The sequence below is a fragment of the Phyllostomus discolor genome, chromosome 6 (genome assembly GCF_004126475.2).
Source record: "Phyllostomus discolor isolate MPI-MPIP mPhyDis1 chromosome 6, mPhyDis1.pri.v3, whole genome shotgun sequence".
NCBI lineage: Eukaryota > Metazoa > Chordata > Mammalia > Chiroptera > Phyllostomidae > Phyllostomus > Phyllostomus discolor.
In genome coordinates, this window is record NC_040908.2 from 93,887,500 (window position 1) to 94,464,215 (window position 576,716).

The window sequence follows — 576,716 nt, forward strand, 5'->3', positions numbered from 1 at the left end:
CAGGTACCCAAAATGATACCACAGTTTTCTACTCAAATCATTTAAATTTTAGCACATTGACCCTAAGACATCCCTAACACCCATGTCCACTCCAGCCATGCATAGATGGATGATTCAGTTATGGTAGATGTCTAACACACATGTTGACTTTTCTGTTTTCCTTTCCTTATCCCTCACTACATTGTGAACTCTGAGAACAAAATATGTCTTGTTTACTGTTGTATTACTCAGTCTCTGAGGGCACTAAAGTTCTAAATTTCTATCCTTCTAGAATGAGGTAAGTGCATTTAAGATACCTTGTGTGTTCTTACAAAGAAAAAAAATGACAGAATATTTTTCAAAGACCTAATGACCTGTAAAATCACACTAAATGTTATTATGATGTTATCAAAGAATAATTATTTTATATTAAACATAATACTGCAACAAATGTGGTTATGGGAAAATATCAGAATGCTTCAAGATAGTACAAGTCATTGCCTAACAAGTTTACCCACTTATCTTTGTTGTTCTCCATGCATCCCATTAGAAAGTAACAGTATTTTGAGGTAACCCACTTATATTTTTAACTACAAAAACCCCACATTTTATTTAGGTGGTACATATGAATATGTTTTATTATATAAACACATAAAACATTTCCATTATTTAGTTATTGTACATGAATATATTAATATCATATATTCATTAGTATTTTATTAGAACAACTTTGGGATGTTATTTTCTATGAATTTAGAAACATTTTTACCAGGTTTTTATTTTCATCAGCCTTGGATTTCACATGAGTTTAGAGTTGACCTCACTGCACTTGTAAACAGTTATTAGCTCAGTTAAATAAAATTGCAGTGCAGAAATGGGCCAGTATTTCCCTCATTAAATCTGATTTCCTCTTGGACATGAAAATGCTGATGTCTTGATAATTATTCTACTGTCAGACTGACCTCAGACTCTAAAATATTTTCCTAATGACAATGTTACTTTTTTAAAAAACAAATCTTCTTCCTTTAATCATGTTATTTCTAAAGCCCTTTAAGCCTCTTCCAAAATTGATAGAAATGGTAGACTGCTGATGAACAAAACTGAAGCAGAGGCATGGAAACATGGAACAGATTGACAGCTGTCAGAATGGAGGGGTGAAGGGGGACTGGGTGAAAGGGAGTGAAGAACAGACCTGTTTAACCCATGGACACAGACAATAGTGCAGTGATAGTCAGAGGGAAGTAGGGGAGGGGTTGGATGGAGATGGGCAAATCGGGGGTGGGGTAGGGAATGAAGAACATCTTTAAATAGTGTCAACAATAAAAATAAGTTAAACAATGGTAGACTGGACTGTTTTCAATTGTTTTGCCATATAGAGCAATCATACTGCATGATTATCTAGGTGATTAGCCACTGAAGAAATGGCACAGCATTTGATCACCAAATGGCCATCATTTGCACATTGGTCCAGGATGCCATGTCTCAGGAAGACTGGAAATCTAGATGAAGAGGCTGCTATCTGCAGTGTCTGTGATTCTATTCTCCTGGACTCTGGTCTACCCCAAGTCTTAACTCTCCTTTTGTTTGACCATAGCTCAGTGCCCTGTCTTCCAATGTCTCCTTATTAGTGTTGCCTTACTAACCAGTTCTGTCTGCTATTTGGAAAACTGGTTGCATGCCTAAGGAAACAGAGTGCTAGAATTATAAAGCCTTTTCCTGCAAGGACCTGCAGACTCCTGCCAGCTGCTGTTTGTCCATCATTCTATTGCTATCACATTCCCACATGTGAACATTGTGGCTCTCTGCTCAGATCTCAGATTCCACTTTGCTGAGACTCCTCTCTTCCAGGGTTCGATACAACTTCTGCTGTAAAGTTCTGCTGCAATGTGGCCTTTCATACCTATCCAAGCCATCAATTTGTTGATTTAATGATGGTTTCTTTTGTCTGATGAGATTTTACTTCTTCTGAATGCTTCCTTGACCTAAAAAACTACCTTTCTAGGCCCAGCTCTCGAGGAATACTAAATAAAAAAAGGTACCAAATCCAGATAGAGTTACTATGGAAGTCTCCTGCCTGCAGGGAAGCTGGCCACTGTTGGTACAGAAACCTAAAACCCTGAAGTTGGACTAAGGCAAATGAGGGGACTTTTGAAATGTTTTAACTCATGTGAGAAATAACATGTTATTGTAGATATGCTTTCAGCAACAGTTTTATCATGTCCTAATTGTGTGACCTTGATACAGACACCTGAGTTACCTCAGTGTCAAAATTCTTCTTTGTAAAATGAGACTTATAACAGTATTTCCCTTACCTGAGGTGAGGCTTAACTGTGCTCATGGATATCAAGCTCTCTGGAGAGTGGATGCAGGTAGAAAATAGTACCAAAAGGTAGATATTTGATCAACTGGGGGTTCCATTGTTCCAAACATCAGCTTTGCACTGAGCATCATTCATTCAACACCTACACAGCCCTCCAGTTCACTGATGCCACTTGGACTGACTATACAGTACAAAAGCCAACAGATATCTACCTTGCCTTAAGGAATAAATGCAATATTGAAGTATTTTCAGAAAAAATAAGGGCACATATCAAAAAATTGAAAAAAAATATTCTTACTGCACAAGAATGATTAGGTTATGGTCAACAACCGTAACGTAATAGTGAAATGAAGCAAACCCAGACTTGACTATTGATAATTTAGGGACAAAGGAGTTGGCTTGATCATGTTTGGGGAGATGGCTATTTTTATGTAAGCCCCTTTTCTTAAAGTACCAAATATTCCAAAAAGACTGTCACTCATCCTTTACTTATTTCTCAAGTAAAGGTAACATGACTTTGAGGAATAAGACTACATTTTGAGTCACACATTTTTATTAGTATTATACACAGTTTCACTTTAATTCTCTGCTTTTCTGCCTGCCTGATTGTTCATGTGAGTGCTTTAAAAGGGAAGTAACTCCATTTATTTCTGGAAACACAATCTGTCTCATCCTTCAGGGTCCATATTCAATGCCTTCACTTTCATGAAGTCCTCCCTGATTCTTCCAGGCCTCCAATTTGATATGATCTCTGTCTCCTCTGTATTTTATAGCACTTAATATGTTCATGCCTCATGCTAAATAACAATTTTGAGTTTATGAACCACTGATTCACATACTTGCTTTAATGCCTTATCAAACCTTATTTGAGAACTGGTTGGTTTTGTGTATCTGTGTGTGTGTATTAGAATCAATTTTAAGTTTCCAAACTCTTACAAACATTCCTTAAATATTAGTGAGGCTCAATAAGTGTTTGTTAAATGCATAGATTTCCAAGACTTTAGATTCTCTAGATTCTGTTTCCCAATGGGGTAAAATTTATGCTAATTGTGTGAAAAACAGTGCCTTGTAAGTAAAGCAGTTAAAGATCTCAACATATATCTCTTGGTGAGTAAATGGAACATTTACATGTCCCACAGACATGTTTCAATTAGAGGTAGTAGCCTCATTTAGAGTGGTAGAGGAGAGGAAGCAGCTTCACGATATATCTTGACAGGCTTTTAATAACTGGGAAGACCAGCGGCAAGCTTCAATGTACGTTAAGTCTCACAACAACATGAAAACATAATGAAAGGTGCAATAAATGCTTCTATCTTAATTCAGCAACTTTTATTTTCCCTTCTGCTCATTAGGCATTTACCTTCTTGATAAACTCTAATCTGTGTGCACATAACTCTAGAAATTTTAAATGAAAGTGATTATTTAAAATCATATTAAAAATGCATATACCTTAAAATATGCCATAAAAGTTTATAAGGCAGTTGCTCTCTGAGATTACACATGGGAAATGTTTTCTAGTCAGAAATAATTACATAAAGCTTTTAAATTTAGCATGCATGAGGTCTTCAATAATTTAAACAGAATATATGGCATGACAAATGTGACATATGTGCACAGTTAAACTGGAATTTACTAGAGTGCTCCAAAACTGTGTTCTTCTCATTAACTGAATTATATTGATAACTGAGAATTAAGCAGGGAAATTTTTTCTCTAAAATCATTGTATGTTTCATTTATAACTTACTGTTTCAAGAGCCTCCAGCTGGGAACACTTATCTTCCACTCTTGCTCCTCCACCATCTATATGCTTCACAATAGCCCTTGATACTTTAAAAACTTAAGGTAGATTATGATACTCTCATTACTTTAAAGTTAAAATTCAGTTTTTGTTTATTGGGAGATTTATTACAACACCAATTTCACTAGGTGTAATCTGTGTGTTCAGATTCTCTCATTCTTCTTGATTTAGTTTCATAAGATTGTATATTTCTAGGAATTTATTCATTTCATCCTGGTTGTCCAGTTTGTTGGCATTTAGTTGTTCATAATATTTTCTTACAATCTTCTGTATTTCTTTGGTGTAAGTTGTTATTTCTCCTCTTTCATTTCTGATTTTATTTATTTGGGTCTTCTTTTGTTATTCCTTGATGAGTCTGGTTAATGGTTTCTCAATCTTGTTTATTTTTTCAAAGAACCAGCTCTTGGATTCATTGATTTTTTTGTATCATTTTTTTTTAGATTCTCTTTTGTTTATGATTTGATCTATATTATTTCCTTCCTTCTACTCACTTTAGATTTTGTTGTTCTTTTTCAAGTTTCCCTAGAAGTAAAAGATTGCTTATTTGAGCTTTTTTTGGTTTATTTTTTGGAGATAGCCCTGTAATGCTATGCATTCCCCTCTTAGGATTGCATTCACTGTGTTCCACAGATTTGGGATTGTTTTGGCCTCATTTTCATTCGTTTCAAGGTTATCTTTTGACTTTTTTTTAATCTTGTTGTTGACCCATTCATTGTTTAATAACATGTTATTTAGCTTCCATGACTTCATATATTTTTCAGTGTTCTTGTGATTGGTTTCTAATTTCTCAGTGTTGTGGTCAGAGAAAATGCTTCATATAATTTCAGTCTTCTTTAATTTCATGAGACTTATTTTGTGTCCTAAAATTGCTCTATCTTGGAAAACATTCTGCATACACTTGAAAAGCATATATTTCCTGCTGTTTGGGGGTGAAATGTTCTGAAGATATCAATTAAATCTATTTGAACTAGTGTGTTGTTTAAGGTCTGTTTACTTGTTGATTTTCTGTCTGGAAAATCTATCTTTTGAAGTCAAAAGGTGTTAAAATCCCCAACTATGAGTGTATTTCTATTGATCTCTCCTTTTATATCCATCAAGATTTGCTCTACATATTTAGGTGCTCCTATGTTGGGTGCATAAATGTTTCCTACAGTTATATTCTTTTTGACTGTTCCCTTTATCATTATGTAGTGTCCTTCTCTATCTCTTACTATAGCATTAATTTTCAAGTCTATTTTGTTGAATATAAATACTGCCACCCCAGCTCTTCTTCCTTTCTATTTGCATAACTTTTTCCATCCCTATATTTTAATCCATGTAAATCTTTCGATCTGAGGTGGGTCTCTTAGAGGCAGTATATCTATGAGTCTTGCTTGTTTATCCATATGTCTTTTAGTTGTAGGATTTAAGCCATTTACATTTGAATTGATTATTGATAGATATGTATTTATTGCCATTTTACTTTTAAGCTATTTTCCTTTTTTCTTTTCCTTTCTTCTTTTTCTTAAAGCAAGCTCATTAGTTTTTGTTACAGTACTGGTTTTGGTATAACGGATTCCTTTAATTTTTTCTTCTCTGGGAGCTCTTTATTTGACCTGCAATTTTGAATAATAGCCTTGCTGGGTAAAGTACCCTTGTTTTTAAGTCATTGCTTTTCATCATCTTGAATATTTCATGCCAATCCCTTCTGGCCTGAAATGTTTCTGTTGAGAAATCAGATGAAAGTCTAATTGATGCTCCCTTGTAGGTTACTACCTGCTTTTCTCTTGCAGTTTTTAGGATTCTCTCCTTGTCTTTAACCTTTTCATTTTAATTATGAGGTGTCTCAGTATAGGACTCTTTGGGTCCCTCTTGTTTGGGATTCTATGATTCCTGGACTTGGGAGTCTTTTTCTTTCACCAGACTAGGGAAGTTTTTGGTCATTATTTCTTCAGGTAGGTTCTCAGTTCTTTCCCTTGCTCACTCTCATCTCCTCATATTCCCATGATGCAGATGTTGTTACATTTCATGTTGTCTCTAAGGTTTCTTAAGCTCTCCTCATTTTTAATTTTTTTTTTCCATTCACAGCTCTGCCTGGATGTTTTTTCTACCTTGTCTTCCAAATAACAGATCTGATCTGCTGCTTCATCTAACCTACTGTTTATTTCTTTTAGTATATTATTTATTTCAGATATTGCATTATTTACTTCTGACTGGTCCTATTTTATGCCTTCTATTTTTTTTTTTCATGCTGTAGAGTATCCTTATAACCATTACTCTAAACTCTGTATCTGAAAATTTGGTTGCCTCTTTTTCATTTATTTCTTTTTCTGGAGAATTCTCTTGTTCTTTCATTTGGGTCCTGTTTTTTTTTGTTGTCGTTTTTTTGTCTTCCAATTTTTCTTGCTCCTTTGTGGTTGTTTCTATGTGTTTGGTAGATCTGCAAAGATTCTGGGTCAGCCCTTATATCTGATTCTGCCTGTGACTGGCCCCAGGCAACCTGTTTGGAGCTATCAGCAGAAACCTGTTTGTGGCTCTCTATGCTCGGCCCATTTGTGTCTAGAAACAACCAGGCTGTTCACCAGGACTGGCTTTTACCAACACAAAGCCTGTGGGGTGTGTTAGCTAAAGTCTCAGAGCTCCCACATATCTGCCTTGGATGTTAAACTCAATCACTGATATAACTTCAAGCTGTACTCAACAGCCTGACTTTTTAAAAAAGTGTTTACCACAGGAAATAACTAAGGGTGAGACACGTAACTATAGGTCATACTAAGTGGTTCTTAACTTTGGCTGCTCATTGGAATCACCTAGGGCAGGGCTGTCAAACTCATTTTTGCCAGGGGCCATATCAGCCTCCCGGTTGCCTTCAAAAGGCCAAATGTAATTTTAGGACTGTATAAATGTAACTACTCCTTAACAGTTAAGTGAGAGCTCAGCACTGCTGCCAGGTAGAAATAGGTGCTGGCCAGATAAAACAAGGTGGAGGACTGGATTTGGGCTGCGGGCCTTGTGTTTGCCTCCTGTGACCTAGGGAGAGTAAAAACATTCTGACACTGGGGTTCCCCTCCCAGAGATAGTTCTTTAATTAGTCTGGGTTGGAGCATAAGTATGGGCATATTTTAATAGATTCCCAGGTGATGCTCAGCTAATGTTGAGATTTTATGTGCTAAAGAGTTTGGCCCTCATTCTGAGAGAATGAGTAACCAATGATGTGTTTTAAACTGTGAAGGAACAGGATTGGATGTAACTTAGAGAACAATACAGCTTTCAAAGTTTACCCCTTACATATAATTTCTTTTTGCAAACAGAAAGAATGGCATGTGCCACCTCTTTAGTTAGTATTTGAGTCCTTTTAATAAAGAATAGCAACTCATCCAGAATTTATAAGATTGATAAATGACCACAGCACATGTCACTAAAATGTCACAGTACATTGCTAAATATGAATCATTCATTTATTCAGAAACATGTTCTGTGTTTTTACCACGTACCATGAACTATCTTATAGTAAGAAACAAGAAAATGAACAATCACAGTTCTACTTGTTAGTATGTGCACTCTTTTTCAGGAGGACAGAAAAATACATGACTAATTTAGTGAACAAGTATGAAATTCTACTGGAGTATAAATAAGGGAAAAATCTACTTTTGAAGCCCAAAGAAGGGTCAAATATAGAAAACTTAGATAAGAGATGCAATTTGCTCCAGGGCTTGAAAGACTGTTGAAGATTAACTGAGGAAAGAGGGGTCTGGCAATAGCTATGGGCTGGGGGAACCATGAGAGGGTGTGCTCTGTTGAAGACTTAATAATCAAGGGCATAGAGCCACAATTTGCAACTGATGTACCACAAGAATTTTCAAAACATGCAATACCTGACTATTTAGTCAGAGGCACTGACTTCTTTTCCCTTAAATTGTCAAATAAAAAAATAACAACAGCCAACACAACAATAATATATGGTGTATATGCCCTGTCTTGAACCATAAATATATAGGTCATATAATAGAATTGCATCTTATTGGTCATGTTTCATAATAAGGTTATGAAAATAACCTTATTAAATAACTATCTCTGATTTAATATGAAAATAACTTTATGATTGGGTAAATTCTTGGTTCCAGAAATTCTTATACACAATTATAGGCACCTGCTTTTTAAAAAGTCTAGTTGGAGCAAAAGTGTAATAAAAGTGTAATAAAAAGTAATAAATTATTATTTTTATAGATCAGTCAAAATTATACCTATTTTTCTTAGCTCTGCAAAAAATAATATATATTTTTGTGTGCTACAGAATTTTAGTAATTAGTTTATGTGTGCCACGAGATGAAAAAGTTGAAAATTGTCATTATAAAGTATAGGGTATGCTGGGGGCAGGGGATGGTGCAGATAACAGAAAATTAATTCACACTATTTCAGTCTCTTAGGACCTTTAATTTCTTCTGACAATTTCTTGATATTTGGAGACAAAGACTTAACAGGTTTAGTTTGGTGATGTTTCAGGTCTAGAAATTAAGTTTAAAATTTGGGTTAAGCTCTTCAGGTACAAAATGGAATGTCTCGGGGTAACAGCTATAATGCTAGCTTCTGTTTCCCTCTAGGTTTTCAGTAAGTCCATATGGCAGCACATGTACATAAAAGTCATTCTCAGTGTACACAAGTAGTGCCCATAAGATCAGCTCACTCTAATACACTCTGCATTGGCCCCAAATTTCCACCTAATCTAGGGACTGTAAACTACTTCCTGTGAGCCAAATTTACCCCATTGCCAGTTTTTGAAAATAAAGTTTCACTGCAACACAACTATTCACATTTATTTATATATTATCTATGGACACTTTTATACTATAATGGTAGAGTTGAGTATTTGCAACAGAGTCCATGTGGGCTGCGAACCTAAAATATTTACTACCTGGGGCTTTACAGAAAAATATTGTCAACCCGTTATCTAACCCGTGAGTAAAGACACAATTAAAGTGAAAATCAGTTAGCTGAGAGAGATAATTCCCTAAGGCCCAGTCACTGTTTAACATGTTAGTTAGCACACAGTCTTGTATTGCAAATAAGGGCGCAAGTTCTGGAGCCATCCACACCACATTCAAACCCCAGCTCTGCCACTTACCAGCTGTGCAAGAAAGTTTATGAACTTGGGGAAGTTCATAAACTTTCCTAAGTCCTAGACAGGGTCATAGGGTTCAGTTGTGAAGACCAAATGTTCCATAACTCCAGGGGCAATATTCACTTGATAATCTATGTGATTAATTACCATGGAATTACACAATATACAATCTATATGCCTCTACATGTTTTACTGATCTTTTAAGTAAGTCCAATAATTATATCTTTATCATACAACATACAAAGAAGTAATACAAATTAGGTAATACAATCAGGTAATTAACACAAGGCATAGCACAGAGTATTTACTCAATAAATAAAGTTTACTGTGCAGATGGCTAGTTGCCTTACCAAATCTCTTTCCCACTTTCTTTCTATTATAATTTTAGTCAGGCACAAACCATCTGGTTCAGGTCCATATTTCCTAGTTTCCCCTGCAGTTAAGTTTGGCAATATAATTAAATTTACAAAAAGAAATACAGTAGAGGAATAAGTACTTCCACATTATCTCTGATTTAATATTACTCCCTCTCCCCGGAGTGTACCTTTTTCTCCCTCTCAAGGAGTGTGTCAGAAGATACTGTAGAAAACCAACACTCACCGTGCAAATGACGGCAATAGCCTAGGGAGATAAAGAAACAAAAAGATGGTAGGAATCTAGGTCCTGAATTATCTGAGAAGTAGAACTTCCCTGACAGACTACACAGAACAAACAGAAGAAAGAGAAATAAACATTCACGTATTTAGGCTACAAATAGTGTGATGAAATTTTGTGTCATCCATCTGTGTTCAGCCTGGGATGCTAATCATTCCTTTGTCCAGTATAGCTATGCATATATACCACCCACATATACTTTGGTCATTATAGTAGCTGTCTGAGTTATCAGATGTGTTATCAAATCTTTCTCAGAAAGAAAGGAAGAGACCACAGTCACATAACTTGTATAATAATATATTGTTATAATTGTTCTATTTTATTATTTTTATTGCTGTTAATCTCTTACTGTGAAAACTTATAAATTAAACTTTATCATTGGTATGTATGTATATGAAAAACATAGCATGTATAGTAAGCCTTCATTTAACATCATTGATAAGTTGTTGAAACTGTGTGAAAGGACATATAACAAAATCAGTTTACAATAGGATAATTGGTATAAATAAGAGCTAACTTCCTACAGCATCTTTCATCAACATTATAACAAAACAATATTGAACAAAATGACATCATTTGAACACCTGTTCTGTAGAGTTTGATACAGTCTACAGTTTCAGGCATCTGCTGAGGGTTTTGGAGTGTATTCCCATGGATAAGAGGGGATTACAGCATTTTATAGCCTTTTTGTAGGAGTTCTTTAGCATTTATCTCAATTATTGCAGATATTATTAGTTACTTATTATTAGTTATCATGCATTCTATGTTAGTTCTCATCAAAAATTTTGACAAATGGTACAGCTGATGGATATATCCTAATGTGGTGGGGGAAGAGGGAGATGATGGAAATACGTGAAACATAGAAAACTATCATAGAACAAAGCAGAGTTTTGTGGTAAGTGATTTCAACTTTCAGGTACAACTATTGCTTGATTATAACTCATTGTGACTTACATATCATTAATCTCTGAACCTCTAGCACCTACAACAGTGTCCTACCTTCAGTATTCAATGCATGCAAAATTGGCAAATGGATGATGGTATGCTAGCACAAAAAGAGAGAACAAAAAGGTCAACAGTTTAAAGTTATTTTATAAGTATTAACTGAGCTTGGCATCATTGTCCATGCATTAGGAGGCTAAGATAAACAGCTCCAAAGCAAGCAAAGAAATAAAAATATTTTAGATATACTTTCTGTGGGGAAAATATCTTTGATTCCTTTCTAAAATATTTGGTGAAGGAAAACAAAAGTAAGAAAATACTTGATGTTATGAAAACTCTCAGGAGAGGAACAATTGATTTGAAATTTAAGAGACATCTCTGTTTATGTTTTTTCAACTCCTGATCTCCAGCTTAAGAGAAAATAACAAAACCAAATAATGAAGAATGAACAGAATGAGTCATGTGCCGGAACAAATGTGAGGGGAAGAAAATGGATTGGTGGAAACTAAGAAATCCTCACCAGCCTGACTGGCAGGGTACCTGTGCCCCTGCACTTTTTTTATGTCATTTACAGATTCACTCTTCATTCATTCATTCAGTCAACCAGCCAGGGACTAGATGCAGTTACTGTACTAGGAGTTGGTGGTAAAATGATAAATAGTGCACTGTTAATGGGGATCTTACTAGGAGGAGACAGTCATGTGAACACAAATAGGAGTTATAAGTAGAGGAACCACACAGCATAATTTTTTCAGAACAGTCCCAATTTAAACCTATTCGACACTGTAATTTTTTGTTAGTATCCTTTAATTTTGTAAAGTGTCCTAGACTGAATGGCAAATGCAGTGCTATAATAGAAATCTTAATATTGTCTCAAACTCTTGAGTGGTTAAATCCACCTTAGGAGATCAGAAAATATTTCATACAGAGGAAATATTTAAAGTAACTATGAAATGTAAGTAGCTATAAGCCAGGAAAGGAGGACAGTGTTGGGTACTTCAGGCATGGGGAGTCAAGTTTCAGGGTTATAAGCAAGCATAGCACTTTCAGGAAAGAAGATGGTGGCAAAGAGGAGAAGGTCTAAAGGGAATGGAAATGTTTTTGCATTAAATATTTATGGAAAATGAAGTACAGTAGATTAAGGGTGAGTAAAAGGATTTCTGAGAATGCAGGTAGATTGGTGTTCACAGTTTATTAGAGAATTCCATCCTCCCAACAGGCAACTCCACAAACAAGATCCATGAGGTCATGTATATGAGCAAGTCAAGGCTGTTGATATTGACTTATGTTTTATAAGAGGATGAAAAAAAAAACCCAAAATGTTGAATGCATATATAGGCAAGAGAGCTTTTAGTACAATAAAGTATTTTCTCAAATCTGGGTAAATTTTAAAGCGGAGTCAAAGGAAAAAATATAGTAAGAAACTATACAACTAGATTAATCATCTTAAATTTTAGTATATGAAAGAATCATCTAAAGTGTTTAATAAAATTATATCTAGGTACTTAACTCCTAGCATTCTACTACTGAAAATTTGGCATGAGTTTCAAGACTCATTTCAAAGGGATGAATATGGTTAAAATGAGGTGAAGTGAAGGTTGGATATTCAGAGACAGTCATTGAACTGAAAGAATATAAATTTTCTGCCTCTCTTTCAAATTTACTTTAATCAATTGCTATCTTTAAAGTAAGTACTTTATTTAGTCCATTCCTTCCTTCCTATTATTTCTTACTTATTTTCTCATTCAAATACAAAGATTTTATTTAACTAAGGATGTGAAAGACCTGTACACTAAAGACTACACACTGGTTAAAGAAATTGAAGAAAACACAAATAAAGAGAAAGATATTCCATGGTGATGTTTTACAAGAAATAATATTGTTAAAATTCCTATACTTCTCAAAGTAATCTAAAGATTCAATGTAATCCCTATCAAAATTCCAATGGCATTTTTTTTTACAAAAATACAACCAACAATCTCAAAATTTGTATGAAACTGCAAAAACCCTGAGAAAGAAAAAAAAATTGGAGGCACCATGCTCGCTGATGTCAAGCTACACTACAAAACCATGATAATCAAAACAGTATGATGGCATTGGTGTAAAAACAGACACAGAAATGAATGGAATAGAATATAGAACCAAGAAAAAACCCCACACTATATGGTCAATTAATTTATGATGAAAAAGCCAGGTATAGACTGTGGAGGAAGGATAGTCTCTTCAATAAATGTTGTTGGAAAAACTGAATAGGTACAAGTGAAATCGAAAGAAATGGGACCACTAGGTTATACAACAATCAAGTCCAAGTGGCTGAAAGACTTGAACATAAGACCTGAAACCCTAAAACTCTTAGGAGAAAACATAGGTGGTCAGCATGTTGACATTGGTCGTAGTGATGTTTCTCATTTTGGCAGGGGGGCTGGGTAGGGAGAAGGATTTGACATTAAAAACAAAGGCAACAAATGTAAAAATAAAAATGTAAGAGTATATCCAACTAAAAAGCTTCTATAGTAAAGGAAACCATCAACAAAATGAAAAGGCAACCTACCAAATGGCATGATACATTTGCAAATCATATACTTGATAAAGGACTAATATCCAAAACACGTAAAGTATTTGTGCAACCCAATAACAGAAAACCTAATTTAATTCAAAAATGGACAAAGGATCTGCATAGATATTCAAGATATACATAATGCTAACAGGTACATGAAAATGTGCCCAACATCACTAATCATGAGGGCAATACAAGTCAAAATGACAGTAAGCTATTATTTCGCACTTGTTAGAATGACCCTTACCAAAAAGACAAGGAATAACAGGTGTCAGCAAGAACGTGGAGAAAAGGGAACTCTTACGTGCTGTTTCTAGGAATGTAAATTTGTGTAACCAATATGGAAAACAATACTGGAGGTTTCTCACAAAAAATGAAGAATAGAACTTAACTATGATTCAGCAATTCCACTTCTGGAAAAATATCCAGAGGAAAGAAAATAGCTGTTTCAGAGATACACCTTATCCCCATGTTCACTGCAGCATTATTTACAATACCCAAGACATAGAAACAACCTAATTGTCCATCAAGGGATGAATGGATTAATTATACATATGGCTATTACTCAGCCATAAAAAAGAAAGAAATTCTGCCATTTGTGACCACATGTATGAATCTAAGGGCATTATGCTTAGTCAAATAAGTCAGACAGAGAAAAACAAATACTATATGATCTAACTTATATGTGGAATCTGTAAAAAAATAAACTAATAAATACAGAAAACAGATTGTTGGTGAAGCAGGATGGGAGTGGTAATGGTGATGAAATTGATGAAGGGGATCAAATGTACAAAATTCCAGTAATAAGACAAATAGTTTGGTGGGATATAATGTGCAGCATAGTAACTATAGTTAATAATACTGTATTATTTAATGTTGCTAAGAAAGTATATCTTGAAAGTTGTTGCAAGAAAATAAGTTTCTGTAACTGTGCTGATCCATGTTAACTAGATTTATTTGGTTATCATTTCTCAATACATATATAAAGGAAATTATTATGTTGTATAGTTAAAATTGATCTGTTATGTCAATTGCATTTCAGTAAAAAAATAAAATAATAAAATGCAGATTCCAAAGGATTTAATTCACTTTCCAGCCTTGGCAATTTGCATAATCCATGCCTTGGTTTTATCATCTATAAAATGGGTATAATATCCAGACATTGTAGGGGTGTTGCATTAAGTTATGAAATATGTGCAGAGACAGAAAATGGTGGTGAGGTAGGTGGGAGCAGAGCCCAGTTCTCCCTGTGCTCAGCAGGTACGCCTAGCCAATCTTCTGAGGAACAGAGTGAACAGCCAACAGAATCCCAACATATATGAAGTTTGGAGGCTGAAAATTGTAAAGGATATTGAAAAACAGACAGGAGATTGCACTGGGATGGAAAGGTCCCTGTAGGCTGCTGTGGCCCCCTGCCCAGCACCTGCCCACAGGATACAAGGAGGAGAGATAGATTACCAGCTACCTCCACTACCACAGCAGGGAGGGCAGTCTAGTACCAGGAGGGATTTGAATGCTGGAAGTTGTTGTGGAGAATAGAGATAAAGTGAGAGACACACAGAGGTGTGTACACCCACTGGGGCTGTGGATGCCAGCTACGTCATTACCAGAGATATTGGGGAGCTGGTAACACCTGGAGAAAGGAGAAGAGTTGGGCCATGTTGGACCCTGACCCAGATAGACTCCAGTCTGGTTAGAAAGTTGTTCTGTGTGAAAAGCGGGGTGCTTGTTAAAAAAGGCAGGCCTAAATAAGAGGCTTTTACTCAAAAAAAAAAAAAAAAAGTCTTGCAGCTGCTTTGTAAGAAACTCTCACTCAGTGGCAGCCTCTCCTCAAGGGTAATTTGAGCTGCTCACGCCTGGCTCCGGCAGCTTGCTGGGCAGCTGATTTGCCCCACTCACCAAGAGGCTGATTTGAGCCACTTGCCTGCACCTGACTCCAGCCACTAGCCCAGCAGCTGAGTCACACCATTCACCTGGAGGCTGACTGGTGCTGTTAGCCCTGTGGCTGATTCTAGCAACTAGGGGGGCCACTGACAGGCCATCAGCTTGACTGGTGCTGCTTGCCCAGCAGTGGGCTCCGGCCACAGTAAGCTCGCAAAGAGCAAGGAGGAGGTGCACTACATGGACCTTGGCACAACTGGTGGATTAAAGGTGCAGACCTGGCTCAGATGGAAAGTGGGGACCCAGCAGCTCACAGAGGACCTGGGCTGGAGTTAGGGCAACTGAAAATATTGCAGCCCAGACCTGGCTCTCATCCTCACAAAACCATAGGAGGGGAGAAAAGCAAAGCCCCACCCGCCTCCTCCTGTGGTATCCAGAAAGATCAGCAGAATTTGCTCAATGGGTTTAAAGTCAGCAGGAGGCTTATTTTTTTTCTTTCCCTTCCCCCTTTTTTTCTTCCACCAAGTGACATTTTAAGACCTGGAGTTGTGATAGGTTCAGAGACAAATCCAAAGGGGGAGCACAAGGCTAACCATAAAAACTGAGACTGAGACAAACTTTACTTTGCTATCCCATAAGCATTTTATTGTTTATTTGTATTATTATTTTTTCATTATTTTTACCTCTTTTATTTTATTAGTATTTTTTATTTCTCTTTTTTTCTGTTTAGTTTTCTTCATTTTATTTCTCTGTTTAGTTGTATGATTTGACTGGTTTTCCTTATTCTCTCACTCTTATTGTATTTTAATTTTCCTTCTTTCACTCCACTCATGTTCCAATAACACACTATTCTTGATCATGTACTTTCTATTCTTGTTATACAAACCATATATTTCTTGCCATATAATTGTTGTCCCATACAATTGTAAATACTTAATAGCACCCCACCCTGATCCTAGCCCATTTCACTTTATTCCTGAGCCTTACTATTGTTGTGACTAACTCTATTCTCTCAGACACTATGCTTACTTTCTATAATTTACTCTCACTATATCTCATCATCTTACCTTGCACAAGTGCTCTGTTTTCTGGATTCAGTTCACAATCCTCCTCCCCTCTAACATGAGCCTTCTCTCTCTTTCACCTTTTATAAAAAGTGGCTAGTTGGGTGAAATATCACCATTAATGCTATACTTATCCAAAGGATCTCCTGTCTCTTCTCTTCTTGCTGGTACTTTAAATTCCATAGAATACTCTCCCACTGTCTTAATCCACTTTGCCTACCCCCTGCCACTGATCACATAAGCTGCGAACATCAGTATACCCACTGGAGGGGAGAAACCACCAACAAAGGAACCACCAAAAGATAAAAACCCATGTACAAAAAGAGAGCCCACACAAACAGAAAAAGGGGAAACCTAAAGCATCCAGACAGGGAAATCAAAGAGACCACACTACTGAATCCCATAGAATTCCTACCATAGAAGTTCACCCTACAAAGACAGCTAGCAAAGTGAAACATCAGGAAGCTCACAAACAAACAAAAAGAATCACCTAAAATGGGGAAACAAAAAGAAGAATCTGCAATCAAAAGGAATGGAAGACTCCCCACTCAGAGAGCTAAATGAAATGCAGGTAAGCAAACTATCAGATATAGAATTCAAAATAATGGTTATAAAGATGCTCAAGGAACTCACAGGCAACTACAAGGAATTGGGTGAGAACTACATCACCATGAAGAAGGAAATAGGAACTATAAATAAAAACCAGGAAAAAATGAACAACAAAATCTCAGAAATAAAAAACACACTAGAAGGAATAACAAACAGGATGGATGAAGCAGAGGACCAAATTAGTGAGCTGGAAGACAAGGTGAAAAGAAACACCCAGGTAGAGCAGCTGCATGAAAAAAGAATTTTAAAGAAATTATGAAGATAGCTTAAGGGAACTCCAAGATAACAAAAATATAACATTCAAATAAGAAGGGGAAAAAAGGAACAAAGAATAGAAACACTGAAAAAATAATGACACAAAACTTTCTGAAACTGAAGAAGGAAAAAAACATGCAAGTTCAGGAAGCACAGAGAGGCCCAATCAAGATGAACCCAAAGAGGCCAATTCCAAGACATACCATAAATAAAATGCCAAGTATTAAAAACAAAGAATCATAAAAGCAGCAAGGGAGAAACAGAAAGTAGCATACAAAGGGGCTTCAATAAAGGTAGCAGCTGGTTTCACCACAGAAACACTCCAATCCAGAAGAGAATGGCAAGAGATACACCAAATAATGAAAAACAAAGGCCTGCAACCAAGATTACTTTACTCAGCAAGACTCTCAATTAAAATGGAAGGCAAAACAAGAATTTTCTCAAACAAAAGGCTGAAAGAATACATCTCCACCAAACCAGCCCTACAAGATTTACTAATGGGACTACTACAAGAAGAGAAAGGAAAGGAGTGAAAGAGAGAGGAACACAGGTGAAAAGGGGAAAATTAACAAATACCTATCAATAATAACCTTAAATGTTAATGCATTAAATGCTCAAATCAAAAGACATACAGTAGCTGACTGAATAAGAAAAAATGCCCCACAAATATGCTGCCTAAAAGAGACCCACCTCAGAACAAAAGACCTACACAGACTGAAAGTGAAGGGTTGGATAAAATTATTCAAAGCAAATAGACAGTAAAGAAAAGTCATGGTAGCAATACTCATATAAGACAAAATAGATTGCAAAACAAACACCAAAAAAAAAAGAACCAGAAGAATATTTCATAATACTGAATGGAAGAATCCATCAAAAAGACATAAACATCATAAACATATATGAACACAACATAGGAGCACCCAAATACATAAGGAAAATCTTAGAGGACTTAAGAAAGATATTGACAGCAACACAATTATAGTAGGGGATTTTAATACCCCACTGTCAAAAATGGGTACATCTTCCAAACAGAATTTCAACAGAGATATTGTGGCACTGAACAATGTCCTAGATCAAATGGATTTAACCAATACATAGATAGCCTTTCATCCCAAAGAAGCAAAATACACATTCTTTTCAAATGCACATAGAACAGTTTCAAAGATAGGCCACATGATAGGACACAAAACAAGCCTCAACAAATTCAAGAAAGTTGAAATCATATCAAGCATTTTCTCTGACCACAAGGGACTGAAAATAGAAATCAACCTCAAGGAAAAACACTCAAAAACACTCAAACTCATGGAGATTGAATAGCATGCTATTAAACAATGAATGGGGCAAGAATGAGATCAAGGAAGAAATTAAAAAGTTTCTGGAAACAAATGAAAATGAACTCACAACAACCCAAAACTTATGAGACACAGAGAAGGCAGTCCTGAGAGGGAAGTTCATAGTGATACAGGCCTACCTAAAGAAGATAGAAACGTTTCACATAAACCACCTAACCCTACACATACAAGAACTGGAGGAACAACAACAAAGACAGCCCAGAGCAAGTAGAAGGAAGGAAATAACCAAGATCAGAGCAGAATTAAATCACATAGAGATTAAAAGCACAATTCTAAAGATCAATAATTCCAGAAGCTGGTACTTTGAAAAGATAAACAAAATTGACAAGCCTTGAAGCAGGCTCATCAAGAAAAAAAGAGAGAGGACCCAAATAAACACAATCAGAAATGAAAGAGGAGAGATTACAACTGATACCACAAAATACAAAGGATTGTAAGAAATTACTAGGAAGAACTATATGCCAAGAAATTTGAAAACCTAGGTGAAATGGACAAATTTCTAGAAAAATGTAATATTCAAAAACGGAATGAAGAAGAAGCAAAAAGCCTGAACAGACCAACAGCAGCTGATGAAATTGGAGCATTAATCAAAAAACTCCCAACACACAGAAGCTCTGGACTGGATGATCTCACAGGAGAATTCTACAAAGCATTTAAGGAAGAACTAACCCCTGTTCACAGACTATTCCAAAAAACCCAAGAAGACAGAAGACTCCCAAACTCTTTTTATGAAGCCAGAATTATCCTAGTCACAAAACTAGATAAAGACATAACAAAGAAAGAAACCTCAGGCCAATATTGCTGATGAGTAGATGCTAAAATCCTCAACAAAATATTGGCAAACAGCATTCAGCAATACACTGAAAGGCCATACACCTGGGATTCACCCCAGGGATGCAAGGATGGTACAATATTTGCAAATCAATAAACATAATACATCACACAAAAAAGAGGAAAGACAAAAATCACATGATCATATCCATAGATGCAGAAAACGCATTCAATACGGTATGCTTAGCAAGGTCAGAATAGAGAGAGCATTCCTCCACCTAATAAAGGCCATATATGAAAGACCTACAGCCAACATCATACTCAGTGAATGAAAACTAAAAGCTTTCCCACTAAGATCAAGAACAAGAAAAGGATGTCCCCTTTCACCACTCCTATTCAAATAGTATGGAAGTCCTAGCCACAGAGATCAGACAAGAAAAAGAAATAAATGGCATCCAAATTGGAAAAGAGGAAGTGAAACTGTCTTTATTTGCAGATGACCTGATAGTTTACATAGAAAATCCTATCACCTCCACCAAAAATTACTCAAGTTAATAAGTGAATCTGGGAAAACAGTGGAATACATAGTCAATATCCAGAAATGAAAGGCACTTTTGTACACCAATAATAAAATATCAGAAAAATAAATCGGAAAAATGCCATTTGATAGGGCAACCAGAAAAATAAAGTACCTAGGAATAAACCTAAGCAAGGATGTAAAAGACATATACTCAGAAAACTATACAACACTGAAGAAAGAAATTAAGGAAGACAAACAAATGGAAGTATGTACCATGCTCATGGATTGGAAGAATTAACATCATCAAAATGTCCACACTACCCAAAGCAATTCATAGATTCAATGCAATACCTATTAAAGTACCAATGACATATCTCACAGATGTAGAAAAAAATACTTCAAAAATTTATATGGAACTATAAGCAACTCTGAATAGCTGCAGTGATTTTGAGAAAGAACAAAATAGGAAGGATTATAATATCTGATATTAAACTGTATTACAAAGCCACTGTAATCAAAACAGCTTGGGACTGGCATAATAACAGACTCAGAAATAAACTCAAGTGTCTATGGCCAATTAACATTTGACAAAGGGGGCAGAATCATAAAATGGAGTAAAAACAACCTCTTCAAGAAATGGTGTTGGGAGAACTGTACAGCTACAGGAAAAAAATGAAACTTGATCACCAACAGAGATGTTGAAATTAAAAACAAACCAGAGGGGAGGGGGTAGGCAAATAACATGAGAAAGAAGGGAAAGCTTTGTAAATGAACATGTGTAAAGGATCCACAGACAAAGCCAATGGGGAGTAGGACTGAGGGAGGGAGGTATGGGTGGGTAGGGCAGGGGAAAGTGGTAGTGGGAAAATGGAGACAACTGTATCTGAATATCAATAAAAAGAGAAAAGAATCAACCAATGAATGCATACATAAATGGAACAACAAATCCTTCTTCCCCTCTCTCTTTTACTCTCTCTCTTTCTCTCTAAAATCAATAAATAAAAAAATTACAAAATATTTTCCTGGGCCACTCTTTGTATAGAAGGTGCTGATTATGTTCCTTATTCCATTATCTGAAATTTAGTCTTATGGCTACACATAAAGAGATGCATCACAATAAATGTGATTATGTACCCAGAAATATGTACCCCTTTATCCAGGAAGAAAAGGAGAGCATGGATTTGGGAGGCAGTGGCAATAGTGTGTGCTACAAAATTATAATCAAAACTGATTTTATTGCAAAGCCTAAATCTGTGTGACTACAACCAGATGACTGGACTTGTAGCCCTGTACATACGTACTGTCTCTAAAGGGTTTAGTATAGCACCACTTGCCTTTTAAAAAGATGCTAATGAGGTTAAAGATTCATGTTCCTCGAAAGGTCAATCACTGTCATTTACCCTGTATACCGGAGGCAAAAATTTAACACCTACTGTAGAAAAATATGATTTGCTTACCTTTAACATCTTTTGTTGCTAAAACCTTATATTCTACTACCTTAACTTTAGTACTGTGACTTGGGAGGTGAGGAGGCATGATAGGTGGAAAAAGCATGAGGTTAGGTCAGAGAAAATGGAATTAAAATTCTGACTTCATTATATTTCACCTGTGTAATTTTGGGCAAACAGACTGATTATCTGAAGTCTAAGCTTTCTCATCTATAAGAATGGATATGGTAATTCCTACATTGTAGGGCTGTTGTACAAATCCAAGGAAGTCAAATTTACAAAGATTCAATAAAAAGGCCTAAAGCTTTGGAGTCAGAACAAATGAAGGTTTTAATTTTGGACGTGCAACTTATTATTCAGGCAATCTCTCTAAGCTTCAATTTCCTCACCCATGAAACAGTAATAATAATAATATGATATACCTGCTATTAAAATGGATGTATATTCCCTAATAATGTACCTGGTGCTTTTACCTGTTTAATAAATATTCATTGATTGCTTGTGAGGTGACTACTGTTCTGAGTTTGGGGGAGGTGGCACTGAAAAGGACACTGTCCATATATTTCACGGAGTTTACCTTTTATTTGGAAGTGAGAAAAGGAGGGAGATACAAAAATAAACAAATAAACAAACAAATAAATAATAATTTTCTCAATAATAATTAGCAATTTAAAATTAAACCCAGTCATAAAATGGAGAATGACTTGGGTTAGAGTAGGGCTACATTTTTAGGATGATCATTGAAATCATCTTCAGGGAGGTGATATTTGAACTGAAAATGAAGATATGTTAAGGTGTAAAATAAGTGAAATTCAGAACAGTTTTCCAGGCAGAGAAAAGAATCAATGCAAAGGACCTGAGGTAGGAAGAAAAAGGCCAACATGGCAGAAATATACTTGTTAAGAATGGAAACATTGAGATAGGAAGGAAGATTCCTGCTACAGTCCAGGTGAGAGGAGAAGAGATGGTGTTGTAGATCAGGAGACGAGGAATAGAGACCGGAAAGAGTAAAACAGGAACAGAGACATATTTTTGAGGTATTACTATTGGATTGTATGTGAGAGCTGAAAGAAAGATAAATCAAGGATGACTAGTAGATCTTTGAAATGAACAATGTAAAATGATGGTAGACTGCATGTGGTAGAAAATTTTAAATGTTATCATGTTATAATCAATCATGTATCAAAACTGTTTTTCATGAATGGAAACTGGATTAATTAGATAATTAATTTTCCTTTTCTGAATAATCTCCCTTTTTATGTCTTCCTTCATTTTCCCCCTTCACCTATTAAGAACACTTGGAAGCTTATGATGACAAAGGTTTTATTTTTCTTCTCATGTTACTTCCTGTGGGGAACTGGGGACATTGTTGAGTAAATATAGAGCATATATAAGGGACTTGAAAACACAATAAAATAAGGGGCATACAAGGATAAAGATGTCAGTGCTATGAACTGTGGTGTGTTTGTTAACCCCTTGTATCTGAAGTTAAAAATAGAGAAGGTGAGCTTAGATAGTTCTTGGATTTGCTCTCAAAGTCTTAATAATTATGCCTCCACTATACACTCTAACTAACAGTGTCCCAAACCTAAAAATCATGTTCTAACAAGAGAAAAATAACAATTTTGCCACCCTCTTTCTGATAAAGGCATGCCAATGAAGGGAAAAAAATAATTAGAATAAATTAAGGGAAAAATAACTGTTCATCTTTATGATTTTTCCCATCTGCAAAATTTCCTTACTTTTTCTAATTTGACAAAAGGAGAAAAGTAGCTCTAAATGAGGAGTAATAGAAAGCAATATTCAGGTACCACAAAACTTTATCTTGGAAAGTAGAATTGTTGCCTTTTTCTGTGCATCTATGCACATGCTGTTTTCTTCAAAACACTTCATTATGCTAAGATTTCTCTCTCTCAAAAGAAATGTTCTCGTGGTCAAATAAATATCATTATAGTTGAATATGAGAGGGACAAAGGGAACAAAACTACTTAATAATGCAAAATAGAATTTTCTTATTACTCAAAGTCTGTTCCCCATAGTCTACAAAAATAATGCAATCATAAAAGACACTAACATAATGCAATATGACTATTTAGAATATAAATTTTAATATAGCAGAATATTAACCTAACTTCTTTCAGCAAGTTTAAATGGGGAATTAGCAACTTCATTGTAGGCAATCATTTAGAAATATCTACAGATATTTAATCATTAAAAGTATCACACCAGAAAATGAAAATGAAGCACTTTTCTGGCCCCAATAATTGGATCAATTCACATGCCAGAGAGTTAGGCACTTAACATAGATGCATATAAATTATGTATGCCGAACTCAGTTAGGTTCTTCAAGCTACAAGCTTCATCTTTAAAATTGTAGTTTCTTAGTGGGAAAAATATGTATCTGCTCAAAGCTTTGTGCCTTATAATGCTTTGTAACAGATGTCCATGCCTTCATTTTAGATAAGCAGTACAAATACGTTATCTTGAGACAATTTTGTTGCCTTCCAGAATTTACAATTAAATTATGGGGCATGAAGCTTGTCAACTGCTATTTATTTCATAGAAGTTTATTCTTGTATGTCAAATTGTAAAAACAAATGCTTCTTTTGGAGCAATGACTTTATTAAGTATTATACCTTTGATAAGTTCAAAATCCATTGTTATTGATAGTTTAAGTCCATGAAATATCTATATTGATTATCAAAAAGTGCACTGTGGAAGTATCTTTTTTTGAAGGTTTCTTTATTTTTCCTCTTTATTGTATTTTTTCCATTACCATGTAGTCCCCTTATACCCCTCCCCACAGCAGTCACCACTCTGTTGTCCATGTCCATGACTGCTTTTTCCTTTTTGCTCAATCTCTCCACCCCCTACCCTCCCCCTGCCCCAGCCGTCATCTTGCTCTTCGTCTATGAGTCTGTTCCCATTTTCCTTGTTAGTTCAGTTTGTTCATTGGATTCAACATATGAGTGAACTTACACGGTATTTGTCTTTCTCTGACTTGAGTATTTCACTTAGCATAATGTTCTCCAGGCCCTTTCACACTGTCACAAAAAGTAAAATTTTCTTCTTCTTCTTTTTTTATGGCTGAGTAGTATTCCATTGTGTAAATGTCCCATAGTTGTGACATTCATAGTTGATGAGTTTATCCACTCATCTAGTGATTGACACTTGGGCTGCTTCTGTATCTTGGTGATTGTACATAGCGCTGCAATGAACATAGGTGTGCTTATGTTCTTTTGAATTAGTATATTGGGTTACTTTGGATATAGTCCCAGAAGTGGGGTCAATGGGTCAAAAAGCAGATCCATGTTTAATTTTTTTAGGTATCTCCATACTGCTTTCCACAGTGATGCACCAATCTACATTCCCACCAACAGTGCCACTTTCCTGTGATTTTATTCTATTGTTTAAATTCCTTTAAAACCATGGAGAAATTGAGATAAATATATTCTGGGTTGAAGAATAGAAAATGTCCCATAAAAGTACCTTGGATTCTCTGGGAAGTGTATAAAATAATCTTAACATTAAAGTCCCAGTAAACAAAAATTATAACTATTGGGTGTTGGTCAGCACATTTCTTAACAGAATCAGTTTCTTAACAAGGAAATATGTTTTCAGAAATATTCTTATCACATTCTGCACAAATATAAATAAGAAAACTTCAGTATGGCCTGTGTTGGGCAAAGTGATTCATTCATAAGTTGAGGAGTGGAACTGATAACACAAAAGGTGCCTCATTTAAGGAAAGGCACACAATTTATGCAATAATTGCATAAATGTAAATGCCTGCCTTGGAGCAACTCCCAGATCTTCCACAAATAGCTTTATATAAAAAAAAAGAGGTTTTCTCGAAATGCAAAACTTGCAGTCCCAGCTTCCTTGCTCATGTTGTTATTCTTTTGTCACCAATAATACACTCTTTCAGATTAGGTGCTTCTTTTTACTTATTCTTAAGCTCAGCATGAATATTAACTGTGGACAATACCTACCATAGGAAACTAGTATGCAAAATGCTGACTTTTCATTCCAACTATAAACTGAATGTGTTGTAGCTGGATTAGCTTACATCATCTCTGTAAACACTTTAGGACATCATGTTTCTATACAATTAACCATATAGATGGCATCGTCATGATTTTTTATTAGCAAATAATTTGCTAATCATAGTACCTTAATAGATAGTAAAGAGCTTCTCCCACTTACTTCTTTCCCAACATCTCTCTTTTCTCTGTTAAAACTGAGAAGCACTTTTACTTTTAAAAATTAAAGTATTTTGCTTGTTTTATGTGTTTGTTCATGTATGTAAAAGATAACTTGAGGGTACCCCACACACCCAGATTCTCAAAGCTGAAGGAATTATTCATGTTCTAGTTAGCATATTTCTATCAATTGTAACAAAAATATTTAAATTCACTCATGCAAAAGGAGATTTATGGTAAGGCATCTAAAGAGTCCCACACCTACCCAAGGTTTAGAGTTAAATGTGGTCAGGGATTCCTAACAAATGAGGGACAGAGGCCGCTTGTCTCTTGAGGCCAGAGGTCTCCAGCATCCCATGCCTGGATTTCAGACCCTTTCTTATCTGTATCCCAACCAATACCCTCTGAAATTATCTTCTTGTATAACTTTCAAAGGATTGGATGCTTCTAATTGCTTCAATAGACTCTGTTCTATAAACCTTTCAAAACAAATATTTATCACTGATTAGATGTTCCCTTATTATCAAGTGGTTTAAATTGTAGGACAATCTGGTGCATCCAATCTTGTCTTTTGGAGACAAATCTCTTAGAACAATCTCTATATTTGTATGATTTGTCCCCCCAGAAATACTCAGGGTAGAAGTGCTGGTGAGTAGGATGAAAAGTGGAGGAAGGAGTGGCAAGGATATTAGGCCTACTGTTTGCTCATCTGGGACAGTAGGCTAGGCTAGGATTATTTCAGAAAGATAAGGTCAGAGCAAGTAATGGATGACCTTGCTAACTTAATTTTTTTAAATTTATGGTCTCAAAAATGCATCTTATGGTAACAATGCTATGTCTTTTAATTTCATTTTATAGTAGAAAACATTTAAATTCATTTTCTATTTAGTACAGAGTTGTCCAACCCATGACTCATGGGCTGTGTGCGGCCCAGGATGGCTATGAATGTGGCCTGATACAAAATGATAAGTTTACTTAAAACCTACCTTTTTGTTCATCAGTTTTCATTAGTGTTTGTGTATTTAAAGTGTGGCCCAAGGCAACTCTTCTTCCAGTGTGGCCCAGAGATGCTAAAAGATTGTGCGTGTCTGGTACTCAGTGATGATGCAAGGCTAAGCCATATCCATACATAAATATTTAGGGGAAATAACAAACTACTATTTTCCTTATGTTTTCACTGAGAATGATGCTGATCTGGAACATGACCATGCTCTGATATTTGCTAGTGTTAATGAATAATACAATACAGCCTGAATACAATACAGGCTGACACTCAACTGGTGTCAGCCTGAGAAATAATATGATAAAACTTCTTCCTATGCCTGTTAGTTTGGAAAAAAATGATGATGTATTTTACATGCATTGATGGATAGATAGATCATGTGAGTGCAGTGCATACAGTATGATATTAAATATTTATTTGATAATAGGTATTAACATTGCTTTCAGAAAATAATGTCAGGGGACTGTACTAGTTAAAGTATTGGCAGGCTGCACTCAGGCTCCCCTCATAGGACATGGCTCATTCCTATGTAGTTTATGCATGTGGTTGGGGACTCACACTTAGGATTGTGGAAAGAATCCCTAGGCTTGACTTTTGTTTCTTAACTAGTTAGCACAATGATGTTGAAAAAGTCAGTTAACCATTCTGGGTGCCACTTTCTATGTTTATAAAATGTCACATCACATAACTTGGTATATGTGCAAGCATTTTGTAAATAGAAAGCATTACTCCTATACTGGATACTTTCCCTCCCTTTCAGAATGTAGATAGAGGGACAGCAATTAGATTTTTTGTCTCGAATTCAATTCTAATGCTCTTATTCAGATAGCATCTGTAAATGGATAACCTGAGGTCTTAAAGTCATTAGAAGGATCAAATAACATAATTACACATATGACTTGCTGTGAACTCACTGATTGTAGCATGTAATCATGTTGCTGAACAAAAGAGATGTAATTCAAGTACATCAGATTTTATATCTGATATTTACATACATACAGGTAAAAAATGATTTATAAGTATGAGAATACATTTCAGCTAAAATTATTTCTACCTATGACTAGAGAACACAGCATCCCTGCCCTAATGCTATTTCTTTCCCTATATTTTATTTATTTATATGTATTATTTATTCCCTATTTTAAATACAATAAATTTAATTCTGATCTTTATCCACAATCCATCATGTATAGTGTACTAGTTTGAAAAAGACTGAATAGAAAATGTAAAAAGCACAAAAAACATGGTCTCAGTTTAAATTCTTCAGTGACTTCTCTTTTCCCTTATTTTTTTTCATTGTTGTTCAAGGACAGTTGACTTCATTTTCACCCCACTACTCCCCCCCCACCCCACCCATCCCTGCCTCCCACCTTTGGCTTTGTCCATGTGTCCTTTATACATGTTCCTTGATGACCCTTCCCCTATTTTCTCCCATTATCCCTCTCTTCCTTCCCCTTGGTTACCATTAGTTTGTTCTTTATTTCAATGTCTCTGGTTATATTTTGCTTGCTTCTTTGTTTTGTTCATTAGGTTCCACTTATAAGTTAGATCTTATGTATTTGGCTTTTGCTGCCTGGCTTATTTCACTTAGCATAATGCTGTACAGATCCATCCATGCTGTTGCAAAGGGTAGGAGCTCCTTGTTTCTTTCTGCTGTGTAGTATTCCACTGTGTAAATGTAACAGTTTTTTGATCCATTCATTTACTGATGGGCACTTAGGTTGCTTCCAACACTTGGCTATTGTAAATTGTACTGCTCTGAACTCAAACTCATGGAGATTGAGTAGCATGCTGTTAAACAATGAATGGGTTAATAATGAGATCAAATAAGAAATCAGTAAGTTTTTAGAAACAAATGGAAATGAACACACAACAGTCTGGAATGTATGAGACACAGCAAAGGCAGTCCTGAGAGGTAAGCTCCTAGTGATACAGGCCTATCTGGAAAAGATAGAAGCATTTAAATAAACACCATAATCCTACATCTACAAGAACTGCAGGACAACACAAAGCCCAGGGCAAGTAGAAGGAAGAAAATAACCAAGATCAAGAATAAGCAACAGAGACTAAAAGAAAAATTCAAAGGATCAGCACATCTTTGCACTTAACAATGAAATTGAACTTTCTTACTGTGGCCAAGGCACTGCACCCTGGATACTGCTCTGCTCTCCAACAGTATCTCTTCTTCTTCTTGTCTTTCCCCTCAACACTCTGGTTACACTGGCTTCCTTTTTTTTTTGCATGGACATGCTCTTATGTACTTGGGCCTTCTCACTTGTATCTGCTGTGTGTGAACATTATTCCTCCTCTCTTTATTAACAGGCTTCCAATCTTTTTCATCTTAACAGTATTGCAATATGAAGTTCCCTGGCTAACATCTGGATAGAGTCCAACCTTTCTCTTCATCATTATTTTTTAACTTTAGTTTAATTATAACACTGTCACTATTTGAATTATTTTATTATTTGCTATATGGTGTTAGAAAAGTTATTTAATTCCTCTGGCCTCAGCTTCTTCATCTGCATAGTGAAGATAATAACTCTCCCAATTTTTTATAGTGCATACCATTTTTGCTAGTTTTTATTATAGAATTACAATTAAGATATTAAAATGCAAGTTTATGTGGGATATTTATAAATTAAATAATAATACCAATAATTTTAAAGTGTTATGTGCCAATAAAGTATTATACATTTTTGTCATTAATTAGAATTCACATTTCAGGCAAACAGTGGTTAATTCTGTGAGATATATATATATATATATATATATATAGGTTTGAAGGAACAAGGGAGGCAAAGTTGTCTGTGACTAAATTATTTACAGAAAAATATTAATATGAAAAGAACAATTAAGTTTTTAAATGGATAAGTTAATGGTCTAAACTATAAATACAACATACAGAAAATACTTAAAATCATAGGTTTCTTTTTAACCTTCTAAGCAAAAAGTATTTTATAGGTAGTAATACTTCTTTATACATACATTAAAGTAACAATGTGTTAAGATTAACAGTTTTATATTAAAGAGTTAAAAAATGAATGTAAAGTTTACAACTTATTTGCACATTACAATATTCACTCCGCCTACCTTCTCCTAACTTATTAAGAAATCAAACAGGTACATTATTTGGATATTAATTTCATAATATTTCAACTATGTGCAATGTTTGACTAATACTTTCAAGACTGAAACATAGAAAATACCATATCTGCAAATGTGTGACTATTAATGGATTAATATATGTAAGTATTTAAAACAGTATTTAACCTATAATCAGATCACAGCAAATTTTAACTGTTATTATCAGATTATTGACTACTCGAGTAACCAATATTTTAAACAAGGTCTGGCACATCTTAGCTACTCAATAAAATTTGTAAAGTGAATGAACAAATGAATGAATGAATATACAAATCACACTTAAGAGAGAATCTGAAGAGCTCTGGCTTGGCAATCAAAACCTCAGGTACTAGGCTAATTTCTACCACTTTACTCTGTGCCCTGGCGTAAAAGACAGCCTTCTTTTACCTCAATTTCTTAATCTATAAATCATATATTCAGACTAGATGAACTTTAATCTCATTCCAGTGTAAATACTTTATGATGCTATACCAATCATGTAGGCCATGAGTTTACATTTTGCTTCCTTAACAATTTAAGAATTCTGTTAAAAGACTTAAAACACCCATCCTCCTCCAATCTTTCTAGATAAATAAATGGCTCTTGGTCATCTAGAATCTTTCCTAAGCAGATAGACAGAACTTCATTTGATGAAGTCCATTTGAAGGATAGTCTTATGAAATTATCTAAAGATTGATATGTAGTAAGAGCACAACACAAAACCAATGAAAGAAACCAATATTTTTCAACTGACTATTCCAGTTTCTACCTAGGATGCCCTGAATGTATTTCTTTTTTTTCCCCCCATTTTTTAACTTTACTGTTGTTCAAGTACAGTTGCCTGCCTTTTCCTCCCACCTCTCTTCCCCATGCCAGCCATCCCCACCTCCCTCTCCTGCTTCCACCCCACCATGGTTTTGCCCATGTGTCTTTTATAGTTTTTCCTGAAAATGCTTCACCCTTTGCATCCCATTATCCCCTTCCACCTCCCCTCTGGTTATTGTCAGATTGTTCTTAATTTCAATATCTCTGGTTACATTTTGCTTGCTTATTTGTTTTGTTGATTAGGTTCCACTTAAAGGTTAGACCATATGGTATTTATTTTTCAACCCCTGGCTTATTTCACTTAGCATAATACTCTCCAGTTCCATCCATGCTGTTGCAAAGGGTAGGAGCTCCTTCTTTCTTTCTGCCAAGTAGTATTCCATTGTGTAAATGTAACATAGTTTTTTATCCACTCATTTACTGATGGGCACTTAGGTTGCCTCCAGCACTTGGCTATTATAAATTGTGCTGCTATGAACATTGGGGTGCATAAGGTCTTTTGAATTGGCGTTTCAGGGTTCTTAGGATATAATGGTAGCAGTGAAATTTCTGGGTCAAAAGGTAGTTCCATTTTTAGTTTTCTGAAGAAATTCCATACTGTTTCCCACAATGGCTGCACCAGTTTGCAATCCCACCAACAGTGCACTAGGGTTCCCTTTTGATCACATCCTCTCCAACACTTTTTGTTTCTTGATTTGTTTATGTTGGCCATTTTCACCAGTGTGAAGTGGTATCTCACTGTGGTTTTAATTTGCATCTTTCTGTTGGCTAGTGATCCTGAGCATCTTTTCATATATCTCTGGACCCTTTGTATATCCTCCCTGGAGAAGTGTCTGTTGAATTCCTTTGCTCATTTTATAATTTTTTTTTTTTTTTGTAGAGCGGAGTCATGTGAGTTCTTCATATATTTTGGAGATCAAACCCTTGCCTGAGGTATCATTGACAAATATGTTTTCCCATACGGTTGTTTCTCTTTTCATTTTAATGCTGTTTTCTTTGGCCGTACAGAAGCTTTTTATTTTGTTGAGATCCAATTTGTTTATTCTCCCCTTTATGTCTCTTGCTCTAGGGGACATATTAGAAAACATATTGCTGCGTGAAATATTTGAGATTTTCCTGTCTATAAACTCCTGAAGGACTTTTTTGGTGTCACAACATATTTAAGTCTTTTATCCACCTTGAACATATTTTTGTGTATGGTGTAAGTTGGTGATCAAGTTTCATTTTCTTTCCTTGTAGCTGCCCAGATCTCCCAACATTATTTGTTGTAGAGGCTTTTTTTATTCTGTTTTATGCTCTGCTCTCTTTGTCAAATATTAATTGACCATAGAGACTTGGGTTTATTTCTGGGCTCTCTGTTCTGTTCCCTTGTTCCGTGTGCCAGTTTTTATGCCAGTACCAGGCTGTTTCGATTACAGTGGCCTTGTAATAGTTTGATATCAGGTATTGTGATCCCTCCTGCTTTGCTCTTCTTTCTCAAAATTACTGCAGCTATTCAGGGTAATTTATGGTTCCATATAAATTTTCAAAATGTTTATTCTATATCTGTGAAATATGTCATTGGTACTTAATAGGTATTGCATTGAATCTATAAATTGCTTTGGGTAGTGTGGACATTTTGATGACATTACTTCTTCCAATCCATGAGCATGGTACATGCTTCCATTTGTGTTTTCCTTAATTTCTCTCTTCAGTGTTGTGTAGTTTTCTTAGTACAAGTCTTTTACATCCTTGGTTAAGTTTATTCCTAGGTACTCTATTTTTCTTGTTGCCCTATCAAATGGCATTTTTTCCTGATTTCTTTTTCTGATATTTTATTATTGGTGTACAAAAGTGCCTTTCATTTCTGGATATTGACTATGTATTCCACTGTTTTCCCAGATTCACTTATTAACTTGAGTAATTTTTGGTGGAGGTGATAGGATTTTCTATGTAAACTATCAGGTCATCTGCAAATAAAGACAGTTTCACTTCCTCTTTTCCAATTTGGATGCCATTTATTTCTTTTTCTTGTCTGATCTCTGTGGCTAGGACTTCCATACTATTTGAATAGGAGTGGTGAAAGGGGACATCCTTTTCTTGTTCTTGATCTTAGTGGGAAAGCTTTTAGTTTTCATTCACTGAGTATGATGTTGGCTGTAGGTCTTTCATATATGGCCTTTATTAGGTGGAGGAATGCTCTCTCTATTCTGACCTTGCTAAGCATACCGTATTGAATGCGTTTTCTGCATCTATGGATATGATCATGTGATTTTTGTCTTTCCTCTTTTTTGTGTGATGTATTATGTTTATTGATTTGCAAATATTGTACCATCCTTGCATCCCTGGGGTGAATCCCAGGTGTATGGCCTTTCAGTGTATTGCTGAATGCTGTTTGCCAATATTTTGTTGAGGATTTTAGCATCTACTCATCAGCAATATTGGCCTGAGGTTTCTTTCTTTGTTATGTCTTTATCTAGTTTTGTGACTAGGATAATTCTGGCTTCATAAAAAGAGTTTGGGAGTCTTCTGTCTTCTTGGGTTTTTTGGAATAGTCTGTGAACAGGGGTTAGTTCTTCCTTAAATGCTTTGTAGAATTCTCCTGTGAGATCATCCAGTCCAGAGCTTCTGTGTGTTGGGAGTTTTTTGATTAATGCTCCAATTTCATCAGCTGCTGTTGGTCTGTTCAGGCTTTTTGCTTCTTCTTCATTCCGTTTTTGAATATTACATTTTTCTAGAAATTTGTCCATTTCACCTAGGTTTTCAAATTTCTTGGCATATAGTTCTTCCTAGTAATTTCTTACAATCCTTTGTATTTTGTGGTATCAGTTGTAATCTCTCCTCTTTCATTTCTGATTGTGTTTATTTGGGTCCTCTCTCTTTTTTTCTTGATGAGCCTGCTTCAAGGCTTGTCAATTTTGTTTATCTTTTCAAAGTACCAGCTTCTGGAATTATTGATCTTTAGAATTGTGCTTTTAATCTCTATGTGATTTAATTCTGCTCTGATCTTGGTTATTTCCTTCCTTCTACTTGCTCTGGGCTGTCTTTGTTGTTGTTCCTCCAGTTCTTGTATGTGTAGGGTTAGGTGGTTTATGTGAAACGTTTCTATCTTCTTTAGGTAGGCCTGTATCACTATGAACTTCCCTCTCAGGACTGCCTTCTCTGTGTCTCATAAGTTTTGGGTTGTTGTGAGTTCATTTTCATTTGTTTCCAGAAACTTTTTAATTTCTTCCTTGATCTCATTCTTGCCCCATTCATTGTTTAATAGCATGCTATTCAATCTCCATGAGTTTGAGTGTTTTTGAGTGTTTTTCCTTGAGGTTGATTTCTATTTTCAGTCCCTTGTGGTCAGAGAAAATGCTTGATATGATTTCAACTTTCTTGAATTTGTTGAGGCTTGTTTTGTGTCCTATCATGTGGCCTATCTTTGAAACTGTTCTATGTGCATTTGAAAAGAATGTGTATTTTGCTTCTTTGGGATGAAAGGCTATCTATGTATTGGTTAAATCCATTTGATCTAGGACATTCATTGTTCAGTGCCACAATATCTCTGTTGAAATTCTGTTTGGAAGATGTACCCATTTTTGACAGTGGGGTATTAAAATCCCCTACTATAATTGTGCTGCTGTCAATATCTTTCTTAAGTCCTCTAAGATTTTCCTTATGTATTTGGGTGCTCCTATGTTGTGTTCATATATGTTTATGATGTTTATGTCTTTTTGATGGATTCTTCCATTCAGTATTATGAAATATTCTTCTGGGACTCTTTTTATGGTCTTTTTTTAAAAATATTTTTTATGAGCCCAGGCTGGCGTAGCTCAGTGGATTGAGCGCGGGCTGCGGGCTGCGAACCAAAGTGTCGCAGGTTCGATTCCCAGTCAGGGTACATGTCTGGGTTGCAGGCCATGACCCCCAGCAACCGCACACTGATGTTTCTCTCTCTGTCTCTATCTACCTCCCTTCCCTCTCTAAAAAAGTAAATAAAATCTTTAAAAAAATATTTTTTATGAGATATAAGTATTGCTACCTCAGCTTTTTTTCCCCTGTTTGTTTGCTTAGAATATTTTTTCTAGCCCTTCACTTTCAATGTGTGAAGATCTTTTCCTCGGATGTGGTCTCTTGGAGGCAGCATATGTATGGGTCATGATTTATTATGTTCCCCTACCCTTTGTCTTTTTTTTAGAGCACTTAATACATTTACATTTAAGGTTATTATTGGTGGTACTTATTCATTTACCTTTGTACCTTTGTTCCTTTTTTCTCTCACTGGTTTTCTTCTTCTTAAAACAGTCCCTTTAGCATATCTTGCATTGCTGGTTTGGTGGCGGTGTATTCTTGGAGCCTCTTTTAGTCCACGAAGCTCCTTATTTGGCCTAACATTTTAACTGAGAACCTTGCTGGATAGAGTAACCTTGGTTGCAGGCCTTTGGTTTTCATTACTTGGAATATTTCTTGCCATTCCCTTCTGGCTTGGAGTGTTTCCATTGAGAATTTATCTGCTAGTCTTATCTGGGCTCCCTTGTATGTTACTTCCTGTTCCTCTCTTGCTGCCTTTAAGATTATCAATTTGTCTTGAAATTTAGCCATTTTAATTATGATGTGTTCTGCAGTGGGCTTCTTTGGCCTCCTCTTGATTGGAACCCTCTCTGGTTCCTGGATTTGTGTGGCTTTTTCTCTCATCAAATTAGGGAAGTTTTCCATCATTACTTTTTTAAACAGGTTTTCTACCCCTTGCTCTTCTTCTCCTTCTGGTATCCCTATTATATGGATATTATTATGTTTCATGTTGTCCTGCATTTCCCTTAACCTCTCTCCTTTCTTTTTCAGCCTTTTTTCCTTTTCTTGCTCCTTTGGGGAGGTTTTTTCTACTTTGTCCTCCAGCTCACTGATTCCATCTTCTTCATTGAGCCTGCTTTTGATTCCTTCTACTGTGTTCTTTAATTAAGAAATTGTATTCTTCATTTCTTCTTGGCCCTTGTTGATTGTTTCTATGTGCTTTTTTATGCTGATATATTTTGCAGTAAGTTCCTCATAGTTTCTCTGTAGTTTTGTTAATTTGCATTGAGTTCATGGAGCTTCCTTATAACCATTGTTTTCAACTCAGTGTCTGATAGTTGACTTGTCTTTATTTCATTTAGTATTTTTTTTCTTAGGATTCCTCCTTTCCTTTTGATTTGGGGTTGTTTCTTTGTCTTCCCATTGTTTGTGGGACTCTTCTTGTTTGCTTATGTTTCTTCAGTTCATCTGTTTTGACTTTCTGACTTTTTGGTGTGAACTTCTGTGATGGTGCCCTGTGAGGTTCAGTGGTGCAGTCTCCTTGCTCACCTCAACTTAATGTACTTGGGATGTTCTTTATGCCTTCTATGCTGCTTTTCTGGATTTAATAGGGTTTTGATTGTTATTGGATCATTCTGTCATGGGTTTTTCCCTGTTGCTGGTTGACTGAGGGTCACTCCACCCACCACGTCTTCTGTGCTGCTGTGGAGGTGCTTGTCTGAACAAAACCACAGAGCCCAAGAAACAAACCTACACATGCAAATATAACTGTCCCCCAAAATCCCACTATCAATAGCAAATGAACCAGTTTTAATAATAGTATAATGAGATTAAGACTATTACAAGAAAGAAGAGTGGCTATGAGATGACCTACTGAAAGACAAATGATTCTGAGAGGGTCGAAGGAAGAGCACTAATAAGACTTGGGAGTTGTAGCAATGGAAAGACAGAAGGGGAAGCTTACTTACCTCATGATTAAAAAAGGGAATGAAGAGTGAGTTATCTAGTATGAGAAGAAAAGTGTATAATATTAGTTTTAAACAGTAATTAAAATTAATATAAAATAAAATAAAGTGAGAGAGAGAGTGAAAAGGAAGGAAAAATATTAAATAATTAATAAAAATATAGGAGCCAAATTGGAGAGAAAGATCCCCCAGACTACTATCAAACGAATGAGCTAAAATTAATGTAGGTAGTATGAGAATAAGAGGGAAAAAGAAACAAAGAAAAATCTAAGAGGTGTTTAGAGGAATGGAAAGTGATTTTGAAATGATAGAGGTAGAGGGAATACTAGGTGAGGAACAAAAACCAGACTGAGTGAGGAAAAAATTAAAATTTGGGATGTAAAGGAAAAGAAAAAGAAGGGATGTTAAAGAAAAATAAAAGGGTAGAATGAAAGATAAATAGAAGAAAGGCAAAAATAAAAAAAGGCTAACATGGCAAAATTAAAATTTGAGATGAGAAAACAGGTAGGAGTGGGGTCCAAAAAAATTTGTATTTTGAAATACAGAATTAGTGAAGCTCTAGAGATAACCTTGAAAAAAATGCAACAAAAACTACCCTACCCACAATCAACTAGAAAAATTTGTTAAAGATGTAGAGAGAACACAGGTATTTTAACAGCTGGGCAAAATGATGTGAAATGACCCTTGATAAGAAAATTCACTTTGAGTGTCTGGATTGGGGAGAAACAGTAAGAGTGTAGAATGGAACCAAGTTGTAGCTAGAGAGAAAAACAAATTGGAAATGAAAATATTGTAAGGGAAGTAGAAAGTAAAATGGGCTAAGAGAAACAAGGGGCAAAATATGTGAATTGAAATACACTGTAGTATAAAATCTAGTGGCTTATCATATACAAACTGGGTGAGCAAGAAATGAACGTTTTAAAGCTATGCAGGAAAATAAAATATCACAATTCATGAAGAAGAGCACAGTGGCTTTTGTCTCAGTAGTCTCTTGTATTTACCACTGATTTTTTCTTTCTGGATCTGCCTCTAGTGATGTCATATGTCGACCCCATCTGAACTTAGGCAGCCTGTTTGATACTTCCAGTGATCTGCTGTCACGGGCTGTCTCCTTCAATTGTTAATCTGGTCACACTGCACTCAGCAGTCAGGTTTAAGCACCATAGGGTGCTTCCCTCCTGGGAATCCCAGAATCCCTCCTGGTCTGGGGGTTATCATTTCCCCTCAGGCTGCTACTGGAAGGGGAGTGGTCTGCCTGAGCAGGATGGTTGCTGTGTATCGGGGTTAGCACAGTATTGGGATCCTGGTGGCTACTCTCAGTTCTCTCCCTAAGCCTCTGACCCCAGTCTCTCCTCAAGCATTCTCTGCCCCCACCTTTGCCAGGGATCTATGTCTGTGGCTGTCTCCTTTAGTTATTAACCTAGTCTCACTGCACTCAGCAGTCAGGTTTAAGTACCAAAGGGCCAGCACAGAGACTCTCCTGGGGGTGGGGCTACTGTTTACCCTCAGGCTATTGCTGCTGGGAGGACAGTGGTCTGCCTGAACACAAAGGCTGCTGCCCTCTGAGGGATGACTCAGTACTGGGGTCCAAGGGACTACTTTCTCAGTTCTCTCCCCAATGTTTTCATCCCTGTGTCTCCTCAAGCATCTCCATCCCCCTCTGCCCCTGCCTTTGCTAGAGTCCCAGGTAAGTGGCTACAAATTAAAATTTGTGTGTTGGCCCTTTAAAAGGCCCTTATGTCTCCAGCCATGTCTCTGTCAGAAAGCAACCTTGCCTCTTTTCACTGCTGGTTGTTATCTGTGTACTTTTTGGGTTCTGGTGTTCTGGGCTGGAAATCCTAGCTTAGGGTTTAGACTCCAATATTCTCTGGGGAATCAAACCAGCCGCTTAATTAACCCTCCAGTGCTGCCATCTCTGGGTGCCTGGCCAGCCTTCTCAAGTCTTTATTACAAAGGGGTCAAACACAAGTCCCTTGGGCCAAATCTGGCCCTCCACCTTATTTTATCCAGCCTGGCACCTTGTTTCTACCCAGTAGCAGCACCAACCTCCTTGCCCCTAGTTAAGGAGTAGTTACATTTATACAGTTCTAAAATTACATTCAGCCCTTTGAAGGTAACTGCAAGGCTGAGGTGGCCCCCCCATGAAAATGAGTTTGACACCACTACTCTACCACACTCCTTACCAGACAGGTTGTAATGAAGCTGGTTCTTCTGTCTGTCTTAAGTTATATTCTTCTCTCTCCTTATTGCTCAGTTGTTTGTTCTGGGTGATTTCTCCACAATCGAGTTGTAATTCCAGGTTGGTCCTGGGATGAGGTCAGTGTGACTTCCATTCACTCCTCCACCATCTCTCCTATTCATTGGTTGATTCTTCTATGTGCTTTGACCAGGGATTAAACCCACAACATTGGTGTGTTCGGAATAATGTTCTAACTGAGATACCTAGCCAGAGCCCTAGTAAAATCTTTTATGAAGTTTTCTCAGAGTTTGTTCTCCTGGTTGGTTAGTTGGTTGGTTGGTTGGTTGGTTGGTTAAAATGGAGATCACCCCAAGGTCACCTTGTAAGTATCCCTAAGTCTGTGTTCCTGAAAAAAGTGGGTGGAGTAGGACAACCTACTAACCTGTTTGCAAAATAGTATTGTTATTTGAGGGAAAGATGGTCCACTGGGGTCTGTTCTGCTATACTTTCTACAATGAATTTTAGCTCATATAAAATTGCTAAACAGAGAACTTATTTAGAATCATGCATAGGTGATGTGATTTTGTATGTAATGTTCCGTAGCATGTTAATGGCTTTTGCTTTGCAGTAACAGCTGCAGATCACCAACTCTACTAGTAGGGCTGAACACAGTGAACCATAGAGCAATTCAGAACTGTGACTTCCCATTCACTCCATCATTGTTCTGAGTTTGGATGGTCTTCTCTGATCTTTGTCTCCATAACTCTGAAGCTCAATTATTCCTTGTACTCTTACACCATCCTTGTTATCCTATTTTTTAAAAAAGTAGCTTCCAAGTATTTTCTAACTTATTTGGAATTTAACATGTCTTTTAAAAAGACACTTAATTTTTTAAAACAGTTTTAGATCACAGCAAAAGGAAGTGGAAAGCACAGAGATTTCCCATGTACTACTCACAACCACCTTAGACAGCCTCCCAGGTGGTATTAATATATAATTTATTATTACACATTAATAATGTGTAATAATTTATGTGTAAGTTATAATTTACTTTTATAAAAATTACACATTAATAACTTACTAATATGTAATAATTAATGATTCATTGCCATTAATGAATCTGCAATGACAAATCATTCATTCAAAGTCCATAGTTTATACAAAAGTTCACTCTTGGGTTTATTCTATGGTTTTTGACAAATATATAATGACATGTATCCATCATTATAGTATCATACAAAGATAGCTTCACTGCCCCCAAAATCCTTGTGTTATACCTATTCATCTCTCCTTCCTTCCTAATCTCTGGCAATTGCTGATATTTCTACTGTCTTCATAGTTTTGACTTTTCATGATGTCATATACAAACAGTCCCTGAATTACAAGGTTTGACTTCTGATATTTCAACTTTATGATATTGTGAAAGTGACATGCATTTAGTAGAAACCATAGCTTTTGAAGCATCTCCTCCAACTCTCTTTTTCCCAGAAGTCCTGTTATTTTAAATGTTCGATTTTATAGGATTTTTAAAAAAGTAATAGGTACATTGAGTTTCTGTAGAAGTACCCTAATGGAGTCTGAGCCATTACAAATTCTGGAATCTCAACATTACAAGAGTTAGTCTACTCTAGTTTATATAGATTTTTAGCTAAAATTACTTTTACCCATAGAGTAGGCCATTTTGAAGCAGTACTATTAGAAGCAGTGTAGAAAAGTAGTTGTGTGACCTTGAGAAAGTCTCCAAATCTAATTGTCTTACATATCAAAGTAATGCAATAGGTGCCTGAGAACCTTCAACAAAATAAGCTGTGTGAAGGATATGGTTCAATACTGGCTTATAGTAGTCACTCAGACATTTCAATTGCAATTTTTATCATTGGCTTTGATATCAAACACACCATAGTTTTGCCACTTACTATCTGGACAAACTTAGGAATGACATTGAAATGTTTATAGCATCAGTGAAAAGGAATGAATATCTTAACTCATTGTTCCTGGGAGAAATAAATGAGACAATGTATGCAAAACTAGTAACACATGCTGGATCACATTTAAGTAGAAAAAGTGATATTCAAACACTTTCCCAGGACCAGCAACCACATTAAAAAAAAAAGAAAATGGTTTTCAGTGCTTTTCAAGTAATATCTTGAAGGTAGTTACTGTTCTTGCATACATATAAGAATGGTTCCAGGGGATAAGAGTGAAACAGAAACATAATTGTAATCCGTAGCAGACGTGCTAAGCTTAAGAAAATGTAAATTTTCCAGCTGCAGTACCTTACTATAATTTACCCAGGGACATGTTCATAGCAAGAAACTCTACGTTGGTGACCAGTTTATTAAAATTCTTCCTGGATTTTATTGTATTCCATTTAAATAAGGGAGATAAGGCAAATAACATGCATTAAAATAAATTTTAGAACTTGAGAAGTAAGTAATACAAAACAAAGAAATTTAAAGAAATAATATATGAATACCAATTAGTTACTGGTCTACAAAAAGATTTTTTGATCATAATATTATAGAAAAAAACATAAAAAGAAAGTTTAACAAATATGACTTCCTAAAAGAATTTTTGTCAAAATATTTGACTCCTCTATGCATCCACCTAAAAGATTAACAACGAATTAAGAAAATTTGAGTAGTATATATATCAAAGGATTAATAATATTAATGCTCTCATTCTATTATAATCTTCTCTATAAGAAAAAGAGAAACATTTAAATAGAAAGATGGTTGATGGACTGTGTATTTGTATCCCCCTACAATATCTGATCTTATTTGTTGACATCACAAGACTCACAAGATGGTATTAGGAGGTGGTGCCTTTGGGAGGTGATTAGAAGAACCTCAAGGATGGCATTAATGCTTTTATTAAAAAATCCCTAGGTTGCTCTCTCACCCCTTTTGCCATACGCAGACACATTGGGAAAATAGCTCATTGTGATAGTTGTCCTCAGATAATCTATCCGTGTCTTGATCTTAGATTCCTAGCCTTCAGAACTGTGAGAAATAAACTTCTGTTGTTTATTAGCCCCCCAGTCTATGGTATTTCTTATTATAGAAGCTGTGGAGGATACCGACCAGCAGTATCCATCTCAGCTGCAGATGTTCGTCAACATGCAAGAAAAACATACACAGAGACAACCAGGTCCTGTGGGGGAATAGGAACAGAAGAGCAACTCCTCACATGGGGAGCACACCGGTTGGCCACCCTCCCTGGTCGGGAGAGTGAGCCGTTCCCCCTCCGGAGAGGCTTTTCATTGGTTTCGTTTGAATAAGAATTCAGGTAAAAGCTCATTACTCATTGCTAGGAAGTAAGGATCAAACAATAGATAACAAGGAACTCTGAGGGCCTATTTTGAGTCAGGGTCAAAGAGCTGTAAGACTTTTAAGGAACAAACTAACTTCCTCCTTGGACCCTTCTCATTCAACTGAGAGCATTCGAAACAAAGGAGGTTTCACAGGAATTTACATGTTCTTTCTTAGGCCTGATCATCCGGGGAATCCACCCTTTTCAGCACAGAGCTGCACCACCCTGTCATTGTTTCAGGCTTAGGTGGAGCAAGGGAACTAAGGCAACCAAGAGATAAGGAGATTTTCTCCCAGGCGATGAGGACCCAGGCTATGTCAAAGCCGAGGAGCAAGGGTCCATCACCCCTTTTTGCTGTAGCCCCCAAAGTCCTTTCTTGGGGGCCTCCCACGTGATCATGCCTGTCTTAGGTTGTTCCCCCCTTGGGGAATCTTACCTGTCATTGGCTAACCGACCGAGCTTTGGGGTTCCGTTATGAATGAAGCAGCAGAAGCAGTGCTCCTGCCAGGGAGATAAGCTTTTGTCTCCTTGCTGGCTTAGGGTTCCAAGGGTGTTCCCTTAACCTTAGCCTAAGCCTAGGTGAGGGTTACAGCTTCTGATACCAGGCAGGGTGGTTCCCAACAAGAAGCCAGACTAATTAAAACATAGGGGTAAATGTCAAATTCAGATAATTCATTGCACAAATATTTATTAAGCAACTAGTATACTCTAGTATATGCTAGTTTTAAGTGGTAGGAATTAATACCAGAACGCTTAAGACAGTAATAGTCCCTCATCTCAGAAAGTTTCTATTCTATTGAGATGACAGTAAAAAAAAATAAACAGAAGACAATTACATAAATAAACAACATAATTTCACTTGGTAAACAAATGCTATAGAAAAGTAGAGGAAGTAGCTATAATGGGGAAGAGGATTTTTTGGATGAGGGATATATGGAAAGCTTCTCTGAGGAGATAACATTTGGACAGAACAGAATGAAATGCGAGAGTGAGCAAAGATTTGGAAACAGGGATAAATTGTAGGTTCAGAAAACCAACAGCATAGTCAAGATATCTGAGATGGAAATAAACTTAGGGTAATCAAAGAATAGCAAGACCTAAATGGCTGGAGCAGAGTAATAGGAAAGGTGGTTAGAAAGGAAGAAGATCCAGATAGATCATGTGGGACAACTGAAGGAATAACTATACTTTCAATATAACCTCACTAATAATAGCATACATATAGAGTAAAAATATGAGAAAAGATTTTACCTATTGAACTGGCAAGGATTTAATGATTGTGTATATTGTTGAAGAGACAGTGAATGCTAGATATTCTCAAGTCTCCTGTAAGAATGAAAAGATGTACTTCTTCACCAGAGATCAATTTGACAACTGTATCAAGAGGCTTAATATGCATTTATGATATTTGACTAGTTAATATATGTTGATAGAATTCTAGAAATTTATGCTGATGAAATTATTGAATATACATATGTACACAGATTCTCCTATGTTGTTTAAAATAATGCAATATTGGAAATAAACTAATGTATAGCAATAAGAGATCATTGTATGGTACAAAGATAATATTTTATCCAGGAATAAAATAATAGTTTTTAAAAAACTACTTAATAAGACATACAATACTTAGAATAATATGTGGAATAGAAAAAAGCAATTAAAACAAAAGAAATGGACCCAATGTAATTAAAAAAAAAAACAAATAAGTGAGCAAGAACATAGCAATGCAAGCAGTAATTAGGGATTGTGTGAGTTTTATCTTTCCTTTGCATGATCTGTGTTTTCCCAATTTTGTGCAGTTGTAATGTGTTACTTTTATAGTCAGGAAAATAAAACATTATTATGAATATAAAGTTTGCATTCAAGAACTTTTTATTTTTTATAAAGGTAATCTATGTTGAGTTGTCCTGGTAGTGAGTTGTATGTACAGCTTGTTGGCTGTACAGAACAAAGGCAAGAAAAATGCAAACTGCTCTAGGTGTATTTTTGAAAACGGTCATCACAGGATAATGGGATCTTAGATGCCAAGGGACTATGGAGGTCACTTAGTCAAAACACTTGGTTTTAAAGATGAGGAAACTGAGACACAAAAAATATAAGTGATCTGCCAAGGACTCAACAATGAGCTAATGGCAGAAATTAGACTAAAATCCTCTATCTCTTGCTTCTAAGCCTGTTCTCCTGTATCTCAGAATATGTCCTCAAACCTAACAGCAGTATTACCAAAGTTTCAGAAGAAGAAGAAACCTATGGCTAGGGGATAGATACCTCTACTGTGTGGGAAGAATATCTCTAGTGAGGTAGAGACGAAGATGACCAAAAGAACTTCAATAGACAATGTGATCATTTGTGGACAGAGAACTAAGAGCAAAGAAGAAAAAAAATCATTGAGACTCATGATATAGTGAACAGGCTAATAACACTATAGAGCAGTGACTTTCAAACTTTTTTATGTCATGATACAAGTAAACTAATAACTAAAATTCTGTGGCACACCAAAAAATATATTTGTTGCCAATCTAAAAAAATATATAGGAATAATTTTGATTCATTCACACAAGATGGTTATTGTTATATTAGCTGTCATTTGTTTTACTTTATTTTTATTATTTACACTATTACAGATGTCCTCAGTCTCACCTCCTTTGCCCACCTACCCCTGTTCTCACTGCCCGCTTCCTGCTGGCCATCACCACACTGTTGTCTGTGTATATAGGTTATGCATATGATTCCTTCACCTTTTTTCATCCAGCTCTCCTTCTCCCCTACCCGCTCACAGCTGTCAATTTCATGTATCTATGCCTCTGCTTCTATTTTGTATGTCAGTTTATTCTGTTCATTAGATTCTACATATAAGTGAGATCATATTGTATTTGTCTTTCTCTGACTGCTCATTTCACTTAGCATAATTTATTTGACAAGCTAAGGGAAAAGAGGTCAGTGACCCTGACTAAATAATCAGATATTGCATGTTTTAAAAATTCTTGCTGGCACATGAGTTGAAAGTCACTGCTTTAGGGTATCCATTTTTATTAGAATCAGTTCAGCCAGGGAAGGTAACTGGAGCAGCAAAACTAGAAACTATCCTATTCATTCTTTAAAAAAATGAAGACCAAATGATCTAGAACCAAAAGGGAGGGATCAGATAAAATGCCTAGAGATGTTATGTTGGGGAAAGTATATCCCTAAGGACACTGTGTCTTTTTTTTCCTTATAGTTTTATATACTGAAATTCCTTATCTAATGAGGCATTATTCTTGTATCTTAAGAATCTACATTGATAGTTTAACATAGTTATTTCTGCCGTCATATGCTTCAAAGATATTATTCTCATTCTTGAAATGCTAGCATCTGAATGGTGTAAGATATATAATTGTAATGCAAGACTGGAGTACAATTTAACAATTCCAGTAGTAATGCTGAATTTCAAATTAGCACAGTGAAGAAAGAGAAGTTACCATTAGACAGATCTACATATAATTCTAATTCATCACTTATTAACATTGGGTAAATGAGTTTCTGACACTTTATCAATTCTACCTATGGAACTGAAAACAAAATGAGGCAATGTATGTAAAACACAGGGAACAGTATTTGGAATATAAGAGGCACAAGATAATCATTAGAGGTTGTTTCCATCTTCCTTATGTTTGAATATGTACACTACTGTCTTCCCTTCATCCTTTCTATTCTTTCTAAATGTGATTAGAGTATTCTGAACTGGGAACCCACTTTATGATCTTCAATGATACTCCTGCAGATCTGTACATCTCATGGACACTCAGTACTTCTTAGCCAACTCTTTAACAACGGAGATCTCCACAACACTAAAGATGAAGGTAAAAGCTTGCTCTGACATGTGAACAATTGAAATTGCCCATTGAGCACTGAAATGGATATCCACAAACCTAACATATGGTATTGTAGGTGCTGCATATATATCAGAATGTGTGTGTGTTTTGCTTATGTAGAGGAAGGAAGGTACTTTTGACAAGCAAAATCACTGAATCAATGGAATAATGAGCAATGTAATGATGGATTTTACTGCACTTGTTGTATGTGTCTTAGAGGCACAGACAAACCCATAGGAGGACTTGAAAATTTCAATTTTCAATTCCTTCCCACTGAGCATTAAGCGAAATGGAAAAATAATTGTTGATTTGAGTTTTCTACTATATTTGGTATAAAGGATATTAACTTTGAAAGTAAATGAATTCATTTATTCTCCACATGGCTATAATCTAATCCTGTTTTGGATGAAAATATCATGTGTGGAAGCCACAAACTAGTGAGTCTATCTCCATATGCACAACCTATATCTGCACGCTTACATATAACTCTTTTAACTATCCCTAGGAATCAGTCTGCCAATTTTAATATTTTTTAACCTTAGTATATATGTATAAAAATCACCTGTGGAGATTGATGAACAATACAAATTCCAGGTCTCCCATGAATTCTAATTCAAGAGTCTGCATGTTTTAATGAACATCTCAGGCATTTCTGGGGCAGACGGTCATCCCTCATACATTTCAAGAAACTGCTGCCTGGTCTTTCTTGTTACTTCCTTTTAGCGGGGCCTTCTGCCAGTTCATCATCCTTCCCTCTATTGTTCTCCACTGAGAAATAATTTTTTCTTTATTTTTTAGCAATCTTTACTGTTATTTTGTTTTTCTAAATTATACAATTAATGTGAAACATCTTCACTTGGCTTCCAGAACACACAGTGGCCTGCTTTTTCTCTCACATTTTTGGCCGATTTTTCTCAGTAGCCCTACTTATCTTGCCAATCTCTCAATGATGATATTCTCAAGGCTAAGTCCTTGGATTTTTTTTTTGTTTGTTTGTTTTCTAAATCACTCTGCAAGCAATCTTATTCATCTCATGGCTTGCATATCCAATTGTCTATTTACATCTCCACTTGGATGTTTAAAAAGGATTTCAAGCTTGTCATGCCCAAAACTGTGGTCCTGATATCCCCTCAAACCCAATTCTCTTGCAGTCTCCTCCAGTTGCCAAAATTTTTCTCTTATACCCTGTATCCAATCCACTAAAAAAAATGCCTTGAGTGCTACTTAAAAATGTATTTATAATTTGAACATTTCTTACTATTTCCAACTCTCCCACTCTAGTCTAGTTACCACCATATCTCTCCTGCATGAGTCAAAGCTTTCTCACTGATCTACTTCCCTTTCTGAACTGTTCTTACTACAACAGCTGGAATGGCCTTGTTAAAATACAAGTCAGAACATGTTACTCCTCAAAACCCAAAGACTACTCATCTCATTCAGAGTTAAATCCAAAGTCTGTACCATGCCCACAAGGCCCACAGTAATCTGGCCACGAGGCCACTACTTTCTTCCAATTGCCCCCTTATTCCTCTACTCGAGCCACAATGGCCTCCTCACAGTTCCTGGAACATGTTGTCGTGTTCCCACCACAGGGTGTTTGCAACTACTATTTCCTCTCTGGGATGTGCTTCGCTGAGATACATGCATGGCTTCTTTTCTTACTTCTTTCACATTTGTTTGTTTTTTTCTTTCTTTCTTTTTTTTTTTTTTTTTTTTTTTTTTGGCTTAAAAAGTCACTTTCTCAGAGAAACCTTTCCTGAAGTTTCAGCACTTCCCTCCCTCTCTTAACTATTGGCAGTCCGTAATCATTCTCCCTCCTTCTACCCTTAGCTGTTATTCTATCCTGACAGAATGTTTACCTGTGTCACCCATATTTGAATGCTATTTCTTTGAGCGTGTTGTTTATTACCGTATTCCTGCCACCTAGAACGGTGCCAGACAGTAGTAGCACACATTCAATTAATACTGCATGAATGACTTAATGAACAAATGTTTAATTCCTGAGGCCCTATAATCCATTCAATTTACTTCTAATATTTTCTCTACTTCTGCCCTTCATATTTATTTTCCAATTTCCTTTCCCACAAATAAACATATACCAATACCTTTATGTGACCCAAAATGTACAGTTTTCTCTCTAATACTGTTTGACTGTTAACTTCTTTTGCTATTAAAATGATAGTTTTCAGTTTTGTATCACCTTCCACATGATGAACACTAATATAATCAACTAATACAATGCTCACTTCCTCACTTTACATATCAGGGAAGGATTCTTTGAGTGAGTAGCCGAAATGTTTCTCTTATACCCTGCATCCAATCCACTAACAAATGCCTTGAGTGCTGCTTGAAAATGTGTTTATAATTTGAACACTTCTTACTGTTCCCATCTCTCCCACTCTAGTCTAGTTACCACCATTTCTCACAGTAGTTTTTGTCACATTTAGTGATCATTCTTTTATCCTTCTCCATCTGTCCCCTTAATGGGCTTTATTTTCCCATTAAGCATGCTCTACCCATTCATACCAATGCCTCACCACATTGCCCCTCATGCAGTTGTCCCATGTTTGAAGCACTCCCAAATCCCAACTATGACACATTATCCTCCCAAGATCTATGTCATATGCAACCAGCTTGGTTCTTTCTTTTAAAACTTATATCTTAAAACTTGTCCTACATTTGCACTCCTCCTAAAGTTTTCCTGATCAAGAAAAGATTTTATCTATCTTTGTAGTTTTTTACGTCATTTTGCCTCAAAAATCTCTCCCTTTTTCTCTATATTCCCCTTCCTCAGGTCTCTCAACAGTTAAAACACCTCAAATTCCAACCTCAGTTACAAAATGTGGCATATAAGCCAGAGGTAATAGTGATAGCCAATGTCAGCAAAAAAAAACCCCAAAACCCAAAACTGGATAACTCTTTGTTTCAGAATGCAACTATTGGCTCATTAATCTGGCAAAATTCTTTGCATAGTGTAAAGGCACTAACATATGTGCCAAGTGCCTCCCTTTAAATTTTCTCTGGGTAAATGTATCCGTGGCAACGATACAATAATGACAAGGCACATTTTAGAGGACACTGGCACCTGCATTTATAGTACACTTTTGTGCAGCTTTTAATCATAAATACTAAAGGTAGGCTACCTGACATTATCAGGGAAAGGGAAAAAATCATGATAAGTTATTATTTTACAAATTAATCATGTTCTTCTTGCTGAGATTGACCTTAAGGCAGACATTGCTTATGAGGAGACAGTAGCACCTCGACAGAACAAAATTCTAATCTTTGGTAAATATTTTAATGCTTATGACTCTAAAAATAAATGCCTTTTTTCTTCACAATTTACCAACAATGTTGTAAGATAATATTCTGTAAAGTCCTGCCTCCTTTAGTGCAGACTTGAGCTTCCCAATGTTCCCTCTGCATTTTTATTAGAAAAGGGAGGAGGCTGAAAAACAGGATTATGAAGGTACTTATATTAATGCACTAACTTTCCTAGAGATGAAGGTGGGTTTTACAGTCATAGTACACTGAAGCATACCCCCTTAATACATGGTTGTGTTTTATGTTCAATAACTCCCTATGAAAAGGGGAAAAAGTTAAAGTTACTGATTTATAAAAGGAAAATATATGTAATAAATTTAAAAGAATGTATATATTTTTGATAACACAGTTTTTCTACTATTGAATATCAAATCCATTGAACTATAGCAGCCAACAGTGGAATAACAACAGTGGAATAACTTGTTAAGAATAACAATGAAAAACCTAGAAGCAACTTCAGTTATTTAGTGTTTAGTGTGGACAAAAATCTCACCACAGATTTTAGAATGAAAACTCATACATCAGATTTTTAGCTAAGAGCTTATCAGATAATTGCAGATTCATACAGCAATAATCTTTAAATATCCATCAACATCCTGAAAGTAATCTATTGAATTGCAAATAGTTTATTCAAAGTATCAAACCAAAAACCATCAGTTTTAACACATATGTCTATCTCATAGAAGATACAAGTTATTTGTAAAAGAATGATTGAATATTTGAGAAGCTTGATTCAATATGAATGTATTCAAGTTCCAGCATCTATTGGAAAATTAACATAGTTGAACATAGCTAGTATGAGCCTTGAGATATGTCATTATTTTGTGTACTCTTGATAAAGGGGAAAAACTGTCAGACTACTAAACTTATCAATATTTTGTTGTCTTTAGAAATGTTATGCTTATTCAAATAACTCTTTCAAATTGATTCATACATAGTTTTTTAAATTATTCCTGTGCATAAATAAAATAAAAAATATTAGTAGAGTATTGCGGTTTAAATTCCTTAATATATGGTAGCATTTCCATTTTTAATAACTCCCTGTGAAAAGAAAAAAGTTAAAGTTGCTGATTTATAAGAAGACACATATATAATAAATAATTAAGAATGTGTGTATTTCTGAGATAATATCTTTTCTGAAACAACTTCTAATTCAGAATACAACTCTTCTTAATAATTTTTGGTTGAGAAGGATTGAACTCTGTGTTTTTCCACATGATGGTATTTTCGGGGCCATCTAGTGTTTATGGTGCAGCATTTATTAAGGCGGCCTCCTCTATTGTCTTTGAAGTCTTCTCCCCATCCAACAACGCCATTCTGTAAGGTTTGAGGCTCTGACTCTCTCAGTCTTACCAGAGGTGTCCATTGATGTCAACCATGTTATGACCACTACTTAACTGAGAGTGTTCGAGAGAAGCGAAGATTTATCCTGATTTTAGAATTGTTTAAAATGAGAAAGATAAATGCATATTAAAATTGATGACATATGGTATACTACTTGCAAAATATGTCAAGTAGTTCTTGTTTTTCCTACCTGGGACAATTTCATGTACAAAAAGCTTATTTCTACAAGTACAGTAGTTTCTCACTTACCCATGGGGATATATTCCAAGGCCCCTAGTTGATGCCTGAAACCATGAATAGTGCCAAATACTATATAGAATATATATGGCTATGATAAAGTTTAATCTATAAATTATGCACAGTAAGAGATGGACAACATTAAGAAGTAAGCCAGTCAGAGAAAACAAATACCATATGATCTCACTTATATATGAAATCAAATGAACAGAATAAACTGACAGACAAAATAGAAACAGAGGTGTGGACACAGGGAATAGCTGTCAGAGGGGAGGAAGGTTAGGGAATTGGATGAAGAGACTGAGCAAAAACCATGTATTTAAGATACAAAGTCATAAACAACAGAGTGGTGATAGCCAGAAGGAAAGGAGGGACGGGGTTAGGTGGAAGTGGACAAAGGTGGGGAAAATGGGGATGGGAAAAGACTTTGGGGTGATGAGTGCATGATACAGTGTGCAGATAATGTCTTATTGAGTTGTACACTTAAAACCTGTATGGTCCTATGAACCAATGTGACCCCAATAAATTCAATTTAAAAAAATAGCACAGTTAGAACAATATATTGGAGTACAAGTTTTGTGAATGTGGCATAATTAAGTAATACAGGGATTACTGGAACACAAGGATTGTGATACCATGATGGTGAATCTGATAACTGAGGTGACCAGGGAGTGAGCAGCAGACAGGTAGTGTATACAGTGTGGATACACTGGACATGGTGGTGATTCACATCCTAGGTGGGATGGAGTGTGACAATATGATATTTTATCATGCTACTCAGAATGGCACACCATTGAAAACTTATGAATTGTTTGTTTCTGGAATTTGAAATTTTCAGGTCATGGTTGACCACTGGTGAGTAAAAGTCAAACTGCTGACTAGGGGGGACTACTCTATTATGCAATGCCTCCTGTTTTAATGTTTCAGTGTTTCCACTTGCCTCATCTTTTGAGTAGTCTCCTTCAATATCTAGTTTAGTTTATCAGTGCCCCTCTCTGTATAGTGGCCATAGAATTCAATTTAAACAAGCTATACAGGATTCTTTAATACAACTATTTCAGAACTTGTAACATATTGTGGTCATCTAAGTGTGGAAAATCATGTAGCATTTTTAAAAGTTAGATCACAGAACTTTTTAATAGTATATGTTACAGTATTTGAGTTTTGGAAAAAAGATACAGTTAGCTAAGATTCTTTGTAGGGTTTCTCTGTAGTGTCTTGTCTTTGATATGTGGCACTATAAATTTCTGGAAATCTAGGGTTGAATGTGATTTTAATACAGATAACTCCCTATTTATCCAGTATTATCAAGGAAAATGATCATCATGCAGATGTTAAGGTAATGAAATCTCATTTATGCACAGAATTATTTGCCTTATATCATACATTGTATTACACAATTCTATAACATATGTTTGTGTTAGAAACTGACCTAAGTCAACAAACAAGGTCACAAGACAAATTCTAAGATTTTATGTAAATATTGGCCATATTTGACAGTTAAGGTAAATGAAGGCTAAGTTTTCTCTCCAAAACTTTTCTACTAGTTGTTATATTACAGTATAAGCACATATATGTCACACATATAAGTATTATTAGCAAACAAGTAAAAAAACAAGTAGCCAGTTTTTAGAGCTACCCTGACACCTGGAGACAATCCAGTCCTGCTCAGACACCCAAACCAGCACCGTGCACTACAGACTCACTCTGAGCTGAACACAGTGGCATCTGGCAGTAGGACTAGCTGACTTTGTGACTGAGTCAGGGTATAAGGCACTCTGTGAAGCAGGAGGATGCAAGTCCAAAACGAGGATGCTAGTCAAGACTGAGCTCTGCACCCAAAACATCCAACTGTTGACCTTGCTGAATTCTCACATCACATTCATTCAAGAACAGATCTCATCAATATTTGTCACCAGCTACATATATAGGGCACTATTCATTTCACAAATTAGAAATTATTCTAGAAATTTCTAACATCGCTTATATAACTCAATAAAATCCTAATGTGTATATTTAGATAAAGGGATAAACCTCTGCAAACTTAATTTCTGACAAAGATTTTTTACATGCTAACCAATTATTGCTTGAGTTCAAATTGGAGTTACCTTGTATGCCCATACATATATGTGTCATTATTAATATTCAATTGTTTTTAAAGTGAATTCCTATGTTCATAGTGTAAAACTTGACCATACTAGATAAAATATAGCCAATGTTTTTTTATTTTATGATAATTTAACACCATTATTATATGTTTTAATTAATGAAGCATTTTATAGATATCCATGGGACCCCAAAAGACATATCAGGATATTTGGAAGCATAGTAAATAATCACAGACTGCTATGTTGAATTTTAGATTCTTTTTATATGTTTTCTCTTGAAATATCCTCCCATACTCTCAATTATTTTTTATTATTCAGTTTTCTACTTAATAGAGAAACCACATATTGGAGCTGTTTAGAATGACTCACAAAGTAAGGCCAAGCTGGCTCTGAATTAGAACCTAAAAGTTTCCCACAAAGTAAGGCACACAGACATTTCAGAATAGTGTTTTGACATCTAGTTTGGCTATTTGGAGATTGCTCCTTCAAGTTCCTTCAAGCTGATGAATAAGTTATTTTTGAAACTCAATAATTTATTAAAAAAGCTATACCAGATTGTATCAGCCTTAATATTTTTATATTTTCTCCAGTAATGTTTGGTCTCAAAGGTGAATTAAACAACTTTCTAGAGCTTGTTAGAATTAATATTGTGCTAGAAAAACAGCTACATCAAGTTTAATGGGAAAATATATGTGACACCCTAGCGCTATTGAGGATGTTGGGCAGATTAAGAAGATAATTAATTTGCATATTTTTTGTCTCAATACAAGATCACCTTTGTCTATGCCTTAGAACCATGTTAAGGCTGCTGCTGTGCTTTAATGAGGGTTTAGACAGCACTTTTAACTAAACACGTTTGAAAAAGATGTGAAATAGAACTATTAAAGCTCCCCAGCTTTGCTATATATGATAAGATTATTGTTCAGTGATCTCTTATTGTATTATATCTCCTCTAAGTTAGTTAGTGAACAGTTATAAAATCTTAGAGTTGGGGAAAAAAAACAGTTGTAAGGATTTTCAAAACTTCTTAATGAAGTAGCTTCATTTTTAATACTCGGCATTTATGTAGTCCCCATGATGATACTTTGAGTAATTAAAAAGGAAAAAAAATATGCCTTAATATACAATTCATTCTGATCTTAAACAGGTCAAATTAGTTATTTTTAAAACACTTTATTGCCCTGGCTGGTGTAACTCAGTGGATTGAGCGTGGGTGTGAACCAAAGTATTGCAGGTTCGATTCCCAGTCAGGGTATATACCTGGGTTGCAGGCCATGGCCCCCAGCAACCGCACATTGATGTTTCTCTCTCTCTCTCTCTCTCCCACCCTTCCCTCTCTAAAAGTAAATAAATAAAATAAATAAATAAATAAATAAATAAATAAATAACAGTATATTAATTAGAATGTGCCCCTTAGTAAGAGCATATATATGCATTACAGAAGAAGAACAGTTTATTTACTCTTCCATTTAATAGATCTTCAAGTCTTCAAGTACACAAAGGAAATTTTGGGGTCTCTCTGCACCCTTCACCCCTACTCCAGCTCTATCTCCACATCTCAAGCCTTTATCTTCATAATTTTTAAGACATGATTTCCACACAGATACTTTTCTGTTCCTGGGGCTTCAGAAACTAGTATGCATATTAGTTTTTCTACACTTACATATGCTGTCCAAATGGATTGTAAAGCTAACTCATTTAGTGAATTACAAGTTGGACAGGCTTTTTCTGCCTTCATTACCTTGAAATGACCTACTTCTTTCCTGTGGATGCTTTTCCAGCATCCTTTCTTTGTCACATTTTTATTGTTTTTACTTTGTCCAGTCCATTCTTGAGATTGCATCTCATTGATTGTTCTACATAAAGTCGGTAAGCTTGCCATTCTTTCAAAGCTTCCTGAGAGGTTTAGAGTTTCACTCCAGCCAACTCTAAATTAGAAATGTCCAACAACAGTTTGGACCAAAGGTGGCTTTTTTATAGCTTTGACAGTGGTTTATGCTCAAGCATAAAGAATATAATCATGAAATAAATGCCATGACTTTTCAAAGACGCCACATTATGTGACACTTTAGAGTCACTTGTGGATTCTTTAATTAATCACAGTATGTAATATTGAAAACTACTTCACTTGTTAGATTATGTTGGCGACAAAACTGCATATTGTCCACCCTCATCAAAAGTCTCCCTTTTGAAATTTAAAATTTCAAGTGGGGCACTTTTCCAGTCTTTACTCAGGAAACAAATTTCTTGTGGCCTCAAAAGAAAAAAAGAACATCTAATAGAAAGATCAGGGTCAATGTCTAATCAAGGTCAGTGTCTAATTCCCAGAAATTTTTTTCCTACTCTAAGTTAGCTTATTCAAAGTAAACTATATTATTGACTTTGCACAGTACTTCCAATACATATTTCTCTTTCACAGTGCACTTTTTCTTTTGTAGATTAAATATAAAGAGGAAAGTATGAAAAATAAGCAAGATTTTAGAATGCAAAAGATGACCTCAATTTCAAACTTTCGAAAGCAACAACTTGATGGAAAAGAACACACATGAGATGGGTTACCTCTGTTAGGGAGAAAAATAAAGTTGCTCATTAATAAGGGTGATATACTCACTCAAGTTTTAAGTGTCTTATTAAAAACTTCAATATCGGCTTGACTAAAAAGGAGAATAAATATGCAATATGGAACTGCAAGGGATATAAATATAAGAAAAGATTTTCTTGAATGAAATAAAACTCTCACTCAAGGCAAGAAGCATTTCAAGATCTGAATACCGATTTTTGCTTAAGAAATGGCAAGGTAAGAGGAGAAATCACAGTATGGCAATTCACTGGACATAAGCCAATCATCTAAAGATAAAAGTGCAGAATTCTAAAGAAGATTGGCAGACATCCCAGATCAATTCAGGAAGAAATCCTGCAATACAGGCAATATATTAATCTTTTAAACCTTAAATTTAGATAATGCAGCTGAAGGATGGATATATGAAAGTGAACATATAAACAAGTTGAAGGAAAGTTATAGATACAGGGATTCTTTCACATGGTAGACTTAGAACTTAAGGACTCATTCTATTGAGCTGAATCACTAGTTAATTCAATGAAATAAAGAAGTTAATGCTTGACAGAATAGAGTATCTGGTTGACTGACTGAGGTTATTGGTTATCAATGAGTCAAACTGATAGTTTCACCTACAACCATTTTTAAAAGTTCAACTCTGAAAATTACTGTTCAAAACATGCTACCACTACAGCTGGATAAATTGTATTTGACATGCTATGTAGGAGTCTAGGTAAAATGTGGTGATTGTGTATATACATTATGTGTAGAGTAAACCATATAGTATAGTATAAATTGAACAAATATGGGTTTATGATTATATCAACACGTACTATGGCTTTCTTCAAATTAGGACCTAGAAAATAGAAATTAGGTGTGCATTAGAGTGTACCAAATTGAAAGAAACATCATTACAGTTGCCTTGTGTTTTTATGGTGTACATTCAGCCTGTGCCACAGAAATGGCAGTTTGAAAGATAAATACTTAACAAGAAGGAACTCCGCGTCATGGTCTGTGAGGAAAGGCAATGCTCAGGGTGTGTGCTCCCTCAATAACTGGAAAGGAAAGCAAATTAATTCTGCTTTGAAATGAATTAAGTAAATCAATGTTTTAGTTCTCTGAAGAGCCCTAATTTCAAAGTAATTTCCTCCTTCCTCAAACGCAGAGAACATAATACTTTTAAAGAGAAGATGCTTAAAAAGTCTTTCTACAACTTATTTTACTATTAATAAAAATGGGAATAAAAGAAAAAATGTGATACATATTTATTGGCAAATATGTCAGTTAAATTACAAAAGATAACTTCAATTATTAAAAGACAGTCATTGGATGGGTTAAAAAATGGTGTGTTTATAATGGGTCAGCATAATTTAATAATATATTTTTTATATACTTGATACAAAATATTCTGTAACCATGTTGGTATTCTAGTTCTTTCAAATTATTTGGAACAATTTAGAAAATTTGCCAGTTTGTAATTTTATGAATAATTGATTTCATTCTTTGGCACCAAATATTCAAAATATTATAATGTTTTATAATACTTTGAAAATAAACTGAGTTTAATCTAATTTTTCTGAGTCAAGTCATAGGTAACAATGTTTTTGCTAAATGTCTTGAAGCATCGTAGTAAATTTCTTTTCCAAATTTGTCATACTTTTAATCAATTATATTTCATATATATAGTAATTCCTAACACTAAAACATGTTTTCCTTATCTGTATTTCATCCACTGATTTCTTTAAAAGAAAATATAAATTTGAAAAATAAAGTAACTATTAATGTTAAATAGTTACTAATATTATAGTAACTATTATTAGTAACTAATAGTTACTAATATTAAATTAGTCTTTGAGCTATCATTTTATTATATATTAATGGAATTTTAAAATTTGCAGAAAAATTTTATTCTTGTATATAATCAGACTTTCTAACAGCTATTTAACATGCATTTGAGGCTGATAAATGTATATATATATATAACACATGGTAAAAAAAAAAATGAGAAAAGCCCCAACTGGTGTGGCTTCATGGGGTGGGCGCTGTCTTGCAAACTGAAACGTCACCAGTTTGAATCCCACTCAGGGCACATGCCTGGGTTGAGGGTCAGTCTCTAGTTGAGGGCATAAAAGAGACAACTGATCAATGTTTCTCATACATAGATGTTTCTCTCCATCTCTTTCCCCCTCCCTTCCCTTCTCTCTAAAAATAAATAAATAAAATCTTTTAAAAACTATAAGTACAGGTGAAATTTTAAAAAGAAAACAAAATATTCAAATCATTGAAAGAGTCTTAAAGGTAATTTATTATGATGATTTCATTTCACAGGAAGAGATCTAAGTCCCATAAAAATTCAATGTTCACCAAACTCATTAGTCTAGTGGCAATGCAGAATTCAGGATGTCAAATCACAGTGTTTTGCTTTTTCTGAAATCTAATGACGAGAGGATAATAACAGAGTGATGTCCTCTTTGAATGGAGTAGTCTTCACAACATCCCTCCTACAGTCAAGGAGAAGGTCCTGCAATGAGTTGTAAGTTAGAAATTTACTTAATAAAAAAAGCTCTGGTGTGAGACACTTGCAGAATGAGAAGGCTTCAAAGAGACTCATTTTCCACCATAACTTTATGAGTTAGAGAAAGAAGCCAAGCATATTTGAAAATGTAATGGAAAAATGTCATTCTTCTGTCTTAATAATGTAAGGAAAGAATTTATGATACAGATAGTGTCACATCCTAACCTACCCTTTTTAATCAAATTATTATGGCTAGAATATTTGTTTGAGATAAATGTCATTTTAAATCAATCTGTTATAAATTGCTGTCATATTTTTTGAAAATTTCTGAACAGTACAGTTATCTTTATAGTTATTTGAATGTTATTGAACAAGGGCTAAATATCAAATATTTGATTTTTATTATTCTGAGTAGTAATAAATATTTATAAGTCAGATTTCATTTTGTTGGTTCATATTCTTCTAACTGATCTATAGGCATTTAAAATATATTGGAAAATTCAATGTTGTGATAAGTTAGTTTGAGACACATGTGAAAAATAAGTTGAAACAGTTTATATTTTATCTTTATATCAGACCCTTCCCACTCTCTCAAAATATTTTATTAAGAAACTATTCTGCATATGATAATACCTTAGTTGATCATTTAATTTGTAAGAATTATTAGGTAACATTTAAAACTATGTTCGGAACAAGTAGTTAGTCTTGGGTGCCTAATTTTTTGGTTTATCCTTGATTTTGGATATTTACTGCATTAAAAACAATCAAGGATGTGCTGATTTTATGCGATGCCCTTTACTTTTTTAACTAAATTATTTGACACAATGAATTCACAATGCTCTGTGAGTACACAGTATTTATTAGTATCTTGGAAACACTACTTTGTATACTATACATTTAATATTTAATATATTTAAATAAATAATCTCTAGCATTTTGATATTTGTTATTTTTCATATATTCTTATGTCAGGAGCTGGGTATAAAATTCTAATGAGCTTTTCCAATCACTTTTTAAAAATGGTATCACATATTTTAATTAATCTCATAATGCAATCTCATCAATCTTTGACCCTTATGTTAATATAGATATGGTTTACTTGTGTAAGGTCCTTCTCCAATAAAATGTAAACTCCAATGAATTAACGATATTTCTCACACTTTCACTATTTTATTCCCCAGGGTACATAGATTAGGTCACGGCAAAGTAAAAACATAATGCTTAATTAATGCTTGTTGAATGAATAAATGATTGAATGCAGGTTTTATGTCACTCCAAGATGCCTCTTCCAGGGATTGTTTGTATTTTGAGATAGAGTAACCAGAACTTTTTTCAGTGGCTTTCAAACTTTCCTGATTAGGCCCCATGGAAATAACTTTTATATCCCTGTGTGTGTTTGTGTGTGTGTGTTTGAAATAATACTTAGCATTATTATCTTCAGTAAACCCTGGTAATTAAATCTCTATTTAAAGAATAATACTTGAGTGTAGAAGATTTTTAGAGCAGTAAAAACACTCAGTATAATACCACGATTATGAATATGTATTGTTATATATTTGTCCGAGCACATAAAATGAACAAAACCAAGAGTGGACAAACTATAATGTAACCTTTATGTATACCATAAGTAACCAAGAGTGCCATCAGATAAATTTGGGGCTTTTAGGGTGTTGTTATGTAGGTTCATCCACTGTAACAAATGTACCTCACTGATGGTGATGTTGATTACAGGAGAGGCTATACATGTGTGGACACAGAAGGTATATGGGAAATCTATATGTTCCACCCAATTTTGCTGTGAGCATAAAACTGCTCTAAAATATAAAGTATTAATAAAAAAGAGTAATAATGTTGGTCTTGAAATTGATTTCATAACCCACAAAATGACAGTTGTGATACACTGTTTTAGATAAAAACAACAAGATGAACTATATTAATCTTTGAGTATGTGGAAAGAATACATGAGTCCTAGTAAGCATGGGATGGTGCAGTTGTGAAGTCTGTCTTTTTCTGAACTTTCTACCCTTCTCAGCCACTCCCAGCTCCCTATAGGTGTACATCACTTACTTCTCATACCTCAGACTTTCAGAAGCTAGAAGGCCTGAAAGAAAATGACAAAAGTCCTTTCTAGATCTCATGGGTGAGTAGCTGAGAAATTATGAAATTTGGACTTGGATTCAGCTACAAAGAAAACAATATAATAAAATTATGTCATGAAATTCTCACCAGAACCATACAAAGAGGAGGTGGGGATGGGGCATATAAAAATAGCCTTGAGAATTTACTGTGCATGCACTTCACCCCATGGGCCCATGACTACTAGAGCCCTGTGAGCTGTTCTCCCTGAGAAATTAGCCTTGAGTCAGCTAAGGTCATACATAGCCACTGAAGTTCAAAGGAAAGCACAGAATTAAGCTCCTTTGCAAGTACATTTTTCCACTTTTTCACCGAGTGAAATCTTGGTTAAGTAGAACTAGTCAAGATTTATTGCAAACTAAACACTTCCAACCGCAGCCCCCTCCCCAAACCCCACTATCACCATGACATGAGTTGTATCTTGTGGGTAAATGAGTCAGTCACCCCTGTAGAAGCACTGGGATTCCACCTTCTCGCATTTCCTCCTGGCCACCTTGTTTTCTGTTCCCTTTCTGATCTAACGTCTAGGGTTAAGTGCAGGGTGGTGGGAAGAGTCCTGGCCCACTGTCAAAGCAGGCATATTCACTTGCAGAGCGGGTTTCAGCCTGGCCAGAGAAAGTTGGGCTGCTACTGTGGCTGAGAGTGAGTGCGCGCAGCGCTGGGGCGGAGGACACAGCTGCTTCATTATCCAGCCTTGCAACGCAGAGCCGCCTGCCCCCTGCAGCCTGTGCTGCAGCCGCTGGCCACCGGAGGGGGCGAACAAACGTCAACCTGTTGTTTGTCCCGTCACCATTTATCAACTCCGGGCACTACAAGGAAGTGCGGCACCCACACGTGCTCAGAAAGTTCAGCATGCAGGAAGTTTGGGAGAGCTAGGCGATTAGCTCAGCGGCGGCGGGCCAGCGCTGGGCGAGCGCAGGCAGCAGAAGCGTGGCGCAGCACGGTGCAGCATCAGTCCCCGGAGCTTCTCCCGGATTTTTCTGAGTCACAGTGTCCCTCAGTCGCTGATCCCAATGCACCGACTCATCCTCGTCTGTACTCTAGTCTGCGTAAACTTTTGCAGCTATCGGGACACTTCTGCAGCTCCACAGAGCGCCTCCATCAAAGCTTTGCGCAACACCAACCTCAGACGAGATGGTAAGAGGCTCGGATTTTATTTTTTTAATTAAAAAAGCACTTTTTGTTGTCATTGACTCTCCACCCCCACCTCACCCCTCACCCCATCTATCTTCTCTCTCCAAATCTTTCATGTGGTGAATGTATTGTGCTGGAGAGGTTCCTGCCTGTCCGCAGTCCTGAGAGAGCAGCTTTTTCCAGAATGGGATTGAGAGGTGTAGGATGCTTGCTGCAGAGGATCCAGTGGGTCAGGTGGCTCATCTCCATACACTGTAGAGAAGTCATTTCGGTGTCCAATAGTCACTGATACCAGAACCACGGAGTTACAGAAAGTTGCAGGCTGCGCCGCCCATCGGTCAAGCTCTTAACCTTTTGAACTTGAAAGTCGGATAGATGGGGCATTTATAATAAATAGGTGGAGGGACTGGAGAGTGACTCTCCCTGGGTGATTTATTTTAATTTTTAGTGAGGGGAGAAGGGATGATACATTTCAGCCTCTCAGTCACTTCTGGAACAGAGTGACAACTATGCATTATTTTGAGGAGATGGCTGTGTGCAGCATGTTTCCTTCTGTCCCCAAGGTGACTTTCCCACTGGGGTTCAAAGTGGCTCAGAAACTCAGAATCTGGGAAAATAGGGGTTATAGGGTACCATGTGTACCACAGGGGTACTGTGTTTCTGCTATTGGTTTTCTTACACAGAAGGCTTTCCAACTGTTTGCAAAAAGGGAAGCTCTTTAAACATCTATTCTAAGCAAGGTCCCAAGCAGGCTTGTTTGTTTTTCTTCATTCCAGAGAACACCTGGTCATCAGGTCCCAGAGATTTTAATTGAGTTTATTTATTTTCTGGGCCTCCACCAAGATCTGAAGTTGATTTATTTCTCAATTCTCAACTACAGCTGATGTTGCCAGTATTTTGCAGCTGTTTCTGTCACCTACCTGAACTGATCTATAGACTTTTGTATTTTACCTTCATCAGCAATATCTTTCTCTTCCTCTGCTTGCTTAAAGTTCTAACACATCCCCTAAGGAGATCACCAAGCTAATCTTAATGGGGTCACTGTTTGAGCTGGCAATATTTGACTATCCTGTGGTAAACTCATATTAGCCACCTTATTCCCTTATCAGTTTCTTCCTTGGTATGGCCTTAACTTGGACTTCATTGAAAGGCTTTTGAACTTTGAAACAAATGAACAGAAAAAACTTTATTATATTTTCTGATGACAAGTGGACTGTGGATTTCAGTATGTCCAAGTTATCCGAAATGGCATATGTGTGTAGGGGCTGTAGGAGGCCACAGAGTCAACTCCTGACCAAAAGACCCCTTATTTTATAGAATTACTTTACTACAGCACCTTTCTTATAACTTTCCAACTTAGTTAAAGCACAAAATATTCTTATTAAACTTAAAAAAATGTTTAGGTTCAAGAACAGCATTTTATAGTTTTGTTCCTTTTGGAAACTCATTACTGTTTCCAAAAGGAACAGTCTTCTAGCTGAGTTTTAGTTTTGTTAATGTTTGCACTTTATATGCCCTTTCAGCTGCATAAAGTAAAATGCCATTTATAATTTGCATGACTTCATAGCCATAATTTTGTACTCTTTGGCCTCTCAGTATCAGTTACAAGAAGTCAAGGACAGAATATGAAAAGTATGTAACCATTGCCCAGTATCCCAAAATTCCAACTAAAACCAAATCATGCAGCTCATAATACTTTTTGGGGAAAAGAATAATCTCATTTTGTTTTTCTGTGTAAAAACTCTATCTAGTCTACATGACAAATGATTTGTCTTATCAAAATTTTTAAAACTATGCTGGATTTATTTCCTCATATTTTAGCTAAGGCCCTTTTACAATTACTCTTACAGTAGGCTCACACATACATACACACATTGATTAGATTGTTTGATACTTTTTTAATGTCAGTCTCTTCCTATAAATAAGACTGGGAAAGAGGAAAAGATAGTTTACTTAAAAGAAAATTGTTATATACAGATTGAAAAATTTTAACTCTTATAAAGTGTGGTTAGCTTGGGGGATCTTCAAACAGTAGATTATTCTTAAGTGTTATAGAGCATGCATCTCAAGGAGAGGCAAGATTGCCCCACAAGGTCAAAATTGAATCTTAGGAGGTGAAAAAAATCTTTGATATTACAATGGTTTGTGCTCCTCCTAAGGGTCAGTACATACAAACAGATTAACAGTCTATCTGTACTGTTGACATTTCATAGGGAAGGGATGTGGTTAGGAAAAAATCTAAAAAGGCTCCTTAAATAGAGATTGACAATAATGTAAAAATTTGAGAAACATTGCCGTAGAGTTTGGAGGAGAGGGTAAGAAGAGAGGGTCTTTGAAAAAGTCTAGACATTGTCTGGAAAAATCTTAATAACATCTGTTGAGCTGACGAGAGAGAGTAACATTAAATTAAACCTTTGTTCTGATTCCAGACATTTTTAATTTGTCCCAAAGTTTTCTAATGCTTCATTAATAGGTCCATATTCTCAATCTTTTGACTATCAGATTAAGATATGGTATAAGCTTGGGAAGGGCATGGACATGGAATATAATGAGGGGAAATATATTAGGGTCTCTAGATGATCTGGTCCTCAGATTTCAAATGGTAAAAAAACAAAAACAAAAACACAACAACAAAAAATTAAACATGACCTTTGAATAGGGGTTTTAGAAACCATTACTTAATGCTGGAACTATCATTACACTTGAGTGCCATTGATCTCTCCCTGCTGACCCTGTTAGCTGCTATCTAGCATCAGGGTGAAGAAAGGAACAATGAAGGCAGGCATATTGTCCTGGGCCTGAGGTGGGATGGATCCTGTCCAGCTTGATGACAAAAAACAACTTCTTTTTGATCAACCTGTACTTAATAGTGCCAAATAACTGGAGTAGCTAAGAAATTATACGGAAATAAAGTATAAGGTTGATAAATAATATAATCTCCTTCTATCCAGTGTAGCAGGCTCGTCTGCTGATGCCTCTTGGCCTTCTTGCACTCTTTGTTATGTTATATAGTGGACCCTTGAATAACTTTGGTGTTAGGATTGTCAACCTGCATCAGTCAAAAATCTGGATATAACTGATGACTCCCCAAAACCTTAACTACTAATAGCATCCCATTGGCTGGAAGTCTTACCAATAACATAAACAACCGATTAACACAAGTTTTGCATTATGTGTATTATATACTGTATTTTTACAATAAAGTAAGATAGGGAAAATTATTAAAAATTATTAGGAAGAGAAAATAGATTTACAGTATTTTTTAAAGATTTTATTTATTCAATTTTAGAGAGAGTGGAAGAGAAGGAGAAAGAGAGGGAGAGAAATATCAATGTGTGGTTGTCCCTCACACACCCCATACTGGGGACCTGACCTGCAACCCAGGCATGAGCCCTGACTAGGAATCAAACTGGTGACCCTTTGGTTCGCAGCCCACACTCAATCCACTGAGCTACACCAGCCAGGGCAGATTTACAGTATTTATTGACAAAACTCCTTGTATAAGTGGACCTATGCAGTTCAAACCCATGTTGTTCAAGGGTCAACTGTTTCTTGTTCTAAAAGGAACATCTGTAGAGCCCTTCTCAGCACCTGCACAATAGCTGAAGCTGGCCCAGTGGAGGGCAGTGCTTGAATTCAGTTTCTGTATCCAAGAGGAAACTAGGTTCTGCAGCTAAGAAGATTAAAATTAGTTTGCAGTAATTAATTGAATTTTTATATTTCCTTATATCATATTTATAATTTTTTCTCAAACTGATTTACTTTTGATATCTTTTTCTTGATTCACCTCTCAGTACAGGGAAAAATCTTCATTTGGCAAAGTAACACATATGAGCATGTATTCTTATTTTGGTGCCTATGAACTTGGTTGTTGTAATAAAAACTGGCCAGAGCTGGTATTGCTCAGAGTGTGGATCATGAAGTATAAAGGTAGTAATTAACTGACAGCATTACTTACTTATTTTAAAATCAAACTAGATAGAACTTCCTGCTTAGGGGTTTAAAAATACAAAAGTACCCTTCACTTTCTTGACCTATTGCTGCTTTCAGAAACTACAGGTGTTGGATTGTTTAATATTCTAGTGTTTGAATCATCTATTACATTATCTAGTGACAGGCCTGCAATTTTAGTGATTGAGGTCTTAGATTTTTAAGTACTCAAGCTTTTTTCTTAAATAAAGTGGGTTTCTATTATCTTTATTGAGGACAGCACATAGACTTTGAAGCAAGGATCAAAGCTTAAAGGGAAAGCGATAAAACAGAGAACAATATAAACAAATTAAAGTATCTGAAAGCTAAGAATCAGATTAGTGTCTAAATCATATGTTCTTCTGTGTTTCTATTTCCGTTCAAGTCTAAGGGTATTAAAGCCTCATAGACCATAGTGGTGATGACATATTTTTAATGCAACATAGCTTTGATTTTCCATCGTAGGTTACACTGTCTCATAGAGGTTCTTCTAAAAAGGCTGGTTCAGCCAGGTGTCCGTATACTGTATAATAGAAGATGCCAGTAAGTTGTGAGTTATAGTGATGGCCATATTGTATTCATTGAATAACAGTGATTTTTGTCTACAAGATTTTCCCTTTCAGCGTATGAAAGCAAAAGTTCATTGTTTCATAATGGTAGGGTCAGACAATGGAGCAATATCCCCAGAGTTACTGTACATAATGGCCATCATAAGCATGCTGTCACAAAGGACTCTTGAGCATTATTCTAAGAGTCTAGAAGGATATGCATATTTATCACTGTCCTGGAGAGTTGAGTCATAATGCAAATCATTTTCCTTCTGGAACTGATTCTTAAGCTTTCTTTGCTGAATGTTTTGATTAGCATAAAAAGTCACTTCCTGAACACCTTAATAAAATTCTTCTTGTGTTTAAATAAGAACATCTTCTAAGCAAACAAGTGTAGGATGTTTCTAACTTGTGTATACGCCATTTCTGTAGTGCACTGGTCTTTATAAATGATCAAGATGGCCCTTGAGAAGAGATGTGTTACCCTTTGCACTACCTGATCTCTTTTAAGGTCATCTCTACTCAGGTCATTCTTTGCTTGATCTGGGCTGTTGAAAGATGACAGGACAAATAGTTCTTTAACCTGAGCTCTGCCACTGACCCTGCTCATTTATTCAACAATTACTTGTTGCATCTCTAATGTCTTCAGCTTTCTGGATCAGATGCTTATTTATCAAGTACATTATGAATGAAACAAACATGGTTTCTGACTTCTTGAAGTCTGTGGTCTAGTGAGCAATATAGAAAAATAAGTACTTTGTTCTAGAGTACTGTAATTGTGTTTCAGATGCACTCTGGAGAGTCCCAAGATTCTCAGAAAGTTCCTTAGAGGTCATCACAAACATGCTGGGGAAGCTGAACATACATAACTTCAGGTTCTCCACCCCTTCTTAAGCAGAACAATTCCATGTATCTCCACATTTCTGTTTCATATATTTCAATTCATTCTAAGATTTTCATTCCAAAAATATATATTTCACAGATTAAAAACCATGAAACCACTGTGTAGTATGATTGATGCCTTAATAGAGAAAATGCATAAAGAGTATTGAAATTCACAAGGTGGACACAACATACATTTTAGGGATTGTAGAAGGCTTCTTGGAGGACATGATGTCTAAACTGGAGAATGAAAAGTGAGAAGGATTCAAAAAGTTGATGGAAGTGAGGAAGGAGGGTGGAGTTTCCTAGTGCAGAGAATAGCACTTGCCAAGATTTGGAGATGACAATACAGGTAAGCAAGTGTCCACTGGTGAAAGGCCTGAGAAGTAATGTTAAGGAGTTTGGCAGTCATCCTGAGGGCAAGAGGAAGCCATTGAAAGACTTAATTTAGGGAAAGATATGGCCTGTTCTGTGTTTGAATAGTGAGTGCTGTAGTGTTTCTGAGAGATCAGCCAGGCCAGTGCTATGATCAAGACCAGTCTTTCAACACCTCCACTGCCTGGGGGGCATTGACACAGAATTTATTTTCATTATGATAGTGGAGGACGTGCCTAACTTTCCTTGTCTGAAATCTGTGAATATTAGGTGCCCAGTGCCTTAGAACAACACTGAAGTTTCCTCACCCTGAGTACCCCTCTGCAGCTAAGCACACCAGGCATTAGAAATTATTAAATGTATCTGAGATCTCACTAGATAATGCAAATCATGAAAGTAACCTGTCTAATTTTGACAATATTTTAAGTTATTTCAGACTTCTAAATTGCAGAATTAATGCAATTTATTTAAAAGGGAGCAGTTTTACATTAACTCTTTTAAAAATTACTTATTTTAGAGAGAGGGGAACATTAGAGAGAGAGAGAGAGAGAAGCACTGATGTGTTGTTCCCCTTCTTTATGCCTTCATCGGTTGCTTCTTGTATGAGCCCTCATTGGGTATCGAATCCACAACCTTGCATCGGGATGACACCCTGACCAACTGAGCTGTTTGGCCAGAGCACGTTTACTCTTGTGAGAAGAACAATTTACCAAAAAGCTACAGGCGGATAATATATAATAGCAAAACGGAAATAATCCAAGACAAACACAGCAGCAGAAATGTCCTCCCCACACAGTATTTCAGAATCAGATATAAGCCATAAATACAGGAACAAGCCAACGAGACACTAAAATGCACAAGTGCGCAGACAGGAGGCAATGTTTTCTTCTGAGGATTTTTTTTTCAGAACAGTAATGAAGCAAACCTTGTTTCTTACAAGTGTTGGTGATAAATATAAAAATATAACTTTGCTCTTTATCTTGATATGCAGACATCTATATATTAAATTCAATATCGATCAATTAATACTGTGTTTTGTGCTATGTGAAAATTAGAGGTTTTTCTATAATTGGGAGATGCAGAACTCTGTGAAAGGCATATTAACTGCCTTTCATCACAAGGAGTGATTTTTCTCAAATTTTAGATTTTTTACTTGAGCACTTTTTTGTACAGTGTTTATGAACACAGTTTTTGGTACAGTGCTTGACCTATAAAAGTGAGCCAAACATCATTTGAAAGCTTTTGTATTAAGACCCTTGATTTTTGAAATTTGAAATCTAGCATGCCTTCTTTGGACTAAGGGAGCTTACTGACAATTGCTGGGTATAAGCTATGAGCAAGGGTTGAATATGCTATGTTACTTTTGAACAAGTCATTTCAGACCCAATTGTGAGAAGCTGCTGACAAGTTTTGCATTTCACTAAAACATTTAATAAGCAATCTAGCATCAGCTTACTTCTATAGAATTTAGCTATTCAGCAAACTCAGCTATGTAAAACACAACCAAATGAACTAATAAATATGCAACACATTCACTTAAAAGCCAAAATTAATGTCACAAAGTATATAAATGAGTTTGTAAAGTTTATGTGGTAAACATTAAAAGACCATTTGCCTTTACTTCCCAAGTAATTTCATCCCACTTGCTTATGTGATTTCCATATTCACAGCAGAACAGGAGCTTGCAGTCAGATTAACAGCTAGCAGGAGTCTCAGCACTAAGTGACAGCTAGTAGTTTTCTTGTCGCCTCTTATAGTTTGTTTTTGAAAAGCATTCTTAAGTCCTAAGCAAGCATAGCTCTCATAGACTTCTTATTAAATGTGGTGAAAAATGCTGTAACCAGCTATGAACTGAATGTTTGTATTGCTCCTTAAATTCATACCTTGAAATCAATAAGTCCCAATGTGATAATAATAGAAAGAGAAACCTTTGGGAATTGATTAGGTTATGAGGACAGAGTTCTCATGAATGGAATTAGTGTCCTTGTAAAAGAGACACCAAAGAGATCCCTCCTTTGCCCACGTGAGGATACAGCGAGAAAACATTTGATCTACTGGCACCGCAGTCTTGGACTCTAGAACTATAAGAAATACATTTCTGTTGTTTATAAGCCACTCAATCTATAGTGATTTTTATAGCAGCCCAAATGGACTAAGACTCAACCTATTTCCCTATGTCACCACAGAACCATTATATGATAGCCCAGTAAAATTGCTGATACTTTTAATGATGTCTTTGAATCATAAAGTTTAGATTATATATTTGTTACATTTATCAAGATCATAAATTGTACATGGTACTAGTTTAAACATACATGAATTTAAACCATAAAAATTACAGGCTCACTTTGACAGCCTCATGAAAAAGAACCACAGTAGCCTAATGATAATGCACTGTTGTTATCATTCTTTTAGTGGTAACTAATAGATTTGTATTAGTCAAGAGGGAGATAAACAGGGATTTCTATCAGTATTTTGGATTATATCCTATTGGGATTAAAATTTTTATAACTTGAATGAAGACATGGAAAACGTATCTCCCAAACTTGAATATTTTAGCTGGAAAGTATAGTTCATGGGTTGAATTAGATGTGAGGTTGGCTGACTTTTCCTGTAAAGGTACAAATATTTTCTGCTTTGTGGGGCATAAGTTCTCTGTTGCAAATACTCATCTGTGCCATTGTAGCATGAAATCAGCCATAGAAATTACACAAATGAATGAGTGTGGCTCTGTTTCAATAAAACATTATTTACAAAAATAGTCAGTGAACCTACAGACTACAGTTTGCTGATTACTGAATTAGAGATCTATGTACTCTCAGATTGAAACGATGGACTTATCCTATTAAAATGCAATTCAATAGGGATAAATGTAAAAATCTAGCTCTTTGGCTATAAAATAGAAGCAGCTACATGGTTATAAAATGAAATAACTAGAATTAACACCAGCTTATGCAATTATAGATCAGATAGATAGATAGATGATAGATAGATAATAGATAGTCTATATGGTTTAGTTTAATACAGCTACGTTTCAACAAATGATGTAGTTGCTAACCAATAATAACATCAACAGTGTAAACCTAGTAGTTTGCACTAATAACTTATCTCAGGGTCAGAGATTCAGCAGTGCTCTTAAAAGGCAGTCGAATATGTGGGTGATTTCTCTACTGTGCATGATTGTGCCTCTTTCAGACTCCCTCAGCCTGAGACTTACCCCACAGAGTTTATTTCTACTGTTTTTAAACTTTCCCTTCTTATTGGTTCCATCCTCTCACCAATACATATGTCCAAGTTTCTTTGCATCCTCCCACAGCATGTATAAGGTGTTCTACTCCTTCTCTTCAAGTCATCACCATGTTAACTTCTTCAGTCTCACTACAGCTCACTGTCTTTACTCACTGTCTCCTTTCCCCTTTGCAACTTAGTAATCTCTGGGCTCCACTGGACCGCTCTGGGGGAAGTCACTATAATTTGTAACCTCCTCTGTGATCAGGAGATCTTCTCTTGAAATGTTCTCTTCCCTTGGCTTTATGCTGCCCTCTCTTTGTCTCGAGTACCTCTCAATTATGTTTTATTTATTTAATTTTTATGTATTGATTTTTGAGAGACAGACAGACAGGCAGACAGACAGACAGAGACAGAGAGAAAGATGTAAATTGTTTCACTTATTTATGCGTTCGTTAGCTGATTCTTGTATGTGCCCTGAACACAGATCAAGCTGCAACCTGGCGCATTGGGACAATGCTCTAACCAACTGAGCTGCCCAGCTAGGGCCTCTAAATGACAGGTTTTGAATGGTGATAGAAATAAAGCCAGAACTACCTGAATATTTATTTTAGGTTCTTTGGAATAGCAAAATTAGAGAAGGTTTTAAAAAGTATATTTTATGTTTTGTTATGTCCCTGTAACCATTATGAATAGTAAAGATCTTAGATGGATGAGGATCTTGTGACTATAAAAAGAAAGAGCATCTAACAAATAACATCATATTATATAAACTGTCAAGTTCTACAACTGCAATATTTTTGGTAGATATGTATAAATAGACATATAAACTTGTAATATTTAAAATAATAGAGGGATATTTATAACAATAGAAAATGACATTGAACACACATAGGTATTTTGTATTTTCTTTCTTTATTTGTTTATTTATTTATTTTCTCTCCTTGGGCGGGTCTTTATCATCCTGTGTGCCCTATAAATACTGGTATGTTTTTTAAAGCTCTGATCTTAGCCTTATCTTTTCACTTTCTCTCTGATAGTCTTTGGAGGATCTTAGTTTTGTCCAAAGGATCGACTGCTACTTATGTGCCAATGTGCTGTAATTCAACATTTACTGCCTCTTTACTGAGTTCTCCATCTGTCTGCTTACTTCATTACTTGAGGTCTACAGTGGGTGATCTTACTGGTATTTAAAGTAAACTCTCCAATTCAGTAGTCCTCAAAGTAAAATAATTACTTTTTTATTGTTCTTTAAAAAAAAATTTTAAATAAGAATTAGTTTTCTCAATGTTAGGATATTCATCCAGTGTTGCATTCCTTAGCAGTATTAATCTTTTTGCTGTCATTGTCCTTCCATATTATAATTGTTTTTGAGTGAACTGTTGAGTGCATGTACTGACCAGGCATCACAATATACACAGAGGAATTTCACCATTCTGTGTAGCCTTTCCTGACTCCTAAACCTCCCCATTTATAACTACTTCTCTATTTTTTCCACATCTCCATCATAAATCTTACATTGATATTTATTTACCTATCTTACATCTGCTGATGTAAGCATAATTTCTGTACTTAATACAGTCAATCATCCTTGTTTTCCATTTCATCGCCTGGCATGTAGGAGCAGTTCAATAAGGTTTGAAGAATCAGTGAATCATCATCCAATTAGTGTCTTCCTTTTATGACTGATCTTTGGGCCACATGAGCTCTCTTGCTATCAGATTGTAAAAGAATGGGAGAAGGGATGTTTAAACTCTCAATGCAGGGTGACTGGCAGGTTTCTGTTAACTGTCTGGTGGCTATTTATATCATTGAATAGGAAAGGGAATAGGAGAGGAAGAGCAGATAAGAAAAGGTCATGGAAACAGAAAAATAATTTGTGCACACTTTAGGCTTTAGAAACTGTGCAGTATTCATGTGGATAAACTCTGGAGGCAAGAAAGAAGTACTTATTTGTATAAAATACATTCCCAGTAAACACAGACTAGTCAACTATCATATTTTCAAAGTAAGTGATATTTCTGATTGTGGGTATGCATGTTAAAACCTGGTATTTCTTGAGTACTGGTAATTTATAATGGCTTTCTTAGCCATTATAAACAGTGGCTTGGTGGAAAGAGTTGGTTATGTTTCCAAAAGACTTCCTTGAGAGTGCAAGATCATGCATACTTCTAGACTGCTGCCTAGGCATAAGCATGACATTTTGGGGTTAATTTTAGACTTATATTAATGGAATGTAGAGAATTTTCAACTGTCTTTTCTTGCCCCACACCCCCAAAATAAGCCCCACACATGCTTTGATTAGAATGAACCCTTTTTGGTATACATTTCCTTTCCATATTATTATTTGAGAACTTCTATGTAAAGATTCCACCACTTAATAGACATTTAAAAGAAAGAAGTAAATAAATGAAGGGTCAGTAAACAATTCTTAAGGTAGAATATTGATGATTAACTGTAAAAGTCTAAGGGGAGATTAGTTTACCTCCATTCTGTTTGAAAATGTATTTGTATAAAGAGAATATGTTCACACTATATGTTATAATACTGAGGAATAAAGGAGAGTTGCTATTGAATGGAACAAAAAAGTATATATTTCGTGTAAAACAAGAAGTTGTTACTTCTGTTTCATTTCTGATTTTATTTGAGTCTTCTTTTTTTCTACATGCATCTGGTTAAAGATTTATTAATCTCGTTTATTTTTTTCAAAGAACCAGCTCTTGGTTTCATTGATCTTTTGTTTTACATCTTTAGATTCTATTACTTTTATTTCTGCTCTGATTTTTATTATTTTCTTCCTTCTACTCAATTTGGCCTTTGTTTATTTTTCTTTTTCCAGTTCTTTAAGTGAACATAGGGGTGTATATATTCTTACAAATTATTGTTTCAGGGCTTTTTTTTTCAGATATATTCCCAGAAGTATAATCACTGGGTCAAAAGGCAGATCTATTTTAATTTTTGAGGTAACCCTATACTGCTTTCCACAGTGGCTGCACCAATCTGCATTCCCACAGTACACTAAGGTTCCCTTTTCTCCACATTCTCACTAGTGCTTCTTGTTTGTTGATAATTAATGATAGTCATTCTGACCTGTGAGAGGTGATATCTCACTGTGGTTTTAATTTGCATCTCTCTGATGATTAGTGACATTAAGCATATGTTCATATGTCTATTAGCCATCTTATGTCCTCTTTGGAGAAGTGTCTATTCAGGTCCGTTGCCCATTTTTAAATGGATTATTATTATTTTTTGGTGTTTAGTTGTATAAGTTCTTATTTTTAATTATTTTTATTATTGTTCAATTACAGTTGTCCCAATTTTTCCCTCATTACTCTACCCTGCTGTACACACCCCACTCCCACATTCAGTCCTACCTCCACTTGTCTTTGTCCATGGATCCTTCATACATGTTCCTTGACCCGTTTCCTTCTTTCCCCCATTATTCCCCTCCTCCAACCCCTCTGGTCACTGTCAGTTTGTTCTTCATTTCCATGTCTCTGGGTCTATTTGTTAGCTTGTTTGTTCTGTCATTTTGGTTCCACTTACAGGTAACATCATATGGTATTTGTCTTTTGCTACCTGCCTTATTTCCCTTATCCCATTTATTGTGATCCACTCGTTTACTGATGGGCACTTAGGCTGTTTCTAGCTATTGGCTATTGTAAATAATGCTGCTATGAGTGAGCATAGGGTGCTTAGGCTCTTTTGAATTGGTGTTTCAGGGGTCTTAGGGTATAATCCCAGCAGTGGAATCACTGCATAAAAAAGCAGTTCCATTTTTAGTTTTTTGAGGATATTTCCATAGTGACTGCACCAGTCTGCATTCCCACCAACAGTGTACTAGGGTTCCCTTTCCTCCACAACCTTGCCAGCACTTATTGTTTGTTGATTTGTTAATGAGGGCCATTCTTAGAGTGAGGTTGTGTAAGTTCTTTATATACTTTGGATATTAAACCCTTGTCTGAGGTATCATTGGCAAATATGTTTTCCCATACAGTTGGTTCTCTTTTTATTTTGATACTGTTTTCTTTAGCCATGCAGAAGCTTTTTATTTTGATGAGGTCCCATTTGTTTATTCTTTCCTTTATGTCCCTTGTTCTAGGGGACATGTCAGTAAAAATGTTTCTGTGTGAAATATCTGAGTTTTTCCTGCCTATGTTCTCCTCTAGGACTTTAATGGTGACATGGCTTATATTTAAGTCTTTTATCCACCTTGAATTTATTTTTGTGTATGATGTAAGTTGGTGCTTGAGTTTCATTTTTTTTGCACGTAGCTGTCCAGTTCTCCCAACACCATTTGTTGAAGAAACTGTTTTTACTCCATTTTATGTTTCTGCTGCCTTTGTCAAATATTAATTGGCCGTAGAGACTTGGGCTTATTGCTGGGCTCTTTGTTCTGTTCTATTGGTCCATATGTCTGTTCTTATGCCAGTACCAGGCTGTTTTGATTACAGCGGCCTTGTAATACAGTTTGATATCAGGTATTGTGATCCCTCCTACTTTGCTTTTCTTTCTCAAAATTGCAGCAGCTATTCGAGGTCGTTTATGGTTCCATATAAATTTTTGAAATGCTGTTCTATGTCTGTGAAATATGCCACATGAAAAGATGCTCAATATCGCTAGCTATCAGAGAGATGCAAATTAAAACCACAATGACATACCACTTCACACCAGTCAGAATGGCCATCATAAACAAAGCAACAAACAACAAGTGTTAGAGAGATTGTGGAGAAAAGGGGATCCTAGTGCACTGTTGGTGGGATTGCAGACTGGTACAACCACTATGGAAAACAGTATGGAATATTCTCAAAAAACTAAAATTGGATCTGCCTTTTGACCCAGCAATTCCACTGGTAGGATTATATTCTAAGAACCCTGAAACATGAATCCAAAAGAACCTATGTACCCCAATGTTCATAGCAGCACAATTTACAATAGCCAAGTATTGGAAGCAACCTAGATGCCCATCAGTAAATGAATGGATCAAAAAACTATGGTACGTTTACACAATGGAATTCTATGCAGCAGAAAGAAAGAAGGAGCTCCTACCCTTTGCAACAGCATGGATGGAGCTGGAAAGCATTATGCTAAGCAAAATAAGCCAGGCAGTGAAAGACAAATACTATATGATCTCACCTTTAACAGGAACCTAAAAAACAAAACAAAGAAACAAGCAAAATATAACCAAAGACACTGAAATAGAGAATAGTCTGACAGTGTTCAGAGGGGAGAGGAGAGGGAATTTCAGGGGAATTTCAGGGGAAAAGGGGAAGGGTTTATAGGAAGAAGTATAAAGGACACATGGATAAAAACTAGGGGTGGGTGGAAATGGGAGGGAGGAGGAGAGGGCTGGGTGGGTGGGTTGGAATGGGAGTAAAAGATAGAAAATTGTACTGCAACAACAATTAAAATAAAAATATTTAAAAAATGATGGCCATTTTGACTGATGTGAAGTAGTATCTCCTTGCGGTTTTAATTTGCATCTCTCTGATGGCTAGTGATGCTGAGCATCCTTTCATATGTCTCTAGGCCCTCTGTGTGTTCTCCTTGCCAAAGTGTCTGTATAGGTCCTCTGCCCATTTTTAATTGGATTATTTGTCTTCCTGGGTGTCATTTGAGTTGTTTATATATTTTGGAAATTAAAGTTCTTTATAAATTCTGATTATTAACCTTTTATCAGATGTATCATTCACAAATATTCCTCCATAGAGTAGGTTGTCTTTTCATTTGGTTGATGGTGTCCTTTGCTGTGCAAAAGCCATTAGATTATTTTATTTTTGTTTCCTTTGCCTGAAGGGATGTATCCAAAAACATATTACTACAAGAAATGTCTGAGATCTTACTGTATATGTTTTCTTCTAGGATTTTTGTGGTTTAATGACTTACATTTAAGTCTTTGATCCATTTTCAGTTTATTATTGTGTGAAAGTAATCTAGTTTCATTTTTTGCATGAATCTGTTCCGTTTTCTCAACGCCATTTATTGAATAAACCATTCTACCCCATTGTATGTTTTTCCCTTCTTTGTCAAACATTAACTGGTCATAAAGGCATCTTTATTTCTGGGCTTTCTCTTATGCTCCATTGATACATATGTCTGTTTTTATCCAGTACCATGCTGTTTTGATTACTGTGGCCTTGTAGTATAATTTGATATCAGATAGCATGATTTCTCCAACTTTCTTATTCTTTCCCAAGATTGCTGAGGCTATTTAGGGTTTTTTGAGGTTCCATATAAATTTTTGGAATATTTATTCTAGTTCTGTAAAATATGCCATTGGTATCTTGATAGAAATTGCATTGAATCTACAGATCGCTTTGGGTGCTATGGCATTTTTAATAATGTTAATTTTTCTTATTCATGAACATATTATATCCTTTCACTTATTTGTATTTCTTCAGTTTCTTTTTTCCATGTCTATAGTTTTCTGATTACAAGTCTTTTATATCCTTGGTTAAATTTATTCCTAAGTATTTGTGGTGCCATTGTAAATAGATTGTTTTTTTTTTTTTTAGTTTCCCTTTCAAATAGTTCATTATTGATTTATAAAAATGCAAATGATTTCTGGATTTTTTATATCTTGCTACTTTACTGAATTCATTTATCAATTATAGTAGGTTTTTTTGTGAAATCTTTAGTGTTCTCTATATACAGTATCATGTCATCTGCAAATAATGAGTTTAACTTCTTTCTTTCCAACATGGCTGTCTTTTAGATCTTCTTCTTGTCTAATTGCTTTGGCTGGGATTCCCAGTACTATGTTGAATAAGAGTGGAAAAATCAGACATCCTTGTCTTGTTCCTGATATTAAAGAAAACACTTTTAGTTTTTCCTGTTGAGTATGATGTTGGGTACTGGTTTGTTATATATGGACTTTAATATGTTGAAGTATATTCCCTCTATTACCCCTTTGCTTATAGTTTTTATCAAAAATGAGTGCTGGATTTTTATCAAATGTCTTTTATATATGATCATTTGGTTTTGGTTCTTCATTTTGTTTATGTGATATATCACATTTATTGATATGCAGATATTGTGCCAACCTTGCATCCTGGAATATAATCCACTTGATCATGGTGTATAATCTTTGCAATGTATTGCTGCATATGATTTGCAAATATTTCATTGAGGATTTTAGCTTCTGTATTCATCAGAGACATTGGTCTATAAGTTTCTTTCTTTTTTGTATATTCTTTATCTGAACTTTATTATTATAGTGTCTTTCTTTGTCTTTTACCATAGACTTTGTTTTAAAGTCTATTTTGTAATCTATAAGTATTGCTACCCCAGCTTATTTTTTTCAATTTGCTTGAAATATCTTTTTTTATGCCTTTAATTTTAGTCTGTGTATATCTTTTGTTCTGAAGTGTGTCTCTTTTAGACAGAATATATGTGGACCTGGTTTTCTTATCCATTTAGCTACCCTATGTCTTTTGATTAGAATAGTTGAGCCATTTACATTCAACATAATTATTGATAGGTATGTATTTATTGCCATTTTATTGTTTTAACTATGTTCCTCTGTTCTTTTTCTTCTTCTTCAACTTCTTCAAGGAGGCACTTTAACATTCCTTGTAATACTGGTCTGGTGGTAAAAAAATTCTTTAGCTTTTTCTTCTATGGGAACTTCTGTTTCTCCTTTAATTTTAAATGATATCCTTGTGTTAGGTCCTTGCTTTTCATCACTTTGAATATTTCATGCCAATCACTTCTGGCCTGAAATGTTTCTGTTGAGAAATCATCTGACAATCTTATGGGAACTCCCTTGTGGGTAACTGTGTGTGTCTCTTGCTGTTTTTAAGATTCTCTCTTAATCTTTAACCTTAGCCATTTAAACTATACTGTGTTTTAGTGTGTGTCTTTTGGGGTTCATCATGTTTGGGATGCTTCATACTTCCAAGACTTGTGTGTCTTTTTCCTTCACTCAGTTAGAGAAGTTTTCAGTCATATCTTTTTTTAAATAGGTTCTTGATCCCTTGATCTCTCACTTTCTTCCTGTTACCCCTGTGATGCAGATATTGTTACTCTTCATGTTGTCCCAGGAGTTCCTTAAACTATCCTTCTTTTTTAAAATTCTTTTTTCTTTTTGCTGCTGTGATTGGGTGTTTTTTTCTACCTTGCCTTCCAAATCACTGGTTTGAATCTCTGCATTATTCAACTCACTGTTTATTCCTTTCCATGTGTTTCTTATTTCAGATGTTGTATTCTTCATTTCTCATTGGTTCTTTTTATGGTTTGTATGTTCTTTTTCATACTTTTGAGCATCTTTATAACCATTACTTTAACTCTGTATTTGATAAATTCCTTGTCTTCATTAAGCTCTGCTTCTGAAGATTTCTCCTGTTTTTTCATTTGAGGCATGTTTCTTTATTTTCCCATTTTCGCTGCCACTTTGTGTTTGTTTATATATATTAGATAGATATTTTATGACTCCTAATATCCTAGGGGTGGTCTAATGTAGTAGGTGTCTTGTGGCATCCAATGGTACATTATCCTCAATCATCTGAATTGGGTGCATCAGAAATGTTGCTTGTGTGGGTTATGTGGGCCCTCCTGTTGTAATTGAGTTTTAACTGCTATTGACCCATTCTTGCATGGGATGGACCATCAGTCTGGCTGAATGTGAGGCTCAGCCTCAACCATGGTGTGCAAGCTGTTGTGCAGGTGCTGACCACATGAGATGGACTTTGCCTCAATAGGTCTGTTGCCTCCTGAGTTCTTCCTTTGTATTTGTCACTTGTGAAGCTTATGAGACCCTGCTATAATGTTTTCTGAAGCTGACCACTGGGTGTGCTGGTTCTGGACCTCTTAGAAGGAACTCTGGTGTAGACCACTGTCATATGCTGCCTGTGACTGGTCCTGAGCAATCTGCTTAGGGACGACAAGCAATCCACAGTTTGTGGCTGCCTCTTCTGGGCCTAAAGGACTAAACTGTGCCCCAAGGCCAGCTTTTACCACCACCAGGCCCAGGGGCAGGTTGGCAGAAGTCCAAAGGCATCCAAAGATCCACCTCTGCAGGCCTCCACCTTCCTGCTTGCTGCCTATTAGACTCAGTCACTGAGAGAACCTCTGGCAGTACTCTAGTTGCATGAGGTAGGTTCTCAGTGAGTCACCAGGTAGGGGTGAGTGATGTTCACCAGATTGATACAGGTTCAAATTCAATGCCAGTGCTGGATCTGAGGCTACTCAGCTAATTTCCCTGGGTATAACAAGTCTAGCTGCCACACATTGGTTACTTACATACCTTTGTGTTGAGGCAAGGTCTCAGGGATTCATCAGGATGAGGCCAGTAGGGTTAATCAGGCCCAAACAGACCAAGATTTGGCCATGTGGAGAGAGGGGCTCTCCTCCAGTAGGTCATGCAAAGGAAAAATGGTCCCTATTCTAGAGCACACAACTTCTGCCAGGGAAGACAAAGTTCAGCATAGTGGGACTGCCAGAACTTGGGAGGTTAGGGCTAGGAGATTTCCAGTCAAGCTCCAAGAGGGGTAAGGGGTGTGCCAACCTCCCCAAAGTCACACAACTTAGTCTCTATTTTTTGGGTTTCTGTTTTACTCTGTCCTGTAGATGAATTATAAACCATAAAAAATTTTTTCTGTTATTTAGTTCAAAGTGATATTGGTAAAAATAAATATAGAAGCAAAAGAAATAATTTTTAAAAAAATTATATCCATATTTTTGGTAAAAAAATGTACCAGTGCTAACAGCTAAGAGGGTGGTTGATAGAAAGCAGATGCTTGATGTATATGGATGAGTGAACAAATAAATATCTGAGCCCTCATCATTTCTACCCTGAGTTTTTGATTACTTCTAATGCTCTCCTTGTATTGTACCTAACTGCCATCTACCTAACAATACAACTGGAATTCACCTTTAAATCTACACTGCTTCTGCTCCTCTCCAAGTTCCCTGCTAAAAAAAATGATATTGGTTAAACTGTTGTGGAGCACAACATTATTTCAAGATAGAAAAACAAATCTATTATTACTACTACTATTATATTAAAACTTGAGCAGAAAAAAACTTTTAATTATGGAACTGTGAGTCTTTCTAAATTTTATCTTTTGTGTGTTTAGCTATAAGGCTAAACATTCCTGCACCATAAAAATAAATATGTGGGCTCACTTACCAACCCAATATGACTTAACTTTTATGTGCTATGCAATGTGATTATTTGAGCACTGGTTGACAGTAGAGAAATTCAGCTTTGTGTGTCATATTTTTTTCCTCCTCTTCTTGGTTGGGAATGTAAATTAAACTAGGAAAATTTCATATTTTTGAAATGTATTAAAAATTAAGACTAACAGTTCACTCTCATTAATGTACAACTATTCTAGTCTATATTATCTCAATACATTTTAGATATAATTAAAATATATTGAAAATTTTACATGAACATTTTATTGCTTTGTACCCTTTACACATCCAGTTTGTCTGCACATGAAAAATTTATGAAAATCCCATTTAGAAACATTGATGAGAAAAAAATCATTTCCTGAACAACAGGTTCATGTGTGTAGTCATTGGCTGAAAATTTCCTTTGAGTATAGGACCAACTAGTTGGCCACTCTAGACTTACACAAAGTTCCAAGAAACTGGTTATATTACTTGCCAGGTGAACAGATTAGTCAAAAATCAGTTACTTTTGGGGGGCAAAAGCATTATTATGATATCAGAAGTGAGAAATCATCCTTTCAGAATTTTGTGGTTTCTGAGATTTTTGGAAGACAAGGGACAGAATGGTGAGCATATTAAACTATAGGAAAATGAAACCTGCAGCTCACTACCAAGATGTGAAACAGTGATCAATTACAGGTGTGCATTGGCCACACAATCGCTACATTAAAAAATTGTGGCTGTGCTTATCCAAAGTGATGTGCAAACATGATACTTTTAAGTGAATGTTTTAGTGCAGATTGGAAGTCTATGTATTGGGGTGTGTCCTGGGCTGAGTAACAGCCTTCAGAGATTTTATGCCCTAATTGCAGCTTCTCTGAAGGCCCCTTATATGGTAAAGACTTTGCAGGTATGATTTGGCTAAGGATCTTGATATGAGGAGATTTTCATGGTTTGTCTGGGTGTCCTGATAGGAGAGAGACCAAAGGAGATTTGACACAGGTAGAGGGAGAAAGGACAATGTGACCAGAGAAGCAGAGATTTGACTGATGTGGCCGCAAGTCAAGGAATGTCAGCAACCACCACAAACTGGAAGAAGCAGGGGATTATTGCCTAGGGCATCCAGAGGGAACATGATCCTGCCAGCATTTTTATTTTGGTTCATTGAACTGATTTTAGATTCCTGGCTTCCTATAACTGTAAAAGTATACACGTGTGTTGTTTTAAGCAAATAGGTTTTTGGTGATGTGTTACATTACAGCACTGACAGAGCACTAATACAGGTCTTTGATGTGAAAGATGGAGCTGCATAATTTGTTAAGCCCAACTTTCTAACCATGTACACAATTTCATTGACAAGAAAATCTGTATTGGTAGTTTAGTGGTGTATTAGGTCTCTGCCATTGAGGATATTCTAGTAAAACAAGCCTTAGTTGGCCCTGGTTCTATGTCAGAATACTTAGAAAATTCTGGCTTCAAAGTTTATCTTTTTTTTCCAATAAGATTAAGTACTGATATGATAAAAAGGGCAATGATACTATTTCATTATATTTTTGTTTATTTTTAAAAAATTTCCCTTAATCCTTCGATTCCCAGCCAGGGTACATGCTTGGGTTGCAGGCCATAACCCCCAGCAACCACACATTGATGTTTCCCTCTCTCTATCTCCCTCCCTTCCCTCTCTAAAAATAAATAAATAAAATCTTTTAAAAAATTTCCTTTAATCCAAATATTTCATTTATGCATTTGCTTGTTCATATTTTTATTTATGTGTTTATTCCACAAACTTTTGCTGAGAGTCCACTATGTGTCATTTTCCATACTAGATTCTGGGGCAAAATGTTAAAAGTGATGGATCGTAATTTGTCAGTTGAGCATGGAATCACTATGTGATAATAGCTACCACCCACAAAGTATTTATTAGTGTGGAGAATATGCTGATATTATATATGTGCCAGTGCAATGATGATATTTTATATTAGGTGATGGAACAGAGAAGAGATATATGAGAGGAAATCTTTTCAAATTATAGGATTATTGGAAATTTGGAGTTTAGGAAAGGAACAGTGAATTCCAGTTGAGTTTCTGAACCCAGTTTCCTTAGTTGACATTGAACCTCTCTTGCCATTCCAGGCCATCGTTGTCCAGTAGAAATATAATGCAAGCCAATGTTATTTTTAAAAATCTAGAAGGTACATAAAAAAGTGAAATGAACAACATGAAATTAATTTGAATAGTATATTTTACTGGTGCTATATCCAAATATTATTATTGTAATATTTAAGAAATACATTTTAAAAAGTGACTTCTTTTTATATTCTTTTTATCATATTGAGTCTTCAAAATATTATATGCATTTTATACTTACAACATATCCTATTTCAGACTAGCCAATTTTCAAATACTACATAGCCTCACAAGAGGCTACTCATTGTCAATTTGGATAGCAACAATATTTTAAAATTACTTATTTAGACCAACACTAATTTTTGTTGTTTTTTTTAACATAAAAAAATTATTTAATTTATAAAAGCTATTCTCTAGCTCCTTCTTGCAATTTGGTGAAATTGACTGAGTCACTTTTTAGGGCTATTATAACCCAGCATGGGCAAATTTTATATAGTTTATATTTTGTTTTCTTGTTATATCAACATTGATACAATTGATGCATCTGGTTACTTTCATGTATTCTATTGATTTTTTAAAAAATTACAGTTATCTAATAGACTCACAGCCAGTCAACCAGGCTACTCAGTTTCTACACCAGGTGCAAAATTTGATATTTGAGGAGCTGCTTATGAAAACAGCAGCTGGTACTTCACTTCTCTTCCATGCATGGGAAAAAGCTATGTTTAACCAGCATTGGTTTTTCTTTTTATTTACAGCTTAATTTGACTTCGGTGATGATAACATTCTCTTTTATCATTTGACCATTTTTTAAAGTCTGGCTGATCAGTAAAAATTTGAGAAAAACAAAATGCTGCCATGTGTTTGGGTGGTTTAACCTGCTATGTATTTGATACAGATTTCTATTAAATAACTCACATCTCCTTCAGTTTTGAGGCCTTGGACAGCATAATTTTGGAGGATGCATCTTCAGAAAAATTAAATTTTCTGAAAACTGTTGTCCTACATTTTAATATTTCAGATCCACCACTTACTCTGTGCCATTGAATTAATGATTAATAAAAATTATTACAGCAATATAAATCATTCCTACTTCTGTTAAGTGACATATCTCTACCACACTTTTGATTAGATGTTTATTGGCATGGCTTATATATCTTCCTGTTGTAAATGTTAATGTAATTTAATTAAGTATCGTGTGATACTGTATATTTAATTTGCTTATAACTTGGGGACTCCAAAGCATTCTGTTAAGCAGTACTTGTAAGAGTGTCCTGTTTCTCCTTAACTGACTTTAGAAACATTTCATTGCATTATGTTCCTGGGAGAGGTTCATATGTAATGATGCCTTGTAAAACTTTCAGTGCTATAAAATTCAATTCTTCTTTGAGTGGAGAGCTCAACCTGAATTGCCCATTTTGATGTCTCGTCCCAGGAAGGACCTCAGCACAGTGTGCCTAATTTTTAAAACAAATGCTCCAGATCAGAAAGGCTGTTCTAATGAAGGAACTGCTGCTCCATGAGCTCAGCATCTGTTCAACAACTGTGTGTGTCAGGACACAGCATGACTCCCTTGTTGCTGGAAACCTTTTATTCATAAGGCACTTTTTTAAGTATGTATTTTTTATTGATTATGCTATTGCAGTTTTCCTAATTTTTCCCTTTTTATCCCCCCTCCACCCTGCCCCCCAACCCTCCAGCATTCCCCACCCTTAGTTCATGTCCACGGGTTGTACATATAAGTTCTTTGAGTCCTCTGTTTCCTATACCATTTTTTATCTTTCCCCGCCTACCTTATGCCTACTAATCATACTTCTTCCCAGTACCTTTCCCCCCCTCTTCTTCCCTTCCCCCTCCCCACTGAAATCCCTCCATGTGATCTCCATTTCTCTGATTCTGTTCCTGTTCTGGTTATTTGCTTAGTTTTTGTTTTCGTTTCTTTTAGGTTCATTTGTTGATAGTTGTGAGTCTATTGTCATTTCACTGTTCATATTTTTTTATCTTCTTTTTCTTAGATAAGTCTTTTTAACTTTTCATATGGTAATGACTTGGTGATGATGAACTCCTTTAACTTGACCTTATCTGGGAAGCACTTTATCTGCCCTTCCATTCTAAATGAAAGCTTTGCTGGATAGAGTAATCTTGGATGTAGGTCCTTACCTTTAATGACTTCAAATACTTCTTTCCAGTTCCTTCTTGTCATAAGGCACTTTTCATTTGCAGTGAAGTGGTTTTACAATTACTATTTTAATATGCCCTGTGTATAATTCTCACTTCTCTCTACCTGAAATTACATCATTCCTTTTTATTTGTATAGATTCTGTCTTCTCCCAGGAATCCAAACTCTGTTAGGGTAGAGACTTTGTCTCTTTTATTCCCTCCTGTATCCCTGGCCCTGGAATAGTTTCTGGTATTGTAGAAGGTACTCTCTAAATATTTGACGAATGATTGAATGCATATCAGCTGAGTGTAACTGAGGTGAAATTCAAACTTGTAGGAAGAAGAAAGTGTCTGTGGATAGCAATGGTGGACTGACTTCAAAGCAATGAAACCTAAGCTTCTAGACCTCTCCATTCTAAGACCCTGCTTTCTAATTTTATATTCATAATTTGGTATTCTATTTCTTATAGAGAATGTCCCAAATTGTATTAGCATCAGACCCCACAAAATCTGGATTATTCCTTGGTATTAAGGTAGATACCTAGTCATTTGAGATTTTCTCTAAAGATAAGTTCTGTTGATTTGGGGCTTTTTTATGGTAAATATAATGGTTATATATTTATATATGTTTTTATCATTTTGAACTAAAAGTAGTAATAAGAATTGACAATTTGTGGTTCTTCCATTTTGTGTTGTTATTTTATTTATAATCTTAACCTTTAATGTTCAGTTTACTTGGGTGTATTCAAGCCAAAGTTGTAGATCAAGCCAGTTTGCAGCCTGTTCAGAAGAGGCTTGACTTTCTAGCAATCTGTTCTCTGTATATAAAAACATGAATCTAAATAAAGTGGAAAGACGGGATGAAATCTATTTCTGACTTGCCAGTCAAATCTTTCTTTAAAGTCTGAAAGCAATATGTATGCAAATACAAACTAGTCTTAAGAAAAAAGGACAGGAACGTATGCTGCTTTAAATAATCCTAATAGAACTTGAAAAGTAGACAAATAAGTTATACTGTAACCAAAGAAAAAAATGCAAATTCTTTCCTGCATTTATAGCAGCATTTTGGGAGTGCATTTTGCTTGAGTCATCAGTCCTGTATTGAATATCTACTGTGTGCCAGGAACTTGTGTGCAAGAGAGACATGATTCTTCACTGCAGTAGTTCATTTGGTGGGGAGACGCTGGAGGCCAGTAGGTTATATACAGCAGAGTACAGGCTGTGAGCTGAACATGCCAGGTAGGTGCACTGAGGAGGAGACTCCATCCTAGGAACCACCGCAGGGATGGTTTGACACCTCTTCCCCAAAGAACTTTGAGTAGCTGTAAAACGTAAATAAAGTCTCCAAGGATAGAAACGGATGGGCTAAATCAAACATGTAAAATCCAATTAGCTGCCAGATTTTATATTTTCATGGAGCCTAAAATCAAATAATTCCAAGATAGAAAATCCACTTTATTCTACAAGCATTGGCTCAAAACCCTCTTTCTATTTGTTTGCTCCCTCCAGCTTATTCAGAAATGTGTAGGCTAAACATAGATACTGGTTTTAATATGAATCTTATTCTCTAATGAATGATTTTCTGAAATAGCCCAGCAAACAATTCCTGATCAGGAGTGTTCCCTATACCACAGAGAGAATTGCAACTCTCTATAAAAACACATATAAAAATACAGCAGACCTTTTAAAACACCATGTTTAGTAGAGAAAGCAATTTATTTTCCTTACAAAATATTAATAAAAGTGAAACTCTATTCTTAAGGAAAACCTCCATAGTTCTCTAAAAATGAAGCCGTCATTTTTTCAGGGAGCTGTGGGAGCATACTGTGATCTCATCCCCAGGGAGGAAGCCCGAGGCATGTTGGTTTCTGGGAGCAAATATCTTCCCTGGGACATTCCCTGTAGTAACAGGAATGATTTCCTGACTTCACTTAGGACACCCTGAGAGCAGGTTCTGAAACTGGGATGGAGGTGCAGTGCCAAGGCTTATGTTGTTGCTCCTCGATGCATCATAATGTTGAATTTCACAGGAGACATTGGCCATGCTAACGTGACTTATGAACAGTTGAATCTCACAGGAGACATTAGCCATGCTAAGGTGACTTATGAACAGTCTGCATTTTCTAGAGGAATTTACAAGGGCTGTTATCACTTGCTGGAAACCTGCCCCTTATTCTTGTAACAAAGAAGTTCTTAGGGCATTAGATGTTTATAAAGTACAATTAGTCACATCACAAAATCTCACTTAACTACATCAAGAACTTGAGGACTTTCTGATAAGAGAACTCACAGAAGACTTGAATATTTATTGATCTGTTTGACAAATATTTGCTGAGCACCTTTTGTTAGCATGGAACTGTGCTAGATAAGATGGAGATTTTAAAAAACAATTAGATTATCTAGGGGTAGAAATATTATGTGTATATTAACACATATACACATATATCCAAATGTGTGATAGTATTTTACACATATATGTATAGGTACACTCACACTTATTTATATGTTCAGATATATCACATTACATATGTTACAAATATGCTCATGTAAAATATAAGTATATGTGGTCCCATTAATATAGTAGTGTTAATTAATATAGTACATGTTAAAACATGATGGTGAAACAGTTCTAACTAGGGAGAGTCGCCAAACCCAGAAAGTCAGAAATTCTTTTATGGAACTGAAGATGGCATTTGAACTAGACTATAAGGATGCTATAGTAGTATCCTTGGGCTGCTGTATCAAATTACCACCAATAACCTTGGTGACTTAAAAACAACAGAAATGTATTCTGTCACAGTTCTGGAGGGCAGAAGTCCAAAACCGAGGTGCCATCAAGCCATACAACCTACAGAGGCCAGGGAAAAATCTGTTTCACACCTCTATCAGCTGTTGGCTGTATCACTCCAATCTCTTTCTCCGTCACTTCAGCTTCTGTCTTCATGGTCACATTGCCATCCCCATTCTGTGCTTCCACTATCCCTTGGGTTTCTTATATAAGGACACTTGAGATTGTATGTAGTATACATGTGAATAATCCAGAATAAGCTTCCTTACTGAAGATCCTAAACTTAACCACACTTTTGACTATAGACGGTAATATGCAAAAATTTCAGTGAAGACATATCTTTTGGCATGCCATCATAACCCATTTCAAATGAGAACATTTAAAAAAAGTTTTATTTTATTATTTTTAATTTATTTATTTTTATCCTCAACTGAGGACATTCACTTTTTTTTTTTTTTACTGGTTTTAGAAGAGAGAGAAAAGGAGAGAGAGAAATACAGTTGTGAGAGAGAAGCCTCAACTAGCTGCCTCCCATACACAACAGAACCAGTGATCAAACCCACAACCTAGGCGTGTGCCCTGACTGAAATCAAACTCACAGGCCTTCAGTTATAGACTGATGCTCCAACAAACTGAGCCACACCAGCCAGGGCAAATGAGGACTTTCTTAAAAGCTTAATTTGGGGAGAGCATCACAGACTGAGAAACTAGACTAAGCAGAGATGTAGGAACATCTCTAAGGGAAAAAAAAAGCATGTGGATAACAGGGAAGAATATCAGGGAGCAATAGCATGTAGAGAAGAGGAGAGAGAAGCAAGCAAGCATCAGATGCAGCTAGGGGGCCAAACCGTGGAGACCCTTTGATACTGGCAGCCATTTTAAAATGAATTGGGAACCAGATAGGAAGCTATTAATATAGCCCAAGTGAGACATCGTCAAAGCCTATATACAAATGCTAGTTAGGAGAATGGAAAGGGAGAGATTTCAGCAGTAAAATCAAACAGATTGGAGTCGATTTTGTTTAGATTCCACTGGAGATTTTGCAACTATCTGGATAACTGGATAACTGGGAAAGGGTTAGGACATTAACAACATTAGAGAAAACAGAAGATAGAAATTATGATCAGATATGAACATTCAGCTGCCAATGTGATGTGCAGAGGGAGATGCAGTTAGAAATGTACCATTGGTATCCAGAGAGAGTTTGACATTAGAGTTATCTGCATTGAAGGGTGCGGCTCCGAAAGGAAGGAAGGGAAGCGGAAGAACAGGATGTCTCCCAGGTTATAATCTTAGAAGACTCCTTCCTTTAAAGGTTAGGAGAAAGAAAAAGAGAACTAAACTTCCTTTGTATATTTCTTTTTCTCCCCAGATGTAATTATTAAATTTATTTTCAAACATACAGCTTAAGTGAGCAGGAAATGAGAACATTGAATTGCTCAGTGTGAACTGCATTGAGACTTTCCTATTTGTCGTTATACGTTTTAAAATTTCTTTTTTATTTTTTTACTGTTCAATTTCAGTTGTCCCAATTTTTCTCCTCTTGCTCTCCCTTGGCCCTCACCCCATCCCCATCCCACATCCTCAGTCAGTCCCCACCCTGTTGTCCATTACCACGAGTCCTTTACATATATTCCTTGATGAGACCCTTCCCCTTCTTTCTCCCTCTCTTCCCCCTCCCCCTTCCCTCTAGTCTCTGTAATTTGTTCCTTATTTACATGTCCCTGGTTCTATTTTGCCTGTTTGTTTTGTTCACTAAGTTCCACTTATAATGAGATCACATGATATTTATCTTTCATTGTCTGGCTTATTTCACTTAGTGTAATACTCTCCAGTTCCATCCATGCTGTCGCAAAGAGTAGGAGTTCCTTCTTTCTTTCTGCTGCATAGTATTAAGTTGTGTAAATGCCTAAGTGCCCAGCAGTAAATGAATGGATCAAAAACCTGTCGTACATTTATTACACCATGTATGTTTTTATATGTTCATGCACTAACTGTAAGTGATCTCAAACTCCTTGTGTCATTTCTGTTGGAATAATGGTATGTAAATCTTACTCTTTGCATTTTGTGCTAAAGTAATTTGCTCTAATTATGACCTTATTAAAATAACACAGTTATATTTGCACTTTATTTTATGGTAATGACTGATTAACAAAATGCTAACTGGCATTACAATTTTGTGCTATATTTGTTCTGATATTAAAATGGCTTAATTACGGTTTAATTTGCACAGTAGCCTGAGTAATTATGTGATATTTCTTTTTTTCTTTTTTTGTTTTTGTTCAGATAAAGTTATTTGTTTAGACATGGTAAAAGCCCAAAGCTTTGTCACTGTATGTAGGGTTGACAGTGGTTTTCAGGGAAGAGAATTTTCTTTATTAATCAAGGAAATAGGCAGTTGATTCTAAATATGTCATTTTACAAAGTGTTTGTTGTTTCAGGCGAAAATTCACTAGATCACACTTTGTCCAATTGAAAGAATAACTTCTGCATATAACTTTTGTGTTAGTCTTTAGAGTTTGTGATTAGACCGTTGTCCCAGAGCTTATTTCTAGTTCAGTTTAGACCCATATAAACCTGTTCTTTCACCATTTATCAGATAGTAGCTTTTGTGGAGTCCCCTGATGCTCACCTTTTCCCATTTATTATCTGTTACTTTTACTTGTTTTACTTTTCAGCTATTTCCATTAAAAGTTATTGTATGCCCTCTCCCCTGCCATAGATTATGCTCAGAGGATGTGATGTGGTACATCAGATCCTTGCATTAGGAATTAGTTGTCCTATTCTTGGTTACCCATTCTCTCAGTAACTATACAATCCTCTTGGATCATATATCAGTTGGAAATAATATGATTCCATAATATCTTTAGAGCAGATAGTGAAAGAATCAAAGGAGATCATGTGTATTTAAAAGTACTCTGAAAAATTCCAAGTGCCATACAATGCACAATGTAACTGTACTGTATGTTTAATACTAGATATTTAGTTTCTTTATTCTGCAGTGACACATTTAGAGCACAAAGGAAGAAAGGTTCATGGAGTAAAGTTATGCATCTCAAAATTTATTGTGAATGTGAATCATCTGGAGATCATGTTGAAATGTAGATTCTGCAGATCCAGGACGTCTGAGGGGGCCTGAGATTCTGCATCTAACAAGTTTGTTCCTGGTGTCCACACTACTTGTCAACCAAATTTAGTAGTAAGGAACTAAAGAACTTATGCTATATTCATTCGGGTTTCTCTCTAATTAAATTATAGAAGAATTTAAATATAAATAAATAAATATATGTGTACATATGAACCAGATATATTCTTAATAACATGCATAAGGCTGGGAGGAAACATATAAGCTTATTTAACCCAGTTGAAGAGTCAAAGTATTTTAAACAAGGGGAAAACAAAATTAATCTAACCAGAGATTTTGCTCTTAAATTATATATGTAGTGACACCTTTTATAATGCAATTTCTGCCTAAAATAACTGCTTTGTAAATGTGGATTTTTTCATTGGGTTTTCTTTAAAGTGTTTTATTTTTTTTAAACATTTTATTTATTTATTTTCAGAGAGGGAAGGGAGGGAGGGAGGGAGAGGGGGAGAGAGAGAGAGAGATAGAGAGAGAGAGAGACAGAGAGAGAGAAACATCAATGTGCAGTTGCTGGGGGTTATGGCCTGCAACCCAGGAATGTACCCTGGCTGGGAATTGAACCTGGGATACTTTGGTTCCCAGCCCGCGCTCAATCCACTGAGCTACGCCAGCCAGGGCTAAAGTGTTTTGTTTTTAATAAACAGTTTTATATAAGTTAGAATCTATTGTCTATTTTTTCTTTAATGAATATGGTACTTAGAAAAGTAATAAACATCACATCATTTCATTTTTTCTTTTTTTTTAAAGATTTTTTATTTATTCACTTTTTAGAGAGGGAAGGGAGGGAGACAGAGAGAGAGAGAGAAGGAAACATCAATGTGTGGTTGCTGGGGGTTATGGCCTGCAACCCAAGCATGTGCCCTGGCTGGGAATCGAACCTGCGACACTTTGGTTCGCAGCCTGCACTCAATCCACTGAGCTACGCCAGCCGGGTCCATCATTTTTTTCTTTAACACATAGAATTATTACAGTACATTAGCTCTTACAACTTACAGATTTATACGATTTTTCTTAAAACATTCAAAAATATTTATTCTCATAACATCAGCTGTAGGAGGCCTCCAGTCTAGCAAGTGTTTGCTAAATGTGGAGGATAAAGACGAGTGCACATGGTTCCTGCTTTCAGGAGCTCATTCTCTTCTGGAGAGACAGGGTTGGGCATAGTCAGTGCAAAGCCCTGCGGTCACTCTGTGGAGAGGAAGCTTTGCACTACGAAAGAGGGTGATGTCAGGGTGGCAGATGGAGGTTAACAAAGGTGGCAGAAGGCAGCTCGAACTGGGTGTCAAAGGGGTCTGTTGGGAAAGAAAGGAGTGATGGAATTCCAGACAGAGAATTTCAGACATTGAATAAGTAAGAAGTGACAAAAAGGTGATGTACATCACTAGCAGAGTAACTCGAGGTACAATGAAAGGCGACAATGAATCATGACAGAATTTGTTATGTGGCAGTCAGGCAGCACCATCAATCAGTGATCCAGTCAATATGCCAAGATGGTCTTTGGCAACAGTGAGATTTATCAAATCAACTGTAGTTTATAAAGGTATGGAGCACTAAAGGGGCTCCATATGTTTTGGAGTCCTATAATTTTTCCTTGTGTCAATGGTAAAATTCATCTAATATGCTTTACTTCTTTTATTCTAGAAACAGCACTGTAATTTGTCTGTCTATGGCCATATTTGCAAAATGTTCCCATTCCCATTAAGTATGTTTAATGCCAGTCATCACACTCCGTTACATTTTTATTTAATCCACCCCTGTCCTCCCGTATGTTGATAGGCTATAGAAGGGCAAGGATTGAATCTCTCTCACTCACTGCTGTATCATAAGGAACATTTTATTTATTTAGGATGCAATTCTGTGTTGGTTCAATGTTTAAAGATCCTATTTTATTACCAAAATTGCAAACAACAGACAAGCTAAAAATGTACTTAATATTTAAAATAGTGTTAATACTTTGTGTAGGATATTTGGTATAATGAGCCTGATGCTCGGTAGACCACAGAGCTTGAGAAATGCTGGTGTAGTGGAATGAAGAAGAGGAAACTCTGCATTGTTGTCAGGGCAAAAGCAACGCCAAGCTGTCTGACCTCTGCCAAATTCTCCAGTGTGGCACTTAGTTTCCCATGTGCAAAACGAGAACACAGGTCTACATAGACTCTAAATCCCTTCTAGTTCTAAAATTTTATGATGTATTTAAGTAAAATATGACTAAAATCTCTTAGGATGTTGACTCAAATGTTTGAATATTTCTTAAAAGAACTCAGTCTGACATGCAGGATAATTCTTTATATTTTATCTGCAGTAAAGCATAAAATTGATGACAGATTGGTATTGGTGCAGGGTGAACACGCCTTACCGATTAAATGTTGATGTAGGTTTAGTGTGGCATAATTATTCTTTTTATGTTATTTATTATTGGCACACATATTTGTGAAAAGCTACATGCAAGCTGAACTTCATTCTCATGTTATCGATATCATAATTGTAAAGTGTTTATATTTACCAAATTAATGTGTGCATATAGTTAAAAAAAATCAGTCAGAAGCCTCTCAGGGTTTGCTGTAATGAACCATAGTTCTAGCAGTCTCTTTCTATGTGCACAGTCCCAATTCCCAGATCACTTTGTTTTTTTTTCTTTAATTGGCAGTTGTTTTATTATTTCCTCTTATATGCTGCTATTTCTAGAGTTGTCATTCTTGGACATCACTTGTGGGCTTTTAACTGGAAGGTGGTGACTCATGATTTTTGTGAGGAAGAGAAAGTAAACACACATGCCTGTTCAATCTGTCATGCTTACCTGGAGGCCTGAAAATATCAGAGATGTTTTATTTTTGTGTCTCCAGAACCATTAAAAGACAGTAACTAGACCCTTAAGTCATATATAGCCTTGGCTCTCTTGACTGTCCAGTCTCTAAGGCCTGAATCGTGGAGAAAATTGTGGGTCTTAGATACAAGAGAACTGAGTGGTACCCCATATCCTCCTTTATCAGATTCCAAAGCTCACAGAGTTGCCTCTGCATTTTCATTTCCTCTGTGTTGAAAATACTTGATCCCTGCCTCCCCATCCCACTGCACCTTCTGCCTGGAGTTCCCTTTGCCTTTTTCCCACTGAAACTCAATGTTGCACTATAAGCATCTTTCCCTAGCCTTCCCAAGAGTTTATGGCTTCATTTCTGTACTTCTGCAGTCTATTGGTGCATATATTTTATATACAGTGTGGAGCAAAAGAAGGTTTAGAGAAGTTTGGAAACTAAGAGTATAATGTCAAGTGTAATAAGCCAGGTGGCAAAAAACAAATACCATATGACTCATCTATAAGTGGAACCTAATGAACAAAACAAACAAATGAGCAAAATAGAACCAGAGACATGGAAATAAGGAACAAACTGACAGAGACCAGAGGGGATGGGGGAGGGGGGCGATGGGGAAAAGAAGGGGAAGGGTCTAGTCAAGGAACATGTATAAAGGACCCATGGTAATGGACAACATGTGGGGACTGACTGAGGAAGCTGGGGTTGGGGGAGTGGGCGGGGCAGGAGAGAGCAATGGGAGAAAAATTGGGACAATTTTAATTGAACCACAATAAAAAATATAAATAAATAAAAGCATGTGCTTTAAAAGAAAAATGATATAAAAAATAAACAAATAATAATACAAGGGTAAACTCTTGTGTTTCCCATACTTACAACTGTAAATCTTTTGGCCCTGCCCTGTATTTTCTCACTAGCCCTACCCCATTTTCTAAGCATCTCTGTTGCATGCAGACCCTTCCCTTCAGTTCCCTTGTAGGCACCTCATAGCTGTCTTTCAGGTACCTTAAATTCATCAGGCACAAAACTACTCATCCCAGCCTTTAGGAAGTGTCTTGCCCTTCAGTAACCTCTATTATGGTGAATGATGCTCTTATTAAATGAGATTCCCCACGTCCCTTTCTATTGTCCTCTAATCCACAGTCCTCTACACTGCAAGGAAAAGGTGAAAATCAGATCAGATTCTTCTCTTATTAAATTTTTTCAATGTCACCAAGTTCTAACTTTTGAGTAAGACCTATGTTCTGATATTTTATGCCTCTCAAGCCTCATCTACTTACCTAGCCTTTGCTAAAACATATACTCTAGGGTTCTGGCATACTATAACACCATGTGGTATTTCTGGAAAATGACATGTCTGTCTCTCTGGGATTTCATATATATTGCACCATTTTGGAATATTCCCTTTCCTCCTCCTCTCACACAAACTCCCATCATTACCTGTAAAATTCCTTATCTTGCACCAGCTCATCTTGCAAGCCCTTCTGAATTATCTCAGAACTGAGACCAGTGCCCCTGCACTGGGCTTCTTTTCCCATAATACCTAAGAATGTGTGATATAATAGACTAAAGAATATTGCTACCCTTTATTTAGAACTTATTTTGTTCCATGGATTGCCCTGTTTTATGGATATTATACTAATTGAATATGGTCTCCTAATAACTAATGTAGCAGACACAGTGCTCACTTTACTTCTTTTGCCCATGACCCTTCTCTGAGAGAGACTAACTGAAGTCCCTGCTGAGAGTGAATCTCCTGGCCTACCTCACTGGCCTCAGGACATTGGACAAGGAAAAACACTTGACCAGCCTGGGGCCACCAGATTCCCTCTAACAGAAAGCTCGAATTTGGACTCAGAAACACTAATGAGATGATGAGATCACTGAAAACTAATGAATGAATAACTGCTTTCCATTCTATGCATTCAAAAGTAAAGAAAGTGAGTCAGAAAAGAGAAAGGAGATCAGAGACATACAGTTCTTTGGGCCAGGTTGTGGGGGCACAGAGTAGATCTCTGTTTCTGACTGAGTGATTCCTTTCAGCCACTCAGGAAGCCTGAGTAAACATACTGCCTTGGGCTCCGGGAGACCTCTCTGAGCCTTCCCCTAGGTTTCTCTTTTTACCAAAGCTTAGCAATGGGTTCTTCTTACTGCTTTTAACTGAATTATCCTTAATTAAGATTCAGATCTTAACAAAATACTGACTCTGAGCTTCTGAGGACACAGAGTATGGTTCTCAGGACTTAGCTTATAGCCTTATATAAGTAAATGAACAGATGTCTGAATGACTCGATCAGTCCTTTAGATTGGGTACCTTCAGATGGTCAAAGCCACAGTGTGACTTCTCATATTTAGCATTCCTGAGGTTGTACCACTTGAGTGAATTGGGCTTGTTATGAGGCTTATTATCCCAGCTTATAATTCTATTTGTATATGTAATACATTTTCCAATCCAACACAATCATTTATTTCAATAGTATACTTAGAATGTTCTAACTATGATTAATAGGATATATTTCCCCAGAGACACTTAGCATCTGAAAAAAATTAAGGGTAGTGTTTATTGTGCATAATCCATTATTTTTAAAAAGATTTTATTTATCTATTTTTAGAGAAAGGGAAAGGGAAGGAGAAAGAGAGGGGGAGAAACATCAACATGTGGTTGCCTCACATGTGTCCCCTACTGGGGACCTGGCCCACAACCCAGGCATGTGTCCTGACTGGGAATCAAACTGACAGCCCTTTGGTTCACAGGCCCACACTCAGCCCACTGAGCTACACCAGCCAGACCAATAATCCATTATTATTTGCAGCAGTTACCTGGTATGTAGTACTCCAAGGGTGGTATTGCATATGTGTGTGTATATATATGGGTGTATATGTGTATATAACCCCTAACCACCCATTCATATACACACAGCTGTGCTTATACTTGCAAAGGGTGCTGAACACAAAACTCTTAAAAATGTGCTTGCTACTTTCATGCTTCCTGTATATTTCGTTAGTAGGTAATAGGAATGATTAATGTTACAGAAATGCATGTGGTTGTCAGAGATTCATTAGGTGAAACAAGGAGTGAGCATGGGTGTGACCTGCCCAGCTGTCTGTCCCAGCATGGGGTTGTCTTAGTAGTTAAGAATATCATTCTGAATGCTGCTAGGTATTTTCAGTTTTACCAGATCATGTCTCTGGTAAATGATATGCACAGATCATGGAATGAGGATACATCAGGGCTCAGGGTTCTGCCACATAATAGGTTATACAGCCTCTTTGAGCCTCCATTTTGTTGTTATTTTTGTAATTTTGTTTTTTTATCTATATAATGGAATCATAACACTGATCTTGCATTCATGCATTATATAACTGGTCTCTATACTTAGTTCATCATATGACATAGTAGCATGTCAATAAATACTAGTTATTGTTATTGCTGTTTGATTCAAAGAAATAAAATCCATTGCTACAAATTAGAAATTGGATGCCCATAGTAAAACATGGTAATAAGGTTCTGAATGAAGATAGTGTTTTCAGAGAAATAGAGCTTTTGTCACAAATAACACCATCACACTTGCATATGCTGGAGCATCTCCATTACTTATACTAGACAAGTTTGTGAATATAATTCAGGAATCTTTGCTGTATTCTCTTCAGCATACAGGCTGGAACTATAATGATAATTTCAAAACTTGGCTTATCATTACAACTTAAAAAAAACACAAAAAGTTTAGCTATAGAAGTGCCTTCAGCTCTCAAAAACATTCATAGTTTATAAAGTTCTGCTGAGATCTTGATGAGATTATTTACACTTTTTCATTATTTTTGAATTATAAAGATTCAATATATTAATCAAAGTTAAGGTCCAATTTGATTGGATGCTGGCAATCATTTAATTTTTCATGTATTTAACACATAATTGACTGCTTATCATAGTACCAGGCCCTTTTCTAGGTCCTAGGTATATAATAAGGGCCAAGTGAGGCAAAGTCACTACTCTTATGGAACAAGCTTCCTAAGGTAAAAGAGGCAAAGGACACTCATAAGTAGGTAGGATTGTCTCCAAAAGTTAGAAGTACCTTAGAAAGAATAAAACAGGGAGTTGTGATAGTAAGTTGGGTAAATAGGTAAAAATATTAGGTGGGTTGTAGAGGAACAAACTCTTAGGAAGTGACATTTGAAATAAGACCCAAATTATATCAAGGAATAGGTTTTGTGAAGATTGGGAGGAGTGTCCCAGGCAGTGGGAACAATAAGTACAAACACCTAAAGGCAGGAGAACAGAGAGAAACCCAGTGCACTGAACAAGGTCCACCAAAAGATACCAGACCCTGATTCCTGCAACCTGTGAATGTTAACTTAAAAAGCAAAAAAATTTGCAGATGTAATTGTTAAAGAACTTAAGAGGAGATTTTGCATTTTCTGAGTGGTTCCTAAATGTCATCACAAATATTCTAAGAGAGAGGCAGATAGAGATTAGACAGAGACAGAACAGCAGACCCACAGAAGATGAGAAGGGAATGTGAAGTTAGAGGCAGAGATTGGGGTGATGCAGTCATGAGCAGTAGAAGGCTGGCCACCACCAGAAGCTGGAACAGGCAAGGAATGAATTTTCCCCTAAGGCTTCTGAAAGGAGCTTGGCCCATTCAACACCTTGATTTTGGCCTTCTGGTCTCCAGAACTGTGAGAGAGAAATCCCTGCTGTTTCAAGCCAAATAGTTTGAAGTCATGTGTTACAGCAGCCTTAGGAAACATATGCACATGGAGAATGAGACCTAGAGTGATAATAGAAAAGCAGATATTTTAGGGGGGTTTTTTTGTAGGCCAAATAAGATTTTTTTATGTAGGAAGTTCAAAGGTCTCATGTTGCATAATTTTACTCGAAACAGTTTGGCTGTTGGGGGGAATTGATTGTTATGGTGGGGAGGCTATATGGATGGGTTAAGAGTAGAAACAAACTGGTTAGGGGTCAGATGCAGTAATTTGAGCAAGAAATAATGAAATAATGGTGGCTTGGTTTAGGATGGAAGCCAGAGAGGTGGAGACAAGTAGAAGAATTCAGATGGTATTTTTGTTTTGGTTTGGATTTGTTTTTTTTTCTTTAATTTATTTTTCAGTACAGTTGGCATACAATATTATATTAGTTTCAGGTGTACAACACAGGGATTAGGCATTTATATGGGATTGTATTTAGGAGAGAGAGCTAACAAAACTCACTAGTGGACTGGGTACTAGACAGTAAAGTGATAAAATTAAGAGCAATAAAACTGTTTTGTGTTAATCCTGTTAATAAGGAATGCAATCTGAAAAATTCTAACATTTCTGTTCTTTATTTTTAAACAAACTGAAATAAATTATCTAGTGAAATAGATTACTTCCAAGGTATTTTTCTAAGATCTTTAGATACATCAGCTAAACTGTACTTGGAAAGAGACAAGACTGTGTGTTACATTGACAGGACAAGAAAACACTTTTTCTGGGGCACCAGTCGGTGTACTGCTTACTGAACTTGTGCCATGACTCTGCTTCTCGAGGCTCTTAGAAACTCTGTAGTCATGTATGGCCTGAAGTACTCGCACAGCAGATTTTACCAGGATGTAGAATAAAATTTTATGGTCACATCTTAGCATTATTTGATGGTAGCACCAGCATTGTGATGAAACTAAATGACTGATAAAGAAAAATTAATATTCATAAGTACTTATACAATATTTTCCCGGTTAGTTGCAGTTCACTAACAGAGGTTCAAATTGAAGGACTTATGTGTTTATTATTTAAGTAAGATGTGTCATTGATCTCAAGAAAATTTTGATTCACATTACTTGATGTTCTATTGTTTATGGAAATACTATAAAAATGACCAGGATTCAAAGTCAATTAAAAAACTGAATTGTTACATATATTGATAATATTGAGATAATAATTATAATGAAGTGGTAACATTTAGATGTTATATTAATATAATAATAAATAGAAGTAATATTTAAATATAATATTAATATAACTAAAATTATTGAATGTCACTGTAGGCTGGGCATTACTTTATGAATTATTATTTATAAATTTAATCTTTATAACTAATTCTAGCTAGTGGACAGTAGTTGAAGTGACATTTGTCAATTCTGAGCTCAGGCAGTCGAGAATCGATTGTTGCTTCCATATGGGTCTTCTCCTACTTAGTGACCTTGACGTTCCAAACAGTGCAGCTACAAGAGCATCATCCAGGCTGCCTAGATTTCCTGTCAGTGAGAAACACACTGTGAGTTAAGATGCTGGCATGTCAAGGTTATTTTGTTACTATGACATACTCGACCCCATTCTGACTAATACAATGACTGTACAATGTATTGTGCAATCACATCGATCATTTGGTATATTCTCTAAACATCATGGAAAGGTAAGTTTAGTATTAAGGATACATATTTTTTAGTTTGACAAGTCAACTAGTTGTACTATTATAATCTCCCTCTAAGACTAATCTTTGGTTACATGGGGAGAAGGTAGGTGTCTTCACAGGGCATAAAATTTTAGTATAAAGGCTTTTTAAAAATAATGTTGTATAAAATTATATTACCTGTAGTAACTAGCTTAGTAGACTGCTTTCCTTATATAATGGCTTTATAAGCCTTCTTTCTCCATGTTATGGAGTATAAAGAGGAGAATTTAAAATATAATACAAATAGGAAATAGCAGGAAAAATACATCACTGTGAAAGAGGAGCCCCCATGTAAAGAGATTTGCAAAAGAGGCTACAGGGAACCCAGACTGAGGTCACTAAGCATTTTCTGTCTGTCTGTAAAGAGTGGGTTAGTATATTGTTACATCTGTATTTGCCTGTACAAAGCAGGGGAATAAAGAAAACAAGTTCTTATAGTAATCTCTTAATTCATCTGGGTATATACATGTCAGGATTATGTTACTTGTGCAGAATTTTTTTTAAAAAAAGATGCATGGTTTTTATTGAATTTTATCCGGACTCTTATCTATCTACTCTGTAGGTAAGTACAAATAGGGAACATCAAAGAAAACAATGAGAAATTGATTTAAGAATAAGTATGTGAATTAAGTCATTCAACTGGATAACAAGATGAGCCATTTTATCTAATACTACCTTCATTTTTGATAATTTCCTTTCTGGTGGCATGCTCACCATGTCAAGGGGGCTTTTAATTCTCTAGATTTCTGTCTTTTTTCTCCTTAGGTATAGAAAATTTATTTTACTTTAGTTTTTGAGGGTTTTTTTTATTATTTGCTCAATCCCTCCACCCTTCCTTCACAGCCTCCCACCTCCTGACAGCCATCAGCCTGCTCTCCAAATCTCTAGCTTGCTTGAACCTGAACAGGGTTCATATGTTTCTAGTGGCATCTCTGTGGTAGGTACATCCAAAAATTCATCCTGGTGCCACTTGCCAGTTTTATCTCTACCAGGTCCCTGCAAATGAGAATTTCAGTCTAGAGGTTATCTCACCAGAGTGTAGATCACCAAGTGGCTCTTTTTTTTTTTTTACAGTTCATTGTCATCTAGGATACTCAAAAGGAAAATACCTGGACATTGTCTCTGACTAAGGAGATTAGGTGACATTTCTTCTCATTGGTAGCAGCAACCTTTAAGGCACAATTACTAGACCAGAAATGCCAGTCATTGTAAGATGACAAAGAAACTGCATTTATAATTCTTCCCCCATCCTACCTCTCTCTGAGTGGTAAAGCATCAACTTTAAGGGAAAACACATCTCATTCTTTGAATAAATATATTTTAGTTCCTACTGTGTTCTAGGCTGTCAGGATATACTATAGGCAAGGATCCTGCTGCCACAGATGTTATATTTTAAAAATGAAAAGATGGAGAGAGAAATGATAAATAATCAGTGAGCTTATTGTGCTGCTTCTAAGATACAGCAAATTCAAGTCATATGCAGCTTATAGTTGAAGATGTATTTCCTACCATTTTCCAGGTGGCAGTCTGACATAGCTGTCATTTCCTGCTGATGTCCATAAAGATGGGCATTTGTTTTCTAATTGAGTTGTGTTATGTGTACACACGTTGAGTTTAGTGGCCATTTGAAATGTCTTTGAGAAAATTACACTATAATTTGACTTTAAAACAAAACATTATTGCTGCAGAAAGGCCAAGAAGAGAGCATTTAAATTTGATATTAATGAAGTTAATACTCATTTTGAAAAGATTACATGTTAGTATTTTACTGTAAGACAATAAATGATATATTGCATTTATATCTTCCAGTTAGGTATGTAAAAGAGTGATATATGATAAAAACCAATGACTAAATAAGACTTAACAGAGACTCTTCATTTAGTGTACAATAGGAACTCAAAATAGTAAAAAAATATTATCTTACTTTAATTGACAGCCTTTTGCTTTCTTAGGAATACACAAAATAATAATGCATCTTGTAATCGATCACCTCTTGTATTCAATGAAATACAACAAATGAACTAAAAAGTGTCAGGTGGTTCTATGGTCTATTAAAATAGTAGAACAGGATGGGGCTATAGAAAATGGCTGTGTTGAGGGGAGGGGAGGCCCTTTAGAGAGGTGTCTTGAGAAGGTCTCACTGATCTTGCTGGAGCCCGTGCTTGGATGGACAAAAAGTAGCCATGCTTGAAGGGGGGCATTTCAGAGAAATGGACAGCAGAGTCAAAGGCCCAGAAGGTGAATATATATGTCCTATTCAGCCAACAAAGAAAGGTAGTATAACTGAGTATAGGGAAGGCTGATGTGAGGATATTTTTGTATTTTTTTGTACATTTCAGCTGCCAGAGACATTAACTTACACAACTCAGATGTTGCCCTTCTTCTAGTAGGTGAGATCACCTCTCTGGGCTTTTGGAGAAAAGTGGGCTAATCTCAACCCACCTGCAGTCACTTCTGCTGCTTCTTGGTGCTATTCCCAGAACTGTTGTGAGCATTATCCATCACTCGGTGGCAAGTTACCACCTAGAGAGTCAAACAGCTGCCCCTCATCAACAGCTACAAGGTTCCTGTTCCTACTGCTTCTTGACAATGCCTGTGCCTTACTTCACAGAGTTGGCTCACAAGGATGTGTGGTTACATGAGACTTCATCAGACATTCTGGTAGATTAAAGGGAAATTGAAAAGGAACATAGAATATGGAATATCCTCTTTTAGCCTCATCGCATACCCTCCATCCACCTGAATTTCTGCAGACTGCAGCCTCCTATTATACTTTTCAGCCCTCACCTGTCTCTCTCTTCTCTCATTCTCTGTCTTCGTTAGTGTTACCCCTCCTTTAGTTTCCTATGCTCAATGGTTTAGCTATTTCTTCTTTTGTTTTTCCCTTTAAACTCTTGCCTTTACATTTGACTTTCATTCTGAGACACTGATCAAGGTATTTTTTATTAAAGTCTCTTCTTTAGGAGGATCTATGGTGCCAGCTGTTAGGATGGTAAATTCTACACCCTGATGCTTCAGGAAGCATCTGATGTTGGTGCACAATGTTTCCTGCAGTCACAATAGCAAGGTTTTATTCTACTCTTGTCTCCTTCTTCTCTATGTTGAAAGGGAAAAAAAAAGAGAATGTGTTCCTAGGGACATGTCAGGGAAGGCATGTACTTATTTTCATGTGTCTGCTCATGATTCCAGATGATAACAGGAGGGAACATTGCAGGTTAGGGGGATGATTGACAAGGAACACTGTAAAATCTCCATGATGTGTTGTTTTTCCAAAGATGGAAAGTCCTTGTCTCGGGGCTTCCTTATCATTAAAACACTCTCCATGGTGCCTGAACAGCTGCCACCTTATGCTACCTAGAAAAATTTTAAAATAAAATCTTTTGAAGTTGTCCAAAGGAGAAATGAAAAGCAAACAAACAAAGGAAAAAGATGGAATGACAAAGTGAGGCCTTAGTTGCTGGAAAAATATAGAGCTCAACCTGGAGATGGCTTTTCTGCATGTGCCTTGCCAGGTTCCTTGAACTTTTCTGCATCTCTTACGTTTTTAAGATTTATGCATGTTTCCACTTTATTCTAAACTTTTGAAGATACACCTGCAGAATATTTTCAATGCATACTGTAAAACTGGTGGTCACAGCATTTATTTGGAAACCAGACTTTTAATGTACCAAAGGGCCTTAGATGAGGGGTGATACTACTATGTTCAAGATTTTTGAAGATACAGGGTGCTTTGGTTGCTCTGAAGAAGGGGGTACCATTGGCATTTCGTGGCCATGGGCCAAGGATAAGGAAATCTGCTCTCTGAGTGGAACTTTGGGCACAAGTTTTAAATTAAACTATGCAGCACCTTTTCATAGATTTGTTCCTTTTTATGTAGGCCACCTTTATACTCTCTCCTTTTCCTTTAATTAGGATGCTATAGCCTATACAGAGGTATGATCAACCCTACCATGTTTTATCAGTGATACAGGAAGTACCTGTACCACTGTGTCCTTTATCAGTGATAAAGGACATGGGGATGTCCTTTATACTCTGCTTCTCAGTGAGAAGCTAGGAATATCTCACTTGTGGAGCTCTCTATACATGGAAGCAAACATCAGGAGTGGTGGAAAAGCATTCCCTCCTGGAACCCCCACTTCCACAATCAATGCCCTTGGTCATTCTTTGGTGCTGTACTCTCAGTCTTTGACTATTAGTCCTCATTGTATGATATGCATGAGATTATGAATGCCTGCCTTCTGTAATGGTGCCATTATTATTTGAGGTTCTGAAATGAGTACCCTGCACCTTAAATGCATAGTGACAATGTCCCTGTTGGTCATTGTATGAACAATTTAATCACTGTCAAATGTCAGCATCAGGAGTACTCATACTGTACATTTTCTAACAAAATTATAGGGAGTTTAATATTTTTGCATATAAAATTATGAGAATTCTGGTGCTGTTATGAGAAATCATTTGCAAATACACAGTAATGTAACAATATATAACTTGATTCTCTTTTTTAATTTTTATTGTTGTTCAGCTACAGTTGTCCCCATTTTCCCCCATTACTCTACCCACTCCCCTAGCCATACTCCCTACCTATCCCCCACCTCCCACATTCAATCCTCCTCTGCTCCATTGTCTTTGTCCATGGGTCCTTTATACCAGTTTCTTGACTTGACCCTTCCCCTTCTTCCCCTATTATACCCTCTCCTGTCCCCTCTGGTCACTGTCAGTTCATTCTTTATTTCCATGTCTCTGGTTCTGTTTTGCTTGCTTGTTTGTTTTGTTGATTAGGTTCCACTTATAAGTGGGATTATATAGTATTTGTCTTTCACCACCTGGCTTATTTCACTTAGCATGATACTCTCCAGTTCCATCCATGCTGTTGCAAAAGGTAGCAGTTTCTTCTTTCTTTCTGCTGTGTAGTATTCCATTGTGTAAATGTACCACAGTTTTTTGATCCACTCATTTACTGATGGGCAAGGCTGCTTTTAGCACTTGGGTATTGTAAATAGCACTGCTATGAACATTGGGATGCAGAGATTCTTTTGAATTCGTGTTTTAGGATTCTTAGTGTATAGTCCCAGCAGTGGAAGTGTCTGGTCAAAAGGCAGTTCCATTTTTAGTTTTTTGAGGAAATGCCACACTGTTTCCCACAATGGCTGCACCAGTCTGCATTCCCACCAATAGTGCACTAGGGTTCCTTTTTCTCTTGTTGTTTGTTGATTTGTTTATGATGGCCATTCTGACTGGTATAAAGTGGTATGTCATTGTGGTTTTAATTTGCATCTCTCTGATGGCTAGTGATGCCGAGCATCCTTTCATAGTCTCTGGGCCCTCTGCATGTCCTCCTTGAACTGTTCAGGTCCTTTGCCCACTTTTTAACTGGATTATTTGTCTTCCTTGTGTGGAGTCACATGAGTTCTTTATATATTTTGGAGATCGAAATTTGTCCAAGGTATCAATGGCAAATATATTTTCCCATATGGTTAATTCCCTTTTCATTTTGCCGATATTTTCTTTAGCCATGCAGAAACTTTTTAACTGAATGTAGTCTCATTTGTTTATTCTTTCCTTTATATCCCTTGCTCTAGAGGACATATCAGTGAAAATATTGCTGTGTGGAATAACTGAAATTTCCCTGTCTATGTTCTCTTCTAGGATGTTTATGGTGTCACAACTTATATTTAAGTCTTTTACTCATCTTGAGTTTATTTTTGTGTATGGTGTATGTTGGTGGTTGAGTGGTTCTTGAAATATTCTTAATAGAGGAGAGTCTATAAACAATAAGCATTTTGGGGTAATATCATGTGGTTTTATTTGAACGTTGGTCAAATATATTTAATACATATTTACTATTTCAGAGTAAATATGTCCCTGATAATTTTCGTATGGCTGATTTTAAAAAATCTGAGACAAACACTGAAATCTCTCACAAACACTTCAGATAGAAATCCCCCTAGTATAATATAATATAAGAATAAAAATAAAAATGCACATGAATATTTTGTTATATGCAACCCTTTATATATATTATTTGATTTGATTCAGAAAACAATTCCATGTAATATATATTTAGTTCTATTAAAAGATAATTGAATTTATTAAGGTTAATATGTCCAAGGTCAAATAGCTGGTAGGCAGGAAATTCAGATGCCAAAGTACATACTTCTTGACTTCTGCGCTGTTCTGTGAGGAAGGCATGTTTTCCGACCATCCTCAAGGCTCATTAATAACCTATTAACTTCATACCTGCTCCTCTCTCCCATGACTACTTTAAATGTTCTGGCTTTTCTTGTAACTTAGCAGGACTGCCTACAGATGAAATTAGAATTATTTAGTCAATTCTAAGAGTTTGGTAATGAAAATATCAGAGTGTTTCTTTGTTGTAGAAATTTTAATAGTAAAGGCAATTATAAATCTGAAAATTAATGTTTCTGACTCCTCTAATTTACAATAAATACTAGCTCAATGATTGCATTATTTTCTACTTGAAGATGCATGAAAAGTTATTTTACTGACTTGTCTGGACTCTTTAAGATTTTTTATTTTAAATTCATAAATAGTCTGTGTGAATAGGAAAGACTGCATGTAGACTGCCGATTTTCTGGAGAGAAAAATCTTCATTTTCATAGAGTGTTTACGAAAGGGTACGGTGTAGACTAGAGCCAATACTGAGAAAGATTTATTAGGTCATCAAAACAATGACATTTGTCTGTCAAAACTTTGCTTTAAACTAATAAAAATCATCTCGACTTTTTCTAGCCACTTCGATAAATAAAATAAATTGTATTAATCTTCTCTGAATAAGTGAGAAACAGATGGACATGAACACAGCTGGTTTAATGAATATAAACATTTATAACAATTACATGTATTGAAGATGAGGGCTTTAAACACTCTCTGCTAGTCTTCCACTCACGGACATCTGTGACCACTCCAATGGCTGTTGATGCAGGATTTCTAGTGAAGGGGACTCAGCACTGTCCCATATAGCCCTTTCACAGCTGTTCACTTAATAGTCAGAAAGCCTTTTCATGCCTTAAAGTGGAATGTACCTCCTAGAATTGCCTACAAATTGCTCTGACTTAACAGCTGAATGTGCAAAATGACCCTTCCCCCCTCCTGAAAACTCTTAAAATATATTGGTATTTATTGTGCTCTTGGCCCTTTGTACTTGCTCTATTTGTGCTGGAGGAGACTGGCACAGAGGTCCTCTGTTGCTGAGATGAGAAGGGAGGGAAAGGTAAGGCCTTTAATTGGCTTGAGCTACAAAAAAATACATGGGAAAACAGCTTTTGGAGCCTAGTACAGTCCACTGGAAAGCACTATTAATATAGGAAAAGGTTTGATAAATTTAAGCTCACTCTTTTCCAAGATTCTTTCTAAGCCCTTTTCTCTTTCCACCTTGCACACTTTTTTAAAGGGTAATCTTATTAATGCTCATCTCTGCAATTACCATCTGTTTATTATTGATATCTAGGTGTTCCTGTTCAGCTCAGCTTTTATATCTTACTGCTTACTGGACACCTCTACTTGCACATTTCACTATTATCATGTGATTTTCAACACATCATGTATATTCAGCATGACAAAAAAAAAACAATTAATTTTTTCTACCAATTATGTTCTTCTATTTTTGTATCTTATACCATTCAGCCAGCCACTTTCTCTTGATATTTGACAGGCCTGTTTGATTCTTCCCTTTTTGTATCTTATCTCTCAGTTAACTCTATTTTATATCTAAATAGTTTCCAAAGCTTTCTCTCTCCATTCCCACTACAACCGTGGTAGTCTAAGCTCCTGTAACCTCCAGCCTGCACCATTGTGGGTCCCTCATCATCCAGCTCCATGCACTGTTCTCTTTTACCTCCATACAGCCTTTAGATGAAAGTTTTCAGTTCCTCGAATATTGCCTGATTGTTGCTAATGTAGATCTTTCACACACACTTCTGCAGAATCCCTCTACCTTGTCTCATCTTGGCGGTCCTTAAGGACTTTGAACTCTTCCACGGCAGCAGTTGCAGTGCACTATCTCCTTTCTTAGGTATCAATTGTCAATTCTGTGAATGAAGTACAACCTTTTCACTACTGTTTCCCCAGCATCTGTGACTCTTTGCAAATAAATCAGTGATCAGTCTTTGAATCAAGCCTTGGTGGATTGGTTTGGCTTTCCCCAAGCAAAGAGGAAAAACCACAAAATCAGATATAGTAAATAGGTACAGAAAACTGTGCTAGTGGGCCTGGCCAACTGGAAGCAAATATTATATTATGTTTCTTGGATTTCTGGAGTGAGCATCCAATACCTACAGTAGATACTTAAACAAAAAAAAAAAAAGGAAAGGAAAAAGTAGTGTTAGAGAAATAACAAATTTCAGGAGGAATATGACAAAGGAATACAGGTGAATAAAAAACAAAAGATGTTTGAAAAACCTTTCAGCCCTGAGTAGCCTAGTGGGTTGGGCATCATCCCACAAGATAAAAGATCACCGGTTTGATTCCCAGTCAGGGACATGCCTGGAGGTACAGGAGAGGCAGCTCGTGGATGTTTCTCTCCCTCTTCCCCTCCTTTCTGCTCTCTCTAAAAACAAATAAATAAAATCTTAAAAAAAAAACCCTTCAAAGTTTCTGCATTCAAATTATAAGCTTTGTTAACAAGTTATTTATGTTTCCTTTGAATTCATGAATTCAAAATAAAGACAAATAAATTTCACTTTAAACATATTTAATTAGTTGAATTCATGACTTCAGGAGATTATTGACTCATAGTTTACTAGCTTTAAACATTGATGGAACACTTGTTAATAATAGATGCTCATACTCACTATTTAGCATTCACTACACAACCATGTTTGTGTCTCCACAGACACATAAAGCAGGGGTTTGAGGCAGTTAACTAGACATTTCAAGAACTTTTTTATTTGAATTGTCTAGATAATATCCCTGGTGCTCTATTTGCTATTTATACACAGACAAGAAATATAAAATTCATTTTCTTTTTCAAAGGCTATTTCATAGGAAAAAATACCTCATTATTGAAAACCACACCTAGGCTAATAATTAGAACAAGAATATTAGTTTCCAGGTATCAAATAATCACTTTTATGGTCAAAAGTTTTCAAGTGCTATGATGATAGTTTTTGAGTTATTTTATGTTTGTATTTGTTTATGGCTTTTTACAGACAAAGTGAATTATTTCCATAATAGGATATCCTATTTAATAAATATTCATGATAAATATCATGATATCATAAATATAAATATCATGATAAATAAATATTCATTTAATAACTATCACGAAAGTTCCCAGAAAAAAATATTCTTAAAAAGAGAGAGAGAAATTACAAAAGTCCCCAAACTCCCCAATGGTTTAATTTGTTGAGATTAACATTAGAAGTAAAAAATATATAAACACAGCTGTGTAGAGTGTGTCAGAGATCCAGGGTCAACAACTGTTGTCAGTATGTGCCCCAGCTTGGACTAATAGTAATTTTTCCTTCTGTATTACTTTTTTCTGCACCTGATCTCTTGTTCCATGCTTTTCTTATATCTATAAAATCATCAGGAGCAAGGTACAATTCCAAGTTGTATAAAATCTAAAATTGATAGTATAAAAACTGAAATTAAGGGATTTTTTTTGTAAGCCTTTGGTTAGCTGGAAAAAAGAACAAATTTGACTTACTGAAAGTTGTCTTTTAGGGACCACATAGGAGCAGAATAAAGATACTTGGATATCCCAGGGTTCGCTGCTGTTATCAGATGTGTCACATTTATTGACGTCAGTTACTTCTTTTGTAAAATGAGGCTGTTGTTTACCTGAAAAGGATTTTTTGAGGACTAAATAAAATATGTGAAGAATGTAGATCAATGCTCAGTATGTAATCAGTGCTCAAGAGAGAGAGAAATTATTATGGTTCTCACTTTGCTCTTCGATAAAACAAGGGGACTATGTCAGTGCCACTCCAGGTTTGGTTTGTGGACCACTAATGACTGATGAACTAACTCAGCTATGATGAGATAAGTACAGAAATTGAGAGTACGTATTATAAATTTTACATAATTTTTCAGAATTTTGTCTGTTAAATCTAATAATTAAAAATTAGAGCTTATGTTCTTATATATTTAACTTTTATATTATTTCATTTAATAGTGACTTATTTTCATTGAGTTTTACAAAATTACTGGTCAATGGCAGATTGAAAATTAAAAAGGAAAAACCTAGTTCTTCACCACAGGTAATTTGGGTAGCCAGGGCTCAGATAATTTCTGAGATATATTTTCCTAACTATGAATTTCTGTAATTTTGGATAACTATAAACTTTTCTTCAGAGAAATGTGCTCACAATAGATAACAGATGTTTCTAAAAGTTTGATTTAGTGACAACAACTCCTCTACATTAAAATTCCAAAAAGGTATTTATTCACATAGTCACCTGCATTAAAAAGGATGTTAAGGTGCCTAAGGAAAAAAGGAATGCTTTTGTATTGTTGACAGTCAAATTAAACTTTCAGTTTTTTCTTTAAAATCTAGTCTGTTACCCTTTGTGACAGCACAAATGGACCTGCACCATAAGCCAATCAGAGAAAGACAAATACTATGTGATCTCACTCATATGTGAAATCTAATGAACAAAATAATCTGATAAACAAAATAAAACCAAAGGCATGGACACATGGAACAGACTGATAGATCTCAGAAGAGAGGACAGGGGGACTGGAAGAAATTAGACAAAGTATATGCATGCAAAGCCCATGGACTCAGAAAACAGTGTGGGAAAGGCAGGGGGGGAGTGTTTGGCAGAAGAAGAAGGGATGGGGGACTTTGTTATGGTATCAACAATAAAAATAACTTAAAAAATAAAATCCAATCTATTGGATGGAAAGATTTTTTATTAATGAAAAGCAGGACTTTGGCTGAGATGGAAGCATAGATAGAGATGCTCTGCTGCCTTGCACAACCAAAAGAACCACAATAACCAATTTAAAAACAAAAAAGAACCAGAAAATCAAACTGTATGGTAGTCCAACAACCAAGGAGTTAAAAAAGAAACATTCATCCATACAGGTAGATGGGGTAGAGACAGGCAGCTGGGGTGGAGAGGAAGTCATGAAAGGTAAGGACCTACATCCAAGATTATCCAGCAAAGCTGTCATTTAGAATGGAATGGCAGATAAAGTGCTATGGGGGAGCTTTGTTCAGAAGAATGCCCCCATCCACCATGGATGAGAATAAGTCTACCAAGACATGATCTGCTTGGGGAGGAAAAGTGGCCAATCTCTCAAAGGAGAAGGGTCTTGAACCTGTTCCTCAATGGGCTTCTATTGTGTTCAATTTGCACAGGAATACAGGTAAAGCTCATCAGTCATTGTCCGGCAGTAATAATCAAATAATAGATAACATTCAAATAACTATGAAGGCTTATTCTGAGTCAGGGTCAGATAGCTAAAGGGCCAAAAAACTTTGGGAAACTAACTCATTTTATGCTTGGACCTTTATCATTTAAATTGAGGGCATTCTTAGCAAAGCTGACTTCGCAGGATTTTATGCATTCTTTCTTAGGCCTGATCACCCTGGAGAACTCTCCCTTTCCTGCCCAGGGCTGTACCACCCTCTGGCATTATTTCAGGCTTAAGTCAGGTAGGGGAAGTAAAGCCCCCAAAAGATTAGGACACTTCTTACAGATGGAATGAGGACTCAGGCTATGTGAAAGCCGAGGGGTGAGGGTCCATCACCCCCTTTTTCTATAGTCTTCCAAATCCTTTCCTGTTGGCCCCATCATGACCATGCCTGTCTTAGGTCATCCCTCCCTTGAGGAACCTTACCCATCATTGGCTAACCAGCCATCCTCTGGGGGCCAAGCAGGGTGAAGTAAAGAGGGTAGAGGTGGTTCTTCTGCCGGGAAGATAAGCATTGCCTCCTTAGTGGCTTATGGTCCCAGGGTCTTTTTACTCAACTTTACCCATGGCGGGTTACCTCTTTTGAAACCAGGCAGGGCAGGGCGGTTCCCAACAAAGTGCTTCTGAGATAAGGTCAAGTTAAAGGAGTTCATCATCACTGAGCCCTTATTATATGAAATATTAAAAGGACTTATCTAAGAAAAAGAAGATCAAAACTATGAACAGGGAAATGACAACTAATTCACAACAATCAACTAAACCTAAAAAACAAAAATAAAAACAAACTAAGCAAACAACTAGAACAGCAACAGATTCACAGAAATGGAGATCGCGTGAAGGGTTATTAACAGGGAGGGGATGGGGGAGAATGGGGGAAAGGTACAGGGAATAAGTAGCATAAATAGTAGGTACAAAATAGACAAGGGGAGATTAAGAATAGTATAGGAAATGGAGAAACCAAAGAACTTACATGTATGATCCATGGCCATGAACTAAGAGTAGGGCGGAATGCTGGAGGGAGGAGGGGTGCCAGGAGATAAAGGAGAGAAAAAAGCGGGACAACTGTAATAGGATAATAAATGAAATACACTTTTTAAAAAGCAGCAGGAGATTTCAAAACAGTGGTGGTGTGTGTTCTTACTTTGTGTCATCAGTTCCATTTGTTAGATTAGAAGGAAATCATTCACTTCACAAAAACACCACTCCTATAGTTTAAATGTCCATGAGTGGGTTAATTAATTTCTAGTTAAAGTTGTTCATCAGCTATTTTTGAGATAGCTTTGATGTACCTGAGAAGCACAATGTAATTATAAAGATCCTTGTAAGTGGAAGAAGGAGTCAGAAAATTGAGAGGCAGAGAGATGGTAGCATGAGAACTTGGCCTGATGTTGCTGGCTTTGGAGTGAGACAAAGAGGGCCAGGAGCCAAAAAAGGTGGAAGGCACTACAAGCTGGAAGAGGCTCTCCTAGAGTGTCCAGGAGATTGCAGCTCTGCTGACACCTTGGCTTTAGCTCAATGAGGCCTATTTTGGACTTGTAACCTCTGAAACTATAAGGACACATTTACATTGTTTTAAACCACAAAGTTCATGATAGGATGTTGTAGCAGCCATGGAAAGTGAACACAGGCAGGCACTTACCAGACATGATGCTATTTTTCCCTCCTTCCTGGCCCATAGCGTGGGCTCACCAGCCTAGCCCAGCCCAGCCAGGAGAACCTGTACCCCATCTCAGGCCCAGGAATAATACTCTTTTCTGAAAGTGTTTATTAATTGACTTGTCACTGAGCAGAAGGTGGCAGAAATGTATGAATCTCTTTGTTTCTTCAACTCCTGTATCATCTAAATAGGCATAACAATTATTTTTAAAACTACCCATCTAGATTTTCTTATGTGAAATTACCCCAAGAAATTCGAACCATAAACTGATCTGAGATCAAAGAGTAACCCAGGTTGTGTATGGGTGCAAGCTTATACAATTTGGAGAGCTCTGTTTAAAAGTAAAAACAGCCCTGGCTGGGTGGCTCTGTTGGTTGGTGCGTCTCCCTGTACACCAGAGAGTAGAGGGTTTGATGTCCTGTTTGGGCACATACCTGGGTTGTGGATTTGATCCCCTGCTGGGGGGCATATAGGAGACAATTGATCGATGTTTCCCTCTCACATCAGTGTCTTCTCTTTTCTCTCTCCTTCCTTCTTCTCCCTCACTCCCTCTCTCCCTTGTTCTCTCCAAAAGCAATGAAAAAATATCCTCAGATGAGGATTAAAAAAAAGAAAGAAAAAAAACAAATGTAGGTGTGACAGTGAATATGTATTTAGAATGAGAGAATTAAGAATAACAAATTACAAACAAAAAACACAAATAAGTACCACTGATATCTGAAAAGATAGAAAATAATATATAATTTATTATTAATTAAATGGCTGACATATCTTTATAATGCTTTTTTATCTTTTAGACTAGGTACCCCTGTATAGTCTCTTCATATGACCATGCTTTTATATGTCATTTTCTGTGAAAAAAGACAAAAGTCATGCGGTCTTTCTTCTAGTATGGCTAACAAATTTTTATCTATTCATTTATTAGTAGTTTGGAAAAGTTTCTCTTAGCTTCACAACTTTTTGTTAGGCATGTCATACAAATTTTTAAGATTGTTGCACACTTCCATCAAGTGTCTTTCATATATGAGCTGAAACATCAAAGATTAATTTCATAGTCCAGCTGCTGACTTCATATGTTTTAAACCTTGCTTCTTTTCCACTACTGATTCCCTGGTAACTGGTATCAGAGGACTTTTTCATATCTCTGCAGAACCTCTGGCTTTGCAACTCTATGTCCTGACAGAAGGCAGAGGAGGTGGTAAAATATTTCTGGAAACTATTCCTACACCAGGACATTGGTGATGACTTGACTACACCAGGGCATGACTGTGAATCACATAAATGCAGCCCATTAAACCCAAACTAAATGTTTTTTCAACCCAACTTTCCTTAGCAGAATTCACAATGCCTCTACACACTCCATTATCACCTCACTCAAGGGAGAGAGGCTGATGGAGCATAAGAAAGAATAGAAAGAATCCATTTGCATTCAAAATATCTTGCTTCTAAAATAGTACCAAAACATATTACTTGGTAAATACATGGCTAGGGCGTCTTCCAGGGCCTTGGAAAAAGCCATTGCAATGGAGGGAGGGACTCTTAAGCTTTGTCCATTTTTCATCTGTAATAAGAAATGATTCCACACTGGCAGGATTCTGTAAGTTTTTGTTTTTGAAGTTTTTCAATGTGTAATTCTAAAATTCCAAATGTTTCCATAGAACTGAGAAACCTCGGTCACATCCCATGTCAAAATATTGGTTCCCTTGGGCTGCTCTCCTGAACCTTGAAAGCCCCACTTGATGTGAGGATAAAGTTTTCAGACTTATTTCTGTTTGAAGAAGCTTTCTTTTGTGTTTTTTTCTGGATTCCACTAAGACAGACATGCTCAATGCAGGTGTCTCTCTTTGCTTTTCAGGATTTTTAAAATCATTTTATTGTAGCCATAGCTTGATTTAAAATAGGTAATTTTGCACATGACTACCCCTTTATCTTTTAGATGAATTTAGGCCTCAGATTCTTTCAGATACAAAGAAGGAGTAAAGAACAATGTTACCTGGAATGGGAAAAAAAAGATGCAGCAAAATTTCTAATGAAAACAGAAAGAATGGATCAGAGCCTTCTTTTAGCCATGGATGATAGAAGGTGTTGCGGAATTTATGACTCTCCCAACTGAGTGGTACCTTACAGAACATCAGTAGTTCCTACATTTCACTGCTAAGGTACATGAGGCCCAGAAAAAGAAAATGTTCCATTATTTCTCAATAGAGAAAGAAATGAGGCCCAGAGAAAGAAAATGTTCCATTATTTCTCAATGTTCCATTATTTCTCAAAACTCTTATCTGGATTGACAGAGTTTTATTCAGTATTTATAAATGTTCCTATATTTATTTGTTGATAGCATGTATAAACAATTGACTAATTTACTTGGATTTTTAATCCTCACAGATAGAATTTCCCAAATTTGGTGAGAAACTTGGGAAAGTTTTTCATCAGTGGAAAAGTGATGTGGGGTGTGGAGAAATAGCAGAAACATTCAGCAATCTAAGGGTACAAAATTTTGGAAACCTCTAAAGAGGAAGATGTGGAGTTATCACTTAGAAATAAATTTTCTAGACTAGGTGTTGTAATTTAATGCAAAACAGATTGTTTTCTTTTTTCATGTCAAGTATGAGCTGTCCTTCTTCAGTTTGGAAATACAATTTGTGAGAAACTTGTTTTAAATATGCATTTGATGCCACTTTGAACTGAGAACTTATTCTGTCTTGGTAAACTTCTGAGGGACCATGGAACAGCTCTGAGTTGGAATTCTCTTCCAACTCAATCTCACATTACACAGGAGGCATTGAACGACCTCCACAGCACATTCGTCTTCCCTGGCATAGAATATTCATGTCAGTCATAGCTGACTACTTCTCCCTGAAAAAACCTTGCTCTTTCTTTTCTCCGTGCTTTCAAACACCTGCTGTTTTTTGTGTAATTTCTATTTAAAAATATTAGTAGGGAGCGTCTTTGACCTATACTTTGTCATCCCCAAACCCTTTTCAATTCCACAGTCTGTGTAATGTTACCTCCTTCTTTTATATATATCTCTCCATTCTATCCTTTTATTTTATTTATTTTATTTTTTTAATTATTTTTTATTTTTTTATTGTTGTTCAAGTACAGTTGTCTACTTCTTAAAGTCATTCTTGATTTTCCTTCCTGGAATGAATGAACCAATCAATAAATGTCCTTTCTTCCTTCCCTCTTTCTCCCTTAGTATACTTGCCAAGTGTCTTCCTCATATTCTGCCGTGTTCTATAAGTTGTGTTCAAAGACTGGCCAGCAAGTTACACTATGGAAGGGATGGTTTCCTGTGGGAGCTTTGCCTTGGACATGGCATCCCTAGTGCCTACTATAGTGTCAGGCAAAAAAAAAAAAATTGCTCAATCATTTTGTTTTGTTTTGTTTTAATGAAAGAGAAATGGATTAATAACACCTGCTTGATTTGGGGAGAACTCATATAATCTTTGGTATAGATAATTTCCCACATAAAATTAAATTTTAAGTTGCTCCTTCTAAACAATGATGTCAGTGCCAGTCAAAAATCCAACTGAATAAAGGCCTTTATCACTTATAAGTCCTATTATTTATTTTCAAAATCGCAACATGGAATCTCACTTTACAAATCATGCTTTGTATTGTTTTCATTAATTGAATTAGCTAGGAAATATAATATTTTTGCATTTATAATTTTATAAAATGACAGACATGCAGATGACAAAAATTGACTGAAAGGCACATTGGTATTGCATTCCTTTTGAGACTGATTTGTAATTAATATGACCAGTAAAATCCTTAGTATGAAGATCAGAAACTTCTGGAAGTATGTTTTTCTAGTAAGTTATACAGGTTACACACTACTTCTTAAAGATGCAATAATAATACACACTTAAATGCCTGAATTGTGTTACCAAGTCTTGTGACCATGATTCATTTCATAATTCCTACTTAATTATGAATCTTATATTTTAAGATCCATATTAGAGAGATATATTTCAAGAAGCCACCTATTTTTTACTCTGTCTACCTATAACTCCTAGACAGGATAATTTAACTAAACTGTAGAGTGAGCTTATGTCTAAAATTTGCCCTGTCTTTGTCATTAGCAGCATTTTTCATTTTTCCTTCAGGTTGAGTTTCTTTCAGTAGAATATTGTTTAATTTATCCAGAACCTAGAATGGTGGAGAATGAGATTTCACCATTAATGAAAAAATAATAAATAACCAGATATCAGTAGGATGGATTTGTTACTAATGCTGTTCATGTGTAAAATTTTATTTTCTCCTACATGGGAATTTTAAGAATTGGAGAAAATAAACATAGAGTCTCTTAGGCATCATGCTGTTTGTATGGTTATATATTCTGTAGTCATTTTTATATTATTAGATAGCTAGAATTGTTGTTCTTTTAAATAATAACCACCATGGGGAAAGTTTCCTTTCATAGATTTTACTTAATAAAAGGAAGCAATATGTTTATTGAGTTGAAACTATTTGCACTAGGATAGAAAAGCATTTTTAGTAATGTATGTAATAGTTAAGGATTTTTTTTTATTTTTATTCCTTCTTTCTTTTTGGTTACTATAAAAATATTTTATCCTGAGATCCTAGTTACTCTTGGAATCTTTCCTAAAACCCTTATCATCTTCTTGCCATTGAAAGGTGAACAAAAATGCAAATAGACCAAACAATTAACCTTATAGATGCTGCCATCACCGAGCTATGATCAGAGTTCTGTAACATCACTGCAGCAAATTTATTTTGTTTAGTTTGTTCCACTTTATTCAGCAATTTATTTTATTTAGTTTGTTCCACTTTATTCAGCTTAATCAAGGTATAATTGACATATAACACTGTATACATTTAAAATGTGCAATATGTTGATTTGATAAACTTATATGTTGCAAAATGATTGCCACCATAACAGTTAAAACCTCCATCATATCGCACAATTACCCTCTTTTATGGTGAAAATATTTAAAATTTACTCTTTTAGCATTTTTCAAGTATAGAATATAGTGTTGTGAACAATAATCACCATGCTTTTCATTGTCCTTAGAATTTATTTATTTTACACTATTTTTACTATTTCACCAACATCTCCCTTTGTCTCTCACCTTTCATCATATAGTAACTATCATTCTAGTCTGTTTCTCTAAGTTCATTTTGTTCAGATTAACATAAAAGTGTTATACATATATATAAAAGTGTATATATTTATATACAGTATTTGTCTTTCTCTGACTTATTTCACTTAGCATAATACGCTCAAAGACCATGTTTTTGCAAATAGCATGCTGTCCTTTCTTATTGCTGAATAATAGTCCACTGCCTATCTATGTGTCTTTTTTATCCATTCATCTGTCGATGGACACTTAGATTGTTTCCATATCTTCACGATGGTAAATAGCACTGCAGTGGACACAGGAGTACAGATCTCTTCCATATTCTGTTCTCATTTCCTTTGGATATATACCCAGAATTGGGATTGTTGGAATATATGGCAGTTGTACTCTTCATATTTTGAGGAATCACCATACTGTTTTCCATAGGACTTAACCAATTTATATTCCTACCAATAGTTTAACGAAGATTTCTTCATCTCTCCGTGCTTGCTGACACACATTGCCTCTTATCTTTTTTACAAAAAGAGATCTGCAGACAGCCTTAGGGGAATTCTCTCATACATAGCAAGTTGTTTTTCTCATGCTGCTTTTAAGATTTTCTCCTTATCTTCAATTTTTTGCAATTTAATTAACAGTGTATCTTGAAATGGTTCTCTTTGGATTCATCTTATTCGAAACTCTGAATTTCTTGGATCTGAATATCTGTTTTTTTTATCTAGGTTAGGGAAGTTTCCAGCCATTGTTTCTTTGAATAATTTCTCACCCTTTCTCTCTTCTTCTGTGACCTCATAATGAATATATTGGTCCACTTTATTGTGCTCTCCGTTTCTTAAGCTATATTCTCTCTTTTTTCTTTTTGCTCCTCATTGGATGAATTTCACTGTCTTATCTTTGATTTCACAATCCTTTCTTATGCTTGCCTGAGGTTGTTGAACCCTTTTATTGGATTTTTTTAGTTCAATAATTGTACTCTGCCTCTTTAACTTGTTTTGTAGTTTTAAAGTATTTCTGTCTTGAACAAAGACAAAAGTAAAAAGGGCTCCTGGACATGGGCAACAGTGTGGTGATTATTGAGAGGAGGGGATTATAAGGGGGCTAAATGGTAGTAGAAAATATAATTTAAAAATTAAATTAAATATTTCTGTCTCTTTGTTGTAATTCTCATTTGTTCATGCATAATTCTGACTTTGGTGAGCACCTTTATGAGGTATTTGGAAATCTCTATCAGATAAATCACTGATCTCTGTTTTTGAAGATCTGTGTTTGGAGGTTTATCTTGTTCTCTTGTTTGGAACATATGTCTTTGTTTCTTAATCTTCATTGACTCTCTGTGTTAGTTTCTGTGCATTAGATAAATAGCCATCTCTAGAGAGTCATCTGTAAACTAGATGGAGTTATCTTGTGTAGGAGATGGACCTTGTCAATCAGGCCCACCTGTGCTCCCCTCTGTCTCTCAAACCTCTGTGATTGTCCTACCTGCCTTCTTTATTCTTAGTGGTTTAAGTAGATGAGGCTGTGCCAAGGCCCATCAGTGTCCCAAGGAGAAAGAATGCAGTCAGCATAGAGATACAGCTGGGTTGAAAGCTGGACCCTGAAGCAGCAGCTGGAAAAATACATAGTTAGGCTTTCCAGGCAATTGGGCATTTTTGTCTGCTCGTCAATGCTGGAACTGTGTAGATGGCTTTGCAGGGGTGCTTTTGAGCCCATTAAGATGTTTTGTTTGTTTGTTACAGTCTTGTGTGACTCCTGAATACAAACACTGTTGGCAGAGCCAGACAATTGGAGATTGATTCCTCAGGTGGCAGATGCAAAAGCTGAGGCACCAGATGTGTGTAGAAGCTCCTTCCTGGAAGATACTGGTGACTTGCAATATCCCTATGGTAGGGATAGCCTAGGGAGAGGGCATCTGTCTTCTCTGGTCTCTGGGGAGGATCATAGTCACCACCTAGATGCATGCTAAATTAGAAGTTTATAAAGTGACTGCAATGAGTTTGAGAGAGCAGCCGGTAATGGCTTGGTGAAAAGACAATGTGTGGAGGAGCTGGTTCATGATTTTTATGCCCATTGTAACCATGACCAAATAGTTGTTTGATCCTTAAAAATCTTTCAAAGCTTTGCTTGGGCTTTCTATCTCAATCCAGTCACTAGTTTCATCATGACCTGTAAGATTTATCTTAAATGCGGAGAGCTCTCACTTAATAGACCTTGACTTGGCATTGTTATGAACAGGATTCTTTTTTTTTAAATATATTTATTGATTATGCTATTACAGTTGTCCCATTTCCCCCCTTCTCTCCCCTCCCCCCTGTAGCCCCTTCCCACCCACATTTCCCCCCTTTAGTTCATGTCCATGTGTCATACTCGTGAGTTCTTTAGTTTCTACATTTCCCATACTATTCTTGCCCTCCCCCTATTTTCAACCTACATTCTATGCTACTTATTCTCTATACCTTTTCCCCCTCTCTCCTCCTCCCACCCCCTGCTGCTAACCCTCCATGTGCCCTCCATTGCTGTGGTTCTGTTCCTGTTCTAATTGTTTACTTAGTTTCTATTGGTTTTGCTTTAGGTGTGGTTGTTAATATTTGTGAGTTTGCTGTCCTTTTACTATACATGTCTTTTCTTTATCTTCTTTTCTTAGATAAGTCCCTTTAGCATTTCATAAAATAAGGGCTTGGTGATGATGAACTCCTTTAACTTGACCTTATCTGAGAAGCACTTTATCTGTCCTTCCATTCCAAATGAGAGCTTTGCTGGATAGAGCAATCTGGGATGTAGGTCCTTGTCTTTCATGACTTGGAATATTTCTTTCCAGCCCCTTCTTGCCTGTAAGGTCTCTTTGGAGAAATCAGCTGACAGTCTGATGGGAACTCCTTTGTAGGTTACTGTCCCCTTATCTCTTGCTGCTTCTAGGATTCTCTCCTTCGTTTTTACCTTGGCTAATGTAATTATGATGTGCCTTGGTGTGCTTCTTCTTGGGTCCAACTTCTTTGGGGCTCTCTGAGCTTCTTGGATTTCTTAGAAGACTGTCCCCTTTGCCAGATTGGGGAAGTTCTCCTTTATTATTTGTTCAAATATGTGCTCAATCTGTTGCTTTTCCCCTTCCGATTCTGGTACCCCTATAATTCGGATATTGGAACGTTTAAAGGTGCCTTGGATGCTCTTAATCTTTTCCTCAATTTTTTGAATTCTTATTTCATCATGCTCTCCTACTTGGTTGATTCTATCTTCCTTCTGGTCCACTGTATTGTTTTGAGGCTCATATTCCTTCCTTTCACTATTGGCTCTCCTCCGCGTGTCTTCCTGCATCTGTTTTATGGTAATCTGCATTCTTTCATCTAAATTTCGTCCAAAATCAACCAGTTCCGTGAGCTTTCTGATCACCAGTGTTTTGAACTGCGCATCTGATAGATTGGCTAATTCTTGGTCGCTCAAAAGGATGAGTCCTGGGGGACTGATCTGCTCTGTTGAAAACATTTTTTTTTCCCCCATCTCTCCTTTTTTTTTTTTTTTCGGTCTGGTTGCTCTTGTTACGGTGGGGGGCGGAGCCTTAGGTGCTCACCGGGGCTGGGCACCCCAGTCGCTAGGTTGTGACGTTATATGTGGGGGCGGGGCGGGAGCGGGACGGGAGAAAACAATGGCGGTAGTTCCGTTCTCCTGGACTCAGACCCTTGTCTGGGCTTCCGGGCCGCGAGTTCTGCCCTGGTCCACAATCGCTACCCCTCTGGGTCTGCCAGCCGCAGCTTGCATACTCAGGGATCACCGCTGCCTTCTTGCGCCCCCGGATGGCTTTTGCGCCGATTTCGCGCCAAACCTTCCCCCGACCTCCGTGCGCCGCCTACCCGCGCCAGCCCCGCGCCCGCCCGGCTCGTCTTCTCCTACCAGTCCGGACGAACGCGTCTACTTCGACTTCTTGGCTGCCCAACTTCCATTCAGATAAATCCTCTGCCGGATCTGGGTGTTATTCTGATAGTAAATTATTGTTGTAAATTATTGGTTTTCTAATCTTGGTTGTACGAGGAGATATGGTGCGTCCACCTATTCCTCCATCTTGCCAGAAGTCCCATGAACAGGATTCTGAAGGCTAAATTATTTTATTTTAATGAATAAGTGACTAAACAGTATTGCTTACTGCCAAAATCACAGTCAACTAATTGCCATGAATCCATTAAAAATTATGTAGTATTCATTGATATTTTTCACCATGGACTACATATATATATATATATATATATATATATATATATATATAGTATATAGTGGACAATACAGACATACTTTACTTTCTGTAATTACACTAATTTTGGTAATGCTAATAATAATTATAATGATAACAACAATAGTATTTTATGGAGAGCTTACTGTGTGGCAGAAGCTGGTCCGAGCATTAGAAATACGTTTTCTCACATAACCCCAACAAACTCTGTATGTTATCTCCACTTGTAGGTAAAGAAAAATAAGGAAAAAATTGAGGAAAAAAATAAGTTATTTGACAACATTCACACAGCTATTAAAGGACTCTAGAGTGCTTTACTCTAATAGCAGTGAATTTTTTGATCGGCGTAAAGGTGTCTTAATTTCTCTGAAATTCACAAGATTTCATCTTTTCTAGGGCATTTTAAATTTACTCTGACATGTAATCATTTACTATTTTTGCAAAATAATTTCCAGTTTAGCAGCTTAAAGCAACACGTATCTATTGTCTCCCAACATTGGTGGCTCCGGAATCTGGTCCTGCTTTAGCTGGATCCTCCGTTCAAATGCAGATTAAGGTATCAGCCAGGGCTACAGTGTCATGTCAGGCTTTGTGTCCTCTGGTTGTTGGCACAATTTGTTTCTTTGTGGTTGTAGTACAAAGTTCTTCAGCAACCAGAAGCCACTCACCATTTTTTGCCACATGATCCTTTCCATAATATGGCATTTGTTTCTTCAAGACCAACAAGAAAGTGTCCCTGAAGCTTATCTCTTAACTCTAGACCTTTTAATAAAAAACTCACCTGATTCAGTCCTTTTGGGTATAATCTAAAGTCAACTGATAAGGAGCCTTAATTATATTTGCAAAATTATTTTACCTTTATCATATTCTGTAACCTAATTCTAGAAGTGATATCCCCTCATCTTCATTGACCCTTCCTGCAGTCAGGGGAGGGGACTATGTGAAGGCGTAGATCATGGGGGCTACCTTAGAGGTCTGGCTACCACAACTTACAAAAGGAAGACTTGCTTCATTCCTCTCCACTGCTATACCTGAAGCTTGTGAAAGGCCTAGAACTAAGAGTCTTTACTTTATCCACTACATACAATAAAATGCCTTGGAAAGAATAGGAAGTCAGTACTAGCTGAGTGATGGAACAAGTGTGGAGTTTTTATCTTTTGTTTGTCAGTTCCAATATCTCACCCATTGGAGTGAGATCAGTATTAACACAAATTTTGCCTGTTTCTAGAAACAGAAACAGGTTCTCTGCTATGACTATTTGGAAGTTATACCCATGCAAATGTAGTGATTTGGGCCCCAAAAAACAAAAAACAGCATATGTTATGACACAGTCTGGCTGTGTTTTCCAGTAGTATGCTAACATTCTTCAGAGCTGAAAACTGTAAGCATATGCTATCAATTAATGGGTACATGAGGAACTTTGCAAACAAATAGTGCCAAAATGTTAAAAATTGAAATTACCTCATCTTGTTTACAAGTGGCCTACATAGAAGTTTGAGATCACACAGCTTACTTAGCACATTGTCTGAATGCTGTTAAGTCATCTACCAAGGATTTTTTTCTCTGCCTCAGTGCAAAAATGTGTGCTTTTAATATGGGTGTGATTTAAAAATCCCTGTGGTGCTAGTTTAATTTTTAAATAAAGATTTAACAATACTTCTAAAGTTACTTTTTAAATAAACATTAACCTCCCCTTTTTTCTTTTATAATCATTGCATTAGGAATTTTTCCCCAAAACATGTATTTTTTCATATATATATCAATCATTCTGGACTTCTTTGTAGGAATGTCTAAATTTAAATTCATTTGTCTAATTTCGTTACATACCAACATCTTCTTATGTTTAACAAACTGAGGAGTTTACATTTTTCTCTGAAGAATTATGAATTCTGCATCAAAACACGGGAAGAACCTTCAGGAATTTTTAGTGTAATAAATTTGTATTTTTATGCACTTTTTACTATCCCTCTCCTTTATCTTCTTGTGGCATTATTTTCCTACTGTCATTTTGGAATTTATGGGCTTGCACCGCTGAGTTATAGAAGCTGGCACTTTTGTACAGACTATCACTAGATATTTCTCTGCACATCAGGAAAATAGCATGTAAATCTAGAAAAAAATTAGAAAATATTAAAAAACTTGCAACAAGCCAATTTTAATAATTGGAGATATAAGCATCATATTTACAACATTAATTTATGTGTATCAGATTGATGACTGGCCAAATACTTTCAATTGCTCACATAGACATGGTTTATTTTGTTAATCCCCACAGTTTGTTCTCAGTTCTAGTCTCAGCCTAAGTGAGGTGACTACCGAGCAGGCATTTTATTAGGGCCTGTGACTTTGACTTGTTAGTGAGCTTGTGTAATTTGAGAAAGCTAGTTGGTAACAAAACATAATATAATGAACAGTGGATCATAATGAGACCCAAAATTTATAGGCATGTCTTTAGCTGTCCCTCCTTCTTGCATAGAGGAAGCATAGGCTTCAAATTAGAGACCCAGGTTCAAATGCCAGCCCAGTTCTAAAGTCTCTGTTCTCAGAAAAGTTACCATACGGTTGATCTTAATCTTCTGTTTCCTCAGCCTATAAAATAATAAGCACGGGGCCCCCTTATGAGGTTGCTTCATGTTTTATATCATTAAGCCATGTAAAGTCCTACATGGACTATTAACATAGTGAGAGACAAATAAGTTGTTTCACTTAAATTTTACCTGTTTTTTTATGATACTGACATAAGTGACATATATGGCAAGCAGCAAGAAGGAAGTCCTTATTAGTGAAAAATACAAGTTTTCCTGTGTAGTGTTCTGTAGATCGGTGAAAATTTTCATGTGAAATCAGTGTTTGAGGTAACAAGCAGCTGTTTTACAAGGTACTTTTGATTATTACCACCCATTTCCAGTGATGCATAGCACTTAGGGTCTTAGAGCACTTCTCTGGAGAAGTGTCCGTGGAGATGTGTGGTAAGTTATTAATGGAATACTTTCGCAATATTAAGTAGATTTTTCATATATACACATGCACACAATGTTCTAATTTGGCGGGGGGGAATTTTGCTCATTGAGAAAGGAAAAAACTCTTTTCTTCCTTTCAGGTGAAAGATTTAGATACAAATGGATAATTACAAATAGGATTTTTACAACCTACATAATAAACTGAAAAAAACAGACTTGTTAAATTTATAAAGAAAAAGGTTAATATTTATGTAGTAATTACAATATGACAGCGTTCATCAAAGCATTTTACATGTATTAATTCATTTAATCCTCATAAAACAAGGCACAGAAAGGATAAGTGACTCATTGTGGTCATCTGACCGATACATGGCTGATATGAATTTGAAGCATTATAGTGTGGCTCCAGAAACTTTGCTTTTAGTTAATATTCTAGTTAAAATAAAAGGTCATATCATATATTTCCAAATAATACCACCCTTAGACCCAAGTGTTAGTGGGCCCAGCTAACCACACACACACATGGAAAATGGAAGCTTCACGTGAGCATCTGGTCTGTGCTGGCAAAGTGTGCCCCGCAGCTCACTCAGGCTCTGGAAACCGCTTAGGGGCATCTCCCAGCCCTGAGTCCTTAGCAGGGCCTCTGCCACCTGCACCCACTCCAGAGGTGTGTGGGTTACCAAAGGCAGAGGGACGCTGCTTCTGAAGATTCAATGGTAGAAATGCTTCGGTAAGGGAGGAGATGAACTAACTCATCAAAACTTTCTTCTCAGGTGGCCTCCTTGCAATAGATTATTGCATTGAAATAAAGTATACTGTCAATTAATTGTAAGCATCCATTTGCTTCTTTCTCTTCATGTTCCAATGTGAGATTTGAAGGGTATTAACAATCTAGTTTGATATATTACATTTTGCAAGATAAAGCAATCCATGTTATTCGTAGACAAAACATTCAAGAGGCATGACACCTACATTGGCAACTAGATAGACATGAAGTACTTAATTTGCAAATAATTATTTATTTATTTTTAATTTAAAAATTATTCAATTACACTTTATATTCAACAATATTTTGTGTTAGTTTCAGGTGTACAGCATAGTGGTTAGATAATCATATACTTCATAATTGTTCCTCCCAATATTTCAAAACTCACCTGGCACTATATATAGGTTATAATATTATTCACTATATTCCCTTTGGTGTGCTTTACATCCCTGGGACTATTCTGTAACTACCAATTAGTATTTCTTAATCCCTTCACTTTTTTACCCAGCTCCCCAAGCCCCCTTCCTTCTGGCATCATCAGTCTGTTCTCTGTATTTATGAGTCTGTTTCTATTTTGTTTGTTTATTTTGTTCTTTAGATTCCACATATAAATGAAATCATATAGTATTTTTGTTTCTCTGTATAACTTATTTCACTTAGCATAATAGCCTCTAGGTCTACTCATGCTGTCACAAATGGTAAGATTTCATTATTTTTCATGGCTGAGTAGTATTCCATTATATATATATGTACCACACTGTCTTTATCCACTCATCTTATGGATGGACTTAGATTGCTTCCACATCTTGGCTATTGTAAATAATGCTACAATGAACATAAGGGGCATATAGACTTTCAAATTAGTGTACTGTGTTTTTTCAGATATAAATCCAGAAGTGGAATTGCTGGATCATAAGGCAGTTCCATTTTTAATTTTTTGAGGAAACTTTATACTGTTTTCTGTACTGGCTAAACCAATTTGCATTCCTTAAATAGTTTTATTTTGTAATAATCATGAATATTTAATACATTTAATTAAGAGTTTGAAATATTAATAAAGCAACTTAAGATATATTTTCAAGGGAGAAAAATGAAACATGTTTCATTGAACAATTTATAATTTTAAGTATTTAAACATACTGTATGTTGACCTCCATTAATATTCTGGCTATGGGCAAAGCATGGGGCCTGATTGAAATATCTAAACATCTGACAGTTTGAAGTTGAGCAACTACATGATTTTCTTATTTTTACTTTTCCTTTTGGTATTCTGTTTCTTTATGATAGAACTTGGAAGGAACAGAGCACTCAAAAGGAAAATTTGGAATCCTGTAAAATCCATATTTCACCTTCTCTACTCCAGATGGTACTTATAATTTTTATTTGATTGATTATTTATTAGTGGTTTTTTTAAGATTGTATAATTTAAGAAACAAGATCTTTTTCAGAAATTCTGTTAAAAATGCAGGTGGCTACCTACTGTCAAGATAACCTGCGTCCAAATTTTGGCTCTGCAGATGATCAGCTGCATGTCACCGTCAGATTAGTTGAGCTCTGTGTCTCATTCCTTCTGTGAGTCAGACATGCTACTGCATGTGCCTCCCAGTGTTACGGTGAGAACTGGCTCTGAGGAAAACCTCTGTGGAAGTTAGGTATTTTATTTTCAGTGTTTTCAGCCACTTTCATTAAGAAGAACATTAAACAATTACTTGATAATTTACATGAGGAATTTTACTTACTTTCTCAAAACTAGGACAAAATCAAATTTTATAATTTTGTGTAGCTTATTCATTTCTGTGCATTTTTCTTCCTTTTTGTATTTGGCAAATAAAATTAAGTTAATAGATTAAAATATTTCTCTTCACGTACATGATTCACAACCCTATAAATTACTTTGAATTATTAAAAACTTCTTATCAGAGCGGGTAAAAGTGTAAATTAAAGGGAACTGCCCCCCTACCATGAACATACCAAGCATCTCATCCTCCTCCCACCTCTTCATTCATTTATTCTGGAAGGTCCAGGTTTCTTTGTATCTCAGAGAGCCTCAAGGCCAGAAAAAAGGTGTGAGAATGGAAAAGGAATAGACACCATGTCTAATCTTTGCTTTTTTTTTTTTTCTCACCAAACAATAGCCTAGCCCAGAGCCAGGTGTGCATTAGGCACCAGGCTGACACTTTTATATTTGTTGCAAATTCAGACAAATTATGTGATTGAATTAGCCTGCTTTCAGTAGAAATTGATGACTCATCTCAACAATGATAAATTTTTTTACATTCTGAGTACTATTTGTGGTGGAATTTAAGAGGGAGATTCTTTTTTTTTTCTAATGGTTAAGAGTAATTATAAAGGAAGAAGTTATTTGAAGCTTTTGGAGAGAAAGCTTTACATTTTCTTTCTAGTGATAGAGCCACTATTTTGAGTGTCTGAAATTTGCTCTAGAATTATAATAGGCCACACTCAAGAATGGGTTGTGCTTGGAGGAGACAGTATGGTTATGTTTAAATTAAGAACAGACCTGGTACAGGTCAAAGCCCCATTGTTTACCAGCTGGACAGATTACTTAGTATCCTTAAGCCTCAGTTTCTTCATTTGTAAACTAAGGATAATGACGTTACCTTTTGGTGTCAGCATTCTTAGAAAAATTTGTTAAAGCACTTCACACAATTAAAGAAGACAATTACTACTCTGCCATTGTGCTGTCATTATTAATGTTGTTGTTAAAAAGTGTTTCTCTATAACATTAGCGTCTGCAAACTGTTTAGGAGTTGGATCCTACCATTTACTGGCCACCTTGCTAATGCCAGACATTCTTCTAGGTGCTTCATGTTCTTTTCCCAGCAACACTAACTGGTAGATGGTATTATCTCCTTGTCACAGATGAGCCAAAGGATCAAAAGAATGCAAAGTTTCAGTGTCTGGTTAGCAGTATCGTTTGTGTCTGGCTACTGCATTTTAAAGGTTTGGAAATGCCAATACATGTATATGTGCCATATCACATCTTAAGAAAATACAAACAAGTTTTCTTTTAATTGCTACTATGTAAAGACTGTTGGTGTACTGACACCCTCATAAAAACCTCAATGCACATAGCATGTTTGGCCTGATGTGCTCATGACTTGACTTTAGAACCATCTGAGTTATTATCTAAGCGCCGCACCAAGAAGCAACAGCTCCATTGAGTGGGCTGCTGTTGCTGAGGTGCTGGGGCAACCCTCTTGACCTCATTTACCCTCTCTTTCAAGAGTAGAAGAGTGATGGTTTCAGAAGTACTGTAAGGCTTGACTTGTTGACGATCAAACAATTTAGTATGAACAGTTAAGATAAAAAGAAATAAATAGTGATCTCATTTAAGTCAACATGAGATTAAGTCTTAACCATATAATTTATCTCCTTTTTTCGGTCTGATCACATCACTACTCCTTAGCACAATTTGAGGTTTACACTCTTTAGAGGAGTTTTAAATTGCACCATGGATATCTTCTCCCTTATTTACATATTACACCATATATAAATGCATGCCTAGTTTCAAATGATAGCTTGAATTGTTGTCCAAATTATTAAAGACTGATCAGTCTTGAATGAGGCAACTTAATCAGCGATCCCAGAAACGTCTACAGAAAAAGACACTTGTAAGAGATGCTTTTGTAATGACTACATGCATGATACATGTTGACTGAAAGGACACAAGTATCTCCTATGCACTCTGCTATGCATCACCTCTCACTCCAAGCTGAGTGCTTTGTGTTTCTTAGAGTCTAAAAATATTTGCTGAATGAAGAAATGGAATTTGGGAAGGTATTGGTAACTATAATTTGTTCATTACTTCTTTTTCCTCATTCTAGGATAAAATTAAGAGTTGAATAAATACACCATGTTTCTTATTTTTATTAATTTGGCTTTAAGTTAAACAATAAACATAAAACTCTTCACATTTCTTTCATCATTATTGATATTTCCAGCAATACCCTTAATATTGTAACTATAGATAACAGAGCTCCATTTGCTCATTCATTTGCTTGTTTTGAGCAATCATGCAGCCTTTTTTTTTTTTTTTTTTGCAGGAAAAATAATACAGGTACCAGACAGTTGCATTTGGAATAAGTCCTTAGAGAAAACTCAAATTGTGGCTCATTTCATAAACTACAATTGATCATTTCAGATAGAAACTATTATTTTTTTCAAGGAAGGCATTCTAGAAAATTTAACTGTAATAATAACAGGAGATTTAGACTTAGTACCAGATTCTCCAAGTGCCTAACTAATTCTCTTGGGAATATGTTTTGGCACATCTTGACATTGTATTAATTCCTTCATGCCACTAGAGTAGAATTGAATGACTTACTGTTTCAAAGTACAAGCTGTGAAATAATCTGCTTCAGAATTGATAGAGCTAACTTGCATTTTATTTCTTCATATATCAGTAAGAGGGATTTTATTTCTAGTATGAAATATATGTATATAAAGATATAAATATGATACTAGAGTTTGTAAGATGCTTTCTTCTAAAGATTGGAGCTGTATATCTGGTCTTTCCAAACACTAACAGTAATGGAGATTGTGTGTGCAAGTATTCATTGCAGAGATGATAGGCTTTTCAATGGAATGTATTTTATAGACTAAATCTTGAAAGAGAAAAACTACGAATATTTCTTACAATTCAAATGTGCTTCCATTGCAGAAATTGAATCTTTTTCTTTTTTTTTTATCTCCCTCCTCCCTCTCCTTTGCCTCTCACTTTCTTTCTGACTTTCTAGTCTCTGAGGTGACCATTGCCGCTGTGATGAGAAATGGATGTTATAATGGAAATTGCAGGCATAGATGACAGTCTTACCATGAATGAAGGCAACAGTTTTGTAAATCTCTCTCCAACTTCCTACTTATAGGGCCCATACTAGAATTGAATGGGCTGTCTACTTCAATGGAAAGATCAGTTTTCAATGGCCAAAATCTTTTTATTTATTAACTTACATATAATTCTTGAGTACCTCCTTTGTACACTGTGCTAGGTGCTAGATACATAGTACCAAAGAAATATAGATCTAATTCTTACCATCATGGAGATTATAATTTAGTAAGGTAACATAAAACAAACAAAAATAAATACATTGTAGTATGAGAATCCTGGGTTAATTTAAGTTAGGTGGGTGGTTAATAAGTCATCTGAGGATATACTGTTAAACTGAGAGCTAGAAAATAAGGAGAGGTGAGTGAGGTCAAGAGTAGAGGGAAGACATTTCCAGGTTGAGGTGTCTACACGAAAAAGAAATATTAGTCAAGAAAGATCTTGATGTGCTTGAGTAACTGACAGGAAACCAGTCTGGCTGGTGTGCTGTGATCTGAGAGGAGGATTGGAAACCTAGGCAGGGGTCAGATCATGCAAAATTTTGTGGGCATATTTAGTTCTAATTTTATTTTCAATTTAGTAGAAAGCCATTAAAGGGCTTTAAAAAGACGTTTGTCATGACCCTAGGTGTATTTTAAGAATATCACTTAGCAGTGTGGATTTGAGGGGAAAAAAGTGTATGGGAAATGCCAGATAGGACATTCTTGCATTTGCGATGCAGGGGATGATGTCATGGCTGAAGTTTTGGCAGTACTGTTGGAGAAATAACTGAAAACGTATATGTGGATATAGTAGTAGATAATAGATTGGATGGGACACACAACAATTGTATGAGAGAGTAATGTCTCAAGGTTGATCCTTAGTTTTCTGTCTTGAACAACTGGGGAGATGCTATTCATGGAACAGGAAGACAGGCTTTGAGGGGTAAGGGACTTTAATTTTAAAAAATTTAAGTCTTGAATGCTTGTATCCTCACATAGGCTTTTGGATATATTTTTGTGGTCCTCAGATATAAATATTGGCATTCCTCGAATAGAAATTATATTGTATAGGTGAGACAAACTAAGGAGATTACATGTAGAGAGAAAAGAAATAGGGCCAAGATTGATTACCAGGGAATTCTAAGATTTCCACATAGGTTGGAGGAAGAAGAGTGGCAGATGCCACTGAGAGTTGGCAGGGAAACCAGGAAAGGCTAGAGGAAAATAAAGAAGTTATGCTGATTTAGTCATGAAGAACTGGATGATATTAAGATTGAGGGGGTGAGTAATATGCTCAAAGCTGGCAATTTAAGAATCAAAGCATGTCCAATTAAATTGAACAACCTAAAGATCATTTTGGTGTGTAGAAGAGTTGATGAACTAGTGGAAGCTGATGCAAGATTGGAGTAAGGTGAAGAATGAATCAGGGGAGTGGAAGAGTGTTGACTGTAGCTGTTTACAACTCTTTACAGTCTCTTTCTCTGAAAAGGAGTAAAGAAATGGAAATGGGACAGTAGCTGGAAGAGATTGTGAAATTAAGAGAAAGTTGTTTTAAAATAGGGAGATGCCTGAATGGAAAGAGAAGGCATAACCCACAGAGCAAAGACCTTGCAAAAAGAATTAAACAATGGGAAACAGAGACATGAGAGGAACTGGCCTTAGTTAAGAAAGGAGAAGATGGGTGGAGAACCATAATTTGGTGATGTAATTACATGAGAGCAGTGAACCCTATGGATTATACTTTCTCAGTGAAGAGAGAAACAAAGTCTAAAGGCTGAAAAAATGAAGGGTGAAAGGGTTTGGGAGGCTTGAGAGAGAAAAGAGCAAGTTTAATAAGAGAATATTATGAGATGTGTACCTATTTGAGAACTATTCCAGAGAATATTAATATGTAAAACTGATAAAAGAAGAGATGTTTTGTTTCAAGATAAGAGAGGAGGCACAGATTTTTGTCCATTCAGTTTTTTCTCACACTGCTGAGCTAGCCCCAGGGAAACTCCCAGGCTCCAAAGCACTCCATCTGAAAACACCTGCTCCAGGGCAAATGCCCCTGCTCCTCAGCAGAGACTAAGCAGTCAATTGCTGTGACTGCGTGGGGCACATGTGTGTGCAATCACGCCAGTCCCTTCCAGGGCTAAGGTGATTGCAGTCTCCCACCACCCCGCATCTCTTTTTGTAAAATTTTATCACTAATTTTTTTCTTTTCCTCTTGAAGGCATATAGAATTCCCAGTGGGGAAAAGAAAATCTAGAAGAGTTTCTCACTTGTGAAACTTAGAAGCATTTAGGTTTTTGCTAACTGAAAGCAGGACGGATGCATTAACATGTGAGACTTGGGAGATTTCAAAGTGCAGAAGAGAGTTGTTCAGAAAAACTGGGAAAAGAACGATCTACTTTATAATTTTGTAGGAGATTGAACTTGCTTTTTCTAAGCTAGTGTTTAAAGTCACAGAAAAATATTGGCCCTGGCATGTTCTCAGGCCTGACTATGGCGTGACTCATGCTGCTCTTGGGTCAACCTTAAAAACATGGGAGTGCAGGGTAAACGTTTAAATCCCAAGATGACTGTGTTCTGTTTTTCCCTATAATCACTGCTGATTTTCTACTTTCTATGTAATGAGCACATTTACTTGAATTAGGAAAGGCCAACAACATGGTGCACTTTTTAAAAAGGGATAATGTTCTTCAAAATTTTGATAATAATTACTTATGCATGCGCGCCCATGACAGAACTCTACATGGTATGCAATGGTTTCTTCCAAGAAGATCAGAATTAATGTATTTTTTCTGGAGACATGTTATCATTATAAAGACATGTCCTTTTGCAGTGACATTTTCTAATCTGTGAGAAAACCTATTATTTTTCAGAATATCATTCTAAGTCTCTTTAAAGTAGTCAAAGGAATGGGTCTGATTTGCATTCTGTTTTGCTATCTTCATACATAATGGTTCAGCAATTGGGCTCTGGAGAGGTCAGTATGGGTGATCATGGGCATTATACTCTTCTGTAAAATATGAATAATAAAATTACCTCTCTCACAGTGTTGTTGTGAGGGTTTAATGAATTAATATACCCCAAACACTTCGGCCATTGCCTGGAAGCAGTAGTCATAAGCTAGTTAGAACATCTAAAGAAGCCACAGAACCTATCGGGAGGCCACATAATAGAGTCGAAGACTGATTTTGAGTCAGGCTTCCAGAGATTCAAATTTTGGTGCTGACACTTTTTCCCTGTAGTCTTAGGAATGTCACCTTGTTCTCTCAGCCTTGGCTGACTTAATCTTACTGGCTTAGGGGCTCTACTTTTTCTCTAAGCTTTAGTTTCTTTATCTTCACACTACAGATAGTCATCCTTCCTTCACAGGACTGATGTGACAATGACATGGGATAATGTGTGGAAACTGTATGGCATCATATATTTCTTGCTTAACAGTTGCCAGCGGTTGCTTATATAATGCCAGCCTGTCCTTCATTGCCAGCCAGGTTTGTTTCTATCCTGACGGAAATGACTGTAGCTATTTCTGACAGCTTCCTCAATCTTCATGCTCTGTTGCACGTACAAGTCTCTGAATATTAGATCATTTTTGCAATGAGGTATAGGTTTAAAGTCAAAACAAGATTATGAAGTCACTATTTAGATAATGGCAATTATTATTATTTATGATATAAACAGTAAAGGTCTGTTCTAAGTACATAAAATTTAACTCCTAGGGGTTAAGTCTTAGCTTATTCCTTATTAATAAGGAATAAAGAGCATAGTCAGGGAAGCTTTATAGCAAGTTGTGAAAACTGACTCGGTAAAGACAGCTTGTCAGCCTTTCTCTTGCAAGTACACAGTGCCATATAACACTGTTGCTGAAGTGAATAAAATATGATCAGTTTTATAATATACACAGAAGCTGTTCACTCATCCACACTGGGCAGAGTGTTTCCTGGGAATAGCTCTATCTGGGTCATGTGGACACAGAGAAGAGCTGAAACGTGGAAGTGTATTGAATGGAGGAAACCTCTCTTCCTTAGATACCAATTAAGGACCTAATGGTATCTATCCTTTAAAATAAAAGAAAGTGTTTCATAGTTGGTTCTGTAGTATGAAGCATTTCTTTTTTAAGAAAACAGAAATAAATTAACATATTTTAATTCTTAAATATGTTCAACTGAAAAACCATTTATAAAACTGCAGTGTACTCATACACATATATGCTATCATGGTTTTGGCCAAAGACTGCCAGATTTTAGTATAATTTACAGTTCTTCTTTTTTTTGTAAGATAGTTGTGTATCTGTATAAATCCTGTTATTTTATCCAGTCCAGGGGCCTTAGGGAATGCTTTAGGATTGCAGCATTAAACCTGGTAGTTTGCTCAAGGGGCTTCTGAGAGACTAGTTGCAGTCCAAGTTAGTACATCTGTTTTAAGTCATATAAACTGCACCACAGGCACAGTGATGGCTGCAGCTTCCAAGTGGACTGCTCCTGGGACAGACCCTGGAGATCCATAATTCAGGGCATTCCAGCAAACTTGAGGGAAAGTACTATCTTAGCTTCTGGGTCTGCCTGGGACATGGCACACAAACAGAAAAATAGAGTCATTTTTTATCCCATTTCCCTATCTCTCTCCACTACAGGCAGATGCTTCTTGAAAAGTGCTATTTTTAAAAATAGCATTGTGGGTTTTTTCTAATTAATACAATTTTTCCACAGTGCCTCATCTGCTGTACCTTGGTTTTCAGCATTGACTGAGCACTGATGACATTGATCTCATAAATTTAGAATTTTAGTTGGGAATTTTGTACAGGCTTGGAAGCCACAAACCCAAATGTTAAAAATGGAAAGTGAACTTCTGTATGACTTACAGTTTTTTATTGTTGTTTGTGTCATAATATGGTTCCAAGGGAAGTGTCCTGAGGGGAAAAAAGGGGATATATAATTAAGATTTCTTCTTTTCTTTCTACTTTCCACTGCTGTCTTTTGAGGAAGAAAGAGCACTCCAGTCAGTCTTCTAGAAATTATGGATTTGATTGATGGGGACATTAATAGTTTTTAGTTGTTGATCTGAATTAATTTGAGGACAAGGAGTTGTATGTTCTACTCTCCACTGTGGGCATCTAAGAAAGGTGAACTGACTTTTAAGGCTCTGTATCTAATGTGAGTGGGCAACTCCAGTAGACTATAATTTGTGCTTTCTTTGCTGTATTCTGATAGGTACATGTTACTGATAAGTTGTATTCATTTTGTTATAACAAATAGATTATGTTTCACATGTATCAGGGAAGCTTCTATTTAAATAATTCTTTGGTGAATTCTTAAAGTTGAAAGGATGCAACTTGTAAGAGAAAACGAATGTAACTTGAAGCCTAGGTGCTCTCACTGGCTGGCGAACTGTAGAGAAACTTCTGAACAGTGCCAGGACCCATCTCCCCATCTACAAAGTGGAGATGAAAACTTCCCATTAGGTTTGGTGATGATCAATTGATGTAGTTTTGCAATAACACTTGGTAAACTCTGAATTTTAGGGTTAATGATTAAAGTTCTGATTTAGTTCTTGCAATTGAATTTTTATTTTATATAAACTTGGTATTTCTAACATCAAACCCTTATCAACATTAAATCTCTTCTTTTTCTTAATTTCTAAAAAACAATACCTCTTCTAACAAGTTTTTGTTTTGAAAAATATAGTTATTTTTCATAAAATAGGTTATTTCTATGAACAGATAAGGGTTTGTTATTTCTATTTTAAGTGAATTAATAAATAACTTTTTAAATGCCTATGATTATTTTTCACCTGGTACATTTATATTGCATATACACCAAAGCTATTTGGAGCCTTCGGTAATTTTTAGGAGTGTAATGGCAACACAAATGTCCTTTGATGAGTAAATGGGTAAACAAACAGTGGCACATCTGTACATGATCATCCTCAGCAATTAAAAGGGATAAACTATTGGCACATGCTGCAGCTTGGATGGATCTCAGCAAAGGACAGTATGCTGAGAGAAACCGAAGAGCCAATTTACACAAGACATTAACATTCTCAAGGTGAGAGAAGGATAGAAAACATATCAGTGGTTCCCAGAGGTTAAGTTGGAGAAAGTGTGACTACGAAGGGGTAAAGGAGCAAGTTTGTTTGTGGTGAAGGAAGAGTTATATAGCGATGGTGGTTGTGGTTACACCAATCTACACATGATCAAATTTAACAGAAATGCATACAAAAAAGTATAAACTGGTGAAACCTGAATAAGATCTGTATCTGAGTAAATAGTGTTCTACCAGCATCAATTTCCTTGTTTTGAAATGCAGCGTGGTTATATAAGGTATTATCTTTGCTCGAAGCTGGGGGAGGGGGGAGGGTACTGTAGTTATTCATATATAATAGTATATATATAATATATAATATTATTACATTATATACATTTTAGATTATTAATATTTGAGAAGCATTGCCATAAATAAATCTGCCAGCTGCCTGCCTTTCAGACCTTTCTTTCCTTTACTTCTTACATTTCAACCACATTCCTCTTCCTTTGTTTTCTTCACTGTACCTAGCTGAGGGCCTTTGTACAGGCTCCATTTTCCCCTAAAAATCAGGTCCGCAGCTCTCTTCCAAGCTGATTCTACCCCATCATTTAATCTCTGCTTAAACATCCTTTTCTGAGAGAAGGCTTCCCTGACCACCAAGGTGAAGTAGCTTTCGGGCCGTGCTCTGAGTTGTCTGCTCTTTGATCTCCACACTAACAGTTCCCACCACCCAACATGTCTTGTTTCCATGTTTGTTTGTCACCTGTGACCTAGGCTGTGAGTTCTCTGAGTCCAGGCATCTTCCCTGAGAATCTATTGATATTCCCCCGGGGAGAGAACAGCATTTGAAGTATCACTGGAATTAAATACATATTTGTGGAGTGAGTGCACTAATCTATACACATGCTTCTTCACCATCACATCCAAGTTTCAGGCCCAGCTTTCTTCACATGCAACACTTAAGTCTAAAGCGTTCAGCCGAGATCAGGTCTCAGTTACTTGGTTGTTTTTTATAACTTGACTGTGGGATCTTGACCTCTTTGACATGTTCAGAATTGACAGTGTACTTTGGAAACACATTAAAGACTTCTGAAGCTTTAACTGAATTTCTTGTCTTATATAACTAGGAGTTATAAACCCAAACTCCCATAGGATCCAGGCAGCCTGTGTAAATTTGGAAGACTTCCTGGGGTGGAGTACAGCAGAGCAGGACCAAAGTCACCATGTGAAAATGAAAAAAATCTCACCTGATGGCTAGATTTCTCATGAGGGCCAAGAGTCTAGAATTCTGGTGACATCTATCGATTTTTGAATATTGTCAATTATTTTAAATATTTAGAAAAGACTGTTTGAAGGAATTATGATCTCTAGATTAAGATTTGTGGGTTTCATTCTCTGTGTTGTAACTGTAATCATATCTGCCTGGCAGAAAACAAAATTGTTTTCAAAATAATTTGGAGATTTTTATTTAAAAATATATTTTTTGAATAATACCTCTTTTCTTTGATGTATAAATTATTTAAATCTACATCTTCTAGTTTCCAGATTCCATTGACTAATTCTGAAAGATCTGGCATGTTTTTTGCTTTCAATAAACTGGTATTTTATTCCAGTGCTAGGTTAATGAGTGATTATTCTGTAATTAAATATTAATTTATGCTCTGTGACACTCCTAACAAAAGTATTTTAACAGTTTCTATGCAACAATAAATTCATGCAGCTGAATGCATCCTGCCTAGTCAGTGTCAACTAAGTCATAACTCACACACCTGGTGCCATGCAAGTTCCTCTTGATGTTGACTACAATGAATGCCAGAACATGGGGAACATTAAACTTTGAGACAAAGTGCATTTTAAGATTTATTCAGTATAGTCAATTTTAGTTGAGCTGCAGTAAAATAAGAAGACACTGAATTGCTGTTTTACAGTATTCCTTGGCAAGTGCTTTTTCTTTACTTAAAATGTCCACCCAACAAGAGGTTAGGAAAGGTACCTTCCCCCTATACCAAGCCATCCAGTGGTAACACTTAGATTTAAGTAGCAAGAGGGCCTACCATTTTCAACTCCTAGGGACATATTTTCTTTAACATCCTATAACTAACTAGAGCTCGAGTATACTTGTTGATGTTGCTTCCTAAAATAAAGTCCCTACAGAAAAAATATGTTGCCCAGTAGAGAGGTGGATATATTCTTGGTTTCTGAGAAAGCCAAAAAGAAACATGGTTTTAATTTTGTCATTAATAGAAATATCAGTGTTATTGGTATTATTTTGAATCTCAACACTATTGAAGAGAATGCAAACTGAGAGGTGGAGTTGTGAGATTTAGAAATAAAAATACAGGATACCCAGACTGTATTAGTCAGAGTTCTCCAGAGAAAGAGAACCAATAAATTATGTATGCATATATAAAGAGATTCATTATGAGGAATTGCCGCACACAATTGTGAAAGCTGAGAAATCCCAAGATCTGCATTCAGCAAGCTGGAGACCTAGAAATGCCAGTAGTGTAGTTCCAGTCTGGGTCCTAAGGCCTGAGATGCAAGAAGAGCCTATTTTTTAGGTTCAAGTCTGAAGGTAGAGAAATAACAATGCTTTCAGCTGGAAGACAAATGAAGATCAAATGCCTTCAGCTCTAAGGAAGCCAGGCAAGAGGAATTCCCTCTTATTAGCTAGAATGTCAGCTTGTTTGCTCTCTTCAGGCCTTCAGCTGATTGGATGAGGGCCACCCACATTAGGGAGGACAGTCTGCTTCACTTAATCTGTAGATTCAGTTGTAATCTCATCTAAAAACAGCCTCACAGATACATATTTGATGTATATAATATTTGATGAAATAATTGGGCACTCCAAGACCTAGTCGACATAAAATTAATCATCACACAGACTAATTTTAATTTCAGATAAACAGTGCCTGATTTTTAGTATACATATATCCCATGTAATATTTGGGACATACTTGAACTAAATAATGACTTATTGTTTATCTGAAATTCAAATTTAACTGACCTGTATTTTATCTAGCAATATTACCTAGCACATCAGATTACCTTATGCTCGTTTTTCTCAATATCAGGTAGACCAACATGCCTGAGTGGCATTCTGTCAGCAAGTATGTGAAATGCAGAACAATATGATGCAATCTCCTACATAATCAGTGTTTGATTAGAAGTATGAGAATATATTTTAAGATTTTTCAGTCTTCCAAGATTTTGTCATATGTATGCTTTAATTAAATCAACATGATCCAGTTTTTCTATATTGGGACAATGCCATATTTTACTTTATTTATTTATTTTTTTTGGTTGTTTGAAAGCCTGGAGAACAGACACATTTTCCGTGCAATTAGTAATTGGAAGAGTTGATACTTCTTCTGTGTTATCAGGAGATGAAGTAGTGTTCATCTGAGCTGTAGAGTAAAAGTGGTCAGGGCTCAGGAAAATAAAAGAGGATGGGGCTTCTGCCTGTTGTGGAATGCATCATTTCTTAGGATGTCCTCAAAACCCTTCACAGACAATTTTTGAATAATACTTTCTTTTCTTATAAATCCAGCATTTTAAACTTCCTATTAAAAATAGTGCTCCCACACATTATTTCAGCTTTTCCTCCCTTTTAGTCAGGTCAGATATCTTGTCTATAAACCACTGTCTAATGTTGTTCCACTTCTTCCAGCAGTTTGTTGAAAAAGATGACCAAGATGCTGAGATATTTTTGAAAACTCTGTACCATTCATCATCTAACTTTTAAAATCCTTATGGATTTTATTTTTTACCAGCAATATAAATATGAAGGTATTATAAAACCAATACCTTATATGGACAAGTTATAGCACCCTGAAATACACAAGGTCTTGACTAACAAAAAGAGGACCTCACAAATGTTTACAGTCAACTAAAACTAGTATATTTACATTAAAAGACAGAGGCAAGATGTTCTTAAAACATTTTCATGTGTTTTAATTAACTGTGATGATTCAAATAAGTGTAAACCTTAGTGTTTTGAACTGATCTTTAAAATGGATGAACCAAAAATTCAGCCATGCAAATTCTGAACAAAAGTCACTGGCACTTTCAGTAACTAAAAAGAAAAAAATCATAACTATAATCTAAATGGTAAAAAATACAATCAAACCCATAAAATAATACTTTTCATGGAATTTTCTTCAAGGTCCATTTCATAATGACCTTTAAAAGTGAGATTCACATAATGGGAAACAATTCTGAAATCTTGGATAAGGTCAAAACTTTTCTGGGTCAAAAAGAGGTAGCTACTCAGAAAGTCATCCTTATCAAACCCCATCAGAGAATGTACCTAAACTACTCATTGAGAGCTAGAGTTCTTGCCTGTGTATCTCTGTGATTTTAGAGCAATAAAATCAACCACTTAGTGGACTTTGTGTGTATGTGTGTTTATATATTATATATATATATATAATATATAAAATGGTATCAGCAAAGATACATTAAATTTCATACTGTCTTGTCAACAAGCACGTGAGAAAAACCTTATCAATAATTGACAGCTCTATAAAAAAACAAGTCTTTGGGACCTTGATAGACTGCATGAAGACCTTGCTGTATTTATTAAGAATTAAGTGCCTTAAAGACTTTGGCCCATGCTTTTTTCACTGTTTTCAAAGGGATGGTTTTACAAAAAGTATTTTATAAAATCAAGTGTTTCAGATACCTTTTATTTGAGACAAATTGGTGATGAATTGTAAAATGTACCCAGAAACTTATTCTGTGAATATACAGGGTGGGACAAAACAGGTTTACAGTTGTTCGAGTGGAAAATAACAATAATTAATGAACAGTAATACAAGAATAAACTCTGTGGTTTACTCATAGCTATAAACCTACTTTTGCCCCACACTGTATACTTGTATATTGAAGTGAGAAAGATGGTTAAAATCCTCAAACTAGGGTTTGAATTGTAGCTTTTCTATGGAAGGGAAAATATGGGATATAGTGATGAAAGGCAAAGAACAAGATTAGTGGTGGATCTTATTGGTCTCATACATTTGGTTTATTTTACATATTTTATAAGAATATTCTTATCAACAGCTATTATTGCAAAACCAAATTGTTCTTTTACTGATTCTATTAACATTACCATAGTAAAAATAAAATTCTGTAGTTGGATGAAGAGAGTTGATCACATGGACTATGTATCCTTTGTGGCCCTTAGTTCATTTGGATCTGACAGAAATGAAGGTTTCTTGGTGAAAGGAAAATAGCTTTTGATGACTTATTTTTTGAAGGCATTAAAAAACAAACTAAATAAGCAATTCACAGAGTGCTTCAACCTTTCACACAGAACAAGCAACTATACCTCTTACCAAGAAGTTTAACTTAATGAATTTTCTGTCAATAATAGCTTGAAAATTTAACTGTACCAGCGTATTATTAGGACCATATATACCTCTTTTGAGGTATTTCCTTGACCTAGTTCATGAAGAAGTAATTATTTCCATCTGTACCCACTTGTGTATTATTTATATATTGTACATATCAAAATATTTCAAAACTTAGTGGTTTAAAAAAACAAGAAATATATATCTCTTAGAGTTTTTTTTTTATGGTTTGGAATGGTTTTGCTGGGCATTTCTGACTAATTATTTTATGCAATTACTGTAAGCATATCATCCAGGGTTATGGTTATCTGCAGATATACCTGTGGCTGAGGATCTGTTTCCACACTGACTCAGTCACATAACTGGCTAATTGGTGCAAGTCATAGACTAGAGCCCTCATTTTTTTCCCATGTGGGCTTATGCACAGGTTGCTCACATGTTCTCATCACATGGCAGGTGGTTCCCCTAGAGTGAGTAATGCAAGAGGCCACCATGGAAGCTGGAATGTCATTCATGGCATCTTCTTAGAAGGCATACAACATCATGTCCTCAATATCTGCTTGTCATAGAGATCACCTTTATTTGATGTGTAAGGGTACTACTCAGAGGAGTAAGCGAGGATCAAGGTAAAGGGACATGTTGGAGGCTGGCTACTCCAACATATGTTAGAGGGTCTTCGTGCAATATTGTGATACCAATATGGAGACAAGAAATGCTCTCCATGCTGGAACTGATATGCAGTGAATATCAAATCTCTTCAGTCCAGCCCAATTTCTGGACATTGTAGACTTGGTATCTTCTTGCATATTAACAAAAATGATGACAGAATTTCTGCTTGTCTTCCAGAAGGTATTTAAGCCATCATTTTAATATTAAGACATAGTTGATATATTATGGAGTCAAATTCAAATTTTAAATGAGATGCCTGGAAGATTTTAAAAAGAGACCAGATTTAGGTCAGGCTGCCTAGGCAGTTCCTCTCCTAGAACTTTAATGACTCTTTGGTATGGAAGTTTGAGAAGCACTTTCTTTTAGGAAACTCTTTCTGTTAGACAATTTGGCTGCATAACTAATTCTAAATATCTGAGTTTAAAAGGTGCAATGTCAGACTATGTTTTATTAGTTCTTAAGTCTTGAACATGTTTCATTTTTTCTGCAATTCTATATAGCCTAAGGTTTTCTTACTTACCTTCCATCTATATATATATATATATATATATATAAATTTTTCCATATTTCAAAACCAAGATTATTTGTTTACAACAAAGTCTTCCCATAATGCCTTCATTTTTGTCCACTTGGGTGGGGTAGGCACCATGGAATGGACGGGGTTGTAAGAAAGAGAGGTTGGTGCTAAGTTAGAGGTAACAAGTCTTGGTGAAATTTCTCCAGAGCTTTCATTCTGCTACTTTCATGTCAGTTACTAATATCCACCAAATGTCATAGTCACACATGAGAAACTCAGTAATGATTTGTTGAATGAATGTCAATGAAATAGATCTGCAGTCAGTAAGTCACATACTACTGGTTGTTATCTTCCTGTGGCAAGCTGTCATGCTATGAAAGTCAGGCGTTTCATGTTCATGCTCTTCTATGTTCTCTTTGAGGAAGAAAAAAACTCAAAAATTAAAAGTTCAGCTCTGCTCTAGTCACTGTCAGCCTGCTCTCTATTTCAGTGCTTTTGGTTATATTTTGCTTGTTTGTTTGTTTTGTTGATTAGGTTCCTGTTAAAGGTGAGAGGGAGAGGGGAGGGAATTTGGGGGGGGGAAGGGGAAAGGTTTGCAGGAACAAGTATAAAGGACACATGGACAAAAACAAATGGGAGTAGAAACGGGAGGGAGGTGGGAAGGGCTGGGGGGTGGGCTGGGCATAAAAGGCAGAAAACTGTACTTGAACAATTAAAATAAAAGTTCAACTCTGCAATTTGTCATTCATTGATCTTAGTTTTTAGAGAACAATTAGTTTTAACACATTGAAGATTTGCTACTTTGTATTTTTATTCTCATAGAACCATCAACATTATTGTCTTTATTGACAGAAATATTAGTCATACTGTTACACTTATGAAGAAAGAACACCAATCATCACTCACTCAGTTGGTTTTGTTATAGAACTTTTTGCATGTATTACCAGTTTCAAAGTTGCATTCAATACTTTCTTGAATAATTATTTGTTTCATAGTTAAACAATGAGATATTATAAGGTTATTCTTTAGGCTCTCTGAAGCACAAATACAATGTTTTTATCGATTAATTTGATTGTGCAAGTTCTGAACAACCAAAATAGTTTATTTTGGAAACTCACAGGCTCACTGGTCTGTAAGCTTCCTTTGGGGTCAGCATTACATTCCTGGCATCTAATACAGTACCTGAATAGAACAAACATTTACAAATACTTGCTCAATGAATAAATGAATTAGATAGATCATACACACTAACCGAAATACTGAATGCCATGTATGCTTTTAAAGGACCTGAATTTCTGGCATGTAGTTTAAATCTGGTGATGGTTGATATTACTTGAAAGGACTTTTCTTGACTTAAGCACTGTTTATTTATTGCTGATAAGCATATGTGTCATAGTGTATTCTCTTGTTGGAAGCAGCAAAGGCTATAGTGGTAAAAGGCCAAAGAGGCAATGAATTGTAGTCTTTGGAAATTCTGCTGTTAGGTCAGAGCAGTGCTAAAAATAGGTATAAATGATTTAGATATAACAAGTCCCCTCTTTTCTCTTAGTAGAGGATGCACTGTGCCAATCCTCTTTTCTCTTCATGTAATCCTAATTACTGTATAATGAGGAACTCACGGGGCTTTTTAGCCACTGTGTACGCATAAGCAGTAAAGGGACTGTCAGCAGCATTATCTTTTAATTCAGAGTATGACATATACTTCAAAGCATGTACAAAATGTATACATTTATAGAGATATTGGCTTGACAGAATGAAAGTTTATAAATGAACATATGCCATAAATAATGTGTTCAGTCCTCTCCTTTATACCCTTGCCATTAGTAACTCGTTAACGAATGTGGTAATATATAGGTATTTACACAAAGATTAGTTTTTCAGATTACAACTACTCTGTTGCTATTCAGGTGTTGGGAAAACTAGAAAGTGAATTCAGAAAGGGACTCTTCGGTAGGGATTGAAAGTGTGCCTTAGTCTGGAATGAATGTGTCAGTTCAAGAGTTCAGGATAATTTTAGGGGGAGAGTAAGATGACAAACAGGCTCACTGCAGTTCCAAAGAGGTTCCTTGAGTAAATGCTGTCACCCACGCATGGCACTATGGTTATTACAGACGGGGAGACACTGAGGCAGACTACTTATCTCACCTGTTGGGTAATGGAGCCTGATTTATTCAGCTATACATCGGTTTGAATTCACTGAATGAAGTTTTATTTTGTTTTATTTTATTTTCAGGTTTTCAGATCTGTGCTTGGTATTGTCAGTAGGGAGAACAATTAAATTACACTATCTAAATTATGCTGCCAACTTAAACAATTAATTTTAAGCAATATTCATAGTAGACTCTGAAAAGTATCAAATTGATATTTCTTTACTTGCCAAATTGCTAAGTGAAAGCTTTCTTAATGTACAAGTAAACCTAGACAATGTTAAAATTTATATTTACTTAACAAAAATATATAAACTTTATGAAGTATATATAAAGTTAATAAATAATATAACTTTTCATAATATTTCTGCCTTCACTGGTAAACAACTGATTGTCTAAACATTAAATGTTTTATACTATGGGAGTAATAATCTATATTAAAGGCCATTTGTAGTCAAAACAGTCAATTTATTAAAATGAAATAATATTTGGTTGGACTGCTTCCAAAATAAACATGAATTACATACTGATTCATCCACAATCACATATCAAAAGCAGTTCGGATGAGGTTTTACTGGAATATCAGGTTGAGGAGATAAACAATATGTAATACATACTATACTACCTGGAAAAAAAGGAAATAACAAATGCAAATTAAAACCACAATAATATGTCACCTCACGCTTGTCATAATGGCTATCATCATTAAATCAACAAACAACAAGTGTTGATGAGGTTGTGGAGAGAAGAGAACCTTCATGCACTGTTGGTGGGATTACAAATTGGTGCTACCACTGTGGAAAACAGTATGGAATTTCCTCAAGAAATTAAAAATAGAACTACCTTATGACCCAATAAAACCACTTCTGGGTATTTCTCCAAAGAAATCCAAACAACTAATTCTAAAGATATACACACCCCAATATTCTTTGCAGCATTATTTACATATCCAGATATGGAACATCCTAACTGCCCATCAATAGACCGATTGGATAAAGAAGACATGGTATATATACACACAATGGACTATTACTTAGCCGTAAGAAGAATGAAATCTTACCATTTGTTACAACATGGGTGAACCTAGAGGGCATTATGCTAAGTTAAATAAGTCAGACAGAGAAAGGCAAATCTATATGATTTCATTTATATGTGGAATTTTAAAGAACAAATAAACAAACAAAAGAGAAACACTCATAGATGTGAAAACAAACTGATGATTGCCAGTCGATTTGGGGGGGACTCAGTAAAGAAAGGGAAGGGATTAAGAAGTACAAATTGGTAGTTACAACATAGTCAAGGGCGTGTAAGTACAGGAAAGGAAACACAGCCAGTAATACTACAAGAACTATGTATAATGCCTGGTGGATACTAGAATTATTGGGGGTTCACTTTGAAAATTATATAAATGTCCCACCACTATGCTGTATATCTGAAACTAATATATATTGAATGTCAACTGTAACTGAAAATAAATAAATCAGCAAACAAAAATTCAATGCTTATTTTCAAAATAGGAAGTAATATTCCCAAGAGACAGCAGATGTTCGCTAAAATGCTGAGGCCACGAAGGCATAGTGCATCTTCACTGTGTGTGCAACGAAGAGGCCTGTAAGAGATCGTGGCAAGTGCTGTAATAGTGTCCTTTTCAAGTTGTGATGCTTCCTTCTGTGTGTGGTTAAGTGCTGGAGCTAGAGCAACACAGCTAATCATATCCTCCCTCCATGGCCCACCAAGCACATCATGAGGCTGTGGAACTAAATTACCTTTAAAATCTACCGTACTCACTTTCATTTCCAAAACTTCTTTTCTATATAAATGGGAGCTCCCTAATCACAATGAGCCTCACTTTCTTCATTCAGTAAAATGAGGACTAAAAAATACCTTTAAAGATATTGTGAGTATAGTAGGGTTATTTGAACATTTTGGTATACCTCCCAGTCTATCTCTCCTAATGGGTAAGTTTGTTTTTCCTCCTATATCCCATATACCATATGACCCCAGGGAGAGAGGCAGGAAAGTACAACCTTGGGAAGGAGGCGAATGTGGGGGAGCTCCTGTAAGACATAAGAAAGAAGTAAAAGAAAGTCTGACTCAGGGAGAGTGGGAGAAAGTGATGGGGTAAGGTAGTGAGTAAGAATGAGAAGGTGGGGGAAACCATCAGATTAGGGACAGCCCACATACTACCAAGAACACTTGGTACTGGTTTCCTGGGGCATAGTGTTAATAACCTTTTAGAGAGACACTGTCTAACAGGTCTCAAAGCAATAATGAAGCCTTAATGGAATAGGATATCCATTAATTTAATTAGTCTGAGTCAATGCTTCTGATTAAATAGTACACATGTGTTATACAATTGATGATAAAGTTCCCTATTACACAGCCACCAACTCATTCCCCCAGCCATGGATACAAGGACCTGCTTAGTGTACTGGCCAACTAGTGCAGACCAGTGATCAGAAAAGGAGGTCACCCAGACTTAGAGACTAAAAGACAATGATAAGGTCCAACATCCAAAGAAGCAAATGCAAACCTATCCAAAATAGGCTGCAGAGGACCAAGGACATCACCAGCATATTCTCTGTGACCAGGGGTCATATCTCCAGAGACCATGGGCAGCACAGATCAGCCTCCAGTCTGGCTCCCAAAGCTGTAATTTTTTTCTTTCAACCAGATGCCCTTTTAAAGGAGAGAGGAATGGGATAGGAAGAACACAAAGAATATTGTTAGGGAACCTGAGCTTTGAATTAATTTAATATTTACCTATAATACTTTGATTAGAACAAAATGATGCTCTTACTATATGACTAATATATATTTAACCAATGGAATTTCTTCCCTGCTATCCTTAGGATGGGATATCATAAGAAAGTCTAGAACAGTTACATAGAGGGACAGAAACTAAAATAGTTTATATAATCATGCACACTGGAAGTAAAGTTTTATTTCTCTATACATTTTTTAAATCTTCACCTGAGGATATATTCATTGATTTGACAGAGAGAGATATCAATTGTTTGCCTCCTGTACACACCCCGAATGGGGATTGAACCCACAGCCTAGGCATGTGCTCTCACCGGGAATTGAACCCACAACCTTTCTTGGTTTACCAGACAATGTTCCAACCAACTGCACCACTTGATCAGGGCTATACATTTTTAATGCTATTCTCTCTGGAATTCTATACTTGGGTGTCCCACAGGCCAGTCAAAAAACCTGCATTTAGCAGTGAACTCATTATTTCTCAACTACCTCTCTCTAAATACCCACTTACTCTGATGTGTTCTTTTGGGGGAAAAGATACTACCAGTTACCCAAAACACAGTTTTTCTAACTCTGTTTGTTTTTTTTAACTTACTCAGATCTCTTAATTTACTCTCTGTCCCCACTCACAGTGCCTTAAATCCAGCTCACTTCATTTCTTACTTGGTTGTCCACAGGACCTACTTGTTGGTCCCTTGGCCTATAGGCAATCCATCATCCACAGAGCTGTTACAAATGGCTTTTCAAATGTAGATCTACTTTTGTCTTGCCTCTTCTTTGAAAATCTCTCTACACACACACACACACACACACACACACACAAAAACATTACCTGTGGAGTATAGTCCAAATTCCTGGTTGTGGTGCATGAGTCCTTTTAGAAGAAATACATCAGAACATCTGGGTGTGAACCTCCTTGAAGATTTCAGTATGATGCAAGGTTAAAAAAAGTGATCTAGATAGTTGAAACTAAATTTATATTTTTTCAAAGATGAATCTTCAATGAAAACACAAAATTAAAAAAATTTTACATAGAACAGTAGACACCTGAGGTGTGTTTCTACAAGAAGCTGGATAAACACTATTCTATCCTCTGGTGGGAAATATATTTGAAGGTTTTGAGTGGGAGAGTGATGTGATCATCATCATTTAAAATACTAAGTCTGGGAGCAGTTTTATTGGTGTATGCAGAGATCACACAGCCATTAGGAGGAAGTTCCGACGCACAGAGAGCACAGAGCCATTTGGAAGACCTTTGCAATAATCTAGGTATGAAACACTACTGATACAGATAGATGAGGCATGCAGAAATCATCATGGAGCTAGTCTAGGGAGGAAGAGACATCACAGTATCAGTCAGGAAGTATGGCAGGGACACATACAGGTGTAGTGGTAGCACCACAGAATGGGTACAGGTGCTAGACAGTTTGGCTTTGGGACATGTACCAAGGTTTTTGTTTTTCTTTTTTAAAGTATTGAACTTACTGTACCACATAAGCACAGTTTCATATTAAGGCATGACTAGGAAGACAGGGAAGGAGTATTTCCCAGATTTAGTATGAATTTAAAAAAAAAACCCTGAAAATTCTAATCCTGAATTCAAATAGACAGTATATTTTGCCAAACATTTCTGCTTATAAAGCCCAATACAGCCAATGGTTCATTAGAGCAAGGTTTGCAAATTCATCGGTAGTGCTCTTTGCTTAATTATCTCTGTGTGAGAAAGAAATGGCCAAGGTGTATGGATTATTTAAGGGAGCAAATTAAAGGACCCTCCTGTAGCCAGTAACTTTTTATCCCAGCCCTGTTTTCAAACTGCATTTGCAGGTTATCACAATACAAAATGATCATCCTGGGTCATTAAAAGAAAGTTAGATGGCATCTAATTTGTATGTCGCGTTTTGTAGTTTATTTATAGACTGCCACTGCTTTTACTTAGTTTTCTTTTAAATCAGTGTTATTTAGTTTTTAAATAATAAGAATTTATGAACCCCTTACCCAAGAGCTAAAAGTTTTGCAATGACCTATATTTCATTATGTAATTCTTCAATCACCTATTTACTCCAACCCAAGGCAATCAGCACCTTCAGTCTCCTGATCATCATTGCTTTGCTTTCTTTTTATATATAATCTTGTTGCCAAGTTTCTTATTACATAATGCAGGTATTACACTATGCATAGGCTTTTTCACTTTGAGTTATTTTACCCATATTCCATATTCAACCATATTGTTGCAGATTGCTTTAGCAACTTACTCTGTTCTTCCTTGGTTCATGTGTGTACCTGAGCCTGTACCATACTTCTTCATAATCAGCCTTAATATCTGCTTTTCTTCACAGGTATAGCTGTGGTTCCTTACTTACAGGTGTAAATGTATAATCATACTATCAAGCTCCATTTAAAAAGCTCTGTTGGAAGTAGCACGGCATTTTTAAGATCATGACACCAAGAAACATTTAAAAGCTCTTAAAGGAAATTGTAGGCATTTTGTTTCAGTTGTCCATTGCTACAATAAACAAACTACCTTAAAAATTAAAGGCTTGCCCTGGCTGGCGTAGCTCAGTGGATTGAGCGCGGGCTGCGAAGCAGGCATCGAAGGTTCGATTCCCAGTCAGGGCACATGCCTGGGTTGTAGGCCATGGCCCCCAGCAACCGCACATTGATGTCTCTCTCTTTCTCTCTCTCCCCTCCTTCTCTCTCCTTTCCCTCTCTAAAGATAAATAAATAAAATCTTTAAAAAAAATTAAAGGCTTAAAACAACAATCATTTATTGTTCTCACAAGATCACAGATCAGCTGGGTGCCTTTGCTGATCTGAGGTGGATTGGCTGTCTTCAGCTGGGCTCAGGCAGGTATTTATGGCCAAATGTTGGGTTGCCTGAGACTGGCTGGTCTCAGAGCAACTCAGCTGAACTACTGGACTCATCCCTTTGCTATCTAGCTCAGGCTTGTTGTCATGGTGGTAACAGGAGTGCAAAAGAGGAAATTGAATTGTGCAAGCATTTTTCATGCCTTTGCTATGCCAGTTTTGCTATTGGCCCATTGGCCGAAGCAAGGGCCGCTGGGTGTGGGTGCACTAACTGAATACACAGATAGGGTTTTAATGAAATTAATCTGTGACACATTTTTTAAATCGGGCATTAGTTATCATATATCTTATGGAACTACTTTCTACTCATGTTATGATCAAGCAAATAAGTAAATATTATGGCTAATGGGAGCCAACTTTCTCGCTGTTAAAGAAGAGAGTCACAAACACAAAAATAAGCAAAAACAAAATGAACACAGTGGTTTTGTATTTGTATTTGAGGTATCAGTGTGAACTAAGGGCTTGTAATATAGATAGCTAGATACATCTGTTCCCTTGCTCTGTTTTCTGAAAAGGCCTAGAATCCATGACGTATACTTAGTATCCAATTCTTTGTTTCTTTGTACCATTCTGTGCTAATAGGACCAGGGCTTCTTGGAAAAATGGCTGACTCCAGGGCTGGGGCAGGGACAGTGTGATATTAGCCTGGAAAATCTTGTATGGTAAAAGGTAAGGGAGTATTAAAAGAATGAGGGGGACATGTCAAAGACACAGGGACCAACATGAAGGGGTTCCCCCTGGCCAAATCTGAGATAATATGAATGTCAAAAATATGATATTAGATAATATAAATACTAAATAAAATTAGAATTTGTGAGCGCATCTGAAGAAGCTGTTGTTTCAGTAGAAAGCCATATGATAAGTGTAGAAAGAGCAATGAAATTAGAAAACCACCATTTGTCAGCCCTTGTAATGACTGATTCAGGCAAAAAACATCTGTGGATGCTAAAAGGAATGGATTAAAGCTTAAGAGAATGCTTACATAGTCTCAAAATGTCTCTTAATAAGCTGTATATTAATTATAAAAGGTAAAGTAATAACTTTAACGTGGAAAAACATAGCAGACATCACCTAAACCGAATACTAAAAAATGGTGTTGTCAGTTGTGACTAATTGGCAGCTTGATAATGGTGCTTTGGAAAGGACACACCAGTGCTTCTTCAAGGTTCCTACCAAAGTGCACACGCTGAATCTAATCTTGAAGACACATCTGACAAAACCAAACTGATGCTTGTTCTATAAAATAATTGCCCTGTGCTCTTCAAAGATGTCAGTGTCATGAAAGAGAAGGACCTAGAAATGACCTCAAATTATAAAATGCTAAAGAGACATGACAGTTGAATGCTGTGCATGCCCTCATGTTATCATTTGCTCTTAGGGATGTTACTGGAACCACATAGAAATTGAAGAAAGTTTGTAATATCTGTAGGTTGGATAACTCTAGGACATCAATGTCAATTTGCTGATTTTAACAGTTGTACTGTGATTATATAAGAGAACTTCCTGCTTTCAGAAAATATTGTGAAATACAATAGAAATAAAGGTATATTGCATCTGCAATGTATTGTGAAAAAGTTTAGGGAAAAAATACATAAATACACATAAAGAAAAAAGGGAAAAGTGAGAAAAGGATAAAGCAAAAGCCATAAAATGTCAAAATATTTGTGAAGCATAGTCCTAAATTTTTGTACTATTACTGTAATTTTCAAATTATATCCAAATATTTGAAAAAGCAATAGATTCAAAAATACATAAATATATATTTTCCCATTGCTCATCAATATAATTAATGAATTAATCAGCATTGGCCAATCCCAATTTAATACCCTATGTAGTAAGAAAACTATATAATGGCTTTGATAGATCTTTACTAATTGCCACCAATATTAAACTAAAGAGTAGAATCTTGGTTGGGTCCAATTTAAGTAGCACCCTAGATTTTGGCTTTTTTCTACTTTTGGAGTGAAGGGACTTTGTATAAGTGAGTAGGGTTGGTCTTTCCTAAGAAACCCTGTATGCCAAAGCTCCACAGTTTTTGACAGAGGCATCCACTGAGCATAAGCTGCTGTCTGTCTCTGGTCATTGCTAGAAGCACAAACTTTTGAAGGCACAACACTTTAGTAAATTATAATCTGTGCATAATTAATGACTTCTCTACTAATATCCCCCAGATTTTTGTGTTAGTGATGTATTGGGAACTTGAGAGGGTAATTGAAGTTGTACTCAGATTCAGACCCACATTGAAAACAAATCATGGGTGTACACAATGAAATCCTGAGACTTTTTAAATCCCAATTACAAAAGTTACATGAGGAGAGGTAGTCACAGCAAAAGAAGAAAAAAGTTATTAGCATGCGATTATACTTTAATGAAAAAGTATTCCTTTATTTGGGGTTAAGCATGCGTCCATGCCTGCACAAAGTAGCCAGAAGCAGAACGGTTCGGTGGTTCATCACAAAAAATCTGGGTTCCAATACTGATTCTGCACATAATGTCTGAAATGCAAATTTTGATCTCTACCACATAGGGCATGGGTGTGATTCCACCAGATAAGCTAGAGCATCACAGTGTTACCATTATTATTATGGCCTCAGTTTTCTAAATGGAGAAGAGATACCATCAAACCAGCTGCTGTCTGATCTCATATGTTAAAAACAGTTACATGCAAAAGAAACTGATCCTTTAACATATAAACATTTAAGTGTGTGATAACACAAGATTCTCTTTCATTTAACTGAACAGTTTGTGGCGGCCTCATGCAAGTAATTCTCTCTTCCCTGCAATCTTATTAACATTATTCCCATGAAATAACCAAAGAACTGAAGCTAAAGCATTTTAATTAACTCAGGTTTAATACATTTTCCTTATCTGCCATTGCCGAAGATACCAGATGATCAGAACTGCTCTATGTACTCAAAATATTTTAGTTGATCAAAGAAAGGAGACCGCAGGAAATTCAATGCTAAAAATTCATTTAGTTCTAGTTAATCACATGCATGAGCAGAGGACATTTATCTTTCAAATATGTTAAAATTTCTGTTTTCCTACTTAAATCTAATATCACTCTATTTTGCTAAAGGAGACAGTGCACCTGGCAGACCTCCGAGTTTCTCCCAGCCTTAAATGTGACTGATGGGTAATCAGGAGATTTCTCATGGTACATTTGGTAATAATTTTAATAGAATTTCAAGATGTATGTGTGTGTGTGTGTGTGTGTGTGTTTAACTTGATTGAATCCCAATAAAATTATTTTTAATTTTGAGCTATGCTTGCTTACTTAATATATATGAAAAAAAGAAGCATTGCTTAGTATACTTTTCAACTGGCTTTTTATATTGTCAGAACTTTATTTAATCCATTAAGAAACATTTAGCAGGTACTTACTATTGGAAAAGAAATGGTTTTCAGAGTGTATTGGAAATGACACAGGATCTTTTTTGATGCTGCCTCAAGAAAATCTGTGTAACTTCCCATAGTACCCACATATAGAAATATCTCCTTTAGTTTAAGATATTTTTGATTTCTAGAGAAGTGTTGAATATGTGTATATAATCATGGCAGCTGACATGGCACTAATACACACATTTTATTTCATTTACAGTACTTGTATAAATTCAGTGTATACTCCAGAGAGAAGACTAAATAAAGGACAGAATCCTTGACTTCAAAGTCCTGAGATGAGGCACATCATCTCTGTATTGCACTTACCCTTGCCAGCCAGCACCTTGCCCAGTGGCTGATCCTTATTTTGTCCCCAGTAACTGTGAGATGGAATAGAATATACAATTTAGGGTGGGAGAATAAATATTTGGAGATGTACAAAGAAAGTTCTCCTGGAATTTGATAGTATCAGTACTTCAAGATCTGAAGAAAGGGGAATTTGGGGGCTAATGTTGCAGGACAGAGTTCATCCACCCAGCACTAGAAGAGCCAAACACCTAACACCGGGAACTGCAGTGGAGAGAAACGGACAGTTTTACTAGGGGTGGAACCACCCAGGAAGCTAATGCTCAAAATCCTGAACTCCCAGATCCAGGGTTTGGGGTGGGTTTCTTAAGGGTGTAGGTGGGAACAGGCATGTGGAGGTGTTAGTGGGACAAGTCCTAATGGGAGGACCTTGGAGCTTGGCCATCTATGGTAAAGGGGCATCAACCCTGGATCTTCCTGGACAACAGGACTCTTAGCTTCTAAAAGGGTTTCAGTGTTCAGGTTCTGATCTAGTTTTTTTCTTCCCTGTGTGTGTTTGTGTGTGTAGCCAGGCTGGGGGACAAGAGGCAAGACCTTGGTTCCAGTTGCAGCTGGAAGTCAAAGTTGTCTCCTCCATGTGTGCTTTGGCTACGTGACTTGTGGTTTTGGTTTGTTGTCTCTGAAAAGCAACTCAGTATCTCGTTAAACAGGACAGGGCTTTTTTGAGCTGGTTCTGTGGTCACTCACTCTAATATGCAAAGGGTAAGTGGAATTTCATAGTATAATTTGATCATATGAATTTTGTGAATACCATCTGGGGTCAACCTGTGGTGTGGATGGAGCCCAGCATGTGCACAGTGACACCAGATATTTGCTGTCACTTCCTTCTGAGTTATGCATAAAAATGTGCTCCAGATACCCTTGCCATTTCATTATAAACTCTGAGGAACATAGCAAGTATTAATTTATCCAAATATTTTTTTTACTGTGATATCTCTGTGTGTGAGTTCAATTAGTTTATTGCCTACTGTGTATAGGGATATTTCTTTTTACTCATCTGAAACTTACTGGACAGTGTTTGTGTCATCTCATTCAGTGTTTTTACTGAGTGCTTGCTTTTCAGATTTTACACGAGTAAGACCAGACCCAAGATCAATTCCTGAAAGATATGCACTGTTAGTAGTCTTTATCTATTGATACATCTGATTATTTTTAACTCTACAACCATATATGACAAAACATAACCTCCAATCCAACTCAACCAGCATTTTTTCAAGTATTTAAAAATTTTATTTATGGTTTTGTTATTTATGGTTTATTTATAGAATCTTGAAAAAGGATTTTAGCTGATTTTTAACAAGTCGTGGTTCTATTTCTGTCAGGGAATATCAACTTCCTCTGGAAGTTGAGGAAGGTAACCGCTCTCATAGGGAAGTTGTTTCCCTCCATTTGCAGCGGTCCTGCTGCTGCTCCTGTGTTTCAACCATGAGCCGCTTTCAGCTTCATATCTTGTCAGGTTGTGAGAATTGTATGTACAATGTCATATTTTCCAGATAGAAAATAAAAACATTTAGTTAACCAGCTAAATATTTATCTAGAATGTTTAAAAAAGGACAGGTATTTCACCATTTCTGTACTTTATTTGATGATCAAAGTGATTTGTTTTTCCCATCTCTTCAGAGTTTATTAACAATATATTGTAGATTATTCAGGACAGAATAAAATGTTTCTAGCACTTTAACAAAATTCTGTTCTAGCAAATATACAAGGTACAAAATATATAGAGGATTTTATGCTTCATAATGATTTGAGCATAGTTCTTCATAGCATTTTGATAAAGGAGATAGAACAAAGAATTACACACACATTGGGCTTTATTCAGCTGTTACATTTTACATAGTCCCTACCACACGGAATTCAATTATTTAGGAATGACAATGAACAAGTTTCAATTGCCAGTTAATTGTTTAAATATATTTTATTGATTATGTGATTACAGTTGTCCCATTTTTTCTCCCTTTTATTCCCCTCTGCCCTGTACACCCCCTCTTACCAACATTCCTCCCTACTCTTAGTTCATGTCCATGAGTCATACATATAAGTTCTTTGGCTTCTACATTTCCATACTATTCTTAACCTCTCCCTGTCTATTTTCTACCTACCATCTATGCTTCTTATTCCCTACACCTTTTCCCCCATTCTCCCTCCCCATCCCCACTGATAACCCTCCATGTGATCTCCATTTCTGTGATTCTGTTCCTCTTCTAGTTGTTTACTTAGTTTTTGTTTTTGTTTTAGGTTCAGTTGTTGATAGTTGTGAGTTTGTTGTGATTTTACTGTTCATAGTTTTTAACTTCTTTTTCTTAGATAATTCCCTTTAACACTTCACAGAATAAGGGCTTGGTGATGATGAACTCCTTTAGCTTTACCTTACTGGGAAGCACTTTATCTGCCCTTCCATTCTAAATAATAGTTTTGCTGGATAGAGTTATCTTGGATACAGTTCCTTGCTTTTCATGACTTCAATTTTTGTGACACATATTTTAAAAGCCAATTCCATTTAAAAAGTTTTGTATTCTATTCTTACTTTATATTTCTCTGCCAGTAACTCTTAGATTAGTTTTTTTATAAGAAATGTGTATAAGTAGTTTAAAATTCCATGCCCCATAATGGAAATTCTTTTAATGCTAAAGGAATTCTAAAAATTGTAAACCTTTAGTAAGGCATGAGGGTAGAACAATAGTTGTTGAACCAGTTGAATAAGTTAAAGAAATGAACATTTGAGCTCAAAACTTAGCTCTCTGGTAATTGTATTTTATATTAACTTTAGTTCTATTAACTTGTAGCATGAGCAGTTATACAGTGCCTCAGTCTGAAGGCAAAATTAAAATATGCAATGTGTGGAGAGGCCATGTTTACAGGATTAAATGTGAAAATACAGTGTAACAGGAACATGACAGATGGTCCAGAGTGATGTCTCCACATGGAATGATGTGCACTCCTGTGTTATTTCCTTCCCTTCCTCCATTTTATTTTTCTTTTGCCTCCTTTTGTGTTTTGTGTTTTGTGTTTTGTTTTGTTGTTTTTGCCTTGTTCATTTTGTAAATACAATATTCGAAACTCATCAACATCCAAACAATGTTCTTGGACATAAAACCCAAGTCATAGAAAGTGCTTTTTTCTGTCTCTTTTATGTACTCTGTTGACATTTTGAACATCTTAAGTGCTTTTGTGTCTTTTGCCTATGGAGGTATTATTTCTACTTTGCAGAAAGGACAGTTACATAACTGTTCCCATGTGCTTCTGTAGTGCATTAGGCTTCTGTCTAAAAATGGCTTGGAGTATAAGTCGTACAGTATGTTCCTCAGCACGTCCACTGGATTGCCTTGTAACCCCAGCCAAGGTATTTATCACATGGTAATTTAATGAATAAAGTCAACATGTCAACATGGTCAGTTGTAGGTGGTATCTGTGAAGTGTTTGAACTCAGTGGGAAAGGACAACACTATGCTATTTTCTGCCTTATAAACACATACTAAAATTGACCAAGAAGGATGCATTTTGGATATTATTAAGGTACAAAGCCTGAATGGGGCAGATTCAAAGTAAAGGCTTTGAAGCCCAGCTGCCTGGACACCAATCCAGTTTCCACCATTTACCATAGTAAAGCCCCGAGAAATGGACCTACATTTTTTTAATGTCCTTCTTTCTGTGTTCCTCTCCCTCCCTCACTGGTATTCTACTTGCGTCTTCTTCCACCCTATCAGGCAACATAGCCTTTTTAATGGGGCCAGGTTTAGCAGTTTGAAAAAAAATCCACTTAAATTTTAAGGATGAGGAGTCTGTGATTCATTAATGTTCCCAGAATCCTCTAATGACTGCAGATCCCTCTCTTTCTCTCGCTCTCTCTGTCTGTCTCTTTCTGTCTCTCTCCCCTCCCCTCTCTCAAACACACACAAACATCTGAAACAGCATGGAAGGAAAGACAAATAATTAAAGGACTTGCTGAGAAGTCTCGTTTTACATAATGTTGGTGATAATGCTGGAGTCTATTTCCTGAGTATGTGCATTTAACGATCTTAAGATCTTTTGAGTTGGGAGAACAATACCTTTCTTAGCCCCAGCAGCCTGCCACCACTGTCTACCCTCATTCTGCAATATTTAACAGCATTATTGAGGGGATGTCTGTTAGTCAATTTCAAAGCTTAGAGCCTGGGGCAACTGCCCTAGTTTCCTGGATCTCAGGGGAAGCTTCTCATAAAGTAGTTGTTTAACCTAAATACATGGAAGTTTGAAATTATAGGGTTTTTGTTTTGTTTTGTTCTATGTTCAGGGATGGCAGATGTTTACAGAGTTTTCTAAGAATACGTGGGAGATAAAATTAATAGTACTGCCAGATCTCTGTATCTGTACCTCTAGAGAAGCCTGCGTACCTGATCAGCAAATTCATTAATGTCTTTTGTGGATAATAGTGATTAATCTGATTGAAAACATTTTTGATTTTTCCCCTTAATATGCATTTTCAAATATGTCCCTTGTCCTCAGAAAACAGGTTTGAATTTACTTTTTTTTAAATCACAACCATTTAAAGGATGTTTGTTGTAACATAATCTATTCTTTTTGTATGCCAAGTAATAAACTGAGGATTTCAGTGGGTGGATAAGCATATTTAATTGATGTAAGTACTTATTTCTAAGCTATCCTGAGGTATTGAGCTGCCACATGGAAATTTTTGCAATCTAACAAAAATAATTCAGTTAAAAACTTAAATGGATCATTTCAGATCAAGTTTATAACATCGATTGCACAGTTTCTCATATTTATTTGAATTCAGATAAGCTATTTTATTCAGTGGAGTCACGGATGAAAGATGCTCAGAACCAAATCAGATGGCAGACAAGGGAAGAACAGATGGAGGAGTTTACCTTTTCTGTAGCCAAAAACAAGAAGAATGAGAAACATCCCAGGGAGAATTGGCCCGTGGTCCTGACTGGAATGCTAGCTTCCTGTGACGGAGCAACACTGGGAGCTGTCTGGGACCTGGCTGCCTGTCACTGCGGCAGGCGGAGTCCGCAGTTGCTAACCCTTATTTCCCAGGCCCAAACAAAATGTTTTTGAAAAATTTCCCTTTTCCCACCTCTCTGCCTTAGAAAAGCTCAGCTTTGATTAAAGAGAATGGAGTCTCAATTAGGACCCATTCTATAAAACATGATAAATGTGAACAGAACATAGAGGCATACAGAAGCTTGAGTCGCACTGGGATAGGAAATCTCAGTACCTACCCGAGATTCAGCATATTGATATTCAAGTTATAATTACTTGACGCAACAAAATACCAGAAATTCTCAATTTAAAACATATCAAAAATGCATACTTAGCTCTGGCTGGTGTGGCCCACTGGGTTGAATGTGGGCCTGCAAACCAAAGTGTCACGGGTTCAATTCCCAGTCAGGGCACATGCCTGGGTTTGAATTCCAGGTCCCCAGGTGGAGGCATGCGAGAGGCAACCGATACATGTTTCTCGCACAAATCTGTGTTTCTCTCCCTCTCTTTCTCCCTGACTTCCCCTCTCTAAAAATAAATGAATTAATTAAATTAAATAAATGCATACCTCGATCCATCATAAAAAAGTGATTCCTGAAACGAGTCTGGCACATAGTAGGTTTGTTCATTCATGTAATAAATAAGTATTAACCATATGTTACCCTGCTAATAAGCTGGAAATGTGGAAGTGTGTATAGGAATCCATACTAGTAAGCCAGTCAGAATTCTCCTTTGTTACTGGTCTTCACAGAATTTAACCACAGGTAGTGAAACTAGGTCTGAATTAGCAAACTTGAGGCAATCTTTCAGTCCTTCCCATCCCTGCACTGGGAGAGAGTTAATGATACCTCTTCTATACTCATCTCACCTGGATGGGTACTTGTGCCCAGTATACACAGGATTGTGTTCCTCCAGGCTTCTGGGCCAGTCATCTGACCCAGAAAACCATGATCATCTGGTCTATAGGAGATGACAAAACCTGGCCTTGGAGGAGGAAGCCACGTGGGTCAGAATACAGTCATCCTACATGTGTAAGATCTGAAAGGTACAATTACACCCAAGGGCACCTGGACACATGGAGCCTCCTGGGTTGCTGATCTGGGTAGAGCACAGGTCTGGAAGTGACAGTGCCAGGATGGAGTCAAAATGTGATTCATAATGTAGTGGATTTGTGCGGTCCTTTGCAGCTCTAACACTTCATGTTTCTGACACTACCCTCCATGAGTAGGTCTTTGGGGATGACACAGTCCCTTTATAAAAAGAAACAAATGGCAGGCAATGAAAATTAATTAAGATTTAGTCTGTTGTCCTTCAAACACCATTTCATTCTGAACTCTTTCCTTGAGCTATCTCCTGTTCACGCCAATCCATTGCAGGGGCTACACCTCCCATACTGTATAATGACAACTGACGTTCAGATGATTCGTTAAAACACACTTGTATTTAGTACCTTCTAGGTGTTCGGCACTTTGCTAAGAGTTGGACAAATGAAGATATATAACTGGAATCTCTGTTCTCATTTAGTAGAAGAGACAAACGTTAGAGGGATGCTCTCCCAGAAATGGATTGGATGCCCTGAAGCACAGGGGAGAAACTGGTGAAACCATATGACCTAGCAGCAAGTGATTAGGGAGGGAGGCTGCTTGAAAGTCTTGAAGGGCTGTTTGTACTTTCAGGGCTGACAAGGTCTCAGAAGAAAAAAAAATTGTATAGCATATAGGAAACTGCTATAAAGTGGAAATTTTTACAACACAAATTGGAAAAACAATTAGAGAACTACATTTTAATTAACTGATTTTAAAAATGTAGTCAGCCTTCTGTACCTGTGGGTTTCTGCGTCTGAGGAATCAAGCAACCATGGATCAAAATTATTTGGAAAAAAAATAGTAAGATACAGAAAGCAAAACTTAAATTTGCCATGTGCAAAGCCCCACACTGAATCGACAGGAATGAAATGAGGGTAGGCATGGTATGTAGCCTATAAGCATATGTAGGTTATATGGCAATATTATGTCATTTTATATAAAGGGCTTGAACAGTCTGTGGGTTTTGGTATTTGTAGTGGTGATAGAACCAATCCCCCCTTGATACCCAGGGACAACTCGAATAACCAACCATATTGTAACAATGTGAAGCTAAAACTTAATGGGCTCTTTTCACCTGGGAGAGCAAGAGAGGTGTTTCACTGTAAAAGAGGTACTTTGTGCTTAATTGATCAAAACAATGGATAATAAAGTATGTTTAAGAAATATATGGGAATGATAATGCTGACAGTTATTTTTTAAGTTTTTTTAGTAAAAGATACATACATAGATTATAATTGTTTAGGAATGTTTAGGATTTGTATTCGCTCAGGAATGTCAGATATTTTCAAGAACACAACTAGGTCAATAAAACTTCAGAAAAATAAATACTATTTAGAGCTACTCTGAAATTTCCTAGCTCCAAATGCTTTTCATCTTTGAAATAATTTTAGGCATATTTGTTGATGTATTACTTACACATAGTAAAATATACCATTCTTAGGTGTACAGGGTAAGTTTTGATGAAAATAAGCAGTTGTGTAGCCATCACCACAGTCAAGATACAAAAAGTTTTTATCACCTGAAAAAATTTGGGGCAGATTCTCTGTAATCAAAACCTCCCCAATACCATGTACTGACACTTATTGATGTTTTCTGTCTTTACAGTTTTGCCTTTTCATGAATGTCCTATAAGTGGAATGATACAGTACATAGCCTTGTCTGTTCAGATTCTTTCACACAGTACGTGCTTTGCAGATTTGTCCATGTTGTTGCACATGCCCATGGTTCATCATTTTTATTACTAAGTGGGTTTCCATCATATGGAGATTCTATGATTTGTTTATCCATGCAGATGCCCATGAGCTTTTGGGTGTTTTCAGCTTTTGGCCACTGTAGATAAAACTGCTATGAACTATGATGTCATTTTTGGCATAAATACCTATTAGTGTGGTATGTATATATTTAACTTTACATGAAAACTCCCAAACTATTTTCCAAAGTGTTGGCTCCTTTGTGTCTTCCTGCTGACAATGTATGAGAGTTCTAGATGTTCCACAGCTTTGTCAGCATTCAGTGTTGCCAGTTCTTGCTGTTGTATGCTTTTAGCCATTCTAGTAGGTGTGTCTTGATATCAATTGTGATTGTATTTGCATTTCCCTAATAACTAGTAATGTTGGACATCTTCTCATGGGTGTGTATAAGAACCATTCATATCTCTCTTTGCTAAACTGTCTCTTCTAATCTTTTGCCCTTCTACTAATGTATTAGGTTTTTTTCTTATCATTAAATTGTAAAAAATAATAATGCACATATTTGGATATCGATCAGATACATTTTGCAAATAATTTCTCTCAGTCTAAGATTTTTCATTTTTTAAAGTGTTTTCTGGAGATTTTCTATTTCGATAAGGTTCAATTTTTTATCATTTTTTTCTTTTATGGTTCATACTTTTTAGTATCATATGAAAGAAATCTTTGCCTGATCTCTGTCATTAAGTCCTTTAAATGTCTTTTTCTGTAAGTTTTATAGGCTTTATATTTAGGTCGATATGATCGATTTTGTGGTGTGTGGTGTTGCACATGGATGCCTTATTTTTCCAGTATTATTCGTTGAAGAGGACAAGTTTTTCTTCACTGGATTACTATGATATCTTTGTGTAAAATCAACTGACCATATTGCAGGGTTTATTGCGGCTCTATTGTGTTCATGAATAAACACCACACAGTGCTAACACCAAATTATGTTAATTATTGCAGCTTTGTAGTAAGTCTTGAAATTAGGTATTGTGAAATTTTCAGTGTTGTCTTTCTGTTTTCAAATCATTTAGTTATTTTAAAACATTGTTTTACATATAAAGTATAGAATCAGATTGTCGATTTTTACAAAAAAAATCCTGTGGATTTTTATTAATATTGCTTTGATTTTATATATCAAATTATGAACAATTGACAACTTAATGATACTGGGGTTTCCAGTCCATGTTCCTTAATTTCTTATCAGTGTTGTATGGCTTTCTGCACATTTTGCCATATTTTGTTAGATTCATCCATGAGAACTTCATGTTTTTTGATGATATGAAAATTTTAAATTCAGTTTCCAAATGACTCTATAGTATCTTAATACTATGGCAATTTATTATAAAAATAATAAACAAAAAAAAAAAAAAAAAAAATAAAAAAATTTTTAAACATTTAATTAAAATTGAAATATGGAAGTAAATGATTGTTTTAAAAAGAAATTTTTTTGTTTTCTTAGAAGAAAACTGTCATGCTGTTGAGGAAGACTATGTTCACTAAAATGTAACAGTTATAATACCACTCAAACACAATCTTTAATACAAGTAGTGTTCTGTTAAAACCTAGGATGGTGATAATATTACAGGAAGTCTCTTCTCTGCTTTTTAAAGTATTTTTCTGTAAAATAAGGTAATTTTCCCCTTCTGGTTTAGTGAGATTAAATAAGACTAAATGCAAAGCACTTAGCATGGCTTTTGATGTATAGTCAGTGAAGGTCACTCTCCTTCACCTCCCTTTTCCTTCTTGAATGTTATATTAATTTCCTACTTCTGCTGTAATGAATTACCACACACTTAATGATTTAAAACAACAGAAATCTATTCACTCCCAGTTCTGGAGACCAGGGGTCCAAAATCAAAATGCCGAATGGTTGGTTCCTTTCAGAGGCTCTGAGGGAGAATTCTGTCCCATGCCTTTTTCCCAGATTCTGGTGGCTCCAAACAATGCTCGGCTCTCCATAGCTTGTAGCTACATCTCTCCGCTGTCTGCTTCCATCTTCCCATGGCCTTCCTCTGTGGCTCTCTGTGTCCCAAAATTTCCTCTCCTTTCTCTTGTAAGGATACCCTGTGTCTTTAATTACATCTGCAAAGGCCTTATGTCCAAATAAGGCCACATTCGTAGCTACTCAGGGTTAGGACTTGAACCTATCTCCTGTACACTATTCAACCCAAAATAAATGTCTATCAAAGATGTGTGCAAATCTCATGTACAACACAAGTAAAGAATATGGAAAGGACACAACTTGGATATAGAATGGATTTACATTTGCATATCACCTTGTATGTATATGGATTATTCTGTCCCTCTTTTCATTCTACATTTATAAATCTTTTTTGTTTGACAGATTTTATCTAGCAAAACTAACAATCAATTTTAGAGTTTTAAGGTTTTAATAATTTTATATCCAAACATCCATATCATTATTTATATTTTAACTCTGAGGTGGGGTGAATATTCTGCTCTGCTTATTGATTCTTGTTTTTTTATTACGTATGTTCATTTTAAAAGCAAAAAAAAGATTTAAATGAGAAATAGAAATTACTCTTAGTTTTTATGTGTGTATTTGGTGTTCTTTACTCTCATATCCAAATGAAGAAAGCAAAGTGGAGAAATACTATTTCCATGGCAACAGCTGTATTATGCTTGAGCTTCAGTAGTCATTTCTATAACACACTGGAGCACTGAAGTCCGTACCTCCAAAGGACTCGAATTAGGAAAAAACACATCAATGTCTATTATGTCACTTTATCTAAAGTTCTGGTAGGTTTCTCCAAGTAAAAAGTCAAACTGATCACATTAATAATGTATTTCAAGTGTGTTTCAGATTTTAAGGATAATAAACTTCCAATGTATTTAACCTCTCTTAATTCTTGAAATAATTGTTTTTTACTATTACTACTACAAATTAGTAATAATATTGCTACTATTTCTTACTAAGAATTACTGTTATTACTTATTACTACTAAGTAATTGATATTACTTAGTACCTTATTACTAAGATATTTTATTACTAAGAATTGATACTTACCACATGGCTTCAGCTAAGTGCCAGGCACTGTGTAACTATTTTAATATATTATTCTATTTCTCATACCATACTTGAGTTAAACATATTATTAGTTTCATTTTCAGGTAAGGAAACTAAAGCTCAAGAAATCAGGAGACTTTGTTTATTTATTTTTACAACAAATATTTATTACCCCATTCACTGCTAAATGCCAAACATACAATAATGAATAAGAATGAGCTAAAAATTGACAGGTAGGATTCAAACCCACATCTGTGTAACTTTAAGATCTATGTTCTTTCTGATAAATAAATACCTACTGCTTAATCTGATTTGCTACCTGTCAGGTTCTTTCTTGTGTGTGTGTGTAGTGTATATAAATATTTGTATATTAAATAATATGTTACATACATTAATTTTGTTAGTTTCTTATAATAATCCTTTTAAATGAATTGCTATTTTGTGTTACAGTGGAGTAGCACTTCCTTTTTCCTGTCAAAAAATTTGCTTTTCAATATATATAAAAATTTCATAAAAGTCATTGGTAGTAGCAGGTAGTTTATATTAAAAATTTTTTAATTAAAATAACTTTGATATGCCATATTACATTTGTATAATGTTTTCTAAGTGATAGCTATTATTGTTCTTAGTTCAAAGGTACAAAATTGGACTCAGCAATGTTATGGTACTTGCTGCACCTGAGGCCTGGCCCTCCTCTTGCCTAAGATATTTCTCTGCCTGTGCCTTCCCCATCTGCTCTCCAGGCCTGGTACCTGGTACCACTCCTTTCTTCCCTGTCTCTAACCTTTATTGGTGACTTCTTTTTGACATTTCAACCTACTCAAGCATTTCCCATCTAATAACAAGTAAACACTCTCCCTTTGTTCTCTTGTTCCCTCCAGCTAGCACTTGTCTCCCTTGCTCTGAAACTAAACATTTTAAAAACATTCTCTGCATTAGCTGTCAGTACTTCCTCCTCTGCTGTTTATTCCTCACCATCTTACTTTGTTTGCTCCCTTTTTACTCAGAGTGTCTTCCCCTGAAAGACCGTGCCAACCTGATACTACTAATGATACCTCATTGCCCATGCATTTAATTCTGATATGATTGAACGATGTTTCTTACCCTTTTCTCAAAAATGTGTTTGTGTTGCCTGCTTAAGACTTTTGCCTCCTTTCTTGTTATGGTTATCCCCTTTTAAAAACTGTCACATGTTTAATGGGCAAAATAGATTACTTCATCACTCTTGGACCAACATTAGGTAAAATTAAGTCGTTAAAACCCAATCACTGGTAAAGAACAGTGTGTGTGTGAATGAGAACATTGAACAACCAAACTGAAAGTTCCTGTGCAAATAGGTAGCTGTCATTTTACGAGAACTGTACTTCCCAGAAGCGTAAAGCTTTCTTCCTCCTTTCCATAATCATTCCCGAACAGTCAAAACCCAGTTATGAGGAAAACATGTGATCGTATAGGGCAGTTTTTGCTGTTGCAGAATTTGAAGTATTTGGTGTTGTGTTGGATGATGGACATGGTGGGCTTCCAGCCAGTTGATCTTGTGAAAAACCTTCTACCTCCTCTCTTGGTGGCTTCTTTTACTTCTATAATTCACAAATCTTCTACCTTCATAAATGTCCCTGTTCTGCCTCTTGCTGGACTGTAAATCTCTTTATCTCTGGTATGTAGCAAAGTGCCATCATAGCCAGTACTGCCCAGAACCCTCAGGAGATCAGGGCATTGTTCCCTCCAGTTTTATAGATTCATCAAATTTTGTACTGAACATGGATGTTTTGTGTCTCAGCATCATATTTGGGTAGATTTTTCTGAATTATAGAAGTGTTTATAAAATCCTGTTCTGTTGAATATATGTGCTACTTGTCCTGTGCCTTTTACTGTATAGTATGCTCTAAATAACTGATTTTGGCCCCCAAAAGTTTTTATGTAGATGCAAATTGGTTTCCATAGTGATTACATTACATTAAAAATATAAATAATTTATCTTCAGTGTTTAACCAGTTCAGCTATTTAACACATTTTCATAGGGATAGTATACAGATCTGGATCATTTTTGTGATAAGCTAATTATGTTATAGACCCTCTTTGGGCTACTATCAATTTCTGCAGGAATGAATTTCCATCTCACTTAAGTGAGCAAATGAAATGACCACAATATTTAAAATACACATGCATAAAAGACAGACACAAGCAAAGAGTTAAATTTCAGTTATTTTGCGTAATGTTTTTGTCCAAATACAAGACAGAACAAAATAATGTCTCCTTGGAGAAAAATTTATATGTTGTGAATGGTCTCTCAGCTTCTTAGCATTTTCTGAAAACTCCTACCATATAAAAAGGGCCTATATTTTTCCTCTAGGGTATATTATAAAATCAAGTTAGATTGCTATTCTAATTCAGTTCAATTGACTGAGGTTCTTAAAAAGAGTTTACCATTTCAGTTTCATAATAAGAATGTATTTATGGAGTTAAATCATAAGAATATAAATCAAATAATAGGAAAAGTATGACTTAAGATCGTTGCATGGGAAATCACCAATATTCTGTTTCATAAATTATTTTACTGTGTCTCTGAGAATAAATAAAAACAGAAATTCTGTTCTAGAAGTAGTTAGAAGAAAGATCCTGGAAGATGGATGTATATTTTAAAAAAGGAAGGAAGAAGAGCATCTTTGACTTTCTCTACGGCCTATTCAGGTCATTTCTTTTTCTTTTTTTTTTTTAATTTTTCCTTTTATTGAATTTATTAGAGTGACACTGGTTAAGAAAATGTTGCAGGTTTCAGGTATACAATTCTACATCATCATCTGTACACTGCACTGTGTGTTCACCCCCAAGGAAAGTTAGTCCCTTCTATCACCACTTATCCTCCCTTTATCCACTTCTACCTCCATCTGCTCCCTCCCCCTGGCAAGCACCACAGTGTTGTCAGTGTCCCTGAGTTTTTTCATCTCTTTTTTCTTCTTTTTTGCTCAATTCCTCCACCTGGGAACTTTTCTCTTTGTTTTATTTGAGTTTATGTTCAGCTTATTTCTTTATATTAGAAAAGAGTATTTGTTCAATACTTATTTCCTTAGATGCCTAACAAAAGCAAAGAGATAAATGAATTCATAATTTCACATTTTATTAAATTAGGTAAATAACAAATATTCATGTGGATCTCACAGTCTCTCAAAGGCTTAATTTGTGGTTCTGATGAGTTTTCCTTCCTGAAGTGATAACCACAATGGAAGGAAGCACCAAAGCAAACAGACACCACACAAGAAAGCAAAACCACCATCAGAAGCTGGTGACAAGCCCCTGCTGTGCACTGTACCTGTGCAGATGAAACTGGAGAGTCCCCGTAGATGACTTCATCATTGTTAGGCAATATAAATGGACACCTTGTCTGACCCTCCAAATAGTATTGCTTGCAAGGAATTGCCTTTCTACAGCCTAGAGGATATTTCATACAAGTGCAACCTCTTCCACCAGCCCTAGTATGCATCTGGCTACCAGTTTAGAAGCAAGTTTGTGATAACTTTGAGAGTCAATGTAATTGACCTACAAAGAGAAACAACTCCCCCTTTTCATGTCAGCTATATTGCATTTGCCCTGGTTGGAAGAAAAATGTTTTTCAAACACTGAAAAAAAACCATATGGTCTCTTTGATTTCTACTGCAATTCACCCGCAGACATTTTCTAACATTTTCTGAGCACCTTCTACATCCAAGCCAGGGGATTCCAAAGTTCCCAGCTCCTCAGTGATTACTATGTGTTTACTACATCTCATTAGTAAAGATCTAAATGTTACTGAGAAATAAAGAAAGGACTTTCTAACAGTAACATTTTCCATTTCATGGATGATTGCTGGTTGTAAAATTAATAAAATAAGCTCTTTTTAACTCTTCTTAAGAGTTGTATTAATCAGGATAGTTTTGCTGAATTTCTATTGGGTTCTCCTTACTGTTGTCACTAGGAAACAGGAGGGAGATGTATCCCACGCTTCGACATTGACATTCAAAAGCACATAAGCTTCACCCTTGAGCTTTTTATTCAGAAATAAGAATGAAGGAAGTACTGATACACACCTCAAGGTGGATGAGCCGGAGTAAATGAAACCAGACACCAAAGGTCACATACTGTCTGAGTCTGTTTAAATGCAATATCCAAAACACATAAGGCCTTGGAGACAAAACACTGATGGGTGGTTGCCACAGGCTGGGAGGGGTGGAAAGGCGAAGCAACTGCCCGGTGTGCACAGGGCTTCCTTTTGGAGTGATGAAAATGTTTGAAACTAGATAGATTTGATGGTTGCACCACATTGTGACAGTACTAATTGCCACTTAATTGCTAAAAGTTGTTAATTTTATGTTATGTGTGTTTTACCTCAAAAAAATGTACCAAAATGTTTAATTTTTTGAAAAGTCAGAAAAAGGCACATTGGTTATTTGTGTGTTTTTACTATATTTGATTACATTCCTATAGATGAAACAGTAGTATAATATAATATCTGACAGGCATTTTTATTCAATAATGTCCATAATAAAACTATTTGAGAACTGTGTAATTACTGATTTTTTTAGAAATTAGTATTCTACTGATAAGATTTTTTACGTACAATTTTCCTCATCTGTCTGAGTTATCTCACTACATAATTAATTGCCTGCCTTGAATGTTAACATCTTCCCAGGAAGCTCTGTATTTTTTTCTACTTAAGTTATTACTGTGATGTTGGAAATTTGCACTTGGGCTAACTCCCACATTCGAATCATTTGAAAAGCCATTCACACGCTGGTTTCCTCTTGCACACCAATTTATGAAGGTGTCAACTAGAAGGTCACTACCAGCAATGCCTGCAGTATCCGCTGATCATTCAAGTAGAATTTGGTATATTGCCCTTAATAATTGTTCCTGTCCTTGTCAACTAATTCTCAGTTCATGTTGGGGGCCTTATGGTCAATACAATTAAATTAACTTTGTCACTTTATGGTAGTGAGATATCTAATACTACACTGGCAATACACGAGTCCCAAACTTCTTTGCTACTCTCAGGTGCTATTGCTGGCAGCACTTCTATTTAATTATTATGATAGTTAATGATGATGGTTTCCATAATGAGGACTGGTTTTCATTTCTGGATCTCCCTTATCCTAGCTCTTTCTTTTCCTGGCTGTAATCTGTGGACTGTTTACTGCTCATTAGGACCTCTAAAGCATAAAGAAATAACAAGGGCAAACTCAACTTCTGTTCATTTTACGCGGTTAGCCACCTATTTTCAGTCTAGAGACAAGTGTAAGAATTGATAACTGTGAATTAAATGGATGTACTGTTTTATCCCTCTGTGTGAGGTAGCTTCCCCTGACATCAACACCTAGAGTTACGATGAGAGTCTTAGATTTGGAGGGTGCTTGGTGTGACTCTCTGTCCAGCGTTTTCTCTCCAGAGGTGGGTACTGCTGGAGCTTGGGAGGAGCTGTCATTTGTCTCATAGGATCACTCCATACACTGAGGAACATGGAGCACCCCCAGACTGGAGTTCTAAATGCCAGTGGTCTCCAGGACCAACCAAAGCATCCCACGCATTTCAGGGTGCCACCAACAGTGCAGACCTACAAACCTTCTCACTTTACTTGTGCAAACTGAGGCCCAGAGAGGTGTGCTTGAAGGCAGCTGCCTCAGTAAGTGGCAACATTGGTACTAGAACCAAAATATCCAGTTTCTTTGTCCACTTGCTAGCATAGCTAGTTTCATTTAAAATGCTTAAACTTGAATCTTAAGTGGACCCCCAGTACTGGTCTGAAATTCAATTACCTTTCCTACTTGATTTACTTTCTTATGTTCTAATGTGCCTTTTTTATACCTTTTCTTTACTTCTCAGTTCTTCCACACTCCCTGTCTTCATCTCACTCAAAGCTGGTGCTTGCTTCTTATTTCACTATGAAACTAGAAGACAGAGGAAAACTAGCTCACCTTCACACCATCAGATCTGCCAGTCTACCTGCATTTACATGCAGGTGCTCTGCCAGCCTTGCTGTTACAAGCAATGGACCCTTCCTAAGCCCCAATTCTTCCCTTATACCCAAGACTGTGCCTCTTTAGTTACCCTTGTTCTCTCATATGTCTTCAGTCCCTCCCTCCCCCTGGCTCATTCTCATCCACATATGAACACACTGAAACTCTCTGCTTTCATAGTAAAAGAAATGCCTCTACCTACTACCGTGTTTTCTCCACTTCCCTGAAAGTATTCTTTCCTGAGAGAGGTGTTAGTACTTGCTGTTTCCACCTCTTTCACTCCAATCAATTCCTCAGCTCCTCAAATTAAGCTCTTGTTCCCTACCCACTAAGTCACTCTTGTCAGTTACTAACAATCTCCACTTTTGTTTCTATTTCCCTCACATCTCATTGGTTACTTTTTCTGATGCTCCTTTGCTGGTTCCTTCTCCTTGGATCAGCCTGTACACACTTCACTTTTTAAGGGTGTCATCCTTAGCTCTTCTATTTTTAACAAAGCCATCAGAGAAAGCTTTAAAAAATAAATCAAATGTCTCTCCCTTCCTTGAAGTCCTTTAAATGACTTCTCATAACACTCACAATGAAATCCAAGTCATTTATTTATAACTAAAAGGCCTTGTGTAATCTTACCCCTTCGAGATTGCTCCTTCACTCCACCCTAACCACTGACCTTCTTACTCTTCCTTGACACTCTTAGTTTGTTGCATCTCAGGGTCTTTTGCACAGGCTGTTCCTTCTGAAATGCTCTCTGCCCAGATCTTCTCAGGAGTTCCTCTCTCTCACCATCCAGGTTTCTTTTCAAATATCATCTCCTCTGGGAGACCTTCCTTGAGTATCTAAAGTAGTATCTCTATTCCTCCATCATTTTCTATTTCCTGGTAGTGCTCCACTCATCCATAAAATGTATCTCTACTTGAAATTCTATAGATATTTATTTACTGTTAGAGGTAATATAGTGGAATGATTAAGCACATAAAATCTGCATACCAAATTGCTGGATGCAGCCGCTTACTAGCCCCGTGACCTTGGACTCTTAACTGACTATCTCTGTCCTTCAGTGTCCTGATCTTTGAAATGGGGACATTATTTAATTCTGATAGAGTGCTATAAAGAAAAAATGAGTTAAAATATATAACATGCTTATAATAAAGGACTCACCTCGTAAGTACTATGTAAATGATTAGATAGTATCATTATTTTTATCACTGTTTGAACGTTCCACTGGATAATAAACTTCAAGAGGACAACTACTTTGACATTCTTGTGTACCATTTTTTTTCCAACTCCTGAAACAATAATAGTGCCTGGTGCATTGTTGGCTCTGAAAATGTAGTTACTGAATGAACAAATGAATAATTTGTCACTAATTAAACTTATGTCTCAGCATACTTTCACATTATACTTGTGTAGCTGCAAAACATTAACTTTGAGAGTGACTTTTATCAGTACAGAGGTTTGACTTAGTATACTTGTAAAATAAGACACTATTATCAGCAGGATTTTGGAAGCCTTCAAAATAGGTTGGCTGTGTTAAGACCCTTCCACTTACCCGGGCACCATGGAGAGAACAAGAAGGTATGAAATGTTTGGGGTGAACTAGGAGACAGAACAGTGGTAAAAGCTCTAGCTTTGCTTATTCAAGGGAAAATATGGCAGAAAAATGAAAGAATGACAATTAGAATTGGGGTTCTACTGTTTAGGTTTACCTATTTGTTCCTGTAATTTTTACATATTATTGAGAAATGTCTCCCTTAACATTTTCTATTTAGAGTTGTATATCTACTAATTGGCCAGATTCCTCTGGGTCAGTACATTACCTGCAAGGTGAAGACAGGTTATCCTAGGAATATTGCTTTTGAATGCCTATATTTTTTCAGAGTGTCAAGTTATTAAAATATGTCCAAATATAATATAGAAAGTGTTTCTATAAAAATATAGGTTTTTATTAATGAGATACTGCACATGGTGTCCTGGAATCTGTAGTTTTCAAAAAATGTTTATTTATTTGTATCTTGGTAGACTGAAATTAGTCAGCTACTTTGTATCAAATATATGGCAGAATTACAGTAGCAATATATTAGAATCATTTTGACCAACTGTAAATGAACATAATGCATTTAATCTGGCCCATCAGCTTCACCAATTCTTCATAGCAGCTCAAGTGAAGAATCCTGAATCACTAACGCATTCTCTGTGCCTTCTGTAAGACTTAAACACCCATTTAGTTGGCTGTCAAGCTCTTAAACCTTTGCAAAACTATGGAAAGTTATGATGCAAATGAAAATTTGAAACTTCCACATGTACCTTTATAACATTTAACTACAACTTGAAATATGTTTGGAATGGTTTTAAAAGGAGAAAAAAATAAAGTATACTATCACTGTTATTCAAATTTTTGCTAAATCACTTAAAGTAATAAGTAAACAAATAAATAAATAAGTAAACAATTTAACCTGAATCACTGAGAACAGTTGGGTAGCACGGAAAGGATTTTGCATTTTTCATAAAACTTAAACTGAATTCTTATTTATTGAACACAGATAAAAAGAGGAAGCACAGTTTTAGTTTCTTGTGTTAATGAAGACACTTTCAGACCAGAATTAAAAATCATTATAAATGAGGATCTGAGTGGAGGCCTTGCCATATGGGGACATAAACTCTTATAGCTTACGGCACATCAGTGAGATTGTTTTCTGTCGATTCCTGCTTTGGAGAACAAGTGATGAGAGTTGGCAGTGTTTGAACAGAGAATACCTTTGTTTCTGTTTTACTCTAACTGCCCATCTGTTGCTTTAACTTTATGTAATTATTTCTCATAGAATGAAGCTCATAGCACTGGCTCCATTATATTTATGTAAAAGTATTTTAATATCATTTAACTATAAATTATTAATGAGATAGTCTAGCAGTGAAGTTATTCAACAGTGAGTTGACAACCTGGCTCAACTGATAATCCAAGTTGCCTTGCATATGTTTCTGATATTCCATTGATGCCATCAACTTGTCTGTGCTGCCGTTCCGTGATTCAGTGAAAGCTAACCCCTGTCACAGGTTTCACTGTCCTCCCCGTGCCAAAGGCAAAGCTCTCATTTTGCCATTTTGCTTTCTGTTAGAATATTTAGCACACTGGACATAGTGGCTGGCTTATTTTTCCTTAGAACCTTCTCAGGCCTCTGCTTCCATTGTAATCAGATTATGTATCCTTCTCCTTCCTTCCCAGCCCCCGATTCTGCACAGCTTTCCACTGAAGAATCATGGGACTTCCATGTTTCTTTGACTCCCCAATCATCTATTCAGCAAAGCTGTTGATTCTAGGCATCCTCTGCAATCTCTCAGCACAATTACCAAAAACCTCTCCCTGGGTGCAATCCTACCTTACATTCTTTTCATTGCACCATGACCTTCAGATAGCTCCATGACAACATAAAATAAATGTGAAGGCAACATTTTACTCATTTACGTTTCTTTCTGAAGTTGCTGGTTCTTTGTTAAATATTCTCTTAAAAACTGAAAACCCAGGATTTACTTTGAGACTTAAATTCAGTCTATTACTATGGTTATAACAAGTATGAAAGTGGTATAACTATGTTTTATAAATTTGCAGGATAATTTAAGTGCACAAATAATTGAACTATTTATTTTAGTACTCTGTGAGCCCATTCTCTAATGTCATTTTCTACTCCATTTTTAAACACACATGCATACACACACACACACACACACACATACATTCCACTTTCAAGGAGTCTTGAAAATTAAAGCAGTTTTATTAAAATCAGTTATATGGTGAATTTTCTTGAAAAAAATATAGGATTCTTTCACTATTTTAGCATTCCTTTTATGTGGGTGCTTACAGCACACCTATGTATTTTAAATTAAAAACCCACTTATAGATTAGTTTTTTACCATTTTTTTAAAGATTAACTCTCCATCCTAGAAATATTTGATGAGTGAGTTTAAATGAGGCTTTCTCTCCTATACAATATAAGACACTCTACTACCAACATTGCAATATACATTGATAACAGGAATCATTGATCATTCAGGCCTATTTACCACTTTTTGGAGGTGTCCACAGCATATCCACATTTCAAATTAAAAATCACTTCTCCAGGGTGACAGGCTCATTGCCCAGAGCACAGATGAAAGAATACTGCAGCTTTTTATCTGATTAACTTTTCCCCTGAATTCTAATCTCCTTACCTACACTTTTCTTCTCTTTATAAAAAGGGTTGGTTTAAAATGGGATTTAGGAAACTCTGTTAGGGTATAAACCCACTGTCTTCTCAGATTGCCAACCATCTGAAGAAAATACCCATAAAGACTCAAAAACCAAAATTCCCTTCTATATACTGGTCAACACAGGGTTGACCAGATGTTCTGTTTGCCTGGAACTGATGGAGTTGCCAGGACACTGGGCTATCAGTTTTGAAACCAGGACAGTCCCAGGCAAACTAGGGTGATTTGACCACTGCATATACTATTTAAATCGCACTAGAAATGGAACAATTGACAGTTTTAACAGATTAAAAGTAGGCTAAGAATTTATTTCTTGGGTCACTTAGATTTAGATCTACACATGTAAGTATCAGTCATGTTGTTAACTCACAACTTATTTGTTCTAATTATACAAAGATAATCTTACTATCTAGATATGATTTACCTTTACCTCACATATTTTACATAAAAAATTAAGTTAAATAAAAAGTCACCCTTTTATTATGTCAGTTTATTAAGGTAAATCTTTATCCATTTATTCATTCACATAATCGCATTTATTGAACAGATATTATTGGCCTCAAATAAAATAGTAAAGACGAATATTATTATAAATTAGATTATGATCACTGCAGAAAATCTCAGCACTTACTGGATTTTTGTTAGTAATTTTAAGCCCCATTCTAGGTTTTCCAAATGCCCAAACATTTATGTAATTGCCATCTGGTTGATATTTTCGTGTTCATGAGAACTCCTGTTCTTTTTTTCCCCTGGAGTTCAAGTATATAACAAATATTCCATCAAATAGACTCATCTCCAGTAGTGAATTTCTTCTGCCTGTATTGCTGGTTATTCATCCAGCAGGCCCCAAGCCCTTTCCATTAACTTTGTGAGGGAAGTATTTGCTCACAACTGCTGACTCCTGCATCAAGATTAAGTCCATAATAGGAAACAACTTGAGCCCATTGTCACTGGCTCAAGGCAGAAATAGACCACAAACTTTACAATGAAGTTTGGCTTGAGAATATGCCATAAGCTAACTGTGTGATTTGGTTAGTTGACTCATCTCAAAGTGACCTTGAATGACTCATCTTTGAGAAGGTGACAGATTCTCCTCGATTCTCCCAGCTGCAGCTGAAAGTACCAGTTGAACTCCAAAAAATCATTGCTGCATTGAGGAAATCCAGCACCTAAAACAGTGCCTGACATACTGTAGGTGCTCAGTGAAGTTTTATCCAATGGACCATGCAGTGTAGGGTTGTAATTAGCATCTCAAATGGGAAGCAGGAGTTGATTAGAACCCTGAACTCATATTTTGTAGTATTTCATGATTCAGCACCATAGTCAATATTTCTGAATTATTTACTTTGTATTTTTTCAAGTTCCTCTAACTTGACTTTTAAGTTGTTTAAGGCAAAGACTATAACTTACATTTCCTTGTCTCTCTGAATGACATAATGCAATTACAATTCTCTTGAAAAAAGTATATTGAATTATTATTGACATGGATGAATGCAAAACACTGATACTTTTTGACTGGTAGACTGATTGAATTCCTAGACATGACATGAGTTTGGAAGGAAGACTATGTGAATTAGTGTAATTTTAAATTAATTTTCCTCTGCATGTCAAGGCATCCTCTGTAGTAAAGTGCTGGTAGAGTAAGATTTTTACTTTTTTAATTTCGGTTTTTTTTAAATATATTTTATTGATTATGCTATTATAGTTGTTCCATTTTTTTTTCTGTCCTTTATTCCCCGCTGCTCTGTACCCCTCCCCACCAGCATTTCCCCACCTTAGTTCATGTCCATGGGTCATAAGTATAAGTTCTTTGGCTTCTCCATTTCCCATACCATTCTTAAGTTCCTCCTGTCTATTTTGTACCCACTATTTATGCTTCTTATTCCTTATACCATTCCCACTGATAACCCTCCACCTGATGTCTTTTTCTGTGAATCTGTTTCTGTTCTAGTTGATTGCTTAGTTTGTTTTCATTTTTGTTTTTTTAGGTTCAGTTGTTGATAGTTGTTTGTTGTCATTTTACTGTTCAAAGTTTTGATCTTCTTCTTTTTCTTAGATAAATCCCTTTAACATTTCATATAATAAGGGCTTGGTGATGATGAACTACTTTAACTTGACCTTATCTGGGAAGCACTGTATCTGCCCTTCCATTCTAAATGATAGCTTTGCTGGATAGAGTCATCTTGGATGTAGGTCCTTGCTTTTAATGACTTAGAATACTTCTTTCCAGCCCCTGCTTGCCTGCAAGGTTTCTTTTGAGAAATCAGGTGATAGTCTAAAGGGAACCCGTTTGTAGGGAACTCTCTCTTTTTCTCTACTTTTAAATTCTCTCCTTATCTTTAATCTTGGGTAATGTAATTATGATGTGCCTTGGTGTGTACTTCCTTAGGTCCAACTTCTTTAGGACTCTCTGAGCTTCCTGGACTTCCTGAAAGTCTATTTCTTTTGCCAGATTGGGGGAATTCTCCTTCACTACTTGTTCAAATAAGTTTTCAATTTCTTCCTCTTCTCCTTCTGGCACCCCTATGATTCAGAAATTTGAACATTTAAAGTTGTCCTAGAGGTTCCTAAGCCTCTCATTTTTGGAATTCTTGTTTCTTCATTATGTTCTGGTTAAATGTTTATTTCTTCCTTCCACTCCAAACCCTTGATCTGAGTCCTGGTTTCGCTCCCTACACAATTGGTTTCCTTTACATTTTCCTTTATTTCACCTTGCATGGCCTTCACGTTTTCCTCTATTTTGTGACTATACTCAAACATTTCTGTGAGCATCCTGATTACCATTGTCTTGAACTCTGAATCTAATAGGTTGTCTGTGCCTTCATTGCTTAGTTCTATTTTTGGGTTTTGATCGTTATTTCATTTGGGCCATATTTTTTGTCTAGGCACACCTATTATATAGTAAGGAGCACAGCCTTAGGTATTGACCAGAGTGGGACAACCCACATCACTGCACTGAGGCTCTGTATTTGGGGGAGAGGTCTGAGAGGGAACAATCCCACTTACTCAGCTCTCTGCTGGCTTTCAGTCACTTCCTCCTCTACCCACAAGCAAATTGAGCCCTTCTGGTGCTGATGCCCAGCACTAGGAGGGTGGGTGATATTGTATATGTTCTGGGACCTGTGGTTCTCTCCAAAGAACTCTGCTGTGAGGCTGGCAATTTCTCCTGCTACCTCAACCCTCACAAGTTTTTTCAGTCAGAGGTTTTGAGGCTTTAGTTCCTTGCACTGGAACCCTGGATTGTGTGGTCTGTCTCTCTCCCTAGTTGTTCCTCCCAGTTTATCTGCATTCAAAGGTGGGACTGCCCACTCTGCCAGCCACCACCTCACCTGCCTGGGTCCTGCAGCTGCCACTTTGCCATGAGTCTTCTCCATCCCAGCTACCCATCTCTGCCCCTCCTACTGATCTGGATGAATGTTTCTTCTTTAACTCCTTGGCTGTCAGACTTCCATACATTTCAATGCTCTGGAAGTTCTGGTAACTTTTTAATTTTGTTGTTGTTCTTCTTTTGGTTGTGCGAGGGGTCAAAGTGTATCTACCTACACCTCCATCTTGGCTGTAAGTCCAGAGAAAGAATTTTAGAATGATAATTGATACTATAGGGTAAAAATTTGATAAATATAATTATTTTACCTGGAATCTGCTTATGTTGTTCACTGTCTACGTTATTTGTAAACAACATCAATATGCCAGTTAACAGAAGGAAAATATATACTTCACCTTCATCTGGAGCAGGCCCATATTGCCTCCTATGAACCTTAACATAGGAGGAAGTTGTCTTGTGATCTTTCAAATGATATTCTTAAAATAAGCCTTATTGCTTAGAAATATAGGAAGCCTGGATTCAAAAAATCTTTCTCAGAAAGAGAGAGTGAGAGAAAGTAATAGTCAGAACACATTTAGCTCAGTGATAAGAAACAAAGCCACCCACCCCCAGGTGTTCCCATCTCAACAGCCTGTTCAATGAGTCCTGTGGAAAAGACACAGAAATCCCAGCAGGGCTGCAAATCCCAATTTTCTGATAAAGGACCCTTAGAAATTTTGAGATTCTAATGGGGACCCAAACATGCAAACAAGTTGTGGTTCAAAAACAAGTTTGATTCAGGCTCTCATGTGAATATTTTTTAAATTTTATTTTTGAATAACTTGCCTGTGATGAATAAAGCATTGTGGAATGGTAAGTAGTCCTTAATCTCAACCCAGGCCCCACTCACTTTATAAAACAACACTTAAACCAAGACAGTTAACTAAAAACTAAATAACCTGTATTTTTAGGTTTCTTTTTTCCCCCATTCACCTCTAATTCTTTTTACCATTGTTCCTCTTCTTTGATTTTCCAAGCTACTGCTAAAATCAAAGAATGTTAGCATTGATTAATATCTTCACCAACAGTGTCCTGGTATGAATCCCAGATTACTCCCCAATTATTTACTCAAGTGTTTCTCTGTGAAATGTTGGATGTCAGCAAATGGCAGTGTTCTCTTTAAAAGGCAACATTTTGTACCTGCAGTGAAGATGAATTCATCTATGCAGACATTCATTTGTTTTTTTCTTTTGGGAAGAGTGGATTATCCCCTAGAAAAAGATCAATTTTATGACCCCATATTTTAAGAAAGAAGATTAGATGCTCTCCTAATCTCAAACATCAGTCTTCTTGTTTAACTGAAACAGAATGCATTAAAACAGTTTTGAAATGCATGTTTATCAACAATAGTGACTTTCTTTTAGGTGAGGTGGGTATTTAAATGGGAATTAGGTGAAACCAAGGGTTTAATGGATTTTTAAAATGGTTCGCTATTTTAAACAGGTCTATTTTATCACATGGTTTACTTTATCATGATTTCTAATGGGAAAAAGGAAATGAATATTTGTTCATCATATTCCAGGTGGTTAATTTCTGATAGCAGATACTTATAAATTGTATATTAGCAACCCAAACTTTAAGAGGAGAGAATGTCTCTTTGTTTTTTCCAGCATCAGTAATGGCCATTTTAGACATATTGAATGTACATTTTGCTGGCTTATTATTTTAAAAATAACCTCCAAATTAAAATTTATTCCTTCATTTGCACATATTAATAATGTCATGTCCACACTGTTTTTTTTCTTAGTTTATTACAAGATTTTCTCTTACCTCTCTGCCAGGCTGAAATCACCTTGAGGTCTAGAACTGGAACTGGCACACTTCATTTCTGCTTGTAAAGACCTGGTTCAGTGCTTACTTCATGGGTGTTCAATAAGTAATTGTTGACTGGACCCAGATTACTGCTACCCATTGTTACTTTTACTGGGAGTATGTTGCTAGTATCCATAAAATAAAATTCTGTAACAATTTTGCACCAGTCACAGGAATTAAAATGTGTCTGGTAAAGAAGGGAAAAGAACTTCACATTTGAAATCAGAAAGACTTGAATTGAGCAACCTGGTAGGTCAGTCAGTGTTTTCAAATCGCGGATCAGAACACCTTGGTGGGATACAAGTGGGATACGTGACTGGCATATTTTTTAAATAAAAATGTATAATTTTTCAAAGAAATATACTACAAAAGAATAAAACATGTTATTTTTTTGTTTCAGAGATAGACCAGTGTGTGTGTGTGTGTGTGTGTGTGTGCACATGTGTGTGTTTGATGTGAAACTGAGTCATGATCTACAATGTGGACTATTGTCAAAAGAAAACTTAAAAAAATCACTAAGCTAATGGGTATTTCAATGTTTCATAATAACTCTGAGCCTTAATTTCCCATCTATAAAATGTGGCTAATGATAACTATTTTGAAGATCTATTCTGAGGATTAATGGTATTAATATATGAAGTACATTTATAGCATACTTATTCCAGTAGAAGATGCTAAGGACTTTGCATATTTTTATCCATGAAAGAATCCATGCATTTATCAAATCAGTTCCCAATAATTCATAAAATTTACAATTGCTTATTCCTGAATTTACTCTGAATTTTTTATTCATTTTGTTCATTGCATTTGTCCTAAGTGCCTAGTTAGCAGCAAAAAGTAGAAAAAGCAAAAAGTAGAAATGACCATTGGTCATTTTCAGGCTCTTCTGGCTGTCAGCCTGGAGGCAAATGTAGACGAGGTTGGGGAATGTGAGAATAGGAAACCTGTGATGAGGAAGAAAACTGTGAGGTGAGCTGAATGTGGCTGAATGGAAAAAAGTGACTTTTCAGGAAGATTATTAATCTCACCAAGAAGGAGATCAAGAAAGGGATAGATATGGTGATTCTAGGGGAAGTTTGTTTTGTTTTCTGTAGCCTTTGAGAATGTTTTGAGTGGCTTTAGTTCTTTTTGATAAAATAGAAAATGTAAGAGATACTGCAGTTCATAATATAATCTTTGTACCTGAAAATGGCTCTCCCCTCTAAAACAACTTTTAGACAAGAAATCTGAGTTAGATAATATGACCTGATTTGCCTAAATGATAGAGAGCTGAAATCAGAATATGCATTTCTTGACTTTGAGTCCATGACTCTTTCTCATACCAGTATTGATGGGTTATTTTCCTGAAAGATTTTCCCTGAGTCTGACAGCCTCAAGCAGCTGAACTTTTTCTTGCACATGTTTTAGCCATGCATTGCAACTAAGTCTAAGATCTTTCCTTTCCCACTAGCATTGCAGAGCAGCTTTTTCAGGTGGATCATAGAGCCGAAAGAAGTCTTAGAGATCTTCTCATTCAGAAGTTTTCAAATGTTACTTTAACAGTGAGAACATTTCTTCAAACAAAATTTATGTGGTGGCATAATTTATATAGCAGATTTGTTTTTTTCAAATGGTCTATTTAAAATTAGTATTAAGGGAACCGGAGCATTGCCTGCCCCTACCTCCTCCTGCCACCTCAATAAAACCACTAGGCTCCTAAGCAGCACCATACTTTTAAAAAATCTACTTGATTGCCTTTGTTTTATAACCAAGGTTTCTTTGAATTCAAGAGAAAGAAAAAATATTTTAGGCTATCCTAGAAGAAAAATCTCTCTCAAATATGGCCGAAATAATCTTTGAAGTGGATTGCAATGAGCAAGACCCCAGAGGAGTGCAAGGGAAGATGCAGTCTGAGGAAATGGGCCATTCTGCCACCCAAAACAGACACTTATTAGTCGTGATCCACTTGAGAGTGTAATTGGCCCACTATTTCTAATAACTTTCCCAAAGAAAACAAAATCTGCGAAAATAGACATATTTCTCTGATGTAAATAATTGCAAGTGCTGATCTGAAATACTTTTGTGTAGATGCCTTGTGGGGTCTGCAGCAATCCCTTCTTTCAGCAAATTCTACAAAATAGCAACTGATCTGGACAAGCTGCCCTAGAATCTGATGGAATACCGTCTCTAAAGTAGGGGTGTCAAACTCATTTTCACGGGGGGCCACATCACCTTTCTTAACAGTTAAGGAGTAGTTACATTTCTACAGCCCTAAAATTATTTCGGCCCTTTGAAGGCAACAGCAAGGCTGATGTGGCCCCCGGTGAAAATGAGTTTGACATTCCTGCAAAGGAAGAGGGTGCTTTTTCTTTCACTGATTATTTGCAAATCAGTTGGAGCCTCTACTGCCTCCCTAGGATGAGGTTCAGTGATCTATGGTGAGGGAAAAGAAGCAGGGCCAAAATCAGGCGGTCACGATTTGCATACGTACAGATCTGTGAACTTGATCCCAAGGCCAGGTTTAGTTGTTACTGATGTTTTTAATGGTTACATTGCCAGTGAGCTCACAGTTTATAACTTCCCAAAACCTAGATTCCCTCAAGTTGGTGGCTTATTCATGACCTGTTTCGATGCTCTTTTCATCCTAAATCAGTGACCAAATTTTTAATAGTATCTGCCATCCTTGCCTGAAGACTCCTCTTGCCCAGTACCACTTACCAGCTTAGCACATGGGGGCAACTCTCCCTCAGGAAGAAAGTGAGTCTGCGTGCCAGTGGTGCCGATCACCAGCACGTTTTTCTTCAAGTCAATGCAACACTGGTGTCTCCTGAGCACATCTAGCCCTAGAAGCATGTCCATGGGCTGCTCCTCGAGGATAGAGAAAGAGCATTGTAAGAAATCGCCCTCGATTTGAATCTGAGCTAGATGAACTCGGCCCATGATTCTCTGTGTGCCCACCCCTTTAGCAACCCCAGCCCATCTTCGGTCCACCAGCCGGATTATGTTACATCTCTCAGCACAGGCTTGGCTCATAATAGTCATCTGAGCCCCTGAGTCAACAAAAGCCTTCAAAGGATGTCCATTCACTTTGCAGTTGATATAGAGCATGGCCACTTGTCCAAAACTCTCTGGAGCCACTTCTATAGCTATATTCATGTTTTCCTCGATGTTTTGCTGCCGGATTTCTTCTTCTATTTTGGCCTGAGCTTCCAAATCACATGGGTCAGCACAGTAGAGGTGAAGCCTCTCTTGCTCTCTCAGGACACTTTCCCTTTGCTGATCCATCAGGACCTGAGAAAATGTCTCAAGGTTTCCACTGAGCAAGGCTCCCGCCAATGGAGGATTGCGTACCTTCAGCAAAGACAGATCATGGGGATTGGAGAGCAGCATGCTTCGAATCAAGGCAGGGCTGCCAAGGCCTTGAGCAGATGTCATCTCTCCAGAGCCTAGGCCATGGGACTGCCGGGATGAATGTGCCCGCTGCTGCTGCCGGGAGCTGGATGTCCCAGGCGTGGCGACCCCAGTGAGATCTACCAGAGGCAGGTTCGACAAGCGACCTGAAGGCTGAGGTCCTACATTCTCCTTCTGAAGTAAAACAACCACATCGCCGTCTTTGAGGCCATAGGAGCCCAGAGAAGCGTGGTCGTCAGCGAGGAGCCTCTCCATGTAGAAAATCTGGGTCTCTTCAGCAGGGATGCCAGACTCGAGCTCACAGAGGACTCGGAAATTGCGGAGCTCAAAGTCAGGGCGGACCCGGAGGGAGAAAGTTAGCTCGGAGAGGTCCCTCTGAACACAGTACACAGTGACCAGCATGGCACAGGCCCAGGGGGGCCATGTGAGCAGAGGGCATCAATTGTTCACTGGCTGGCTGGAGCTGGTCTCTGTTGGTGACTCAGCAGCTCCTCAGACTGGGTGTCTTGGCTTACGTTCATTCACCTCTCAAAAAGGCTCAGCCACTCACCAGTCTGGGGACTGCCTGCCAGTCTCAGTGCCCACTGCCTGGCCCCATGGAACCTTGAGGTAACATGCTATGTTCCAAAGTGCATTTGTATGTGTGCCATTTGGAACTGAGAATGTCCATTCCCATAGAAACAGAGTTACTTCAGTCCATTAGGTTCCAAGACCAGCGGCTCAAAGCCTATTAAACCCCATGATATGAAAAATATTTCAACTCTTCCTAAACACCATCTGTCTATTCTCTGTATCTATGAGTCTGCTTCTGTTTTGTTTGTTTCTTTATTGTATTCTTTAGATACCACATATAAGTGAAATCTTATGGTATTTGTCTTTTCCTGACTGACTTCACTGAGCTTAATATCCTCTAGGTCCATCCCTGCTGTTGCAAATGGTAAAATTTTGTTCTTTTTAATGGCTAGGTAATATTTCATTGTATATATGTACCACAGCTTTTCTTATCCATCCATCTATTGATGGGAAATCATAAATAACACTGCAGTGATCACACGGTCACATCTGTTTCGAACTGGCGTTTTGGGTTTCTTTAGATACATACACGAGAAGTGGAATCCCTATGTCATAAGGCAGTTCCATTTTTTAATTTTTGTGGAAACTCAGTACTGTTTTGCACAGTGGCTGCACCAGTCTGCAGTCCTACCAACAGTACAGGAGGGGTCCCTTTGTGATGAAAGCATTTTTATAGAATAGAGGTGTTTCTGGCAAAGCATGAATTCCCAGTTCACACCCAAAGAAGCTGTTTTTATATATGTAACCATTACCTTTCCTGATACTGAACATAGTGCAATATGTTTTATCATCTTGCTGTAACTCTTTACTTCCAGTAGTATTATGTACTTAAGTGCTTTTTACTAATTTACTCTTTACTGAGAACACACGAAGGAAATCAGAGACCCTCAGGTTTGGTCAATTAACTGTCATTGTTCTGTAGGTCACACAATGTCAAGATTGCCAAAGATCCTTTGGAGTCTCTAGTTCAGCCTTAAACCTCTGCTGCAAACTTAAACCTCTGCCTGGAAACTGAAAAGATAAACACAGCCTCCTGGGGATGTTTAGTACTTCTGTTTATATATTGTTTGAGTCTTTAATTTTACTCAGCACTATGGGGAAGGGGAACAAAAGTAGGTTTACAGTTTGGGGTATGAAAAATTATAAATACAATTAATAAATAATATAAGAACAAACTATGAGTTATGCACTCATAACTGTAAACTTACTTTAGTCCCACCACGTATATTTTTAATTAAAAACCTCTTCTGCTTATGTAGTAAACTGGAAGGTCATTGGGAATATATCTAGATACTGCTAAAAATAAAAATTCTTATACCATAAGTCCATATTCCACAAACCACTGAGAAATGGGCACTCTGAATTATCTAGATGTGCTAATCTAGGTAACTGAAGGTTATAGAAACTTTTCTTGAGGAGCCTTTTGTAAACTTATTCTCTTACTTTCTTCCTTGGTAAGTACAATATAGGCCCATAATTGAATCTTTCTTTGATAAGTGAGACCGATGCAAGTTCTCAGGGCTATCACTCAGAAAATCAATTCTCATTGTGTAGCCTAAATACCCAGAAAACAGGAAAGATGACACTGATTTCATATTGGCCAAGTAAGTAACCCCAAAGTTAGTTTTTGGAATAAACCCACCATAATACCTTTTCTAATTTGTTTCTTTATAAAAACGCATTGCAGCAAAAAATCCATGATGGCTCCACTTCAACATCAGTTGATACTTAAAGTAGTGTCTCTTGCTTACAGAGCAAAATAAATGTCTTTTTCTTAAAAAAAAAATAGTGGCTGCATAAATGTGTTTATGTAGCATATACAATAATTAAAAAATGTTAAGCAATTACATTAGCCTGCTGTGTTTGGATTTCTTTCTTTATGTGACTGGTATTACTTTTAAAATAAAGTGCAGTCAAGACTTATTAAGACAGTTAAATCATCATTTGAGATTTTCAGTGCAACTTAGGAAAGATGCAGAATTTTTAAAGCAGTGTCCTTAGGTTAAAAAATTAATTTTCCTGCCTTGGCCAGTTAGCTCAGTCGGAGCATCATCCTTTACACCAGAAAGTTTGTGGGTTCAATTTCTAGTCAGGGCACATACCTAGGTTGCAGGTTCAATCCCCCGCCAGGACATGTGCAGGAGGCAACTAATCCATGTTTTTCTCTCACATTGATGTTTCCCTTCCTCTCTGTCTCTCTCTCTTGCTCCCCTCCATCCCATCCTCCTCCCCATTTCTCTCTGTAAAATGAATAAAAACCTATCCTTGGGTGAGATTTTAAAATTTTAATTTCTTAACTGTTCTTTTTGCTTTACAATAATGCAATAAATTGTGCTAGAAGTGTCATAAATGAATAATATTTATTTTTCAGGTAGTTCATTATTTAACAGAAGCATTAAAAATGCTCAAATGAGTCCTGACAGGCATGGCTCAGTTGGTTGTGTGAGATCCCACAAAGTGAAAGGTCTCCTGTGATTCCCAGTCAGGGCACCTGACTGGGTTGTGCGCCAGTCCTGCATGGGCATGTGAGAGGGGCTACCGATCAATGTTTCTCTCACACATTGATATTTCTCTCCCCATCTCTTCCTCCCTCCTTTCTCTCTTTCTAAAAATAAATAAATAAAATCTTTTTTAAAAAATGCTCTAATGAAAGTTCAATCTCTTATTAGTATATTTGGAGAGTTCCCATATGAAACGCTTAGGTCCCCTATCTCTGGAGTTTAACACCATCATGTCCTCTTAGGTGTGCAATTGAAGAAATTTGGTCTACCTGAGAGTTTAATCTGAATGAACCTGCTGGGAACTTAGCTAATAGTTTTCCTTCACTGTAAGGAGAGAAGACACACACATACCCAAGCATACACATGGAGAGAGGAACAAGAAAAGAATGAGCAAGAATGCAGTCAGGACATTTTTTCAATTACTTTGAAAGTGCAACTGAAAGATGATGGCATTTTCCATCAGGGAATATTTTTATGGCACGTTTTATTTATTGCTGTAGTTTATTAGTTTCAATATTGTACCATGAAAAGAGGTGGCTTTTAAGTTGTATATTGTATGTAGAAAATAATACAACATAGGATAATCTCTTGATAATTTTGCTTTTAAAAATATACAGGGTGGAGCGAAAGTAGGCTTACTGTTGTAAGTTTATCCTTGTAATATTATTTATTAATTATTGTATTTTTCATACAAACAACTGTAAACCTACTTTTGCCACACTCTGTATATTTTCCAAATCTAAATGTATGTGTGTGTATTTACTTATTTTTAAGAAAGTTTGCTGCCTCCATTTTTTGCCTTAGGATCTATCTAAAGTCTTACTCATATAAAAATTACTCTGATCTGTGAGACACATTTCTTGTTATTGAAAGTTTAAAGATTACTTACAATTTCTGAGAGAAATACTTATAAATTAAATAAATTTAATGTAACAAAATAGAAACAGGATAAAAATGACTTACAACTTCAGATTGACAGTTACTTGTTTTCTGAGTACTTTAGAAAAGAAATGTTTTCATGTTCTTATTCCTGTGTGTGAAGAATAACCATGTAACACTAAATAGTAAGACTAATAATAGGGCCTTGCATTTTGAATTCAGCTATTGTTGAGAAATATCATTCTTTTCATATCAAACCAATTTTTTTATTGTGTACTATTTTGTAGTAACTTGTAATCAACTCATTTAAAAAACACTGTCATTAACGCTGGCCAGTGTGGCTCAGTTGGATGGAGCATTGTCCCATAACCAAAAGGTGGCAGGATCAAATCCCAGTCAGAGCACATACCCAGGTTATGGTTCAGTCCCAGTCAGGCATGGCCGAGCGTGGATGAGAAGGCAATCGATTGTTGTTTCCATTTCACATCAATGTTTCTCTCTCTACCCCTTCCTCTCTCTTTCTAAAAACAATGAAAAAAAAAAGGTTCTTGGGTGAGAATAAAAAAATTAATAAATAAAAATTAAAAAATTAAAAATCACTGCCACTATAAGTCAGAAATACCAAAGTAACCTATTCATAAATTCAAATACACTTTAATAACTTCAACATAAATTTTTATTGTCAGAATATTAATGCTTGTATATACATGAATTTGTCATTGCATTTAGGTAACTATGTCTTATCCTAAAAATGAGAAAATGTGCTGGCTCATAAGGTGTTAATAATTAATCAATGAAGTATTAACCTCTGAGCATCTTCTAGGTGCCTATCACTTCTTAGGGTAACTGATGGAAAAGACATATATGTCTGAGCATATTCCTTAATCCCCAAGGGCAATAGTGTGTATTAGACTAAAATATCAAACTATAGGTTTGAAAGTCAGCATCTTTATTAAATCCTTTTTATACTTTTATTTTAGAAATTATATCTTCATTTCATTAAAACTATTTCCATAAGATGTTTACTCCATTAATTATTTTTACTCTCAGATGCCTTATCTTATTCAACCTGGAAACTCCAAAGTTCTAACCAAGATCTTGTTCTTGACGTATAACCAGAAAAGTTTGAATGATTGGAAAAATTCCCATATAGACCTGCACATTGGACAAGAGTCCACATAAAAGAGTGACAGTGAAATCTCAGATCTTCATGTGTGAGGAAAAGGCAGTTCTCTCTCCTCAGGAGCTCTCTCTTGAGTTCTTCCTCAGTTCTCTTTCAGTGCTGCCAGGAGGGTGCTGCTAAGGTTTGAAACCAGTTTGTGATTGTTTTCTACTCAGGTATAATTTTGTGTACATGTGTATGTGTGCTTTCTCTGCTTTTATGCTTCTTGTCCTTCCAGCAGTCATTCCTAGTGGGGATCAGTGGAGGGCAACATCACTGTCTGTGGAAGCATCTTGGCTTGGTTTCATTAATTGCCCAGAAGTATATGTATTTGGAAAGTTAAAAACTTGTTTAGTATTTACATATTTAGTTTTCTCCTATTTGGAGGTGAGCTCAGAAACATGTTAATACTTTCTCACAATAAATATTTAATGGCCACTTCCTATGAGCAAGTCAATGGACTAGGCACTTTGAGGGCAGAAATGAATAGAAGTCACCTTCTTCCTTCAAAGAACAAGATTATCTACGAGGGGAGATAAGACTTGTGCCCTCTGAATTATTTTACATAATAAAAATTAATATGAGTCATGATAGATATGTAAATAAAACACTATGCTTACTTAGAAGAGATAAGTGTTGCTTGTTTGGATGGGGGGAGTGCCGGGTGTGGATAGGACTATGCAGAATGCTCATTGAGTTGAACCTGCAAGAATGATTTGGTCACAGCCGTAGTTAAATTTTACTTACCAGGGTTTGGAGGAATAGTCCTTTCCTTGAGGAGTTAATATCATGCCACTAACTCGACTGACTCCCTCACACAAACATACATTTTACAGTTCATTTTTTTATTGTAGATGCTTGAACCAAAAATAGATGCTGTAGGAGAGTAGGACTGGTACAAGGAATGAATATAGCCTTCTCAAAAGGTAGAATTGCCATCAGCAATGCTCACACAGGCACCTACACCCTCAAACAGAGTGAATATCCATACTTCTTTCTGGTATAGAGCCTACTAGTTGAGTTAAGAGGCAGTGTTTATTTCATGTGGAAAAGTCTATACAGTTCCTGAACTGAAATCTGTATAGATCTCTTTCTCAATCCACCTGCATCTTCTTTAGAGTTGGCAAAGATTCCTTCAAAACTTTACATACATTGTCCATCAGTCTTAGCTTTATAGTACTCTCTAGCCTGTGGAGATATTAGAAAATGAGTAGAAGCTGTCATCAGGAACTTTCAAAAGTCCCTGTGGGGGCTCTTAATACGAATGTCTAAAATTAGTGGGTATCATATTTTAATTTTTAAAAAGTGTGCTGATTGAACTATACATATAGCTATGAAACAATGCAGAACTTTCTGAAAGTAACCAGTTTTCACATTATCTACACACATTCACCTCTGGCACATGAGACTTCTAACTATGGAGGACAGAGTAATAGCATGCAGTCTACCCAAACAAGAAGGACCTGATGCCTCTGGCCACTGGCCCTGCCACCCCAAAAGCTAGTTACATGGGAAGTCATTTTATTTATGGTAACACTTTGGGTTAACTGTCTTTTCAGCATGCATGTATGTTTCTTTCCTGACAAAGCAAAGATATAGTAAAAAGGTCATAAATAAATAAAAAAACACATCATACCACAAGAATGTGGTCAATTAGATATTTTCTGAATTATATGCATGATAGGTGATGTTTCTACAGCTATCTGATAAAAGAGGAAATTCCCAGATTGTTATTTATATAGCTTTCTCTATTCTAAACAGCAGCTGAGTTAATTGATCACCATGGTAATTAGCATAGCTAAAATCCATCTGTCTATCTATAGGATTTAATTGTATTCCAACCTTGAAAATGAGAACAAATCCTGATAAGCAAAAGCTTAAGAAATAGCAAAAAAAAAAAAAAAAGAAATCAAGTCACCTTCTACTTTTTTCAGGAAAAATTAGATTTAGCAGCCTAAATGCAATGAGAATTCTTTTTAAGACCATGCAATGACATAACATCCAGAGCATTTCATGTTTCTACTCTGAGAGACATGATTCTCTGGTGCTCACCTCTGATCACTGTTCCATTATTATTTCCATTTCACTTATTGTTGCAAGCAGATTTCATGATGTGTTCTTTCTTATGTGCCAGCCCTCCATCCCCGCTCAGGTCATCTGATCTAGGATTATACACCTAAAGCACTGGGCCATCTATATGGCCACTGGCCCTGCAGGTGACACAGACACTAAGGAATAACAGTGAGACAACACAGGTGACTATGCTATTCACTCTGCTTTTATTAATGCAGAACCAATCCAAATCCATACTTACATAATAACAATAATAATCAATCAGAAACAATCAACAATAACATCACACAAGAGAATTGGAGAATAACGAACCTGAGTCACCAGAGCCCAATCAGGTCCGGGTCCAAGAGGCAACCAGGGGGAGTCAGCATCTTGCAAGGCAGAGTCACGGGATGGAAGCACAGTGGAGCTCTTTCTCCTGAGGCTGAAACATGCAGGACATCTCAAGGTGAATTGCTCTCTGGTTGCATATCCATATCCATACTCTGGAGTCTTCTGCTTTTATGCTTTCTTTTGGAAGCAGAGTCATGTTGTTTATGCAGTTTCTCCTAAGCATGTTTTTCACAATTTTGATAAACACATGTTTATGTCAGCTCTGAGTCACATGTTGTTTTATGTCACTCTCTCAGAGGGTTGTGTTACACTTCAGATCAGCACATGTTGTTTGACATGCTCTACTGTGCATGCTGAGGGGCTGTATCATTCCCCAGAGTCACTGTTCTACTGAGCATGCTCTAAACATGGCTTCAGGTCCTGCTCTCCACACTTATGAATGTGCTACTTCACTGAGCTCAAAAATGTACTTAACTGCTTGCATACTCCTGTTTACTCATGTACTGGTAAAATGTTTCAGTGCACTTATTCACAGAACATGTGTAGTATCTCTTTGGAGGCCTCCAGAAGACAAAAACTAATCAGAATAATCACATACTTTGGCTTTCAAAATCAGAGACCCATTTTCTGATTTATCATTGATTTTTTTCTTTACAAACTATAAGAGAAATGGAACAGAAATGTCTAGGCAGCATTCAAAAAACTTTGAGTCTTTTATTTTTCTGTATTTCCTTATTTTTCTTTAAAACAGTGTTAATTTTAAACAAAGACTTGGTTTTATTTTGGGTTCTTACTATAGTGTTTTCATCTAGAATATAGAGTTATGGTGGACTCTTTGTGCCTGTTGCCAAGAGACATTGGACCAAATGTTCTGAGCATAACTAGTAAATTACTGCTTATGCAACATGAAATCTTCTGGCATTAGATTGACATCATAAAGTGGAGCCTCACTATAGTCATGGTTTTGGATATTAAAACTGAGCTTTCAGACTATTTCTTTATAGAAAAGTTTAAAGCAAACAGAATCATCAGCTACAGAATTTGCAGCAAACCAACCTGGGGGGGGAAAAAGAACAACAATGACAATTTCAAGTAGGAGATGTAATTTGTGTTTGCTGGGAAGAGTATGTAGTAGATTTACCTAGCAGCTAGCCTCAGGTGTCCACCTTCTCCTTTAAAGCCCTAACACCAATCCTTTATGGTATTGAATTTTTCACCAAAAATAATTAGGATCATCCTAGATAGAAAAATATCTCAATTAGAGAAAAAAAAACATGCTGTACTTTGAATAAAATAGACTCTAAGTGAATTACTTATTACAAAGAAGACCATGTGTTCTGTACTTTGAAAATAATCACTCAATCTGCTTCTGTGACCAAAAAAAAAGAATGCCAACAAAATACAGACATCTTCATAAACTAGTTATCAGGAATTTAATAAAGATACGTTATTCTATCCTTATATAAAACAATATTCTTATATATATATATATATTTATATAAACAATATTCTACTTATATATCTGCAGTTCCAGAAAAAGTCACACATACATACACACACACAACTGGATACTGTATACAGAGCAATAAGATAGAATGCCTATTGTAGATTTGAAGTCATAAAAGTGTTACCTAGGAGACTGGGGTTAGGGCATCCCCCTCCTCAGTCCTTGCCTTGCTCACAAGAGAATAATTCATTCAAGGGACAACATGTATAGTAGACATGAGATAGGAAGTTTATTGAGCACAAAGCTGCACATGGGCACTCAGACTAGCTGAATGCCCCATGTATAGTAGACATAAAGTAGTAAATTTGTTCTATACACTTGAGCACAAAGCTGCAAGTGGGCACCCAGCTAATTGAGTCCACCCACTATTTGGGTTTGGGGGTTTTTATGCCTGTAGCCACAGTTTCTAGGTTTTTTTTTCTCCTACCCCTTCCAGACCTTGTGATTAAAACACAGTTTCAAAGACTTTCTTTTCCATCTAGTTGAAATGATGCATACAGAATTTCAAGGGCTCCCCTCCTCCTGCACTATCATGGTTTTTCTTGTGATTTTTGGAACACCTGGCAATCCTATCAGACCAAGTTCAAGACTGCTGAGTTAATGGGTGACACATGTTCCCCCATTGCCCTGGTTTACTATTGATCTTATCTAACAAAAGTAAGGTTTTAATTCCTTGAATTTGTCATTTATTATCCAAATATGCTGGGACAAAGCATTAATTTTGTTTAGTCTCATCACTTTTATATAAAATGAGGGTAATGAAAATCTCTTTTCCATAGGATTTTGGTGTGGACTTAGTGGAAAATTTGAATTTGTCTTGTAAATGGAAAAGCACTCTATTGAAGTAAGTTATTTTTTCCTCATATAAGTATGAACAATAATTAACAGCCTGGAAAAGTAAGAAGAGAAGAAGAAATTATGCATCCTGAAGGAAATATGTAAATTAATTTTAAGCCCTTATTAAGTTTCCTTGAGTGGTGTGCTTTGAGGCTGTTCCTGCTCCCTTCAGCCTTATACTCTGGGCTGCCCCGAATAGTAGCAAGACTTGATCATCAAATCTGTTTAAAAACCAGGAAATATCTTTCAAAACTTGAATAAGTAAATCCCTTACTAGTACATTATGTCAATAATTTATTCATGTCACTTTTAACAATAGCAGTCTGCAAGGTGTTTTTGTAGTTACCAAAAGTAGACAACAAGGTCCCTGCTTATTAGGTGCTTATAGAATTATTGAGCAGACAGAACATAGTGAAAAGAAAATCTATTCACCATAATTAAGACTGAGAAAGTATTGCATGGTAAATCAAGACAGGATTGATTATCTTGTGTGCAAACTGTTGAGGTTGACACCAAGGATATAAGCATAGTTTTTTTCAAAATCACTGTGGGGGACAGTTATGTCTCACATGGAACAATGAGAGTGCCTCACCCTACAGAACACTTTCCAAAGGACTTTTTGTTTTCTTTATTAAACAAACCCTGAGAACAAATTACCGAGCTGAGGAAATCAAACATGCAGAGTGGGTGCCCAGAGTCATCTGGACTGAACAGTGTGGCCATGAGGCCATGAGATTTGGAAGCATAGCAGACTTCTCAGCACGATCAACAGCAGCCATCTAAAAGTTTCTTTGAAGTACTACTATTTTTGACAGAGATCATTGATCCTCTGGCCAGGGGACAATGAAGGCAATCTCTCAGAGAAGGACCTTCAAATACTTTGATGATGCACCTGTTAGTTTAAAAAAATCAACTTTGATCACACTCTCCACATGTGTATACTTATAAAGTGTATATAGTACTGTATAACATTATAAAATATGAAAAGTTTAAATGATGAATTTAAAACATCTAACATTCCATTTATATTTACAAATAGAATGTACTATTTTTTCTACTATTTTTATTCCTGCCCTCACCAATGGATTTTGAAGTGCCAACATCACTGTTGAGACTATTAGAAAACAGTTAAGTTTCTGATGATTTGAATATATGGCCAAGAGGCAGGCTCCTTTCAGGATGGCATAGATTGGGGTTAACACAGGGCAAATGTCCAAACGAAGCATAGCCTTCAGAGACATTGCAGAAAACAACATATCTAATGCCACATTCACGGGCTGACACCAGTCTCTCCTCACACAGTATTCAGCTGGGTGAATGTCAGAAGACAGTGTAGTAATCACAGTCACGCAGTCTGAACAAAAGCAATAAAGGCAGGAGCAGTGGGAACAGAACACCACCTCCCCTAGCCTCCCACCTGCTGCATTGTCATACAGAGCAAAAATGCACAGGGCATCTGAGGGCCTCTGTAGTGAGTCCGTGTGGGATCTGACCATCAAATGAGGAGGGCGGCTCCAAGAAAAAGGGAGAAGTAAGAAAAGCAGGTTCAGAAACACTTTATCTTTGCTTTCCAGTGGCTAGGGAAATCGATGAGTTCTTTAGGAAATGTGCACTGCTGAGTAAAGAAAACTGAGATTTTGTGATGCTTGTACTTTTGAAGAGATACTTTTGCTCCCCTGGCTCATCTCCCTGAGCCCATGGATGTGTTCTGGAAATGCTGACAGCTTCCCATTTCTGCACTTGTGTGTTTCGGTTTCTCTGCCCTCCAGGGAGCTTTCTCAGACCTCCCCAGCCTGGAAGAGCTAGGGTTTTAACCGACCCCAGAAACAACTCTCCAGCAGTGAAAGACGGAATTCAGGGAATGAATACCACCAGCTTCTCCATCTTCTGGGGAATAATTCTAAAGTGTGTTCCAAATGGTTCCTCAGAGGGGTTGAAGTGAAGTTGTCATGGCAGTAATGTGTTCATTAGATGTTCTCCCTTTCTTGTCTCACTCGATCTACTTTCTCACTTGTGCTTTCTGGGATAACCTCCCAAATAAAAACCAGCTTTTACCCACACTTTTGTCTCAGTGTTAGTGTCTGAGGAAAAATCATAAATTGTAAGGGTGACATATTCATCCATTATAGTGTGTGTGTTTCTACATTATTTCTTCTAAAGTCCCAAAAATTCATGTAGATTTTACAAAAGTATAAACACAATGGGTTTATACCTCAAACCATCTGACAAATCTTAGTGCCTGGATCAGGGATCAATGTGGCTTTTATTAATCTACATGTCCTCTAACAGTGTTCTCAACTGTTGCTCTAAATTAGCTGATTCACATTCAAAAGCTTCCTGCCAGTAAATCTCACAGGTTCTGTATTTGGTATTTACAATATATAATAAGATGTATCAGGAAGACACTTTGGCATAGATCTTAAGAGCATGGACTTTGGGTATATTGAGTTTCAGGTCCCTATTTTGACACCTTTGGTTCTGTGCATAAATTTCATTGCATTTTAAAGAAGGTTCTCACGTGATATCCTGTGGACTCCAGAGAAATCCACCTGCCAGTCATTTGGGGCTTATTTTCAAGCATCAGTCATGTTATGATACTTGGTTTAGGCTGTGTTCTATATTCTGTCCACAACTTCTTGAGATCACTTCTTCAGTAGAGCTTATGCAGGCTTGACACTTGAATATGCAATTAGGTAATTTGTATGCACACTTTTGACAGCAGTCTTACGTGTATGTCTCATTGTTTTGACAATATTAGTAAACATTAGAGAGACAATGACTTAAATCTCAGTTATTGGTATGCAATTCAGTCAAGTTATTGTGATTCTTTGATGAAAATTCGTAGCCTCTGACCAATTTGTTTTACATGTGAAATGAAGATATACTAGCAGCGTGATAAGTAATGAATAACTGTTGTTTCATTTCTCTTTGCATCATATCATCATGTTCAAATATATGCTTAAGTTTATACTTGGAGATGTTAGTCCTTTTGACTTACCTCTTTTGTCAACAAAATCTATAGTCCAAGATGAAAACTCCTTGACACTAAATGCCCAATTCTGTATTTTTAAGAAATTTTTTGTTCACAAGAGCCCCAACCAAAACCTCCTCTTACTCATGATTTTTACCCTCAGTGTCTTAGTTTATGTTACACTATGAGACAAATGTTTAAATCTATAAAGACTGAGTGTCAAAAGCAGAAATGTTGGAAGAATGTATGAGATCATATTAACACTGGTCAAAGTGTCCCAAGTTTGTACATTTTTTTCATTTTTTTTATTGTTCTTCAAGTACAGTTTTCTGCCTTTTCCCCCCACCTCAGCCCAACACCCCAACCTTCCTCCCTCCCTCCCCTGTTTCCATGCCCCCGTTATTGTCCATGTATCCTTTATACTTGTTCCTGCAAACATTTGACACTTTTCCCCTGAAATTTCCTCCCCTCTCCCCCCTGGTCACTGTCAGCCTGTTCTCTATTTCAGTGTCTTTGGTTATATTTTGCTTGTATATCTTTTTTCCTTAAGTTAGCAAGGTTTATATATTAAAACATGGCTGATGTTAGAGACACAGGTTGTAGTTATTTCACCCTGAATTTAGATGTAAATTTCTTTTACATCTAAAAGAAAAATCGTTTCTAAGAAAATTTCTGCAATAAGTGTGTAAATTGTAATAGGCATTTTGCCAATCTATAGACTTTCACTTTGAGAGTCCGTGGTGGCTACAATACTAGTTCACTGTTGGGAGAGAAATGCTGAGCATCTGTGGTTACATAATGTTTACTGAGATCACGTTTACTCAGTCTTTACTCTATAGCTATATGTGAAATTTCTTAACAGTGGATTGTCTTTACATGATATTAAGACTAGACATTAGGAGAAATTATGAAATTTACTAAGAATGGATCAGTAGTGTATCTTTTATGAAAAAGCCAGAACTATTGGTAAAAGAATAGTCAGTGTAGTCCTGGCTGGCGTAGCTCAGTGGATTGAGCACGGGCTGGGAACCAAAGTGTCCCAGGTTTGATTCCCAGCCAGGGTACATTCCTGGGTTGCAGGCCATAACCCCCAGCAACCGCACATTGATGTTTCTCTCTCTCTCTCTCTCTTCCTCCCTTCCCTCTCTAAAAATAAATAAATAAAATTTAAAAAAAAAAAGAATAGTCAGGGTCATCTTTTTTCCTTGTACTCAAAATCAGCACTTCTTAAATGCTGCCCGGTAGGTAGGTGCATTTCTAGAATGATTATATAAGTATGTTTTCAGTGAATTCAATGAGATGAAAGTAACTTTGCCTTATTAATTACAAAGGAATGATTGAATCTTTTGAGAGCAAGAGCTCCCTGAAAACACAGGATGGCTGACATTCCATTTGCAATGCACTGGAGCACAGTTTATAGTTCAGAAAGATGTAAATAAAACACTGCTCAAAAAACATTTTTGTTGCTTGTCTTGCAGCTGTTATTTACCAGAGATTCTGGTAATTTAAATATACCTTATTCCAGAATATATTCAAGGTCATAATTATGGCAGATTTCTAATTATATACTAAGCTTTACAAAGTGAAACATTTCACCCTGGGGAGCCCCCCTGGATGGCTGTAGCCTCTTTATTAAGTGAGCTGCTGCAGAGTTTGGCTAAGGGCACTAAATCAAAGGTCTATGTATATGTTTTGTTCCTTTGGGAAATAGTTGTTCCATAGTTTTCATTTTTGACTAACTGGAAGTACAAACCAATAAACCTTTGAACAAATGTAGTTTTTACATTTTATATAATTATTACTCAAATGGTATCTAGAAAAATTTAACAACTATAAAAGTGGGCTGTAAATTTATTATGAGTGTACATACCTAAATTTATTAAACATTTGTGAATGTGCAGATACATTCACTAGATTTTGGTTTAACATTGTAACACCAGAAACCAACATAAAATATTCTTTCACTTTTATTTTCATAAATTTCAAGTTCAGATTTTTTTTCTTCCTTATGGTGTGTTTGGCACCAACTGCTTTGGAAATTGACCTAGGAAATTATTAATGCTACATAAAGTATGTATTATTGTGTTATCACATTCTAAGTGATAATTATGAAAACATTATTCTGTAGGCAGCCCTATTTGTCCAATCTACTAACAAAGCTGCACAAATTAGTGCAGCTATCTCTCTAAGCTCTTAAGTCTAAATATCAATCTTGAACAGTATCCTGACAAGGTCCATTAAGTTAGAACTTTAAAGGAAAATACAAACAAGAGTAGAAAATCAGTTGAGTCCACACTGTAAAATAAGAGTTCTATTTTTACTTTAACATAATTATTTTAAGAAAGCAAACTGAAGAGTGTAACTTCATATATGTCAGCATACATGCATTCTATCATTAGCTTAAAATTCTTCCTCTTTAGTAAATGGTTAAAGTATGTTATAACCCAATTTAAAACATTATTCTTTCATTAACAATTTCTGGTATTTGTGCATCACATTCTGTTCTTTGCTTCACTAACTGGGAAAGAAAATAAGGAAGGGTGGTCCTTTCCTTGTGTCAGACCCCTAATGGGGATTCTCAGCACTTGTGAAATCAGAAGTTTTTAACACCTGCCTGAATGTGCTACTTAGAAATCTAATTATTAGTACCTCATTCACCATGCCCATAGCCAGGGTGTGAGTATACCATCTCCAACACCATCTGTCTCAGCAGGTATCCATCACTTTGATTCTTGGAAGTTTCCCTTCATACATGTGTTAGTTAGCTGCTACCAGAGTAAGCTATATAACAACAATCCCATAATTCAGTGGCTTAAAACAAAAATTATTTATTCCCACTCATGTGTCTGGGGTCAAATGGAATTTGACAAATGTAGACAAGGCTTGTATGTCGTTGGCTCCCACATTCAGTTTGGATCTACATCTGCTCTGTATGTCTCTCATCTTCTCTCATCATTGGCTTAACAGGGTATCCAATACATGTGCTTCTCATGTCAATGACAGAAGTGCTACAGAGTTGAATAGAAACACAGGACAACCCCTAGGGCATAGACTCAGAATTAGCATGCCATAATGATTGCCTGCATTCTGTTTGTTTTAATAAAATCATATTTCCAAGCCCAGTATCAATGGGGCAGGACAATAAAGCAGTGAGAAAGTAAAGGATGAAGAACTGCAACAGTAATGAGATCTATCATAGTATGTGCTTCACAGTTGGCCCCAGTGTTCTTTTCTCTTTCATAACAATGCTGTGCAAAGAAGCACTCTAATAGCTCTCCAACTAATAATTCTAGTGATTCAGTAGATCACACTGAAGTGAATCAATCAACTTCTAGTTTTCCCCCAGCTAGTGTAGCTCAAATGTGATCCATAGACCTGCTGGCATTCCCATGAACCCTTTGTTACTACTGGTCCATAATAAGATAAGGAACTTGCACCAAGTGTACATTAACTATGACTCTAGAACATTGTTTAGTTTGCTAAAAGTGTTTTTTGTAGCAATAAATTTTATTTTTTTAAATTTTTACTGTTATTCTATTATAGTTTTCCCAATTTTCCCCCTTTGCCCTCCTCTGCACAGTCCATCCCCAACTCCTACTGTCAATCCCCACACCATTGTCCATGTCCATAGGACATTCTTTGACTTGTCCCTACCCCTTATTTCCACCATTATCCCCCTCTTGCCCCTGACCATTGTCATTCTGTTCCATGTTTCCATGTCTCTGATTCTATTTTGCTCATTAATTTATTTTTGTTCATTAGGTTGCTCTTACAGGTGAAATCATATGGTATTTGTCTTTCACCAACTGGCTTATTTCCCTTAGCATTACGCTCTCCAGTTCCATCCATGCTGTAGCAAAAGGTAGGGGCTCCTTCTTTCTTTCTGCTGCATAGTATTCCATTGTGTAAATGTACCACAGTTGTTTGATCCATTCATTTACTGATGGGTACTTAGGCTGTTTTTAGCATGTGGCTACTATAAATAGCACTGCTATGAGCATAGGGTGCATAAGTTCTTCTGAATCGGTGATTCAGGGTTCTTAGGCTATAGTCCCAGCAGTAGAATCTCTGGGTCAAAAGGCAGTTCCACTTTTAGTTTTCTGAGGAAATTCCGTACTGTTTTCCACAGTGGCTGCACCAGTCTGCATTCCCATCAACAGTGCATTAAGGTTCCCTTTCCTCTACAACCTCACCAGCACTTGTTTGTTGATTTATTAATAATGACATTCTGTCAGCTTTGAGGGGATATCTCATGGTGGTTTTAATTTGTAGGAAGAAATTTTAAATGAGGAACACAGTATGTTGATTTTCAATACAGCTCAACCTCATCACATAGTAGACAGGCACACTGAGTAGCATAACCTTAGAACTTGTCTAGAAAAATAAATTTCTTAAGCCAAGGTTTTGATTTTTTTCACTAATTATAAATAACACACAAATCCCCAGAAATTAAGTTAAAACGTAATTAAGTCAGTACATTTAAACTGGCATTAATGGTCCTTTCCACGTAAAATTCTCCCGTTAGTAGTACAGATTCATGCAGGGAATAGTATAATATTAGAACAGATATGAAACTTGGCAGTTATGTTCAGGCATAAGAAAAGTTGAGAACAAAATATGACCATATCATGAGCCCAATACTCTTAAAATATAGTCATTTCCCTAGATCTAAATAGAAAAACATGTTTCTCATTGCCTTTTTCAACATATTCTAGAAACTTTCATTGTGTTCCCTAATGTATACAAGGTCCCTAACAAAACAGCTATGACACAATGAAATAATTATTGTTTTTATTAATACTTATCTTCCTTATCTAACACATTTTCTTATTCTTGTTACATTGGAACATTTTTTCCATTTTTATTTTCATTTAGTAGCTATCAATAAATTATTTGTAATATCTTTAGGAAATTAAATGAAGAGTCAGATCACACTTTATGGGGTTTCTATTTTTAGTATATTATGTTAGCAGTCACAGCCACCTCAAACTTACTGGGGGGAAAAAAAATGAAATAGCTCCAAGACATAACATTTCTAGAGATAGTGTCAAGGAAGCCAGAGTTTAAATATTAAGTATATGTCTCCACCTCTACATTTTTATTACACATGCTACTTCTACTCTTTGAAGCAATAAATTGTTATAAGAAACTACCTCACCACCCTCTGAACTCCTAAAACATTTGCTACCTAGAATTCATTGTTTGTTTATTCCTTTGTGCTACTTTTCTGCATGTCTGCTGAACTAAATGACATTTTTCTCATTTCTGCTTAAGATTTTATATAAAGCATTTTCACTTTTTTTTTTTTTTTGCCTTCTAACAGTTCCACAAAGAAGTTAATGGAGATGTTCTCCATCATAATTTTGGAGTTGGACACCTAGATTGGGTGGTTTTTTCCCCACAGACACATAGCTAGAAAGTAGTACAGAATGCTCCACATAAACATATTTTATTTTTTAATTTTTATTTTTTATTATTAATGTTCAAATACAGTGTTCTCCATTTTCCTACCATCACATTCCCCCACTCTACCCACCCCCACCTTCCACCCTCAATCCTACCCACTTGGCTTTGTCCATGAGTCCTTTATACATGTCCATTTACCACCCTTTCCTTCATATGTTAAAAACACCTCAAATATATAACATGTATGAATGACTGGTTATCCACTTCCCATTTTGATAGTAGATATTAATAATTATGCATGATACTCTTTCTTTCAGATCATATCTGCCGTCTTAGAAATCTTCTCAATGTACTATTCTGGAAAAGTGTCATAAATGTTTGGAGTGGGCATTTAGGCTTAAATATGTGTGACTTTCACTGTCTTACTTTTGTTGTGTTATGATTATGTTTTTTGTACTTGTGCCCTGTGATATGTACTATGGTGCCTTGCACAAAGTAGTAAATGCCAAATAAATATAGTAATAGTTTTGGCTAAATAAGTACAAGCCATAATGTGGTAAAATTTGACTATAATTTTTTAAAATTTTATCATCATTGAATAATTTATTTCTTAGATATTATTGGGCCTCATCTTGTGCCAGGCACCATCTTATACATTTGAGATTCAAGGATGAATTCACTCATGGGGTGTGAAAGGGAGATGGAAAAAGACATACCATAGCAGACAAAATGTGTAAGGGCCCCGACCCCAGTGTCTGGAAGAAAACATTAGTGGCAGTAGCTCACCTCTGAGGAATGGGGCCATCTGGGACCCCTTGGACTACTATTCTCATAGAAAGGGGTATCGTATGAATTGGGCAGAACCTCTAAAAGACATCTTAGTTCACAAAAGCAGTCTAGCAGGAGCATACATCATCAATTTGACTATAAGGTTTATGAATTTTGGCTTCAAAACTGTGAATGAACCTACTTATTCAACAAATGGGCTGATTGGTTAATTTCTCCTGTATTGCTTCTTCATATATAAATGCACCTAAGTATCTTGTTTCAAGAATATTCTGAATTTCATTCATTCAAAAAATATTTGTTTAATGCCTCTTATTATCTCCCATTAGACCCTGAAACAACAGTGAATGAGTCTTATTTTGTAGAAGCTTCTCATCTGGAAAGGGGAAGACAGTAAAAGAATGAGAGTTTCAGGCAAAGCCAATAACATAGCATGTTTTCTGTCACAATGCCTGATCCAAGAAATGTTATTTCTCTTCCCTACAGCCCACTTACCATATCATAATAATATTCTCTGTTAATTTTTTAATCTAAAATCCCTCTGTCACATAACGACTTACCAGTGAGAACAGCAAGTCACTCTACTAGTTTTCCAATCTTTCTAGAGATATAAATGACAATAACACATCTTTACAAAGTTAGCATATTGGTGTAAGTAATAAGATGGAGAGTGAGGCAATGCCAGCTGAATACTTCTTTGTAATACAGGTGTCAGGACCCACAAAGAATCTCACAGGTGAGGGGAAGGATCAATACTTCCACACTGCAGCTACTATTTATTGAATACTTCCATGGTTAAGCACTTGGGATTTATGAAGATTACTAATTGTATGGGCTATCTTTTTTGTAACAGAGGAGGGTGAGGGGTTGACAGGACAGTGATAGAGGCTATGCTGAGTGGCTGGCTGGAAACATGGACGGGAGGAAACAGATGAGGACTGACATTTGGCTAAAGGAGACTGAGAGTCAGCCTCCAGCAGCTAAAGGTTAAATCTTCCTATCTGATATCTTTAGTACATGTTTCTATTTAATGGTTAGTAAAAAAGGAAAAAAACACTCACAGAATATTAACAGATAGTACTAAGGAGAGAGAAATTTCTGAGGGCTGAAAATGTTTGAAGAGCTTTACTCAATTCACTTTACTGTGACCAATATTTCTTTAGTGTTGCTACAAGCCAAATATGGAAGGAAAGGTTTTTTTGCCAACCTCCCTTGACACCAAACATAATGTAAACACCTTTTTTAGAGCAAGAGCTATGTCATATTAACATTTTTCATTCCAAGAGTGCTTCTGGTGCCCTGTCCTTGTTGAAGTAAGATGCATTCAGAAAATATTGGTTGGCTATATGTTTCTGGTGGCCTTGTAAAAACTGGTACAAACACAAGCAAATACAGCAGTTGTTAAATAAGTGCCATCAGTGGCCACTCTAACTGCTTTCCTCCTCTTTTTCTCACATACAGAACCCTCATGGGTAGACATGGGCTTCAGGGGAGGCTCAGCCGCCCTTCATCAGGGAAGTGCATTGTGTGAGTGTGAGCCAGTTGCGATAATTCTGTTTCCCTCTTGGGACTGGCATGCCCTGGGAATGTTTCCAGAGTGTTTCCAGTAAGAAGGAGGGAAAGCCTGCTTAGGGTGGGTATAGGGGTTCCAGAAAGGTTTCTGCTTTCTTAAAAAGGAAGACATATGCAGAAAGCCCTTTTTTGGCTTCTGAAGCCAATCCTGTGAGGTCAAGAGAGCGAGAGCCACCGGAGCCATCCGTCACATTCTGAGGAGAACTGCCAACATACCCAGGATAGCGGAGCAGAAGGCCAGAAGCTGTGACTATATGGCAAAGCCTTGTGTTAACCAACCCTGAATAAGTTCTACCTCCAGACTTCCTATGTGGTAACACATTTTCTTTAAGTAATTTCTGGTGTAGTCATCTGTTACTTGCAGCCTAAATGAGTCTATGGGATCAGTGGATGATTGAACGTGCAGTGCTGTGCAAGTAAAGTAAAAGGCCCCTCCTTATCTCTACAATTTCAAACGGGTTTGCAGAGTTTCAAAAGGATTCACTAAGCAAGTATTCTTGAGAACTTACTATGCTTCCAAAATTGATTAATCAAAAGAGAATGCATTCTGATTGAAGTTTTGGACTCTATAGCACAGACGTGAAATGGATAGTGAAAAACAGCTGGTGTCCAATGTAGTTTCCACATGAGTTCTTTATATGCATGAAAGGATTGGGTCTTTAGCCAAAAGTGAAAAATAGAAATGGAAAATGTGTAAATAGCTAAATTGGAGGACCATGCAAAACTCTCACACAGTTTTATAATTTGGTGAAATATGCCATTCTACATAGTTTAATGCATATTTCTACTGTGGTACTTTCTAATTCATTCTTTTCACACTTCCCAAAACCCAAGTTTATTCTGTATGTATCTCTAGTCTAATATGGATACATATACTAGTTAGAAAATTGTGCTTTTAGCCCTGTCTAGTGTGGCTCAGTTGGCTGGGCATCATCCCACAAAGCAAAAGGCTGCCTGTTCAACCTAGTCAGGGCCCATGCCTGGGTTGTGGGTTCGGTCCGAAGAAGGAACCAGTGAATGTTTCTCTCTCACACTGATGTTTCTCTCCCTCTCTTTCTCCTTCCCTTCTCTTTTCTCTAAAAGTAAATAATAAATAAAATCTTTAAAAAATAAAGTCATACTTTTAAATATATTATTTTATTTAATGAAAATATTAAATATATATTTTCCATGTGCTCAGGTGCTTTATAATGCTTTTTATATTCCATATGCCTAAGCAATGCTATCTTTACCTTTTTAGTTTCAGTACAAAAAGCTTTGGATGACTCATAGTTTTTGTGCTTCTGAAATTAAAGTTTTCCTAAGACGAACTTATTATGTAGCTGTGTTCACACCTGAGACTCCTTGAGAATAAACAAAATCTGCATTTCTTTTTCAAGCACTAGACTGTTAATCTAAGAAGAAAGTAGAACCATGTTTCAACTGGTTTCTCATAGCATAGCACCTGTAACAACCTCACAAATTAGTAGTAACTCTAACTCAATCTAAAAGATAGAATTTTATCAAAGGTATTTCAGAAAAAGAAATCCAGTAAAATTTATAAACAATTACTCAGTTTATGAAATAAAATTAAAATATTATAAAATAACAGTTCAGAGCAACAGAGCAGTATTCTAGAAGCCATAAAATTATGGAAATAGGAAGGGGTGTGTGTGTGTGTGTGTGTGTGTGTGTGTGTGTGAAGGAAAATATATATATTTTTAATTTTTCCTTTTCAAGAAGAAAAATATCAGAAGAGTCCAAAATTTACCCATCCTACCTAGTGACATCACACTGAGAATGAAAACCTGACCCTTTTCTACAATTCAGTCCTGGATGCCCATCAGGCACCCTTTAACATCTCAGTAAATGCTTATACAGTGATGGACTATTTGGGGTCTGGTACCAGAAAATGGCTTCAGATTTATTTTCTGCTAATCATGTCAGAGATTATCTGTTTATTATTATTACAGGGATGGGCAAAAGAAGGTTTGCAGTTTAACTACACAAAACAGAGTCTATTATTATTTATTAATTATTGTATTATAACCATAAATGTATTTTTGCCCACCCCTGTATATGGGTTCCCAGGGAAGCCAGGCAGATATTGGTATATCATTATTTTTTTCATATAACCATCCAGTTTGCTAGTATAAACCATAGTAGGCCTCTGAATTTGCCTATTTGGGTAAAAATATATTCCTTTTAACCATTTATATTCACACAATTATGTCATTCTCAATACTTATTAAATGATAGTATGAATTGTTTTTTATTAAAGGCCAAGTCTTTCTTCTATCGAATCTGAAAAAAAATGATGCTAGATCACCATAGTGATTTAACAAGATATTAAGCTTGCTTTGTATTTCAAAAACCAAGGGTATATTGCAAACATATTTAATAATCTCTAAAGGATATTATGTATTAGAATATTTACAAGTTTCTCATTTGATAGTCATACTCTATCTATATATATGTATGTATATATACATATGTGTGTGTGTATATATATTCCAAACATATGACCATGTCTTAGTCATATAACTCAGTTTTTCCTATCAAAGATAATGTTATTTGCTCTTAAATATTTTTTTAAATTATGGTTATAGAGGGTAAGCAGGCTAATCTTGAGACAGAAAACAATCTCTTCTGCAGTGTCATGTATCAGCTCATACAGTTCCTTTATTTGGTCATTGCTTTAATCCTGCAGCAAACAAACTAACACCTGCTGGATGCTAGGGAATGTACATGATACAGGACCATAGACAAGCTTGCTGGTGTGTGGTGATCAGCACCAAAATAACTGGATGTGTGAAGACTTGAGATGAGGAGAATAATAAAATCCAGTGACTATTAACCTCATTTGTTCAGTTAACTGGTTACAGATATCTGACTGTCTGCTGCTTAAAGTTAAAGTAGGTGACACAATTAAATGAAGTCAGTAAATGAAGAATAGAAGTTGTCGCTGCTACATATAAGCAAGTTTCTGCTTCTGAATAAATGGACTAATGAGGACTAATGCATAAGTTTCTTTTGAGCTTTAAATAGACCAATAAATATTAAGCACTTGTCACAGTACCTAGACATATTTAGTAAATATTAGCTGTTGTGAAAATTATTGTTTTTACTTAACATTCACATATGGTCTAAAAATTATGTAAATTATGTGCTATGTAAATTTAATTTGCCAGAAGATCTTTTTGCTTCTAGACAGGTAAACCACTCATTTTTTTCTATCATACTTCTGAGCAAATATTTATTTTACATTTATTAGGTACCCACTGAGAATAATAGCGCCATCTAGAAATGCATAGTCCTGTTGTACAGGCAAGTGGAAAGCTAAGTATAGAGCAAAAGGAGACTTACAATATGTTCAGTGTTAAAAAGAGTGATGCAAACGTGATTCTGCCTCTGTGTTTCTAGACCAATGCCGGACATTGTTAATCATTCCCACTTTTCCACAGTTAATAGACACACGGGCTCAGAATCCTTTTCATGATAGTACTACAGGAAGATGTCACCATTCAAGCTTACCTACAGAGTGTCTGCCATCCCTAGCGAGACAAGTTCTTAAAAACGATCAAAATCACTTCCTCAACTATATTTTTCTGCACCTTAGCACTATTTTTCTTCCTCTGTAATCATCAAGTCTTCCTCTATGAGTCCTTCACCAATACCCATTTCTCTCCTGACCATCTCTCCTACCAACATTGCAGTGATTTACAGTAAAATAATGAGACATTACTCAGTGTATGGATAGATCATGCTACCAGTTAGAAAACAAAAACACAAGTCAAGCTTTCACCTCAGTGTGTGAGAAACATGTAAAGAATTGCTATAGTCAGTAGAACTGTTCATCAGCTTCCAGTTCTCCTTTCCTTCCAGGCACCCATCTTGTTGGAAGTTAAGTCTGGCCATGTGATTAGCTTTGGCTGGTGAAAACATAAACGTGAGTATAGTACTTAAAACGTCAATGGGCAATCATTCATCTCCTGGTTTCCCCCTGCCTTGACCGTTCATGTTATGACATGACACCTCCTTAGCTTAGGTCCTAGAGTGAGGAAATAGGAAGCAGAGCCTCATCGATCCAATGTAGACAAGCAGTTTGAGCAAGAAGTAAAACTTTGTTATTAAAACCACTGAGATTTGGGCTAGCATAATCTAATCTCTTCTGCCTAATACCACTCTGACTACACAGTGCTTAGGAAAAGAGAAGAATGCCCAGAGGAGGCTCACCAGATATGGTAACGATATTGGAGAGACTTGTTAGTATGAGATCTGGCAAGGAAACAGAAGGCTTGCTTCATTCTAAAATGCCATTCATTGTAAAACCCAGCATCGAATTAGTAATGGCTTTTGTGGGGGGAAAATGTCCACATAGAAAGGACACAAAATGCTTTTTTAATAAAATGGTAACAGTACAAATTTATCCATAAAAATATAACCTCTCTTATTTAATTATCCCAGTGAAAATCCAATTTCAAGCTTTTTTTAATTGACTCTCAAAAGTCCTCAAAATCACTTCTTCCTACAGTTTTGATGCACAGCTTGAAGGTTAACATGACCTTTGGTGTGTGTGTGTGATATTGATTTGCTTAGCTTAGTACTTTTAAAGGATCACAATTTTAAAGAATACTGGAGAATACTTGGAGTTCATCTGTATTTTTCATAATTACCATATCGTTTTTAGCTTATATGAGTTACACGTCACTAGAGTTAAACAAGTCTCTTGAAAGCTATCAACTTTTGACAGATTGATGTTTATCACCATCACAATCCATGGATTATTTGCATTCATATGTTATAGTTTTGACAATTTTTGAGCTAGTCTGAGATATTTGGTAATTGCTATTGCCTTTAATTTTACTGTCTGAGGTAGGAAGGGAATTTGCGTTTTGAACCTCAAAGATGATCAAAATTCAGCTTTATTTACTTGTATGCATCATCTCAGCTTTGGTCCTGTAAAGCACTTGGTTATTTCTTTACAAAATAATATAGATGAGCCCTGGCTGGTGTAGCTCAGTAGACTGAGCACTGGACTGCAAAGCAAATAGTTCGACTCCTAGTCAGGGCACATGCCTGAGGTGCAGGCCAAGTCCCTGGTGAGGGGCACACAAGAGGCAGCCACACATTGATGTTTCTCTCCCTCTCTCCTTCCCTTCCCCTTTCTCTAAAAATAAATAAAATCTTCAAAAATAATAATAATAATATAGATGAGATAGCTTTTATCTTTTTTATTATATTTACATTATTAATCCTTTTTTCATATTCATTTATACACCCAAAAACTTTATTGTAGTGCTACCTTTATAAAGACATTTTAAGTGACACTTAATATCCAGATGTTATAATTCATCCGTATCTGATGCTACCAATGCAAACATCTGAGGTTGAAATCAAATGAAGTTATCCCCTAAGCCTGACTCAATTTACACACACAAAAGTCACCGCAACTATGTCCCAATGTGCTCCACTTCCTAACAACTGAAATGTTAACTTTAAAAATAATCATTTTTCCCTATTTTAAAATAATATAAAAGTGTTATGGAAATAGGTGGGATGTGATATTAAAAAATGAATGAATCTATAAATAGCATGAAAGATATATAGCTTAATAAGCATTTAAGTACAATAGATATATATAAAGTATTCATATATTATATGAGCTATAACTTCTGTGCATATTATATATAGTTGTAGGTATATACAAACCACAAATAATAAGCCATGTGATTCTTATATTAACTCTTCGTTTTCTCCCAGTAATTGATGAACCCTTTAGTCAGATGTGACTAAAGAAAATGCTTTTGTCTTGCCACATAAATCAAGTTTTTAATCATTGGGATATTTCAAGATCATCTTCTGTGTTCCACACTAGTCAAGCTCATGTCAGCTTTTTTGGGTCTATTACTTCCTCCTGACACTTACCTATAAAATAATTTCAGGAAACTCTCACTGAGAATACTCAAAGTTCACACTTTTAATAGTCTTCCAAAACAATGTTTATAAGAACATTGGTTTTTCTATAATGTTTTCTAGAAAAAATGCTAAGTCAAATTCTTCCTAGCTATTACTTTCTTTCTATTTTGCCTGTTATCATTATATATCTCTGAGCTAAGTTGGAAGTGGCTAAAGCAGATATTTGTTTCATTAAGGTTGTCTTATTTTCTGGGTGTTAAGTTAGTATGATTGAAAAGATCTCAGTCTTCAGCAGCCTTTGATTCTATAATACTTTCTGTCCTGCCATTCAACATTACCCTTCTACATCTGCCATATTTATGAATGTTACTGTTTATTTTTTACATCATTTACATATAAGCATCACAGTGCAAAAACTACAATAGAAGAAAAGAGATATATCAGAGAATTAATTAATATGAATTATCTTAATGTGTTAAAATATTGTATGGCTACTTTGGGACAATCTTTATTTTTACTGGTTTTAATTTTCAAAAATGAAACCAAAATCTCTCCCATTGTAATATAATTTTATGTCACTTCTGTAATCTATAAAGTGGAAGCTCTTTTGAGGGAAAAAGTGTGACTGTTCACTGTGGTGCAGCAATGACACAAACACTTGCACATTAAAAGATACAGTGAAGTGAGGAATAATAGGTATCAGCGTAGTAGGCTGGACAGTCACTGCACTCCTGGCGACTCTCTCTGGCAAATTATCAAAAGGATTTTATAGTATTTTTCTTTATTTTTTTGGTGGACTCAGATTCCTAAAGAAGAATAATTTTGAGCTTGAGGAATTATCAAGTGCTTACTCTACAAACACTGTCTCCAAATTGTTAATATAAGGAAGGTTGTTTATGGAACATTAACATATTGTTTGTGAGAAAAGGAATGTGACTTTTAAAAAAAGATAGAACTATCAACCAGTTCCCTCCTTCTCGCATTTTCATAAACAGACAGGTTTTGTATTACTGCTGAGTTCATATAAAGTCTCTGCTGGAGAATTCTAATTAAAAGTCAGCTTTGCTTGAAAGCTTACTTGCTCAAGAGCAGGGTGGTGACAGGAGACTGTAGTTTCTGGAGAGCAGAAACGGGCTTCCGGAGAGCCAGTTCTGCTGAGAACACTTGCCAGGTGTCATCTCAGCTCCTTGATGAAGGCCGGCCCACTGACAGGTCCAGGGGGGCTGAGTTCAGTGCTCACAAGCTTCAGTGCCTCAGGAGATACTGAGGAGAAAGGTGTAGCAAATACTCGCAGGCTGATTTTTAAACTAACATCGTTAACAGACTCTAATTTTGACTTTTAGCAGGTTACGCGGCAAGACTTCCAAACCTGTGCCTTTCAAGTTAGGAGATAATTTGTGGAGAATTATCTAATTAAATTTAATCTAATCTCAATGGTGTATTTTAGGTTCTGTTTTTTAAAATGACCTCTTTGTTTTAAAATTAGAGACTCCCTGCCCTACTCTCTTTTATGTTCTCCATCTCTCCCTAGTTCCTTTTTCTCTCTTCAACAATGCACCTCACTATGTCTCACCAATGAAGATGCGATTTTGTGCCCTAGGACATTTTTCTACACCATGTTGTTGTCCTTGAGGGAGGGTGCAAAGTTTATTTGAGGCAGTTTAGTAGTGATAATAATCATACATTAGGCGAGGCACAGACCTGACTCTTCATTATCCTGGCTGAGTTTCTTTTTTCAATTAGATGGTCACATGGGCTGAGAAGCTGTGGGATCTAGTCATTCACCTGATCTCATATGTCGCTCAACAGAAGTGAGAGTAGTCCACATAGGTATGTTTGTATAGAAAAAACAAAAAACAAAAAACATAGTGCATATAGGGTTTGGTACTGTCTGTGGTCTTCTGGCATCCACTGTGGGTCTTGGAACTAGAAAGCATCCCCCAGGGATAAGAGGGACCACTGTAGATTTTGAGTGTCTCCATATACCCACACTGAGGAGGCACTGGGACCAGGTTAGGAGCAAAACAGTTCTTTCCCTCAAGGAATTTAACATTCAACCTATGATTTTTTGTTCTACTTTTTACTTCCCTATGAAACTTTCAAAGACATTATAAAGCACTTTGGATATCTTCAGTTTTTATCTCTTATATCTAACCAGCCTCAGAAAGAAACCTCTACTTAGATTTTTAAAAGAGCAAAAATAGAATACATTCTTTCTATCCTAAAGGATTTATTTAAATCCCTCTCTAACATGTTCAAATTGATATGCTAAGTGGCCATTATGTGCCTTGGACAATTTTCTGGTTGACAAGGAATAATATGTTACTAAATAATAATGTGTTTGAACAATGTGTTGAGATCACCCATTTGTGCTCTTATTTAAGTGACAGCATACAACTATCTATAATATCAGTGTTAGATATCCCATCAGAGGTTTCAGATTCCAGATGCCCTTGCCCCATCACTGGCTCACTTGTGTCTGTTAGTCATTGTCCAACCACTGGCAATTCTGTGCACTTGAAAGAATATCGTTGATGTGTCATGTTATTTGGACCTGGAAGAAATCTTAAATGCCACATTATCCAACTCTTTGAAGTATTAGTTTGAGAAACAGAAGCCAGAAAGATGGCATGGTGTGTTTAATGCAGCTCTGTGCTCTTCTCATAGGGGAAAGTCACCAGGACTAGGACATGACAGAGCTGAATTCGGGCTCTGCTCTTACATACACCAGCCTTTCTTTCTTCTGACTTGAAACAAATCATTTTAACTTCTCTGTGTGGATTTCATTACCTGTTAAAATAACAAAACAAAATTTAATTTAAAAGAAAAAACAAAAATAAGAATGAAAGCAATGATATTTACTGCCTATATTTTTGTCAACTTTTATTTATGATGAACTTACAAAGTTGGATGCTTCTGAAATATGTTATACCCTCCAAACATTAAGTGGTCACATTGTGGTTGCTGTTTTGCAGCATAAGTGAGACTGGTATTTATATTATACCATTTACCTGAATTATGGGTAAACATTTCTATTGTCAGTGTCAAAAAGGCCCAAACTTCTACACAATATTTTTATTTCATTTTTTTCATTAACTGAATTTATTCTGGTGACATTGGTTCACAAAACAATACAGGTTTTAAGTGTGCCACACAATAAAACATCTGCACGATGCATCATGGACTGATCACCTCAAGCAAAGTTCCTTTCCACCCCTGTTTTCCCTGCTTTGCCCACCTTCACCTACTCCCCACCCCCTTTGCCTCTGTTGGTCACCACTCCATTGTCTGTCTCTCTCTGTGTAAATAAATATATGACAGCTGTCAGTCTGTTCCCTATGTCCATGCCTCTGTTTATGTATTCTGATGTTTGTTTTGTTCATTAGATTCCACATGTAAGTGAGATCATATGGTATTTGTCTTTCTCTGCCTGGTTTATTTCACTGAGAATAATATTCTCTAGGTCCATCCATGCTGTCACAAAAGGTAAAATTTCTGTTTGTTTGTTTGTTTGTTTGTTTGTTTGTTTTTGTGGCCTGGTAGTATTCTATTGGGTAAATGTACCACAGCTCTTTTATTCACTCAGCTACTGATTGGCACTCAGGCTGTTTCCAGATCTTGGCTCTTAACTCTGCAATAAACATATGAGTGATCTATTCTTTCGAATTAATGTTTAGGGATTCTTAGGATATATTTCCAGAAGTGAGATTTCTTGGTGAAAAGGCAGTTTCATTTTTAAGTTTTTAAGGAAATTTCATACTATTGTCCACAGTGGCTGCACCAGTCTGCTTTCCCACCACAGTGCATAAGGGTTCTCTTTTTCCCACATCTTGGCCAGCACTTGTTGTTTGTTGATTAACTGATGGTAGCCATTCTGGCAGGTGGAAGGTGATACCTCATTGTGGTTTTAATTTTTTCGTACATCTATTGGCCATCTGTATGTCCTTTTTGGAGAAGTCTCTATTTGGGTCCTTTGCCTATTTTTTGTTGTGTTGTTTGTATTCCTAGTGTTGAGTTGTATAAGCTCCTTATATATTTTTGAAATTCACCCTTTTTCAGATGTATCATGGCCAAATATGTTCTTCCACGTCTTTATGGTCAATTAATATTTTGACAAAGGAAGCAAGAGCATACAATGGAGTAAATACAGTCTCTTCAATAAATTTTCTTGGTGCTCTGGCTGGTGTGGCTCAGTGGATTGAGCCCCAGCCTGTGAATCAAAAGTCACCAGTTCGATTCCCAGTCACGGTACATGCCTGGGTTGCAGACCAGGTCTCCAGTGGGTGCCATGTAAGATGCAGCCACACATTGATGTTTCTCTCTCTCTCTCTTTCTCTTTCCCTTCACCTCTCTTTTAAAATAAATAAATAAAATATATAAAAAATAAATTAAATAGTGTTGGGGAAATTGGACAGATATATCCAGAAAAAAAAAAGAAAGAAAGAAACTAGACCACCAACTTATACCATAACAAGAATAAACTCATATGGATAAAAGTCTTAAATATAAGTTGAAAAACTATCAAAATCATAGAAGAAAGCATGAGCAGTAAAGTCTCAGACATCTCTCCTAGCAAACTGCTAGACAATTTTTATAAGAGTTTATTTGAGCCAAACAGATGACACATCTGGGGAGCAAGATCTCCGAGGCTCTACAGAATGACAGTTTTTCACATTCTTTTATGCATTTGAAATTGAGGAGGGGATGTAAGGAAGATTGTAGAAAGCAAGACAGGAATTGGATTACAAAATAGTTAACAGGTTTATGTGCTCTCTTGAGGGTTAATACCACCTTCAGTGGGTATTACTTCTGGTATTTCAAAGGTGTATCAACTTAGACGCACAAGAACAATGGACAGGGCTGGCTTAAAAGCTTTCACTAAAGAAGTTGTAGGCCTGAGGCACGTGTTCCCACAAGGACCTGCCCAATTTGGAATTTGTGATCAGATCACTCTGTGATCTTTTCCATCCATAACATGATATAATGCATCATCGCCATAGAACAGCCATTTTACAAATGACATTTTGTAGTAAATCTCTTTGCAGGTTGGGAATTTCCTAAGTCAATGACCATTCTTTTCTCTGGGTTTGTAGCTGCAGAATATAGTGGCTGTGACACTCAGTCAAGCTGCTGATTCCAGGGTATCTTATGGAGTCAGTGTGTTACTCAGCTAGTGGGGTCTCGCTGCCCCACCACTACCCTCAAGGCAAAATTTCAGGAGCAAGGTTTGGTAATAAAGGAAAGGAGTCTTTATTCAAAGGTTACACAATTTTAGAATAACAGCTTCCCACTTGCATTAGTCACTTAAACCTATCAATTATGGCTAAACTCTTTAACTCTTTAGTTATAACTTTAATCATTTGAACATGTCAATTAAGGCTACACTTTTTAACACCTGAGTTCTCCTATCATTTCCCCTGTTAGTTTTTAATTATCTTATTTCTATAGGGTTAGTTACAAACTAAAATAACATAAGACACAAAAGCTATACAATATTGGAGTAAAAGCAGGTCTCTGCCTCAGAGCTCGTCCCCTCTAGAATACCCAAAGGAGAATAACCCTGCCACCCACTGCCAGGTCAGCCCGATCCTAGGCTGTGCCTGTAGTTTCTTTTTCATCCAAAATCCACCCAAAATACCATCCTCTGGGAAACACAGGCAGCTGCAACACGATCACCCAGGCAGCCTTGAGGAAGATGAACCTGAGAGACAGTCTCTGCCCTCTTGTTTATTTTAGATCTCTGGCCTATAATTCCAAGTGCTCTGGAGGCATTCAGCTTCTCAGCCAATCCTGTTTACCATTACCTTGGGCAATGTCCTCCTCTGGCCCCTCCCTACGCTTGCTTCCCCAGTGATCTGATCAGATCTCTCCGTATGAAGTGGGGCAAATGCATGTCTTTACTATTCTACTGAATGAATGTGAGATGGCACAGCATACAACTTATATCATTGCTTTTTCCTGTGGAATCATTGATAAAATATTTCAATCTTTACTTCAACAACACAGTATTTGCCCTTTGCATCTTAGGTTGTTGTAGATAATATAAACTGAGAAGAAATAAAAATATTACCTTTGTTTGTAATTTCATTCCTCCTTAAACGTCATAATAGGTGACAATGGGTTACCAAACACATTCTATTCGGACCCAGGATTACTATTCTATGATGTGGGGAAAGCTGGCTGAGGGGTGAGACCCAGGTGTTCAGGGTCAAAGGCACGGAGGTTGGTAGCCTCTGACCCTAGATCATTGTTTGCCAGAACTGATGTCCTGGAAGGGGTTCCAAGATCAAAGACAGAACGGTGCGCCCATGATGAGCCATCAGTTGGGAGGTAAAATTAAAAATCAGACACAAGGCACTGAGTCAAAGCAGGGAGGTAGAGGAGCTTGGGAAGTCTAGAATAAGAAGCAAAATAACAGAAATTATAAGATGATCAGTGAATCTCAAACTTTAGGGAGCATTGAAATCACTTGGAGGGCTATTAAAAGAAGCAGCACTGGGCTCCACCTGTAGCATTCCTGCTTCTGGAGGTCTTAGGGGAGCCTGAAATATGCATTTCCACCAAGTTCCTAGAGGATGCTAATGATACTGGTCTGCAGGCCCCACTTTGAGAATAGTGGTTCCAGTGTCAGCAGTGACTTTTCATGAGCTCCTGGAATAGTCTGCTGGGAGAGCTTAGAAAGGGTTGGGGACAGGCAGACAAATAAAACAGTTGGCGCTTTTTTTTTTTTTCATTTTAATTACCTTTAAAAACAAAGTCAAATGCCCTAGTCAATTTTTGAGGATATAAACCTTCTTCTGTATTAAAATGCAAAATAAGAACTTACGTTTTTGCCATATCAACATACATAGAAATTCTATGAGAAATGAAATGTATTGTGTTTTTGTACTAGTCATACAACTAGTTCACAGCTATAGTTGAAAAGTGTGTGTTCTGCAAATAAACTGCCTAGGGTCAAACCTTGATTCCACTACAATTTTTCTGCCCTGAGGTCACTAGTTTCTTAAACTCTTTGAGCTTCATTTGTAAAAAGTGGATATTATTAATTGCATAGGTTGTTACAGGATTAACTGAAGTGGGGTGTTTAAACCATCCGTGTGCCTGGCACATAATAACTGCTCCATAAACGTTTGCTATTATTGGAACACCAAAGTAAATACCTTCATTCAGGAATGTGACTTTGTATACAATACTTGGGAGTTATCTCAGGTTGAACTTGTTGCTTACTCTGTGTGTCTATAATTCATTGTAACTCTTCAGCTAAGAATAACACTGAGTTGGCCTGAGGTTATCAATTACATGTAAAGAATGTGATTGAAAAGCCAAAGTGGATTACAGATAGCAAAGAATCTAAGATTCCCTTTAGCAAGTTTCAGACTAAGAAGGAAGAATACCTTCTATTAACCAGTAGTTAAGAGCATCAGCTCTGGGACCAGATTGCCTGGGTGCACATCCAGACTCCAGCCTTTACTAACTCTGTGACCTTGAATAAGTTACTTGATGTGTCTGTGCCTCAGAATCTTCATTTATCAAATGGTCACACACCCACATACACACTATCATATTTAATAGAGTTTAGATTCTATACATGAAACATGCAAAGTGTTTATAACAAATGATTTGCATGAAATAAGCACTCTAAAAGTGTTTGCTGTTATTGATATCTAGATTATATATATGTAGATTTTTGCAGTATTTTGATTTTAAGGAAAAATAAATCAGAAAACAATATTTTTATTTTTGGGCCTCCAATTCAGTATGCTGAAACATAGGTCTGTGCTAACTTTGTAAAACTGGAAACAAGTTTTTTATTAATAAACCTATACACAAGAAGGAAAGCCCCTCCCACCAACCCCCACCACAGCTTTCTTAAAAATATAATTGGTGTTTCATTTAAAGTGGAGTTAGTGCTTGGAAGACAATCTAGTCTTTAATAATGTTCTACAAAAAAAGAGGTCCTTTTCTCGACTTGCAGGAATCTCTGCGAGTGCACAAGCAAAGGATGTCCGTGACTTTGTCGTTGAGTGCTGTGGTCTTCTGTATGTTGGCACCACTGACTTCTCAGTCCTTGAAATCGCCTCTTTCTGGACAACTTGACATAGACATGGCACTGCTGTGGGCCCCTGCCTCCCTCCCAGACATCACTGCTCTGATTTCCCAGACAAACCTTCTGTCCTCGTCCCCTCCCCAACAGGACCGTCAGCATCCGCACCTAGACTCCCTAGGGCAGACACTTCCGCAGAGGATTCCGTAATTCCCAAGACTTCCTCTTTCCTCCCGAAACTGAGGCCTTATCTCTTCTATTCTCCCGTTTCAGGTCTAGTGCTCTACTCCCAAAAGCCTGTTAAGCTTCCGTTTGAATTTCTCATTGCCACAGGGAAACCAAGCTTACATTTCTTCAAAACCGGTTACCGTCTGCATGCTGCTATGTGTCAGTGTTACCACACTGCCCTGAGATCTTTGGATAAGCATGTTGCTCCTATACTTGGCTCATCCCTGTGGCTTTCTTTCTGAACTCCAAGTTCCTTTTGATTTATTTGCCCTGGCCTGGACTTACTGCTACCTGCCCTTCTAGGTTAGAATCTTCTTCTCTAGAAACTACCTCGTTTCCCCTTATCTGAGATTTTGCTTTCTACAACTTCAGTTACCCAAGGGCAACTTTGGTACCAAAATAGTATAAGGAAAACTCCAGAAGTAAACAATTAAAACATGTTTTACATTGCATGCCATTCTGAGTATCATGGTGAAATCTCTGGTGTCCCACTCCATCCCACCCAGGATGTGACTCATCCTTTTGGCCACTGTCTCCAAGCTGTATCAGCTCCCTGCCCATCAGTCAGGTAGTAGCTGCCGGGGCTATCAGATCAACCCTAGGTCTCACAGTGCTGTTGGTCAAGTCACCCTGACTTTACTTCATAATGATCCCACAGTGTAAGAGTAGAGATGCTGGCAATTTGGATATGCCAAAGGGCAACCATAAAGTGCTTTCTTTAAGTGAAAGGTTAAAGTTCTCGACTTAAAAAGGACAGAAAAGAAGCCATGTACTGAGATTGCAAGATCTACCGTAAGAACAAATCTTATATCTGTGAAAGTGTAAGAAAAAGAAAGAAATTTGTACTGGTCTTGCTGTTGTACTTCAAACTGAAAAAGTTACAGCCATGGTATGTGGTAAGTACTTAGTTAAAATTTAAAAAAAAAAAAAAGCATTAAATGCATGGGTGGAAGACCTGAACAGAAAAGTGTTTCAATTGATGGCAACATGTTGCACCAGAAACACTGAGTCTATACAGAGACTTCAGCAAAGGATCCCCTAAAACCAGTGACCATATTCATATAACTTTTATTATGGTATATGATTGTGATATTCTATTTTATTATCAGTTATTGTTGTTAATCTCTTACTGTGCCCAATTTATAAATTAAACTTTGCCATAGGCGTGTGTGTGTAGGAGAAACACAGAGTGTAGGTAGGTTCTGCACTGCCCCATTTCAGGCATCCTCTGGGGGTCTTGGAAAGCATCCTCTGAAGATCAGGGGCTACTACTCCCCTCCGACACCGTCCCACTGCAGGTGCTCTCCTTCCAGTTTGCCTTTCACAGCACGGACAGGCTAATAATATTCCTTTCAACAAGCTTTTGAGCCTTTCCAGAGCTTTCTTGTTTCCACTTATATCAAGTGCAAACACAGTTGCCCAACTTCCAGCTATTTCCATAGTTTGCCTTTAAAGCACACAGCCTCCCCTTCCCACAGGGCCCACTTGGACTGTGCACAGTTTAGTCTTCTGACTGTGATCCCGTGCACACACCTTGTACTCACCGTGCCAGCCCTGCAGCCCTCCCTGCTTCGGATCAACATTGCGTGTACACTCAGCACTTGGGTTACTTTATGCCTTGTTCACACTGGGTGGTATGTGTCAACTTTGTGTTTCATGTCTTTAAAGACAAGTGCTCTGTAAACATTCTTAAATTATATTTGCATGTAACAGCATCTGGAACAATAAATATATAAAATTAAATAAAAATAAAATAAAATAAAAACACTGAATGTTACCCCTGAAAGAGACCAAAGACAAAATGTGCTTCTCAATCTTGTTATTTTACAAAAGAGAAATCTGAACACATGAGATGAGATATTTTAAAATTTAATAGTTATATTTTCAGATTTTTGGTTATCTTCTATTCATGGCACAAGGTACTCAGTTACTATTTACATAATTGATAAAGTTTTATTTTAGAATAGATTTGCTTTTGATTAGAGAAATTACAAGTAAATAGTACTGGAGATAGAAAATATGGCAAAAATCTGAAAGTAATAGTCAAGATACAGAAATACTGAAAACAGTGCGATGCACCGCTTAGAGTTTGTGTTTAATTGTTTGCCTGACTGGTGGTTGACTGACCAGACGTAGTGCACAGCTGTCTCCCCAGGCAAACGGCCTTCGCCCGTTTACTAAGTGAGCAAACAAGGAAGTTTCATGGCTACATTTACAGCATAAGGTCAAGAGAAGCGAAGAGTAAAGGGTCAACTGGGGAAACTGTTCCTGGCACCTATGAGGCTGTCTTCAGCTGAGCTCGCTGGAGGAGGTGGCGTGCCTACAGAGCCAGCGCTCTGTGGCAGGGAGGGTGGACTTCCTTTAGCCATTTTAACTCCTCCTAGGACTCTCTCTCCCACACAAAGTTTAACTGGGCAAGTGCAACACTTTAAACACAGAAATTCCCATTATGCACCAGAACATTTGTAAAAGAGAGAGAAGGCTTCACATTTCACATGCTGATTCATTGTTCATTCCTCTTCTCTTATTTTGGAAACTTTAAGAGCCACCCTAAGCAGCCCAACTTTCAGTGGTTTCCACCAGCAATTTAGGTCTTCCTGACCAGGCTCACTGAATTATAGGCCCCAAAGTAAATTCTCTGCAGGGGAACAGAAATAGACTGTGGCTGGAGATCTGTTTGGGGGTGGTAGGGATGGGTGGGAGCTAAAAACCCAAAATCTCAAGAGCAAAGAACTCTGGACATTAGAAAAAATGAAAAGTGGATCCACTGTGCAATGCAATTCTGATATAAGCTAGCTAGAATTAAGTCATTTCACAAGTTAAGGGCACAGTCCATGCAAGACTGCTCTGCAGACACCAGCTACAAGTTTGGGGGTTCCCAGACCACCCACACTTCTGACCAACTGGCTATAAACTCATGGTTTCCCACAAGCCCCTCAGTCTTGAGAATGTGTTAGTGTTATTGTAGGAAATGTCCAAGCCTAGAGAATTTTTATAGAAGTTTATTTGAGCCAAACTGAAGACATGCCAGGAGCAAGCTCTCAAATGCTCCGGGAATGACGGTTTTGCAGCTTTTTTTCTGCATTCAGAATTAAAGAAGAAACTTAAGGATGATTACTTGGATGTGGGATAAATCAAGGTGGGGGGTTGTATTATAGGGTATCTAACAAGAATATGTGCTTTTTTGAGAGTGGTTTTGGCCTGTGTCAAAAGTGCATTAACCTAGGTACACAGAAACAGTGAACAGGCCTTGCTTGAGGCGAAGATAAACTTTTTACTAACAAGTTATGTGTCTGGGCTCTGCTCCCCACCATGACCTGCCCAGGTAGGAATTTATGATCATGTCACTCTGCAAGATCACTTTCTATAGAATTTCCATTTTTTCATTCACACTAAAACAACTCACAGAACTTAAGAAAGCACTATAGTTAAAATTATAGATTGACTAAACAGGGTACAAATCAGAATAAACACAGGTGACAAGCAAGTCTGGGAGGGTCCCAAGCATGAAGCTTTTCTTTCCTCGGCACAGGTCACCTTCCCAGCACAGCAGTGAGCATCACCAACCACGAAGCTTACTCAAGCCCCAGTGACCAGAGTTTTTAGTGGGTTTCATGCTGTAGGCAGGGTTGATTGAATCATAAGCAATGTGATTGAACTCAATCTCCAGTGCTCCTTACCTCCAGGGATGTTGGGAGGTCAGGTCCATATGAAGGTTCAAAGCCCAGACTCTCTAATCACATGTTGGTCTTGCAGTTGTGGCCGGTGCCCACTGTACAACTACTTAGGGATGCTCATTAGATCACCTCATTAGCATAAACTCAGATGCGGTCCTAGTGGTCTATCATGAAAAAGAATACTTCTTTTTATTTTTAAGGGTTTTTTTAAGATTTTATTTATTTTTAGAGAGGGAGAAAGAGAGGGAAAGGTACATCAATGTGTGGTTGCCTCTTGCCCCCCCCCACCCCACCCACAGACCTGGCCTGCAACCCAGGCATGTGCCCTAGATGGGAATCAAACCAGCGACCCTTTGGTTCGCAGACTGGCACTCAATCCCCTGAGCCACACCAGCCGGGCAGAACACTTCTGTTCTGCAAGTGACAGAACACTTCTATTACTTGCAAAATTCTAAGTGTTTAGCAGTTCCATCTCAGGAACCCAAAGAAAGACCAGACAAATTCTTTATTATACAACACAAAAAGGAGAATATGAAATTGACTTATTTTAAGTCATGAAAAACTAAAGCAAAGAACTGATTTTTATGATGAAGAAACAACTGAAAAACATCGCTTGAATGTAAAATATATTGGTCATTAAACACTATTAAAGTTATTTTTTTTAGAGAATGTTCATTAAAGCTGGGGGACAGTAAAGCCGGGAAGGCCTTCGGACAGAAGAAACAACAGGAGAGAGCCCAGGTGGGGCTGCTTTGGTTCCCTAGAAATATAGGAAAGAAGTGGGCCAGAGTGGTGCTGCTTTTAGCTCACTGGAAAACCAGAGGAAAGGCAGCCTTGGACAGATTCTGGGGGTTGAGTCCAGGATGAGATGCCGCTGCCCACTGCTCCCTTAGTTACAAGTCTCATGGGGTTCCTAGAGTTTAGGAGATGCCCCCCTGTGAGGGGAGGAGAGGAGGAAGGGAAAGGATAGATGTGCTCCCAGGAGGGAGAGCCAGTGCCTACTAACTAGATTATTTAAAATTTGTTTTCCACTCACTTGTTCATTCATTCAGCAATATTTATGGACTATCCACCTCCTATGCTAATCAATGAGGATATACTGTCACACTGTCACTGTAAAAAAATTCTTTGTATTACATTGAAAAGAGGAAGGATAATTATTTGAAATTATTTTCTTATTCTAATTCCAGTTGAAATGAACCTGACTTCCGAATAACTGTTAATTTTTGCTATCAAGCGTGATGTTAAGAGAGCCCCACAAATTGAAAATATTTGGCATCTAGTCTAGATTTATAAGGAAATTGGGAATGTGGGGGATAATAGAAGAAATATATGTTATTTGTTTAACCAGAAGGCTACCGTTTGGTCTTGTTTTTAAAGAAAATCAAGAAGTGCTTTGAAATGTGATATGTTTTAAACTGTTCTTTTTTTGCTTTCCTGTAATTGGAGCAACATACTAATTTCTACAAGTTGTGACTACTAACAGAGAGCAATCACCTCACAGACTTGTACCGAAGAGACGAAACCATCCAGGTGACAGGAAATGGCCACGTGCAGAGTCCCCGCTTTCCAAATAGCTACCCCAGGAACCTGCTTCTGACCTGGCGGCTCCACTCCCAGGAGAACACAAGGATCCAGCTAGCCTTCGACAATCAGTTTGGATTAGAGGAAGCAGAAAATGATATCTGTAGGTAAGTGAAGAAAAAAATCCATTTTAGAGAACTCTTCCAAGGTAAGAAAAAGGTAAATTTACAAACATCATCTTAAACTTCCCTTTGGGCCCTTTGGGCCCTTTGGACCTACTCAGAATGCACCACTTATTTCTCAAAAAGCCATATGTCAGTCCTAGCAGACAAAATAAACTGGAGCATAGACAGCTGCTGACTAACAGAAACTCACTTTCACACCTGTCGGAGCCAAGCTGCATGAGCCCCAGAGAAGGAGGGAATCTGGAGGCCTCTGTCTTGGCCAGGCGTAAAGCAGCCTGTGTGAGCAGCTGGATGCATCCAACATCCTAGATCACCTGCAGCCAAGTCTCGTGGCTCTGGTCTAAATCCACCTTGGGCTTAAAGAGTGTACACCCTCCTTGGCTCCAGGAACTAATCCAGATGATTATAACCTATGCGTAGCAGTAATGGTTTCCCCAGACCTCATTCGGAAAGGATGATAGTGAGGACCTATGGTGTTAGAACCTTACCCCTAAATCATAGTTTTAAGGCCTCAGATATGTGTAAGTGGGAAGGGAAGGCAACCCCAGGGTCTGTGTGCTCCTCAGATTGTCAGTTTCCTGTGGTTTCTCGGTCACATTAAAAGATGAAAACCATGTCTGATAATCTCCCTTTTTAGCATATTGATCATAGAGGACCCTGGCTGTTGTTTTCTGAATTGTCTGTTCACAGCATCCTATTCACTTAATTAGTATGTGTAAGACTTGGAGAGGAATTTTTTTCTTTTCTCCACTTAACTGCACACACTTGTTCTGCATTGTCAATGAACTATTGAACTGCTAAATCCTTTCTGCAGGTTTATTTTCCTTTGAATAATAAAGAGAGTGCCTCAAATTTAGTTGTCCTTTGTTGCACGATTATTATACTGACAGCTTTGATTATCTTGCTATTTTTTTAAAGAATAACAGTAGTGACTATTACTTTCTAGAACCACAGAGGGTAGTGTATGCTAGAAAACATACAAATATATGCAGGAAGAGCAAATCAGTATTTACAAAGAGAATAAACTAGAGCAGATCTTGTGCCTTTTCAACCTTGAAAGAGAGAACTAATTTTCTGTTCTGGAAAAAAGAGATCGTGGAAAAAACCCCACAACACTATTAAAAGATAGTTAAAGGTGATGACATGGGAGAGGGGAAGCCAGGTCTTCACTACTGAGCAGGGTTTCTGATTCTGGTAGTGAGTGAGCTCTTTGGGCATGCTGGCTTTAAAATAGAAGAGGAGGTTAGGATGTCTTTGACCCTACACTAAATCTATCCACTTTTCAGAATTTATGAAGAGAGGTAGAGGAGTAAGAGGTGGAAAGAGGAGAGGAAGAAGGGAAAGGCACAGGTCTGAGACCTGCCTCAGAATTCTCCCCAAGAAACAAAACGGTGTGCTCTTGATATCAGACACAGCGTCAGAGTTACACTGATGATGTGTTTTTTAAAAAGCAAAAATGACGGATTGAGTTAGTGACAACATTTCAAGTATACCCTGGCTTTGTGCAGTAAGTATGATTTACATGTATTGTGTATAAAATGAAATGCAATTGATTTTCTACCATCTGTTCCAAAGCCTCCTTGATGTTTACACTAATATTTTATTGCTTGAGTAATGATTCTTTGTGAGTGTTTTTCACCTTCCAAGCACCATAAGTAATTAGTTTATACAGCACCCAAAAGATAATCAGCTGGTAAAATTGTATAAACCTTCTTACTCTGCTCATAAGGAAACTGAGGCAAAGGACTTGAAGGTCTCATAAATCACTGTCAACAAAATTTAATACCCATATTATTATGTTTACCTCCTTAGATTAACCTGCCCAACCCAATAAGAGTTCTGAGGTGTATGGGTAGGACCAGTTAAGCCATACTAGATTTTTTTTCATATTTAGACATGATGTTTCTCATACTGATTCCTTTTGGCAATTATGACAGAAAAATATAATATGTTTGTGAGACTGCTTCTGACACTAGAAAGGGACCAGGACCAAGTCTGTTCTGCCTTGGCATAGTCTGAAATGTGGGGGTTCTTAATTTCATCCGGGAAAGATTTCATGATATAAGTCCAGTTGATTTTGAGAGTACATTCATTAAAGCTGGGGCCAGTGAAACAAAGGAAGGGTTTAAGATAGAAGAGGCAAGATCATAGAAACAGGAGTGAGCCTAGGTGGAGCTGCCTTGGCCCTTTACAAAGAAAGATACAGATGGAGAAGAAGTGAGGCAGCTAGACTATGTGGACTCAGGAAAAAGTGACAAAGGAAAAAGGAGGGTCCTTGGAGACAGGTTCAGGGGGTTAGCCAGGATGAGCTGCCGCTTCCTGCTGATCCCCTGGTTGCAAGCTCCTGGGAACGTTGGAGCCTAGAAGAAAGAAAGCAAAGATACACACCTGTAGAAAGAGGGAGAGGGAAGGTGTAGACATGTCCAAGAGAGAGTGCACAATGTTTCCTTTGTATTAAGAGCTTTTGTTTTCTGAGTGTAGAAATTCCAGGGGAGGTCTCACAGGAGGATCTCAATAGAATACTCATAAGCTTTTCAGGTGCATTCTTTGACATGTTGATGCATCAAAATGAACTTATAGAGGGATCAGGGTCATGCTCCGGTCAGTTTCACCTTCAAAGAATGTTGCTGGAGAGGGTCCAGGCTAGGATCAAGGCAGGTCGGCCCTGGCATGGTCTGGAATGTGTAAACTAGTTGCTCCTAAGTGTCCTTGGTTAGAGAAGATAAGATCTAGCAATGTGCCCTGGCTGGCGTAGCTCCGTGGATTGAGCGCGGGCTGCGAACCAGTCATCGCAGGTTCGATTCCCAGTCAGGGCACATGCCTGGGTTGCAGGCCATAACCCCCAGCAACCACACATTGATGTCTCTCTCTGTCTCCCTCTTCCAACTCTAAAAATAAAGTAAATAAAATCTTTAAAAAAAAAAAGATCTAGCAATGTATTGATATGATCTGGTTATAAATTGCTCTGCTGTTTAGTTATCTGTCTCAGTTTCCCCATTCCACTTGCTAAGGAATTTTTCTAGCATTTTACTAACCTACCTCACTGCCACTGTTCACTGTGAATGCACATCATTTGCATTGAGAAGTCATCTGGGAGAGATAGAGTGGAGGAGTGAGACACTGACACCCAGAACCAAGAGGCAGATAGTTCAGTTCATCAAGTACAATGTTCCACAATCTTGGATATTCTGAAAATAGAATTAGTGATCCTTAGAAGATATCAACTCTGTCACTGAAGATGTCTTACAAAGTGATGGCAAAGTGGAATGGTATGGAGGCATCTCAAGGACCAAATGGTTATGGAATATCTAAAGAGGTCTTTCTGGTCCCCCTCAATCCTGGCATTGTTTGCCTGACCAATGCCGAAGCGGAACCTTTAGTCTTAAATCATTCACACCCTGGTTTAACTAGCCCAGATATTTCCAGTAGTGGTTAGCAAACATGTCTACTCAATTCATATGCTTTCCATTATGAGAAAAGTCATGTTTTATGATATTATCCTTTCAAAAGACAGTTTCTAAAAAGAGGAGTTAGTGATTTATTTTTTGTGATGAAGTACTGATTCTATATGCTGTACAGATACAGATTTTCCTTTTTAAAGAAAGTATGGAGTGTGGTAAATTAATTCAAAATGGGAATTTGTTTGAAAAACTTTATATAGTAAATATTTGGATATATAATTAGAGCTATATCTCCTCGAAAATGATGATAGATTATAGCTATTAGTTTTTGCAGGAAAGCTTTGTAAACCAGATGCTCAGAAAGTGGCCTATTTTGATTATTAATGATTTGAGAATAGTCATGGCAAATGTGTGTAAAGGTTTTTTCAGAATAGATTGTGGAGGTTTGGATTTGGAAAACCTAACCCAAACACTAGCTTCACTTTAAAAATGTCTATAGCTTAGCCAGTCCCCAGGACCCATGGTGACTGTCGTGGCTGATGCCGGTTTTCCACCGGGCATTGCTAAGCACACAGCTGTGGGAGCCCCTGAGTAGTCCAGATGGAAGCAGCAGTAAACACAGCTCACCTCCTCACACAACCATGTCAAAATTACAGCTAAACTACAGAGCAACCATCACTCAAAAAAGTCAGAAAGCAAGTTGAATGGTAGCCCAACAACTACAGAACTAAAGAAACTGCACCCATCCAGACGGGTAGGAGATGTGGAGACACTGAGATGCAGAATGGGATGATCCCAAACCCACACATGGTAGATAAAAATTCAGGGCATATATCTGTGGAGTGAGGGGTCCCAGGTCTACACCAGGCCCCCCAGCCCTACAGCCTAGGGTTTTAGTGCCAGAAAGATAAGCCCCCATAACTTCTGGTGGTAAAACCCAGCCAGTTTGAATTGGTGAAAGGAACTATTAAAGTCCCAAGTCGTCCCCCTTACAGGATCCAAACATGGACTCATACAGACTAATTCCCTCAGAGCTCCAGCACCAGGGCAGCAACTTACAGGGCACTGGTGATATGGGAAGGAACTGAAGTGTCTAGCATCAGGGTGAGAGCTAGGGGACAGCTTTTGCCCAGACAGAAAGGTGTGTAGAGACCATTGTTCCTTTTCTGAGTCCTCCCCACACAGAGCCACAGAGCTGGTAGGCTGGAGCCATTATCTGAGACTCCATCAACACAGCTCACACAGTTTACTCCACCCTGGGGAATCTCTGAGAGCCTAACCCAACCAACTTACAGCCAACCCAAGCTGTTAACCGTGGTGTTTCCAAATTAATTGCTGGTCTCAACACAGGCTTCATATCTTTTCAAATCCCTTCAAACAAGCAACAACTAGCCTCAGAGAGCTGCCAGACACCATACCTCTGGCTAAGTGGCCCTAGGCCCCACCTAAGGGAAGCCAGCTTTGGATCACAGTTTGGTTCTCCTGGGAACCTCCAAGCTGCAACCCCCAGCACAAGTTGCAGTTATATGCAGATTGCTTTGGAGCTCATGTTGAGTGGGCCCAGGTGGAACACAGATGAAAGCTGACCCAGACCTGTACCACATGGGATACCCCAGAGACTGTGCACCCAGTGGACAGCTACAGACTATATCAGAATACAACCATTCTACTGCTGCACAGCTGATCCTCCATGGAGGGTGGAAGTTGGTGGTCAGTGGTTATAGCCAGTCCTTGAAGCTGACTGGCCTGGCTAAATCCTTCCCATTGACATGCCAAAAGCCATCAAGGCTCAATTACAAGAGGAAGGCCTACTCAGCCCAGAGGGAGGAAATATCTGGAGTTCCCTGCTTTGTGATAGGAGAGGCTATGCCACTAGACCCTATAAGACACCTACTACATTAGGCCATGCTACCAAGACAAGGAGTGATAGCAGCTCTACCTAATACATAGAAACAGATATGGGGAGGCTGGAAATGTGAGGAGACAAAGAAACATGGCCCAAATATAGAACAGATCAAAACTCCAGAAAACAATTAAAGAAATAGAGATGAGCAATATATCAGATGCAAAATTCAAAACACTGGTTATAAGCATGTTCAAGGAACTTAGTGAGTACCTCAACAGCATATAAAGACCCAGGCAGAAATAAAGGATATACTAATTGAAATAAAGAACAATTTACAGTGAATCAACAGCAGAATAGATGAAGTCAAGGATCAAAGCAAGGATATGGGACATTAGGAAACAAAAAACAGCCAATCAGAACAACAAGAAGAAAAGAGAAATTGTTCAAGAATTCTTGTTCAAGAAAACAAGATAGTGTAAGGAGCCCTGGCTGGCGTAGCTCAGTGGATTGAGCTCGGGCTGCGAACCAAAGTGTTGCAGGTTCAATTCCCAGTCAGGGTATATGCCTGGGTTGCAGGCCATGACCCCCAGCAACCGCACATTGATGTCTCTCTCCCTCTCTCTCTCTCTCTCTCTCTCTCTCTCTACTTCCCTTCCCTCTCTAAAAATAAATAAATAAAAAATAAAAAACGTAAAAAAAAAGATAGTGTAAGGAGACTCTGGGATAACTTCAAGCATTCCAACATTCACATCATAGGGGTGCTAGAAGGAGAAGAGAAAGAGCAAGTAATTGGAAGTCTATTTGGAAAAATAATGAAAGTAAACTCCCCTAATTTGATGAAGGAAATAAACATACAAGTCTGGGAAGTGCGGAGAGTCCTAAACAAGATGGATGCAAATAGGCACACCAAGACACATCATAATTAAAATGCCGAAAGTTAAACATAAAGAGAGAATCTTAAAAGCAGCAGGAGAAAAACAGTGAGTTACCTACAAGGGAGTTCCCATAAGGCTGTAAGCTGATTTCTCAAAAGAAACCTTATAGGCTAGAAGGGATTGACAAGAAATATTCAAAGTCATGGAAGCACAGACCTACAGCCAGGATCACTCTACCCAGAAAAGCTATCATTTAGAATTAAAGGGCAAATAAAGAGCTTACCAGAAAAGCGAAAATGAAGGAGTTCATCATCACCTAACCATTATTATATGAAATGTTAAAAGGACTGATTTAAGAAAAAGAAGATCAAAACTATGAACATTAAAGTGGCAATAAATCTATGTCTATCAACGATTTAATCTAAAAACCAAACTAAGCAAACAAGAAGCACAGAGACAGAATCATGGATATGGAGAGCATTGTTATGGTTGCCAGATGGGAGGGGGTTTGGAGGTATGGGTGAAGAGGTAAGGGAATTAAGAAGTACAGATCGGTAGTCACAGAATAACCATTGGGATCTAAAGAAAAGGACAGGAAATAGAGTAGCCAAAGAATTTATACGCATGACCCATGGACATGAACAAAAGGGTCAGAATTGCCTGAGGGAATGGGAGGTGCTGAGTGGGGTGGGGGGCTAGGGGGGAATATTGGGACAACTGTAACAGGACAATCAATAAAATATAATTTAAAAAATAAAATAAAATATCTGTAGCTTATAATTTTTATTTCATCTGGTAGGCCACATCCCAGATGTATGTGATAAAAAATCACATACAATAGTTTTACATTCTTGATGAAAGTATGAATTTCAAAGTCTACTTTAATCAGCATTTGTTTATTTTTGTTAAATTAATACTAGATATGATTTTGTGGAAGTTGAAGATATATCTGAAACCAGTACCATTATTAGAGGACGCTGGTGTGGACACAAGGAAGTACCTCCAAGGATAACATCAAGAACAAACCAAATTAAAATAACGTTTAAGTCTGATGACTACTTTGTGGCTAAACCTGGATTCAAGATTTATTATTCTTTTGTGGTAAGTATCTTACCCACATTGTGATTAAAAGAAGACCCTGGTTTCATAGAGTATAGTGATTATTTTCTATGATTAAATATAGTGATGTGAGGGCAAGTGAACTTTATTAATTCCCATTGGTATATTTTGTTCCTGCCTATGACCAAAATATTAAGGCCTTTTTTTTAGTAAGGAATACTATTTTGGATCTATTAAGTCAACTCTTAGGCCCAGACATTTTGAAGGAAAACATGGTATATAGAAGAAGTAAAATAATTTATGATAAAACAGGTACCATATTATCTTTAATTCAACTGAAGCAAGATAAATGTATAGCCAAATAGAAGGTAAGTGAAAGTTGAACATCTTTGATTTGAAAAGTTGCCTATGTATTTCCAATCACAGAAAAGAATCCTGATAATTTTAGTTTAAATTATCACCCAAATTTGGAAGGGTCTATGTTATAATCATAAAGCCTGAGTTTGCAAGCATCTTAAAGATCATAATGGTTCTATTAGAAAATATTTAACCTCTTATTGAGTCAAAATAGACATTGTAGTTAATCCTCCTTGTTGGGGCACACACAATCACAGTCACGTCTTTAGTTAATCAGTCATTCATAAAACAATATAAAGTTGCTGACATCTTACAGTTGCAGTAGATAGAAAGGTAAGTAGGAGAGACAGGGTTCTTAACCTCCTCCTGTAGCTAATAGTTTGATAGAGAGAACAATTAGAAAGGGGAAGCAACTGAGAATGATGAATATTAAGACAGAAGTACTGGGTGCCATAGGTCAAGCCCAGGCAGACATCAGAACAATTTTGCCTATATAGTATCTTAAATACACCTGAATCCTTTAACTGGGCATAGCATATTGTCTTTTTTTCCCCCCAACAACATTTTTCTTCACTTATTCAGTTTGTTTTTATCCCTTTTCAAAATGTGGATGCCAAAATAGAACACAGTACTATAAATGGAATAAATTTGTGGCTTTTTTCTCTTCTGAGTTACACTTAGAATAAAAATAAATCTTGGCTTTTTAAACTAATGGCTTTTTTGTGTTATTGGGAGTCATTAAATACTAAATGACTTCTACATCCGAACATTGTAAATGAAGAAAATGCACATGGTGACACTGGTTCCAGTTTTAATTTGGAAATAATCCATCAAGCATGATTTACATTATTGCAAATTCATACAGTGCCACTCAGCATTAAAACTGAAGTGTGAACCTTTGGTATCTACATTTCTTTGCCTTTTAATGTGCTCAGTGATGCATCCATTTTCAATTGTTCAAGGTCAAAACCGGCTTGGCAGGTTGGAACGGTTACAGATAGGCTTAATGAAGATAATTCCCCCGCCCTTTTTTTCAAGTGCTATTAGTATGAACGTATATACCTTTCTGTGAAGCTTTGGTTGTGACTAAATTGAATGACCCACAAGTCAGTTTGAAACACCCCAACTCTAATACAATATCTTTACAGAAAAATAATTTCTTTTTCTAGAAAAGGCAGTACACAGTACATGTGTAAATTTGGGGAGGGAAACAGGAGCTTGAGGTGCTTTGCATTATGAGGGAGGCTTATCACTCATTTTCTAGGCAATGTTAAGTGGAATGTTGTGCGTTCTCTGTGGTTTGAATGTAAACTCATTGGCATCACCCTGCTCAGTCACTCATTCACCTCCACCAGTACATTCAGTTGTAATTTTTAGAAATGATGGCAGTCACAACTTTTTTTTTACAATTTCCCTACTGGCCACTTGGTCTACATTCATTGAGAATAGCTCTGGGCTCTCTTTCCACTCCTAATAGGCATCTGGCACTATATGATCAATTAAGTTCAAAGTGCTTTGGTTGCTGAATTCCAAGAGTTAGAATGAGCTTAACCTTCAGGTGTGTATAACTCCGGATCTGCATGATTTTTTGATAAACCTCTTCTGAGTCTTGCTCCACAAGCATGGAAGGTTAATTATGGCTTGACCGATGTGTGGGGAAGATCATGAACAGCATGAGTATGAACTTCAGCTCTGCTGTTTACTGGCTAAGGGCTCAGTGTTTTCATCTGTAAAACATCTTTGCCTTTTCTTGTTGCCAATATCATTGCTATTTCCTGTCAGGCAGCAAGTGAACCTGTCGGCCGTGCGCGGAAAGCTCAGTTGTCAGTGCGTGCGTGTGCGCATGCGCAGACACCTCTGACGCGATTCAATTCCTCATCCACGAGAGAAACCTGTAATTGTACATTGTAACAAACACAAAAAAAACGGTGTCTTTAATAGAAGGTACATTTTCAAAATTCAAAAAGAAAAAATGAATACATTTCAAAGCTATTGAAAACTTCCTTGCTTTATTAACAAGCTAGTTTAAGGTTGAAATCAGCTAATAACCATTATTAAGTCTTCCTAAAATTAAAAAAAAAAAAAAATACAGTGCTACCTGGCCAGTTACTTTAACTTTATATTTCTGCAGTTTGAATTAACTTCAAGTGGTACTGTTAGATTTCCACTGAAATTAAAACTGCATGAATCATGGTTTTGCATTACAAATAATTATGTAAAATAAAAGAAAATAGGAAAGGAAAAAAGGACTAGAGCTGAAAGGTTGAATAAGATCATATCTCAATTACAGCAAATTTTTCAAATTCTAATTGTGTTTCCCTAAAACTTAGCAGTCAGGGAAGACAAAATCATCAACAACAAAATCGTGGTGGGCAAGACATCCTCAGTCACTGACACTAAATTCTGAACGACAGCTAGAGAGCAAAGGAGGGCCCCATTCACTATCTCTGTAAAGTGTATGAGAATTCCACCTTTAATTACATAGTCAGGTTAAAATATGTGAATATTTGGAGCATCCACTGGTGTTGCAGCCACTTCAGCCAGAACTGTAATAGAGTCAAAAGCTAGTCAATGTGAGGGTGGGGATCCTCACAGCAGAGTCTGTTTACCTCAGTTTCTTTCTTTCAAAAATATCCTACTGGAGGTTGGGAGCTATAGGATCTGCAATTTGTAATTTAAGTGCCTGCTCTGAGGCAAACCAGCCACAATCCTGGAGATACTGTGCAGAGTTTCTGCCCTCAGGGTCTGGCATGGTAGTGGGAGGAAATAGACAATAAACTTGTAAGTAAATAGGGAAGTAAGCACTTCTATGTAAACAAGTTATTTGAACTTCAATAAAAGCTAGAAAGAAGATAAAAGAGAGTAGTGTGGCAGAGAATGCCTGAGAAGGGGCTCACTCCAGCTAGACTGTCAAGGGAGATCTGTGTAGCAACACTGAGTTGAGACCTGAAGACCTGGGAAGAGGCACACATGAGGAGCTATGAGAGAAGGGTGCTTTAAACAAAAGAATAGCAAATACTAAGACTTTAAAATAGAAAGGAGATCTCTTTCCTTTGAAAGTAATGATTTTTTTGATGGCCCAGGACTTAGGCTGCTGGAACAAAGCAGACATGAGAAGGAAGTAGAACAGTACCTAACTACTCACTCAGTCCAGAGTGAGAAAGGAGATTTCTTGTCCTCATTTCAGCCCTTTCCTATTTGGGGGTATCTCTCAAGTCTTTCAGTACTGAGACTGGGTAAACTTTTTTAGATATCCAAATCCAGAAGATCAATTAAGGCCAGATACTAAGAAAGCATCAGTAAAATATCAAATGAAGTGCGGGACAGAAGGAAAACCAGGAACATGGTCAGGGTCAGACAAGATGAGAAGAAAGCAAGCAGAGCAAGAGAGGCAAATGCATGCTCAAGAATTCCTAAGTAAGCATTGTTGTGCTGGGCTGCCAAGTTAGTTAGCTAGCCTAAGAGCTCCACATGGTGCTGGCTGAAGCACTCACTCATTCTTAAGGACAGAGTCTCATTGTTGCAGCATTTTCTTGGCAAGGGTAGCTAAGTGTTCTTATTTAGAACTTTACAAATGTCCTAAAATTTCACCACTTACAGAGGCCATTTTGATGGTCTATGGGATCTCATGGTTTAGATTTAGTGAATCAGTATTTTAATCACATTACATTCTAAAACCTGAAAACATAATGAGAACTTTAATAAGAGTGCATGAGATAGGGAAGTGGAAATTTTAATGTAGGCCTGAAGCAAAAGATAATTTGACATATAGCTAGTCTACAAGCAAATGGTAGTGGGTAAGCAGAATAAAGAGGAAGTGGGCTCTTGCAAGTGCTGGGGGTAAGGAGCAGAAGGAAAGGAAGGGGGTAAAAAAGAGGATTAAGGAAGAAGGAGGAGACAAGAAAGTGAAGTGGAATGAAATCCCAGGTAAATATTATTTGGCCCTGTCTGATCAGGGAATTATGCTAGTTATGCATTTGTTTCAGTGCATTAGTCAACAGACTTTTTATAGAGCATCTGTTGCGTTCCATGCACTGTGATAAATATTGGATATAGGGTAGTGAACAAAACAGCCAAGGTTCCTGCCATAGAACTTATAATTTTATAAGCACAATCCTAATGATGGTGTTGGTGATGATGAGGATGATAATAAAATATACAAGGGGGGACCCCCAAAACACAGAATTATCTTCTGGAGGGTGCACCTCTTATAGTATAGGCTTCCCCTGCTGGGCGAGTCTTCTAGGAACCCATCTATATCAGTGTACCAGCTGGCATTTTTGTGAGGGGTTTCATTTGGCTTCAGTGAATTTTTTTAAAAGACGCTTTCAATGCATTCACCCATTTCATGATGGGTAATTCATCAGCACACCTGCCCACACTGAACTGAGTGTGCAGCAGTTTGGACCAAAAACATCATGACCCCCATGCTCTACCCTCCCTATTACCTGGTCTTGTCCCAAGTGACTCTTTTTTGTTTCCCCAGATGAAAAAAGTCCTCAAAGGGAAATGTTTTGTTTCTCTGGATGAAAAAAGTCCTCGAATAGAAATGTTTTGCCAATATGGAATAGGTGAAAAAATAAGCAGCAGTAACACTAAAAGAAATAAAAATTGATGAGTTCAAAAACTGTTTTGAGCAGTAGAAAGAAATGGCTCTATAGGTGTATTGCATCAAATGGAGAGTACTCTGAAGGTGACTGAAGTTTAAACATGTAAGAATAAATACATGATTTTTTTATAAATAAATTCAGGGTTTTTGGGAGGCCCCCTTATATAGCATCTAAACCTTTAGGTTTTGTGAAGTTTAAATGTATGGGACAATGTATGTGAATGCAGTGCCTATGGCTACTGAATTGTGCATTGTATATAGACTGGCCCAAAACACACACACACACACACACACACATATATATATATATATAATTTAAAGCTTCAGCTTCTTAGAGACCTAGTGTCTAGGCCAACTCTCTTATTTTACAAGTGAGGCAATAAACACAGGTTAGTGACTGTATAAATAACACGACAAACCCAAATTGATTATGAGTTTTCCTGTGGTCAAAGAGCTTACATGTACATGTTATCCATGAGATATAAAAGCTGTGTATCAGCTCCAAAAAATAGAGCATATCCAAGATTTTGTGTAAAATCCCAGGGACTCCCCTGAATCTCATTTATGATGCCCTACATGTCCCCTTAGATGCAGTTAAGAACCCCACACATATTGCCTCTGCGTGTTATCTGACTTTGGAATGTTTTCTGCAATGTTGACTAGTTCTTTCCAACATAAGCATGTGTTTGAAATAATACTTCACTACTGCAATTAATTTCCCTCATAAACCTCATGTGCTAATCATATGAGCAGATGACTCCCCACATACTAAGTTAACAGACTTCAGTCTTTGAGAGGGATGCTGTTTAATGGCATTTGGGCAGTCCAGAATCCTATTTATTTAGTATTTAATTATACAGACATGGTACAAGTAAACTTTTATCCTTGAAAGACAGGAAGATGGAAGGAATAATTTAAAGTGATTGTGCCTGTTTGTATACAAAAAACTTTCTATAACTGTGGTCTTTGATGTACTAATATTTTGGTAGATCAAGAAAATGAAAAAAATAAAGAAGGAAGAAGGCTATTTGACTTTATAAAACAAAATGGCTGGCATAAAGGTATGCCTAAAACAGCAGTATTTCTTTCTTAAAAAGTTATGAAATGAACTTCAATAAAAAATATTTCTACCTAATGTTCACTTACGAATTCAACAGGTATTTCTGTAAACTTACTGTGGATAATAAGAAGAAAATGATATTCCTGTGAGGGAGAAACAATTTTAAAACTGTGAATTACAGTGATAAATTGTGAATGGAATATTGTAGGCATACAAGGAAGAGAGATACTTAACCTCACAAAGATGGGGATTGCTGGTGTAAAGGAAGAAAAAACATATTGTTTCCTCTAACCTCTTAGTTTCTCTCTGTCTGGGACCCTGAAAATTAGACTGACAAAAGGCAGGTTAACAAGAGAAACCAAACAGAAGTCTCTAAACATGCATCATCAAACACATGGGAACATTCAGTGATGAGTGACTCAAAGCAGCGCTTAGAACTTGGGCTTATATAATATCTTAACAAAAAAATAATAATTTTTAGAGAAGTGACAAGATAAAGAAAAAGAACTTTGAGTTTCTAAGATAGCATATAGTGGAAAAGTAAATAAATATATGGGGAACAAACAAAAGCCAAAGGTTAATGAAGTTCATTATGTGAATTTCTCTGGTGCCTCTGTAGGCGGAGAAGGGTCTCCAGTCTGGTGAGTAACTTCTGTGCTTCTGGGTATAGAGGGGAGGGGACACCTTAACCGATGTGTGTACTTCTAGGCAGTTGTGGGAAGGGCAGAGAGCTTTTCCTATATCTGCTTCTTAACTGCCTTCAGCTTAAAATAACCCTATATTAAAATGACGTATTTTGGGGTAGCATTATTCATTACCCTTTATTGGACTGAGTCAAGGAGGAAAGACCACCCTGGAAAGATAAGTGTTGCCTAAATAAAGGCACAAAGTCAAAAAAGGAAGGCAATTCAGAATATCCTGATAAATAAAGTGTTTCAGGTTAAGGGTACTAACAACCACTTATTATCCTTTATTTTGCCAGTGGAAAGGAGATACAAGAAGTCAAAAGGTCATTAAAATAGCAGTTTTATTAATGGTGATTCAAGAAATGTCAAATCTCAGAACTTCAGTAAAATAGAGTTGATAACTTTGCTGGGGCCCAAAACCAAGTGGGGGTGTACTACTACAGTGATGCAATTTCAGACCCAAGGATTATTTTGAGGGATCTGAAGTCTGAAAAACAAACTAAGGGTACAGTTACACCCCCTTCCCACTGTATAAAAGATCACAGGTCTGGTCACAAACAATCATGGAGTCAGGGGAGCCAGTGAGGGCAGCCAACTCCAAACCTATGCTTAACAGATGGACCCAGAAAATAGAGAAGAGTCGACACTCTCCCCAATGGTTGGAGTCAGAAGCAGGCAGGTCAGGAGAGAAATGCAGAAATGGGGTGGGTATAGAGGAAGGGAAGGAGGATGGAAGAAATTCATGATGAAAAAGACCAAAAATGTTTGCTAATGTCTCCATATCTTCAGGCTGAGGCAGGAATATGACAGAAGGGTTTTCTCCTATAGACAAGCAAAAACAAAGTTTGTGTGCTCATAACATCTAAGCCCATATTGATTTTTATGCCTTTATTTTTCAATCAGTCATCTGTGGCAAAGGGCCTTGGGAACTTAATCCTGCTCACCTGTGACTGTAAGGAGAGCCAGTTGGCCTGCTCCATCTCTCTAAGAATCAGCTACTGTGAGTGGGAAGTGGAAGATCCCTGGAACTTTGAGGAAACTCTAGTCTTTACTCTCAGGTGAAAGAAGGAATTAGAAATCAGTCATAAAGACAAGACTCATCTAGCCTTGAAAATAACTTAATGTTCCCTTTTTCAGTAGGGATGTGACAGATTAAAGCTGACCTCTGTTCAATAGTGCTTCTTTCACCTGTGAGAAAATTGAGCTACAAAGTGACTCTTTCCTTATTGCAATTGAAAATCAAAACCAGACAGACAAAATATATATAAAAGATTGAAAAGGCTTGGAGCCATCTCTGAAAAAAATAGAGATACATGAATAAATAATAAAGTAATCATTGCTTTTTGGCTAAGCCCTGCTAATTGCTTCGATCAGTCTTCCTACCTTCTGTCTCCCCTACCTTCAATCTGTCCTGCGCATGGTTGCCAGCTAAAGTAGAGCTGTGATAAATCATTTTCCAGCTGAAAACTTGTAAATGACTCCCAGTTTCCTGTGGAGTAATGTCCAAACACCTTGCTCTGATACTGAGAGTCTTCCATGTTCTAATCCCAAACTAACATTCTAGTTTCAATTTTGCCTTCTCTCTATACATACTCTTCAGTCCAGACAAAAAGCATTGTTCCTTGATAGCCCATGATTTTCCACTTCTAGTCCCTGGCAATGAATTTACATGGAGAGAATCAAGAATCCAATCGCTTCTCTCTCTGTCAAAGACATATTCATGTCAAAGAGCCTACTTGTTTTTAGTTCCTCAACCAGATATATTTTTTCCATTCAGCACTCAGATTTTTGTTCTTGATCAACATTATGGATTTTCAAATAAAAAAAAAAACATTTACCTGTATGCCAGATGTTTTAAAAATATTTATAAGAGTTAAAAAAGGGAATAAAAACATAGTTTTCATCACTCAAAGTACAGCCTCTATGAACACTTTGGAATCTTTCTTTCCAGTTGTTTTTAATCTATAGAAACCTATGTATAAGTCTCACTGTCTCCATCAGAGGGAATGTTCCTTGGGCAGGAAGCAACTTTATTTCTGCAGGGACTATCACAGGGCATTGTACCAGGTAGGTGTCAAGTGTTTAAGCTGTCCCAACAAATATTCATTGAGTACCTATAATGCATCTGATTGTTTGGAGTAAAAGCAATAAAAGCAATACTCAATGATGTGTAGCTCTGGCTGGATAATGCAATTGAACAGAGTTTTGTCCTGATACATCAAGGTTGCTGGTTAGATTCCAGATAAGGTCACATACAAGAATAAAGCAATGAATCTGGAAATAAGTGGAACAATAAATCAATGTTTCTCTCTCTAAATTCAATGCATAATAAAAAAGACTGATGACTTTTAAAAAATACTCAATGATATGAAAGGAGAAATACACTGATGGACCATTGCCCATTGACTGTTTTTTCAGACTGAGGACTTGAAGAACTTGTTCCCTCTCCCTTTAATATTGCAGTCATACCAACATACCAATGGATCTAAGTTGCTTTGATTCAAGACTCACTGGGCATTGGGGGAGAGGGTGGGGTTGGCTTAGGGACAAGAATGGAGATGTGAGAGCCATTGTAGGGTCAAATGTCAGTGGATTATGGAATTGAACCAGGCATTAATTCTAATTTTAATTCTAAAATCTGCCTGTACCATGTTTTTCTCTCAGGGAGCATATGATTGCATCAATAACAGCTTAATCTTAGTAGTTCTTGTCAGAATGTAATTGTGACATCATAGAAGAGGTGGTGTAGGTTCTCTGTTGATGCAGCTGCATAGCTGCTCTTCCTCATGAAAAACTTTGGCAGCTTTCTTAATAACTGTAGAAATATCTTTGGAATTCTGGTAGTCTGTCACCCATTGCTGAGTCCTCAAGAACTTTCTAGGTTTTTAAGATTCTCCAAAGCCTTTTGTTAGACTTTTTGAGGTTTTATCTACTGAATAGAGCATGTGAATCAGAAACACTCACATTCAAATTTATGCTTCATCTGTGAAATCTAGGACACATCGTTTAAATTGTATGAGCTACTGTTTCTTCATTTGTAAGATGAGAACCCACCAGTATTGTAAGGTTGTTTAACATACAATATACAGATGATGAATTATAGAATTGTACACCTGAAACCTATGTAATTTTATTAATTCATGTCACCTCAATAAATTCAATAATTTTTAAATAAATCAATAATAAACATACATGGGTTGGATAGACATTGTGTACAACTGATGCAACTACTACTATTGCTGTTCTCATTAAAATATCTTGGGGGGTTAGATTCAAGTTAGGTATGTCTGAAGTCCTTTAAGAGGTCTTGTGTCTTAGTCCATCTGGGCTACTGTAATAGAATATCATAGCCTGCATGTCTTATAAACAACAGACATTTATTTCTCAGTTTTAAAGGCTGGAAAATCCAACTTCAAGGCATTGGCAGATTTGGTGTCTGATGAGAGCCAGCTTCCTGGTTCATAGACGGCCATGTTTTCACTTTAGCCTCACATTGCAAAATGGGAGAGACAACTCTCTGGAGCTTTTTTCATACGGTCACTAATCTCGTTCATAAGAGCTCCACCCTCATGAGCTAACCATCTCCCTAAGACCCTACCTCCTAAATGATCACATTGGGGACTAGGTTGCAACATTAATTTGGGGGGGGCACAAACACTCAATCTACAGGCTTTTGGAATCAGGTTAACACTGAGGAGACACTTGGACTAAGAACAATGTCAGGTTGAGGAGCACTTAAGAAGTTCGACTACAGTTCCCAGATGGAAACCCCACACCCTGAGGCAGTTTTCAGAGGACAGGAAGCCAAGCATTCACATTCTATTCAGCTATGCTAAGTTAGATGTACCTACCCTTCCTTCACTCCATTTTAACTGTTCATGAAAATATCTTAAAATAGAACTTTAGTAAGAAGATTTTAATTTTAGTAGTATGTTGGGATTTGAAAAGTTTCTTAATGTCCTTGCTATAGAAAGGCATTCATTCCTCATTTAATTCTGCAAAACACGCTGCCAGCAGACCTTAAAATATTCCTTTGGCTCAAAAACAAGCCAGGTCTCTGGAACAGTATAGTTGTTCAAGGCTACAAGTACTTAGTGTGATGTACTGGCATTTTTCTTGCCTGAAATGCTAAAATCAGCTATTTTTACAAGGAGAAAAAGACACTGATACCATAGTATTTTAATCTCTATAATAAATATCTCTTTAACTGATAAAAAAGAAGTATGAATGAGTAATAGAAACTTATTTTATTTAGCCATGGAGGATAACCTAAATAGGGAAGTTTTTTATTGTTAAAAATATATAAATATGATTTCTTAACCAAGAAGTCATTTCTGAAGGAAAATCACAGTTATAAAGGAAGAGCTCTAAATTATAATTTTAGAACATTACCTAGATTTTATTTAATGGCACAATTAGTTAGAATAAACAACAATAAATGATTCTATTTTCTTCTGCACTTTTGTAAGAGTTCCTCTTGTATAACAAAAATATATGATATGTATCAATATGAAAATAAAATGGTCATTTCTAAAGTCAGTAGTAGGCAGAATGGCAAAGCAGACCCAAATTTGTGTGACCTCTCTTGGAATCATCTGCAACCCAGACCCTGGACCCAGCTCCCGCCCCACCTCTGCTCAAATGTTCTTTCCTCATGAATCAAAAACAACTAGCATACCTTTCATGTGGACCAAGCTATAAATTAACTCTCTAATTAATTTGGTCCCTTATTCATTTTACATAGATTTTTGTGGATTTCCATCTCTGTGTCAAATTCCAGGGTAGGTCCTGGGGATGCAAATAAGACGGGAAACCTGCCCATAAGACAGTAAAGTCGGGCAGCCATCATGTGATAAGCAGCAACTGAAATACAAGCTGAGAGATTTGTATGGAAGGGGAGAAGAGGGAAAGTAATTGTGTCTGAGGGAAAGAGAGGTTGGTCAGGAAATGATTCACAGAGGAAGCTGTATCTGGCCCAAAGAGGAGAATCATTCAGTCCAAGCAGAGGGAACAAAATGAGTTACCGGATGATAACAGTTTAAAGCCTTACCCACCCCAAGTTATTTGAATTTGAAAATAATAAATCCTACAGCTAAAAGGAAAAAAAATCAGCCAGAGGCATTTCAGGCTTAAACCACAGAGTGTAATTTAGATAGCTTGAAGCATCACAGTTCCAAAAAATGATTCTTAATCAAGTTGTTGCATTAAAACATCTGAGCATGTATATGTATATGTATCCATATATGTATACATGTATATGTGTATATATGTATACATATATGTGTACATATATATAATATGTGTGTATTTATATTTATAACTAAGGTCCGCAGAATTTATACCAGACTTTCTGAATTAGAACCTCAGGGAAAGGGCCTGAAAAACTCTTAAAAGCATGTCAGCAGATTTCTGATGTGCTGGACTGTTAAGAACTGTTTCCTTTGAGAAGAATCCCTAATTTATACAGTAGAGCCACAGACTTTATACTATTTTCTGACCATAACCATCTCCTACACTCATTTTACTGCTTCAACAGCACTGAGTTCACCTTAGCCGCTTATGGTGTGTGTTGACATTTCTTGTTAAGGTGCCCTTTCAAACACAATGACAAGCCTTAATTAAATTGTATCTCTTGCCAGACCCCATCACTCAGTACAGTGGCATGTGATAGTTAATGTTCCTGAATGAATTAATCTTTTTGCTCAGTAAGCTTGTGGAATACCTGCTTTGACCATTTCTAAAATACCCACTATGTACCAAGCACATAGTAGGATTAAATGAGATAAGATATCAGAAAACACTTCGTAAAATATAAGTGCCCCAACACAGTTTTGAGATAACAAACTATTGGGTGTGCTTCTTAATTCCATTAAAATGCTCTGTGGGCTAAAGTCTTTCAATCACTGAATTCACATTTTTACATCTAGTAAATATATTTAAGCCCTATAAAAAAAACAATTAATAAGTTCTCTTACTGTCACACTCCCTTCAACTCCAACTGCATTCTAGTTCACATCTCCCATTAGTTCATTTTCTGACTGCAGGCACTGGGAGAGGGCATATGCACACAGAGTGGCCCCTTTGAAAGACAGTATTCGTGTCCTGATATGTCCATGAAACCAGAACTTACCTTACAAACACCATCTGCACACACTGCTCACTTTCTTCTCTCAGTAAATCAAGTTTCGTTTTGAAACATACATTGCTTCAACCTTCCATTAAGATATAATTCTTTTTATTTTGCTATTTAAAAAGAAAAAAACCTTTGCTTAGAGAAAATACACGTAATAGTGTCATTTTGTTCTGCTGTTAGCAATGAGAATGACACTTTTTATGATGATGGTGCCAGATGGAACCTGTCCCATCCTCTCCTCTGCTGCATAGTGATGCTTATTTTGGGCACACTTACTATACTTTATCTGCCTTCATTCTCCTGTTCTAATAATTCTGTAAACTCTGCTTTAGTTTTTATAAATTCTGCTTTTCAGCATATTTCAGTTTGAATGATTACTGCCTCATCTTATTTGGACTGGTGGGGTCAGCAACCAGGTTTTTAAAGGAAAGAACAATCTCCATACACAATATATTCCATTACCTTCAAACACATAAAAGGTTCCTTCTACTATTAATAGGTGAAGAAAGATTGTCATTTAGGTTTATCTGTAGGCACATTTGGCATATTTGAGTCAAAATAAAACAAAGCAATACATACATTGTTTAATTCATCTATATATACTCATCCTATAACTACCAAGAGAGATTTCAGGTGGCTGATTCAACAAGTAATTGTGGAAAAACTGCTGTATGCATGGTTCTGTGAAGGATTCAAGAGACCTAGCCTAGCTTTTGAAGAAAAGTTAAAATGATACTTACCATTCTAATAAATCCTCACTTAATGTAGTAGATAGAGTCTGTGACTTTAAATGAAGTGGAGTATAACAAAACCAATTTTACCATAGACTAATTGATAATAATAAGAGTTGTATTCCTCCAGTCTCTCATCAACATTATAACAAAACAATGTTGAACAAAATGTTATTCAAAGACCTGCTGTATTTTCAGTTAGCATGGGGCAAGTGTTATGAAAGAAGTGCAGCAAGTGCTATACAGTCATTCCTAGGGGTGGACAGAATTTGCTTCATTGTTGGAAATGGCAGTATTTCAGGAAAGTGGAACACCTTCTCACAGTACTCGGGTGCCCACTGTTTTTAGTCCCCATTCCATCTGGTGCAATTCAGGCAGTAAAAGAAAATATTGAGAATGAGAGTTTAGGCATTGTATTTCCTCTTTTCATATGGATAATTGCTGTGATGTTGCTTTATTACTAAGCAGCTCCCTTTTTACCTCCCTAACTCCTTAATATCTTTCTCCATTAGTCCTTTTCTCTCTGTTTTTCTGTTGGTCTGGGTATGACTACTACCACCTCTTCCTTGGGCAATAGCCAAGAATGTCTCCTCTCCCTTGTTTCACCAGGGGTAGGATTGCCATTGCACCTCACTTCCCCATAGCAGCCTAATAGATCTTTCTAAAGCTCAAATAGAAACAAATATGCTATTCTTTTCCCTAAAACCCTTCAGTGGTTTCCCATTATTTGTGATAAAATCCAAACTAGCAAGGCAACCAAGCATTTAATGGTTTGCCTCTGCCTGCTTCTTATCTTTATCCTTTACCCTGTCCCATCTCATCCTCTTTCCAGCTACCCTGAGCATAATATCTTTCCACAAATAGATGTGGCTTGTTCACAGGCACTGTCAGTTAGTTTTCTGCTTTCTTTGCTTAGAGGAGGCTCTGTAAAGGCTCTGGAATTCGAATCTAGACTCTGCTACTTACTCAGTGTCAGACTTTCAGTGGGGTCCTTCAGCTCTCCAAATCTGAGTTTTCTCATAAAGTGCAAATAGTGAGTTACCGATTCCTTACCAAGACCAGAGATAATATGTCCTGGTACAGAGGCTGGCACATCATAGGCGTGCAGGATTGTCACCTACATCTGATCTTTCAAACTCTTTTCCAAGTATCAACTCTTAAGCTGGGGCCTCTTCTCATCCCCCACTTAGAACTGACCACTTCCTCTTGCAAACATCACATTAACATTCTGCTACTATGCATCTAGAACGATGTATGATACTTATTTGTTTACATGTTAGTCTAACCCTAAAATTTTAGGAATGCAAGCTTACTGAAATCTATATGCCTAAAAACAGGCAAAATTCCTTGCACACAGTTGACACTCACAGTGTGTGTGCATATATATGTATGTATAGTGTGTGTGTATATATATGTATGTATATGTGTACACACATATGCATATATAAAAATGAAGGGGTGTTGTCAGACTTCTGTAAAGGTTCTTTTGATATTGACCAGTTCACTGAAACTTGGCAGACAGAAACTACAAGCAACCTTTAGAATTCTCCATATGGCACCCTTAAGTTGCGACTGAGAACAACGTAGTACATAAAAGTGTGCCTATATTGATGCTGTAGATAGTGGACATCTAGGCAAATGTTTTTCTCACTATAAGTATATGTGTATTAACATGTATTAAATATTTGTACCATCTCACTGTACGTCTCATTATTGGCTTATAAAATTAGACATGAACCCATCACTAGCACATTCTCAATGAGGGTGTATGTTGCCTCCTCTCAGGGAGGTGTCACACTAGCCTATCCATACCTCTTGTCAAGTTTTTACAAAACTGACATTCAAAATCTCATTCCCTGATACCACATGGCTAAGATATTTACTGCTAATGTTTTAGGCCACCAAGCCCAGCCCAGTTTTCCTGCAACTGTGTTTTCCATTGCACCTTGGAGAAGTAAAAGAAGAAAAGCCTGAATGAGTCAAGTGGCTCCTCCTGCTCTTTGCCACCTTGCCCTAACTGTAGTGAATTTGCCTCTCGTTCTCCCCCTCCTGTGATATTGGACAATATCTGGAAACATTTTTGGCTGTCATAACTGGGTGGGGGTTACTAATGGTATCCAGTGGGTAGAGACCAGAATTATGGGTCAGCATTATAGTGCATAGGCCACCCTCCTTCCAGGCCCCAAAAAAGAATGATGCAGCCCAGAGTGTCAAGAGTGCTGAGTTTGAGGAACCTGCTTTAAGCTATTTGTACACATTTTACTGCCCAAAATTCCCTTGTGATTTCCTGCAGTGTTTTAGAGAAGGAGGTTGGAGGAAAACTGGAGAAGAGCAGAGGGCCTATTAGGACTTAAACAAGAAAGTGAGGAGGGGAAAGGTTATGTAATGTAAGAGAAAGCTGAGGCTAATTTGCACAAACCACATCCCTCTTCACCTTTCTTCACTCACTCCTATGACCGTCTCTCAGGCTTCACTGTAAGCATGCTTTCTTTATGCTATATATTCATGCCATGAGAATTCCCAAAGTGGAAAATCTGAAACTGATATAATTAATAAAATACCTGGAGGCTTGGTAAAATTACAACTAAAGTGTTTGTTTGCTGTTATAAAAGTTATGAAGTAAGAAACAGCTGTGTAGTGGAAGAATTCCATAACAGGTTTAAATGGATCTTATACATGAGATTGTTTATTAATACATATACAAAGATAATGTTTTAGGGTTTTGTTTCTTTGTCAATTGCTTAAAATTTACCATAAATTCTTAAACTTACCCAAGTATTTTATTTTATGAGATATAAGTATATGTACATGCTGCATAACAGAGATTGGCATAATTTTTTAAACATCTATTTTCACTCTGCCAAAAGCATCAAATATTTCTTTTCTTTATATCCATTGCCCTTAATCCATTCCTCATAAATTTTCATATAAGAGAAATTGGTATTAATAAATGCCCATAAGCAAAAGAGTTGAGGTTCAGCAAAATATGGAAAAGTTACATATCTATAAATGCTTAAAAGAGAATATTTCTAATATGAAACTTACAACAATAAAATACAGAATTTTTGTTCTACTCATTAGCTTTCAAAAGCAATGAGTTTAGGAATGGATGCATACATTTCAAGATGCATTGTAGAATGAATTAACATTCTAAGTGCTTTTATTGCTTTTTCCTCAGAGCAGTTTTCTTATAGAAAGCTGAGGATATTAACTACAAATGGGATTTTCATAAAATATAGTCCAAGCAAACCAAAGGATTTACAAACTAGAGGCCTTTTAGGAAAATAAAATATAAAAGAGATTGAAATAATAAATACAAAGCTAAAGCTATGATACGAATATATTCACAAAGACAGTTGCTCAGTGAAAAACACGCAACACTCTGAACTGCAAAAACAGAAAGCTCCAGAGAGTCATTCATTACACTGTGCATCACAGCAGTAGGGTTGATTGCATTTCAAAGGTATATCTTTGAATACTTTGTTCACTCTGGTGTGAAATGACTTACAGGGTGGCTTTTTCACTACTTCCATTGTGAGGCCATTCCACAGTTTAATAGATATCACTATTGGGAAAACTTAGTAGATACAGAGCCTGCATTTTCTATTATTCAATTTCATGCCCTTACTTCTAGTTATTGCCCTGAGGGAGAGTCATAAACAATTCTTTCCCTTCATGGTGATGCATTTTGAAATCTTGGAAATTTGTATCATATCTCCCTAAGTCACTTTCTTAACAATTTTACATGTATTGTACATCAAGTGCTTAATGCCTTTGTCGATGAACAACATATTTAGTTTTTATAATCTTGTCTTACAAGTCATTTTGCTCATCCTGTTAATCAGTCAGTTCTCTAAATTCCCACAAGTTTGTCAACATCGTCTATGAAAGTCCTGACACAATGACTGGCAATCTGATCCCTGTCCCTTTGCTGCACTGCACAGGTCAGCCCTTGGTTTCAGGCTGCAGAGCTTCTGGGCTCTGGCACCTTGGAGACAGTTTAACCATCCCTGCTCTAGCTCGTTATCACTTGCTCTATTTCACAGTGGGACTTTCTACTTTAAAATTTCAAGTACAGTAGTTACATTTCTAGATTCAATGTCACAACTCTTTATTAAAAATTCTTCCTCTTTAATCATAGAATGTATTGTAAAAGCCACTTTGCACTGATCCTGATATGTAGAAAAATAATTTCACTAATTTCTGTGTTCTTTCAGCTCTGAGATAGTTTGTATTTAATGTAATATGAACACTTCCACATTAAGAATTATTAAAATACCCTGCTAAATCTGATCCTACAAAGATCCTGTACAGGTACATTATATGCAAATTATTAAAGCAACCTTTGTCAGGTAAATAACAACCCCTCTAAAATATGTAGTGTGAAAAAAATTAATTAATAAAATAAAGTAAAATATGTAGTGTGTATACTCATCACAGCCATTGTTTTCTGATTCCTTCAAATTGATCAGGTATGATCACATATGTCAGAGCAAGTCTTTTTTTTTAATTTCTAAGCCTTTAATTTTTTAATATAAATGTTTCTTGTTTTATAAGATCATGATTCCTCTACACAACATTCAAATTTTAAAGTTTTTCAGCTCTAGTATTAGGAAAACTACTGTTGTTGTTTTGTTTGAATATTTTGTTGCTACCAGAGTCTGTATTTTTCATCTTAAAATAAAACAGATATGAGTTGTGAATATATTTTAAAAGACTTTGACCCTGTTATCAGAGTTAAATCTGTGAGAATCATTGCACCATTTTGAATTTCAATACTTAAAGCCACGGAAAGAGTAGCTCTGATATCCAAGGACAGAAACAGAGAGAAAGTATTCTTTTCACATGGCCTTAGGATAATTGAATCAGTCACCTGTTTCCCCACCTTCATAGCATTCTTGTTAAGGATGATACCTCCATAGTTTACCAGGAAGAAAAACACCTCTGGAAATGAAACTAAATGGCAATTGATGTCTTACTGCCAAGAGTGTGGTTTCTAGAAACTTTAGGTGTCACACATTTATAAATGTTTAAAAATAGAAATAATCATTAACCCATAAAGCAATCTTTAACTTTAAGTCACACTTATGAATAAAGATAGCTTAAAGATTAGTTGTCCACCTGAAAATATGGTCTTTAAACTTACCATTAAATGCCCAGCTAACAGATAATGAATCATCATTAAGAATCTGATAAAGACAAATCATGCCTAAGATCTGAGTCACTCTTCGGGTCTTTATTGAGAGTCTGCTACATCCAGGCACTACATTGACTGCTGTGGAAGCATACAAGTTAATGAAAAAGTATCCTTAAAAAGTCTTTGTATACTCTGGGAGCACAGAGGCAGGAGCACCTGCATTAGAACTAAGGATGCTTTTCAAAGTAAGTGATCTCATTTGTGTTCTAAGTGATGAGGTGAGGTTAACTAAATGGAAAAGTGTTAGAAGAATTACCCAAGCAAAGGAAACAGCTTGTGAAAATTTAAGAGGCCTGATAAACCGTGCAATAATTCTGAAAGCCTTGAGGAAACATAAGTGACTGGCCAGAGGTGATATTGGAAAGGAAGGCAGGAGACAGATCAAGAAGGTTTTATTGTGCTCATCATAGAACTACAATCTACTCAGGAACTCTGAAGGATCTGAGTTCTGGAAGTTTTGTGGATGGTATAGCACTTTTTATTTTGATTGAGGACCAGTATGGAAGGCCAATGGAGGACATATTGCAGTTGGGCACAAATTGAGAAAGACTAGTTAGGCCTTCATACTAGTCCAGAAGACATACCATAAACTCCTGAATGAAAGCACAGGTTAGGAGACATGGTCTTGAAGGATTACAAAACAATTATCCAAAGGATTTAGTGACTAATCAAAGAATACTTCAACATGACTCCTAGAGGTATGATACACACAATTAAGTGAAACTGGTGGTTATATTTTTCTAAGAAAGGAAACAGAACGATGAGCAGGTTTGTTGGGAAAATGAAGAGTACCATTTCAGGCATGTTAAGTTTAAGGAGGTTATGGAATGTGTGATGGGAGATGGCCAGAGGGAATTTGGCAAAATGAACTGGATTCTCAGTGAAGACATCTTGGCCTGGATATGGAGTCAGGCATCATTCATGCGTAAATTATTGCTGAAGCCAAGAAATGTGATGAGTTTACTTAGGTGCACATGTCAAGTATCAGAGTTCTGGGAAACACTGACATTTAAGAAGTCATTTAACAAAGAGAATCCAGAGAAGAAACAGATAAAGAAGTAAATTGAGAACACTAGAGTATAATGTCACAAAAGCCAAGGGAAGAGAGACTTACAGAGACAGTCATCGACAATGTTAAATGAGAGAAAGAAGTCACATAAAATAAAGCAAAAGGGTGCATTGGCTTTGGTAATTCAGAGAATATTGAAAATATTAATGAGTCTTTTCATAAGAATGGTGGAGCAAGAACTAGGCTGCATGGGACAAAGCACAAATAAAATTGCAGTAATTTATAAGTATAAACTACTTTTTCAATAAGTTTGAGTGTAAAGGGACACAGATTTAAAGAAATGATATTCAGAGAGGTTAGAATCAAGGAAGTAATTTTTCAGACAACTAAGAGAATCAAGCCTTTTTTTTTTAACAGGTTGCATGGCACAGACAGGTGGGGGAAAGGGTAAAGAGAGACACAGAAGAAATAAAGGCAACACAGTGTGCTGGTTTTCTCATTTTTCTCCAGCAGAAAGACCGATGAAAGAGTCCAGATGTTTGAGAATGATTGGATTCTTCCAGAATGGAATTTTGCAGGGTGCGTGCCACCAGACAGCTGGGTAGCAAGGTAGTATTGGTAAAAGAAGGCTTGAAGTAATGGATTGTGAGATCTTGAAGATCAATAGAAGGCTGATAACTCAGAGAAACATGGTGGTGTTAAGTGTGGAGGCTTCAGAGACGTTGAAAAGAGAGGGATAGCAATAAGGAATTCAAGGGCATGCAAGGCTTTGAGGGGAAGGTCACAGAGTGCTCCATGCATTTAAGATTTCAGATTAAGGGGAAAGTGAGGTACATAAGAAGGGTTGTTACAGTTGAGTCAAAAGGCTGTAAAAAGGATTTCCTCTGTACTTTATTCATGTGCACTGACATCATCCAGAATAATGGTAGCAAGAATTGGAGACAAATACAGGAACGTGGATGCTGTGGTCCTTAGTGAATGTGGAGAAGTGACCAGGATTTCAGCAGAAGCAGCAATGTAGAAAGTGAAAGCAGGGAATAATAGCTTAGTGGCTTGAGTTTCAGAGGTCACTAATTACATTGGGTTGGGAAAAATAGGTTTATAATTGTTCCATAATTTTATGGAAAATAATACAATAATTAATAAATAAAATAAGAATACACTCTGTGTTTCATGTATTCACCACTATAATCCTATTTTGCCCCACCCTGTATTTATCTGTATGTGCCCACAGTATCTTTAAAATAATGTCCAAGAAATTGATCATGTTTGCCACTGAGTGGCATCCGTTTTGTAGATTGTAGATTTTGGACCATCTGAATGCATTCTGTTAAAAATATCAGTGTTTGGGAAGTGCCAGACTGGAACCAGGTAAGAAGTGCCCTGCCCATTTCCCAGCCCAGCAGGTTTCCAGTGTGGCAGCTCTCATTAGTATGCCTGGGGGGAAGTGCTGTCTGCGGAGGGGAATAGAGAGTGGTCAGTGAAGGCTTCCAGGGGGCTTGTCCCACAGCACACAGGTCTAAAAGGCACCACAAAACAGTGGCCTCTCAGAAGTGATATTGTGCCCATGGTGTCCCAATATAAAATTAATCATTTGTAGACTGAAAACACTCAACCAGTTTCAGAAATCCAATTTAAAGTTTCCTTTCATTTTTGAAGAGAATATGGAGTCCAGTTTAAAACAGCTCCCAAAAGCAATATTCTTTACTGTGTACAGTAAATCATCTGTGTTCTATCCCTTCAGTAAGCTAAGAAGTTGGCAGAAGATAACACAGTGTTCTCTTGAGAGCAAAGATTCTTGTTAACTTATATTCTTATCTTCTCTAAAAGTTTATGAGTTTTTTGTTGTTATTGATGCTCTTAGAAGGATAGTGTCTCTCACTTAAACAGGAGAGTTGAAGATGTTTTTCTGTTATTTATTCTGATGAAAACTAATATATGAATGGCAGTAAAGGCTGACAAGCCCAACAGAGGATGAGCAAATATAAAGGGAGCCATAGAAAGCAGTAAAGTGGATATCGAGCTTTCTTAGCCCAGTACTATTCGACACTGGTTAAATACGATGTTATTTTGCTGTGAACAATCTTTCTTCTCCATCTCCCACCCTCATTCTATTCTCCATAACTCAATAGGAAGCTGAGAATAAAACAATTCTAATTAGAGAACTTTGTCTGATCCTAATAGTTTTTGGTTTTTATATGAAAAGTTATTACACAGTTCTCTCTCCACATCAGGAGGAAAAGGAGAAAGGCCCCCTCCTTTCTCTTGTTCTCTACGCAAATAGCTGAGTGCTAAAGGCAGAGCACTCAATCCTGCCAACTTGCTGAATCAGGTTCAGTGAGAGAGAATCTGAGAACAGCCAAGAGTGCTGCCACTGTTTTCTCTCCAGTCTGCTGAGGGCAGTGTGGGGGAGGCTTTCTATTCTCCCAACTGGACATCAAGAAGCTGCTGAAGTGTCAAGGTTTCTCCATTTTGCTCCAAGCATGTGGTGTTCCTATTCCTGAGGAGACCTCCTCTAAACGTGTCACTCAGAATGAATTCACCAAGACCTCTCAAGGGCAATGAATTTCACCTTAAGGTTGAGACTACTATGGTCAGCATTTGAGCACTGCATATGGTGTGGGCCAGATCATTAACGGCTCAACCCCTAAACCCTCCATCAGCACCTCCATAGGCACCAGGTTCTCTTCTGCAATTAGAAAAGAGCTTTGAATTTTAGTTGTATCATCTCTCATAATTATTCATTAGCATAACAATATACATTATAGTGTAAAAAACTTTGGGCAATATTACAACTGTTGGATTTGTATTAAAACAGAGCCTCCATAGAAATAAAGACCACTGGCTGACAACTCTCAATAATAATAAACAGTTGTTGCACTTTGTAATACTATGAAGTAGATGACCCCTAATGCCCTCCCAAAGTTAAACTTTATGTAGAAGGGAAGAAAACACAGCTTTATATTATATGCTTACTGTATCTTTAAATGACCACTTTAAAAGATGGTTGTTAAAGAGGATCCTAAATCCTCTGGTTTCTCCTGGCTTCTCACATGTCAGATACAGAGAAAAGAGTGAATGTAGTTCAGTGTCTGTGTGTCAAGGCTTGTGTATCATTTCATATAAAATAAAATTTTCCTGTATGGGTTGTTTTTCTTAATTCCAGTGGTTTTCCCTTGAGGGAACTTATCTTCATGTTGTTGACCTAATTATTGGAAGAAGAATTAGTGTTTTTCAAATAAGTCTAGTATGGAATACCCCCTCTCCATTCTACTATCATTTGTGCTCTTTCTACAGTTAAACAATATAAATATAAATATTTCCTAAGGTAATATCAGCTGGAATATGATGAGAAGTGTATGCTGTACTGCAGTTATCTTTCATGGGGACCTCACCTGCTCCCTTTGCCCCTTACAGAGGACATCACTGACCTTTCAATATTGTCAATTGCCTCTGAAACCAACATGTTTTTCTTTCTCTTTCTTAAACATTGATGGGCTTGGGGCTGAGTTGAGTAGAGATTGGGAGGGTGGGGCAGTGTTTATGACATGACTTGCCACCCGTGGACTTGGGGAAGAAGAAAATGTGTGACTAGAAATCACCTAGAGGTCTGGAGAACAATTTTAAAAAAGGACTCTCTTTTCTTAAAGCACGTACTAGAATAGAAAACATCTGGACTAGGAGTCAAAAGACTTGTAAACTAGTTCTAGCTTTCTCATGAATTAAATGTGTCCCCATTGGAAAGTAATAGTTGTGGACAAGGATTCTTGAAATAAGCATTGGTTTCTTAGTTACGTTGCAGTAACTAATGATCCTGAAATTTCAGTAGTTTACATAAACAAAGGTTGACTTCTCACTTACATCATGCATCAGCTGTTAGTCACCTGTAGCTGTGCTCCATGTATTTTCTTCATGTGAAAATTCAGCCTAAAGGATTATCCCCCATCAGGGACATGTAGCAGAGGAGGGAAAAACAAGGGTAGAATCACACAAAGTGTTTATTTTTATTTTTATTTAATTTATTGGGATGACATTTTTCAATAAAATTCTATAGGTTTCAGGTGTACAATTCTAAAATACATCACTGTATATTTTATTGTGTGTTCACCAACCCAAGTTACGTCTCCTTCCATCACCATTTATCACACCTTTACCCTCCTATACTTCCCCATACCCCCTTTCCCTCTGATAATCACCACAATGGAGTCTGTGTTTTTGAGGGTTTTTTTTTTTTTGCTTAATCCTTTCAACTTTTTCACCCAGCCCTCCAACCACCCTCCCTTCTGACAGCTATCTGTCTGTTTCATGTATCTATGAGTCTGTTTCTATTTTGTTTGTTGGCTTATTTTGTTCATTAGTTTCCACATGTAAGTGAAATCATGTGGTACTTATTTCACTTAGGATAGTACCCTCCAGGTCCATCATGCTATTGCAAAAGGTAAGATTTCCTTCTGTTCTACAGCCAAGTAATATTCCATTGTATGAACGTAACACAGCAATTTTATCCAGTCATCTACTAATGGGTATTTGGGCTGTTTCCAGGTCTTTGTTACTGAAATAAAGTTGCAATGAACATAAGGATGTATGTATTCTTTGAATTGGTGTTTCCAGTTTCTTCTGAGATATATTCTTAGAAGTGGAATCACTGCATCATAAGGCAGTTCCATCTTTAATATTTTTAGGAAACTCCACACTGCTTTGCACAGTGGCTGCACTAATCTGTATTCTTACCAGCAGTGCATGAGGGTTTCTTTTTCTCCACATTCTTGCTAACATTTGCTGTTGGTTGATTTATTGATGATAGCACTCTGACAGGAGTGAGGGGATATCTTACTATGGTTTTAATGTGTGTCTCTCTGTTGACTAGTTATGTTGAGCATTTTTCATATGTTTATTGACAATCTATCTGCATGTCCTCTTTGGAGAAGTGTCTATGTGAGTCCTTTGCCCATTTTTTAGTTTGATCATTTGTTTTCTTGGTGTTGAGTTGTATGAGTTCTTTATAGATTTTGGATAATAACCTCCCTATCAGCTGTGTCATTGATGAATATGTTCTCCCATTCAGTGGGTTATCTTTTCATTTCATTGATGGTTTCCTTTGCTGTGCAAAAGCTTTTTAGTTTGATGTAGTCCCATTTGTTTATTTTTCCTTTTATTCCCCTTGCCTGACAAGGTATATCAGAAAACATACTGCTGTGAGCAATGTCTGAATTTTACTGCTTCTGTTTTCTTCTAGGATTTTTGGGGGGTTTTGCAACTTATATTTAACTTTTTAATTCATTTTGAGTTTATTCTTGCGTATGGTGTAAGAATGTGGTCTAGTTTCATTTTTTTGCATGTATCTGTCCAATTTTCACAACATCATTTTTTGAATGAACTATCTTTCCCCCATTGTATGTTCTTGCCTTCTTTGCCAAATATTACTTGACCATAAAGTCATGGGCTTATTTTTGGGCTCTCTGTTCTTTTTCTTTTGTCCATGTTGCTTTTGTCAATACCATGCTGTTTTGATTACAATAGCTTTGTAGTATAGTTTGATACCAGGTAGTATGATTCCTCCAACTTTGTTGTTCTTTCTCAAGATTTCTGTGACTATTCTGGGTCTTTTGTGGTTCCATATAAATTTTGGGAGTATCTGTTCTAATTCTATGAAATATGCCATTGGTATCTTAATAGAAATTGTATTGAATCTCTTGGTCACTTTGGGTAGTATGGACATTTTAATGATGTTAATTCTTTTACCCATGAACATAGTATAGGCTTCCACTTACATGTATCAACAATTTTTTTCTTCAGTGTCTTAATATTCTTCTAGTACAGGTCTAGGTATTTTACTTTTTTGATGTAAGTGTAAATGGTATTGTTTTCTTAGTTTACCTTTCTGATAGTTCATTATTAGTGTATAAAATGCAAGTGATTCTGGATATTATTTTTGTACCCTGCTACTTTACTGAATTCACGTATCAGGTCTACTAGACTTTTGGTAGAGTCTTTAAAGTTCACTATAGATAATATCATGTCATCTGCAAAGTGTTGGAAAGTTTCTCGTATTCTATTGGTCAAAGGAATTCACATGGCCAAGCCTGACATCATGGAGCCAGAAGTATACTCCTCCCATGGGTCAGGCATCAGGAAGAAGCCCTGAAAAGGGGGATTCGGTAGAAAGAGACAGCACAGTGCCTGCAAATAGGATGCTTTTGTCAGTGACTTGTAAAGTCGTGCTTACCTCCTATGTCACAAATTTTAATTCATGAATTAGAAGGAGCAATGATTAGTTTGGATGTAGACAGGTTTTGCCAAGATATAGGAGGCTGGTTAAAAGATGACCCAGATCATGAATTGGCTGAACTCTTACATGAATCAGTAGTTTGCATATGCATATATTGTTTTTATCTTTTAATTTCCTCAACTATTTCTAAAGTTTGTTCTTAGCTTTTAAGAATTTTTTAATGGTTTTTCCAGGATATAAATAGATAACAGTTCTTTACGTATGCATGATGATTTTCAGGTGGCAAAGTGTTTTTGCATACATCTGTTCCTCAAAATAATTTAATATACATCTGTTCCTATCTCATTGGTTCCTCATGTGACCAACTTGACCACGTCTGGTTTATTTACTGTGTATTCCCAATGCCTAGCACAATGCCTACCAAGCAGTAAGCACTTACTCATTTGCTCTGCAGTAAGACAGAACTACTTTTGTAAGGAAGCTTTTGGAGATAATTATGAAGGTGGAGGAATGCATTCCATCCCCAGGAAAAAAGCCCAGGAAAGCCCAGGAGATTATACATCCCTTTACCTAATGGTTGCAGAAATGACCAGTCAGGAAATCATATCTCCTCTTTGAGAAGATCCAAACAATTATTTTATCTAATGTATCTCTGCCAGTACCCAGCTCACATGGTGGTATGGCCAGTGAAATGAGATCACAGATGTTAAACTTTCTGAACATTTCAAAATCTCATTGTTCACTTCAGGTTATAGCATGTTAAGCCATTGTAGGTTGGATACACCCATAAATATTGTTTTCCCCAAAGGAAGAAATGTGTTAAATCTAACTTTCTATGTGTCAGCACTTTTCTACCAGCTTTATACTTTTCTACTCAGCCATATACTATGAAAAACAAACATTTATTGAAGAAGATACAAGATACAAGAGACATTGTACATAAAACAATGACTCCTCAGTCCCCTTCAAAACAGGCACCTTGGGACCTCACACAGTTCTTCCAATCGCCATCAGTTTTCCCAACATATTTTCCTGAATCTCAGCAACAGCCTGAAATCTCTTCCTTTTCAAAGGTGATTTTAGTTTCGGGGAAAGCCAGAAGTTGCAGGGCACCAAATCCAGGCTGCAGGGGGGCTGAGTCACCTGGGTGATTTGATGTTTCACCAAAAACCTCTATACAAGATACGATGCATGAGCAGGTGAGTGCTTGTGGTAATGAAGCTGAGAATCACCGGTTACCCATAGCTCTGGCCTTCTGAATCATCTGAATAGTTTTCACAGAGGAATGTTCAAGCTTAATGCAAAATTTGATACAGATTCATTGCTCTACTCACTCAGTCATTTTGAGTGTGAAGGCTACACAGTACACATGCTCACTCAGTGGCACTTACCATTCCCATTGAGTAGTATAGTGAAGTCATCATTGTTCGTTTATGTGCATTCCAGTCCACTCTCCTTGGCTTTCAGGTTACATTAATGTGCCTCAAACTGTTCTTGTTGTATTAACAATGGTTGTACTTTTACTGGACAGACCTTGTATGTAGTAATCTATTTAATCCCCAAAACATCCCTTTGACATATGAATAACTATTATCTCCATTTTCATATAAGACTCTTGAGGCACGGCGAAATTAAATAATGGGTACAAGGACTCTATCTGGTCAGTGGTAAAGTGGGATTGAATCCAGAGAGTCTGAATTCAAATACAGTTTTGAGAGTCTCAAAACTGTAACATGTTATTCCCACCTTTGCAGAGGTATTAATATAGCCATCTTTCCAGTAGAAGGATAATAATTGGGATGAGGTCACTAATTTGGAAAGAACGCAGTGAATGTCTACTTGGACCAGTTAGTTTCACATGAGTTATCTAATTTAATCCTCAACTAACCAGGGGTGGGGACTCGGAAGGGAGTTGTTTTCTGTTTTACAAATCAAGAATCTCCACTATAGAGAGTTTATGTTACCCAGGGCTACACAGTGTTCAATGGTTCGATGTGGAAGTAGATACTGAATGCTCTGTCACCAAAGCCACATTTTAAAAATGCTTTAAGACACTGATTTCAAACCTTTCTATCAACCAAGGTTACTGCAGTCCTTAGCAAAGTGAATAGCGAAGGAGTGTCTTAACTCCTCCGATCTTCATTTGAAGGCATGGAGTTTGCTTTCATTTGTTTGTACTTAGAGATTCTCTGATGCTAGCCATCCAGACCCATTTGTATTCTAGCATCTTTTTGATCCCTGCTGGGTTTAGAGATAGCTTTTAGTAATCCCACCAAATCAGTCCCCGCTGACCAACCTTAGGGGTCATCATAAAGTACTTAAGGGATTTTTATCTATTGAATCCTCTCATCAGGAAAACATTCTAACTCTTCTTTGTAGAAGAAAGGTAATTTTGTACCCTGCTGAGGGATAAGATAAAACTAAATTGTATTTGAGTGAAGAATGCTATTATCATTTTAGGGGTTTGATTACCAAAATAAGAAATCACTTTTAATTCTAAAGTTGCTTTAGAAGATTATGGACATTCTGAAAAGTTTTACCAAAATAACACTGAATTTCTTGTCTTCATTTTTTCCCCAAATTCTCAACTCTCAGAATAGCTATTTGTTGTTTACTATTTGTTTTCTAGGAACTCCATTATGTTGGTTAAGTTCACTGAAGTCAAGGTGACAAAACAGTTTTCTTTTTTCTTTTCTTTTTTTCATATGTACATAAAGGGCAGCATGTAAACTGGGGTGAGTGATATGCAGCTGTACTAGAAACCAGCTCTCTATGAGTTAGTGCAATGCAATATAGTTCATCTAGGCACCTAGGCTGCAGGCACCAGATCTGTCAGTGATGCTGACACTTGACCTTTTGGGAGCTTGGTTTTCTTGTATATAGGTAAAGGATGGCCAGGAAAAAGCTCACTGGGAGCAGTGACTTGGATGTTCTTTTTATTTCTGTATCTTCAGTTCCTTTAAGCACATAATCAGCAATAATAATAGTAAATCCTTAAGTACCTGTTGAATGATGATTAAATGCCCTACTTAAAAAAATGACAAACCTGGCATCGAAAACCCTCTAATTTTTCCTGCTTCTTCTGCTTCAGCTTAATTTCCTGCCTAGTACTTTGGGCACATGGCCTATTGGTAGGTCCGAGATCATGCTACTATCTGCCTTTGTGCCTTCTCTCCACCTGTTTACCTCCCCCCACCAAAAGTTCTAATTATCATTCAAACTATTGCCAACTCCAAGGTCACTACTTCTTAGACCTTTCCCCAGACCTTCTAGATGGACTTAAAGGATTCCTTCCTCTGTAGACAAACAGGATTTTGATTATAGCCCTATTAGAACATTTATTTCTATAACTTTTCTATTATTAATTTATTCATTCTACAGATATTTATCAACACACAACTGTGTACTAGCCAAAACTAGAGCTTTCCATGAATCATCTCATTCGCTCCTCACAGTGATCCAGTGACATTTATTTTTTCGTTCAGCTAGTGCTTATTGAAGGCATGTTAGTAAACAGATCTTGTTGTAGGTGCTGGGAGTTGAGCAGTGAAAAAGAAAACATAACACCCTCCAGTGACTGACATTCTAACGAAGAGGCACAGACTCTGAAATAACTAAAATGAACAAGGTAATTCCACATAAGGGTAACCTGTTTTAAGAAAATAAATGTTGCCGAAATGAAAGGAAATACCAAAAGTGGGAAATCAAAATGAATCTGGTGATAAATTTTTCAAGGGCAGTTGTACAACTTACACATCTATCCATTAGCCAGTGCCTAGCACAGTGAGTTACATAATTTTGTTATTTAAAAACCTTAGTCAAATAGTGAATTGAACACTGAATGTAGTGATCTGTAATCCCCCTTCCATCTCCAAAACTGGCCTGCTGAGAATAAAGAAATGGATAGAAAGTGTAAATATAAGACATGAAGTGTGTCTACAACAATCCATATGCAGGGAATATCTCAGCTAGTCCTTGGGTCTCAGCAACAACATAGCTCTGACTTTTCTCAAGCCAGTAGGAGGAAAGTAATACACAATCTCTAGAGTATTTTCTCTTTGATGTTGGAATGCATTGTCCTTTTCATTTATTATTTAATTTTTGGCACCATTCATGTCCTTTGTAATTACATTTGGCTTAGATGAATATAGCAATGAATTTGCATTCACTAAGTACACAGCCTATGATAATCCAAAAAAGTATAGCAAGAAGCAAAAAAGAGCCAATCTAGTATTTAAAATTTGCTGTGCAAGGCCTAGTGTTTCCACTCACTGAAACTGCTGATGAATATCTCTAATGTAATAACAGGCAAAAGTAAAAACTGCTGCTGTTAACTGATGATAACAAAAGTAAAAAGAATTGTAAAAGCCCAGACAGGAACAATGGGATTCAGATTGCAGGATCTCTCATTTAAACACCAGTTATTTTATTTTGAAATAGTTTTCCCAACCAGTAGGAGAAGCCTGAGTTGTCTACTTAGGAATGATGGTGAAGTTACATGGACCGAATTGCCCATCTCTTCCCAAGAGGTCTCCTTCACTGACTAATTAAAGTCTGGCCACAGTACTGAGTTTTTCTCTATGCAAAGCTTTACCAATTCTGATCATAATGAAACCTGTGACCTGTGTGCTTGGCACTTAGCTCCAACAGGCCTGGCTGCTGGACCCAGACAGCAAGCCTGCTTTTGAGATTTGAAACCCAAAAACTACTTTGATTAGTCGCTAGCTGAATGGGAAGTGGAAAGAGGAACTGCAAGATCAAGAGTGTGATAATCTCACCTCTGTTAGGAGTGATTTGCAGGGGTATGAGTATTACACTTTGTTTTCAAAATTTACATTACACAACTCTGTGGTTTAACCACACAGATGTGTCTGGAAATCACCTTAGAATCAGAGCAAAAATAAAGTTGTCCTTTGAATTAACTGCAACTTCATTTACATAGTTCTACAATAGTAACATGGCTATTACATATTTTACCTTTTGGTATAGCATGTGCCAAATGACAATTATGACAAGTAGCCGCTCTGATGAATGCATACCGGTCAAGTGGAAAGATAAGAATGAGTGTGTGCAGGGAAGATGTGGGTCGCATCCTTAGGCAATACTTATGTTTTTGAAAAGAATGAACAGCTTTTTGAATGCTTTGTAACTGACATGCTGCTGATTCTCCTATGTTTCCCTTTAATTTATAAAACTATCACTTTCTGAATACTGTTTTATGAGTGCTTTTTTTCTTGGTAATATGACAAGCTGTGTTGATTATGGCTTTGTGTTGTGTATTGGACTTCAAATGGTATTCTCTCCCTAACATTAGATCTTAGGAGTTTTAATTAGCAATGGAATCATTTCAGTTCATAGAGGAAACTATTTTAGCTTAGTGATTTTGGTGAGATGGCCTTAATCTTCAGTGTCTTTAACTTTCATTTGCTCTAGTATTTGTTTTAATAATATGACTAGCTTTGTACCAATATTAGGATAGTCCCTTTATGTAATGCCGTTCAGGTACAGAGAAATTTAGACATTTTAAGCAGTGTGAGTTTCAGCACAGAGTCATCCAATGAAAATGAAATGGTTTGTTGAATCTGAGTAAGAAACAGAGTTTCCTTCCTCAACAGCATAAACAGAATTAAACTAAAAAACCAGGAAGAATGTCATTATGTACCAAGCATTGATCTAAATCCAAGGAAATGAAAATATGAATAATTTAATTCAGTATTTCTTAATTTTATTTTAAACTTGCAATTTTCCTAAGGTAGGAAAATAATTTCCTCAGCCATCCATTTTAGCTTGGGAATGTAAATAGTTTTAAGATTAGTTTAGAAATATCAAAAATACAATCTTTAATAATTTTCAGGGTACTGGTGAATCAAACCAAATGTTCTTTTGAAATGCATGGAAGGAATGTATAAAAACCTGTACTTAGCACAAATCAAACATGTTCACTTATCTTATAAAAGGATTCCTTATAAATAAAAGGAGAAATAGTTCAGCAGAGAAAAAAGAACACAGAGAGTCAGCCTCGAGTTCAGATATGTGTGGAGCCTCTTCATAACCAGGGTTGCTTCCGTGGGCAAGTTACGTGGACATCCTGTATCCCTATTTCCTCATCTCTTAAAGTTGCAGAAATGATGAATGAGATAATGCATGGAAAGGTTTCACATGATGCATGGCACATTATCTATGCTTCATAAAAGGCAGCTATCACTACAAAATAATCATGGCATTTTCTTAATATTAAACTTTATTGTGTTTACACAAGCTCTTCACAGAATTTAAATCTGCACCTAGCTCTTTTTAACAGCACATTGTAAGAGAGACTTCTGGCAATGTTTTTGCAGATGTAAACTGAACACATTCATTAATCATTCAGCCTGTATCCAACATGATGAAAGCTGTGAAAGTTATATTTTGCAATGTGCAGGTTTCTGTGCAGCTCCTTGCTAAGGCTCCCATAAACACTGGCTTTGATCAACCTTCTGGCCCATCCATCTCTCCTCTCCAGTGTCATCATGTTTTCTTCAAGTCTTGGTACACAGCAATAATTGCAGGTTGCTCATCCTTTTCCAGCCTGAATAAACCCCCTTTCTCTATCTGCAAACACATCTTGATCCCTCTCTAGCTCTGAAGTATGGCTCACATGACATCCTCCTAGCTGATAACCTCTTCTCTGCTCACAGGAAGAAATTTCTTTATCCATTGAACTGCTATTAGCTCTAATCTTATCCTATTGGGAATGACTTCCCAAAGTTCTAGCTATCTGAAAAATTCTGAGACTGAAAAGTTTAAAAAGTTCCTTGCCTTATAACATAAGAAATAAAATGAACTTTTGAAAAATATTTTGAAATTAGCATCAAGATTACATGCACTATTAGTTAATGAATCCTAGAAGTTCTCACTTAAAATTTAGCTTTATTGTCCATAATGATAAATGAAAAGATTATAAAATTAACTTCAATCAGGGGCACTGTGCAGATATATCTTATCCATGAGGCTGTTTGTTATTAAGATACTTTTTATTAAAATTATATTTCCTATAATAGATGACTTAACAGTCAGGGCTTCTTATAGCTCTAAGAATATATATTATTAAGTTTCAAAGGCAAATTCTCTAGCTTTGAAACATGATCTTTGATTCTTCTTGTTAATTACTGACTCTCAAACTCTTGCTATCCTTGTATTAAATGTTATTTCTAATAAAACCTGATCTCCTGCCAAAGTCTACCCATATTACTTGAAAAAGAGCGGATTTTATGATGAGCATGTAATGGAATAGACTTGTAAAGGTTTGTTTAGATCGCAGAGTATGATCCTCAGGCTTTTAATTTTTGTTTTATTCTGTTCCTGTAGATATTAGGATATCAGTGCATTATTATTTTATTTTATTATTTCTAGAATGCCTTGGACTGCATTCCCGAAGTTCATGTACTGAAGTATCAAAATTCTTTAAAGGATCTTCCCCATAGAGTGGACCCAGGGCACAGGCCTCTGAGTATTTCAGTTTCCCTCAGTGAGTCATGAACACAGCAGAGTTTCATTAACACATGAAGAATTTGCTGAAGGAATACATGTTGATAACATGTTTTGTGTTATTGTTCTATGAGTTTGACAAATCCCTCTATGTTTTTATGCATTTCAAAAGGGACACATCTAAGCTCAACTCAGTCAAGAAGTGCAGCTATAATTAGAGAATTTCTTAATTTTTTCTCTCAGAGATGAATGTAAACCAGCAAACAGAAGAAATTTTTTTTAAAGTCAGGAAACATACTCTGACAAATGTCTTTTAAAACTTTCCCCAAACAAGCCACCTTAGTAAGTTCAAATGTTTTGGTTGAAAGCTTTTTAAAAACTTCAAGAATTGCATATGTTTTAAGAGATGGTAGAATATATTTCCATGAGCCATGAACAGTTTATGGCTCATCTGCTCACATACAGCATAATCACCTAAAATAAAAATGAACAGCCATTCTCAATATCCAGGAACAGGTGGCACAGCTGATCATCCCTAATGTTTGGAATATTGGCCTGACAACAGCTGTTTCCAAAGACTCAAAAGACAAGTGTCCCCTGCTCCACTCTCAAAGGACAAGAGGCAATTTTTTGGATATCCATTGCAGGCACTCAATGATTGAATATATGCAAACTCCCCTTAGTGGGGGAATGAGTGGATCGCTCACTTGTTAACTTATAATATGCCTCCTGTACTCTGGGGTGGGCTCAAGGGGACTGATGGCAAGAAGCTTCTAGAGATATTCTTTCTGAAAATGGAAATCAAATCCATATTTTATTTTTAAAAACCAATATTATTATCAAAATATTCATTATCTGTAGTGTTATTTTATCCCTTGCTATATTTGCTTCCAGCCTGTGTGTAAACTGTCCTCAAACAAACTCAGACAAATACCTGTATGTGCCTCAGCTGATGACTGACCACATGTCAAGCAGTGCCTAAAGGCATGGAAAGTTGTATTGCATTATCTGTGTTTTAGGTGGAGCCACATGTTACCCTTCTGGGACCCTTTTCATCACATCTTTACTAATTGATGAAAAGTACGTCCACAAAAAACTTTTATTTTCTACCAGAGAATACATGGGTAACACCATTCCATGTAATGATATAACATTGAGGGGCAACATTGATATAACATTGTAATGATATTGACTTGAGGGGCAAATGTTCACATACACTTCAATCCATTTTTTCTTTTCCATTGTTGTTATAGAAGTTTATCATTTCTTATTAAAACTAGATGTTTATAATGAAAACTAGATGTTTATTATGATTTTAGAATATATATATACAGTGTTTAATTAAAAATAAGTTATTTTACCAGCAAAAAAAATGGGAAAATGGGAATAGCAGAAATTTATAATTCAGGATATGTAAGCTATGGCAAAAACCACAGGCAAGTTCAGAGAACTTTTATAGCAGAAATTTATTCAGGAATAGCAGAAAATTATAACTCAGGATATGCAAGCTATGGCAAAAACCACAGGCAAGTCCAGAGAACTTTTATAGCAGAAATCGAAAGTTGGAATGAGCTGTTATAAACACCGTCCATTGAAGGTAACTGGGAGTTTGAATTGTAGTGGCTTTTTATTAGGTGGGCTGTGACAGTCTCTCATTGGCTGTGCTGTTGCCATGGCAGGAGAAAATCTTCATTCCTCCTGCTGGGGTAGTACTGTAGAGTAGAAAACATCTTCCTTTTGGAGGTGCACAGTGCTTCTCTTCCAGTTTGGTACAGCCAGGGATGAATAGTAGGGCATTGAGAGCTGGCCCTTCTTCGCTGAGGTCTCCTTTATTAATTTGCACAGTAGAAAACATAAAAAATAAAAATCATCTATCATCCATTGACAGCAGTGTCAATATTTGTCAATATTTGTGTGAATATGTTTTTAGTTCTGTTTCAGTCAGACATCTACATTTTGCTATATTTTTCTAGCAAAATTGTACAGCATGGGACATACTCATTAACAAACTTTTGATTTATGAGTTCATTTTATTTTAAGAATGCTAACTGTTATATCTCTTACAAGTATGTTTGCTAGTTTGTCATTATGCTTTCAATCTTGTTTTGGTATTTTTGGATTTGTATATTTTGTGTGTGTAAGGCATATCAATTTTTATGTTTTTGACTTTTGCATTCTTGCTTAAAAATCTCTTCCACATTTTGAGTATACAACTATTTGTCTGTATTTTCAAGTACTTTTAAGATTTTACTTTTACATACCTCCTCAGTCCCTAGCCTATAGCACCTTTCTCATACAAACCAAACTATGCATATGCACCTGTTTAAAAACTGAAGCTCTCAGAATTATATCTATGTTTTCATAACTACTCCAAATAGTAAAATGCAGAGAATGAGGGAAGAACTTTCATTTCAAAACCCCAAATAATGAGTTTCACTGCCAAAATATAATTACAAACTCTTTTAATGTGAGAACATACACAGAGAATGTTATTATTTTTAATGATGTAAATTAATTCTTTTTAATGTAGTGCAGCATAAGGTGCCTATAATGATAGAATGATATATATCATTATTTGATGGGTTGGAAAGAGCATGTAACTAAGAGATGCAAAATAGTTTATTCGGTTGTAGTCCTGACTCTAGTAATAATTAGTTTGAGGATTCTGAGAATTTCATGAGGCATCTGAGCTTCAGTTTACTCAACTCTGAAGGGACAGCATTAGACCCCTAGACAGCGTCAATAAGTTACCTACAGCACCAAAGTGCAGAACTTCCCTGCATGAAAATATACTGGCTCCTTCCTTTTAGGATGGAACATACTGTAATTACTGTTCATGAGCAGGAGGTCAGGAAATCAAGGACTGAATTTGTACCAATTTCTTAGAAAAAGTTATCTCTTGGAAATAGTTCTCTCTCCTCAGAAAAATGGGACATGGCTTTTAAAGCATTTGTCTCAATTTGCTGTAATGAAGAACAGAAGTGTACCTTTTTAAGCTTCACTGTTTTTGATACATTTTAAATGATTATTCACTGTCCATTCTACTTTAGCAACTCTTAAGTAATGCTAAGTGCATTGTTCTTCTAAGAGCACCCACAAAAGAAAACAAATTTGTCTTTCATTCATGTGGAGCTTGAAAGAGCAAGTGATTAACCCAGGACAATATTACAAATATGTAACAAACAGTGTGACATAGACACTGACCTATCAGAAAAGGCTCCAGCTATAAACTGCTGCTTTGCTTGTGCTGAGGGCCAGGGGCTGAACATCACCCCTGAATGTACTGAGAATCCAGAATAATCAGAGCATAGCAGTTCCTCAAAGAATTAGAAATAGAACTACCATGTGATCAGCAATCCCACTAGTGGGTATAGATCCAAAAGAAAGAAAATCACTAGTTCTAAGAGGAATGTGCAACCCCTTGTTTATATCAATGTATAAAGAAAATGTCACATGTATTACATATAATATACACAATGGGATATCATTCAGCCATGTGAGAGAAGGAAATCCTGCCATTTGAACCACATGCATGGAACTTGAGAGAATTATGCTAAGGGAAATAAACCAGACACAGAAAGACAAAAACTGTATGACTCACTTATATGTGGAATCTAAGAAAATAAAAAATAAAAATAAAATGAAAAAGCCAAACTCATGGTTGCCAGGAGCAGGGGAGTGGAGGAAATTGGGAGGTGTTGGTTAAAGGGTACAAACTTCCAGTTATAAGATGGATATATTCTGGGGACTGAATGTGCAGTGTGAGGTCTGTAGTGAATAAGGCTATATTACACACTAGAAAGCTGCTAAGAGAGTAGATCGTAAATGTTCTCACCAAACACACGCGCAATTGTAGTTATGTGAGACTTATTCTGGTAATTAATCTACATATTATTATATGATTATATATAATTATATATAATATTTATATACCTATATAAAATAATCACAGCATAATCCTGGCTGGGTGGCTCAGTTGGTTGGAGTGTAGTCCCATACACCAAAGTCTATGGACTTTGGGTTGGATTTCCTGTCACGGCCCATACGTACATTGGAGGTTCCATGTCCAGGGTGCATAGAGGAGGCAACTGATCAATGTTTCTCTGTCTCTGTCTCTCTCTCTCTCATTCCCTTTCTTCCTCCTTCCTTTCCTCTCCAAATCAATAAACATATCTTCAGGTGAGGATTAAAAAATCATCATGGTGTACACCTTAAATGTATACAATGTTATATGTCAGTTATTTTTCAATAAAGCAAGGGAGGGAAGATAATCTGCCTGTCACGTAGAATGTGGACTCTAGGGCAAGAGTAGAAGCATGGAGCAAGTTAACAGGCAATTGGGAGAATTTCCAGTATCTTGGACTTGGGAGGTTGTCATGGAAGAAATGAGAAATGATCATATTAAGGATGTGTTCCTTCCCATGACAAGATTCTCTTTCCAGGGCTAAAATTTGGAGGTTCTGTGTTTTATTCTTAAAAGGAATATTTTTCTCTTTTTAAGTTAATTTTAAATGTCATTATAAATAATGACAAATTTTGAAATAGCATAAAAAGTGTGATTTCTTTTAAATGTCTAATATTCCTATTGCTAAGGGAAGATAAATTAATATTTTATCTGGATCTTAATTAAATTATTTATTATTTATTCCTATTAAAGTTTCTGACTGGAATCCTATAGTCGAGATAGTAAAGAAGCTAAAATTTGTTTAACATTTATCTAAATGCATGTGCATGAAAGGCCTTTTATATTTAAAATGCTTAATAATATTTTATCATGTGTCTATGCAAGAACATGAAATAAACTGAAGTCACAGGATTTAGTAAGTATAGACATAAAATCTAAACAACTAAGAACATTTTGAAAGATATTATCATAGAACCTTCCACTAGTACTCTGCTTTATGTCTTTCCTGATTTCCTGTTAACCCTCTTTGAGACACTGTTTTATGTAAGCCATAATGATGCGAATGATGACCACACAGTTTGTACTCAAAAATGAGCTCTGATGGCCCTTAGCTTCATCAGAGATGGCTGCATGACAGAGAGCACAGCATTTATCTCTCTGAGAGTTGATTTTCTAAACATTAAAATGAAGAGACTGGACTAGAGAATTCTAAAATTCTTTCCAGCTTCAAGATTTGAAGATTGTTCGTCTCCGGTTTTTATACATGGTCATCATAATCCGTTACTTGCTTTAATTGACGATTCTGTGATGATGATTTGTAAATCTGTATCTCAAGTGCAAGTATATCACGAGGTACATTCTCATGCAGCAAATGGCCTCAAAAATATCTCTATCTGAATTTGCATAGGCACCCCAAACACAAAGTGTCCAACATGACTCATTAACCTTTCCCAGTAACTAGCTTTACTTTTCATATATTTTCCCAAATGTTGTCTAGATACCACTGTCTTTTTGGCTGAGGCTTGTCCCTCACTTTTCTTACAAGTAACCATCTGCTTACTTACCTACTTATCTGAGTCTAAAGGCTCAGCTCATGAGTCACCTTCTAACGTGAAATTTTCCCAAGTCTACTTCCTCCCCAAGTAGAATTTCCTGTCTTTCATGGCATTCTGGTTAGTCCAGCATGAGAGCACCATCATGAGTTTATTGCACCTTTTTATTTACATGTTTACATTTTTAACTCCTTAAGGATAGGAATGGTTTCTTATTTCCTTGTGATTTTATCCACAGCTTAGAACATATCACATAGCAAGTGATTAACAAATATTGAATCAATGAGTGAAAATGAAAATTCTATGATCTGGGGATTGCTCATGTCTGTCTTATCCAGCACATGTCCTCCTGCCAACAGTCTCCAACACATGAGGCAGCCATTGTCTCTTTTACCCAGGTTTGCCTGCTCACCTACTTAAGAGGACTTACAAGAATTCTGACCTTCATTTGCACACATCCATCTGCTGTGGGAATGCATTGTCCTTTTCATATGCAATCTGTCTTGCAAAGTGCAGAGACCACATTCTCCCCTTCTTTCCCATTTTCCAAAGTTGAGATTACAGTTACAGTATCTATTGCAATAGATGTTCATTCCTTCAACCCCATATTTGACTCAGTTCTCTCTTGGCAAACAACTAAAATTTTCTTCATCACAGGCACTTATATATAAACCAGTATCATCATGAGCAATTAACAAATGTACTTCAGTTCCTTAAAATGTGAATGAAATTTAATCTTGATACTTAGCTCTCATTCAGTAAGTATACTTGGGTAAATAAGTTGACATATTTGAGTGGCTGGATTTTTCTCAGCAATATCTTAAAATACCTCTTATGCCCTGGTTTGGCTGGAGGAAATTACCCAAGGTAATTTATGTTAGCAAGATCAAGAAACCATGTATGGTACATAAAAATGGTAGAATCAGTTTGCCTTCCCATTATGTTTTTAACTCTATTTTTATTGTTTACATTATTACAGATGTACCCATTTTTTCTCCCTTTGACCATCTCTATCCAGCCCTTGCTTCCTCCCACCCTGGCCATCACCACACTGTTGTCTGTGTCTGTGAGTTACAAATATACGTATATTCTTTGGCTAATCCCTTCACCTTCTTAACTTACTAGTGCTAGAGCAATCAACTTGAAAGTCACACGAAGTCGAGAAAGTTTTGTCTTTTAAGAGAAGTTTCTTTCTCTAAGATACATTAGTATCACATACCTTTTATGGCATCTCTGAGATAAATAATTTTCTCAGGTCTGCCCTTTTTCTTCTCTCCTCTAGTGAGTGGTACTTTGTCACTCCCACAGTTATTTTCTTTCCTTTCCATTCTTCTTGACATTTCTTGATAGAGTCAGGAGTAGCCCTTTGTCAGTTAATTTATATCTGAAAAGATCACTGATATTGTAGACTAGCTCAGCAGGCAGGACTGAACATGATGCAGGACCTAGTTCAAACCAAATAAATATTAATACAAATAATAATTAGTATTAATCTTTAAGTACTTTATTCAGTGTTAGTTATAATGAATGATGAATGAAGTCAATTGTCAACACCACCCTGTAATTTAAGGCCCAAATACCAGCCTTTTACAGATGAGGAAGAGAAGGGTTGGAGGAGAGGTTAAGGAGATCACCTGAGTTCACACCTGGGAGTGAGCTAAGTTAAAACCTGAACTCATCTATATATTTTCCATTTTACCAGTGCATGTGAGTAAATATGAATGCAGCTGTCCATGTCTTGAATGGGAAAAGTTCTTGAGGAGAGGTAAGACAAATGGTGACCTGTTCCACAGGAATGCAGCCCTTGTTCCTGTTGTTACTAAGATGGAAGGAGATTTAAATGGCTGAGGTGCATGTGATGATTTGAATGGAGGTATGGTTGACTCACATGGATGCTTTTTACCTTCCAGGAAGACTTCCAACCTGAAGCAGCCTCAGAGACCAACTGGGAGTCAGTCACAAGCGCTATCTCAGTAAGTAATTTATTTTTCTGTTGCCAGGGAAAAAACTGATGAAGTAGCTAAGATCACCCCAGAGCAACGTGAACTGCATCAAGACCTATGGCTTGACCAAAAGCCAAATCTCAGGCATGATGTGCTCTTCTCTCTCATTTGGATCACAGTGGGCCGTGTCAGATGCCCTTTATTCCTCTTTCAGAAAGTTTCCAAGAAATGCCAGTACTCATTATGGGAACACGATATAGACAATAGCTTAAGTATTTACCAGTTTCAAAGCAAAACATTCCAACTAAAGGACTGTGCAGACACATCACATGTATCAACTGGTCCATGGCCCAATCTCAAGTGGGGAATTTTGAAATAGCTTTTTGACTATTCCAGGAGAAGCTGTTAATCTTTGCATTTTCGAGGATCTTTTCAGACATGAAAAATTCCAATGTTTACAGTAAGATAACTTAAGTGCAAACCAGGCATGTGTTCTATTTGACTTGGAAATAGAACATAACTCAATGCTGAAACCGTAAAATGGTTCATGCCCCTATTTTTTTCGCCAAATTTAGTAACTTCTCAGTATTCCATCGACTTATCTAGTTTGTACAGAAAGAACAGAATTGTTTTCACCAATTCTATGGGTAGCGCTTACGTAGCCATAAAACACAAGATAATAAATGCAGTTGTTCATTGAAAGGTCAAGAGCATGGAGAATGCTTGCCCGTGGTTCTAAAGTGTGGGTCAGTATGGCTGAGTCAGTGGAGTTGATTTTTCTTTTCCAAAAGTGATTTTCCTTTTCCAAAAAATTCGTCTCTGTGGAATTTCTTTTAATTCCCTCAGATGGCAGGATTTCCTCAGCCACGGATTCTGTGAGGATTTAATTCACCTGATGTGGCTGTTGGACTAAAATAACGTGATCTGAGCCAAAGAGCAGTAAGGCCTCTGGTAGCAATATTAAGACTGTTTTATTTTATTTTATCATTATTATTAATTTTTTGTGGTTTCGACAGTCCAGAATGCTTGCTCAGAACCCAGCTAAGGGTAAGCAATCATTGTCAAGCAGGTGAAGATGAAAATAAGGCAGGGAAGACTGTGGATCTGGGAGGCTAGGCAGGAGGCTTGGACAGTTAGCAGCCTGAGACTAGAGATTCAAGGGAAATGCCGAAGGCAGCTTTTGCAACCAGAGCCTAGTGTGCTATTCTGTCAAGAGATTGCCCAGCTTCTCAACTTCCTAGACATGATAGCTCAGAGTTGTCTATCCATTCCTGCCCTAAATGCAGAAATTATAAACTAATTTTATAGCTAATCCAGGATAAAGTCCTTGAAAAGGGAGGGATTATTCCAACCCCTTGGAACATCTGTGAAAGCTCAGTCCTGGGTCCATATCCACTGGGAACTCTTCTGGGTTGAGTTCTAAATCCAGGTTCTGACTAGTCCTCTTAGAAATCCAGAGAAATATAGCTTTTTTCATCAGCATTCTGGTTTTCAAGAACCTTCTTGAAAGGAGCAAGAGCCTTTGGACCTATTATAAACTTCTGGACAAATCATACTTTGTTTTTGTTGTAAGTGGTTTATTCCTCAGAGCATTTTTTTACAATCATCATTTTAAGGTAATTCAGTTAGCTTTAGAATGTGTGTTTATAAATGTGTAACAGAAGTTGAATGCAATTAACTTTATAGTGCCATTGACAGAGGCACACCCAAACAATTCGTTCTCTCAAAAATAGTTTTTAAATAATTACCTCAGAAACAAAAATATTCTCATAGGTTTACGAGGTTGTCTAGTAACTCATAAATATTTCTTTCACCAGCATCATTATTTCTGTCAACTGTCCTGAGTCAAACTTGACAATAGCAGTTAAGTTCATACATAGGGACAATTTTACATTTTACTGTGGTTTGGGTTTTCTCTTCAGACTAAAGTTAAAAACAATTCAATTTCACTCTCCCCTCAGAGACTAAGAGCCCCTCCTCAGCTTCCTCTTGAGGAGTTACCTGGGAACACACTGCACTCTAGGAACAGTTAGGAGCAACCCCAGGAAACACCTTGCCAGGAATTCCCCAGAGCCATTATAAGAAGCATTTGCTTGTGTGGAGGTGGCTTGATTGATACTCCTGCTTTTATTTTAAAACTGAGGGAAGCATTTTAATTTCAAAGATTAGATGCTGCCCATTCCCCCAACTTTTGCCAGTTTATTTTGATTTTTTTTTATTTTAGACTCACATTATTGTTGATACAAGACTAATTGCAAATCATCTGGTAAGAGCCAGGTAGACAGCAGATTCTGCAAACAATACAATTTTAATGGGAATTTGGAATTCTGGTACTGAATTTAAGTATTATCCGCCTCCAGCATTTGATGCCAACAGGAATGTCAAAGACACAAGTGAAGTACTTCAGTCAGAGTTCAGCTTTTATCACACACACACACACACACACACCCCTAGTGTAATGAGCTGGCCTGACATCTTTCCCCATCTATTTCATGTCTCACACCCTGCTCCCCAAACCGAATTTCCCCCCACTCACTTTCCCCTACAGGACATATTTTAAAAATGCTCCTCAATGACAGCAGTGTTAAGTTAATGCTTTTACATATTTAGTTTTGCTAAAGAGGGACTATTCTGTCAGTGCCAGTGGTCATCAAATTGCTTACAGACCTTTGGACTTTGATTGGTTAAAAAGGGAAAACATTGCCTCAGAGTGAGAATATAAATGTAGGTTTTGCTGTCTGTGACTCTTATGGCGCATATTATTTCTCAATAGGATACTGCAGTTAAATTTCAGGAACACAAGTTTTTATTAATTTCCATTTTCCTGTAGTGATGAGAGATGTTTGCCTTTGGGGGATCTTATTTGTTTGGCAGTTTCTTTAAAGATATTTAGAAATCATTTGAGACTGTGTGCTCTCTATTTCCTTGTGAATGGGTCATGAATTTTTACAGAGATGTTTCAATCATGGCTCATTTATCTCCAGATTGTACAAGGGTTAGTGAAGTAAGTGCTTGGAAACTTATGTGGGGCTATATTCCGTGGTAAGATACATAATCCCTTCCAGACTTTCAATGATGTTGCATTCCCTGTTTAAAAAATATTCTTGACAATGTTTTAATGGCAACTTGGATCACTGGCAAGCTACAGCACTTCAAAACATACATCTGCTTCCCACGTGAATCTTCCACTCTGAAGTCAGCAGAGCCAGTTTTGTGAATAATTATCTTTGCTGACAGTAAATAAGTGTGTTAAATGCCAAATTTTGTCAAGATGTCTCCAGACTAGATTCAAACCCTGCTCACACAACTGGCAGTACTAGGTGACCTGTAGAGAAGTTAAACATGGTAGAATGGAACAGATTCTACAAATCTTGCATGCACAGAGTTCAGAATTTAATTACTTATCATCAGTTGTTGATATAGATATCGACATTTTACCAGGAAATTGGATGACTTAACTTTAATATTTCCATCTTGCCTATGTCTTTTTTAATGATTATAATACAGAGGAAGTGAAAGTTATGATCTGCTGGTTTGGATTTGGAAAAAAAAGTGAATGACTATCATTTACCAACTAATTGTTATTATTTAGAAAAAATATTATAGCATGATATTTATGCACATGTTGTCTTGTAATCACAATTTTGTTTATGTTTCTTCATATAGTTGTATGACTATTGTATTTCATAGCAATGGGCTTTTTCTGAGTACACTGAGCTATATGTCACCCTTAGGGGGTATCCTATAACTCTCCATCAGTGACGGACCCCACTCTCACTGCGGATGCTCTGGACAGAACAATTGCACGGTTTGATACTGTAGAAGATCTGCTCAAGCACTTCAGTCCTGAATCGTGGCAAGAAGATCTTGAGAATCTGTATTTGGACACCCCTCATTATCGAGGCAGGTCATACCATGACAGGAAGTCAAAAGGTAAGAAACAGAGCATGGGAGGTTCTTCATCAGCAAAGAGGAGTATTAACAGTAATAATAATTAAGGTTTAGCAATGCAGTGTACTTAGTTCACTTAAATCAGATGATGTTGTCAGTCCATTATCACATATCGTTTTCACAGCACCTTGATAATGAAGTTCTATGTTTTTCCCAAACTGTGTTATCTATCTGGGATGAAGAAAGGTTTGATTCAGTCAAAGATCTGCTATAGTATGGAGATACAAAAGAACTTACAAAATTACTCAGATGAGCTTTGTGCTTCTAGACAAGGCCTTATTAACCTCACTGTTAACAGAGGAGCTAACCAAAGTCAGGGGAAGTAAATAATTTGCCAAAGCCTGTGTGGCTAGTTAACAGTGGAGAGGAAATGAGAATTGCGGTCTCATGCATCCAATGGCAGAGCCTGTGTAATAGTTTACTACAGTGCTTAAGGAATATCAATTTAGCCCACAACTCAGTGTGGGTGGAGAGGCTCCTGGTAAAGTGATGGTCAAAAAACTCTGTAGACTTCAACTCTACTCATTCAATTTCCATTGTATAACTTTTTAATGAGGACCTATCATGTGCTTGGTGTTCTGGGTGGTTCATGGAATATAAACACCACAAAGAAGCGGCAGAGAAATCGGGGATAGTTTAGAAGTGTGTGAGGAAACACATTCAATTGGAAGATTCAAGAAAGTATAATAAAGAAAGAAAAGAACACTCAGGCAGGGAAAAGATCAACTGAAACAATGATACTTGAACTGAAAAAAAAAATATCTTAGTCTTCTATCTGAGTGGTATGATCTTTGGATGAGAATATTCATTTGAATGTTTAAGTCAAATTAATAGAGAAATAGCTTGTAATTTTCTCTTACTGAATAAAACTGTAATTTATAGTCAGTTATAACCTTGCTTTATTTGATAAGATTTATTTATCATTAAAAATTTCTCTAAGGCTGGCTTCCATCATAGATGTGAAAGCATTTAGCTAAAATATAACTTGTTTCCTATACTCTGTAATATCAGGGGAACATTTAAGAATTGTGAACCTGGGCTGCTGTAGTAATGTTTCTGTTGGTGAGTACAACCTAATAGAATATTTGGACTAAAATGACTAATTAGTTAACTGCTGCCTAAGTCTGCTGCTTATGGTTTAGGTGATGATACATATACATATGCATACATACACATACATAAAATACATACCTTGGGAGGTACAAGACAGTCACTAATGGACTCTAAAGTTATGGAGGTATTTCATAGGTACAGACTGGACTCTCAAACTGAATCTCCCCAGGCCTCAGATTGGCTTCAGTTCAAGGGAGAAATTGCTTTCCTGTAAGGCATTGCTGTCTTTGGATTGCTATTAGGTCAACTTAAAGGAGAGTAAAATATTCACAATGTTATGAAAACTCCAAAAATACTACTTAATATGGTACTGGATGAAGAAATTATAAAATATGACTCTATTGTTAAGTATGTTAACCACTACAGTTATTCAAGGGGCAGCTCTTCTTGGCACCCATTCCTGGGGAAATATTAACATTTGAAAGTCACGTAAATTCATTACATTTTCCCCAGAAATTATATTAAATTTGAGGCAGGTGTCTGGGTTTAAATCCTAACCCTGCCACTTACAAGTTTTGTGATTTTTCAGCAAGTCATTGAAACTTTCTGAGCCTCAGCTTTCTCATTGGCAACGTGTGTTTGAAAATGCCTGTTTCCAGGAACCATGAGTGGTGAACCCAGCATGCAGTCGTCATTTAGGAAGCGTTAGCTAGCTACAGGGGCTTAGAATTCTGAAATTGTTTCTCTCACTGCCTTGATGAAGCCGTTCTTGTCCCCTGTCCTCTCCTTGTGAATCCAGCCACCTCAAATAAAGTTCTGAGTGCTTGGGAAACCACAGCACTTACATGTCCTACTACTGTGTTATTATTATACTTTAAAGGGGATAAGAGATCCTATGACTTAAGGATATCAACTCTGGCTTAATATTAAATTACCTGAGTAACTTATAAAAACCATAAATGCCTAGTCTCATATCAGACACACTGACTCAGAGTCCCCGAGGAAGGTGCTGGGTGGAATATTGATCATTAGAGACAGCCCGGGTGAGGGCCACTGTTTTAGAGATTGTTCATCATATAGCTCCAGCACTTGACACAGTCTCTGACATGTTTTAGATGCTCAATTGATATTTATGGAACCGGTGACATTAATAGTCCAGCATTAGTACATTTCTAGTTTACGGAAACCCACCCCATAGACTAAGGAGTATGGCTTCATTAAGAATACCTTTGGAAGAAGGACACATGGATGTGGACAACAGTGTGGTGACTGCTGGGGGGAGGGGAGTAGAAGGGAACTAAATACTAATGGAAAAAAATAGATGCTAAAGATTAAATTAAAAAATAAATTTAAAAATAAGAATGCCTTTGGTTGTTGAAATAACCTTGTAAGAGCATTCAAGGTGACATTCTACCTTTTTCTGAAAGAGTTAACATTTCTTTTCCCCTGTTGGCTGAGATTCCATTTCTTAATCTCTTGTTTAAAACAGTCCTGAGGCAGATCTGTACCGTTTCGCTGAGCACGGCGAGTCACCACAGCCTCTGCACTTGTATAAATGTGCTGACTTAACTGTTTATCATTCCACTGATGCTGAACCACCTGCATGTATTACAAAAGCAAAGGAAGTCAGGTTTAATATTTCAGCTGCTATTTTCAGCTTTTGGAAATTAAAAATACAAAGTCACAATTTGTATCCTGATGTGTAAGAAAGGGGACAGTGAATAAAGAGTGAACATATAAAAATAGTTCTAGATAATGGAGGCCCATTATCCATTAAGTGTCAAATAAAATGTGAACTTTATGGGATCCATAAAAAGGGTTTCCTATCATCAGAATAATAATTTTAATGACATTTTACAGAGCAAACATCATTTATGAATATCTATTAAACGTTCCTCTGATTTGTCCACACTGATCAAAAGTGACATTTTTCTTGATACCAAAGAGCAATTCTAAGAAGACCCTTCATTATCAAAGGCTCAAACACAGAGTTTTATAAACTCTGAAATAAAACACAAATACTGAGTGAAGGACCTATGAATGAGTTAGAAACAGTTAATATTTAAAATTATATTTTATGCTTTGCTTTATAAAATTATATTTTATGTATTTGAAGGGACACAGGTGACAGTGAGTATTTAGTTCTTTTTAAGAAAACAGTTGAAAATGGGAAAAAATGACACTAAGAATTCAGGGAGAAGAGGAAGAGAAAAGAGACAGATAACATTATCAACTATTGAAACCAGAAATTCAGCACAGGTCTAATCTTTTAAAAATCATAAGTAATAGATAAACTCTATCTTGTCTGTAAGAATCTGGACTGATGATAATATATCAAATTAATATATTCAACTTTCAGTTTTCTATAAGGGAATGGAAAAAAGGGTGGTATGGATAATTGAAATCTATTGATAATTGTAGTTCTAAAACACATTTTTCCCAATAATTTGAACCTCATGTTTTCAACCCCTAGCTCCTCAAAAGTGTTTTTTGTAATGTATGAAGTTCAGGTTTCCTTTATTTATTCTGACAATGATACCACGTGCTAATATTACCACAGATTTTCACATAATTAGGTAAAAAATCATAGGGATGTTCTACAAGCTATATAATTACCCTCTGAATCATTTTGTGACCACTGAAGTTTAACTGAAACTATTCTATGATTGCTTTAAAACACATTCCTTTAAACTTAAGGATAGTCTTTATATATTCAAGTTCATAGCATGAAATTTGACATTTCTAAATTAAATCATTGGTATTAAGTTCTACTAGACTGGGCATTACTTGAGAGCAATTTATAGAGATTAACAATGTGAGATGTGTTCTTTTACTTTTATCCTTTATCCAGAATGATAGTGTGTTTAGCATAAAAAAAATCTAACATATGCAATAATAGCAAGGGGAAGACTCTTGTCACAGTTTAAGTGTTGTGATGCAATTTTGGAGATAATTGTTGAGGCAGTCCATATGAACAGTTTTGAACTATAATTATACTTAAAAAATGAGTTGCTGTTTTTGATGCACATGCCAAAATTTACATACACTCCCCTTTTTAAAAAAAAATCAGTATCTTAATATACTGAGTGGAGCAAATATATTGACATTTTCATTCCAAATTATGAAGTTTGAAATATATAATTTTTATAGATTCTAAATGTTTAGATACTATATATATATATCTGAGATACTTATGTCCGAGAATCTAATACTAATTATGTGATTTCTCTCTAAGATATAAAATACTTGACTTTTTAATTAGAAAACTATTTATGGGTAAATAACTGGCATACAAAAACTGAGGATTAGATGAAATTAATATGTTGTAGAACAAAATGTTTGAAATGGTTCTGAGTTCTGTTAGGATAGAATACCTTTTATTGTTAAATTAGTCATTTACAGAAGTTTCTTTGCCATGACCCTGCATGCTAATCTCAAGGATACAAGTTTTCTATAGTGATTTAGAATGTGGTAACTTCAGAGTATATGCACATATTTTAGAAACAAGTTGAAGTCACCACAAGTCGGACGCTTGCAATTTTATCTGCCTATTTGAGATCTGGGTAAGAATTTGCAAAAAGCCCTTGACTGGCACTAGTGATGGATCAGATAAGTCAGTCTTGAGATATCATTCTACTGTAACTATCTATCTGCAAATTAAACACACAGAGGTACTAGGCACATTAAATCAAAATGGATTTATTTTTCTAATTTCTCATGTTGAATGAGAGTTAGCTTCATTGAGTTTCCTGAACCATGTGATATGCACCAAGTAAAACCTTTCTTTATCAATATTAAAATTGTTTACCATAAATTTGATAGAAATAAAGTTAGTGAAGCAGTGCTGCAGTGGGTAGAGCATGGGCTTTGTAGTTGTGTAAACTTGAGATAAAATTCTAACTCAAATGCTAGTGCCTTGAAGAAGTCACTTACAGATTCTGAGCCTCTGTTTTCTGCAAAGTTAAGTGTCTCTAGGTATAACCACTTTGCAAAGTTGTGTTAGAATTAATAACAACAGAGTATATAACACTCAGTGGACCCTCAATGAATGATAACTACTATTATTACTTGAATATGAAAATCTGCACAGAAGCAAGATACTTCTGTGAACTCCTCTGCTCTCTTCTCTGGAAGGCTCTAAGATAATCAGGAATCTGGAAAACCTCCTGCAGAGTACACAAATATTGTCAGATTTAAGTATCTGTATAATCAGTACACTCAAAAAAGTTTACACGATGAGTGCCAAGTACTAAACTTTTCTATGATACTATTTACCCAGAAACATTCTGGCACCATTTTGCTGCTGGATGTTTCCTTTACAAATCTTTTCTTTTTAGGGTGTAGGCACTATTTATAACTAATATGATTTGTAAGTATCTAGATTCCCCACTCACTCAGTTCTAAAGACCATACTGTTTATTGTGTTGCATGTGTCTACCAGGGCACAATCACGAGATGGTTGAAGAAAAGCTCAACTTGGGGACAAGGATCCCTCCCCACCCCCCGCCTCTCAGTGCAGCCCCTGCTCTTCCCCTAGTCCAGGTTGTCCATCATTGTGGGTATCCTAACCTTACTGTCATTATTCACGTGATTCCTCCCATCTAGGCACATGATTCCAATGCAAATTGATTAGAAAAACCCATTTGGTTGTGGAAAGCCATAGGGAAATGTTAATGTCTGCCTGGGCAAATGTGCCTTTCCCTTAACAATCACCCTTGTTAGAGATGAATGGGTTTGGCTTGTGGATCCTGTGCCCCTTTTTCTGTGAAGTATTGGGGAACCCCTCTAGCATCCTTCTTCTCAGGACCCCAACAGATTTAAAGAGAAAGCCCACCCTTCCTAAAACACACACCCCTGCTGAAACTGCTGGTACTTACAGATCTGGCTCATTAAGTGTCTTTACTTGCAAACGACTGTGCTAAGTCCCATGACTTTAAACTGAATGCACGTGATCATTGCCTTGTGACATTTGGACCAAGGTAGGCATGACCTTCCTTTTCTTAGTGATCACCAATTGCAGAATGTCAGCTGTTTGTGTGATTCTATTCTTATTTTTACCTCATTGATCTGTTTTACTCATTTCAACAATAAGGTGGGACATATCTACTGAGAGCTAGGATTTCAACCTATGCTCCAAACACTCAGCTCAGTGAATTTTTTTTAATCTAGAATGTCTACTTTATTGGCATAAATTTGTCTAAAATGCTTCCTGATAAGTTTTTTTTTTTAATTTTAATCGTTGTTCAAGTACAGTTTTCTGTCCTTTACTCTCATCCCAGCTCACCCACCCATCCCTCTCCCCTCCCTCCCATTTCTACTCCCCCCTAGTTTTTGTCCATGTGTCCTTTATATTTGTTCCTGTAAACCCTTCCCATTCTCTCCTGAAATTCCCTCCCCTCTCCCCTCTGGTCACTGTCAGCCTGTTCTCTATTTCAGTGACTTAGGTTATATTTTGCTTGTTTGTTTGTTTTGTTGTTTAGGTTCCCGTTAAAGGTGAGATCATATGGTATCTATCTTTCACCACCTGGCTTATTTCACTTAGCATAATGCTTTCCAGCTCCATCCATGCTGTTGCAAAGGGTAGGAGCTCCTTCTTTCTTTCTGCTGCATAGAATTCCATTGTGTAAATGTACCATAGTTTTTTGATCCATTCATTTACTGATGGGCACCTAGGTCTTCTAGCACTTGGTTATTGTAAATTGTGCTGCTATGAACATCGGAGTGCATAGGTTCTTTTGGATTGGTATTTCAGGGTTCCTAGGATATAATCCAAGTATTGAAATTTCTGGATCAAAAGGAAGATTCATTTTTAGTTTCTGAGGAAGTTCCATACTGCTTTCCATAGTGGTAGTACCAGTCTGCAGTCCCACCAACAATGCACTAGGGTCCCCTTTTCTCCATAACCTCTCCAACACTTGTTGTTTGTTGCTTTGTTTATGATGGCCATTCTGACTGGTGTGAAGTGGTATCTCATTGTGGTTTTAATTTGCATCTCTCTGATAGCTAGCAATATTGAGAATCTTTTCATTTGTCTCTGGATCCTCTGTGTGTCCTCCTTGGAGCTCAATCAATCTTAATAAATTCCCTGGCAGGAGAGTATTCTTATTCCCATTTTATATGGTAAAAGAAACAAATTCAGAAATTTTCCCTAACATCTACAAAGTGTAGAGAGCCTTGACATTTATCTGGGTTTGTTGGCTGCAAAGCCCATGCTGTGGGAAACTCATGATGTTTAAGGGTCAAAGATTCATAGTCTAGTAGCTAAGAGAACGCGGGATATTTGAGATCTCCTCGATTCTTTTCCTCTCCTTACCTGTGTTTTCACTTTTCATTTCATAGATAAATGCACTTCATACATCTCCCCAGGTCACAAGTTCCTAGAGTTCTTAGAATGGTCTTATGATGGTATGAGCTGCTTTGGGGCCTAATTAAATGCCTTGCAGATATTCTTGCACTCATCCATTCATTTTTCAGCACATATTTGTCAAAGGCCAACTCTATGTCCAGTGACTTCAGACAAGTCACTTAACTCCTACACTGCAGTTACAACTATCAAATGGGGAATGGTAGTCTCTAAGGTGAGTTATGAGGGTTCAATAATACTGGAGTTTGTGAAAGAGGCTCACACAGTACCAGGCACATAGTAGGCACACAATACATTTTCATTCACTCATTACTTAACAGTGTTATTAAACCCTGAAAATTAGGAATTGTCTGATTTGGAACTTTTTAATATAATTTAGATTGATTTCTATAAACACAATAGTAAATGTTTCCAGTCTTTAGAAATTAAGGCAGCAAATACAGTCATAGAATTCAAGATTTTAAATTTAAAATACCTTGGCATTCCCTCATTAAAAGTTATAAGATAATTATTCTTTCCATATTTACTTGCACTTCTAAATTGGGGTTGAAAGGTGGAAATAGCTTTCACAATTATGTGCTAATTTATGGAAAAGGAAATTGGAAAATTGTAGTGAGGTTGTAATGTCCATAAAGATGAACACTCCTCCTGAGGAATTTATGAACCTTGAGAGAGGCTAAGATCCCCTAGTTGCTAGACCTCTCACCCCTGCCTAAAGCATTATAAATCTAGTGTTGCAACATCAAAGTAAATATTTTAGCACTTTACATGACAGATTATGACATTATTTTCCATTTGGCAAAGGATATACTCCTGAGCAGCTTTTGACATGTGTTGGGGACCAGCCTTCCCGATGTGCGGTCCTCTATCCTGCACAGCACTTTTAGGTTCCATGGGTTTTGGTGCAGTTATCCTCATGCATCATATCTCTAAATCCTAGTTTCTCAATTCTAATCTAACACCAGTGGCAGCTTGATTTATTCAGGTAATAGTTATTCAGCACCTATTCCTTGCAAAAAAAAATAGGGATTGTTACTAGGGCTATAAATGGCTGCAACTTTCTCTAATTTAGATTTTAAGTTTCTGAGTATTTATTCAGAGTCACAAAAGATATATATTTAAAGAAAATCAGAAACACTTGTCCAGGGGTTTATAGTGACTTCAGGTTTTTTTATTGGATTTAATTGGTTATTTCAAATATTCTAAAATAGCCTATGTCCTTAGACTACAAAGATGTGTTTCTTTCAGCAGTACCCTGCTTCTAATTGTTGAAACCAAATGGTTTTAGAAGAGGTGGACTTAACTGACCTCTATTTGGTCCTTCCTCTAGGGCCAGAGCACTAGGAAAGGGGAGATAAAAAGATAATGAACTCTCTTTCTTAGAACCTTATGTCTTAGTGGAGGAGAAGCATCTAAACAAAGAAAACAATACAACAAAATGAAAATCATGAATAGACAAAAGACCCCTCAGTTTATTTGAAAAGATGAAACATGTTATATTGCTTCACATCAAAGAAAAAAATAGGCTTGCTAACATTTGCCTGGTTCATTAGCCAGAACATGGTGCACTGTTTAGGTAGAATCTGACAGATGGCATTGTGTCCACAGGAGCACGTGCTTGGGTATATGCAGCTGACAATATCTTGAAAATGACAGGTCAGTGCCTGTCAGCACACGTGAAGCCATGTCATTTGGACAGCATGTGTTCTCTAGGGGGAAGGCTCCAACATGGCTCATGGAAATTGGTCTTTGTGCCCTCCTTCAAATCTTCAGACTGGGGCTCATAAGTGCAAGAAGCTTGAAAAAGCCAGGATTTAAACTGTGCCTCCACCACTGACTGAGTGTGTGACATTGGGACCACGTTTGTTCTTAACCTTCTGAAATCTCAATCCTCTCAACTGTAAACATAAAGGCAATAGTGGTATGTAATTCATAGATTTGTGGGAATTTCATGCAATCATTTGTGTGCAGAACTTTTCATGTTCCTGGTACTTGAGAATATAAATGGCCAGGATCAGAAACACCAGGGGGACTCTCCTTTCTCCCACACCTAAGCCTTAATAAACTAGAAACTATAACAAGGATGTGCTTTCTCCAATACACCATTGCTTTACACATTCCCGCCCAATGCTCAGAGCCCAGAACTCTAATAACAATCCAAGGAACTTCTGTGACTGGGCTATGCTTTGAGGCCAGGGCTGCTGATAGAAGGGGGCTCCCGTGGTACTGCGCAGGGGGGCCACACACCGGATTAATGTGCCCAGGGGAAACCCTTGAGGACAGTGAAGCCTTTGCAGCCTTTTTAACAGATTGTCAGTGCATAGCCCTGAAAACTTAACTGACATCAAAGAGCCATGGAAAGGCAAGAAGACTCAAACTAAAAAAAAAAATGCTAAAGAGGAATTATAACATTATGTACACCTGGGTGAACTAGGGAAATTATGTGAAATTAATGGGCCTTTGAATTAAATTTGGAACATTTTTGCTGCCCTGTAATGTTCCTCCATGGAGACTGAAGCAGGAAAGGAAAGGGCAGCCCTTCTCCCTGAACTTGTACCCCTTGGCCTTCCTCCCTCCCGCCAGTCTCATGCCAGAGCCCAACTTCCGCCCCCAAGTACCATCCGAAGTCTTAATTGCTGCTCAGCCCCTTGCCTGGCTCCTTGCTCTGCTGCATTGCTAATCAGTCTTCCTTGACTGGAAACTCAATATCTCCTGCAGAAAGTCTGCAATCTTGCTTTGAAGTTATTTGCATCCAGGCAGAAGAACCTTTTAGTTCTAGTTCTAAATTGAGCGTCCCTGTGGTTTCAATCCCCTGATAAGCAGGGCAGCTGGATTCCATAGCAGTCACACTGGGCCACAGTTCTTAGTCACATTAGGGAATTGATGCATAAAACTGACAGCATGGTAGATCTCTTCATGGTGGGGAGGAACCAGAAGTAATGCATGCTAGTCAGTAAACTGGTGATACAATGCACAGAACTGGGTTTTACGGTAAGTAAGACATACATACCTTATTCTGGTGTGTTGAGGGCACTTTGGTGTTTAGTTACATTCCCATAAGGCAAGCATACTGTAATTTGGCTTGGATACATTCTGGAGATAAGGATATAGCCATTCCCCACCCCAGTCCCACTATGACAGTCTACAGAAAAGCTTGATACAGCACAGGGGGCAGGGTGTCCTTCCTTCAACTATTGGAAACCTGTCATTCCCCCATTCCACTGCACTGACAAAGACTATAGAGCAAAAAGGGAAAAGGATTTCAATTCCAGTTTTCCCACTTACTCTTCACTTTGGGTAAGTAATAGCCACCTCGAAAGGGTGGGGAATCAGAAAGTGTAGTCATAGGTGTAAGGTGCCTAGCAGAGGACTGAACTAAGGAGAGACTCTGTACCATTACTTCCTACCTATCCCTCCCTGCCTTCCTGCACATTACAACCTCTTCTTGATAACTGCACCTCTTTACTCTGCAATACTCGACAAAAATATATTCCCATTACCACAAGCGGCAGATTTGGCCCTCTGCATCAGCCCTGTCCACAGGCCAGCAATAGTATTTATCTCAGGGTGACACTGGTAATGGATGGTTGCTGCGCTTCTTAATCCATTTATGTAATCCTTCTTGCTTTGCTTGCAGTTATCTGCAGGGCTTTAGCAGCAATAAAATATTTCCTTTCCCAAGACAGAGTTCACTCAATTTAAATCTGGATTGATTATAGCTAAAATGTATGACATCTTTACAAAGGAAGAAAAAAACAGCAATAAATTATGCACAGTAACTATTTAGCATTTATTCAGCCCCCACAGTGTCCTGGGCTCAGCATATAAATTGTTGGGGAAAAATGCTTGCCCTTGAGAATCAAGGCATAGTCACTCATGTGGAAAGGGACTCATAGCAGGGCACCAATCCAATTGCCAGCTCTTTCCTTATTCAAGGCTTCCTGCAGCCATCTGGCCAGTCTTTCAGCTGACTTCACAGGGTTAAGTGGACTCTTCACCCACTAGTGGCTTTTTTTCTTTCAGTTTCCCTCAGCTACATTCTACTGACAGTGTCCTTAGCCTTTGACCTCTGCCCCAAAGAGCAACTTTTACTGCTCCTCAAGCAGTTTTCATTTACGACTAAGACACTAGTTGGTGCTAAAGTCTGGAGCCAGCCTGATGCTATCTGCCCGACATTTGTGGGACTCCTCATGCAGTGACCTGTGGTGACAAGGGAAGTGCACTGGGACATGGCGTGAAACCCGAGCAGACCAGGGACTTTCTCTAACTGCATTCTTCTGAGAACATAGTCATGCATGTGCTCATCAGTCAGAGGGTTTGGATGCCAAGTGGATGGATGATGAAATTTTGAGACCACTAATTGAAATGTAATTTATGTACTATAATAATATAAATGTAATTCCTATACATATTTATGGCTAAAATTTGAAATTTACAGTGATAATCTTCATTCATAGAAGTCCCAGTAAACATACTCCTGAACAATCATTTACATAGATGAAAGGCCCAAAGAAAGAAACAAAGAAAAATGGCCTGCATTTTTTCTTTTAATTTTTGACCATTAGACTTTAAAAGGAAAATATGCAGAAACAATGAAAATCAACCAAAATGAATAATAATAAATAGCACTAATTGAGTGTCATGCATACTAGATTCAGTCCTTCGAATACTGCTGTGAAATAGGTAGTTGTATTATTTACATTTCATAGGTGAAGCAGAGGTTCAGAGTAGTTAGTAACTTTCTAACTAAAAGGAGGTGTAACCATGATGTGAGAGCAGCTGTGTCTTTACTGCAGAGCCAGGAACTTAACCACTGGACTCTACTGCCATCTAGGACCCAAAGCACAAATATGTAGCATATTCACAACCCCAAAAATGCCATTTCCTTTAATGTTTTGGTTGACCTTTGAGTTAAAATGAGCTTTTTCTTTCTCACATTTTCTTGTAAAATTTCATTGCCATTTAAATACATTAGAACAATTGTCCCTAATGTGTCCCTCATGTGATTCAAATTAGATTTAAGTAATATCAAGAAGAAATTTTTTAAGAATGCAATTATTATACATTGCTGATCATTTCTTTTTTTAACCTCAGAACATTTTTTTGCGTTAAAAAAAGTTACAAGGAAATTTGAGCCAATATGTAGACTTAGTCATGTTTTTGAGGGTTTTCTGGTCTTTAGTTGTTGCTGGTGGTTGTTATTTTTTTTTTGAAGGGCAGACAGGATCAAATGAAAAATTAGACTTTCCACCTCTGGTGTTTAGAATAGTAATTGAGATCCCAAGAACATATTCAGTCCTCAGGTTAAGACTGTTATCAGAGAATCTTCCCACCCATTTCCCAAAGCACATGCTGAGTGTTTTGCTTACAGCTGTGCACTTGCTTACATAGTGTATGCGTTTCTTACAGTTGACCTGGACAGACTCAACGATGATGTCAAGCGTTACAGTTGTACTCCCAGGAATTACTCAGTAAACATAAGAGAGGAGCTGAAGCTGACCAACGCAGTCTTCTTTCCACGCTGTCTCCTTGTGCAGCGCTGTGGAGGAAACTGTGGCTGTGGGACTGTCAGCTGGAAGTCCTGCAAGTGCAATTCTGGGAAAACTGTGAAAAAGTATCATGAGGTATGTTGTTCTCAAAGGCCTTTGTTGTAGTGCTGTGTCTAGCAGTTTCTGCTGCAAAAGTCATGTAATCCACAGGGTGCTGGAAGACAGCACCATTGCACACAGTTAGGCTGTCTGGTGTGTGGGAGCATCCAGCCAGGGGAATGATGGGGAGCTGAAATTATACTTGCACTAAATTTGTCAAGCTGAATGCACTGGGAAGGATCTAAGTCAATCCTAAAGAAGGGATTCCTCTTTCTAATCCATGTAGGTCGACACAGCCTTGTTAGAATACATATATAGTCAAATGTATAATGAAGTAATTTCAGAGCTTACTTGGCTCCTTGTAGAAAGAGCATGACATGTATTTACAGGATATAACTGCAAAATGTAAGTTTCTTTAAGAAAATGCTAAGAGCCAAACTTTAATGCAATCACATTATTAAAAAAATTAAGCAAAGATAGCAAATGATTTCTCAGAAAATATACATTGTCAGAGACTTTTTCATTCTGCATATATGAACATATTTTTCTTTTATGAATGCTAATTTTTTCTAAATACTCTGAGTGCTACCTGGAAAATAAGCTCTGAAATTATGTAAAAATAAGTAAAAGAAATAAGAAAAACAAATATTTAAGAAGAGAGCAGTAACCTTTAATAATAGTTATAGTGACAAACACTCATGAGCACTTAGCATGTGTCAGATACTATTGTAAGTCATCATTAACTCACTTAGCAGTTTCTCAATACTGCTGTAAAGGGGAAGGGGGATGCTATTTTTAGCCTCTTTTATAGGTGAGTAACTGAGGCCTAAGAGGACCAGTGAGTTGGCCAGTACGGCATGGTTGATAAACCACAGAGCCAGGATCTACTCTCCGATCCACTGGTTCCAGAGTCAGTGTTCTCATTACTAGTCACACTGTGCTCTCTCTTTTAAAATATATAGCTTTTTGTTCAGCATTAAAGAGTAGACATGGGGGAGTTAGAGCTTCCCCTGACAGTGACAGCAGCTTTATTGCTTCCTGACTGTGGGAACACATGCAAGTCACTGAAGTCTAGAGACTCAGTTTTCACACATGTGCAATGGGACTAAGAAAATATGTCAGATAGTCCCTTCCGTGTGGGGTAGTTCTGGGGATCAAGTAATACATTGCATATGAAATGTGTTTTTCACGATATGAAACATCAAGCAGAAAATGCCTAAAAATATAACTGAAATGTGAAGTAGACACTATTTTTAGGAATTGTTGTTAAGTTGCTTTTTATCAGTATCCACCAAAACAATAAGAAAGGGATAGTGCTCCCTAAATAAAATCTCCAACTTTGTAAAATGGTTTTGTTATCCTGAAAACAATAACACAAGAGTAAGTTGGGAGGTAACTGAGCATAATGAAAATGGACACAACATACTTGGTATTTTCCACTTGGGAAATACGGGAAGCCAGGGGCACTGACCATGCTTACCTTACACAAGGCAAACACATTATTTTAGACCTACACAGAACATACTCTCTTACTCACAAGGGTTTCTTACTCCACCTGCACAGTTTTCAAAGAGGGGGTAAAAGCCTTCTATCCAGAGAATGCCATCATCTGTGTTCATTGTGTTTTATATTTGAACTACCTGATGAACTCTAGGTTGGCTATTGTCCTTACTTTCAAGAACCTGAACATTGTAATGTTTAGTTATAACCTGAAGGTGAGTGCAGAAAGCAGTAATCCAGTTAGAGTTAAAATAAGGTAGGAGGTGACAAGATCTCTACCTCATCATAACTGTGAGAGAAAACATTCAAGTTCAGTCTTTGATGTATTTGGAGAGTGTTTTATTTTCCTCGTGGTTTTCTTGTCAGATACAAGTTACAGCTTGATTTTTTTAATTTTTTAAAGATTTTATTTATTTATTTTTAGAGAAGGAAGGGAGGGAGAAAGAGAGAGAGAGGAACATCAATGTGCAGTTGCTGGGGGTCATGGCCTGCAACCCAGGCATGTACCCTGACTGGGCATCGAACGTTCGGCACTTTGGTTCGCAGCCCATGCTCAATCCACTGAGCTACACCAGCCAGGGCCTTGATTTTTTTAAATTTTTTATTGCGGAAATGGCAGAGTTAAACATACACTCAAAAGGACCCTCACCTCCCAGACAAGGTTCTTTTCTTAGTTCCTTTCTTGTCTCCATACACAATAGCTGTTACCTGTAAATTCCTGTAAACAATTAATCTCTGGAAAGGGAAGCCCTTGATCTCTTTGTTCAGTCACACAAATGGGTCTAAAATGTTGGCATCTTTTGAAACTGCTGTCTAAAGCATCTCTTGGAAACGTGTCATAATATTTTTACTTCTAGAAGTCTGCAGAGCTCTATACAAAATCCCTCTGCCAAGTGCTGAACAAAGGAACAAGAGAGCACCAAACACTCACTCAGTAACTGTGTACCTGGAAAAACAAGCCTGTCACATTTCCCTTACGCTCCTAAAATACCCTTGAAGTATGTCACAGTGATCACTCTGCTGAGTGCCCCAAGGAAAAGAGCGGAAGGCTTGGTTCATTTCCAGAAATGCAGGCTGCCTGAGCTAGGCTAATTAGGGAGAAATCCTAGCCCTTTACTCTATAGTTCTATGTCTACATTCTTAACTCAGAGAAATGAAAATGCAGGCTTCTCAGCTCCTGGTTATAACTGATGAGATGTGAAATGAGTTTCTATGAGAGATGAGCACCCTTAAGGGTGACTAGAACTCATCATATAAGCAGGCCTGTGTGACTCTCCACAAATACTTTAATGCTTAGCATTTAAGGAATAAAACTGAGAAGTTATAAAGCTCTAATGAAGCTAATATCATTGCTTTTTTTCACAGGTTGTGCTATTTCTCCTGTTGGGGTTTTAGCATTCTTCACTGTGCAATAGAATGTTAGCATCTTTATTATATTCTGTTCTCAAAGGTTTGTAGGAATTCTATTAAAGTATTTTTTCTTTTTCTTAACAACTATCCTATGCCTCTTGGAGTATATAGGATATACAAGATAGATTAGATAGTGATTTTTTAAATAGTGAAGTTTCCAGGGAACATATTATGTAGACAGAGGATGTTATATATCAGTTCTCATCCTCCCTTGATAATGCATGAAGAAGAACTATGCTATTCCCTAGAAATATGGTGACTTCTTTCATCAATATTTACTATTTTTCATCATTTGGTCTCCTCTGTCTATTCAGTCAACAGCTAAAAACTTGGGAAGCAGCAGAGAGAGAGAAAGATAGCAATTAATTTTCTTTTTTTCTCTTTCATGATTTTGTCACAAAACTAATATAACCCCCCTACACTAGAAGAACACTCTGCAGTGATGGAGCTGCTTCACATCTGCATTGTCCAATATGGTAATTACTAGTAGCAGGTGGCTGGTTATGTGGCAGTTGAAATGTATGTAGCGGACATGAGAAACTGAATTTTTAATTTTATTTACTGTTAACTAACTTTACTGTAAATAACTACATATGGCTAATAGCAACCATATTGAACACACAAGCCTATTTCTGATACATTTACAACATGTAGAATCATTCTTGTCTCTGCACAGAACTTAAAAATGACTTTAGAGGATTATTTTTATTTTAAAGAAGAATTTTATATTAAAAAGTGCTTCCTATTTATTTGAATTAGAGATATTGACAGGTATTTATAAACGAAACAAAAGATTAATTAAGGTCATAAAATGTTGAGTTTCAGACTTGAGATAAAATAATAGTACTCTTAATTTTTATATGCTTTAACTCTCACTAGTTTTGTTATTTAGCTAAATTTGTAAATTGAGACCAAGAAAACAGAAAAACTTTTTTTTCACAGTTTCTACTCTATGATAAAAACAATGAAATGTTGGGTTATGATATAACTAACTAATAATAAAAGTCTAGAAAATCTCTTTTCTATTTTTTTTCCTGGAACATCATTTTCAAAGTTTATTAGAGTCCTCTGATTCCTTCTTTCTCTTTCTCCTTCTTTCCCCTTCTCCCTCTTCAAGTGACACCAGGAGATAGCTCTTTTTCAGGCTGTTTCTATGTTTTCCTTGAGACAGGGCAATGGAGCGAAAAGTTGTATGACTAAAAGAGAAAAGATGTAGATTCTGGTTCCAGCTACGCTGCATGGGAGGCAACCTAGGGCCAGCCAAGTAAAACCTCCCAGGGCCTTAGGTTTCCTTACTTGGAACCTTCAATTTTGAGTTCCCAGCTAAGCCCTGAAATTGCATGATATACATTAACTGTTACACTCTTGCCTAGCCCCCAAATTTCATCTTACTGAAATTATGTAAGGAATATAAACAAATTGGTGGTTGAGGTGCTAGGTAAATACAAAAGAATTAAGATATGATCTGCAACAGTTAATGTTTATAGAAAAGGTGATTTACTCATTAATAGCACCTGTGCTCCTTACCTCCCAGGGATGTTGTGTGAATAAAAGCATCTGTAGACTCTAAAGCACAAAACAGATGTGAGTGGGATTTTCTGAGAGCATTTTCTGGCTTTCTCAGTTCTGACTTCCTATCTTCCCAAGTGAATGCGCTCCGTTGAAGTACTGCCAAATGTGCACTTTCTCTCCCATCCAGATCTAGCTTCATATCAGGGCTTCCTGCCAAAGATTAGCAAACTTGTCCTGGGGCATCATATATCTCAGGTAAATGATACCCACCTATGTGATGACTGGTTCTTAGGGCTAAGGCCATGCTCTGAAATTTAGTGCCCAGTTAGGTTTCCATTATATTTCCTGCAATGGGCAGGCTGGACGTGTAGTCATTAATTCTCTAATACACTGTCAAAATCATTTGACTATTTAGTTTTGTAAAGGTAAGGACTGCACCCAAATATACCCTATAATAAAGCCAGGGTGCTCACAGAAATCTTGTATTAGAAGTAAATATCCACAGATGATGTTGAGATTGCATTTTCAAAATTCATGAGCATTTTATAGACCCTCACTGTAAGCCCAGTCTTTGATCATATTCAAACTTAATTTGTCTGCAAAACATTACTGAACTTTTTTTCATTTGTGTATTTTTAATTGAATGCTGTGTCTTATGACTTGGTATCAGTTCTTTTATTACAGGGCTCAGCCTCTGCTGCAACTACTGCATGCAAGCTGGGCAGTTAGGTAGAAAATAATGTTATCCCTTCTCAAAATATTTTTCTTGTAGTCACTTGGATTTCAGAAAAATTGACCACCAGACCTTAAAAATCTTTTTTTTTAAAGATTTTATTTATTTATTTATTTATTTATTTTAGAGAGGGAAGGGAGAGAGAGAGAGAGAGAGAGAGAGAGAAACATCAATGTGCTGGGGGTTATGGCCTGCAACCCAGGAATGTACCCTGGCTGGGAATCGAACCTGGGACACTTTGGTTCCCAGCCCGCGCTCAATCCACTGAGCTACGCCAGCCAGGGCGTCAGACCTTAAAAATCTTAACTCTGTACACATTTTTCGTATAGTCTAAAGCATGAAGAAGTCAAAATAGAAGCAAGAATATGAAGTGACTTTTTATTTTCTTAAGATAAGAAACTGTATTGAACAGTGCCTGCTTTAGACGTTGAGTAGCATCTTAAATAAAGTCTCAGTGACTCAGGTTTGTTATACATTCTGTTTGTCCTGAAATATATCTTTGTGTTCCTGTGCAAGCCATTAATTTGAGAATTGTTACACAGGCTCAACAGCCTTTTTTTTTTAAATCCCAATAAATGAGAACCCAACTCAGCAGATAGCTTGTCTGCCTGGTGACATTTATTAGTATATAACTTTATGGTGATGATTCATTCAAAGTTTATTGGCACTGTAGTAAATATCTTTTGTGATACAGTAATTTGCAAAATGAGCACTTTCGACCTTGTGTGGTGGTATGAAAGCTGCCAACTAGCTCCATCATTCTCCATTTACTAAAGTCAACTTTCCCTGGTTTCCCGTGGTTTGCCAGGTGGTGAAGAGGAGTCGAGATTTCTATTTTCACCCACAGGTGATAATAAATGGCTGGCTGTTCTTTAGTGAATTTTTATTTTGGTGTGTGCTTGAAACTGTGAATCATAGCTCAGAAAAATAGGAAATAGTTTTGTGATGGTTTCTATTAGCAAGTGTCCAACAGCGGCTGTAATTAATTCAATGGTTCCTTTCCTTTAAAGTTGACCAAAAAACTAGTCAGTTTGCTTCCTCAGATAAAGGCTCTTCATTTTTCTTTTAACTTTCCACCATGCTGCAGATCAGCTTTGCTTTCTTCCTCCTTTCAGTGCTGTGTGCCTGAACTTAAGACTATTATATGGTCTGAAAGCTTTGGACATCAGTGCTGTGACCAGCCAATAAAGCAGTCCAATTTTCATTTTGTTCAAACAGTGCTTTCCTGTCTTGTCTGGGAAAGTGTCTGCAAATTCATTTCTCTCTTCTTATCAGCAAAACACATATATGCTGTGCTCACATTGCTCAACATAAAACACAGGGAAAATCCCTGAACAATCAACAGATGAGTTAACTGCCCAGGTTCTGCTGTCATTCCCAAGTACACTCTTGTTTGCCATCAAATGAGAAAGCAAATAGACAGAGCACTTATTTTATAAGTGGCACTCATTGCAAGTTATTAGGCTTTCATAATGGCCTTCTTTAAACAGAGAGTATTTATCATATGCTCATCTTCTTAGAAATCACTTTTCTCCCCTGCATCTGCCAGCCCCCAAATTTGGTTTATATGAAGACAATCTTAGACAATAGCAGCTAATCAATATTGGGGAAAATCTTGACTAAACTGTAGGACTCCATCCTCTAACCCCTTCTTAGGCACTCTGTCCAAACATGGCATATTTGCTCATAGTAGGGCTTTTTGTATCTGCCATGGGCATGACTGTATTAATTACCTTGTGAGGTAATTAATACATTCTTCAACCTTTGTTCTTATTACTTATTTTTTCACAGAGAAGCAACATCTATTATTTTCTATAGTTACCCAACAGGAGAGAACATGGGAGCAGTGAAAGGACAATGTCAATATAATTCCACTATCATTACTTCAAAGTTTATTTTAAAAATATGAAAGGATTAAAAGTGGTCCAAAACATGGCCCACTCATTTGGCCTCAGCTTCATTTCCTGGTTTGTTTGCTTTGTCCCCTGTGTTTGTTGGAGGTAGAACAGAGGAGATGCAGGGAGAAGGTAAAAAGGAATATTCATACACATACACTCCCTTCTATATTGAGGGCATCTCCCACTGCCTGCACCCAGGAGGTTTTTTTAGCAGCTACTATGTTGTCAGCATGCTGCCTAGCTGTACAGAGTTTCAGTTTCATAGGTAAGGATTAGCTAGTCCACAAGGGAGTCAAATTCTGTTTCTAGCAATTACCAACTCTATGACTTTGGGCAAGTAACTTAATCTCTCTCTCTCTCTCTCTCTCTCTCTCTCTCTCTCTCTCTCTGCCTTCTTATCTGTGAACAAAATGAGGAAAGTACTTAATAGTACCTAATAATGTTGCAATGAACTCCAAATAATTTAATACTTGCAAAGTTGCTTATAACAGTGTATGACAATAATGTTATTGATTATAACATTAGAACATAATGTTTTTGCTATTCTTGCCCTCAAAGCTCTTAAAATACAATTAATAGAGAGAATGCATAATAAATCATGAGAAATTGAGTGACACATATGGTATGTGCAGAATTGCAGACGAAAAAGATAACAATGTAATTAGCTATTAAAACTGGCATTTGTCTACCCAGCAATGCTGCCATTTAAAATGGAGTGTGAAATAAGGAATTTTCCTGATAAAAGAAAGCTAAAAGAATACACCTCCATTAAACCAGCATTGCAAGATATGCTAAAGGGGCTGCTTTAAGAAGATGAAGGAAAAGAGTAAGAGAGAGAAGAACACAACTACAAAGTAAAAAAATAGCAATGAATAAGTACCTATCAATAATAACCTTAAATGTAAATGGATTAAAAGCTCTCATCAAAAGACATAGGGTAGCGAAATGGATAAGAAAATATGAACCAGCATGTGTGATGTCTACAAGAGATCCACCTCAGAACAAAAGACCTATAAAGACTTAAAGTGAAGGGTTAGAAAAAACTTCCAAGCAAATGGACAGGAAACAGAAGCCGGGGTAGCAATGCTTACATCAGACAAAATAGATTTCAAAACAAAGGCAATAAAAAAGAGATAGAGAAAGTCACTTCATAATACTTAAGGGTAGAATCCATCAAGAATATATAAACATTGTAAACATATATGCCCCCAGTGCAGGAGCACCTAAATAAATAAGGAAAACCATGGAGGACTTCAAGAAAGATATAGACAACAACACACTTATAGCAGGGGATTTTAACACCTCACTATCAACAATGAATAGATCTTCCAAACAATGAATCAACAAAGACATTGTGGCACTGAACAATACTCTAGATCAAATGGACTTAACTGATATATACAGAATCTTTCACACCTAACAAGCAAAATATACATTGCTTTCAAATGCATATTGAACATTTTCAAACAGAGACCACATGATAGGACACAAAACAACCCTCAACAAATTCAAGAAAATTGAAATCATAGTAAGAATTTTCTTGAATCACAATGGCTTGTAATAGAAACCAACCTCAAGGAAAAAACTCAAAAACAATCAAAGCCATGGAGACTAAATAACATGTTATTAAACTATAAATGGGTGAACAATGAAAGCAAGGAAGACATCACAAAGCTTCAGGAAAAAAATGAAAATTAACACACAACAGTCTAGAACCCATGGGATACAGCAAAGGCGGTCCTGAGAGGGAAGTCCATAGCAATACAGGCCTGCATAAAAAACACAGAAAAATTTCAAATAAACAACCTAACCTTTCATCTATGAGAACTAGAGGAACAACAGTAAACAAAGCCTAAAGAGAGTAGAAAGAAGGAAATAATCAAGATCAGAGCAGAATTAAATGACATAGAGACTAAAAGAATACACACAAAAGCCCTGGACCAGACAGCTACAGAGGAGAAGTTTACCAAACATTTAGGGAAGAGATAACCCTGATCCTTCTCAAATTATACTAAAAAATCCAAGAGAAGCAAAGATTCTTTTTACGAGGTCAGTATGATCCTAATTCCAAAACCAGATAAAGATGCAACAAAGAAAACTGCAGACCAATATCATTAATGAACATAGATGCTAAAATCCTCAAGAAAATATTGACAAACAAGATCCAATAATATATTAAAAAGATCATACACCATGATCAGGTGGGATTCATCCCAGGGATACAAGGATGGTTCAATATATGCACATCAATAAATGTAAAACATCACATAAACAAAAGGAAAGACAAAAATATGTGATCATATCAATATATGCAGAAAAAGCATTTGATAAGATACAGCACCCATTTATAATAAAAACAATCAGCAAAGTGGGAGGAGAAGGAGCATACTTCAACAAAACAAAGGCCATATACAAGAAATCTACAGCCAACATCATACTCAATGGGTAACAACTAAAAGCTGTCCCACTAAGATCAGGAACAATACAAGGGTGTCCACTTTCACCACTTCTATTTAATAACCATTTCCAATAGTATTGGAAGTCCTAGCCACAGTGATCAGACAATAAAAAGAAATAAAAGACATCCAAACTGGAAAGCAGGAAGTAAAACTGTCATTGTTTGCAGATGGCATGATAGTGTACATAGAAAACTCTATAGGCTTCACCATAAAACTATTTGACCTAATAAGCAAATTTGGCAAAACAGCAGCGTACAAAGTCAATATTCAGAAATCAAAAGCATTTTTGTAAATTAACATCTAAATATAAGAAACAGAATTTAGAAAAAATCCCACTTACTATAGCCACCAGAAAAATAAAATACCTAGGAATAAACTTACCAGGGAGGTAAAAAAAAAAAAAAAAAAAAAACCTCGGCTCAGAACATTACCAAACACTGAGGAAAGAAATTAAGGAAGACACAAACAAATGAAAGCATATACCATGTTCATGGATTGGAAGAATTAACATCATTAAAATATCCATACTACCCAAAGCAATGTATACATTCAATACAGTCCCTGTCAAAATACCAATGACATATTTCACAGATATTTAACACATATTTCAAAAATTTATATGGAACCATAAATGAACCAAATAGCCTCAGCAATTTTGAGAAAGGACAAAGTACAAGGGATCACAATACCTGATATCAAAGTATATTGCAAGTCCACTGTAATCAAAACAGTCTGGTACTGGCATAAGAACAGACACATAGACCAATGGAACAGAATAGAGAGCCCAGAAATAAACTCATGTCACTACAGTCAATTAATATTTGAAAAAGAAGGCAGAAACATAAAATAGAGTAAAAATAGCCTCTTAAATAAATGGTGTTGGAGATATGAACAAGTACATCAGAAAAAAATGAAACTAGACCACCAACTTACACCATGCACCAAAATAAACTCAATGTGGATAAAAGACTTAAATATAATATGTGACACCATAAAAGTCCTAGAGGAGAACATAAGCAGGAAAATTTCAGATATCCCACATAGCACTATTTTTGCCAATATATACCCTAGGGCAAGGGATATAAAGGAAAGAATAAAGAAATGGGACTACATCAAATTTAAAAGTTTCCGCCCAGCTAAAGAAAACATCCGCAAAATGAAAAGGGAACCAACCATGTGGGAAAACATATTTGCCAATGATACCTCAGACAAGGGTTTGATCTCCAAAATATGTAAAGAACTCACCAGGAAGACAAACAATCCTATTAAAAATCAGCAAAGGACCTAAACAGACACTTCTCCAAGGAGGACATACAGAGGGCCCATAGACATATGAAATGATGCTCAGCATCACTAGCCATCAGAGAGATGCAAGTTAAAACCACAGCAAGATACCATTTCACACCAATCAGTATGGCCATAATTAACAAATCAACAAACTGCAAGTGCTGGCAAGGTTGTGGAGAAAAGGGAACCTTAGTATACTGTTGTTGGGAATGTAGACTGGGGTAGCCATTGTGGAAAACAGTATGGAATTTCCTCAAAAAACTAAAAATGGATTCTGCCTTTTGATCCAGTGATACCATTGCTGGGGTTATACCCTAAGAATCCTGAAATACCAGTTCAAGAGAACCTATGCACCCCGATAGCTTTATTTACAATAGCCAAATGCTGGAAATAGCCTAAGTGCCCATCAGTAAATGAGTGGGCCAAAAAACTGTGATATGTTTACAGAATGGAATGCTGTGCAACAGAAAGAAAGGAGCTCCTACCCTTCACAACAGCATGGATGGAACTGGAGAGAATTATGCTAAATGAAATAAGTCATGTGGTGAAAGCTGAATATCACATGATCTCACCTATAAGTGGAACCTAATCAGTAAGACAAAATGAGCAAAATAGAGCCAGAGACATGGAAATGAAGAACTGACAGTAACCAGAGGTGGGGCGGGGGGAGGTGGATATCAGGGGAAAGAAGGGGAAGGGACAAATCAAGGAACATGAATTGAGAACTCATGGATATGAACAAGGGGTTGGGGACTGACTGTGGGTGTGGGGGCTCGGGGGAGGGGAGAACAAGGGGGAAAAAGGTGGGACAACTGCAACTGAACATCAATAAAAAACTGGCATTTGGACTAGTAATCTCAGTATCAAATACTTTTGAGTCTTTTTGCCTCCCTCATACACTCTCTTAGGGGGTTCCTTTCTGTCCAGGTTTTGTCCTCATAAATAATCCTTTGAAGCTCTGCTACAAACACGTCTCCCTGCTCCATTCTCTGTTAGCAGGGTCCAGGCTCCCTAGCTTGACTGAACTTTGAACGAAGCCAGTGATTTATTCTCCCCACTGGAACTACTCTGGAACAGCATGGCTAAATGCTAAAGTAAAGGGTATATACTATGATGCATGAGTTCTGAGGACTATGGCCCAATTTTTCCTAGTAGATGGTTTTGGTTTCTTTGTGACTTGCATCAAGTAATGTGTGGCTAAAAAAACTGCTGGGAATATAATCCATTGTAAACAATTGTGAGGATGCCATGAAAAATCATGCAGATGTGAAAGCAAGTTTTCACTGCATCTAACCTTCAGACAGGGCCAAAATATATCAGCAAAGTGTATCTGGTCTCCTCTCTAGCTCGCACTTGGGCCCACACTCACCTGTGAGTCACAAAAGGAAATCATAGGCATTGTAGAGGCACTGGGTCAGCATTCTAGGAGCCTAAATAAAAAAGCCCCGTTCCCAGGTCCAAGTACCCAGAAGACTCTTAGCTCTCTTTCAAGTCTCAGTTCTCTGATCTATAGAATGGTGAGGTTTTTCTGAGGACAAAAGAAGTAGTGAATCTGTGCAAATTCTTTGAAAACTGCAAAATGATACATAATTGTATGGTGTGCTATGACAGAGTTTAGAGTCTAAGAGGAAAATAGGACAAAATCAAAAGTGAAGGCTAAGAACATAAAGAAGAGAAGCAGTTTAACTATCCATATACTATATGTAAGAACACGTTTATAATTTTGCAAGTATGTGATGACTCATGCTTGACTTCAGTGAAGGCCATAGCAGGAAAGAAGAGATAGCTTCTATTTAAACTTACCAAGTTAAAAAAACATTATGTTTAAACTTACTAACTTAAACAATTGAGGATTCATTTTATTAATTTAGGACATGCTGTGTTGACACACAAATGTTAATGTACAAAGATTAGTGGAGCCAGGTCTGTTTTGAATTATAAAAGGTATTATATATATATATATATATATATATATATATATATATATATATATACATTTTCATTTATTGTGACTAGATGCTAATGACCTTCATTAGGGCAAAATATTTTATAGCAGTTAAAGAATTTAGCCATACCAGCATATTATGTTCATGACTTTATTCATTGCCCTGTCTACAAAAATAGTAATATGCTCAGTATTGTCATTTATCCATAACATATGCTTTGGCAGAAGAATCATTATGACAGTATTTGCAGTACCTGGGACAAAGCAGGCTCTTAGGAAGCTATCAGTAAATACCTGCTAGGACACCTTAGGTCATCTTGGTACTGCAGGTAGGTCGGTCACACAGGAGGTATTACTCTGTGATTAGTTGACCCCTCCACTTCAAGGAGTTGATGACTGTAAAAATATTTATATGTGTGAATTCTAAACAGGATTCTCAAGGGGTTAAGAACCAGTTGTCAAAAAGAGAATAAGTGGTATGTATTGAGTTGTACTCGAACGGCTTTCTCACAAGAAATATGTTTATTCTCCTAGGTATTAAAGTTTGAGCCTGGCCATTTCAGGAGGAGGGGAAGATCGAATTACATGGCTCTCGTTGACATCCAATTGGATCACCATGAGCGGTGCGATTGTATCTGCAGCTCCAGACCACCTCGATAAATGAATGTGCACATACATTAAGCATGAAAGATCTTATAGTTTAAAGAGGGTGTGGTAAGAGATCCTTTTCCCACCAGCAACTGAACTTACTATTAGACTGCAAAGCAATAAATACAAGTGGTCGCTGAATTTCAACCTAGCTTTGTTAGTGCTCTGGCAAGTAGAAAGGTATATCATCAACCTCTATAACCCAGAATAGAGAATTGCATTTAATAATAGTTATTAAACTATTCCAGGGAATATGAGGGTATATCCATGTCTATCTATAAATAGATCAAATGGTTTATCAGTATATATAAACAGTACACCAGAGCTTACAATAAGTTTGAGTCATTTAGATCCTTAAAATCTTTTGAAAAACTAAGAGACATATTAATACATGAAACACATCTTTGAAATATTGGAAGATTAATTTATTTTTAAATTTTGAATCACAAAACAATTTTGGATCTTGTTCTTTTAATGAAATCACCTTATATATTAAAAACCAATAGATGAGCTTTTTATGTATACATCTTAATTCTGAAAAAAGGAAAAATATGGTTTCTGGGGACAAAGCACAAACCAAACCATTTTTTTCCATAAGATACACTACATGTTTACCTATATAGACAATAATTACTGGTCTTCAAAAGCATGCCATAAAAATATAGGTACTTTAGAAATTAAATAATTAAATCTTCTTTTTCTGCATCTTCCTGAGGCATTCAAATTTATATAACACCAGTCTCAATTTTTTTTCTCAGAAGATTTATTATAATCCTACAGAAGACAATTTATAAGCTGTAGCAGAAATTTTAATTGGTCCCAAGAACCCATCCATGGAAGTAACTTCTTTGGAGAATAGCATGGAAATTCTGCACAAGCCTTTCAGAATACTGTTCATTGAAAGATTTGGGCAGTTAAAAGTCAAAAAATTAAGCATTGAGGTATTAACCTAACTGGAAATTGGATGGAAAATGTGTTAGGATCCATAGTTAATAATGGATTTGAACTCTCAAAACAATGCTAATTAGTTTTATGTATTTCCTTTTGTGTTCCCATCTCTTTGATATACAAACATGGATTTACAATGGCATTTTATATTTGACACACCATCATGGATTATTTATAGCCTGAAAGTTTTTGTGTATTAAAACAACCCAAACTTATTGATGTAAATCCCTAAACATGAAGTCACTCACCATTTCTGATTCCGTATTTCTGAACTAAGTGAAATCAGATCTGGGGTCTCTAGTTCTTTTCCAAATCTATGGAGCATGTTCTAAGAAGACACATTGTAAATTGTGAGTTCACAAGTTTGGCCCTGCTCTACCACTACAAAACTGTTTTTGCATTGATGGCTGTCATCGATATGTAGAGTAATTTTTCCTCTCTGGCTCCTTACTGTCTGTCTGCTTTAAAGGAGACCGACTCCAGGAGTAGGAAGTGATTCATCATTCTCCAAGGCAAGACTCTTAAGAGAGCAACACTGAAATCAGGTAGCTGCAGGGCTGCTCAGAGAGAACTGCATTTTTCTTCCTGCCTTGAAAGAAAAAATGAAAGCCAATTTCTTCCATGAGTCCAGGGCCCTATTAACTAAAACCAATTTGAATGAGGGGCATGTGGCAGGAGCTTGTTCGGTACAGGTGTCAGATGAGTGGCCACTTGGATTTTTAAGCCTGGTGCTCTTAGGACCAAATTCTCAACTACACTTAGCTCATTTCTACTCAGTTTTTTTATATGAAAGGCCAATGCTTATTGAAGATATGCCTCCAAAATATCCCTAAAAGTGTCCAGGGTTTTTACCTCAGTGGGGTGAGTGATAAAATTAAATAGAGATTGTTCAGTTATCCAAAATCTCCATGTACCATCACAAATAGCTGAGACAGACATTGTAATAATCAGGAACCACTCTTCCCCTTCATGACCATTTGCAAGCTTCCTATGAAAATATTGGATTCCTGTACAAAAATCAAAATGTGTTACATCACACTAACTTGTTCAGCTCACATTGTGTCTGTACATATGAAAAATTAGAGTGTTCTACCCAATTTTCAATATACCTTCCAGGTTGCAATAACCAGGATGGTTTTCAGTTAAAGCCCTATTTGTATTTTTTATTTATTAGCTGAATGAAATGCAAGCAGGCATATTCACTCACTTTTTTCCTTCCTCAGTATTTTATTAAGACTTCTCCCTTGGATATCTGTTATCTATTGCACTTCCAACATATATTCAATAAATCTCTTCCATTGCCATCAAAAGAATAAAAAACTCACTGTACAAATTACATTTCAGAACAAACCCTAATAAATCCACCTGAAATAATGTCTTCCATTCAATATGTTCCTATAGGGCAAAGCACTTTCAAAAGTAGAATTTTTGTTTTTGTCATATGGTAACATGCAGCTTTTGCCCCTCACAACAAATGTAATATGCCTCTTATCGTCATGAAAAATAAATACTGCTTTTGAACAAAAGTATTCCATTATTTAGTACTCCACTGCGTCTTTAAAAGGTACATTTAAAATGTTACAAACTTACTTTTACAGATGCATGCACCTGTTTGGAGTGACAACGTTCAATTTCTGATGGTGTGGTTTTAGAACGTTGAAAGGGCACAAAACTTGTATACTGACAATAAGATTCTACTCTGTCTCTGTCCTAAAGCCAGGCAATGGGGTGGATCTTGGGTTTTGTTGTTCTCTTACCACTGCTGTTGGTTCTTCGTATGACTGTTCGTTTCCCCTCAGGCCTTTAAATGAAATATATTCTCCTCTGATAATGCTCACTTAAGAGAGTTCATAGCTCATCTCTTCCTCCAGGACCTGAAATCAATAACTTCACAGATGTATTTCCCTTTTGTCCATCCTCACACCTTTTCCTGTGTAGACGGACACCCCAGCTGGCGGGTCAGTGATGCCAGCTCGGGGAAACCAGTTTAGGGGCTACACTCCTATAAAATTTGGTTTATAATTTGGGTTGGAAGGGGAGTACAAGGAGAGCTCTTTTCACCACAAAAACTGCTTTTGCTTGTAGCTTAGTCTTTATCATCATGCTACTGGAGACAGGATCACAGCTGCAGTGCTGGGTGAAACTCTGCCACTTTATTTGTTTAGTGGTTTTAGGTCATTTGGGGTAAGAAGAGGAGAAACACATGCATTATGTAGAAAGAATCAATTTTACCATGGAAATACCCGTTAATGTGTGAGGGAGGGACAGGGAAAGGATCAAATAATGCCGTGCATAGCAGTTAATTCAGATAACTTGGATTTTATGTAAAAAGATTCATACTAGCCATACATGTAAGCAATATTTTAATGTGAATACATTAATAATTTTATTTCATTTTCTGAAATGTGCAGGTATCTAGTTTTCCTCTAAGAGCATCTCAGCAGATGTCCAAATTGTTCATATTACCCTGGGGTCTTCTGGTAGAGCATTACATTAACATACATAGATTAATATTCATACCTGAAATCCTAAGAAGTACAATTTTGTTTACTGACAGCCCTGGTCAAATATGCTGAAAGAGAGGATATTTATAATTCACTGGTTTTATTGACATTCACTTAAATTCTGTTGTTTTCAAAGATCAAGTTAAGGAGTACATAGGCCTTCAAAACTTAACATAACACCCTGGGATAACTCCCACATACAGTAGTTAGCTATCAACAATGAATGAGCAATTAACCGCTTGATTTAAGACTTTATGTTTGCTGTTTATCTTCTAGTTCTGAATTTGCAAGTCAATTGTACCTTTTTAAAAATAAATTTTATTTTTAAATATCACATTCAAAAGGAGTGGAGCTGAGTCCATAATAAATGTCAATGTGTTCAATGAGCAAGTTGTGAGCCAAATCTTCATTTTCTAAAAAAAAAAACACTTGACTTTCTAATTATTTTAAACTGTTAGATATTGTTTGCCAGCTTTAAATGCCAGGATCCAATGATAAAACCACTCTTGGATTCAATTTGTATTTTAAATACTGCTTATAATACAAATTCTCTTTTGAGAACTAAAGTCTGGGTCATATTCTCTAACCTGTATCTTTGATCAAGGCCATATCACAAATTCATTCTTTTCTAGTATCTTCTAACCTTTCTTGTTCTCCCAATTACTTCCACATTTCTTCTTTTTCTCACTAATCTCTATCCACCAATCTTTAAGTTAGAGAGGATCAGGATTGATGATTACTTTGGGAAGGTACAGGAGGTAATTTGAGGAGATCGGGAGATCAGATGTAAGATTTTTCAATGAAGCAAGCAATAGGGCTGAAATTGCCAGCCGTTAAGAAATCACTGTTTTTTGAGAGTTTAACACATCAAGTGAAATGTTTTCCAATATTTCCCATTTTGGTACAAACCTCAGAATACAGTGGTGGATATTTATTGTCTTCTATAGACAATAAATTTCCTTATTTCAAAGGAAATTTAGCCATATTCAATAAAGGGAAAAGTAATTAGGTTAAATGCTTTAATTAGTCATCCAAAAACAATATGTATTCTTCTACATTGTCAGGCGTGCTTTGGGGTTCAAATCACAAGGTCCACAACAGAAGATAAACCTAGAGAAAGATGGCATAGGTGATATAAACAAAAAGAACAAAGACCCCCGTGTGTGTGTGTGTATGTGTGTGTGTGTATACAAACATATATATATGAGTTTAAAGAATAGCGAGGACTTAGGTAACCTCCTGATTATACAAAGTCTCATGTGGATGGCTAGCAAAAACTTTGTCTTTTACATGTAGGATAGGAAGCAATGAGGCTTTCTGAGCATAGTATGGCCTGCAAGTAGAAGAAAGAAGGCCTTGGGCTTAGTGACAAGTCTGCCACTTTCTGTACCTATGTGTCTTTATTTACAAAATCAGAAGGATAAGATGTCCTATAGGTCATTTCAACAGAAGAGTTCTGCAATTTTGGAAAATTCTGCAGGAAGGATGAGGGTAGACTTATGAATTAGGAAGCTCCTCAAAATTCTGGGGAATGAGACAGGGACAGAAGTGAGACCTCAGAGACAAGGATAATGACCCCCTGTGGTTGGGCAGACTGTCCATTGCAAATCTCTATGCATTGCTATTTGCATGGACTAAGATGGCAAGAAAGGTCAACAAGAGGATTCAAAGGTCCTAATAACTAGATGGGAGGTCAGTGCAGGGTTGGGGGCTATTCTGGGGAAAGAAGTCATGTGAGTTGGAATTTTGAGAGAATGTATTCTCCTTGGAAAACTAAGGAAGGAGAAGCTAATTTTGGTACAAGAGATCACATTCAGTTAGAAGAGCCAAGGCTTGTAATGGCGACTGGGACTCATCTTGAGAGTGTAGAAGCTAAAACCATGAGAAGATAAAAAACAGAACCTGAAGGACATTCATAATCTCAGAGAAAAGGAAAAAAAGAAGAATTACAAAGCCTATAAGTATGTCTTCCAAGCTTGGTAAATACTTAGGGCAAATGAGCCCACTTTGCCCAGCACTGTGCCAGACAAACAGATTTAAAGAAGAATAAAACAGCCATGCTTCCTGTTCTTATCAAATTAATATTAAATAAATGATTAAATAAATAATCCATTATATTTGTTAAAATCAAAAGCATAATGGGGGATGACATTAAAAGAGAATGTAGATCAGGGGCAGAGAGGGATTCCTTAAGAAGATGACACTGGAGCAGAAGCAGAAAGTTAAATAAATGTTAGCCATGGGGAAAGTGGAAGGAAGTGAGGCATTAAGATGGCAGCGTTAGAAATTTTTTTAATGTGGCTGGATTAGAGAAATATTTTCAATGTTTAATGGACCAGAGGGGTTTTGAGAGGGAGGTAAAGGTAGTTGTCAAAGATTTTTCCCAGGCTTCTGGTATAACAAATTGGACAGGCAGAGATACCATTTATTGAGATGAGGGACATGGGATTAGAAGGAGATTTAGGATAGATCAAGAATTCAATGTGAGATATGCCAAATGGTCTTTGACATATCCAGTTGGAGATATTAAATAGCCAGGTCTTTGGGTCTGGAACTTAGAAAAAGTGTCTGGGAATGAGATTCAAATTTGGGCATCATTAAATGTAGCTATTAAAAGCCACAGGAGTGGTTGAGTCACTTAGGGAAGGGGGAATATTGAGGGGGAAAGGATCACAGGGAAATTGCAAGAGTATAAAAATACCCTGAGTACCAGAGGAAGAAATTGATCCAAGGGGCCAGTTTTATCAAGTATTGCATAGAAGATGTAGGAGACACCTACTGATCTAACTGCCCCCAAACACTCCTCCCTATCCCTACCTCCACACCTTTTCTGAGAAGAGCCACTTTATAGTGGCTCTGTGCAATAGAAATTTGTGGTGATGAGAGTGTAGTATATCTGCACTGTCTTATTACCATAGCCACTAAGTATGTGAGGCTATTGAGGACTTGAAATATGACTGATATAATGGAAGACTTGAATTTTACTTATTTTACATTTAATGTGAATAATCACATTGTGAGTAGTGACTACTGTATCAGCCAGTGCATCTCCAAACTCTAGACATCACCCACAGAGTTGTGGCCACCATAACCACTTCATAGGATCACACCCACACACATTAACCTCAACCAAGTGTCCAGGGTAGTGACACATGGCCCGACCTGGGACCTAAGTCTTCCTTAGGATGTATAGAACCAAGAAGAGATGAAGACTGTCTCTGTTTGGTTATTTGGATGGTAGGATGTAAAAATCAATGTCTATTGACAGTCATTTTCCTTCCAAATAGAACAAAAGTCCAGGGAAGGTCAAACTGCAAAGGGAGAGGAAAGAATAACACCAATGTGCAAAAAGTAGCTAAGCTTCCCAAGGGAGTTCCTTGCCCCATACATCCTGATGTCTGACCAAATCCCTCTCTTATAGTCTGAGAATGCCAATGGTAAAGCTGTGAGTCAGGTGATAAAATAATGTGGATGGAAGTGTGATGAAATGGAAGTTTTGAGTTAAAACTATTTTCTGGAGAAGTTGATTAATGACTGGAAGGAGACACAGTTGATTCTCATCATTGACAGTAATTACTATATGTTCTATAACACTACTACAAACATTGAATTAGTAAATACTGAATCACAGCTTCTAAGAAAACCACAGGGTTACTGGGAGCCTCTGGTCACAACACATATCTCAATCAATCAATACATAATATTATTTTATGTATGCTTCTGTTTAAAAACACCTTATTTTATGTACATATTGTTGATTCAGTAACATTGAACTCCCAGCCAGCAGCACTATAACTTATGCCTAAATAAAGTTTATCTAGCCCTGGCTGGTGTAGCTCAGTGGATTCAGCACCAGCCTGGGAACCAAGGAGTTGCTGGTTCAATTCCCAGTCAAGGCACATGCCTGGGCTGCAGGCCAGATCCCCATTTGGGGGTAAGCAACTACACACTGATGTTTCTTTCCCTCTCTTTCTATCTCCCTTCCCCTCACTCTAAACATAAATAAATAAAATATTTACAAAACTAAAAAAATAAATAAAGTTTATCTAACTCATGGATTTTCATTCTAAGTCACAACACAATCTTCTTGTTCTTAGGAACCCCAGACAGCACTTCAGCACTATACTTGAAGGCCATTTTAAATGGTAAAATCACCAAGAAAATGCACAAAAATGTGAGAAATGTGGTATGAAATAGCTCATGAGGAGACACTTGTTTATGAGAGCTGGAACAAGGGGTAGAATGTCACCTTGAATGACCTTTACTGGGAACATGTGCATCAGACAACTCAAACACTTTACTAATCTGTGCATGTTCATAAATGGCCACAAAAAAAACCTCACCACATATATTGATTTTGGAGTTACATATATATTTTCAGGACTAGGGAAATTTGAAACTATAGAAGTTGCAAATGATGTATTTTGACTGTAATAATAGTGCCTTTTTATTGAGTATCTGCAATGCACTAGAACTTTTTCTGAAGCTTTCATGTATTGACTTAATTCTCATAACTCAATGACAGATGGGTTCTGTGAAATTAAAAAATTAATATTTCAATTGATTTCATAATAAATGTTTATTTAAAAATTGTTTCTGTAAAATTTATGCTCAATTAAAATATAAAGCAATGTATCTTATTTATTATATTTCATAAATACGAAAAAGGAAGCACAGAGAGTTCAAGTACATTACCCAAGGTCAAAAAGTAGTAAACTCCAGGCAGTTCCTCTACAACCCACATCCTTAATCACATTGTAACCCCATCTGTCCAAGTCACTAGACAGGAGGCAGAACTAAAGAATTCCTTTATATAGGTTTTCTCACCTACAGTCTTAAGCATGGTCATCAGTCAAGCTTCATTTCTTTAATTAATAATAAGTATCTAATATGAGGTAAGCACAATTCTAGGTATCAGGGACAATAAACAAAATAATGAACAACACATGTTCTAGCTTTCTGGTATTTATATCAAGGAAGAAACAGAAAATAGAGACATATAATTTACATAATGATAAGTGCCATAAGAACAAAAAGCAAATCAGAGAAGCTAAGGAAGTTCTCTCATCTAAGGAGGTAACATTTTTGCCCAGACCTAAAGGAAGATAAGACATAATGGATGGAAATATATTGGGAAAGAGCATTCTCTGCAAAGGGAATAGCAAATGCAAAGACCTTGAAGCAAAAACAATCTAGGGCTGGTGCAAGGAACAGCACGAGGGGTAGGGTGGAGTAGGCAAGGAACTCAATAGTGAGACAACAGGGGAAAGAGGTAGGCGGGACCAATTTATATGGGGGCTCATAGGTCATGGTAAGGAGTTTAAGTTTTGAGTGTGCTGGGAAGTGCTTAGTTCTGAGCAGGGAAGTGAGATAATATGACAAGCTGGTAAAAAATTTATCACTGTGTAGATTTTACTGAAGGAAAATGAGAGTAGAAAAAGTATAAGAAAGCAAACTCGGGAAGGAAAGGGAAGTTTCACCCAGGGATGCTGAAGTAGAGGAATTGAGAATCAGGCAGTTTCAGGGTGTATTTGAAAAGCAATGATGTGAATTGAGAGCACAAGACAAAGAGAGGAGTCAAGAATGCCTCCAAGGATCCAGGCCCAGACTCCCCAGACTGGCAGGTTAACGCTAGAACTTTTACCTCAGTGGGGAAGACAATGAGTGATTGAAGCAGGGTTGGCAGATGAAAGATTCGGTAGTTTCTTCAAACTTTCACAGCCTTTTACTGAATTCTAAATCCTGGAAATTTTTATGTTGATTTCTGGGTCTCCTGAGAAAGTGTACACTCAATATGTCGGAGTAAATCACCTTACTTATTCACTGAAACACTCCTTTTATTAAAGAAACAAAAACAAAAACTTTTTTCCCTAAACATTATCTGAACACCAATTAAAATTCTGTTTATTACTTGAATAAAAACTAAAGATTCGTGTGATGAATTACTTGCCCCTGTATACACAGATACACCTAAATGAAGACACTTGTGTAATATAGAGCTCTGACAAGAGATAGTAAACAGATTTTAAAAATTAGCTTTTCTGAGAAATACAGACTGCACTCATCTGAAGCCTGCAAATGGAGGAAGGAAAAACAAAAACAGACCAAATCAGCAAGTGTACTAATTTTTTTAAAAAGGAACTATTTTGGTCAACTATTTACCCAAAAATGGTTTCAAAAACAAACTAAAAATAGTTCTCTGAATTCCAATACCTCAGGCTCACCCCATTAGGTCTGACAGGAACTGAAATCATTTCCTGTTTTATCCATAGGAGGAAACATATTTCTCTAGTAGACATTTTAATTAAATATATGAGCATTAGCACAAGACTGGGACTAATATGGCTTTCATTTTTCTTCTCATAGAAATTAAAAATAGAGTAAAAGCCACAGAGCTGTGAACAGTATAGGGCTAAACTGATCTTAAAATAAAATAAAGGTAGCAAGGTAGCACTTAATCATCATCACTGTATTGTGTCTAGAATACATGTAGGATTTTATGACATCTTTTTCAGTGATTTGTTCACAAGTTATTTTCTGAGACACTACTATGTCTCAGGCACTGTACAAGGTACTAGAAGTGGACCAATAATTCTTGCCTTTGTTGTACTTGCAGTCTAACACTGATCCAGTCTAACACGATCTAACTTTCAGAACCAATGAGATCAATCCCTCTCCACTCCCCTTAGACAGTGTCTCAAGCTCAGATCTATTGGTACTTGAGGCCAGGTAATTCTTTGTTTTGGGGGGATGTCCTGTGCATTGCAGGCTATTTAGCAGCATTCTTGGCCTCTGCTTACTAGACACCTGAAGCATCCTGACCCCATCAGAACAGTTTTTAAAAAATGCCTCCAGATATTGCCAAATGCCCCCAGGAAAAGAAATTTACCTCCACATAAGATCTTTCGAGGAGGATATTAGCAACAAAATTCTGGCTTTCTTTGGGGTCTCCTATTTATTCTGCAAAGGTGCCTTTGCCAAATTGCCTGCTGAGGAAATTGAGGATTAGTTTAATGTGGATGGGCCAGTCAGTCAAACCAGGCTGAAATGGTTTTAGAAAGCAACAGAATCCTCTAGTTAACTTCTGAAATACAAAAGCAATACATGTTTCTAATGACAAAAATATATCAGATTCCAGAATATTCCTTCATTCAACAACAAAAAAATTTATTAGATACCTTCTCCCCTATAGACCATGCACAATTATAGGTGCTTGGGATAGTGAAAAAAAAAAAAAAAAAAAAAACGACCAAAATCTCTGTCCCTGTGGAGCTTATAATGAGACCAGGTAAATGAATAAGTAAAATGTATCTACTATGTGAGAAGGAAATAAGTGTTCCTGGTTATCAATAAATAAAAGCAGGGAAAGGAGTTCAATAGTCAAGGAGAATTCAATTTTAACTAAAGCATTCATCTAAAGTAAAGTTTCAAGGAACATAAGGGAGAAAACCATGCAAATATCTAATAAAGGAATATTCCTGGCAAAATAAATAAGTGCAAAAGCCCTGAGGTAGGTGCTTGCTTGGTATGGACTTGTAATGGTGTAAGCTAGGTTGAGTAGCAGGAGGTAAAATTAGGAAGCCAGCAGAAGCCAGATTTCATTGAATCTCTGAGATCATTGTAAGGACATGGTTTATAACACTAAAGATCTTTAGTAGTGTTCAACAAATATTTCCAACTGTTCTTCAAGGCACACAGCAAAATTATATTTTCCTGCTCCCTTAAAGTTAAGTGTGGCTATATGTGATAGATTTGATTATTTTCTCCACTTCTTCACCTCTTCTTTGCATTCACACCAATGACCTGGCCCTGCAGACAGTATACTTCTCTATCTCTTGGCTATAATTTTGGTCACATGACTTGCTTTGAACAATAGGATGTAAGAAGACATAATGCAAGCAAGGTATTGAGATACACTTGCCAAGTGGGGTTTGCCCTCTTGGGCATCTGCCATCACAGTGAAAAGAAAAAAGAAAATAAAAACCATGCCCTGGCTCTCTGGCTAGTCCACTAACTTTCTAGGAGGAAGATGAGAAACCTATTATCAACATAACGCTATCCCACATGACTTGAAGCTTACAGAAGACCACCCAGCTTAGCCTTGTCTAAGTCAGGTGACTCCCAGCCTGTGTGTAGATGCAAGACAAGTAAGTGCTTATTGTTCCATGGCACTAAGATTTTGCAGCAGTTTGTTGCACGGCAATACACCTTGCTTTAGCCAATAAAATGATATCGGAAGTAGAATATGCCAGTTCCAGGGTGGGAGTGAAATCTTTAAAGCCACTATGTAGTGTCCCTGCCCCCTCCCACTTCTGCAGGGATAATGAAAGTATAAAAGGTCTATACAGAAAAAGTCCAACCAGTGTTAATATAACAAGAAGTTTGCACAACATCGACATAACCTGGCAGCCCAGGAGAGTGGACTTCAATGTGCATCTGTCATTAATGAAGACTTCACTGTACTAGTCAGGGGGGATGGTAGACCCCATTGAGTGAGCATGTGTACTGTGTGGCCATTGCATTCAAAATGACTGAGAACAATGAATCTTCATCAGATTTTGCATTAAACTTGAACATTCCTCCATGGAAACTATTTGGATGATTCAAAAGGCCACAGCTATGGGCAACCGGTGATTGGCAGCTTCATTATGACAACCCGCCCACTCATACATCACATCTTATATAGGTTTTTGGTGAAATACCAAATCACCCAGGGGACTCAGTCCCCTCTACAGTCCAGGTTCTGAGCACTGTAAATTCTGGCTTTCCCCCAAACTAAAATCACCTTTGAAAGGGAAGGTATTTCAGATCATCAGTGAGATTCAGGAAAGTATGACAGTGAAGCTGACGGTGACTGGGAGAGCTTTGTGAGATCCCAAGGTGCCTACTTTAAAGGGGACTGAAGCATTGTTGTTCTATATACAATGTTTCTTGTATCTTCTTCAATAAATGTCTCTGTTTTCCATATTACATTGCTGGACACTTCCTAGACAGACCTTGTAGGTGATAGCAGAGCCACTATCAACCTGGTTCCCTAAGTGGTTATGTTGAACAGAGTCCCTGATGACCCACACTAAACATACAGCCTCAGAACAAGAGGCTATAATAATAACACATTAGTAAGTATTTTTAAAAAGTATGCATGGCCAGTAGTGTCAAATACTACTGAAGGGACAATGAAGGTGAGGATTTAGAAATGACCATTGAGATCATGAAAGAATGTCAGTTAAAGAAAAAAAGCCAGTTAGGATGCTTTTGAGATAGAACGGTATGAGATGTGTATATAATCTGGAATTAGCCCAGTCCCCATAAAGAGCCTCAGTAACATTGAGGACAATATTATGAGGCTCTGAGTCATCCATGGTTCCACTCACTAACCATGGAACCAGCATCAAATACCTGTGAGGCATCCTATACCCTCACCTCTTCAAACATCAAGTCAATTAACAAATTCTGTGAATTATTCAGTAGCAGTCATTCCCAAACTTGGGTATGCATCAGAATCATCTGGAGGGCTTGTTAAACAAGAATCACGGATACCCAGAGTTCTGATTCTATAGGCCTTGGATAAAACCTGGCTATTTATATTTTTAACAAGTCTCCAGGTGATAGTAATGTTACTGGTCATGGAATCAAACTTTGGAAATCACTGGTGGGCTCTGCAATTCATAAGAAGAATGTAAGTTGGAAAAGTTAAGCTTGGAGAACCTAGTGGTTTATGTGCTGGAGTTTTATTGCCTGGATTTCTTTAAGTATGTGTGTTTGTTATATCTCTGACTTCACAGGTTGCAGTGAAGTTCATCATGTAACTGGGAAAGCTATTAAGGTAAGTGTTGAAAGTCACCTTTCAAAAATGGAAGAACAACGCTGAATGCTGGAATTGTTTATTTGACAAAATGTGGTTTCAAAACTCTCTTGAGAACTACTAAGCTTAAGGACTTTTGAAAATTATTTTTGAGTCCTTTAATCATTTTTCTTATCAGTTTTATGAATCATCATAATTTCAAACATGCTACTTCTTCAAAACTTATCTTGTGTAAAGAGTCGAATTTCTTCCTGTGAGTTAGTACTCATCATTTCATGGAAAATAAACTGGTAAGCTTTCTACAAAGCACAAAGCAAGGTTATGACTCCAGACAGATGTATTTGTAGGATTACAGTGTGTTTCTGTGCTGCTGATGAAATGCAGTTGTGTTAAACTGTCAGTATTTTCATAGTCAACCAATCTTTCTTATATATGCATGGCTTAAAATTCTCTGAAAGAATAAATATTCAATCTTCACAAAATTTTATATTGATTTAGAATTATCCCTACAATGGCCAAGACCAAGAATTCAATCTGTAGAGAGGCTAATGGTTGTGTTAAAATTTATCTGAAAAGAGCCGATGGCTAGGGACCAAATGTGTGGGTGAGTTGGCAAGCTATTAGGAAAAGTTGGGTTATCAGGTTTTCAAGTATCCTATCTGGAGAAGGAAATTATTGTTGGTAAAAAGTGCATTAAAAAATTGCACTCCTTTTATTAAAGATGAATTTATGAAAAACTTAAAAATTGATTAAGAAAAAGTAGTTCCATCTAATGTAAGTTATGAGACAGAAAAATAATTGTTGTCAATATAATTTGTATAGAATGTGTTTTTGTATCAGTTGGAAATTTGGGTGGGCACATTGGATGGTGATGTTGAGGAGAGTATGGGAAGGAGAAAGGAGGGAGCTCTGGGGAAAGGGAATGAAGTGGGGAGCTGAGTGAGGAGCTCTGGGATCTGACAGTGAGGAGGCCAGGTCAGGAAGACTGACCAAAGTTAGGCTTTGGAAGGCAGTGGTGATGACAGTTTTGTTCCGAAGCCAAGGGGGAATTCGGGACTCTGACAGACTGATAGAAAGCATCTTACTTTTTATGGACAAGGACAGTAGGCGGTATGGATAAGAATACCAGAACCAAACCAAACATAAACTTATTTTGGAGAGGTTGAGAAGGACAGGAGGGGGTGGGAGAGCCTCGGCATCAGCATAAGCTGAGCAGGACTGACAGTAAGTAACCACAGGAGACCTGTCATTTACCAAATTTCATGCTGGTGGGTACTCTGAGCTGCCCACAAATCTTAGTCAGATATTTTCACATTGTAAATAGATGCTGGAAACAACACTGAGCTAAAATAGAAATGGGAAAAGGGAAAAACATTCCTGCCTCCTCCAGCCCTGTCCCCAGTTGGTAACAGCACACAGTTTCAAGTAACATTTTCTTCACAGAGTTCATTGACAGACCCACAACCTCTACAACAGTGCCTTTTCCTTCAATGTCCTGGAAGAAAAGATTATGTACATACCTGCAGTGAACAGGAGCCAAAAGCATTTAATACCAGTAATTCTCACCATGGCTCAAGCAATAATTGCTAACATGCATTGAGTATATGCCAGGAATTGCTCTAAGTATTTATCATCATTCATTCATTTAACTCTTACAAAACTCCTATTCTTCTACCATGCACATTTTAAAGATGAGAAAACTAAAAAGGAAAATTGTAGGACACAAACCTTCAAAGGTTCACAGCCAGAACTAAACTCTGGAGGTCTAGTTTCAGGGGCCTGTGCTCTTACCCACCATGCTATCTGACCACACAGAACAGCCTGCTCCCCTGGGCTCTGTAACTTGGTCAGGGAATATTACAGTTGGATTTAGAACAGTAGAATACACACCAAAATTGAGAACACAAACAGAATCCCATGCATCTAAAATTTGCTCGTGCTATTTCTTCCTGTTTGAAGTACAGCTCATGCACACTGCCCTTTTCTGTTTGGTGGGCCATTTCGCATCGTTCAAAGTCCACCTGAACACCACTACTGAAAGTGTCTTCTTTGTCCCTCATGACTCTTCCACTTACACTCCCATAGCATTCTCTACAAACCTTTACTTCCTGTAGATTTATTTCATGATATTTCATCCTATGTATTTATTCATTCATGCAACTCTTGATATGCCCTGCACTCTATAGAAATCTTATCTTTAGTTTCCTTGAATTTCTAATGCCTAATACAGTGTGTGACAAATAAAAAGTGTCCAATAAACTGAATTAATTAAATGATCAATTGAATGTCCTAAAAATCATTGTCTTTCTTGACACTTGAGTCACTAGGGTTATATTTCACTAACTAGACCCTTTATCTAGGTGTCTGTAAGAATAATAAATGCAGGGCAATCTTCCCTTCCTGACTTGGGAATTAAAGGATTAAAAAATAACTTATTTCAACTCTAATAACATGCTTCACATTGATTATAATTACTTGTAACTTATGTCTGTATTTGCTGCCGGAGGGTAAGCCCTCTGAAGACAAGCTCTTTTTCTCTCTTTCTTGGTTACTGCTATGTACCCAGGTCCAGGGCAGTAACTGGCACAAAGTGAGTGCTCCTGGTTGCTTTCTAGAATCAGAGACCCACATCTCTGCTGCCAACTTTCTATAAAACCTTGAGAAAGCTTTACCCATCCTGACTTCTGTTTTCTTCCCTTTATAATAACAATAAAGATGAAGAAAAGTGTATGTTTTGCTTCTGTGGGTATAGAGACATGAGGTTTTTTTGTCATGGACAGGCATGAGATTCCATGTCTCTAAAACTGTCCATGCACAAGGCAGTTGATGCTAGAGTGGTCCAAAGCACTTACTGGTCACTGGGTCAGTCAACATCACTGAGACAGGGCCCCAGCTGACCACATTCTCACTTCAGTTGTCATTGGAGGCAAATGTCAACAAGGGCACTTTATGGAGAGCAAAGCTGGCAGCAGTAACCAATTGAGTGATTGCACAGATCACAATAATCTATTTAACTGGGGATGCCCTAGATTAGAAGATGTGCAAAGTTCTCAACCTCTCTGAAACTATGATATAAAGAGCTGAAAGGAGAGATAAGAAACTGATTGAAAGTAACTAGAATCCAAGCACTCAAACACTGTTTTAAAACAGTGAAGAAAGAACATACTACCATTTCTATTTATTCCAAACTCTCACTTTTTCACTGGAAGTCACAGTAAGCTTAGGACAAAGGGAAACTGTTCTACTTCTCTTGTTTGCATATCAGAGGTAAATACAATTTACACAAAACTGAAAAAGCATGAGGGCACATCAACCTTTTCTTTATTCTGCCTAAAACAGCAAACTCAAAAGAGCTGAGGCTGGCAAGCATTCCAGGACTGATATGGAAATAATACCAGGCTTCACACTTGGCAGCTTCTGATCCCTGTGAAGAGAAAAATTTTTTGCTTTGAAATCAATGTTGAAAGATTGTAAGAGATATAAGTGTGATGTCAACGATTTGTATTCCACTCGTGTTTTCTCAAAACACTCAGGACTTGAAGACCCATAACATGTTGAATAACCATAGTCGAAATTGTCAGCGCCTTCCTTTCCAGCTGCTCAGTATGGCAGCTGATAAGCAACCTCTGTGTACAGCAGCAGTCATTGAGTTACCTCTGCAAGCTCTGGAGATTCAACAGCTGCAGTTCTTTCCCACATCTCACACTCCTGGGAGGGAGGAAATCCAATGAGAAGTGACAAACCAGCCACAAGCTATTGAACACTAACACAGCTGCAAATTCTGCAGCCTAAGCAGCATCTGGCACCATCTTCATAAGGAGGTGGCTGTTTTTATAAATCAAATGCAGTTCCCCAGGGATCAGTGACAGAAATTTAGATAAGAAATTTAATGGCTGTGTTTTATTTAAAGCATGCTTAAGTCCCCACACCTTGTAACCATAGTATGAAGTTTAAAATACACAACAGCCCCACAAAAGAGGATGGCATATCAATGGAGAAATATAGTTGTAACCAGGAGCATTATTGAATATTAATTTGCCTGTTGCTGTGGTGAGCCTTGAGATGCCTATTGGCATTTCAGGCAGCCAACATACGTGTGTTTCTTGTGACCTGTGAGGAGAAGACGAAGAGAAATGTGACACACTGTGTTAGCCTGCAGGGACAACAAGGCTGAGGGGCTTTCTGCTACCCACACAAAGGCACTGCATCCTCACACTGAGGGGGCAGCCCATAGTGTGAGACCATGTGGCATGACACAGGCTGTATTCCTTAGTGAAATGATAGAGGCTTAGGTGAATTTCATTATTTTACAGCTGTACATCACTGCAACTGTCCCCAAGAACTCCTCAGAGATACAACTTTTGACAGTAAGACTGCAGTCTGATCACAAATGGTCTAGTTGCTGAGGACAAACCTTTTAAGACCAGATGGTAAACGTGGATGTTGGGAACCATTTAGAACTGTAAGCGAGCTTGGAGCTGGTGATGGAGCTGCCAGTTGGACAGTAGCAAGGGTGGAAGACATTAAGGTGTACCCACAGAGAAAAGGCACACTTCAGTAGTGCCTAGACCTCACATGCTTATGGAGTTTTCAGGGTGGGCCCGGACTTGGAGGACCCCAGTCTGAAGGGGGAAACATTTTGTTTCTTCTTGATTGTGATCACCCTGGGAGAGGGTAGCAATTGTGCCACCACAAAAAGGAAGGTGGTGGCCAGGAGGGCTGGGAACCCAAGAACCTGGGGAGTTGTAAAACATGGGAACTGAAGTGGCCCCACAAATTCTCGAGTGGGGGATGTGATGAAGTTTTAAATGTCAGAATGATTAGGCAGTGAGCTGATGAGTTTTTAAATGTTATTGAAGGTGATATTTCAAAACAGATAAGATCAGAAGATGGTTGAATATTATTAATGAAGCCTACATTTAATAACTTCAAATAATGCACACACAAAGCACATTTGAGAAAGACATCAATAGTATATGAAAATGCCTCACAGAATGTCTGGACATATCGGAAGTGCTCCCCTCCCAGAATAAACTGCTCTCCAGAGTCAGTCCTGTGAATGAAGTTCAAACCAAGGTTCTACACCAGCCTGCACTAAAAAAACTCTACTCATGACCAGAAGTATGCATCAGTCAGCCAGTTCAAGTATCATGATCTCTATTTGCCAAACACAAAATTTTAAAACATCTAATAAACAGGACGGCTCTCAAAGCATTTATAATTTCACCAGTATAGATCAGTGACTCTCAGCCCTGGCTTTACATGCGTATTATCTAAACAGCTTTGAAAAATACAGTATTTGTTCTGGAAATTCTGATTGAATGGTCCAGTGAAAGGCACATATGTTTGTATATTTTAAGTACCTCAGGAAGTTCCAGTGCACAGCTAGGGTTGAAAACCACTGATATCACTCTTATCTTAAGTAGTCTCCCATGCTACAATTTTCCCCTGTACTTGGTCATTAGAGGACTTTTTCTCTACAAATTAAGTCGAAGTTTCTCATTAAAATCTTTAATAGTGTCCTATGGCGTGATAAAGTGAATTTAAATTCTAACCTGACATTCAAGGGCCTTACCTATCTACTTTCGACCTATCTTTCCAGTTCTATATTTTGCCGTATTCTATGAAGTTATGCAATTCAACTTAGTAAATCTATTTCTCAACAATGGCTCTACACTATTTCCATGTAAAAAGTACCCTCTACTTTGATTATCTAGCAAAGTCTACTCATCTTTCAAGACTCCGCTTTAATGTCAATTTCCACAACCTCTCAATAGATTTAAATGATTACATGCTCTCTGCCCCTTAGCCATATGTATACACTACAACCAATACCATAATTATTAGAGGCTCATATGACAGAGACAATGCTAAGTGGTCAGCACATTCTAGCTCATTTTTCTTTTCCTTGACAGACAGGAAGAATATATTTCTTGTCCTTCTTTATTGCTGTACCGGGGTCATGCACTGGCTCCTAGCCAATAGACTGTAAATGGAAGCAATGAAAGCTATTCCCAGACTTGGCCCTCAGTTCATACTGAACCTCCTATTTTCTACCTTACTATAGCACCCTGAGAGCAACTGCAAATTTCTTAAGTTCAGGAACTGTGGCTTAGTCACCTTTGGAGTCCCAAGAACTAGTAAAGTGTCTAACACATGTAGTAGGTCCTCGATAAACATTTACAGATTAATGCCAGTATATAGAAAAAGAAAAATAAGTGACAGTTTTTACTGTTATATATTTACAAACAAATCTAAAATTGGTTACTGTTGACAGTGCAGGACAGGGGCCAGTAAACAGGGAATGCAATAGACCAAGAAATAGAAAACTACTTCGAAAAGGTCAGTGTATCCTTTGGGAAAGTAACTGGCATATATGGAGGTCAACATGGCATTTGTCTTTAGAGTAGCTAAAAGGCTGTGGAATACATTTATAATGATGGTAACGATCAACCTTATAATTTATTGTATTTGTTTAACATGCCATATGTTTTCCAAAAGATGTTATTACCTATTATTTAACTTCATCCAGGAAACAATACACAAATTGTTGAAGCAGGTATTGTTATTTCTACTTGAGATAATGAAATTGAGGTCCAGTGAGATTAAGTACGAGCTCCAGATCATGCCATAAATTGTGGTAGGATTAGAGTCTATCTTCCCAGGGGCAGTAGGCTGTCTGTTACTCTGCACCACCTCAGGACTTAGATCTGACATCTATGTGTCACAGGAGATTATTGGTTATCAATTGCAAAAGTTTCAAATTGTAGAGAGGCAGGTCCACCAGTGTCTAATTCAGCTACACTGATTAGCCATTTCTTAGAGCTCTTACTGTTGTTCTTGCAACTGCTTTAGTCCCTGTGGTTCATAGAAGTGGCCTGATTGATAGAGAACTAAAAAAGTCAGGATTAGAATTCTGAGCAGCAGACATAGTTCAACACAGGAAACAGTTGTCGTTTCTAGGACTCCCTAACATAGGACAATCAGAATCCAAAAGTTTTACTTATGTGAGAGTTTTGGTAAACCTGTAAGTCAAAGAAGCTAAGCTGAAAACTCCATGAGGCCAGATTTCTCATGTAGAAGGCAGGCCTGGGCAGAGCTCCAGCGGGTCAGTGGAGATGGTGACATCATGTTGAGAATAAATGAGACAAGGTTATATGTTTAGTATTTTCATCTCAGTAGTGATTTCAAAGATAGCTCCTCATGAAGACCCCTAATTGAGGAACAACTCAGAGCCTGTATTCTGACCAAGGAAGTCTCTTTCATTTAAAAATGTGGGCTAATGAAAAAATACAATAAAGATTACATATTAAAAATAAATAAAGATGGGGATTCATCAATAGTAAGATCAGCAGAATTGTCCTCGGGGAAGAAGGTGCACTATGCATACTTTGCATTCCAATTGTCTTCCTGTTCTTTCCTCTCCAGGGCTGATTGTGCAATGGTTTAGTACCTACTACATTACACTTAAAGAAATACTACACCTGGCTGGTGTAGCTCAGTGGATTGCGTGCGGGCTGGGAACCAAAGTGTCCCAGGTTCAATTCCCAGCCAGGGTACATTCCTGGGTTGCAGGCCAGAACCCCCAGCAACTGCACATTGATGTTTCTCTCTCTCTCTTTCTCTCTCTATCTCCCTCCCTTCCCTCTCTAAAAATAAATAAATAAAATCTTAAAAAAAAGAATACATTTTAAAAAAAATACTACAATAGTGATACTGCCTGCCTGTGAAAACTGCCTAAGTTTAAATTCTTACATAATTCAGTATGTAAAGCATCATCATCATAATAATACTAGGTGTTATGTATTAAAAGATTACTATGTGGCAACTAAACTTTATTTATTACAAACTTATTTATCTACATCATGTGTTTAAAACGCCATTGTGGGCTGGCCTGGAATCTGAATTGTCATTGTTCCTATGGGGAAATAGTCCATATGCCAAAGAAGTGACTTAAAGTAAATTTTGGGAACTCTTCCATTCATAAATTTAGGACAGCCTATATATAGATATGAAAAGAGTATACATTTCTTTCTAGCTTAATGGAAACCGCTGTATGAATACTGCTCATAGTTAGGAAATTTAAAGAGTCCATGGGCTTTTATCATTCACATGAGGGTGATGTGCTTTTTCTAAGACCTATAAAATTGTGGTATTCTTAGAGAGCTTTATCACAGGCAGTGCTTTCATAAACTACTCTCTCCTCAGCAAGCACATTCCTATGGAGTCTAACTGGGTGAGACTTCAGTCTGTTTCTGGCTTTGAAGGAAGAAAATCAGTGCAAATGTCTCCATCACTCCAGGCCACACAGAAAATGTGCCTGCCCACTTGCTCCTGAGTGTTCTGCAATGCTGCGAGGGCCATGGCAATGGGAGATCTACTGCAGCCAGGTGCCTGATGGTATAAAGGTGGAAAGAAGGAGAGATCAGGGAGGGATCTGATTTCTCAAACACACTCATGAATTGAATCACAAGCACTTACTGAGTACCTGCTATGTCATCTACCTGGTGCTTTGGAAAAGGGGCAGCCAAGTCTCTCTGCAGTATAATAAGTGGGCAGAGCCCACCATTCCTGACAATGAAATTATGCTTTGAAATGAATGTAAATCTGCTTTTCTTAAGGCCAATATCATTTCTCGTGTGCCTTTCATAATGTGAGCATTTTGCAGAGCTGAATGATGTGTTATTTAAAATTACAATTTTTTTCTACAACATGCGCCCTAAACTCAAACACTTCACCTAGTTTCTCATTAAAAAATAACAGAAAAAAATGGCCATGTCCAACTTTCTGAGGGATTGTGTGTCAGTCCAACATTTTCTAAGAAATTTTCTGCATAGTTTCCACCTTACGTGTTGTCTGTAAAACTTAACCCCTGTGTAAAATCTGACTATTCTGCTTGGTTGGAGGACTAGATTCATAACCCAAGGCTCAGTTGGAACATTTCCTAATTGAGTTGTTAGGAAACACACATAAAATAAAAATTTTGTCCCTTTCTGCTCTTGTGTGCTTATGTTGCCTTGTCTTGTATCACTGTGCTTTGCAACCATTTTTGTCTTTGCATTGCATACAATAAGCATACAACTACTGTGGAATATGCTGCCTGGAACATCAGTGTCTTAATCCACTTGGTCTGCCTTAACAAAAATGAAACACACTGAATGGCTTGTAAACAACAAAAATTTATTTCCCGCAGTTCTGGAAGCTTGGGAGTCCAAGACCATGCAGTAGCAGGTTTTGGTGTCTGGTGAGGGCCACTTCCTCATAAATGGCCATCTTCTTGCTGTGTCTTCACATGGTTGAAAGGGGTAAGGAGTCTCACTGGGAAAGTAAGAAATCTTTAAGGGCACTAATCCCATTCATGAAAGCTCCTGACTTAATCACCTCCCCGAAGCCCACCTCCTAATACCATCACATTGGAAATTAGGTGTCAACATGTGAATTTGGGGGAAATACACATATTCATTCCATAGCATTCAATTATCCAGGTGAGAAGAAAATGCAGGATCTCTTAGGTAAGATATAGGGCTGAGGTAACTAAGAGTATACACAATCACTTAAGTGAAGCAGTGGGGTTATGGCTGGACCACATGTGGAAGGGGTTTGCTAAAGCATGTCTGAGAAACATCAAGACAGGATTGATTTTATTTTTTAACCAGGAGCCTGAGCAAGTGGAAATGTGATACTGAAATAGGCAATGGCTATACTATAAGACCTAAGAGGAGGAGTGAAATGATGAGAATGGTGTTCACCCAAGCAACAAGTTTCAGTGAAGCATGAACCATTTGCTGCAAAAGTAGCAAAAGGTCACATGTAATTTATAATCTAGTCTTATCAGATGAGACTTGCACACAGGTTCAAACTGGTGAACCAGGTGACCTAAGATAGAAAGCTGAAGCATGCACTACAGACTGTACATAGAATAAAACATGATGGAGGGAAACTCCTCTGGCTGGTATCTATAGAATAAATTAAATTAAAATAGTGAGAGATTAGATGTCAGATGCTTTATCTAGGAGAAGTCAAAAGGACTTAAATTAAGATAAAAACTTTGGGAAAAAGCAGAAGCAGCAAGTAGACTAACACATTTTTAAAAAGTCATGATTTATGGGTGAATTGGAAGTGGGAAAAAGAGAAGGAGAATTCTGAGAGTTTCATGAGATTTCATGTGAGTGTGCCCCATGGACATCAGTGAAAGGAAAGGAGCAAATTGTAGAAATGCAGAAAGTAGGGTTTAGTAAATAATTAGTTCATCTTACGTCAAATAACAGCAACCTATCCAGAGAGGAATGCCTTATGGGCAGTGAGGATTTGTTGGCAAGATGCAACCCAAGAGACCTACAGTGAGAGCAAGTCTGTAGAAACTGAATCCAGACATCTGTACAAACAGTGTTTCCAGAGTTCTGAGTAAGGGAAAGTCATTAGGAATCAGGAAGATCATAAACTTTCTAAGAAGACGTGGGATGAAGTGTGGCCTTCAAGGATGAATATGAATTATATAAGTAGAAGGAGTTGGAAAAACATTTTAAATTAAGAAGAAATTATAAGAACAATGATCCAGAAGTGGCACAATATATCTATCAACTGTCCAAAGTGGCGACTTGTAGACCAGCTTTTCAGGTGAAAAGTTTCTAAGCAAATGAAAGGAATACAAAATTTCTGGGATAGTTTGGCAACACGTTATATTAATGGTAGACAGGAATTTGGCAATGGGTACAGCACTGGAGATTCTTGAGAGGCCTGTGAAACAACAAGCACTTTGTTGGAGAAGGTCAATAAGGAAGTCAGTCGAAAGGGAGATAGTTGCGGTCGAAAAGAAACTGCAGACCTTGGCATCCTCAGATCCAAGTTCAAATTCTGACCTGCAAAGTATTAGGTGTGTGACTTTGGGTGTTCTGTGCATTAATTTTTCTGAGTCTTAATATCTCCCAGCTAAATGGTCATATAATACATACTTTTTGATATGTGGGAGGAAACATCTGGCACTAAGCAGGCCTGTGATGGTGAGTTAAATGAATGGCTTGGAGGGGAGGGTCTTGAAGCAGAGAATCTTTATACAGGTTCTTTTTTCAATAATCTAGGTGTAATTCAAGATTGCAATTTCACCAGAAGAGAAAAAATGGATGATTGGGAAAGATATTCTGCAGCAGGAAAAAGGAAACAGGAATTGGTAATCTATTGGATTGAGTAAAGGAAATACAAAGATAAAGTCTCAGTTGATTATCCACGCCCTGTTGGACTGATATTGTCCCTTGTCAGAAATTACAGTGTTCAAGAAAGCTGAAATCTATTGAATTTGGCTTTAGACTCAGTCCATGACAGATATGTGGAAACTTGAAAGAGCATAATTTATCAGGTTTCCAAATTCAGTTTAACCTCTGTTATAGTTTTTTTAAAAAAAACTGACTATGACTATGGCAGCCCTCTTTTTTGACTTTTCTACCATCGGTGATTTAGACTCCATTATTCCTTTTCCAAAATTGAGCAGGAGAGGAGCAAAAGGCAGAACAGAAAAATAAATTTTTCCAAAGCTAGTAGAAGTCTTTTTATACTCGCTGCTACAGAAAAGCAACTGCAATTGCTTTGTGACCTTTGGTAACAGTTGCTCTGCCTTCTGGGGATCAAGATTGATTTTCTGCATCAGCATAAATGGAAGCCAATTGCCCAAGATCTGAGATTGATGGTCTATCAAAATACAGCAGCTTTTTTAGAGATGGAGTCTGCGGCAGAGCGTCACCGATGCTAATAAAATGGCTGCTTATTCTCTGCCCCTAAGGTGATAGTGCAAAGGTGTTCCCTTTGTGAACACTGGAAAATAATAATAAAACAGTATTTATATGGTAGTCTCCTGCCAAAGAGTTCACAGCATTTATTAACAATGTCTCCTTGGTGACCTTCTCGCTCCCAAAGACTAAGTTAAGGAGCACAACCAAAACCTTGCAGAGAGACAATGTCAAGGATGGACTGACCATTCTTGTTGCTGTTATGTTGAGTCTGAACCAATTGTGACATCATAGTTTGAAGAGTGCTCTGAAGCTCAAAAATTACATTCACATACATAATCTTAGAGTTCATAGAGGGGTTTTAGTACCCAAATCCTGCTAGTGACCCCATCTCTCTCTGGGCTCCTACCCAAACAGCTGAATGCACAAAGAACAATTCCCAAACAGAAAGGAAATTACCATTTTATTAACAACCTCTGTGCTGGAGCACATGATCCAGACCAGAAAATCTGGAGATTCCTATTCCTGCTCCCCAGATTTTAAGATAGGTTTGCAGAGAACTTCTACACTGATGTACCTGACCAGTTTCAAACAGGAATAGAGGTAGCCCTGATCGGGCCTTCCCAGAAAAACAATCTATAAGTTTGGATTTTCTTTAAAGCATTTCATTAATTTTTTTGTGGATTTGAACAGTGAATATACTGAAAATATAATTTTAAACTTCAGTATCTTTGAAGTTGCACAGAATTTTGATCATGCTCAGAAGTGAAACCCACTAATTCCTTCTCTATAATCTTGTAAGGGATGGATCTGGGAAAAGGCAGAGTTCATTCTGGGGGCTAATGTGACTATGGAGTGGGTTTACCAAGAAAGCATATTATCATATCCTAAAGATCAAATAGCCAAATGGCTTAACCTAAGCCAACATTAAGGAGCTCTAATCCAGTCTGGCCCTAGGTGGATAAGGCACACAACTACCTGCAAATCATAGCTTGGAGACTCTTACAGACCCCTTGACTGGGAGCTAAGTCCAGCCTGCGGAGGAGGGAGCTGGAGAGGCCTCGGCTGTGAGCCTGGGCCCAAATTAAGTGGACATAATTCAGCGCAGAGCCTAGTCTCAAGATATAAATTGGAGAGCCAGTCAGCAAACCAAGGCTTAAACAACAATTGGTTGACCATGGTAGCGATGAGAGAGAAGGCTAAGACTTGGTCAGTAAATTATACTGAGGGCTCATCCAAGGAATGAGCAAGCAATCTGGCAGCAAGCAGCAAGATTAACTTTGATGGTGGGTCTGAGTTTTCAGATTCATACATAGACCAGATTAGCTCTTTAAAAAAAAAAGGGGGGAAAGGAAAAGACAGGACCAGAAACCCATTAATCACATACTGGACAGAATTACTGGTATTTATGTGGGCTGGGAATAGCCACCAAGGCTGAAACCTCATTCCCCACTGGAATTCAGAAACATCTGGTCATTTTAGATAAACTAATGGAAAAGGACCATCAGGAACTTATTTGTATCAGGAGCCAAAGAACCTAAGAACAAACTCATTCTACACAAACCTTTGACAGGGTCAGATGGGGGATAGGGACTCCACTTTCAATATATGTTCTGTCACTTGGATTTGCCTTCCATCCTTATCCTTCTGAGGACTTATGTCTTAGGGTAAGTTCAAAGTAGAAAATCAGAGGATGAGTCTACTGACCTTTCTGTAATACACTGAAGCAAAGAAAACACCGCTTTATACCATTAATAGGTAATAAAACAATATCCAAGTAAGAAGAGGGACTGTCTGTGAGCCTTATATGCCTTCTGTCTCCAGAGTATGACATCAGTTCCTTGAACCCCAGGAGACTGAGGCATGTGAGCAAAAGTGGCCCCAGGAGGAAAGCCCACTGGCTGATCACAGCCTGCTGTCGTGTACTCTTATGCTCATTTCATATTCTGCTGCTAGAGTTATCTTTCTAGAACAGTGCCTCTCAAAGTGTGGTTTCCAAAATACCTGCACTGGAATAATTTGTTGCTTGATAAAAATCAGTCAAATGGCTAAACTTCAGACAGGGCCTACAGCCTTGAAAAATATAGGCAACATCCTAAGAATTACCATTTCTACCAACTGATATGATTCTTGTATAAACCATGTTTGAGAGCCATTATTACAGAACTTAGATGTTAACATGGCACATTCATGCATAAAAATTTTAAACGGCTTTCGATTGTGTGTAAAACAAATTCTAACTGATTAAAATGGCTTTCAAAGTAGCTCAGAACTGAACATGCCTCTCAGCCTCTCTGGAGTCCTGTCCTCAGCCTCACAGGCAGCACTGTTCAGCCAGGCTGAGAAATCGCCTCTTCCTGAACACCTTCTCCTTGTTGTACCTGTGTGGGTTTGTGGCTCCTTCAGACAGGAATTTTTGCTATTTTCATTTTCTTAGAGAACGTCTACTACTACTTCTTAAAAACTAAATCTCATATTATCACCCTCTACAGGAGTTTTCTTAAGCACCCGGAGCAAAATTAGTCCCTATTCTTCCCCACTATAATGGTTCATTTTCCGTGTCCACTTGGCTAAGCTATGGTGCCCAGCTCTTTGGTCAAACTAGACTAGATATTTCTATGAAGTTTTCGTGGATGTGATTAACATTTACAATCAGTTGAGTTTAAAGAGAGAGAGAGGGAGAGATTAGATAGATAGATGATAGAAAAAGAAAGAAAGAGAGAGAGAGAGAGAAAGGAGGAAAGAAAGAAGAAAGAAAGAAGAAAGAAAGAAAGAAAGAAAAAAGAAAGAAAGAAAGAAGAAAGAAAGAAAGAAAGAAAGAAAGAGAGAGAGAGAGAGAACGAGAGAAAGAAAGAAAGAGAGAGAGAGAGAAAGAAAGAAAAGAAAGAAAGAAAGAAAGAAAGAAAGAATAAGAAAGAAAGAAAGAAAGAAAGGAAAGATAGGAAAGAAAGAAGGAAAGAAGGAAAGAAAGATGATAGATAGATATCCTGTTGTATTATCTCTGGAGAACTCTAATACACTAACTATTATACCACCACTTTTAATTACCTTACCGTTAAGGTGATGGACAACTTACAGGAGAGAATGGGCTCTAAGCTAGTCACAGCATCTGCCTTGTTCCTGTAGTGAAAACCAGAAAGCTTCTGCTCAGTGTGACTAACCTGTTGCCCAGGACAGAGAGGAAGGAAAATCTAGGTATGCACAGGGTGTGTCTTCTTTTCCCTAACACCTCTAGATGAAAAGAGAAAGATTGCTTTCTCTGCAAATACAAGCTGAATTTCTCCCAGCACTGTGAGGCCTGCTTGTTGGTCCTGCACAATTATTGCTTAGCTCTCTTAACTACCCTTTAATCCATACGCTTCTGTGAATGGTATCTGATGTTTGCTTAAATTGACCCCCCACACACAACTCCAGAGCCCAGTCAGGGACCTGGTATATAGTAGTACTTCATTACTGTTGAAATACAGTCTGAAAAACTATTTTTCTTTTCAGGATCTTCCTCCCAGGCCCCACCCAGACCCCTGCAATGTCTCTGAGTGACTTTACCCCCCTTCTGACTGGGAGGGCGTGTTCAGCTGGGCCAGAGACCTCATATAACTGGTTTTCAGTGTTCCACAGAAAAGTGTCTCACAAACAAGGTGAACTTCATTTCAGAGTGTTGTCATTGCTTCCTCCCTCCCTCCTAAATACAGGCTGACAGATTGATCTTACCTTTGATTTTGAAGTCAGAGTAGTGACTTGCTTTTTAACCTTTTGCTTGGAATGTGGATCATTTCAGAATGAAAGGTCTATACTTCCCAAGTGGCATTTTAATCAGAAGTGATTGTGAAATGAATGTGAATTTTATTCTTTTGTTGAGAATCCTCTAACTAGCTGCTGTGCACAGTAATATCTTCTACCTCCCAGTATTTTATGTTGTATGAAGCCTTTTCTTATACAATAATACGGGCTCAATAAATGTTAGCTACTCTTTTGTTTAATCCTGACACCAAACCTAGATGGTGGTTATTAATATTCAGTTGTAAAGGCAGTTCAGAGAGATAAGCAGATTGTTCCAAGTTTACAAAGCTAGTAATTCAAAGATATAGGCATAAATATACCTATGTAATAATAGCTACTATTTATCATGGAGTGTTTGTTACATGTTAAGCAATTACTAAGAGCTTTGCATGTATTACATCTTTAATTCTTGCAATAGCCCCATGAAATAAATACTATAATCTTTCCCATTTTATATCTGCAGAAATTAATGGATAAAGAAGGTGAGAAATTTGCCCAAAGTTGCACAGCTAGTAAGTGACGGAGCCAGATTTCAACTCCAGGTCCATCAGGATCCAGAGCCCACATGCTACACTGCTACCCTGTACTGTTTCTGTACCTATGTAAGCTTGCATGTGTGTGCATGTGAATGTTTGTATGCATGTGGAGTTGTGTGTGGGGGGTCAACTAAAGCACGTTATGCTTTACCACATTTTAGAAAACAATAAAACAGTTCATGCAGTTAGTAGATATAGAGCCAGAAACTGAATTCAGCCCAGTACTCTTCCCAAAACCATGTCTGCCTTCCTGAGTGCTTGTGGCTCTGCATCAACACCAGTTTTCAATTAGCTCTGATGACTGGGACCAGGGAGACAGAGGTCACTGAAATCCAAAAATAATGTGTAAAACATATTTTTATGCAATGTCCTGTGTTAAAATATCCTGCTGGCACTGTTCAAAGAAGTCCTGGAGATGTGTCTAAGTTTACTTCATGTTCTTTCCTGCTCTTCCTGGAACAGAGGTTCAAATCAACTCCCAAATGAGCAAGGCTGGAAAACAGGGGAAGGCTGAGGGGAGAGTCCTGGAAGAGATAGGGAACTTAATGATATCCACAAGAGACTGAATAACTGAGGCATTTTTGGCTTCATTATATAAATTGTTAAAAATCCAAGAGGAAAATGAGAGGAAAGGGGGGAGAAGGGTAGGTGTGCTTGTCAATGGGTACCAGTGAAGTTTAATTGATCAGGGACAGAATTTGGCACTTTATCCATGTTGGCTTCATGTTTACTGAAGAGATGACAGACTGAATTAATAAACAATTAGAAATTGTTTTATCCCAGCTGACCTTTTGCATATATACCACACCTTGACTTCAATGAGCAATTCCTGGAACCTGTATCTCCCAGTCACCTGGAAATGGGTATAATGAACAGGAAGTGTTTTAAATAATTTTGTTATTCTTTGACTGTCAAGCATGCAATCCTCCATTCCTATGAGCCCTGAAATCTCTTAGGAATCCTATGCTCTGGCAGCTTGGAGTGAACAAGTGCCCTTCACTCCAAAGGAAGTCAGAAAGTCCCTTTGCTGTCTTTACTGCTCAAGTCAGTGGCAAGCATGTGTCTTAAATCCAGTCAATCAGACTCACTCTCCCAGAACTGTAAGTCTGAAGTGAATGGCTCAGGGTCTCACAGGAGGCTGAAGGTCATCTTCTCAGTAGCGGCAGATCAACTGTGCCTTCTGCCTACCTCAGGAGCACTGTAGTGTTCACTCATGTTCTCACTCTGGGCTTCCAGTCTCCTCTTAGCTCTGTGAGTCCATTACCCTTCCAACATATTCCCTTCTTAGGTGAATATTGTGGGACATTCTCTATAGATTGTAATCAAGAATTTCAACTGGTACGAAATTGTGTGAATGACTTGAAATGAAAGAGTAGTCAAAAAATGGCTGGGCATTTAACCCTCACCACTACCACCGCCATAAAAACTACAACACATGCAATAATTGACTCAGGTTTCCTCTAATTTAGTCTGCGTTATCTTTTACTGAAGTTGTTGATGCTATTTAAATCATTACAGTTATCAGATACCAGGAATGAAAATAAAAACAGAATTAGACAGTTTTAAAAAACCCACAGCACAGACCTAGAGTTCAGTATTATTTCTTCCTACCTGCTACAGCCACTCTGTCAGACTCCATCTACTGCTGTAAGCACAGAACTGCAATTTGCTATATAATTTGCTCACACAGAAATAGTAAGGTTCAGCTTGGGAGTCTGAGAGAATGGTTTCCATTGCTAGAAGTCCATATTGCTTATTGACTCAAAAGTTGGCAAATGTTTACTTACAGTTGAAATGACCACAGTTTAACACAAAATCGTTGTCACAGAAATCTTCTGCAAGCTCTTCTCAATGATGAACTTTCAAACCAATTCCTGTATGCTTTAATGAGTGATTTGCATTGGGGCAATCTCAAGTACAGATTTTGTGTAGGCAAAAATTCCCTCCAGTGCTCTGAGGCCTACATAAACAAGCTGCCTGTGTTAGAAGAATCCCTCTTGTTAAAATGATAACAGTTCCATGGTCATCTGGGGAACCAGGTAATTGCAACAATATTTCTGGGCTAAGTTCCAGTCATTGCTGCTGCAAATGAGAAGGAATGGGAAAGTCATCTTCAGTTTTTCAGAACTATATTATCTGTGATACAACACAAGAATAGAGGAAAGAGATAATTAAAATTATAACTAAATGTTCACAACTGATTTAATCTTAATATCAGGTAATCAAAGTACATATTTAATGTGTTGGGCCTCCCTCCCTCTACTTTCTCTCTAACCTCCACTTCAGGTGATGGAGTTATTGGGCTCAGAAAACTGGAGCAGTGATTGCATATAGCTGTTTGTATGGCTAGACCAAGGTCACAGAGGCATGGGGAAGGGGAGGAGGAAAGCAATGGAGAGTGTGAAAGATCAAGCTCAAAGCAAGAAAGGAAATTCAAAGACAGGAAATGGCCAGTTATCAATTTATTGCCTCTTAGCTCTAACCCTGCTATTTATCACCTGCTTCTGTGGCAATGGAACTCAACCTTTCTTCAGCATTTCCCTTTTGCAGAGAGCATGAATTAGACATTGCTGGTAGAGGGCAATGGGGATGGGAGGGTACTGTAGGAGAAAGGGCTTTTGTTTCTGCTTCTGGAGACTTTTTTTTCTTGCTTGCTTGCTTCTGTCAAAAGCCTGCCAGTGACATATGTAAGGAAAATCCAGTGGCACTCTTCCCCTGCCACCTTCCTGGAGTGCTCAGTCCTCTGGCAACTTGGCAGCCCCAGCCCTAACCCTTCCCAAGAGATCATCTCTCTGTGGACCTCTAATGCAGACAACATGCACCCCACCCCAGGCCTCATGGTGCCCTGATGGTGAGTGGACTCCCACCCTAGACCCCTTCTGTTTGGATCCATTGTCCAGCCACACCCTAAAGGGTGTCTGCTATTTGCCTGGTCTTGGAACAAGGGAGACAGAACTTCTTCTCCTTTTGGTAGATGGAAACCACACCTTAACTTCCAGCAAGGTCTACATCCCAATGTTAGGCAGAGGGCCTCTCTTTCAAGTTTGTTCCTCCTTTAGGTATTCTTTCTTTCTCAGTCCTAAAAGATTCTTTAAAGTTCTCTTTACCTATATAGTTACTTCCCTATTATAGTAATAATGCTTTATTTTCAATTTTCCCTGTGTGGTTCTGTCTCCAGACTGGAACCCAATTTGATTTAAAAAATTGGTAGAGGGAATAGTCTCACAAAGATGGAATGTCATCATTGGTTTGGTCATGGCCTTATGATGGAGTGCAGTGCTGAGCTCCTTGACAATGGAGAATAGGATACTAGGTACCCATGGCAAAGAGTGTCATTCTAATTAATTAAGCTATAATCTGTGTTTGATTTTGTTGAAGTACCAACTGAAACAAGTGGCTTAGACCCCAAGTGGTTGCTGCACTTGACTTTTATGACTACAAAGATTATGATTTAGGAATAATTTTTTTCAATGGACTTGAGCATTTATAAAAAAGAAAACTGACATCTTCACTTTCTTTAAGATTTAGCTTAAGTTGTTAAGAGCTTCCATGACAACCTGGAATGGGCCCCCTTTATCTTGTAGTCACAAAGCTAATATTGTGTAAAATAAAATGCAACATTTAAATATGTGTGATGCTGAATTACAACAGTAGTTAAATTCATAGTCTTATCAAGTTTCTCAAGTGAAATTTTGGATATTTATTAGGAAAAAATAGAATCATGGAACTTAGAATGGGACAACGCATTTCGCACATATAAAGCTGACAATCTTGAATATCCTTGTCGTTCTGAGTCTCCCTTACCAAGGGAATTAGTTTTCCCTCCAGTGTCTAAGAATAACCTACCTTTTCTTGAAAATCCTGTGATAACGTCAGTTGCGTAAGAAGACTTTAAAATGGATTCTTATTCCTTTCAAGACATACCACAACTATAATCTCTGGCCATATACTGAGAATCCAGAACACACCATAACCCAGAAAAAAATAGCTAGCATACCAAAATAATTACAACACTTTGCTCTTACATATGGCCAGAAGCCCCAGGGACGATATGCAGAAGTGAATTCCAAGAGTGTTAGACCAAGTGCAGCACTTAACTACAAAGCCAAGGGGGAAATATTTACCATGAAGGCTAACATAGATATACCAGCAATCAAAATCCTTTGATCCACAAGGTTATTAGATAATGGGCTAATTAACTCCCTAGGAATTAAATAGATTGATAAACTACTAGAGTATGTGTTGACCAATAAGATGGGTGGGGGGACAAAAATACCTCTGGCTCTGGGGTCAAAAACCTGACTTGAGTTACCACAGTGAAGAATCATAGCCTCTCACTGAGTTTCCAGACCTCAGTCAACTCATAGACCCAGAGCCCTTTGACTAAAAGAGAGGTCAAATTAACCGGCAGAAGTTATTCATGCCATTGTTACAACTACCTATTTTATAAAGAATCCCATAGGCATTTATTAGCATTAGACTGCATTAAAGAATGATCTCCTAGTCTCTGGGGGATTGTTAGACAATAATTTTGAGTTTATGCTAATTCCCAAGGACTCAGAATGCCATTATAGCCCAACAACCAAAGCGGGGGCTTATAATGATCACATAAAACATGAAGACTAAGTTCATATCTGACTTACAGTGGCTCTGTTTATCCCCAGCTTGGCTCTCCAACCTAAGGTGAAGGTCATCGTGGTAAGAACTACTAATTGAAAAACCCTGGAATATTCCCTCCCCATCAGAACAGTAAACTAGAAGCAATACCTCATCCCTAGAAAACTGCAGAAATTAATGTCACTACCAAATATTTGAATATTGGGGTGGCGATACCTATCATGTTACCATTTGACTAACCAGTTGAAGTCATATGGCTACCATTAACCACTCAATTCCATGGTTCTCATGTCTGTCACTTCCTTCATAGTTCTCCAGAACCAGAAATATTATACCAGCCATTCACCTTCTTTGACCCAAATCTATCCCAGGTCACCACCAGTGAGCATTTTAACAATGCCACAGGGTCTGCTGGTTCTCCACCAGCCACTAGTGATGGTGTCCTCAGTTCCAGCAGCCAGTGACTCTCCAAAATGCCGTTTATAGTCTGCTTCCTAGAACCATGTCTGATACTTAGATTGGATTCTCTGGCGATAGGTATTGAGACACTGAGTTGGATGGGGGAGGGGCTCTTAGGAGACATATCTTTAAGCAAGAAAGGAAGGCAGGATTGGGTAGAAGGAAAAGCTGATTCTGTTGAGAGTTTTGGAGGTGAGATGTCTCTCAGAGTGTCCCAAATTAAGCTCCAAGAAGGCTGGGCCTTTGTCTCCTTACTTCCACTTATTGTTGGCTGTGGGATGCCTTCTGAGAGCTGGTGTAATTTTGGGCAAAGTGACCCTGGAGACTGACAGCAAGCTCATTAAGGGATGCAGCTGTGAGCTATCAAGAGCTGAAAGTCCCAGAAGTCAGGGACTGAATGAATCAGATCTAAAAAGGGATCTTCGAGGAGCACTGTAGTACTTACTACAATAACTGCTAAGTCATGTCCTACTAAATGTGCTGCAGCCTGGGTCAGAATTGGTTCTAAAACAAACCAGTAGATTCAATGTCCTTAGTGCCTGAAGATGAGCTTAGCTGGGGAAAGGAGGGACTGGGAGTTTGCATCTATTCCAGAATAAAAACTTAGTGAAAAAACAGTCATTTAGTTTGTTTTCTCTTGCCCCTACAGTTTGGAGTACAAGGGATGAAAACAAGAAAAACAGAAAGGAAAGTGGTTGGTTCATTTAGCACAGAGGAGTAAGGCCCTATCCTTGGAAACTCTGCACTTTTATAGGTAAAACTAAAGGTGGAGGTGAGTCTCAAGCCTACAGAATGAATCATCTCCCTCTTGACAGAGTGCAGTGATTATAATCAGCTGTGATGGCAGAAGAACATAACTATGGGTACACATGACACTCAATTAAATCAAGGTAGTTCATACTCATATCAAACTATACTATAAGGCATAGTAATCAAAACAACGTGGTACTGGCATAAAAACAGGCATAGAGATCAATGGAACAGAATAAAGAGCCCAGAAATATACCCACGCCTTTATGGTCAGTTAATATATCACAAAGGAAGCAAAAACTTACAATGAGGTAAGAACAGTCTATACAATAAATAGTGTTAGAATAATTGGACAGACACAAGCAAAAAAAAAAAATGAAAGTAGACCACTTCCTTGTACCACACACCAGAATAAACTCAAAATGGATAAAAGACTTAAATGTACTCATGAAACCATAAAAGTCATAGAAAAAAAAACATAAGCAGTAAAATCTCAGACATTGATCATAGCAATATTTTATCTAATATATATGTCCCCAGGCAAGGGAAACAAAAGAAAAAATAAACAAATGAGACTACATCAAAATAAAATGTTTTGTGCAGCAAAGAAAACCATCAACAAAACAAAAATACAATCCAGAATTGCAGAACATATTTGCCAATGCATCTGATAAGGGGTGGATATCCAAAATTTATAAAGAACTTATCAAATTCAACTGCAAAAAAAAAAACAATGCAATTAAAAAATAGGCAAAAGACCTGAATAGACACTTCTCTAAAAAGGACATGCAGATGGCCAATAGGCATATGAAAATATGCTCAATATCACACCAATTAAATTAAAACCATAATGAGATATCACCTCATGCCTGTCAGAATGGCTATAATCAATAAATCAATAAGCAACAAGTGCTGGTAAGGATGTGGAGAAAGGTGAACTCTTTTGCACTGTTGATGGGAATGCAGATTAGTGCAACCACTGTGAGAAGCAGTATGGAGATAACTCAAAAAATTAAAAATGGACCTGCCTTTTGACCCAGCTATCCCACTTCTGGGAATATATCTGAAGAAACCTAAAATGCTAATTCAAAAGAACATCAGCACCCCCAAATTTATTGCAGCATTATTTACAATCACCAAGATATGGAATCAGCCCAAGTGTCTATCAGTAGATGAGTGGATAAAACAACTATGGCACATTTACACAATGGAATACTACTTGATTGCAAAAAAAAAAAAAGAAAAAAGAAAATTTTACCTTTTATGACAACATGGATGGAGCTGGAGAACATTACACTAAGTGAAATAAACCAGTCAGAGAAAGACAAATATCTTATGATTTCACTCATATGTAGAATCTAATAAACAAACTCAACTAACAAGGAAAATGGTGACAGACTCATAGATGGTGAGCAGGATGACAGCTATGACAGGGTGGGGGAGTTTAGGGGGTACAGTGGTTGACAGTGTGATGATTGTACAAGGTAGAGGAGTATAAGGGGGCTAAATAGTAATGGGAAAAATACAATTTAAATAAAAGCTGTGATTCATTTACACAATGTAACAGTACTTAGTCATAAAAGAGAAACAAATCTTACCTTTTGAGACAGCATGGATGGATGTGGGGAGTATTATACTAAGTGAAATAAACCAATCAGAGAAAGACAAATACCATATGATTGCACTTACATGTGGAATCTAATAAACAAAGTAAACTAACAATAGAAGACTAACAGACTAATATATACAGAGAACAGACTGACAACTGTCAGTGAGGATGGGTGTTAGGGGTGAAAAAGATGAAGAGATTAAGCAAAAATAAACAAACACAAAAGACACACACAACAGTATAGTGATTTTCAGAGAAAAATGGAGGCGGGGAGGTAGAAGAAGGCAGAGAGGGGATAAATAATGGTGGAAAGAGACTTGACTCTGGGTAGTGAGCACATGATGCAGTATGAAGATGATGTGTGATAGAGCTGTACACTTAAAACCTCTATGGTTTTATTAATCAGTGTTACCCCCAATAAGTTCAATTAAGATATGTAAAAAAAAAATGAGCAAATGACAAGAACAGGCATTCAGAAGAAGCCACCCTATAGGAAAATAAATATATTAAAAAAAAACATTAAAAAATCACTGCAGCAAACTTATTCATCCACTAGATTTCCTAAAGTAAAAAAGTTTGACAGTAGCAAATGTTGCTGAGAATGTAAGCTTTATATTATTTAGAACCAAAATGAAAGTGAAGTGTTCTTTTTGAAAGAGTAATGACTCTATTGTTATCAACTAAAGGAAATAAATATTTGTTGAATTTAAAAAGTATGTTCACTTGGATGCAAATAAATTAGTAATCACCTCTGGCTGAAACTGCACTCATGTGGAGGGAGACCTGAGGGATGTTATCACTGCTTTGGAAAGTATTGTTTAAATCCCTGAAGTTGAAAACATATCTCCTGTCCTTGCAATTCTCCAAAAGTTCCAGCCTGACCACACATAGCAGAGGGTTGTCGAAGGTTTGTGTGTACATGATGCTACAGTGAAGTACAAATCCTTCTAGCCCACTTCTAGCATGCCTGTCCTGCTTCCTTTATAACCCAGGGCGGCCCTTACAGTGACTGTCCTGAAAGTCTGCTCTCTCCCTCTGACGGGAATGGTCATACATACTTACATACCTTCGCCTCAAAGGGCGAGGCCAAGGTATGTAAGTGAGGTGTTCACCCCAGGTGAAGAATTTATGGCCACTAAAAAATTCAATAGTCAAGATAGACATTTTTAAAAATCAAAACTAAGGGCAAAAATTTATGATGAACAAAATGTTAAAGACAAAATTAGTTTGTTGATTTTAACTTTTGCCTTAAGCTCCAGTATATTTCATCATTGCTCTGCTAAGAAGGAGTTGTCTCATTTCCAGGGTTTAAATACACTCAAGGGATTAGGTTAAATACACTTCCTGACTGAAGTTTAAGGTCTCTTAAAGCAGTGTTCTGCAACTTTAGTTGGCATCCAAATCACCTGGAAAGTTTGTTGAAACACAGATTGCTCAACCCCCAACCCAGAATTTCTGATCTAACTGATCTGATAGGAGGACCAAGAATTTTCATTTCTAACATGTCGCTGATAATGGGGCTGATGCTGATGTAGGAGCCACATTTTAAGAATCACTACACAGACGGCTGTATAAATAATAGCCAATAGTGTCCAAAGTAGGAGCTCATTTAAAGAAAAAAAGATTTGGTGATCTGAGTAAGTTAAGGAAATATCATACTGCCAAGGCCAGCTAGTACTGTAAATCTATTCTGAGGAGGATACTGAAGATGAATTTCTTACCCTTTTTCTTTGTAAGGAGCATTTCATTATTCACCCTGGGTGGACTCAGTTCTCTACTGCCTGGTACAAGATGACACATTTTAGACAGACATGAGGGACAATGGGACTCTGATGCCCATTCCCATGCTCTAGGGCAGGGCATAGTGACAGAGGTTAAATTTAAATTTGGCTCCACCTCTATTCCTTAGAGCTCCCTCCACCCACCCCTGTCTTTCCTGACATCCTTTATTCACATGCTACCCAAGCCCTTCCTACAAGGGTACCACCCAGACCAGGCCTCCGTGGTCACCCTCAGAGATGGGGTGGGGTGGAGGTATTGGAGCAGGAATGAGGGAGACAATTCACTTCAGGTAAGGCCAAATAAACACATTTCCAAGCCTCACCATGGGTTCCTTCTTTTAACCTGTTTGATAGTTTCTTGGAAACTGTGACTTGAAGTGAAATAACATGTAACCAAAGCAATTTTAACACAGGCTAATTGATACAAATAAGGGTTAACTTCCCACCACATATTCTGGTCACAAAAACACTTCTAATATTAAACATTGAAATGTGAGCTACCCATATACTTGAGAAAGATGAATAAAAACAAGAGAACTCTTTTCCAAACCGCATACCCCTGCTTAGGTTTGTGGGTGGCCACAGCCCATTCCCTCAGCTCAGGCAGGGCCAACCCTTGGAAAGACATAGGAGGCCCTTCCATCACAGGGCCATTCACCCTCACCCACACTCAGACTGGGGCAATCATACATGCCTAACTGGCATGTTTGGGATGTGGGAAGAAACCAGAGTACCTGGAGAAAACCCATGCAGACCTGGAGGAACGTCTGAACTCTGCACAGACAGTGACTGCCAAAGGGAATCCATTTTTTTCTCATTAATGTTATAATGAAACAAAGTTTAATAAAATAACATTATTTGAGGGCTGGCTGTACTAAATTTGCAACCTCCACTAAGGTGTTATTCTATCCATTGTAAACTCATTTTTAAAGCTGTTATTGGTAGTAATTTCCAAGTTGCTGGCAAGAGACTCACAGTAGTGTCTACTTTAAATAATGTTATTTTAATTTAATCTGAGAGTCTATTATTTTTCAGACATGCTTTGGTACAACCTAAAAGCTTAAAGGATTGCTTTAAGTAGGTAGACAACTCAAAGCATAAATTTGAAAAAGTAAGAAAAGTATTAGCATTCATTGCTATTTTAAAATTCCCATTATTCTTACTTATAAGACTACCCAAAAACCAGTTAGGCTGTAGGTTTATGTTGTTATGCTGTCTATTACAATGCTGCAGAAAATGGATATAATTCTGTGACAGCCACCCTGGAAAGGAAGTGAGAAACAATGTGCCATCAGCAAACAATAAATTTAAAAGGAACCAGCAGAAATACAGAAAAATACTCAATTTTCTTCCTCCTTATCTCTTCTTCCATTTCACCCCAACTGGAGGAAGGAGAAACAATTCCTGAATCCTAAGTCTTTCCTTGGACCCAAAGTTTCAAAAGGACAGGTGAGAGTAGGGAGTTGTTGGAGATGGCAGAAAACCAGAGTAAGCTATCTGTCACTAGAGTTGTTTATTAAGCACAGCCTAATATGACACAAGTGTGGAGGCTCAGCTGAGGAGTGGAACCAGTAACTGAAAAGTGATTAGAAGTTCAGGGAGTACTCTTTTCTTCATATTGCATCTCTGTTCCCTGTTGCATATCTGTTTGATATTTCCACTTTTGTAGATTGGCTGGGAGGAAGATAGATGCATCACCACTTCCAAGATTATCAACTCCATTCAAGAAAGCAGTCCAGACTGGGACTGCAATAGCTTTATTCCCATTCTTTGTTGGAGGGAGGAACTCTGATTGGCTAGGTTGGCTGTCTAAGTCCAAATCAGCATCAATTTGGTGAGGAGTCATATTGTACCCACACAGCTGCTTGGGGTCCTACTTGGGTTGGGTAACAGTTTATAGGCAGAAGGGGAAATTCTTGGTCCTTGGGCTGAGAAGACACCCCCAGATCATCTACTATACTGAATGAGCATTTGGTAAGAATGTTTCTGAGAATCAAGCATCAGATGTGGCTTTCAACTAAATGAGCTTTTGGGTATCCTCTGACACAATCACTATAAGAATATGATTGACAAGGAAATGTGAAGGAAATGCAAGAACAGGGACAGCACTTGGATTGTGCCTCCCTTGCTGACATATTGAAGATTGATGTTTTCGTAAGAACTTTGAAGATAAAAGGAGCTGGAAATAGCATTAAGTCTTTACAACCAATTCCTGGGAAAGTGGGTTAAGAGATGAATTAGGTCCAGGGCTGTGATATGGTAATGACATTCACTGAAGAATTACTTTCGCCATCTTTTACAGGGTACATTCCACTGTAGAGAAGACTTACTAGGAGGCTCAACAAACTGGAGTTCTGAAAGGAGAGGAAACCAGGATTTTAGGATTACCAAACAGTCCTGAGATCAGTTCACCATACTCATTCACTACATAAGTAAGCCTTAAAAAATGGTGTGTCAGGGCTGGAGCAATACATATGAATGGTCTAGTCTCCCTTCCTCATTTTATAGATGAAAAATTTGAAGCCAACAGCTAGGCAATGGCATAACTGGTGCTATCATTTGGGTTTCCCAATCCCATTCAGTCACAGTAAGTATGGAAAATTCCTCTGCACGATGTGATATGTGACTTGGAAGAATTTGAGAAGCCCTTTCTCAGCAACTTGAAAATATTTTCTGCGCATGCAAGGAGCCACACCTGTTCCTGACTTCTATTAAGCACTACTGTCTTCTGCTGGTTCTCTTTTTAAAATGGAAGTACAGTAGGTCCTCTAATAATGTCATTTTTTAGTGTTGTTTTGTTATAATGTCAATGAAAAAATTAATTCTCACTCTGAGCCACTGCTGTAGGGTTTGCACATTCTCCCAGGTCTGCATAGGTTTACTCCAGGTCTTCTGGTCTCTGGGAGATGTTCCTGTGATTCTAACAGGTGTGTCTACACTGTCTCAGTGTGAGTGAGCATGGGTGAGGATGTGAGTGGCCCTGCAATGGAAGGAGTCTCTCCTGGGTGGGTTTCCACCTTGTGCCTGAGCAACAGGGACGTGCTCCAGCCACCCACCATCCTGAAATGGGATAATAGGGTTGGAAAAATTATCTTATATTTAGTCATTGCATTTATTTCAACTTTAATATTAGAAGAATTTCAGGTCTTTATTTAGAAATTTAGTGATGTATTTATAGATAGAAGACTGAATCTCAGCTCTATCATTCACCAGCTGTATGACTTTTTGGAAAAAAAATTATTTCTATCCTAAGTGTCAGTTTTATCATTTGTAAAATGAATAAATCCAGTATTGATCTCACAGGGTAGGTAAGAATAAATGAAATAATGCATGTAAAGCCTGACTTGGCTCATAATAAGCACTAAATAACTAATGTGTCAATAGTCAGCACTAAATAAATAGTAGGTACTGTCGTCATCATTGCTATTGTTACCATCACCATCATTTCTATGCATGGGTTTAATTGGGACAATTTCTTCCCAGTGGAGGATGGGACTGCTGTAATAGTAGAAAAAAAAAATTAGGAAAAAAGTGGTGCAGAAAAGGAAGATTGAAATGCAAAAGGAAAACTTTGTACTTCATAGTTTGGCAAATGATCAGCCTGGCTTATATGAACCAAATCAAAGCTCTCATAGGTTCCTGGATTAAAAAAGAATTTTTTAATCACTTTAGTTTAAGAAGTCCTTAATGTTATGTTCATATCACAGTTTCCATCAGTCCATTTTCAGTCATTTGATTCTCAAGAAATCTTTCAAAAGAGGATAAATATAGAGCCTACCTATATTTGTATACAATCTGTGGAAACAAAAGTGGTTATACATTCTTTTCATTGTTGTCACAGCGAATAAATTATTTTCAGAGCTTGTTTTTCAATTTTAGCATAGAAAGCTTTGAGGACCATTTGGCTTCACTTTTAACCAAGGATCTGAGAAACTACTCAATGGCTCTGTACCAATCACATCTGACTTGAGGAGCTGCAGGTAACTCATGAGGTCTGGTCCAAGGTCAGTTCTTTACCTTACCATGGAACCCAATTGACCAAATTTGGTACTTTTGGGAACCAGGCAAAGATAATTTGAAGCTAATGTATTTTATTTATTTGATACTTGCTGATTGTTACATTCATCAAACTTTTATGAACCACAAGTATGAAGGTGCCTTCACTAAGCTATAGGGTATTTTCTTGGCCTCCCACTGAATCACTGTCTGGAAACATAAACACTCCACAAATCAAAACTAATACATCCTTCTTTGTTGCATTTTCCTTTCTCTAAATTCAACTGCTTCCACATTTTCCAGTGAAACATCTATAGGATATAGGATATATTTATAATATATAGGATAATCAAATTTTTATTTATTTATTTATTTTATTTTATTTCCAGCTCTATATTGTCCTTTAAAGCTCTCTGGGTTCCCCGGTCCTAGTGAACTCTTCTATTTGCCATTGTCTATGGGACTCCTTTTGTCCATTCATCATAGTCTATAATTAGTGGCCAACTAAAGGACCTCTACCTGGGCTCTTTTCTTCATGCTTGTATCCTGATCTTGGTCCTCTGGATCTTATCACTATTCCAGTAAAAAAAGGAAATGCAAAGGAATGACGAAAGGAAAGCTATTTATTTATGTTTTCTGTGAGACCTAGAAATAGCTGGCCTAAAATATGTTCTCCATACTTTCTCTGCTAGATTCTGTTTAAGTCCTGGTAGGCCTTCCAGGAATCAATTCTAGGCAGAAGGCATCTTAGGCATACCTCATCACCTCAGTCAAATGTGAACAACATGTACATGAGAAGGTGAGGTAATCCACAAGAGTCAAGAAAACATAGCCCTTAGTTATGATAATAAAATTCTTATTCTTCCTATTTGAAGATGTCTCCCAAAGCATGATATCAAGTGATTTTACTGGAAGTCTATTTAATTCTTGACTTATATAAAGGACTTTTTTCCTATGTAGTAGAGCTGAAAAGATCAATAGGTTATACAGAGAAAGTCTTGAGCTTCCACTGAGACAGTAGATTGTATTGTTGGACTGAAGGAGAAGGTGAAATAAGGATAAGAGAACAACCTTTACAATGGGTTGTAATCAGATCATGAAGGTCTTTGTAAATCTTCTTAAGGAGATTGGACTCTATTCTGTGTACAGTGGGAGGCCATTGATGATATATGAAAGGGGACGACATGTTTGACAAGGATACTTTTGGCAAGATAAATTTATTTTTCTAAATCACATTCATAAAAATGTCAGGTTTAATTTACTCTATAGAAGCTGAAATGTTCTAATTGGCAGCTACTCCAAGACTAAATAGTTGAGTGGTGGGATCCTCCAGTAGCGGAGAACTTTCTCATCTACCATGCCGTAAAGGAACCTCAAGTTTTACATCAGAAGAATCTGCAGCGAAGTGGAAAGTGTACTGGATTAGGAGGGGGAATATGAGCTTAAGTCCCAGCTCTACCATTTATTCCCTGAGTGACTGGGATCAAGTCACTTAAAATTCCTGGGTCTCGGGTTTCTTATCTGCAAATTAGAGATAAAATCTGCCCTATAGCTATTCTGTGGATAAATGTGATAATCAAGTGAAAATACTTGATAATCAATACATAGATGTATGTATGCGTGTGTGTTAGCTCTGGCTTCTGGCTCATTGCCCTATCAGCTAAATCAAATAGCCTCTCACTTAGTTTTCCATGAATTGTCTAGACAACAAAAGATTTGCTGAGTGCTCAATACTGATTGCTTTCTGTGCAGGGTTTACAGAAGTTTCCAAAAGCTGCTCTCAGCCCAGACATTGGTTGCTCACTAATCACTGTAAATTCTCTTGATTTCTATAGAGTGAACATTTTTTTCACAATTTTTCTGCCATTCCATCCAACTGTCAACCTTCTAGTAAAGACTGTTCTAGCCTAAAATAGGATCTCCACAGGGAAGGAACAAGTATGTATATATGTGGCAAAAACTGGGTATCTGAATCATTCCCTACAAAATGCCAAATTTGAACCAAGGACCAGAGGTCCCTTCCTTCTGGGTGGCACTGACTGGTCCTAGGAGTTTTGTGAAAATAATGGTCTAAGTATAAGACAAGCAGCCAACATGCAGGAAGAAGTAGATGTGGTTGAAAAAAAAAAATAAAGCTCCCACAGTGATACCTGGTACCACTTTGCCTAAGCCGGACATCTTGCTTTTGCTAAGATCTAATCACAGGCCTACTGCCTTTTTTACTCTTGACCTCATTAGCATTAAGTTTCTGTCATTTGTGAATTAAAAAACTCCTTCACTATGCACCCTAAATTGCAACCAGATATTTTGTTATTTATAGTAAATTTTAGTGGGCTATTAATGTCTCCTTTTGAGCAAGTATGGTAATTTTAAAAATGGCTTCAACACATTTTACCTGTTCTTTCATCAAAAGATTGGTTAATGATCCCTTCTCTGAAATCTAAGTGAGCTTCTGATTGCTCCAACCAATAGAGTATGGTTGACAATGATGCTAGTGATTCCTGAGGCTACTCAGAAATGGTTATGTAGCTTCTGCCTGGTCCTTCTGCCTGGTTCTGTAGAGCACTTATTTTAGGGGAGGCCAGCCATCATGTAAAAAGCCCAAAGCTCACCATGCTGGAGAAGCTACATGTAGGTGTTCTGGCTAACAGCCCCCTCTGAGCTCCCGGCTGACAGCCTCTGCTGATCACATGAGTAGGCCACTTGGGAGGTCCAGCCCAGTGTGCCCTTCAAAGGACTGAAGCCCACTGACAGCTGGCTACTACCACCTGAGACACTAAGTGAGAACTGCCCAGCCAACCTCTTTCCAAATTCCTGACCAACGAATCTTGAGAGAGAAACAAAGGTTATTTTAAACTTCTAAGTTTGGGGGCAAAGTGCAGCAATATTTATTAGAACAACACATTACTTAAAGACTTGAGGTTCTAGACAGTTATCCACAAAACTGAGGTAACATCTCCCCTTACAGGATCCATGTGAGAAATTAATGATAACTGAGATGGTACCTGAGATGGTACATGAAAAGTGCCACAACGTGTTAGTATGTCACTGGCTCTCAATAAGCATCCTTCCCTCTACCATCCTTCCAGTAATAAAGATGGTCCAAACAAAAAGAGGTTGTACAGGCTGTAGATGTTTTACCAGTATTAGCTATTTTTCCTTTTGGACCCACAGTCCAAAAAACTGTATTTCCAGAATATCCAGTAAATCATTAGTCTGGGGTAACTTTATAATCCTTCTTTTGTTGTTGAATCATTTATCCAGAGACCTTTCTTCAGTGTTCACAAGTTTTTACTGTCATATTCACATTAATGTTCCATTCTCTTTAATTTTTTGATGAGTTACTTAAAGACAGACTATATTTATTAGAATATTCTTTTATCTCCATAAGTAGATCAATAAATCATAAATGCTTGTTGAAGTTCAATGCCACATATTTAAATTTTCAATAGTAGGGTAAAATTATGTAATTCATTAGAATAATAACATAGAGAAACACAAATTCTATATGACCTCACTTTTATGTAGAATATTAAACAAACAAACAAACAACAAAAAAGAACCTAACTGCCTTTTGACCCAGCAATTCCACTGATGGGATTATACCCTAAGAATCCTAAAACACCAATTTAAAGTAACCTATGCACCAAATGTTCACAGCAGCACAATTTATAATAGCCAAGTGCTGGGAGCAACCTAAGTGCCCATCAGTACATGAGTGGATCAAAAAACTATGGTACATTTATGCAATGGAATAATATGTAGCAGAAAGAAAGAAGGAGCTCCTACCCTTTGCAACAGCATGGATGGAACTGAAAAGCATTATGCTAAGTGAAATAAGCCAGGTGGTAAAAGACAAATATATATGATCTCACCTATAAGTGGAACCTAATCAGCTAAATAAGGAAGCAAAATATAACCAGAGACATTGAAATAAAGAGCAAACCAAGAGTAATCAGAGGGGAAAGGTGAGGGGGATAACAGGGGAAAGAAGGGGAAGGATCATCAAGGAACATGTATGTGTAAAGGACCCATGGGCAAAGCCAAAGGGGGGTAGGATTGAGGGTGAAAGGTGGGGGTGAGTGGAGTGGAAGAAAGTGGTGGTGGGAAAAAAGGAGACAACTGTACTTTAACAACAATTAAAAAAATCTCTCCCGTGCACACACACACACACACACACACACACACACAAACACATATACTCTATTTTACATTCACCTTATTTATGAAATAACTAGCAATATAAGAACTTCACTTCCAAGATGATTCTCAAAATTTATCCAAAGGTATTTATACATTTTCCAAATGCTGGAAATTCTCAGGAGGAACACATTAGATTCTTTGTCTTTGTTCACCCCTCACCCACACACACAAAAATAGTTGTGCAATATAAAAAACGTCCAAACCTGCAACAATTTTTACAAGTTTATTTGAACCAAACTGATAATTGCCAGAAAGCAAAATCTCAACAAATTGAGAAAGTGCTCCAGAGAATGCCAGTTTTGCAATTTATTTTATATCTGAAAATCAAAGCAGGAAGCCTAAGGAGGGTTACATGAAATTCATTGGTGGTAGATTAGGGAGGCGAGAGAAAGCAAAGCAGAGAAGTCTCTGGGGTTGGATAAAAAGTAAAATGAATAGAAACATACTTCCTTTACATAGATGGGTATGAAATAGTAACAGTCAATGATTAACATGATAATAATAACAATAAAGAGATTTGTGGTCTCTGCTCTGGTGCAGTAGTTGTACTTTGAGGGGTCCAAAATAGAAAATTAATATTCCAAAGGTATGTTATCAGTTAAGGTAAAGATTGACTTTTGTCAAGGAAGATACTGGACTAGGGCATGGCTACTTGTCATGACTCAATTTTACTTAGGAAGTTTTAATTTCAGACCATCCTACATGGTCACTTTAAGTCTCTGCATTTGTAGGGCCTGCAATGCAGCCTCCCCTGAGCTTGTCAGGTTTAGTTTGTGGCTTCTCTTTTGTCCATAGTGGTCTTGTTCCTCACATACAGTGTTTTTCTCTTCTACTAGGTTAAGATTTTTAAAATCTAAGTGATGTCAAAGGAACTGTCATGATTTCTCTTTGCTACCAAGTTAAAAAGTACTCAAGGCTTCTGGTGAGAAAACCACATTATCCAGAGAAATCATAACAATTTCTCTCAAGTCAAAAATCCTCAGATATAAAAATATCCAAAATATAAAAAAAGAAAAGGATATATGTAATTAAACTAAGATAATGATACATATCCCACCTCTCTCTAACTTTCTGATACTTTAAGAAGTTAGAGATATTTCATGATGGGAAAGAGTATTAAGACTCTATTTGTGGAATTTTTTTTCATGGTCCAGTGATGAAAATAATAAATTCCACAAATAGATTTCAAGTTGGTCAAGCGTTTTGGCTTTGCAAAGCTAATCTCCTGAGCACCGAACTCTGTGCTGCCTGGAAATGTTCAAGACAACAATGACACGAGACAGCAAAGTGGCCAAGCACTGCGCAACTCTGATCCTCATATCACCAAATGGGATTTGGGGGTGGAGGCCAGGGAGGAACAGAAGTTATTTTTGTTGTTATTCTATTACAATTCTTTCTTCTTTCTGTTACTGCTGCCAAAAGCTATGCTGGATGACAGGCTTTTCAGTATTTACATTATCTGGCCTTAATCAAGGAATCCTGACTTAAACGTAGCCTTTCTCCCAGACTCAGTTCAGTGTGATAGATTCTGGGGAAAGCACTGACTGAAGAGGCTGGTTGCCCTCTTAGGCACAGAGCCACAGAGCTGGAAGGAATGAATACAACACTGAGTCTCCCCCTTGGCTTTAGGCAGTAACTCTTGGAGATTAGAGTTACCACACCATCTCCCATACAGGCAATTTGCCCTAGTTTAGAAAAATTGTAGACACAGAGACTGAGCAGCCCCTTTGGCAACTAAATTTACTTTATAATCTTTATACCTACCTTTATTCTTCCCTCTAGAGAATTCTATAACTGTGTCCTCCAGTTTAATTTTTTTCGCCTTTACTGCCTACAGCGTATTTGAAGTCAAAAACATGATTTCACATATGGCATACGAGACTTACCTATGAGAATCTGCTATATACATGGTTTACTTCTGTGGAATACTTCCCCATACAATATAGAACTCTCATTGACTAAAATGATTTTTCCCATCTAGGAAGTCTACTCAATTTATGCCTTTGTAACAAAAAACAACAGTCATTTAATGAGCACTGTTGTAGGCAGAATTCTAAGACAGCTGCCAAGATGCCCATCCCCACTCCTACATGTGTGGGTGGGCCAGGGAATATGTTAGGATACCACTCCCATGTTTGGGTCACTAGCCAGTTCACTTTGAGGTACCAAAATGGAGATTACAGCTCATGAACTGAAGCAGCAAAGATCATTAAATATAGCAAATTTCACTCTCACTTCAAAGATGTATCTTGTGCTCTGGGAGGGTGGCTCAGCTGGTTGGACTATCATCTCATACACCAAAAGATTGTAGGTTTGATCCCTAGTCAGGGCACATATCTAGATTGCAGGTTTGATCCCTGGTCAGGGAGTGTACAGTAGGCAACTGATTGATGTTTTTCTCTCACATAGATGTTTCTTTTTTTTTAAAGATTGTATTTATTTATTTTTACAGGGAAAGGAAGGGAGAAAGAGAGGGAGAGAAACATCAATGTGTGGTTGCCTCCTGCTTGCATCCCAGACCTGCCCTGCAAGCCAGGCATGTGCCCTGACTGGTAATCAGACCAGAGACCCTTTGCTTCACAGGTCAGCACTCAATCCACTGAGCCACACCAGTCAGGGCTCACATTGATGTCTGTCTGTCTGTCTGTCTGTCTCTCTCTCCCTTCCTCTCTTTCTAAAATCAATGAACATATCCTTGGATGAGGATTTAAAAACAAACAAACAAACAAACAAACAAACTGTGCATTGTTTTACTGCACTTTGCTTTATTGAGCTTTGATTTTTTTTTTTTGAGTTTCACAGGTAATGGATTTTTTACAAATGGAAGGCAAGACTCTCTGTAAGCAAAGAGATTATGACTCGCTTTTTTGAAATATTCTATTATGGTGGTCTGGAATTTAGCTGACCTATTCAGGTGGGCCCTTTCTGAAGTCAGAGAGATTAAAAGTATGAGAAAGATTCTACACGGGATAGATTCTCTTCTATGGTCTTTGAGTGTGAAAAGGGCCATGTGACAATATCTTGTAGCTGAGAGAAATCCTCAACTGAAGTGAGCAAGGAACTGAATTCTACAAACTAGAATGATCTTGGAAAGGAATTCTTCCCTATTCAAGTCTCTAGAGGGGAATACAGTTGGCCAACACCTTAATTTCAGCCTCCAGAGACTCTGAGCAGAAAAATCGGCCATGTAGTACCTGGCCTTCAGACTGACAGGTTTGTGAAATAACAAACGTCTGTTATTTTTAAGCCACTGGATTTATAATTTGTTATACTTCAATAGAAAACTATTGTAAGCATTCATTAATGTACTAGACATCATAGTGAAGACATTTCTTATATTATCTCATTTAATTCCTATAGCAACCCTTGGGGTAATCATTATGTTCATTGTTAGAACAAGAAAACTGACACCTGGTTCAATGAACTGAAGCAGCAAGGATTAGTTCATTAAATACTCAAATTTCACCCGCAATTTCTTTGTTTGTTTGTTTAATTTATTTGGGTGACACTGTATTACAAAACCATGCAGGTTTCAAGGTACATCCCAACAAAATGTCATATGCACACTCATCATGCACACATTGCCCAAAGGAAAGTCTTTTTCCATCCCTACTTCTCCTTTGCCCACCTCTACACCCTTTCCATCTGGCCATCACAACACTATTGTCTGTGTTTATGTGTTTTTTATATATATTTCCCATAGCTGCAGCCTTCTGAAACATCCAAATAGTCTCTGTGAAGGAATTTTCACACTTAATGCAAAATTTGATGCAGATTTGTTGCTCTACTCGCTCAATTTGAATGCGATGACCACACAGTACACATGCTCACTCAATGACATCTACCGCCCCCACTGACTAGTACTGTGAAGCCATCATTGTTCACATATGTGCATTTTCGTCCCCGCTCCTTGGCTGCCAGGTCACATAGATGTCATACAAACTATTATCATTATATTAACAATATTAACAATGGTTGGATTTTTTCCGGACAGATATCATTTTATGTATATATTTTTTGTTTGCTTAATACCTTCACCTTCTTTCAACCAACCCCCCAAGCCCCTTCCCTCTGACAGTTGTTGGTCTGTTCCATGTATCCATGCCTCTGTTTCTATTTTGTTCATCAGTTTATTTTGTTAATTAGATTCCATAAATAGGTGAGATCATACGGTACTTGTCTTTGTCTGATTGATTGGCTTATTTCACTTAGCATAATAATCTCCTAAAGATATACCTTGTTTCACTGTGCTTTGCTTTATTGAGCTCTGCTTTATTGAGTTTCACAGATGTTGCATGTCTTTACAAATGGAAGGCAATACCGTCCACCAGCAAAATAATTATGGCTTGCTTTATTGAGATACAAGCTTTATTGTGATGGTCTGGAACCTAACTGACAGTATCTCCAAGATATGCCTGCATTTGAATTTGTAAGACCCATCCCCAAGAGATGCTTTTTCCTCTGAATTGCTTTTCCTGTCCTTATAATTTTATTGGTGCCTTGATAAAAGTCTTTGTCTCTTTTAGGAACAAGCCACTGAGAAAGCTTTTTTTTTTTTCATTTAATCATGCTTTTGAAAAGTTGAATACAGATTTGAGCATTAAAATTATAGAGCTTAAACTCTTTCACAAAATATATGCCAATATATCCCTGTCCTTCCTATATAAAATATAAAGAGTATAATGGTTAAATTACTGGTTCATTGCCCTCTCTAGCTCTGCCAGTCTGCACTTGGAGTGCTTTATTGCTACCCACTGCTTAGTTCCCACCTAAACTCTACTCTCCCTCCCAGGGTAAGAAAATGTAGGACTGACAGGTCTGTGTTATAATCGAGTCAGCCTTGCTGCTGGACTCATTCTGACCCCATACCCTGCACCAGGTGAATCTTTGCTTTCTTCATGATGACAACTTTACCTTGTACCTAAATTCCCTTTATAGGATTACTATCTGGGCCCATCATGCATTCTTTCAAGGAATTACTCTATTTTCACCACTGCCAGAAAGCCAATCTTTCTCCACCAAGTCACAAGATTCAACCCCCCCACCGACACACACACATGAAAGAAAGCTGCCCTTTCTGCTCAGTGAGAGAGCAATGAAGGACTAGTGGAAATATGGAAAGAATTGCAGACAGAGTGTGGAAGGCAGGGTGTCAAGTATGGAGGTAAATTGGATTATGAATATGAAGGCAAAGTGGAAAATGTTAAACTGAAATGAAAAGAACAGAAGGGTGAATGGAAAAAAACTAGGGGTGGATGGAAATGGGAGGAAGGTGGGGAGGGCTGGGTGGGTGGTCTGGGATAGGAGTAAAAGATAGACAATTGTACTTAAACAACAATTAAAATAAATTTTTTAAAAATAATATTTTTAAAAAATAAAACATTTTTTCTAAAGGATAAAGAATGGAGAATTCAGGGGAAACTGTAAGCACATGAGACATAGCAGCAAGGCCAGGGAAATTGTATCATATTTGAAGTGTCTGAGCTTTATTGTTCTGCAATGGGAGAGTGGAGTGTCTTAAACTTGCTGCATATGAATCAGAAACATGATCGTCTTGGAGAGTATTGCTAGGCCAGGAGTCAAATCACTAGAGGCTTTGACAAAATCTGATGAAGGTGATAAAAATTATGATAATAATATAATATCAAACAGTTTAACTCTACATGTAAGCACTTTTCTAAGTATTTTAACTAATTTAATTTTAACAAAATTCCTCTAGAGTTCTTACTATTTTATGCCCATTTTATAGATGAGAAAACTGAGGCACTGAGAACTTAAGTAATTTGCCCAAAGGGAGGAAAGGACAAAAAACAGTGAAGAGCCCAATGTGGCAGAAATGTAGGAAACAAGTGGGAGATGATGGAAGGTGAGTGGGAAGTAACAAGAGTCTGGAAGGTTTTATAGGCCATTTTAAGAAATTTGGCTTTATGCTGATGGAGATAGTAAACCACTGAAGCGTTTTGAGCAGAAAAGTGATGTGATTTGATTTGCATTTGACAGTATTTCTTCTGGCTGTTAGGTTGAGAAGAAATGATAAGCAGAACTGGGGACTGGGGACTGATGTGTATATCTTAAGAGTGAAGTCAGGCTGGCTGGAAGGAGACCATTGCAATAATCCAGTTGGAGGGGGTTGGAGGGGAGATTTGTACCTGGGTTCAATTCATGCCTAGGATCACTAAACTAATGCCAGGTGTCAATTGATTATACTTCATTGAACTCATCTATACTTCTACTGACTAGAGACAGGAGATGGTGAGATTCAGTAGATAAAATGACTATACATTTATTACAACTATATTGTTTATTAATTAAAATTTTCTACACATGGATAACTCTTAGTGAATTCATGGTCAACCTATGATAATAATATGGCAGTGCATGTTCTGTAGAGCAATATTATGTGAATTATTTTGGAAACGCATAAGATATGCGGGTCACATATTACTCCTGTCATGTAACATAAAAGTCTCAGCGAATTTATAGGTTAACTTGCCCAGAATCATGTGAACTGTGAGTCAGAAACCTGTGCTTTCCCCACATAACCCAACTTCCTAAGAAAGCTTGTGCCCAGGAACACCCCAAGATGAGAATGACAAGAGAGGCCTCTTTATCTCCAGGATAAAGAAAAGTAAGCGTATGGCACTACTTGCTGGCATTCGGGTGGAATGTCTGCCTTCTGTAACCACCACACTTGGTTCTCAGCATTTAAATTACGTGCACTATAAGTTCAGCTTTGATAAAAGTTGCAAAGTGTTACAAAGAAGACTTACTAAGATGAAAAAACCAATAAACTAATCTTGTAAAGTCAGATCTCAACAAAGTCTTTCATGATTTTAAGTTAAGACACAGAAGAGCATCTTGAGGAAGAACTGGAAGTGTTTCATCTGCTCAGTGCAGTTTCAAGAACCAACAAATATCTGCACACTATTATCTTTGATTTCCAATTCACAAAAACGCAACCTGTCCTTTTTTCCTCTTTGCTCAATTTTTAGTGCATAACTCAGTCTTTTCTTTATAAGTACACTTCTTTTCTCAGCTGTTAAATAGATTACCTCCTCTCTAATGATTGGACCAAACTAATGTGAGGTACTAGTCTTGGGCACAAAATTTAGTGCAGGGAGCACTAGGAGAGAAAAAAAAACTAGTAATGGAGATAAATAACATTTTAATGTAATATTTTGTTTTTTAATTTTTTAAAGATTTAAAAAAATTTATTTTTAGAGAGAGGGGAAGGGAAAGAGAAAGAGAGGGAGAGAAACACCAATGTGTGATTGTCCTTCATGTGCTCGTTACTGGGGACCTGGCCCGAAACCTAGGCATGTGCCCTGAGTGGGAATCGAACTGATGATCTTTTGGTTCGCATGCTGGCACTCAATCCACTGAGCCACATCAGCCAGGGATAATGTAATATTTTAAATATCACAATTAGTACCAAAAAATCCATAATGAAGAAAATATCAAAATTTTAAATAAAGGCAGTGTCAGTATTACTGATCTTTCCTTTTGCCTTAGGTTTCAATATAGCTTGGCACAGTGGTGGTAAATGATATTGCTTTCTGATGTTTTATGCTTCAATACTTTTTCTGCATGTTTATTCAGTATGAGCCAGAGGTGGTTTCTCTCATGTGAGGCTGAAATATAGAAAGATTAAAAATAGAGACAGGGCAAGTATTGTATCTTATAGAATATATTGGGCACACCATGATTTCCCTTTAATTTGTTACATTTCCCTAAAGCATCACAAAATGTAACTTGTCATCATCTTAATCTCCATCCCACAGAGTAATACCAAGTAAGCATGACCTCCTTACACTGGCAGCTGAAATGCTGCAATGCAGCTTGTTAAACAGTCACTGGCCTGTATGGCACTGCCTGGCTTATGCTCTGAATGCTGCAGGTAAAGCTGATTATCTGCAGATGGAAATAACATGACTTTTGAATACACAAAGCACAGAAAGCAATGGTACAGCTAACACAAAGCAGTGACTGTTAAGCAATTGTTATACTTAGCACAATTTCTTGAGCCATTAATTAGAGTATAGCAGTGCCTCTTGAGATAATGCTGATTAAAATATATATACTCTCTGCTGGAAAATAACTTCGGGATTGATGCGAAAATAGCAAAGAGAGATTTTAAATAAATACCTTTGAAAGAAAGGGCAGTTTTATAAAGAGGAGATTGCTTGTCTCCTTGCCCTGCTGGGAGCTGAATTTTCCAGAACCATTTTGTTGTTGGTTGGGCAAATTTTTCCAAAAGATAAAAGAGAAGAAGAATGAAGAAATGATTCAGCTAAATTCTTAGTAGCTAACAAAAAATTATCTTTAGAGTTAACTTTCTTCTTGGCCCTGCTGGGGTAGCTCAGTTGTTTAGAGTGTTGTCCTAATATACCAAGATGGTAGGTTCGATCTCGGGTCAGGGCACACAGAAGAATCAGACAGTGAATGCATAAATAAGTGGAACAACAAAATGATGTTTCTTATTCTCTCAGTCTCTCAAATCAATAAAAATCTTAAGTTGTTTTTTAAAAATTAAATCTTATAGATTTGACTTTATTCTTAATCTTTTGTAATCACAGATACATAATTCAAGGTGTTTTCATACAATATGCATGAAAACATTTCATACATTTTTCCTATAAACAAGTGTAAGGGCAGACCTCACCAATTAGCAAAATCCACATACTCACTAGTTTAACTAACCCAGTGTGCATCTAGGGCTCCCTGCAGCATGAGCAATCTGGCCTTTTTTTGGTCTTTAAATACTTATTAAACATTGTGGTTATGTAGGTCTCTCTTGTGTGCCAATGTAGGAGCTCTGTTCAGCTGCTCGTAGGCAACAGAAAACTCAAGAAGTGAGGAAGTAGCTGATAATCTAAAACATAGCTCACCAGCCTTCTAGTTTGGGGCCTTAGTCTTCCAAGTATGCTCTGCAGACCAGCAGCATCATTGCCTACCTAGGAGCTTGTTAGAATTATAGATTCACAGGATCCAGCCTAGACCTACTTAGTCACAAAGTCTACTTAACTGGATTTCCAGGCAATTGTTATACACATTAGTTAAAAACAAACTGTGCCCACAAACCTGAGCTTTCAACGCCATCCTTGTGACTGGGAGGAAATATTGAAAGAGTGGCATATGACCTGCAAGTGAGAGCAAATGCAAAGCAGATGTGAACCATTAAAAATTTAGCAGCCCTTCTCAGCAAGAAGGAGTTTTCCAGAGTTATATAGCTTGATAGGTAGATATTCTTAGTAAAAAGGAGACTTTGTTGTAGATAAAGCTAGTCTTAGATTTCTGGAAATTTTAAGGGAGAACATCTGTTTCACTGAGGTTCAGTGGAAGTGATTGCTAAAAGCCACTTGAGGGCTGAGCAGGCAAAAAAGAAGCAGGAGGAGGAGAAAGAGAAAACATTTTATGGTTTATTTGCGGCTTCAGACTGACCCATACAAAACATGGCACGTTGACTGGTCCCTGTTGCATCAGACTTTATGGAGCCCTCCCAGTGGTTCTTAGCTGTGGTCTTATTGACAGTTTTCACACCTTTTCTCCATGGATCATTAAACCCTTGGGTTTATTTTGCCACATGTAAGTCAATATATGTTTCATACAAGTAAATATCAATGATGATAACAGTGTCTTCCATTTATGGAGTGTCTGCTTTGTATGACTAGTATCCAGAATGACTTGAATTTATCTCTTTAATTTCACATGGCCCTGAAAGGAAACATTATTCCATTCTATAAACGAAGAAATTGAGACACAGACACCACTACTTTAAATTTTTCCTCAAATCATTTCCTTTGTTTTGAATGATTTGTTTGAATAAATAGGCAATTGCTTCTGCTGGTTCCTTTCTTTAAGTAAGTCAGTTTTTTTCCATCAGTTGATCTACAACTAGCATCTCGGCTCATCTTTATCATCTATTTTCCAATGCTGACCAGTGCCTGGCCACGTCTTGCCATTCCCTGCTATATGATAACCCTGGATTCATCCAAATAAACTCTTGCCTCCACCATACTGGGGCAGACCACCCATCTCTCCATACAGAATTTTTCATGGGATGTCTTGCTCTGCATCAAAGGCCCCACTTTCTATGTAGGGAATGACTCATTTGCTAAGAAGCGTGGTTATATTTAACATCAATGAATAGTAATAGTCTTTCTTTTCTTCATGCCCACTGTTTAGGTAAAAAAAAAAAAGCTTCTCTTACTTCCTAATAATTATTTATCAGCCCAGGTTTACAGAAGTTTGAAAGTGACATGGTTCCTAATGTAAGAAAATAAAAAGTTATTTTCCAGTAACAAGTCAACCCCCAATTAGGATCAACACTCTGTAGTGTCTTGGCTTGTCAACTTAGACACTAACACTTCATCACTGAAGAAGATCTAGTGTCTTCTAATTTTGGGATAACTTAGAGAAGTGTGTTTCATACACATAACCACAGAAGATGGTTTAAGGGATCTAGAAGGACAGCCCCAAAAGTGATGAATAAAAATATGAAATTTATTTGACATCAAAAGTTTGATCTCTTTTTTTTATTCTGTATGTTAACACTGCCTGGAAATGCGTGCAGATCACTTGGATGGACATGTAATGCATAAATGCCTGATGGTACCTGGCCTGGTGATTGATACATAAAAGAGGAATTTCTCATTTTCATTTTGTATTTATGGAGTTGAATTATTGAATATAAGCTTCCAACTCTTTGGTGTTAAAAACTTGTAAGCGTGTTTTCCATCTTCTTCTATTACCCTGCATGAGAGGTAAATCCTATTCTCTCTACTCCCATCATCAAACATGACCAGTATGTCATTATAAATACACTTACTACTAGTTTTTGTTAATTAAGTAGCCACCATGTATGTATACTACAATTAAGAAAGTCCTACGTCCATCTAAAATAGAACTGCCATCAATATAACTAGTTAATGCATAGCCAGATACATGAAGATCTTTTTTTTTGTTTACTGGGGTGACATTAGTTAATAAAACCATACAGGTTTCAAGTGTACAACTCTACCACACATCATCTTCACACTGCATTGTGTGCTCACCACCCAAAGTGAAGTCTTCTTCCACCATTATTTATCCCCCCACCCTCTCCCACCTCTCCCACTTTCCTTTCCACCTGACAATCATCATATTGTTGCCTGTATCTTTTTTGTTTATTTATTTGTTTGTTTTTGCTTAATCCCTCCACTTTTTTTCACCCAGCGCCTAAACCCTCTTTCCCTGGCAGCTGTCAGTCTGTACTCTGTATATATGAGTCTGTTTCTATTTTGTTTGTTACTTTATTTTGTTCATTAAATTCCACATATGACTGAAATCACATGGTACTTTTCTTTCTCTGACTGGCTTACTAAACTAGCATAATACTCTCCAGCTCCATCCAAGCTTTCACAAAAGTTAAGATTTCCTTCTTTTTTATGGCTGGGTAATATTTCATTGTATAAATGTCCCATAGCTTTTTAATCCACTCATCTATTGATGGGCACTTGGGCTGCTTCCAAATCTCGGCTATTGTAAATGATGCTGCAATGGATGTAGCAGTGCATATATTCTTTCAAATTATTGTTTCAGGTTTCTTCAGATATACTCCAGAAGTAAAATTGTTAGGCCATAAGGCAATTTCATTTTCAAGTGTTTGACAATACTTCGTACTGTTTTCCACAATGTCTGCGTCAATCTGCATTCCCACCAAAAGTGCATGAGGGTTCTTTTTTATCCATATTCTTGCTGTTTATTGATTTATTGATGATAGTCATTCTGACAGGTAGGAGGTGATATCTCATTGTGGTTTTAATTTACACTTTGTAGTTATCACTCTACCTGATATCAAACCATACTGTACAAGGCCATAGTAATCAAAACAGCATGGTACTAAGTATTAAAAAAAATAGGCATAGAGATCAATGGAACAGTATAGAGAGCCCAGAAATAAACCTATGCCTTTATGGTCAATTAATATTTGACAAAGGAAGCAAGAGCATACAAGGGAGTAAAGAGAGTCTATTCAGTAAATGGTGTTGGGATAATTGAATAAATTCATGCAAAAAAAATACTACACCACATCTTTACACCATACACAAGAATAAACTCAAAATGAATTAAAACCTTAAATGTAACTCACAAAACCATAAAAATTTTAGAAGAAATCATAGGCAGTGAAATCTCAAACATTTCTCATAGGAAAATTTCATCTGATATTTCTCCTTGGGCAAGGGAAACAAAGGAAAAAATTGCAAATGGAACTACATCAAATTAAAAAGTTTTTTCACAGCAAAGGAAATCATCAACAAAATGAAAAGACAACCCACTGAATGGATGAACATACTTGCTAATGATATATCTGATAATGAGTTAATTTCCAAAATTTATAAAGAATGTATGCAACTCAACACCAAAAAACAAACAATCCAATTAAAAAATGGGATAGGAGCTGAAGAGACAGTTCTAAAGTTTTATCTTTAAAAAAAACATGCAAATTGTGACTATTCTCCAATATGTCTTTGTTTTATTATAAAAATGAGCCCTGGCTGGTATGGCTCAGTGGTTGAGTGCTGGCCTGCAAATCAAAGGGTCACCAGTTCGATTCCCAGTCTAGGGCACATGCCTGGGTTGTGGGCCAGGTCCCCTACTGGGGCATGTGAGAGGCAACCACACATTGATGTTTCTCTTCCTCTCTTTCTCTCTCCCTCCCCCTCCCTAAAAATTGAATGAATAAAATCTTTTAAAAAATAAAATAAATGAAAATGATTTAAGTCTTATAACAGATTAAATTAACTAAATTTCTACCTCTCAGTTTTGGGGTGAAATTAAAACCCCTGAATGATGTTCTCTGTGTATTCTCTGGTGTTTAGTATCCCTGAAACACTATTATGTGTGCCCTGAACAGCCAATAAGAGGATATTACAGTCTCCTGATGATTTTGGTTATTATGAAGAACAAGACAGTCATTCAAAGAAAGACACATGCCTGAATGCTGCACTTTCAGAAATGTAAGAGTATTAGTTAATGTACCTGCTGCATGGCACCTGCAACCTTAGCTAGCACCTGCTTCCAATTAGAGAACCAATGGTAAGTTGAATCACTGTCACTGAAGCAGGTGCAAAGCCTCCAAGTGACCACTCTTCAGACACAAACTCTTATAATAGCTTCCTTCCTATGATATTTTTACAAACATCATAATGAGATCTGTGAATATCACTTTTAAAAACTTGTTTCCTGCCTCATGAGATGAAGTCACTGAGTCAGCTAGATATGTGCATGTGTTCTCTTCAATAATCTTAAAATAAAAAAATACATATATCCATGTAACATTAAGATCTTACCACATACCTTCATTGCCAAGGGGTAAATCCTGTGCTTGGAGCTGTGCTTAGGTGCCACCCATTATCTCTTTGGGAAGTTCATTGTTACTTGGGAGGCAATACAATGACATTCAATAGGTTTATTAGTTATGTCTTTGAGCCTTGGGACCCTTGTGATTCTTGTTGATGAAGCTATGTTTAGTTATGAAAGACTTTGTCAAATAATGCCTTAGACCTAAGGCACTTAAATAATGCTAGCTTCAAAATTAGAGGAAAGATTATTGAAAATGTTCTCACAGTAATTTAGAATACAATCTGCTCATGTGTGAATAGTAATTTTTAAATTAAATACCTCTGAGGCCATAATTATAAGTGTCAGATAATGAAAGGATTGGTGAATTTGAGAAAGGAAAATTAAAAACAAGACCTTCAAAAGTAAGTCAGGACATCTTAATAGTACAAAGTGAATCAATATAAATGTAGACAGAAATTTCCCTAATTCATAGTATAGTTCTTTGTACTGCAAACTTGTTCATTATTGTGAAAATCAGCCACATTTAGTCTTCATAATTGTTGTTATGAGAATTCCTTTCTTCAATTATTTTGAAATATATTTTATTAAAAAAGAGTATATATAAACACAGACAGTTTAGAGAGTAACATTAAAACAAACACTTATGTACTCACCAACCCACAAAATAAAAGAAACTTAACAGTTACCTCAATATCTCTTGTGTCCAGAAGTTTCTATTCCCTCCCCCGGGTCACAATCATTCTTTGTGTAGATCAATCCCTTTTGTTAAAAGAGGTTTAACCACATGTGTACTTGTGCCTAAACAGTAGATGGTTTAGTTTGCTTGTTTTGAGCTTTCTGTTGGTCATCTTTAGGGACCTGACAGCTATGACTGTCAAGCCCGTAAATTTCTTTTCTTGTGTCCCTGTCTGGCTTTGGCATCAAGATAATGCTGGCATCATAAAATGAATTTGGAAGTTTTGCCTTCTCCTCTATTTTTTAAAAAAGTTTGAGGATAGGTATTAATTCATCATTAATTCACTGGTAGAATTCACCAGTGAAGCCATCTGGTCCTGGGCTTTTTTTGTTGTTGGGAGGTTTTTAATTATTGGTTCAATGTCCTGATAATAATTGGAATGTTCAGATGTTCTATTTCTTCATCATTCCATCTTGGTGGGATTATGTTTGTAAGAATGTATCAGTTTCTTCTAAGTTATCTAATCTGATGGCATATCATTGTTCATAGTATTTTCTCATGATTCTTACTCTTTCTGTGCCGCAGTTATGGTGTCTCCTCTTTCATTTCTGATTTTGAGTCTTCTCTCTTTCTTCTCAGTTACTTCAGCTAAAGTTTGGTCAATTTCTTTTCAAAAAATTAGCTCTCAGTTTTATCAATGTTTTCTAATGTCTTCCTAGTTTCTATTTTATTTATTTCCTTTCTAATCTGTGTTATTTCTATTCTTCTACTAATTTGGGGCCGAATTTATTCTTTTCCTAATTCTTTGAGATATAAAGCTAGGTTCGTTATTTGAGATCTTTTCTTTTTGACCCAGTGTTGCTTTGAGTGCAATAGATAAAATAGCCACCACCTCTGTTAGTTTTAATAGGCTGGACTCATTTAGGAGATGAATCTCTTCAATCAGCTCAGCTGGAGCTCCTGGTTACTTATCAGATCTTTGTGACTGTCTAAGCAACTAAGGAACCACTAGGTCCTTAGTGGTTCCCAGTAAATGAGTGTATACTAAAGCCTCTCAGTGTCCCAAAGGCACGGGAAATGCCAAATACCTGTTCACATTCCCAAGGAACTAAGATTGCCTGACCTCTTTTACTCTCCAATGAAGGCTTTTTTTATTTACATTTCATTGATTATGCTGTTATGATTTTCCCAATTTTTTTCCCCTTTGGGCCCCTCAACCTAGCACCCCCTACTCCCTCAGGCAATCCCTTCATTATTGCTCATGCCCATTGTTCATATGTATAAGTTCTTTGGCTGCTCCATTTCCTTTACTGTATTTTATATCCCATGGCTATTCTGTAACCACCTATTTGTACTTCTTAATCCCCTTACCTCTTCATCCATTCTCCCAACACCCCCTCCCATCTGGCAGCCATCAAAATGCTCTCCATATCTGTGATTCTGTCACTGTTATTCTCATTTGCCTAGTTTGCATTTTAGATACAACTGTTAATAGATACATACTTATTGCCATTTTATTGTCCATAGTTTTGATCTTTTCTTAAATAAGTCTCTTTAACATTTCATATGATAATGGTTTGGTGATGATGAACTCCTTTAGTTTTGTTTTTTTTATTTCTGGGAAGTTTTTGTCTGCCCTTTGATTCTAAATGATGGATTTGCTGGGTAGCAATCTTGGCTGTAGATCCTAGCTTTTCATGACTGAATATTTCTAGCCAATCCCTTCTAGCCTGTAAAGTTTCTTTTGAGAAATCAAAGGACAGTCTTATGGGAAGTCCCCTGTAGGTAACTATCTGCTTGTTTCTTGCTACCTTTAAGATTTTCTCTTTACACCCTGGCTAGTGTGACTCAGGGGATTGAGTGCCAGCCTGGGAACCAAAGGGTCACCGATTTGATTCTCAATCAGGGCACATGCCTGGGTTGCCAGCCAGGCCAGGTCCCCAGTAGGGGGCGTGGAATGGCAACCAAACATCAATGTTTCTCTCTCTCTCTTTCCCCCTCCTTTCCTCTATGTCTAAAATAAATAAATAAGTTAAATATTTTAAAAAAGGTTTTATCTTTAACCTTTAGCATTTTTATTATGATGTGTCTTGGTGTGAGCCTATTTGTGTCCATCTTGTTAGGATTCTTTGTGCCTCCTGTATGGATTTGTGTGTCTATTTCCTTCACCAAATTAGGAAAGTTTTCTTTCATTATTTTTTTCAGATAGATTTCCAATTTCTTTCTCTTTCTCTTCTTCTGGCACTCCTATAATGTGAATGTTAGAATGCTTGAAGCTGACCCAGAAGCTGCTTACACTATCCCCATTTGGCGGAACCCTGGGGGGAGGATCTTTTTTCTTCTTGTTTTTTGCTTCTTTATGTTCCAAACCATTCATTTGATTCTTGGCTTCATCCACTCTACTGTTGATTCCCTGTAAATTGTTCTTTATTTCAATTAGTGTACACTTTATTTCTGACTAGATATTTTTATGCTGCTGATGTCCTCGCTAAGATCCTTGACTATCCTTATAACCAGTATTTTGTACTGATAGATTACTTATTGAGGCAGACACCATCCTGCAGAATCCCCCAGCATCATAGATGAAATGAAAATGCCCAACACAAGATCTGCGTGGGGAGAGAAGGCTGGCCAATCTCTCAGAGGAAAAGGGCCTCAAGTACCTCTTTCCTTGGGATTTTATTGAGTTAACTTACATAAGGATACATAGCATGCACATAAAGCTCATCAGTCAGTGTCAAACAGTAATGATCAAAGAAAGGAAATATGGTTTAAAGATAACAATTGTAGAATCACAAGGGTCTTTCTGAGTTAGGGTCTGGTAGACAGAGTGATGCCAGTAGGCCACAGAACCTGGGGAAACAAACTCATTTGGTGCTTGGACCCAAAACATTTAGTATATATTAACTGGAAGGCATTCTTAGCAAAGCAGGTTTCACAGCATTTAATGCATTCTTTCTTAGGCCTGATTGCCCCCAGGAACCACCCATTCTAGCACAGGGTTGTACCTGCCTCTGGCATTGTTTCAGGCTTGAGTCAGGTGGGGAAAGCAAGGCAGCCAAGAGATTAGGAGACTTATTACAGATAGAATGAGAACTCAGGCTATGACAAAGCCGAGGGTGAGGGTCTTTTTGCCCCTTCTCTATAGTCCCCTAAGTCCTTCCTGAGGGTCCCTTTATGACGGTGACTGTCTTGGGTTGTTCCTTCCTTGAGGAATCTTACCCATCATTGGCTATCCAGACATCCTCCAGTGCTAACCAGGGTGATGTGAGGGAGGCAGCGGCTGTGCCCCTGCCAGCAGTATAGGTTCTGTCTCCTTAGTGGCTTATGGTCCCAAGGCCTCTTTACTCAGCCCTAGCCATGGGACTCTTTCACCTGTTGGTGAGGATACAGTTCCTGAAACCAGGCAGGACAGTTCCCAACAACTTATCTCCATTTTGTTTGGTTCTTTCTCTGGTATTTTGATCTCTTCTTTCATTTGGGCCATATTTCTTTGTTTCCTCATTTTGGCAGCCTCCCTGTGTTTGTTTCTATGTAGTAGGTAGAGCTTCTAAGACACCCTGTCTTGGTAGCATAGCCTAATGTAGTAGGTGTCCTGTAGGGTCCAGTGGCAACCTTCTATCAACAGTCATGAAAGTTAGAAAGTTAGATATGCAGCCTAACCCCTACCAAGGAGAAACTGGTAGCTTGTTATCTCTGCCCCCTCACCCTGTGGAAAACCAGAGGGAATTACTTGTATTTCCAAATAGAATAGTGTTTCTAGCCCTGGTTGGTGTGCCTCAGTATATTGAGTGCTGGCTGGTAAACCAAAGGGTTGCTGGTTCAATTCCCAGTCAGGGTACATGCCTAGGTTGCAGGCCAGGTCCCCAGCAACCACACACTGATGTTTCTCTCCCTCTCTTTCTCACTCCTTTACCTTCTCTCTAAAAATAAATAAATAAAATCTAAAAAATAAAATAATAGTATTTCTAAATTGCTTGTGTTGTGTGTGGTCCTGGGGAAGTTGTGAATATCAAGTACCATGAACTTGTAGAGCTAGGTTATTTGGGAACCAGTCCCTTGGATCGCAGCTGTAATAGTTAGGGTGCTAGATGTATGGATAATTTCCTTACATGGAGAATCTGGAGGTATGTTTTTACTGTTGGAGTGAGCCAGAGGGAGATGGGTGTTTTTATCAACTCCCTCTGTAGAGAGGCTGGGCAGGATAGTCTCTGGGAGTATTTGTTCACCCATTTAACCACTGCTTCTTTGTTTGCTGTAGTCTTATAGGATTAATGAGTAAGTCCCTTTAGCTCACAGAGCTAGGTGATTTGGGGATCCATCCACAGGTGGCAACCTGAAAAGTTAGGGTACTCAATATGTGGTCTAAACCCTTTGCTCCTCAGGAAAAAGTTGGGAGTTCCCTCTTGATAGTAAGGCTGTATGTCAGGAGTGGGGGTTATAACAAGAGTATTTCTCAGTCTTTCCTATTCATTTGGTATCTTGAATTTATATAAAAGACTTCTTCTTTTGTCCAAAAAGCTGTCATTTGCATAATATCCAATGAAAAATTTAGAGGATTCAGTTGTTGCTCCCACAGCATAGTCCCTCAAAAGGAAATTATCTGGAAAAATCCACCAAAGGAGCATTGGGCCCTCCATAGTGTAGGCTCATCCCTATATGATTCCTCTGTACTGCCAAGAACTGTTCTTTCTCAAACCTGCCCTTGACCATTGATAGCAATTGAATACCAGTTTGCAAAGAGTAATGGTTTCTGAGTTCCAACTATACAAGTTTAGATTTGTTGGTCTAAACCTGTCATACTAGAAAGGCCTCCTAAGTAGTATGGTAGAGTCATGGCCCATACTAACTCTTGGTCAGTGGAATCTGTATTCATCAAAATACTGTATTAACATCAATGATGAAAGGGACATTTTAGTATTCTGGGAGAACAGTCACATCCACTATCCAAATGGCTACAGTATATTTTTCTAAAGTAAAGAATAGTCTTGCAGCTGACTTTAAGATTGAGGAGAATAGGACAAAGAGTGTGGAAAGGGAAGAAACTCCAAGGAGAGAAGGACATAAGATATAGGTGGTGTATGGAAGTGCTAAAAGAGGTGTTTATGTACATATGTATTTATTGTGGTCAAGTCAGTAAACTTCTGACCTAAGCATCAAGGCTGATTCTTCCAGCAGTTCCAGTGATAGCAGAGTGGTGAGAATAGTACTGTGTCTTGGTGATAGCTATGTGGTGTACTGAAATAAACCATGGGCTTTAAAACCACATGTGCCTAGTTTAATTGCTGCTTCTAGTACTTGTTGGCTTTGCAACTGCTAGTAATTGTTTTAACCTCTCAGTCTCAGTTTTCCAATTTGTAAAAGAGGACAAAAATATCTACCATAGCAATGTTGTGAGAATTAGCTATCATGAAGTAAAGACCTTTCAACACCTACCCTATGACAGCTCCTCAGAAATAGCTAGCAGTAACCAGAGAGGAGGTAGGAGGGGGTAATGGAGGTGGTGGGACGACTGGTTGTCAAGGAACATGTGTAAAAGACACATGGAACAGCCAAAAGAGGGTAGGATTGAGGGTGGGATGTGGGAATGGGTGGGGTCGGGGGGAATTGTGGGGGTGAAATGGAGACAACTGTACTTGAACAACAATAAAAAAAGTTAAAGAGAGAAATAGGTAGCACTTATTATTGAGTGACACTGTACTCACCACTGTGTCTCTATCTCTTCATAGTTTTCAAACCTACACAATGGGAACAACTTTTTTATCTCCTCCATTTATGTTATAAGATTAATGTGAATGTATCTTGAGCAGTTTGGGTGACCTTCTGGACAATTTCATCTGACAAAGTTCTTTAAGAATATTGGCCAAAAAAAGGAAATATAAGTTAGATAATGGATAAACTGGTCTTTTTAAAATATAACTTATTCTACCCAAACTTTGACTAGTTTTTATTAATTTCCCCATATTTTATGAATAATTTCTTCATAGTATTATATCCTAATTTCTTCATAATATTTCCAGTCAAGGCCAAAAACTGAAATAATAAAACATTTATCAGAAGGACCTTCTTGTGAAATAGTTGGCTTTCTTATATATTTTGAAACACTGTATATATTTGAATATGTTGGTGAAATCTCTGCACCCCATGATTTTTTTCATTGCCTTTCACAGTTGTTATTCTAAATGACACAGCCTGGGGCAGATGGCTTTCTGAATCATTGCTGTTCACTCCCTTCAGGTATGCACCCTGCTATCTGAGGTTTTACATTGCATTTCTTTTCAACGAGTGTCCCAGTTTCTTCCCTTTAGCCACCATGGTCAAGCTTAGCTTCTGAGATACAATAAAAGGGACATTATACCAAATAAATACTGTTCCAAGCAGGGTTGTGTCCAAATCCCTTTTTCCTCTTTATCCTAGTACATGAATTTGGAAAATACAGCAGCCTTGTAGTCCCTGCTCTCCTCCACCCTTAATGCTGAGAACCCAGCTAGTTCTGAGCAGCCAGCTCCTAGCCTCTTGTTTCCCCGGCCTGTCTTCCTTTTCCAGGGAATGGTCACCTCTTCCAGAAGGCCCACCGGGCCCCAAGTCATACTGTCCCCAATTCTGCTTCCAAAAGGGAACAAAGAAAGAAGAAAAAAAAAAAAAACAGAAAAAGGACAGTCTTTTTTCCCCTTTTTTTTCTTGTTAATTTTTGGAACCAAGGAATGGTGTCTAAAATACAGCAGATATTTAATAAATATTATAATATGAATAAATAAACAATGTAAGATAGGAGATGATGTAGGTTCTATAAACCCCAACCATTGCACAGCGTGGTTTGTACAATGGCTTGTTTGGCATGCATTCCCACCTTGCCTTTTTTGTGTCTCCATGAAATTTAGAAGCTGGAAAGCTAAAGGTTCCATTTCTTAATTTCCTTGCAGCTGGAGTTACACATGTGATTTAGGTTCTACCAACCTGGTGCACTTATATGAGATTTGGATTGGAAACTGACTTAAGTGAGGAGAGAGCCATGAGGCATCATTTTGCTGATGTAAATTATGAGAGGTATGTGAAACTGGTTGGCAGCTTCCTCATTTAATGGCTAGCTATAGCTCAGGTGGAAGCTCTCCCATCACTGTAGAGGTACCTGGAACTCCCAGCTACAGCCTGCTTCTACCAGGGGTGTCCAAACTTTTGACCTCTGTGGGCCACACTGGAAGAAGAGTTGTCTTGGGACACACATTAAATACACAAACACTAACAAAAACTGGTGAGCAAAACAAAGGTTTTCAGTAAATTTACAGTTTTATGTTGAGCCACATACATAGCCATCCTGGGCTGCACGCAGCCTATGGGCCACAGGTTGGACACCCCTGCTGTACCTTCCCAGCAGTTCTTTAAGTCACTCAATACATCATAATAAGTCTGGTTTTGTTTTGTTTTGTTTTGTTTTGTTTGCAAAAACTGTTGTCTGCAACCTAACTCTACTGTCGAGTGCTCACTGAAGTTTAAGACTTCTTCATCTCTTTTTACCAGCCCACACCTATTTGTAACTTTTTCTTGCATAATAGCTGCCTTAATGACTGTTCTGAAAATATTCTATTGGACTTAGAAAAATAAACAATTGGATCTTTCCATTTATTTGGTCATTATTTATCATCAATATTTCCCCAGAGTCCAGTAGCTCTGTCTAAAAGCACCCATGCATAAATATGTACATTTCACTGTTTCATTTCCCCAACCTGCTTAATGCAGGACCTTCCACCCACTTTTGCCCCAGCCAAACTTCCTTTAGTCCGTGTGTACTTGTCAGTTCAGTATATTAACAAATTCTTGTAATTCCCAATGTTCATTTTTATATTTTTAAAACTGAACACAATGAAATACTTTTTTGAATTTTTTTTATTCTGGATTATAAAAATATAGGAGGGAAGTACTATGAAGGGTTTAATGCAATAAACAAACATATGTATATGTAAAAAAGTCACAAACATAGAAATACTTTAAAGGATTTTTATACTACATTAAAATGACAAAATAAAAAAGGATCAATCAAAATATGTCTATATAGCTTAGAAGTCCTCCCAAAAGTCTCTGTACCTAACAGTCATGCAGGTTGGCTGTCCCCTTTTCTCGTCTGCTCAGCTTGTAGCTCATTTAAGCATTATCAGAGATGACTAGTGCTCTAGTTCTTAAAACAACCTTGTTACCAAATCCAAGACCCTGCATCTTTGTATTTTGAATCCTCAGGCATTTCTTCCAAATGGTCATAAGCAATCCTCCTGTTTCTTCCAGTAAATCCTTTCTGTTGATATCTCCTTTCTCCCATGCCACTTAAGAATAGCACCTTCCCTATGACCACTGCTTTCTACAGGAGAATGGTTTTTGTTTTGTTTTGTTTTTTGTTTTGTTTTGTTTTGCTGAGGCTGGGTTTCCATGTGCTTCCAAAGTAACCAGACACCCAAAATGACTGGGCGATGCTGTATAATCAATCCCTTTAGTCATTATGCTGTCTGAGCAAGAGTGCTCCAAGAATAAATGGAAAAATGCCTTCCTCCCTTTATCTGGGACATGATTTGTAACCAAAGCAAAATGACTTAAACCCTGTGTCTCACCATAACCTCCTAAAAACAACCTCTTTTTCTGTATCAGGCTGAAACTTATATGTGGAGTTTGATGAAGGAATATATACCAGCTATTCTCTGGTGCCCTTTCTTCCCCCGGGTTTGTGCCACAACCTTCCCTGAAGTCAAAAATAAAGCCCCTAAGACAAGATTAAATAATGTGTTAGGACCATTTCTCATTCATATACTCCAGCAAAGAGCAAGCACTAAACCCCCTTCTAAATCACCACTTCTCATTTATTTGAACATCTTATTTTGTGCTAGGCATCGATGATCCTAAGATGAATTATACATGGTCCTTACCCTTAAGGAATTCATCATCTAATGCAGAACAATTAGAGTGACCACCTTCAAGATGCTATATTGTATGCCAGAATCAGTATGTCCAGGAAGTGCCTGTCAGATTTGAGCCCCCAAAGAAGGCCAATGAAAATTAAGATTTTAAAATATTTTTATTACTTATAAGTAAGCATATTTGACAGAAAAAAATGTTCTTAGGCATCAAACATGAAAAAAATGGATTTAAACTAAACTTATCTTTTACAGCAAGGCGTTAGACTTCTGAAATAATGCAGAAGATTCGATTATCAGTTTAGACTCTTATGAATTGGAAATCTTACACAAATTCAAGCTTTAGTAATTTCAAGGATACAAGTAATCACAAGGCAGAGCCAAAGCAGAGAGAGGTCCAGGACTGCCAATGCCACCTTAAGGCCCCTTACTGCATGAAGATGCACTTTGGCCCAAATCACCTTATGAGGTCTTTTAACTGTGTGTGCAGAGATATTGCTTACATAGAAAGGTGTTGTTTCAATCATGAAATATCTGTTTTATATTCAGATAGATATTTAACTTAAATGACATTTCCAAGGAAATTATGCCTGATAAATGCATGGATTCCAGGTTTGTTTTCCATTAAGTAATTCTAGAGAGATCATATGTCCTGCTTAAAGTCTTCCATTGGGAGTCTCCCACAAGCAAATACTGTTTATCAGGAGGTCTGTCAGCTAGGTAACTTTTCTTTCTCACAAGTGTCTTCCCAACCCCACAGTAAAGGGTGAAAAAGAATTGGAGGCCAGCTCCTTGTCTCTTCCTACCACATGGAGGATTTCCAAGTCAGGGAGTCACCTCCTAGATACAGAATACAAAGTTAGGCATTAGCTCTGGCTGGTGTGTCTCAGTGGATTGAGTGCCCACCTGCAAACCAAAGACTGGCCTGTTAGATTTCCAGTCTAAGGCACATGCCTGGGTTGTAGACCAGGTCTCCGGGAGAGGGTGCGCAAGATGCAACCACACATTGATCTTCCTCTCCCTCTCCTCCCTGCCTTCCCTCTCTAAAAATAAATAAATGAAATCTTTAAAAAAGAGAGAAATTTAGACATTAATGCAGTTATGAAAGATTGGCATAGAGCAAGCATGGCATTGGAGCATTGTCATGGACTATTTCTCCACCTCTCCTTCAGAAAAAGAGGTGCTTTCCTTTCCTTACAAGTCAAGAAAATGGGACTTCAAAGAATCACCCAAAAGCTCACACATGTTCCCTGGGGTTCAAGAACATAAGGACTTGGAGCTCCTCAGAAATGTTATAAATAAGAGGCCACCTAGAGTTAGCAGAGAGGGGAGGGCAGGATATAGAGGGTGAGAGCTACGTTCCCAAAAGCAAAAGGAAAATTAGAAATGGTTTATCCCAAAGGACACATTACCCAAGGGGGATTAGATATTCCCAACAAAGGAATTCCATGTGGGGTAGACTGGCTGAAGTGAGGCTGAGGGGGAAGTTGTAAGAAACCAGCTGGAGAGGCATTGAGGTATCATCCTCAGTGAATTTTAGTTACAAAATCCTCAATAGCTACGGTTCTAAAAAACCTCCAAACTCATTCAAGAGAGAAAGAACCAGTATTGTGACCTTTGTCATAAGCAGAGGACTCCAGAGTCAGATACGCAGCTGTTCCAGTCAGATGTGATCTCTGCCCCATCCCTCTGTGAGGCCCTGTGGACTTAGAGGCAGTGGGTGGGTAGACATAGGGGGAACAGAAGAGAATGTCTGTGGATGAAGAGGTGACCATACCTTCCTTTTTTACTGAGTCATGTGCAAGCTGGGGGTGAGAAAGAGCTTTAAATTGATAAGAATTTAAAGACTGATGTTAGAATGATCTGGATTTCAACATAATTTGTTAATATTTAAATATGGCTGAAAGTACTGTGGGAAGTCAAATTTCATCTGGAGGAAGAGAGGAACAGGGGTTTTAAAGCTAAAGCTGTGAAAAATAGTAAAGTTGCTGTCTGACTGAAACTGAGCAAGTCTTGATTATCCAATAAGTGATTTATACATGCACACCAAAATATTCTTGCCTTATTAGTATTTACACCCAAGGTTTGTATATGTGTACTTAATGTGTATAACCTGTGTGTATCCATAAACTTTCCTTATTTCTACCCGTTGGTGTTAGAATTAATTAGTACACATCATGCTTGAAAAACTATACAGTTCCTTAAGCAAGAAAGAATTTGGGCCCTGGCTAGCGTAGCTCAGTGGATTGAGCTCAGGCTGCGAACCAAAGTATCGCAGGTTCGATTCCCAGTCAGGGTACATGCCTGGGTTGCAGGCCACGGCCCCCAGCAACTGCACATTGATGTTTCTCTCTCTCTTTCTCCCTCCCTTCCCTCTCTAAGAATAAATAAGTAAAATCTTAATTTTTAAAAAAGAAAGAGTTTGGAAATGGAGAAATATTTATTAATGTTATATGCAATTTATTTTTCACCTATGAGAAAATGATTTTTTAAAAATGAGAAAAAAGTGATCCTTAGTTGAAAGTAAATGCTGGATAATTTAAGCTTTAATTGAGGAAACTTCAGAGCTTAGTGAGCATTGAGACCTTTCATGACACATGAGTATTATCCTCTTATGCAGACAGGGAAGAGCAGGAATGTTTCATTCTGAATGTGATTTGCCCCAAGTCCCAGGCATCTTCAATAAAAATAAAATCTATTGTTTCTTTGACTCTAAAAAATGAACTTCAAATAGAAATGCAAACACTTTAATGTAAGTTTAATAAAATGTTTGTATTTAGGTTTGATTTTCAGTTGTCAGATTTTTTGAGACTTCTTTGTTTTGCAAAGAACTTTGATTACCTTTCCCCATCGTATTTAACTATCAGCATACTTGCCTCTCTCACTGGAACAGGCTCCTGTCACTTCCATTTTGCCATCACACTTCCTGTGAGTGCTCAGAGATTCCAACATAAAATTATTCTGGATGGTAGAAGACGGCAGCTGAGTAGGTGGCATCTGTGCACACTTGATCGTGCCCCTAGCACAAATTTTTCAGCTGACCTTCTGATAAATGACCTGAACAATCAACAGAATCTTAGCTGATATAAATTTTTGAAGCCAAGGAGTATAGAGGATACTTTGTGCCATTGGTAAGAGATTTTATAAGCACCTGTGCAAGGCACCTGCAGCAGAAAAGAGAACACACAGAAAATGCAGCTTAGGAACTGCTACCCTTTCTGGAGCACAGCACCTGGTCCCTCACAGAGAATCCCCCAGCCCTAACTGGAAGAGAATTGGGAGGATATATGGAGTCTGGGAGACTCAGGATGTACACACACAGCAAGCAGCACATCCATAGCTGCAGTGCCAAGTAGGAGAGTTCAAGAAAGAAATTCCACCTCCTAAAACTGTCCCAGGCACTGGCAGGCTGCAACCACCCCAGACTGGGAGAAACTGTTGCATTTTAGGGAGGTGGAGTGTGCAGAGAGCCAGGGCAGTGATTTGGGTGCTGTTTGGTGCCACATAGGGACTTTTTAAAGAAGGAAGCTGAAACATGGCTGGACAGGGACCCCATGTGCATGTTACAGCAAAGAGGCCAGGTTCAAAGCTCAGTTCATGCCCACTGAGTCTGACTGACCAGGAAGAGTAGAAGGCTGCATGGAAAAGTTATTTCGGGTTCCCACCAAGCATGGCTGGTGAGTAGAAGGCTGCATATAGAATAGAGGGTTCGGATCTGAGTCTCCTGCAAGAGCAGTGAGCTAGGAACTGGATGGGCAAGAGCTGAGCACCTGAAATATCCTTTCATAGCAAGGAGGGCCCACTCATTCTGCACAGTACAAACCACTGGAAAGGGGAAGGCTTGCCCAGCCCCCACACGCAGGATTGAAAACTTCACAGAATAGTAAGGCCAGGGAAGAAACTCCTGCTGCGCATATATCCACATGGAAAAGAATCTCAAAAAGGGGCCTTTTATGAACTTTCATTATACACTATGCTGGCTCTTCCTTAAACCCTATTCCACTGAAAACAGCAGAGCAGAGAGATTAGAAATTGGCGCAACAAGAGGCATTCAGGATCCAGCCCAACCTTGTCTCTCACACAGAGCTGCTTTTAGTGCCAAGCAGGAAAGGGCTGACCATTTTACACAGATTGGTCCCTCACATGAAACAGACAGCTAATTCATCAGAATCTTACACATTATTGGAAAAAATCTGGGACAGACCAAGACATGTGGTGCAGGGGCTGGGGAACACATCCACCATCATCCCTGAAGACTGAACAGCTCCTCCGAGGAGAGAACAAGGAATTACAACCCCCTGATCTCACCAGAAGCCCCCTCAAGGGGCAGGTGGAGGTTGTACATGCAGTGTTCTCAGACATGGGATAAAAAATCCCTGGGCCTTGTGCTGATAAAAAGCCAGCAGGGCAGAACAGTAAGGACCAGCCAAGCCTGAAGGAGATAGCCACGGACTGTGGTTTGCTTGAAGCCATGAACAGGCCGCCTAAAGCTAGACTGAGACACCAGCCGACATTACCAGGGACAGATCCAGGAAAAGACAGTGGCAAACAAACACTTGACTTTGCTAAGACAAATTCCACCTTGTTCTTTTTCATTATTTGTGTTATTTTTTCTCCTGAATAGTTTTTTATCATTGTTTCTTGGTCTTAATTTTGTTTCTATTATTTCACTAATTTTTATTTTATTTTTGTATAATGTATTTTATTTTATTATTTTCTAATTTTTATTTTAGCTTTATTTCAAATCTCATATTTTACTCTGCCCTTCTCTGGCTCTATTTTGCCTACATCCTTCTCTCTTTAATTTTTGTTTTAAATTTTATTTTTCTCTTTCTATGTCCTGATTCTGTTCCTCACTCTTATTATTTCTTCCCCCTCTGTTCTCTCAAAACGATCTTTCTTTCCATTAGTCATCTCACATTCTTTTGCCCTTTCTTATACTATTCTAATTATCGTTCCATCTTTATTAATATTTGCTCAGTTCTCATTGATATTGAGGTTGTTGTTGCATTTCTTCACATTTATTCCTAGTTATTCACTATTTTTTATTTAAATCTCATATTTTACTGTACACCTATCCTACCCCATTTTGTCTTCCTTCTTCTCTGTCTTATTTCCATTTTAATTTTATTTTCTCCCTTCCTTAGGGAGAAAGGTTTTTAACCTTTAGATTTATTATTTCTCCTCCCTCTATCCTCTCAAAATCATATTTCTTTTTTTAATCTCCCAATCTTTTTTTCTTTTCTTTCTTATAATATTCTTATTCTCTTCCCACCTTTATTAATCTTTGCTCATTTGTTACGGATATCTCAGTGATGTTTGTTTTTTCAATTTGGTTTCTATTTTTTCACTACTTTTTTAAAGCTCAAATTGTACTCTTCCCTTTTCTTGGTCCATTTTGGCCTGTCTCCACCCTATTTCATTTATGTCATAAATTTTGTTTTCTACATTTCTTTGCCATATTTCCATTCTCTACTCTTATTCTTTCTCTTCCCTCTACCTTCACAAAATCACTTCTCTTTCCATCAGTCACCTCAATTCTTTTTTTCTTTGTATAGTATTCTTTTTCCACCTTTATTAATCTTAGCTTATTTGTTCTTGATATTGTGGTAGTGGCTGTGGGGTATATCTGCTGGTGTGGGTTTCATTTGCTAAATTGTTTTGTTCCAGCAGCTTCTGTACAATGCCATACAAACATGGTGGGGGTTGTGACTCTCAGTCAGCCAGACAGAGGAGAGAAACCACCAATGAACAAGTCAATAACAACCAAAACCCAATTACAAGAAGATAGCCCACATAAACTTCATAAAGGGCATTCCTAGAGCATCCAACTCAGGTTTTCAAGGAGAAGTCACCACTGAGTCCCTAGGTCTCCTACCACAGAAGGCCACCCCAGGAAGACAGGGAGTCAAAGAAGATCAATCTAATATTCAGAAACAAACAAAAAAGAAGAGTCATCTAAAATGAGGAGAAAAGAAACAACCCACAATCAAAAGGAAAGTAGGAATCCTCAGAAAGAATGCTAAATGAGATTGAGACAAGCAATTTATCAGACACAGAGTTCAAAGTAATGGTTATAAGGATGTTCAAGGAATACAGTGAAAACTACAAGGAACTTAGTGGGACTTCATCAGCATAAAAAGGATATAGAAACCATGCATAAGAAGCAGGAATAAATGAAGAATACAATATCTGAAATGAATAATACACTAGAAGAAATTAAAAGCAGGCCAGATGAAGCAGAAGATTGAATCAGCAAGTTGGAAGACAAGGTTTAAAAAAAATGCAGTCAGAGTAACAAAATGAAAAAGACTAATAAAGAATGAAGATAATTTAAGGGAATGGCAGGACAATGTGAAACATAACAATATTCACATTATAGGGATACCAGATGGAGAAGAAATGGAGCAAGGGATAGGAAACTTTCTTGAAAGAATGACAGAAAACTTTCCTAACTTGGTGAGGGAAAAATGACTTAAGTTCAGGAAGCACAGAGGGCCCCAATCAAGATAAACACAATGAGGCCCACTCTAAGACACATCATAATGAAAATGGCAAAATTTAAAAACAAATAGAGAATCTTAAAAGCAGCACAGGAAAAACACCTAGTAACATAAAAGGAAGCTCCAATAAATCTATCAGTTGACTTCTCAACAAAAACTCTATAAGCCATAAGGGAATGACACAAAATATTCTAAGTAATGAAAAGCAAAGAATTACAACCAAGACTACTCTACCCAGTAAGACTCTCATCCAAAATGGAAAGTGAAATAAGGAGCTTCCCAGACAAAAATAAAAAAAGAAGCTAAAACAGTACATCTGCATCAAACCATCATTGCAAGAGATGTTAAAGGAACTGCTTTAAGAAGAAGAAGAAAGAGAAAGAGAGGAACACAGGCACAAAGGGATAAAATGGAAGTGAATAAGTACTTATTAATAATAACCTTAATGTAAATGCATTAAATGTTCTAATCAAAACACATAGGATAGCTGAATGGAAAGAAAACATAACCTGCATATATGCTGCCTACAAGAGACTCACCTCAGAACAAAAGATCTACACAGACTGAAAGCGAAGTAATGGAAAAAATATTTCAAGCAAATGGAGATGAAGAAAAAGTTGGGGTAGCAATACTGATATCAGACAAAATAGACTTCAAAACAAAGGCCATAACAGGAGACAAAGTCACTACATAATACATAAGGGGGTTGTCCAACTAAAGGATATAACCCTTATAAAGATTTGAGCACCAACATAGGAGCACCTAAATATATAAGGAAAATCTTGGAGAACATTAAGAAGGAGATCAACAGCAATACATTCATCATAAAGGATTTTAACAGCACATTGTCAATAATGGATAGATTATCCATACAAAGTCAACAAGAATATTGTGGCATTGAATGACACCCTAGATCGCATGGACTTAATTGATATTTACAGAATATTTCACCCAAAAAAAGCAAAATATACATTCTTTTCACACACATATGGATTATTTTCAAAGACCACATGGTAGGATACAAAAATAAGCCTCAACAAATTCAAGATAATTAAAATCGTATGAAGCATCTTCTCAGATCACAATGGCTTGAAAGTAAAAACTAACCTTAAGGGAAAATACTCAGAAACATTGAAATACATCTAGACTGAATATATGTTATTAAATAAGGAATGGGTTAACCATAAGACCAAGGAAGAAATTAATAAGTTCCTGGAAACAAAAATGAACAGAGAAATATCCAAAACCTATAGGACACAGTAAAAGTAGTTCTGAGAGGGAAGTTCATGGCAATAGAGGCCTACCTAAAGAAGACAGAAAAATCTCAAATAAGCAATCTAATTCTACACCTATAAGAACTAGAGGAACAGCAACAAAAAAAAGCACAGAGTGAGCAGAGGGAAGGAAATAATCAAGATCAGAGCAGAATTAAACACCATACACCTAAAAAAAAAAAAAAAGTAAAGGATCAATCTATCCAGAAACTGTTTTTGTTTTTTAAAAGATAAACAAATGGGACAGTCCTTTAACCAGACTGATCAACAAAAAAAGGAGAGAGAGGACCCAAATAAATAAAATCAGAAATGAAAGAGGAGAAATTATAACCGATACCAGAGAAATACAAGGATTGTAAAAAATTATTTATGGACAAATATATATGAAGAAATTGGACAACCTAGGCAAAATGCATGAATTTCTAGAAATATCCAACTGTCCAAAACAAAATCAAGAATAAGCAGAAAGCCTGAATAGACCAGTAACAACTAGCAAAGTCAAAGCTGTAACCAAAAAAAACTCCTGGCACACAAAAGTCCTGGACAAGATAACTTCATTGGTGAACCTTACCAAACATTTAAAGAACTAATTCCTATCCTTCTCAAACCATTCCAAAATATTCAAGAAGAGTAAAGACTCCCAAAATCTTTTTACAAGTCCAGTATTATGCTAATTCCAAAGCCAGGTAAAGACACAGCAATGAAAAAAAATTACAGACCAAAAACTCTGATGAACATAGATGATTAAACCTTCAATAAAATATTGGCAATCCACATCCAGCAATATATTAACAAGATCATACACCACAATCAAGTGGAATTTATCCCAGGGATGCAAAGATTGTATAATATTTATAAATCAATAAACATAATACACCACACAAATAAAATGAAGGACAAGAAGCACATGATCATATCAATAGATACTGAAAAACCATTTGATAAAATCCAGCACCTATTTATGATTTTTAAAAAACATTCAGCAAAATGGTAATAGAAGGAGCACACCTCAAAATAATAAAGGCCATATGTAAGAAACCTACCACCAACATTGTAATCAATGGACAAAAACTAAAAGCTTTCCCTTTAAGGTCATGCATGAACAAGACCAGGGTATCTGTTTTCACTACTCTTATTCAACACAGTACTGGAAGTTGTAGCACAGTGATCAGATAAGAAAAAGAAATAAAAGGCATCTAAATTGGAAAGGAGGAAGTAAACTTTCATTTTTTGCAGATGACATCATAGTGTACATAGAAAATCTTATTCTCTCCACCAAAAACTACTTGACCTAATAAGTGAATTTGGCTAAATAGCAGATACAAAGTCAATATTCAGAAATTGATGACATTTTTATACTTGAACAATAAACTGTGAGAAAGAGAAACTCAGAAAAAAATCCCATTTACTATAGCAACAAGAAAAATAAAGTACCTAGGAATAAATTTAACCAAGGAGGTAAAAGACCTGTAGCTGGAAAACTATAAGAGACTGCAGAAAGAAACTGAGAAAAACACAAATAAATGGAAGCATATGCCATGTTCATGGATTGGAAGAATTAACTTCATTAAAATGCTCATACTACCCAAAGCAATCTATAGTTTCAATGCAATTCCTACTAAAATACCAAGGCATATTTCACTGATCTAGAATAAATACTCCAAAAATTTATGTGAAACAAAAGAAGACCCCAAAGAGCCTCAGAAATCTTGAGAAAGAAGAATAAAGTGGGAGGGATCACAATACCTGATACAAAACTATAGTACAAGGCCACTGTAATCAAAACAGCCTGATACTGGCATAAGAACAGACACATAGATCAATGAAACAGAACAGAGAGCCCAGAAACAAACCCATGTCTCTATGGCCAATTAATATTTGACAAAGGGGGTACTAGTATAAAATGGAGTAAAAATAACCCTTTCAATAAGTTGGTGTTAGGAGACTGGACTGGCACATGTAAAGAAAAATGAAACTAGAACACCAACTTATACAATAGAGTAAACTCAAAATAGATAAAAGACTTAAATATAAGTCATGATACCATAAAACTCCTAACAGAAAACATAAGCAGTAACATTTTAGATATCCCATGCAGCAATATTTTTGCTGATATATCTCCTAGGGCAAAAAAAATAATAAGGGAAAAAATAAACAAATGAGACTACATCAAATTAAAAACAAGCTTCTCCACAGGTCAGCTAAAGAAACTATGATCAAAATGAAAAGGGAACCAACTGTACAGAACATATTTGCCCATGATACCTCAGACAACTGTTTAATCTCCAAAATATATAAAGAACTCATATGACTCAACACAAGGAAGACAAACAATCCAATTTAAAAATGGGAAAAGGACCATTAAAGGGCCCAGAGACACGTGAAAAAATGCTCAACATCACCAGCCATCAGAGAGATGCAAATTAAAACCACAATGAGATATCATCTCACACCTGTCAGAATGGTATCATTAATAAATCATCAAACAACAGGTGCTGGTGAGGATGGGGAGAAAAGACAACCCTAGTGCACTGTAGGTGGGATGCAGATGGATGCAGCCACTATGAAAACAGTATGGAATTTCCTCAAAAATTTAAAATGGAACTGCTTTTTGATATAATGAATTCACTGCTGGAAATGTACCCTAAGAATCCTGAAACACCAATTTAAAAGAACTTATGCATCCCTATGTTCATAGCAGCACTATTTACAATAGCCAAGTGGTTGATACTGCCTGAGTGTCTGTCAGTAGATGAATGGATCAAAAAACTGTGGTACATTTACACAATGGAATACTACACAGCAGAAAGAAGGAAGGAACTCCTACCTTTTTCGATAGTGTGAATGAAACTGGAGAATATTATGCTAAGTGAAACAAGCCAGGTGGTGAAAGACAAATACTACATAATCTCACTTATAAGGGGAATCTAATGAACAAAATAAACTAATGAGGAAAATAGAACCAGAGATGCAGAAACATGGAACAGACTGACAATAGACAGAGGGTAGAGAGGAGGGGGATAATGATGGAAAGAAGGTGTGGGCCAGTCAAAGAACATTATGAATGACTCATAGACATAGACAATGGTGTGGGGTTTGCCTGTGGGAGCAGGGGATGAGCTGGGTAGTGGAGGACAAAGGGGAGGAAATTGGGACAACTGTAATAGAATAATAATTTTTAAAAATGATTCTTTTCTGCTATAAAAAAAAACTAGAAAAATCAATTTAGAGAGTAACAAGAAAGGTTCTAATTATTTCTGTAAAAACATGGCCAAAGAAGCAAGCCCAAGTATTAAAAAAAAATCCACCTTTTTTGTTAGATCCTGACATTTGTGATTGATAAAAGGCTGTTGGCTCTTGGTGTAGAAGACTTTCATTTGGACTTATCCACAAGACCCTATTGATGTCATCATTGACTAGTAAGCAAGAGCAGCGAATCCTATAGATTAATATACTGATGATTTACTTTCTTCAAAATAACATATTATAAAAACAAAAACTTTAAAAGTATATAGATTTAAGAAAGAAAAATAATTTCAAATCTGGTATTTTGGAAGAAAAATCAGAAAGAAGAGGACAGAATAGTGCATTCTGTTTATTATTATTCAGTAGTTCTTATAACATAAATATTTATAATTAATATATTGAATACATTAGAAAAAGAATGATTATATAATTAGCTGTTAGTTTCTTAGTTTTCTTAGCTTTTCAGAATTTTTTGTAATTATTAACACCTTTTAATCATAAAGATCCATAATGTGAACATTCAACAGCAGGAACTTTCTAAAGGGCTTATCAGTTGATAATCATTTAAATACACCCTCATAGATTCAAACTATGAAAACAGTACTGAAAAAGCTATTGAGAAAGGCAGAATTTGGGGTTTTGATTAACAGTGAACCAAATGTGATGAAAGCATATTATATTACATAATCATATTTTGTCTGAACAAATGCTTGAATAGAATGTTCCCTGAGGTTCCCTACTTGTCATTCACCACTCAAATTTCAAAACACAGTCTCCAAAGAAAAACAGATATTTGGGAATTGTTTAATCTCTATACCTATCATATACATTAGAGCTTTCTTAAAAGTGGAGAATGTTTAAATAACCTGTTAAATAAGAGATGGTGTTTTACTGAAATAGGTCATTGACTAGATGAGGACTACACATCTAGTTTAGGTTCAAAGCCACTTTTGCATCTCCCTGGGTTTGGATCCCTTAATTTGCTGATGGCATTCATCATTGCCACTCCCTGCAAAAAGGTATCTCACCCATTTCAAATCCTTCTGTTGACAATAATGGGGAAGCATCCCAGATTTTTCCCCTCATATCCAAATACACTTAAATTATTTTAGTCAGTTTTTTCTTTAAAAGTTTGTACAAATATAGAATTTTTCACATGTTTGAAAAAGTGGAGCAGTGAGATATAGGTAAAAAGAATAGCAAGTTTATAATATTTTGCCTTCCCTAGAACACTGTATATGAATTGGATTATAACCAATCTCTTTGCCATGCATGAGAGAGGTCACAACAGGAAGAATGAACATCAATCACATAATCCTACCCCTCCATTTAGATGAGCCATGTTGTTATATACACTGGGCTTGCATGCATACATTCACTAAATACCCATGCTTATATGGCTAATTGTGCATTTATATATGTATATGACCCCATATGTGCCTCACAGAACTAATGAACTCATGCTTTATTTAATGATGCTAAAGAATAGCTTTGTGAAAGTTTCCTAGTGCTGTAGCAACCAGGCCTTCTCCATTTCTTTGAAAAATAATTAAATATTTTATCTTAAGATTATGGTGTATGCACAATATTATATTAATTTCAGGTGTATAACCTTATGATTAGACATTTATGTGACTTAAGTGATCACTCTGATAAATCTAGTATCTATATGACACTATACATAGTTAGTACAATACTATTGACTATATTCCCTATGCTGTATTTTATACCTCTATAATTATCCTTTAATTACTAATTTGTACTACGTAATCCCTTCATATTTTTCACCTATCCCCTAAACCCCCTCCCACCTGGCAACTGTGTAAATATTGTCTGTATGGAGTCCATTTTTGTTCTGCTTGTTTATTTATTTTGCCTTTTAGATTTCACATATGTGTGAAATCATATGGCATTTGTCATTCTCTTTCTCTGTTTGACTTATATTATTCAACACAATACTCTCTAGGTCTATCCATGTTGTTACAGATGGCAACATTTCATTCTATTTTATGGCTGAGTCATATTTCATTGTATGTATGCATTACTTCCTTTTTATCCATTTATCTATTGATGGACACTTAGATTGCTTCTATACCTTGGCCATTGTAAATAAGGTTGCAATGAACATATGGATGTATATATCTTTTTGATTTAGTGTCTTGGGTTACTTTGGATAAATGCCCAGTAGTGGAATTGCTGGTTTCTTTTCTTTCTTTCTTTTTTTTTTTTTTTTGTTTGTCTCTTGTCATAGCCTTTGTTTTAAAGTCTGTTTTGTCTGGTGTAAGTATTGCTATCCCAGCTTTTTGTTTGTTTCCATTTTTATGAATTATCTTTTCCACCCTTTTTCTTTTAGTCTGAAATGAGTCTCTCTTGTAGACAGCATATGTAGGAGTCTTGTTTTGTTATCCAATCAGCCTCCATATGTCTTTAACTGGAACATTTAGTCTATTTGCACTTGTAATTGTTGATAATACATATTTATTGCCATTTATCTTTCATATTTTTGTAATTTTTTCTTCTACTTAGAGAAGACCCTTTAACATATCTTGTGGTATTGGTTTAGTGGTGATAAACTCCTTCAGCTTTTTCTTGTCTGGGAAGCTATTTGTTTGTCCTTCAAGTCTAAATGACAGCTTTGCTGGGTAGAATAATCTTGGTTGCAGGTTCTTGCTTTTCATCGCTTTGAATATTTCATGCCAGTTCCCTCTAGCCTTCAAAGTCTCTGTTGAGAAATCAGCTAATAGGCTTGTGGTAGCTCTCTTGTAGAAAAATAACTGCTTTTTTCTTGCTGATTTTAAGATTATCTCTTTATTTTTAGCCTCTGGCATTTTAATTATGCTGTTTCTTGATGTGGGCTCCCTTTAGATTATCTTATTTGGGACACAACTTGGACTTGTATGTCTATTTCCTTCTCCAAGTTAAAGTTTTCACAGTAAAATAAAATAAATTTTTACAAAAGTTTTCAGTTATTATATTCCCAAATAGGTTTTAAATTCCTAGTTCTTTTTTTTTTTCCTGTGCCCCACACCTCCATGATGTGAATGTTGGTAAGCTTAATGTTGTCCCAGAACTTACTTGTCTTTTTGCATTATTTTTTTCTTCTTCTTGTTCTATTGGGTGTTTCCTGCTTCTTTATCTTTCAAATCACTGATACTATCCTCTGCATCATTTATTCTACTATTGATTCCCTGTAATGTATTCTTCTTTTCTGTTATTGGATTCTTAATTTTTGACTGGTTCTTTTTTGTTTTCTAGTTCTGTTTTTACATTTCCTATCTCTTTGTTAAAGTTCTCACTAAGTACCTCTACTCTTCTTGTAAGTTCCTTGATAACCAGTATCTTTATACTGGTTATACTGAGTATCTTTATAACCAGTGTTTAGAACTCTGCATCAGGTAGATTGCTTGTCTCCATTTTATTTAGTTCTTTTCCTGGAGTTTTGTACTGTTCTTTCATTTGGGATATTTTCTTTGTCTCCTCATTTTGACTGCCTCTTTCTTTGTGTTTCTATGTATTGGGTAAAGCTGCTTTGTCTCTCAGACTTTGTAGAGTGACCTCATATATGAGGTGTCCTGTGGGGCCTAGTGGTGCAGACTCCCTAGTCACCAAACTTGGTGCTCTAGGTACACCCTCAGACTCTGTGGGCTTTCCTCTTCTAGTTGAGCCTTGATTGTTGTTGGCATATCGATGGGTGAGATTTACCCTCTGGCCAATCATCTACAAGGACCTGAAGTGACCACAGTGAAGGATGTGCTGTGCATGGTCCAACCTCACAGAGCAGTAATCACTTCAGCAGAGCTCTGGTTTTCACTGAGTTTGACCCTTGAGTGGGTCAGTTATGGAGATGGTGCTCCAACATGGTCTGAAACTGACCAACGGGTGTGCCGACTCTGAGGCCTCCTGGGAACTACAGGACAATATCAGTCACTGCCTGGGGCCACTCAGCATGAGCTACAGAGTGATCTGCAGATGGCTGCTACTTGTGCTGGGCTGGAGGTGCCCGGAAGAGGCCAACCTGCTGCTAGTACCAGACCTGGAACCATTTAGAAAGAGGTATGGGGCACACTTGGGCCACATGCTGCTTGTTTAAGATTTTTGAACCTTTGACAGATTGTAGGAAAATCAACAGCATAAGCCAAGACAGGCCTTTTGTATGGAAAAACAACTGGAAATGGTTCTGTTGGGCCCACAAGTTGGGTGCGGGTCTCAGTGGATCACTAGCACAGGACAAACAGTGTTAGCTAGGTTGATGTAGACTCAGATATAGTGTCCACCTGCTGGCTCTATAGGGGAAGTGCAAAGAATAATGACCCCAGAACAATAGCCCCAGATAAATGGCCCCAGAAAAGAACAATGGCCTCTGCCAGCACCTCTGTCTGGGAGAAAGCTACCTTCCATCTCTTGTTTTGAAGTAAGACAATTCAGTTCTTCCCATACATCCCTGCTGCCTTTCAAGCTGCTTCTCCAGTGCTGGAGCTCAGAGTGAGTAAGTCCAACTAAGTCATTGTTTTGGCCCTTTAAGAGAATCACTTGTCTCACTCAGCCACAATCCCTGCTGGTTTTTAGAGCCGAAAGTTATAGACATTCCTCTTCCTGGCACTGGAGCCCTGGGCTGGGAGGCTTGGTGTGGGGCTGGAACCCTTCACTACTCAGAAGGGACATAGGCAGGGAAGATACCCCTCCAGATTTTTATCTGCCACATGTGGGTGTGGGACCAGCTCATTCCATGTTTCTGCCCCTCCTACCAGTCTCAATGTGGCTTCTTCTTTATATCCTTAGTTATTGGACTTCCATTTAGATTTCAAGTGATTCTGAATGATGGTTATTCTGTAGTTCAGTTGTCATTTTGATATGGTTGTGGGAGGTTCCAAGTACCACATTTACCTATGCTGCCATCTTGACTGGAAGCCTCAGGACTTCATTTCTACATATTCACACAACCCTAGGCCAGGGCTGTAATCATCAAAGTTCCATGTATATATAGTACAGAGTTAACGCTTTCAAGAAAAGAGCATTCATTTACTCTTTCAGTATTTTTTTTGACTCTTCATTGTGTGCCAGATAGTGATTGAAGCCCATTGTGAAGAAAAGGGGATGTGAGTTTGCAGAGAGGGCATCAAAACCCTGATTGAAATTATGACTAGGCACTAAATCAGTAGAAGGAATCAGGAAGTCTCTGTCAATCCCATAAGAAAACATCAAAACTAAAAGTTATAGCAGTTCAGAAAAACAGGACTGAAATATTTTCTTAATTATCCTTGATTAGAGAATGTTACCCAATTTGTGCACCAAGTGTGACCAGTAGTCAAATCTAAATTTGTTCTTGTAAATTCATAATAAATTGTAATATTTTATTTAACCATTTGGTGAATTCAGTTCATATACCAGTGTGATAAAGTTATCTTCAAGTAAATCCCCTTTTCCCTGAGCCTCAAGGAAAGGATATCAAGAGGTTTTACTAGCTATAATTAAATCCATACAACTCTAATAATCATTGTCACTAGTCTAATGCTTAGGAAGAAACATACCACCCCTGATTGGGTCTACATTTACCCTGATTATTGGTAGAGAGGAAAAAGAAGGTTAACCTATTCGCCTCTGGAAAAAAGGATTATCACAAACTGAATCAGTGTCTAATAAAGTTCTGGTATGGATGGTGATAATAACAGTTAGAGATGCTGTGAAGCCCATGAGCCATCATCATTAATTTAGCTCCACATGTGTAGGCAGAATAATAGGATTCAGACAGGCCTCTGAAGGGAAGATCTATCATATTGATCAAGAGCAGCAGGCAGAAAGATGGGTTTTCAGGTCTCATGTCTGACAGTGTTATGATGCAGTAAAAGACAATCAATAGATCCCATCTATCTGACTGGACTGCCTGCTGTTTGGAACATAGCCTCACATGGTGACCTCCTTTACTCTCAGTCTACATTTAGCCTAATACACAGCACCAAGTTACCTGTTATCTGTACCCTGTCCAACCCTGTAGATGAGCTTCCACTTGCCTCTTGAGCCACATCCTTCCTTTGTACTTTATGTACAAAGCCTCCTCTGTTCTTTGAGCTTGGGTTTCTCAAATTTGAGCTTGGGCTTCAACATATTTATTCCTTATTCTTTCTAAACTGAGGTGCTGTCCTTGCATGCGTTATTCCTATTTCCTGCCTGGGCTTTAACAGTGACCTCTGAACCCTAGTCACATGCATGGGCTCCTGTTCAAAGACTGTAATGCATTCCTGTCTGCAAGTACTTCCCAATGTCACCTAATGCTAATTCTCAGTCATTAAGCTCTTGCCACCGGTTCAGGACTACCATTACTTCAAGGTGGAATACAGATGCTAATTATTTACCAAATACAGCTTGTGGTTTTCAGCCATTCTTACCAGATGCTGAATTCTGTGTAGTGGTCTAGATGGCTTCTCAGCTTTTGCATATAGGATTTTTTCTTTTTTGTATATTTCAGCCTACTTGGTGTAGACACTGCATCAAACCCAGTCCTGTTATGAAATGTAGTAAGAGGTATTGGAGATGCAAGTTGTCCTTTACCTGAAAAAGGACCATTGGTAACAGCAACTACAATTTAACACATTCATTAATTCAATTAATAATCTTTATTGGATACTATACATGAGATTCCCCCTCTCGTGGAGCTTATATATTAGGCATGCATTCAGACATGTGTGTGTTGTTGTTGTTGCTGTTGTTGTTTGGAAAGAGGGGGCAGACAATAAAAACCACTATCAGGTAGTAAATGGCTCAGTGCAGAGAATTTAGAGGTGAAATGATAGAACTACTTCAAATTGAGTAGCTAGGAAGCCTCTCTGTAGAGGTGACATTTGAGGTGGACATTTGAAGTGACATAAAAGAACCAGCCATTGGATGAGAACACATTTCCAGAAAGAGAACCTATTTCCAGAAAGGGGAAAATCTGAAATAAGCCTGAGGGTGTGAAACTTAGATCAGAGTGGCTGGCAATATAACACAGGAATAAAGTGGTTGGAATTAGGATAGAAAATTTAGCAGAGGCTGAGTTTTGTTAAAAGTTCAAGTTTAATTTAAAATGATGGGAAGACATTTGAGGACTTTAAGGAGGGAAGTAAGCTGAACTGAGTTACATTTACAATAAGCATTGTTTCTAGGTGAACAGAGATTTACCTGGAAGGCCTGAGAGGCAGCTGAGAGGCAGCTGAGAGACATGTTAGGAGGCTATTGGAGTAAACTAGAGGTTTGGCAGTTGGACTAGGCTGTGAGAGTGCAAATGAAGACAAGCGGAGGTTAATCTGCAGGAAGTGCAAAAGGATTTGATGTTCGATCAATGAATCTTAGATGTTTATTGAGGAAAAGGGCTAATGGTGATGCTATTTTTTTCTTGAGGATGGGGAAGACAAAAGGGAAAAAGCAAGTTGAAAAGAGAAAAATTGTCCCTGGCTGGTGTAGCTCAGTGGATTGAGCGTGGGCTGAGAACCAAAGCATTGCAGGTTTGATTCCCAGCCAGGGCACATGCTTGGGTTGCAGGCCATGGCCCCCAGCAACCACACATTGATGTTTCTCTCTCTCTTTTTCCTTCCCTTCCCTCTCTAAAAATAAGTAAATAAAATATTAAAAATTAAAAAAAAAGAAAGGAGAAAAATCAAATGTGCTATTATTGGCTGTGTAAGCTTGAGTTGCCTACTAAACATGATGTAAATAAGTAGACAATGAAGTATATGAAACTGAAGGGCTGGGATACAGAGAACTGGAACCTATGCAATAATAGGAAAAAAATATGTATTGGCCTTTGGTCCTGATTTCTAACACAGAGCTCCTAAATCTTTTGGAATTTCTTGGGTGACAGGAGTATTGTTTTTTTTTCTAATTAGGTGACTCCTGGTGGGCTCCCCTAGATAGCTTCCAAATGGGACCTGGTATTCAGAAAAAAACGGCCATTTTTAATTTCTTGGAATTTCCAGCCCCACTCCCCATCCTCTAGGAAGAGGAGGAGGCCAGAAACTAAGTTAATGATCAACCATGCCTTGTGATGAAGTCTTCACAAAAATCCCAAAATTACAAGGTAGGGGGAACTTCTGGGTTGCATTCCAATCCCATGAGGACAGAAGCACCTATGATCAGAACTCTTCCAGATCCCCACACCCTCATGATTCTCTTCATTTGTCTGTCCATCTGCATCTTTTATTATCTTTATTATATAATAGGCTGGTAAATGTATGAAAGTGTTTCCCTGACTTCTGAGAGCTGCTCTAGCAAATAATCAAACCCAATTTATAGCCTATCAGTCAGAAGCATAGGTGACAACCTAAGATTTTCAGTTTGGTATCTGAACTGGAGGATAGAAGCCATTTTGTGAAACTGAACCTTTCACCTGTGAGATCTGATGCTGCCTCCAGGTAGACAGTGTCAGAATTGAGTTAAATTACAGGACATCCAGCTGCTGTCAGAGAATTGCTGGGTGAGTAAAAAACCCACATACCTGGTGTCAGAAGCGCTGTGTAAGTGGAGGAAAAACTCAAGAGGAGTGTGATTTTCTTTTCTTCATGGGAGTCATCAGCATAGACATGGTGTTTATGGGTTTGAAAGTGGAGAAGGTCACATGGGGGTGTAGATAGAGAAGAGAAGGTACAGAAGACACTTCTGAGGAATTCTAAAATCTCGAGGTCTAGGAAAAGAAAAGGAGCCTGAGAAGTGGTCATAAATGTAAAGGAAAAATTTAATAAACCTTATATATGTGAGGGTACGCACTAGACTTTTATATAAAGAGGTTAACCACTTTAACCTTTATTTTAAAATTTTATTGTTATTCAATTATAGTTGTCCTCATTTTTCCCCTATTACTCTCCCCTGCCTTACCCACCCGCACTCCCGCATTCAATACTCCCTACTATCTTTGTCCATGGGTCCTTTATACATGTTCCTTGATGTGACCCTTCCCCTTCTTTCCCATGTTATACCCCTCCACCCTTAATCTTTACTTTAACTTCCAGAGCTAGAAAGTGAAGTTTGGCATCAGGTTGTCTGTGTTGGAACTCAAGCTGCTCTACTGGCCAACTTTGCTACCTTGGGCTAGTCAATTAACCATATGACTCATTCTATGAGTCATTCTATGACTCATTCTCTCATTCTATGACTTAGTGTCTTCACCTGTAATGTGGGTTTATAAAAATATCTATCCAATAGGCTTGATGGTCATATTAAATGGATTTATGTGTATAAAGACCCTAGAACAGTGCCTAGTATATACTAAGCACCCAATAAATATACTGTAGCTGAATGTTAGCTGACTTTAGATTTACTTTCTGTGGAATAACTAAATATATTTTCCACCACCCCCCCAAAAAATGTCAGAGTTAGAAAGAGGCAAAAATGCCCATATAACTAGCCAATCAAATAAACAATCCTCATAAAAACATATAATGTGTTGACTATTATAATAAAGTTCAAAGAAAAAATAATTGTTTTAAAAGATTTCTTAATTTTTACTTTAGAGATTAAATGGGGGAGTCAATGTTAATAAAGTAGTAATTTTATAGGGAACATTAATTTCAATTAAATAAAGTAATTCAAGTTTGGCTAATTAAGTATTCTCAAGCATAGTTGTTGGGAAGCTACTTCAATACAGAGAGAAGAATGATTTGTATTCACCACACTGGTTGTTTATCCATAAATTGGTGTTTTTAATTGTTTGAAAGTCATTTGTTCTCTTCTGCAAATTAAATGTTCCTCCATGCATATGTTAGACTATTTTATTGGCAACTTTTTTTATAAAGCAAAGTTAATTTCAGCTTAATTCCTATTCAAATTAATGATAGTTTCTTTCATTTATGAGCTTCTAAATCTTTTCTACTGGTATTAAAATTAGGTTCTATTACTAAATTTGAGAAAGGAGAATTTCTCTGCCCATAATCCCACTGTCCAAGATCAATAAATTATGTGAAAGGACTGTTGTTACTTTGGAAGAAACTGTGAGGAACATCTGCCAACCCTGAGAGGTGACAGGTCTGACTATGATATAACACCATAGGGTTCAGATCCATTTGAAATTTTGTCTGAGCATACCACAGTGCATTACTCATCACAGACATTCTTTAACTGTTGGAAAAAGGACAGGAAGGAAAAAAAGAAAATGAGAGAAGGAGGTAGGGAGAAAGGGGAGGAAAAAATGTCCTTGATTAGAGTACAGTCGAGAAGCACTAGTTTCTGAACATGGTCAATCACCAAGCACTGGCTCAATTCTGAGAAGTTTCCAAAGCTAGGCTGATGTACTCTGTTGAAATTTGCCAAAGAATTGCATACCTTACTGCTGAGAAGTCACACCAGATGTCCTGTTTAAGGACAAATGACGTTTATTCCTGCAGGCAATATCCATATGTGAGGAAACAGAAAAGTGTTTCAGAGCTGGTTAGTCAACTTTAAGTTATGCTCAGTGCACTGCATCGGGAATACAAAGCATTTTCCAGATGGCATCATAAAGTCAGTTCATTTTTGCAAAGCACCATCTCATTTTTGAGAAATAGCCCTTGTTATTCATTCCCTTTGGTCCTTTTTGGAATTGCTTTTCTTGCCATAAATGCAACACTTAAACTAGAGAGTAAGGTAGGATACTTGCTGTATTTTATAAAAAATATCTGACAGGCTGAGAGTGTTCAGATATCAGTTGACAAGGAGGGGGATAAGACATTGTCTTAACCACTGGCCAGGTCATCAAGGATACAGAATGCTAGACAAGTAATGGCATACTACCTTTACTGTTAATGGTAAAAATTCACTTAATAATTCACTTAATCATTCTGTGTTTCACTATATACATACTCTTTGTACCTTTCCAAATTCACACCTTTCATCAAACCCTATCTCTAGTGTAGAATGTACTTTCTCTCCTTTTTCTACCCAAGTCCTACTGGTCTTTGGGGCACCAATCAAGCCTCCTCCTCAAGAAGGCATGCATGTATGTGTCCATGTCACTCTAAGAAGGGATTTATGTAATTTCACTTAGCATCAGAGCAATCTTATAAAGTAACTATTATCATGCCTTTTTAACAGACAACAAAATGAGACTATAATAAAATGCTTATTGTCCAAAGATAGTATCAGAATCTGGATTTGAACCCAGATTTCTTTGATACCATTGAGTTCCTTTCACAGACTCATTGTCCTTTGTTGTAATTATTGCTATTATTGCTGTTATACCTTTTTCTTAATGTAAAGGTTCATGTCTCCTTACATAAATAATAGATGTCTTTGCAAAAGGAATAATATCTTTTTTAAAATACTTTTGAATTTTATTGTTGTTCAAGTACAGTTTTCTGCCTTTTCCCCCATCCCTCCCCTGCTTCCACCCCCCCTTGTTTTTGTCCATGTGTCCTTTATAGTTATTCTTATAAACCCCCCTCCCCATTATCCCATTACCTCTCCTCTCTGGTAACTGTCAGTTTGTTCTTAATTTCAATGTCTTTGGTTATACTTTGCTTTCTTGTTTGTTTTGTTGATTAGATTGCAGTTAAAGGTGAGATCATATGATATTTGTCTTTCACTACTTGGCTTATTTCACTTAGCATAATGCTCTCCAGTCCATCCATCCTGTCACAAGAGGTAGGATCCTTCTCCTTCTAACTTTCTGCTGTGTAGAATTCCATTGTGTAAATGTACCATGGTTTTTTGATCTATTCATTCACTGATGGACATCTAGGTTGCTTCCAACACCTAGCTATTGTAAATTGTGCTGCTATGAACATCGGGGTGCATAGGTTCTTTTAGATTGGTATTTCAGTGTTCTTAGGATATAGTCCCAGCAGTGGAATTGCTGGGTCAAAAGGCAGATCCATTTTTAGTTTTCTGAGGAAGTTCCATACTGCTTTCCATAGTGGTTGTACCAGTCTGCAGTCCCACCAATAGTGCACTAGGGTTCCCTTTTCTCCACAACCTCTCCAACACTTGTTATTTGTTGCTTTGTTTATGATGGCCATTCTGACTGGTGTGAAGTGGTATCTCATTGTGGTTTTATTTTGCATCTCTCTGATGGCTAGTGATATTGAACATCATTTCATGTGTCTTTGGATTTTCTGTATGTCCTCCTTGGAGAAGTGTCTGTTCAAGTCCTTTGCCCATTTTTTAATTGGGTTGTTTGTCTTCTTAGAATGTAGTCGTGTAAGTTGTTTATATATTTTGGAGATTAAATCCTTGTCTCAGGTTTCATTGGCAAATAGGTTTTACCATCAAGTTGGTTCTCTTTTTATTTTGATACTGTTTTCTTTAGCCATGCAGAAGCTTTTTATTTTGATGAGGTCCCATTTGTTTATTCTTTCCTTTATGTCCCTTGCTCTAGGGGACATGTCAGTAAAAATGTTTCTGCATGAAATATCTGAGATTTTCCTACCTACATTCTCCTCTAGGACTTTAATGGTGTCACGGTTTATATTTAAGTCTTTTATCCACCTTGAATTTATTTTTGTATAAGGTGTAAGTTGGTGCTCGAGTTTCATTTTTTTGTGCATGGCTGTCCAGTTCTGCCAACACCATTTGTTGAAGAGGCTATTTTTACTCAATTTTATGTTGCTGCCCCCTTTGTTAAATATTAATTGACTGTAGAGACTTGGGCTTATTTCTGGGCTCTCCGTTCTGTTCCATTGGTCTATGTGCCTGTTTTTATGCCAGTACCAGGCTGTTTTGATTACAGTGGCCTTGTAGTATAGTTTAGTGTCAGGTACTGTGATCCCTCCTACTTTACTCTTCTTTCTCAAGATTGTAGCAGCTATTCAGGGTCATTTATGATTCCATATAAATTATTTTTGAAGTGTTTGTTCTATGTCTGTGAAATAAGCCATTGGTAATTTAATAGGAATTGCACTGAATGTGTAAATTGCTTTGGGTAATATGGACATTTTGATGATATTAATTCTTCCAATCCATGAATGCGGTATATGTTTCCATTTGTTTGTGTCTTCCTTGATTTCTTTCCTCAGTATTATGTAGTTTTCTAAATACAGGTCTTTTACTTCTTTGGTTAGGTTTATTCCTAGATATTTTATTTTTCTTTTTGCTATTTCAAATGGGATTTTTTTTCTTGATTTCTGCTTCTGCTGTTTCATTGTTGGTGTACAGAAGTGTCTTTGATTTCTGGATATTGACTTTGTATCCCGCTGTTTTGCCAAATTCATTTATTAGGTCAAGCAGTTTTTTGGTGGAGTCTATAGGATTTTCTATGTACACTATCATGTCATCTGCAAACAGTGACAGTTTTGTTCCTCCTTTCTGATTTGGATGCCTTTTATTTCTTTTTCTTGTCTGATCGCTGTGGCTAAAACTTCCAATACTATGTTGAATAGAAGTGGCAAAAGTGAACAGACTTGTCTTGTTCCTGATCTTAGCGGAAAAGATTTTAGTTTTTGCCCATTGAGTATGATGTTGGCTGTAGGTCTTTCATATATGGCCTTGATTATGTTGAGGAATGCTCCCTCTATTCCCACTTTGCCAAGTGTTTTTATCATGAATGGGTGCTGTACCTTATCAAATGCTTTTTCTGCATCTATTGATATGATCATGTGGTTTTTGTCTTTGCTTTTATTTATGTGATATATGACATTTACTGATTTGTGAATATTGTACCATTCTTGCATCCCTGGGATGAATCCCACTTGGTCATGGTGTATGATCTTTTTAATGTATTGTTGGATGTGGTTTGCAAGTATTTTGTTGGGGATTTTAGCATCAATGTTCATCAGCAATATTGGCCTGAAATTTTCTTTCTTTGTTGTGTCTTTATCTGGTTTTGGGATTAGGATGATGTTGGCTTCATAAAAAGAGTTTGGGAGCCTCCCATCTTTTTGGATTTTTTGGAATAGTCTGTGAAGAATAGGGGTTAGCTCCTCCTTAAATGCTTTGTAGAATTCTCCTGTGAAACCATCTGGTCCAGGACTTTTGTGTGTTGGGAGTTTTTTGATTACTGCTTCAATTTCATTTGCTGTTATTGGTCTGTTCAGGCTTTCTGCTTCTTCTTCATTGAGTTTTGGAAGATTATATTTTGCTAGAAATTTGCCCATTTCACTTAGGTTTTCAAATTTCTTGGCATGCCGTTCTTTGTAGTAATTTCTTATAATCCTTTGTATTTCTGTGGTGTCAGTTGTAATCTCTTCTCTTTCATTTCTGATTGTGTTTATTTGGTTCTTCTCTTTTTTTTCTTGATGAGTCTGCTTAAAGGCTTGTCAATTTTGTTAATCTTTTCAAAGAACCAGCTCCTGGAATAATTGATCATTAAAAATGTGCTTTTAGTCTCTATGTCATTAATTCTGCTCTGATCTTGGTTATTTCCTTCCTTCTACTTGCTCTGGGCTGTCTTTGTCATTGTTCCTCGAGTTCTTGTAGATGTAGGGTTAGGTTGTTTGTTTGGAATGTTTCTAACTTTTTTAGGTCGGCCTGTATCACTATGAACTTCCCTCTCAGGACTGCCTTGGCTGTGTCCCATAAGCTTTAGGTTGTTGTGAGTTTGTTTTCATTTGTTTCCAGAAACCTTCTGATTTCTTCCCTAATATCATTCTTGACCCATTCATTGTTTAATAGCATGCTATTTAATCTCCATGATTTTGAGTGTTTGAGGTTTTTTTACTTGGGGTTGGTTTCTAGCTTCAGTCCCTTGTGATCCGAGAAAATGCTTGGTTTGGTTTCAATTTTCTTGAAATTGTTGAGGCTTGTTATGTGTCCTATCATGTGGTCTATCTTGAAAATATTCCATGTACATTTGAAAAGAATGTGTATTTAGCTTCTTTGGGGTGGAGGGCTCTGTATATATCAGTAAAGTCCATTTCATCCAGGGTATTTTTCAGTGCCACAATATCTTTGTTGATATTTTATTTGGAAGATCTGTCCATTTTTGATAGTGGGGTGTTAAAATCCCCCACTATAATTGTGTTGCTGTCCATATCTTTCTTGAAGTCCTCTAAGATTTTCTTTATGTATTTGGGTGCTCCTATGTTGGGTGCATATATATTTACAATATTTATGTCTTCTTGGTGGATTCTTCCCTTGAGTATTATGAAGTGACCTTCTGGGTCTGTCTTTATGGCCCTTTTTTGGAAGTCTATTTTGTCTGATATGAGTATTGCTACCCCAGCTTTTTTTTTCCTGTCCATTTGCTTGGAAGATTTGTTTCCAGCCCTTCACTTTTAGTCTGTGCAGGTCTCTTATCCTGAGGTGGGTCTTTTGTAGGCAGCATATGTGTGGGTCATTTTTTCTTATCTTTTCAGCTATTCTATGTCTTTTGATTGGAGCATTTAATCCATTTACATTTAAGGTTATTATTGATAGGTACTTATTCATTATCTTTTATGTACATGTGTTCCTCTCTCTCTCTCTTTTCCTTCCTTTCCTTAAAGCAGTCCCTTTAGCATCTCTTGCAGAGCTGGTTTGGTGGAGGTGTATTCTTTTAGACTCCTTTTGTCTGGGAAGCTTCTTATTTGGCCTTCTATCTTGATTGAGAGCCTTGCTGGGTAAAGTAGCCTTGGTTACAGACCTCTGTTTCTCATTACGTGGAATATTTCTTGCATTCTCTTCTGGCTTGGAGTGTTTCCATTGAGAAGTCAGCTGTTAGTCTTATCAGGGCTTCCTTGTAGGTTACTTCCTGTTTTTCCCTTGCTGCCTTTAAGTTTCTCCCTTTGTCTTGGTATTTTGCCATTTTAATTATGATGTGTTTTGAAGTGGGCCTCTTTGGGTTCCTCTTGATTGGGACTCTCTGTGTTTCCTGGGTTTGTGTGAGTTTTTCTCTCATCAAATTAAGGAAGTTTTCCATCATTACTTTTTCAAACAGGTTTTCTATCCCTTGCTCTTCTTCTTCTCATTCTGGTTTCCCTATTATACTTATATTATTATATTTCATATTGCCTTACAGTTTCCTTAACCCATCTTTGTTCTTTCTGAGCATCTTTCTTTTTCTTGCTCTTTCTGAGTATTTTTCTCTACCTTATCTTCCAGCTTGCTGATTGAATCCTCTACTTCATCCAGCCTGTTTGTAATTCCTTCTGGTGTGTTTTTTATTTCTGAGATTTTGTTGTTCATTTCTTCCTGGTTTTTGTTTATAGTTTCTATTTCCTTTTTCATGGTGATGTAGTTCTCACTCAGTTCCTTGTAGTTGTCTGTGAGTTCCTTGAGCATTTTGTAACCATTATTTTGAATTCTATATCTGATAGTTTGCTTACCTCTATTTCATTTAGCTCTTTGAGTGGGGAGTCTTCCATTCCTTTTGACTGCAGGTTCTTTTTTTGTCTCCCCATTTTAGGTGACTCTTTTTGTTTGTTTCTGTGTTTCCTGATGTTTCGCGTTGCTAGCTTTCTTTGTAGGGTGAACTTCTATGGTAGGAATTCTATAGGGTTCAGTGGTGTGGTCTCTTTGATCTCCTTGTTTGGACCCTCTAGTTTTGCCCTTTCTTCTGTTTGTGTGGGCTCTCTTGTTCTTGAGTTTTTACCTTTTGGTGGTTCCTTTGTTGGTGGTTTCTCTCCTCTATCAGGTATACTGATGTTTGCAGCTTCCACCTATTCTTGTATGTGATCAGTGGCAGGGGGTAGACAAAATGATTTAAGACAGTGGCAGAGTATTTTATAGAATTTAAAGTACAGCAAGTAGAGAAGAGATAGGAGATCCTTTGGATACATATAGTGTTAACTGTGGTATTTCACCCAACTAGTCACTTTTTACAAAAGGTAAAAGAGAGCTAAGACTTGTTAGAGGGGAGGAGGATTGTGAGCTGAATCCAGAAAATGGAGTGCTTGTGCAAGGTAAGATGATGAGATATAGTGAGAGTAAAGTATAGAAAGTAAGCATAGTGTGAGAGAGAATAGAGTTAACCACAACAATAATAAAGCTCAGGAATAAAGTGAGGTGGCCTAAGATCAGAGAGAGTTGCTGTGTAGTATATACAATTGTATGGAACAATAATTATTTACAATAGTACTGGAACAACAATAATATGACAAGAAATATATGATTTGGTGAACCAGAATAGAAAGTACATGATCAAGAGTAGTGTGTTTTTGGAACATGAGTGAAGTGAAAGAAGGAAAATTAAAATAGAATAAAGAGAAAATAAAGAAAACCAGTCAGAGAACGCAATTAAACAGAGAAATAAAGTGAGGAAAACTAAACATAAGGCAGAGAAATAAAAAACACTAATAAAAGTGGTAAAATAATGAAAAAATAATAAAAATACACATAAACAATAAAGTGCTCTATGGGATAGCAAAGTGACATTTGTCTCAGTTTCTCAATTTTGGGGGTTAGCCTTGTGGTCCCCCTTTGGATCTGTCTCTGGACCCCTCCTAACTCCATGTCTTTTTGTCTCACTTGAGGGGTGGGGAAGAGAGGAAAGAAAAAAATACGCCTCTTGCTGACTTTAAACCATTCAGCAAGTTCTGCTGGTCTTCCCAAATACCACAGGAAGAGGTGGGCTGGTCTTCGCTTTTTTCCCTTCCTATGGTTTTGAAAGGATGGGGACCAGGTCCAGGCCATCCCCAGCCTCCACAGTTACCCAGCCTCCAGCCCAGGTCATCCATGAGCTGCCAGGTTCAAATCAGCCACTCAGTCTATGCGTGCACAGTGCCAGTCAGTCTAAGGCATGCAGTTCCACTCAGACACCAGCCTCTGGGGGCGCTCAGCTGAAATCACCCTAGGGGCAAGCCAGCCACTCCTCCAGAGTTCTTTACAAAGCAGCTGCCTGCCATTCTTAACAAGTGCACAGCTTTTCACACAGTCCAACTTTCCAACCAGTCTGGAGACTCTCCAAGTCAGGGTCTGTCCCGGCCCAACTCTTCCCTTCTCCAGGTGTCATCCCACACTCCAGTTGTTCTGCTGCTAGCGTCCACAGTCCCAGCGGTGTGTACCACCTCTGTGTGTCTCCTACTTCATCTCTATTCCCCCCAGTGACTTTCAGCACTCAGGTCCTTCCTGGTGCTGGGCTGCTCTCCCTGCTCTGGTAGGGGAGGGAGCTGGTGATCCAACTCTCTTCCCCATATCCTGCATCAGGTGCTGTGCCAGGGGCCACAGTGGTGCAGATCCCAGAGACCTACTGTCCCAACACAATCTCCCCACCATCTGTTTTTTAATATCTTCTGCAATTTTTGGCCTCCAAACTTCATATAAGCTGGGATTCCATTGGCTGTTCACTCTCTTCCTCAGAAGATTGGCTAGGTGTTCTAGCTGGGCACAGAGAGAACTGGGCTCTGCTCCTACCTACCTCGCCACCATCTTGCACCTCTCAGAATAGTATCTTTATATTTCTAACACTATGATGCCAACTCCATGGGAGCAGAGATTTTGACTCTGCTGTTGACTGTTCTTACTCTAGCACACAGAGCAGTACCTGACGCATAGTAAATATTTACTAAATACATTTCCATATGTCTCTTACAGTGTCTGGCCTTGCACATAGATGTTTCCAATAACTATTTATTTTTTCTGGTGCAGTGAGACTGTCCCATCATTAAGATTTTTTATTAAAATCTTCTTGGATATTTACAAAACACTTTCTCCTTATAGATTTCCATGCCAGTTATTCATCTTTTGATATTGGCCTTGTCTACCTAACATAACCATTTTCAAATTATTAATTGAATTATTTAGCCTACTCTTGTTTTTTCACGCTGACACCAAACATTGCCACATTTGTCTCTAGTGATGTAGAATGAGAGGCACAACCTGAGAATGTATTCTCAATAAAAATTGCTTACTAAATATGATTTATTGATTACTAATTGTCTCTACACTAAGCACTTTGTTTATATTCTTTTATTTAATTCTAATAGAAGAATCCCCCTTTATAGGTTAGGAAAGTAAGGCTCAGTAAGATTAAGCAATTTACTCAGGACCACATAGCTAGGATTAAAGCCCAAGGTACAATCCACTGAGCTCTACTACTTTCATGTGGTTTGTGAGGTTCTGACAGAGGACACTGAATATTTGTGTAAGCTGGCATGCTCAAATTAGACAAGTCCTAACAGGCAACTCAGACAGAGTAAATAATGGCACTGCATTTTGGGTGGGTGTTGACTATAGCAAAAACTCAAAAATTGTTGATAATCACAAAAATATCAATTGATTCCAATTGTTTTGTTGACTAAGAAATTATTAAATATTGCAACTGAAGTTCCTGCTTTAAGTAATGTTACTTTAGTTTCTGAGAACTAGCTCCTCTTTATTAGTGGAAGAAAATTATTAATATGTAACATTATTGTATCTAACTTCACCCTAGTAAAAGTCACTTGTTTATTAACATTTTGAATATGGATAATATTTCACTAAGCCTTTTTAACAGGACTTCATGGACTAAATTAACTTCAGTGTTGATCTGGCATTGAGTCACATCTTTTTCTTATGTCAGGGAGTGAGGATGAGTGAATCAGTAGTGTTCAGTGAATATCTGAATGCAAAAATTATAACACAATAAAAAACATGAGTTCTATGTATTTGCAGTAATTTCTATAGTTTTTACGATTTTGGAGCTATTGAGAGTCTAGTTGTTCTTGTGTCTTCTAAAGTTAACTATATTTGAAAACTTGGTTTAACTGATTTTTAATTCCTTCTGGTAAAGAATTAGTGATACTAAAGTCTTTATCACTGGTGCTTTTCAAGAGACAACATAATCAGGGAAAGTTTTAGATTTTTACAATTTGAAAGCTATTTTTCCTTTGCTATTTACCATATGTAACCCTGAGCAAATTTCTCAAAAAACAAGTGCTAGTTTACACAACTTTAAATTTAAGTTAATGTATAACTCAAAAAAATCAAAAGAGATCTATAAATCTATAAAGTGTTTGCAATTCCTCTAATTAAGTTACAATGTAAATATTGGGTAGAGGACTGTGACATTCTGCTACTTTTTCCCTTTGATTTCTGTGTAGCATGGTAATAGATGCACAGCAAACAGCAAATTTAGTTCATAATATCTGTTATGTCATCTAACCCCAGATGATAGGGGAAAAAAACTGGAATGTAGCTTGGGAAACAGTATTACTGTTGTGACTCTATTGTGATATTAATAAATCAGTAGCTTCTGATAGACTGAAGCTGACTCTTGTCTTATTGTAGAAGTCTAAAGTCTCTTGATCTGCAGGCTTTGTATCATTGCTTGGATGAAGATTAAACAATATCTCCTTTTACAGCAAGTTAGTATTTAATGATAAATTATTTAAATGACTACAGATTGCCTATAAGCAAATATCTTTTCAAGAGATATCTGATATTCCTTACTAGCAGGAAGGATACATTCACTAATTATTCATTAAACATTCATTGAGAACCTACTATATGTTAGAATCTGCACAGGGGGAGGGGGGGGGGGCTGAATTTTAATGATGTCCTTTACCTCTAAGGGACTCACCATGTAGTGGAAGAGAAGAAATCTAGAGATACATCAATAGGTAATTACAGAATACATCCCAATATCATATTCTTTTGGTGTCATAATCAGAAGAAATATTGTGGAAAATATGGCAATATGTCCAAAAGTTAAAGAGGATTATCTAAAAATCTATTAAATAATATTTAGAAAGTACAGAACTTGTATACAGGAATCTTGATGTAGAAGGAAGTGAAGCAAAGAGCTGGACCCAAGGATGTCAGAGATAATGAGGCAAAGGAACCTGGCCAGTGGATGCATGGGATGGGAGGAATTACGGAGGAGGAAGTCTAGGAGGGAACTTGTCTTCCGGCAGATTCAAGACAAAGCAGGCTTCAGATTCTGGAGGAAGACAGGACAAAGGAACACAGATTCTCTCATCCACAGAAACACTTGAGAAAGCCAAAGCCTTAGTCTCTTCCACAAGGAATTGGAGAAGCAGAAAAATCTGGAGGAAGCTGAAAGAAAAGCCATGGTCACCTCTAATAGCTCTGCTTACTCAGCCTCGCGTCATCTTCATAAGCCTTAATCAGGCTTATATAGTTATTCTTTATTTTAAGCTTAAAAGATTTTATCAAAGTAAAAGATATAAAGAATTTGGAATAAAATATTTGAGCAACTGGTTATTTCCTCTTCTTACCAGTGCTGCAATGTTTTAATTTGTATCTGCTGCTGTTGTTACCATGGAATGGTCAGTGGGAGCACCAGGGAGTCTCCCCCATTGGCCAAGATGGTGGCAGAGGGAGGTCCTTATATTACAGGGTGCAGCCAAGAGGGGGGACCCCAAATAGGCATTTGAGTTCTGGAGGTCCAGAACTCAAGGTGTCCAGGAGATTTTAGGATGTTCTAACCCCACCCCCAGGGGGTGGGTTGGGGGAAGGGACAAATGGAGCAGGGCCATTGAGAGCTGTTTTGCATAGCAACAGCCTTGCAGCTAACCTCTGGTGTGGTCATTTAACATATCTATAGCCTTTGGCTGGTCACTTAGACATGTTGAATAGCTGTGGCCATGCTCTGAGCCAGGGGAATGGAAGTAACCTACCCCCAAGATGGGACTGGGGGGCAGGTCCCCTGAGTTACAGTGCCTGCGTGGGAGCTTGGAGATGATTGGCTCCAGGACTTGGGGCCACACCTGCCCAGACCCACAATGGCGAGCAGAAAAGCTGGAGAAGACAGCAGATTGAGGGCAAGTGTGCCTAAGTGTAGGAGGAGTCGGAAATGGGGCTGCAGAGGAAGGCGGGCCTGGGGATTTAAAACCCAGAGGCGGCAGCCATGGAGGAGAACCATGCGCAGCCCTGAAGGGGGTGAACCATGCGCAGCCCTGAGAGGGAGAACCATGTGGCTGTGGAAGTGCAGAGAGGATCACAGCCATTGGGGAGAGAGAACCACATGGCCTGGACAGAGTGGGGACTCACGGCAGCCATTGAGGAGGAGAACCACATCCGCAGCCCTGAGAGAGAGAGAACCATGCGGCTCTGGCAGAGTGGGGACTCCCGTGGCCCTGGGAGAGAGAGGACCACGTGCCTTTTCCAGAGTGGGGACCCCCGCAGCTTTAGAAGGGGGAACCACCACCTGCTTTTAGCAGAGATCCTGGCGACTCAGCGGAGGGTGCCGGGAACCCAGGGAGGTCTCCCAGTCAAGATGGAGTTCTAACTGGGAAGAACCAGAGGACTACCTGAGCCATGGACTTCTATTTCCTTTCCTGAGATACGGTACTCTGGACTGGGCAAAGGGGGAAGGAAAGAAGGACTCTGTCTGTTTGTGGGTCTTTTAAGGGACTTTAGGATTTTTGATAAAGACATTAGGTCACTACTTTAAGTTTGTATAGCATTAAATAAACATTTCCTTTCCTTTTCACAAATCTCTGGCATTAAGAGACATCTTTCCTCGGGTGGTGGACATAACGGACCTGGGGCCTTCTTTCAATAATAGTATATCGTCCCAGGCCCCCCTTGTTTGTTCTGTAACACTTACACTGGGTGCACTGAAAGCTAGAGATATGAATGGATAGGTCTCCCAGCACACCAAAAACTGGAAACATAATTAGACTAGGAAAAAAGTCCTCCCCTCCCTATGGCTATAAGAACTGCAGGCTTAATCAGGGGGATGGAGATGCCCTTGGAGATGGGATTCCACCATTCTCCCAAGTCGTGCAGCACCTGAATGAAACCTCTTTCCTTTTGCACCAGCACCTGCCTTAGAAGTTTGGCTTTTTAGTGGTGACAGGTGGCCAAACCTCAGTTTTCATTCGGTAACACCAGTGAAGGTGGAATTCCTGCATTTGGCTGAGTTTGAATTTTAAATGATGGAGAAATCATTGAGTGATTTGAACCTAGAAAAGTCTACAGAATTAGGTCTCAAGGTATAAATTAAGTCCAATTTTAGGAAAACAGAGAAAGCAATATTTTTGCATAACAGTTTTTGACCTTGAGGAAGTTGCATCAGCTAAACTTTCTTTCAAAGATTAGTCATGTGCCCTTATGTAATTTCATAAACATCTATAAACAAAAATTTCCTCATCTCTTTCCTAATGTCCTCAATTTATACAAACATATAAATTTGAGTACTGGGAATTGGTACATTTTATTGGATGGAAATACTAGTTCAATTAAAAATAGAGTAACATTTTGTGTCAATTTCTCTATAAAATGATTTTTTAATACCTAAAATCTTAACAGTTAAAATAAGTAAACTACTAAAAAAAAAAACCACTGGGAACATCATTTCACTTTTTGCAAATATATGTGCCTAAACCTTAGAGATAAATTGAAAGTATACAAATAAAATATAAACGGTAGCTATTATGATCAGATGAGGGTATAAAAGCTGGTTTGTTTCTTTATATTTTCCTATGTTTTTCAAAATTTCTATGATAAACATGTTATAATGTTTGTAATAAGAAAATAAGTACTTTAAATTTTGTGTTTAAAAGATGTTAAACTGAACTCAAAAAGCCTCGCAACAATAGATGAGCCAAGAGATTCAAAACCTAAAGTTATTCTGTCTTAATAAAATGTGACCTTTATTTAAAAAGGAAAAAACAGCAAAAATAACAACGTGGGTGTAAAGTGGTCCAGTGGGAAAGAGCACTTGAGTTAGTGAGGACACCAAATACACAAAAACAGCCTGTAGGAATGTGTGAATGTCTGTTTCCTTTCACTGAGGTGGGCGGAATCTTGGCTAGTCTTAGCAGAAACTTGGGCCTGTTTTTGTTCAGGAACTGAGTGTCTGCCTCCTTGGAGCTGAGCTGGCACTCCCCTATGGTCAGCCTGCTGCATTCTGGGCATCCCAAGCCCTCTGATCCCAGGTCTGCCCAGCCTCACATCACAGGCCCTGACAGTGCCCTGGGTCATTAAAAGAAAAAAAAAGATATGCCAGAGATGAAGGAAATGACACAGGCAGTTGGTCTCAAACAAATAAGCAAAAGGAGAAAATATGGCTGGGAACCTAAACAAGAATGCAGGAGAGGAAGTAAACTAGCAAACAAAACTGAAGGCTGAGAGCTCCTAAAACAAAAGCCTATTTCTTGGTGAGGATAAAAATCTCCTCACCAAGACCAGAGGAAATAGAGAACTTCCTTAGTAGCATTGACTTGACAAACACCCCAAAGACCACTGATTGCAAAGCTCTGGTCCACTCCCAGGGTCTATTAGCTCCAGAAGAAAGAGGTGGCTTGAAATCCACCAGACCAAAGCTCCAAGTCCAGAGCCCCGAGTTGTGCTCTAGGGGGAGTCATTCTTGCAGATACAATGAAAGGCCCCTGGAGTGATGCAGCATGCTAATAATCACTTACCAAACCTCATCTGTAAAATGGGATTGATGCTATTTGCCTCAGATTCTGTAGTGCAGATCGATGCCATGATTATGTGTTACCCAGTTTCCATCTTCTGGTCCAAATGAGATTAGAACAGTTTTTTATTGCCTCCTTTTAGCCCTTTGTGTCATTCATACTTTGTTAGGGTTATATTCAGGGATACTTATATTTGAATTCTTAAGATTTTTCTACTGATTTAACTATTTATAGTTTTATAGTTTAGTTCTCTCTTTTACTAGAATACAGACATAGTCCCTTCAGATAAGTTCCATAGCTCCAAATCAAAGACAATCCTCTGTATTTCAAATTACTGTGCTCCTTCACACCTAATGCTTGATTACCAGATCAAAATGCTTGGTGTCTGATCCATCTTCTCTTAGGAGGAGATCTTGACTAAGAAACTCCTCAGTCCCTCTTGTAATCGTGCTTCCATTGGACATGAATCTTAACTATAGATACAAAGTCTGTAGCGCGGTGTCCACCTCTGTCATAGTAAGCTCTCAGGAAGAGGAAGTGTGGCTCTCATTGTTTGCTTGGAAATGATGGTCATGTGAATGGATAACTAGCAAAAATGCTCTCTTCTGAGGCTCTGTTCAAATGTCTGAACCTACAAGGATCCAAAGAAACTGTGAGAATTAAGGGAACAAAACAAAAGGGTGGATTTTGTTTATTTTTTAATTTTTAATCTTTGGTTAATAGTCATATAGGGGCTCTACAATTTATACTTAGCATATTTCAACTATTCACTCCAAAACTATCTTTTCTTTTAATATATGTTATTAAATACTGATCTTATGAGAAGAGAGTACTTAGTTTAACTTATTTTTAAATTATAGTTGTTAACAGAATAGTAAAGAGGCATACATTTAAACCTCTTGTGGGGAAAGTAGATAGAAATCTAACAGTTTTTCACTCTTCAGGTAACTTCAGAAAAACACCATATTCTAGGTAATCATCTGGAGTTCAGGCCACTGAGATATTCTGCAACATCCAACTCCTCTCAGAATGTGCTAGATGAGCTCCTACAGCCCAAGACTGTGAGCTCCTGGGATCAGATAATTCTCCGCTGTCTCTCAGCCCATCCCAGTGTGTGGCCCAAAGTGAGCGATCATAACTTGATCTTCAGTGTTTCTTTTAGGGATCTTGGAAGTGATTATGAGGGATGGGATCAGGAAATAATACAACCAAAGTCCCCTGCCTGCTCTGGTGAAGCCTGGTACAAAGGGAAGACCATTCTACTTTCAGAAGGACAAGGAGTTCTAAGATCTATAGAAGTGCAGAGATGCAGAATACCTGAGCTATGTCTGACAGTAACTCAAGGTAAAATAAATAATAATTGTCAAGAAATGCCAGAGAAGAAGAAAATGCCAAAAAATTTTTAAAAATGAAGTTCAATGGCAAGGGGCAGAAGGGTTCAAGCAAGTGAAGCAAATTATTACCACAATTAAAAAGATACAATTTAGAGTTTACAAACATAAGATGGGAAGATTGGCTCAATACAAATTTACCAAAAGTATGTGGAAAGCCTAGTGGTCTCAAGACGTCAGTCAGTAACACGCTGCTGCTATTTGGGGAGGGGGGTGTTTTGTTTGTTTGTTTGTTTGTTTGTTTGTTTTTAGTGTAACATGACACTAGACTATTAAGGATTAGAAAGTCTAGAGGAAATGTTTCCAAAGCAAATGCAAATAATTATATATTTGTTGAAGACTCTTGTCCTATTTGTAGGTAAACATCTAACAAGAGATGAGAAAGAGCTATACAGTCACTATAAGAAAACAAAGATGAAGATTTAGGGCAGCAAATCTAAGAGTAAAACTGGGAGCTTCAACTGTTCAGCTCAGAAAAGTGATGGCTGAGGGAAGATTTAATTTGTGTCTCCAGTCTTTAAATGGGCATTATCTGGTGGTTTATGACCATCTGTTCTTTACCTTCCCCGGGGATGGAAAAGAGGAAATGTGTTTAAACTGCAAGAAAATAAATTTAGGTTAGACCAAAGGGACTTTCAGACCAAAGTCTGTGCAACATTGCAAGCCCGGATGGCATTTCCTCCCCTGAACTCCTCTGGGACACAGACAGGCCTTGCCCATAAGGGATGAATTCTACATAGTTCAGCTGGGATCAGTCATTGAATCTTTTCAGACTTTAAAGAAGATGATTGAATGTCACTTGAATTGAACTTATTCTCTTCTGCCTTAAAGCTTTGGTCTGAATGGAAATACTTCTTATGTCCTGAGTAAAGAGTTATCTGTTGATGCTACTGTCCCACCATTAGTGTCAATGAACTTTTCATTGTTTTACTGCTAAACTGTGGGCACATTCATTCACGTCTTTCTGCCCTGTTACCCAAATACCATAGCATGCTGCCCCTACAATAAAATCTGAAGTACTCCCCTGCTTGGGATATTACTCTATCTTGAAGCCTACATAAAATTCAAAGTCTTAGCAGGTGGTATCAGGTTTTCCCTGAGCTGGCCTTGTCAGCCTGCAGACACTCAACTCCTGCCCTTCTTCCTTGGGTCCTGGCTGAGCAAAGCTAGTCTCCAAGTTTGACTTGGTGCCTCACCACCTTATGCCATTTCACACACATCTGCTTTTCCCTAGCATGCTGTTACCTCCCTTATTTGGGTGGAAAACTAAAAAGTCTTCAATTCTCCAGTCAAATGTTTCAGCATTTCTGAAAGGCTTGCTGTCTTTCCAAGGGAAATCTTCATTTTCTTTCCCTTAAACTACAGTGTTTTGAGCACCTAACATGGAGAAGAAGAAGAGTATTTCTAGATATGTGAGTGTGAAGGATAAGGAGCAATAGGCTCTCTTTTCTTTGTGAAGTTCAAGTTGTGGTTGTCTGCTAAGAGCTGAGAGAGGTGATGTGGAGAACTAGTGTTTCCCATCTATAGCACCATTGAAACTTTGGGCCGAACAGTTTTTTTTGTGGTGTCTACCTTGTGCATTGCATGATATTTAGCTGCATGCCTGGCCTCTACTCACTAAATGCGAGTAGCACAGCCCTCTTCACCAAGTTGTGACCATCAAATTGTTTCTAGACATTGCCACATGTCCCCTGGGTGGACAAAACTGCCCCAGGTTGAACACCACTTAGATAGACTTTAAGATGTTGAGAATGCTTTAAAAAGTATTCTAAGAAATGAGGAGGCAAGAAAAAGAGCCCATATGTGAGTGAGACTCTTAGTGTGACAATAAATGAACTGAATGGGGTGTTATATGATGACAGTTAGAAACATTTGAGGTCCCCACTGAATAAGAGTGAATTTGTAGTGCTCCAGTGCATCAGTACATGTGATCACATTATTTCTTCCTGAAATAAAAAGCAACATGGATAAAGAAATGAAAAATGTAGCTAATGGACTAATCCAAGCTTGGATTTTTGCCAGCTAAATGTGAGGAAAACAAAAAGATGAGGGAATAAGTACATTAAAGATTCTGATCAGGATTTTCTTAGATGTTAGTTACAAGGAGAGGAGAGGTAGAGCAGAAGGGTAGCCTAATATACAAGTTCCCAAACTTGTGGAATCATGTGAAAAGCTTTGTAAAATCCCTGTGGTCAGGTCACACCCCATACCAATGAAATCAGAACTTCTGGGGGTGGCGCCAAGCATTCGTAGTTTTAAAGATCTCTAGATGATTCCAAAGTGCATAAAATTAAAAGTTTGGAAACTTCTGCACTCTTAGGGTAAATCTCTACCCCAGTGTTTCTCAAAGTGCAATCCCACAACCATCAGCATCAGCAACACCTCGAAACCTATTAAAAATGCAAATTCTCAGGCTCTACTTGAGACCTACTGAATCAGAAACCCTGAGGTTAAGGCTCAGCAGCTTTATTTTAACAAGACCCTGAGGTAATCAATTTTGAGAATCATTCCTCTTTTAAAAAGAGCTTTTGGTGATGTAGTAGAGAAATTATTTGGAAGCAGTCAACTGTTTTTTTTTTCCTGGAGGGACAATAGTTCTTCCTTACCCACAAAGGACATGCTCTAAGGTGCCCAGCAAATAATACCAAATTTTACATATACCATATTTTGCTTATACATACATACCTATGATAAAGTTTAATATATAAAATTAGTCTCAGGAGAAGACTAATAACAATAACTAATAATAAAACAATTACAACAGTATACTTTAATAAAAGTTATGTGAATGCAGTCTCTCTCTCATAACCAATCTTATAACTGAGATGGCTGCTAAGTGACTGACGGGCAGGAAGCATGTGCGAAGTGCAGATGCTGGACAGAGAGATGATCCGTGCCCAAGGCGGGATAGAGTAGGGTGACAGGAGATTTCATCATGCTACTCAGAATGGCATGCAATTTATAACTTATAAACTGTTCACTTATGAAATTTTTCATTTAATATTTTTGAACTGGGGTTAACTATAAGCAACTGAAACTTCGGAAAGTGAAACCATGGGTAAGGAGAAACTGCAATCGACATGGATGGAATGGGGAAGAGTAATGTCCTGTGGACACTGAGGGTGTCATCTAGGTAACCATAAAACATATTGTAAATAACAAGCAGAGAAGAAAGTGTTGACATCATTCCTTTGGTGCCACACACACAGGCTGGCTGGACATTGTTTAGAATGTACGTCAGACTCCCATTTTTTATTTTCCATTCCTGCATCAAAGAAGTGTGTATTGTCCTTCCATGTGAGAGAAAATGTAAGTAGGAAATAGTTAGCATTTTATTTGTATCACTTCAGAGTTCCTGCTCATTGTTCAGGCTTGGTAGGCCAAATCCCGTAGGACATGCAGTTTGCTCCACTGAGAATTATATAAAACATTGCCACAGTTTTCAGGCTGTGGATGCTAATGCCTGAGCTAACTGCTGGCTTCAATTATTTTCATCTCCAAATTTGGAGTGAGGTGTGTGTGTGCATGTGATATGCGATATAGCCAAATTGTTTTTCCTGCCATTCGTTATTCCCTTGTTGGAATCCTTCTACCTATCTTTGGCAATATCCTTCCTCACTTTCCTATGGGGGGAAAATTACACTTGCAGCTTTTTCAGCTGCAATTACCCAAGGCTGCCAAGAAGTGACTCTAAGAAGACTGCAGCAGAATCTTTGGATACAAATAAATACAGGGGCTTATCAAATAGCATTCAGAGTATAGGCCAGTCTTCACTCAAAAGGGAAAATAAGTAATATAGAATCTGAGTTCAAAATTCACTTAATGAGAAAATTCTTGTGTGTACATATGGGCAGGGAGAGAAGTACAATATACAAACTAGGTTAATGAAACAAAAAAATGACAATAATCATTAACTTCTTGCCAAACATAACAATAAACAGTAAAAAAAGAAAATATATATTTTCTTAATTTTTTTCTTTTTCTATTGTATTTAGGTGATATCTATATGTTACCTTTACATTAAATGTTAATCTCCAGAGAAGTTTTTTTTATTGTTGTTGACTTTTATTCAGCACTTAAATGTAAATTATGAGGTCTGTCCTGAAAGTATCCAGCCTTGCACTATGAAAAATAGAGACATTTATTGAAGAAGATACAAGACACAAGAAACATTGTACATAGGACAATGACACCTCTATACCCTTCAAAGTAGGCACCTTGGGACCTCACACAGTTCTCCCATTCACCACCAGTTGCCCTGTCATATTTTCCTGAATCTCATTGATGATCTGAAATCTCTTCCCTTTCAAAGGTGATTTTAGTTTTAGGAAAACCCAGAAGTTGCAGGACACCAAATGTGGGCTCTAAGGAGACTGAGTCACCTGGGTGATTTGATGTTTTGCCAAAACCTCTGCACCAGATGTAATGCATGAGCAGACACTTTGTGGTGAAGCTGCCAATCACCATTTGCCCATAGTTACAGCCTTCTGAATCATCTGAATAGCTTCCATGGAGGAATGTTCAATCTTAATGCAAAATTCAATGCAAATTTGTTTCTCTACTTGCTCAGTCATTTTAAATGCAATGGCCACACAGTACATATGCTCACTCAGTGATGTCTACCACCCTCACTGACTAGGACAGTGACTACGACATTGTTCACACATGTGAATTCCAGTCCACTCTCCTGGGCTGCCACATTACATCGATGTTGTGCAAACGATTCTCATTATATTAGCAATGGCTGGACTTTTACTGGGCAGACATTGTATATGTATGTAAATTCCTAACACACTTCATAGTAGCATCCCACTTAGGATAGTTTGCTAGTATTCTAAACTACTCAGAACACAAATAATAACTTATAAAAATGCTAAAAGGATTGTCTGAAACAATCAAATAAGACAGATGTATCAATGGATCTGTTCTAGAACAGTGGTCCTCAATGTTTTCAGATTCATACAAAAAATAGTTGCAACCTCGGCCCACTTTTCTGCTGGGCGGCTGTTTCTTCTTCCTCAAGTTGCCTTCAGTTGGCACACCTGCTGATTCAGTTATGGCAACTTGCAGCCCCAGTGTCATGATTGGTGATGATGAACCAGGTTATGACCTAGATTTATTCTGTATACCTAAGCATTACACCGAGGTTTTGGAAAAGGTGTTTATTCCTCATGGACTAATTATGGGCAGGTCCAAATGGCTTACATGAGATGTGATGGAGATGGGAGGCCATCACATCATAGCCCTCTGTTGCTCAAGGGGGGCTATAAATTCTTTGCTGACCTGCTGGATTACATCAAAACACTGAACAGAAATAGTGATAGATCCATTCCTGTAGCTATAGATTTTATGAGACTGAAGAGCTACTGTAATGACCAATCAACAAGAGACATAAAAGTAACTGGTGGAGATGATCTCTCAACTTTAACTTGAAAGAATGTCTTGATTGTTGAAGATATAATTGATGCTGGCAAAACAAGCAAACCTTGCTTGCTTTGGTCAAGCAGTATAACCCAAAGATGATGAAGGTCACAAGCTTGCAGGTAAAAAGGACCCCTCGAAGTGTTGGATATAGACCAGACTTTGTTGAACTTGAAATTCCAGACAAGTCTGTTGTAGGATATGACCTTGACTATAATGAATACTTCAGGGATTTGAATCATATTTGTGAAATGGGAAAAGCAAAATACAAAGCCTAAATTAGAGTTCAGCTTGAGTTTGGAAACAAGTTGAGTTCGGGAATCCTATTGAAATCACCAGTAAAGTTATCAAATGTTCTAGTTCTGTGGCCAGCTGCGTAGTAGACTTTATTGCATGTATCTTCTAAGAATTTTATCTGTTTTGTATCTTAGAAATGTTGGTTGCTGCATTCTTGAGCTCCTTATTTGCACTATGAGCCTAAAGACTATCAGTTCTCTTTGAGTGGATTGTTATTTGGCTTGTGAATGAAAAATCTTTTAAGCCACACCACTACTGAATGGAAATATTGTAATTGTATCTGTAAGAAAAATTTAAAGAGAAGATATATTAGTTTTTAATAGGTATTTTAATTTTGATATATTCAGGAAAGTACAGAAGTGATTTAATATCATTCATTATACCACTGTGCATTGAGAAAAGTAAAAAGCAGTTGGGTTTTGTATCAATGAGAGCATCTAAGAGATATTGTTACAGCAGATAAACCATATGTTCTGGAATTATTTTAGTAGTGTTTCAGTATTATTAACTCTATTTTCCTTCTTTTTCAGATTGTGTTCAGTGCCTCTTTGTCAACAGTTCCTTTTAAATACAAATCAATAAATTAAGAATAAAAAAATAGTTGAAGACCTCCTAAAGATGGTTTGTTATATATTTATCATTTAGCATCCAGCAAAACCCATGGTTCTTACTATGGGAATTAAGTGTTCTAAGTGTTATACAAAATTGTGTTATGAGGTAGGTATTTACTATTGTTAAACTCATATTAGATATGAAGAAACATATCTAATATGAGCAAACATGAAGACAAATTAGGTAATTTAACCAAGGTCACCCAGGTGGAAAGTGACAGAGCTGGGATTTGAACCCAGGGAATCTGGCCCCAGAGTCTGTATGCTTAATCAAACTACTATACTCTTCTTCTTCCACTGATAAGTAAAACAGATTATAAATTTATTAGTGCACTAAAACCAGCTATTACCTTTAAGTGCGCACATCCGAAAAGAAATAATGTATATCATAAGCTATTTTACATGTCATTTCATAGACCTAATAATTCTGCTTTCACCAACATTGACTGGAAACCAGTACTGTAGAACTCAGAAAAGTTGCTTTCAGGAAAATTTCTTAAACCAAATGCAGCACTTATAAATTACCCTTAGATACAGTTCTAATAACTTTGACCACCTGGTTTTCAACTCCATAGCAAATTAGAAGCAGAATATCTCAGTGGTTAAAAACCTTGGCTTTTGAAATCAGAATGCCTTGGTTTAACCCCAGGCACTGCCTAGTTTTTATCTGGGTTACCTTATTCAGATTACTTAATTTATTTAAATCTGATTTCTCACATGTTAAAGGTCCATAGGATACTTATTCATGTACTGTGAGGACTAAATGAGAAAATGCATGCAAAGCACATTGTTACATTGTACATGGTGAGTCCCCAGTAACAGCAGCTGGTAATGGTCCTGTAGGTGGGAGCAACAGTTATAGTAATAATGGGAACTATAAAGACCTTACACATGACTATTAATAGCCTGGAAGCCTGACAGTCAAATGTCAAGATCAATGATGATTTATATATTTTTGAGTTTGGGAATATTCTTCAGAATCACACAGCTTTGGAAATATTAATAAAGCTTTTTTAATGGGGCCATTTTACAGAGTGCTAAACAGGAAGGAATTTTCGAGAGGTTCTTGGCTCAGTTTTTAATAAATCATGTAGAAAATAGAAAAGAAATTTCTCTCACAGCTCTCAGACACAGAGAAGCATATTTTTCTCACATCCCATAATTGCCACAGTGACTGTTTCATCCACTGTTGGCAGTTCCTTCACATTATCCCTTCAGGTGGTATGTCAGACAATTTCTTTTGCAGTCTCTCAACATGAATTTTTGGGATGCCAATCAAGGCCACATATAAAAGACAGAGGATCAGATCAGTCTGTAGGCTGAAAACTAAATAACTAGTAACATTTACTACCAATCAAAAATATATGTGCACAGAAGATATATTTGCAGGAATTATTCAAAAATAAATTGTTCATTGAGGTAAGAATGAAATCATTGCTGATCAGACACATCAATCAGTTTTTCAATGATAGTATTCTAAAATTTTCCTCATCTTCATGATTATGTAAAAAACATGCTTTTTAGAAAGCCATCTTTATTAATGAGCCATAAATAGTCTCCTCAGTGCCTGCTGCAGAATTTAGTAAGATAGTCTGGTGCAGAAAGACTCCAATTTATGAATAGGCTCTTTAAAACTCTCATTATAGATGTTTTGTGATTATTCCACCATTGATCAGAGGTGCCTTGCATACCTATAAGCTGCTTCCGTACCTTGCTTGCTTTTCCAATAATTGTCAAGATTGTTAAAAGAGAAAGCTGCAGAAGTGAGCTTAATGTGGAGAATCAAACAATCTTATATACTGGTATAATGTAATCTTATTTTAAAATTTATGTAATAAGAGACTAAAGAACAGAATTTTGCAGCTAAAGCCCAAGTGCTTATCAAAATGAAAAAGGATTATTGTCAATTCTGAGAAGTGATTGTCTTCATTTAGTTTCTTCAGTTTTACTGCCAGTGAGGAAATGATGAGCCCTTTTCTCCCTGGGGCAAATAGTAAAGCTCATTACTCAGGTTTGGAAGGGAAAGAGTCTCTCTAGCTCAGATTCTTTCTTTGTGCCAGGAAAGACATAAAGTATAATCTTTATGCACAAATTTGAGAGTTCTCCTCATATCTCTCTGTGCATACTTCCCTTACATTTCATGTCGGGACTGACATCCTATTAGACCAACTGATGGCCCCTGAATGTATAATGTCAGCAATGTCAGTGAAGCAGTAGGGTTCTATTGGAAAGGCTGCTGGGCTGGGTCAGACAACTTGGATTTAGCCATACCCACTGTTAGACTAAAAGGGTCCATTTGTCTGCATGCATCAGTGCCCCATAATACACAAACAGGAACTTGTGTCTAAGAAAGTAAGTTTTTTTTTAGAAAGTGTCCCAAAGTGCTCAAGGGCTTGGCTCCCTGATGACTTCCAGGGAGTGGGTTGTTTGGGGGGTGGAGGGGAATCAATAATCCCGGTGACTAAGGGAGTTAGGGTCATGGTCAGGGTCATGGCCTTTACTGATCAGTCATCACTAGGATAGGAGGTAGTTGATCGGTGATCTGGTCCTGGTGTCAACCATGGTATTACTTCCTCTAATTTGCCACCTTTTGGGTCCTGGAGCTGAAACACAACTGAGGCCTAGATGTCACCTCTAGTTTGATGAAAAGTCTCTCTTCTCTCTGGTCAACAGAACTAAGGCTTTGTTCCTAAGATTATTTGATGTTGACCAGAACCTCATTGTCCTGAGGGCTTAATGACTATGGAAGTGGATATGCAAAGGAGAGAGAGGCAGGTGAGTCATGGTGCTGGGTGAGGCCAGTCTGAATCAAAAAGAAAGAAAGGAAATAAAGTTACATTAAAGAAATGAAGTTTCTACATAGTTACACCACCATTTACTTGCTGTTTAGTATTGACAATCCAGAAGTATGAAGAATATTTCAATTGTATAGACATTACTATGGTTAATACAGATGGACAGAAGAGATCATGGACTAATGTCTGAAAAGACTTCATGAATTCAAAATGGAGGCAAATAGTTCTTACCTGTTTAGATTTCATTCTATCCTCTCAGAAGGGCATAAAAAGTAATGAAGTCTTAAAAGACCTCATCCACATTAGTCTCACTCTCAAAGGGATCATTTAGAATGAAATTCTTTCAGAAATATCTAGGTGTAGGAACAGGGTAGAATGTGCTATGTAGAGTGAGGTAAAACAAATAATTTTTGGTTAAGGCTATAGATACTATGAGGTTATTAAAGTCTCAATATTTTATAGCATTCACTGTATGGTGAAACTGTAAAAAAAAGGGACTCAAAAATGAGGTCACTGGCTTGTCCATCCATTTGTATGTTTACGTGTCTACTTGTAAGTTTATTTTTTTTAAATGCACTGAGGTATTTTCCAATTAACCACAATGATCACTGCTTTTAATTTTGTTACCCTATTCCCTATTGCTTTTTATATTTACATCAGTGGATTAGCTGTGAAGTCACTTGATATCAGGAAGCTTAAATTAAAATGTCTGTGAAACCCAGGTGTTTTTACCAGCCAATTTTGCAAACACATGACAAAGAAATAATAACAATATAGACTAATTTTTCCATAAAGTAAAAAAAGGAAAGAATACCACAAAGTTGTCTTCATATTGAAAATATCTACCAATATGATGCCACGTGAATAAAAGAAAAATATATGATCATCTTAATGGTAACCAAAAAAAGCATTTGATAAAGCTCAACATCTCTTCATTATAAAACTTCTTAGAAAATTAGAAACAGAAATGACTTTTCTTAATCTGAAAAATGTTGTCTACAAAAACAACTGCAGCAAGCATTAGACTTAACGATTAAACCTTGACATTTTTTTTCTTTGCAGTTAGGAAGGAAGCACCACTTCTGCTATCACCACTTCTATTCAACATTGTACCGAAGGCCCTAGCCAGAAAGATGTGACAAAAACAAACACACAAACAAATAGATAAATATGAATTAAACAAAGAAAGAGAGAGAGAAAGAAAGCTAGTTCTCATCACAGTAAATGATATGATCGGGTAGTGGAAAATATAACATAAGCTACAGATAAATTATTAGAATTAATGAGTTTTGAAGATTACTGAAAACAAAGTTACTATGGAAAATAATTGCATTTCTACATATCAACAATCAACTGAAGTGATATTGAAAAGAAATAATCATTTAAAATAGTGCCACTACCATCAATTTGTTAGAAGTGTATCTAACAAAGATATTTGGGGAGAAAATGGTAATAGCAGGCCTGTAAACAATCCCTCTCTTTTCTAGAAATGCACAGACACAGGAATAGCCATCAACCAATCCCCTCACAAGCATGCTAGCAACCCCGCCTCCTTGTGAGCACTACTGGTATTTAGTAGCAGAAAGATAAATGACAGTCCTTTTCTAAGATGTTTTTAGCATTATTTACTTCCTGTAAAGAAAATATGGAACATGTGGCTTTTTGCGGGCAGGACGGGATGGAGAATTTCACTTCAGTGGGATAATGAATGGCGTGCAAAATGAGCTTACTAACCAAAATGGTTCCCTTTGTGCAAACAATATTCCGCATGTATCATTTAAACATCACATGTTAAGTCTGAAACAGAACACACCCTACCACAGAAGAGAAAGAATCTTTAGGGATCTGCGTTGATGGTTTGGGGCTTTTCCAAAGGAAGAGCACTTTGCCCAAATCTCATATTCTTGATCCTGTATCCTTGGAATTATTAGTAATGTTTGCTATTAAATTATTAGTAATATTTGTTCTTGCATGTGTGTCTGAGTTAACAATTCCACCCTTTGTATCTTAGATCTAACAGAACACTATAAAATATGAATGACATAAAATAAAGGAAACATTCCTAAACGGAGAGATATATTGTGTTATAGAATGGAAAACTTAATATTGAAAAGTTATAGATTCAATGCAATGGAATTATTATTTCTAAAATGTGTGTGTGATGTGTTGAAATTGAAAAGCTGATTTAAACATTCAGATGAAAATTAAAAAGCCCTGGAAAGCTGAGACATTCTTGAAGAAGGTATCAGTGTTTACTCTGCAGAAACTAAGATTACTATAAAACTGTAGTCTTTAAGATAATGTAGATTAGCTAAAAAATAAACACACCACTGAATTAAATTGAAGATCAAAAGACTAGATGTACAGCCCTGGCTGGGTGGCAAAGTTGGTTGGAGCATTGTCCCATGCACCAAAAGGTTGAGGGTTCAGTCCCTGGTCAGGTCACATACTTAAGTTGCAGGTTTGATTCTGGGTTGAGGCACATAAAGAGGCAAATGATCAATGTTTCTCTCTCACATTGCTGTCTGTCTCTCTCTCCCTCTCTCTCATTCATTCTCTCTCTCTTTCTCAAAAAATCAATATCTCAACATATCCTCACATATCTCAAGTGAGGATAAAAAAAGACCAGACCTACATAGTTATGGATATACAATTTATGACAACCATGTCACTACAGAGCAGTGAGGAAAGGACAGCTATTGAACTGAATATTGCTGCAACTGCGCACTAAAATAAAAAATAGATACAACAAACTTCTATCTTATACCATAAATCAAAATTAGCTGAAAGTGGAGTATAGTCCTAAAATGAAAGGAAAAATAATAAAATTTGTGTAACAGAGTATAAATAATTGTCTTCATGATTGCAAGGCAGGAAAACATATTTAAACAGGATATAAAAACATGTATACATGTGACTGACCACATTACAATCGAGAACTTCTGTGCATTCAAGACATAATCATGAGAGTGAAAGGCAAGCCACCAATGAGGAAAAATATATGCAGCTTAGTAAGCCATAAAGGGCTTATATCAAGGCTGCATAAAGGTCGACAGAGAAAAAGCTATCTCTGTGGAAAAGTGGACAAGACACCTGAAGAAGCACTTTACCAAAAAAGGATTTATGTGTAAATATATATAAATGGTCAAAAACATATTAAAAGGTACTAAACTTTCTTAGTCATTAGAAAAAATGCAAATGAAAGCCACATATGATCTGAAAGTCTGATCTATGACATATTATCAGAAAATCTGAGATTAAAAAGACTGAAATTACCAAGCGATGGAGAAAATATACAATAACTGGTACTCTGAAATATAGCATGTGGAAGCATAACTTTTTCAACCACTTGTGAAAAGAATTTGACATTATCTACTAATGTTGAACTTCCTTATACCCATGACCCAGGAATTCTACTCCTAAGTATAAACCCCAAAAAACAGTGTGTGTGTCTGCATCAGAGGGTATATATAGTATTGTTCACCAACATCATTTGTAATGGCTCCCAAATGAAAACAACTCAAATGCTCATCACAATAGAATGGGTTAACTCTGATCACACAATAGCATGTAACACAGAAATGTATGTGAGTGCAATAGCATAGATAAGACTCACCAAAATTGTGAGTGAAGGAAAACAGACACAAATGAATGCATACTATGTGCTTATATACAGAGTTCAGAAATAGGTGAAACTAAAATATTGAAGAGTAAATATTTGGATAGTAATATACAAAGAAAACCTAGAAACCAATTCAGGAGAATCAACGAAGGGCAAAGGTACTAACCAGTGGAGGGTGAGGTTCTAGGTTGTCATCAATGTTTTATATTTAACCTGGATGGTGATTATGCAAGTATTCACTACATAATGGTTCATTAACCTATATATTAATATTTTACTTAATTTCCATATAATATTATGTTACCCAATTCTGTTAAAAGAGAAAAAATGTCTGTGAAGAACCTGGGCAATATAACAGCAATTGTTTTCTCCAGCTAGAAAAACATTGGATTTGAAGAAACCCTGCATAATATAAAGTTGGAATTCTCCCTCTTGTCACACTTGATATTTTGGGGTGGAAATTGGATAATTCTTGTGTGGGAGGCTGGCCTGTGCATTGCAGGTTGCTTAGCAGCATCTCTGACCTCTAACCACCAGATGCCAATAACACTGTTCCCCCCAACTGAGACAAACAATTGAGAACCACTGACTGAAAGGAATGAACACTTAAAGGCATTACTTTTCATGCTCTGGTTACAAAGTTTTCCAAGTAGCCTTTTTTTAAGTGCCTTTTTTTTTTTTTTTGCCATTTTCTATTGTGTTACTTTCAGCATTCAGTTCCAGTTTTCTCTGGCAATTTATTTCAGAATCTCCTGAGATAAATTTTCTATTTAATTTGTTCTTCAAATACAAGGACCCATGTGGAGACAGAAGCATTCAAATTGTTGCAATTAATAGCAATTTTTATGTTGCAAGGTTTGGTAACATTGCTCAAGAGGAGATATTTTTTAAAAGGAATGCAATTACAGTATCAACTGGCTGATATGAGACTCTGATCTCAGTCTTTATGAAAAAAAGGAAGGAAGGAAGGAAGGGAAAGAGTGAGGGAGGGAGGGAGGGAGAGAGGGAGGAAGAAGGAAAGAAAGAAAGAAAGACAAACCCAGGGATTTACCCACCACTAACTATGGGAGGAATCCAGAAAAAGTGTATCTCCACCCTCATCCTCAGCAGCCTGTTCCCTCTCCCCACTAACCCCTCCCTTCACACCTTCTCTTACTTCCACGTTAACAAAGACAGATTTGGCAGTCATAACTCAACCAGTCATTTCAATTACAGTTTTCAGTGAGCCACATCAAGAACTAAGAGTAAAGGGTAAAACCACACTCCACTGTGGCATTTTTATTGCCTTATTTTAAGTCATTACCAGTAACTGGAATCTGTATACTTCACTGCACTTTTGAAAGCAAGCTCATTTGCAGCATATTGAGTATACATTTGGGGGAAAATGAGTAACAAACGTTGTTAACTTTGTGCGTTTTTATTTCCAAACACATCTGTGGGACATATTATAATAAGCTACCCCCTGCCAACAAAAAATACAAACAGTATTTCAGTTTGACTGAACCTATTTCTTGTTTTGGAGGTGAAATCAAGACCAATCCTCAGCAGGGGTGTTGTTACAGAACACACCCACACACGGGGCCAAGGGGGGCATGATATGCAGTTACTGAAAGGACCCCCACTAGGTTCGATTGTCCGCCACCTTAGGAAAGACATCTCTCAATGCCAGAGATTTGTGAAAAGGAAAGGAAATGTTTATGTAAAGTTATACAGACTTAAAGTAGTGTAGTGACCTAATGTCTTCATTAAAATATCAAAGTCCTTTTGGACACCCACAGATGCCTGCAGTTCTTCCTTCTACCCTTGCCCTAATTTGGGGTACCGTATCTCAGGAAAAGAGGTAAATATCCGTGATTCAGGCTGCTGGCACCATCAACTGTGTCGCCATCCAGGCAGGATCTCTAATTAATCCAAAGTCATGTGGCACCTTCTCATGGCCTACTGGCAAGAGTTCTTTCACCCTTCTTTCAGGCAAAGTCTCTCCTGCTTCCCAGGCCACATGGCCAAAGGGAGCACCCCCAAAGCCGTGTGGTCCTCTTCTACCAAAGCTTCAGGGGGGGCGGTTGCTGCTTTGCCAAAGCCGAGTGGCGGTCCTCTGCTAAAGCTGCATGGTGATTCTCCCTCACAGGGCTGCCAGGGTCTGCACTCTGGTGAAACCTCGTGGATCTCTTTCTATTACCACAGCTACATGTTCTCTCTACACTGCCACAGCCGCATGGTCCTCTCTCTTTAATGGCTGTCACATCTGGGTTAAAATCCCCGTGCCAATCCTCTTCTGTGGTGCTTTTCTGACTACTCATACAATCGGCTACACTTGCCAGCACTCCCATATCCTTCCAGCTTCACTGGGCTGCCATCCTGAGTCTGGGCAGGCGTGGCCCCATGGCATGGAGCCAATGGGCAGATGTAACTGCCCCCCAGTTACATCTTGGGTGGAAGTTACTTCCATCCCCCTGGGGATGGCTGGAGCTATTTAACATATCTATGCAACCAGTTAAAGGTTATAGATGTGTTAAATTGTTATGGAAAAGACAACTCAGATGGCCTGGGAGTTTATGAAGTAGGGTTTATTCACGCATGCGGACCCAGAGGAGGTAAAATCCAAATTCTGGGCAATCCACTTAAGCTGGAGGCTTGTTTATATGCTTGTTACACAGGCAGAAGGAGGAGGGGAAGGAGTGCAACTGGTAAAACGGGGGTTAGTGTATGACCTTGAGATAACTGCTTATCTGGGAAAGGCTGCTGTCTGGGAACGGCTGCTGGTCAGCTCCTACCTAAGAATGGCTGCTGCTCAGCTATGTCCTGTCACAAAATGACTATGTCAGAGGTTAGCTGCAAAGCTGTTGCTGTACAAAACAGCTCTGCACGTTCCTGCTCCATGTGTCCCTTCCCCCAACTCACACCTGCGGGGGAAGGGTGAGGACATCCTATATATCTTTCTATTATTTGCTGGACACCTTGAGTTCTGGACCCCATTCCAAATCCCTATTTGTGGCCCACCTCTTGGATGCACACTGTTACAATGTCAAACTCATTTTCATCGGGAGCCACATCAGCCTTCTGGTTGCCTTCAAAGAGCCGAATGTAATTTTTGGACTGTATAAGTATAACTACTCCTTAACAGTTAAGTGAGAGCTTGATGCTGCTGCCAGGTAGAAACAAGGTGCTGGATGGGATGAAACATGGCGGAGGGCCAGATTTGGCCTGCAGGCCTTGTGTTTGCCACCTGTGCCTTGGAGAATGGATCCTCTATCAAGTTTACCTTGTTCCTCCTGCACCTCTCCTTACACAACTGCAGTTAGCTGGGATCAGCACGAGGCTGATGGATGGACAGTCCAGGGTAGGTAATTCCAATAGCTGCTTTGGGTCTTATAAGCACGGTGTTTCCTAATGGCCCACTGCCCTCCATTTAACCTGCTCATAACTCTGGCTACAGTGCTCTGGATGCTTGAGCATGGTAGTTGCCTTCTATGAGTTTTCAAATCCCCATTCTGGAATGACATGCCTCTCGAAACTGTCCACATCCTAAATACCCCCCTCCCCACCCACCCAGTCTTCCCTTCCTTCTCTTCGGAACATAGGTCAGGACAAAATGTGACTGCTAGCTTTGGGCACCTTGGTCTCCCAGGGCATTCCCAGGGGTTTTTTTGTTTGTTTGTTTGTTTGTTTCTCAGATCTCTATTGTTTTTTCTATTGCCAAAATAGTAATTTAAAAACAATAACCAACACTTAGAATGCATACTGCATGCCAGGAATGTTCTAAGCACTTTAATCTTCACAACAACTCCATGAGGTAGGTTCTTTTATTATCACTATGTTACAGATAAGGAAACAGGCCAAAATAGGTTAAGGTGCCTAAGGACACACAGCTAAGTGATGGAGCCCCTGGAAGTCTCACTCTAAGCAATAGTTTATAAAAAACAGAGTCCTCTACAGTCATGTGCCCGAATTCGACCTCCTCTAAACCACTGTGGCTCATGACTCATACCTGTCCAAGGCACTTGTCATACACTCCATGCTACTGATACTGTATCTTTGTCTTTTATACCCTAATATTTTATGATTGATGGAGGAGAGAGACAGTGTCTTCTGAATCTTGGTGTCCCTACATCAGGCACTCAAAACATGCTGAAAGAGATTTTTATGTTTAACCAAAGCTTTTCTTAATTGCTTCATAACACTGACATATTAAAAAGTCAGTTTATCCTAAGATGAATGATTTGAGAGAGGAATGTTTCTCTTCCTATGTTCAGTTCATTCAAGATATACCTTTTCCTTTTTTTCTTTCTTTTTTTTTCTTTCTTCTCCTCTTCCTCCTCTTTTTCTTCTTTTTCATCTCCCCATCCCCTCTGTCTCTGCTCTCTCTCTTTCTTTTCTTTTGTTCTGGGATATTTTCTCAATTGATTTTAAATTCTGACAGCATCAACACCAGAGCATGAATTATTCAGTGCAACATTTCCCAAAGCGTGCTTTGCACATTATTAATAATTGTTATGTCAAAAGGGGGAAGGAGGGTTAGAGTCCATGGAAAAATAAATTTAAGAAATGCAGGGCTAAGCAAATATAAATAAAATTATATAGAGAAGTCACTAATAAGCCTGGAGTCATTACTAGGCTAACCTACATTATAAATCTTCAAGAAGGGGACACAGCCTGTAGAATTTCCTAAATCTCTGTGTTACTGAGCAGACTGGGGCCCAGTCACATGGTGCCTTGGTGCATGACCCAACAATTAATGCTGGTAAAAACAGGTCTTTATTTACAACATTCCAGTCTTGGGATAGCTTAGAGCACCTCAGCTCTGAGCCTTCCTTTCCCATAAGACCCAGCACTTCCTGTGCTCCCTAAAAGGCTATAAGCCAGAAACTCCAAAAGTAGAAGTTCCCTATTTCCTTATCTTAAGCTGGCTGTGCAAATAGTCCTCTAGTCTCTCTGGGAGGTACCAAACTGGCCATCCTCACACAGCAGCTCTCTTCTTCAGGATCTGAGATATGTTGCCATTAGCCTCCGAGTAATAATCCAGAAGAGCATATGCCATGTTACTCTGGATCATAGTGAAACTCAGGAAAGGCACAGGTCTTAAGAGTCCAGGTAAAATCCAGGTGCAGCAGGTCAGGATTTTGTAAGGAAGTCCTTTGCAGCTCTGAAGTCAGCTAGAGTAGGCACGATCACAGCAGCAGCATCTCCTTTCCTATTTGTCCAGGCCGCACGGCCTCCTTCCTCACTATAAACTACATAGCTGCTTCCTTACTTCTCCCTTCTCACTGCTCTCTTAGAAACCACATGGTAAGGTGCCCTTTTCCTTCCCAAGCCCTGTGGCAGAGACAAAGAGAACGAACTTAAATCCCTTAATACAGACAGCATGCTTCCTTCCTCACTACCACTCCCCGCATGGCCAAGAGAGCTAATGGCTGCCCACCTTGTTTTAAATCCCGCCCAGATTTTCTGGCACGACCACTTTCCAACTCTTCCCACAATGGATTGCATCCACCATTCCTGTACAGTTTACATGTATTCGGTTGCCATCCCTAGTCAGGGCAGGCATGGCCTCCTGCCCAGACTCCATGACACATGGCAAACTGCCTTCCTGCCTCTTACCTGCACTGTAAGCTCCCAGGATGCTAAGTCACAAACCAGGATACATTCAGAAAGTCAAGCCCATCTCCCTTGCCTCAAGTCGCTGCCACAGCTTTTTAACATAACTAGTAAGTAGCCAAGTTGCCATTGATATGCAAAATCTTGTCAATTGTCCATCCCCCAAGCCAGGTTAGTTGCTGGTTTTCCTGGATCTTCCTCCAGCACCTAAGCATTCTGAATCCCCACTGCATCTGTGATAACAGACTCCAAAAGTAGGATTATGGGAGATACTCTGTGAGAGGGAGTAAATATTGATTCAGATTAAGATTCAGATTTTGTTTCTGGAGTCGTTGAACCTGAGTTTGAATTTTTCCTCTTCCATGAAAAAGCTGTATGACTTTGGGCAAGTCGCTGAACTGTTACGGGAATAATCACACATCTTTTAGAGCATTATTATAATAAATGAGGATGTGAATTACCTAATAAATGATTTTTTAATCTGTATTTATTTGTTTTTACTTTATTTATTTATTTTTAGAATGATTATTTTTATTAACCATGCGAACACCTGAAACAAAGAAAGAGCAGTGTGTGCCTGTGAAAACAAGGTCTCAGAGAAAAACACGGGCTACTAAACCTTTCTTGACATGCTAAATTTTACATTGATTAGGCTGAAAGGAAGCTGCCCTATTATGGCTAGCTTAGGTCAATATGCCTGGACTAGTTATGGTTACTGAAAGCCAAAAATAATAGAGAACTCTCTATTTAAACCAGAGGCATTGTTTCCTGAGAATCCCCAAACCAGAAATGATTATGTTGACTAGTCTTGACCTGAGCCATTAGGAAGAATAACTAAAACAGGTTTATTTTCCTGGATGTGATTCAAGATTTTTCATAAGTTAAATTTTCAAGCTATTTTCAAGGTAACCACTCTGTCAGAAATAGTGTTTGCCATCCCTTTGAAGATGGACGACAAGCTCTTATGTTCCTGGAGCCAGCTCTCTACAGTCTCAGAGGCACAGACTGGTTTGCCGTACATTTTCTCACTTCCATTTCACAGGTTCTTTCCACTTATTTGTTGACTATAGTTTGTTCTTGAGTGCTTCAGGCTTATAAATGTATCAGATAGTAAAATGTTGGTGCAAGAGATGGGTAGAAACCTTTAATCATTTTCTCTTGTGGGGTAAAACTGAGGCTCCATGCTGAAAAAACAAATTGGTTTTAAGAGTCCCATCCGAAGTTTGTGAGCTCCCATACTGATGACGGATCTCCATAGACAATTTATCATTTTATTTTAAAGCAGGTTGGATTAATCTGTTTTTAGGCAGAAACACATCAATTTTAATGTCCATTTTTAATGAATTGTTGATTAATACATAAAAATTTTTGGTTTTGTTTTCAAAGCTTTAAATCAAAGTTTTTTTCTGCATGTTAGACAAATCTTACGTGTATGAGAAAACTTTGATGGTACGACAATGTCTCAGTTTGTAAGGGCTGCTTAAACAAAATGCTGTAGACTGGGTAGCTTATAAAAAATACAGATTTATTTCTCATACTTCCAAAGGCTAGAAGTCTAAGATGAGAATGTCAGCATGGTTGGGTTCTGATGAAGACTCCCTTCCAGGTCACAGGCTGCTGACTTTTTGCTGTCTTCGTATGGTAGAAGGGACAAGCTACCTCTCTAGGGTTTCCTTAATAAGGGGAGAGCCTTCCTGATTTAGCCACTTCTCAAAGGCCCTATGACAGCCTAACACCATCACCTCTGGGGACAGGATTTGAACATATGAATTTTGGGGAGATATAAACATTCAGACCATATCATGGCATGAGGATGAAGAAGAGCAAGAATGACTGATCTGGTCAATCATTACCAGAGGAGGAGCCTTTGCAGAAACTCTGACATATACAATACTGTGGACCTAGTGTACCCAGCACCATGCCTTGAAGAGGGAGAAAAAGTTCAGTGTATTTGACTCAGCTGCCAACAGGCAGAGAAAGGCAGAGGGCAGAAAGTTTGTGGTATGAGAGCCTGATACAAAAAAAAAAAAAAAAAAACCCTCTAGAGAATAATATTTACTCCTTGTGAGTCCAAGTTACCCTCTAATCCAGGGGTTGGCAAACTTTTTCTGTACAGAGCCAGAGAGTAAATATTTTAGTTTTTGTGGATTATTTAGTCTCTGTAACAGCAACTGAACCTTACCATTATAGCACAAAAGCAACAATACACACAAAATAAGATGCGAGTGGCTCTGTTCCAATAAAACTTTATTTGTGGACATTTAAATTTGAACTGCATGTAATTTGCATGTGATGAGAAATACTATCCTTTTCATAATTTACTAAAATCTCGTAACAATGTGAATACGGTTCTTTGTTCATGAGACGTACAAAAGTAGGCAGTGGGCTGGCTTTGGCCCACAGGCCCTAGTTTGCTAATTTCTGCTAAACTCTTGGTGCCCAAAGTATGGTCCACAGACTAGCAACACTGACGTCACCTGGGAACTTAATAAAAATGTTGATTCTGAGGCTCCACTGCAAATTCTCTGTATCAGAATCAAAATTTCAACAAGATGCCCAGGTGAGTCACACACACACATTAAAAGTTTGAGAAACAGGAATTTAATCAACAAAACAAAAAAACAAGCAAAATATAACCAAAGACACTGAAATACAGAGAGAGCAGGCTGACAGTAAGCAGAGGGGAGAGGGGAGGGAATTTCAGGGGAAAAGAGGAAGGGTTTGCAGGAAAAAGTATAAAGGACACATGGACAAAAACGGGGGTGGGGGTAGAAACGGGAGGGAGGTGGGGAGGCTGAGGGGGCGGTGTGGCCTGGGATGGGAGTAGAAGGCAGAAAACTGTACTTGAACAACAATTAAAATAAAATATTTTTTTTAAGTTTGAGAAACACAGATCCCAGCAACAATTTGGATTGTACTAGCACAGTGCTCTTCAGCCTTGGCTGCAGAGTATGGCTCCAGGCTCAGGGTACACCCCAGACCAATGGAACCAGAATCACTAGGATTGGGGTTTAGACATTGTTTTGTTTTATATTAAATCACTTGTGTGATTTCAATGCATAGCCAAAATTGAGAACGACTACTCTAGAGACCTTTAACCCTTGAAAGAAATTCCACTGGGAATGACTGGCAATTTAAAGGGTGATATATTAGTTAACTTGGGCTTCTATAACAAAATACCAGACTGCACTGAGTGGCTTAAACAACAGACATTACTTCTCAAAGTGCTGGAGGTTGGGAAGTCCAAGATCCAGGTTATTCCAGTTAAACTTCCAGTGAGGTCATCTGTCTGGCTTGAAGACTTCAGAATCTGTTAGCACATGGAATTTCCTCAGAGTGTGTGTGGGGGGCAGGGAGATCTTTCTCTTTTCTTCCTCTCATCATATAAGGTCACTACTCCCATTAAGAGGGCCCGACCATCATGAACTAATCTGACCCTACTTACCTGCCAAAGGCCCCATCTGCAAATATCAGCACATTGGAAGTTTGGATTCAACATATGAATTTTAGGGGGACACAAACCTTTAGCCCATAACAGCTTGTAAGAGCGAAGATCAGCTACCCCTGGATAATTGCTCAAAAAATAACAAGTATTAGGATTTTACTATTTAAAAGGTACTTTCTCACTCATTACTTTTTTGATCCACTGACGTCTCAGCAATTGAATTGCTGGACACTGTGGGTATCTTGCCTATTGTGTACAGACAGGAGAATTAAGAGTGGTGACTGATGGGTGCAAGTCCATCTTGATCATACATGACAAAGATGTGTTTGCTGACATCGAGGTTATTGCTTCTCAGTTCTGCTGGGCCTTGAGCACAGAGATTGTTGCAGAGAATGAAAGAAGGGAAAGAGAGGAAATAGGATGGTAACAATAACTTAGCTATTATATTTGTAGAATGCCATGTATTGTGCTGAGTGCTTTATATATAGTAATCCCATTTAATCTTCACAACAACTGGGAAACTGATCCTCATATTACCCAAGGCTGCAAACTAGCAAATGATATAAGAAGAATTGAAGGCTAGTCTTTCTAAGGCTGAAGCCTTTTATTTTCTTTGTTTGTTTGTTTGTTTGTTTTTGCTTTTTGCAAAACATAGCTCATTTGGCAAAATTGTCACTAAACCTGGCTTAATCCAGTGCTTGGGTTTCTAAGTAAAAAAAAAAAACATAGAAGTTATAGTAATTTTAACATGTCAGTCAATGAAGTGTAATACTATCTCCCTGGTTAGACAAATATAAATATCTGCTCCTGAAAAGAATTATTACCAAATAGTCATGTGGTTAAATGATTGCTGCTTATAAAATGTTGTCTTTCCTACGCAGGTTGGCATAATTTAGTTTACTTTTTCAGCCTCCCATGAGAAATAACAGGAAAAGTTGCACTACTCAGCAAAGATTAAAGCACTGGAGGATTGATGATGTCTGTAAATATAAAATGAACCAATATTGCTTGCTGCTGCCTCTACCAAATGGGACTTACAAATTAGTAAGACAAATGATTCATGAAGAAGTAAAGCACAGACCTTGGTGTAAACAGAAGGGAAAGCAGAACACTTGTTTGCCGTCTTCCAACCCTCTGTACCTGTAATCCCAGTGTCCTGGCCTACTCCATCTCTCTCCTGCACCCCCTCTCCTAACTCAAATTCCCCCAGCTATCAATCTCTGAAGGGTGACTAAAACCTTATCTGATAAAAATGACTAAGTAGAACTAGTTGTTTCCTCATCTCTCTCCATGACCTCCTCTATGAAAGGTACAACTAGACGTCTGAAGTTGCATCACTGGCCTCTCCTCTACACATACACACAACCTACTCAAGGACAGAAAGCATGCTTGAAGTTTGTGTTTAAAACAATTATCAGCATCATCATCATTTTCTAGGATAATAATAATAATAAAAGTTATCATATTAGTGTCTATTCTATATAGGTACTATGTAATTTTCACAAAAAAGTAAGGATGTTAACTAAATTTATCAAGCTTATGTGGCAAACAACAGAAGTGCTGGGTTTGGACCATACTCTGGCTGCTTCCCAAGGGCCACACTCTTTCTGCTCTGGCACACTGTCTCCTGTGATTCTAGGCCCCAACTGTGGAACACCAGCTATGGGCCAGGCACCATTCTCTTCAACGGTCACAGCATCTCTGTGAAGGAAATTTATGATACTCACTCAAGGACTTTGGAAACATTAGCCACAGCTTTCTCACCCCATTTAGATGTAAGAGCACATAAAAGGGATAGAATAGCCATGGTCTATGTGGCCAGTTAATTGGAACATCGTCCCATAAACCAAAAGGTCATGTGTTCAGTTCCTGGTCAGGGCATATGCTTAGGTTGCAGGCTTGGTCTCTGGTCACACACGAGAGGCACCCGGTCAATGTTCTCTTCCTCTCCCTCTCTCTCCATCCCCTCCCCTCTGTCTAAAATCAATAAGCATGTCCTCAGGTGAGGACTGAAAAAAGATAGGGATAGGATAATATTGAATATTACAGGGATTAGAAAATAAATTATAAAATGGAAAACTACACAGCCCTTAAAATAATATCTTTGAAAAATAAGTTAAAAAAGAAAAAAGTAGCATTCAAAATTGAGGTGGGAACAAAAAGTAGAAAAATGGCTTAACAAAAATAAATGTCATCTTTCTTGAGTATTTGTTAGCTTTCCATTTTTAAATTCTCTCTTTATGTTCAACCCCCTGTCTCTCTGTTTCTGTCCTTGTCTCTTTCTCTTTCCTTTGAGATCATTTTGAAAAAGTAAATGAAGTCACTAAGCCTGCCTAAGGTTTCTGAGTGCAGTCAGGGAGACAAACACACACGTGTGTTATGATGGTAAAATATAAATTGGCCATGAATCAGAGGACTGCCTCTTGGAAAACCAGGTGATATGAAGAGGCGGCAAGAAGAAATGGATGAGAGAAGAAACGGATGAGGCTGTGGGGGAGCAAGAGGCCCATCCCCACAGCCTTAAAGCCCTCCCCTGGCTCTTTCCACAGCTGGTCTCAGGGGCCAGACTAGGACATTATACTTGAAAATGAGACCTGAGTGCCAAGCTGACATTAGATCTGCTCAGGCCCTATCTCTCTGAGCCTTTGTTGATGGATTTCCAGTGCCCTGGAACTTGAACTCATTTTCCCTCTCAGTCATATTGGCCAAACTCTTGCCCTGGAAGAACCACTATCGCCTATGCTCCCAGGCAGTGAAAGCTGCTGAAGAACATTATAGAGCCGGGCTAGAGTTCATGACTGCACACTTGTCCTGACTGCTACCTGGTCTTCCTCCTGAATTCTTCTAGTATTTTTTCTTATCTCTTCCCCTAAATGGTCATTGTATGGGCCTGAACAATGAGACAACTATTTATTCATTTAATTAGTTATTATCCAAAATCATACTTTAGAAGAAAAAGGAAATCACTTTATATTCAGGTCTCTGCAGATTTTCAGAAAATAGTTCTCAACTAAAAATCCCTAATGATAAGTAATATTGCTACTACGCATTAAAATTTTGATTCTGTAAAAGTAAAAGGCAGACATGGACCTAGTAACAGAATTGGTAAATTTCATGTATTTTATTTTAAAGGTATACTTACTTCTTGTTGAAATTATTTTATATGACATGTGATTTTTAATGTGTATGTTTAAATTAAATAATATACATGGACAAGTTAGCCCAAAACACTTTTTGATGGTAGTAGATGTTCTAACTGGGAAAAAGAAAATATCTTTTATTTGGAGTTGAGTTCTATTCTGGAGGTGCTTTATATTCAGGCATAAACTAGTGGTGTGCAAATTAATATGTTCAGAATGCATCTCTTGCTTGATTTTCCTGTTGAGTTTCCCTCCAAGCCTCTCTCTCTGTTCCCTCACCGCCTGCCTTTGCCATCCTACGTTCTTTCAGTGCGATCTTTTTGATGTATTTCAGCTCCTATTGCTCCTGGCAACTCAAATCCTTCAGTGGCATCCCATCTCACTTTGAGTAAAAGCAAAGTCTTTCTATTACTCTCAAAGCTCTGCAAAATTAGGCTTTTTCTATGACCCTCATCTCATTATTTACAATGTCCCCTTATTGCTAATCTTCAATAAGCATGTATTATTTCAAGCACACATTAGATTCAGGGCCTTTGCTAATGCTGCTCCCCTAGTCTGGAACATTCTTTCCCCTAGATGTGCACAGTTTATTTACTAAATTCCTCTTTGTGATTTTTATTTCCAGTCTTTGTTGAAATGCCATCTTAGTAGTCAATGCCTTCCTAGGTATTTTAAAATAATAATAAAATAATAGTAAATAATAACATTAGGTAGATTTCAACATTCAATGGCTTTCATAGTGAGCCTGTAACAGGATACAGCCAAGAGGTGGACCTCAAATAGGGATTTGGAATGGGGTCTAGAACTCAGGATGTCCAGGAAATATTAGGATGTCCTCACCCCTCCCCCGCACAGGTGTGGGTTGGGGGAAGGGACACTTGGAGTGGGGCCATTGAGAGCTGTTTTTCATAGCAACAGCTTTGAAGCTAACCTCTGGTGTTGTCATTTAACATATCTGTAACCTTTAACTGGTTGCATAGATATGTTAAATAGCTGTGGCCCTGCTCTGAGCCAGACGGATGGAAGTAATTTCCCCCCAAGACGTAACTGGGAGGCAGGTCCCCTGAGTTACAGTGCCTTTGGTAGAGCTTGGAGAAGATTGGCTCCATGACATGGGGCCACGCCTGCCCAGACTCACAATGGCAGCCCAGTAAAGCTGGAAGGATATGAGAGTGCTGGCAAGTGTAGCAAATAGTGGCAGGAGTTGGAAATGGGGCTGCAGAGAAAGATTGGCACTGGGATATAAAACCCAGACTTGGCAGCCATTGAGGGGAGAGGACCACGCAGCTTGGGCAGAGGAGGGAGAGGACCATGAGGCTCTGCCAGAGTGGAGACTCCCACTCTGGGCCATTGTGGCCATTGTGCAGAGAAGGCCACGCGTCTGTGGCACTGAAGAGGACCATGTGGCTGTGGCAATAGAAAGGAGAGGCACGTGGCTATGGACATGTGAGAAAACCACGCGACTTTGCCAGAGTGGGGACCCCTGAAGCTTTAGAAGGGGGAACCACCACCCGGCTTTAGCAGAGATCCCAACAACATAGCTGATGGTGCCAGGAACCGAGGGAGGCCTACCAGCCAAGACGAATTACTGGGAAGAACTGGGGCTGCCTGAGCCACAGACTTCTATGTTTTTTCCTGAGATATGGTACCCCAGACTAGGCAAACGGGGGAAGGAAGGACTGTGTATGTTTGTGGGTGTTTAAGGGACTTTGGGATTTTGATAAAGACATTAAGTCATTACTTTAAGTCTGTTTAGCATTAAATAAACATTTCCTTTCCTTTTCACGAATCTCTGGCATTGAGAGGTATCTTTCCTATAAGGTGGCAGACATAACGAACCTGGGGGGTTCCTTTCAGTAATAGTATATCACCCTTTGTGCCCCCCTTGTCCCCTTGTGTTCTGTAACAAGCCCTCATCACAATCCACAATTATCTTGTTTAATTGATTAGCAGTTTATTATCTGTTCTCCCTCTAGAATAACAGCTGACAAACTTTTCTGTAAAAAACTTTATTGCAAATATTTTAGGCTTTGCAGGCCTTACAGTCTGTTGTAACTGCTAAACTCTGCCACTGCTTTGAAAACACAGCCAGAGACACCATGTAAACAAATGGGAATGACTGTTCCAATGAATTCTATTTATGAACACTGCAATGTGAACTCATATAATTTTCACACCACAAAATATTATTAATCTTTTTATTTTTTTCAAGCATTTAGAAATAGAAAAAAAACATTCATAGTTTGTATGCAATACAAAAACAGGTGGCAAACCTGATTTGGTCTGTGAGCTGTAGCTTTCTGATCCCTGACCCAGGATATTAATTATCAGAAAGACAGAGACCTTGTTTATTATATCTTCAGATTTAGAACAGCACCATACATACAGTAGCTGCTCAGGAAAATACTTATTAAAAGAATGACTCCCTGAGTTTCTCCAGCCTCTCACATCATAAACAAGTAAATCTACTGGAAACTGATCAGAAGATTAAAACAAGAGTTCTCTTACTAGTCTAAAAAGATTTTGTTTATGTATAGCTACATATACATTCCCTGTTTTGCTTTACATTACATCATTCTCCAAGAAACCTTAAACATGATGGATTTTTGCCAGTTACAAAATACAAGACTAATCTTATGGCAAATTAAGTATCAGAGGTTAAGCAGTCAATATTTTACAGGATATGCTTAAATAATAATAATACCAGCAACATCGACCTCCATCCCAGTACACCTTGTACCTCTTACCCTCCGTTAATTTACTGCATTGCATATATTTTCATCCAACATTTTATACTCAGGCCAATATCCTTTCTGAACATAGATGCAAAACCCTCAGCAAAATGCTAGCAAACAATTTTCAACAATACTTTAAAAAAATCATATACCATAATCAATTTGGGTTTATTCCAGGGATGCAACATGATTCAAAAACTGAAAATCAAGCACTGTGATTCACCACATTAAAAACGTGAAGGATAAAAATCATGTAATTATCTCAACAGATGCATAAAAAGCATTTCATAAAATTCAACATCTATTTATGGTTAAAAACTCTCATTAAAATAGATCTAGAAGGAACATACCTCAACATAATAAAGGTCAAAAGCCCACAACTTACCTCATATTCAATGATGAAAAGCTGAAAGCTTTTCCTCTAAGATCAGGACAAGACAAGGATGCCAACTATCACCACTTTCATTCAATGTAGTATTAAAAGTCATAACAAGAGCAATCAGGCAAGAAAGAAAAAAAGCATCCAAGTGGGAAAGAAAAAATGAAACTCTCTCTACATGCACATGACATGTTATTACTTACAGAAAACCATAAAGACTTTAAAAAAAACTATTAGAACTAATAAGTAAAATCAGTAAAGTTTCAGGATACAAAATTAATGTGCAAAATTTTGCATTTCTATACTCTAATAACAAACTACCAGAAAGGGAAATTTTTAAAAATCCCACTTACAATTGCATAAAAAATAAAATACCTAGGAATTAACCAAGAAGGTGAATAAACTGTACACTAAAAACTATAGGACATTACTGAAAGAAACTGAAGAAGAAACAAATATATGAAAATATATTCCATTCTTGTGGATTGAAATAAGTAATATTGTTAAAATGTCTATATTACCCAAAGCAATCTATACTTTTAATGCAATCTTTATTAAAATTCCAAAGGCATTTTTTATGAGAACAGAACAAATAATCCTAAAATTTGTTTGGAACCACAAAAGATCCCAAATAACCAAAGCAATCTTGAGAAAGCTGAAGGCATCATTCTCCCTAATTTAAAATTATTTTATAAAGCTCTAGTAATCAAAACTGTATGGTACTAAAATAAAAACAGGCACATAGATTAATGTAACAGAATTGAGAGCCCAGAAATAAATCTACTCATATATGGTTGTTCACTGAAACATTATTTATAAGAGTAAGATATGGAATCAACCTCAGTGTCCATCTATGAATGAATGGATAAAGAAAATGTTATATACTACTCAGCCATTAAAAAAGGATGAAATCTTGCCATTTTCTTTAAATATTTTATTTTTATTTATTTTTTAGGGAGGGAAGGGAGGGAGATAGAGAGAGAGGGAAACATCAATATGCGGTTGCTGGGGGTTATGGCCTGCAACCCAGGAATGTACCCTGGCTGGGAATCGAACCTGGGACACTTTGGTTCCCAGCCCGCGCTCAATCCACTGAGCTACGCCAGCCAGGGCTGAAATCTTGCCATTTTCAACAACATGGATGGTCCTTGAGGGCATTACACTAAGTGAAATAAGTCAGAGAAAGACAAATACCATACATTCTCATGTATTTGTGGAATCTAAAAACAAACAAACAAACAAATGAACATAACCAAGCCAATAGTGAAAGAGAAAAGATTGCTGGTTGCCAGGGGCAGGGGTTGAAGGAGAGGGATGAAATAGTTAAGGTCAAAAGGTACAAACTCCAGTTACAAAATAAATAAGTCTTCTGATTGTAATGTTATATTACATATTTGAGAGATGCTAAGAGAATAAGCCTTAACAGTCTACATTACAAGAAAAAAATTGTAACTTCATGTATGGTGGCAAATGGTATTTAGACTTATCATTGTGATCGTTCTTTTTTCTATCAGTGCCTATTTCTTCCTGCTGTTCTGCTTCTGCCTCCTTTAGGAGACAAGGAATTCCCTGCTACTTGGCTGTAGAAGAGACTGGCAACATGAATAAGGCATGAGGATGGAGTCCCTTTTGCTTTCCTCTCACTTATAATCAGAAAGTATGGCCAAGAAGTTAAAACCTGGGCAGTAAACTCAATATTTTCTTTCACTATGAAAAAGCTTGAGTGGGGGAAAAATGGAGACAACTCTACCCGCACAAAAACAAAAACAAAAAAAAAAAAGAGAGAAAGCTAAACATGGTACTGAGTTTAGAAGAAACACTCTGGGCTGATGAAATACTAGAAGCTCCTTCTTCAGGTGAAGCTCATCTCTCCTTTCCTGGCTTCCTGTACTGGGTTTGTGGGCTGTGGGAAAACCTGCAGCTGGGGAAGCTTTCACAGGCAGCTCTAGCTGAGGGCCTGGGATGAGTGTTGATCCCACTTTCATCAGGAAGGACACTTCTGCTTCCTAGGTTTACTGTCCCTTACAATGGGAGGCTGTAAAAAGGGCCTCTTGTGGGGTGGGTTTGGAGTGAGTTCTAACTTCAGAATATTTCTTCTTAAAACTAGCCTCACTGTCCTTGACAGGAGGGGTTATGGGCTATTTTCTTTCCTATTCTGAGTAGAAAGCTCTGACATCAGAGGGAAACTCTTTATGCATATAGAACATTGTCCTCCAGGTCCCTTCACCAGGCTGACTTGATAGCTACTTTCTGCCCCAAAGCCATCCAAGCCCCTTTCTGGAAGGACTCAGCATGTCTAGTCCATTTGTAGGATGCTGGCCTTGTCTGAGATTTATTCTTTACAAAGTCTCTTTTAGGGCACAAGGGCTTTAGTCTGATTGGCTTTTACCAACTCTTTCTTCTGTGACTTGGAGTCTGGGAGACACAGTGGTGTTTACTTAGGTTCTGATTTCATTTGTCTCTCTGAGATTTGGGAGGCAGCCCCAAGGCCAGGGCATGATTTTATTGGAGCATTGAATGTAGTATCCCCAAGTGGTCATAGGCCTGTTTTACAGCTCCCCCTCCTCCTTTGCCTTTCCAGCTCACAGTGTGGTGTTGATTTTGTCCTCACAGGAAAAGCCTAAGTAGTTCCTCTTCTTGTGCATTTTCTAGGCTCCTGGATGTTCCAGTTCTTGGGACTAACCCCCCCAAAAGTAATAAATTAGTTAATAAATAGAGAGCTCTTTCAAATCAAAGGAGCCACGTTACAACTTAGCTGACTGCAGTAATAGATGAGCAGTCTGGGAAGTCACACAGGCCTTGCACGTGGTCCAAAACTCTGTTGTCTCTGTGTTGAAATTGTCTTTTGAATAGGAGGACCTCCTTTTCATTTGCACTGGACCCTGAAAATTATGCAGCCAGTTCTAAATTTGTCTGTGAAGCTGACTTAGATGATAAAATTATAGATATATAAAAATAATAAAAATGAGATATGCTGCCACTTTTAGAATCAGCATACTCTGCTAAGCATTTAAATGCATCATACAACTTAATCCCCACAACAACCAAAATGTAGGCCTGATGACACCCAAACATTACCACTGAGAAAGATGAGCTCCCAGAGGTTAATGTAACTGTGTAACATGCATAGAAGTAGTAGACCTCAAATGCAAGGTGAGCCTCTGCCTTCAAACTCAGGTCTTTAACCCCTGTGCTGATATGATTATTGATCGTAAGTCATATTTATATCATATTTTTATGTAGATCACTTATTGATACTAGTGGAAAGGGACAGGAATCCCACTTACATCAGTCACCCAAGGCAAAAATGAGGACTGGACTGAGCAATCAAACATGGCAAGAGCTCCTTGCAGAAAAGTGTCATAATACCACTGGGGAGGGTACAGATAGACTCCCCCAGGACAAATCTGTACAAGCAGCCCTGTAGCAGCTAAGAAAGAAGAAAGGAAAGGTGGAATGATATTCAATTAACTCCTAATTTGTTGTTGCATTTTCTCCTATACTCAGTCTTCTCTAGACCTTGCAAAGGAATCAGGTGCTTGAAAGCTGCTAAAGTATTAAGAACAGTGAATTCTCCACAAGTATGTAGAAAGTCTGTTCTTTCCTTAAAGGGCATGGGGGCAGAGGGTTGCCAGGCAGAGTTTGACTACCTTTTTTTTAGACTTAATTTTTGGAGTAGTCTGAAGTTTACAACAAAGTTGGAAGGGACATACAGAGATTTTCCAAATACTCCTGCACCTGCATATGCATAGTTCTGAATGTGAACATCACTCACTCAGAATAGCATGTTTATTGTGAAGGATGAACCTATATTGACCCATCATAACCCAAAGTCCATAGTTTACCTTAGAGTTCAGTGTTGGCATTGTACACTTTGAGTTTGGACAAACATATGACATGTATCCTTTGTAATATTATACAGAGTGTACTCACTGCCTTAAAAATCCTCTGTGGTCAGGGTCCTCTACTTTTAATCTGTCTTCCTTAATTTTTGCCAAGAAATGTACAGTGTGTTATGGAGTAGTGTAGCTGTATTATTCCTTTTCCTGAAAGTTATCAAACCCCTCCAAAGTCTAGGGTTAGGACACAGGGTCGGCTCTACAAGGGAGAATTGTCTTGGGTCTTCCATAACTGGGAACAAGTCCACTGGGACACCTGGGAAAGCCTGTCACCTCTGGGGGAGTCATAAAGAATGGATGGTCTGTACACCCTGTGCTTAATTAGGGAAGGGGTAGTACACCTAGGACAGAAAAACCCTGTCTGTACCTGTGAACACTCTCTTCCCTTAGCTCCATGCTCCACACTCATGCCCAAGAGTGCAGACTAACCCTCTCCCGAAGTCATTCCCTGTGAATGTCAAGCAGGCTTTTGCCTTCTCTGACCTACTTTGCACCTGCTAATGCCACCCTGGTCTTTTCATCTGGTATCTCAATATACTTTGTTTTTCTTCAAAGTAACTCTCCACATTGCTAATCTTATCAGAACACTCTCCCTATAACACCCATGCCTCCCCAGGAAGCTGGTTTCTCCTACTGGTGGGACTTTCCTTGCCAGCCTTTCAGTACTGACAGTGTCAGTGTTTGAAATCCCTGTGTCTGGGGGCCCATCCTCCTGGAATCTCACTGTGACTTCCAGACAACGGCTTCCTACAATGCCTCACCCTCACACCCCCCTTTAAGAGCATCCAATGATCTCCCTTCTCATTTTTGTTTCATGGCCGCTGCTGACCCACACAGGCATTCAGTACACTCTTGGCTCAGTCTTTCTTTCCTTCTTCTTAGGTAATATCAGTGTTCAACTGTACGAGCCCAGTGGTGTCCAAATTTCTGCATATGAACTGAAAATATAAGAGGTGCATAAGAATCACCCAGGAAAGCTATTAAAATGAAAAAATCCTTTGATTCATCCCAAACATCTTGAAAACACCTCCTGGAATGGAAACTTAAAAGGAGTTTCCCAGATAATTCTGATTCACACACATTTGGCAACTACTAGAGTAGACTGAGCTCTTCTTGGGATATAACACTATTTACTTCCCTTTCTATCTTTAAGAGCATGGCAGAATTATTTACACAGAAGGAGTTCATCAAATTTGTATTATACTCAACTGAAATGAGTGGATGAATGATACAACCAGAGGATCTCTAGGCTCACAATTTACTACTATTATTTTTGCCCTCCTCACTTAAGGAATCTAGTACCATGACCACAGCCTGCATTTTTTCATCCCTTGGAAATATCTATCTTGAAATTCTTCAGTACCAAAATTCCATTTATTAGAGCTTTCTTCCTTGCTTTTCTCAGCAGTCACTTTTGAGGCCCTTAAATTGTCATTGGATGACAAAACCAAATTGTCATTGGTTTTGACTCCCTCATTCCTGATCTAATCCTAACCTGCCATGGAGATCCTTTATTTCCCCTGTGCTTGGAGTTAGCCCTATTGATCTGGACCCAAGGTTCTGCATGCTTGAAGACAGGCCTGGGGAGATGAAGTGTTTCAATAAAAGAAACATGGCAAATACACCTGAAACCAATGCCAAATATGAAAGTAAACTAATTGAAAATTTAATTAAAATTAAAGAAACATGGCAGATACCATCCACTGACAAAACAGCCTTTCCAATAAACTTTACCTTTTTTGGTCCTATTCATATGTAATGCCTGCCTTAGTTTCCCCTTTGGGGGAATAAGTCCTAATTAGGACTTGTTCTAGAGTAATGCTTGGCCTTATGGGTATTTTTACCTCATGTCCTAGAGCCAGTTTATGCAACCAGATTAATTTATAGACATAGAATTATTTCAGAAGACAAGGATAAGCCCAGTGCATAGAAGTTTTAAGAAAGAGCATTTTGATTTAAAATAAAGTAGAACTTTCTGACAACTGAATCTGTGCAACAATGAAATGGACTGTAGCAAGGCAATGCATTTTTATGCACAATGGACAGCTTAAGAAAAATTAATAAATTGCTTATTAATTGAAATTGAAGTTAAATTAGCTGCATTGATTCCTATAGGAGGATTAAAATCACATATGGTCACCCGTGTGTACCCATATGCAGTGTGTGTATACCTCTTGTCACGTAGCTAAGTATTTTATAAATAGAAGACATAAGTGAAAAAAATTATGTGGCTCCTGATCCCTGGTCTTCATAACTAACTTGGTAAAGATAAGTAATAAGTCGCAAACACAGATGGGCTAATCAAGTTGACCAATGTCCTCGTTAACGTTCTCTAGTAATTCCCCACTAGCCAACCCCAGAGTTTACACACTCTTACCTTTTGTCTCAGTGGAATTGGGTTCAGTCTTTCACATCTATTGCAACAGTCTTGATCTCTCTTGCTAAAGTCTCCCTTTTTTAGACTTCATTTTTTTGGAGAATTTCTAAGTTTATAACCAAACACAAAGTGGGGTACAGAGATTTCCTCAAAAAACCCTGCCCCCCATCCTGTGTTCCCAGCCTCTCCCACTATCAACATCACTCACTCAGAATGGTATGTTTATTACAAAGGATGAACCTACATTGACATATCATAACTCAAAGTCCAAGTTTGCCTTAGGGTTTAGTGTTGGGTTTGAACATTTTATGAGTTTGGGCAAATATATTATGACATATATCCCTCATAATATCATCATATTTTCACTCTCCTAAATTGCCTCTGGGGTCTTAGTTCCTTGGCTTTTGATGAAGATTTTCCAGCTTCCTTTAATCTTTACCAATAAAAAACACAGCATGTTAAGTAGTAATTCATCATTTTTATTCTTTTCCCTGAAAGTTATCAAACCCCTTTGCATTCAGGACTCAGGACTGGCTCTACAAGGGAAATTGTCTCATATATTCCATACCTTGGAACAAGTCTGCTGGCACATCTGGGAAAACCATATCATTTCCAGGGGATTCATGAAGAATGGTCTATAAACTATATGCTTAATATGAGGGATGGGGTAGTACATCCATTTTAAAAATGTGTCTATACATGTACCCTTAGCTCCGTGCTTCACAGTCATGACCCAAAGTGCAGACTAACCCTCTCCCAAAGTCATTCCCTGTGAACGTCAGTCAGACTTTTGCCTTCTCTGACCTACTTTGTGCCTGCTTATTCCCATCCTGGTCCTTTCTTCTTCGTACCTCCCTTTACCTTATTCATTTACTTTACTGTTCCTGTTAACTCTGTACATTGCCTATTTTCTTTTAGAATACCCCACCAACACAAGCACCCATCCCTCACCAGGAAGCTGGGTTTTCCTGCTGGTGGGACTTTTCTCGCCAGCCATTTCAGTGAAGAGATAGTGTCATTGTTTGAACTCCCCGTGTCTGGGGGTCCATCCTTCTGGAATCTCACTGGGACATCATTAGTTTTCCCTAATGATGATGTTTTGTGTAGCCTTTTCAATGGAAATAGCTTCAAATTTTATACTCCCTGGGTCTTGAGGCCTCTTTTCCTGGAATTAGACTTGGACTTTCAGACTATTTATTGCCTTCCACAGTCCTTCACCTTCATACCCCCTTTCAAGACCAGCCAATAAGCCAAAGGGTTCTATTAAAAAGTCATGGCAGATACCATGAGCTATAAAGGCAAACTTTTCATCAATTACTATTCTGTCCTGTTTATATAGAATACCTGCCCTTTCGGTAGCAAAGACTTGTTCTACGATACACCCTTGCCTGCTCTTGGGGGTATTTTTGTCTCTTATCTCTAAGCCAGTCTCTCCAACAGGATTAGTTCGTAGAAGTAGTAGAATTATTTCTTAAGGAAAAAATAAAGCCAGTGTGTAGAAATTATAAGAATAAATATTTTAATTTAGAGCTTCTTGACAACTGGATATATTCAGAAATGAGATGGACTGTAGCAAAGAATAGAATTTGTGCACAATGGCCACTTTAAGATAATTAATGAATCATTCTTAATTCAAATTGAAATTAAATCAGCTATAGTCCTACAGAAGGATTAAAAACATGTGTGCACACCATGTGCATGCATATATAGTATATGTATCTTACCATTAGCTATCTATTAGTGAACAGAAGGCCAAGTGAAAAGGTTAGCAATGCTTTTTAGACATTAAATGCTAATATTTGAAGACATCTGGTTCAATTTGCTAAGCAATTGCATTTATAACTTCTCCCTTTCAAGGACTTGTTAAAATAAAGGCAGAGGTGTAAAAACCCTACAGGTCTCAAAGGAAATAAGGTTGGGATGATCACAACCAGATATTTTCACCAATTGCTGGAGGGCAGACAGCAGAGATTTCTTAGCTAATGAGGCCACCTCCTTGAGCCACTGGATGGCAGAGGCCCTATGGGAAGGAGGCAGATCTACCTGGCAGTGATTAAGACTTACTGTTCCCCTCAGGCTGACTAAACTTTACACAGGTTTCTTCCTGATTATAGGCCCTTGACCTGCCCTTTCTCAGAGCATTTATTTTTAGAAAACTTGCCATTGATAAGTCTTTCTCTGCTCCTTTGAGGTGTAAATATTCGCCTAGCCTCCTACCAGCTTTACAACCCAGAATTGTCTTCCTCAAAATCCTGGAAGTCTTCCCTTTGAAATGTAATCATCAAAGAAGATAGGAGCAGTCCTCATATTCTAACTAGATAAGGATAAGTACCACCAACTAGCAAACACAGAGACCAACCTACTCCTTAATATCATGTAAATTTCCACTAGCTAATTCCTCTGCTTAAAAACTCTGTCACTTTTTGTCTCAATGGACTTGAGTTCAATCTTTCATACCTATTGCAACAGTTTTGATCTCTGTTGCTAAAGTCTTCCTTGCCTAACTCTATCCAATGCTTTTTTTTTTTTTTTTTTTGCAGCACCAGCGCCGGAATCTTAATAACTAACTCCTCCTGTGGTGGAGCACTGGATCATAGGAAGATGAGTCATGTACATCCAAGCACCATCTTAGCCTCCCATTTCCCAGAAAGGTTTTCTTCCTGAGCCACATTGTGCTAATAGTGCTGTTTGTGGTCCCCGTAGGTCTCCTGCCTGTCTCTATATTGGTTCTTCCCCCATGCTGTGGGATCTAGGCCTCACCTCAGCACACAACTGCCACAGCCTGTCCTGCCCTGTTAAATCCAACCTGCCTCAGAAATAGGAAGTCCAGAAAGGCTCCTCTACACCTAGGTGGTTGCCCCAGAGGCTCTTTTGCCCTCATCTGTGCACTTGCATGTACTGAAAGGCTGTGGTTGAAATTAGATTTAGTTACATAGCAATATTAGCATGATTATCACCCTTCAAGTAGAAGATGGGGGTTGTAGAAGAGATTCTTTCAGTAGGCAGGAGGCTGGCCTATGTTAACTTGAGCATCATCTCTTATCATAGGTTAGCATGGTGCCTATGTTATCAGTGTTAGTTTTCATCATTAGAAATGCATTATTTGGTAGAAATTGGAATGTTAGGAAGGTCGTGGAGTTGAGATGGCTAGCAGTATACAAAATCAGCTTTGTGTTTTCCAGTGAGACCAGGTATATAACTGCCCAACTATGTGACATTTCTTATCCCTCCTATGCAGTTGGTTGTCAACTTTGAGTAAATTCTCACCAAAAGATTGTGAGACAAAGGATGTAGGACACTGGTATGACTTTCACTTGCTCTTCCATGTGTCCTCTGGCCCCACCCAGTTTCAACCACACATTAGGGATGTGAAGAGCAATACAAAAATATTCTTGGGATGGGCTCACCAACATGTTGCAAGTTAACTGTGTCCAGGATGATGGTAAGGAAAATGTCCCCACCAACTTGAACTACCCATTTTGGAACTAGGACTGCATAAAGAAATTCATTTCTATAGGCTTGAAGCCACTGTATTTTGGAGTTGTTCTAAAATAGCAGCTCAGCCTTCAACCTAATAATGGGAAGATTTTCCAAGTGTAATTTTATAGCAGTGACACATCATATAAACAGCTGCTTCACCTCTGAGTGAACTTGCAGTTTGGAAAAATGATGAAAACTAACACTAATTGAGGACCTACTTTGTGTTGCCCAGTCTGCTAGGTGCAGTCACTGAATCCAAGTAAAGAAGATAAAAGCACAGAAATACATGTAACCCATGTATTTCTTCATGGGTTACATTTTTTTAAATAAGCAATGTTTATAATTTCTTTTGTCTTTTTATTGAATTTATTGGGGTGATATTTGTCCATAAAACCATACAGAATTCAAGTATACAAACCAACAAAACATTATCTGCACACTGCACCTTGTGCCCATCACCGAGGAAATGCTGTGCTATTGTTTCAAGGTAAATTGGGTGGGCCTTTCTACAAGGGGGAGATTGGATAATTTTTTAAGGGATGAAGGCAATTGAAGGATAATTGCTTCCTGAAGTCAAATCAATAGAGCTGTGAGAAAAAGTGACAGCTCAGCTAAATTCTCCTCTCACATTCTCACAAGAACAGCAAACTGGGAGCTCCAACTGAAGGAAATTTGACTTGGTTCGTGTTTGTTTTGAGAATATTTTCAAGTACTTTGTTTGTAAGTTCAGTAACAAGTTGGTAATTTTTTAAAAGGGAAAGAACATGAAGCTCTAGCTACTAATTTTTCTTTGCTGGATTAATAACTTAAATGTCAAGATATATTTCAAGAACTCTTAAGGGAAAACATTAATTAGAAAGAAGCATAACATTTTATTCAAGAGCTACAACAACTAATAAAATACACTTTAGTTTAACATCCAAACTAAATGTAGATATTTATAAATGTTTGAGAATGAAAAACTTTTATTTGTATGATTTTGTTTTTCCACAAAATGTCTTTTAGGATTCCTACTGACACTGGTTTAACGATTTCCTCTCAGTTGTTTAGTACTTTCAGAAGTACACATGCAGCTTCACCAAGAGTAGGAAGGAAAAGGTGTCTCCACCATGGAGCTACAACCTCTGAATTCAGAAGGGACTCACAGGGCTGGTTGTCCAACTCGCACTCTCACCACCTTCTCACCATGAGGATGTAAGCAAGTCATTTGGTTACTTGTCAGATGGTAAATTGTCTCACTAACAATGGTGATTATTTGTACAAATGTTATCAAGATTGACAGTTTGTGAAACCAAAATGCATACATAGTACCTGGCATATAGTGAGTGCTCAATGAATGTTTGCTGGCCCTCCATCCTTTCTTCTTCATTCTTCCCCATCCCCCTCTTAATGTCATCATTTTAAATATAAATATTATCATGATAGCTATAGCTATAAATCCTAGGTCTATCAGGAAAAAGTCCAGCCATTGCTCATGTAACAAGAATGGTTTGTATTGCATGGATGTAATCTGGCAGTCAAGGAGAGTGGACTAGAATGTGCAAGCATGAACAATGATGACTTCCCTGTACTAGTCATTGGGGGCAATAGACGCTGTTGAATGAGCATGTGTACTGTATGGCAGTCACACTCAGAAATGACTAAGTGAGTAGAGCAACAAATCTGTGTTAAATTTTGCATTAAGCTTGAACATTCCTCTGCAGAAACTATTTGGATAGGTTAGAAAGCTTTTGGATACAATGCAATGAGTGCGGCACAAGTAAAAGTGTGGCACAAACATTTCAATGGTAGTCAAGAATGTATTGAAAATGATCCACATTCTGGAAGGCCTGAAACAAGCAGAAAACCTAGGAATGTTGAATGTGTATGAGCTGCAGTCACCAAAGACCAGTGACTGACAATGCAAGAACTAGAAGCTGATCTGGGGATTCCAAAAACTACTGTGTCCAAGCATTTTAATGCAGGATCTTGGCATGAAATGTGTCCTGGCAAAATTCATTCTGTAGCTTCTGCTACCAGAGCAGAAGGAACATCATGCTGTAGTTGCTCATGACTTGATTCAAACAGCTACCAATGAACCAGATTTCCTCAACTAGGTCATAACGGGAGATGAATCATGGGTCTACAGCTATGACTGGAAATGAAGGCCCATGTCGTCCCAGTGGAAGTCATCTGATTCCCCTTGCCCAAAGAAGGCACAGCAAAGTTGTAGCAAGATCAAGACCATGTTAACTGTGTTTTTTGAATGGGAAGGTGTTGTCCATCATGAGGTTGGCCCTCTAGGCCAACCAATTAATAAGGAGTATTAATTAATAAGAAATACCCCAATGTTCTTCATTGGTTGAGAGATGTAATATGATGAAAATGGATGCAGCTATGGGCATCAGGTGATTGGCAGTTTCATCATGACAATGCATCCACTCACACATCACATATTGTGCAGAGTTTTTTGGCAAAACAGCAAATCATCCGGGTGACTTAACCTCCCTACAGCTCACATTTGGTGCCCTGCAACTTCTGGGTTTTCGCAAAACTAAAATCACCTTTGAAAGGGGAGACATTTTGGACCATTGATGAGATTCAGGAAAATACAGTGGAGCAGCTGATGGTGACTGGGAGAACTCTCAGATCCCAACATGTCTACTTTGAAGGGGAGTGAAGCATCATTGTCCTGTGTACAATGTTTCTTGCATCTTGTATCTTCAATAAATGTCTCTATTTTTAATATCACATGGCTGAATACCTTCTGGAAAGACCTTGTATGAAGCTCATGCACACTTATTTGCTCCTAAGCAAACAAAAGTGGGACCACATTTAGTTTGGAGGAGGAGACAGAGAAAAGAGAGAACTGAGTTACAAGGTCGAGTGGCCAAAGACTCAAAATGTAATTTACTAAATCATAATAGTGTTTATAATATTGGAATTTAAGGGCAAAGCCAAAGGCCTTTTCTCCCTGCCACTCTTCTGACTCCTGTAAGCCACCATTAGGAATAAGGGTTTGGCTACTTAGAGGACATGATCAGCTGATAGTGCTAGGGGTGGCATCTGCCTCTCTGAGGGAGCCACTTTTACTTGGACCAAACAAGATATGAAAATAACTCTTCAGTCTCTTCTTTCCACTTAAAGCAAAGTCCTGCTAGTGGCAGCAGGGACACCAGGAGCTATGCTTTCCATTTCATTCTTCATCAGATTACCACAGTACCCCTTTCCTAGGACTACTCTCATAAGCAAAGAAAGTTCTGGGAAACCTTTCTCAAGGATCATCTGTATTGTTTTTTCCTGAACTGCTGTATTAGATTTGTCTTTCTATTATTAAATGATGAAATCTCAGTTTTGAATGTGATCTCAAAGTTAAAAGAGATGGAAAAAATAGTTGGCCTTGGTATTGACTTGTTCTGCCTTGTTAGATAAGAAAGTGTGAGTGTTCTCTATATTTTAGCCTCTTATCAAAGTTCAATTTTAACACCTGGCATGAAATGGTCAACTAAATATTACCTTCTATCCTTTCCCTCATTCACATACCTCCTCCAGGTGCCCATTAGGGAGGAGGGACAAAATTTGAGTAGTCTTCTTTCCAAGTACTACTATTAATGCCACTTCAAAATACCTTTTTCATATCACTTTTAAGATTTCACCTAAGATTTTATTTATTAAAGGAAATTCAAACACTAAAGTGAATAGGCATGTCATTTGCCAAATTACATTTGAATTATTTATTCATAAAAATTGTATCATTAAGGGGGAAAATTATATTAAGCAGAACCTCTGCTTACAACCTCTGGATATAAAAAAATGCAGATTGAATCCATATCCTTTTCTAAAGCCTCACTAAAATGACTATAAAAGGAAAAGTGTGATCAGAGAAGAAATTATAAAACATTTCTATTATGTAAAATTCAAAATTAAAGGGAAAATTTCCCCAAACTGAAGGATAAATGTTTCCAAATTGAACTAATACACTGTTTTCCCTGCTTAATAGATGAACATAACCCATACTGAGTCATGTGATCATGAGTTTTTCCCAAACATGGGGGCGGTGTTGGGGGTGGGCATGGGAGGGGCATGATTCTTAAGTTACTAAAGAGCAAAAAAGTAGATCCCCTACAAAAGATCAGCATCTGAATGACTTCACACTGCTCAATAGCAATCTCAGGTATGAGAGGCAATAGAAAAATGCCTTAATTTCAAAGGAAAATAGTTTCCAACTGGAATTCTATAGACAGCCAATTTTCAATCAAGTTAGAGAGTAGAATAGAGATATTAAGAAAGGCAACATCTCAAAAAATTGCTTTCTGCTTTCTTTCTCAGAAAGTGAGTGGAGAATTTTCTCCATCTTCAAAAATAAAAAGAACAATAAAAAAAGGAGACATAGTGTATAGGAAATATGATATGGAGAAGGCAGAGAATAATCTGGACTATTATAAAGAGAATTGTCATTTCTGAACCCAGAATTGTAGGTAAACCATTCCAGAGAAACCAGGCTGGTTTGGAGCAAGTTGGAAGAGACTCTTAGGAAGGTAAATTTAATAGAAGGGAAGGGACTGCCTTTTCACTGTACACCATTTATAACTAGGTTTTCTTGAACAAGGTTCATCAGTTACCTTTCAAAAAATAAGTTAATGTAAATATAGGGGGAAACTTCTAAATGCTAACAAAAATAAATCATAGATAAATATATCAGTCTTTATACATTTGGTAGGTACATCAATAGCCACAGAACAGAAGAAACAGTACTGGGCTTGGAATCTGGAAACATTAATCTCAGTTCTGACTTTAATTACAGAACTTTGGGTGAGAAAATTTAATCTCTCTGATGCTCAGTTCTTCATATGTAAAATTTTAAATAGTCAAAATCTCAAGGGGAAAATTTAATGATTTAAAATACTACTTATAATAAAACTATTATTGCTAAACTTACAGGACTTTAGACACATTAGTGCAGGCTGAACTTAAATGTACACAGTAAAGTAAAAGCAAACTTGAAACATTTACCTAGCCAAACTGTACTATGTTATAGTAGAAGTGAAGCCAAACTTTCCTAATTTTTAAATTTGCTACACACTAAAACTCCACAAATGTTGTCAAGCTTACTGGGCCTTCCTTTCATACCGAGGATGCCAAATATAACCAGGACAGTACATGAAAAATCTATAAAACTGAGTTTTTCATTTCTTCCTAATAATTTCATCTCTGAATAACAACTCTTAGTAAATGATTCCATAATTTTGAATGAATGCTGTCGGCCACTTGGCAGCCTTCAGATGATTCTTTTGCTCATAGGCTCATCCTGCTAAAGAATTCAGTTTTGTTTTATCAATAAAGCATTTTTATTATGGGGCAGCCTCAGGGCATTTGAATATTTTTGTTACACATAATGATGAGGTTTTAAGTGAGATGATGTAAATACAAGATTCAGCATGGTGTTAGGTGAATAGTAAACATCTCACAAATAGTAGATATTTAGAGACCAAAGTCTATTGAGAAAGTCATTTTAAGTTTGCCAGATGACTGAAGGATTACTATTCCCATATCACATACATATACATATATACATATATATATAAAGTCCAGCCATTGTTAATATAATGAGAATGGTTTCTGAGCCATCAATGAAACCTGGCAGCCAAGAAGAATAAACTGGATTGAGCATGTGTGAATGAGGATCATTCCTGTACTAGAACTGGGGCAGTAGACACTGTTGAATGAGCAAGTGTACTGCATGGCCATTGTATTTAAAATGACTGAGAAAGTAGAGCAATGAATCTGCATCAAATTTTGCATTAAGCTTGAACATTTCTCCATAGAAACTATTCAGATGATTCAGAAGGCCGCAGCTGTAGGCAACTGGTGATTGGGAACTTCATCACCAAAAGTGCCTGCTCATGTATCACATTTCATGCAAAGGTTTTTGACTCAACCTCACTATATCCCAGATTTGACACCCTGCAATTTCTGGCTTTTTTCAAAACTAAAACCACCTTTGAAAAGGAAGAGATTTCAGACTGTCGATGAGGTTCAGGAAAATATGATGGGGCAGTTGATAGCAGTTTGGGAGAACTGTGAAGTCCCAAGGTGTCCACGTTGAAGGAGACTGAGGTATCATTGCCTCATGCACAATGTTTCTTGTATCTCGCATCTTCTTCAATAAATGTCTATTTTTCATAGTGCATGGCTGGACACTTTCTGGACAGACCTCGTATATATGACCTATAGGTATAGATATGACCAGAGAAGTATGATCTGGGAGATGAGGAGAATGACAGATGAGGTTGAAGAAGGCCAGTTGGTGTGGATTTGTAGACGATGGCAAGGTGAGGACTCTAGTCTTCCCTGCCACCACCTCCTATCTTATTTTGTAGCCTCCTGAACCATGCTTCTCTAATCATAAGACCATGCTTTGTGTTTTCTGCTCCTTCTACCTGGAACGCTCTTCCTGGAGATAGCTCCATGACTAGATCCTTAACTCCATCCAGGTCTGTGTTCCAGTGTACCCCCAGATGGCCAGATGCTGTCTACACCCAGGCAGATGCTTGCACCCAGTAGGCAAGCATCTGTTTCTACACCCTTATTTTATTTTAATAACACCACAAGTTGACATTCTATAATTTGTTTGTCTACTTGGTTTTCTCCCCCATTGAATATTTGTTCCAAGAGGGCGGGGAACCTGGGTTTTGTTTTTGTTGTATCCCCTATGCCTAGAACAATGCCTGGGACAGATAAATGTTCAAGCAACACTTGCTGAATGAATGGAGGAATAAGTGAATAAATCAAAGTATACTAAATTTGCATTAAAGACAATTGGAACTCGGTATTAGTTCTGCTGATACATGCTGATTTTAACTGAATTTCCTTAGGAAAGATCATTTATTCATTAATGATCTCTAGTTATTAATCACCTCAGTTAAAGGAAGAAAAATGAAGCAGCTTATTCTGTATAGGAGAGCCTGAGAAAGCATCACTGTTAAGATGACATTTGATCAGAAATGGGAAAGATCAAATGGGAAAGTGTCATAGAGGACAGAGCTTTTCAGGGCTCTGAGGTGGGAGAGTGCCTGGTGTCTTTGAAGAAATGAAGCTGCTAATCTGTACTCCCTCAGTTGCCTTAGATCTCACATCCTCTTCACGGTTTGAGCATCTTGTTCAGCTAGTTATGAATCTTTCTTTGTTTAACTCTAAATACATTATAGAACTATATTTTGCATATTGATATTTGTTCATATGCTGTATAGTTTAATATGTATTATGTAATCATGGTTATCATTGCTCAGGACAATATCAAGGAACAACAAGGGGAATTGGTGTCAATTTTTGTTTTACAAGTTGATTTTTGAACCAAACCTTTAGTTGTGATTTCAAAGTGACTGCCTGGTAGCTGTGAAAATAAGACATACCACATCAAGACATATCTTAGCAATTATTTTAAAAAGAACACCTAGGTTTTTCTTTAACAATTGTGTTAAAAGCCTACCATAATTTTGCCCCTTGCAGCTTAATAGTCAAATACATTCCTGCATCCCTTTATGTGCTGGGAAGTCATCTGAAGTAAATTAGAAGTAGTGCAGAAATCCTTAGGGTACGTGCGACAGTTGGAAACAGTTCAGCACTTAATTAAAAGTCAATTATGAGTTCTAGGAGCACCCAAATCCAACTAATAGTAATAATAAGAATTGCAATCTAAAGTGGCTAAGAAAGGCACTATAAGCATTCCTGCTGAAATTAATTGTTTGGGTGAGATACAATTTTAATATAGGACTCTAAAGTCAATTTTAAAAATTACCTAGATATAAGAAGTCAGTCCCAATTCCCTTCTCACTGTCTTGGAAAATAAAGACATACACAACTTTATAATTGACTCAGAAACTTATCTTAACTTTGGGCAAGTGTCGGGGGTCAATGCAAGGGCGGGCTCTGTGGGGCATGGCTCAGGTGGGCATAACAAGGTGCTCACGAAGTAAAGCCATGGCCCCGAAGGGTCTGAAGTCCTCCCCATCATAGCTGTTGGTCAAATTGAGCACCAGTCACTTATTGTCACCTTTCTCCCTAAATGTTCATATGACCTCACCACACAGAGCTGTCTGTACTAGGATCCTGCCTCTCTCACTCTTAGGCCCAGCCTTTGGGACTGTCAAGACCATTCAACAATCGTTATATGAATTTGTGTCTGTATAGAAGCTTTTGTTTCCCACAGTCTTTTCTTTTTAGACAACATGCACACTTTTAAAATAACCTGCTAAAATAACACACCTACATTTCACTCTGGTTAATTAATTTCACCATTGTCTGCAACCAAACCAAACTGCTCACACAAGGAGGCCTGTGTTCTGCTCTAAATGTCCTGGGTGAGTTTAGTCCCCGACTATCCCCTTCATTCACCCAGAGGTTAAAAGAATCTTGAACCCAGCCCATAGATATACATGCCTGGTCAGCACAGTATTATAGAGCTGTTTCTTCGAACTTGTGACCCTTCTTTTCAATATGGCCCTACCACTACCTATTGTCTTATGCTGGCCTGTTTTTATTTTTTATTTATTTATTTTATTTTTGCCATCTTTGCAAACTGCATTCTAGGAAAATGAAAGGACTTCATATTTCTCCACACTGTTCCCTTTTGTCACGCATGCCCAATCTTTGCTCATTTTTTAAGGACCAACTTCTTTGTCATCATCCCTCTTTAGCCTTTTTTGACACTCCATAGAGAACTCTTTCCCCTCTGTCATCCATAGCATCCTTTGGTTAATCTGAGGACACTTCACCTTTTTGTATTAGTTTCCTGCAGCTGCTAGAAGAAATTGCCACAAACTGGGTGGCTTAAAACAACATTTAAGTGAGAATTTATTCTCTCTCAGTTAATTTAGGCTGGAAATACAAAATTAATAATGGCTTGGTTGAAATCAGGTGTTGATAGGACCACATTATTACCGAAGTTCTAAGGATAATGAATTCTTGTCTCTTCTAGCTTCTAATGGCTGCCAACATTCTTTGGCTTGTGGCTATATGATTCCAATTTCTGCCTCTGTTGTTGCACTGCCTCCTCTTCCGTCTATTTGTTTCCCTTTGCTTTTCTCTTATAAAGACAAGTGATTGCACTTAAGCCCCACCCAGATAATCCAGGATAATCTCTTCATCTCCATGTTCTTAACCTAGTCACATCTCAAAGTCTTTGCCATTTAAGGTAATGTTCACAGGCTTAGGGATTACGTTGTAGTCATATCTTTAGGGGTCATTACTGAATCTACGACACCTTCCCCATGTACATGCAGTCATTTATGCACTTGCTCAGAGGCCCTAAAGGGACTAGGAACAACCTGAAGGTAAAATCATAGCCTAGTTCTTCTAAGGGTTTTAGCATCTCATTTTGCACCTGGTAGGGAGTGAAATCTGGAGTGTTATTCAAAATATTTAAGAGGTACAGCATGAGCACTAACCAATCAGAATGAATACTGGCTACAGGGTTACCCCAGGGGTTAACATTAAGTTTTGAGATTTTGGGAGAGTATGTAGGTGTATTGGGGTAGAAGGTCCCTGAGGAGGGTCTGAGGCTACTACAACTATCTGAGGAAGGTGGGCATTAGAGGGATTGGGGCAATAGCTGCTCACAAGCAAGTAAAGAAGTATATGTTCTAATAACTGGTGTGATGGCATTGTATGCACTGAGACACTCTCAGACTGAGGAAAGATACATACTTGTTGAATGGATTAATGAGTGAATAAATGAATAATGGAGTTTTTCTCATAAACAGGTTATTGAGGGAGATATTCTTGGATATAAAGACCTATTCTTGCTTTTCAAACAGCATCATGGAGCTGCTTACTTCACCTGCAAATCACATTATAGTCCACCCAAAATAATTTTTATACTCTGTAGATTCATGGGGATGCCTGGTCCTTTCTATCTGGCAGCTTTAACAGGCCCACTGTGATCATAGGAAAGATGGTATGAGAGGAAACAGGGGGACCAATGCCAACTCATCCAAATGCTGCTGGAAAAAACACTTGACTTTTGTTGCCCTGGTGTAGGACCTAGGAGCACAGCACGAAAACGAGTGATTGCTCTCCCACACATGGTTGAGGGAAATGAAGCCAAGGGTCAGTGAGTGATGGCCCCAAATAATTAGTCTGCACAGCCATGGACAGACAAGATAATTGCAAATGTGCAAGGATTCGAGTGAAAGGTCTAAAATGAAAAAAATAAATACTCAAGGAAGCTTTGGCAGAATTCAAGCAATGAATACATTTAAGCCATGTAATAATTTTTCAAGTGTTTTGATATGAGAACTGTTTTAAAATGCCCAAAGTCAGAGTGCAAATTCAGCTATGATTAACAGCTTCATTTTGATGAAAGGAGGACTCTTAAAATACAAGTGTCGTTCAAGGTGAAGGAAGGGCAAGTCCTTTCTGGCTGTTACCAGAAAACCTGTTTACAGCTCAGTCTTTGACTCTTCACCTCTTCTCCCCCCCACATCCATTGAGTTGAAAATGCTAATTTCATAATAATAACTTCAGTACTGTCTCTTCCTACTGGTCCCATAGCCACCAACTCCTCCTTTCCCTCCTACACGCCCAGAATAATTCACTCACTGATCCCCAGACTCACCTGCTTCCAGCCCATCCACCTGAGGACTGAAAACACCTCTTTGGGAGCAGGTCTCAGCAATCAGTCATCAATCAGTCCAAAGGCCTACAGGGACTCCTCTGTGAGTCAGCTAAACAGACTCTGCTTTTTCTGTCACATTTTTTCCCCTTAGTTCAGGAAATTGCCTTGTCAGCCTTAAGAAATTCCAAACATTCTCAGCCTCCAGATGAATTAGCCCCTTTTTCAAGAAGCCTTGCCTGGCACTTCCTTCTTTATTTCCAGTCCTTGAAAGGAAACTCTCCTTCCTCTGGTTATCTATAGCATCTTACTTTTATTTCAGTCTCTGAACTTAACCATGTTTTCCTTTCCCTTATACTGTTTTTTGGTTTTTTATTTTGTTTTGTTGTTGTTGTTTACAGCCCTTTTTTTCTCTCCTAGACTGTGAGCTTCTTGGGGAGTGAAACATGTTATTCATTTGTTTCTTCACACACACTCTCAGATCAAACCAAGAGGCAAGCTGAATTACGTAGTGCTGGTTGGAAATAGGCCCTTGGAAAATGGAGCACCACAGAGCTCTTCAGTTTTACACCCTGAACTTAAGGGCAGAAGCTGTATCTGATTTATCCACCCTTATATGCTATTATCTGTCTTGGTGCCTCACAGGTAGTAGGCATCCCATTAATGTATGCTGAGTAAAGAAATAAATTAAGTGAATAAATGAGTGATTAAAAGACGAATAGGTGAATATGGAAAAGAGGTAGAGAGGTACTGAAGGGAGTCCAAAGGGTCAGGGGACTTTGAACTACAAAGAAAGTGGCATATCCTCCTAAAATGTTTTGTGACTCCCAGTTTTTCTTATGTTCCTTCCACTGTTCACCATAGAGCTGATGGGGAAAAAGCCCAATGTTCTGTCTGAGAAAGTGAGCCTGCTGGTTGGAGTTTACATTAAAGTACCTGGATGGAATTGTTTCAGTGCAGTCACCCTGCTGTGTCACAGAAAGCCACGGCCTAGAGGGTTTAGAATCCCACAGATGCTACAAACAGTGCTCTGGCCCATGCTGTGGCCTATGCTCACTCTCTCATTATTACTGTCCTGCCGAGGTTCAGAGCTGAGGAGCCAGAATGGTGTACAGCGGGGACAGGGAGACAAGGAAATCAATTCTTATAGTCCTGGTTAAATTTGGGGCACCCCCTGTTGTGGGGCTCACAGTTTTTTTAAAGATTAGATGGAGCAATATACAGTGGGAAGGAACAGGATCACTGGAGAATGAAAACAGTGAAGGTTAATTTATTCTGTCTATCACAGGGGATAATCAAGCTGACACATTTCACACTGTTACATTTGAATGTAGCTTCTGATTACATACTTTTTGTTTAAGTCCAAATAACCACAGAACAACTTAACAAACTGAAACTTTGTACTCTGAGGGCACTTGACCTATTAATCAGTGAACTTGAAAACCACTCAGTCATCCTGACAACATCTCTGCAAGATAGGAAGGAAGTGGCATTCTGTCCACCTGGCACAGGGAAAAGCTGAGACATGAGCAATGTGCCTATTTATCTACCAGCAAAAGCCTGAGTATAAGTGCCGAGAGCATGCACAGGCCTAAAAGCCTCAGTAACCACAGTCATTCATTCAACAAAGATTGATAATATCCTGTGCTGAACACTTTCTTTTGGTGCCAAAGACAAAGCAATGAATAAAACAGACAAAATTCCTACCTTTAAGGTACTTACATCATTGGGTTAAAAGCCAAAATAAATAGATGATATATATTAAATAACAATAAATCCAGTAAACAAAAATAAAGCATGATACAAAATTAAAGATTGATGGAGGATGTTTTCAGGTATTAATAGCTAAATTTCAATAAATGTGGGAAATCAAGGGATGACATGAGGCAGCAGGCAGCAGGGACAAACAAGCAATGCTCCAGGGGGAGGTGGGAGGACTGTGGATTGCAGTAGTCAAGGAAAGACTTCATTAGAGAAGTAGACCTTGAACTTGGTTCAAAGTAAAGCATCCACAATGACTTCCAGGCTGGAGAGCAGAAAGTATTATGTGGATAGTAGTAAAATTTGCATAGTACAAACATTAGGAGGTTTAAAATTAATTATACTAATAAGCTGATCTTGAAACCATTCTTAAGAGATTTCCTTTAATGTATATATTTGGACATGCACAGCCACACAAACCCAAGCTAATGCTATCTGATGCCAAGCAAATGGCCAAGAGAAGAAAGATGTTGGTTGGAATGCGAGAAGGCATGAATAACTGAATGACTAAATGGTGCTCATAACTGAAGTCAATTCAGTGATAGTCACTAGAATGGTTTCTGCCAACAGGCAGAAAAGGCTGACTCAGCTACTCTCCAACCCCTTATATCTGGGTAGTCTTAAAGGTTTAAAAATCCCTTTCACATATATTCCTTAATTTAACCCTACTAACAATCCTATGAGGTGTCATTATTTTTTCTGTTACGGCCTGACTGTTTGTGCCACCTCCAGCTCACATGACAAAGTGTGATGGTATTTGGGAGATAGAAGACCCTTAAGAGTTAATGGGGTCATGAAGATAGAGCCCTCATGAATGTAATTAGTACCCTTATAAGACTAGACAGGATAGAGATGTTCTCTCTCTCTCTATCTTTGTCTACCCCACACTGTCATATGAGGATACAGCAAGAAATCTATCTGCTGCAAACCAGGAAAAGGCCCTCTCCAGCACCTTGACATTGGACTTCTCAGCCTCCAGAACTATGAGAAAGAAATTTCTCTTGTTGAAACCACCTAGTCTATCATATTTTTGTTATTGCAACCCAAACTGGCTAAGACACTCTTCATGCTTTTAAGATTTGTATTTATTTATTTTTAGAGAGGGGGGAGGGAGGGAGAAAGAGGGGGAGAGAAACATCAGTTGTTTGCCTCTCACACACCCCCAACCAGGAACCTGGTTGGCATCCAGGCATGTGCTCTGACCAGGGACCTTTTGATTTGTAGGACAACACCCAACCCAGTGAGCCACAGGAGTCGGGTGTCATCTCTCATTTTAAATGTTAGAAATTGGGTCTTAAAAAAAGATAACTGACATGTACAAGTGCCCTTCATCAGTAAGAGGCACTTGTCAAGCATTGTTTTTCTGATCTCAAATACTAAGCATTTCTATTTCTTGGGGCTTGACCTCCTACTTTATCTCTCAAAAATATTTATAAATTTATATATATTCAAGCAATTAGGTTCCAGTGATTCTCTATTGTCCAAATGTAGTAACCAATGTTTAGTGAACTTATTATGACCCAAGAACCAGCTACGCATTTGTATGCAGCGACTCATTTAAACCTTGTAAGAATACTGTAAGGTAGTTAGCACCACCATTACCATCTTCATCACCATCCTCTTCTCCATATCACAGATGAAGAAACTAAGGCACAAAAGTGTTAGAAAAAAAATGACAAGAACTCAGATAGCTCATCAGTTCTGGGGTCTGGACCCAGGTAATAAGACCCCCTGCTCTGAATCTCTATGCTATGCTGCCCATGACCAAGAGTGGTAATCAGTGTCTCAGCTCTTGGAACTGTCCCTCTCAGACTTGGTACCTGCACCATTGCTCTGGGCTAAAATAGGTGTTTCAATGAAGCTCATTGTTTTGGATCTCATCATCCAGGCTGCATTGTTCCACCATTCACTCACTCACTCATTCAAGCATTTACTTACTCATTCCTTCAGCAAATAATTACAGATCATTGACTACAGGCCAAGCTCCCCACTGGGTTGGGAGGAACTGCAGACCTGGGTCTCACTCATCCTACCTCATGGCATTATGCCTTTATGCACAGAGTCTCACCCCTCCTATCTCATATACACATGCCTTCATGCTCTATCTATGGTGTCTCCAACCAGCACAGACCATTTCTGGCATCTGAATCCTCCTTTCAGTTCATATAAAGGACTTTATATTCATGAAGATTCTATTGCTCCTTATAACAAACCCTTAAGGAAGTAGGCATTATTGGTTCTTACCTACAGATGAGAGTTCAACTTTTACTTTTTTAGTCAAACTTCTCCATCAACCTATCTCTTAGAAAAGTCTTTCCTTCAGGGAGGGAGCCAGCACAAGGGAGGGGAACCCAGCCCATGGCTCTGTACCTTGGTGGTGTGGCCTGCTGACCTACTGCCATTAGCCATATGAGTGTCACAATATGATACTAATAATAAATCTCCAAGGCTTCCAAGTAATTCACTTTTTTTTTACTTTTATCCTTTCTTTTCTTTTCCTTTATTTTTATTGTTGACACTATTACAGATGTTCCCATTTTGCCCTACCTTTGCCCACCTCCACCCACCCCCTGCCCCCTCTTCCCTCTGGTTATCACTATCCTGTTGTCTGTGTCTATGAGTTATGCATCTATATCCTTTGGCTGATCCCTTCACCTTCTAAAAAATAAATCTGCTTGGCTTCCACGTTCTCTGTAAGAAACCAGCGTGTACCTGCATTTCTGTGTTCCTCAGCAGAGTGGAAGGAAGAGTGCCGCAGCTCGTGGGCACTGGGCGTCACTGGAAACCTCTGTGCCACAGACCGGGTGACAGGGCCATCAGGAGTGGTGATTTGTCCAGGGTCACACAGATTTAGGATTAAAACTGGTTCCTAATTTCCTAATCTAGAATTATTGTTTTTCTTGGCTCCACGACAGCCTGTCACCCTCTCCTACCTCAGATGTGCCTTTTAAGTCAGCCTAGAAACCTTTTCAGCAGGTGAGACCAGGGCCATGTTAGGCCAGGATAAATCCACTTACATTTTTTGGCCAGACCCCCAGAATAGATTCTTAGAGCACCACCAATTTCTGCCAGGGACTGCCAAGGGCTCCCAAGCTCAGAACTCGCATTCCTGTCTAATTATTTTTCACCATTTTAAAGCAAATGTCTCTTTAGAAAAACACTGGCTTCTCACTTGTCAAAACTTCTAGGCGCTCTGATTAAAAAAAAAAGAAGAAAGAAAAAGAAAAGGCACTGTCGTTTTCATGCAAATCTGTGTAAGTGTAGTGTCGAACATCTGAGCCCTGAAGGGTTTGAGGCAAAACCAGGAGAAGCAATCAGTGAGGTTTTTTATGGACCTTGCTCACTCACATTCTGCTAATTTACTGAGACAAAGTGAAGTCTGCCAGCTAATGACCCTGCACTTGATGCTGGAATAATTTGTGTAAGTGAAAACCTGCCAGTTTTGTTGTTTTTTTTTTTTTTTCAGAAAGTATGCTTCTAAAGACAGAATCACTTAATATTATAGATGTTTAAATTCTTATATTTAAACGTGCAAAACATCTTAATTAAATCAGTCTCTCTACAAAGGACTGAGCAACTGCTTTCAGCTCCTGAAGGACTAATATTAAATTCAGTGCCTCTTTTTGTTTGCAAATGTGAATTATTTGTACAGAGGGCCTAGGGAGTGTTATCGTAACTTAAACAGTTTTAGATATACAAAGTACAAATGACTAGAGTGGATATGATTCACCATTGTCACACTCTGTGGCTTGGAACTCAGACACAAAGAGGTGGTTGAGAGAAGGAGGAGGGAGGCTTTCTTTATATTCTTCATTCTGACCGAATGAAAGGTATAAACAGGATTTTGAACTGATTGGCATGTTTATGCAAACACAGGAAGCTAGGGGAAGGAACAAACCAATGAAGGGATTTTAGTTTTATTTTTTTCCCCAATAAATATAAAAGACAGAGGAAATGCTGATAAAAGAGCTTTGATAGCTTGCCTCCAAATTTAAAGCAGGACACTTTGCCTGGTACAATGCCCTTTGGGTTTGAGAAGTACTTTTTGGGGCCTACTTAAGTTGTTACTTATAATAGGCTAGGATCACACATTATTTTACTCTGGCCCATTACACTCCAAGCTGGTCAGTGATCACCAAGCCTAAGTCCATATTTGGCTACTAGGGTTCACACCAGGAGCCTCATTCTAAAGACAATTGTCAAAAACAAAGAAGTCCAAATCTAGAGTGTTCTGGTCCTGTAATTGTATGAAATTGAAGTCCAGTAGACAGAGGACTTGAGAACTGTATGTCTAATGTGTAACTGTGAATTATGCTTCTGCCGAGTAATTGTTATGAAAACAGTCGAGGGTTTAGTTGGGACCCTGGGGTTTCTGCCCTTGGCAGTGGGCTCAGGAAGTGCCTTCAAATGGCTTATCCTCTTCACATGTATGGGGTGCAGTAAATCAGATATTTATTAGCCAGACAACATGTAAAAAATAGCATTTATTGAGTACTCCCTGCATGTCAGGCACTGTGCTAAGTACTGTGTATACATAATTTTTTCAGCCCTCTGTGATATGTATTCTTGTTAACATCCTCAAGAAAAAACAAAATTAGAAAGGTTAAATAATTTGTTCAGAAGGACAGAGCTGATAAGTGGCAGACAGAGGGTTTGACCTCATGCTGTTAGATCCCAGAACCTTCAGACTACAGTGCAGAGAATGCTACTCCCAGGTGTGCACAGACAGGTAGAAAGAAGAGAAATAGCCTGTAGAGATCAGGACGACTCACCTGAAAATCACAGAGCAAGATGCATACAAGGCTGCAATGAAAGGTCAGGTCCCAAGAAATGGAATTTAAATGCTTGATGCATCCTTACCTTGATTACCCTATTTTTTCTAGAGTTGTCTACCTTTGGGTGGAAAACCTATGACCCACACAAGGACAATCGTTCCCAAATAGAGGTAGGCAGATTCTGATTTCACAGGCTTTTGGAACAATTGGAAGGTGATCACTATCGCCTCTCTTCTTCCTCTTCTCCAGAATGCAAATGGTCCAGGCTCTCACAGGCAAGCAGACAAATCTGGATGTCAAGTGTGCAGCCTACATGTGAGATAGAATCTGGCCATGATCTTGGACCCCTCAGGAAGTTTGGGGAAATCAAACTCTTTCTAAGGGTTGAACTCCCTCTACCCTTCACAGTGCACAGTCTTATATTGTCTATTGGCTACTCAGAGCCACCAGAGTAGCCAATTGGCTACTCTGATTTTTTGTTTGTTTTGCTTTTTGTTTTTTGATATACATTTACAGATAATATTATGGTGACTATTTATTTTCAAAAATATTGCTCATGTCAATAAGATGGACTTTAATTTTCATGGCCTTTCTGTTCATCATACTCTCTGGTTCCCAAACTTGATTGCCCATCCTACATCTTGAATTGTGAGGTTAGTTGATTTCATACTTAGTGTTTATTTCATTCTTTTATTCTCCTACCTCCTTTTATATCCAATAATGTAGTATTTATTTTGCATATCTGGCAGTTGCACTAGGCCATGCATTTCTTTGTTGAACCCAACCAGATCTTAGATCTTATTCATCTTTAATAAGGCTCTAGTATCTCTCTCCCCTCTCTCTCTCTATTTCTCATTATTAGCAATAGCAACTATAATTCATGAAAATCTAATGTTCTCCATTTTTAAAACTTTCTGTGGTTTAACCTGTTAGTGAAATACAAAAAGCCAGGTCATTAGTTATCTAATCTCTACCTAATACTGCAAGCCCCCAAATGAGGAAATGCCAAAGGTCAGGGCTCTGGGGCACTGAGTCTGTCAAATGTATATCCTGTGTATTTGTAGTCATCTCTACATTGTCCTTGATAAGTTTGTCTACCTTTATTTATGTTTGCCCTGTGGTAGTACAGTGGGTGCATATAATAAATAGAAAAACAAGTGATTAGACTTTCAAATATTCAGTGGGATTTTTCTCCCCTTAAACAAGTATTTCCCTACAAAGCATCTTTAATCAAACTATTTCATTTGGGTGCCCTAAAACTAAAGAAGTCCACCAACAGATTTTGATATTAAATATATCAGTAGAAAAATAGGATACATTATTGAACCCCAATTTATTTTCTCACACATGTCTCTCTTTGGGGTGCCCAAAACTCTGAATATTTTTATCACAGGTCGCCTCACATAGAGTTGAACTTACCATTTTACACATTAATGTTCATACACCTCACGAGAGAGTAAGCATATAAAAGGCAAGAAATGCATATTATTTACTTTTTTATCTTTACCATCAATTATTATAAAAATAAATGTTATTAGTTAAATAGACAAGTGAAAAGTTTTAAATCAACTTAATTTTTAAATTAATCTCTTATTCTTTGGCCCTTTCTGTTAAGTTTGAAATATGTGTATTCTAAGTCACTTTCATGTTCCTGAGAGCAAAAAGCATGATAGCATTTCTTGTAAAGGAGGAAGCAGTATTGCAAGTCACAAAATTTGGACCCAGTCCCACCTACTTGATGAAACTCTCTACAGTAACTGTAGTCCACACTGACCTTCTTTCTCGGAACTCCTATTGTACTTGGAGACAGTATTATCCACTTTAATACAGAATTCTTCCATTATTTTTTGCATGTGCTACTTTTATCTTCTTAACTAAGCAAATAACCCGAAAATGCCTGGTTGATAATGAATAGGGTGACCAATTCTTCCTAGTTTTAGCATTGGAAGTCCCTGTCCCAGGAAACCCTTCAGTTTCACACAAACCAGGACAGTTGGTCACTCTCATAGTGGAAAATTGTTCAATTGACTAAATGACTAATTGTGTAAGTTCTGTTCATCATTGATTATAAGTGCCTAGATAACATCCACAACACTAATGTTCCTCCTGCTGTTTTACATGTGGGTGTGAAACACAAACATGCAAGCATCTATTGAAACACTGATATTTAGTGGGCTTTCTTACTGAGTAAATCATTACTATATTTTAATTTTAGCTAGACATGATCTGCACATTTGAGTTGGCCTTTCTCCAGGAAGCCTAAGAAACCATCTAATTAAACTTTGAGTGAAACTTAGCAAGGTGAAATGAATTGGCCAAAGTTTCATCAAATTTGTAAGAGGGTTTTAAGTATAACTCTGGGCTTTTGTCTCCCAGGCCTATACTCCACCCCCTACTCCTGATCAACAGTTTGTGATTTGGGCTAGATCTAAATTTCATACCACAGTTTATTTCACTGGACCTCTTTCTGCACTCAAAATAGTCACATTTTGAGGTGACCTAGGTAAGTGACTAGACATAAATATAAATGAATCTATGGTACTTCTAACTTTTCCCTAAGACTGCTTATTCCCTGAAGCTATATTTCTGTACTAAAAGCAAAGACATAATTTCTGGCAGCTGCCATTCACCTATAATGGGCTAGCATTATCCTTTCAAGATTACATCTTTCTACCTAAGAACACAATTAGATAAGCCCTTAATAATCCTCCTGCCATCAGTTTTGTTCCTTGTAAATCAATGAAACCATCAAGTGTGCTAGATTGGTATTCTTCAAAGTGATAAATGGACCACCTCCATCAGAATCACTGGGGGTGCTTGTTAAAATGTCCACCCTAGAGCTCTGATTCCAAAAATTTAGGAGTAGATTCCAGAGAGCCGATTATATATACACACACACACACACACACACGCACACACACGCACACACATACACATATATATACACACACACAATATATTATATATATAATTATATAATTGTATATAATTATACACATAATAATATATTATCTATTATACATATAATATATTATATATAATATGTGTAATATATAATTATATAAAATATAAATATATAATAAATATATTTAAATATATATTAAATATATTATATATATTTAGATAAATAAATAAATATATATATATATATATATATAATTGTTGTTCAAATACAGTGGTCTCCATTTTCCTGTCACCAATTTCCCCTATCCACCCCCACTTCCCACCCTCAATCCTACCCTGCTTTGGCTTTGTCCATGCATCCTTTATACGTGTTCCTTGACAACCCTTCCCCTTCTTTCCTGTTACCCTTCTCCCCACTCCCCTCTGGTTACTGTCAGTTTGTTCTTTATTTCCATGTCTCTGGTTATTTTGCTTGCTTGTTTGTTTTGTTGATTAGGTTCTACTTATAGGTGAGACCATATAGCATTTGTCTTTCACCACCTCACTTATTTCGCTTAGCATAATGCTCTCCAGTTCTGTCCATGCTGTTTTGAAGGGTAGGGGTTCCTCCTTCTTTCTGCTACATAGAATTCCATTATGTATATGTGTCACAGTTTTTTGATCCACTGATTTACTGATGGGCACAGAGGTAGCTTCTAGCACTTGGCTATTATAGATAACACTGGTATGAACATTGGGGTACATAGGTTCTTTTGAATTGGTGTTTCAGGATTCTTAATATAAGTCATGAAACCATAAAATTCCTAGAGGAGAACATAGGGAGGAAAATTTCAGATACTCCCTGCAGCAGTATTTTCACCAATATGTCCCCTACTGAAAGGGAAAGAAAGGAAAGAATAAACAAATGGAACTATATCAAATTTAAAAACTTCCACACAGCTAATGAAAACATCAGCCAAATGAAAAGGAAACCAACCATATGGGAAAATATACTTGCCAATGATACCTCGGACAATGGTTTAATCTCCAAAATATATAAAGAACTCACACGACTCCACTCCAGGAAGACAAATAATCCAATCAGAAAATGGGCACAGGACCTGAACAGACACCTCTCCAAGAAGGACATACAGAGGGCCCAGAGACACATGAAAGGAAGCTCAGCATCACTGGCCATCAGAGAGATGCAAATTAAAACCACAGTGAGATACCACTTGACACCAGTCAGAATAGCCACCAGAAACAAATCAACAAACATTAAGTGCTGGCAAGGTTGTGGAGAAAAAGGGAACCTTAGTACATTAATGGTGGAAATGCAGACTGGTGCAGCCACTGTGGAAAGCAGTATGGATTTTCCTCAAAATACTAAAAATGGAACTACTTTCTGAACCAGCAATCCCACCCCTGGGATTATACCCTAAGAATCCCAAAACCCAACTTAATATGTATTTTTTAAGATTTTAATTCTTTTTATAGAGAGGGGAAGGGAGAGAGAAGGAGAGAGAGAAAAACATCAATGTGAGAGAGACACTCGACCCTACTGGGGAATGAACCCACAACCTAGGAATGTGACCTGACCAGGAATCAAACAGTTGACCTTTCACTTTGTGAGACAATGCCCAACCCACTAGTCAGGGCTAGAGAGTCACACTAGTCAGGGCTAGAGAGTCACAGTTTAATGAGCACCCAAGGTGACCCTTATGCATCATAAATTTTGAGAATCATTGCTCAGAAGGCTGAATATAATCCCAGGCAGCAGCCCAGTGTTGCTCACAATTTGCCATCTCTCCCTACTTGACTATCACCCCATAAGTGTATGAACTTGGCCTTGTTCACTGAAGCAGGACTAGTGCTTAGAATAGGAGCTGTTACCTAATAAAAGCTCAATAAAATATCTGTTGAATAAATGAATTTTATATAATTCCTTGAGAAATACATAACTCCAAAGAATTTTCAGAAAAATCAATCTAATACCTATCTATACCTTTAATATAGGGATATATGTATATTAAAATTTGATAGCAATATTATAGAATTGAAATTAAAGTTGTATTTTCATGGTCTAACTGTAGACAGCTTGTTACAAATTACAATTCATGCCTAAATAACTAATTGCTATGTCCCAGGATTTGAGTAGACTTTACCGTAATTGTCAACACATTTTCACCTTTGTGTCATAAGGTTAATCTGAAGAGACTGAAACCAGAAAAGACACCGGACTTTGTGCTGCCTGTCACTTGCTAAACCCAATAAGCAGGGACAGAGATTGAATATTTATGGGCACTTTATTCAGATGGCTGGTGATCTGAGAAGGTGGCAGGTTCATACCCTAACAGACCATCTTACATTTTCTTTCAAGGCCAGGCTTTTATAACAGAGAACAAAGTACTTGAGGCATTTTGAAATTCAGGGAAAATTAGATTTTAAAAAACTGCAGTATTCTCACCCTGAGCAGTTAGCTGTGCCCAGGGATGAGTAGTCATCTGTCTCTCCCCAGAACACAATGGCCCAGATACCGCCACTTGTCCCCAGGTGGTAATCTTTAGCAGTGCCTCAGGAGGTGGGCTGTTTCTCCCAGGAGCCAGGATGGGCCTTATCTATAGGATCTGAAGCAAAAGCTTTAACATATGCATTACTTACTAGGCTTATTAACTATTTACCTTAAACTAAAAGTTTCCAACTCTTGAGTCCCCTATCAAGTGAAACACATGCTGGAGGAATTTAGTTTCAGCCAACTGTGCATCTACCATTGCTTCTATTTACAGAAGTGCCAACAAAACAGATTGCTGCAAAAACAGCTTGAAGTGAGGAATTATATTGTGCAGTAGCTCTCAGCTTTGCTTGTGCATGGGAATCATGGCTTCGAATGCTGGGGTGCCACCCCCAGAGATTCAGATTTCATTGACAAGGTGCAGCGTGGGCGTTCAGTTTTTTCCCAGGTATACTAATATACAAGTGAAGTAGAGAACCCCTGCAGCAGACTGAGTTTTCACGGTTAACACTGATGGTGCTGATACAGCAGATATTGTTATAAGATCTTCCCCTGTCTTAGTGTCTCTGGCTGCTCTCACAGAATACTGTAGAGTGGGTGGTTTATAAACACAAAAATTTGTTTCTCACAACTCTGTAGGCTGGAAGGTCCCAGATCAAGGTGCTGGCCGATTTGGTGTCCCACTTCCTGGTTCATGGAGGGCTGTTTTGTCCCCAAGTCCTCATTCAGTGGAAGGAACAAGGGAGCTCACAGGTGTTTCTTCTGCAGGAGCGCTAATCCCACTGACGAGGTTTCTACCCTCACAATGTAATCACTCCCCAAAGACCCATTTTCAAACACCATTACATTAAGGATTAATTTTCAACATACCAATTTTGGGGTGACACAAACATTTAATCTATTACACCTTTTCTCATAAGTCATACTGTTTGCTCTGTACCACTTCACACTAATCTGATTTCCAACACTGCTGAGAGAATATTTTTACCCAGCAAATAGTCAATACCCATATACTTTGTTAATTTGAAATAAATTGTCACTTTAGCTTATATTCACAAGCAGAGTATCTGCTGAGGTGTGCTTGGAACATGAAGATTAACACTTATTTTCCAGCCTTTACTCTGATTAGTATTGAAAACCTAAGGAAAGCACACTTGAGGCCTGAGTTCCTTTAGAGGAAAATGGAGCAAAACATATTCATTTGCCTGGAGGCATAATATCCTTGAACTTAGGCTAATTAAAGCATGAATCATCTAACTAAAGATAATACCCAGTGCCTTTCTTCATAAATTAAGATATGTGTGCTAAAAAACTGGCTCAAATGTTTTTTGATAGTATAAATGCTATGGTTTGCTTCTTTCATGTAGGGGAATGTATAAACTGTTTTAACCAGCTTCAGTTTTATAAAGATGCTTTCAGAAAAAGACTAAAAAATTTTTTTAAGTTAAAATGATAAACTTCAGAGAGCTATTCCAAATTTCTATGACCATAAACTATGAGTGTTGTTTCATAGAATACAAATTAATATCATTTATGATTTATTCAGGGATAAAGCATACTAAGAATTAGTTCTGGGACTGACAACAGATCTTGACAATTCACTTTATGGTTGCTCTTCTTTCCCTTGCTTTTCTGCCCCTTTGTCAAGATCTAGGTACTGTCTTTTGACAGGTGCTAAAGACCACAGGGCTCAGCTGGCTGCAGACAGCAAACCTCTGAGCTGGAAAGCAAAGGTGCGGCAAGTATAATTCTTTCTTTGCCGAACAGGCACTGTCTATTTTCTTCTAGCCAACAGGAAGATAGAGCAAATGCTGCTCTCATCTCCACTCGATTGAAAGAAACATTCTTTATTTTGACACTTCCTAGGATTTACCAACTCTTGGAAATCTAGTTAGCACTTGATAATTTATGCTAGTTATTATGGACTGACTGTTTGTGCCCCCCTCAATCCTTACGCTGAAGTCCTACCCCGCAGTGTCATGGTATTTGGAGAAGGGCCCTTTGGGAAGTAATTAGGATTAGAGTAGTTATGAGGGTGGCACTCTCATTATGGGAATAAAGGCTTTATAATGAGAAGAGATCTCTTTCTCTCCCTCCCTTCCCCAACCTCTGTGCAAGCACAGAAGAAAGGCCCTGTGGCAATGGAGTGAGGAGGCAGCCATCTGCAAACCAGATATAGAGTTCTTACCAGAAACCAAACCCTGCCAGGATCTTGGACTTTTAGGCCTTTTGTTATATTATCCTCAGCTGACTAACACACAATTCTTTTCCAAAATTCAGATCCTTTTGCCTGACGGCCCATGTTACCAGGACCATATTGGCAATTTTTAGTTTGTATTTCATATTTCACGTGTTTATCATGCTTTTCACAAAAAACAACATGGCTGAGCACACTGATTCCATGTGCACTAGGGTAGTTCATCACATAAATTTTGATTTTTATAGGAAATTAAAGGAAAATGTTAAAGACACTGCATTATATCCCCCCCCCCCCAAATCCATCTCTTTATTTGCTTTCTACTTTAATACAGAGTTTGGAGCCAGAAAAACAGGATTGATTAATTAACCCTTTATGAGGCAAACAGATTAAGCATTCAAGTTGTGACCTAGCATGAGCATTACTCAACTAGGATAGTTAATTTTCCATCATTGGGAATAACTGTGAGACTGTGCTTCTTTATCTTCTGGTTGGAAAAAGGGATAAGCTATGAGTCCTAGTAATAACTCGCCTTCACGAGGACCACTAATCACTTAGGTACTTTGAACAATTAATTGAACAGTGACAACGTATTCAACCAGTTTGAAAGCTATCTAGTGACCTTGGCTCTTAAACCATGTTAAATACTTTCAAAATACATCAATTTTGAAATAAAGTGAGATAAGCTTTAAAAAGAGAAGGCAGTTCAAACTATTAATTGAACCCTCCAGAATTTTTAGATTAGGACAATTTGCGGACTACACTTGTGAGGCTTTCTCTCTCAGAGATTCATTCCACCTCAAGGTTTTGGAGACTTTGCTCTGAGAGTCACAGATAGATCAGAGTTTGGTGACTACGCCCAGAGCAGTGCTGTTCACTATTTGTCATAAATGGGCATACACACTGGAAAACAATATTTTAAAAGAGAAAATAAATGGGGTCCTGTAAGCATGGAGAGCCCAATTTTCATCACTCTTCAGACATCTTTTTAAGAACAAAAAAGGGGAAGAGGCAGGCTGAGGGGAGGCTACATGGAGAGATTCTAGAAGTTTCTGAATGAACAATTCAATTATATAGTATCTTTAAAAAACAATGGCATGATGGACAGAAAGAAACATAGAAGAAAAGACCACCAGGGTTCAAGTCCCAAATCTCTCTATGTGAGCTCATTCAAACTCTTTTTGGTCCCTGTAAGCCTCAGTTTCCTCATCTGTGAAGATAAATAATAACTCCCTCCACTACTTTGTGAGATTAAAGATAACATAAATCAAAGCCCTTTGAAAACTTGAGATTGCTACATGAAGAGCTTTAATTAATATAATTATTTTAAAAATTCTATCACTAAAAAATAAAAATTATACTTGATCAGCACACCTGTAAGCATTCCTCATATCTTTTCTGCACATTTTTTATTATTTTCTAGGAACACTTAGATGTAGAAACACGGCTAAAAAGCCCAAAGAACTTTATAGATCTTGATATATCAATGAAAAAACACACAAAATAAGCAGAATATGCATCTAGACTCAAATTTCAGATGTATTTCTTACTAAATGTGTGATTTGGAGCAATTAACAGCTGCTCTAAATAACTCAACAAATGTTTCTGCTCTTCTCTCTCTTCCCAAATGTTATTCTAACTGGAGAATTCAAAGTATTCTTGATGCCCCCAACACTACTTAGCCCATTTCTCCTTTTGTAATACAAGAGGAGAACACCTCAGGCTGAATTCTAAGGTGGGTGCCTGCATCTTGTCAGAATCCTTGAGGGTTCAGAGCCTGTTTCAGCAGGACAAACTCAGTCTTGTGGTTTTGTCATTTTACCTTCAGGCAATTGGATCTTGGGAAATGACTCATCAAACTCCAAGAGACTTACTTAGAAACCAGCATATCAACTTATTCATTTACATAAGAAATAAAATTACCAAGGAAATTAGAATATTCTCATCAACTGATCATTGTCTTTTCCCACCAGAAATTCTATCTGAAAGACTAAATTTATTTCAGCAATTTATTTTGTGAAACGAAAGTAGATTTACCACTCCAGTTTATGACTGTCTGTCTTTTTTTCCTCTCTCCCCTGTTGACCTGTGGGTATTTTGATGGCTGGAAGATCTATTTCTATAACTGCAATGAGTAGAGCAATGCCTGACAAATCAGCAATAAAACTAAAAAAAAAAGTTTTTTAAATGTGTTGCCCAAAAAGCAGAAAGATGGGACAAAATGAAAAGTCAAGGAGTAGAAGAATAGTCCTCAACTACTCAGAAGTGGAGTACAAAAATTGGCTCAAACATAAGACCATCAGAATTTCTATTTAATTGTTTGCTTTATATTGTCCATTCACTTTCCAATTTTATCCTAGGAGACCAGTTATTTGTGCCTAGGGCCAATCAATGTGCCCATATTTATGACCACTCCAATCAAGAAATCATATTGAATCAAGCAACAAGAAAAAACACATATCCATCTTTATGAAAACCTTTCTGATTTAAATTCCTTAAATGAGTACCAGCAAAATTAGAGTTTTAAAGATCTGCTCTTGACAGCTAGTTTGTGGGAAGGGAGGTAAGGGGGTGAAGGGATTGAGCAAAAAGGAAAAACAGGACTCATGGGCATAGACAACAGTGCGGTGGTAATTGCTGAGGGGCAGGGGGAGGTATAAGGCTACTAAAATGTAATGAAAAATAAAACAAAGATTTTTTAAAAATAAAAAATAAATAAAATAAATGGAATTTCTAATTTAAAAAGATGCATTCCTCTGCCTTTATCAATTTTGTGGGCTTGTACAATAGGTGAGATATTTATTTATAATTAATAGTCTTTGAAATGTAGAGATTAATTATCAGATCAGATTGAGAGGCCTGAGTTAAGTGAAAAAATTCTGAAAACAAAATTAAAAAATACATGAGAATAGCATTCTTTGAGGGCTTTTTCACATTATTGTACTGATCTTTGAGTATCTGAACTAGGGAAAGCAGTGCTTATGCATACATGATACAGGAGCCTTACTGAACACAGCCTCATAGAAAATAAAAGACGAAAAGTGATGTAGATACCACTGAAATCATGGGCTTATGACTGTCATTCCTCTCTGGGTTACTCAAAATCCTCGTCTATCTATCCAACCAACCCATTGCTGCACATCAATTTGAAAATAAGGTGAGAATAAATGTTAAATAAAATGAATTTTCTCATCAGTAAATTTAGATGAACATGCATATTACATAGCTGTGAGCAATAGAGATGAGAGAAGAGCCTTTATTGAGCAGCCTCTCTGTCCCAGGCATGGGGATGCATGCCGGTCGTGAATGACCTCACTTTACCTTCACATCATTTCACTTAAAGTACAGATTATTACTCTCACTTTACAAATGACAAAACCGTAGCCCAGATTAGACAGCTAATAACTGACAGAGCTGGTATTCTATCCTAGGTTTTCCTGATTCCATAAGCCCATAGCCTGTGCCCAGGAACACATAAGGAATTCTACTCTATACTTCTAGTAATATCTACTCGCATATCTAATTGTGTGACCTTGGTGAATTAACTATCATTTTGGGAATCTAGTTTGTTCATTATTATAATGAGAGAAATGGGCTAATTTCTAAGATTTTTTTCCTACTCCATGAGTGTATGTTGAACGTGTGTGTGTGTTTATCTGCAAAACACATTTTTACATATACAAAACATATAAATGAAGAGACAGGTATAAACAAAAAAAAATCTAATAAAATACATTTATTTAAAACAAAAATTATACATGATGTATATGTAAAATTTATCACACACAAAGAAACACATTAGGTTTAAGAACAAAGTCCCTGATTCCCAAGCTGGTATTCAGGATATGAGGCCACTTCCTATAACTCTCCAACCACATCCCTTCCTTCCTTTGGGTGACCACTGGATGGCCAAACTTGGTCTGGCACATTTATGGGGGTGGATTTAATGTTTGGTCCTTCAAGACTAGCATTGTTCTCTGTATCTTTGTTCAGCCATGGCAACTCTGATGAGACCAGCACAGGGAGGACTTAACCAGCTTCACTGGCCCTCTTGCAAGGTCTCTTCCCCAGAGGTGGCTTGTTTTACTCTCAGTTCTAGTTTTCTCTACTTGCTTTCATGCACTAAACTGTCCCCAGCTGCCACCAGCAGCTTTGTCATAGATCTATTGTGGTTGAGCTTGACCTTGTCAAAATACTTGTCTTGGAAGTCCAGTGATGTTTGGGGTTCTGGGAAGAGAAGTCATCCATGTTGCCACAGGACGCATGCACAGAATTTTTAGGAGTCGCAGCCTGTGCCTTGTGAAAGGAAGGTTGGAAATATTTGCTTAGGTGTCTGGAATCTAAGCTAACACTAACCTCCAGTTTTAGGTTACCTGTGCAAAAACAAAACAACAGAGAAAAGAGCCCTGGGAAAGGAATAAGGAGACCCAAGTGACAGTTCTAGTTGTGATTGGTGCAATGTAATCTTCAGCAAAGCAGAAGGAATGGTGGTTATGTAGGACTTATAAGCCTTGAGACCTGTGGTGCTTATTCTAATGTTATCACTTACTTTGGAGCTTTATAACCTTAGGTGAGTTACTCAATATTTCTGAACCTATCTTCAAAGAAAGGTTAATAGTATGTACCTCACAGAGTTGCTGTGATAATCATATGTAGTAACATATTTTGATGATACTGAGAACATTTAATTGAAAAAAATAATATTGTTTTACAAAGTGTTAAAACTAATTATTGAACCATAATGAGTATTTAAACTATATTTGTTTCACCTCTATGGTTCTGTTTTACCTCTATCACTAGATCATGTCTTATGGGACACTTTATATAAAAAGTACATTGTAATTTTATATAAATCTATATACTTTCCTATAAAATTCCTCCCACATATGTGTTACATTTTTAAAATATGTAGACAGATATAGCTATGTATATAGTCATTTATTTGGGTACAATCATCAAAGTGTAAGATGTGGAAAAAGGAATTTGTGTAAAAAAAATGTATAATGATTGTCATGCCCTATAGTGTGCCTTGAAATAATCCCTCAAGATATTATGTAATTTTTAATAAACAGATTTTGTCGCCAGTTCACCATTGGCATGACAATTATCAGTGCCATCCAAGATATTTGGACACCACCCAGCTCTTCTTCAGACAAGCCCTGAGGCTGCAGAGTATTTCCTTAGTTGACAATGTAGTCTCTCATGAGAGTCAAATCTTGTCCTGACATCCTGAGTCAGCAAAGTTGTTATTTATTTCCTATAATATAGTTTGAGGATTAAAAATAACTTTATTTGCACTGCTGCTTCCAATTAGCAGTTTACCTTGATGTGGTTACCATATGCTAATCAATAGATGATGCCCTTGATGTAGCCTCACAGAGAAAGAATACAGTTAACAGCAGAGGTAGCACTCAGGGGAAGGTGTGCAAGCCTCTTACCTAACCAGAGTAAATTTAACGTATTTAATTTTTTAGTTTCTAACCGATGAGATTACCGCACTCTTGTATTTGATCTGAAAAAAGTAAATTGAGTGCTATGGTCCAGATGTTTATATTTCCCCAAAATTCATGTTGAAACCTGATTTCCAAAGTAATGGTATTAGGAGGCAGGGCCTTTGGGAGGTAATTAAGTCACTAGAGCAGAGTCCCCATGAATGAGATTAATGTTCTTTGTGGCCCCAGAGAGATCCTTCACCCCTTTCATCTTCTGAGGCTGCAGCATGAAGATAGCTGTCTATGAACCAGGAAACAGGCTCCCACTGGACTCCAAATATGCTAGCACCTTGATCTTGGATGTCCCAGCCTCCAAAACTGTGAGAAATTAATCTCTGTTCATAAGGTCCCTATCTGATGGTATTCTGTTACGGCCGCCCAGATGAACTAAGACACTCAGCTTGCATGTATAGATCATCTATTAACAGATTAAGGGCAAGAGCACAAAGTGGAAAACCAGAATAGAATTTAGAATCTAAACACCTGGCTTGTGCTATACTCCAAGTAACTATGCGACCTTGGGAAAAATCACTGAGAGCCTCAGCCACTGTACCTGTAACACAGGAGTAAAAACAATCCTTCCCTTGCAGGGTTACTCTGAGAAGTAAATAAGTGATGGAAAATCATCATATGAACAGAAAAGCACCATATATACCCATAAACACAAATTATTTACACGCTTAAACTTTCAGGAGACAAAAAGAGAGTGAGCATCTACATAAAAAGCAAAAGTAGTAACTAATAAATCATTAAGTGCTGAGATTCTGAGTAGCTTACCATTGTCACAAAAAGTTGTTTCCATCAAGGAGTTGAGTTTTAAAAGCTACTGTGGCTACTTCGATTGTGATGCCTCCTTCACTCCCTTCATGGTGGAACTGGGTGGAACACAGGCCATTCCTAGCAAAGTTCAGAGCCTAGAAAAATCCCTGGAAGTTTTGAAGCAGCTTATCATTAATATCAAGGACATTTTTAAAAGCAAAAGAAATATTTCAGAGTGGGAGAAGGTGTGTTCCAAGTGTCCACAAGCATTGTCCTGCAGTTAATGAATATTGATATTTCTTTTTTCACTCATGTTTTAAATCATGTACAATATTTTATGCCTGGTTTCTTCTCTTCCTTACACTGTATTCATTATTTGGTTGATTTTTATATATTGCTATAATTTTAACTTACATATACATAGAAATGCTGCCAAAGTCCTCACCTCTGCCTTGAGCATCCCTGTCAGCCTAAACTGCCTTTTTGTGCACCTCCATACGGATGTCTCTTAGTTGTTTCAAACCAAGTATGTTCAATAATAAACTAGTTATCTTCCTTCTGATCCTGCCCCTTCCTTGGCTATCCAGTCTCAGTTGACCTCTTGGTCTTCCACCCCATCTTCACAGCCATATATGGGACTCATCTCAATTCAATTGCTAGTGCCACTCACACACTCCTAGGGTTTCTACACAGAAATATCTTTTGATTCTGCCTTATTTTTTAGTTCCTATATTGTAGGCTCATTTTATTCATTGGGCTTTTACAAGAATGGCCTAGGCTAGAGGCATCAAACTCATTTTCACTGAGGGCCACATCAGCCTCATGGTTGCCTTCAAAGGGCCAAATATAATTTTAGGACTGTATAAATGTAACTACTCCTTAAATAGGGGCAAGGAGCTTGGTGCTGCCGCCAGGTAGAAACAAGGTGCCGGGCCAGAAAAACCAAGGTAGACGGCCAGATTTGGCCTTCAGGCCTTGTGTTTGCCACTTGTGGCCTAGGCAGTTTCTCTTCTGCTTGTCCTTTAGGTTCCCATCAATCTTCCATTTCTCTTCACACACAGTTAAAATAAATCATCATGTATTGCTCTGTGTCAAAATATGAGTTCTTCTTTCGTATAGGATATTCATACTCTAGCATGGCACTGAGGACTTGTCACTCTTTGTTACCAACTAAACTTTTATCCCCATCTCCTACCACTTCATTTCATATTCATAACCCAGCTTATGAAGCTATGTTTTGTTTCTCTCTAAACATACTGTTTAGGAAGAAACAAAATTTTGCAACTTCATACTGTTGTTATTACTGTTTTCTCACCCCAGAATGGACCTTTTGTCCTTCTTTGAAATTTGTCATCTTTCAAGACCTGACATAAATTACACATCATCAGCAAGACTTCCAACCTCTCCAATCCCACCACAGAATGTTGTAGCATATTAGGCAATTGCTCCTCAAACTTCTATGTGTCTATCAATCAAATGGGAACCTTGTTAAACTGCAGATTCTCATTCAGATATCCTGCAGTGGGACCTGAGAGTCCTCATCTTCCACAAGCTCCCAGTGTCCATTGCAATGCTGGTCCACAGACCACACAATTAAATTCTGACTAGTAACATCGTTAAATATAGATATTTTGGTCTCACACAAAATTTTGGTTTTTTCAAATCAGAAACAATGTCATATTCACTTCCCAAAGCACTTTATCATGTGTTAGAAAATAAATAGATTGAACTGTCACCACCTGGATGCTGACTGGGACATTGAGTATCCCACTGTAACATTCATCTCTGTGAGAAGGAACTAATGCACTAATGATATGATAACACCCTTCATTTGTTTGTGATTACTTATGCCAGACCACATATTCAGTATCATAATTATCTCATTTATGGTTTTCAAGAACCCTGGAGTATAGATACCATTATCATCCCTATTTAGCATAGGTTGAAAGACTCACCTAAGAGCCCCAAGGTAGTTAATTGGGAAGCTAGAGTTCAAATCCAAGTCTGTCTGACTTCAAGTCAGTGCTTTGTCTCATTATATTCTATAGTCTCCCCTGATTGAATGCTAAGGCTTTAGAAACTAAGGATAAAAATATGGCTAGTCCTCCAAAACATACCAAATCAGGTGCACACATTTAATAGAGAATTGCTTGGAAAAAGAGGGTGTGCACAATCTAGCAATTTCAAAGTATGTCATCGCAAACTTTCACAGGGACCTGAACTTTCCTGCCTGTGATATTGGTGCAGGACCAGTAACCCAGGACCCCAGAGAATCAATTACCCACAACGCAGCTTCCTTGTGTTGCCATCACTGCGGAACTGCAGAGCATCTGCTGCTGTGCTTAATCACACAGACAGAGCGAGCGTTCTGCAGCTGAGTGAAACCGTGTTTCTCTGCTCTGTGCCACAGACAGGGCGCTATTTATTGCTGAAACTCATAAGGTTCAGATATGGTTCTGGGCAATTTAAAACTAATGGACTCATATGGAAAGAGATAATGTAAAGAGACATTTGCTACTTCCTCAGAAACAGAGAAATATATAAAATTTTAGTTGTAATAGCATCTGTAGTAAATGATCATTTAGAAGTCAAAAGAAATGGGCATTTGATGGTTAGATTTCTCTGAACAGTCCAGGCTATAGGTGCACACACAGTGCGGGCCGGCCTGCTTTAGTTCTTCCCTAATGAATGTGAAGCCAACCCATTACTCAAATTCTGATCTAAATGAACTTCGAAATTCATTGAATCAAAAGTTTGGCTTCTTTTTTCCTCTTCATGCTTCTTTTGGGTGAAGCTGTTTTGTCCCACAATTAATCACTCCACAATAAAGGGATAGAATATAAAGTTAATATACTTTGACATTGTTAATGATCAGACTTTTTTTGATATGTCAAAGATCAATAAAATTTAAGCTATAGTCTGATCTCAATCACTAACATATTTTTAAAACAATTGACTTTAGCATATGTTTATATTCCTTAAAATTATCATACAAATTGAAAACTACTTTGTCTTCACTCTATAAAATTCAACAAATGCTTCCAAATTTTATTCATTAAAAAAGAGTTATATTTTATTTAAAAGCTACAATTATATTTTGAAAACTCAGGCACTTGGTATGACTGGGAATTCATATCTATCTCATGACCCTAAATTTCAAATTATGACTTCTGTTTTTAGAAGCATTTTCCCTCATTAACCCAGCATCCAGAAAAGCCTTCTTGCTGCAGGAGGGGTTTCAGCAGTCTCTTACTGTAGAGCAGGGCTCCAGACCATGTGCTACAAATGTGTGTCCTGTATTCTTTGGTAAATCAGCACATGACTGACATCCACATCTGGCACCTTTGCTGAGAAGCGGTGACACTGATGTACCCCAGACCTTTACTGGAACTCTGGCTTTGTCAGGGATTTCCCTGTGTAACTGGGACATCCTTCAATCTCTTAGAACTTCATTTTCCCATTTGAAATGGGACCAGCAATACTGCCTCCCTCACTGTGAGAACAAGAGAAGGAGAAGAGCAGAAGAGGAATGCCAATGAAGAAAGATTGGCAATATTTTGCCAATTGTTGAAGTTGAGTGATGTATATGTGGGGGTTCAGTCCAGATTTCTCTAGTTGAGTTTAGCAACTAATGCAAGGTTAAAGAAACCTAATAGATAATGTTTCAATACCTAAGCTCTAATTTATAGAAGGCATTGGGCAGAAGGTAGGAATTATTGTTGACCTAAATGACTGCATGATAAAAACAATTTTGTGTTTCTTCCTGAAAATAAAGCTCTGAATATTGCCTATTACTTAAATGTCTATGTCTGGCAGGGATTACAAATATTTTTACATATATGTATTCATATATGATTTTCCCCTAGGATAAATACAGAAGTGTAGTTCAGTGGATATTTGTTCTCACAATACTATTTGGATAACTCTATTATACTGATCCTAGAGTGAGTGCAGGGAAAATAGAGAACAGCTTTTCACACCATTCTTGTCAGCAAAGATTGCCTGCCAGTCTGTCACAGTGCAGCCACCATTTAATTTCCGTGTATAAGAAAAAGATTCAAGCTAACTTGTGATTTTTTGTTTTTGTATTTTTGTTGTCAAATATGGCTTCAATTTTCCATCTGGGCTCTGTGAAAAGAATGTACTATTCCCTGATGAAATGTTCAAAGAACTCCCAGGCCCCTGGGATCTGTACCTTGTTGACCCTATTAGTTTATTGCCCCTTTATTAGGCTTAAAGGAAGAGATAAACCACCCACATGAAATTTGTTTCTTCATATTTTGCAGTTAACTCAGAAGCAAAAAACTCAACAATCACCATGGCCCTTTCATGGGAGCTGAGGAAAGGGAACAGTTGAAGGCTGAAACAGGAAAAGGGTAGGAGGCTTACCAGATGTCACAGGGACAATTAGAAGGCAAGGAAAGCCAGTAGCCAGGGAACCTATAAGGACTAGCTGGGTGCATGGGTTGGAGGATGAGGTATATTCCTTTCAATGGAAGCCAGAAACCATAATGGATTCAATAAAAAGGGCAAACAGCATTGTCATAACCACCTGGAGGCAGGAACCTGGCAGTGAAGGTGAGCTGAGCTCAAATAGTACATCAGAGACAAGCCCTTAGAGTCCCTTCTTGCAGCAAGCCTCTAATAAGCATCTACCCTGTGGCTGGCATTATGACAGTGACATACTAGTGAACAAGACAAAAATAGTTCCTGCCCTTTCATAATTATATTCTAGCAGTTGACACAGACTGTTATAAGCAATGATACAGTATCTTAAAGGCTAGGAGAGCAGGAGCACAGGTTCTAACCCAAACTCAAGCAATCTCAAGAAAATTATATTTAAACTCAATCTGAACATATATGCAGGTGTTGGCAAGAGGTGAGACATGGCTAGGAATGTATTAGTCAGGATGCCTTCAGCTGTAAGGAATGGAAAAACAGGACTGGCTTGAACAGCAAGCACATTTGTTCAATGACAAAGAGGTAATCTGGATGGAGGGTGGGCCTCAAAGTTGATTAAGCTGCAGGTTGAGTGATGTTGTAGAAGACACAGGCGTTTGCTTCCCTTCGCTCCAATACCTGTGGTGTTGGCTTCCTCCTGTCCCTGCCTCCCCTCATGGCTGCAGGATGGTACTCACAGTAGTCACCACCATGTGCTTCCTTGTTCAAACTGAAGAGGGAGAAATAAATTCCCATCATTCTCCCTTACGACCAAGAGAGACCTTTCCCAGCAGCTTCTAGCAAAACTCTCCTGTATTACATTGCCCAGAATAGGGTCATAAAACTCATCACAGGCAGCATAGATTGGATTACCCTGAGGTCAGTTCCCCCATCACATTACTGCTCTTCACTGTGGAACACGTAGAATCAATACCGGGAAATTAACCATAAAGTTCACTACAATGTGGGGGGTAAAATAAAACCTGCCAGGAAAAAAATCAATATCTTTGAACTCCTGGAAGCCAAGGAAAGCATGGGAAAGACAAATACAGGTAAAAGATGTATAAAAAAGTGGAAGCAGGTTACGTGATTTCATTCTAGGGTACAGAAAACATAGACAGAGCAAGAACACCGTGGGAATACACAATGGCCCATACAAAACACCCAAAAGCTCCACTGTAGGCAAGTAAGCCTGAGTTCTTGAGTTCTTGAGACTGAGTTTGAGACACTATAGTTAGAAGGGTGAAGGGTAGAAGCTGGCAAATAACTTCTCATGAAGGACTCTGTGGAACCTGGGGCATATTTAGAGCTGGTCCTGGGCCAGCTGCAGGAACAAGAGAGGATTGTTCTCCCATTGTTCCCTGGAACCCAACTCCTGCCTGGTGCTTGAAGATCAGTGGCTTTGGGGGAAACTGAGACCCAATCCTCTTGGCACACAGTGTCCTTGGGGTAGGCACTGGCAGACAAGTGTAGTGAGACTCCAAGTGACTTCAGTAAGTCAGTAAGTGGGCAGTAAGTGGGCATCACATTAGGAGAAGTCAGTAAGTGGGCATCACATTAGGAGAAGAAAACAGTGCTGCCTGGTGTCCACAAGTGACAAATTGATTTGTGAACCTGGGTGAGAATAAACATAAATAGTTCTAGGGGAGCTAAATTCTTGGATAGAGCCCCAAAGGTCATTGTAATATTGTCATTAATATGAAGCAGGTGACATTAGATTAGTGAAGAGGAAAGCTCATGGAGCAGAAAGTAGCAAGCTGTCTCTCTGAGGGATGATTAATTATTAATTATCAATTGATTATTAATTATCAAAATAATTATCACTTTAAAAAGTATCACAACACAGAGGTGCAATGACAGATTGTATTTTTATTCCCAATGATGCAATATCCTTTTCTCTGTAGGAGGATTAATCTTCCCTGCTAGGGTCACAGACTTAGCAAATAAAAATCCCAGCTACCTATACTTCAGATGTACAACAAATAATATTACAGTATTAGGGTGCTCCGTGCAGTATTTGGGACTTACTTATACCAAAAACTTATTTGTGTTTTATCAGCATTTTATCTGGTGATCTGAAGCCCTGGCACTGGCCCTGAGACTCACTGTGCCTATATTGGAAGCAGTATAAGTTGCTTCTTCATTGACTTTGGAATTAACCCCAAGACATGCTTTGACCAAACAAATGGGAGTGGATGTGACATATACCATTTCTGAGTGTTACAGGGTGCAGCCAAGAGGGGGGACCCCAAATAGGCATTTGAAATGGGGTCCAGAACTCAAGGTGTCCAGGAGATTTTAAGGTGTCTTCACCCCTTCCCCCACAGGTATGAGTTGGGGGAAGGGGCACGCAGAGCAAGAACATGCAGGGCAGCTTTGCAGCTAATCCATGGCATGGTCATTTAGCATACCTATAGCCTTTGGCTGGTCACTTAGATATGCTAAATAGCTATGGCCATGCTCAAGGCCAGGGGGATGGAAAGGGACCTTCCCCCCAAGATGGGACCTGGGAGGCAGGTCCCCTGAGTTACAGCGCCTGCGTGGGAGCTGGGAGAAGATTGGCTCCATGACATGGGGTGACACCTGCCCAGACCCACGATGGCGACCAGAAAAGCTGGAGAAGACAGCAGATTGAGGGCAAGTGTGCCCAAGTGTAGGAGGAGTCGGAAATGGGGCTGAAGAAAAAGATTGGCGCGGGGGATTTAAACCCAGACACGGCAGCCATTGGAGAGAAACCACGTGGCCTTGATGGAGTGGAGACTCCTGCAGCCCCGAGAGAGGGAGAACCACGCGGCAGGCCAGGAGGAGAGAACCATGCAGTTTTGGCAGAGTGGGGACTCTCCTTTCCCACAGCCCTGAGAGAGAGGACCACGTGCCTGGCAGAGTGGAAACCCCCACAGCTTTAGAAGGGGGAACCACCACCTGCTTTTAGCAGAGATCCTGGCGACTCAGCCGAGGGTGCCGGGAATCCAGGGAGGTCTCCCAGTCGAGATGGAGTTCTAACTGGGAAGAACCAGAAGACTACCTAAACCATGGACTTCTATTTCCTTTCCTGAGATATGGTACCCTGGACTGGGCAAAGGGGGAAGAAAGGAAGGACTGTGTATTTGTGGGTGTTTTTAGGGACTTTAAGATTTTTTTTGATAAAAGACATTAGGTCACTACTTTAAGTTAGTATAGCATTAAATAAACATTTCCTTTCCTTTTCACGAATCTCTGGCATTGAGAGATGTCTTTCCCAGGGCGGTGGACATAACGGACGGGGGCCTTCTTTCAATAATAGTATATCGTCCCAGGCCCCCCCTTGTGTGTTCTGTAACATGAGCAGAAGCTTTGAGAGGCACCAGAAGTTCTCACCAGCTCTCTGGCTGTTTTCCTCTATCATACTATGGGCTGCTCCTTCTACTTCAATCCCCTGTATAAGAAGACACATGGATATGTGTCTTCTTATACACACAGTCACTGATATTGAACATAAGAGAAAAGAATGTTTAGGATTGAAAACCACTGAGTTTTTAGAGTCATGTATTCTCACAGCAAAATTTACTGATGCAGATACCATGAACAACTTCTGAGAAAAAATATGTGCTTGTATACATGAATAGGAAAGTAGATTTTTCCTAACTCACATGGTCTATAGGTTTTTCTACTTGTCATATTAATATTTCATCTATATGGCTACTGATATTTCTTTTTCATTTTTAATTAAGGTAAAAATTTTATTCAATCCATTTATTTTGGGGAAATCAGTGGGAGCATATTCCTTTTAACTTTTATATAGATAATCTTTACAAAATTAATTAGTATGTTGTGCAATATTCAGTTCAATTGCTCAGAAATATTTATTCTATAGACACTTTCTGTGTGACAAACCCTGTGTTAAACATAAATCATTAGGCTAAGTGGCCAATGGATATTTGCCTTAACTCAGGCCACATGAAAATCTACATCTTTCCACTTGGGAAAGTCATGTTTACTAGGACACTAAAATACAATTTTAAAAAATTGAAGGTGAAATTACACTTAAACTGATTTTTTTTTAATTCTTTAAGTACCTAGTTAACTTTGAAATTTTGCCATCTTGTTCTCAGCAGCCACCCCATTCTTTCAGTATACAATTGACAAAATTTACATGTAAGTGATACACATACATGCACACATGAGAAATTTCTGTTTCTGAAGTTTTTTTCTACTTCTAATACTCTACATTCTTCTTGGCTATGTCTATGTTCTATGGCATTTGATTGCTGACATATGATTGTCACAATTTACCATAATGTACTCAGTCTTCATCTAACTCTGCTTCTAGGAGGTGGTGTGTCTGATCCAGGTACTCAGATTGATATTCAGTAAATATTTGGCCAATTCTTATAGACTTGATTTTTATCATTGTTGGCTGAAACAGCTATGCTAGACCTGCCTTATAAATGCACAATCTTGACCATTTACAATGTCAATAATAAACCTCTATCATTTTGCTTGGGAATCACTGTCTCTTACCCTTATCTGTACTTTAGCCTTTTGAATGTGTAATGACAAAGACATTAGGGGAAAAAAATAATGGGAACATTTTTGTTCCTTCAATCAACACTATTTCTGTATTTCTTCCTGGAACATTCCTGAGGCTGAGCTTGCTGAATTTTATCAACAAGGAAATGTCAGCCAAAGCCTGGTATTTAACTAATTTGCACTGTGCAGTTTGCAGCTCACAAGGTGCCAATTAAAAAGCAAGAGAAGAGGCAGAAGAGCCTGTCTGTCAGCTTGGTTAGAGTGAGATCTGATATTAATTATTAAAGGAACTCAACATTAACAACAGCTAAGCCAGGAGAAGCACACCTTTCAAATAGAATCACCATTGAAATGCTACTCTGAGAACTGACTAAAGCGAAAAGGTTCTTAGATGCAACTAGAGAAAGTTAGAAAAGCCGTTGGGCAATAGTACCTGACAGAGTTGTTAATTGCCTAAATAATTACCAATAGAGGTTGTGGAATCTTCTTTTCTGAAGGTTTAAGAAAAAAACAAAAAGATATCCAAGTATTTTATAGGTCACTTACTGAGTGTCAGTTCTTGCATTAAGCACTAAAATTCAGCAATAAACTAGATGGTAAGGTTCTGGCCATTTGAGAACTTATATTTTTAAAAAAATGATGACAGTCTCTCCTCATATACAGACTTTTCTGTCTTTACCTACAATGGCCCTATTTACTTATCAGATCTGGACCTCCAGATTGAACTTACATTAACTACTGTACTTTTCTTCTATGCCAGGGAGTGTACCAGGCAACACCATACACATTTCATCCTCACAACAACCCTACATAGTAAGGATTATTTTATGCATTTTACCAATACAGCCTGTGAGACTGAAAAAGACATGCAATTTAATTAGTAGCCCAAAGTCCTCTGAAGTAAATTTGAGGTTAGTTTTTTAATTACAAGACTCATCTACTGTTTTTCCATCTCACTTTGCTAATTCTGTTTTGCCTTACCACAACAAGGGTATTCATTCCTAGACTCATGGTACTCGCATCTGCATCCTGATATGTATTTGATGTCTTATCATCTCAAGGACCAAGGTGTCAGTCAAGCAGTTCATGCAATAGCAAAGGAGTGTTTTTATAAATGCTTCATGGTACTGTGAATTTCCAACTAGCACCTCTAGACAGTGCCCAGATCTTTGTGCTCTTATAATTTAGTGGCTCCAATGATAGGAATCTCAGTGGTGGCAAGCTGGTAAGAAGGCAGCTTGGAGGTAGCAGAACCTATTAATGCTCCTCAAATTCCATAGCACAGGCAGGCATTTCTATGATTGGGAGTAAAACTGGCCCAGTTCTGTATTATTGTGAGCAGTGAAAGAAAAACTCTTTTACGTCCTCCCCAATAAAAAAATAAAGCCTCTAAAATTACATATGTAAAGTGGGTGTTTGGAACTCAGAATATTTTCAACAAAGTTTAAAAGTTAAGTCGCAATATCGGTAAAAATAGCAGAGTAAGGACCTTAAGAATTCTCTTCCATAAAAGCAATGAGAAAACTGGCAAAAACTGTAAGAATCTACTTTTTCATAACTCTAGAAATTAACAAAAGACTTTCCATAATCCAGAGAGTGTGTATTATAGACATACAGCAAACTATTAGCAAAAAAACAGTAACTTCTGTGAACTTTTAACTTACCATATTGTACCTTTCCCTCTCCAGCTTCACAGTAGCCTTGAATATCAACAGCCCACAGCCACGATAACAAACAAATGGGGACAGAAAGGGGTTAGAGCACCTTTAAAGTCTCATTCCTGGCTTTTCATTATATGACCTGTCTAGTGGACCTTGGATCCACCCACCTACCAGGTAATGCAGTTTTTATTTGCATCAGATTAACTTCACAACTGCCTGAAGTGGTGGATAAAAGTTGAGACAAACAATAGGCTAATCAGAAGACTTAAACAATGTTTGCAGGGCCAAATCCAAAATGCTGTGATATATTTTCAGGAGTTTAAAAGGCCACCCACATGTGCCTGGCTGAGTGTTCAAGAGTGCCACAACAGGTACACAGGGCCCCTCAGCAAAAACTGGAAAATTTGTTGGATGCAGGTGTTTAAAAGAATATCTTTCCCCAAAGCTAACCAAGTACACATTTCAGTGACCACACAAAACAATGATGAATTCTGTATTTGGCAAAACTGTCCTTAAAAAATGAAAAAGAAATTAAGACATCTTTAGATAAACAAGAACTGAGAGAACACATTTCTAGTAAACCTGCCCAACAGGAAATACTAACATGAAATCTCCAGGCTAAAATGAAAAGATACTAGACAGCAACTAGACTTCGTAAAAAGAAATAAAGAATACAAGTAAAAGTAACTACATAGGCAAATATAAAAGTATTAATATATAAGTTTTGTTTGTAATTGTCTTTTTTTTACCAACTTATTAAAAAGACAACTACATAAAGGACCTGAATAGACACTTCTACAGAGAAGACTCATGCAAAGACAGTAAATGGAATTATGAAAATATGCTCAATGTCACTAATCATCAAATGCAAATCAAGGAAATGCTAATCAAAACCACAATGAACTATCACCTCACACCTGTCAGAATGGCTATCATCAATAAATCAACAAACAATAAGTTTGGTCAAGGATGTAAAAAAAGAAACCCTCCTGACCTATTGGTGGGAATGCAGATAGGTGCATCCACTATGGAAAACTTCCTCAAAAAGTAAAAATGGGTCTGCCTTATGACCCAGTGATTCCACATCTGGGAATATATCTAAAGGAACCCAAAACACTAATTAGAATATATGCATCCCTATTTTCATTGCAGCATTATTAACAATATCCAAAATATGGAAGCAACCCAAGTGTCCATCAATAGACAATTGGATAAAGAAGATGTAGTACATATATACAATGGAATATTACTTGATCATAAAAAAGAATGAGATTTCTTTTTTATTAACATTTGCAACATCATGAATGGACCTAAGGGGTATTACATTAAATGAAATGTCAGACAGTGAAAGAAAAATACCATATGATTTCACTTACATGTGGAATCTAAAGAGCAAAATAAACAAATACAATAGAAACAGGCTCATAGATACAGAGAACAAACTGATGATTGCCATGAGCAGTGAGGGGTTTGGAGTCTGGGTAAAAAAGGTGAAGGGATTAAGAAGAACAAATTGATAGCAACAAAATGGTCCCAGGGATGTAAGGAAAAGCATAGGGAATATAGTCAATAATAGTGTAATAACTGTGTATGGTGTCTGGTGGATACTTGAAATATCAGGGGGACCACTTTGTAACGTATATAATTTTCTAACCTCAATGCTGTATACCTGAAACTAATACAAATAATATTGAATGTAATCAGTAATTGAAAAATAAACAAAATAAAAACAAGTGCATAAATAAGCAATTATAATCTGTGTTGAGAGGAACATGATGTATAAAGATGTAAATTGTTTTAGGTGGTGAACACACAATACAATAGACAGATGATGTTTTATGGAATTGTACATCTGAAACCTATACAATTTTATTAACTAATATCATCCCAATAAATTCAACAATAATTGTTTTAAAAGATGTAAATGAACAATGAAATCACAGGGTAAGGAAAAGAGAGCTATGTAGGAGCTAAATTTTTGAATATTATTAATATTAAGTTGGTATTTATCCAAACTATATTATTATAAACAAAAATGTTAAGATGTTAAGATATCCAGGGTAACCACTAAGAATTAGCTCAAAAATATAGTAAAAAAAATACCAAGTATAAAGAATACAATAAAAATATCCATTTTATTTTAAAAAGACAGTAATGGTGGAATAGAGGATTAAAAAAAGAAAACAAATAGTAAAGTGGCAGACCTAAATCCTACTTATCAGAAATTACAATAAACATAAGTGGATTAAACTTTCCAATTAAAAGACGGAGACTGACAAAATGGAATGAGAAGCATGATCAAACTATATGCTATCTACAAAGGCACACTTTAGATTCAAAGGCAAAAACAGGTTGAAAGTAAATGGATGGGGAAAGATGTACAAAATATGTGCAAATAGTAATCAAAAGAGAATTGTACTGGTATAAGACAAAATCAATACAAATATCAAACAAAAAAGACTTCTTGGTAATGATTTCTTGGACATAACAACAAAATCACAGGCAACAATAACAATAAATAAGTGGAACCATATCGAACTAAAACATTTCTGCACAGCAAAGAAAGTAATCAACAAAGGGAACCTATGGGATAGGAGAAAAAGTTGGGAGAAAATCTTGCAAACCATGTATCTGATAAGAAACTAGTATGTAAAATATATAAGTATTTCCTGCAACTCCCACAACAGAAAAATAAATTCACTTAAAATGTGCAGTAGACTGGCATAGACATTTCTCCAAAGAGAACATAAAAATGGCAAACAGGTACAGAGGAAGACAATCAATATCACTGATCATCAGGGAAATTAGGTGTCGTTTCACACTTGTTAACATGGGCATTATCCCCAACCACCCCTTTTCCCAACCCCCTCCAAGAAGGAAAGTTTAAATAAGGGTTTGGTAGAATGTGAATAAATTGGAAACTATGTGTACTGTTGATGGGAAATAATGGTACCATTATTATGGAGAACAGTATGGTGTTTCCTCAAAAAATTAAAAATAGAACTACCATATAATTCATTAATTCCATTTCTGGATATTCATCCAAAATAATTTAAATTGGAATCTAAATGAGATATGCACTCTCATGCTCATTGCAGCATTGTTCACAGAGGTAAAAACAACCTAAATGTTCATCAGTGAGTAAATGGATAAAGAAAAATTGGTATACACATACAATGAAATATCATTCAACTTTAAAAAATGAAGAAGACATTGCCATATGTAAGAACATGGATGAATCTTGAGAACATTATGCTAAGCAAAATAAACCAGTTGCAGAAGGGTAGACTCTGTATAATACTAGTTATACATGGTATATGAAATAGTCAAACTCATAGAGGCAGAGAGAAGAATCATGGCTGCCAGTGGATGGGGGCAGGGAGAATGAAGAGTTTCTGTTCAGTCAGTATAAAGTTTCAGTCAGGCAAAAGAAAAAAAAAGAGATCTTCTGTACAACATTGTGTTATGGTTAATGCTGCACTGTGTGTACTATGTATTTTTGTTGAGGCTATGTGTTTTTTATCACAATAAAAATAGCATCCAGACTTGAAAGAAAGATGTAAGACTGGCACTATTTAACACCATCTTGTTTGCAGAAAATCCTAAGGAATCCACACAAAAAAAACTATTAGAGCTTGTAATCAGGTTCAGCAAAGGTATAGGTTATAAGATCTATACAAAAGAAAATCAAGTACACTTTATTAGCAATAAACAACCTAAAAATGAAATCTAGAAAACAATTCCGTATATAATAGCATCAAAATGAATAAAATAATTCAAAATAGATATAACAAAGAAGTCCAAAAGTAGTATACTAAAGACTGCAAATAATTTAAATAGTATATACTAAAGACTTAAATAAATGGAAAGATATGTCAAATTTATGGATTGAAACACTTAATGTTGTCTGATGGCAATATTCCCTAAATTAATATATAGATTCAAAGTAATACTTATCAAAATCCCAGCTGACATTTTTGGCAGAAATTTACAAGCTGATCCTAAAATTCATATGGTGGTGCAGAGACCTAAATAGCCGAACAGTCTTGAAAAGGAATAACATTAGATGGCACAGTTCTCAATCTCAAACTTATCTCAAAGCTACTATAATCAAAACTGTTTAGTACTGGCTTAAGGGTAGACATATAGATTAATGGAATAGAACTTAGAGTACAGAAATAAACCCATAAACGTAGAAACAATTGATTTTCAACAGTATCAAGATAATTCAATGGGTATAGTCTTTTCAGCAAATGGTGCTGGGATAAAGGGATATTCACATGCAAAAAAAATAAAGCTGGACCCTGCACACCATGTTAAAAAAATTAACTCAAAATGGATCAAATATCTAAATGTAAAAGCAAAGACTATAGCCCTGGCTGGTATGGCTCAATGGATTGAGTGTCCGCCTATGAACTGAAAAGTAGCTGTTTCAATTTCCAGTCAAGGCACATGCCTGGGTTGTGGGCCAGGTCCCCAGTGGGGAGTGTGCAACAGGCAGCCAATCGATGTATCTCTTACATGTCACTTGTTTCTCTCCCTCCTTTCCCTTCTCTCTAAAAAGAAATAAAATCCTTTTAAAAAATGACAAAGACTATAAAACTCTTAGAACACAGGTATAAATCTTGGTGGTCTTTGATTAGGCAATGGTTTCTTACCTAGGACACCTAAAGCATAAGCCACCAAAAAAAAAAAAAAAGATAAACTGAACTTCATCAAAATTAAAAACTACTGTGCTTCAAAGCATACTCTCATGTAAGTAAAACTACAGTGTTCAGAATGGAAGAAAATATTTGTAAATTATGTATCTGATAAGGGTACAGGATCCAGAATATGTAAACAACTTTTACAATTTGACAACTAAATGACAACCCAAAAGGGAGAGAGCACAAAGGATTTAAATGGACATTTCTTTAAAGATGCCATGCCAAAATCATGTTTAAGCAACTTCACTGCAATACTGTTTGCAACCACAAAAAAACTGGAAAGTAATTAGACATTCATTGACATGAGATCCATTCAATATATCCATGCAGTGGAAAAAACTAGAGTCATTGAAACATGAAGTCAAATGGTCTGTGCTGCTACAAGATCTTCAAGATACGTTAAAAAAAGACTGTACACAACACTAGGATCTAATTTTTGTTAAATAAAAGATAAATAGAAAAAATAAAATTAAGTAATTATTAGTTTACCAACTTAGCCCCCACACAGTTAGTTTGCCTATTATTAGTGCTGCACTTATACAATAATAATCTTGGAAACACAGACTTGGTATCAAATTTCCTTTTTACAACATACTGTGAATTTGGGTAAGTTGTATAACCTAAGAGTTCATTTCTTCATCTAAAACTGTAGTTAAGACTTCACCATAGAGCGATTATGGAGATAATATGAGATATGTATATATAAAAGCATCAGGTGTCTTTAATAAATGGTCACACATAACATTACTCTAATGTGAATAAAATACTCTCATAGCAACTCTAAATACAGAGACTACTCTACAATTCTTGATTTTTAAATAGACCAAAGATGTTTAATCTGAGCAGCTCTAATGCTTGAAGCTAAATCTTCTCCCTTTAACGCCTTACTTTTCTGAATACTCAGCTCTAGCACCCTAAAATTCTGGACCTATCTGTGCACTGAGGCCCACCAAAGCCTAAGCATTGAGGAAGTTGAGAAGAGTCGGTGGCGGCAGGGCAGCTCTTGCAATATTGCAGAGGAGGAGTTCCACAGAGAGCTCTGTGTGCAGAGGACCTGTGCTGACATTGTGCCTCCGGTGGCCATGGAGGTGGACAGACACATTTGTCAGGGTAGTTTGACCATGTGTGGTGACTGTCCAGACATCACAGCCCATCCAGACAATGAGAAGAGTTAGAGCAAATAGGTTGGAGTGACTTCTTGTACTTTGCTTTCCGGTTTGCCTATTTGTGTAATTTATTTTGTGTCTTTTTTCTGTTGGATGGCAGACTGGAGTTGTGCAAAAGGTGAGAAATCTGGGGCCCAAGAAAGCAGGGTTTAATTGCGGCTCCCTCACCTTCCAAAAAAGCAGACTTAAGCAAGTCTCTTAACCCATCTGAGCCTCCATGTGTTAATTTAATAATAAATACATAAGTGTATGCACCATACCTCAGATATAAAGATTCTCAGTCATTATTTTTTTCTCCTTCTCTGCACCTTCCCCTTAGTTATGATGCCACTTGCCATTCTGATCTTGGTGAAAGGTGTTTCTTCTTCTCTGAACCCAAAACCTAATGATATAGCTATGTCTGTGGCTATGAAGGATGTTTTCCCAACATAGTTGTTCCAGATTTCTGAAGACATGTTTCAATGATCATCATGTAAAGGGCTTAAGTAATAGGATGCCTACAAAGCACTAGAAGGAATGCCAATTTTATTTCAGTTTTTACAATGTGATCATAAAAGCTAGAAATGGAAGGATACTGGGGAAACATAATAACTTCTATAGGTAGTCTCCACATGAAAGTAGAAATCACTGCTGGCAAAGTCCTCCTCATCTTTACCCTTCAGCACTTTGGTTCATGAGGCACTTCCCATAGGGCATGCATGGATCTCCCTGTGGTGAGGGGGAGCTGAGGAGTATTCACTTGCCAGCTAACTTTACTGGGTTAAAACAAACATTTCCCTCCCAGGATTCCTTTCTCTACTTGTTCTCTATATGTACTAAAAAGATAAAAGGAAATTTTCCTTATGAGAATTGCTTTGCAGGAATTAAATTCATTTACTTAAAGCAAAATGTAAAAACCCTAAAAATTAGAATGACCTCAAATCTTTTTCTTTTGGAAATTAGTATCTTTGTTTCTATTCAAAAATGTACTCCCAGTTCTCATCATATCTTTGCTGTACCAATTTTGAACTTTTGTTTCTAAAATGTGTTCATTACTAGCTTATACTTTGGTAGTTTCTGTAGTGTTCTTTTTTCTTCATTTGCTTTTTGAACATCTAAATCCATTGGGTTATTACAGCTCAGATATACCAAATAAAAGCTCCCTGAAATGGATTAGGGGAAAAATTCCTCTATAATTTTGATTTATAGAGGAAGCAGCATTTTGATCTCCCCAAATTGTAATCAGACAAAGAGGTGTAATCTGTTAATGATGCTACAGAGAGACTGGTAATAAATCCCCTTTGTTTTCTCCTGATGGAATAGAGAGTAGACACATGAGAAGAATGAGATAGTCCCCATGGATTTTTTTCTAACCATTCAACTTTCCAAAGTAGGGAACAGGATAATTTTTTTTTATTTTTCTCTTTCTTCTGACCTCTGGCATAATTCTGTCCAAAAAATAGTCTTTCCAGGAGTCAAATTCCAAAAGATCTAGTTGCTTGGATCCAAGCTTACAAGCTGTTTTATTTTTCAAAAATAAAGTCTGCTGACATTTTCATGACCTAAAAAAACTCACTTTCTGTTCTAACCCTGTTGTTTGTGAAATGACAGCAAAGCAAAGGGAAATATATTAATCCAAGCTATCCAGCTTTTTCTACCATCTCTGGTTGTTCTACATAGTAGAAAAAATTATGACTGCAGTCAAATAAAAATAGACTTTGTTTCAATGGCTTCTTCCTTATTCTTTGCAATCATCCCAACCTTGGCTGCATATTGAAATCACCTGGTGAATTTTCAAATATACTAATGTCACTACCTGTTCTCAGATATTATAATTTTATTGGTCTACTGACGCGATCACTGACCGGCAGTGACCATGGAATGCTGCGGATGGCTCATCAACACTCGAGAAATACATACACAGAGACAGCCAGGTCCTGTGGGGAAGTAGGAACGGAATGGTCACTCTCTCTAGTGGGGAGTGCCATGGCCACCGTCCCTAGGGGAGAGCACCCCTAAGGGAGAGCGCCTAATTCTCCAGCCCGAGCAGGCTTTTATTGGGTTTGTTTGCATAAGAATTCAGGTAAAGCTCATTACTCATTGCCAGGAAGTAAGGATCAAACAATAAATAACAAGGAAGTCTGAGGGCTTATTTTGAGTCAGGGTCAAAGAGCTATAAAACTTTAAGGAACAAACTTACTTCTTCCTTGGACCCTTACCATTCAATTGAGAGCATCCTAACAAAGCAGGTTTCACAGGATTTTACATATTCTTTCTTAGGCCTGATCACCCGGGGAACCCGCCCTTTCCAGCACAGGGCAGCACCACCCTCTGTCATTGTTTCAGGCTTAGGTGGAGCAAGGGAACTAAGACAACCAAGAGATACGGAGGTTTTCTCACAGACAATGAGGACTCAGGCTTTGTCAAAGCTGAGGGGCAAGGGTCCATCACCTGCTTTTGCTGTAGGCCCCAAAGTCCTTCCTTGGGGCCCTCCCATGTGATCTTGCCTGTCTTAGATCATTCCCCCCTTAGGGAATCTTACCCATTGTTGGCTAACTGACCAAGCATTGGGGGCCAGGCAGGATGAAGTAAAAGGAGCAGAAACGGTGCTCCTGCCAGGGAGATAAGCCTGTCTCCTTGGTGGCTTACAGTCCAAGGTCGCTCCCTCAGCCTTAGCCTTGGTGGGGGTAACAGCTTCTGATACCAGGCAGGGTGGTTCCCAACAGCCTAGCAGTAATTTTAAAAGCCCAGCAATTAGAATTTTTACAACTCTATGGTGATTGCAATGTATGACCCAGGTTGAAAACAACTGGAAAGTAGAATTCTGGAATAAAGAGTAAAGTGCAGACCCACAGCTCCCTACCCCACAACCTCCACTTTATTGTAACATTGAACTGAGTGGTTCTGCATGTCCATGCTTTTTACCTTGAAGGTCTGCTTGTTGCTGTTGGGTTTTGTTTTTGTTTCGTTTTGTTTTTTTAAGGAAAAAATTGTTATTCTATTTTTTCTGTTCTGTTTTAGGGCAGAAAGCTAACATTTCACTCCTCTTCTCCAGGCAGCTTCATGTCTATGACACACACACAAAAGTTTTCAGTGAGTTTTGTTTGTTATATTTATAACACATCACAAAGATAAATACGTGGATAAAAGCTTAGTGATGGTTAATTCTGAGAGGCCTTGAAGAGAGCAGAACTATTCTGTCCTATGCTCAGGCACTTCAGACTAACTTAAGGAGAAAAAAAAGGTGTCTTTGGAGAAGGAACGGCAAAGGAACAGAGAAGACTGCTTAGGAATACTGAAGATCCCTTGACCTTCTAAAAATGCTGAATGACTACAGATGTAAATGACACCAGTAGCTGAAGTCTTCATTAGTAACTGAAATGTATTAAGGCTCCCCAATACCATGTATTTAGTGGATATTACCTGCTCAATGCAAATCTCCATCAAAATGGGAAAATGAAGTGTCCAGCACAAAGCCCACTAGAAATAACACATACTAATTTAAATAGGATACTTGAAGATCACATGGCCGGATGCTGTTGAATAACAATATTGAAAATTACTCTTTCACTTCCTTCTTTTTTTTTTTCTATTTTAGAACCAATGAGTTAAGGAGCAATAGCCAAAGCACTAAAGACCCATGGGTCTTGAGCTCACAGAGGATACTTTTTAAAGTAGTTTTGTTTAAGGGTTAAAGATGGTTTGTCATAATTGTAAAGATTTTTTTTTAATTTGGAAAAATAGTAAGTCTTTTTCCTTTCTTTGTTTCTCCCTTTTGAGCTCAAAAATTTATTTACACCCACCATAAAGCTATAAGGCACACAGAAAACAGTAAAATGGCAGAAATAAGTCCTTTCTAAGCCCTGGCTGGCCTAGCTCAGTGGATTGAGCGCGGGCTGGGAACCAAAGTGTCCCAGGTTCGATTCCCAGCCAGGGTACATTCCTGGGTTGCAGGCCATAACCCCCAGCAACCGCACATTGATGTTTCTCTCCCTCTCTCTCTCTCTCTCTCTCTCTCTCTCTCTCTCTCCCTTCCTTTCCTCCCTACAAATAAATAAATAAAATCTTAAAAAAAAAAAAAAGAAATAAGTCCTTTCTTATCAATAATCACCTCAAATGTAAATGGATTAAACTTCCCAATAAAAATACATAAATTGAAAAATGGATTAAGAAAAAACATTATCCAACTATATGATGTCTATGAGACACACTTTATTCCCAACAACACACATAGCTTGAAAGTAAAAATATGGAAAGGCATATTTCATGCAAATAGTCACCAAAAGATCATTGGTTGGTCATAGTTTTATCACACCAAATAGATGTTGAGCAAATAACTATTACAACATACCAACATGACATTATATATTGATAAAAAGGATCAATTTTCATCAAGAAGATATAACAGTTATGAACATATAAGCACCAAACAGAGCTCCAAAATGTATGAAGCAAATATTGACAGAATTGAAAAGAGAAATAGTTCTACAATAATAGTTGGAGATTTCAATATAATTTTGATTAATGTATACAACACCTAGACAGAAGTCAAGAAGAAAAGAGAAGAATGAAACAACACTATAAACCAACTAGATCTGAAAGACATACAGTGGATTCTCCTTATTTGCAGTAGTTACATATAATGAACACTCATGTAGCAAACATTAAATTATTTCTCTTAGGAGAAATATAGGATGTGGTTCATGCATGACTCCACTAACAGCATTTTTATCAACCAATAAATACATAATCTTTTAAAATGTATGTTTCTGTTCAAAGACACCTTATTTAATATAAGTTGTTCATTCATTAATGTTGAACTTACACCCAAGAGAACTATAATTCATAACTAAATAAAGCTTACCTAACACACATTTTCTCTGTAAGGCACATCACAACCTTCTTGCATGTAAGAACACTAGACAGAAATTCTGCAGTAAACTTGGAAGCCATTTTAAAGAGCTAAATCACCAATAAAAAGCCCAGATATGTGAAAAATATGGCACTAAATAGATCATGAAAAGGGCACTTATTTATAAGAGAGCTAAAACAAAAAGGCAGAGCATAATCATATTCAATCTGAGCTGGGAATGTGCACCTCAGGCAATATATCTTACACCTCTCTCAGCATGTGTGTGTCCACATATAACTGCAAAAGCATCATGAGTATTGATATACATACATTTTAGTGAGTAGGTTAATTGGAAAATATGAAATCTATGAATAATAAAGATCAACTGTGTATGGAATACTTCACTGAACAAAAATATGCATATTTATCTCAAGTGCATGTAAAACATTCTCCATACTAAACCATGTATTATACCATAAAACAATTCTCAATAAATTTAAAAATATTTGGATCATGCAAAGTATTTTCTCTAGCCACAAGATAATGAAGCTAAAAATTATTTTTTTAAAAAAGGAAAACCAGGAAATTCACAATTATGTGGAAATTAAACAACACAATCTTAATCAATGGGTCAAAGAAGAAATCACAAGGGAAATTAGAAAACACTTTGAGATGAATAAAAATAAAAACCAATACAAAAAACTTATGGGATACAGCAAAAAGAGTGCTCAGAGAGAAATTTATACCCACAATTGCCTATAATAAAAGTAAGATTTTAAATCAAGAATCAAAAAATTCTCAAAAAAATTTAGAACCAGATGGCATCATTGGTGAATTCTACCAAACATTTAAATAAAAATTATCACGACTTTTTCCAAACTCTTCCAAAAAATAGAAGAGGAGAGAGTACGTTCTTACTCATTCTATAAAGCCTGCACTACTGTGATACCAAAGCCAGAAAAAAGACATGACAAGAAAATAAACCTAACACAAGTATCCCTTATGAAGATAGTATTTTGTTAAGAATTATTGCATCTAACAGACTGAATCCAACAGTATATTAAAACCGTATTCACCATGACCAACCAGGATTTATCCCAGGAACTCTGAGTGCTTCAGTATAAGCGGATTAACCAGTACAATATAGTACATTAGTACAACAAGGGAAAAAAAACACAAAACCACAATTTTACCAAAGTCAGCACCCTTTCATAATAAAAACACCAAATAAAGTAGGAATATAAGGGCGCTTCCTCAATATGATAAACAACACTTATGAAAAACCCACAGCTAATATGATATTAACTGATGAATGACTGAATACTTTTCCACTATTAATGTTTGGTAGAAATTAGACGAGAAAAAAAATAAAAAGCATCCAAACCATACAGAAAATAACAAAACTATTTTTATTTACAGATGATATATCCTAGAAAATTCCAGCAAATACACAAGAAAGTTAGTATAGCTAATAAACCAATTCAGCGAATTTACCAGGTACAATATCAACACAAAAAAGTCAGTCATTTATATATACTATCAATGAACAGTCTGTGAAAGAAGTTAAAAAAGAAATTCCATTTACAAAAGTATTCAAATAATAAAACACCTAGGAATAAATTTAATCAAGGAGGTGAAAGACATATACACTGTAAACATTGCTTAAAGAAGTTAAAAAATAAAAAAATAAATGGAAAGATATATTTGGTCATGGATAGGATGATTTAATGTTAAGATATCGATACAATGCAGAACAATCTACAGATTCAATGTAATCTCTATCAAAATTCCAGTACATTGTTTGCAGAAATAGAAAATCTGATCTTCGAATTCACATGGAATTTACAAGAAACTCTAAATAGTCAAAAAAATCAAGAAATAACAAAGTTGAAGAATTTATACTTTCTGATTTAAAAATTTACTACAAAGCTACAAGATTCAAGACTGTGTGGTTAGGATATAAGAATAGACATATAGGCAATAGAATAGAATTGAGAGTCCAAAACTATACCTATACATTATTACCAGTTGATTTATGATAAGGATGCCAAATCCATTCAATGAGAAAAGGATAGTATCTTTTAAAAGACAGTGCTAGGACAATTGGATTTGCACTGCAAAAGAATGCAGTTTAATCCCTACCTCACCATATTGTAGAACTCAAAGTGGATCAATGACCTAAGTGTAAGAGCAAACACCATAAAATCTTAGAGGAAAACATAGGACTAAATCTTTTTATAACTTTGGATTTGGCAATAAATTATTAGACATAACATCAAAAACACAGATAATAAAAATAGATAAGCATGAAAAGTAAAACTCCTGTGCAATAAAGTCTATTAATGAGAAAATAAAAAGCAACCTATAGAAAGGAGAAAATATTTGGAAACCATATGTTTGCTAATGTATTAATATCCAACACATATAAAGAACTCCTAAAACTTAACAAAAAGACAAGAAGCCCAAATGAAAAACAGACAACAAATTTAAACAGACATTTAAATGGCTAATAAGCATATGAAAAATACTTAATATCATTAGTTATTAAGGAAATGTAAATCAAAACCACAATAATATACCACTTCACACCCAGTGAGATGGCTATGATCAGAAGGGGAAAAAGAAAAAAAACAAATGGTGAGGATGTAGGGAAAATTGGAACCTTATACAATGGGAATGCAAAGTAGGGCAGCTGCAGTGGAAAACAGTTTGACTGTTACCAAAACTACAACAACAACAACAACAAAAACCCTAAATATAGAAGAACCATATTACCTAGAAATTCTACTTTTAGGGATATACCTAAAAGAGTTTAAAATAGACACAAAAAGATGAACGGATAAGCAAAATTTGGTATATACAAACAAGTCTATCTGGAAAAAAACCAGCCATTGTTCATGTAACAAGAATGGTTTGCATGACATCAATGTAACCTGGCAGCCACAGAGAGTGAACTGGAATGTGCATGTGTGAACAATGAAGACTTCAATGTACTAGTCAGTGGGGTGGTAGATGCTGTTGAGTGAGCATATGTACTGTGTGGCCGTCACATTGAAAATGAGTGAGTACCACAACAAACCTGCATCAGTGTTGGCATTAAGTTTGAATATTCCTCTGCAGAAACTATTTGGATGATTTAGAAGGCTTCTGGGGATGATGCAATGAGTGCAGCACAAATAAAAATGTGGCACAAACATTTCAAAGATGGCCAAGAATCTGTTGAAATTGATCCACCTTCTGGAAGGCCTACAACAAGCAGAACACCTGAGAATGTTGAACGTGTACAGGCTGCAATCAACAAAGATCAGCCACTGACAGTGGGAGAACTAGGAGTTGATCTGGAGATTCCAAAAACTACTGTGTCTGAGATTTTGACACATGAAACTTGTCTTGGCAAAATTTGTTCTGTGGCTTCTGCTACCAGAGCAGAAGGAACATGCTGCAGTTGCTAATGACTTGATTCAAGCCACTATCAATTAACTAGATTTCCTTGAGAAGGTCATAACCAGAGATGAATCCATGCGTCTATGGCAAAAGCCAGAAATGAAGGCCCAGTCATCCCAGTGGAAGTTGCCTGGTTCTCCACACCAGAAGAAGGCACAGCAAAGTTGCAGCAAGATCATGGCCATGTTAACTGCATTTTTTGATTGGGAAGCTATTGCCCATTATGAGTACACCTCCCAAGCCAAACAATTAATAAGAACCACCTGTGTTCTTCATTGGTTGAGAGATGCCATGATAAAAATAGCCATAGGCAATCGGTGATTGGCAGCTTCATCACAACAACTCACCTGCTCATGCATCACATCTCATGCAGTTTTTGGCACAACATCAAATCACCCAGGTGACTCAGCCCCACCCCCCCCAGCTCAGATTTGGTGCCCTGTGACTTCTGCCTTTTCCCTCAACTAAAGTCACCTTTTAAAGGGAAGAAACTTCAGGCTGCTGGTGAGATTCAGAAAAATACAAAGGGGCAGCTGGCGGTGATTCTAATAAAGAATTTTGCTGTGTTTTGAACAGTGGAAGAGATGCTGGGAGAAAAGTAGGTCCCAAGGTGCATGCTTTGAAGGGAACTGAGGCATCATTGTCCTATGTACAATGTTTCTTGTATCTTCTTCAATAAATGTCTCTATTTTTCATATTACGTGGCTGGATGCTTTCTGGACAGATGCACTACCATGGTATATAGTTCTGGAATGTAAGAAATGTAGTTCTGATACATGCTGCAACAAAGATGAACTTTAAAAATTGTATGCTAAGTAAAATAAGCCAAATAAAAAGGACAAGTATTGTATTTACCACGTATATAAAATATCTAGAATAAACAAATGCATAGAGAAAAATGTTGATTGTAGGTTATTAGGGGGTGGAGTGAGAGGGAAATAGTGAGTTACTGCCTACTGGTTACAGAGTTTGTGGTGATGAAAAAAAATTGTAAATAGATAGTGGTGATGGTTGCTCAGCTTTGTGACTATAATCAATGCCACTAAATTGTACATTTTAAAATGGTTGCAGTGACTAGTACTGTGTTATATATTACCACAATAAACAACAAGATGACACCCATAAAAGATAGATTCAGATTTTCTTTTGTAATTGTTAGTAATTTGATAACCATCCCCAAAATAGCTTATGAAAAAAACAACACACTGAAATATGTGGCATTTAAGTACACATGTTGCTTCCCAAGGGGAATACTTTGAAAGCTAAAACTATTTTAGCTGTCCTGGTCTTCTTGAAAAATCATCACGTCTCGATGCTCTCTCCCTGCTCATTCATGGGAATGCAATGTGTAATGCATGGCTGGCAGTTCCTGACACACCAGCCACCTTCCTCGAATGACAAGTGCTATTTTAAGCCAGGCTCTGCTGCAGGCCCCGCCACAGACACGTTTTCAAGTGGATGCTGCTCTTTGAGCATCACTCAGCTGAATTTCCAAGTGGTGATATGAAAGTGCACAAGAAATGTAAAGTTCTTAGAAATGAATCAACAACTCATAGATGTCATTTCTTTGCCTTTTCTTCACTAATAAAACTTGGAGTGATCCAGGATTCAGTCTCCAGTGATATTACCTTCTCTACCTGCTTTAACTTCTAGATGACCTCATCTGGTCATATGACTTAAAATAGCATCTAGGTTTTGACTCCAGATTTTTACCTACAGCCCAGACTTCTATGAACTCCAAACTCATACAGATGCCTATTTAATATTTTTTGGCATATTATTACATAGTGTCTACTTTGTGTTATGCACTGCACCAGAAACCATACATGTATTAATTTACTAAATCCTCATAAGAATTTATCATTGTGCCCATTTTATAGATTAGGAAACTTAGGACAGGTAAAGTAAGTATACCTAAGTTGCACAGCAAGAAAGGGGCAAAGCTGGGATTTGAACCAAGGAATCTGGCTCTAGAATCCATCTATGCACCTAACCAATACACCATACTGTTCTCTGTGGGGACGAATAACAGACATTATGAACTTAACATGCAAAATTTGACATTTGCTTTATCCCCAAAAGCCTATTCCTCCTCCAACTTTCCCCATATCAGTAAATAACATCTTCAGTTTTCCAGTCACTTGGTCCAGAAACACTGGATAATTCTTTAGTCATTTCTTTCTCTTGTAGCCCATATCCAATCCATGGGAAAATCCTTCTGGATATATTCAACACTTTTCTCTCCACCTCCACTGCTACTTGAGCCAAACCACCTCTGCTCTGGCCTTCTACCTGGCATATGAGAGTTCATTCTTGCCTCCTCAGCCTGTTCTCCATCTAGCTACCAGAATGATCCTTTTAAAACATAATTCAGATCACATTTCATCGACACTCAAGACTCTCCCTAAGTAACATCCAAAGTGCACGCTATGACCTACAAAACCCAATGCAAACTTGTCTTTGCTGCCTTAGTGATGGAAAAAGTAATCTAATCTTATTCTCCATCATACCCCAGTCTTGTCTCCCTGACCTTCCTATAATTCCTAGAGCACATGAAGAGCGCTCCTGTATTTTTTCCTTTTGCCTGTCTGCTTCTTCTTGGAAGCATCCCATGACTGGATCCCTTAGTCACTTTAAGTCTTCCCTCAAAAAATGCTCTTATCACAATAACAAGTGCTGGGAGAATGTGGGGGAAAAGGAAACCCTGGTGCACTGTAGATGGGAATGTAAAATGATACAGCCACTATGAAAAACAGTATAGAGTTTTCTCAAAAAATAAAAATAGAACTATTATATAATATAACAATTGTACTTCTCAGTATATATCCAAAGAAGATGAAATCACTATCTCAAACAGATAACCATATTCCCATGTTTATTGTAGCATTATTTACAATAGCCAAGATATGGAAACAGCCTAAGTATCCATGCCATGGGTGGATAAATGAATAAAGAATATATATATATATATATATATATACACACACACACACACACATATATATATATATGAATATCATTCAGCCATAAAAATGAGGAAATTCTGCCATTTGCAACAACATGGGTAGATCTTGCTAAGTGAAATTAGCCAAAGACATATACTGTATAATCTAACAAAATCTAACTAAAAAAGCCAAAGTGATAGAACCAGAGAACGGAATGAGGGATGCCAAGCCGAGAGGTGGCAAGCTGGGTGGGGGTAAGGAAGGGCGGCAGGTGGCAAATGGGGAAATGCTGGTCGAAGTGAACAAACTTCCCAATAAGCTCTGTGGATATAATGAGCGGCATGGTGACTACAGCCAACCATATTGTGTTATATACTTAAAAGTTGCTAAGAGAGCAAAGTTTTAAATGTTCTCTCTCAAAAAAAGAGGAAATTATGTGAGGTAATGGATGTATTATTTAACCTTGTTATGATAATCATTTCACAATATATAAGTGTATCCTATCATCATGGTGTAAATCTTACACAGTGTCATATGCCAATTATATCTCAATAAAACTGGAAGAATTCTCTCATCAGAAAGGACTTTCTAATATTCTATAGAAATTAGTGCCCACCCCTGTCACTCCCTATCCTCTTTATCTTGCATTCTCTTTTTTTAAGCCCTGTCATTTTCCCATATTATTATTAATTTCAGTATTTCTTTTTTAGTTTTTTAATTATACTTTTCCATTACCATTTATCCCCCTTACACCTTCTTCCACTTCCACCCACTCACATACCCCCTGCAATCACCACACTCTTGTCCACGTCCATAAGTCCTAATAATCCAAATCCTGAAATGTAAGCTCTTTCAAGACAGGAACTTTGACTTATTCACTGCTATTGCTTAACCACCTAGGAAAGTTCTCCCCATGGTGATTATTCAGTGACTATTTGCTGAGGTATAACTTCCTGGTGAGGAGACCTGAGATGGTAAAAGCCACCCCTCCCCCCACCCACCGCCATGTCTATGTGGAGACCTAGACCTCCACAGAAAGGAAACAGGGATTGTAGAACTCAGCAGGACTGAGATCCATCAGAGGGGGCGGTGGAGCTGGCTCCTGGACATTCCTCCATTTCACCTAGTCCCCTAATGTTCTGCAGATTGCCCTGATAAATGGTCATGTCTGTGGGGTCATCTCTTTTTAGAAATTTTAGTAGGGAAGCAGAATGCTGGATATGCATATTATCTAGAAATAGCTATTATTTACTGAACTATCATATCCTTAAGTACCCAGCAAGGTTTTCATATGACCATCTGAAAAACATAAGTACTATTACCCCTATTTTATAAATGAGCAAATAGACACTGTTAGAGATGAAGGTAAATTATTCAAGGTCACAGAGCAAGAAAAAAATCAAATTTATTAATTTTATTGCCTTAGTTTAGTTTTCCCCAAAATCAGACCCAGAGTTGAATATTTGGGTACAGGAGTTTTTTGAGAAGGTGATCCCAGGAAGTCTGGAGGAGACACTGACAAGAAAGGAAAGCCAGTGAAGGACACATTAAGGAATGGGTCACTGCTGTGGGAAACTGGGGCTCAGCTGCACTGAAAACTGCAGAGAACGAGTGGAGAGCCCACCTCAGAGCCTCTTACAGACGGCCCAGGAAGCCGGGGTATTTCTCCAACAACAATGCCCCTCTCTGGTTAAGGATGGCTCCCAAAGTTCTAACTGGCCCACACTCCTGTCCTGACCTGCTTGTGGACTGAAGCAGACACAGGAGGTGTTTCAGCCTGAAAGGGAACTGGCCATAGGTGACCGCAGGGTAGGCTGAGGGAACACTGACAGGACAGTAAGAGTGGCTGCCACACGGATGCAGGTGGAATCAGAGAGCACAGCCCAATGCTGCCCAGATGTTACTCTACCACTAGCCCTATTAGCTCCATGTTGAATCTCAAGTTTATGAAGAATTCCTGGACCCACCTGTTCCCCACATCCTACAATCCTATAATCCCCATGGGTTTATTTATACTTACCCAGCTCATTTCACTCATTTCTTCAGCAAATATTTGTAAAATCTCTTATTTGTGTCTGGTCAAGGGATAGGAACACAATAATGAAGAGGACATAGTTTTTCCCTCAAGAATTCTGCTCACAGGTTAGTAGGAACGACTTGGGAGAGGCCAACAATGTTGGGGAGACTGCAGTGGGAATGGGTAAAGAAGGAAGCAACTAAACATTTGTCAGAACCTACTGAATAGCACATTAAAAATGGATGAGTAAGTGATAAACTTGTAAAAATTGGTATGTAAATTATACCTCACTAAAGCTGACAAATATGTAAGTTACCAAAAAGTTACGGGGGAAAGATAAGCAATTAGACATTAGCACAGCCATTCTGATGTAACATTTTACACCCCAGTATGTAGAGAACACTGTTACAAAAAACAGATACTGAGTTGCAAAAATTTCTCAAACTTTAACAGGTGTCTGAATCATATAGAAGGCTTGTAAAAACACACATGGTAGAGCCTGTCCCAGCATCTGTAACTCAGTACATTAGAGATGAGGCTGAGAATTTGTGCTTCTGATAGATCCCCTGTAACAGAGATGCTGTTGATCACAAGACCACACCTGGAGAATCACAGCTCTAGAGAGAACATGTTGCTAAGGAAATTCATTCCAGTCACAGTAAGAGATAGGCTGTAGAAGGCAACATTTGTACATAAATAATAAGGGAACATTTATTTTATTTAGAAAGTTACCCTGAAGCATAAGAGGGCTGCTGGGTTGCTAGTCTGTTTCTTGATATGGGTAATGGTTATATGGAGGTGCTTACTGAGACATTTCACTGCATTTCACTGAGACATACACTTAGGATTCCTGCACAGTTCAGTGTGTCAAATTGAATAAAAATCTTACTTTGAAAAAGAAGAAAATAAGGACTGTGTAGTCCATTTTCATCCAAGCAGCCTCCTTGCTAAGGGCGTTTTGACACATGCATATGTATGTTTTATTTAGGGCCTCTGATAACCTGGTATAAGAAGGAATCAGCTTTCATGAACTTTCATGAAAGAGGCTGAGAGGTATGTTCTTGCTTCAGACATTCCTATATAACCCAGAAAGATGTGATGGTCTTGATGCTTGGCAGTCAAAGGAAAAACAGAAAATTAACTAAACACATTTTCTTCATACCCTTTGACTAGTGGATGGAGGCTAGTGTTTGCTAATAGAAAACACAGCCCCGAAGGAGCTATCACTTGCATCTCAAACATTCAAAGGCAATCACAGACAATACTTGGTACAGCTACAAAGCAGTTTTTGGAGAATTGCACTGAATTTCTTCCTTTCACATTTCTTTCTGGAGGTTTTTTGCCATGGAGCATTTCCAAGAATTGGAGAGTCACAATAACCACAAATACTGCTAGCCTGAAGAATTCCTGACACTGGAGTTGCTATAGTGACTAGTGCATTAGGAGGACATATGAGTCAGTGTGCAAAGTTGTGTACAGGAAAGGAACATCAGGTTCCAATAGCACCTGTAAATTACCCGACGTTGTGTAGCTTGAAGCAGGACCATTCCCTGCCTTCTGTTTGCTGTGCAATTGTTTACAGTTATGAGATGCCATGTTTTTCTCCCTCTTGGCATTAAACAGCAATTCCACTGAGGCTATAATAATTGTACTGAGCACTTGTACACCTGTACAGTGCAGAACCAGGGCAAACGTTCTTGACATGCTGTGTTATGTTGATCAGAATCTGTTGAGTCCAACTCTTCCCTGCTTCATGTTAGAGCTCAGCTTTGGAAAAGTGGTCAGTAGAGTGACGTGCTTTGATCACCCCCTGGTGTTGAACCTGTGGAATAGCAATAACTTCTGACCTTGCAGTCCCTTCAAAGCAAATCAGTGCTAAAGGTGGATTGATCAACTGAGACTGCTGAGCATGAGAGCCGAAATTTTGAATAGCCTCAAAAATAGCCTGTAAGTGATGAAGCTGGGGGCGGGGTGAAGGGGAGGAGGAGAAAACTAAGATGTAAGATGAGCCTTTTCTATGGGAATGCTCTACAGTCATTTTCTGTGAGCTAAAAAGGGGAATCATTCAAGTACACGGTTGCAGCCCTCAGATACTCAGGACACATCTGGATTCATGAGGGGCAGTGCCTGCCAGGATGCCCCAGTGGGAGCGTAGTGGGTGGAGGTGCAGCCAGCCATGGTGATTGAGTCCTTCTGCTTCAGCCTACACTGTTTACTGAAGGATTGGTTGAAAAGAATGAACCCCATCCATAAAATAAACCATAGGTAGTATACTAAAACTCTCTAGGTCACACATTTATTTATACAACAAATTACAAATTTGAGTAAACTATTACCGCCAATGTCTAGACCTTATTTAGCTACTGATTTCCCCTCATTTGAGTACTTAGGGTGGCCTGAGATAAAAATGTCTCGGAAGTGTCCTCAGCCTGGTGTTGTTCCAGAATGTCTTTGCCATACTGGCTTTATGTTTTGATTCAAGTTCTCTTTGTCTACTTCTCACGTTAATATGTCTGTTTTCTGGTATTATTAACACACAAATTACAAAAAATCCACTGCTTTCATCCATAATAGAGATACAGGTAATTTTCATTTTCCACTGTTACTGCCTTTTCTGTTTCTATTTCCAACTTCACTGAGACACACAGCATACAAGGTGCAAAATGTGGAACTCCCTAATGGGGACAATCAGGTCCTGGGAGGACTGGAGCCTGCTCTACACCTGTAGCTTCATCATGTTCCATTTCTCCATCACACCAGCTACACTGGCCCCTTTCTGGCTCTTAACATAACAAGCTGCCTTCCACCACAGGGCCTTTACACATGCTATTGATCTATCTGAAATCCCCCATTTTTTGTCCCCCATAATAGCTTCCATGTAGTTAATTATTTGGACTTAAAATAATATATTTTTAAGTCAGAGTGCCTGTGTCTGTCCTGCTCCCCCAGTTATTGGCTATTTATCTTGGCCAATTACTTAAATATGCATTGTCTATAAATATTACCCCTATTACCACTGCAAGGTGTGGTTGTAGGAATTATATGACAATACCTGTATAGCACTTAGAAGATACCTGACAGCTATTATTATTATCTATCCTGATATATCAGCTCACAATCACTTACTCATGGGAGCTTCCTCTAATCCTAGTTGACATTAGATTCCTTTGTTAGATGCTTTCAGAAGACTTCTGCCTTTCCCTTAAAGCACTAATATAAGCTGTAACTTAGACTTGTAGTTTCACATATGTCTCCTCAGTCTAGAATTTCCATGAGAAATGAGGCTATGTCTATCTTTTCTTATTACCATGTCTTCAGGTCCCAACACCTAGTAGGTGGTTAGTGAGTTTTTGCCTATTATGATTGCTAAATGAATATCTGAATCCCCCTGAAAGCCATCTGCATGTCTGTGAAAGGGGGAAGGGAAGGGTAGGGAAAATACTTCTCTAAATAGAGGCTGAGTGGAGATCATAATCTAGACTCAAATACTCTTCCTCTGTGCTTATTTCCAGTCCCCCAATCTGTAGCAGCCAAGCTCAAGAGTTTCCATCTTACAACTAAAAAGTGTTCTGTTTGGGGGCTATGATGTCTTTGTTGTTTAACTGTTTGGGGCTCGGAATACATGAGTTATTAATGCCCTTCAACCACCTGGGCTCTGGGGCAGCTGGACCTTGGAGCTGTGGGATCAGGCTGAAACTGGCCATTGTGTGAATTTGGCCACTAGGATCCCTTTTAATAGTAAAAGCATCCCTTTTCACCATAAGTGATTATTGTCTTCTCCCATAAAATTGAATGCTCACTTGGTTCGACCTCCCATGGCCCCAAACCATTCAGGAACAGTAGCTTAAGAAGGTTACAACAGTTACACCACCTATTCTGGTGAGTTTTGGCTTCGGATTTTCAATCTCATTAAGTCACTCAGTCAGTCAGTGGGTCAGTCATGTAGACTGACCTAGTCTGCATGTGGAAATTACCTCCAGTATATGGTTGGTACTGATTAAATTTATGTTTGGAATAGATAATAAGTTGGCTACAAGGGGGATGGATTAATGGGGAAAGATAAGTCCAAGCTAAAACATAGACTCTCTATTTGCTTTTGGCTGTCAGTCCATTGCCCTGAAGCTTTCTCATGGGGAATTCTTTGTGTTCTAACAGGGAACAAGGGCAAAGGCTGAGGCCTTGACAGCATCTGAGTGTAACCCTGGGATGTGAGCAAGTGGGTTCTTATCTTCTGGAAGCCCATGACTAGAAATAACCTGAGACTTAGGAAGTGCCAATAAATATATGATGAATTAATGTAAGTCATTAAGAATAGGATGTTACATGTATTTGCCAATTCTAAGACCATTATCACAGTGATATAATCATCCACATCATCAAAATAATATGTGTGAAATGATGCCAAATGGTCCTTAAAATTTGGTCCTGTGTAAAATGTCCATGACCACATTTGATTCTATCCAAAACACCCACACTTAGAAAATGGCCCTGGGTTCAAGCAGTCCATAATTTATACTTTTGGTTTACAGGATTAATATATTTAAAAAATACTATCATGTTTCACTAGTCCAATAATTGTGGTACATGGGGTCAGGTAGATGGGCTGGGATTTGAATCCTACCCCAGGATTTAACTATGGGCCAAATGTCTCCATGGACATGTTGGACAGGCAATTTCAAGGGTCTTTTGGTGTGAACTGGATGTTTCTGTGGATGTTTTAGGCAGGACTAAATGTCCTGCAAGGTCTCCATCAATTACACATTCTCAGTGTAATGGGGTAGAGCAGGGGTCAGGAAAAAGACCCCAAAGCCCTCATAAGCCTGGCTTGGGGGATCAGAGAAGCAGAGTATGGTGATTGGGAGACTTTGCATATCTATGGCAACTTGGCTAGCTTCACAGTTATGCAAAATACTTGTGCCAGGGAGATGGGCATGACTTTAACCTATGATGTAGCCAGGGCTTGCTGCACCTGCACCAGAGCTTGGAGGCAATTTACTCTGTGTCACAGGGCCATGCCTTCCCGGACTAACAATGGCAGCCAGAGGAAGGCAGAAAATACAGAGCATGGACAGATATATCCATCCCATTGTGGGAGGAGTTGGAAATGGGGTCACACAGGAAGATCCAGGCCAGGATTTAATGTAGGCGCAGCAGCCATCCACACTCTTAGTCATGCAGAGTGAAAGGATGCAGAAGAACCACTACCAGCCCACCATGAGGAGGCACCATGCAGTTTTGGATTTGGAGCTGGAGAACACAGCGACATGGGTGATGGTGCTGGGGATTACAGGAGCTGTCTAGTCAAGTATGGGTTAATGGGAGATGCTGGAGATGCTTATCTGAGACAGGGGAATGCAGAGCTGTGGACTTCTGTTTTTGTTGTTCTTGTCATTGTTGTTGCTTTCCCTGAGAGACAGTACCTCTGACTGGTATATTCTGAAAACTGGCTTGATTGAACAAAAGTGATGAAGGAATGTGTATGTGTGTGTTCCTAGGTATTTTATAGGGAGTGGCACTTAATGGCAGAGTTCTGCCATTATTCTAAATCTATGTAACTTTTAAATAAACAATTCCTTTCCTTTTTACCATACTTTGGCATTGGAGTCTTGGTGGCGGGCAATCAGGCCCACACATCTGTTTCAGAATTGCATAGGCTGGCATTCTGTAACATCAGCATTATCTCATTTTCTATTAAATGTCCTTTGAGAAAAGTCACCTGCATAATTACCACTAGAATCTCTGTTAACACTGAAAAGACAAAACTCATCATCCAGAACTTCTGTGTCAGAGATGAATTATTATGAGATTGTGAATAAAAGTGTCAAAATTTGATTTGTGGCAACTTAAGTAAGACATAATCAGCTGTGATAAAATAACATACTTTAGAAAATCCAGACATGGGGACTAGCACTGAATGTACTCCTTCCAAACCTAAAAGTATGAAAAGGGGGTTACAAGGGGCCCTGGGAGACTTTCAGAAGTAGTGGATATTTAGTTATGATTTAATATGTCAAATGCTGGCAAATTGTATACTTTACATATGTATGGTTTACTATATTTCAATAATACCCCAATAAAAATGTACATTTTAAAAAATTATACTAAGCCAACCTTACTTGGCTGAAGTTTCTGAGGCCTTGGATTAAGAACATATATTAAATTCATTAAAATTGTCTCTACATGACTCTGTACCGGCATGGAAATTACCAGTCTCTGTAAAAAGTACAGAGTAAGTTTCTGTACTTTTTAAATTAAATTTTGTACCAACCCTGTAAACTAAAAACTAAAACTCAAGGAAGATAACTTATTTACTCAAGATCCCAAACCAAGAATATAGGTTATATGACCACAAATCCAATTATTCTCTCCATTACAATTACATATTCACTCCATTACAAATATATATATATATATATATATATATATCAATATCAGCTTTCTATGCCATTGCATCTTTCAATAATAGTAGTTTTAAAAGCATATTTCTTGTCTATGTAAACTTGCTCAAAGTAAGACTCATAGTTTAACTACACTATATTGGCACCATTATAATTTCCAAACTGAGTCATTTACCTTGAACTAAACAATAAGACCAACCACTGGAGTTCATTTCTCAATAAGTCCTTTTTAAAAGGGGGTACAATTGCCAACACATGTCTGCAAAAGAAATTGTGGCTATTTTCAAATAATTTGGAGAGTTTGTCATTTCAGAAGAGTTTAAAAGCAGGAGGCTGATATCAGAGAGCTATTTGATAGAGGCAATATTCTGCAACCACAATGCCCAGGACCTAATCTTTGGCTCTGAGTAAATGCCAAATTCTCTTCCTTTGGAGGACAATAAGCAGGGAAATAAAACTGAACAATTGTATGCAATGAGAGACTCTCGCTGTGGCCGTTCAAACACTGTTAAAATTCTCTATTAAAGAAATTGAGAGGCTAAACACATCATCGGCAGTCATTTTTGTTGAAATTTCTATGACATGCTAAAGGTCTGTCTGTAGAACAGAAAGTGCGGAAACCACAATCTCTATGCTTGGGTTGTCTTAGATGGCACAAAGTTTGTGTGGTGAGGAGCTCATATATAAACCCACATGGACCAGAGAGAGTGATATGAAAGTGGAGGACTCTGAATCCAACCCAGATCTGTGCCATCAGCTCATAAATGTCCCTTCTTGAAAATCACTCCCAGAACTCCACAAGGAACCAACTGTCTGGTTCACTGAGGCCTCTTCAAACTTACTGATAGTACGAATTATCTTATTCATTCCCACTCCTGTCCCAAAAAGCTTTATTCCAGATGATTTCAACCCAACAGTGGGTTGTGAAATCATTTTTAATAAATTGTGTCTCTCTTACCAGAAAATACACAACTCATTTCTTCACCTGGGATTCAGTTAACATAAAGCAGATGGATAAGCGTGTGGCTGTCCCATTTTGAGAGGTGGAGAAAAATTGACTGTAGAGAAGCACTCTACTTTAAGCCATACGATCTATCCAGAAATGCAAATTGTCCCATTGAGTGACATGTATAACTAAATATCCGGATGGCTAAAAGCATTGACAGAATTCATAATTGCAAGTTTTAAAATGGAATCCATTTCTTTTTCTGCAAAAAGCTTCCAAATTAAAAAAAGCAGCAATGAACTAGCAGATAATAAACTCTGCATCACTGATAACAAAGCCTTTTGGTCACAAATTTAATACCCTGCTATTTTATAGTCCCTCTAATGAATACATGGTTATGACTTTCTTTCAAACATCATGCACAGAGACCAATTCAGGGATTTAAGTCACTCATGCCACAAAGCTGTTTTCTATTCATGCTTGCTTAAAACTGCACGGGAGAATAATTGGTGTGTTTCTTTCCTCTTGTGGTTGAACATAACCCTGCTCTAAGTTAATAAAAGTGCAGACATCTCATTCATATTCAGAAGGCAGACAGCAGCAGAGAAGCTCCTGCCACTGCAACCGCCAAGTCATGATAAGTTAACCTAACATCAAATATGTATCACTGGAGTTGCTTAAAAGAAGCACCTGGCCCAACACTTTAAATTATATTCTAGTAGCAGTCACTGAAAAAGCAAAAAGATTTAAGATTGTCATCCTCAGACCAATAAACAAACCAGGCAAAGACAATATGCAAAAACATTCCTAAGGACTTTTGGTGAAGAAACTCTTCACGTTTTTTGATTCAAGGACAGAATAAAATTCATTGAGAGTCCTACACATTCATTTACTCGACAATATTTCTCAAACCCCTACAGTGTGCTGAGTGCTATGCTAGGAACTGGGGTACAGAGATACAAGTTAACACAGGGTTTTTTTCCTGCCTAGAAGTTATATTTAATTTGGACAAATGAGCAAAGTATATAAGAAACCTGGTTCTTTAAATTATTTTTTTTTATTTTCAAAGATCCTTTGGAGATTTTATGGGCCCAATTATGCCTAGTAGACATTGGGAACAGACTGGGTCAGTCTGGATCCAGGAGGAATGGCTGCTGAAGTAAGAGTTGTATCAGGAGCTTATCACAACCTAGATTCTAAGTTAATAAAGCATGTCAAGGACAGAGCAATCAGCTGGGCCAAATGCTTTTGAGAGTTTTAAAAACGATAGCTATGGGGGGCAGTGGTTAGGGGGTAGAGGGATTGAGCAAAAAGGAAAAAGACTTGAACATGGACAACAATGTGCTGATTGCTGGGGGAAGGGAGTAGAAGAGGACTAAAGGATAATGAAAAAAATATACAATAAAGATTAAATAAAATTAAAAAAACAAAATAAAAAAGACACAATTCACATTGGATTGAAATGTGGTGATAGTTCTGAAAAACATGAAGAGAGTGAGTGAAGACAATATTTTTGGCACTTCCAGCCAAGATGGAGGTGTAGGTAGGTATACTTTGCCTCCTCACAGAACCAAAAGAAGAACAACAACAAAGTTAAAAACAAAAAATAACCAGAACTGCCAGAAAATTGAACCACATGGAAGTCCAACCACCAAGGAGTTAAAGTAACATTCATCTATACTAGTAGAAGAGGAGGAGACAGGCAACCAGGGTGGAGAGGACCCACAATAAGGCAGTATCTAAAGGACCAGGGTGCAAGAGGCAGTGGCTTATAGACCAGGCAGTCACACATTTGCGTGTGGATAAACTGGAAGGGACAATGGGGAGCGAGACAGACCACACAACCCAGAGTTCCAGTGCATGAAAAAAAAAAAAACAACAACAAAACACCTCTGGCTGTAAAAACCTGTGGGGGTTACAGTGGCAAGAAAACTCCCAGCTTCACAAAAGAGTTTGTTGGAGAGACCCACAGTGTCCTAGAACTTGAGCAAACCCACCCATCTGGGAATCAGCACCAGAAGGACCCAATTTGCTTGTGGGTAGCAGGGGTAGTGACTAAAACTGGCCAAGCCAAGTGGGGCATTGTTCCCTCCTGGACCCCTCCTCCACATACAGCACCACAACACAGCACTGTGGGTTTGTCCCACCTTGGCAAATACCTAAGGTTCCGCCCTTTACTATGTAACAGATACCAATTAAAAAAATATGGCCCTAATGAAAGACTAGATCAAAGCTCCAAAAACAGAATTAAGCTATGAAGAGACAGCCTATCAGACGCAGAGTTCAAAACACTGGTAATCAGGATGCTCACATAAATGGTTGAGTATGGTCACAAAATAGAGGAAAAAGTGAAGGCTATGCAAAGTGAAATAAAGGAAAATGTACAGGGAACCAACAGTGACAGGAAGAAAACTGGAACTCAAATCAATGGTTTGGAGCAGAAGGAAGAAATAAACAGACAAGCAGAATGAAGAAACAAGAATGCAAAAGAATGAGGAGAGTATTAAAAACCCCCAGAACAACTTTAAATGTTCCAGCATCCGAATCATAGGGATGCCAGAAGAAAAAGAGGAAGAACAAGAAATTGAAAATGCATTTGAAAAAACAATGAAGGAAGAACTTCCCCAATCTGGCAATGGAAATAGACTTCCAGGAAGTCCAGGAAGCACAGAGAGTCCTAAAAAAGTTGGACTGAAGGAAGCACATACCAAGGTACATCATAATTACATTACCCAAGATGAGAGATAAGGAGAGAATTTAAAAGCAGCAAGAGAAAAGGAGAGTTACCTAGGAAGGAGTGCCCATAAGACCATCAGCTGATTTCTCTAAAGAAATCTTGCAGGCAAGAAGGGGCTGGAAAGAAGTATTCAAAGTCATGAAAGGCAAGGACCTACATCCAAGATTACTCTATCCAGCAACGCTATCATTTAGAATGGAAGGGCAGATAAAGTGCTTCCTAGACAAAGTAAAGCTAAAGGAATTCACCATCACCAAGCCCTTATTATATGAAATGTTAAAGGGACTTAGCTAAAAAAAAGTAGTTGATCAAAAATATGAACAGTAAAATGATGACAAAATCACAACTACCAACAACTGAACCTAAAACAAAAACAAAAACAAACTAAGCAATCAACTAGAACAGGAACAGAATCACAGAAATGGAGATCACATGGAGAGTTATCAGCTGGGGAGGGGGCGGATTGAATGGGAGAAAAGGTACAGGGAGTAAGAAGCATAAATGGTAGGTAGGACATAGACAGGGAGATGTTAAGAATAGTATAGGAAATGGAGAAGCCAAAGAACTTATATGTACAACCTGTGGACATGAACTAAAGTGGGAAAATGCTAGTGGGAGGGGAGGTGAAGGTTGGAGGGGGAAAAGGGGAGAAAAAATGGGACAACTGTAATAGCATAATCAATAAAATATATTTAAAAACATTTTTGATAAGTTTTGGAATTTAAAAATAAATCTATAAATGAATGGAACAATAGCTAAAGAAAAAAGTGAATAGTTTGAATAGAGGAGTTACTTTTAAGAAGAAAAATATCATGGCATGTTTGCATTCTGATGAGAATGATCCAATAAAGAGGAAATTAATGCAAAGGACAGTGGATAAATACAGAAGCATTTATAGTGAGCTCTTTGTCTCCATTGATGGAAAAGGGCAAATAAATGAGTGAATGAAGGCCACAGCTTCCCTTCATCTTCTACCAAATTTGTTGAAAGACCTGTCCATTAGTCATAGTTCCTGACCAACTGAGTTTGAACTCTGTAACATCCTTGCCCCCTCCAACTCCCATCAGGAACTGGTGCTTGTATTTAGGACAAGGACCTTACTTCCTTTTTTCTATGCCTATTGCAGTATGAGCCTCTGAAGAATGATAGAATGAAGCAGAGAAACAGCAGGGTCTATTGGAAACCAGAAGAACAACCAGGTAATTCACACTTTCAACATTAAATTGTGGTACATTTTTTTTCATGATGTCATATCTTTGCAAAGTTGGGTTTTGGCAGTTGCTGTGTCGAAAGACAATTACTTCTTGAAAATTAACAAGGGACAGGAAAATGAAGGTAGTGATATGGAATCTGATTCTGAGGTCTGAGAAAGTATGCAGTGTCTAACAAGCACACTCATATTAGTATAGAATCACTTATTTCAGAATAAAATTCATATATTTTTTCTTTTTAAAAAAAAATTTAGGAGAAAGAATGGGTTCATTCAAAAATGGGTCACCAACCAGCCACACTGGTCTCTGTGGAAGTCCTAGGCCCTAATTCCCACTCCCTCCTCACAGAGTACTGCAGAGCAGCCTGGACAGACTAGTGCTCTCATTCTGGCTGAATTTCTACAAGAAATCCTCACGGAGAATTTATGATAAATAAAAATTTCTACCTCATTACACATTCATTTATTCATGTATACTTTCATCCATTCATGTGGTATGTAGAGAAAAATAAAAGTTAGTTAAGAAACCAAAACAGATTTATTTGTGAGGGAAAAGCAAACTGCCTTTGTTTAGGAAAATACAGTATATAGATGGGTCACTTTGGGGAAAGAAAGAGTCCAGGAGTTAGACTCAAGAACGGATGTGCTACTTTGCATAATGAAGGGCGTATTTGAGTTTCTGCCTGGCATTCTCACATGGAGGAAAGAAATAATTCAGTAGGCCCCCTTGTCTGCATTTCACTTTTTGTGGTTTCAGGGACCCACAGCCTCCATGGTCTGAAAATATTACATTTATCCACCCACCCACCCCTGCTGCGCCTGACAATTCAACCATTCATATCATCATGTCTTCATGATCCACCACCACCCTTGTAAACACAGATATCTCCTCATGGCCCCAAGTCTTCTATGAATCTTTCTATGCTTATAGTCCTGAGTTGGTGGTACTTGGGGAAGAGGAGGAACTGTAAGCAAAGGAGCAAAGGCCAGACACAGGGAAAGTCATCAGCTTTCCCAGAGGAAGTGTTTCCTGTGCTGGATCTTCAAAGACAAAGTGTTTTAAAGAAAGAGTAAGCCAGTTCAGAAGCAAGGGAACACAAATCATTGGCACCAGTTTAGGAAGCAGAGCTCTCACGTCAATATAATATAGAGGATACAGCTCAAACTAATGGTTAAACACTCCTACCCTGTCCTCAGAAGACCTGGGTTGGAATTCTAACTATTATATCAGTTGGGCCAACTGGGTAACCTTAGATGAGTTACCTAAGCTCCCACTGCCTTAGTTTCCTCATCTATAAAATAAAACAATGACAGCCTATCTTGTAGTATTATTGTAAAGAATAAAAAGGTAATACATGACAGGGTGGGGGTTGACTGTGGGAGTGGGGGATGGGCAGGTCAGGGGAGAGCAATGGGGGAAAACTGGGACTACTATAATAGCACAATAATTTTTTTAAAAAAGGTAATATGTGTACGAAGGTTAGCATAGTATCTGGCCCATGGTAAGTGCTCAATAAATGTCTTATTTGAAATGGATTCATGAGGAGAACCCTTTTGGTGCCTTGACAATCACCCCACATAGGTCAGTGCTAATTCTCCCTGTATCAGTTTCTTGACAAGGATGGAGGAAGTCCCAGCCATGCTTCATATTTATGTAAGGTCACCTAGTGGTTAAGACGACTGCAGGCCAGTTGTCAGACCTTTATTGAAGTTGGCAAAACAGAGTGCATAAACATGGCTTTGATAAAAAAAAGGGAGACACCCAACAAATTTTGCAGAAGGAGCTTAGCCTTGCCATCTTGAAATCTGGTATGTAAGGTTTTTCAGGGACATGGCCTACTTTGTATTTTCTGTCCCTGGATACAGATATTTCCTTCCCAGGCTGCCTTTCCTTAATATCACTATAGCCAGACTACATTGGGTTAAATGGAATGAATAAATACAAAAATCAGCATGTCCACTGTCCCCTACCCTAGCCACTGCAAGATTCTAGAAAACAGCACAGGGCCTGTCCATCAGGCCCTGTCCTTTTATGTAATCTAAGACCAAGGGTTTGTGAAGAAAACGAGAGCTTTTAGAATGGCACAGAGTTTAAAGAAGAAAGATCTAAGTTCCATCTTTACTGGTAAAAGCCCAGGAGTAGAACACTACATTGGGCCTGAGCTTAGTTCCTGAGAGAGGATTAAGGCAGTAACACTTTATTTGGAAGGTCCAAGCCCAGGAAAGTGAACATGAGAGAATTACCAAAGTGAGCAGAGACGATGCAAAGTAAAAGCATGTGACACATGATCATAGTTGCTACTGCTTTACAGCATGCAGCAGGGACATAGCAGGCCATCCAGCAGACATGTTTTCTTAGCATGCAGGAGAGGAAGAGAGCTTATCTTCCTAGAGCCATCCCATCTCCTGTTTTCCATTGATCAAGATTCCCCACATGGAGAGCTAAGTCTGCTGAGTTTCTGAATTGCACCATCTGGCCTCAGGAAACCAGAGTCAATATGAGGTGAGCTCACTGAGGCATTTTAACCAAGTCCAAAAGTTACCTGGCATGGATTCAGGTGCTATGAAAATTATGGAGGAGTCAAGGGCTAACACTCTACTCACTACTTTACATTCTTTCCACTGGCTTGGAAACCAGCAAGAAGTGCCTTTTCAAATTATTTTTAAGATTACTTCACATAACAAGAAATAATATAATCTGATTCGGATCCCGGCTCCTGGGGTCCATGGTGTTATGGATGAGATGAGACAAATTCACACAGACTACCAAGTCCTGTGGAGGAAAAAGGATGGTGCAGCTTCTCTCTCAAGGGGAGAGTACCTCAGAGCACCTCAGCCACTCTCTCAAGAGGAGAGCGCCTCCACCCTTGCCTTGACAAGCTTTTATTGGTTCAATTTGCACAGGAATACAGGGTGTATACATAAATTTCATCAATCATTGTCAGGCAGAAATTATTAAACAATAGACAACATTCAAAGAACTCTGAGGGCTTATTCTGAGTCAGGGTCAGATAGTTAAAGGGCCATAAAACTTTGGGGAACAAACTCATTTCATGCTTGGACCCTTATCATTTAAATTGAGGGTATTAGCAAAGAAGGTTTCATAGGATTTTATGTATTCTTTCTTAGGCCTGATTGCCCTAGGGAACCCACCCTTTCCAGCACAGGGCCACACCCACCTCCAGCATTGTTTCAGGCTTAAGGCATCATTTCAGGCTTAAGTCAGGCAGGGGAAGGAAGGCAGCCAAGAGATTAGGAGACTTCTCACAGAATGAGGACTAAGGCTATGTCAAAGCTGAGGGGCGAGGGTCCATCACCCCCTTTTTCTATAGCCCCCCAAGTCCTTCCCTGAGGGCCCCTTCATGACCATGCCTGTCTTAGGTCATCCCTCTTTTGAGGAATCTTATCTGTCATTGGCTAACCAGTCATCTGTCCAGGGCCAAACAGGGTAAAGAGAAAGGGGGCAGAGGTGATGCCCCTACAAGGCAGATAAACTTTGTCTCCTACTTGGCTTATGGTGTCAAGGTCCTTTACTCAGCCTTAGCCATGGGGGATTACAACTTCGGAAACCAGGCAGGGCAGTTCCCAACAATAATCTAATATAGGCTAATCATCCCTTAATAATACAGCATATCCTCCATACACCACACCCATGCTTGGGTTGTGCACTCTCCATATTCCTTTGAATAAAAGGTTACTGTACCTTGACCTCTACATTGGGGTCTAAATGACCTAAATGGTCTGTTTGTGATTCTATGGGGAAAAAAATCTCTATCTATCTATCTATCTATCTATCTATCTTTCTTTCTCTCTTCATAGGCTTGCTACATAGTCTCTGTAGATTGGATCTGGTATGAGTATACTACTAAAGCAAGGTCCAGGCAATTAAGCCAGAAAGGCCATCCTCAAACGTTAGGAGAGTCAAGGAATAGCCTTCACCTCTACAGTAGAAGCAAATGCCATTGAGCTATGCAAGCTCAGGATTCTTGTTCTCTGTAGGAGAAACAAGAGGTATTTCTAGTTACACTCTTATTGAGATGGTCTATACACCAACAAGCAAGCTCTAATATGTTCACCCTACATATCATTCATGCACATATGAGACCTGCTAGTCTAATCTCCTGGATGAAGATTTTTAGGGGAAATTAACAACCCTGATAGGATATGGTGGCTCTCTATGGAATATGGACAGTGCTTAGGGTTGGGGTTGATAAGGGCTGTGGCTAGAATTGAGATTAAGTGTTGTTATTCATATACTCACATTCTACATCAGTGACCAAGAGACAGAAAGGAAGAAGTGGTCCAAGCACTCTAAGAAGTTTCACAGGTTTTGTGTTCCAATAGCAGAGGAACACGATTGCCTGTTCTTTAGTCCAGTAAGCTTAGCATAAGATTACTCTACCAATGATAGCAATGGACTTGGAAACACCAAGCATGTTTGCTTAAAGCCCACTAATAAACATATATAGGGTACTAAATTACATAGATATGATTTCTTAAGAAAGAGATGATGATTCTTTAAAATAGTTGCTATTTGGTTATATTTATGTCTACAGAGAAATAGTCACCTTGATCAGATGTTCTTCAGGGTGGCCACTGGACCATTCCTTTGGTTATCAAGATGCAAGCTGCTTTTTCTTTATCTTGCTAAAACCACACGGCTACAAACTAATATAACCAAGACTTGAGTCCAGCCAGTCTAACATTAGAACCTATACTTTTAACAACTAATGTTAGTGTAGTCACTAAGGTTATATTAGCATGGTGCTCACAAATAGTGGTTAAATAAATATGAAATGCAGTTAAATGATGTGTTCTATCACCTTATTTGAGGTGGCATAGCACAGTGGTTCGATATTAATTCAACAATTCTTTGTTAACTATTTATTCGGTAAGAACAGTGGTTCCTGAGGAAAATGTCTAGGTCTGTGCTAACAGGGGAGCACTGGTCTGATAGGGCTGTTGAGCACTTCAACTGTGGCTGGTATAACTGAGAAACTAAATTTCCAAATTTTAGTTAAATTTAATTAAATCTAAATTCTAAGATATACTCAATTCAGGCAGTAGAAACATTCAAGGATGCTTGAAACAATTTTGGTATGTGAACCTACATCTTTAATTATAAGTTTGATAAAATCTAAAACAGATGAAATATTTCAAATGAAAATTTAATGTCCAAATTGAGATGTCCTATAAGTATAAAATGCATACCAGATTTCAAAGATATTACCCAAAAAGTAAATTAATGATTGTCATATTGCCTACACATTGATTTAAGTTTTATTTATTGAATTATATAAACTATAACAATTAAAATCACCTGTTTTATTTACTTTAATATGCGTAGTGTAAAATTTTAAATGACATAGATGGCTAACATTATATTTATATTAGATAGAGCTGGTTTAAAAGCAAATCCTGACTGAACCACATGTAAGTTATATGTGTTGGCAAGTTACTTTACCTTTTTCTACCTCTATATTCAGGTCTGTGAAATAAAACATAAATCAGTACATATATTATGATTGCAAAAACTAAATGGATTAGCACATAAATGTTTAAACTGCCTGACACATGCTAAACTCTAGAAGTTAACTGTTACTACTACTAATACTAATTTTACACGTACTATATAGAATCATAATACTAATTTGATCATTTCAATGTCATTGCCATGAGAATAGGCCTACATAGACTCAGAACGTATAAAAATAAAGGTTTCCATACGTAGGGTTTTACTTGTAAAAGGATTTTCAGAGGAGACTGTGGTTGTCATTGAGATTAATTGCCTGAAAAAATTTTTTTTTCTGTCAGAGCCAGTGTCCCTCTGACATTGGAGGATTTTTGTGCTGCTGCTTATTTGCAATTTTTATTATATTTCAACAAAGAGCCTGGCTTCCTCCAGAGCTATTAAAATTGTAAAGCGGTATACATAATGAGATGGTTTACTTCATCCAACTCACAGTAAGCATTGTAGGTTTTTTGTCTCTTTCTTCATGAAAAATGTGTATTCAATTATAGGGCATTATTCACATTAACATTACCTGAATGTTTCCTCGAGGGATAAAACCTGCAGGTTGAGAAAAGCTCACGACTAGAGGATGGAAGTAAGGGATATCTCCTTCTGGAGTCATCTGCCTCATAAAGCGTCATGCACCACTCCCTTCCTCAACAATGGCCTGAGTCACTTTTCCAAACAATTCTCCAAATTAAGAGAACATTATTTTAGGTGTTCTGGAGACTTCCTAAGTAACTGCAAAATATCCTTTCTTTCCTCTAGGAGTACTGAGATGCATATATTGTGGTAAACACATAACTTCAGATGTAGGTTTCTTTCATCAAAGAGCCTACAGTTGAGTGGGTGACACACACACACAAAAGTACAGTTAAAACAAACTCACAGACACAGAGAACAAACTGGTGGTTGCCAGATGGGAGAGAGGTTTGGGAAATGAGCGATAAAGGTGAAGGAATTAAGTACATATTGCCAGTTATGAAATTAATCATGGGGATGTAAAGTACAACATAGAGAATATAGTTGATAATATTATAATAACTATGTATGGTGTCAGATGGGTAGTTGACTTACTGGGGTGATCCCTTCCTAAGTTATATAAATGCCTAATCATTATGTTGTACACCTAAAACTAACATTACTGTATCTCAACTGTAATTGAAAAAACCTAGAGGGATGCATGATCTAGCAGCTGTGTATAAAAGGTGTGGTGGAAGCACAGAGGAGAAAGACCGAACTCTGCAAGAGGTTAGAGGGAGCAGAGAGTCTCTCAAAAGGAAAGTTGTCTTTGGGTAACTCACTGCCATGAGACTCAGATTCAGCACCTGTAAAAGGAAAGCATAGACTAAAGAACCTCTAAGTCGTGATCCTCCAGTAATCTTCCAAAGAGAGTCAGAACTGCCATAGACCATGGCCACCAGTTTCCCTTTTAGCCTTGAATTCCTAGTTGATTAAAAAATTGTAGAGGATGGTCGACCAAGATGACAACATAGAAGGTTCTCCCATGAACATACCAAATTTACAGATACACACAGAGTGACTACCTCTGAAATGAGCAAATGCTCATATCAAAACCAGTAGGAAAGACTGAGACACACTCATCATAAAGCCCTCACCTGGCATTGCTCCACACCATCGGGAGGAAACTCCCAACTCCCTGATTCTTCTGAGGAGTGAAGGCCTTGGACCCTGTATTTAGCACCCCAACTTTTAAGAATCCCTCCCAAGGAATGGGCCTTCAACATACCTAGCTCTGAAAGTTGACAGAGTCTGTATCCACAAGATCCACAAGACTATAGAAAAAAAAGAAGCAGTTGTTAACAGGTGCTCCAGCACTAGCCATAGCTGTGCCCCGAGCACTCAGCACAGATGGAGCTGGAAAAATGCCCATCTCCTAGTCTTTCCCTGAAAGGTGTCCTTCTGCATACTTTAAAAGCAGCTATTTGCAAGTCAGACTTCAAATGTAGCCCATATCTAAGGGCTATAACTTTGATCCTTCCCAGGAACAGGGAAAGCTGACCGACATTTTCCCCATCTTATCCCTCTAGCCTACTCCAAGTTACCTGGAATGAGCTCATACACATGTCTGGGCCCCAGCTTTTGTGGCTGATATCCAAGAGATGAGTCCCCAGGTGTCCTGGATCTGATAGCCAACAGGTCTTCCATTCACGAGTCCTACAGAACAAACAAAGAAGCAGTTCTCAACAGGCTCAGGAGAAAATCACAATGAGATTGTTATAGAACAGATGGGGTGGGGTATGAATGATATACTATTACTGAATGAACCCCCCCTTTTCCTCGGGGGGTTCCCCCCACTGTACTAGGTTCACTTTGCCCTCTGCCTGAGAAAAGATGTCTCTCAATGCCAAAACACCCATCTCCCCATTTCTCCTTAAAAGGGACTTAACTACATACTACTTTCCCAGCTGCTGCCTGAGCATCCAGCTTCCCACCAGCCTTGATCTAGGTGGTGAGTGCAATCAGTCCCTTGAAAACATGGATGGATCTGGGCATATCCTCCACCACTTAGAGCCACTAAGAACAAGAGAGGGGGCTTGGACAATCACAAAAGTTTGAGAGACATTCAGGAGCTTAGGCAGGTCTGATTGATGAAGTTGATCTCCTATATGAAAACACTCTGTTAAGACTGGAGAGGTGCATGTTTTATCCCATGTGCAACACATGGAAAGTCAAATACAAAACAAACAAACAAAAAAAAATGAAATATGTTCCAAGCAAAAGAACTTCCAAAAACATATGCCAATGAAACAGACATAAGTGATTTGCCTGAATGAGATTTCAAAATAATGGTCATAAGGATGTTGGAAGTATACTTCTTAATTTCAAACTATATAACAAAGCTAAAGTAATCAAAAATATAGTATTTACATAAAGACGGACACACAGATCAATGGAAGACAGAGAGCCCAGAAAGAAAACTCAACTATACATGGTCAATTAACTTATAACAAAGTTGCCAGGAATATACAATGGGAAAAAATTGTCCCTTCAAAATGGTGTTGGGAAAACTGAGCAACCACATGCAAAAGTATGGAACTAGACTACTATTTTACATTACACACAAAAATTAACTTAAAATGAATCAAAGATTTGACTGAAAGGCCTAATAAGTCACAAAACTCCTAAAGAAAGGTAGGCAGTAAGCTCCTTTGGCTGTTTTTTTTTTTTTTTAAATCTGACTCCAAAAGCAAAGGTAACAAAAGCAAAAATAAACAAATGGGACTACATGAAACAAAAAGCTTCAATACAAAAAGGGGATCAACACAATTAAAAGGCAACATAGTTGACTGGGAAAGAATATTTGCAAATTTTAGATGTAATAAGGAGTCAGTATTCAACTCAATATCAAAAAGTAATAAATAAAAAAACCATCCAACTAAAAATGAGCAGAGTATCTGAGTAAGCATTTTTTTCCAAAAAAGACATATAGATGGCCAACAGATACATAAAAAGATATTCAAACTCACTAGTCATCAGGCAAATGTAAATAAAAATCACAATGAGATTGTTATAGAACAGATGGGGTGGGGTATGAATGATATACTATTACTGAATGAACCCCCCTTTTTCTCGGGGGGGTTCCCCCCACTGTACTAGGTTCACTTTGCCCTCTGCCTGAGAAAAGATGTCTCTCAATGCCAAAGATTGGTGAAAAGGAAATTATTTATCTAAAAGTTATACAGACTTAGAGTATTGACTTAATGTCTTCATTAAAATACTAAAGTTCTTTAGAATACCCACAAATGCACACAGTCCTTCCTTTTCCCCTTTGCCCAGTCCAGGATACCATACCTCAGGAAAAGAAGTAGAAGCCCAGGATTCAGGCTCCCAGCACCGTCAGCTGTGTCCTGGCCATGATCTCCAGTTAATCCAAAGCCATGTGGCACCTCCTCATGGCCCACCAGCAAGAGTCTTTTCACCCCTTTTCTTCCCAGCAAAGTCTCTCCTACTTCCTAAGCTATGTGGCAAAATGGAGCACCCCAAAGCCACATGGTTCTGACTCTCGTCCAGAACCGCATGGTCGCCCTCTCCTGCCACAGCTGCACAGTGATTCCCAACTGCTCCAAAGCCACATGATCCTGACCTCTGCCCAAGCCAACTGGTGATTTCCTGACTCCTTTAAAGCCCTGTGGTCCCCACTGGTATGGCTGCCATTCCTGGGTTTAAATCCCTGCGCAGTCTTCCTCTGCAGCCCCATTTCAGATTCCTCCTACAATCAGTTACACCTGCCAGCATTCCTATATCCTTCCAGCTTTACTGGGCTGCCATCATGAGTCTGCGCAGGGCTGGCCCCATGTCATGGAGCCAATCATCTCCAAGCTCTCATTCAGGCTCTGTAACCTGGGGGAGTTGCTTCCCAGTTATATCCTGGGTTGAAGTCACTCCCATCCCCCTGGCTCAAAGCAAGGCCACAGCTATTTAACATATCTATGAAACCAGTTAAAGGTTATAGATGTGTAAAATGATCATGCTAGAAGTTAGCTGCAAAGCTATTGCTATGCAAGACAGCTCTCAATGGCCTGCTCCATGTGTCCCTTCCCCCAGCTCAGACTGGTGGGGGTGAGGACATCATATATGTGTGTGTGTGTGTGTGTGTGTGTGTGTGTGTGTGTATACATATATATATTTCTCTAATATTTCCTGAATACCCTGAGTTCTGGACCCCATTACAAATCCCTATTTGGACCCCCCTTGACTGTACCCTGTTACAAGATGTCACCTCATCCCTGTCAAAATGTCTATTCAAACATACCAGAAATAACAAGTGTTGTCAAGGATATGGAGAAATAGGAAACCTCATATACTATTGCTGTGATTGTATATTGGTGCAGCCACTATGAAAAACAGTATGGAAGATGCCCCCAAAATTAAAAATAGAACTGCCATATGATCTAGCAATTTCACTTATATGTATTTATCAGAATAAAATGAAAATATTAATTTTAAAAGATATATGCATCTCCATCTTCATTGCACCATTATTTTACAGTAGCCAAGATACAGAAACAACTTGTGTCCATTGATGATGGGTGAATGAATAAAAAAGATGTGGTTTTTATATATGTATACAATGTAATACTATTCAGCAGTAAAAAAATGAAATCTTGGCATTTGTCATAACATGGATGGGCCTTGATGACATTATACTAAGTGAAATAAGTCAAAAGAGAAAGGCAAATACCATATGATCTCAAATGTGGAATAAAAAAAGAAGCTATAGGTACAGAGAAATGATTGGTGGTTGTCAGAGATGGGAGCAAGTAAACTGGGTGAACAGAGTCAAAAGGTACAAACTTCTACTATGAAATAAGTCGTGAGGACATAATGGACAGTATGGTGACTATATTTAATAAAACTGTATTGTATATCTGAAGATTGCTAAAAGAATAGATCTTAAAAGTTCTCATCATAAGAAAAAATTCTGTGACTGTACATGATGACAGAGGTTAACTAGTTTATTGTGGCGATCATTTTGCAATACATAGAATATTGTTTATCAATTATACCTAGAAGAAAAAAAATGGAGCTTCTACATTAAAAATGTTAAAATTGAATATAAATATATTTATAAATTTATGAATTATGAGCCTATATTAACTTTTTAATATGCAATTCTGTGTGCTTATATACTCTTTCACATTGTAAAAGAAATTGAAGAGACATGAAAATATATTTGCACACCCTTGTCTTTTTTCTATCAGTGCCTGTTTCTCCTTGCTGTTCTGTTTCTTGCTGTTCTCCTCCTTTAGGAGACAAGGAATTCCCTGCTACTTGGCTGTAGAAGAGATTGGCAACAGGAAAAGGCATGAGGATGGAGTCCCTTTTGCTTTCCTCTCACTTATAATCAGAAAGTATGACCAAGAAGTCAAAACCTGGGCAGTAGACTCAATCTTTCCTTTCACTATGAAAAAGCTTGGGTGGGGGAAAAATAGAGACAACTGTACTTGAACAACAATAAAAAAAAAAGAAAAAGAAAAAGCTAAACATGGTACTGAGTTTAGAAGAAATACTCTGGCTGATGAAATGCTAGCAGCTCCGTCTTCAGGTGAAGCTCATCTCTCCTTTCCTGGCTTCCTGTACTGGGCTTGTGGGCTGTGGGAAAACCTGCAGCTGGGGAAGCTTTCACAAGCAGCTCTAGCTGAGGGCCTGGGATGAGTGTTGATCCCACTTTCATCAGGAAGGACACTTCTGCTTCCTAGGTTTACTGTCCCTTAAAATGGGAGACTGTAAAAAGGGCCTCTTGTGGGGTGGGTTTGGAGTGAGTTCTAACTTCAGCATAATTCTTCTTAAAACTAGCCTCACTGTCCTTAACAGGAGGGTTATGGGCTACTTTCTTTCCTATTCTGAGTAGAAAGCTCTGACATCAGAGGGAAGCTCTTTATGTGTATAGACCATTGTCCTCCAGGTCCCTTCACCAGGCTGACTTGATAGCTACTTTCTGCCCCAAAGCCATCCAAGCCCCTTTCTGGAAGGACTCAGCATGTCTAGTCCATTTGTAGGATGCTGGCCTTGCCTGAGATTTATTCTTTACAAAGTCTCTTTTGGGGCACAATAGCTGTACTCTAATTGGCTTTCACCAACTCTTTCTTCTGTGGTTTGGAGTCTGGGAGACACAGTGGTGTTTACTTAGGTTCTGATTTCATTTATCTCTCTGAGATTTGGGAGGCAGCCCCAAGGCCAGGGCATGATTTTATTGGGGCATTGAATGTAGTATCCCCAAGTGGTCATAGGCCTGTTTTTTAGCTCTCCTTCCTCTTTTGCCTTTCAAGCTCACAGTGTGGTATTGATTTTGTCCTCACAGGAAAAGCATATGTGGTCCCTCTTCTTGTGTACTTTTGTAACAGGGTGCAGCAAAGGGGGGGTGGGCAAATAGGGATTGGGAATGGGGTCCAGAACTCAAGGTGTCCAGCAAATATTAGGATGTCCTCACTGCCCCCCCATCCCAAGGTATAAGTTGGGGGAAGGGACACATGGAGCAGGAACACACAGGGCTGTTTTGTATAAGGGCTTTGCAGCTAACCTCTGGAATGGTCATTTAACATATCTATAACCATTAACTGGTTGCATAGATATGTCAAACAGCTGTGGCCATGCTTTGAGCTACGGGGGATGGAAGGCACTTCCACCCAAGATGTAACTGTGGGGCAGGTCCCCTGAGAAGAAGAGTGAAAGGCCATGAGAAGGTGCCACATGGCTTTGGATTAACTGGAGATCCTGCCTGGACAGTAACACAGCGGATGGTGTCAGGAGCCTGAATCACGGACATTTGCTTCTTTTCCTGAGATACAGTACCCCAAATTAGGGCAGAGGGAGAAGGAAGCACTGTGGATGTCTGTGGGTATCCAAAAGGACTTTGATATTTTAATGAAGACTTTAAGTCTGTATAGCTTTAAATAAATATTTCCTTTTCACAAATCTCTGGCATTGAGAGATGTCTCTTCTAAGGTGGCAGACAATCGAACCTAGTGGGGGTCCTTTCGGTCATAGTATATAGTAACCCCCTTGGCCCTATGTGTGGGTTTGTTCCATAACAGTTTTTGGTGTCCCTGGGTGCGCCAATAATTGCCCCCACATCGGTCTGTTCCATAACACTTTCTAGGCTCCTGGATGTTCTAGTTCTTGAGACTAACCCCCCAAAAGTAATAAAGTGGTTAATAAATAGAGAACTCTTTCAAATCAAAGGAGCCACGTTACAACTTAGCTGACTGCAGTAATAGATGAGCAGTCTGGGAAGTCACACAGGCCCTGCACATGGTCTAAAACTCTGTTGTCTCTGTGTTGAAATTGTCTTTTGAATAGGAGGACCTCCTTTTCATTTGCACTGGACCCTGAAAATTATGCAGCCAGTTCTAAATTTGTCTGTGAAGTGATTTAGATGATAAAATTATAGATATATAAAAATAATAAAAATGAGATATGCTGCCACTTTTAGAATCAGCATACTCTGCTAAGCATTTAAATGCATCATACAACTTAATCCCCACAACAACCAAAATGTAGGCCTGATGACACCCAGACATTGCCACTGAGAAAGATGAGCTCCCAGAGGTTAATGTAACTGTGTAACATGCATAGAAGTAGTAGACCTCAAATGCAAGCCGAGCTTCTGCCTTCAAACTCAGGTCTTTAACCCCTGTGCTGATGATTCGTGATCATAATTATACCATATTTATATGTAAATCACTTATTTCTACTGCTGGAAGGGGACAGGAATCCCACTTACGTCAGTCACCCAAGGCAAAAATGAGGATTGGACTGAGCAATCAAACATGGCAAGAGCTCCTTGCAGAAAAGTGTTGTGATGCCACTGGGGAGGGTACAGATAGACTCCCCCAGGGGGAGTCTGCACAAGCAGCCCTGTAGCAGTTAAGAAGAAAGGAAAGGTGGAATTGATAGGGTACTAAAGAGTTGGAAAATTTTAGTTTAAGGTAAATAGTTATAAGCTTAGTAAGTAATGTGTATGTTAAAGCTTTTGTTTCAGATCCTACAGATAACGCCCATCCTGGCTCCTGGGAAAACTGCCGACTCCTGGGGCACTGCTAAAGATTACCGCCTGGAGACAAGTGGAGGCATCCAGGCCTTTGTGTTCCAGGGAGAGACAGATGACCCACTCCCTCATCCCCTGGGAACAGCTACCTGCCCAGGACAGGAATTTTGCAGTTTTGTTCACCTAATCTTCCCTGAACTTCAAAATCCCTCACTGAACCTTGTTTATTCCCTACTGTAAAACCTTGGCCTATAAAGAAAAGACATGACTGTTCGAACCTACCATCTTCTCAGATCACCAGCCATCCAAATACAGCATCCATAAAGATTCCATCACTGTCATTGCTTATTGGGTTTGGTAGTGACAGGCAGTCCAAACACCCGCGTTTTTTCAGGTTTCAGAATGATATTCGATTAACTCCTAATTTGTTGTTGCATTTTCTCCTATACTCAGTCTTCTCTAGATCTTGCAAAGGAATCAGGTGCTTGAAGGCTGCTGAAGTATTAAGAATAGTGATTCTCCATGAGTGTGTAGAAAGTCTGTTCTTTCCTTAAAGGGCATGGGGGCAGAGGGTTGCCAGGCAAAGCTCCACTTATTCAGACTTAATTTTTGGAGTTTAAGTTTATGACAAAGTTGGGAGGGACTTACAGAGATGTTCTAAATACTCCTGCCCCCGTGCATGCATAATTCTGAATGTAAATATCACTGACTCGGAATGGCATTTTATTGCAAAGGATGAACCTATACTGACCCATCATAACCCAAAGCCCATAGTTTACCTTAGAGTTCAGTGTTGGCATTGTACACTTTGAGTTTGGACAAACATATGACATGTATCCTTTGTAATATTATACAGAGTGTTCTCACTGCCTTAAAAATCCTCTGTGGTCAGGGTCCTCTACTTTTAATCTGTCTTCCTTAATTTTTGCCAAGAAATGTACAGTGTGTTAAGGAGTAGTGTAGCTGTATTATTCCTTTTCCTGAAATTTATCAAACCCCTCCAAAGTCTAGGGTTAGGACACAGGGTCGACTCTACAAGGGAGAATTGTCTTGGGTCTTCCATAACTAGGAACAAGTCTGCTGGGACACCTGGGAAAGCCTGTCACCTCTGGGGGAGTCATAAAGAATGGATGATCTGTACACCCTGTGCTTAATTAGGGAACGGGTAGTACACCTAGGACAGAAAAACCCTGTCTGTACCTGTGAACACTCTCTTCCCTTAGCTCCATGTTCCACAGTCATGCCCAAAAGTGCAGACTAACCCTCTCCTGAAGTCATTCCCTGTGAATGTTAAGCAGGCTTTTCCTTCTCTGATCTACTTTGAGCCTACTAATTCCCATCCTGGCCCTTTCCTCTTGGTATCTCACTATGTTACAGAACAGATTCATGGGGTGGGATGATATATTATTACCAAATGGACCCCCCCCCCTTCTCCCGGGGTCCCCCTGTACTAGGTTTGCCTTGTCCGCCACCAAGGAATTACATCTCTCAATGCCAGAGACTGGTGAAAAGGAAAGGAATTATTTATTCAAAAGTTATACAGACTTAGAGTAGTGACTTAATGTCCTCATTAAGATCCTAAAGTCCCTTAAAACACCCACAAACACACAGTCCTTCCTTCCCTCCTTTGCGGAGTCAGGGGTACCGTATCTCAAGAAAAGAAATAGAAGTCTGTGGCTCAGGTAGCCCCTGGTTCTTCCCAGTAAACCATGCTTAGCTGGCAGGCCTCCCCTGGTTCCTAGCACCATCAGCTGTGTCACTGCTGTGATCTCCAGTTCTTAATCCAAACCCACGTGGCACCTTCGTGCTTTCCAGCTTCCTAAGCTGCATGGCAGAGACAGCCCAGAACCATGTGGTTCTCCCTTTTCTCACCAAAAGCCACATGGTCCCCTCCTAGCATGGCTGCCACACCTGGGTTTAAATCTCCGCACCAATCTTCCACTGCAGCTCCATTTCTGACTCCTGTAATCAGCTATACCTTCCAGCATTCCTGTAGTTTTCAAGCTTTTCTGGGCTGCCATAGTAAGTCCGGGCAGTCATGACCCAGTGGTCTGGAGGCAATCATCTCCAAGCTCCCACACAGGCATCATAACCAAGGAAGATGCTTCCCAGTTACATCCTGGTGGAAGTCACTCCATCTCCCTGGCTCAAAGCATAGCCACAGCTATTTAACATACCCATGAAACCAGTTAAAAGTTATAGATATGTTAAATAACCATAGCCAAGGTTAGTTGCAAAACTTGCTATGCAGAACACTCTCAATGGCCCTGTTCCATGTGTCCCTCCCCCAGTTCAGACTTGTGGCAGGAAGGACATCATATATATATATATATATATATATTTTTTTTTTTTTTTTTTTAATATTTCCTGGACACCCTGAGTTCTGGACTCCATTACAAATCCCTATTTGGGGGCCCTCTGGCTGCACCCTGTTATAATTATACTTTGTTTTTCTTCAAAGTAACTCCACATTGTTAATCTTATCAGAACACTCTCCCTACAACACCCATGCCTCCCCAGGAAGCTGGCTTCTCCTACTGGTGGGGCTTTCCTTGCCAGCCATTTCAGTGGTGACAGCATCAGTGTTTGAAATCCTCGTGTCTGGGGGCCCATCCTCCTGGAATCTCACTGTGACTTCCAGACAACTGCTTCTTACAATGCCTTACCCTCACACCCCCCTTCAAGAGCAGCCAATGATCTCCCTCCTCATTTTTGTTTCATGGCCACTGCTGACCCACACAGACATTCAGTACACTCTTGGCTCAGTCTTTCCTTCTTCTTAGGTAATATCAGTGTTCAACTGGACAAGCTCAGTGATGTCCAAATTTCTGCTTATGAACTGAAAATATAAGAGGTGCATAAGAATCACCCAGGAAAGCTATTAAAATGAAAAGATCCTTTGATTCATCCCAAACATCTTGAAAACACCTCCTGGAATGGAAACTTAAAAGGAGTTTCCCACATAATTCTGATTCACAAATGTTTGGCAACTACTAGAGTAGACTGAGCTCTTGTTCTATCTTGGGATAGAACACTACTTACTTCCCTTTCTATCTTTAAGGGCATGGCAGAATTATTCACACAGAAGGAATTCATCAAACTTGTATTATACTCAGCTGAAATGAGTGGATGAATGATACAACCAGAGGATCTCTAGGCTCACAATTTACTACTATTATTTTTGCCCTCCTCACTTAAGGAATCTAGTACCATGACATAGCCTGTATTTTTTTTCATCCCTTTCCATCCCTTGGAAATAACTATCTTGAAATTCTTCAGTACCAAAATTCCATTTATTAGAGCTTTCTCCCTTGCTTTGCTCAGCAGTCACTTTTGAGGCCCTTAAATTGTCATTGGTTTTGACTCCCTCATTCCTGATCTAATTCTAACCTGCCACGGAGATCCTTTATTTCCCCTGTGCTTGGAGTTAGCCCTGTTGATCTGGACCCAAGGTTCTGCATGCTTGAAGACAGGCCTGGGGAGATGAAGTGTTTCAATAAAAGAAACATGGCAAATACACCTGAAACCAATGCCAAATATGAAAGTAAACTAATTGAAAAATTAACTAAAATTAAAGAAACATGGCAGATACCATCCACTAACAAAGCAGGCTTTCCAATAAGCTTTACCTTTTTTGGTCCTATTCATATGTAATGCCTGCCTTAGTTTCCCCTTTTGGTACTTAGGACTTGTTCTTGAGCCATGTTTGGCTTTATGGGTATTTTTACCTCGTGTCCTAGAGCCAGTTCATGCAACCAGATTAATTCATAGAAATAGAATTATTTCAGAAGACAAGGATAAGCCCAGTGCATAAAAGTTTTAAGAAAGAGCATTTTGATTTAAAATAAAGTAGAACTTTCTGACAACTGAATCTGTGCAACAATGAAATGGACTACAGCAAGGCACTGCATTTTTATGCACAATGGACAGCTTAAGAAAAATTAATAAATTGCTTATTAATTGAAATTGAAGTTAAATTAGCTGCATTGACTCCTATAGGAGGATTAAAATCACATATAGGGTCACCCATGTGTACCCATATGCTTTGTGTGTATACCTCTTGTCACTTAGCTAACCTATTTTATAAATAGAAGACATAAGTGAAAAAATTTAACCATGCTGTTTATACATTAAATGCTAATATCTGAAGATATCTGGTTCAATTTGCTAAGCAGTTGTATTTTAACTTCTCTCTTTTGAAGGATTTGTTAAAATAAAAGCAGAAGTGTAAAAATGTCCTACAATTCTCAAAGGAAATAAGGTTGGGGTGATCACAACCAGAAATTTTCACCAATTGCTGGAGGGCAGACAGCAGCGATTTCTTAGCTAATGAGGCCACCTCCTCGAGCCACTGGATGGCAGAGGCCCTGTGGGAAGGAGGCAGATCTACCTGGCAGCGATTAAGACTTACTGTTCCCCTCAGGCTGACGAAACTTTACACAGGTTTCTTCTTGATTACAGGCCCTTGACCTGCCTTTTCTGAGAGCACTTACTTTTAGAAAACTTGCCATTGTAAATTCTTTGTCCCTTGAGATGTAAATCTTCTCCCAGCCTCTTACCAGTTTTACAGTCCAGAAATGTCTTTCTGAAGGAGTTGGAAGCCTTCCCTTTGAAATGTAATCATCAAGGAAGATGAGACCCCTGCTCCCTGGTCTTCATAAGCTAACTTGGTAAAGGTAAGTAATAAGTAGCAAACACAGATGGGCTAATCAAGTTGACGAACCTCCTCAATATCCTCCAGTAATTCTCCACTAGCCAACCCCGGAGCTTACACACTCTTACCCTTTGTCTCAATGGAGTTGAGTTCAGTCTTTCATGTCTATTGTAACAGTCTTGAGATCTCTATTGCTAAAATCTTCCTTGTCTAACTCCATTCAGTGCAATTTTTTTTTGGCAGCAGAATCTTAATTACCCTCTTCGTGGTGATGGAATGCTGGATCAGAGGAAGATGAGTCATGTACACCCAAGAAGCACCTTAGCCTTCCAGTTTCCCACAAAATCTTCTTCCTGAGCCATTCTGTGCTACCAGGGCTGTTTGTGGTCCAAATAGGTGTCCCTTCATCAGGTCCTCACTTCCACTGAGGGATCTAGTCCTGGCCTTGGCATGTATCTACACAGCCAAATCCTACCTGCTCCTTAATTAGGAATTCTAGAAAGGCCCCTCTCTCCATCAAAGTGGTTGCCCCAGATGCTCTTTTGCCCTCATCTGTGCACCTGCATGTGCTGAAAAGCTGTGGTTGAAATTATATTTAGTTATACAGCAACATTAGCTAGCTATCTCCTTTGAAGTAGAAGACAGATGTTGTAGAAGAAATTCTTTCACTAAGCAGGAGGATGGCCTGTGGTAAACTTAGAATCATCTTCATATTAGGTTAGCATGATGCCTATATTATTAGTGTTAGTTTTCATTATTGAAAATGTTATTTCATAGAAATGGAAATGTCTTAAAGATCACAAGTTGAATATATGGCATAGGGTGAGTATTAACTATTGGAGGGATCACTTTGTTTACAAAAATATCTAACCACTATGCTATACACCTGAAACTAATATTGACTGTCAACTGTAATTGAAAAATAAAATTTTAAAAATACAAACCTGTAACTCTCCCTTAAAAAAAAGTGGAGTTGAAATTGCTAGCTGATGGATGTCAATTAACTTGGTGGCAGTTTGAATCCCTTCACAATATAATACATATATCAAGTCATCACTTTGTACACTTTAAGTCATTGTATTTTGTATTTCTCAATTATACTTAATAAAATAAATAAAAATCCAAACAACATCATGAAGAAAAATGTATGGCTACATCTCCCATCTTGGGAATTCAAGTATCTTCAGCCCCTTCCTCACTCTCTACTCCTTTAGTCTGGGAAGTGTGCTTTTGAAAGAGAGTGGGCAATACACACATACAGAAGCTTACTTTTTTTTATTATGTTGCAAAGAAGCAGTGATGAATTTTAGCACAAATTAATGTCATATCCATGTGATGCCTAAACTATAATTATAAAAGTGGGAAATTACTTTTATACTTAGTCTATATTGACAGATTGTGACACAACCAACTGATTTGATTTCCCCATCTTCACCCCAAAACTGAATTGAAATGGATTGTGGAGTTGTAGCTCCAACTAGACACATCTGTAAATATAGTTAATAGTGTGCACATGGTGGTCTGAGGGATATCTGGAAGGCTTTTGCCCAAATGCTCAAATCCACCAGCCTATGGTATATAAAAGGCATTCTACATTATTCTTTGAATTAAATCAGATGTCCTTTGAAAGTAAGACATATTTCACTTTAGTAGTAATCATCACTTCATCACTGGTGCTCATTAAAATGAGATTGTTGATTGACAGACACGAAGTTACACCCTTCATGAAGCTTCCAATATCAATGGAAGGGTAGTGCAGAGACACAGGGAAGTAGACCATTTTTCAGACAGGAGTGAACAGGGTGAACTAGAGGTGGTGAAATGGAATCAGTTTTGTAAGGACCCAAGAATGATCAAAGCACAATCCTTATCCCCAAGAAATTTAGCATTCTGGAATGCTATATGAAAGGGGACCCCAAAAAACAATTTATTAATTAAAAACTTGTGTATTTATTATTACATGTTTAAACTTCAGTCACCTTCAAAGTACTCTCTACTTCATGCAATACACCTGTTGAAATGCTTTTTCCACTGCTCAAAACCAGTTTTAACACATTGATTCTAATGCCTTGTAGTGCTTCTGCCATTTTTTGTTTCACCTCTTCCAATTCATCAAAACATTTCCCTTTGAGGACTTTTCATCCAGGGGAACAAAAAAAAGTTGCTCAGGGTGAGAATAGGTGAACCACAGGAGTCATGCCATTTTGGATCACAAAGAGCTGAACACTCACTCAGTGCAGTGTGGGCAGGTGTGCTTGTAAATCACCCATCATGAAGTGGGCAAAAGTGTTGAAAGAGTCTTCAGAAAAATTCACTGAAGCCCAACAGCCTCTCACAACACTGCCAGCTGGTACACTGATACCAATGGGTTCCTAGAATACTCATCTGGCAGGGAAAGCCTGTACATAACATAACATTTGTAACATAAACATTTGTGAACTGATTTGTACAAGGGGCCTTCCCCCAGAAGATAATTTTGTGTTTTGGGGGGCTCCTCCTCATAATTAATGTAGACTGAGTGTTATGACATGTCCATAAACTGAATTTAGCTTTACCCTTCTCCACAGTCGCTCACTAAAAGATCATGAAGTCTCACCTGGGGGATTTTCTAACTAGTACCACCAACACACACACACCACACACACATACACATGCACACATGCACACATGCACATACTTCTAAAGTTGGCCCAGGAAGAAGTTCTACATCCTCTTGCTTTCTATATACTTTACTGCAGCCATTTTCATTTTCCCTCATGATATCAGGGTAACCAGAACAATGAAATCTCCTCTTCATCATAAGGTTTTATAAAACTGTGGTTCCCATATTTTACCTGATCCCTTATCTCACCACAAAGACCTGAGGCTCTGAGAGGTTACATGACTATCTCCTTCTATTCACATAGCCAGTTACTGTCAAAACCTGGCCTTGAACCCAGCCCCAACTGTCAGTCCAGAGCTCTTTCTAATAGATCACACTGGGAAAAAATCTGGCTTGTTTTTGTCAAAGCAATGTGCCCATGCTTCCTGGAAATTGCACCTACTGACAGCTGCATTGCTTTTCTAATAGCTAATGCAGTTTCTCATGAAAGCATATTCTTCTCTCTCAAAGTAAATTAAATAGCATAATCTTCCCATAAACTGAATTTAGTAACATATTCTCTATGATAAACAGCATTCAAATCAGAATCACCTCCTCTGCAATGTGAAATTGAAGTTTATGTATTTTCTGTTAATGACAATTGACTATAAATGTAAGACCATTTAGTAAGCAAATAAACTATTCAGTTAGGAGGTAACATAATACCCGGCAATTTTTATAAATCTCTTTTCATCTTGCTTTTCTACTGGTTTGGAAGAATTAAAAAGGACACTAAAAATGCATTAGGTAAATTGTGATATTAACAATGCCATTTAAATGGTTGTCATGATTTTTGAAAATATGAAGAATAAAAACATACCTTGGGACTACAAATACAAGTTTAAGAAAGTTGTTTTCCAACAGAATTTGCTGGAAAATAAACATCCCAAGGGTTACCTGGGCAAGAGCAGCAGTGGGGGGAGTTTTGCCAGCCCCCTTACCAGCCAGGGCAGATTTCTTTGTAATGTCTGCACTTTGTGTGTGAATTCTGTAGATTTCATTTACAGAAAGGGTTCCAAGGCAGGCAGGAATGGAAGGAGGAAGGAAAGAAGGAAGGAAAAGATTGAAAAGCCCTATCACTGCCTTTGTTATTTCAGGTAGAACAACATAGTATTTGTCAAACCTTGGCCCACCCCACATGTTCATTTTATGATAACATAAACATTTGTGAACTGATTTGGACAAGCACTATAAAATATTAAACATCTTTAAACTGACCATGATTAAAATAATATGCTAATGATATAAGTATAAGTAGACACAGAGTAATAAAATGGAATCTATAAATCAAGTCAGATTAAAAGGGAATTTTTATAACTTTCATGGGCTTGGGGAGCACAGCTAGACCAGACTGTTGCATTAGACAGTTCTCCAGTAAAAAACCCTAAATGTATATTAAAATATATGTAAAATATACTGTTGGTATATATACATATAGAAAAAGACATATATATATAGATGCACAGAGAGAGACTTATAAGAAATAGAGAGATTTATTATAAGAAATTAGCTCACACAATTATGCAGGCTAACAAGTTCCAAGATCTGCTGGCCAGCTGGAGACCCAGGAGAACCAATGGTGTAGTTCTAGTCCAAAAGCCAGTAACTCAAGAACTAGAAGAGCCAATGTTTTAGTTGAGTTCAAAGGCAGGAAAAAAACTTATGTCCCAGCTCAGGGTAGTCAGGCAGGATTCAGGCCTTCAACTGACTGGATGAGGCCCACACACATTAGGGAGGGCAATCAGCTATACTGTCTGTCTGAGAAAAATATCTTCACAGGAGCACCCTGAATAATGTTTGACCAGATATCTGGACACCCCATGGCTCAATCAACAACAATTGTCAAATTTCCAGGTTGAAGATTTGTGCTTTCTTTTTGTTTTAAAACAATTAATGCAGATAAATATTGTTCTTTCTTGGTATGGAGAAGGCCTTTTAAGTGCATAGAAAAAACCAAAATTCTAGTGTTGCAGGTTCGATTCCCAGTCAGGGTACATGCCTGGGTCGCAGGCCATGACCCCCAGCAACTGCACACTGATGTTTCTCTCTCTCTCTCTATCTCCCTCCCTTCCCTCTCTAAAAATAAATAAATAAAATCTTAAAAAAAAAGAAAAAAATAAAATTCTGTAAAGAAAAACATCAAGAGATTTAGTTACATAAATGTTTTACTATGGCGATAATTTGCATCCCTTAGTTTGCTTTATTGGTATTCAAACATTTTTAGAGCCAAGGAATCGGGGAGAAGAATTACCTTTGACTTCTAGGAACTATTTCTTCAACATTTCTACAAAGCCTGAGCCAACCAATGTCAATCCTTTGCTCTTTTTTTTTTAAAAAAAAATACTGTATTGGGAAAGATACATTTAAGGTGTCAAAAAATTATTCCTACTCTTAAGGTAAACAATCAACTCCTTAGTGATGTTTGTGAGAACAAAGAACAATACCGAAGTTTCTAGAACTTGCCCTAAGCTAAGCTTATTTGTGATTTTTTTCACATTTATATCTTCTGCAGCATATGGTATATAATTGTTTCCTGTTATGCATATAAATTTAAGGTCATCCTAAAGTCTAACAATTCTTTCCAGGAACTAATTCTATGAACAAGTTGATATCTAGCATGCAAATTGAGTCACAAATTTGTAGACACTTGTAAAGACAGACTTCCTTTGCTTGCTCCAAGTGCTGAAACAAAATTGTTATAATATATCAAATGAGATGGCTATTTCCGCAAGCAATTGAGTGGGATTTTGGACTTGATCCATAGAAACTTATTGAGCACTTACATAGTGATATAATTTGCAATGTGCTGTAGTGGTCGTCTCAGTGGCCACATAAATTAAACTGCCTATAAGATGTGCACCAATGAAACACAGATTTCAATGACATTCCTCTTCACTTTAGAAGCTATTACTTCATGAAGATAGAAAATGTTTATTTTTCCCCCACTGGTGTTTGATCAAACATCACTGTTCCAAATGAGGGCTGCCCCATTACAACACAACTAGAGAGCTGTGCAGATTGGGGTGTGGGTCACCTGGTACCGTACACAGGGCACAGCAGCATAGACCAGTGAAAAGCTCTGCCTTCACAGGTAAACTGATTATAGCAAACCTCTTCATAGACTAAGCCATAAAATATGGCAGTTTTACTCCATATCTCCCTTCAGTGCCCATCTGAAGAAAAGGGGACTACTTTGTGGTATGCTGGACCACCTATAACTGGCTTATAAGAGCTGAATGTACACATTTTTTCCCAACTCTATGTTCTGTAACAATATGTTGGTAGCATGAAATGGGCCATGAATGAAATATCTACATCATAGAAATCTGAAAACTATATACAAGGCTTAAGAAAAAAATTTTGAAATCTAAGATGGCGTTGGAGTAGAAAGAAGCAGATTAGGCTTTCCTCTGCTCAGGGGAGAAAATCCTGACTGATCTACGGAGTAGAAAGGCAAGCAACCAACATATTTCAGCATTTTTGAAAACAAAGTACCAAGGACTGTGGCAGAACCGAAAGAACAAAGAACAGATCCTAAGGGGAGTGCTGCAACAAGGTAGGGTCCCAGGACCCTACCTTGGGACCCTACCCAGGACAAGCGTGTGGTCCCAGGGCTGCAGCCCCAGGCCCGGGGCCACTGCTGGGTTTACCATAGGGTTCTTGAGAGAGAGCCAGGTCAACTGCTCCCTCCCCAGCCGAGCAAGGTCTGAGCGGCTCTGGGAGGAATCCAGGTGCTGGCAAACACACGGGAGTGGTGAGCACCTTTGGAGGTGGTGGACACCAGAGGGGCCAAGTCGCGCAGCGGACCCAGACTCCCACGGTCACCGGTCTGGCTGGAGCTTTGGCGGTGGGAGAAGCCAGGCCATGGTGGGAGGAGCCAAGCCACTGTGGGGAGCGGCGGGCTTGAACGGAGGAATTTCTCAAGGGGAAGGAGTGAATAGACACAGACACTGTTTGGGGAATTCTCCTAAAGTGATCAGTGGCTCCAGCCTGTCTCCTACCCAGCTGTGGGTGCACCGGTGCACGGGCGCACCTGCAAGGAGAGCATCCCCGCACACCAACCAGCCCACAGCAAGTAACCCTGGGGAAAGACCTGATTCCCACACCCAGGGCCCAAAGCTGAGGAGCCAGTGTGAACTCCACTGGCCAAGGGAGAAAAGCCAAACAAATCATCCTTCAGCCTGCCTCAACCAGCAAGAGCAGAAAAACCAGTTTGGCCACTTTGAAATCAAGAGACTTTTTAATTTGATTCTATTTTTTTAACAATTTTTAATTTTTTAAGTTTTATTGTTTTTATTCTCTTTTGATTTCTTTTTCCTCTCTTACCTGATTTCTTGTTTTATTCCTTGCTCCTTCCTGTCCTCCAATTTTATCTCTTCTTCCTTCCTTCATCTGCCTTTTCTATTTTTTACTTTTTTAAATTTTTTCCTAAATACCTACAAGTGAGACAAAATCCTGGATCTGTGAAAAGACGAAAGTTGAACCCAAAGAAGGGGCATCACAACAGCTGGGACAGTGAGATAAATGTCACTCTGCTATTACAGAGAACCTGCAAGTTATTGCATATTTGTATTATTATTATTTTTCCAGTGTTCCTACATCTTTTTTTAACAGTATTTTTATATCCCTCTTCTTTTTGTATAGCCTGCTTTGCTAGGCTGGATATATTGTATGACCTGACAGCTTTCCCCTGATATCTCTTTCTATACTGTATTACTGATCCACTGTCCTTTAACTCACCTGTGTCCCAACAGCACACTACTCGAGGTTCTGTACTCCCTATTCTTGTTACCTAGATCTTATAGACTCTGTCATATGAATGTTGCCATAATATCATTGTAAATAACTGCTGTTCCATGCAATTGTAATTACTTCACAACACCCCCACCCCCAGATCTTAGCCCATTTCAAAGTTTCCTGAACTCTATTACTGTAGTGGTTAACTCTATTCTCTCACACACTACACCTATTTACTATCCTTTACTCTCACCTTACCCCAGAATCTGACCACCCACAACCTCCCTGCTTTATAGATCCAACTCACAATCCTTCCTCCCCCAACAAGAGTCTTATCTTCTTTCCATCCTTTCTAAAAATCAGCTAGCTGGGTGGAAGACCACGGTTAACACTATACATAGTGAAAGGATCTCCTATATCTTCCCTACTTGCTACTACTGTAAATAGCATAGAATTCTCTGTTGCTGTCTTAAACCATTTTGCCTTCCCCCTCCAACCGATGACAAAAAAGAATAGGTGGAGGTGGTGAACACCAGGATACCCACTGGAAGAGGAAACCCAACAACAAAGGAACCACTAACAGATAACACCAGAAGAAGGTGAAGGAGGGAGGAGTAACCACACAAACCTCAATCCAGGACTTACCTGGAAATACAACTAAACAGTAGAGAGAGTATCCAATACAAGCAACTGAACAAGATTTCTTTAAACCTTGTACACACAGAAGAACCAGCTTCAACACAACCTGCCCTCACCAGCACAACAAAATACAGAAGGCGGTGGACAGAGTGACCCACATGTAACCAGCTAGTGGGAAGGAACCACCAAAGAAAGACTCAACAACAATCAAAATCCAAAGGCAAATACAAAGCCAACTTAAACGACAGCCCAAGACCAGTGAGCTTGGGAGATCAAGGAAACAGCACCACTGAAACTCACTGCTGTTCTACTAAAGAATCACAACATAAACCCAGGGATCCAGAACAGATCAATATAAGAAGCTCAGGTGAACAAGAAGAGCCTCACAAACAATGGGAAGACAAAGAAATAATCCCCAAATGAAAGGAAAGGAGGAAGCCTCAAAAAGGATGCTAAATGAAATAGAGGCAATTCAACTATCAGATATTGAATTCAAAGCAGTGATTGTCAGGAAGCTCAATGAGCTCACAATGAGCTACGAGAAACTACAGGGAAGCTGCAATGAACTCAATGAAAACTACATCAGCATAAAAAAGGAAATAGAAACTCTCAACAAGGGCCAAGAGGAAATGAAGAATACAATTTCTGAACTGAAGAACACAGTAGAAGGAATGAAAAGCAGGATCGATGAAGAAGAAGATCGGATCAGCGAGCTAGAGGCCAAAGTAGAAGAAAACACCCAGAAAGAGCAAGAAAAGGAAAAGAGGCTCAGAAAAAATGAAGAGGGATTAAGAGAAATGCAAGACAATATGAAACGTAATAATATCCGTATAATAGGGATACCAGAAGGAGAAGAAGAAGAACAAGGGATAGAAAACCTAGTTGAACAAGTGATGATGGAAAACTTCCCTAATTTGATGAGACAAAAAGTCACACAAATCCAGGAAACACAGAGAGTCCCAATCAAGAGGAACCCAAGGAGGCCCACCTCAAGACACATCATAATTAAAATGGCAAAATTCCAAGACAAACAGAGAATCTTAAAGGCAGCAAGGGAGAAACAGGAAGTAACATACAAGGGGGCCCCAATAAGGCTAACAGCTGACTTCTCAATGGAAACACTCCAAGCCAGAAGAGAATGGCAAGAAATAATCCAAGTAATGAGAACCAGAGGCCTGCAAACACGACTACTTTACCCAGCAAGGCTCTCAATTAAGATAGAAGGCCAAATAAGAAGCTTCTCAGACAAAAGAAGTCTAAAAGAATACACCTCCACTAAACCAGCTCTGCAAGAGATGCTAAAGGGACTGCTTTAAGGAAAGAAAGGAAAAGAGAGAGTGAGAGAGGATCACACGTACATAAAAGGCAATGAATAAGTACCTATCAATAATAACCTTAAACGTAAATGGATTAAATGCTCCAATCACAAGACATAGAATAGCTGAGTGGATAAGAAAACATGACCCACACATATGCTGTCTACAAGAGACCCACCTCAGGATAAAAGATCTGCACAGGTTGAAAGTGAAGGGTTGGAAACAAATTTTCCAAGCAAATGGACAGGAAAAAAAAAAAGCCGGGGTAGCAATACTCATATCTGACAAAATAGACTTCCAAAGAAGGACAATAAAGAGAGACCCAGAAGGTCATTTCATAATACTCAAGGGAAGAATTCACCAAGAAGACATAAATATTGTAAATATATATGCACCCAACATAGGAGCACCCAAATACATAAAGAAAATCTTAGAGGACTTCAAGAAAGATATGGACAGCAACACAATTATAGTGGGGGATTTTAACACCCCACTATCAAAAATGGACAGATCTTCCAAACAAAATATCAACAAAGATATTGTGGCATTGAACAATACCCTAGAAGAAATGGGTTTACTGATATTTACAGAACCCTCCATCCCAAAGAAGCTAAATACACATTTTTTTTCAAATGTACATGGAACATTTTCAAAGATTGACCACGCGATAGGACACAAAACAAGCCTCAACTATTTCAAAAAAAATTGAAATCATACCAAGCAATTTCTCGGATCACAAGGGACTGAAACTAGAAAGCAACCCCAAGGAAAAAACCCCAAAACACTCAAATTCATGGAGATTAAACAGCATGCTATTAAACAATGAATGGGTCAAGAATGATATTAGGGAAGAAATCAAACGGTTTTTGGAAACAAATGAAAACGAACTCACAACAACCCAAAACTTATGGGACACAGCCAAGGCAGTCCTGAGAGGGAAGTTCATAGTGATACAGGCCCACCTAAAAGAGTTAGAAACATTTCAAACAAACAACCTAACCCTACGTCTACAAGAACTCGAGGAACAACAACAAAGACAGCCCAGAGCAAGCAGAAGGAAGGAAATAACCAAGATCAGAGCAGAATTAAATGACATAGAGACCAAAAGCACAATTCTAAAGATCAATGAATCCAAGAGTTGGTTCTTTGAAAAGATAAACAAAATCGACAAGCCTTTAAGCAGACTCATCAAGAAAAAAAGAGAGAAGACCCAAATAAACACAATCAGAAATGAAAGAGGAGAGATTACAACAGATACCACAGAAATACAAAGGATTGTAAGAAATTACTACAAAGAGCTGTATGCCAAGACATTTGAAAACCTAGATGAAATGGACAAATTTCTAGAAAAATATAATCTTCCAAAACTCAATAAAATGGAAGCAGAAAGCCTGAACAAACCAATAACAACAAAAGAAATTGAAGCAGTAATCAAAAAACTCCCAACACACAAAAGCCCTGGGCCACATGGTTTCACAGGAGAATTCTACAAAGCATTTAAGGAAGAACTAACACCTATCCTTCACAGACTATTTCAAAAAATCCAAAAAGATGGAAGACTCCCAAACTCTTTTTATGAGGCCAACATCATCTTAATCCCAAAACCAGATAAAGACACAACAAAGAAAGAAAACTACAGGCCAATATCGCTGATGAACATTGATGCTAAAATCCTCAACAAGATACTAGCAAACAGCATCCAACAGTACATTAAGAAGATCATACACCATGACCAAGTGGGATTCATTCCACGGATGCAAGGATGGTACAATATTCGCAAATCAGTAAATGTAATACATCACATAAACAAAAGCAAAGACAAGAACCACATGATCATATCAATAGATGCAGAAAAAGCATTTGATAAGGTACAGCACCCATTTATGATAAAAACACTCAGCAAAGTGGGAATAGAGGGTGCATTCCTCAACATAATAAAGGCCATATATGAGAAACCTACAGCCAACATTATACTCAATGGGCAAAAATTAAAATCTTTTCCACTAAGAACAGGAACAAGACAAGGATGTCCACTTTCACCACTTCTATTCAATATAGTACTGGAAGTTCTAGCCACAGCAATCAGACAAGAAAAAGAAATAAAAGGAATCCAAATCGGAAAGGAGGAAACAAAACTGTCACTGTTTGCAGATGACATGGTAGTGTACATAGAAAATCCTATAGACTCCACCAAAAAACTGCTTGACCTAATAAATGAATTTGGCAAAACAGCGGGATACAAAGTCAATATCCAGAATTCAAAGGCATTTCTGTACACCAACAATGAAACAGCAGAAGCAGAAATCAAGAAAAAAATCCCATTTGAAATAGCAAAAAGAAAAATAAAATACCTAGGAATAAACCTAACCGAAGAGGTAAAAGACCTGTATTCACAAAACTACATAACACTGAGGAAAGAAATCAAGGAAGACACAAACAAATGGAAACATATACTGCGTTCATGGATTGGAAGAATTAATATCATCAAAATGTCCACACTACCAAAAGCAATTTACACATTCAATGCAATACCTATTAAAGTACTAACGGCATATTTCACAGACATAGAACAAACACTTCAACAATTTATATGGAACCATAAACGACCCCAAATAGCTGCTGCAATTTTGAGAAAGAAGAGTAAAGTAGGGAGAAAGCCCCGGACTTCCGGCAAGATGGAGGAATAGGTGGATGCACCGTACCTCCTCGCACAACCAAGAACAGAACAACAATAATTTACAACAATGATTTGCAGTCATAATATCAGAACTGTCAGAGGATTTATCTAAATGGAAGTCGGACAGCCAAGAAGTTGAAGTTGACCCGTACATCCAGACTGGTAGGGGACGACAAGCCGGGCGGGCGCGGGGCTGGCGCGGGTCGCTTGCGCGCGTAGGTCGGGGGAAATTTGGCGCAAAATCGGCGCGACAGCAATCCGGGGTGCAGGAGCGCAGCGGTGCAGCGGTGATCCCTGAGTACGCAAGCAGCGGCTGGGGGAATCAGTGGGGCAGCGACTGTGGACCAGGGCAGAGCTCACGGCCCAGAAGCCCAGGGAAGTGTCTGGCTCCAGGATTACGGAACAGTCGCCATTGATCCCTCCTGTCTCCCCCCCCCCCCCCCGTTCCCGCCCCCACATATAACGTCACAATCTAGCGACAGAGGTGCCCAGCCCTGGTGAACACTTAAGGCTCCGCACCCCACCGTAACAGAGCAACCAGACCGGAGAAAAAATAAATAAATAAATAAAATAATAGGAGAGACAGGGAAAGACAGAAGACATGTTTCCAGCAGAACAGATGAGTCCCCCAGGACTCATCCTTTTGAGTGACCAAGAAATAGCCCATCTATCAGATGCACAGTTCAAAACACTGGTGATCAGGAAGCTCACGGAACTGGTTGATTTTGGATGCAAATTACATGGAAAAAATGCAGATTACCATAAAAGGGATGCAGGAAGACATACGGAGGAGAGCCAATAGTGAAAGGAAGGAATCTGAGTCTCAAAACAACACAGTGGACCAGAAGGAAGATAGAATCAACCAAGCAGGAAAGCATGATGAAATAAGAATTCAAAAAATCAAAGAAAAGCTTAAGACCATCGAGGACACCTTTAAACGTTCCAACATCCGAATTATAGGGGTACCAGAAGGGGAGGACCAACAAGTGGAAAAGTTATTTGAACAAATAATAAAGGAGAACTTCCCCAAACTGGCAAAGGGAACAGTCTTCCAAGAAATCCAAGGAGCGCAGAGAGTCCCAAAGAAGTTGGACCCAAAAAGAAACACACCAAGGTACATCATAATTACTTTAGCCAAGGTAAAAACGAAGGAGAGAATCCTAGAAGCAGCAGGAGATAAGGGGACAGTAACCTACAAAGGAGTTCCCATCAGACTGTCAGCTGATTTTTCAAAAGAGACCTTACAGGCAAGAAGGGGCTGGAAAGAAATATTCCAAGTCATGAAAGACAAGGACCTACATCCCAGATTGCTCTATCCAGCAAAGCTCTCATTTAGAATGGAAGAGAAGATAAAGTGCTTTTCAGATAAGGTCAAATTAAAGGAGTTCATCATCACCAAGTCCTTACTTTATGAAATGCTAAAGGGACTTATCTAAGAAAAGAAGATAAAGAAAAGACATGTATAGTAAAAGGTCAGCAAACTCACAATTATTAACAACCACACCTAAAGCAAAACCAAAAGAAACTAAGCAAACAACTAGAATAGGAACAGAGCCACAGAAATGGAGGGCAGATGGGGGGCTAGCAGTAGGGGTGGGAGGAGGAGAGAGGGGGAAAAGGTATAGAGAATAAGTAGCATAGAATGTAGGTTGAAAATAGATAGGGGGAGGGCAAGAATAGTACAGGAAATGTAGAAGCTAAAGAACTCATAAGTATGACACATGGACATGGACTAAAGGGGGGGAACGTAGGTGGGAGAGGGGGTACAGGGTGGAGGGGAGTGAAGGGGGAAATGGGACAACTGTAATAGCATAATCAATAAAATATATTTAAAAAAAAGAGTAAAGTAGGAAGGATCACAATACCTGACACTAAACTATACTACAAGGCCACTGTAATCAAAACTGCCTGGTACTGGCATAAAAACAGGTACATGGACCAATGGAACAGAACAGAGAGCCCAGAAAGAAACCCAAGCCTCTACGGTCAATTAATATTTGACAAAGGAAGCAGCAACATAAAATGGAATAAAAATAGCCTCTTCAACAAATGGTGTTGGGAGAACTGGACAGCTACATGCAAAAAAATGAAACTCGAGCACCAACTTACACCTTATACAAATATAGATTCAAGGTGGATAAAAGACTTAAATATAAAGCATGACACCATTAAAGTCCTAGAAGAGAACGTAGGTAGGAAAATCTCTGATATTTCACGCAGAAACTTTTTTACTGACTTGTCTCCTAGAGCAAGGGACATAAAGGAAAGAATAAACAAATGAGACCTCATCAAAATTAAAAGCTTTTACACAGCTAAAGAAAACAGTATCAAAATAAAAAGAGAACCAACTGTATGGGAAAACATATTTGCCAATGAAACCTCAGACAAGGGTTTAATCTCCAAAATATATAAAGAACTTACACGACTCCACTCTAAGAAGACAAGGAACCCAATTAAAAAATGGGCAAAGGACTTGAACAGACACTTCTCCAAGGAGGACATACAGAAAATCCAAAGACATATGAAACGATGCTCAATATCGCTAGCCATCAGAGAGATGCAGATTAAAACCACAATGAGATACCACTTCACACCAGTCAGAATGGCCATCATAAACAAAGCAACAAACAACAAGTGTTGGAGAGGCTGTGGAGAAAGGGGATCCCTAGTGCACTGTTGGTGGGACTGCAGACTGGTACAACCACTATGGAAAGCAGTTTGGAACTTCCTCAGAAAACTAAAAATGGATCTGCCTTTTGACCCGGCAATGCCACTACTGGGACTCTATCCTAAGAATACTAAAACACCAATTCAAAAGAACCTATGCATCCAAATGTTCATAGCAGCACAATTTACAATAGCTAGGTGCTGGAAGCAACCTAGATGCCCATCAGTAAATGAATGGATCAAAAAACCGTGGTACATTTACACAATGGAATTCTATGCAGCAGAAAGAAAGAAGGAGCTCCTACCCTTTGTAACAGCATGGATGGAGCTGGAAAGCATTATGCTTAGCGAAACAAGCCAGGCAGTGAAAGACAAATACAACATGATATCACCTTTAACAGGAATCTAAACAACAAAACAAAAAAAACTAGCAAAATATAACCAAAGACACTGAAATAGGGGATAGTCTGACAGTGACCAGAGGGGAGAGAAGAGGGAATTTCAGGGGGGAATGGGTAGGGTTTACAGGAACAAATTTGGAGGACACATGGACAAAAACTAGGGGTGGGGGTAATGGGGGGGAAGGGGGGAGGGTTGGGTGGGTGGGCTGGAATGGGAGTAGGGGGAAGAAAACTGTACTTGAACAATGGTTAAAATAAAAAAAAAAGAAAAAAAAATTTTTCCCTAGAGTACTGTTTGTTAGACACCACTGGACTCTGTTATGGAGGACTGCACAGACTTTCTAGATTATATTGGGAAACATCAGCTAAAAATATAGGTTCACACACTTTGTTAGGAAAGATAGGATTTAAATGCTGCTCCTAGCTATCTACCTAACATACAGAGGGGCTCACTGTAAGAAAGATCTAAGAGTCATGTTCCTACCCTAAGTTTAATCAAAGGGTCAATCATAAGAAGTGGTAAAACACCTGAAGCATTCCAAAAGCATTTATTAAAAAAAAAGCCCGACAATCTCTGAAAGGAAGGAAACAAAAAGATAGAGTCTTCTCAGTCCCTAGCATAGCTACACCCTAGGTCTTTTACAAAAAATACTCTGCATTTACAAATTCCATGAACGAAATTTCAGATTTTCAATTTGCACCATATAATCCATATTGGCTTTACTGTCCTCCATTGTCCACTCTGGTACTCCAGTACACTCTCCAGTGTCACAGGACCTCCCCTACCAGAGGTACAGATGCATCATGCAAGTTTAAAGAAAATCATTATGAAATGTAAGAGCTTCAGAATTATACTTTTGTCAAAAATAAAGTGAAAAATAAACACTTTTAACTATATAATAAAAATACATTATATTGTCTGTAATGTGCTTTTAGATGTTTTAACATGAATTACATACTGTGTGTGTGTATAATACATACATAATCTGTGTTTAACTTTAATCCTCACCAAGAACAGAATACCTAAAGTAATCTAATCCAAAGTTTACATGTATGGCTTGGTTAGTAAGCATTCAAAACACCCTAACCCAAATGTGCAGCATTGTTTATAATAGCCAAGATATTGAAGCAATCTAAGTGTCCATTGGTAGAAAAATGAATAAAGAAGGTGTAGTACATATACAGAATAGAATATCACTCAGCCATAAAAAGAACATAATCTTACCATTTGCAACATGGATAGACCTACAGGGTATCATGCTAAGTGAAATAAGTCAAAGAAAGAAAAATATGATTTCACTTATATGTAGAATCTAAAAAACAAAACAAATGAACAAACCAAACAAACTCATAGATACAGAGAACAAATTGATGGGTGTCAGAGGGGAGGGGTGTTGAGATGTTGGGTGGAAAAGGTAAAAGGAAGAGCCCTGGCTGGCGTAGCTCAGTGGATTGAGCGCAGGCTGCAAACCAAAGCATCGCAGGTTCAATTCCCAGTCAGGCTACATACCTGGGTTGCAGGCCACGGCCCCCAGCAACCGCACATTGATGTCTCTCTCTCTCTCTTTCTTTCTCCCTTCCCTCTCTAAAAATAAATAAATAAAATCTTAAAAAAAAAGAAAAGGTGAAAGGATTAAAAAGTACAAAACTGACAGTTACAAAACAGTCATGGGGATTTAAAGAACAGCATAAGTAATATAGTCAGTAATATTGTAATAACTATGTATGGTGTGAGGTGGATACTAGTTTTATTAGGGGAATACTTTGTAATTTACATGAATGTCTAATTACTGTTCTATACTTAAAACTAATATAATATTGAGTGTCACACTTAAATTTAAAAAAAAAATTAAAAAATCCCCAATCCACATTCCAGAATAAGCAACTCCAAGAAACTTCAAAAATGATCAAATCAATACTAGAGTGATTAATATTATTAATTAGCATAAGGGATGTTAAATGTAATTTTTATTGGAGAAATGAATCGTGTTCCAGATATGTTTGGTTGGAAAAATTATAAAGGCTCCTCCATTTTATAGGAAAACTTAAAGACTACAGCAAGCCCAGCACCCTAACACTTTCATGTTTATTCAAATGAAATAAAAGCATAAGATGAAAATGAGCAGCTGTTACTTTGAGTAAAAAAAATCACAGGTACTTCTTTGCAATAAGGTATCATTGCTTGTTGACTTTTTCTCTCAAAGAAAATTCTGCAAAATATCAATAAAAAGATTTGTTTGATCCATTTTATTAAAATACTAACAACAGAATAAGCAACTTAGTAACATGTTTCTGTTGTGTAAAAGCTGACATGCAGCAGTCTTTAAACTATGACCTGCAGTTTTTGAGAGCAATTCCACCTCAAAGGGTTGCTCCCCTCGGCCTCAAAGCACAAGGAGAACAAGATCAGTTAAGATATATCAACCACTACTATCAAACAACTTCCAATTATATTCTTTTGTTTTTAGTATATATTCTGTGGTTCATGTAACTATTTCATTTATTTTTTTTTAATTTTAGAATATTTTTAGATATACAAAAAAGTTAAAGTGTCAGTGAGAAGATTCCTACATAAGATTTGCCCAGTTTCTCCTATTATTGTCCTACACCATCATTGTCCATTTATCACAACTAAAACCAAGACTGGTACATTAATGTTAACTGAACTCAGCAGTTTATTCAGATTTTATGAGTTTTTCCTCGGTGTCTTTTCTGCTCCAGAATCTCATACAGGGTACTACCTTATGTTGTCACTGTGTCTGCCTGGTCTTCTCTGATCTATGACAGTTTCTCAGACTTTCCCTGCCATTGAAAACATTAAATTTTGGAATAGCACTAGTCAGAGTTTTGGCAAAAACTCAGTTTTGTTTTGTTCAATGTTTTATCATGTTCATACTGGGATTGTGGGTATGGGGAAGAAGGACTGTAGAAGTAAGTTGCCATTAGCATCGTTCATGTCAAGAGGATATGCTGTCAACACGACTGTCTCTGACGATGTGCGCCTTGATCCCTGGATGAGATCACCTCTGCCAGGTCTCTCTACAATAAAGTCACACCCACTCCTCAGCCCTTCCCAAACTTTTCTCTTTGCAAGCAAGTCATAAGTGTGGTGGGCGTGGAGTGAGAAAGGTGGCATGGGAAAGAAGATGAAGAGCAGCTGAACTCTACTTCTTGGAGATGAGACAGGCCTACGTAAATTATCTGGAATGTTTTGGAAGGAAGAATAATCTCTTCTCTTCCCCTTATGCATTTACTCAATTTATTTATATTTAGTGTGGACTCATGACTATTTTAGACCTTATATAGTCCAGCACACTTTATTTACTTGATTGCTAAAATTGTTCTAGCTTTGGCCATCAGGAGTACTCATTTTATTTTTGCAAATGTATATTTCTGTAAATAATTTTGAAGGCTAAAGAAGTTCCAAAGTTTTATTTTTAGACGTAACAAGAGTTGAAAATTTTGTTTTAAAGGAAATGAAATGATAAAATCTGTATGAGCCGTTGATAAAATGAGTAATTTTTTTCAACTTTGTGAATTCTTATTAATAAGAAGGGACAAGTAAACTCTTAAATACTTTATCTCTGATTATTCCAACTGGGGGGGAAAAGTATATTAAAACCTCTGATAATGTATGTCAACTGTAATTGAATTTTTAAAAAATAGTTCTGAGAATAAGTTGCATATTGCCACAAAAAATGTTTTTGGGTGATTTTATTCAAAGATAATGGATCAAGGTTGTATCTTATGTCATTAAAACAAAAATGCAACAAAAATTAGAGGGGAATATTAAGTGACACAGACACCTACCTGCAGTGCCCATGGCATTATGGATGAGATATGAGATAAATTCACACAGACTACCGAGTCCTATGGAGGAAAAGGGATGGCACAGCTACCCTCTCAAGAGGAGGGCACCTCGAAGCGCTGCCTGGCAACTCTCTCAAGAGGAGAGTGCCCTGATCGTTGCTTTCACTGTTTTTTTTTTTATTGGCTTTTAATTTGCACAGGAATACAGGTAAATTTCATTAATCATTGTCAGGCAGTAAGGATCAAACAATAGATAGCAAACAAAGAACTACAAGGGCTTATTCTGAGTCAGGGTCTGTTAGCTAAAGGGCTACAAAACTTCAGGAAACAAACTCATTTTCTGCTTGCACCTTTATCATTTAGTTGAGAGCATTCTTAGCAAAGCAGTTTTCACAGGGGTTTAAGTATTCTTTCTCAGGCCTGAATACCTGGGGAACCTGCCCTTTCCAGCACAGGGCTGCACTGCCTTCTCATCGTTTCAGGATTAAGTCAGGCAGAGGAAGCAAGGCAGCCAAGAGATTAGGAGACTTCTCGCAGACAGAATGAGGACTCAGGCTTTGTCAAAGCTGAGGGGTGAGGGTCCATTACCCCTTTTTGCTGTAGCCCCCCAAGCCCTTCCCTGGGGCCTCCACATGATCATGCCTGTCTTAGATTGTTCCCCGCTTGGGGAATCTTACCCATCACTGGCTAACTGATCAAGCATTGGGGCCCAGTTATGAAAAGAGGAGCAGAAGCGGTGCTCCTGCCAGGGAGATAAGCTTTGTCTCCTTAGTGGTTTCTGGTCTGAAGGTTGCTCACTCAGCCTTAGCCATGGCGGGGTTACAGCTCCTGAAACCAGGCAGAACAGCTCCCAACAATTAAGTACAGTATTTAAATGGTAAGCTATCATTTTTCAAAGTGTTTTTCACACTGCAAGTACAATTTATTAGTCGATCATGAAACCAATTTAGTGGGTCTCAATCTGCACATTTTCCAAAATTTAAAAAATTCTAATAGATACTAGAATAAAAAATATCAAAGTGCATGTATTAGATTCTATAAACAGAACCAATATGATACATATGTATGTGTGTATATATATTTATATATGTATAGATATGCAGTCATATCATATAGATCTACATCTGTATCTATCTATTTATTTATAGAGAAAGATTTATTTTAAGGACTGGCTCACATGACTGGAGACTGTTAAGTTCAAAACTCCTCTGGGTAGACCACCAGCAGGGAGACCCAGCAGTTCAGTTGCAGTTTGATCCAAAGACATTCTGCTGGTGGATTTTCCTCTTCCTCAGCACAGATGGGTTTGTTTGCTTTTATTCGTTAAGGCCTTCAACTTATTAGATGAGACCCATCACATTGTACAGGGTAATCTGCTTTACTCAAAGTCACCAATTTAAATATTAATCTCATTCAAAAACTATTAGAAGAATATTTAGCCAATATCTGGATATTGTGGCCTAGCCAAGGTGACACATAAAATAAATCATATGTTTTTCAAAAAGAGGTAGCATTTTTTGCAAAACTTTCATGGGAATGGATAGAAGAATTATTTTATAAATCAGAAACTGATATTCAAAAGTTTAGGTAATTAAGCCTATAGTTATACAGCTGATAAACCACAGAAATTTGAACTCAAGACTGTATGTCTTCAAAACAAATTTTCTTCCCTTTATGTGAGGAGTAGCAAAGAGGTCCTGACTCTCTGCCTGCTTCAGGCATATTTGTTGAGAAGTGAGAGGTTCCATGTGTGCTCAGCAGAGGAAGGAGCCTTGTCACAGAAGCAGAATAACGTGTTCACATTTGATATCTTAGCTCCCCATTATATTGTTACAAAATTGCAAGCAAGATGAAGTGAGCAACTTACTCAAGGTCATTTTTCAACATGATAAGGAGAGAATTTAAAATTCACCAATTTTCAACACTTAATATAAAACGGCATTGTTTATTTCTTTCAGGATCTTATTAGCACTTCACGCAAGTAGTTTATTTGGGTGCAGGCAGAGAAGATCAAGAAATGTAACTTTGTCTGGCAAAAGGCAAGGAAGAAAAAAATAACTTTTGTGGGTTTTTTTTTTTTTTTACCTTTGAAGCCACCATGGTGTCTCTGCACATTCCTTTTGTACATAGGAGCTTAACTCTAAGGCTTTCTTTGAACTATTTCAAGACCACCTTATAAAAAGTTTATTTCAGCAGAAAAAAAATAAGGCCTGTGCATGAGATCTAAGACATCACATTATCCCAAACTCAATTCCACAGTAAGTTACTGGGATGTTTCTTTCAAGTCCTATGAGGTGTTTCTTCTCCCTTTGTTAGACCATGACAGTCGCTCTCTGTTTCATCCTGCATACCTTTTTCTGAGAGATGGCGTGTAAATGTGAGACAACCGCTGCAGTTTCTCAGGTGAAAGAGATTACCTGCAGCCACACTTTTATATCTTTCTCTTTTACATTTCTATTCTGTTCTGTTAAAGAGTTTGCAATTTTTTTTCTTGAACTGTGAGATGGACTTGGAGTGTGTGCACAGCAGCACAACATACCCTCTGGGATAGTCACAGAACTTTATAGGCAAACTCATTCACCCCCCAAAGTGTATGAAGGCAAAATTTTCAAAACATAATATTAAAATCTTTACAAGGTATTATTATTCCTATAGTGATAAAAAAGCAAAGAATTAATTGAATCCTCCATAGATCCCCAAATTTTTAAATACAAGTCATTAGCATGGCCATTTCCACCAATATAAACTATCAGGTTTTATTAAATGAGTGCCCCTGGTTCACAATCCATCTCAGGTGAATGATGGAGATGGCACTTTTATACAAAATATAGTATTTTATTTCTTCATCAGTACTCATTTGTGATATAAAACGTGAAAATACTATTTAAATTAATATAAATGTTACTTAGGAACCTTACCTCACTGTTTTCTATTGCATTTCCTTTAGGAAGTCTTAACCTAAAAAAAACAATAGATAGCCAAGAAGAGTCAGACAGCAGTAATAGCGTTGTTCACCGGCAGAGAGGAGGCGATGTCTCCCGTGCCTGTCTGCTTACACAGGCTCCTCAGTCACTGTCTGACCTGAGGGCCAAGAGCAGATTCATTTTGGAGCCTCATTTTGGCTCCAAAATTGTCCTGTCTCCTATATACTCTTTTTTTCACAAACATATGAAAGGAAAAGGGAGGATGTTGTCAACTTCACCTAGTTTATTAATAAAACACAAATATGAACAAAAATAGTGTCTTTGTTCATGCAGTTAATACACATCTGAGATGACCTTCACCCATGAGTGATGGAGGAATTATCATCAGAGATATTTGAAACAAGATTGCACAGAACTCTTGTGAAATAATTTATAAGACCAAATAGGTAGAGAGAAATATATAGAGTGATATATTTTTCTTTTTTTCATTAGGGGCTAAGATCCATTTTGTAATTCCCATTCATCCCTCCTAAATCAAAATCTGACAGAGGGGATAGCTCTTTAAAGTTTTTTTTTCAAGTTAAATGAATGAGCCCTTTACATATTGTCAGATTTGAAAAATCACAACTGTTTTGTGAAGTCCCTGTAGATAAGGTTACCATTATTGTACCCATTTTACAAAATTTAAAGAAGTTAAATGGTTTGTTCAAGATGACAAAACTAGTTCTAGTTATAGAAGTGAAATCAGCTTGTACTTATCCCTTATTCTATTACTAGTGAAATACTTTATTACTGGTAAAAAAGTAAATGATATAAATATATATATTTACTTTTAAATTTTAAAACCTAAGCTACTCAGAATCCAAAACTAATAAGAGATGAGCCTTGATGGAAATAAAATATAATCTCCTATATTATTCACTGAGTTTGTTTCTCTGGGACACATAAAGATATAATTTTATTAATATTAATAACTTACATTTACTGTTTTTACTACATCATTATTTCATTTGATCCTCATAATGAGTCTATGAAGTAAGTATTATTATTAATCCCATTTACAAATAAGGAGAGCTAAGGACAAGGGGTTAAATAATTTGCTCAAAGTCACACAGTTAGAAAGTTGCAGGCTGGGCTTTAAATTGAGCTCTGCCTTATTATAAGCCTACTACTTTTAATCACTACATTCTAGTGGTGAACCTAGCAGTGAGTGAATAAATAAGCAAATGAATGAATAAACCTCGCAATTCATTCTTTTTATTGACATTATTCTTGAAGTCTAATTATGTAAATCATATTTCCTGTTACAAAGGTAGCTGCCTGCATAAGGCTCTTCCTTCAACAGGATTGTCACTCAGCAGGCATAATATGATTGGCACATTCTCAAAAAAATCATCTCTGATTAAACCAGTGTAGCTGAGCAAAGGCCCCAAGAGGCTTTTTCTCCCAAGGGCCTCAAAGATTATAGGTAAAAGGCCCTTCCTATTTTTGTGCAGCAGCAAGTCATAAATACTCCTCTTGACAAGAGTCCAATCATCTCAACCCTCCAGGAATCCTGTTATCAATCACCTCTCCTTCAATGTAAATGTCCTTTGTATGCTAATTTAAAATTTCTATGATCTATGCTCATAGCAAGCTCTCTACACTGCAAAAGGGTCTGTAGTCTTCTAAGAGTTCACCTTGCAACTGAGACCAACATTTCCATGCAGAAAGACGTCAAAATGACCCTAGAGTTTGTTCACATCTTTCAGATACCTTATGTCACAGAAAGAAAAAAGGGCCAGAGATTCTTTCTGCCAATGGAATTGTGTATGTCTTTTTGCATTCATATGAAAATTCTTTCTTGAACAAATTTAGAATACTTTCTCTTCTGTATTAAGCATATTAAAAGTCTCTCTTTGTGAATGTTGATTTCTCCCTCCCACTTCCCACATCCCACCTTCCTCCTCAGCCTTAAGTGTAGGTTTGGTCTCCTCTCAGCAGTGAGGGAAGGGTAAGTGATCTAGGAGGTTGGGGTGAGAAAACTGTCCCTCTTACTTTGCTCGGGCCCACAGTGCCAGTTCCGGAGCACACCAGTCACATGGCATTTTGTGAGAACAATGCCCCTTGGAGATATACCCTGTAGTTGTCTTGCCATGGCCTATCTTAAACCAAACTGTGAAACACAAAGTTGGCCATAGGCCCATCTTATTTTTTATTGTTTCTGTCTTTCAAAAGGTGATGATCTGTGCCACTCCCCATCCTCCCTTTCTCCTCAGCAAAGCACTCTGTGTGTGGTTGGTATGAGCAGTCAGCATGTGTGGTTGGCCTTGGTTTCATGCCTTATGAGCTGTAATCTTGGGCATGTTACTAACTTCTTTTTGCTTCAGGTCCCTGACTGTAAGATGAGGTCACAGGTGGCATCTACCTCCCTGGTTGTTGTGAGTACTAAAGGAGGTAATTGAAGTACCTAACTCACTGCCTGGACCTCAGAAGAGTCTGTGAATGCAGTTTTACTGCTGTTATCATGATAACTGCCATCCAGTTGCCCAACCACCAAATACCCAAAACACAAGAAGCTCTTGGCATCGTCAAGGAAGAAAAATGGAAATGTTAGTTAGCCCTAAGGAATCTAATAGAAAATGCAAGTTCATCCTTCTACTTTCAGATGAGTTAAACTGAGGCACGGAAATGACAGGAAGTGCCCTAAAATGCATAGCAGGTTATGGAAGAACTGGAGACAAGAACTGAGGTCGCTGCCTCACAATCTAGTACATTTTTCAGTGCATGAAACATTTGATGAAATTTCTATGGGACCATCAGGCTTCAGGTATCAAGTCTTCAATCATGAACAATTTCAATCAGGTACATGCATTTGGATGATTATAATCAGCTGCTAGGAAACAAAGTCCTGATTGATCTACTCATTTTCATCCTCTTCTCCCTAAAATGGGATTAATGAGACATACACTTTGACTTATAAATTCATAGCAGTGAAAGGCAGGGAAGTTTAGTGCAGGTCTACTCTCCCAGGTCCCTGTAATACAGAGTTCACACTAAGCTGTGCCCCCAACTTTCCTGAGGCCAGAAAACAGAAACAAACCCGTGAGCCTGAGGATTGTCTTGTTCGAGTTACAGAGCGAGGTTTCTCTTTGCCTGGGTTAATCCCACTTGCTCTTGAGAGCTCAGCTCTAACCTCATTTCTTCAGAAAAGTCTTTTCTCCAGCCTCTAGACTAGGTTAGTCCCCACCCCCACCCATTATATTATGTTCCACAGCCTTCAGAGTAAATAAGTAGTGCTATCTACACCATTGTTACTGGGAGATATTTTTTGGAGAAGATCATATTATCATGTGTTTTCAGGTTATTTCCCTTCATGACATTTTACCAATGAATTCTGGTTTTCCTCTGGTCACTAACACAGTGGGGAGGAAATTCTAAACTTTTTATTCTGTTCTTCATCTAACCCCTTTTTCTGCTTTAGAATACCACTGCATTTGGTATGTTTGTCTTTTAATTAAAGGACTTAGCCCTTTTCATTTTGTGTGATTTCTAATAATCTTTTCAATTATTTTAGTACCTTATATTATGCTATTTGCACTGCTTTTGCTGCTTCTTTTTCTTAGGTTTCTATTCTATGAATTAATTTTTTTTATTTGAATCATTCACCTTTGTCCCTAACTAGTATAGAATTTATACAAGTGATTTTCTAATCATTCAGTCATTATTCCAGAAATTTAAACAGACATAATAGCCTAAAGTCAATCAGTGTTAACTCCAATCACCTCCCTTCCAAAATGCACACCAATATTTCTAGGAATTCTAATCCTATCTTGTTTTAAGTCCATTATATATTCTTATTGTTTTTTTATACAATGCTTATTTAGATGTAGCAACATATTAAATTTTATCTTTATATCAGCCCATCTTTCACCTAAGGTATTTTTTCCTTCTAACTGAAATTATTCTGCCAGTAAAGATCCATTTGTGGCAAAATGCCTGTTTATCTTAAACAATGTCCTTATTTTTTCATCCCTCCACTGTAGTTATAGTTCTTTGAAGTCTCAGTATTATATGGGGGTGGATGATAGGAAGGTGGTCTCATTTTGTCTCCTGTCTCCTGTGCCCTTGGTAGCCACCAAACTAGCAAGGCAAGGTTATCAAGTTTGGCAGATGTCACCAGGATGAAAGCTAACATCAAAAAATAGCTTACATTTCTGGAAGTCCAGGTTCACTTCATTAGAATCTAAGGATTTCTTACCATCTTGCTGTTTCATCGATGTATATTTAAAATATTTTATGTATCATCTTTAGTCATTGTCAGTGGATCTGTTTAGCATATCAGACTGTGACTGACTAGAACAGAATCAGGAGAATTTAAACACTACAAGCTTGCACTAGAAGCAATTTTCCACGCCTCACCACACGCCCCCCAAAATCATTGTATAATTCAGCTTCCAGATACTGACTTTTTGGGAGGTGGTGAAACTTGGAAAATTGATGGAATTTCAAATCTACTATATTATCTGATGACTAGTTATTAATCTCTCAAATTATTAAAATATTATATTATATTAGTTCATTAAAACTTCTGTGGTAAATTACCACAAACTGGGTGGCTTAAAATAACAAGTCCTCTGATAGTGAAGAGAGCTGGAAACCCAAATCAATCTATTGGAATGATTGGTTCCTCCTAGAATCACTGAGGGAGAAGCTAGTCTCACGACTTTCCTAGCTCTTGTGACTCGTGGCCATACTTGGTACTACTTGGTGTGGAGACAGATTGAAGTGAAGTAGCTACATCTTCACATAGCTTCTCTCTGTGTATTTCCCTCTTCTTGTAAGGACACCAGTCATTGGATATAAGCCCACCCTAATCCAGTACCACTTCATTTTAACTAAATACACACAAAGAATATTTCCAAATAAGGTCACATGCAGAGGTTGCAGGTGGGCATGAATTTGGGGGGGAGAACATTACACAACTCTCTAAAACCACCTTAAGCTTTCTCCTAAAGATAAAGATCCGTGGAATCTTTGGGAAAACAAATTTATATTGCATCATATCAGAACACACTTGTGGACCTAACATCACTTCCCTTTGTCTTACAGTGTCAGGCATGGTTTGCTACTATCTTTTGTATTTAGATAAGTTATTATGTATTTCCAAAATCTCCTTCAAGGACACCACAGCCCAGAGTTTATTACTTCTTTCTTCCCAACATCTGAATTACATTTTCTAGGCAAAATGACAGCTTTGAATTCTCAAAATGGCCCAGCAGAACACAGCAAGCCATAAAAGATTTAAAAATATTGAGACTTTCATGGTGCAACAAAGCAAGCTGGTCAATTAAATGTCAGCAACAAACTTCATCTATCAAGGACATTCCATAGTCTGGCTCCAATCTAACTCTTCAGCATATCTCCTGCCAGAATTACTCCCCTACCCACTCTCTTGCACTTACATTCTTCTCTTTGGAAATATACAATTACCTGTGATTCTCTAAATGTGGGATACTACACCATGCCGCTGTGCATTTGGACAGCTTGTTCGTTCCACGTGGCATGCCCTGGCACCTCTCGTTCAGCTGGTGATCTCCTACTGCTCCTTCAGGAAACTGATCGATAATATTCTCCTCCATAAAGGCTTCTCTGATCTACTTGTTCATATTATTATTTTACTCATAACCTTCCTAGATGTACCAGTATCTTCCTAGGGGTCCTTAGGTATAACAGTTTCATATTCATGATCTTAGTGAATTTAATGTAATTGTTAATCTTAAGTCTCTTTACCAGCGTGTAAATTCTTGTACACTCAGCCCCGTGCTGACTCTGTTACATGGTTAGCACCTGCAAATGAGTGAATGGATTCAGCAAGATAACTTATTATCTATTTATATGGCAGGCACAATTTAGTAGAAATAAAAGAATAAATAAGTCTTGATTCTGACTTTCTAGGTATTTGTATTACATCTCTATCGACCTCCACCCGATAACATGAACTTTCAAACTCAGGATTTGCCAGTTGCTTGCTCAAAACAATTCTGATTTTTAAGAGATGTGATTTATTATACTGATGTCACTTCAAACTTACAAGCAAAACCTTTTAAGCCATCATCCACAATTACTTCTAGACAAACAAATGCTCGCTCTTCTCTGCCAAAATTACTTTATTAGTATATTAACCCCTGGTATCTCTGCAAACAGTCATGCACTTTCATCCTTCACTTTGTGCTCATCGGATCAGCCACTTCCATTCCATTTAGATTTGATAATGTAAACCTTCTGAACAGAGCGCATTTTCCTAGGTGTAGGTATATATACCATTCAAGTTATTTAATAGAAAAATCCATGGGTCATCCTACAAAACTCTAATTCTTTTTAACAAAAAGCTTGTCTTTGTCTCCCTAACCAATCCATTCTAAAAAGCCTTATTAGCTCATTTCTCCTGCCCCATGTTTCTGCCTGCACTTTTCTTATCAATGTGCCCTCACATATTTAAGACAAAATGCCTGATATTCAAATAAATGAGAATCTATATTTAAAGCATCTTGGCTACTGTCAATATACATCTTCACAAGGACTTGGTAGTATAATTATTTCACTTTTTCAAAAGCTTTCCTCTAAATAGAGGGCAATCTTACCCTCTGTACTTTCAAATTTTATAATTTTAATTACAGTTTACTGTGTTTTATCTTTTAAATCACTATAAATGAAAACTTTAGGGTTTTTTCTGTCTTAGAGATTCTACGATAAGAAATTCTCTGAAAAATTGAAGATATGAATCAATGTCTTGTTCAACATAAAGGCAATTTTGCTATTGTCCTCCTGAAAAAATAATCTGTGAACACTTGTGAAGAACCTAGGTTGCTAGTCTAAATTAAATCCTTTCATGCCAAATAGTATTATAGTATTTAAAGTATTATAAATCATTCATTTATACTAGTTTTTCTTTGCCCTAGAGAAATTGAAGGGTACTTCAGTCAAATGTCATCCTTCACTGTTTTGTAATCTGAGTTTTCTACTTACTAGATTAAGTACAGAAGTATAATAATGTGTATTTGGGGGGATGCTGGTGGTGGTGGTGCTGGTGCGAATGGTGTATATGGGAGAAGTTCCTTAACATGAAAGGTAATAAGGATATGGATCTGGATGACTTTACTACATGACCTTGGAATATTCCAATAAACTATTTCTCACTAAGTAAATTAATTAGATGTTCTCTATGCCCCTCCCGGTTTTAACATTCTAAAACATCATTGATTATTGAGACCTGACTTTTGACTTTTACCCACAACAAATATAGACACAAGTTTTCCAAGAAAATTTCAGAAGTGTTTAGAAGATACCAGAAATGTCATCCCTCCCCTGGAAGGCCTTCATTTCATTCTTCCATTTATTCTACAGTCCATTATTAAATATTTGTTTCATGCAAACATCAAACAACCTGCTTCCATAGCATTAGGCATATTTCTAGCAGAGCCCTCACCATATCGAATCAAATATCTGATTAAAGTAAGTCTGCTCCTGCCCTGGCTGGCGTAGCTCAGTGGATTGAGTGCGCGCTGGGAACCAAAGTGTCCCAGGTTTGATTCCCAGCCAGGGTACATTCCTGGGTTGCAGGCCATAACCCCCAGCAACCGCACATTGATGTTTCTCTCTCTCTCTCTCTCTCTCTATCTCCTTCCCTTCCCTCTCTAGAAAAATAAATAAAATATTTTAAAAAAAAGTAAGTCTGCTCCGTTAGAATGTGAACATCTGGAGGGCACCTAGTGTGTTTCTTCCATCACTGTCTTCCCCTGGATCTCACCTAGTGTTGAGTGCATAGTAAATGCTGAAAAACTGGTCCCTAAACTATCATAAAGCCAAGAAAAGGAGATTCATGACTCTGATACTTCACCTTGGAATTAAAATGGACTTCCTTCAGAAGCACAGTTTGAGGTATATTTTAGTGGCGTTGTTGATTTAAGTCTTTATCTCTTACTGGACATGTAATTCCTAGCATAAAAGTAGTGATACTTTAAACAAAACATCATCTCTGTGAGAAGGCCAAGATAAATTAGCATTCCTTTCTTATTGACACTTTCAGAGCCATCATTTCAACACCCTCACCCCAAATAATAAGTCAAAACTTTTTAAAAAACCTTTGTGATGAGTGCATATAGAGGAAGGAAAAATTTATGACTACTACAAGTATAAAGAGATAAAACTGTTTTCTCTTTTAGGGAAAATACAATATTTGGAGAAATACTTCATAATCATTGGGGTAAGGGTATCTTATTTGAAGCAGACTGTGAAACAAAGGAGCTTATTTGGAGGGTGAACTCACAAAACATGGGAAAGGAATGCAATGAGAAGAAGAAAAAGAACCAATCAACTATGTGTTATCCACAGGAGCTGAAATCTGCTGGAGAACTATGAGAGCTTGCATAGAACACAGGTGGAGAGTCATCCTGCTCAAGGGGGTGAGGCACGTGGGGCAGCCATATGAGGACATCCACCCGTCATTGGTTGAGGGCTGCCTGTAGAGAGGATATTCTTCAGCCACTTCTGGCTTGACAGAACATGGGCACAAGTGTAGCACAGGTTCTGACAACCAGAGAAAAACCCCAGACAAAGAGATACGGGTGCTCACTGTTGGCTTTCAGACCTGCAGGCACTGGTTTGGTATTTGTAGGAGGAAATAATAGAGATTCCAGGGTCAAAGGAGACAAGGATGTAAAACTAGAATGGAGAAATGGAGAAACAATCAAAACAAAAACTACTGGTATGTCATCTGAAACAGCAAACTAATATCCCCAGCAGCAAAATGACGAAATTTTATAAACAAGAATGTTTAATGTTCAATTGGTGGTTGCTTATATTTCTAAGATGTAAATGTTTCCTCTATGACAAGCCCAACTCCAAATTTTCTGCATAGTCTTCTTTACATAATGCCTGTGAATGGGTGTTTTTTTTAATCAATGGAAATCAAGAAAAGGCTTAATTGTTATATTTTGGTTCAATGTGATTCAGAACAAAGTTGGGCAAGTGAGATGCAGGGATGACACTTGAAGTCTTCTAACTCAGAGTAAAGAGAAGTTCATAGCCACAGCTAATCACGAGTCCAAAAGCACCTCAAGAATTTTCAGATTTTTTTTGAGGAAGGGAGTGGTGAAGTTATTTTTTTAAATAGTGGTTTGTGGAAACTTATCCAAATCTCAAAGATCAGAAGATAGAGCTAATGTAAGATAGCTCTTGATTCCATGTAAGATATGCATGGAATCAATCTTTCACATCTTAACAGTCCACTTCCCACCACTCCTACCTGCCTGCTACAAGAAGCCTTCAATTTATACATGAAAGGCTATGTCACACAAACAAAAATAATGGTTGAGAAGTAAATCATCTTCCGCTTTCCCAGAACAATGATAGGCCTAAAATGCCATGTGGCCATGTGCTGGGCCAGTTTCTGCCATGTTTCTGTAGATTGCCTGTGAGACCCGGAGCACCCAGCAAACTCCTTGGTTATCAGTTTCCACCCCTGTTGAAAGAGAAGTTTGAAGGGAGACCTTCAAAGTCTTTCCATATTTTACTAACTCTTTTAGATTCTCAATTTGATTCTAAACATTTGCAAACACATAGAATTAGACAGCAGGAACATTGAAGGCCAAGGTTAAATTTCATTTATATTATTTTGATAAGAATGCTCCTTGTCATTTTAATTGCCCTTCTCTCATTGCATCCTGTCTACCTGTTAACAGTTCTGACAAGCCCTTGTCACATACAGTGTTTGCATGCATCTAGAGAGTGAGCTCCTTAAAACGGGGCAATAAATGTTTACCTCTATAACCCTATCACTTAACATAATACATGAATGTAATAATTACTTAATAAATGCTTGCTGAATAAATTAGTAAATACATGACTGCCATTGCCCCCACAATTCCTAACTCACTTTGGTGATGATGCAAGTTAATAAAATCTGTAATAAATTATTTTGTTCAAGACCTTCTAGAATTGTTTCAAGGCATTAGAGAGGTAGTCAGCGTAATGGAAGGGCAAAGAGCTGATGGGGGGTGGAGTCTTTTTTTTCCTGTAGATTAAGACTGTTTTGAATATCTTCAAGTGACAGTGTTTAGGGTTTTAATTTATACTTTTAACTCCTGATTACAAATAGGTCAGAGAAGATGTCTTATTCTGAATTGCTTTTTCTGTTTCAAGACACACCAGAGAAAAGTGATTAGATTTGATTCACACAGGATTATTACTGTCATAAAATATTTATTGAGAACCTAGTGTAGTCGAATCTTTGCTGGGGGTTACAGAACATACACAGTAGAAAATGTGGCTCCTGCCACCAAGGGACTTCTTTAAACTGGGAAATGAGCCACAAAGTGACTGTTGATAGATCTGCCCAAAACAATATGCAATATGTGTCCAATGGTTCTTGTTACAGGACTCAAGTTTGTGCGGCCAATGTTTCGAAAGGCCAAAACTCAAAACATTAGAGTAAGGTGTAAAGAAAGGTTTCTTGATCTAGAAAGCACCAACCAAGAAGATGGAAGACCTAATAGTGCCTCAAACCCATCTGGCTCTCACTAGACAGAGTCAAGAACTTTTAAGGGGTTAAAAGCAACAAGTATACAGAAATGTTGGTGAGCAAGATTTGATTGGAGAACCTTAGAACTTGTCCATTTATGGCAAATGCAGTGTCAACACTGCTTCTTCCTGACAAAGAACCCTTTGCTTCTGAAAAGGTTCCAGTGTTCAAGTTTCAGTTATGTCCTGATCCTTTTGTTCTGTGAGCATGGGTGAGTGAGATGTAAGGTGTTGGTTCCAGGTACAGCTGGAGGGCAAAGTTCTCTCCTCTGCACATAGTTCCACTACATGACTTGTGATTTTTACCTGTTGTCTGAAAAGCAACTCAGTATCTCATTAAACAGAATAGAACTATTCTGAGCTGGTTCTGTGGTTGTGTAAAAAAATTATGGAAAGCACTTAACATATTGTATAACACATATTTATGCTCAATAAGCGTGAACCCAGAACCAAAGTCTTAACAGAAACACATACATGGAACCAAAGAACTAGGATATAATAAGTACTTGAACACTGGAACCCTTTCAGAAGCTAAGAGTCTGTTTCCAGGGAAGATCCAGCATTGATGTCCCATTTACCATGAAGGGACAAGCTCGAAGGTCTTCCAATTAAAACTTGCCCACCAGCACTTCTGCATACCTGTTGCCCTTAATCCCCTAACAGGGATGGACCACATACAGCCCTGGATGGCTATAAATTCAGCCCAACACAAAAACATAAATTTACTTAAAACATTATGAGAATTTTTTTGTGTGATTACATGTTGCAATGTATTTAATGTTTGGCCCAAGACAACTCTTCTTCTTCCAGTGTAGTCCAGAGACACCAAAAGTTTGTACACACCTGCAAAATGTTCTTAACCCTGTCCGGTGAGCAAGATGAATTTGAGGCATCACTAAGTCTCCCCTTTTCACAGTTGGTGTCTTCTTGATCAATAAACCTTTCCTTGCTCGTAACCCTGAGGTTTTTCATTGTTGTCTTCAAAGCATCAGGCACATAAACTTGAGTTCCATAACAAGACTGAAGCCCTTTGCTTTGACCTGCAATCTGTGAGAGTACTCAGAAAGACCTTGGATTTTGAAGATTGCCACTAGTTATTTTATTCAAGACTCAGTATTGCATATGTCATTTGTACTAAACCTTTTGGTTTTGAGGAATCTTAACATATTTGAGAATTCTGAATTATATTCCAAAGGCTCATAAAAGTATCTGAAGCTTGTCTGGCTTTTATCTTAAAACAAGTGTTAAACAAACAAACAAACTTTCTTCCTAAGCTAGAGTGTCATTAATATATCATGGTAAAACTTACCTAGCCACTTTAGGCCCTTAATATGAGCTCTGCATCCTTCAGCACTGAGTAGAAAGACTTTTATAATTATGCAGGTCCAGCACTCCTAGTGCTTGGTGGAATTTGTGGAATTCCAAGAATGTTGTCATGAGCACCCAAATGCAGGATAGGAAATGACAATTTTAATCAGTAGTTGAAATTAGTTTCAGACTCTGAGCCTAACAAAGAAAAAGACCTGTAGACAATTAGGCCTCCTGTGGTTGCTCAGGGAAGGACAAGTTGAGAGTTTCTATATTCTTCTGTAATTCATGATACAAATTTATGGTCATTGTGTTCTGCCTAAGATCAGGACATTCGTTGCCTGGTTGAATAAGAAGCATTGTTTACCATGGTAGCACCCAACTAGCTTCATTAAATTAATAAAATAAATAAGTTTCAATGGCCTAAGAACTTTAATACTTAAATTTTTAAATCCTCACCTAAGGATATGTTTATTGATTTTAGAGAGGGAGGAAGAGAGAGTGGGAGAGAGAGAGAGAAAGAGAGATACATCTATTGGTACCCTCCCTGACTGGGAATCGAACCTGCAACCTTTTGGTATATAGAACAATGCTCCAACCAACCAAGCCACGTAGTCACAGCTACTTTAACACTCAAGACACCACGTATGATCCTGTAGACGGTCAGGATAAACACAGATGCTACAATCTGCTGGGCCTGTAGGCTTTGTCTTTATTTCTCATTGACCCTTAGCCCAAGCTTCAGACACATGTTTCTAACTGCTTCCTGAGTTGACGGTCTCCCAGCAAAGACTATATCCAGTTATTTATTAATTTAAAACTACAGGTGCCTTCTCTTTCCTATATTTTCCAAACAGTACTATATCCAAAATTAAACTCATTCCTCAAAATCTCTTCCATCTTTTCCATTCTGTATCTTGATGAGAAGCAACATCATCCACCCATAATAGCCATGTTCACCCAATGTTTACTCTCCTCATAAATCTGCTATAGAATTTTTAAGTTCTACGTTCTGAGTATACCTTGGCTGCATGTCACCTGTCCATTCTCATTGCCAGGAACCTATTCATGGATTTAACAACTTTCTCCTGAACAATAACAACTGTTTCATAATTGTTCTATGTTTCTCTATTTTTTATTTTAGCAATGTTTACATAGTTAATTTTCTAAATGTTTAATTTTTGCTAAACACTTAAAATGTATTTTCTTTTTTAAATATATTTTATTGGTTATGCTATTACAGTTGTCCCGTTTTCTTCCCTTCATTTCCCTCCATCCTGCACACCCCCTCCCACCCATATTCCCCCCCTTTAGTTCATGTCCATGGGTCATACATATAAGTTCTTTCGCTTCTACATTTCCTACGCTATTCTTACCCTCCCCCTGTCTATTTTCTACCTACCATCTATGCTACTTATTCTCCATACCTTTTCCTCCTCTCTCCATCTCCTACTCTCCTGTTGATATCCCTCCACGTGATCTCCATTTCTGTGGTTCTGTTCCTGTTCTAGTTATTTGCTTAGTCTGCTTTTGTTTTTGTTTTAGATGTGGTTGTTAATGATTGTGAGTTTGTTGTCATTTTACTGTTCATATTTTTTATCTTCTTTTTCTTAGATAAATCCCTTCAACATTTCATATAATAAGGGTTTGGTGATGATGAACTCCTTTAACTTGACTTTATCTGAGAAGCACTTTATCTGCCCTTCCATTCTAAATGATAACTTTGCTGCATAGTGCAATCTTGGATGCAGGTCCTTGCCTTTCATGACTTGGAATACTTCTTTCCAGCCCCTTCTTGCCTGTAAGGTCTCTTTTGAGAAATCAGCTGACAGTCTGATGGGAACTCCTTTGTAGGTAACTGTCACCTTTTCTCTTGATGCTTTTAGGATTCTCTCCTTAATTTTAATCTTGGGTAATGTAATGATGTGCCTTAGTGTGTTCCTCCTTGGGTCCATCTTCTTTGGGACTCTCTGAGCTTCCTGGACTTCCTGGAAGTCTATTTCCTTTGCCAGATTGGGGAAGTTCTCCTTTATTATTTGTTCAAAGAAGTTTTCCACTTGTTGCTCTTCATCTTCTCCTTCTGGTACCCCTATAATTTGGATGTTGGAATGTTTAAAGATGTCCTGGAGGTTCCTAAGCTTCTCCTCATTTTTTTGAATTCTTGTTTCTTCATTCTGTTCTGTTTGGTTGTTTCTTTCTTCCTTCTAGTCTACACCATTGGTTTGAGTCCCAGTTTCTTTCCCATCATTATTGGTTCCCTGTACATTTTCCTTTATTTTAATTAGCACAGCCTTCATTTTTTCATTTAATTTTCTACCAAATTCAACCAATTCTGTGAGCATCCTGATCACAGTGTTTTGAACTGTGCATCTGATAGGTTAGCTATCTCTTCATCAGTTAGTTGTATTTTTTTCTGGAGTTGTGATCTGTTCTTTCATTTGGGCCATTTTTTTTTTTTTATCTTGACACTCCTGTTATGTGGTGAGAAGCAGAGCCTTGGGTATCACCCGGGTGGGGTAACCCACGTCAGTGTGTTGTGATGTTATATGTGGGGGAGATGTCTAAGAGGAAACAATGGCACTTGCTCCACTCTCTGCCAGATTCCAGTCACTTACCCTGCTTCCCACAAGCAAATTGGGCCATTCTGGTGCTGATTCCTGGGTGGGTCTCTCCAAAGAACTCTCCTGTGAAGCTGGGAGTTTCTCTTGCTGGCTCAACTCCCACAGGTGTTTTCAATCAGTGGTTTGAGGCTTTATTTCCCCATGCTAGGGCCCTGGGTTGCACAATCCTCCCAGCTCCCCAGTAGTTTCTCCTGGTTTATCTGTACATGAATGTAGGACCAACCACCCAGTCCACAATCTCCCACCTCGCCAGGTCCACCTGCTGCCACCTTGCCAGCCAGCTGTAGCCTTGAGCACCCCGGTCCACAATCCACTGCCTCACTGGGTCCCCCAGCCACTGCTTTGCTGAGAGTCCTCTCCACCCAGCCGCCCATCCCGACCCCTTCTGCCAGTCTGGATGATTATGTCTTCTTTAACTCCTTGGCTCTCAGACTTCCATACAGTTGATTTTCTGTCAGTTCTGGTTGTTTTTTGTTTTTAAATTGTTGTTGTCCTTTTATTGGTTGCTCAAGGAGGCACAGTGTGTCTTCTTACACCTCTATCTTAGCCGGAAGTCCTCTAAAATGTATTTTCTTAGTTAAACCAATAAAATCGGAGAGAAAAAAATCTCTCTTGTATTAACCTGTATTAACCATACAGGATCAAAAACTAGGAGTGTCTATATTATTAAATTACTTTGCTATGCTAGAAAATTCTCATTCATGAAGGTAAAGTTGTAAATGTTATTGTTTGTCTAAGAAACTTTCTTAAAATCCATTCATCTACACAACAGACTTCTCAACAAACCTCCTCTTCAGACAACAGACTGCTAACCAGGATTCATAGCCCTTGTAATATAATAAAAATATATTCGGTCTTTGCCCTAGTTCCTGGCATTAGGCTCCTAAAACCCTTGGAATTTCCTGAATTGTATGAATGTCTTTTGTTGTTCATAATGAGTCCTTTTCAAATATACTTAAGTTGATGTTGATGAGGTTGTGAGGAGCCCTAAATCGCTTCAGGATGGGGACTGGTTACCAAATGAACCAACTTTGTGATAAGAGTGTTGGAATTTTTAACCCCACCCCCAGGCCTCTCTATGGAGGGGACAGGGACTGCAAATTGAGCTCAATTACATAGCCAGTGATTCCGTCAATCATGCCTATGTAATGAAACTTCATATAAACCCATAAACAGTGAGGTAAATAGAACTTCCTGGTTGGCAAACACATTGATGTACAGGGAGGGTGAGGTGCCCAGAGAGGACGTGGAAGCTCTGTCCTCATCCCCAGACCTTTTCCTAATCTTTTCATCTGGCTATTTGTATCCTTTATAATAAACCGGCACTCTTAAGTGTAATGTTTTCCTGGGTTCTGGGAATCATTCTAGTGAATTATCAAACTTGAGGGAGTGTTGTAAATCCCCAAATTTGTAGTCAGCCTGGCAGAGCACAAGTAGTTTGGGGGACACCTGAGACTTGCAGCTGGTGTCTGAAGTGGGGGTGGTCTTGTGCCCTTAACTTGTGGGGTCTACACTAAGTCCAGGTGTTACCAGTCCAAAGTCCATATGCCTGATGCTTCAAAAGGCCAAAACTGAAAACATTAGAGTATGGAGTAAAGATTTATTCATCAAGAAGGTGCCAACTGAAAACCTTAGAGACCTAGCAGCTCTTCAAATCCAATCTCCTCACAGTACAAAATTTAGGCTTCTTTTTTTTTTTAATCCTCACCTGAGAATGTTTTTATTGATGTGTGTGTGTGAGAGAGAGAGAGAGAGGAAGGCATCAATTAGTTACTTCCATATGTGCCCCAACCAGGGATCAAACCCACAACTTAGGCAAGTGCCCTGACCGCAAATCAAACCTGCAAACTTTTGGTGCATGAGATGCACCTGAGTCACCCAACCAGGGCAGTTCAAGCTTCTTTTATGTCAACAGAAGGGGAAATGCATAGGGAAGGAGGCGATTGACCACTGTAGACATCTGAGCACAAGTAGGAGTCCAAGAAAAATTGTGCTAATGAATGTGAGTCTAGTGACAAGGTTCCTGCAAACTTTTGACAAACAGTACATATTTCCCTTATCTCCTCAAGCTACAAGAAGAATTCCTCTAATGACTAGCATTTCTATATGCAAGACTAAACAGAAACTATTAGCCTGAGGGCCATAAGAACAAAGCAGGCTTGAGTAAGATGGAATCAGAGAAAAAGAGCATTTCACTCTTTACACAGGTAGTGTCAGAATTAAAGTGCCAGGCCAATAGATTTGCTCAACTCTGAGAACTCAGAGAACTATGTGTTTTCTAAGATCATGACTTCCAACATTAAGAAATGTTTGCTATTTGGAGAAGAGTATGGCAAAAGGAGCAGCACTCTTACAAAGATATGGTGGGTAGGGGTGATCTTTCTGGATAAGTCACCGGATAATCATTCACATGACTTGCTGGCAATTCACTTTCAAAATGTAGCTATAAGCAGAGATAAATCATGCTACTTTGTTTTGGGAGGAGGCAGCAAAATTATGCTCCAGAAACTAATTTTTCTCTTTGCCAGCAATTCATTTTGCACAGGTTTTCTATGGGAATTGTCATTTCTCAAGCCAATAGCATACAGAATAATACCCCTTAGTAAGCTGATAAAGAAATGACATATTCCAAACAAATGGTAGGTTAATCACACTAATGTTACAGTCAAGGGGAGGCAAAGGAATAAAATCCAAATTTAATATGAGGTGTACCTTTTCATACAAGGAGGCACTGGGGAGAGACAGCAACAAAACAGAGCTGATTTCCAGCTGCCAGACCAGAGGTAAGAGTCCCCTGTTGCTAGAACACATTGCTAGGGAAGGAAGATGCTGGTGTTGGCAGGCAGGCTGATGTCCTTTATGGGGCCACTGGGAGGCTTTTTGCCACTGCCAATAGGAGAGTAGCCCTTATCAGGCAGCAGCTAATGCCCCAAGGGCCTTCAGAGAATTTTAGGTTAGCAGAGAGACATTCTCACTGAAACTGAAACTCTTAGTCCTCACAAACTCTCAGTATTTATAGTCTAAATGTTATTTTGCCATATTTGCTTCTTCATGAAGTGATGACATCCTGCAACAACATACTTCATTCTTATGCAAAACAACTTTACTTCTAACAACTTCTTTTTTTTTCTTCTTCACAAATGAGTGGCTTAAAAAAATTAAGTCATAAACAAGTGGGTTGGAGAT

The 576,716-nt window shown here is 37.6% G+C and overlaps 2 protein-coding genes and 1 pseudogene across 3 annotated transcripts; 2 read left to right on the forward strand and 1 right to left on the reverse strand.

The window, feature by feature from the left end:
- The first annotated feature begins 60,350 nt into the window (after positions 1-60,350).
- PDGFD (platelet derived growth factor D) lies at positions 60,351-305,052 on the forward strand. 2 transcript variants are annotated; one of them, XM_028517400.2, is made up of 7 exons: positions 60,351-60,824; positions 223,967-224,153; positions 231,214-231,394; positions 272,198-272,260; positions 275,965-276,163; positions 289,008-289,222; positions 302,465-305,052. In XM_028517400.2, the coding sequence occupies exons 1-7, from the start codon at positions 60,701-60,703 to the stop codon at positions 302,588-302,590; spliced, it is 1,095 nt and encodes a 364-aa protein (XP_028373201.1). In that variant the 5' UTR covers positions 60,351-60,700; the 3' UTR covers positions 302,591-305,052. The 2 variants fall into 2 exon arrangements, with proteins under 2 accessions (XP_028373201.1, XP_028373200.1); XM_028517399.2 differs by having other exon boundaries at positions 60,352-60,824; positions 223,949-224,153.
- Positions 182,947-184,692, reverse strand: DDI1 (DNA damage inducible 1 homolog 1). The gene has a single exon (XM_028517398.2). It carries the CDS (start codon positions 184,415-184,417, stop codon positions 183,269-183,271), a length of 1,149 nt encoding a protein of 382 aa, XP_028373199.1. The 5' UTR covers positions 184,418-184,692; the 3' UTR covers positions 182,947-183,268.
- Positions 305,053-413,784: 108,732 nt separating the features above from the next.
- LOC114500096 lies at positions 413,785-414,474 on the forward strand (annotated as a pseudogene).
- Positions 414,475-576,716: the final 162,242 nt, after the last annotated feature.

Coding starts and splice junctions, on each gene's coding strand:
- PDGFD (XM_028517399.2), top strand. CDS start 60,701: ATGCACCGACTCATCCTCGTCTGTACTCTAGTCTGCGTAAACTTTTGC. Junction 60,825..223,948: donor CACCAACCTCAGACGAGATG/GTAAGAGGCTCG, acceptor GACTACTAACAG/AGAGCAATCACCTCACAGAC. Junction 224,154..231,213: donor GCAGAAAATGATATCTGTAG/GTAAGTGAAGAA, acceptor AATTAATACTAG/ATATGATTTTGTGGAAGTTG.
- DDI1 (XM_028517398.2), bottom strand. CDS start 184,417: ATGCTGGTCACTGTGTACTGTGTTCAGAGGGACCTCTCCGAGCTAACT.